This window comes from Equus asinus, chromosome 14 (assembly GCF_041296235.1).
Source record: "Equus asinus isolate D_3611 breed Donkey chromosome 14, EquAss-T2T_v2, whole genome shotgun sequence".
Lineage (NCBI taxonomy): Eukaryota > Metazoa > Chordata > Mammalia > Perissodactyla > Equidae > Equus > Equus asinus.
The window spans coordinates 33,661,189-34,234,860 of NC_091803.1; the positions used below are offsets into that span (position 1 = coordinate 33,661,189).

The 573,672-nt window shown below is 47.1% G+C and overlaps 7 protein-coding genes, 1 long non-coding RNA gene and 1 pseudogene across 38 annotated transcripts; 5 read left to right on the forward strand and 4 right to left on the reverse strand.

Moving 5' to 3' along the window:
* Window positions 1-5,114: 5,114 nt before the first annotated feature.
* ZP2 (zona pellucida glycoprotein 2) lies at window positions 5,115-22,731 on the forward strand. Of its 3 annotated transcripts, XM_070484802.1 has the most exons (20): window positions 5,116-5,614; window positions 10,602-10,751; window positions 11,036-11,768; window positions 12,283-12,359; window positions 12,629-12,712; window positions 13,103-13,197; window positions 14,566-14,718; window positions 15,487-15,528; window positions 15,685-15,849; window positions 16,630-16,726; window positions 16,825-17,006; window positions 17,784-17,910; window positions 18,767-18,954; window positions 19,030-19,121; window positions 19,229-19,353; window positions 19,517-19,706; window positions 20,884-21,019; window positions 21,095-21,191; window positions 21,650-21,733; window positions 22,568-22,731. In XM_070484802.1, the coding sequence occupies exons 5-20, from the start codon at window positions 12,655-12,657 to the stop codon at window positions 22,711-22,713; spliced, it is 1,977 nt and encodes a 658-aa protein (XP_070340903.1). In that variant the 5' UTR covers window positions 5,116-5,614; window positions 10,602-10,751; window positions 11,036-11,768; window positions 12,283-12,359; window positions 12,629-12,654; the 3' UTR covers window positions 22,714-22,731. The 3 variants fall into 3 exon arrangements, with proteins under 3 accessions (XP_014713394.3, XP_070340903.1, XP_070340902.1); XM_014857908.3 differs by lacking the exon at window positions 12,283-12,359 and having other exon boundaries at window positions 5,115-5,614; window positions 10,602-11,591; window positions 11,683-11,768; XM_070484801.1 differs by having other exon boundaries at window positions 10,602-11,768.
* A 12,864-nt stretch (window positions 22,732-35,595) lies between these two features.
* LDAF1 (lipid droplet assembly factor 1) lies at window positions 35,596-51,839 on the reverse strand. 3 transcript variants are annotated; one of them, XR_001400723.3, is made up of 7 exons: window positions 51,665-51,809; window positions 49,096-49,295; window positions 42,348-42,516; window positions 40,464-40,602; window positions 39,620-39,785; window positions 37,332-37,463; window positions 35,596-36,521 (listed from the first exon to the last, which is right to left on the reverse strand). XR_001400723.3 is itself a non-coding variant. In XM_070484815.1 (5 exons), exons 2-5 carry the CDS (start codon window positions 49,189-49,191, stop codon window positions 36,440-36,442), a joined length of 486 nt encoding a protein of 161 aa, XP_070340916.1. In that variant the 5' UTR covers window positions 49,192-49,295; window positions 51,665-51,839; the 3' UTR covers window positions 35,596-36,439. The 3 variants fall into 3 exon arrangements, 1 of the variants encoding a protein (XP_070340916.1); XR_001400725.3 differs by lacking the exon at window positions 37,332-37,463 and having other exon boundaries at window positions 51,665-51,823; XM_070484815.1 differs by lacking the exons at window positions 37,332-37,463; window positions 39,620-39,785 and having other exon boundaries at window positions 51,665-51,839.
* A 20-nt stretch (window positions 51,840-51,859) lies between these two features.
* On the forward strand, window positions 51,860-219,021 carry DNAH3 (dynein axonemal heavy chain 3). Of its 9 annotated transcripts, none has more exons than XM_044747042.2 (62): window positions 51,860-52,164; window positions 56,283-56,332; window positions 59,990-60,094; window positions 60,621-60,843; window positions 63,592-63,664; window positions 64,042-64,216; window positions 67,169-67,358; window positions 68,850-69,045; window positions 72,364-72,489; window positions 73,700-73,895; window positions 75,572-75,751; window positions 78,972-79,108; window positions 80,830-80,935; window positions 81,122-81,300; window positions 86,127-86,311; window positions 87,435-87,558; window positions 95,650-95,803; window positions 96,599-96,743; window positions 106,155-106,366; window positions 110,503-110,594; window positions 113,980-114,094; window positions 121,124-121,240; window positions 122,033-122,212; window positions 123,612-123,748; window positions 126,735-126,936; window positions 128,105-128,197; window positions 129,721-129,831; window positions 132,688-132,802; window positions 135,003-135,201; window positions 136,505-136,613; window positions 136,839-136,952; window positions 137,672-137,848; window positions 138,924-139,015; window positions 140,820-141,039; window positions 141,643-141,777; window positions 143,013-143,124; window positions 144,649-144,890; window positions 147,699-147,799; window positions 149,868-149,973; window positions 152,089-152,218; window positions 154,597-154,842; window positions 167,464-167,567; window positions 169,869-170,163; window positions 171,920-172,099; window positions 177,250-177,373; window positions 177,465-177,621; window positions 177,838-177,981; window positions 178,937-179,603; window positions 180,893-181,058; window positions 182,635-182,851; window positions 186,886-187,068; window positions 192,310-192,508; window positions 195,673-197,814; window positions 202,429-202,654; window positions 205,624-205,868; window positions 207,418-207,534; window positions 211,384-211,538; window positions 212,369-212,536; window positions 214,373-214,515; window positions 215,583-215,787; window positions 216,753-216,890; window positions 218,533-219,021. In XM_044747042.2, the coding sequence occupies exons 1-62, from the start codon at window positions 52,020-52,022 to the stop codon at window positions 218,884-218,886; spliced, it is 12,375 nt and encodes a 4,124-aa protein (XP_044602977.2). In that variant the 5' UTR covers window positions 51,860-52,019; the 3' UTR covers window positions 218,887-219,021. The 9 variants fall into 9 exon arrangements, 7 of the variants coding, with proteins under 7 accessions (XP_044602977.2, XP_070340904.1, XP_070340905.1 ...); XM_044747043.2 differs by having other exon boundaries at window positions 51,880-52,164; window positions 55,943-56,332; XM_070484803.1 differs by lacking the exon at window positions 154,597-154,842.
* On the reverse strand, window positions 216,750-217,543 carry LOC139040208 (uncharacterized). The gene is made up of 2 exons (XR_011494271.1): window positions 217,317-217,543; window positions 216,750-217,195 (listed from the first exon to the last, which is right to left on the reverse strand). It is a non-coding gene; the product is annotated as an uncharacterized lncRNA (long non-coding RNA).
* A 2,922-nt stretch (window positions 219,022-221,943) lies between the features above and the next one.
* Window positions 221,944-241,000, reverse strand: LYRM1 (LYR motif containing 1). 11 transcript variants are annotated; one of them, XM_044747059.1, is made up of 6 exons: window positions 240,501-240,631; window positions 233,315-233,376; window positions 228,493-228,651; window positions 228,135-228,281; window positions 224,060-224,152; window positions 221,944-222,948 (listed from the first exon to the last, which is right to left on the reverse strand). In XM_044747059.1, the coding sequence occupies exons 3-6, from the start codon at window positions 228,649-228,651 to the stop codon at window positions 222,832-222,834; spliced, it is 516 nt and encodes a 171-aa protein (XP_044602994.1). In that variant the 5' UTR covers window positions 233,315-233,376; window positions 240,501-240,631; the 3' UTR covers window positions 221,944-222,831. The 11 variants fall into 11 exon arrangements, with proteins under 11 accessions (XP_044602994.1, XP_044602995.1, XP_044602989.1 ...); XM_044747060.2 differs by lacking the exon at window positions 233,315-233,376 and adding an exon at window positions 233,137-233,244 and having other exon boundaries at window positions 240,501-240,610; XM_044747054.2 differs by lacking the exon at window positions 240,501-240,631 and adding an exon at window positions 239,709-239,799.
* DCUN1D3 (defective in cullin neddylation 1 domain containing 3) lies at window positions 240,979-275,255 on the forward strand. Of its 7 annotated transcripts, XM_014864764.3 has the most exons (4): window positions 241,065-241,202; window positions 263,731-263,861; window positions 271,886-272,421; window positions 273,681-274,646. In XM_014864764.3, the coding sequence occupies exons 3-4, from the start codon at window positions 271,991-271,993 to the stop codon at window positions 274,162-274,164; spliced, it is 915 nt and encodes a 304-aa protein (XP_014720250.1). In that variant the 5' UTR covers window positions 241,065-241,202; window positions 263,731-263,861; window positions 271,886-271,990; the 3' UTR covers window positions 274,165-274,646. The 7 variants fall into 7 exon arrangements, with proteins under 7 accessions (XP_014720249.1, XP_014720254.1, XP_014720250.1 ...); XM_014864763.3 differs by lacking the exon at window positions 263,731-263,861 and having other exon boundaries at window positions 240,979-241,202; window positions 273,681-275,255; XM_014864768.3 differs by lacking the exon at window positions 263,731-263,861 and having other exon boundaries at window positions 240,997-241,129; window positions 273,681-274,781.
* Window positions 275,256-284,937: 9,682 nt separating this feature from the next.
* Window positions 284,938-321,027, reverse strand: REXO5 (RNA exonuclease 5). 3 transcript variants are annotated; one of them, XM_014864760.3, is made up of 20 exons: window positions 320,789-321,025; window positions 320,478-320,619; window positions 316,435-316,547; window positions 314,547-314,673; window positions 313,416-313,512; window positions 310,261-310,404; window positions 307,810-307,898; window positions 306,411-306,526; window positions 304,942-305,080; window positions 304,692-304,786; window positions 303,598-303,700; window positions 301,188-301,291; window positions 300,315-300,435; window positions 293,076-293,180; window positions 292,441-292,578; window positions 289,567-289,659; window positions 288,745-288,961; window positions 288,352-288,539; window positions 287,237-287,355; window positions 284,938-285,253 (listed from the first exon to the last, which is right to left on the reverse strand). In XM_014864760.3, exons 2-20 carry the CDS (start codon window positions 320,613-320,615, stop codon window positions 285,172-285,174), a joined length of 2,328 nt encoding a protein of 775 aa, XP_014720246.1. In that variant the 5' UTR covers window positions 320,616-320,619; window positions 320,789-321,025; the 3' UTR covers window positions 284,938-285,171. The 3 variants fall into 3 exon arrangements, with proteins under 3 accessions (XP_014720246.1, XP_070340908.1, XP_070340907.1); XM_070484807.1 differs by having other exon boundaries at window positions 320,478-320,642; window positions 320,789-321,021; XM_070484806.1 differs by lacking the exon at window positions 284,938-285,253 and having other exon boundaries at window positions 287,301-287,438; window positions 320,789-321,027.
* Window positions 321,028-325,392: 4,365 nt separating this feature from the next.
* LOC106846162 (ERI1 exoribonuclease 2-like) lies at window positions 325,393-327,896 on the forward strand (annotated as a pseudogene).
* An 8,271-nt stretch (window positions 327,897-336,167) lies between these two features.
* On the forward strand, window positions 336,168-338,351 carry THUMPD1 (THUMP domain containing 1). The gene is given in 6 exon segments (XM_070483992.1): window positions 336,168-336,183; window positions 336,761-336,901; window positions 336,904-337,005; window positions 337,730-337,933; window positions 337,936-338,046; window positions 338,049-338,351. Coding segments are annotated over 6 exon segments (747 nt in total). The 3' UTR covers window positions 338,222-338,351.
* The last annotated feature ends 235,321 nt before the right edge of the window (window positions 338,352-573,672 follow it).

Below are 573,672 nucleotides of genomic sequence, written 5' to 3' on the forward strand. Positions count from 1 at the left end.
CAAAGTGACTATACCATTTTATATCCCACCAGCAATGTATGACTGTTAAAATTTCTCCAAATCCTTGCAGCCTTTGTTGTCTATCTTTTTGTTTATGGCCATCCTCGTGTGTGTGAAGTGATATCACTGTGGTTTTAATTTGCATTTCCCTACTGCTGCTGAGCACGTTTTTGTGTGCTTATAGCCATTCTTACATCTTATATTTAAATTCTTTGCTTACGTTTTCACTACGTTGCCTTCATTTATTGAGTTTCGAGAGTTCTTTGTATATTCTGGATACAAATCCTTTATCAGATATATTTTGAACTGAATGAAAATGAAAACACCACATATCAAAACTTATAGGATGCAGTTAAGACAGAACTTAGGAGGAAAATTTGCAGTTTTTAATGCCTGTATTAGAAAAGAAGAATGATCTCAAATCAATAATTTAAACGTCCACCTTAAGGAAAGGAGGAAAAGCATGGAAAAAATTAGCTTAAATAAAAATCACAATATAAGCCAAAAAAACTACTGGGAATAAAGAGAGATCATACCTAATGATGAAAGGAACAATTCACCAAGAAAATGTGATAGGGGTTGGCCTTGTGATATAGTGGTTAAATTTGCACACTCTGCTTTGGCAGCCCCAGGTTCACAGGTTCGGATCCTGGGCACGGACCTAGAACTGCTTGTCAAGCCACACTGTGGCAGCATCTCATATAAAATAGAGGAAGGTTGCCACAGATGTTAGCTCAGCAACAATCTTCCTCAAGCAAAAAGACGAAGATTGGCAACAGATGTTAGGTCAGGGCCAATCTTCCTCACAAAAACAAAAACAAACAAACAAAAAAGCCAAGAAAATATGATAGTCCTAAACTTGTATGTACCTAATAACATAGCCCAAAAACCGAGAAAACAAAAATTAATAGAATATAAAGAGAAAGAACAAATCCACAATTATAGTGGAAAATTTTAATACACCCCCTTGATGTTATATGTCAATCAGACTAAAGATTAGTAAAATAAAAAACATCTGAATACAATTTAGAAGTTTGATATAACGATCCTATGTAGAACCCTGCACTCAATAGAAAATGCATGCTCTTTTCAAGCACACAAAGAATGTTTATAAAAATTGCCCACCTAATAGAACCAGTGCAGGCCTCAACAAATAACAAATGATAGGTTTCATGCAGACTGTATTCTCTGAAGACACTGCAATAAAATTAGAACCCATCACCCTTACGCAAGTGATGAACTATTTCTATATTCTCTTTTGGTATGTTTTTTCTATAGTTTTAATTACCGAATACATACCATTTGACATTGTGTCTTTTCCTCTCTTTAAACTACCATAAACATTTCCCATATTGTTACCAAATCTTTAATATATTTGGATAACAGTCCACAGAATTGATGTGAGGAAGGTCTGTTTTTCAAAGTCTGTAACTGTTTATTCGTGTTATCTCTTTTTGTCCAAGTGTTTATTCCAAGATAAATTATTTGCCTGTTCTGAAGTAGTACAATGCTTTCATTGCAGCTTCCTCAAATAATTAGCTCCAGGGGTCAATGTTTGTTCCTTTTTCCAGTTTCTATGAGAACACCAGTAGAAGCTATAGGAGCAACATGGAGGGCAGCATTACTTAGTTGTAAAAAAAAAATTTTAGCCCAAAGAGAGTGAAATATCCAAACATGATTGCGGATACTTTGAGAACAAGGCAACATTGTTCCTCAATTAATTTTTTGCACAGGCCACTTTAATTTAGACACAATTGCATTCATTAATGCACTCTGAAATAGAAAATCATATATAAACTGAGAGAAGACTTCTCAAAGATGGATTATTTGTAGTGGAATGCTAAGTGTCAAACAAAGAGTCTTCTACTGGATGAAGATGATGATGATGATAATGATAACAATGATGAGAACAAGGAAAATGATAAGGATAAGAATGGAAGCAAAGGAGAAAGAGGACAGAGTGATTACAGAGGAGAGGAAGAAGGGTCGGAAATGGAGGACAAGGAGAAGGAGGAATTTCTCAGCTGCAGCAGTACTTACAACTTGGATTTAAATTCTCCTGTGAAATGGTAAAACATCTGAGGGTTTTTTTTTTTTTTTTAGTGATAAAGATCCTGGCATCCTTTGGCATTTCTTCAAGAAAAGTTCTTCCTTGAAACAAGAATGGGTAGGGAGGGAGAGGAGAAGTAGAAACAAATCCTTCTGACCTTGAAGATCTTCCCTACCCTGCAAAAAGAGGTTGAGAGAGAGCATTGAACTTGGGGCTAGAAGACCTGGAGTCCACGTGATTTGGGGCAAGTTGCTCTGTCTATTTGAACCTCTATTTCTTTGTGAATAAAACTGGGGGATGTTGCTCATGATCATATCATCATCACCTAAGCTTACAGGAGTAAAGATGAAATGAGATAAAATTCCTTACAAACTGTAAAATATGATTTTACAAACTGGAAGAAGTAATGTGATTGTGGCTTAGGGAGCAGAAAGATACGTATATATATATATAGAGAGAGAGAGAGAGAGAGCTATAGCTCAGTAATTGGTCTATTTTCTTATTCCCCAAAGCCAAAAGGAAGAAAAACTGGTGGGAGATGGTAAGGGCAGAGTTTAATGAAAATAACTAACACAGATTTGCATATAATGTAGACACTAATTCCTTGTGAGAAGTCTGGATAATTGTGGAGCAATTGTAGATTTTGACTGTATGTTCTGACTGTTTTGGTCTTATGGACATAAGTATTTGAGTCTGTTTCAACAGTATGCTGCTGAACTCTTGGAATGTCAGAGAAGAATATCTGCCGTGCACACTACTGGAGAGACTTTGAGAATCAGACTTAAGTGACAATGACCCTCCCCTGGATTGTTCTATTACCTAGCAGTCAAGGCCCTCAGCAACCTTCCTGTTGGAACCAATCCTGCCCCCTTCCCATACCTCCCTATATTCCTGTAATATTAGTGTAACTTTAGAAAAATATTCTGCCAGTGACTTCAGTGTCCCTCTGGCTGCCACTTAGGTTCAGAGGGGTAAGCTTTTTTCCCTTCTTTGTTTTCCTAAAACTCTAGAAACTCAACTGATTACCTGGCACCCCAAGCATTTAACTACTTCACTTTGGGAGGCCCTTCTGCTCAGACACCACTTCTTTTCTTTTTGCCAATGACCCAGAGAAAACAGGGTTAGTCAGCCTCCAGGGGCAGCACCTGGAAAGATTCTCCCACCATTAGGTCTCCTCCTCACAGAGTAATGGCATTTTCAACTCTTCATTGTTCTGTTTATAATTTTTCAGCCTCTCCTGCCTCAATAGCAGCTACCTGACAGCTGGGTGGTCCCAACTACCATGTGTCCCATCTACCATGGAGTCCAGTCTTGGCTGAGAGGAAGTAGCACTTGGATGGAGAATTTACCTAGAACTCTGACCTATCTATAAAACAGAGTCCTATGCGTTCCCTTGCTCAGGGAGAGGAACAGAAGGGACAAAGATTAGTGGTAGCTGATGCTTCCAGTCTACCCCAAGAAAAACCAATGCCAGCAAAGTGGAAACCAAACTTCTCCCTTTTTGTTCTGAAAAACCATTCACTGCTAATTGGGAATGAAATTCAACAGCTTGAGCAGCCCAAAGACGCAAATTTTTATTAATGAGATTGCCCCCTGCACTCCAAGAGATCTGGCTTTCAAAAGCAGACAGTATTTGTTCTCTAAAGCTATTCACATCTAATTACAGAGGAAATTCACTTGTATGGTGGGGAAGCACATTTTTATGTAATAAGGAAAAAGAAAGATCCAAGCAGAACACTTGCTTTTAACAAGATTACTTCATCTAATGAGTATCTTATTATGAATTTTAATGAAAATAAAAGCAATAAGAGAAAGTAAAGGAAATTAAAGGGATTACAAAAGTCCTATTGTTACACAGAAAACTTACAGGAATCAGGCAAGGGCAGAGCAAGCCATTGTTAACACATTACTGTATGTGCTGACCTTGGCTTTATGCGAAACATATCTGTTGAAACACAAAGACATTTTCAGATGCATTATCCAGAAAATGTCACTTGGACATGAATTTTTTTCTCTTTAGCACAGTAATAAAACTCTTCAAACTATTTGATGTGGATTTTTCCTGTTCAAAGGAAATTTCAACACTCTGCTTCTCATTTAAACACATATATCACTCTTAAAATACAAAGAAACTTTCTTGTCCACATTGAAGGTCCTTGGTGCTGTTTTCCTTAGAAACATTGTTAAACACAAACATGAAGCAATCAAAGGAACCATTGTCTGCCCTTTTGTTTTTTCTTCTCCAAATGAAAACATTCATGAAAATATTTAGGTGGGTCAGTTGACTACTGAAATTGTAGTGTCCCTGATGTATCAATTGGCCTTAATTTATTCATATAAGTTTCAAGCCACTCAAAGCCCTATTTTTTCTGCCAGAAAAATAGACAGAGCTGTTATTGTACCATCTGGTTTTCATGAGGAACCTCTTGGCATCTTTTAACTGCACATTTTATAAATGCTAAATCCCAGATGGCATTGTAATAGTGGAGAGTTTTATAAAGGTTTCCAAAAACAAATTCTTTAAAATGTGAATACTGGATAGTCTGAGCAGTGGCTATGAACTTAAATTCTACACTTGAATTAACTGGCTTTGTTAGCTGGACAAATTTCCCTTTTTCTTATGCCTTTTCTCCTTCCTAATTAGTTACTGGTTCTGTGAATTGAAGACTTCAATCAGTATAATCACGTGATGTGAGTCCTCACCCAAAGCTTAAGTTCTTTAAAACTGCAGGAATAATGACCACTGGAAAACCTATACCAGCTGCCATTTTGTTTCAAGATGGCAGAATTTACCACAAGGGAGGTGTATTATAGTGGCGTTTAGCAGATCTCAAATACCATCAAAGCCATTCAATACTCTCAAAGCTGATAGTTGGACTAGGAAGACAGGCAAATGTGAAGGCTAAGCATCGTGTTGAAATAAAGCCGGAGTACAGTAATGGTTCAGAACACAGGTTCTTAAGTCAGAGACCGACAGACATTAAACCAGAAGTTGGACCCTGCCATTAACTTGGGCAAATTACTTCTCCTGAGCTTCGGCTTCCTCATCAGTAAAATGAAGACAATACTTTCCCAGTTATCATTCACAGGTTGTTGCAAGTAATCACTGAGTTAATATTTGTAAAATGCTTAGCATAATGTGGTGCATAATCAGTACTTAATGAATGTTAATCAGTACTTAATGAAGGTAGGTCAGTAGTAGTTTTAAAAGTAGGAGTTGAGTAGAAATCGTAGTACTAGTAGCAGAAAGGTAGAAAGTCTCTCCTTTCTTTGGGTCAATCATAGATGTATAATTATTGCACTTCCTTAAACTTTCTTCTCTTAAATTTTTCTTCTCAATAACAACAACAACTGGGACCTGGTTTTTTGTGGTCTTATCCTTTATCATGGTACAGAAAAGAGAGTATATATTTTATAGTCACACAGAGTTATGTTTCAATCTGGGAATTTGTATTCATTTCTAGGGCTGCCATAACAACGTACCTCAAACTGCGTGGCTTAAACAACAGAAATGTATTTTCTCACAGCTCTGGAGCTGGAAGTCTGAGTCCAAGGTGCTGGCAGGTTGGTTTCTTCTGAGGGCCATGAGGAAAGGATCTTTCCAGGCCACTCTGCTTGGCTATAAAAGGTCATCTTCTCCCTGTGTCTTCACATTGTCTTCCCTCTGTCTATGTCTATCTCCAAATTTCCTCTTCTTATACGGACACCAGCCATACTGCAATTGGGCCCACCTTCATGACCTTGTTTTAAGTTAATCACCTCTGTAAAGACCCTATCTCCAAATAGGTCACATTCTGAGGTACTGAGGATTAGGACTTCAACATGAATTGGCAGGAGGGGGCATATTCAGCCCATAGAGCTTTCTACTTAGTAGCTATCAACCAGGGGGAAATTCACGTCAAGGAACCTTCATTTCCTTTTCTTATTCCTACCTTGAAGGTTTATGTACCAGTGTCTAGCACAGGACCTGTACACAGTGGGCCTTAATAAAAATTTCTTTCCCTCCTCCCTACAGAGACTCATCAAATCACATGGGTTTTGAGAACCACCTACTCCTTCCTGGTACTCACTCTGAAAAGTGAATTATAAAGGTGCAGATTACAAAACCTGCATGGGGATCAGGAGAGGAAGGGGTGGATTACAGAGATATACCAAAGGGAGATTTAATAGAACTCAAATGTTCCTCGAATAAGAAACAACCCTTCAGGGAATGGGCTAAGTTCCAACCTGTGTTACCCTGATCAAGATCCAAATTCCGTAGAGAGTGTTTGATTGTTTGATTAGCTTCAGTCATGTGCCTACCCCTTGCCCAAAGAGTGATGGAGGCAGCTTGACCAAAAGTCTCACCACCAACAACAAACAAACAGATAGATACAGAGAACAGATTGGTGGTTACCAGAGAGGAAGGGGGAGGGAGGGTGAAAGGGTATAAAGGGGCATGTGTATGATGATGGATAGAAACTAGACTTTTGATGGCAAACACGATGCAGTCTATACAAAAGTTGAAATAGAATGATGTACACCTGAAATTTGTATAATATTATAAATCAATGTGACCTCAGTAAAAAAACAATTTTTTTTAATGAAAACGTCTCACCAAGATTATATCTAATGGGAAAGAGAGTTCCCTAAAGCCACATCATGATGCTATTAACAAAAGAAGAGAAAAAGATACTGGACAGAAAAGAATATACCTGTGTGAATTTAAGTTTACTTACTTATGCTTAGGTCTTATGTGTTACATGAATAGTCATTTGGTCTCCCCCATTCTTTCAAACCCCTTAAAGGCCGAGTTTTTGTTTGCACTCGCACAAATATGGGCATTGCTTCTTTTGAGACTTCAAAGTTTCCTGGTTGCTCAGTAAACTCCCAAAGGAGGATATCTGCAGTTTCATAATGAAAAACTGGGCTGATTTTGAAATTGGAATTCTAAATAATAGTCACAGATACCTATTGCCACATCGTGCTGCCCAACAAACCCCCCAAACTAAGTGGCTTACAACAGTAAGCATTGATTTGGATCACAAGTTTACAGTCAACTGGTCAATTCTTTTGTGCTCAGCAGACCTTGTCTGGGCTCGCTCATTAATTAGCAGTCAACTGGTGGGTCAGCTAGGGACTGGTTGCTCTAGGATGGCCTCAGCTTAGATGACCTGCTCTGCTCCTCGTGATCAGTCATCATCTTGCAGGCTAGCCTAGGCTTCTTCTCATGGTGAATGCAGAATGCTAAGAGAGGGAGCATAGGTGTTCAAGGCCTCAAGAGACCTAGTCTCAGAACTGGCACAACATCACTTCCACCACATTCTATTGGCCAAAGTAAGTCTCAAGGCCAAGCCAGATTCAAGTGGGGAGGGGGCCGCAGGGGAACAGGCTGATTTCAAAGCACGCTGCAAAGGATGGGAATACAGGGAGGGGTAAAGATTGAGACCTTTACAATCAATCTACCACATCCTGCAGAACTTTAACTTGTAATATATTTTATATTCTATCAACTAAAGGGAATATGCTGCATTGCCAAGGGAACCTTTTCTCTATTTCTATGGTAACCATTGCCCTAGCTACTAGCTATGGAGTAATCAATCTGTGTTAACATTTATATGTATATGACTTTTTATTTAGAACTTCCAAGACTTCTCTGTCATCGCTTATTTATGCTGCCCTATCTTTATATTTACACGTCGATGAAGCCTTTTATGCCTTTGTCCTAGTTATTTTTGAATCCATTACTGTTAGAAGGCTCATTCAACTTGGATCAGTCTAAACATGCAAAGGGGAAAATGACATTAATATTGTATAGTTACATTGTTAAAGGAACTACCATATGATGTTCAAGAACCTTCCTGTTGATATAGTCTCTTATTTTTCCAAGTTAAATTTATATTTGATATTTGAATGCTATTTTAAGCTTAACTGACAGAAGTGTCTATATTTTCTCACTTATACTGCTAAATTCTAATTAATGCCATCTTGTACTTTTGAAGCTAAGTAAACTGCAAGAGAAGCATGGAGTTTTAAACACCCCCTCACATACACAGAGAGAAAGTCATGATGAATTAGAAAGAGCCTGGGAGTGGGCACAGGACCTGGCTTCTCACTAGAGCTCTGCTACTAACTTGCTGTATGACCTCTGGCAAGTTATAAACCTCTCAGGCTTCATTTCTTCCTTTTACAATAGAGAGTTGGACTTTGGAAGCCTCTTGCACCAAATCCATGCACTTGGGCATTATGCCTTTATACCATGAAGTTTGAACTCATTGGCCTTTCGTTCTAGAGCTTCTACAGATCACTTATAAACAAATCAAATTTACGGTTACTGCTGTATTATTTTAATAATTAAAATTATTTCAATTGGTTATTTTATCACCAAGACAATTCAATCAATACAGAAGTGAGTAAAGTCAAAAAGGCAGAGGTCTCCCATTTCCCTATTCCTATTCCTAGGGATGACATATTACATGTATTTACAACCAGAAGAGCAGGAGTACAAACAAATCAGAGCTGACAACAGTTGTAAATGCCTAGCATAGCCGGACTGGGGTGGACTGCCTGCATACCTGTACTGTCTCGCCCTGATAACACTGTCAGCTCTCTGGCATACCCTTCTAGACTTTAATGCAAATATAATTTACATAGCCACATGTACACATAGGTTTTTCCTTTTTCTTCTTTTCCTCAAGCGAAAATTTGGAGATATACTAATTATACAGCTCCAAAACTCCAATTTTATTGTGGAAACTTTCAGTATCAGCATTCATAGCTCCAGTTGAATCCATAGATTCATTTTAGCAGCTGAAGAGTATTCTATAGTTTATCTAACCATCTCCCGATGATGACATTTAGGTTGTCTTCAATTAATATTTTTACAATTGTCGTGGAAAATAAGACAACAGACTTGAAATTTAAGAATCATGAACTGTTGTTTATAAGAACTGCATTTCAGAAAGCAAGGAAGGCACCTGCCCAAATGAGGCAACAACATTGCATTGTTGTTATACATAACCTAAAACTCCCTTCAAGAAATGCCTGGTGGTTAGCAGGTGAGAAGAGGCCTCATGACACTCAGGTAGAGAACAGAGCGTTCAGAGAAGAGGAGGGGGAACACCTGTAGTTATAAATGAGCAAACTCAAAAAGGCTTATTGAAAAGAATGTGGAAAACATACACTTGAAAGAGACACTACTGTTTATTTAGTAAAATATTAAGGATCTATCATTTCTGTAAAGATTTTAGTTTTTCCTAACTAGTGATATGAGACACCATCTTATTATGGAACAGCCATTTCTTCCTCATTTTCAAAGCTGGCTGACCTGAACACATTTGTACCCTTGTGCATTTATGCAGGATTGATTCTTATGAGCCTGGAGCTACTTGTTCAGTGACTGTCCCAAACACAGCATAGGCTGGGTCAGGTGAGGCAAATGAAATTAATCTCTGGTGCCCTCACTTACCCCCTTCACCAGCTCCCACGATGGTCCTCTTTCTCTCCATGCCTCCTGCTTTGTGCTGTCTCTTGGTCTCCCAGAGCCCCCAGTTTGGGGTTTTGACCAGAGCTGCCCTTTCCAAGGCAAGACCTCACACTCTAGAGAAAAGGCACAGTCTTGTGGGGGCTGAGCCTGGGGGTGGAGCCTGGGGAGGTAGAGCAACACATTAACCTATTACCTCTCTGACCACCTTCTTAATAGGTCTCTCTGAATCTTGCTTCCACACTCCATCCCCTAATGTCTGCTGATCATAGTATTAACCATCGTGGAAACAAATTACCTTCACATTTGTAGAAAAGGTGCCACTTTTTGGAAAATATGCTTAGGAGGAGTAATTATTACTATTGTGCTTCTGCTCTGAATCTAAACCCTTTCACCACCTCTACCCCAAAAAATCTACTTAACCTGGATTTGGCTCCCTCTCCTAAATTCCACTAGGATGTACTCTAATCAATTAATTCCCATAAAGAAGCTAACCATTGGCAACTCATTTTCTCACCTACCTCCTTCCAGGTATTTCCCAACTTTTCCTGATCATAAGACTCGCCTGTGATGCTTGTTAAACACACATTACCCCAGGCCTCTCCCCTGGAGAGCCTGATTCAGCAGATTTTGGGTGGAACCCAAGAATTTGTGACATTAATAAGAGACCCATGTGATCCTTCTAATTAAGGAAGTTGGGGAAACAGTACTCTGCTCTACAATGGTATTTCAGACACCTGTAACAGGGAATGGCGATCACTCCTCAAGTTACACCATAAAGACAACACGTAAATCAATAATTGCAAATACCACCTCACTACTTGCACAGAATTTGAGCATTGTATCACCTGTAAAGGAACTTGGGCTGTAGACATCTAGGTTTCTCAAAGATCAATGAAAGAAGCTGAAAGGATATGTTGATTAGGTCTCAGAAAATCTGAGTTCTCAGCCTGGCCCCGACACTCGGCTGTCAAAGCTTAGGCAAGTTGCTTTACCTCTGTTTCCACATCTGTAAACTTCTAATTGCTACACAATATAACTTTCTTATTTAGATCACTACTCCCTTCAACTCAGAATTTCTACTTCCAGGAATTTATCCTGACGGATAACCAGGGAAATGTACAAGAATGTCCATCATATTATTGTTCATAATGATGAAAAATTGGAAGCCATCTTAATGTCCATCATTAGAGAACACTGATTTACTTAGACATTGAATATTATGCAACCCTAAAAAAGGTAAGGGAGATCTTTGATATGAAAAATGTCCATACCATGTAAAGTAGTAAAAGTAGGTTAAAAAACATAGTCTAAACCTCAATCCCAGGTTGTTGTTGTTGTTTTAAGTGTGTGTCGTGTTTGTAGAAAAAGTACATAAAATTATGTACCTAAATATTGATGGTGGCAAGATTATGGCTGACATTTTCCTTTTCTCTATATCCTTCCCTAATTGTCTGCATTTCTTGCAGTAAGCTGAAAATTTATACTTGGGGGAAAACAAAGCTTCATCGATTTTTTTAAAGGTACTTCTTCATGCACATTGCCAGCATGATGTCCACAACAGCCAGGAGACTAGGGGTTACTTAAAAGACAGGTTTGTTACTTTAAAATGGTATGAACAAGAGATGGTCTTTCCTCAACAAAGCCCACCACCCTCTTTCACTCTGCATTGGAGTCGTATTTTGTCAAAAAGATCCTAATTTTTCCCAGTATTATGGAGAAAAACACCAATTCATTCAAACAGAGCTAATCTCAGGGAACATTGATCTTATGGCTGGCCCATAGAGCAGCTGGTGGAATACCCAAGGTGAGTATTAGGAAGAGCAGAACTCTGCTTATTTCGGGCGTTCTAGAACACCTCTCCCATCCCAAATCCCTCCCTGTCAGCTGGGAGGGCTGGAGAAGATTCAGGTGTCTCCAATAGCGACAGAGGAAGGGCAGGTCCTGTTTCCACTATAAAAGCACACAGCAGCCCATCCGTCTACCTGTTGATTTGGTGATGCCTTTGGCCATGGCGCACAGGCAGAGAGGAGATTGTGGGAGTCCCTCAAGCTGGAGGGACTCCAGTACAGACTGGAGGTGAGTAATTCTGTAGGCAGAGGGAGGGGATGCAAAGGCCTTGTCTGCTTAAGTTCTTTCCTCCTTAACTCTCTCCCCCATCCCCTTCCAGTGTCTACAGGTCACTTTCTCTATTCTTTGCCCTTGTGACTTTGGTGAATGCAGGAGGTGCTAAGTTGGTGAATCCTGACTTCTCAGGTATGCCTCTTGGGTGAGGGAAATGACCTTAGCATCTCTCGAACATGTTGCAGCTAGGGTGTTAGATGGCCAGGAAACACAAACATGGGTCAATCTCCCTTCAGCCCCTTTCTTACCTTGATTAGGTCACTGGATGTTTCCATTGCTTACCCATGGCTTGCTATACTAGCTAAACAAAAGAGCTTGTGAAAACACCTGGGCTTCCTTCTATTCCCTCCCTGCCTCAAGCTTTACGGAATCTGAAGAACAGCAAACCACAACACTAAACTCCCATCTCTGGGAGAAGTAGTCTTCAAACGCAAACTCATGCTCAAGGAAAGCACCAATATAACAGACAACATCAGAGCTGTTCCACTTAAAACGAGGAGTTTCTTTGAACTTTCATCTGAGTCAGAGGATGCAGAGTGGCAGATTATAGGCAGAAATTAGCTTTTAAAAAGTGTTCTTGGGTTTACCTAGGACACTTTTTAAACTTCAAATTGAAAAATCTTTAGATAAAACTTTTGTTTTCCAGTTCTTCACAGGCCTACCATCCCCACCTCCATCAGCTCCACTGTCAAGGTTCGAGCCTGGTTCCTGCGTGTGTGCTTGGTAATCCAAATCCAGGCTTTTCCCTGGAGTGCTTCAGAAAGCCCTAGACATTTAAATGATAACCTTCCTTACAGTTCTTGGTATCTTGTGTTGTAGTTACATCTTTCCCACCAGTTTGTGAGCTCCCGAGGGTAGGGAATAAGATTTGCCTTTCCCAACTGGCATCTTCTCTGATGCCTATTGGAGAGGAGGGGTCCCTTTATACACTTCTGTAGGAATCACGCCTCCTGTAACTCAAAGATGCCCCAAGCGCTTTCTCTGCTCCTCAGGTACTGTCACTTGCTATAAAGATAGAATGATAGTGGAGCTTCCAAGCCATCTTGGCCCCAAGAAATGGCATGCATCTGTGGTGGGTAAGTAATGTGTGTTAACTTAGTCTTACTTAGTAGAAAGCCTTTGGCTCAAGGCCAGCCCCATTTTTCTGGTGAGCAGGGTATACAAACTGGAACCACTGGCATCCAAATCTCACGATACCACAGGGGTCTCTGATTTGCACGAGGCCACCAAGGGTGAAAGACCTTGTCTTTCCCTGGAAACCTGTCTTATCTCAGAATCCTCTGGGAAATTTTTAGCTGCAAATCACAGTATCTCTCAAAGCTTGAGTCATATAATCCAATTGGGACAATAAAAAGTGATTGAAGTACCTTAGAAATTAATTGACAGTTGTGGATATGTAGCCTTGGTTGACTCACTGAAATGTACTTCTTGGCCATCCTCTGTCTAAACTGCTCTGGCTTCTCTAGATCCCTCTGGTCTTGAAATGCTGAACTGCACTCATGACCTGGACCCAGAAAAGCTCACCCTGAAGGCCCCATATGAGACCTGTACTAGGAGAGTGGTAAGTAATTGCTTTGAGGATTAACTTGGGAAGTAATAACCTAGTAGTTACTAATAATAACCTAGTAGTTAAGGATAGAGGCTTTGGACTAGAACAGTGGTTCTCAACTAGGGGTAATTCTTTTTTGTCTGCCCAGAAGACATTTGGCAATGTTTAGAGACATTTTGGAAGACGCTCTTGGTTATCACAACTGGAAGGTGGAGAGGCTGCCACTGGCACAAGCCAAGGAAGCTGCTAAATAGCCTACATTGCCCAGGGTGGCCCCCATAACACAGAATTATCAGGCCTGAAATGCCAATAATGCTGAGACTGAGAAACTCAGGCCTTGGGTTTGAGTCCTGGTTCTGCCACTATCTAGGTGTGAACTTGGGCAAGTAAGCCAACCTTTCTAAGCCTCTGCTTGTCCAGTGGAAAATGGGAATTATGGTACCTCTCCACAAGGTATCTAAAGACTAATGACATAATGCAGATGAAGGAGTTGGTGCAGAAACTAGACACAACGAATGCTCAAACATGAGCTATTTTGATCTGTAACCCTCATGGGAAATGGGAGACTATTTTGGTGCTGGCAAATAGAGAACATCTATGCTGTAGAAACAGGTGTTGGAAGGCAAGCCGCAGCTGAGAGTATTGCCAAGCAACAGCACAGCCCAATCAGGGTTAATAGGAGCAGTAGAAGCAACTTTTCCAAGCAGTTCTCAAGCTTTAATGTGCAAAGAATCACTTGGGGAACTTGGAAAGTACAGATTTAGTTCATTTAGTTGATGACTTAGTAGGTCTGGGGTGTGTCCTAGAAATCAGCATGTTTAACAGGCCACTTCACCTGATTCTGCAGTGACAATCTCTAGTAATTAAATTTTTCCTTTCTGAAACAGCCATTTCCAACTTTAGGAAGCTTAGAGTTGCATTCCTTAAGATCTAACACTTAACAGAAGAATGTTGACTGACTCCTACTTCAGACTGAGTTCTCTAAGCCAGGGGAAATAACAAAGATGGCTCTGCCCTGCACAGCCACAATGGCTGCTATGCAGGTGCTCAATAAGTGTATTTGCATGACTTGGTAGAGGCCCCAAACCATCCAGGACCATGATACTCAGAGATAAGGTAAATGTAGGAAGAAAATGAAAACTGAACTCCAATCCCTGAAGCTCAAGGAACCGTTCTCTGCAGATGTATGGGTCTGTCTTGGAATGTCTAAAAGGGCTAGCTATAGAGTCTCCTGGCATAGGAATGAGGTACCTTCTAGAACCTATGGTATTGGTAACTTCGAAGTTTTGCCACTCAGCTGGGTCAGATGGCATTCTGGAATCGCCTTTCCCACTGAGGTACCAGTAATTACTACGTTCTTACTATGCCACTTTCACACAGCTTGGCCGGCACCAGATGACCATCAGACTAGTGGACAACAGTGCTGCTTTAAAACGTGAGGAGGTCGTATATCAGATCAGCTGTCCAGTTATGCAAGCAGAAGAAACCCATGAGCATTCAGGATCCACAATCTGCCTGAAGGATTTCATGTCTGTGAGTGAAACAGGCTGACTGCTTCTCCTATGGCTACTGCAGAGAAAACGTGGCGGTCTAGAAAGAGCTGAGCTTAGAAGCTGAATCAGGATTGCAATCCTGTATTCATTACTTACTGGCTGTGTGGCTTTGGATTGATTTCTTAACCCCCTGAGCCTTTGTTTCCAAGTCTGACATGGGGGACAATAACACTTACCTCATAGGGTGGCTGTAAGAATTGACTGAGAGCATATACAGTGCTTAGCACATCATGCCTGACAACAGAAAGGATTCAATGGTAGCTGCAATCACATTGATAATTTGACAAACTGAATCCCTACCACATGCCAGGCCCTATGCCAGATACTAGGATATAGTAAATAAGCAAAACGGCTCAATCACTCAGGGACTTTATAGCGTAACAAAGCTGATACCAACAATGGACGTCGAACTGCATGGCTTGCTATAATACTTGGTTTTTATGGACATAGCAAAAAGCTGTGCATTTAAGAACCTTGTGTCTCAACTTACAACTAGAAGGGAGCTTAGACTTTCCAATTGCCTTTTGGTATCAGAAGCTCAAAAAGGTGAAATGATGTCTAAGGGCACAGCTGGGATTCCTGACTGGTCCTGTGCTGCTGCTACTGCATCCCACGGCCAGGCCTCTTGATGTAAGAACTACACGGCAGTTGCTCTGGGTGTTTTCCACTTACTGTCAGGTAGCACGATCTCAGAAAATTTCTTCCCCAAATCAAAGCCTCACATCATGACTTTTTTTTTTTCTTCCAGTTTACCTTTCAGATTTTTCCTGGCATGGCTGATGAGAGTTCGGTATGAAAGTAATCTTTTAAATCACAGACCTAAGTAATCTTTAGTTCTAAATTACAAGGTGATATAACTTTAATCCTGATTAAAATATTAAATAGACAACAGTAGTCTTGGGGTTAAGGTGAGCACCAATCCTCCAAGTGAAACTTTTGGCTCTAGGATCCTGATTCTCAGATGGGATGGATCATTGAGGTTGGTGATGGCACAAGAGCCCAAACTCTGACCCTTTGGGAGGCCATGACACAAGGATATAATCTCCTGATTGATAACAAGAAGATAATCATCCAAGTGTTGTTCAATGCCACTGGAGTGACTCACTACACGGTAGGTATGAATCTTTGTACCACCACCCAGGCAAAGACGAATATTTCTAAATCCAACATGATCTCAACCATGTCTTCAAATAAAATGGGAATACAGCTCATTCAACGTGTATCTTAATGCCCACTATGTGCCAAATACTGCACTGAGTACTCAAGATACAATGGTGAACAAACAGATGTGGTCCTTACTTCAATCTGCTCTCCCTCTTCCCTACAGACTTAAATCTACTACATAAAGTAGAGCTAGGGTACTACTAAAGTCTGTTATGAAGTAAGGTGTTCTGTTTTATCATTGTCCTATATTGTGTGTTATACCAGGTATTGGTGCTTTTTGGGCCAACAATCAAGACACAACATTAAATGAGTTAATGTGCCAGACAGAGTACTTAGAGCAGGTCCTGGCACCCAAATGCTCAAGTGTCAGCCATCTTAATAGTCCTGCTACACACTGAGTATAAACAGACAGCCGAGTCATGTAAACATTCTCTCTGAACGCTGATACCATAAAATAGTCATAAGAACAGCTTCTGCTCATATCTGCCTAGAAAGGATCAGCTACAGATCACATCGGTAGACAACACTAGCTTGCCAGATGTTACAAAGCGCAAGATTTTAAAACTAGAGCACCTGCAGAACAATTATTGGACAGAATGCCTAAATTCTACTTGGGCCCAAACAGTACCCGATACGTGAGTGTATGCTTACCCTAACTATTCTTCTAGCTCTGGTTAGAAATGCAAGTAAACCAATGTTTTAAAAAATACTCCACTCCTCCACTCAGCAAGGTAACAGTCATCTCTACATGGTGCCTCTGAAGCTTACATATGTGTCTCCTGGGCAGAAGGTCATCTTATCATCACAAGTGATTTGTATGTCAGGTAAGGCCCTAGTAAGGGGCAACTCCAGTTGTGGGAGACATTGCTCTGGGGACTTAATCAAGGCTGATCATGGGCTTTCTGATGGTCATTCCTTCTAGGTCCTGTGACATGTAATGCCACACACATGACTCTCGACATACCAGAGTTTCCTGGGAAGTTAAAATCTGTGAGCTTTGAAAACAGGAAGATTGCTGCCAGCCAGTTGCACAACAATGAAATTGATATGGAGGCAACGAATGGCTTGAGACTGCACTTCAGCAAAACCCTTCTCAAAGCAAAAGTATGTGCCATTATGAACCAGTGAGCTTTATGGAAGCCTGACTTGCAGCTTAGTCTTGTAGGTAATCCTGATACAGCTGGTGACTTGTCTATGAACTCTAACTGCTGGGGGAGTAGATTCAAACTTTGGACGGCCTCATTTGATCACTTTGCATAAGTGAATTCTCAGTAACTGAGATTCACTCTCAAACACCAAGCCTCTTTAACCTCCGTCATGGAAGTCTTCCTAAGTTTTTCTCAGCTCATTGAATAGTAGAAACTGCTTTCAAGTTTCTAACGATGAATCCCTATTAAAACCCTTATGCCCTATTAAAAACAAGACAGCTTAATCTAAACATAAGGGTCCCAAACTGTCCTCACTGAGACCAGTCTTGACTGAAGGAATTGCCAAGGACAGCAGAGAATAATCTTATATCATGGTATGTGTTTTGCAATAACACTTTATAACATTATTTATAGTGTCCTTTTCACTCAGACCTGGCTTGGCAGGGTACTCAGCTCTTTGGAATTTGATCTGTTAATTCAAGCTTTAGTACCTGGTACAAAGAACATGCAGTGTCGGGTACTCTAGGGCATGAGTTTAAAGCAATAAATTTCCTGCCTAGGGAAGCATCCTGATCTGGAGAAGTGATAGGGTCTCTCTTGTTCTGGCTTCAGGGGAAACCAGAATAAGTCTGGAGTGTACCTTGCCGATATTGAATGTACTTCCTTCCTGCCTCCCTGTGACTGCTCTGGGCCCTGACAGTCGTGGCTGCTAATTGATATTCTTGCATTTCAGTTCTCTGAAAAATGCCTCCCCTATCAGTTCTACTTACCTTCACTCAAGCTGACCTTTTACGTCCAACTGGAGACAGTGTCCATGGTGGTTTATCCTGAGTGTCTCTGTGAGTCATCAGTTTCTATAGGTAAAGACCTTTTCTTACAGATTTTCTACGTTCTTTCCTCCCTTAGCTCTTGTGCATGTGGGAAAGTGTGTAGAAGTTCAGATTCTGTATTACTTACACTTTGAGGAAACGAAAGACTGGAGATCAGAAAGTTCAGTCTAGGTGCTATGGCAGGGCCCTAATGAAGACAACACTCCCAAAATTTACATACAGGTAGATCTCACTATAACCACCTCAGGTTTAAGTAATCTGGATATTTCATGTTAGGAGCCTAAGACCACCATCTAAATAATGTTGTCTCAAACCTGTAATGAGAGGGACTCTAAATACTTAATAGATTTTCCCCAAACTCTTGCAAATTCCTCAAAATATGGAGTGGGTGTATCCTCCCATTCAGTATGGCCTCTGCCCCTGTGCTTCTCTTATCAGCTGATCTGTACCAGGTCAAGCCTAATAGGAAAAGTTAGTTCCTGCCTCAGCTTCACCCCAAACCACTAAGGATTTATGAGCCTTGAAAGAAGGGACGTAGTGACACAAGGCATTACACTTGAAGCCATGAAGAATCTGACTCTTAAACCTAATCCTTCATCAGGATTTTGTCACTGGTCTCTTATTTCACATGGCACTTCTGCGTCTCCTTCTCCTTCTTCCTTTGGATGAAAAATCCTTCCATTCACACAGAGCAGCTTCACTGTTGTCTAGGTACTTTAGGGTCTCCTCTTGTAACCCAAGCTGCTTATCGAAGTATCTTCCTGAAGACTTAAGACAAATTCTGGTGCCTCCTGGTGAAAATCCAAACTTTCCCTCATCACAATTCAAGGTTAGTAGAAAACAATATTCACATGGCAGACAAACTTAACCTCTTACTACTATCTAGTTACAGGTGAGCTGTGTACTCAGGATGGGTTTATGGACATCGAGGTCTACAGCCATCAAACAAATCCAGCTCTCAACTTGGATACCCTCATGGTGGGGGACTCATCCTGCCAGCCTACCTTCAAAGCTCCATCTCAGGGGCTGGTACGGTTTCACATACCCCTGAATGGATGTGGAACAAGACATAAGGTTAGTACTGGTAGATAGCAAGAGATTAAGACTTATCTTTGAGGTAACTAGTTGACCATTTTCTCTTACTTCAAGTTCGAGAATGACACGTTCATCTATGAAAATGAAATACATGCTCTATGGGCAGACCTTCCTCCAAGCACAATTTCCAGAGACAGTGAATTCAGGTGTGATACAACTGCTACTTTATTTTTTAAGCTCTGGATTAAATTCAAGCAGTCTTTTAACCTAGAACTTCTTGTACCATCCCTGTCACACCCGTCCACTCTTACAGAATGACAGTGAAGTGCCACTATAGCAGGGATGATATGCTAATAAATACCAACATCGAAAGTGTTCCTCCTCCAGTGGCCTCAGTGAAGCCAGGTCAACTTGCCTTGATCCTGCAAACCTACCCAGGTGAGACATCACAACCTAAAGAAATCTGCTTAAATCCTTCTGGAGAACTCTTCCCTAAAATGAATGTTCTGATGCTGCCAGACTAATGGAGTAGTAGTGATGCTTAAGCTCTTGTTGCAACCATCAACTACTTGAGTACTAAAGAGTATCTATTCCATTTCAGATAACTCCTACCTGCAACCTTATGCGGACAAGGAGTACCCTGTAATGAGATACCTCCGCCAACCAATTTACCTGGAAGTGAGAATCCTAAACAGGACTGACCCCAACATCAAGCTGGTCTTAGATGACTGCTGGGCAACGCCCACCATGGACCCAGCCTCTCTCCCACAGTGGAATATTGTTGTGGATGGGTAGGTATTCTCCACACACAAGGTAGCCCAGCAAATCCATCAAACTGCCAGTGAAGAGAGAATAAAAGCCCTGGGTTTCAGAGGAGTACTATAAAACACAAAGGCCCTGACTTTTGTCTTTATTTCTTAGTGATCAGTCCTTCGTCTAATGAAGTGACTCATGCTTTCCTATTACCCTTGAATCTAGAAGAATGGGATCTTTCCCAAGGAAGTCTGGCTCTAATACTCTACTCTCTATCTGGAGAGAAAACAGATCTTCAGTTCTTATCCATTTATTGATCACCAATCATTTAATCCATTTATTGAATACCAGTGTGCCAGGCATAGTGGTGTATATTTGAACAGGCATTTGAACCTCATCATTCTATGAGAGACACTGGCCACCTCACGAAGAAACTCAAGCTTGCTGCTTAGTAACTAGCCCAAAGTCATATTTAGTAAATGGTGGCCTTTGAATACCCATCTGACTCTAGACCTGAACACCATAATGCTCTGAAGCTGTGACTACACATGCTTGTGCACTAGTGTTTGTCCTCTCAGCTCTGCCTGCAGGGGTCTGCAACTTGATAGAACTGCATCTTAGCTTTCTTGATGCACTTGTCATCTGTTGAGCTCTTAACCTCCAGGTATACTCCTTCCCCAGGACCATGTGTAGCCAGTGCATTCACATCTCCTTCCTTCATTCCATTAAAGACTTGCTCAAGTGTTCCCTTCTCCAAGAAGCCTATCCTGACCCTCCTGCCCCTTTATGCTGGTCTCCTTCCTTGGTACTTACCACCTAACCTACTACTTTATAGTTATCACCCCCTGCTAGCATCTAAGATATAAAATGGCAGGAGTTCTCTGCCTTTTGTCACTGAAATATACTAACTGCCCCAGACATAATAGGCACTCAGAGCTACATGTAAAACTTGTAGTTCTTGATGAGTTTAGCTGGCAAACAAATAGGTGCCTAAATTGTGCAACAGCAGGTACAACTTATGATTTCATAGATACTGTCGGATAGGCCACGTCAGAGGTGTATTCAGTAAAGGTACAGGTAGAAGGTACAGCAATAGTCCTGGAGGTGTCACACATGACTGAATTTGGGCAAACACTGAGTCAGACTTGGGAGTGATTGTGGCTGACGTGTTGTCCCCTTGCCCTCTGCCACCTGCCCCCGGTACCTGCCTCCTAGCTGTGAATACAACCTGGACAACTACAGAACCACCTTCCATCCGGTTGAGTCCTCTGTGACCTATCCAAATCACTATCAGAGGTTTGATGTGAAGACCTTCGCCTTCCTATCAGAAGCCCAAGTGCTCTCTAGCCTGGTAAGTGACAAACAAGTCACCTGGGGAAGATTGAATGTGAGTCCATCGATTCCACTTCTCTCCCCCTGTCTACAGGTCTACTTCCACTGTAGAGCCTTAATCTGCAATATATTGTCTCCTGACTCCCCTCTGTGTTCTGCGACTTGCCCTCTGTCATCCAGAAGCAGGCGAGGTAAAATTCAAGTCCTCATTACTGTGAATTTACTCAAAGCAAGTCTCATCGTTTCAGAACTTAAATAAGGATGAGTGCCTCATCCTTCACCTAGTCCTGAGAGCCCAAGAAACCTTGGCCTAGTCTGTCTGACCTGTGAGTCCGAGATGGGCAGGCTCTGGATCAGTTCTACGGATAACTTTGTTTTTTGCACATGAGCTATAGCCTTAGCTTTTGCAGACTTAACCCTAAAAAGTCATTCTTCCTGAGTCTAGGTAGACCCGGAACTTAATCTCTGGAGATTCTTTGAGAGTTCCTCCTGTTCTTATAGTAAGGCATGTGCCCGCTCCTGCAAAGAAGGCAAAACTACCTAGATGAGCAGGGACTCTATAGAGATCTGCTCTAGGAATTCCGTCGACACACCTCTTACCACTCCTCACTGCTCCAGAGGTCAGACAAACTGTATTATCTGTCTCCAGACGCAGGGACCACTGAGCAAGAGAGAACTCTAGTAAGTCTCCCAGGACCCATCCTTCTGTTGTCAGATGACTCTTCATTCAGAGGTATGGATTTAAAGCCTGGCGTACTTCCTGGACTCCAGTTCTTGGCTTTATGTCAAATTTAATTACACATAAATAACACACACTTGTGGTCAACCTAGACAAGAGAAGAATAAAAGACAATCTCTTCAGGGATAGCTTTTAAGTCTCTTGTGCACCCTTCCAAAAATCCCCCTTTAACACAAGCGGGATCATATATTCTGCCTACCGTTCTATAACTTGCTTTACTTGTTTTAGCCATCTTATATCTGCAGAGACCTACCCCACTGTTACTAGCTATATAGGATTCCATCTAGGTGACTTCCAGTTTTGTCACTAACGCCATGTTGGAATCCTCTTAAGTCTCTGCCCACTATACAAGAACTTCAACATATGTTTCTAGAAGTAGGACTAATAGGTCATAAGGCATGTGTCTTCCTATTGTTAAACTTAAGCCTGTATTAAATTATGTTCCTGTTAATATCCCATGTCCTTATCCCAGATGGTCTTGATTTAGGCCTAGAATTTGAAATTAAGCTGTCTCAAATCCCTAACTAATAACCTGCAAGAATTACACTTAGGACAGCTAACCACATTTGTTAGGGCCAGGATGTTGTGCTAAACAGGCTGGGACTACAAGGTCCCTTCCATTGATTAAGGTTAGTAAAAGCAAGTGGCAATGGCAGTGGGAGAGGAGGCTGGTTCAAGGGGTAATACCCTGTTGCAAGCTTTCCAAATGAGTCCTCTGAGGCTTAACTTCACTTCCTTCTCTGGGGAGCCTTAACATGTAAAGCTTTAGCTTCAACTTATGCTTATGATTTAAATATCTTAAGACTTGAATATCTGCTTCATTTCCAGGTGTTGTGGACACTAAAGGGCACGAGACTGCTGGATATATTGCTTTTAAAACTATAGTTGCTGTGGTTGCCTTAGGAGGTGTTGTGGCAACCCTAGGCTTCATCAGTTACCTGCACAAGAAAAGAACCATGATGTTAAACCACTAAGTAGATTGTCAAATAAAGTGGTTGAAGTAAGCCTCTTGCTTCTCTCTTCTCGTTAAGATTAGATGGAATTCAAGGATTGTTTCTTGTGGTCACTGAGAGTGAATGCAGTGCCTATCCACAACCCTCTGGGCAGGGTTTGGTCTGTGTGGATGTGAAGAAGGAAATTTATGACTTAATTGCTTCCTGCCATTTAGCTTTTTAGGAACTGCCCCCCAACTCCCCAACTCCCAAAACTGGTAGTCCCAGAGAACTCAATCAATAGTGGAGCTTAGCTACAGCCCACCTCTGGGGGTGCATTTAGGTGACTGTCTCTTACCTCTCCATTCGTATACACAGGATGAGAGGGCCGGAAGCCACCCCTAATCGTTGGCATAACTTCCATTCTCCAGAAGGGAAGGGAAACCAGGTGTTCCGACAGAAATCTAGTATTCAACTTAGGAAATATTAACTCAAATTACTCTTTCAAATAAGTAGACTACTTTCCCTGAGGACATAAAGGCATTCAGTCACATGCCCTCCCTATACTCCCATCCCATTAAAGACCAGCAAGCCCCTTTGGGATCTGGTACTAGCTTCCTTAAGGGCAGTCACAACATTCCTGGTCACATTAAGTCTCCACAGCTGAACACCAGCCTCTCAGCTGAGCCTGGAGAGCTACTTTCCTGCTACCTACACTTGATTATTACCTCCTCCTGAGGGTGCCCCATCTTATGCTAGGCTGCAATTATACATCTGCAATATGACCAGTGTTTGCTTCACACTGTATCTCTACCAGACCATCTTCAAGATATCTAATGCAGAAATAAGTTCACTTGTATCCTTCGCCTAGAAAGTCTGGATCTAAAGCAGACCTTTGCTAGGAAAAAAGGTGTAAAGCTTCTAAGTCGCTGTACATGGCAGGGAGGTGAAAATAGAAATATGGACGTCTTTATTTGTGGACTTCAACCCTCAATGGTGACCTGTCATACTCCTGAGTTTTTCAAAACTAACCTCCTTGAGGAAAGAATATCATATATACTTGGTCACCAGGTGACACTGTAGGTCTTTAATATTGAATTCTTCTGCTTTCTCTTCCAACACCCCCTTTCATTCTAAATCCTTTCGTTAGATCTATGTGGTAAAACTCAAGTGTGGGGAAGGAAACAACTGCATTTACGTTGTGTGAAAGGGCTGGTCTTTTTAGAGTAATAAGGGTCAAAAGTTCAAGTTCTCATCAAGGCCATCTTTTGGACTTTGCTATATAAGGGAATAAGGCATTAATCTGCTAATAAAACAAATGATCTTAGATTCAAACTTTTCTGAGACTACATTTTGCAGTGCTACACATTAGAACCAGAAACAGTGTATGTGCTGCACTTTTTAAAATGGCATTTAAAAAAAAAAAACTGGCTACTTAAATGGCTTTCTGACCCCATGTGGTAGACTGAATAATGACCATCCCCAACACGTCCACATCCTAATCTCCAGAACCTGTGAATACTGTTACCCTTACATGGCCCCAAAAGGACTTTGTAGCTGGGGCTAAGGGTCTTGACATGGGGAGATTAGCCAAGTGGGCCCTTGTAAAACAGGTAGGAGGGTCCGAGACAGAGAAGATGTCCGTCCCAGTGGAAGCAGAAGTCTTGACTGATGTGGGCCACAAGCCAAGGAAGGCGAGCAGCCTATAATAGTTGGGAATGGCAAGGAAATGGATTCTTCCCCAAAGCCTCCAGAAGGAGCATGGCCCTGCTGCCTCATTGTGGACTTCCAGGGTTGTAAAATCTGCATCGCTTTAAGCCACTAAATTTGAATTGTTATAGCAGCGATAGGAAATGAGCACACCCTCTAATGAGTCACTACCCACAACTTGAAAAACACTTTGCTAGAAACGTACATTCTTACAGATGAGCAACTTAAGTCCTGGCGTAGTCCAAGATATCATAGTATCTCGATGGCGAGGCTGGAGCCTCTCATCCACGAGTTGGTCTGTTTGTGTAGACTCACAAGTGACCTGGGCCTCAAGGCCGCCCCACGACAGGACTTGGTTCTGAAGTGTCTGTCATAAATGCTGGGGCAGAACTTTGGGAGAGAAAGCCAAGCTGGCTGCGGAGCAGCTGCTGGGATGAACGTTTGTTGCCATGGTAGCCTGGATCCAGTATAACGAGCGGTAGATGAAAGTCGTGTTCTCAACTTCTGAAGGCACACATCCTATCGTACATGGGGGAGGCAGCCTAACCAGCAGAGAGGAACTGTGTGGGAAGGGAGTGAGTTCAGATCCCAAGAGGCTGCTCCTTTGTCCAAACTAGTGTTTGCAATCTCCCTTCTCAGGTAGGGATGGGCTGCAATTGTAACACAGGTGCCAGAAGGTAGATGAAGGGCATTTGGGATTCTAATGTTCTGTTGGACAGTTCTGATGACGGAGGTTACGTGGGCTGGGAATGGATTTGTGTGCCATGGGAAGCCCCCTCCAAAGCTGAACTTTGCTTCCCTGCGCCATTCTGCTGCTTCAGGCAGTCTTTTGGAATGTACGGGGCTCTAGAACAAGAGCTAGATTCGGGTTCTAGATCTACGCCTTCCTCCCTGTGCAGCTTTGTGCAGACAGAACAATCTCCAAGCCTATTTCCACATCTGTGCAAAGGGAATAAAACCTACTTTGGAAGAATGTGAGGATTCAATGAGATAATCAGTGTATTGTATGTGCTGCCCAGTCAGCACTGGGGCCATCTAAATAAAACCTCAGAGATACTATTATAAACAATAACTGAGAGTTGAATAAAGGTATGTGCTAGATGAGAGGTTCTTAATCAGGCACATATTTTGTAAAATATTCATGTCCTGAGCCCACCTACTAAACTAGAATCTTTAAGGAGTGGGGTCTGAGCAGGTTTAGGCTCTGTGGAAGGCTAAATAATGGCCCTAAAATATCCATGTTCTAATCCTAGCCCACTGTGAATGTTACCTTCCATGGCAAAAAGGGACGTTACACACCTGATTAACTTAAGGATCTTGGATGGGGAAACGACCTGGATTGTCCTAGTGGGCCTCAAATATAATCAAAAGCATCCCTGCAGAGGGAGACAGAGTGAGATTTGACCACAAAGAGCATGATGGGAGCAGAGATTGAAGTGATGCACTTTGAAGAGGAAGGGGCAATAAACCAGGGATTACAGGTGAACACTAGAAGCAAAAAAACAAAAGCCAAGGAAATGAATTTTCCCTGAGAGCCTCCAGAAGGAATCAGCCCCACTGACACTTGGACTTTAGCCCAGTGAAACTGATTTCAAACTTCTGACCTCTAGAACTGTAAAAGAATAAATTTGTGTTATTTTTTTATTTTTTGGTGAGGAAGACTGGCAACAGACGTTAGCTCAGGGCTGATCTTCCTCACCAAAACAAAACCAAACCAAACACAGATTTACCAATCTTCCTCTTTTTTCTTGAGGAAGATTGTCCCTGAGCTAACATCTGTGCCCATCTTCCTTTATTTTGTGCGTGGGACACCACCACAACATGGCTTGATGAGCGGTGTGTAGGTCCATGCCTGGGATTGAACCCACAAACCCTGGGCTGCTGAGGTGGAGTACACGAACTTCACCACCACACCACCAGGCTGGCCCCTAAACCTCTGTTATTTTTAAGCTACTAAGCTTGTAGTAATTTGTTACAGCAGCAAGAGGAAACTAATACAAGCTCCTCAGATGATTCTGACATACACCCTCGCATAAGAATCACTGTGCTAGACAAAGGCAGAGGCTGCCAAACTTCATCACAGAAGTATTACAGACACACTGTTGCTCGCATATAGGGTCTAAGATCTTGGGAGCAGGTTACAGTTTCAGGGACTCGGCAGATTCGAGTTTCAACCAACTTCATTTCTAAACCATAGTATATCCTGGTTGAATGGAAGAATTGCTGAGAATACAAGTCCCATGACGAGACAGGAAATTTAAGTTGCAACCCACTGAGGCACCAAGATGTGAATTACTTTTGATGGTGGTCACTACTGTGCCAATAAGGAGAAAATCCATGGAGTTACATTGCTTCTGGCTTGAAGGTGGTAGTGCATGGAGTGGGAAGCTGCCTCACTGTGGGCAGGGCAAGGGGTCAGCAGAAGGCAGAACACGCAGTGCCTGGCATGAGGGGTGTGCTCATTCTTATCAACCGTATCCAGGGTCTTGGTTATAGCAGTTTCTACCTGATGATGCATAGGCTGGCCTATTAGGTAGCATTGTAACCACTCCTCTTGAGAGTAGAGTCCCCTGCCTGAGGTTAGAGATCCAGCTAACCAGTTCCTCCTTGGCCCTGACCTTTGATCACACAGCACCTGAAGATCCTTACTTTGTGAATAAATACAACTAAAACGCTCATGAGTGCACTGGGACAGACAGTGTAGGCTGCTTAATTGAAAGGGGTTTTCTTCCCCCTTTCTTTCCCTGTGATATTGTGGTTTATAATAAGAAACACATATTTGGTGTTCGTCTCCATTTCTGGCACAGAGCTCCAAAAACCTTTGGAATTTCCTAAGTGTGGAGAGCGAGTGTGGTGTCTTTTGTTATGTTGATGAGGCGGCTTTTGGAAAGCCCCTAGGTAACCTAAGGATCTGGGCTGGTTGCCAGGGGAACCGACCGTGAATAGAGGGTTGGAACTTTCAGTCCCATCCCTTGATTTCCAGGCAGAGGAAAAGGGCTAGAGGTTGAATTGATCGCCAATGGCCAAGGATTTAATCAGCCATTCCTACGTAATGAAACCTCCATAAAAATCCAAAAAGGAGAGGGGTCAGAGAGCTTCCGGGTTGGTGAACACATGGAGATTTGGGGAGAGTGGCACACCTGGAGAGGGCATGGAAGCTCCACTCTTTCCCCACCTTTCCCTGTGCATCTCTTCCATCTGGCCGTTCCTGAGTTATATCCTTTTATAATAAACCAGTGATCTAGTTAGTAAACTGTTTCTCTGAGTTCTATGAGCTGCTCTAGCAAATTAATCAAACCCAAGGAGGGAGTCGTCCAAAAATCCCATCTTCTAAGCCAGTCTGGTCTGATCTATCAGAGCAGGTGACAACCTGGACCTGCAATCGGCAGCTGAAGTGGAACAGGAAGTGGGGAAGGGGTAGTCTTGTAGGACTGAGGCCTTAACTTGTGGGATCTGACACTATTTCTAGGTAGATAGAGTCAGAATTGAATTGAATTATAGGATACCTAGCTGGTATGGAATTGCTTGGTGGTGTGGGAAAAACCCCATACACATTGGAATTGGGTCCCAGAATCCTGATTTCCCACCCTCTTCCCACCCTCTTCTTCTCTTCCCACCCTCTTCTTCCCTCATAAGAGAACCTTGACTTTAATCAGGAATGGCACGGCATACCCCTAGGAGCTATAACCTGATTGGGCTAAATAATCAAGATAAAGGCTCATTCCCCTTGCAGATATTTGTTTAGCAGTGAGCAGGTGATATGGTTCTGTTCAATGAGATTTAAGGCGAAATTGGGAGGGGGCTTCTGTATTTTCCCTCTTTTCAAAAAAAGGCATATAAGGCCAGCCCCTTTTCTCCCTCCCTTTGGGTGTGGTGGTGTGACACTGTGATTCCGTGAGCTGTGGCAGCCATCTTGTGACCATGAGGAAATAACACTAAGGATGCTGACAGTAGCGGGGTAAAAACAGATAAGCCTAGATCCCTGATTACTTCATTGTGTTTCCTGAATTGACCCTGAAACCACTTGCATCTAGATTTCATGTTTAGTGAGATGTTAAGGGTTCTCATTTTTTAAGGGAGGCATTTTTTTTTTTAAAGGGAATGCTTTTTTTGTAGGTAAAATCATTCAAAATGATTTAGGCTTAAAGAAATTTTACTTTTAGAAGAAAGTCTGTGACTATAATTTGCATCTATAAGAACACACCAGGTTATATGTCAGCTTTTCTTTGGATTAATAGCCAAATTTGTATAAACCAGAAACAATAATACCTTTGTTAACTATTTTTCTTTGGCTCCCTCAAGGCCCAAAAGACCGGAGTCTGATTCTGTTTCTCTTTGAAGTCCCACTGGCACTTCTGCAAAGAAGTGATTTGAACAAAACGTAGTACAAAGAAGCTTGATTCAAAGCAGACAGCAGAGTCTCTTACTTCTCACCCATACTTAGGAATGGCTCCTCCTCCCTTAATTCTGTTCCAGGGGCCGAGGGGCAGGGAAGATGTCCTGAAGCGAGCACCGGATGCAGGAGACATGGGTTCTAGCCCTGGCACTGCAGAAATACAGCTTGCTCGTGGGTAAGCAGTTTCCTCTCTCTGGGCCTCAGGACTGCCATCTATAGGAGAGGATTGGAGCGGCGTCTAATACCTTGCTATTCAAGGTGTAGTCTGTGGAAAGCTTCACCTGGGAGCTGGTAAGCAATGCAGAACCTCAGGGCCTGCTCCAGACCTAGACTCAGAGTCTGCCTTTTAACAGAACCCCCTGTGCGTATGCACATTAACGTTTAAGAAGCACGAGTCTAATACTTCTTCCAGGTCTGGGTGCTGCTGCTTCTCCGCTGAGCCAGCATCTGATCGCCTGGATGTGCGCGCCCTCTACTGGCTCGGAAATTAAACTTTCTTTAGGAAGCACTTCTGTTCCATCTTCGTCTGCTGGTTTTAAGGTTTTCAAATGGGGCTTGAAGCTCCAGCACCTAAACAAGGCCATAGGGATGACTAGAGCTTGTGTATGGGGCCCTGAGTCTCCTCCCGTGTTTTGGAAAGCTGAAGGACATCTAATGCTGGAGCAGAGGGGCCCATGCCCTCTGCAGCCTGGAAGACTCTCTGGCTCCCAATTGCCATGTAGTCCACTTTCCCAATGTCTCATCCTGCTTTAACAAAAAAGCAGGGAGTAGAGGAACAGCACCTGGGTGGGAGACTGATGACGGGGTTCTTGTGGCTCAGTCACTAGCCAGCTCTGAGACCTTCAGCAAATAAATGACTACCTGTTAGCCCAGTTCCCTCCTCTGCCAGTTGATGAGTAGGGCACGGAGATGAGAACAGAATGACCTCTCAGGACTGATGTGAAAGGTCAAAGATGATAATGAATGTGAAAGCTCTTTGAAAACCTGAACTATTTCACAAAAGTGAAGGTGTGTGTTTTCCTGATGCTGCTCGTGTAACCAGCTGCTCTGGTGCAGACCTGGTCAATTTCAGCCCCACCCTAGACTGGCTGTGCTGTTGATTGGCTCTTAATCGTCATTATTTGCCTAGATGAGGGTTTCTCAACCTTGGCACTGACATTTGGGCCTGGATAACTCTTGGAGGGGGCCGACCTGTGCATTGTAACTGTGACTGCAGCATCCCTGGCCTCGACCCACTAGATGCCAGCAGCATTTCCCCCATGCCCCCAAACACATACACAGTCATGACAATAAAAAATGCCTCCAGACACTGCCAAACGTCCTCCGCAGGGGTGGGCAAAATTGCCCCCAGCTGAGAATTGCTCTAGGTTCAGTCTTCTCAATCTTTCTAGACAATGGAAAATACTGGTCATGAATTTCTATCTATAGTCATGCGTCGTTTAATGACAGAGATACGTTCTGAGAAATTCATCATTAGGCAATTTCATTGTGGTTGTGAATGTCATAGAGTGTACCAAAGGGGAACAAAATTTACCACCTCAAAATGTGTCTCTTTAACATGAGGATTATTTTAGGCTGATTATTTTTAAGAAACAAGAGACTCAGTCTTTCTTGTTACCTCCCCCTTAACTGCCTAAAATAATTTAGATTAAAAAACCTGGGGGCTGGCCCCATGGCCAAGTGTTTAAGTTTGTGCACTCTTCTTCGGTGGCCCAGGGTTTCACCGGTTTGGATCCTGGGCGCAGACATGGCACCCCTCATTAGGCCACGCTGAGGCGGCGTCCCACATGCCACAACTAGAAGGACCCACAACTAAAATATACAACTATGTGCTGGGGGGGTTGGGGGAGAAAATGCAGAAAACAAAACAAAACAAAACCTGTCTCAGGAGGCGCGTTATCACCCTAGCATAACATGAACTAGGTGGCAGACAGGGAAGAACCTAGAAAAGCCTGCTCATTGGGCTCCCCTCTGTATTCTTCTGTTTCACTGTGGCCAAAACACTTGTTTTCCAAACATTTGCTCCTTTCCACCTCCCTGTGAATTGCCTTCCTTCCCTTTGAAGTCCCTGACTCTCCCAACCAACCCCCAATATCTTCTTCTGTCTTTAGCTGAGGATGGTATTTAAGGGAGGGCTTTGGCCATTTTGATGAGTTACTTGGTTTTCCTGGGTTTCTCCCATGTATACATCTTATTAAACTTTTCTTCTTCCTGTTAATCTGCCTCATGTCAATTTAATTCTTAGATCAGCCAGAAGAACCTAGAAAAGTAGAGGAAAATTTCTTCCTTCCCTATAGTACTTACACAAACCTAGACGGTATAGTTGACTACACACCTGGGCGATATGGTACTAACCTTGTGGGACCACCATTGCATATGCAGTCCATCACTGAAAGAAATGTTGTTATTCAACACATGACTGTGAAGTGAAAGATCCATTGTTTCTATCCCCAGAGCACTAACAGAGAGGAGGCAGGTGGGGGGGTAGGAAGGATAATATAAGGGAATAGCAGCAAAGAGGAGACAATCTAGTTAAGCAAGGGTGTAACCATTCTACTGTTTTGTAGCACTTTTACAATTTAGAGATCACTTGCCTCAGTCTCCCAATGACTCAGGTTGGGCGGCATTCTAGTCACAGACTGAGGAAATCCATGCACAGAGAGGTTGTCACTTGCTCACCATGCCTGGTCCACAAGGGCTGAAACTGTGGACACAGTGTTTACAAGCAAGACACAACTTCACAGAGGAACGAGCCTTGAGCTGGGTCATGGGAGGTGTGGAGGGGGATGTTCCACCATCACCGATTTTCAGCTTTTCTACCACACACACGATGGATAACATTGACCATAACGACATATCCAAGAGGCATACTACGAGATTTAGATGTAATCCCAACCCCATTCCTTTCCTCCAGGAAGGCAAAGAAAGCACTTCAGTAATTCATAAATGTCAAAATTCTTACCAATCACTCAGGGTGTGTGTGTGTGTGTGCTTGCACACATGTTTAATCACTCAGGGTAAATATGTGTGTGCACATGCATATTTAATTACTCAGAGTTGTGTGTGCGTGCACAAGTGTGTTTTGAGGGTGCTGTGGCATAGGTGAGAGAAAGTAGCTGATTCTCAAATTCCATCTCCCTTCTAGCTCTACCTTTTCTCTCCTGCTCAAGGAAGCAGAACATACATGAAAGTATTGTTAGTATCCTCAAACTTCTTGTGACAACTCACACCTAATTATGCCTCCCCCAGGGTGTTGCAACTCTTGACCTGAATCTCCTGTTCTATGAGGAGCAGACAATAGAAGCCACACAGGCGTGGTGGTTGAAACAGTACTTCTCTGGGCACAACTCAGGGGATGGGGGCGGGGGGGGGGCCCAGCAACCATTCGCATTCTGTTCTATGAAAATAGCAATCCTGAAGTTATCTGACACAGCAGCAAAGGTTATGGGTACTGTCACAGACAACATGTACTAAGGAATGGGTCCAAATTCCAGAAGCTCTCAAAGGCAGGCGGAGTTAACATTTAAGAGCCCATGGGTCACAAGGGTGGGTTTTGCAGTCGGGCAAACCGGGCTTGAATGCCTCTTCTGCCTTTGTGTGCCCTTGGCAATTTAACTCTCAATCTTTCAGCCTCCTCTTCTCCAAAATGGGTGGTAGTGAGGATTGACTGAAAACGTGTATTGATGTACAGAGCGCTTAAGATAGCACCAACACATGGCACAAACACACACTTGGACACACTGACAAATTAACATTCTGACTGTATAATTTCACACTCCGGGGATTAACTACCTTTCCAAATGAGCCACACATTGAGGCCAATGATACCTTTTGAATGATCAGCGAGTCCTAACGTTCCTCCAAGCTTGGCTAACAATGGGCCTTTTACATGTTCCTGCTCCACTCAGTTTTAAATGATGGTGCACTGTGCATTCTGACAACTATTCTTTATGGGCCTGTTCTGTGGCAGGCGCTGTTCTGTACATTATTTTCCTTCATTTGATTGGCAAAGGCCTTAGGCTCCAGGCAGTGTGATGGACAGAACTGCCCGAATTCTGCCTGAATTGCAAAACCTTGATTTAGATGCCACGTTTCTTGGTAGAACTGGTGAGTCATTTCAGCTCTGAACCTTAGTTTTCACCTCTAAAATTCAGAGGCTGGTAGAATAGGAAAAATGAGAAGCCAGCAGGGGCAGCTTGCGATGGGTCTTATCCATGAGAGAAAGGAGTTAGCACTTTCAAGTGCAGTGGGAAAGTACCTTACTCTTTGCAGAGTTTGAAGCAAGAATGTTTATGTGATCAGAAATATGTTTTAAAACCATCTCTTGGCTACTCTCCGGAGAGCGTTGGATAAGAGGGCTGTGTAAAGCTCTCAGCACTGAAATACTCCCAAATCTTCTATCTGAGCCCAGACCTACTCTCTCAGCCAACTGTCTACTTGGCACATCCTCTTGGTGTCAAGAAGGTATATCTGACTTACTATGAGCAAAGCAGATTTTGAATATTCACCTAGCCCCCACCTCAGAAAAGTTAAAAATTTAGGTGCCATCCGTGTGTCCCCCTTTCCTTCACCATCCACATGCAATCCATCACCAAATGTTGCTGGCTTTCCAAACGAGGAAGGTCTCCATTGCCTCCACCCTAGTGTGACCTACAACTGTCCTCTGCTCTGGGCCTGCACAGCTCTAACTGCCCTTCTGGCTCCCAATCCATTTGCCATGAAGTGATCTTTAAAACTCTGTCTGATTATTGCACCCCTATGTTCATCGCAGCATTATTTACAATAGCCAAGACGTGGAACCAACCTACAGGCCCAGAAATTGATGATTGGATAAAGAAGATATGGTATATATACACAATGGAATACTACTCAGCCATAAAAAAAGACAAAATTGGCCCATTCGCAGCAACGTGGACGGACCTCGAGGGTATTATGTTAAGCGAAATAAGCCAGTCAGAGAAAGACGAACTCTATATTCCACTCATAGGTGGAAGTTAACATATTGACAAGGAGATCTGATCGGTGGTTACCAGGGAAAAGGGGGGGTGGGGGGAGGGCACAAAGGGGGAAGTGGTGTACCCACAACATGACTAACAATAATGTACAACTGAAATCTCACAAGGTTGTAATCTATCATAACATTAATAAAAAAAAAAATCTGTCTGATTATGTCCCTCCTAAAGTGTAAAATTCTTTGTCTTCCTTTTGCTCTTTAGTGTAAATTTCTTACCTCATGAGGTCCTGCATGATGGGCTCCTCTCTCCTCCATTGACACGTTGCTCACCAGACCCAACTATACAGATTTCTTTCTTTTCCTTAAACACACTGAGCTCCTTCCAGTGTCTGGGCCTTTGTGTTGCTGTGCTCTCTGTTGGGAACACATCCCCCTCAGCTCTTGGCATGGTGGCAACTTCTCATTCTTTGGTTCAGAGAGAAATCCCTGATTGCTCTGGCTAAAGTAGCCTCCCCTAGTTATTTATCACCCTTTTACTTTCTTCAATGCAGTTATCACAACCAACTATTTTGTTTACTTGTTGTAGCAGGTAGACTCTAAGGTGGAGCCCGTGATCCCCATCTGTGGTATGCATGCCCTTGAGTGATCTCCTCCTCTGAGTATGGGTGGGACCTGTGACTGCTTCAAGGAACTGGATGCTGCCAATGTCCATGTGGGCTTGGATGTGGATCCTTCCCCAGTCGAGCCTCAAATGAGAACCCAGCCCTGGCAAGCCTGATTGCATTCTTGCAAAGGACCCAGCTAACCTGTGCCTGAACTCCCAACACAATGAAAACTTGAGATAATAAACATGTGTTCTTTTAAGACTATAGTTCATGGTAAAATGTTACACAGCAACAGGTAACTACTACACTTGTTACATGACTGGCATTAGAAAGGAAACTTCAGGAGGCCAGGGACCTTTTCATTCTTCATTACTGAAGCCTCAGAACCCAGCTGGGTAGATAGCAGACAGATAACAGCAGACACTTTCATGAAAGAAAGAAACATTCAATAAACTGTTAATATTAATACCCCCAATATTGGCAGGAACAGGCAGTCCTTATTTTCTAATAGAGGTGATGCCACCTTTAGTGACAGCTGTGGCTGATGGTCATGGGATGCAGAAAAGTTTCCAAATTAAGGTCTGTAAGTCCTCCAGTGGCAAGCAGCAAGCATTTGTTTTTGTCTGCCCTACATATATTTCCTTTTCTTCTCATATTCCTTTGGGAGCCTCCTCCCATCTCTCTGCACCCCAGCACCCTGACTCTATTTGGAAACAGTAGGGCTGACCTACCCACTCCCTTGGTTCCTAAATGGACACATGTCCCAGCCCTGCCCTATCAGCATATTCCATCCCCCTGGCCACTGTGATTGGTTCAGGGTTGCTCTCATGACCCAAGTCTGTCCAATCAGAGCCAAACCCAGAATATTTGTATGTACTATTGGAAAAGAACAGCTTCCTTGTCCAATACGGAATGCTAACTGCAAGGCTGATGAAAACCAGAGATGCTGGGACCTCCATGTGGGGAGGGCCTCCCTGAAAAAGCAGCTCACACCAAGAAAAGCAGTGCTGAAAGACGAAGGGAGATGCTGAACGATACCACAGGAGCCCTGGATTCAGCAGTGCCCGAAGATCTACCCCTTGGCTCTTTCGTTGAATGAAATTAATCCTGCCTCCTGCTTTTTCAATCCACTTTGAGTTCAGTGTCTATCACTAGAAACTAAAAAAGCCACATTACCCAAGATATGCCATGAAATCAACAGAAGGAATAAGCAGGTCTGATGTCTAGAGAGGGAGGGAATAAAGAGTAAAGAAAAAAGCTAGTCTAAATAAATATTTATTGAATGAAAAGCCACAGCAAACCAACCACTGAAGAAGAAATCCCATAGGGTTTTTAAAATTATTGTAGTCCTTTAGTATTACATAGGACTTTTTAGAGAAATGGCTTAACGGCAAGTTCTTTAAAACAATACAAAAGTATCAAGTGCGAACATTTAAAAGAGTAACAGCATGTAACAGTACTCAACAGTGGAAACTATAGGTTTAGACTTTTAAAAAATGGTCTTGGCCATAAGTTTGGACCCTATTTTCCAACTTTGTCTGAGGGGCCATTATCACCAACTGTTGCTATTCTTTCTGACAAAAAGCTAATAAGGCAGAAGAGATGGTTCTGTTTGGAATTTTTCCCCCTACCTCTTGTTTCAAGTGAGTGAAGAAATAAACAGCTTTTCTCATTTCCAAAAACATCATAAAATAAAACAGAAGAAAAAGAAAAAACAATCCATTTTTGCCCCAAATTGGGCTTTTGGACAAAGATCTGAGCCTTTGGGGTCAAGCTGCCTGGCTCTAGAGGCTCAGGATCCTGCCAAGGTCAAGTCTGCATATCTGGGGAGGAGGGGGTGAGAGGCAGGAGGAGCTGATAAGCCACTGCAGTTCTCTGCTGATTCTCCAGGTGAGGGTGGGTGAGCCCACAGAATTGACACAAGAGCAACAAAATCTCCAATTTGCCTCTGTAGGATCCTACAAATAAGTGAGAAGGCTAGAGGCCACCTCCAAGGAGTGCTTGACTACCTGGCCCCCTTCTCAGTCATAATCCTGAGGGGCGTGCATGATCCAACAGCCTTCCAGAACTGCACGGAAGAACGCTCTGGTTCCATTCAGTCGGTCATTCCTGGTAAAGCCCCTCCAAGTCTGTGGACTTCATAGCCAGCTGACAGTCGCCACTGGAGTTTTGTTGTGTGAATGATCTGTTTGGGAACAAGAGGAAATGGTTAGCTATAGGACCTCTTTAAAGAAGCAATGTAGAGAGTGTCCATAGCTAAATATATGACATTCATTGTTGGCTTATCGTTAGCTGCTTCTTGCAACCATATCAGATTTGGGGCTATACCAAGTTTACAGATGAGAAAACTGAAAGCACAAGAGGTGAAAATGACTGAGTTAGGGATGGGGATTATCATTCATCTGCCCTGCTCTAATCTGGATATTGTGTTTTTCCCAGTTGTTGCCTGTGTGCTCATGAAAGGTAGAGCAAGGAGTAGCCCTATTTTACCAATGAAAGAAAACTGAGAACAGAGAAGTTACACAGCTTGTTCAAGATCACACAGCTGAAAAATGGCAGAGCTGGAATTCAGACCCATAACTTCTGATTCTAATTAGCTGACCATTCCTTGACATCTTCAACAGAAGGGAGGTGGTAAGGGGAAAGGGAGAGAAATAGGTCTGTCCTTTTTGGTCCCTGTGGCGGTAGGTATTAGAGGGAAGTGAGAGGGGAGGTATCTATAGTAACTGGATCTATGGATTATCTTTGAATTTCAAATAGCCTTGCCATCGCTGACACCCCACTGTAGGAAACTATGGCACACCCCAGAGGCTGGCTGACCAACACACATCCCCAAGATCCTTCTCCTTGTGAGTTTATACTACAGAAGCTGAGAAGGCTGAACACTCCATCTTCCAGCCTCCCTTCCAGCTAAGAGTGGCCATCTGACAAAATTCTACCCAAGGAAGTCAGTCGGGGGAGGATGGGGAGAGGTCCTGGGAAAGATTTCACTTACTTGATAGAAAGGGTCTGACTCAATTGGTGAGGGAGGACTCATTTTTGTCTCCCTTCATCCTGCCTTGAATGTAGTTGGTGCACCCAGAGTCCCAGAAGCTTTCCTGTAGCCATGAAGTAGCAAACCAATGGTCTGAGGATGGCAATGCAGAAAGGCAGAAGTTGCCTGATATACTGATGAAACCATGAGAGTGGCTGTAACCAGCCCTGGGGTATCTCCATCTTTTTGTTATGCAATAAAAATACACCCCTATTTGTTTAAGCTAGTATCTACTTACGTTTTTCATTATTGCCACCCAAAGCATTCCTACCTAGTAACAAAAAACTAAGAAGGAAACCTTACTTCTTCTTAAGCTGAGACGTGAGGGGGCTAGGCATACTTTGGTTGCTTAAGGAGACTGAGTGTGATGTAAGATAAATGATGTGGTGGTTCCACAAATGACACAGGCTGCCCCAGCTTCCCCACCATCCCCAAACTGTGGGCCTGGAAGGTCTTGCTGACTCCCTAACAAAGGAGCGTGGTCTTCCCTTCTCAGAGGCTAGTTTATTGTCACAGGAGGCAGGCCAATGTATTTCTTCAAAAGACTATTTAGCCAATTTTCATAATTAACATCATCTTTTAAGTTTTGTTTCCTTTTTAAAAATTTTAGTTGTGTTATCTTTTGTTTTAGTGTCAAAGTCCCATTTGCATCACGGAATAAAGTAGAGAGTTCCTCTTTCGTTCCCCCATGCTTTGGATCATTTAACAAGGGAGGTGTCTATTTCCTGAGTTTTAAAGAATTCACTAGTGCAGGGGATTTCAGGTGACAACTATTCTCATAATAACATGACATACGCTAGGCCTTTTTTACTCTCAGTCTCTCACAAAGGCAAGCAGAGTTTTTTACAGTGTATTTGGAAGAGCTCCAAGACTCAAGAAACGAATATTTTCCAAATGACCACTGCATGAAGTTACAAACTCACGCATGGGAAAAGATCTAATGAAAGTGTAAGACAGACCAGTGGACAAAAAGTTCACATTTCAATTAACCTCTAAGAGACTACCACTTATCGAGTCTTGCTGTTCTATCAAAGAAGAACATCCAAACAGTCATCTGAAAAAGCTCTTGCTCCCCTTTCCAACCACACATTTGTGAGGCTGGGTCTTCTTCAAATACTGCAACCAAAGTAACACGTCACAACAGAATGAATGCAGATACCCAAATGAGAACCCAGTTGACTTCTATGGAGGCAGACATGGAAGATATTTGCAAAATGTACAACAGTGCACTCATTCAATTCATTTTGTATTAGAAAATATTGTTACTTTTCATAAAAATATGTTTTTGGTCAACAGGTAATATTGTTCTTTTTAAATGAATAAATATTTTTAAAATTTCTATTATAATTCTCAATACAGTAGTTATCAATACACTGAAACCACATAAACAAAAACTCTTTGGAAGCCTCAATAATTTTTAAGAAGATAAAATGGGTCCTGAGAAGAGAAAGCTTGAGAACTGCTGCCCTAGTGAAAACAATGGGTCCACGTGCTTCGGCTGGGAGGAGCCGGGGAGGATAAGAGATTAAGGATGAATCTTGGATATCCTTCTCAAGATTTATCTCTTCGCTGATAAATAGGTATTCAGATTTTCCTACTTCCTGTGGTACAGCTGAGCAGGGTTCAGAGGCAGGCAGGAATTCTGGCTCAGAAGTATCAGCCCCAATAAGCCAAGCAGGTCAGTATTTCTTCTTTTATCTCCTTTAAGACTGACAGTGATCACAAGAAATTTACGAGAAATTGGATGTAACTCCAGGGACATCAATTAAGCAATGCGATGAGGACCACTGCTGAGCAATCTTAAATTATACCTACTTCATATTTTATTTTTCAACATATGAGTAACAACAGGGTAACCTTTTCATAAGAAGTTCAAGGGCTATTCTGTAGAAAAACAAAGTTCAGGACATCGGTTCTTTTAGAGCAAGGGTTGGTAAACCATGGGCCCTAGGGCCAAACCCATCCTGCTAGTTGTTTTTGTAAATAAAGTTTTATTGGAACACAGCCACGCTCATTTTTTGTTTATTGTCTATGTTGCTTTCATGCTACAGCAACAGAGATCACGTGGCGTGCAAAGCCTAAAATATTTACTGTCTGGCCCTTTACAGAAATTGTCTACCAATCCCTGTTTTAGAGTCACTTCATATCTTGGTTAAGAAGTTTTGGAGTTAATTGACCTGGATTTAATAAGTCCCTTCTCTGTTTTGGGATTTGCCTTCATTTTTCTTATCACAGAATAGGGCTAGTACCTGCCCCACAGGGTGGGTGTGAGGATTACGTGAGCTAAGGCCTGGAAAGTGCAGAGCGGAGTCCCTGGTGCAGAGCAAGTGCTCGATGGGTCCCAGCCACTGTCCTCACTTCAGCAAGAGCTTACATGAAGCACAATGGAGTCACATCCCAATTGGGACTCAGATTCTAAAACCAACAAGGACAAAAAGACATAAATCAAGCATAAAAAAAAAAAATCACCTCTGAAAATCCCTTAGCAGGTGGCCTATTATAGACAAACATACTGTCTTCTGGTAATTTCAACACAGCTGGTTTCCCCTCCAGCATTTAAATAGATCACTCGTCCCTCCATGGAGGCCCCAGACGAAGTAGCTGGCATTTAGGAGCCATAATGTAGGAACAGAATCCATATGTTCAAACACGAGATTCATACTCTGAAGAGCAGAGGGGATCAAGACAGGCTATGGGAACAGTAGACTCACGGCTCCCCTGCCACCGGGGGCTATGTGCACGCTGAGTAGAATAGTAGCTCATTGTTCTCCTGTTGTTCTCCCCTCCCCTCAAGAAAAACATCTTAATTTGAGTTTTCGTAAATTTAATGGATGTCTTTTAAAAGGAATCAATAATAGCTACATCATCGAGTTGCCATGACAATGAGTTACCACACATGGTACATGACGATAGCCATGTTTTCGTTTGCAACACCATTGTCACTCCCCAATTGACATCTGATATGTATGGGGAACTATGATGAACACCTGCTTCTTACAATTTTGCTTCAAGACAATGACTAGAGTTAGGATATTATTTGTGAAAATCTCCCCAAATAGTAAAGATTAAATCATTGCATTGACATGTATTTACCTGGGAGAAAACCAGTAGTTGACGAGGCTGGAGACCACCATGTAGGACACTATAATTGTCCCCGATATGATGAGTGACACGAAACCCAAGCCACAGAGGACACAAAGCAGTGAGAGGCCGCCCACAGAGATGATCAGTCCTAGAGGAGAGTATGATTAGAAGAAGCACTCATCTAAAACAGGTTGAAAGTTGCCAAACCCTGGGCCACTGTGTTTACAATGACAGTTAACCCAGATTTTTTTTTTTTCTTTTTCAGGAAGATTAGCCCTGAGCTAACATCTGCTGCCGATCCTCCTCTTTTTTGCTGAGGAAGACTGGCCCTGAGCTAACATCTGTGCCCATCTTCCTCGACTTTATATGTGGGTGCCTACCACAGCATGGCTTGCCAAGCGGTGCCATGTCCACATCCAGGATCCGAACCGACCAACCCCAGGCCACTGAAGCGGAACATGGGCATTTAACCACCGTGCCAAAGGCCGGCCCCTAACTCAGATTTTTTTAAGTGAGATTTCCCATAAAAATCCAGGTTTCCAGCATCACTTAAAAACGAAGTGATCTAATCATGCCAGTGGGCATGACTGCAAGGCAAATGGTGTATGGCCAACACCCTTCCCTCTGCCTAGGGAGTGGTCAAATAGCCCAGTACTCCTTCCCCACAGCCACAGTGACAGTTTCAGGGATGGACCCTGGAAAGAAAGGAAAGCAGAGAACACAAACGGATGAGCTGCCTTCTTATGGAGATTTACAAAATCCTAGATCAGTGTTTTTCAAAGTGTGGCCAACAACCACTGTGTCAGAATCACATGCATGAGGGAAATTCAGATTTGGGGATCTCACTCCAGACCTACTCAATAACAATCTCTGGATGAGGCCTGGAAGTCTGCATTTTCAAAAAGCAAGTAAGATTTATGCACACTCAAGTTTGAGAACCATTGCTCTACAGGCTTTGCACATGCTGTTCCTCCTGTCTAGAAAGCCCTTCCTTGCCCACCCTGAGACAAAGTGGTTACACATCTTTAAAGTCCTGTCTTCTGTAAAGCTTTGCATGATACCACCAAAATGTAGTGGTTCCCTTCTTTCTCTCTGAATTTACTTTTGTCATTACACTCATTTGTTCATTCGCCCATCTATCCATCAATATTTACAGAACCACCACTCTGCCAGGCTGTATTTGGCTCGTCTGCCTACCATGCCCACTTTCTCCTTTTAGTGTAAACTTCCTTGTCCACAGTCCCCTGGGTGTTCTTAGTTCTGGGAAGCTATAGAATGGGCCATAGGTGATCAATCACCTGACCGGATGACAACCATTTCTTTGGCCAGTATCTTGTGGTTTGTGATCTGACTTGAAAAGGCAAAATGAGCAAATCAGATTTGCTTTCTCAGTAATTTTAACTTAGCAACACAGGGAGAAGTTGACAGTTGGCAGTGAGACTTCAGGAGGAAAGGTGGAGAAGGGGGCACCTCAGTAGCTAGCAAGGCACCTGGCTGCAAGAGGTGCTTGATACCTGGCTGTGAAGTGCATGGCCTATTTAACGATAATGGTTAGCATTCAAGGAGAAGCTACTCTGTGCCATGGATTGTGCTAAGTACACTATGGAACTGTAAGTTTCAATTCTCATAATAACCCCTTGAGATAGTATTATTATATCCCCATTTTACATAAGAGGAAGTTGGGGCTCAGAGAGGGTAAATAACTTGTCCAAAATCACACTGGTGGAGACAGGATTCTAATGTGGACTCCAGAGTCCATGTTTCTGACAAGCTGCCGTGGTTGATGTGATTTTGACAAGAATAGGAATCTTCGACAAGAGTGGCAGATGTCCAATAAATACTGTCCTCCTAGATGAGTCATTTTCCAAGGGGAAGAACAACTGAGCAGGATACCTTCCAGTAATATGACTCCCACAAAAGCGACCAGGAAGGTAAGCACCACGAGGAGCAGGAAGAACCCAACAGGAACGGCCGACATCGCAGCAAACACCAGCAAGGTGAGAGCCACAAAAGGATGCCTGTCCAGGTACTGACCCACTGGAGACTTCATAAGGGCTACCACCTGTGGGCAAAGGAAAAGGAGGCAGGATTGAATGTCATATCTGAATTACAGGTTGATGGACCTGCCCAAGCTGTGGAAAGTACAACCAGAGGTCATAGAGTTGAACAGCTCATAAGTAAGAAGTCAACAATAACAATCCTCCCAAGACATGAGTCACCCTGGCAACACCTTAAGGCAGCTATGGACAGATGACAAGTTTGAGGGCCCCACCCAACCTCAAGCCTTATGAAAGGAGGAGACTCAGTCATGGCTCTACTGCTTAATACACCCTCTCAGAAGACACTCTCAGCATAAGTGTGCACTGATGCAACGTACATACAATTTGCTGCCTCCTTCACAACTCAGGTGTTCATAGTTGAGGCCTCTGAGGCACAGAGAGGTTAAGTCCTAGCTACTTGGCATCACCTGGGAGTTTGTTAGAAATGCAGCATCTGGGGCCCTGCCCTATACCTGCTGAATCAGATTCTGCTTTTTAACGAGACCCCCAGGCGATGTGGACATACATTAAAGTTTGAGAAACAATGGGACTAAATGACTCGTCTAGAGTCACACAGCTTCCAAGATGCAAAATCTAGGCATTCAAAGCTAAATCTTTTCACTCTCAATGCCAAATGCTTGCAATGGCTGCCATCTCATTAGGAAAAAATGCTTTTATGTCATCAACTTGGATACTGTAGTTGGACCATAGCCTGATGACTATTGCAAACTCATGCTGTATTAATAAATAGATGATCTTCACCAGGCAAAAGGATTTTTGGATCTGGCTCAATGGAGGATGACAGCTTTAATGCAAAGCTGGCCCTGGGCACCCCACAAGGATGGGCTTCTCCCCTCTTCTAAGGCCACATGCTGTCTCTCTCCTCAGTAATGGCACACTAGTTCCTGTTCCGTTGAAAGGTTCCATCATTCCAGAACTTTCCCCCATCAAAACTGGTCCTTCTCGTGTCTTATTCCTTAGGGCCTCGTAGGCCAGCAGTTGAAATGAAGACCTAATTCAAACTATAGTGATCACAGGTGCCACTACACCAAAACAAACGTACCTCCTAGAAATAGTTGTTCACTCAAGTGATTCAAGTGGTGGGAATCTGGGGGCAAATCGGAAAGCAGGAGGGTTTTGTAGTTTATGATACAGTGACCAAAGCACAGGGTTCACCCTGCTTAAATAGAAAAGAACCGTTCCAAGAGGCCACCACCATCAGTCTTGGGACCTCAGCATTGCCTCTGAAGGGAACTCTGGAGGCACAACAAATTTCACTTCCTGCCAGGCCACAAAATGGCATAATGCCCACTAGCTACACTGCCTCCAGCGACTCCTTTCTGACAAAAGCTACCGAAGACTTGGCTATGCAGCTTCTCTAAGACCAGGAACTGCCTGTGAGCTGAGACTGCCCAGCTCAGATACTCTAGGATTAGAAAACAATGAGATTCTCCTGCTAGGGCGGCTAAAGGTAAGAGAGAGGTAGGGGGCCACAGGAGTTGGGCTGTCCCCATGAGCTGTCTCAGGCTTTGTTTGCTATGTCGCTCTAGTCCACGTGGAGCCTTAGTAAACCACCCAGGTGTCATCTGACAGACTGAACTGTTCTCTCTGATCCTTATCATCAAGAGACCCCGTCCCACAGCGGGGAGGCTGGAATACCAGGACACCAAGCTTAGGAGTTTATACCTGACTGTCCAGCACAGTAGCCACATGTGGCCACTGAGCACTTGAAATGGGGCTAGTGTGACTGATGAACTGGATTGTCATTTAAGTTAATTAACTTAATTTAAATATATTTGATTCAGTCATTGGAAAATTTTTAATTACATTTCAAATAAGTTGGGTATGTTTCAAATAAGTTTTTTAAGCTCAATATAACTTTATCTAGAAAAATAAACCAGAAGCAAACTACTGGCATTTGAGCAGGACTGTGAAATAACCAAAGAAATAAAGAAAGATGCACATGGCAGTCCTGTGTAAGAGGCAATTAGGAAGATTTGCAGGAAGTCAGATGGCCAAATTAGGCTGATGGCAGAGAGGGAAGAGGAGGAGGAGATGCAGTATGAAAGTGGATGAAGAGAAAAATCAACAGGACCTGGAGACAGTTTGGCATGGGGATACGAGAGAAAGGTAAGAAGGTTCTACTTCTATAGTCCTTAAGGAATCTGCTTTTTTCTTAGCCTCTTCTGCATCTGGGCCCTATAACCATAAAAGAGAAAGTCATCCCAATATGCAGAGAGACCATATGAAGAGGCAGATAGTTAAGCCCAGCCACTCTCTTCCCTAAGGGAGTATGGCCCTCCTGGGGCCAGTCTGTTAGGGAAAAGGAGGACATGATTCAGTTCTGCCCAATAAGAATGAGAACGGTCATTAAATACTCACATACCAAGCACTGTTTTAAGTGCTTTCAATGTATTTCCTCATTTATTTCTCCCTACAATACTACAACGAGGTAACAAGGAACTACTTAACACTATTTAAATCCAGGGGATTAGTTGTGCTGGACAATTAATTTTCATTCTCCCAGAAACAGAGGGAGACATAGTGGGAGGATGGAAAGTGAGAGAGCTTACTCAGTGACACGCACTGCAATTTTCAAACCCATCCTGGAAGTGGGCACAGGTTATCCAACCTAGGTTTTATAGGCACGGTGCTATGCTGAAGAGCCCAGGAATGCCAGGCTGAGACAGACTGGCACCATTATGTGCCAGGCTCTGTGCTAAAGCCTTTTCAAACAGCATCTGAGATCATCCTCACAACAAACCTATGAGCCTGGCATCGCTTATTTTAGAGAAGAGGAGATGGAGATTCAATGAGCCTAAGCGAGTTGCCCAAGGTCAGACAGAGGTGATTTATTTTAAAATGCACACGAGTATGGGAGGTTCCAAAGTAGGGGCAACATGGCCAGTATTTAAGGACGTAAAGGCTCCATCTGGGACTATTCAGGAGATAGGCCAATTCTCTGGTGTTAGAATATGAAAGGTAATCAGCGTCCATCTGTTGTCCCTTGCTACCAGAGGAGGGCAAGGGGTCAGGATTATTTAAAACCAGTGGTAATGACAAGCCCAAGGTGCTCGGTGTGACATTTTCTCCCAGATTACAGTCCCTGGGTGCCCAGCGGTATGCAATTCAGGGTTGGCACAAAGGTGCCTGGGGTCGTAGTTAAAAAACATCCTTTATGGACGGAAAGGTCCAGCATGGAAGCAAAACTATTTTGTCACAGATAATCCACATAAGGAGACACCATGGGGGGCATCTGCCCAGCCTATGCTCCACCTCTCTTCCCTCCTCTCTGAAAACGGCCCTCTCCCACAGTAGGGGTAGGCACCTGAGGCCATATTTACATCAATGAAATGAAAAGCCCCAGCCCAGCTGCCACCTCCCTGGCCACAGGTGACTTGGTCAAGCAGATTCTTGCTCCTAGGAGTCGGGCCCTCCCAGACCAGGTCCCTCAGAGGGCTTCAGCTGGGAGCTGAGGGAGACGTGAGGAGTTGAATGTGCCAGCCTGGGCAATCATGTCTGCCCACATGAATGGAAGAGCCAAGGAAGCCAGGCTGCAGAGAGAGGAGAATGGAGCAGACACACAGGAAAAATTAGATAAGAAGCAACTTCCTGCCTACGGCTTCTAAGTTAATGTTACATTTCCCAAGAGTCCTGGCAAGTGCCATCATTTGTTTGTTTGCTTAAGCTATTTTGAGCACATTTCTGGCTCTAAGTCTAAAAGTAAGGCCATTAAAACTTGATATTCCAGAGGCTTCCCAGAAGAGATGATGGAGTTGTTTCACAAACACTCCATCTGGAAGCCATCTATTCTTACCTGGAATTCAAAGGGCTTATTAACTCTGAGGAAAGGTTAAAAATTACTTGGGGGAAAGAAATCATCTAAATATCCCAGAAACAAGGTGATGGCTATATAAATTATGGTATGTCAATCTGATGGAAGGTTCTACTACCAAGAAAAGCAATCGTTCTAAAGACCTACGCTTCAATATGGCAAAACACCAACATATAATGTCAAGCAAAAACAAAAATATAGAACTACATATGCCGTAATTACAATCACCATTTATAAAAATTACATGCTGAAGGGGCCTAATAACAATAATGATAATAATAATCACCACCACTGGATTTGTTAGTGATGGGTTTACAGGTGAATTACTTTCCTTTTTCCTTCAATATTACTCTATTAAGACAATTCATATTAACTAATTCAATTAATACAATAAAAAATTTGAAAAGAAACTACTCTACCTCAGGACTATCTGAAGAACATCAGGTCATAGCCCACTGAATATCTGTCCTATCATTCTGGGAGTTGGCTGGCCTGGAAGTTATCTAGTTCAGATCTATGCCAATGCCCATGGCTGAAGAAGTGAAGAATGCCTACCTCAGAAGGTAGATATGAACATTAAGTGAAGGCATCCCAAATGCCTAGCACAGTGCTTGGCATATAGTAAGTGCTCAACCAAGGTTAATTAATACACAGTCAATCTCTATTATTTGCAGATTCCCTATTTGCAAATTCACCTACTCACCAAAATTGATTTGCAACTCCAAAATCAACACTTGCAGTGCGTTCTTGGACATGTGCACAGCAGTGAAAAACTTGAGTCACCTGACACACATTCCCAGCTGAGATCCAACTAGGTGACAATCTGCCTTCTTGTTTCAGCTCTTTAAGCAACTGTCCTTTTTGTGGTGTAATAAGTGCCACTTTTTCCACATTTTTATATTTTTTGGTTGATGATTTCGCCATTTAAAATGGCACCCATGTGAAAAGTGCTGTCCAGTGTTTCTAAGTGTAAAAAGGCTGGCATGTGCCTTAGAGAGAAAATACATGCGTTAGATAAGCTTTGCTCAGGTAAGAGTTATAGTGCTCTTGGGGCTGGCCCCGTGGTCGAGTGGTTAAGTTCGCGCACTCCGCTGCAGGCGGCCCAGTGTTTCGTTGGTTCGAATCCTGGGCGCGGACATGGCACAGCTCATCAAACCACGCTGAGGCAGCGTCCCACATACCACAACTAGAAGAACCCACAACGAAGAATATACTACTATGTACTGGAGGCGCTTTGGGGAGAAAAAGGAAAAAATAAAATCTTAAAAAAAAAAAAAAAAAAGAGCTATAGTGCTCTTGGCCATGAGTGTGATGTTAGAGTATAAACAATATATATTAAATAAAGCGTCTTTAAAACAAAAATACACATAAGACAGGTTACGTATTGATGGGGTGATGAAAATGTTGTGACCAGAAGTTTGCCAGAACCTAATCCTCTATTTCCTCTAGGAGCAATGGTTCAGTGTTTGCTAATCCCATGTTTGAGACTTTATAGAACATAACTACCACGAACGATAAGACTCAACCATACATGTAGATGGGCATGAGGACCTTTCTTATCGGGCTAACTTCTAGTAACAAGAGACTCAGCCTGATGACTAAAAAGCTGCTTGTCCAATTTAAAAATAGCTCGCTAAATCCACAGAGTGCCAGAGACATTTGGGGACAAGTCCAGAAAAGTTCTCTATCGAGTATATTGTTCTAGATCGAAAAGTGGTATCTCCTCAGATAGACCCTAGTGGAACTGTGCTGTCCAATACAAAAAAATAGATCCGCAAACAGTTCATTTCAATATTTTTAGGGGTATATTGCACAGGCAAAAACTGTAGAAGGACATACAACAAAATGCTAATAATATTCTCTCTGAGAGCTGTTAGTTTTTTCCCCTGACAAAATGCTGAAAGGCATATAGAAGAAAGAAATAAAGATAAATATGCCAGTTAAAGTGGAATATACTATCTCAAGTCCCATCACCACTGAATTGCTGCTGAAAAGCAGTTAGTTCCAATTGAAATGTACTCTAAGTGTAAAATACACAATGGATTTCGAAGATAGGACAAAAAAGAATGCAAAACATCTCAGTAAATTTTTTCACTAATAATTTTTTATAATGATTATATGTGAAATAATACTTTATCAGGTTAAATAAATACATTATTAAAATTAATTTCACCTGCTGCTTCTCACTTTTTAAATGTGGCTACTAGAAAATTTAAATTACCTATGCGGATCACGTCCTATTTCTATTGGACACGGGGTTTCTAGTGGAACAATGGACTCAAATCTTAAAGTAGGCGTTGGTCCCTCATTTTCAGGGTAACAGATAAACCAAAACTAACAACAAACTAAAAAAGAATGGTATCTGTGGCACAGTCTGAGAGAGTCTCCACTCCATATCCAGCTAAAGAATTGCATTTGCCACTAGGGGTGGTCATGCGACTAAATTTTGGTCTACGAGATATAATTGGGAGTGCTGTGTGTGTGACTTCCAGGAGCTCTCCTTAAATTGGAGGTGTCTCGAAAGGCTTTTTCTTCCCTCTCTCCTCCATCCTATTGCCTGGAATAGGAATACAATGGCAGATGCGCTAGCAGCCGTCTCAAACAATGAGTTTGAAGGTCACAACTTAGACACAGTAGGGTGGTGAGCTTGAAAGATTTCTGACTTACCTCCAAATTTCTTTCACTTAGGAGAGAAATAGCTTTCTATGTCATTCAAGCTAATGTTATTTTGAGATTTTTCCATTATATGTAGTGATTGGAAACTTACCTCTGAGTTATTCTGGATGGATTCTATCAGCAAAGATAGCTTCCTCTGTAGCTCCTGCAGGTCCTTGGAGATACTCGGGGGCTCCTCTTTCGCCATCCTGAAACCCACTTCAGTCTCTTCAGGGATTAATTGTTCTACCAGTAAGCTCTCCAGTGCAGGGCACAGCCGAACCTCTCATATCACCCTGTCTCTTACTGTCACTAGAGGAAACAAAAAGTTTCTTAAATCATTAGTGGTTTCACCCAACTAACCCAACAAGAGTTTCTGCTCTGCTCGCACATTGATGGTGGGCATGCAGATGGAGGATAACTTGGCAATATCTATCAGAATCTCCAATTGTACACACCTTCATGGAACAGTTTATTTTCCAGGAATCTGAAGGAAATAATCAAACAGGTATATCAAAATGTATCAAAAGGATGTGCAGTGCATCCCTGTTTATAATACATAATAAACAACAAAACAATGAAAGAAACTACCCATTAGTAAGAAACTGGTTAAATAATGATAAATTCATACAATGGAGTATCGTATGATCATTAAAATGATACTGTGGCTACTTAGTGACAGGAAAACATGTCCATGATAACTGAAAAAAAATTACAGAATACTCCATATGGTTACATAAACATACATATTTTATGTACATATCCTATAGTAAAAGATTTAGGACATATAACAAAATGTTAATGTTACTTTCTCTGAGAGTTTATTTTTTTAGCCTGACAAAATGCTGAAAAGACTAAGAAGCAAGAAAGCTGAATACACTATTTTAAGTCTCATTGCCTTTTTGTTTTTTTTCTAGAAAGCCTTTCTAAAACAACAGTGATGATGGCTGATTTCTTTATTTACTACCCACACTAAACAGGTTGGCTCCCGATTGTATTATGCCATAAATTATTCTCTGTTACTTGTGTGTAAGTTTCTTCCCCTCAACAAGAGAGGCGTCTCAGGGACAGACCTTGCCACAATTACATTCTGTGACACAACAGCCTGGAATTTCCAGTAGTGTCCCAATCTCACATAATTATTCTTAATAAAAGCAATTTGTTAAATTAGATATCTATTTTTTTAACCCTAGTTGGATTTACATATCAACAAATATATTGTTCCTACTTTATATTTCCCAGAACAACAACTATAGGGCTGGACACAGAGATATTTTTTGCATTTCTCCCTTACAACTGACCTCCTGACAAACGCCTAAAAGATTCTGTCACATTGGACAAAACTAAGTGAAAAATGCTTACACTTATTTACCATATTGAATATCCCACATGAAAATTATGAGTTGGGGATCTACTAACATCACAGTCTAGTATGCAAATTATAAAGCACCTTTTAATCAGCCGGTCCAGAGATCCTCTGCTACAATCCCTTTTGTGAAACAGAACCCCTTAGACAGGGGAAGACTTACCCCTCCACCCCCATATCCTCTCTGTGAAGCCGCAGCTGGTACAGATCTTGAATTTGGGATGTTCCCAGCACTCAGAACCCTAATCTCATGTCTGCAACCGGCAGAAACAAGCCCAGCTCCCCTTATTGGTCTCCAGAGGCCTGGGAAACCCAAGGGCCACCCAGACCGGTTTGGGGAGTCCGATGAGAACAAAAATGGATAGAATGCCATCCTCCTCCCCCAGGTCCCCCCCCCCCCGCCCCCCCGCCGTCAAATGCATCCACCTGGCCACCAATCCTCAGACCCTCCCTAGTTACCCACTCCTGGGGTGGTTCCCAGGCACTGAGAAGTCTCCAGAGGAGAGAAGGTCGCAACCCCTTAACCCGGCGCAGCACACCAGGCCTCCCTGCCCCGCCCCCGCCTTCCGCGCTGAATTGAGAGATCACCCGCCAACCGGACCCCAAAACACCCTCGGCTCTTCCACCCCCGCCGCTCTCGGGGGGCAAACGGCTACCCCGAACGTTCCAGCTGGGAGCAGGAGGGGTTGCATCTCCTGTCGCCGGAAGGGAACTGCGGGGCGCCTCGGGCCTACCCAGGCCGCCCCCTCCCCACGTGGCTGCAGTCACTCAGCCTTCCAAAACGCGAGGCGGGGGGGGGCGCCCAGTTTCTTGGGATCCAAGGGAAGAGGGGGAAGGGGGATGACGCAGGTGGAGAGGGGGCTACGCGCCCGAAAGGGCACCTAGACCGAGAAATGGGAGCTCAGGGGGGAGTCGAAGACCCTGGCGTTAATTTGGGGAGAAGAATCCACCTTTGGTGCTTGGAGCTCCCCTCTCTGCAGTGACGCGGGAGGGGGTCCTCGGTAGAGAGGAGGGACCTGGTGGGGAGGAGGGCACCCATTTTCAATAACTCCGAGGAGACGGTTTGGAGACACCTCAAACAGGTTTCCTCAGAAGAGACAGGGTCTCGAGGGTGACATAGGGCTGGCAACCCTTTTATCCAATCTAGCGGCAGCTGTATGTCTGTGCGCGCGCGTCCCAGCCCGTCCCAGGGCCTCAAAGGGATGAGGCTTCCCTTACTACGGAGCCGACTGCCCTCAACCCGGCGTCCCCGCGCCCCTCCATTTGCCCGGCCCGGAAGGGGCTCTAGAGGGCCAAGGGCACCCTGTACTCTCACCTGGTGCTGGCGGCCGCGCAGCCCCTGGCCTGCAGGGGAGCGCAGGGAGGAAGACGAGGCAGAGGAAGACACTCGCAGCCGGGCGGGGCGGGGCGGGGCGGGGTGGGGCGGGAGTCAGGGCCTGCTTCCTCTTCCCCGCCCCGCCCTCCTCCGCCCCTCGGCGCCGCTGGGCGGGGCTCTCCCCGCCCCCGCGGCAGGAAGGATCCGCCCACGGCGGACACAGCCGCGGCGCCGGCCATCTGCGAAGCGCGCTCTCACGCAGCGTTTTGGAGCGGCCCAGAGAAGCCCCAAAGGAGGAACCCATGAGGAAACTGAGGCTTAGAGAGAGTGGTCCTTCCTACACTCTTGGCTTGAAATGAGACTGCTCAGGACATCTCTAAGACAGGTGGACTGGCAGCTGAGAAGGGGTTTTCGCAGGGTCTTAGGGCTTCCCCTGCCTAAATACCCTGAACCGGCTCTTCTGGAAGCATCACTGGAGCTCAGGACTCACAAGCGACGAGGTACGCCCTTCGCTGGAAGGTTTGAAAATGCAAGTGTCACGAGCCAGTGAGTTCCTTAAAGATGGATTAGATTAGTATTTCCGTTTTCTAGATGAAAAAGGCCAAACCTGAGTCCCTCAGTTCTCATTCAGTGCCCGAACACATGTTTCCCGGCCCAAATCCAGCCCATAGAGCAGTTTCTCAAGGGCGGTGCTTGACATGTGGGCGGGAAAATTCTGTGTTGTGTGGCTGTCCTGTGCACTGTAGGATGTTTAGCAGCATCCCTGGTCTCTCCCCACTAGATGCCAGTAGTACTCAGTACTCCCCTTCCCCCTAGTTGTGACAACTAAAAATGTCTCCAAACAAATGTCCCCGATTGAGAACCACTGCCATAGAACATTCTTTAGGAAAGAGAGAAGCAATCACAGGGTTGTAGCAAGGACTGGTGCAATAATGGCTGTGAAGAACTTAGCACATATTTGGCAGGTAGGAGGGGCACAAAAATACTTGATATATTACTTCTTTATTGTGTGTGTGTGTGTGTCTTGTCAAGGCTACTTGGTTTATTTTCCCTTTTTTAAATTTAGATATAATTGACATACATTATACTAGTTTCAGGTGTACAACGTAATGATTCGATATTTGTATATATTGCGAAATGATCACCACAGTCTAGTTGTAACATTCACCACCACCATATAGTTACAGAATTATTTTTCTTGAGATGAGAACTTTTAACATTTGTTCTGTTAGCAACTTTCAAATATGCAACACAGTATAATTAACTATAATCACCATACTGTGCATGACATCCTCATGATATTTATTTTATAGTGAGAAGTTTGTACCTTTTGACTCCCTTCACCCATTTTGCTCACCCCCCAGTGATGTATTACTTCTGCCAACTAATATTTCTAGGAATAATCAGGCTGGTGGATAGAGAAATAGGCTTGGGGATAATAATAATAATAAGCTAAGGGAGTCTGCTATAACTCCACAACAGCCAAGAAAGGGGGAGCTTATGGTGGAGATAGGAGGACATGAACAGGAAAGTGTCGCAAAATTCTTCAGTTTCAGTCAGTCCTGTCTGGTTTCATGCACTTTGTTGCGCTGCAGTTATGATGGGTGCCCCACCAGGAAAAGGTTGGTTTTTTTCCTTAGGCTAAAACATTGCAACCATCCTTCCCCTGTGGGTGTTGCTTTGGAAAGCTGACTTGGAGCCCACTGGGATTTTTGTTCAAGGGCGCCATCTAGGGGCGCGTCTCTGAATCCTCTAATTCCTGCCATTTCTGGCATCTTTGTAGGGCCAGCCAGGTTTTGCTTTTCCCTGTGGGTTGGCTGCCTCTCCACCATATCATGTATTCCCCGTTGGTCGGGATGTTAGCATCTCTCCATAGCATAAGGACTTGGTTCTTGTTGACCATTTGATGGGTCAATATAATAAATCCCTGTGCAGCCTCTTCTACACTTTTCCCCAGTTACTTACTCTGGCTAAGCAACTATTTCAGGCCTCGGAAAAGATCTGTCAGGAGCACTGGGCTCTGAATAAGAAATGTGTGAAAATTTCCAGCAACAGATTGAGACTCTAAGCTGTTAATACCACAGAGATGGGGACAAGCGAGAACATAGCTGACCTCTTCTCCCCATATTATCAGATATAGCAAATAAAAATACAGGACACTCAGTTCAATTTGAATGTCAGGTGAGCAACAGATAACTTTTTAGTATAATTATGTACCAAATATTGAATGGGACATACTTAGACTCAGAATTCTTTGTTGTTTACCTGAAATTTGAATTTAACTGGGCATCCTGTGTTTTAGCTGGCAGCCTTATGTACTTGAGGGCTGCATCCTTGCTTGGGAATTATTGAACAGAAGATTAAGTCAGACAGACAATTCTGGTGCAGGTGAGGCAGCCTGGGGGCGATGGCATTTTCATTCTCTTTGGTGGATATTTTATTTATTTTCTGTCTTTCTTCAGACTATATGTACAGGCCTTTGGTTACAGCCATGGAGCAGATTCCATAATCAGGTTCAAGTCCCAACTTTGCCACTGACCTAGCTGAGTGACTGTGGGTGGGCTACTTAACCTCCTTGTTTCTCAGTTTCCTCAGCCATAAAATTTAGGATAATAATTGTATTTGTCTTTTGGGTTGTTGAGAAGATTTGGAGAGATGATGCTTCTTAAGTACTTAGCACAGTGCCAGCAGCTAGTGTAGCTCAATAAATGAAAACTGTTATTATTGTGTTGATATTTTTGACACAGGTAGACAAAGCACACTAAATTTCAGGTGGAGGTGTGTCTCCTACTCACCCACGGGGTTGTGGGGTTTGTGAGCACCATACTGGGCCCTTTCTAGTTCTTTACTTCGTTAGATTACAGGACCTGTTTTTTGGTGGGATGTCGGATTTCCTGCCCTGTTATAGGATGCCTGGTAATAACCCCATTTCTGTCTAAACCAAAATCTCAAACCCTGCCTCTGGCTCATTTATTCCAAACACTGTTTGAAAGAGTGTATATACCTTATGGTAGAGAATATAAATATAAGGAACGAGAAACCTCAAGGTTATTTTGAAAGTATAGAGAGCCCAGCTTTAGGAAGAAGCAAGAAAAAGGAGAAATGGAAGTATTTGGTGCTATGCGGTGCTCATTGTAGGATCTGAGAATGTTTGTGTTCTGGATGGGTGCTTGATGGAAAGAGCACTGGACTCTGGAGTCATAAGGACAGGGTTCAAATTGTGTCCATGCTACTTATGAGTAGTGTCAACTTGGGAAATTTATGTGTGTATCTCTCTCAGTTTGGGTTTCTTCACTCATTAAATGGGAACATCATAGAATGTGGGGGAAAATTGAATGTAAAAACCACATAGGGAAGCATGGCTTCCAAAAAGAACTCAATGTCTAACTTGATTTCAGAAATTAAGGGAGAACTTTGAAATCGACCGTGTAACGTGCTTTAGATGTTTGGACAGCAGCTAGTGTTGTCACTTGCGTGTATGAGAATACTTGTGTGTGAGTATGTGTGTGCATGTTTCTGTGTTTATAATAAGGAGCATGTTAGCCACATTTATAGGCACATATATAGAGGGCCTACTATGTCGGGTGACCACACTGTCCCAGTTTCCCCAGGACTGAAGGGGTTCCCAGGGTGCAGGACTTAGAGGGGGAAAACCTAGAAAGTCCCAGGAAAGTGGGATGAGTTGGTCATCCTTCTAGTATGTGCAAATTGCTTTACAGGCATTATCCCATTAAACCTTCACACCTATCCTATGAGGTAGGTACTCACATTGTTGCCATTTTACGTAAAAGCAGGACATCTGGAGAGATTAAGCAACTTGCTCAAGCCACATAGCTGCTTAATGAGAAGGGCAGGATCTGAACCCAGAACTCTCTCTAGCTCTAGAGTCCAAGAATTTCACCACCATGTTAAGTGCATTTAGGCCTCTCCAAAGGCACAGTGTCTTATTGCCACTCACTTCTACATTTCTGGATCATTGTTAAATACTTTCCCATCTTCCCTTCTGTCATCAACACTTCCTGCTGCCCAGCCAGGCCTCCAACAAAGAGAGAGACCAGGACACAGAGCAAAGTCAAGCCCAGTCTTGTATGTGGGCACAGCAGAGGTCCCTCTTTCCTTAGCAACAGACGCTGAAGCCTAGTGACCGGCTCTAATGTTAAAACAGCCCCGAGAGGAGGAGAGAGAAGAGTTCACGCTGCCAGGGGTATTGTTTGGTGGGATGCTTCCTCCCTCTTCTCTGTATTAATATGTAACTCTGCTTCAATTTTTTCTCCACAGCAAACTCATTATATTCCTGGGAAGGTTTCAAAAGAGGAGCCGCTCAATGGAAGGGAAGAGTGGCTGTCACAGGAGGAGTAGGAACCACAGCAGAAAGCCCAACAGAACCTCCATGCTGCCTCTTCATTCTCTACCCTCCCTTTCTCTCCTCTTCTACCAGGGAACCCCTCAGGGGGCTGAATTCTGTGACCTCAGAGAGGCAGCTTTGTGAACAGGGCTTTCAGAATATCTGGAAAGTTCCATTTTTGTGTCATCCCTATTGTGCTATAAGGAAGTGTGAATTTCACAGCCACTGGTAGGAGAGGAAGAAACTCAGACCTCTTTATTCATTTTTTAATAGGTCCAGTTAGAGTGGACAACATGAGTGACATGGATTGTTCATCTCAGAAGGTAGGTGTGAATTTTAAGGTGTATTTCTTTTTTCTTACCTGTGTTTTCAACATGTAGGGAATTTGGAAGTGGGTGTGAAGGGGATTTTTCAATCATAGACCAGTTGCCGTGTTAGATCCCCTGGACTGAGCAGGTGTGTTAATAACATGTTTTTGTGTCGTTTGAAATATGCTTTTTTGCTGAATTAGGCTTGAGGACGTCTTCAAGTTTCACTATGAAAATTTCAGGAACAGACACCTGTTGTTCCTTTCCCTTCCCTTCTAAGAACATTAGACCACGTGTTCTGTGTAACAGTTCCCAACCCTGGATGCACATCAGAATATCCTGGGGAACATCTTGAAAACATAGAGACTTGACCTCATTCCCAAAGATTCTAATCCAGAAGATTTGCAGTGAGGCCTTGGAATCTGTATTTTTAACTAAGACTCGAGTGATTCTGATGTAGCAGGTCCTCAGGCAAGCATTTGTAAACTGCTTCCATGAAGCACGTACAAACATCACATGTAGTCAGAAATAAGTCACCTGAAAGTAATGGTTCTACCCAGTGTAGGTGCCAGAATCTTGGTGTAAAAGCCAAGATCCACTAGGTTGCCATACATTGAAGTGCCCAGAGGAGCATTTAAATGGAAACTTATGAAATTAAAGTGGATTTGTTGATAGTGACTGAGTCCACCACCTGAAATGAAAACTCTCTGCCATTTACCAGAAACAACACTTGAGCATTAATATTTTTAACAAACTGTTTTGCATAGCCAGGTAGGTCTTACAAACGTCTCCATCTCTTTCTCCTTGAAGGCACCACAGAGAATTCTTAGCCAGATATGGTCAAGAAAACTCTGTTCTGTTCTAGAATTGATTTCTAGATCTGATGATCTTGTGTGTGTTCCACGTGTTCCTGTCCCGTGGACTGAGATGTTTTCTGCTATCAGGGTATTTATGGTTCTGTGTGTATAAATCTTAATCTGTGCCTATGAACTAGCTTGAAGTTTAATTTGTTCTTCAGAGGTTCTGTTTCTCTCCGTTGTGTTCTGCAAAATGCTTAATGCTGGTTTGCTTTCTTGCAAAATGTTGTTTTGCTTTCTTTATTGTCTCAAGAACGGCTTATCTCTTTCAGTGATGACTCATCTGCCTCTGTGTCTGTCCCTTGGATGACCATGTCTCAGTAATTCACTCCAGCTTAAATCAAAAAGGGAATCTGTGCGCTCACATAATAACCGAGAAATCCAAGTTGGATCCTGGCGTCCAGTTGATATCATTGGGAGTCTTTCTCCTTCTGGTGGCTCTGCTGTCTTCTGTGTGGCTTTATTCTAAGGAATACTTTTTCCCATGAGGCAAAGATGTCTGTTGAGCGTGCCGCTTCCTCAGTAGTTCTAGCGAAAGTGTCAGGGAAGACTCTGATCAGCCCAGTTTAGGTCACAGGCCTATCCCTGAATCAGTGTGTCTAGGAGGATAAAGTATTCTGATTGGCCAGACCTGTGTCACATGCTCTGCCCTGGAGCCTGGGGCTGGGATCAGCCCACTGTATGACAGGGACTGAAATTGGAGAAGAGCCAGTTGTGTCCACCAGGGCTCTTATTCTGCCTTTTTTGGTAGGAAGAGTAACTTCCCAGTTGGTGTGAGGGCTGAAATCAGGTTTACCCCACAATGAGCAGAAGCATGAATGCCAAGACACCTCCTGAATATTGTTAGCATCCTCCTCAACTGCAGAAGGTCAGAGTTTTTTGGTTTAACTACTCGTCCCCACTCTTGTTGTAACTTACTCAAGATGTCTGAAATTTGTGGTGTTTGCTTGTTGCTCTTTTAATGAAGCTTTTATTTGAAACAGATTTAAAAGCTAGGCCAAGGGAAAGATTTCCATTGACCACAAAACCTTCTTACTTGCAAAGATGAAATACAGACAGCCCTAACTTCTCAATCAGTATGTGTTGTACATCTGGGATCCTGAAGGAAATCATGAATGACTTCATATCCCTGAAAGTACTGCTGCCAACATCCACCTTGGATGGTATGGTACCCCTTCGGATGACCAGGTTCCTTTCAGGTTGATGCTGGGGCTTTTCATTTTGTTCACGTCATCAGTACAGATGTGATACTAATTTCAGTAGTGAAGGAAGGAGCTCTTGGAGATGATTGGTCAATTCTTAGATCCTTAAAATTGAGGATCTGCTCTGTCAAGAGCAGAGAGACAGACACGGTGAATTAAATCAACAAGGCAAGTTCTCTAAGCTGAAAACAACAGGGTCAGTGTCTCAAACTCATCAGAATTAAGGTGGAGCCCAAGCATCCCTATTTTTAATAAACTTCCATTGATGAGTCTGATGTGCCACAATGTTTGAGAACCACTGAGTTAGGCCATTAGATCGATGAACCTATTTGATGTTTTTAAAGATCCCAGGCTCATATGCATCTTTGTTTGTGGGTTTTCGTGTTTTTGTTTAATTTTAAGATCAACCTTCCTAATGTGATTTACCATATTAAGTGATGCCTCCTGTCTCCAATGTGTTGGGATGCAGAGTGATGTGTATATTTAAAAGCACTTCTCCTTGACTGGGATGTGGGACCCATCCCCTTTGAGCCTTAGTTTCTTCAGCTAGAACATAGGTATAAAAATCTTGTAAGCGCCTGGCACATCATAATTTGGAATAGTGGCAGATGATGTTATTATTGTTTCAGGACGTTGAGTCATGAGTGAGGGGTTGGTTGGGGCATGGGGAGGGCTAACATCTGATCCATATACCCCCTACCCTGCTACCCATCACCAATTACCCTGCATGACATAATTTGCCAACCCGAATAAATCAAATCGATCCAATAATGTCTCATCGTACGCAGGAGTTAAGTCCAAAGTGATTGCCTAAGGTGAAAAACCACAGAGAGCCAAAATTGCCCCTGAAAATCCCTTAACCCGTCTTTAAAGTGCTGCACAGCAAACCTCTGAATAAGTCAGCCCAGCAGTTTCCCTCCAGTGTTGGAACAAATTGCAGTTTCTCCATCAGATCCCCAGATGAAGTAGTTGTCTTGCATATAGGGCCTGTGTTATAGGACAGAAACACACACAGCATCATTCAACACTGCAGTCATTTTCAGCTCTGCTCAAGAGAGGCTCTTAGGAACTGAGAGTGCCCTGGGAGCCACAAGTTCACCCCTGCCTGAGGCTCACTCCCAAGTATACATTCACTGAAGAGAATGGTGGACTCAATATTTTTTCTTTTTTAAGTATTTTTTTCTTTTCACAGGAAGCACAGAGAGTTGCTTATGTGTGTGTTAAACACACAGAAGACAGTGCCTCTGCATGAGCAAATTTCTATTTGGAACTTTGCATATATGAAACGCAAGAGTTGACTTTTTAAAGTCAACTCCTTTAATCACAGCCCAGGGTAGTGTAGCTTTTGGTGCCCTCAGAATTTAGGCTTTTCCCAGGGGAAAAAACATCTGAATTTGTTCATAGAAGGGTAGCCAAGAAGGAGATGCTGGAGGAGAGCCAGACTGATAATTAAAAAATGACACCTACGCAATGGATGGGGATGAGAAGGGTGTTTTGTGGGCAGAACTCTGTGCCTAAAACCTTTCCTGGGGATCTCTTTATTCCTCATCAACCTAGAGGCTTGGAAATCTTTCCTACTTCCTGAAGACTGGCTTTGTTCCCATTGCCCACAGATCACCAAAAGTGACTCCATACATCACATGAGCCACTCCCAGATGTGGCCAGAGCTGCCCCCTCTGCCTGCTTCTGCTAATGAGGAACCATCTGAACTCTATCAGGTATGTTCACCTGGCAGCTGCTCTTCTGCTGGTACTAGTGGGGAGCAAACAATCAGCTTTGACAAGTGGGATTAGTGACTTTGGTCATTTCAGCAGGATGGGAGAAAGAACTATGCAGTAGCTCCAAGGTGAGTTGGAATCTGGTCTTCTCACTTAACCTGCTGTGTTATTTAAACTCTCTGAACTTATGCATCTTCACTTGTAAAGTGAGGGTAACTTTCTACCTTATAGCCATGTCTATAAGGAATAAAGACAATAGATGTAAATTACCTGATTCCCAAACTTATTGTACATTGAAAGCCAGTTATTATCCTTGACATCAGAAATTATGGTCACGGTGGTCAGAGAAATACAATTGATGTCCATTCAAAAAGTGTTTGCACTGAGTGTTCAGAAGGTGGAAATACAGTGTAAGGCATGTGGGACTCCATGAGTCTTGGTGTGAGTGGAGTCTGGACCCCACAGAGCCCAGGCTCCCCAAGAGATGGACCTTATTGTGTCTCACTTTGCGTTTCTTGCCTTGTAGACTGTCATGTCCCACAGCTTTTATCCCCCCTTGATGCAACGCACATCATGGACCCTGGCTGCACCCTTCAAAGAGCAGCACTACCACCGTGGACCCAGCGACTCCATTGCCAACAACTACTCCTTGACAGCCCAGGACCTCAAGCTGAAGGACCTAGTAAAGGTCTACCAGCCGGTCACCATCAGTGTCCCTAGGGAAAAGATCACGCACAGGCTGCCATCAGGTATTTCTGGCAGTGTGCTATATCAGTTCAGAAAGGGGCTTTGGAGTGAAAATTCTAATCCTGGATTCTGGTCCTGGCTGTACCTTTTGCTGCAGCTAACTTTGGGTAACCCTACAGAGCCTCAGTCTCCATCTGTGAAATGGGAATGATTGTATTGGCTAACATTACGTTTACCGTATACCAAGCACTACTTTATGTGCTTATGTTACTGATTGCTGCATAACAAATTACCCCAAAACAACCTAACTTCTGGCTTCCCAAGGAAGGAGCAAGGAAGAGAGTAAGAGAGAGAAGAGAGCCAGCCAAGACAGAAACCACAGTCTTTTTGGAACTTAATTTTGGAAGTGACATCCTATCACTTTGGCTGTATTCTGTTTGTTAGAAGTGAGTCAGTAGGTCCAACCTGCACTCAAGGGGATTGCACAAGGGCATGGCACCAGGAGGTGGGGATCATTGAGGGCCATCCTGGAAGCTGCTTACCCCAGTACTTTATATGTGTTAGTTTATTTAATCCCACTAGGTACACATAAATCTGCTTAAGGTTATCCTTTAGTAATTCTTGTTAGATATATGTCGGAGCCTCTTAGTCTGCCCTCTGTCTCAAACTCGTTTTCATGTTTTTTTTCCTTTCTCTGTGCTGTGTCTGGGTACATTCCTCAAATATATCTTCCAATTCACTAATTCGCTCTTCAACACTGTTTATTCTTGAGTTTATCATGTCTAATGAATGTTCTCTGTATTAATGACAATATCTTTTCACTTTCAGATTTTATAATTTGTTCTACTTATGGGTGCCACTTCTGCCAACTTTTTATTCTATTATGTGCATAGCCCTTTCAGTATGACCTGGAGGATCTTAAACGTTTATTTTGGAGCACTGTTGGTATTGCTGTGTTGTTTCCATTTTGTGAATCTGTCCCTTGATTGTTGAGTTTATTGGCTGTCTTCTTTAGTATTGGTTTTTCTCATGGATTCTGGGGTTTTAGTTTGCAGGCTTATGTTGAGAGTTTTTTCCCTTTTTGCTACATGCATCCTCCCATTTTTTATTAAGGTATAGTTCACATACAATAAAATGCACAGATCTTAAGTGTTCAGTGAATTTTGACAATTGTTTATGCTGTATAGCCACCACCTCAACAAGATACAGGACATTTCCATCACTGGAGAAAATTCCCCTCTGCTTCTTTCCAATCAATTCTCTCACCTACCCAACATCATCCCACCTCAGAGTAACCACTCTCTGATTTCTCACCATAGATTAGTTTTTCTTGTTCTCACATATAAATGTAATCATATTTACATTGATTGTAATCTTTTGACCCTTCTTAATCTAACTTTTTTTCCTTTTGCCTTCATCTGAGCTCTTAGGGCTCCAAATTAGTACCAGATCTTCTGTTGGTGGCTTGGAACTCCCATCCTAAGGTGATATTTGGGGATCTCGTAGATCTCGTCCCTGAGGCAGTGTGAGGCTGGGCCTAATTATTATCAGCCTCTCTCTGCTATTTCTAGCCACCATATGAATTGAGGATCCCTGTGTTTTATCTGCATGACAGAGCTGCTGTCTTTGCAGCCTGTCTTCATTGGAAGGGAGGCTTGCTTCAGCCCTGGCTTTATGCTATGAGGCCAGCTCCAGTCCCCTGCAATCATGGTGTATTCTGGATTCTTTTACTCCCCCAATTATGAGACACCTAACTACTTCTGCCTGCTTCCAGAAGCTGAGTTTATGACTTTTACTTCACATTCTGTTTGTTTCTGATCCACATAGAAAAGCATCTTGTTGAATACTGCAGTGTCTTTTTATTTTTTGGTGAGAAAGATTGGCCCTTAACTAACATCTGTTGCAAATCTTCCTCTTTTTGCTTGAGGAAGATTGTCCCTGAGCTAACATCTGTGCCAGTCTTCTCCTACTTTGTATGTTGGCAAGCAGTTTGTAGGTCTGCACTTGGGATCTGAACCCATGAACCCCGGGCTGCTGAAGTGGAGTACATGAACTTAACCGCTATGCCACTGGGCCAGCCCTTGTCTTTGTAAATTTTTAAGGAGTATTTTGTCTATTAATGTTATATTTGAAGTCAATTGAGGCACTCAAAGTATGAACTCAAAATACATCTTGACTGAGTCTTCATTTCTCTTTGATTCTCTCAAAATGTCAGTTTTAGTGTTAGTGTGTCTTTAACACTTCTCTATTTCTTGTTAATTTTCTTAAGCTAGAGACTTAAGCGAGTAACAATATCTAGTTAAAGTTTAATAATAGAGTTTTATATCATTTATTGGATTTATTTGTAGTTGCCTTCTCTTTATTGCACGTGATCCTGGTTTTTCTGTTTGTGATAATTATGTAATATTTCCTTTAAAGTAAATATAAGTTTAAAAGTCTGAGGCTGCCTAAAAGAAAAATATTAAACAGTAATTTCCGACGTTTAGAAAATAGAGCATGCAGGATTGGAGAGTGAATCGAGTAGGCAATTCTTAATACTTGTCAGATGTATGGATGGATGGAAGGTGTGCTCATCTCCGTTTCACAGTGGGGGAAGCTGGGGCTGGAGTGGTGAAGTCACTTCTTTGGGGTCACACAGGTAGTTAGTGGTACAGATGGGATCAGAGCCCACATCTCCTGCTTCATCCCACCACACTGAGTCCACTCCCCTTAGTGTGCTCCTGGACTGTCGTGAGAATCACTTATCTGTGGACAGACAGTGGCCCAGGGCCACTGCCCAGCACTGATGTCTGTCTTCTCCACTCTTCTAGCAACTAAAAGCTCAGCAGAGCCCAGCAAGAAGAAAAGGAAGTTTTCCCCCCAAGACAAAGAGGATCCCACTAGGTAAGGTGTCACTGTAGATTGAGGGGATTGTAGGACACTAGGCTAAACCAAAGAAGGCTGTGGTCTCGTTAAAGCCACACTGCTTCTTAGCTTCAAAGCATTCCTGAACACCCAGTAAGTCATGTTTACTTCCACCAATCCCCTTAATCCAGTTTTTTAAAGCTGTGAATAAAGATAAATTAACCAACTGAACAAAACCAGTGCTAACATATCTATGAGGGGTTTCATGGTTAGAAGTCATCATTGAAATACACCTGTGCCATTCGATGCCACGGAGAAGAGGGACTTCTATTGCAGAGTGACTCTCATCAGGTTGGAGTAGGCCTGACATAGCACCTCTGTGTAGACCCAGGGGCTGAGCTGCATCTGCTTTTTAGGACCATGTCGTCTTGCAGCACCTCAGCCTGCTTGCCCCGGAAGAAGGAGGTGATAACATCTTTGACCCTCCCGGGAAGCAGACCAATGAGTCCAGACGAACAGATTAATGTGATGTTACAGCAGGAGATGGAAATAGAAAATAAAGAAACCAAACCATCTGAATCAGACTTGGAGGTATGTTCTTGTTACTTCCTTTCTCTCAATTTGCCAAGTATTATTCTTGACATCTCAGTAATTCTAAACTGGGGGAGAACAACAGAATTACTTGGGAAATGTTTATAAATACCAAAGGCCAGACCCCATGACAGACTACTGAATGAGGATGTGTGATTGTGTGAATTCTTTGCTCTGGGAAGTCAGACATTGGTGCCGTTGGGTCCTCTTAGAACACAGGTTGCAGAATGGCAGCCCATAGGCAAGGATTGCTAGATTTTGAAAAATAAAGACAAAACAAAAAACAGGACACCCAATTAAATATGAATTTCAGCTAAACAGTGAATAATTTTTTAGTATAACTATATCCTAACACATCCTGTATTTTGTCTGGCAACCCTACCATAGGCTGAATTTGGCCTATAGATGTTTTGAAAATGAGGAAAATCTCACATAGGCTAGATTTCTAACCTGTCTTGAAAAAATTAAAATATTTGAAGCTGAACAGTAACTACCTCCTTTAGCTAAGCAGTATGTTCTCTGGTTTGTCACAGTCTCCACCAGTCCATGTAATTTTTTTTTTATCTCCGCCAACTTTCACTTATTAACATTACCTACTTGGTTTCAGGTAGACTTTTCAGTTTCCATCCCCTGTCTTAAAAGAACAACAACAAAACTTTAGAGCAAATAGCTTGTGAGTTTATAGTGTGTAGTAAAATGATTAGTAATAAAAACTCATAGTGACTGAGTCTGTGCTCTTAGCAAATTTCCATGCTAAACTTTCTACATCCTTGATCCCATGCAAGACTTGGATACTATGATTATTCCTATCATCTGGGTGTGGAAATTGGGGTGTAGACTGCTTAAGTAAGTTGCTCAAGGTTACACATTCAGTAGGGGACAAAACTAGGACTTAGACCAGATCTCGCGGATACTAAAGTCTCTGTGCTCTTAAGAGTTATGCAGCATTTCTCAGACTTTCCTGAAGATAAGAATCAGCTGGGGTGCTTGCTGGAAAAAAAACCCCAAACTGCCTGAGGAGGGGCCTGTGGATCTGGATTTTAATGAAAGCCTGTCTCCCCACCCCTGGTAAATCCTATAATGAGGGAACTTTGGAAGTCTGGCCTCTATAAGCAGCCTCCATTAAGGTTGGAGAAAGATGAGCTCAGCCTCCTCTGACCACAGACAGTTGGCACTGAAGTTCAAAGCTGATTTCAAGCTCTTTTCCTATACTTTGTACTTCTCATACAGCTGAAATTACTCATTCTAGAGCCACTCAGCCATCCAGCAGCTTAGAAGCAAGCCCTAAAACAAAGCTTCCTGAAATTGCCAGGTCACATCTGATGTGGGGTCAGTGAGCTGAGGAGTAGAAAGAAAGATTTCTTGGACTCTCAAGGTCTGGCAGTAGTGCTGTTTTATTCAGAGAATAGTGTGGAATAGCATGGGGACAGAACCCATGGGCAGTAAAGAGCTGCTGCTGCATGGGGACAGGACCCATGGGCAGTCAGATCTGCTGCTGCTGCTGCTGCCGCTGCTGGCATGGGGACAGGACCCATGGGCAGTCAGAGCTGCTGCTGCTGCCGCTGCTGGCATAGGGACAGGACCTGTGGGCAGTCAGAGCTGCTGCTGCTGCTGCCGCCGCTGCTGGCATGGGGACAGGACCCATGGGCAGTCAGAGCTGCTGCTGCTGCTGCTGCTGCCACTGCTGGCATAGGGACAGGACCTGTGGGCAGTCAGAGCTGCTGCTGCTGCTGCCTCCGCTGCTGGCATGGGGACAGGACCCATGGGCAGTCAGAGCTGCTGCTGCTGCTGGCATGGGGACAGGACCTGTGGGCAGTCAGAGCTGCTGCATGGGGACAGGACCCACGGGCAAGAGGAGCTGCTGCTGCCGGCATGGGGACAGGACCCATGGGCAGTCAGAGCTGCTGCTGCCGCTGCAAACATGGGTTGAGAGTAGGGCTAAATTTAAGGCATAGATATGTGAGTTCTCTCTTTACAAGACACAGGAAAGAATATGTAAAAAAAAGTTGTTAAAATGATATCGGGGCAGGTGGGCTCTGGTTATTGGGTGGTCCTATAACTTTTAGATAAGAATCAAACCGGATTAAGTAAATGGCAGAAGCCACCACCTTAAATATTATCTTCAGCTAAAGACAAAGGAGGATGTTGGTGGTGGGGGGAGTCAGCTACATGAGGTTACCAGACAAGCACAATAAACAACTTAAGTCCTTGCCGTCCCCATTAAGAGTTTCTAGAGAGAAGGTCATCCCGTCTTCCCCCTGGTGCAGAGAGGGAGACACCCCCCACAGATGGAGACTTCCTTCACAAATGCAAATGTCTCTCATCAAAGGAAGCAAATTCCATTCCTCACAGCCTCCTTCTCATCTGCAGTTTTTAACAGTAACCAGCCTACAATAATTCTCATCAACATTGACCATTTTTGTTCAGTTTGTGTGTTTGTGTTGCTTTTCTAAACTCCAAAGCCCACCGTTGATTAGAAGAACGATCATGAGTCTCACCGACTTTGGGGATTTTTTTCCCCCGCTGTCAGCTACAAGCTACAGGATCAAAGTGCTTTGTGGAGGCTCATTGTTGAGGAGGGTGAATTATTTTAGTCCATTTGAGGAGCTTGTCATTCCTCTTCTTAAAGCTCACTAGATACGCTGCCTCCATCCTGCTCTCAGTGCTCATTTCACTGTTCATATCTGCATGGCGTTTGACAAGTCCTTCCTTATACCCCACTGACATCTCTCTGGCTTTAATTGAATCCTCTGGTGTCATGGGGAAAACTTGCCAGCCATGTCATTGTGGTGCGTGTGAAGTGACAGGCCTGGAAAGCATGGTTGTAACGAGTGAAGGATGGGGGTGGGTGTGAACAGGACCCTTTGGCAGCTGACGGGCATGGGCAGGTGGCAGGGCACAGTTAGCCAAATAATTATAATCATTTTCTGTCTGGTGGTTTGTTTACGGAAGAGATATTATTACTATTTGACCAATGGAATCCGAAAAGACATGATTGCTCCTGAGGAAGACAAAGTGATGGTCCGGATTTCAAAGCTGATTTCTAATAGACTGCTGACAAATCCCTTCCTGGAACCCCTGATGATCAACCTTGTGGAGGAGAAGGACAATGACTATTACAATAGCCTCATGAAAAGCATTGGTGAGGCTGGGCATAAATGGGGCAGGGGGTTCCTATTGTGGAGGGCACCTTCTTTTCTCTTACTATCAGTCGTCCACTCTGGTTCCTCTGAAACATCATTTAACTTCCAATTCAAATGCTCCCCACCATCACTCTGGTCTACACCAGCACTTCCCACACTTTAATGTGCATCCATTTAACCTGGGGATCTTGTTAAAGTGCAGATTCTGATTCAGTAGATCTGGGGAGGAACACAAGATTCTGCATTTCTAACAAGCTCCCAGGTGTGGCCCATGCTCTTTACCCCAAGGCAATACTGTGAGTATCAAGGGCCTACTCACATTTTAAAATTTAGTTCAAGACTTGCCTCTTAAGTATTTGTGTCCCTTTACAACCAACCCTCAGTGGTCACTCTGTCATCTGCATCCATAGTACTCCTTGTCTCTACTCTCAACTCATTCTTCTTTGGGACTTCTCCTGTGCCATTATTGCTCTACTGTTATTTAACACTGGCATTGTCTTTTCATTTCTCATGAGTCTCAGCTCCCTTATTAGACTCTTAGCTCTTTGATGGTGATGGACATATTATTGATCCTCGCTCCCTTTCATCCTTAGCTTCATGTGTTGTGCACGCAGTAGGTCATTGGGAAATACTTGATGGTGAGTAATGTGATAAACACATCAAAGGGGAAAGGTGATCATATTAGTTCCACGCTTTCCTATTTTATCTGGACAACAGCTGTCTTTACCAAGTTCCCTAGTTATTTTTAATTTCCTAATTAACTTTCTAATGGTGTCAGGTTAATGGTTCTGTCTACTATAGGATAGAGCCAAGCTCATAAGGATAAACATGTAAAGCCTTTCAAATTCCAGCCTCAACCTACTTCTCCAGTCTTATCACCTTGAACTCCACCACTTACATCTGATATTTCTGCGGCAGAATAACTCACAGCTCCATGAGCATATTATACAAAAGTCACAGAACTACACTTCTTATCCTAACAAATGCCACCTCATTCTTTATGACCCTGTTCAAGTGTTATTTCCTCTCTGAAGCTTTTACCAATCTTTCTTTCCTTAGCATGTGAAATATTTGATCTCTAAACTTCCATTCATAAGTGTCTGGTGTCATCTATTGTGTTGATTTTTTGTGTAACTATTTTGGTGTGAGAAAACAACTAAAGATTAATGAGCTTTCAGCAAATACTAGTTCATTGTCATGCATGATCCTAGATATCCTAACAGAACTCAACCCCAGGTTCTCTGTGCTCTACACTGTAAGGTTACATCCCTTTTTCCCCTAAAATATCTTCAGAAAGGACACACACACACACAGAGTGGAGCTTTTTCAATTTAGTTATACCCAGGGGATTACCAATGACCTTGTAAATGAGGGAGCATTTCCAAGTGTAAATGGACACAGGCTCATTTACCTTTTAAGTCTTAAAGCTAAGAGCACAGATTGTTCAAGGTCCCTACTTAATGACAAAGTGTTTGCCCTGTTGGTTATAGTTGATTACATCCTCATGGACCCAATGGAGAGAAAAAGACTCTTCATCGAGAGCATCCCCCATATGTTTCCTCAAAGAGTGATCCGGGCCCCCGTGCCCTGGCACAGTGTCTACAGGAATGCCAAGAAGTGGAACAAGGAGCATCTGCACATAGTGAACCCCATGATGCTCAGCCTGAAAGATCTGTGGTTTCAAGAGTAAGAAGTGCCTTCCCTCCCTTTTCTTTCTCTTTCTTAATTGCTTTCACACATAAAAGAACATCTTATGCTGGACACTGTGGGAGTAGCCCTGCCTTTGAAGTGAAATGACAAAAATCCTACAACCAAAGTGCATATGAACAATAAGTGGCAACTGTCCACACAGGGTTAAGTGGCCCTCCTTTGTGCTCCCACGACACCCAGCGCCTGTCTCTAAGCACTGGAACATACTGGTTAAGAGCACAGCTGTGGAGCCAGCCTGCTCAGGTCCACATCCTAACTGCTGCATCAGACGTGATATGGGTGTGTTACACCACCTCTCTGTGCCTTGTTTCCCCATCTCTAAATTTGGGGTGATGAGTTTCTACTTCATAAGCTTGATAGGAGGAATAAATAACTTAATACATGCAAAGTACTTAGAATAGTGCCAGATGAAATGTAAGTATCCAGTCAGTGTTAATTAGCCATTACCTCCATTATGACATGTATCACACTGGATTGTAATTGTGTGTTTCCTCGTTTGTCTCTGTCTAGCCTGTGAGGTATATGGGGCTTGGGTCGCATTCCTTTATGGAATTCAGTGTCAGCACAGGGATGGCAAGCAGTGGTCTCAGTTATATTCATCAGTGACTTAAATTGGCCACACAGAGACGGGAGTCACTTTTTCTTTCTCTTTCATTTTTCTAAATCAAGATATAATTCACATACCATAAAATTTACCCTTTGAAAGTGCACAATGCAGTAGTTTTTAGTATACTCACAAATTTGTGCAACCCTCACCACTATCTAATTCAAGAATATTGTCATTATCCCAAAAAGAAACCCTGTACCATTAACAGTCACTCTCCCTTCTCCTTTCCACTCTGCCCCTGATGACCACTAATCCACTTTCTGTCTCTCTGGATTTTCCTGTTGGACATTTCGTGTCTATGGAAGTATACAATTTGTGGCCTTTTGTTTCAGGCTGCTATCACTTAGCATAATGTTTTCAAGGTTCATCCACATTGAAATGTGTATCAGTACTTCATTCCTTTTTATGGCTAAACAGTATTCCATTGTTTGACTGTACCACATTTTGTTTATCCATTCATCAGTTGCCCTGGGGAGAAAGACTGTCATTTTTTATGGGCCCCTCAAGAGGTGATACAAATCCTGGTGGGAGAATGAGGCCACCAGAGTTCACTGAAAGTTCAGGGCAATTAGACGATGAGCTGCCACCATCTGGGTTTTTTATTAGAAACATGAGAAGCAAATATGTTTACTTAATTTTGATTGGCTGAACTTATCAGTAGCTCAAATATTCTGCTTTGGGAGGATCTCTCACTTTGAATATGTTTAGTCTTCATAAGGAAGCCTTGTTACTTGGAGAGCTTACTTGTTTTCCCCATTCTTAGTTTTACCTGTATTTTAAAAAGGAATTGAGGGTGAAGTCAACTTAGGACGTAGCCCACCAATGATAAGATATAAGCTCATTCCTGTCTTTGAACTGAATTCAGTTTGCTAAGGCATTGGAGGTGCCATTCAGGACACTGAAAAATAAACTAATTTTCTAATGAGGCAGAATTGTAGAGAGTAATAATTTATAGAATGGGCCCTGAAGCTATACTGCTTGGGTTCTGGTTCTTGCTCTGTCACTAATGAATTGTGTTACTTGGGGGAAGTTAATCTCTCTGGGCCTCTGTTTCTTTATATGCAAAATGGGAATAATAACATTACTTACCTCATGGGATTGTCGGGCAAAGTGCCTAGAAAGTGCTTGGCATACAGTCGATGTTCAATAAATGAAAGTACTTCTTTAACGAAAAGCATGTTTATGGCCTCGAAAAAATTAATTAATCTAGAAAGTAAAGAGGAAGTCCATCTTGGGGCTGGTAAAATCTCCAGAAGCTCAGTACCAAGAGGATGTGCATGTGAGTTTAATTTGATCATGTAGTGAAGATGGCAAAATATTGGACCTATAGTTTCTACTGAGAAGAAAGAATTCTTACCACTCGCTTTTTGTGGTTTCCTGAAGATTATATAGGCAACAAAGGCACAAAAATGAACTAGAATCATTTAGAAGGCTTTTGTAAGCTAAGCCAAAAAATAAGCAATGAAAAAGATTTAAGGAAATGATAAAGAGCAGTTTTCTTAAGTGACCTGCATTATTTAACCTTAAAAAATCTGAGAGGTCACCTAGTGATCAGTGCAGGGTGAGGGCCTTGGGGGCCAGAATCAGAGTTGTGATCTGAAGAAAGAAGATTTTCTAGCCAGTGTGGGAAGTTTGTTAGGATTCAATTAAAGATGAGTAATATAATTACCAAGTCATGTTGACAAGGGCCATACTAGGGTTGGGTATCAAATATGTGTAGTGAGTGAGGGCCTCAGGGTTCTATCCTTCCCTGACAGTGCTTTGTGACTTGCCAGATAACATGAAGACTAAGTTTCACCACAAAGGCATGGGAATGGAGTCTCTGGGATTTTAGAAGGATAAGGAAAAGTGCGTAGTAGGGCATTACAATGGATGATGAAAATGGGAAGTGAGAACTGAGACAAGCTAAGAAAGTGAGCAAAGATCTAGTTGGGGAAGTGATAGGCAGTGATGACTTAAAAGAGTGGTTTATAAGTGAATGGAATGGATTTCAGGAAGAGAAATGTTGGCCCTGTTAGCTGAAAAAGGCTTTGAGGAGTGTGGTAAAGGGCAACACATCCATTGATCTGAGAGAAAGAGGAGACAGTAAGAGCCTCATAGGAGAGGGCAGGAGATGCATGCATTCATTCAGCGATCTGTGTTGAGGACCTGCATTGTGTCAGGCACTGTGCCAAGGGATGCTGTGTGTCTTGGCAAGCCTGCCAGCCATCAGGGGTAGGTCTCTAGGGTTTTTTTGGTTCATACCAAAGCAGTCTTCCTAGTGGTCTTGAGGAGCTCATGCAGAGACCACACTGAGGATTGAGTGGAAACCACTTCATCATGAAAGCATTGTTTTGCTTGCCCTGTGCTCTGTGTCTTCACTGTTGTAAAGAACTTTGGCTTGCCTGTTTGATATCCCATTTCCCAGCCAGCCAAATGCCAGGTCAGTGCCAAAATCCCACTCCCCGAATGGGTTACACATAGGAAGGCTCAGTGAACACCTGTTGAGTTGGCTCATTTATCTACTTTCTGCAAGAATTCTTGTGGACTATCCACACCCTCTTCAGACTCCCAGATTTTTCAGATATAATTAGTTTTAAACTGCTTAAATCTCCTCTCATTGAAAAATGAGAACATATGCCCTTTGTCCTGCAGAATTTGTTATTAAGTGTCTTTTCAGCTTAGGAAGTTTCTCTCTCTTTCGGCAGATTTAAAGATCTCAGGTTTGTTCGAAGGGCAGAATTACTGGAGGGAAAATTGCCTCTGCAACCTCATGAATATCAGGATGTGATCCAGAAACACTGCATGGAAGCGCGCCAAATACTTCTCAACAAGTCAGTATCTGGCCTCAGAATGGGGCTGAGTCACAGGATCATAAAGACTGAAAACTCTCTGAAGTGAAAACGGGTTTCCAGCCTGGGGGTTGCACAGAGTTTGCTGACTTCCTGCTGACGTCTTTCTCTGTCCTCTTCCTTCCTGTCCCCATCCCCCAATAGCCTTTTTGTGTCCTCACATCCACTGCTCTTCAGCCTTCATGTCTAGTCTGCCTCTGCCTTTGTGAAACTCTCTCTGATTACCATTCATTGTGAGGGTACCACCTCCATTCCTTCCCAATGAAATCCTCTAGGCCCTGGATTACTGGACACTGCATTTGACCTGTGTTCAGGTGGCTCAGATAAACAGCTGCAAGGTTCCAAGGTTAGGGGGTTTTCAGTCACTTAGACAATTCCTTTTTCCTTTACAAATGCAAGCAGGGCCGTGTCCAAAGCCAGAGAAATCCCCTTATGTAAAATGATGATAGTACATACCATTGGGTTTTTATTATCAGAGAAAATTTATATTCAATAGCTGGCACATAGTAGCTACTCAATAAATATCATAATTATTACCTCTAAACTATGACTTTTACTAGTCCTTCTCTGATTGCTAGAGTAGTAGTTTTCTAGCAATCAGAAAGAGACATAATAGGATGAAAAGGCCGGAGGTTCTCACTAGAAATTAGAAATTGGGGTAAGTAGGGAGAAAGGAACAATGAGGCATCCATTTCCTCTTTAGGTTTTCCTACTTCTACTCTCAACTTCTGAGCTGCCACCACCACACTGAAGTTTCTCCTTCTGAGTTTTCTTGCTTTTCTTCTCTTTCTCTCTTTCTTCCTATTAAGTCTGAATCAGGCCAGGCATCTGCCAGGGAGAGAAGTTGGGCAGAACCTTCCAGTTCCTTATGCCTTTCACCTCAATCTCTGATTATATTGAAGAAACTATAGACTCTTTCAGCAGAACGTGCCACTAATATCCCCTGTCCATTTTTGTATTGCTAATGGAAGAAGAGTCTCTCAATTCAAATCTTAGTACTTTCTTCCCAGGAAAGGGGTATTGGCAGGTAAGATGGCCAAGGATATGAAAGTACCTTTGTAGCTCCATAATTTGCAAAGCTGCTTAGTGAGGACATGAGCCATCTGCCTTGTCGCAGAGGGTGTTGAATGGCTGAGAGGACTTCTCGGAGCTTGGAAGATCTTCTTACTTGGATGCTCTCCTGTCTTTACAGGTGGATCCCCGCCTGTGCCCAGCTTTTTGTCTCACGGAAGGAGCACTGGGTCCATTTTGCTCCCAAGAGCGACTATGACTCCTCTCGGAACATTGAGGAATATTTTGCTTCTGTTGCGTCCTTCATGTCACTCCAGCTCAGGCAGTTGGTCATAAAGTCTCTTGAGGACCTCATTTCCCTTTTCATGATACACAAGGTAGGCAGGGGACCCTTTTGATGGGAAACAAGAGATAGAATCAGGATTCCATTGTGTAGGTCTTCAGCTGTGAACCAGGCCAAAAAGTAAAATTCTTAATTTGCAAGAATGATTGTTAGTTTATAAAAATGATTTCCTTAAATATACAGCAAGCTTTCCGGAGATAATTACCTACTGCTAAGTTGGTAAAAATCTGCAGAAGCTGAGAAGTCGTTAAAATTTAAAGAAAGATTGAATAAAACGGAGTACGTATGTCTTACACTAGGGAGAGTGGTCACTTTTTCATCCTCCCTGTTATAAGAAAGGGTTGAAAAAGGTTTGTTATGAATCTTTGGCTTGATATTTAGGGAGCATTGTATGTATTCATTGCAGATGTCCACTTTTGTTCTTTGGTCTATGAAAGGGGCATCCCTAAAAACAAAAGCTTTGTTTACCTAATTAATAACTTCCTTCATGAACCTACCTCAGTGAAGTTGAAATAAAAACTGAAAACACTAAGTTTTGCTTTTCAAAGCATCATAACCTCCTGTAAATTTAGATAATTTAGGGATTAAGGAAGATTATTTTGGATGTTATGCCATATGCACATTTTACCTTAAAGAGAGTAATGAAAGTTAAAATTTGCCTGGTATAAAAGGTTAAATTTTAGCCATTTTTACAATGAAGTAAAGATGAACAATTGACCTTTTGCTCAAAAAATAGAGAAAGCAGTGCTGCTGAATTTGGACTGTAGTGTTCGCACTCTAACAAGGACCAATCTATAAATGTCATTGTCATCATCTACTTTGCTAAGCAGAAGAACTCAGATAAAAGAACAAATGTCACTCTAAAACTCCACACAAAGGGAAAAGTAAAATCGTATGTTTGAAAGAAGGGAAAATTTATGGGTACTTGATCCATAGATATTCAACAAATATTTATCAATAATCCTTAAACAGATCTAGAAATCTCTAGATTCAGTAGACAAGTACTTTACAGCTGCCCTATGCCAATTTCATTGGGCACTGTAGTTTATGAAAGGTATCTTGCGTTACTGGCTTTTGTAGGGAATTAGAAATATCTTCACGTCAATATTTCTGTTGTAGGAAGTTTAACATTTTGAGTGTGTAAAATGGACTATTTGCTCATTAGCAACTCTATTCAAGAAATACAGATAACTGTACTTTTGGATATAGTCAACACATTTGTATTGAGCACCTACTATGTGCTAAATTCTGTCTTGGATATTTTGGAGGAGATACGTACTTCAGACACAGATCATGCCCTCAAATTTAGAGTAGAGTAGAGAAGAGAAGATGTGCATGTAAATCTCGATAAGAGAGAAAGAAAATACCTTGAGAAAGTGGAAATATGGAAGTTCTGAAGTGGAGGAGATGATATCTTGCTGGGGAACAGGCTTCCCGGAGAAGGAGATTTTGAGCTGAATTTTGAAGGATCTTAGAAAGTAGGATGTAGGAATTTCCAAGCAAAGTAAACAAAGTGAATAAAAGCTTTGGGGATGGGGAGAGGATGAGCTCAGGGTGGTCTCAGCCATACCCAGCCCTTATTCTAAACACAAACAGTGCATGGTACCTTTTCTCTCCTTTTCTGGTGCTCTCATGAACAGGTAAAATTCACTCCCTTGGTTCTGGAAGTCCCCATTTTGTGACAATTTCCATGTCTTCTATCTCCTGAAGGATGGGAATGATTTCGAGGAGCCCTACCAAGAGATGGAGTTCTTTATACCTCAGCTGCTCATGATCAAACTTGAAGTCAATGAACCCATTATTGTCTTTAATCCATCTTTTGATGGCTGCTGGAAATTAATATGTAACTCTATCTCAGAAATTGTTAAGAGCTCTGAAGGGATCCCCAAGGTATAGTATTCACTTAATAATTTGTACTTTTATTCACTTATTGAATAAAATATATTTAAAATGACTGTTGTACAAGGCACAAACAGTGAGATTTTCAGTTAGGGGAGTTTCATTTTGGGAGATACATTCTGAGGACACTCCCTTGACCTGAGGAAGAGGATTTGGACCATAAAAAATGGCCGTGCATCTAGAACTGTGCTTCTAACAAGGGCACTAGGAGTTTCCTTGTGAGAGAGTAGAGTTCCTCCCATGACGCCAACCTCGAAAGGGCAGGTGTGTCCCAAGCCATATTCAGCTTGGGTTAATAATTCATGATGGGTCAATTGTCATCAACTTGCCAACAATCTTCATAAAACTGTATCGAATTTAGTTCTTGAAGTCCCGTATGTCTGTCTGTTTAACCACTGTAGGTGTCCCAGGGAGAGATTGAAGCTTTCCTTCCAGGCCCAAGCTCTTTCCAGTTTCCTTTCCGGGGTGGCATTACTAATCAGATTCCAGACACTTAGCAGACCTTTGGTACTGGGCAGGATCACCCACTTGAATGTGACTCTTTTATGCTCCATCTTCTTCTGTTTTTCTCTGAGAGGTTGGTGTGGCAAGAGGGCCAGTGTCCAGCCGCACATAGGGAAGGGACCTGTGCAGTGTTTCTCTCTCTCTCTGTCTCTCAGTCTCTCTCTCTCTCTTTCCCTCTCCATGTATGATGTATGATACTTGGATGCTCTTAAGCCCTCTTCTCTTTGCAATTCTGTACTTACAGGGTTCTAAGAGCTCAAGATTCGAGTTGGGATTTGTAGGGAAGAGTGTGAAGCCACATGCTCCAGTTGATTTCATTAGGAAACTAAATTTGCGGTTTTGAACCCAACCAAGGCTGGTTAACAAGAAAACTGGGTGTGTGGACAGGGAAGAAACAGTGGGCAGCTCTCCTACAATCAATTTCCTTAGGAAGGAAATGAAAGAGAAGTCCCTGTAATTTGGAAGGATAAGTGAGGGGTGTGGGGACAGATAAAGTACCTACCATTCGAGTTCTCCTTCACTGCTGTTGATCAGCAATGTTTGCAAGCAGCTGGGCTGAGAGAGTCCAGGGCTCATGTGGCTGATACTTCAAACGGCCCAGCAGGGGTTAGTAGTAGATTTAATGGATGGTAATGCCAAAAGATAAGGTCACAGGTCACAGTTGGTACCAGGTTCGAAAGCTAGGCTTGAGTGAATGCCAATGACTTTATCAGACTATGAGAAAAAGCAAGCCAGGCCCTGAGATCTCCACCTGGAGATGCCCACAGCACTGGCTCCTGCCCTGAACCCCTCAGACTGTTTTATCTCTGAACTGGGTAGTGAAATTTTAAAAGAATAGTCCCTCAGGTTGACTATCTAAGAACAGTAACAGGTGGATAGCACCCTCATCCCTACTACTCCTGCCTTGTATATAGTTAAACATGAATTTAAAAGTTGGAAAAACGTCAGCATGACATGTTTGAAAATAGCACTCAAGGTGTAGATGGAAAGCGTATTTAGGAGGAAATTACTAAAGGAAACCAAAGTAAATAGAAAATATTTGTCTTAGGAAAAAACTTAAGAAAATCATGGATGCTTTAATCTGAGTGAAATGGAAAGAGGTGAATGAAAGGCATATATAAGATGAAGCTGGATGAGATAAGGGAAGGGTTTTGTAACATGAAAAATGCAATAAGCAGAATTTACATCAGCATTAGCAGCCATGTCGATGTGTTACTTTCAGGATCAGAAAAAATATATATATTACTATGGAAAGGGGCTGCTTGGGCCAGTCCTTCTCCTAATGGAAGAAGTGCCAGGGAAATACCAAAGTCAGAGAAGTGTGCAGGCATAAGCACTGAAGGTCTCGAGAAAACCAAGGAGTCCAGAATCAGAAGTCTGGGGAGATAAGCAGAGAGTAACAGTAATTATCTGGAAAGGGCACTATTGTTCTCAGCTCTGTTTTACAGACTGCTCTGCAGGGCATGGGAGAAATAGCCACATTTAAAGGGCAACAGAGGATGTTGCTTCCTTTTTCGACTGAAGAGTTCTCCCAAGAGACCATCCATTATCCTGCCCACATGAGACCTGTTGCATGGCCTGGTGCACCAGTTGTGCTGCCCTAACCCATTTCATCCACACAATTGACAGATGCCAAATGGCCATTGTCTGCAGCATGGCCACAGCGATGTAGTTGCTCCTCCACTGGCTAAAAACCTTTGGATTGTCCAAAGAGAGAGGACACAGATCGTCTACACTTGCTTTTTCCCCTTTCTAAATTAATGCATTCTCATCAACAGCCTGTAACTCGTATAACTCAGTAAAGCAGTCTGAAGATCTTTTCTGAGACCAATCACTAAAAACTTTCTTAGCAGAGAGGAGAGTGGAAGGCAATGGGTCCCCGGCAAGGACTTTGCAGTCTGTGTGAGTCATGCAAATGAGAACATTCTCAGAGACACGTATGTGCCATTAAGAAGTTGGAGAGCTTGAATTCTCAGAAAGATACCGTTAGTGTCTCATGATCATAAAGCCATACCTTTTTTTTTTTTCCTAAGCTGAGAAGGGAATCTAGTATCTCTCTCCTTTTCTTCAGATGAGAAGACAGAAGTCCAGCGAGGAAAAGTAGCTTACCTAAGGTCACATAGTCAGTCAGTGGCAGGGTCAGAATTAGAAGCCGTGTTTCTAGTAGCTTTTCAATAGACAGAAAAAGTGGATGGTAGGGGAAGTGGGGAGAGGAAGTACCACTATAATATTCATTTACTCACACAGTATTTATTGAGCACTCACTGTGTGCCAGGCTCTTGTTGGGTCTTTCACAATGGTGGAGAAGTCAGATAGAATCAAGGCTCTCATGGTATTTATATACCATGACAGACCTAGAACAGCTCATTACACATTCATTTAATTTCAACTGTGAAGAGTGCCAAGTAGAAGTTGTTCAGAATGTGAGCTTTAAGCATGGAAACCTGACATCCACTGGGACTGCCGGGGGACTCTTTAAGGACATGAGCCTTGAAAGATGAGTAATCCAACAGGAGGGAGAGGAGAGAGAATAGAGGTAAAGGGAACAGCGGGGTGATTCCAGCACTATCCAAGAAGAAACAGAGTAAAAATGCAGCTGGTGTCCCTGGAAATGAGTCTATTGCAGGAGATTGTGCATTTTGGTGCCATCTCCCTTCTTGTGTCTTGTGAATGTCTTGCAACATCCAAAAGTGCTTTCTGTCTATAGGTGGAATCTGTCCTGTTTCCAGAGTTGAAAGGATATAATCTGATTCTTGGAACCGTTAACACTGAAGAAAAACTGGTTTCTGATTTTGTGGATCAAATTTTCAGGGTATTTCAGAAAAATCAAGTTGGCCCCCGCAAGTAAGTTGGTTTCGTTGTGACTTTGTTAGTTAGCCTTTTTGGCATTGGTTTAGAGTTCTTAACTGTTTTCAAGTAAATAATCCCTGTTTCTGCATACCAGAAACAATACATGATAAGAAAAGGCAGCACTTACATACATAAGTATTACTGTTTATCCCCATTTTACAGATGAGGAAACTGTAAGTTTTCCAATTTACATAGCAAAAAATAGGAGAGTCAGAATTCAAATGCAATTATAGGTCGACCTCCATTATCTAAAAGCCATGGAGCATTTAGAAATTTCTGGATTTTAGGAAAGTTTCAAGATAATGCATATATCATAGATTATGATGAAGCTTCAGCAAGGTCTGGGGCAGCATTCCTTAATTAAATGCATTGATATTTCTGCAGTGAAAAATACGAATATTCACACAAATAGCCTCACATCAGTTTAGGCCAGCTTTTGCTATCAAATGAATTTTGGAGCAACTTTCTGTTTTCAGAGCTTTTTGGACTTAGGAATTAAAGAAAAAGGATTGAGGACAAGTTATCTGAATGCTCTTTCATCATCACACTGTGGAATGTCTCGCAGTTGCTCGTGTGAGCAGTCACTAGTTTAGGGTGATCATATAATGCAGCTTCCAAACTGCAAACAATTACATGGGACAACAGGTGTACACCTGGACTGTCCCAGGCAAACCATATGGTCACCCTAACCTGGGGTTTCTTGACTACAGATCTACTGACATTTTAAACCAGAAAATTCTGTATTGTAGGGTGCTGTCCTGTGCATGGTCGGATGTTTAGCAGCATCCCTGGCCTGTACCTGTTAGATGCCAGTAGGACCCTCCCCCAGTTGTGATAACCAAAAATGTCCCTAGACATGGCCAGATGTCCCCTGGGGCAAAATCACCCCCTGTTGAGAACTGCTGCTAATTTAGTCTGAAAATCGTGGCCTCAGATTTAGAAGCTCTGCTCTCGTGAGTTTAATTTGGCGGCATCTATTTGAAACCTCTGTTTTCCCTGTTCATGGAATCTTATATATACAGTTGTTTTTCTGGACTGACTGTTCCATGAGCTTCTTGTGTCTCAGCTTAAGAGTCTCTGAAGTGTTGGCTAAGTCTTGGAAGTGTGCCAGCGAGCCCCACAAAGTTAATTCTGCTTACTCCATATCATCTTTATTTTAATTCAAACTTATTTTAAGTCAGAATATCCTAAGCACATCCTCCGATTTGGGGGAATCTGTCCAGATATTTTTGCATGATCTGATAATAGACAAAGGGAAACTTAATTTTATTCAATAGATTTTAAGTTCATTCGTTCCAAATTTTTCTTCTTAAAATTTAGACATAGAATTTTAAGAGCTGGAAAGAGGGATAGGAATTCATATTTATTGCACATTCACTGTATGTCAGGCATAGTGTTAATTGCTTAGTATATACATTATTACAGTTAAGCTTTACAGCCATCCTATGAAGTGTTATCATTTCCACTTAAAATTAAAGACACTGATCTTTGAAAAAGAGAAGTATCTTGTCTGAGTTCATGCAACTAGGAAGTGGCAAAATTGGAATTTGAAGCCAAAGCTCTGAATTTCCAGTTCAGTGTATGTTTTGCCACATTATATTTCTGTTTTTTGGTTTGGGCTAATAATGTTTGTGATATCTCTTCATTTGCCATCTGACTAATCTGATGGGTGACCTGGATTTGTGTGTTTGATTTTATGCTCTTCGATATGGAAGATACTTAAATGTATACAAAAAGTATGATGACTTATTGGATAACACGGCCGAGCAAGGCATCACTGCATTCCTGAAAGAAAATCATGAAATTGAGGATTTTGTGACGGTAGGAGATGCCACTTGACATTTCATATCTTGGTGACATGCTGCAGACAATCCAATGAGTAGTCAGTGTGTTTTGGTGGTGTATATACTGTGCTCAGCATTGGACTAGGTTGGTTGGGAGCGAGGCTGAGGGCAAATGCATAGAGGCTAAAGGCAAATTAAGCTACTGAATGTGCTCTTTCTACAGAGGATCAATAGCATAAAAAAGCGGAGAAATGAAATTGCATCTATGCACATTACCGTACCTTTGGCCATGTTCTGCCTTGATGCCAAGATGCTAAATTATGATCTCTGTGAGCGAGCCCAAAATCTTAAAGACCGTCTAATTCACTTCCAAGTGGATGTAAACCGGGACACCAACACCAGGTATTGTTATTGCATGCAGAGAAATAGCAACAGTATTTGGCACGAATGGGAGAATGGAAAAATAGCCAGAACTTGTACCTTGCGGCAATGACCAGATTGAACTTCTACTTCATGTTGTTTCTGTCTCAAAGTGAGGGTGGCAGGGAATTCAGGTTAAGGCCAGAAGGTGAAAAGTAAGGGAAAAACTACACAGGGCTTGGAGTAGGAAGGTAGAAAGCATCCTGAGGCAATCCATCTCTGATCCTTCAGCCTTTGCTGGTGCAACACTGAACCAAACACCACGACCAAGAGGGTGGCTTAGATCTGAGTTGTGTTTCCATCTCTGGGGTAGATGTCAGCCCTATCTAAATCACAGGATCTGAGAGAGGGAGAACGGATTCACCAAGAAGACTTAGGGTGTGGTTACCAGAAGAGGGAATGATTCTGAGAGGCTGGGACGGCAACTGTCTGCTACTGTGTCTGTATTTGAACATTACAAAATGGCTAATCCATGTTGTTCTAGCTCTCTTCCTCAGAGTGCTTTAAATTATAGACTAAGATGATTAGTAATGATGACCGTTATTAATATGTTATATATTTCTTTATTCATATATATGAGGATATATATAATTTTAGCATTTTATAGCACTTTAAGATTTACAAAATACATATTAGAAACTCATTAGCAAATTAAGGATAATAATAGCTGCCATTTTTCCAGCACACATTATAGTCCAGGCACTGTGTAAGCATTCTGAACATTATAGAACCAATCAAGTCTTTGCAACAACCCTAAGAAGTTGTTCATTATTCACTCCATTATGTTGATGAAGAAACTGGGACTCAGAGAGGTTAGCAACTGGCACACCAGGGCTTAGCCTAGTTTATTTTGACCCCAAAGTCCATGTTCTTTACCACTACACTCAGCTCTCTCACTCAGTGATAAAATGCTAGGATTTCTGGTTTTAAAGCCAGAAGACTTGGCTGAATGCAAGACCTTCCCTTTACTAACTGTGTCCCCTGATTTCACCTCTCGGATCTTCAGTTTCTTTACCTAGAGAATAAAGATTTAGGACTAGGAGAGTAAAAGGTTTTCAGCCTCCACACTACTAAGACACTTTCTTGGGAAAGTTTGAACATGAAATTGGTTTTTTTTTTGGTAAGCAATAGTCCATTTGTTTCAAGTCAAAGCAACATGGTGCCTTGTTTGGTCAGTGCTCCATCTTCCTCAAAATAAATGTATAATTTTCTTAGGCCTTTTTAATATAAGTGAAAATAAGGGTCCCATTATGAACCCATGGATTTCTAAGGGTGCAGAAACCCCAGGTTGGTGGCTGAGTTCAAAAGTTTCTTTCTGCCTTAAAAATAGTGAATCTGACTCATTTGACTTTCTCAACAACCCTCTGATATAGGTAAGACAGATATAAGACTTCTTACTGAATGGAGGAGACAATGAGATTCAGAAAGAGAAACTAACTAGTTGAGTTTGAATTTGAGTCTTCCGATCCCAAACCCCATCCTTGCCACTTGGTTGTCCTGTCATTGCTGAGTGGGATGCCTTCAGTATCTAGTGATTAGGTGTACCCTAGAATGAGGTACTCTGAGCATAAAAGGGGAGTGCTTTGGAGTACATTGGTAGGAAAGTGGGCATGATGTTCATATCCACTATAGGTGCATTGGTCTGAAGTTGCTAGAACAATAACTTGAAATATTGACCAGAAAGGCAAGGCCCTGAGTAGAAGTATAAGAAATTTTCCCTTTAGTCTGGCTGCGTGTTTCCTTCAGAGTGAGAAGTCTTGTCCAAACAGTGACACTGAGGTAGAGAGAGCGCACAGATTGATGCAAGATTTATTGGTCTTACTTGTGCCATATCCTACACCAGACAGAGAATAGCCCTGTGCTTATGGGACCCCTGGCCTTTTAGATTTTCAGTGATATTATCAGTCCAAGTAGAAGGCAATGTTTCCTGTCCTCAGCTTATCCCTGGACATTGCTAAGATGTTACGTTGGTCAGATTCCTGATATCCTCGACCCATGTTCAGGACCTTTTAGAGGGTTTGGTAGTAGGTGGGTCTGCCACTATCCTTCTGGGCCCCCGAGAAGATGATAGCTAGTAGCCCCATGATATTTACTCTATGTGTTCTCCTACAAAGGGAATAAAGATGGATTCTCATCAGATAGGAGTCTGTCAGACTGACAAGATCTGTCTGTATTAGTTAGGCTATGCTAGATGCTGTAACAAATAGACCCAAGGTATCATGATTGAACACCAAAGAAGTGTTTTTCTTGCTCAGGGTAGGTCCAGATGGGTGGAGGAGACCTGCTATATGTATTCATAAACTCAAGCAGATGGTGACTTTACATCTTCAACATGTGGCTTTCAAAGTCATTCTAAGTGTTGACGTCCTAGACAGTTGGGAGGAGGAAAGAGCATGGAGGAATATACAAGGACAGTTTTATGGGCTGCAGCTGAAAGTGATACTCATCACTGCTTCCCACTTCCCACTGACTGGCACTCAGTAACATGACCATGCCTGCTGTGGACTGAATTGTGTCACCCCCAAATTCATATGTTGAAGCCTATCTTAGTCTGTTCAGGCCACTATAACACTACCATAGGCTGAGTGGCTTGTAAACAACAGAAATTTATTTTTCACAGTTCTGGAGGCTGGGAAGTCCAAGGCTCCAACAGATTTGGTGTCTATTGAAAGTCTGCTTCCTGGTTCTTAGATGGGCATCTTCTCACTGTATCCTCACGTGGAAGAATGGGTGAGGGGTCTCTGGGGTCTTTTTTATAAGAGCACTAATCCTATTCATGGGGGCTCTGCCCTCATGACCTAACTACCTCCCAAAGGCTCCACCTCCAAATACCATCACATTGGGGATTAGGTTTCAACATATGAATTTTAGGGGTACACAGATATTCAGTCTGTAGCAAAGCACTAACCCCCAATATGACTGTATTTGGAGACAGGCCCTATAAGGAGGTGATAAGGTTAAATGAGGTCATAAGGATGGAGCCCTAATCCGATAGGGCTGGTGCCTTTATAAGAAGAGGAGAAGACACCAGAGCTCTCTCCCTGTCCACCATGTGAGGACCCAGTGAGAAGGCAGCCATCTGCAAGCCAGGAACGGAGCCCTCACCAGGAACCAAATCAGTTTGCACCTTGACCTTGGACTTCCAGCCTCCAGAACTATGAGAAAATAAATTTCTGTTGTTTAAGCCCCCAGTTTGTGATATTCTGTTATGGTAGCCCAAGCTGACGAGTAGAATACCCAACTGAAAAAACAAAGGAGGCTAGGAAATATAATCAGCTGATAAAAGAAAGAGAGAAGAACAAGGCCAGAGTCTATGTGAAGGTTACCATGACCACCTCAAGGCTGAACTATGGGCAGAAATGAAAAATTACGTTTTAACCTTGACTGTCACCAGATGGCCGGAGGACAATGCAGTAGTCTTTCCCTGCAATTAGGACATTTAGAAAGCTCTAGGCACAAGATACGCTGTAACTGGGAAGGGTGGCAAGTTAGAACTGGACTCAGCCTTAACCTTGTTCTCTGCACTGTTTGCCTTTAAAACCCAGCCACCCTAAGACCGAGAGGAGGCTCACCTATCAACTTGCAGGTTGAAGCGTACTTGCTCGGTTTGCAAACCTTTTAATAAAGCCTCTCTTTTCTTTAAAACTTATCTTTACCTCATAAAGCTGCTCATTTCAGTTAACATAGCTCTGAGTCCAAGAAATGGAGAATACTCTGAACCCATGTAGTGCAGTAGGTAGTCTTTCCTCTACAGGAAGTTTCTGAATTGTATAAAAATTCATTTCTCAAATCCCAGCATCATCTGCAAAGATGTTTTTATCATTTTTTCTTCAGTTTGATATACTTAGCTTCCTTATGGAAGGGTCTCCATAGGTTAAGAAGGAATATTGACTGAAAATACTGAGAGGAGTGGTTTTTATCTATGATGTATGATATCAGTGTGATGATCAATTAATAACAAAAACTATGGTAGCTACTATTGCTAACATTCTCGAGGGCCACTCTGTGCTAGGCATAGGTGTATTGCAGATCATTTGTTCCTAATTATAGTTAAAATGCTGAAGACTGTCACTCATTAGCTTTTGGGTAAAGTGGAGCATAATCATATTATCCCTATAATAATGTCCTTTTTCACAGTCTTGTATTTGAGGAGAAATAGGCAGTTATATCTAATGGTCCCAGTAGTTAAATATAGATTGCCCTATGCCACCAGGAATTTACCAGCAGCACATGAGGATAAACTTTCTGGTGAACTGTGAAGAGCAGTGATTACAAATTAATTTAGTGCTCTACTTCGATAGAAAATTTGAGGAGTTGCTGTTGATGATGGTATTCTTGTTGTTTTGGTCTAAATCTAGAATCTACCTATACTATTTGATAAGAGTACAAGTTTTGGAATCAATTAAACCAAGTTCACATTCTGGCTCTGACACCTACACACCATGTTGCTTTGGATAAAATTATTCAGTCTCACTTTCTTCCATTATAAAATGTTGATAATAGTAGTCTCTACCTCTTAGAATTGTTGTAAAGATTAAATGAGCTAATATATGTTCAGTGATTAAATGGGGCATGGCACATAGTAAAGGACTTCACACGTCAGATATTATTACCATTACTACTGTGCTTATTCCCGAAGTGTGTTGTGCCTGCGACTATTACCCATCCAAGATTTTCAGGTAGAGAAAAGTTGGAAACCATTATTTCTAGTCTCCACTTAGGAATCATGTCTGTTTAACGTAATGGGTCTTATAAGAAAGTTATTCTAGATGATGACAACAATATGATGGCTCTTTCTTTCCCGGTAGCATTTGTAATCAGTACAACACCATCGCAGAGAAAGTCAGTGAGATTCCTGCCAACACTGAGGAGCTTGTGTTCCTCATTGAATTCTTAAAGAAATCCAGTGATGTCACCGTGTTCAAACTCAGGAGGCAACTTAAAGATGCAGTTGAACGTCTAGAGTTCCTAATGGACTATGCAGACTTGCCCCGTAAGTCTATTGCCATGTATGCACATGCAAATGTATATGTATATTTATATTTTCAGGGATAGGGAGTTGGGAGAAGGAGAGTTAGTAAATATCAATATCAGAAGAGCCGCTTTTGAAGTGTCCCCATATGTTAGAGGCACTCATTCCACGCTCTTATCCACAGGAGTTTAAGTCAAAGAGAATCTTATTGTTAGACAAAAAGAAGAAATATCTGGGGACTTAACTGGTTCTTAGCTGCCTGTCTTGCCGTCTTGTGCCTGGTGTTCCTGGAAAAGTCACTTCCAAATGCAGAGTCCTTTTATAAATGGATAGATTTCATTCATCTATAATCTTAATACAGTCCCACCTTTGGGGAGGCCAGGGCACTTTGCTTCATGCCCTTGCATATCTTAAAAGGAAAGAAATGGCCAGGGCCCCCTCAAGGTATATTGGGCCAAGTTAGAGTTTTGTAAGGACCAGGTGCTGAAGGAAAAGCTGATATGCTCTCCACAAGCCAAGTTTCAGAGCCTTTTTCCATCTGGAAATACATGTGGATTACCTGATGTTCATTTGGAGGGAAATGGTGATGGGAGGGAGAGAGAGGGACTAGGAGTGAAAAGTGGTCCCCTAACCATCCACTCATACATTCATGAGCTGTGGCCTCTACCATGTGAACACAGTGGACTTTCTCACTGTGGTCTCTGCCTCCTAAATTCCCAAGGGTACAGAGGGAACCCAGGACCTTTTAACTGACCAGAGCCATAAGATGGGTAGGACATCTGACATTGATATTTTTACTGACATTTAACTAAACGGGAGACTGAGACTCAGATGAGGTGAAATAGTTTAAAGAGTAAGAACCAGAACTTCAAACCAGATTTCACCCCTATTCAGACCTAGCCTGAGAAGGCGGTAAAGCATAGTGATTAGAACATAGGCTTTGGAGTTGGTTAGACCTGGGTTTGAAATCTGCTCTGTCAGCTTCCAGTGGTGTAACCTTGACCATTTAGCATAACTTTGTTTCCCATCCATTAATTGCCACCCCCACACCTATTTCTCTTGACCTCTCGTTCTGCTGTGTTAATTCCCCACATGCTGACCTATGCTGAGCAGTGTCCTGGAGCAGACTGTATGTGTTTTGCAGAGGAGGATATCAAATTGAACAGCACTCTCTTCCTCTGGCCAGACCAGATTGAAGATATCTTCGAAAACAGCCGAAATCTGCTCCTTAACAAGAGGGATCAGGCGGAGATGGACCTCATTAAAAGGTACAGGGAGAGTCTGAGGTTGTTTTAGAAGTGACACACCAGCTTCCTAACGCGCTGCGGGTTCCTAGTTCTGTCTAGAGCCCCACAGCAATGCGTGGGTGAAGGCTGAAGACAATTAGTGGAGAGAGAATTTCCTTTTGTTTCCCATGGAGAGATGTTCTCTTTTCAGCCTGCTTCACTGTAGTAACGCCTGCCAATGCCTTCCCTCCCTGCCTTCAACAATTGGAATTTGGTGGTACAGAGAGAAAAAGACAAAAATAGTGGCAGTAATAATAGCTTTGCAATAATAATAGCAAAATTGTCAGCCTTACATTGGAGACCACAGATCTGTGAGATGTCAAGACAGGGATAACAAAGGCATGGTAGGAGGCGGAGAAGTTACTTATTTTACAGCTGGTCTTGTTCAGTGCTAATGTGGCTGTAATCATTTATTCATCCAATATTTATTATGGATTTTTTACTATGTACTATCCTCTATTCTAGACATGTAAGTATGTTTGGCTGCTAAATAAAGATTTTAATCCACTGACAGAGAAAATACAGATGTACTGATAAGTCCGACATTGTCAAGTGAAGTGGGCCAAGTACCATGTACATGGTAAAGACACACACACCCCAAATACACACACTCCAACTACACACACCACACACACGCATCCCAGCTTGTAACACTTTGTTTATGAAATGCAGATTTGTGCCAATTACCATCCCCATCATACGCGACACTTCCACTACCCAACTTTAGGCCCTATAATCCCTTCAAATATTCATGAGAAAGGAAAAGGGTAGATAAAAGCAGATTTCTACACAGAGTGGGAGTTTGGGCTGAAGGATAAACCTACTTGGTTGCTACCGTCAACATATGACCTAGGTCTGTTGCCAAGTAAAACACAGCAGCAGCGAAAGGGGTGTGTGTGTGTGTGTGTGTGTGCACGCACGCCTGCATTTTTTCCTTCCTACAGCCTTCTCTTCCCTCTACCTAAGTGGATACTGTTCCTAGAACCCAGAACTTAGCCCCATGGGTGGAACTGACTTTTTTTTAATTAATAGACTTTATTTTTTAGAACAGTTTTAGGTTCACAATAAAATTGAGAAAGTACAGAATTCCCATATATACCCTCTCCCTTTACATATGGACTCCCCCATGGAACTGGTTTTTGATGCCAAACCAGGAAGCCGAACCATTATTTGTAAGTTAGATGAACAGGAGCAAGTTTCTTCATCTTTTTGAGCCTCAGAGTCCTCATCTGGAAATGGGATAATAGAGCCAATCTCAGATCATCTCATTTCATGAGAGGTATCATTGTGTTGAAGGATGAAATGAGATGATCTGAGATTGCCCCCAGGTGGTCTCCAGCACATGGTGGGCACTCAAACACTGTCAGCTTCCTTTGCCCTTTGAACAATGACTTCTTTGGGGAGAAAAATGTTTCTTAATTTCCAAACAACTGCCTTGCAAGCATACTTTTAGAACATTACTGTGAGACTATTTAGAGACAGTAAGTGCTGTTGAAGTTAAGAAGAGTGAGGGGTGGCTCTGGGAGAAATGGAAACAATTATCATTAATGATGAGAGAAGAGTGCCAGGATTATCCTTTTGGAGGGCGACTCTCAGCTTGATCCCATCAACTGGTTCCCAGGCTCTCAACAGCAGAGTTCAGCAGAGGAGCAGCTCTGGGAGAAACCCACAGCCCTGGGCTCAGCCTTCTCTTTGGTGAACCCTGAAACTTCCTGTCCATCGTTTTTGCGTTAATCCCGAGAACAACCTGTGAGAAGGGCTGAGTACCTTCATTTGTTCATTCATCTGCTGTGAAAACAATCCCATCCCCTCTCCAAGAAACTTGACCTTATTTTCCAAGCCTGTGTTAATCTTTGGCGTCCGTGCTAATTATTCTCCATTTGCTGACCCCACCCGACCCCTCAGTTCCTTCTCCACCCTCCTCTGCCCGCTCAGTGCTCAGTCTATAGTCTCTGGCTCTCTTGCTGTTGGATCCAGACAGGGCCCTGCCAATGGAGAACCCTCAGGAGGTTGGAGAGTGATTGGAGGCCTTTTTTCTCCCCTCCCTCCCTGCTTGGCCCTGGGGCTCTGGTCTCTACCTGAGTTCCTCTAGGACAATAATTCTTGCTCTTCCAGAGTTCCAGTTCTCACTGTCCCCTCAGCCCTAGGGGTTATATCTGCTTCCCTCTGAGGCCAGTCTCTGGGTGCCTCCCTATCCCCTGTCTGTGCCTTTAATCCTACCCACATCTCAGCTCTCTAGGTAGTCCCTTCATTAAAGCCTTTTTTCTTTGAGTATCATAGTGAATTCTGTTTCCTGCAAGAATTCTGACTAACCCACCATCTTTTAAGTTCCTACATTATCCTCCCATAGACTCCACGTGGTTCCAAGAATACAACTCATTTACTCAACCTAACTTGTCAAGTGCCTACTATTTACTAATGATTGCATTATATGGAATAGTATATATATACATACATATACATAAGTATGTGTATATATATTATGGACATGAAAGTATTTTGGAAACTTACAATGTGCTAAGCAATTATAAGAAGTTGAAAACAACAAGAACAGTACTATTTTAAGGTAATCACTGAGTTTATATACCACTGCCCTCTGGGAAGGATTCAAAACTGCTTTTATTAGAGATTTATCTTTGTATGTGGGTACTGTATTTTGAGCCTCAAAACGAATTTTAATGATGTGAAAAGGTACCCAGCAGCACCTAATTGTGTGGACAAGAAGAGAATCAGCTTTTCCCCCATGTTGTCCCACTCAATGGTAGGTTCCATGGTCCTAGAAGCAACTGGGAATATACATAATGGACGTCTCAGGAACGTGAGCTTGTCTTTACCTTGAGAGTACAATAGAAAACCCTTTGACATCTTGGAGAAAGAAAGGAAAATGTCCTAGGGAGAGTACCCAGATTGTGTTCCAGGACTGGGATAGAGCACAGTGCCTTATGTATCATAGGTGCTCACTGTTTTGATGAATGAACGAATGAAACTTTTTCACAGTAAAGATAATCTCTAAAATTAATACCTACCAGAGTCTAAAGTCACAGCTTATTACAAAACAAAAACAAACAAAAATCTGAGAAGAGGCAGGCTGTCTCTCATAGCACTTATCTACTCTATCTCTGAATCCTTAAGACCTTGGTGAAAAACAATTAGGGGAAGAAGAGAGTGACAATGGCCACCTTCTCTTCTTCCCTCTCATGCTCCTGTCTCTGTTCCTCTTCTCTAAGGATACAGAGAACAAAAGGGACATGGGAGATGGAAGACAGAGTAGATCAACACAGAAGCTTTATGAAGGAAATAAACAGAGAAACACAGCACAGTTATCACATTTAGGAGGTGAGTTAGGAAAGGACTCATGTAAGATGAAACTTAAAGGATGAGAAGAAGCACATTAAGTGAAGATGTTGGGGAAGAGAGTAGCAGGGGGCTCAGTCCAAGCATAAAGTACAGTGTGGGCATTGGCTTCAAGGTGGGAAGACCTTGGCCAAAGGAAGAGAGTGCCTATAAAATGAGGTTGGAAAGTTAGAGGAGCAGGTTCTTGAGGTCATGGTAATTAGTTTCCATTCCTTTTTAGGTACAATAGGAAGTCACTGAAGGCTTTTAACTGCTGGGGGGGCAAAATGATCTAATTAATTTTTTTCTTTTTATGATTTGCTTACTTGAATCAGAATCCAAATAATGTCTGCAACACTGCAATTAGTTGACATGTCTCTTAAATTTCATCTGTAGGTCCCCCCTCTATCTCCTTTGTTTTTTCCTGGCAATTTATTTATTAAAGAAACTGAATCATTTGTCCCCAAATCTAGATGTTCCTGATTGCACATCTGTTGTGTCATTTAACATGTTCCTCTGTTCTCTGTAGTTCCTGTAAATTTGCAATAACTGATTTAATCTTGCTACTGATCTAATCTTTGTTCCTGGTCTCTTATGCTAATAGGTAGCAGAGAAAGACAAACTTAAGTTTGTCTATGGGTAAGAGTATAGCATGCGAGTACAAAGAAAAAGAAAGCTGAGTCAGCCATATTAGATATATAGATGTATAGATCAAACCCAAGACAAAAACATTTAGTGGTTCAAAGATGGCTACTTAGGTGAGTAAAATAAAGTTAAAGCAGTCATTTACCCTTATACATCAAATAAATAAATAAATAATGTGAAACTTGAATAAGGAGACTATAGAAGTAAATAATTAATAACCTTAATTTGTTGGATGTAAATATTCTTCATAAATGTCCATAGAACATTTCCAAAAATTTACCATATTTTAGGACTCCAAAAAAAATTCAAAGAAGCAGTAACTATATTGGCCACATTCTATTATAATAGTGTGTATTAGTTATCTATTGCTGGATAATAAATCATCCCAAAACATAGCAACTTAAAACAACAAACATTTATTACTTCACAGTCTCTGTGGGTCAGAAATCTGGGTGCAACTTAGCAGTATATTTCTGGTTCAAGGTCTCTCATGAAGTTACAGTCAGAATGGCAGCCAAGGCTGCATTCTCGTCTGAGAGCTCGACTGGGTGAGGATCCACTTCCAGGTTCACTCATGTGATTGGTAGTAGGATTCATTTCCTCACAGGATGTTGGCCAGAAACTGCTCTCTGTTTCTTGCTAAGTGGGCCTCTCCGTAGAGTAGCTCACAACATGGCAGCTGGCTTCCTTGAGAGAAAGACAGAGAGAGAGAGAAGTCTTTCTGTAACCTAATCCTGGAAGTAACGTCCCATCACTTTTGCCATCTTATTTGTTAGAAGTGAGTTACTAGGTCTCCAGTAATGAACCAACAGAAAAAGAACTCAAGAATACAATACCATTCACAATCGCAACAAAAAGAATAAAATACCTTGGGGTAAATTTAACTAAGGAAGTGAAGGACCTATAGAATGAAAATTACAAGGCCTTTCTGAAAGAATTGGATGACGACATAAGGAGATGGAAAGACATTCCATGTATATGGATTGGAAGAATAAACATAGTTAAAATGTCCGTTCTACCTAAAGCAATCTACAGATTCAATGCCATCCCAATCAGAATCCCAATGACATTCTTTAAAGAATTAGAACAAAGAATCCTAAAATTCATATGGGGCAACAAAAGACCCCGAATTTCTAAAGCAATCCTGAGAAAAAAGAACAAAACGGGAGGCATCACAATCCCTGACTTCAAAACATACTACAAAGCTACACTAATCAAAACAGCATGGTACTGGTACAAAAACAGGTGCACAGATCAATGGAACAGAATTGAAAGCCCAGAAATAAAACCACACATCTATGGACAGCTTATCTTTGACAAAGGAGCTGAAAGCATACAATGGAGAAAAGAAAGTCTTTTCAACAAATGTGCTGGGAAAACTGGAAAGCCACATGTAAAAGAATGAAAATTGATCATTCTTTTTCACCATTCACCAAAATAAACTCAAAATGGATCAAAGACCTAAAGGTGAGACCTGAAACCATAAGGCTTCTGGAAGAAAACGTAGGCAGTACACTCTTGGACATCAGTATTAAAAGGACCTTTTCGGACACCATGCCTTCTCAGAGAAGGGAAACAATAGAAAGAATAAACAAATGGGACTTCATCGATTAAAGAGCTTCTTCAGGGCAAATGAAAACAGGATTGAAACAAAAAAACAACCCACTAACTGGGAAAAAATATTTGCAAGTCATATATCTGACAAAGGCTTAATATCCATCATATGTAAAGAACTCTCACAACTCAGCAACAAAACATCAAACAACCCAATCAAAAAATGGGCTGGAGACATGAACAGACATTTCTGCAAAGAAGATATACTGATGGCCAATAGGCACATGAAAAGATGCTCATCATCGCTGATCATCAGGGAAATGCAAATGAAAACTACACTAAGATATCACCTTACACCCGTTAGAATGACAAAAATATCTAAAACTAATAGCAACAAATGTTGGAGAGGTTGCGGAGAAAAAGGAACCCTTATACACTGCTGGTGGGAATGCAAACTGGTGCAGCCACTATGGAAAACAGTAGGGAGATTCCTCAAAAAAATAAAACTACCATACGATCCAACCGTCCCACTACTGGGTATTTATCCAAAGAGCTTGAGTCAGCAATCCCAAAAGTCCTGTGCACCCCAATGTTTATTGCAGCACTGTTTACAATAGCCAAGACGTGGAAGCAACCTAAGTGTCCAGCAACAGACGAATGGATAAAGAAGATGTGGTACATATATACAATGGAATACTACTCAGCTGCAAAACAGAACAAAATCATTCCACTTGCAATAACATGGATGGACCTTGAGAGAATTATGTTAAGTGAAATAAGCCAGCGAGAGAAAGATAATCTGTGTATGATTCCACTCATATGAGAAATTTAATACTATGGACCAAGAACAGTTTAGTGGATACCGGGGGAAAGGTGGGGTGGGGGGTGGGCACAAAGGGTGAAGTGGTGCACCGACAACATGACTGACAAACATTAATGTACAATTGAAATTTCACAAGATTGTAACCTATCAATAACTCAGTAAAAAAAAAAAAAAAAAGAAGTGAGTTACTAGGTCTAGTCCAAACTCAGGAGGAGACAATTGCACGAAGATATAAATACCAGGAGGTGGGGATTTTTGGGGATTTTATCAGAGGCTGCTTACCACACAGTGCGGTTAGAAATAAAACCTGGGGGCCGGCTCCATGGCTGAGTGGTTAGGTTCGCACGTTCCGCTGTGGCGGCCCAGGGTTCGGATCCTGGGCGCAGACATGGCACCACTCGTCAGGCCACGTTGAGGCGGCGTCCCACATCCCACAACTAGAAGGACATGCAACTAAGATATACAACTGTGTACGGGGGGGTTTGGGGAGATAAAGCAGAAAAAAAAAAAGATAAAGAAAACCTGATCAAACCACTGAAAATTAACTCTCTTCAGTTACTTTTAAGAAAAAACATTAAAACTGCCATAACAGAATTAGGTAATCTTAAAATAATAACCAATTTATAGTATGTCACTATAGCTGTTCTCAATAGCAAATCCCCTTATACATTCAGTGCATATTTGTTATTATATGACAGACACTTCTAAGTGCTGGAGATACAAAAAGGAATTGAGATAAAAACTGCATGGATAGACTTTACATTCTAATGAATGAGAGCATACACTTATAATAGTGATGATTATGTACCAGGCTCAATTTTGAGCATTTTGTAGTATATGTTAGCTTATTAAATACTAAAGTACGTACTTTTTCGCATCTCCATTTTATATACCTGAGGCATACAGAGGTTAAGTGACTTGACCAAGGTCACATAGCTACTAAGTGGTAAGGTGGGGATTTGAACCTAGCCTGCCCAGCTCCAGAGCCTACCCACTTAACACTGTGTTAGTCTGTCTCATTAGGAAAAGGGAGAAGTGTATTTGAGACCTGCTTTGTTGATAATGTGGATGAAGTAGATAACTCTCTGGAAAGGTCTTCTCTGATGACTCTAGCTAAAGTAGCCCTCCGCTTCCATCCACTAGGCGCTCTGACCTGTTTTATTTTCTTCAGAGCATTTATCACTTTTAGAAATATCTCATTTCATGTTTATCTATGTGTGGATTTATCTATCCATCTATCTATCCATGTATGTTTATGGTCTAGGTCTCCCCCAAACTAAAATACAAGCTCCATGAGGTTAGGGAGCTTAGTAGTGTACTTCATGAATATGTGCCTGATGCCTAGAGCAGTTCTTGGAATGTATTAGGCACTCAATAATAAATATCTATGATGAATGAATCATGGATGAGTGGACAAATGGATAAATTCATTCATGTGTATACATACGTTTTATATATGTATATATAATATATGTTATATATACACACACATATATTTGGCTGTACAGGAAAACATCTGGAAATGTTTAACCACCAATAGGTTCACAGCAGCTGTCTCTGGGAGGTGGTATTATAAGAAATACCTATATATAGATATATAGATATTTTGTATCAGAAGATCAGATTCTTCCCACGCCCAAATATGGGTGAGCAATGCTGATACTTTGAACATCACAAACTGGAAAGTCCAAATGTGACTGGGCTTTCGTTATTTTCAGGTGCTCAGAATTTGAGTCGAAACTTGAGGGCTACAACAAGGAACTGGAAGGTTTTAGGAAACGTGAAGTGATGACTCCAGAAGAAATGAAGAACAATGTTGAAAAGCTTAACGAGCTTTCAAAGAACCTAGATCAAGCACTAGTGGAATTTGAGGTTTGGGGTCTGGGGTCTTGGGATGGGGACGGATGACTCTATATTGCTGTGTTGGTTCTGGTCCTTGGTTTTGTATTTTCCTGACATCCCCAGTCAGGGGGATAATATTGATTGATTGATTGACCAGTTCTTTCACTGGTACTTTCTACTACCTTATTCCATACCACTGCATTATATCAGCTTTTCTGTTAGTCATTGAGCGCACAAAGAAGAAATTATAATAGAATAAGAATTGCTCACATGTATTGAGCATTTATTATGTGCTCAACAACATGCAAAGGGTTTCATATGTGATATATCACTTAATGCCCATAAGAAATCTTTGGGGTAGGTACTGTTATTATCCCCATTTATCCCTATTTAAAATGAGAGAAGTAAGCCTTGGAGAAGTTAAGTAACTTGCCCTGAAGGTCAACTGGTAAGTTCTTTAACCATTCAAGTTCTTACCTTTGAGGCAAGTCAGCACAAGAAGGCAACATCATGTAAACGGCTAAAGTATATATGAAAATTGTGAAAATGAGGCTATGGATATGGTACAGTGGGAGCAAAGATGATGGAGAAGTAGCAAATTATCCTAGGGTTTCACCCACAGCTAGATCTCGGCTGCCATGGCCCTCAGAGGTAGCAGAGGGACCTTCTTGCTTGAGTCCATGCTTTATTTGCCACTCCTGCTCTCCAGATGAACAAGCATCTTCCTCAACTTGGTTTTCAGAGCACTGAGAAGTTTGTCTTGGTGACTTATTAGATTCAGGAGAGCCACCCACCCAATAAACATCATCCCTTTTTGCCCTGCAGTTGATCAATAAGGAGGAGGATCTGTTGGAAAAGGAGAAGAGTACCTTCCCTCTTCTGCAAACCCTGATGACCAACAAAGTGCCTTATGAGCAGCTGTGGGTGACGACCTATGAGTTCAGCATCAAGTCAGAGGAGTGGATGAACGGTATGCTGTGGTCTTACTCTGCTGGAGCAGGAGGGGGATGAGGTAGCAGATCCACCCCAGCCGGTTCTGAAACCAGCTTTGGATTTCAGATTCTGACTGACCTTTTCATCAGATTCTGATACTCTGGATTAAGGCAACCACAATCAAAGTTTTCTGACATGATAAGGATGGAAAGTGGGGATCACAGAGCCAGACCTATTGCCAGGGTAAAATAGAAGTGGCAGCCACCCAGAGCCATGGATTGGGTGAGAGAGGCAGACGGTGGGAGAATAAGATGGCTGTCCCACTATTGCGCTGCTTCAAAAAAGGTCAGGGTGCCATAGATATCTGTAAACTACTCCTCTCTAGATACTGGAGGCTAGAGAGAGATTGAGGAGGTAGAGTCAACAGGACTTAATGATTGATCTGGTATGGGGCAGGGGGCAGGGAGGGAGAGGGAAGAACCTGGGGTGACTTGCAGATTGTTGGCTCAGGCAGTTTGGTGGATTTTGCCATCACTGAACAAGAGAAGTGACAAATGTGTTGGGGAAAAAAACCATCAACATGAATACACTGAGTTTGAGGGGTCTGCAGACATCCAAATGGGAATATTAATTAACAGTTGTGTGTGTGTCAATCTGGAGTTAAGTGCTAGGTTTGAGGGGTGGGATTTATGTTGGGGAATAACTGATGTGTAGATTACAGTTAAAAGCCACAAATGGGGGCCAGCCCGGTGGTGCAGCAGTTAAATTTGCACGTTCCGTTTCGGTGGCCTGGAATTCGCCAGTTCAGATCCCAGGTGCGGACCTATGCACCACTTGTCAGGCTGTGCTGTGGCAGGCGTCCACATATGAAGTAGAGGAGGATGGGTACAGATGTTAGCTCAGGGCCAATCTTCCTCAACAAAAAGGGGCTCAGGGCTAATCTTCCCCCCAAAAAAGCCAAGAATAACATCACCTGGGGAGAGTGTGTAAGAGCAGAAGACAAAATTGGAGCCCCGTAGGGTTGAGCCTTTAGCTTGTTTCCGGTGCTTCAGGATTATAAACGCGATGGTGATGAACATCTTTGTTGCGAGTTTTCTGGGATACAATCATGATCATTTTCTTAGGATAAATTCCTAAAAATGAAGTGGCTAGATCAAAGGGTATCTAAGGAAGATTATTAGGATTTTAAAAACTGCTTTTGGTATTGTTAGCGTCTTCCAGAAAAGTTATGTTTTAATTTATTATTCTTATAGCAGTATTTATGAGTGCCCATTCTTCATGCCCTCCACAAACCCAGGAAGTAATAACTTTGAAAACCTTTCTGCTAATTCGATGTTTAAAACGGTATTTTCTTTTTCACTTTTAGAAAGTATTCATTTCTTTAATTGAAGTTGAATGTTTATTGGGTAGTTGCATTCCTTGTTTTATAAAAGCCTATTCTTGTGCTTTCTCATTTCTTTTCTATTGGAATGCTACTAAACTCCCTTATTTAAATGATTTTCAGTTTTGAGTAATATTTTCATTGATACTCTTAATTTTTCCAAGTTCTCAATCATATATATACAATTAGAATATTTTACCTTATTTATTTATCATTTCATATCCCTTTTTTATTCACTTTGCTGTGTTGACTAGCACTTCCAAAATAAACAGTGGTAATAATGGGCACGTTTGTCTTATTCCTGATTTTAATGAGAATTCCTCCAAAGTGTCATCTTTAAACATGATGCTTTTTGTTGGTTTGAGATACAAAATTTTTATGGTGTAAAGGAAGTATTTATAATTTACCAAGCCTTTTTATTAGAGATACTGTGTTTTAAAAGTTTTTACATTTTATTTTTTAAATGCATATGCAGTAAAATTGACATATTTAGCATACAGTTCTATGAATTCTAACACATATATAGATTCACTACAATTCAAAAAACAGAAGAGTTTTGTCACCTCAATAAACTTCCTTGTAACACCCGTTTGTAGTCACACTCTCCCCACAGCCATAAGACCTGGCAACTGTTGATCTCTTCATTGTTACTATAGTTTTGTCTTTTTGAGATTGTCAGATACATGGGATGATACAGTGTGTAACCTTTTGAGACTACTTCTTTCACTCAACCTATTGCCTTTGAGATTCATCCAAGTTGCTGGATGTATCCATATGTCCTTCCCACTTATTACAAAGTAGTTCCATTGTATGGATATACTAGTTTGTTTAATCATTCATCCGTTGATGAATATTTGGGCTGTTTCCAATTTCAGACTATTATGGATAGAGCTGCTATAAAGATTCAGGTACAAGTTTTGGTATAAACATAAGTTTTCATTCCTCTAGGTTAATGCCCAGGAGCATATTGCTGGGCTATATTTAAGGTGTATGTCTAACTTTATAAGAAAATGCCCAACTCATGTTTTCCACAGTGACTGGACATTTTGCATCCACCAGCAATGTATGATAGTTCTAGTTCCACATTCTCATCAGGACTTGGTATTGTCAATAGTTTTTTATTTTAACCATTCTCATAAGTGATTGTGGTGTCTCCTCATGGTTTTTGTTGTTGTTGTTTTTGAGGAAGATTAGCACTGAGCTAACATCTGCTGCCAATCCTCCTCTTTTTGCTGAGGAAGAGTGGCCCTGAGCTAACATCCGTGCCCATCTTCCTCTACTTTATATGTGGGATGCCTGCCACAGCATGGCGTGCCAAGCGGTGCCATGTCCGCACCCGCGATCTGAACCGGTGAACCCCAGGCCACCAAAGCAGAACGTGTGAATGTAACTGCTGAGCCAATGGGTTGGCCCCCTCCTCGTGGTTTTAATTTGCATTCCCCTAATGCCTACTGATGTTGAACATCTTTTTATGTGCTTATTTGCCATTTGTATGTCCTCTTGGGTGAAGTGTTAGTTCAACACCTTTACCGTGTGTTTAACTGGGTGGTTTGTTTTCTTACTATTGAGTTTCAAGAGGTCTTTATGTACTTTGGATGCAAGTCCTTTGTCAGATATGTGATTTGCCAATATTTTCTCCCATTCTGCAGCTTGTCTTTTTATTCTGTGAATGATATCTTTCACAGAGAAAAAAAATTTAATTTTGATGAAGTCCAATTTATCAATTTTTCTTGTACGGATTGTGCTTTTGGTGTCATGTCTAAGACTCCTTAGCCTAAACCTGTCATGAAGATATTCTATATTTTCTTCTAGAAGTTTTGTAGTTTTAGGTTTTGCATTTATATCTATGGTCCGAATTTGAATTAATTTTTACATAAGGTTTGAGACTTAAGTTGAAGTTCATTCCTTTGCATATGGATATCCACTTGTTCCAGCAATTGGAACAGTTGTTGCAAGGTCGCTTTTTTTCTCCATTGACTTGCCTTTGTACCTTTTTGAAAAATCAATTGGCCATATTTGTGTGGATCAATTTCTTGACTCTTTATTAAATTCCATTGATTTATGTGTATAGCCCTTCACCAAAACCAAACTGTCTTGAAAACTGTAGCTTTATAGGGAGACTTAAGATCAGATAGTATAATTCCTCCAACTTCGATCTTCTTTTTCAAGTTTTATTTTGATTCTTACAGCACCTTTGTCTTTATATCTTTTATGTAAATTTGAGAATCAGCTTAGTGATATATGTAAGAAACCTGCTACAATTTTAATCGGAAATGTGTTAAGTCTGTAGATCAATTTGGAAAGAATTGACATCTTTACCATACTGAGTCTTCCATTCCATGGGCACTGTGTCTCCAGTTGTTTAGGTCTTCCTTGATTTCTTTTTATCAGTGTTTTGTAGGTTTCAGCATACAGATTCTGTGTGTGTTTTGTTAAGTTTATACATAAGTATTTCTTTTTTTAGTGCTATGGTATGTTTTAAAATTTCAATTCTTAATTGATCATTGCTAGTATTTAGAAAAACAATTGGTGTGGGGTTTTGGTGGGGTTTTTTTGGTCCAGCTCTGCATCTTTGGGCAGCCTTGCTTAGGACCTTGCTCAGATCAGCTTGATCTCAGGACTGTGAGGGTTTCCTCCTGTCTCACTAGGTTTTCAGCTTCACATATGGCTTAGTCTCAGGCAGCAGCTATAGCAGTTCTCTCATCAGTGGAGTGCATGGAGACACTGGTCCAGCTCTGATTTCCAGCAGTGAGCCTGGCTCAGGGCACCCACCATGTGTGTGGAACACCTCTAGTCCCCATGAATCCCCAAGAGCTGGAATCAATTGGATCCAAGAAGATCATTATCTTATGTTAGAGCCCATCTTTTAAGTATCTTCTTTATATATTTTATTTATTACTTCTCTGTGTTTGGAGCAGTGGGGAGGGGGAAAAGTGTGGTCCCATTCTTCTTTTTTTAAGAACCAGTCTACCCTGATGAGAGCTTTCTTCTATTCCCTTTTTTTTAATAGACTTTTTTTTTTAAAAAAAAAGCAGTTTTAGGTTCACAGCAAAGCTGAGCAGAAAGTACAGAGAGTTCCCATATATCCACTGCTCCCCTCCCCAGCCTTCTCTACTATCAATATTCAAGACCCAAGTGGTATATTTATTACAATTGATGAACCTACATTGACATATCATTATCACCCAAAATCCACAGTTTACATTAGGGTTTACTATTAGTGTTGTACATGCTGAGTTTTGGCAAATGTCTAATGACAAGTATCCGTCATTATAGTATCACACAGAATAATTTCACTACCCTTAAAATTCTACCCATTCATCCCTTCCCCTCTAACCCCTAACAACCATAATTTTTTTACTTTCTGTCTCCATAATTTTGCCTTTTCTAGAATGTCTTATAGTTGGATTTGTACAGTATATAGCCTCTTCAGACTGGCTTCTTTCACTTAGTAATATAAATTTAAGATTCCTCTGTGTCTTTGCATGGCCTGATAGCTCGTTTCTTTTTACTGCTGAATAATATTTCATTATCTGAATGTACTACAGTGTATTCAGTGTCTTTTTTCATTCACCTACTAAAGGACATCTTCTTTGCTTTCAGTTTTTGGCAAATATGAGTAAAGCTGCTATAAACATTTGTGTGCTGATTTTGTGTAGACATAGTTTTCAGTTCACTTGGGTAAATACCAAAGAGTACAGTTGCTAGATTATGCGGTAAGAGTGTGTTTAGTTTTGTAAGAAACTGCCAACTGTCTTCCAAAGTGGCTGCACAACTTTGCATTCCCCTCATCAGTGAGTGAGAGTTCCCTTTGCTCCACATCCTCATCCGCATTTGCTGTTGTCAGCATTTTGGGTTTTGGCCATTCTAGTAGTTGTGTAGTGGTATCTCATTGTTTTAATTTGTAGTTCCCTAATAACATATGATGTCAGACGTCTTTTCCTATGCTTATTTGCCACCTGTATAGCTTCTTTGATAAGGTTTCTGTTCAAGCCTTTTGCTCAGTTTTTAGTTGGGTTGTTTGTTTTCTTATTATTGAGTTTTAAGAGTTCTTTGTATATTTTGGACAACAGTCCTTTATCAGATATGTCTTTTGCATTTTTTCTCCTAGTCTTTGGCTTGTTTTCTCATTCTTTTCACAGAGTCTTTCACAGAACAGAAGTTTTTAATTTTGATGAAGTCTAGCTTGTCATTTCTTTCATAGATCGTGCCTTTAGTGTTGTATCTAAAATGTTATCACCAAACCCAAGATCATCTAGATTTTTCTCTTATGTTATCTCCTAGAGGTTCTGTAGTTTTGCATTTTACTTTTAAGTCTATGATCCATTTTGAGTTAATTTTTGTGGCGAGTGTAAAGTCTGCATCTAGATTCTTCTTTGTTTTGTTTTTTTTGCGTTGGATATCCAGTTCTAAAACCACCTGTTGAAAAATTACAATTTCTTCATTGTGTTACCTTGCTCCTTTGTGAAACGTCAGTTGACTATATTTGAGTCTGTTTCTGGGCTCTCTGTTGTGTTCCATTGACCTGTTTGTCTATTCTTTCACCAGTAGCATACTTGATTATTGTAGCTTTTGTGGTAAGTCTTGAAGTTGGATCACGTTAGTCTCTCAACTTTATTTTTCTCCTTCAATATTATATGGGCTATTCTCAGTCTTTCATGTTTCCATATAAACTTTAGAATTGGTTTGTCAATATCCAAAAAAAAAACTTGCTGGGATTTTGATTGGAATTGTGCTGAATCTATAGATCAAATTGGGAAGAACTCATGTCTTGACAATACTGAATCTTCCTATCCATAAACTAGGAGTATCTGTTCATTTATTTTTTTCTTCTTTGATTTCTTTCATCAGAGTTTTGTAAAACTTTTTCTTATATATGTGTTGTACTTATTTTGTTAGATTTATACCTAAGTATTTCAATTTTGGGGGTGCTAATGTATATAAATGTGTTTTTAATTTCAAATTCCACTTGTTTGTTAATGGTATACAGGAAAACAATTGACTTCTGTATATTAACCCTGTATCCTGCAACCTTGCTATAATTATGAATTCATTCCAGGAGTTTTTTGTTTATTCTTTCATATTTTCTACATAGATGATCATTTCATCTGCAAACAAAGTTTTATGTCTTCTTTCCCAATCTGTGTATACTCTTTATTTCCTATTCTTGTCATATTGCGTTAGCTAGGACTTCCACAGAACGATGTCAAAAAGGAGTGGCAAGAGGGGGCATTCTTACTTTGTTCCTGATCTTAGCAAGAAAGATTCTAGTTTCTTGTCATTAAGTATGATGTTAGCTGTATGTTTTTGTAGATGTTCTTTATCAAATTGAGGAAGTTCTTCTCTATTCCTCCTTTGCTGAAGAGTTTTTTTAATCATAAATGGATGTTGGATTTTTAAATGCTTTTTCTGAATCTATTGATATGATCATGTGATTTTTCTTTTTTTATTTATTTTTTATTGTGGTAACATTGGTTTATAACATTATATAAATTTCAGGTGTACATCATTATATTTCAATTTCTGTGTAGATTATATCATGTTCATGATTTTTCCTTATTAGCTTGTTGATATGATGGATTACATTAATTGATTTTCAAATGTTGAAACAGCTTTACATACCTGGTATAAATCCCAATTGATTGTGGTGTATAATTCTTTTTATGTATTATTGGATTCAATTTGCTAATATTTTGTTGAGTATTTTTGCATTTATGTTCATAAGAGATATTGGTCTTTAATTTTCTTTGCTTGTGATGTCTTTGTCTGGTTTTGGTATGAGTAGTGCTAGCCTCATAGGAGTTAGGAGGTATTCCCTCTACTTCTGTCTCCTGGAAGAAATTGTAGAAAATTGGTATCATTCTTCCTTAAATGTTTGGTAGAATTCACCATTGAACACATCTGGGCCTTTGCGCTTCTATTTTGGAAAGTTCTTAATTATTGATTCAATTTCTTAAATAGAGATAGGCCTATTCATATTGTCTGTTTCTTCTTGTGTGAGTTTTGACAGATTGTATCTTTCAAGGAATTGGTCCGTTTCATCTAGGTTATCAAATTTGTAGTCATATAATTTTTCATAGTATTCCTTCAGTATCCTTTTACTATTCATCAGGTGTGCAGTAGTGTCCCCTCTTTCATTTCTGGTATCAGTAATTTGTGTATTTTCTATTTTCTTGGTTAGCCTGGCTAACAGTTTATCCATTTTATTGATCTTTTCAAAGAACCAGCTTTTGGTTTTATCATTTATTTTTTCTGCTTACTTTGGAGTTAATTTGCTCTTCTTTTATTAGTTTCCTAAAGTGGAAGCGTAGATTATTGATTTTAGGTCTTCATGCTTTTCTAATACATATATTCAGTACTCTAAATCTTCCTCTAAACATTTCTTTTGCTACATCCCACAACATTTGATGTTATATTTTCATTTTCATTTTTTAATTTCTCTTGAGATTTCTTCTTTGACCCATGTGTTATTTAGAAGTATGTGGTTTAATTTCCAAGTATTTGGGGATTTTTCCAGCTACCTTTTTTTAATTGAGCTATAAGACTGAAAAATCTTTGCCTTGTTTCTGATCTTAGGGAAAAAGTATTCCGTCTTTTACCATTAAGTATAATCGTTTGTTTTTTTGTTTTGGTCTGTTTTTTAAAACCACTTGATTGTAGTATGATTGACAGGTAAAAACCTGTACATATTTAATGTCTACAGAAGGATAAAGTGGGGCCAGCACCATGGTATAGGTTAAGTTCGTGTGCTCTGCTTCGGCAGCCCAGGTTCGTGGGTTCAGATCCCAGGCGCAGACCTACACCACTCATCAGCCATGCTGTGGCAGTGACCCACATACAAAATAGAGGAAGATTAGCACAGATGTTAGCTCAAGGCTAATCTTTCTCGAGCAAAAAAAGAGGAAAATTAGCAATGGATGTTAGCTCAGGGTGAATCTTCCTCAGGGGGGGAAAAGTGTAATGTTAGTGTAGGTTTTTCATAGATGCCGTTTATCAGACTGAGGAAGCTTCCTCCTATTCCTAGTTTGTTTAGAGGTTTTTGTCATGAATGGATATTGAATTTTGTCAAATGCTTTTTCTGCATCAATTGATGTTGTCATATCATTCTCCTTTTTTAGACTATTAATATGGTATATTGTTTGATTTTCAAATATTAAAGCAGCCTTGCATTCCCATGATAAACCTCCATGTGGACATGGTTTGTTGTTCTTTTTATATATTACATGGAAGTCACACACATTTCTTTTCTTCTTTTTAAAAAAATGTTCATTTTTGATTACTCAACGAAAATGTTGGGCTGATGAAGCATGCTGTTAATTCAGGAAGCTATATTAATGAAGCTATATGTAGTCTCAACAGCCCTGAAAGAAAAGTGTTTTTGAGTAAATTAGCAACATCATGATATAAGAGTTAATACTAATTTGAAATATCACAGGGTAAGGAAGCAGCAGCATGGAAAGATTTTGACTGAATGTGAAACCCAAATGCTAAGGGATCCCTGTAAAAGAAAAGGAGGACAAGGAAATTAATGTCTTAGAGCACCTTTTAAAAATAATGAGGTGTCATTCTTTGTTTTGAAAATAATCTATTTTTGAATAATTTCAGACTTACATAAAAGTTGCCAGAACTATACAGATAACTCCCATATCCCCATTCACCTCATTCCTCAATTAATATTTCACATCATTTGTGGTGCATGTTTTAATGCTTCTAGAATAGCATCTGCAACCAATACTAACAATTGATTCCCTAACTGCACTTGGATTATATGCCAGGCATTGTGTGAGCCACTTTACTTATCTCACTTAATGTTCACGGTCACTTTCCAAGGTCTCCATTGTTACCTGTGTATCGCAGGTGATACTCTTGAGGCTTAGAAAAGTTCCCTAAACATGCCCAAGGTTTCAGGCTAAGTAGAGCTTTCAGGTCAGACCTAACTCCAAAGCCTATGCTTGTTCCACTATCCATACCATAGGCACAATTCTAAGCTCAGGGAATTACAGCTACATATGACTGACATCTACTTGGTGGTCTGTCCCCTCTCTCACCCCATGTTTTCTATTTCAGGACCCCTCTTTTTGCTGAATGCTGAGGAAATCGCGGAGGAAATAGGGAATATGTGGAGGACGATATATAAATTGACCAAGACTCTAGCTGACGTGCCCGCACCCAGGCGCTTAGCAGAGAATGTGAAAGTCAAGATTGATAAGTTCAAGCAGCACATCCCTATCCTCGCCATTTCCTGCAACCCAGGAATGAAAGATCGGCACTGGCAGCAGGTCCCTGTCCCTACCCACTCCCAGCCAGCCAGCCCAGCCCAGCCCGTACCTGGTCCTGGCCCTTGGGAAGGCAGGAAACATTACTAGGTCCTTTCTGAAAGGACAGTCTACTTGAGGCCAAGGGGGTAGTAGTGAGAGTGATAGGTTTTTGAAGGAAGGGAATGGGTCGGGTAAAGGTGGCCCCTTTTCTTTGGGGAGCCCATTGCTGGTGGTTGAGTATTGTGCCAGCCAGTGGCCACAAAGACTCCCAGTCAGCTCCCCTAAGTAAATGGTTGCTCAGGGTCCTGCAGGATGATAAGGGTGTGGAATTACAGTGGGAGGGGCCTTGATTTGTTCCTTGACCTAGAACACACAAAAGTGAAAGTCACATCTTCTCCTGGAGGCTCCTAGTAGTGCCACATGATTCCTGCTTGGGCTGACTGTGGTGTCGAGTCTCATCGTTCAACAGGCTACGTTCAGAAATAATACTGCACTCTTCTTTCAGCCCTTTGAGTCTGTAAATGAGAATAATAAATATTCTCCCTAAAAATAGTTAGGATTTTTACAAGCAGCCAAGTGTGGGGGTGCTAAGTGTGGTGAGAACACTAAGCAGAAAAAAGAAAATTCGGTGTGTTTCTAAAATAATCATCACATTCAAGGACTAGCAGTGCCCTTGAAGCGTCCTCTACCAGGGAGTTGCTCTGTGTGGAGATGGAGATGAGACTGGCACTCCATAGCAGATTCCTTTTCTGTTTGGCCTGGAATTCCCACTCTTGGAACCAAGCGCTAGACTGAGGACATTGTCTCTGGAAGGACCCAAACTGAGAGCACACCCATTACCTTCCAAAGAATGGAGCCTGAGCCCAGTGGCTACAAGCATTTTGATCTCCCTGAGAAGACAAAAGATCTTGAAAGGTTCAAGAATTTTCTGTAGAGACAAACTACTTTCAATTTCCCACAAAGCCTGGAAACTCAAGACCTAAGCCAAGGGTATAAAGAAGGGTAGTGGAGGCCATCTGGGTAGACTTCTGGTCTTGAGCTGCCCCAGCAGAGGGATCTGCACAGGGGCAGCTGCCCTCACTTGGCGCTTATAGGATGCCTCTCCCTATGGACGGAGCCTGACTAGAACTGTGACCCATTTTGAGGGTTAGGGAGGTTAGATAGACAGATGGCCTCTGGTAGTGCTGGAGCTCTCCACGAGATGGCACTATAGAAAGTGCCCTCATCAATGGCATTTAAACACTCTGGGGGGTGGGGGGTGGGATTGGAAAGCCACCCCTCTGCCTGGTGCTTCCCCTATGATGACACTGTTCTCCCACATGGGCACTTGAAAAATCCCAACCATCTAAGACATTCGTAATTCTCATTTATAGACCACTTAGATGGACAGATTAGGGGGAAAAAATGTTGCTTGGAATTAAAATAACAACAAGAATAGCTCAAACGTATTGAGTACTAACTATGTACTGGGTACTATGTTGTGTACTTTATGGTGGATTTTCTCATTTCATCCTTCTAGCAACCATTTGAAGTAGAAACTGTTTCACAGATAAGAAAACTGAGGTTTAGAGAGATTAAGTAAATTGTCATGTGGCTAGTAAGTGGTGGTGGCGGGGAGTTGTAATCTAGGTCTGTTTGACTCAGCCTGGATGGGTGGAAAGGGGGCAAGAAATGCCAGGTCAGAGGGAGGGAGTGGACGGTAGGGGGCAGTAAGCCATAGGTGAGTGTGGAATGCAGCCCCAGGAAGGCGGCTCCTGAGTAATGAGCCCCTAAAGTGGAAGCTTGATATCCTGAACAGTTAAAGGTGAGTTTGGGAAGGACAAAGACCACTAGATATACTCAGGGCTTTCCTCACTCAGAGCCCATTCCTGTCTGCATTGTTGGTCATACACCACAAGCCACCCCTTGACAGCTCCAGGCCTTGGAAAGCCGTTCTGTGTCCTAATACCTTACTCAGGAGATCCATTTGCACAGATTCTGGCTCTGGGAGGGGTTTCTGAAGGCTAAACCGCCTGTAGCTCTCAAGTCTACAAGATGGATCTTCTGGGGTTATGGAGTGGCTGTGCTGCCATTTCTGACCACTTCCCAGAACTTAAGCAGGAAAGGCTAGTCCCTATGTTTGGGGCACAGACTTTACTGATATCAGCAGAGGGGTTGCTACTGTGGTTTAAAACAAGATGAAACAAGATAACATGGACCTTAGGAAGAAACCGCACTGATGTGTACCAAAGCTGCCCTCTAGGACAGTGCTGCCTGATAAAAGTATAATACGAGCCATGTGTGTAATTTTAAGGTTTCTAGTAGCCACGTTTAAAAAAGTATAAACAGGTGAAATAAATTTTATAAATATATTTTATTTGCCAAAAAGTATTCAAAATATTACCATTTTAATAGATAATCAATATAAAAATGTTAATGTTATCTCTCACATTAACATTTTCAGACTAAGTCTTTGAAATATGGTGTGCTTTTATACTTATAGCACATCTCAATTTGGACTAGCCACGTTTCAAGTTTTCGATAGCCGCAAGGGGTGGGTTAGTGGCTCCAGGCTGAGCAGTATAGCTCTTGGCTGTTAGAATTGGACAACCAGATGCTTTGCTAATCTCTATAATTAACAAAAGCAATTTAAAAAATAATACCAATCTCTGAGTCTTTCCTTTGGGCCAAGTACTATGCCAAGTGCTTTACATATTTCTGTGATTTAATCCTAGAGATAGTGTGTTGTTCTAAGATGTACTTTTAGGTATTAGAGAATAAATGAGAGGCCAGGACCTTCAAACTGTACACTGCACAACTCTAGGGAATGCTATGTTTGGGCACTGCAGTGTGAATTGTACTTTCTAGAGTTATGCAGTGTATAACCTGCACAACTGTACATGGAAGACCCATGAGAGATGCTAGAGTGTGATGGATAAGAGCTTTGCAATCAGAATTGGATCCAAGTCCCAATTCTGCCATTTATTAGCTGGATGGTCTTGGACAAGATACTTAATTTCCTTGTCTCTGTTTCCTTATATGTAAAATGGGAATAATAATACATTAGTACCTTCCTTATGGTGTTAGGAGAATGAAATAAGTGCATAAAGCTCTTAAAACAGTGCCTACCGTATAGTAAGCCCTCAATAAATGTTAATTACTTTATTATTTCCATTACCTTAGTGGTCCTCCACGTGTCCTCAGAACCCAGATTGGAAGCCATTTGAATTAGCTGGTTCACTCATGCTTTCACTCCATAAATACTTATGGATGCCTACTAAATTCTAGGTCCCAGGGACACAGGGCTAAATAAGACGGAACATGATGTGACTCTCATGTCCCTTCTTGCTCTGACATTCCTCCTGGGGCTGGACAAAGACAAAATTGGGCAGTTGGTGAGGTTTTTCAGAGCCTCATTCCCCTTCAGTCCTCCTTCCCTTCTTGAGCACGTTAGCCTCATAGTGCCCAGATCTCTCAGTCGCTGAGAAAAGTGTTCAAAAGCCATCAGAGACTTCATTTAAGACCTTTCTCAGAGATATTTTCACTTAGAAGATAAGGTTGGGGTAATATTTACACCAAAGGAATGGGCACAACAGATGCTAACATTTCCAACAAGTGAGCACACTGGGATGGAAAGGAAGATATTTGGGGGGAGGCCTTCTTCCTTCCCAGCATCCTCATATCACAGAATTTGGGAGTCTGCCCATCCCAGGTACTCATGACTTCCTCCTTGTACACAGCAGACATTTAGGACAGCCTCTGTCGTGAACTAGGCTTTGTACCAGGCCCTGGGAGCACGAAAACAAACCAGATCCTGTCCCAGCCCCCAAGTGCTCACGAGTCTGCACTATTCCAAGTGCTGGTGGGAGACCGAGCCCCAGTAAACTAGCTGTGATGGGTGTGGGCCCTAGGCTGCCTCCTGAGTCCTTAGACCTGCACTGTCCAATTCAATAGCCACTAGCTATACACGGCTATTTGAATTTAAGTTAAGTAAAATCAAGGTAAAACTTAAAAATCAATTCCTCAGTCACAGTAGCCACATTTCCAGGGCTCAACAGCTGCGTGTCACTGGTGGCAATAGTATGAGATGGTGCAGAATAGAACATTTCCATCATTGCGGAAAGTCTGGCCAGTGCTACCTTGCATGATACACGCTTGTTTTCCTCTTTTCTTTGCAGATCAGTGAGATTGTTGGCTATGAAATAAGGCCCACCGAAACGACTTGCCTCTCAAATATGCTGGAATTTGGATTTGGCAAATTCATTGACAAGTAAGGCTCCTCCCTTCCTTCAGGAAGTTTTGTGGTCAAAGTATCTGTAAGTTCCCACAAGGATATGACTGGCTTCCTGTTAGGCTGTTTTTCTCCTTCTGGTTGAGGATAACTTGAGTTTTTAGGAACCTTCACTTTGGGTGTCTAGCTACGGGTGAAGCTTCCATATCCAGCTGCAGAGTTGATGATGAGTTATGACTTGAAAATTGAGTCACAGACTTTATTTCAAAGGGAAATTACAAAAAAAATAAGTTCTTGGAACCTGAGGTCCAAGCCCAGCTCTCAGTGACTTCAGGAAAAACCATTTAAACTTTCTGGGTCTCGGTTTCCTCTTCTTTAAACAAACAACGACAAACAGGAGTGGCTCTCTGAGCTCTAAAAATTCCATGAAATATAGTCAAATGAGAGTTCTCTTTACTTGTTCTCTCCTCGTCTCCAAATGCCCCTGGAATCTGTGCTCGATATTTTGTTCTACTGGAATTGCTATTTTTAGGATCAGAGATTCTCAGGACCCTGTTTGTTTTCCTACACCTCCTTCAGGGTGAGGGATGGAGAGATTCAGTGCCAGGACCGGAGACCCTGTTAGGCACCTGGGTTAGGGTGTAACTCCACCTGTGTGTTCTCAGAGTGTGGTGCAGACAGCTACATCGGCATCACTTGGGATCTTGTTACAAATGCATCTTCTCAGGCCCCACCTCAATCTGCTGACTAAATTCTGGGAGTGGACCCTGCAGTCTGTATTTTAACAAATCCTCCAGTCAGTGCTGTCTAATTCAGGAGCCACTAGGCACATGTGGTTATTGAGCCCTTGAAGTGTAGATGTGCTGGGAGTGTAAAATATAGGCTGGATTTCAAAGGCTTATTAAGAAAAATAAAGCAAAATGTATAATAAATTTTAACACTGATTTTATTTGAAAATGATATTTTAGATATATTGAGTTAAATAAAATTGTTAAAATTAGTGTCATCCGTTTCTTTTTACTTTTAAAAAATACAACTACTAGAAACTTTAAAATGACATATGTGGCCCACGTTACATTTTGAATGGACACTGCTGCTCTAGGTAATGCTGATGCATGCTAGAGTTTGAGAACACTTTCTCCAAACTGCGGCAGAACAGGTCTAATCTAAGGTGCTTCCAGACCCCTAAATCTCTGCCACCTGAATGCTCCAGCGCCCCCCAATACCCCCATTACTGTCCCTCTTTAAGGAACAGGCCTAGAGATGCGTGCATTTCTACGGGCTCAAGGTTATTTTATTAAAGGGCCTCATTTTCCCCCAGTAAAATGTTCCAGGAAACACCAACTGTTGAACACTTATGCTACACTGAGCATTTTATATACGTTAACCAACTTATCCATCACAACCACCTGATGTTCTAGCTAATGTTATTATTTGCATTTTACACATGAGGAAATAAGTTGATTAGAGAGATTAAGTAACTAGCCAGAGGTCACAGCTAGTAACTGAAAGAACCAAGACCTGAGCCCAGGCTGACTGACTTCAGAACCTTAACCATTACCCTTTACCACCTAAAAAATAAACCCATCTAAGGAGACAGAGACTGAGCAGACACACAGTGACTCTGCCGCTCTCCATGCCAATGTGCCCAACTGTGACAAATCCAGACGTGGTGATGCCTTGGCCCAGTTGTTCACCTCTGTGTGCTTCAGTCTCCTTATTTGTAAAATGGGAAGAATAGTAGTAGCAGCTAGGTGATTAAACTTAGTGTGAGGATTGTGAGATGAGGCATATAACCTGAACTGATTTGACGTCTGAGTTCTCAGCCACTGCCTATTAGTGCCGTGTGGTATTCTGGGCATCCCACCATCCTGCAGTGAATGCACTTTATCACAGCCCACAGCAGAGCTTCTCTAGCACATCTGGGTGAGATCAAGTCTTGATATACTTCATGGACTCCCGAGCTGATTAATCCCTCCCCTATGCAATTATTTGCATAATTATAAGACATAAGGCACGTTGCAATCATTTCATCTTATTTAATTATGCTAACAACCCCTTATGGGGCAGATGGGGACCTAAGGCCTGTCAAGTGACTTACCCTGGCCACACAGCCAGCCTCCTTGTCTCATACTCATCTGGGTTGGCACCTGCCCTTATTAATTATTCCCTATGTGCACACTCATTTTGGTCATCTCCCAAGAAGGTCACATTTAGGATGGTGACCATGCTGCTGACGTCTTGATCAGTCATTGTTTGGTATTATCTGCATCTCATCTGCTTCCCTGAATGAGGCTAAATGAGTGTTTTCAGCTCTGTTTAATTGACCCCATTTGGCTGGCTACATGTGAACAATTCTATTGTTCTTTCTGACAAAGAGAGGGGAGAAGGCACACAGTGGGGGAGGAAGAAACTAGATTAGGAGTCAGAGGAACTGGTGTTTGGACCTGGTTCTGGCACCCCATCTGTGTGTGTGGCTTTGGACACGTCATTTGCTTCCTCTGGGCTTCAGTTTCCTGACCTACAAATAAAGACCAGATGGTCTCTTCTACACTCGAGGATGCAGTGAAAGATGAGTGCTGAGGCAGAGAGAATTATCCCTCACCTCCTTCCAGAACTTTGCTTCCCAGTTCTTTGGCCACACCAGGGTTTAGGACCCAGATCTCCATGTGGAAACAAGAAGAGAGGAATTTGTCTTCCCCTTCTCGCCTTCCCTCCCCGTTTCTGTGGAACAGGGGGCTGTTGACATGTGGGCCCAGCGCATCAGCATAATAGTAGTTGTTTTTTAAAAAAAGTGGGGCAGGAAGTCGAGTAAAAGCCATCACATAAATTAACAGAAGTTCTAAGATCTGAATAAGAAGTTACAATAATAGTTCAGGAGTATAAGAAAATGGAAAGATGAGGTCTTGTTTTAATGGCCTTACAACAGTGGTTGTCATCTGGGCATGATTTTCTACCCCCAGGGGACATTTGGCAACATCTGGAGACATTTTGGTTGCCACAACAGGCAAGGAGTGGGGACGGGGCAAGTCTGCTACTGATGTCTAGTGAGTAGTGGCCAGGGATGCTACTAAACTTACAAAGCACAGGACAGCCCCCGTGACAAAGGCTTATCCACCCTGTATTGATTTGCTAGGGCTGCTATAACAAATACCACAGTCTGGGGGGCTTAAACAACAGAAATTTACTGTCTCAATTCTGGAGGCTGGAAGTCCAAGATCAAGGTGTTGCCGGGATTGGTTTCTCTCCTTGGCTTGCAGATGGCAGCCTTCTCCCTGCGTCCTCACATGGTCTTCCCTCTGTAAACATTTTAGTACAATTAAGGGATTTTTGTATTTCTCTTAAAGCTGAGCTGAAATTCTTCCTGTGACATGTTTTCACTGTCTCCTCCCGTTGAGTTGCTGTTGCTATGTTCTTTCTTTAGACTGGAGCCCATTGGTGCGGCCGCCAGTAAGGAATATTCTCTGGAGAAAAACTTGGAGAAAATGAAGATGGACTGGATTAATATGACGTTCAACTTCATGAAGTACAGGGACACTGTGAGTCTCAGTCCAATTGTCCAGTCCTCTGAGAGCAGCAATTTACCATGGAGCAGGTTACAGAGGAGATTCATTCAGAATAGCAACAGAACTCACAGAGAAAGGGTCCCTAACATCTTTCTGTTTTTAATTTGAGTTCATAATAGTTTACATCATTGTGAAACTTCAGTTGTACATTATTTCTTGTTTGTCACCACATAAGTGCTCCCCTTCACTCCCTGTGCCCACCCCCCACCCCCCTTCGCCTGGTATCCACTGAACTGTTTTCTTTGTCCCTGTGTTTATATTCCACATATGAGTGAAAGCATCTGGTGTTTGTCTTTCTCACATGGCTTATTTTGCTTAGCATAATTCCCTCCAGGTCCATCCATGTTGTTGCAAATGGGATGATTTTGTCTTTTTTTTTTACAGCTGAATAGTATTCCATTGTATATATACACCACATCTTCTTTATCTAATCATCAGTCAATGGGCACTTGGATTGTTTCCATGTCTTGGCTGTTGTGAATAGCGCAGCAATGAACATAGGGGTACATATGTTACTCTGGATTGTTGATTTCAAGTTATTTGGGTAGATACCCAGAAGTGGGATAGCTGGGTCATATTTTCAGTTTTTTGATGAATCTCCATACTGTTTTCCATAGCGGCTCCACCAGTTTGCATTCCTACCAGCAGTGTATGAGGGTTCCTTTTTCTCTCCACACCCTCTCCAACATTTGTTATTTTTAGTCTTAGTGATTATAACCATTTTAACAGGTGAAGGTGGTATCTTAGTGTAGTTTTGATTTGCATTTCCCTGATGATTAGTGATGTTGAACAACTTTTCATGTGTTTACTGGCCATCTGTATATCTTCTTACAAAAAATATCTGTTCATATCCTCTGCCCATTTTTTGATTGGGCTGTTTGGTTTTTTGTTGTTCAGTTGTGTGAGTTCCTTATATATTATGGAGATTAACCCCTTGATTTGCAAATATTTTCTCCCAATTGGTGGGTTGTCTTTTTGTTTTGATCCTACTTTCTTTTGCCCTGCAGAAGCTCTTTAGTCTGATGAACTCCCACTTGTTTATTTTTCCTTTTGTTTCCCTTGTCTGAGAAGACGTGGTATTCGAAAAGATCCTTTTAAGTTTGATGTCAAAGAGTGTGCTACCTATATTATCTTCCAGGAGTTTTATGGTTTCAGGACTTATCTTCAACTTTCATCCATTTTGAGTTTATTTTTGTATATGGCGTGAGATAATGGTCTACTTTTATTCTTTGCATGTGGCTGTCCAGTTTTCCCAACACCATTTATTGAAGAGACTATCTTTTCTCCATTGTGTGTTCTTGGCACCTTTGTTGAAGATTAGCTGACGGTATATGTGCAGTTTTATTTCTGGCCTTTCAGTTCTGCTCCATTGATCTGTGTGTCTGTTTTTGTACCAATGTCATGCTGTTTTGATCACTGTGGCTTTGTAGTACATATTGAAGTCAGGGATTGTGATGCCTCCAGCTTTGTTCTTTTTTCTCAGGATTGCTTTAGCAATTCGGGGTCTTTGGTTGCCCCAAATGAATTTTAGGATTCTTTGTTCTAATTCTTTAAAGAATGTCATTGGGATTCTGATTGGGATGGCATTGAATCTGTAGATTGCTTTAGGTAGAACGGACATTTTAACTATGTTTATTCTTCCAATCCATGTGCATGGAATCTCTTTCCATCTCTTTATGTCATCATCTATTTCTTTCAATAATGTCTTGTAATTTTCATCGTATAAGTCCTTCACTTCCTTAGTTAAATTTATTCCTAGGTACTTTATTCTTTTTGTTGCGATTATAAATGGAATTGTATTCTTGAGTTCTCCTTCTGTAAGTTAATTATTAGAGTACAAAAATGCAACTGATTTTGTAAGTTGATTTTGTACCCCACAACTTTACTGTGGTTGTTAATTATTTTTAATAGTTTTCCAATGGATTCTTTAGGGTTTTCTATATATAAGATCATGTCATCTGCAAACAGCAAGAGTCTCACTTTTTCACTCCTTGTTTGGATTCCTCTTATTCCTTTCTCTTGCCTAATTGCTCTGGCCAAATCCTCCAGTACTATGTTAAATAAGAGTGGTAATAGAGGGCATCCTTGTCTTGTTCCTGTTCTCAGAGGCATGGTGTTCAGTTTTTCCCCATTGAGTATGATGTTGGCTGTGGGTTTGTCATATATGGCCTTTATTATGTTGAGGTAATTTCCTTCTATCCCTATTTTGTCAAGAATTTTTATCATAAATGGCTGTTGGACCTTGTCACATGCTTTCTCCGCATTTGTTGAAATGATCATATGGTTTTTATTCCTCATTTTGTTAATGTGGTGTATCACATTGACTGATTTGTGGAGGTTGAACCATCCCTGTGTCCCTGGTATAAATCCCACTTGATCATGATGTATGATATTTTTGATGTATTGCTATATTTGGGTTGCCAGTGTTTTGTTGAGGATTTTGCATCTGTGTTTATCAGCAATATTGGCCTGTAGTTTTCCTTTTTTGTGTTATCCTTGTAAGGCTTTGGTATCAGAGTGATGTTGGCCTTGTAGAATGTGTTAGGAAGCGTTCCATCTTCCCTAATTTTTTGGAATAGCTTGAGAAGGATAGGTATTAAATCCTCTCTGAAAGTTTGGTAGAATTCCCCAGGGAAGCCATCTGGTCCTGGGCTTTTATTCTTTAGGATGCTTTTGATTGCTGTTTCAATCTCTTTACTTGTGATTGGTCTGTTCAGATTATCTGTTTCTTCTTGATTCAGCTGTGGGAGGTTGTAAGAGTCTAAGAATTTATCCATTTCCTCTAGATTGTCCATTTTGTTGGCATATAATTTTTCGTAATATTCTCTTATAATCTGTTGTATTTCTGTGGTATCTGTTGTTATTTCTCCTCTTTCATTTCTAATTTTATTTGTCTGAGCTTTCTCTCTTTTTTTCTTTGTAAGTCTGGCTGGGGGTTTGTCAATTTTAGTTATCTTCTCAAAGAACCACCTCTTTGTTTCATTGATCCTTTCTACTGCCTTTTTCGTTTCAATAGCATTTATTTCTGCTGTGATTTTTATTATTTCTCTCCTTCTGCTGACGTTGGGCTTTATTTGTTCTTCTGTTTCTAATTCAGTTAGCGTAGTTTGAGATTGCTTATTTGGGACTTTTCTTGTTTGTTAAGGTGACCCTGTATTGTGATGAATTTCCCTCTTACTATGGCTTTTGCTGCATCTAATAGAGTTGGTATGGTATGTTTTAATTTTCATTTTTCTCCAGATATTTTTTGATTTCTCCTTTAATTTTTTCAGTGATCCATTGCTTGTTCAATAGCATGTTGATTAATCTCCACATCTTTGTCCCTTTCTCAGCTTTTTTCTTGTAATTAATTTCTAGCTTTATAGCATTGTGATTGGAAAAGATACTTGTTATTATTTCAATCTTCTTAAATTTATTGAGGCTTGCCTTGTTTCCCGACATATGGTCTATCCTTGAGAATGTTCCATGCACGCTTGAGAAGAATATGTTTCTGCTGTTTTGGGATGGAGTGTTCTGTATATGTCTATTAAGTCCAGCTGGTTTAGCTTTTCATTTAATTCCACTGTTTCCTTGTTGGTTTTCTGTCTGGATGATCTATCCATTGATGTGAGTGGAGTGTTGAGATCCCCTACTATTATTGTGTTATTATTAATATCTTCTTTTAGGTTTGTTACTTTGGTGCTCCTGTAGGTGCATAGATATTTATAAGTGTTATTTCTTCTTGATGGAGTGTCCCTTTGATCATTATATACTGCCCCTCTTTGTCTCTCTTTACCTGTCTTATCTCGAAGTCTACTTTGTCTAAGTATTGCAACACCTGCTTTCTTTTGGTTGCCATTAGCTTGGAGTATCGTCTTCCATCCCTTCACTCTGAGCCTGTTTTTGTCATTGGAGCTGAGATGTGTTTCCTGGAGGCAGCGTATTGTTGGGTCTTGTCCTTTAATCCATTTTGCCGCTCTGTGTCTTTTTATTGGAGAATTCAATCCATTTATGTTTAGGGTGATTATTGATATATGAGGGCTTAATGCTGCCATTTTATCACTCATTTTCTGGTTCTCCTGCATTTCCTTTGTTTCTCATCCTGTGTATTTTGGTCTAGCAATCGAGTTATGTAGTTCTTTATGTTGTGTTTTTTTGTTTTCTCCTTATTTATTGTTTGCATCTCTGTTCTGCTTTTTTGTTTAGTGGTTACCATGAAGTTTGTATTCAAAATCTTGTGGATAAGATAGTCCATTTTCCGATGGCCTCTTATTTCGTTAGACAAAACCGATTCAGTCCCTCTCCTCTTCCCCTCCTAAGTTGTTTTTCTCAAATCTTACTCTGTCTTGTGTTATGAGTTTGTCGTTAAAATGACAAGATTACCTTTGTTTTTGGTGTTTTCCTTCCCTTTGTCTTTAATGCTATACTTGAGTATTTGCTATCCTGCTCTGATTCTATTTATCTCCTTACTCTGTGCTTTGTAACCCCTTTCTCCCTTTTTTTTAAGGCATGAGGGCCTTCTTGAGGATTTCTTGTAGGGGGTGTCTCATGGCTATGAACTCCTTTAGCTTTTGTTTGCCTGGGATAGTTTTTATTTCTGCATCATATCTGAGGGATATTTTTGCTGGATAGAGTATTCTTGGCTAAAAATTTTTGTCTTTCAAAAATTTGAATTGCCATTCCAGTCTCTCCTAGCCTGTAAGGTTTCTTCAGAGAAATCCACTGAAAGCCTGATAGAGGTTCCTTTGTGGGTTATTTTCTTCTGACTTCCTGCCCTTAGTATTCTTTCTTTGTCATTCAGCCATGCCAGTTTCACTGCTATATGCCGTGCTGTAGGTCTTTTTATATTGTCGTATTCAGGAGATCTGATAGCTTCGTCCACATGGATTTCCATCTCCTTCCCTGGTTTGGGAAGTTCTCTGCTATTATTTGTTTGAACAAGCTTTCTGCTCCCTTCTCCTTCTCTTCTTCTGGAACACCTATAATTCTTATGCTGCATTTCCTAATTAAGTCAAATATTTCTCAGAAACTTACTTCATTTCTTTTTAATCTTAGTTCTCTCTCCTCCTCTATCTGGAGCATTTCAACATGTCTGTCCTCAATTATGCTGATTTGCTCCTCTATGATGTCTGCTTGAGCGTTCAGCCTATCTTTTTTTAAAATTTATTTTTATTGAGATATAATTGACATATAACACTGTATAAGTTTAAGATGTACAACATCTTGATTTGATACTTATATATTGCAATATGATTACCACCATGCTGTTAGCTAACACCTCTGTCACATAATTATAATTTCTTTTTTGTGATGAGAACAGTTAAGATCTAGCCTCTCAGCAGTTTTGAAGTTTTAATGCAGTATTGTTGTCTGTAATCACTATGCTGTGCGTTAGTGTCTGCCTTGCCATGTCAGTCACCCTTCCTCTTAGACACCACTGGAGGGGTGCATTTTCAAATGAGAAAGGCCTTTTGATTCAGAGCAAGAAGGTTTCTTACTGCAAAGGAGCTTAGCAAGCCTCCCGAATTAGCATTTCCCAGGGAGGACTCTCCAGGTCCCTCAGAAGCATACCAGGGGTAGATAATGCTTAACACTTCTCAAAAAAAAAACCCAGTTGATTCTTCCTGACTCCTCCACCCCCAGAATGCCTGGACATCTGTATTTTTAAGGCATCCCTGGTTTTTCTAATGTGCAGTGTGGATTGAGAACTAAAACCCTAAAGGCTCCCATACCTCACCATCCTCCAGATTGCATGTTATCCTTTTATGACTTCTCTCCCCCTTCAGTTTCAATGGTCACAATGCTTTGATTTCACTGGATCAGAACTGTAGATGAGCTGATGGGAAGGAAGAGAGCAAGGCCTCTCCCAGCACTACTGGGCCCCTGTGAGTCCCAGCAGCTTGGTGTTACATGAGCTGATTGCATTAGATCCTGCTATAGGTTGTTGGACTGAGATAAGGAGTGAAGCCAGGGGACCTGGGAGAAACTCAGTTACATGTGGCCAATTTTCAGAGTTTTTGACTGAAGTAGCTGTAGACAGGGATGAACAGCAAAATGGGAATCAAGGTCCCACTTGATTAGGAGCTAGACACACCTCCCAGTGCAGAGCTAGTGGTGAAAGGTAGAGGAGAGGATGTGTCCTAGCCCCAGTCTAACCACCCAGATATAGGCTTGGAGGAATTGAAAACAGAGAGACCAGACCTGTTGCAGAGGGCAGACCCTTATCAATTTGCTTGCCACGGTGGCCCAGGAGGAAAAGTGCCATCCACAGAGGCTGGCCTTTAAGGCACAGGAACCTTAACTACTAGTAAAATCTGGCCCAGTAAATGTATAGGCAGAGGTTCCAAAACTTTCTTGATTCTCAGTGCCTTCTACGTCTGAGTACTTTTTTCATGGTTCCCTTCCATAGAACCAAAAGAAATACCACATAGCTTTGTTTATGAAGTAATGAGGTTCAGACCAAAAGAAATACCTCATATAGCTTTGTTTATGAAGTAATAAGGTTCAAACAACTTAATAAGTGTTTATGTCCCTGTCAAGTAAACAATTGTTTGAAAAACAAATACATATAAATTGAAAGAAAAAACATTTGTATCTCAGTTTTAAATAATCACAATTATTTGCTATGAGTTTGTAGCAGTGCTCTGGGGCACCTCAGCACACAGTTTGGGAACCGTGGGTCTAGGCCTACCCAGTCAGATTAGCAGCTGATCCTACGTGAGGGAGAGCCGGGAAAGCAAGTGGACAGGGAAGTAGGAATACAGGGAAGGGGGCAGAACCCTTCCTCCCGCAACAGACACTGGTTGCAGGTCTGGGCTTCCACCGTATTTGATTTCTGCAAAGGAGGTAGAAAATAAATGTCTTTAAAAACATTTTCAGGGATGAAAATAGAAATTCCATCTCTTGTATGACTTGGAGTCATGTCCCACTGGGGTGGAGATCTGAGCTGTGAGACCTTTGGGAATCAACATGAAAAGTGGAGGTCTTATGATTTTTGACAGGGTGGGGCATCTTTATTTGCAGGATACAAGCATCTTGTGTGCAGTCGATGACATTCAACTGCTACTCGATGATCATGTGATAAAGACCCAGACCATGTGTGGCTCCCCATTCGTCAAACCAATAGAAGCAGAATGCCGGGTAAGAGAAAATGAGGTTGGGTGTTTTATGATGTCCTATTAACTCTGGGTTTCTTGGAGGAGGGAGAAGGTTTTTAAGTTCATTTAACACAGAAACTCACTTTCTCCTGATTCGAAAAAAAACAACACAAGACTGAAAATAATAACCATCCAAGTAAGGGCATGGCATGCTGAGCCTTTGCAACAGTCTTCCAAAAGATGAGATGAGATGATTTGAATGCAGCAAATAAAAATACATTTGGAAAGTCTGTCATGGGCTATAGTAATCTAGAATGTAAATTACACAGAGTAGGGATTTTGCCTGCTTTGCTCATTGTTTGTGGAAGTGGCATAGGCTAAGGGGACAGATTCTGCAGCCAGACTGCCTGGGTTCAAATTTTGGTTCTGTACCTTATTAGTTAACCTTACACAAGTTACTTGAACTGTTGTGTCTCAATTTCTGCGTGTGTTGAGTTTTGTAATAATATCTCCCTTATAATCTGTTGGATTAAGTTCGTTTCACATACACACAGGGCTCAGATCATCACTTGTCACAGAGTAAGCATTGTAACTATTTATTATTATTATTATTATTATTAATCCATTAGAATGTAAGCTCCAAGAAGGCAAGGACTCTTGTTTTTTTCTCTCATTGCTATATGCACATTGCCTAGATCAGTGACCAGAATGCAGGGGGCACTCAATAAGTATTTGTTAAGCAAGTGAATGAATGAATAAATGAATGAATCCATCAGTGGGGCTGTGATGCAGAGTGGCAGGTTAATGATTCAAATATGAAATGCTAAATTTGCAGAAGTGGGAAGAAAAGCTAGTTCGTGTGCAGGAAATTTTGGATGCCTGGTTGAAATGCCAAGCCACCTGGCTGTACCTGGAACCGATCTTCAGTTCAGAGGACATCATAGCCCAGATGCCAGAAGAGGGCAGGAAGTTTGGCATCGTTGATGGTTACTGGAAATCACTCATGTCCCAAGCAGTAAGTTTTTATACCTTATCACATCTAGCCATCAAGAACATAGGATGCCGTACAGATATTTCTCATTGTGCAGCCTACCCATGTCCCTTAAAACTTGAAAGTAAACTAGATTTTTGCAAATTTGATATTTTAATGTATTTTTTCTAATTTTAAAAGTTATTATTAAAAATCCAAACATAGAAATATGTAATATAGAAAGTGGAGGCCTTTTGAAATCCCACCTCCCTAGAGGTAGCTGTTAGCAGTTTGTAGAATTCAGCTGTCGTTCCTGACAAGGTAGAAGACTTTGTGCATTACAGGAGGATGCAATGAAATGTTTATAGATTGAGAATCCTTTTGGAATTCAAATAATTATCCATGTTCAGTTACTCAGTTATTTAACAAATATTTATTTAGTACCCGTGATGACCTAGACATTGTGTTAGGAGTCAGAAAATACTGGAAGATGTAGAGAATATGATTTCTGCCTATATAGAATTCACTGTCTTGTGAGGAGACAGGCTTAGATAAATGCAAGCTGTAATAGAAGTATATGCAAACAGTTACTAGAATGCAGAAGAGTAATTTAGTTGCCTGAGAGTGTCCAGGTACACCTCCAAAGGGGGTGACATTGGAAACAAGCCCTGAAGGATGAGTTTGCTGGGTGGACATGGCAACCAGGGGCGTCTATTAAGAGATGATATCTTTTTCCTTTTTGAAGTCGTGTGCTCAAATTGGGGTGTGCTTATAAAGAATTTGTCTCAAGGGAATTTATCTGCCCAGGTGGTTTGCAGGAATGAGATAAGTGGCAATTTATATTGCCCAGCCAGTGGAGCCACTTTTCATGATATCCTGCTTCCTCGAACTTCTTATTAGTTAAGATTCTTTGGTTGAAGGTAACAGAAAACCACTGCAAGGTAGCTCAGACAAAAAGACCAAATGGGTGTCTCATGGAATCCAAGGGCAGAAAGTGCAGCCAAGCCTCACAAAGGATGGAGCCAGAACCCAGAAATCTCTCAGGATTCAGAGTGTTCTTTCTATGCCTGCTTCTCTCTCTCTGCTGACTGGCTTACACTGCCACTCGGTCACATAATGGAAGATGATCCTCACCCAGCAGCAAAGCCCCCTCATTAAAGGGTCTAGCTCAGACTAGAATAGAATTTTATAGTTTGAATTCCAAAATCCAAGAATTTAAAATATAATTGGCTCAGTTGGTTTCAGATGCCCAACCCAGGCCCAGTCAACCATGGCTAGACAAACAGGGTCATGTTATATGAGCATTCACCATTGTGGAATTAGGAAGCAGTTAGCTGGGCAAGGGGCTTCATTAGTTGATGGGCTTGTCATATACTCATTACAATGACCGGTCTCAGAATCTGGGAACCCCATGATGATTCTCCCCTTTTTTGTTGGAACCTAGGTGAAAGATGCCAGGGTTCTGATGGCAGCAGACCAGCCACGGATGGCTGAGAAGCTTCAAGAAGCTAACCTTCTGTTGGAGGACATCCAGAAGGGGCTGAATGATTACTTGGAGAAGAAGAGACTTTTTTTCCCCAGGTATTCAGAATTGTCCTTTTGTTTGGAGTTGCCTTCTTGACCCATATATAGGTAGAATTACATTTTCATACTGAAAGTTGGCTTCTACCAATCTATTCCATAATCTTTATAGTTCTCCATTCCCCAAGAGACAGCTCTCAGAGGTAAGGCACATCATATTTATAGGGAGATTGAATGGACAGCAGTGGGAACCAAGTCCACACTTTGGCCAACCATCATGGCCACATACCCAATCAGAGGTGTATAGTAGTCATGATTAAGAACCTGGACTTTGGAGTTAAACAGACCTCAGTTCGAGTCCCAGCTCTCCCACTTATACAGCAAATCTGTCAGAGCCTCAGGTTCTCCACTGTAAAACAGAAATATGATAACAGCCCCTACCTCATGTGTTTGCTGTGCAGATCATGTGAGATAATGCATGTAAAGCATTTAGCACCTAGACTGTGTGTTTAAGAAATGTCAGCTAAATTTTTTTGCCATAAAATTTTTTAGTTTCTGGTAGATATATTTATAAATATTTGATTCTTCTTTTCCACAAGAACCAATATTCTGTGTAGAAGTCAAGGTAGTTTTAGAGGGCTGGTTCTAGAAAAGAGAGTCCTCACTACTGATAATCTATCCATGTGTAGTTCGCCATGGATGGTCACTCCATGTCATTTGACTCTGATTAGGATGCAAGTTTGATCCCAATTTGTCTTTAAGAAAAGTACATTTTTGTGTTCCCGTTTATGGAGATAAAGTTAGTCCCCTGCTTTCTACCAAAAAAAGAAATGTGATTTGTTTTGGATTCAGAAATGTCCTTGATATCTATTTAGTGCAGTATTGTCCATTGTCCAGACATAGAATTTTCTTCTGTGGTAGGAATGTTCTATATTTGTGCTGCAATACAGTAGCCATTAGCCACATGTGGTTAGATAGCACTTTAAATGTGGCTAGTATGACTGAGAAAGTGAATTTTAAATTTATTTAATATTAATTTTTTAATGTAAATAGCCACATGTGGCTAATGGCTTCAGTATTGGACAAACACACAGCACAAATAGTGGAAGGAACCTCAATTTGGAAGCACAAAACCTAGGAAGAGGAAACTCCTAAGATTTGGGCTTCTAATCCTCTACCCACTGCTGTTACTCCTAATAAAAATGTGAATAATAGCCAACACTAAACAGCATTTACCATATGTCAGGATACTGGTCTGAGTGCTTTGCATGTATTAACTTATTAACCCTCACAATAATTCTATGAGGTTGGAAGCATTATTATCCCTGCTTTACAAAGGAGGAAACAATAACTTGCCAGAAAACACAAGAGTGGTAAATGGACAAGTTAGAATTCAAATCCAGGCAGTCTGGATAAGATACTCAGTTATTTAACCTCTCTGAGCTTCCTTTTCTCCCTAAGTTAAACACACACACACACAAACACTCACAAGACTATCTCAATATTCCTATGTGCCTTTTTATAGAATAAAATTAAGCACTCTCAGTAAACACTTTGAAAATATTATTGATAGTTACATATTTTAAATTAATTATTTTTGAAAATACAAAGTGCTGAATCATGATTTTAATTTTAAATTATACGAATATCTTGATTATTACTCTTCGGCCCTTGAGCCTTATTCACTATCACACATGATGGAGATAGAGGTAGTATAAATCCATAGAGATCACCTATTTGAAATTCACTTGGGAGTGGGAGAAATTGACATCCCTGTTAGATATCGGCCAGTCCGTGGGCCAACAAATAGTGATTGAGCTCTTCCTACCTGCCCAACACTACCGCTACAGTGTATTAGTTTGCTTTGCTGCATAACAAACTGCCCTAAAACTTAGAAGCTAAAAACAGCAACTGTTTATTTAGCTCACAATTCTGTGGGTTGGCAAACTGGACTGAGCTCATCAGGGATCATTCACGTGACTTCAGTCAGCTGGCAGTCAATGATCTCAATCGCTTGTCTGGTGGTTGGCTTCCTGTTGGCAGGGGCAGCCTAGATAGTTGGGCCATGTCTTTCATTCTCTGGAAGGCCAGCCTGGGATTATTCACATGGTGGTGGTCACAGCAAGAATGGAAGCTTCAAGGCCTCTTGATGTCTAGGCTTGGAACTTGCACAGGCTCATGTTTGCCACAGTCTGTTGGCCAAAGCAGGATACAGAGCCAGCCCAGGTCCGGGAGATGTGAACATAGACTCCACCCTGAGGAGAGGAGCTGCAAATATTGTGGCCATTTTTGTAATCCACCACATAGTGTGAAGACCATAATCAGATGGTCAGTCCATTATGTAACTTTCAGCCTGGTTGCCACAGTAGAAGTTTGTCCCTTGAACATTTTCTGAAGATTTGTTGTTGTTACCTTGAGGGCCTGAGCAAGCAAATGAAGTTATCTTATTATCTCTAATTTTAAAACACTGGTAAAGGCCTCTGCATGTGAATAGGTTCATCATTAACACACATTTCTTATTTCACACCTGTAACATATTCTGTCCTACCTGGAGATAAGGAAAGACAAGGAGGTCTCCTCTCCTTCTGTTGCCCAGTGGTTCTCAACACTGACTGCACGTTAGAATCACCTGGGATTTTTAAAAGTACAAATCCGCAGACCCAACCCCAGATCAATTATATTAGAATCAGGGCAGTGGAATTTTGGCATTGGTATATTTTTATAAGCTCCACTGGTGATTCTAAAGTGTGGCCAAGGTTGAGAACCATGCTTCTGTTCAGATTTCTGTCAGAAGGTAGAAACCCCCCCCCCACACACACACAACCACATATACCAGCTTTCACCCCTTCATTTGCTCTGAGACAAAACTATCTCCAACCTCTATGCCCCAGACTAAAAGTGGCGAAAGGGAGTGGGCCTTAGAGAAGACTCTAGAACACAGCTGGTATTGACTGGGGTGTCATCTACCTGTTGGGAGTATCACTTTGTTGGAAAAAGAAGTTCTCAGAAAAGATTCTAGTTGCCATCTTCCTTTGCTTTGAAATAGGTTCTTCTTCCTATCAAATGATGAGCTGCTGGAGATCTTGTCAGAGACCAAAGACCCCCTCCGAGTGCAGCCCCACCTGAAGAAGTGCTTTGAGGGAATTGCCAAGCTGGAGTTTACAGGCAGTCTGGAGATTGTGGGCATGATCAGCTCAGAAAAAGAAACTGTTCCGTTCAAACAGAAAATCTATCCAACTCAAGCCAAAGTAACTCCCCTTAACCATTTTTGGTTCTTTTCTCCATAACAGAGCCAAACAGAGGGAGAGAAAACAGAAAGCATATTGATTAAGCATTTGGACTCTCTAGTTCCAGACTGTCTGGGTGTGTGACACCTGTGTTCCACAACTTAATGACTCTGTGATTGGGAAGTTACTTGGTCTTTCCAAGTCTCAGTTTGCCCATCTCTAAGATGGGGGGTTCTACTGAAATCCGTGTGACACACTAAATTTGTGGAAGGATTTCAACCAAACTTGACGTGAAGGCAGTAGCAGGAATCAGATCCAAACAACCAATGCTGCTTAGATCTCCACAAGCAGAGCCCATTAAAAGTGATCCGCTCAGACGGACGGCTTGCTGGGGCAGGCGTTTTTAAAGGTCAATAAGGCACCATGGAAGTGATGCCATTTACCTCAGATTTTCATACATGTTTCCTTACATAGTGAGTGAAATGTAAATTACTTCCACTCCTGCCAAACGTGACAGCACCCCTGAGCAGTAATAGACAAGCACTCTTGGCCTCCTTTGTCAACTATTTTTATGACCCAGACCTATATTGTAACAGGCAGGAGTCACGTCACCAAACCAGACACAAGCTAGCTCGTGGGCACCTGAAGTCAAGAGCTACAGTTATCTGAAATTTTAAAACTGAATAATTTGCTGCACATTCGAATTACCTGTAGAGGTTTAAAAAAATCCAAATACCTGGGTTGCATCCCATACCAATTAAATCAGAATGTCTGGGAGTGGCAGTCAGGCATCTGTATTTTTTAAAGATCTCCAGATAGTTCTAATGCACAGCCAAGTTTGGGAACCACTGCAATAATGCATGAATTAGAACTGTTCATTAGAAATGAGCAATTTATTTTATGAACTGAAACATAAATGTGTCATTTGCCTCCAGAGAAGTTATCTGCTTCAGAAAATGACATGAAAAAAACGCATGTTAAAAATCTCCCAGCGCCCCTTTGACAAGACAGTCACTTCCTAGACTACAGTTAATAAATGTAAAGCAAATAGTTAAAGAATATTGGCTTGGAGGGATAGCAGACTTTTGGCCTTCCTCCAGCCCTGTCCAGAGAAAGCTGGCTCTGCCCGTGGTGCCTCCCTCTGGGCTTGGCTAACTATTGCTGCTTCTCTGTCTGTCTCACCCTCCAGGGCATGGTGGAAAAGTGGCTCCAGCAGGTGGAGCAGATGATGCTTGCCAGTATGCGGAAAGTTATTAGACTTGGGATTGAAGCGTATGTCGAGGTAAACGAGAATCAGAGAAGACATGCCAGGGTGTTGGTACAAGAATAAGAATTTTGGGGAGAAGTTTAAATGGATCAGTTCTAACTGCCCCTCTGTCTTCTCCCAAAACCTACCCCTCTGTGCTTCTCTCTCCTTTCCTTGTAAATCTTGGGGCATATACACGTTTCTGAATATGAAATGTTCGCAGTTAGAAGCAGATGACACACGCATAGCCAGTTAAGCCAGAACACTCTGGTTGCTGGGGGCCAGCCCTTCCTGTGAAATCAATTGATGGTAGGAGGTCTATTTAGAGAACCCCTTCCAATTAAGCATTCCCCTCCTGGGTTTTTCCTTTACATTACACATGACCTGAATGACGCAACTCTCAAAGCTTTGGGGGTTTGGGGGACAGGTATGACAGAAGGCCTAAGAGAAAAGAACCTGTGGAAATCACTCTTTAGCCAGCTCCTAGCAAGGTTAATGTTGGCAGACTAGATCTTTACTCTCCTCTACTTTAGGTGCCTTTTCTTCTCACTTTCAGGCCCCATCCCCATATCTAGGACCCCTTCCATCAAACAAGAGAACATTCAATTAACACCTTCCGACTAAAGTATGAGGTCAATAAAACATCAAGGAATCAGTGCCATTTAACTCAGATTTTCAAACACGTGGGCTTACATAATGAGTAAAATGTAAATTACTTCCATTCCTGCTGAACGTGACAGCACCCTCAAGTAGTAGTAAATGAGCACTCTTGGCCTCCATTGTTGACCGTTTTTTGCCACCCATACACATAAGTTGCAACAGCCAGGAGTCACGTGGACAAACCAGACACCAGCTAGCTCATAGGTGCCCAAAGTCAACAACTACAGTTACCCGACCCTGAGATTCCCTCTCAGTAGTATTCACATTGTAAATGAAAGGCCAATCTTTTGTCCAATTATATATCTTAAATCAAAAACTATATTAAAGAAAAACAGCTACCTATATGAAATTATTTCATGCAATTGTGTCTATAGTAAGAGTCAGCAAACTTTTTCTATAAAGGGTCCCATAGTAAACGTTTTCAGCTCTGCAGGCCACACCTGTCACAGTTATTTATCTTGGCCTTTGTAGTGTAAAGGCAGCCATGGATGATATGTAAACAGTGAGGATGGCTGTGTTGCAATGCAACTTTGTTTACAAAAACATGCCCTTGGGCCATAATTTGGCAGATCTATGGTTGAAAAAACAAGTTAGGGGCAGGGTATGGCTAAGAAAATTGTGGCCCAGCACTGCAATATTATGTAGCCATCAAAAAGAGTAATTATGAATTCTCTCTGAACACCACCTTGATTATAACTATGTAAAATTCTTCATAAAACTCAGCGAGGAAGACATTAATCATCAGTAAGCCCAGACGTGTCAAGCCTAGTAGCCTCTGAGGGTGGGGAAGGGTTTTGTTTTTGTTGAGGGGGTGAGGTGGTGGGGGATGTTTTTAAGAAGTTAGTTTCAATCACACAAGATGAACTGACCCTGCACCATGCCTCACTGCACTTTCCCAGGTCCCTCGTAATCAGTGGGTCTTGCAGTGGCCTGGCCAGGTGGTTATCTGTGTCTCCTCCATCTTTTGGACCCAGGAGGTGTCCCAAGCCCTGGTAGAAAAGACCCTACCGGTAAGTGAGCCTGTCATGAAGCTTGTAGAGGAGATTCAAGCTTGAGTAGGATTTAGTTACATATAATTAGAATAGCCATGTTTTCTAAACAAACAAAAAGAATCATGACATCCAACCCATGTCATCACAAAAACCAGGGTTCTCATGGGGACAGTGGGAAGGAGAACTTGGAATTGGGACTGTTCTGAGGTTCTGTAGTGTAAGACCTCCCACAGTCCTTCCCCAGCAGAAACTCTTGGCTGTAGGATTCTAAGTTTTATCAGCCTTAGCTTCCAGGGGTCAGCCTGGCAGAATTTCCACCAGTTGGAATTTCCACCCCTTGTCTTCTTCCTTGGCTAAGAGAACATCTGGTCCTGTTTTCCTCTCCTCCTCCTCCAATGTTACCCACTTCTCCCACCTCCAGTCCAGCACAAACCCACCTTCAGCTCTTCCTTCAGATTTCTCTCGAGACCAGGTGTGCTCAAGTCCTGCTTGTCCTCAGATCCAGACACACATACTTCCAGTTAACTCGTGCCATTGAGAGTTCAAGATCTGGATGGACTTGGGTTCAAATCCTGATAGCTTCATCTGTTAGCTGTGTGACCATGGGCTAGTTACTTAACCTGAGTCTTGGTCTTCTTGTCTATAAAATGCAAGAATTGTAGCACCACATTATAGCTCTGTGGGAGGGTTAAGTGAGATGCTGGTAAATTTTTCAGTACTTAGATCCTAGGCTGTAAGCCCCACAGGGCAGAGGCCATGTCTGTGTTCCTCACTGTTATATCTCCAAGAGTGATTGCAGTGCTGAGCACATAGTAGGTGCTCATTAAATATTTATTGAACACATGAAGAGTAACTCCATGCCCAACCTCTTTACCATGGTATAATTTCCCATGATTAGCTCATCAGACCTTCTGTTATTCCCCCTATAGATGATTGGCTGGGGACCAGAATATATTTTAATTTACTATATTTTGCTTTATACGTTAAAATTAGAACATTAGTATTTGACCAAGGTTGAAATTTATACAGATTTCATGTTGATAATTCCTAAAAGTGTATTGCACTTTACACTTGCAAACTATATCATTTCAAACTTTGGAAACACTGAAAAATTCTGACTTTTGTGACTGCATCTCCGTGCCCAGTTTTTCTACCCATAAAAGAGGAGACTGCTTCCACTCACACACCCAAGCCCTGGAGTGTATGCATGCTGAATGATGTTCCTCGGCATCCTAAAGGAAGGAATGTAGGACAGGATCACCATCCATCCATGTTTATTTAACAAATGTTTGTTTGGCATCTGTGTTTGGCTGTGCTGGGACTCTGCTACTAAACAAAGGGAATTAGAAGTGAATGAGAGTGACATGGTCCCCATCCTTATGGATTTGCAGTCTAGATGGGGAGAGAAAAAAATATCTTTTATAGAACTGTAGTAAGGGAAGTATAGGGATCCAGGAAGCATAGGGAGGAAGGAGAGAACTAAGAGAGGGGTTAGGATTGGGAAAGATTTCTCAGAAAAGTGGTGTCTAAGAGGAGACATAAAATATGAATAGGGATTAGCCAAGCAAAGAATGGGAGGAAGGATGTTCCAGAGAGGGAGACTAGAATATGCAAAAGTCTGAAGATGAGAAGCATAGTGCACTCTAGCAACTGAAGGCACTTTCATCCAGAAGGGCTGTGGAATGAACATGGTTAAGAGAGATGTGGGGAACAGCCCCATCACTAAGGGCTTAAGAGACAAACTGAGGGCAGTGGGGAGGCATTCAAAAGGCTTTTTTTGTTTTTTGCTATATGTCAGGGACTTTATTGTTAGTAACAAAAACAACCACCAGCATTTACTGGATTCTTTCTTCACGTTGTGCCAAGTGTTTTACATACAGTATCTCATTTAATCCTCAAAACAGCTTAAGAGGTAGCTGTCGTTATTTAGATCTGATAGAACAGGAGACTGAGACTAAGAGGGTTAAAATCATTGCCCAGAACCACATAGCTAGCAAGTGGGGAAGGTGAGATTTGAACCTAGGGTGGTCTCACTTGTTTTCCTTTTTTAAATTCATTTTTATTTTTTAACTCTTTTTGTTGAAATAATGTCAGACTTGCAAGTGATGTTACAAAAACAATACAGAGAATTCCCATACACCTTTCATTCAGATTCCCCAATATTAACATCTTACCTAACCACAGTGTAATTATCCAAATCAGAAAACTAACATTGATGCAAGATACAATATTATCATCTAATCTATAGACCTTTTAAATTGGCTCATCTAAGTTTAGCCAGTTGCCCCACTAATGTCTTTTTGTCTGGTCCAAGATCTAATTCGGGATTACATGTTTACATGCATTTAGTTTTCACATATCCTGTGTCTCCTTTAATTTGAAAAAGTTTCAGATTTTTTTAAAAAAATTCTGACTTACTGTATAATTTATACACAGTAAAATTCACCCTCTTTAGTGTACAGTTCTGGGTTTGGACAAACACATACATATGTGTATCCACCATCACAATCAGGATATAGAACAGTTCCACACCCTCCAAAATTCCCTCCTGCCCTTTGTAGTTATCCCCTTGCCTTACGCCAAGCCTCTGGCAGCTACCATTCTGTTTTCTATCCCTGTAGTTTTGTTTTTTCCACAATATCATAAAATTCGAATCTTACAGTATCTAGCCTTTCAAATTTGGCTTCTTTCAGTTAGTGCAATGCATTTGAAATTCATCTAGAGGCTAATGCCTGGAGGTCAGGGAAGGGAGCTGGAGGGATGACATCCAGGAGTCTGCCATGGGCCATGGGGTGGTGGATGGTGCCATTTCCCAAGAAGGGATTACCAGAGGAATCCAATTTAACCAGTTGTCCCCTCCTATGCCCCTGCCAGGATTTTCTGAAAAAGAGCAATGATCAGATTGCAGAGATTGTCCAGCTGGTACGAGGGAAGCTGAGCAGCGGGGCTCGACTCACCCTCGGGGCCCTCACAGTCATTGATGTCCATGGTAAGCAAGGAGACTCCCTGGCAATACTGACTGTCCAGGAATAGCAGCCGGGCTCGCCAGTCTCCCTTCTCCCAGGTAGAGTGATTTAGGGTCTCTCTTCCCAATAGAGAGATACTTCTCCAACTGAGAGTAAGCTTGGGGAGGAAAGAGATAAGCCAATGCTTCTGAGTATCTCCACCTTATATTTTCCCCACCACCCCCAACTTTTTTCCAGGAACCCTCCAAGCAGGGCTCTTACTGAGACAGTGATGGCCAAGACCATTTCTGAGATTCACCAAGTTGGAGTGATTTTTTTGCACTGATCATAGCTAATATTTTTGAATACTCACCAGGTGCCAAACTTTGTGCTCAGTGCTTGACATACGTTATCTCATTTTTATATGCATTTCACAGATTGAGAACCAGAGGCTTAGAGGGGTGTATAACTTGCTGAGAGGTAGTACACAGAGAATAAGTAGCAGAGGCTCTTTTGTAATTTGAACCTAGGTCTGTCTGATCCCAAACCCCAGAGACTGAAAATGGGCAGTGACTCAGGGAGGGAGTGGGTGAGAGATGATGCCTTCCAGCTCTTCATGAAAAAAAGAAAAGAAGAAGAGGAAGAGGAAGAACTGGAGTCTTTATATAAAACAAACCACTCCCACACCCTCACTCCATTATTACCAAGGAAACTAGGGCTGGACCAGGCTGGTTGCCTGGGAACAGTGTCTTTCCTCCTCACACACCCAGCATCCTACTGGCATTTCATGGCATCTTGTTCTCCTTAAGGTGGATGCACACTTCAATCTGATTTCATTTAGATAGACTAGCATAAAATCAGGGAGAGAGAAGGGAGAATGTGATCTTCAGCTGGCCACATACCCACTCCAGGCAGGAGTAATAATAAGTGCAGATGTTACTGCTCCGTGTACCCCAGAGTAGTTGGGTTCACACACACACACACACACACACACACTCATGCATCAACACATGCACACACACACTGTATAGCAAAGGCATCTCCAACTCAGTCCTTTGAGATTCACCTTCTTCTTGGGTCTCTCACGCAGACCCCTCCTCCTGCTGCCGCTCTGGGTTCTCTCAAGAACCTTTGGGGAATTAAATTCCTTGGGAAGGATGGAAGAGCTATTGGTGTAATCTTCTTCAAGGGCTCTTCTCTGCAGGGTTTTGGATTTTACTGTAATAAAGATTTCTTTCACGCAGAGGCAATGGACTTACGGAAGTGTCCCTTGGCAAAATTATGCTTTTGGGATCCTAATTTCAAGCTGCTGAGGTAGTTCTGAGATCTTAATAGCTCTCTCCCTGAGTTACCTAAAAAATAATAATTCTTGTAAATCTTTGCCCACTCTTCAACTTCAGGGCTCCTGTCACTGTGAGAAAATTAAATTAGGTTCATAATTCTATGAGAAAACCCAGAGCTATATCTCTCAGCTGGTTTCTCAGGCTCCCAGATGGAAAGAATACAACCAACCATGGATTCATGGGACCCCTTCCCTTGCCAGTTCCATCAGGCCAAGCTGATTATATTCTCCTAGGATAGCCTAGGCCTTGAAACAGAGCCCAAAGGGTTATGTTGGGGTTATGGCAACATTTGGGGTAACTACATATTGCAAAACCCTCTAGTCAATCCCCCAAGAATTTGGGAATAATAACAGTAGCTAATACTTATATAATGTTTTTATATGCCAGGCACAGTTCTATCTGTCTATCTATCTGTGTATATGGATATCTATATAGATCTTATATATGTGTATATGTATATGTGTATATATATTTGTATATGTACATTTAATCCTCATAGTAACCCAATAAGGTAGGTACTATGTTATCCTCGTTTTGTAGATTATGCAGCTGAAGGACAGAAAGATTGAGTAACTTGCCTGAAGTCACACAGCTAGTTAATGGCAGAACCAGAATTTGGATCCAGGCAGTTCGATTTCAGAGTTTGCACTTTTAATGCCTCTCCGGTACTGCCTGAGAGCAGACAATGCAAGTAGATTCTCTGCCTGGCTCCTTGGGAGAAGCAAAGACCAGCTTCTGAAAGATATGGCTGCCTGCAAGTTGGGGGTGGTCAAGGAGGGTAGTTAAACCTAAAATTGTTTGGAGAGTGAGAGGTGGCCTTCTGACATCCTCAGACCTCTTCTCTGGAGGCTGTGGAGATGGGAGGATGCATGGGTGTGTTTGTGTGTGTGTGTCCCAACAGCTCGTGATGTGGTGGCCAAGTTATCTGCGGACGGTGTCTGTGATCTGAATGATTTCCAGTGGATCTCCCAGCTGCGCTACTACTGGGAGGCAAAGGATGTGCAGGTGCAGATGATTACTACACAAGCCTTGTATGGCTATGAGTACCTGGGAAACTCCCCCCGGCTGGTGATTACGCCCCTCACTGACCGCTGCTACAGGTAAACCCCAGGGCTCCCCCAGACCTGATGGGTGAATAGAGAACTCCAGAAGGAAAACCTCCTGGGGAAGAAGATAGGTGCATCTTGAGTTGGCTGCCTTTACCCTCTTCATTTCAAATTCTCAGATTTTAGAATTGCCCTTAGTCACCATGGTCCTACAGATGGGCATGGAAACTAGGCCTTAGGCAAGAAATGAGAACGCAGTAGGAGTCCTAATGCAAATTAATGCAGTCAAGCCAGCAAGCAGAACATTGGTGCCTGTCATTGAAAATGGCACGGTACTTAGAAAGCTCTCCAATGGCAGGAATCAAGATGGTGCCTGGAAATCCCAGGCCAAGAGAGAGAAAAGGGGCCAGGTGAGGGAGCCAGGTGACAGACTCAGACAAGGAGTCTGGAAACTCTGCCAGCCAGTCTGATGGATAGATACAGTCGTTCTGTACTCAGCAAAGTACTCTGTCACTTTCCTTGAAATTCATAACATTAAAAATCTGAACATTGTGAACTTGTCAATTTTGTGATGTTTAGATTTTCTTTGACTTTATATATTCTTTACAGTGGAATATTTTTTCAATTGTGAAGATAATACTTGAGTATTTCTCCTTCCAAAGACCTCAATCACTTGTTTTCTATGTTCTGTGATTGCTGTTCACTTATTCATTTATTCCTCTCATTATTCAACAACCATTTCTTAAACTTTCCTGTGCGCCATGCATGACCTCCAGGAACCCTCAATCTAATGGGGTGGGGGAGGTGACATACTCAGATGATTACAAGATAATATGTTAACTGAAATTAAAGAGGCTCATACAAGGGCCTGTGGAACCACAGTTAACACGTCATTCATTTCCAACATTTATCTTGCCCCTGCCACATGCCAGGCACTATATTAGTTTGCTGGGAATATGGAACTGAATCAAATACGGATCCTGAACTCAAGAGTTCTTAATCTAGTTAGAGATTTTATTTTCACCATTCCATTAGCATTGGTGATCTTTGGAATGTAGAGTTTATGAGGATTTTTACTTTCATTTGATTCATTTATGTGTATATATATTCATTTATTCATTCAGTCATTCATTCAAAGCAATGCTTATGAGTGCCACCCATGCACCAGGCACTGTGCCAGGCTCTGAGTTTACAATGCTGAGTAAAACAGAATTTTTTTTACAGTGATGCTGTGTTGGTATATAGTCAGGGAAAAATTTTCGACTATTTGTATGAATCAAAATAAAATAAACCAAAAGCCAGTTTCTTTCCCGTGTCTTCAGACTCAGGCGCTGAGTTTTTATTTTCTCCCCCATAGGACACTGATGGGGGCTTTGAAGCTAAACCTTGGGGGAGCTCCGGAGGGTCCAGCTGGGACAGGCAAGACAGAAACCACCAAAGATCTGGCCAAAGCTTTGGCCAAGCAGGTAGGGAAATGCTGTCCATCCTTATCCTCTCCTCCACCCCTCTCTGGACCCCTGTCCAGGGAAGTTGGCATGAAGTTCAAGAAGGTTTAGTGTAACAGGCAGAGTGGGGCCCCAGCTCCTTCAGTGAACAGGAAACGAGGAGCCCCACCCCTGTTTCACAGTGCAGAGTAATCCGGATATGAGGGAACCCATCCTGAATGGTGCCCACATCCTCCCTCTCTCTAGTGTGTGGTCTTCAACTGCTCAGATGGTCTGGATTACAAAGCCATGGGAAAGTTCTTCAAGGGGCTGGCCCAGGCTGGAGCATGGGCCTGCTTTGATGAGTTCAACCGGATTGAGGTAACCTTGCTACTAGGCCACAGAACAGAGGGTTAGGCGTGCAGGGGCCTTTTTCTGGGCTCGCAGCTCCCCAATGACAGGGTCTTATCTTTCTTCTACAGCCTCTTGCAAAGAGTATGTACTCAATGAACTAAACAAAAATTTCCCCAAGGAGACAAAATGCATATTTTATACACATATACACTCTCATCATATTCACTTATTCACTTGCTCATTCAAAAATTTATTGAGCAGCAGTTACATTCAGATACTCTTCATATGTTCATGATACAAAGATGAGTAAGAAATGTTTTTGCCTTCTAAACTGTTACAGTCTAATAAAGGGAAACAGAATATGACAGAAATCCATGGTAGTGGTACAAAAGATGCTTCACAAAAGAGAACATGATTAATTCTATTTGGGTGGGAAATTTAGGTCAGGAAATGTAAATGTGCAATTTGAACCAATAAACACTGTTGGGATACCTACTACAGGTCAAGCATTATGGTAGGTGCTGGAACAAAGACAAAATACTATGGAAAATACACACACACACATGCATGCACCAATTTTCTTTTTCTTTACCAAAACCCTAAGTTGTGCTCCTAATTTTGAAGGTGAAGGTCTGGTTCTCAGGTTATTGTGTTTCTTTCTTTGCTAAGTGCAAGAGACTCTGGTAGCATGGGGTGAGTGGCTGACAGAAACAGGAACCCACATCAGCCATCCATTCTCACCCCAGGTGGAAGTGCTGTCTGTGGTAGCTCAGCAGATTCTCAGCATTCAACAAGCCATTATCCGGAAGCTAAAGATGTTCATCTTTGAAGGCACCGAGCTCTCTCTGAACCCAACCTGTGCTGTCTTCATCACCATGAACCCTGGGTATGCTGGCAGGGCTGAGCTGCCAGATAATCTCAAGGTAAACAGCAGAGTGTATAAATGCTGGGTGTGCTTTATGGTATAGAAACCTCTGAAAGCACCCAAAGGTCTCACAGAGAAACCCAGTAATGGGACCAGGTGACATTTTTCAGCTGTGAGAAGTAATAGTGGAATCTCAATGGTGGTAAGATAGTACTTGGCCCCAGAACACAACCACTTTCCCAACAAAGTCTCTTAGGGGAGGGGTCATGTATGCATAGTAACCAGTGACAAATAGGAAGCAGTGCACACTAGAACAAGAGTCATTGTTTCTATTGTCCACAGGGGTCAGACAGTAAAGTAAATGAGAGATCTGCACATTAGACCTGCACAAGCAACTTTGATGAGACAGTGTGGTATACTAGAAAGCACTAGGGTTTGATATCAGGAAGCCTGGGTTCTATTCCTGGCTCTACCTCTAACTAACTGCATGACTTGGGCAAGTCACTTCTCCTGTCAGATCTAAGGCAGTATAGCAACAGCTGATGTTTATTGAGCACTGACTATGTGCCACACGTTTTTCTAAGTACTTCACTTAGATGATATCATTTGTTCTCATGATAACTATGAAGAGGGCACAGTGTTAGCCCATTTTGAGATGAAAGACCTGAGGTCTAGAAGGGTCACATAACTTGCTCACAGCTAGTAGGTAGCAGAACAAGGACTCAAGTCAAGATCTGACTTCAGAATTCTTCTGATACATAATAATCCTGCATTCCTAAATGACTTCTGCTGTCCATATTGAACACTGGAAAGCTCCAGTAGTTGAGTGATGCTTATTTGGCATAGGAGAATGAGGTGTTGTTAGGATACCTGCACCTAAGGCCTTCCTCACAATCTTGGAAGGACCCAGTATGACAACATGTACCTGGACAGGGCCAGTGGGGAGGTTAGTGGAACAGTGGATCTGTCCAATGAAGATGAACCCTCTGCACTGACTTGTCCTCCAGCCCTCCTTTCCTTGATTGTCACTGGAGTGGCCTGAATGATCATGCTACTTCTCTGCCTCTGTAGATGTGCCTTCCCGCAGTGTTCTTGGTATGTGTTTAGGTTCTGAATGGCTGTTTCTTTTCCAGGCCTTGTTTCGGACAGTGGCCATGATGGTGCCAGATTATGCCCTCATTGGAGAAATCTCCCTCTATTCTATGGGGTTTCTGGATTCCAGAAGGTAGGTTACATTTGTTTTCTAAAGGCCCTGACAAAGTGGTTTTTTTATGTGGTGGATTCAAGGTGGGCTGCCTATTGGAAGAAAAGAGAGAAACGTGAGAAACAGGCTTCTGCTCACAAATTGATCTGAAAACACATAGCCCTGGTCTTGGTCTCGACCCCATCCCTGACTGGGAAGTGGCCCAGATTTCCAAGAAAGAGCCTCCTCTCTCTTTACACACACCTGGACTACTATGAAAGAATGCAGCCACTCATCTCCTCCCAAACCTTCACTCTAACACACACATACACATACCGACACATGCACACACAAATGCACACACATTCCTAACTGGCTTAAGGCAAGACTGAAAACAGGAATTATTCCAACATTGAACAGGAAAATTTAATATAATTTTGAATTAACGTTGTTATCAATATAACATTTATTTACTACAATCAACTGGGTTATCTCTCATTCAAGTCTTACCCAGTTTTCCAAGACACACATCAAAGTCTTCATCACACGCACCATGAGTTATGAAATTCATTGTAAGATGGCTTTTATTGACCTATTCCAAATTTTACACTTGTCTTTTTACATTGTCTTGGCCGTAATTAATTGATTTTTTTTACTACGGATGTCTTCACAAGGCCATCAGTGTCTTTGTGGCCTGAGTGTCCTTGTTCTTAGTCCACAGGGCTGCAGATGTTCTCAACAGAATACGTCACCCTTCCTAGGCCAAGAGGCTGCCTCTGTCAAATGAGGTTTAATTTATTTTTTCTATAGGAGACCTGGATTACATTGATTTTCCCACTCAATTCATTTATTTATTCAACTGGCAAACCTTTATTCAGCTGCCTACCTTTTGCCCAGTTTTGTGCTAGGTGCTGGTGAGCAACACAGAGTCTTTGCTTTTAAAGTAAATCAGTCTTGTAGAGAGGAGCCCCTCACAGGGAATGTGCATAAGTATATTGGGTAGGGTAACCCAGACCCCCTGATCCCAGTGGCTTAACATAACAAAAGTTTATTTTTCACTCATTGGGAATCCAAAATGGGTGCTTGTGATCAGGGGCAGTTCTTCCCCAGTGAATGGGTCAGGAACCCAGGCCACTTATATCTCACAGCTACAACACATGAGCATGGAGGCTCTCGTGGAGGAGGGTTTCATGGACCAGCCCTGGAAGTGGCATACTTCCCTTTCATTCACAGCCACCAACTAGGACTCAGTGGTATAGGCACCCTGTGAGTGTGTGAGAAGCTAGCAGATGTGGTGCAGCTGTGTAGCCAGGAAGAATAAGAAATGGTGGTGCACATGAGTCTACATGTGTTGTGTGCTGAATATATTAAATTGTGCATTGGTCTTCTTAAATTAAAAAAGTAAAACGTGGACATTGAAAAACAAAGTAATGTTACAGAAGTGCAAAAAGTGAATGTTCCCTCAGTGACCCTTAGTCCCATTCTCCAGGGATTAACATTGTTAATAGTTCATAGTTTGATGTATTCTTCCGAAGTGTGTGTGTGTGTGTGTGTGTGTATTCATACATTTATATATACAAACAAAAGTATACACACATTTAATTTCTTATGCAGTACATGTTATACATATGTGTATGTGCTTGCTTTTTCTTCATCCTACCTTTGAAAAAGAGTTACACTGCTTCCTTAGCTCATTATGGTAACTGCATTAAAAGGCCTTCAAATGATAGGGCTTCTCCATCAAGTCCGTGGGCAAGCCTGGTTTGCTGAGGCATGTTGAGAAGGTCTGTTGAGCAGACACCTTGCTCCTCTCTGGGGATCTGCAGACTTGTCTTTGCCTTTCTAGTCTTTCCCAGAAGATTGTGGCAACCTACCGCCTATGCTCAGAGCAACTCTCCTCCCAGCATCACTATGACTATGGCATGCGTGCAGTCAAGTCTGTGCTCACTGCTGCTGGCAACCTGAAGCTCAAGTACCCGGAGGAGAATGAAAGTGTCCTGCTGCTCCGGGCCTTGCTTGATGTCAACCTGGCCAAATTCTTGGCTCAAGATGTCCCTCTGTTTCAGGTATGTAGTGGTTTGGGGCCTTGGCCAAGCACTGGGACTCAGCTTCTAAAGAGGAAATGTTTCTCTGGCACCCTCTCCACATCCTCTTCCATCTTCTGACACCTTCTCTATCCCCAGCTAGCATCTCTGTTCCTGTATACTCTCCCCAAAATGTTGAATAATAATGATGATAGCAACATCTTGGTCTAGTTCCTGATTTTAATAAAAATGGTTTCATTGAGAGAATAGTATTTGCTGTTGGGCTAGGTAGTTATTTTTTAAAATCAAATTTAGTTAGTTTTCATTTGTAGTTAATAAATGCCTATCTTCCTTACCAGGCTGTGAGCTCCATAAATTATGACTATCTTGTTCGTTACTAATACAGTAACTGGAAGATAGTACAGACCCATTAAATATTTGCTGCCTTTTAAAATTATTTGGCAGGGAAATCATGTTTTATAGATAGTGTTGTAATTTGTAATTGTGGATGAGTTTTGATGTAGAAAAATGAGGTTTGGAATTTTTCAAAGATTTCTGCTGTCTCTAGATCTCATTTTGGGAAAATGTTGAAGTCATATATCTGGTAATTCATCTTTTCCACCTTCTCTTGAAATCTTTTAACAGGGAATTATATCAGATTTGTTTCCTGGAGTTGTTCTTCCAAAGCCAGACTATGAAGTTTTCATGGAAGTACTGAATGAGAATATCCAAAAGATGAAACTCCAGCCAGTACCTTGGTTTATTGGGAAAATTATCCAGGTTGGTTCTTTGCACGCATATGGGAGTGTGCCTGTTTTACTGTTTGCTGGAGTCAGGAATCGGAAAGAATTGTGGCAGACTGGAACTAACAGGCAGCAGTCAGACGTGCCTGAATAGCGATGGAGGTAGAGATGAAAATACTTAGCAATCTGTTGTGTCTTCAGTTTTCATTTCCAAGAGTTGAAGTTTAAAATCTAGTACTTTTCCTATGACCATCTTCCTTGGGGTTTCTTTTTTTAATTTAGGGATGAAATAAAACCTTTGGGGGCATTGGGCTTTGAACTAGTAAGGACATTCTCAGTTTCCAATGAAAGACAACTCAAACTGCCTTAATCAACAAAAGGGAATTTATTCACTTACCTAACTTGAAAAGTCCAGGAATATGTTGGCTTCAGGTACAGAGGGATCCGGGTTTTTAGATAATGTCATCAGGAATCTGTCTCTCTTCATTTCTGGGCTCTGTCTCTCTCTGCATTCAAACTTCTTTCTCAGTTGGGTCCCCAGCAGCCTCAGAGTTAGATTGTCCCAGATTCAAACCCAGAAGAAAAAAGAGCATCACTCTCCAACTGTCTTCAGCAGGTCTCGGGATTAGCTTTGAATTGTGCTGATAAAGTCATGTGACCATCCCTGTACCAATTACAGAGAAGGTCATTTCTATTTTACAGCATAGGCCTGGCTCGGAAAATACATTTTCATCTACTGAGAGTTCCAGTCCAGTCAGAACAGCATTTAGGCCTCGAGAAAGGAGGTTTCCAGTATAAATGCAATTTGCTAAAATGACCATTGTTTCCTTTTCCTCTTTAAAAGCAAATGGAAATGGCATAATGAAAAGATTAGGGGCATTGAATTCAGACAGCCCTGTGCCCAAATCCTGGCTCCACCACTGAAGAGCTTGGGCAGGTTGCTTAACCTCTAGGGCTCAGTATTCCCGTCTAGCAATGGTTAATGTACCTGAATGGATTAAATGAAAGAATTTAGGTAAGTCGCTTGATGCTTAGCATGTAGTTGGGTGCAGAGCAAATAGTAGTTCCCATCCCTTAATCTGAGACACACACATATATTTATTCATCGAAAAGATACTTAAACAATAGATCACGAAAAGGACTACACTTTCCCAGAGGTAGAAGTGACTGTGGGAATCCTCTTTCAGTCCCTCATTCCTCACTGACTTCTTACTAACTTGCAGTTCAGGGAGGTTTGCAATAATTAACTCCTTGTGTGATGTCTCCTCCCAGATCTACGAGATGATGCTGGTAAGACATGGCTATATGATTGTCGGAGACCCCATGGGTGGCAAGACCTGTGCTTATAAAGTGCTGGCTGCAGCTCTGGGTGATTTACACGAAGGTAAAGCTCGCATTCCTGGCTTCCAGGGAGGACAGGACTCCCCTCTCAGTTGTCTGATTCCATGGAGATAATGCCAGACTGTTAGTTTTGCTGTCCCTGGATTCTGGCGTCAGAGCCAGAAATAGAACATGGCACACAGATGTCTGCAGGCAGATGATAAAGGGGAGGTGGGGCTTCCAACAGGGGATTCTATGTGCATCATTAGGGCTGGAGGAATTTTCTCAAATGATGCACAGTGGCTTCTCCAAAGGTTTCCCAAAAGAGAGAGAGATGCCTGCCAGTGGCCTAAACAAAACTATGCTAAATTCAAATAACTACCTGATATCTTTTCTTTTCCTTTTTTTCTTTTCTTTCCATCCCTTCTTACCTTCTCTTCCCTTTCTTTTTTTTTTTCTCTTTTTTTCTCCCTCCCTCTCATCCTCCCTCCCTTTCTTTCCTTCCTTCCATTTAATTTGGAGGATAAGACCTCAGACTTTTGAATCAGACCCAGACCCTGGGCAAATGACCAAATCTCTCTTAGCCTCTGTTTTCCCAGCTGTAAAATTGGATTGTTGTGAGAATTAAATGAGATTATGTAGGTGAATGATGTAGCATGGTGTCTACTCAACAAGTGAAAGCTGTGTTTATTACCAGGCAGTTTTGGGTTGTTTTTAGCAGTGCCTTATTGTACCTATGTTTCCATGATCCCTTCCAGTACTTTAACATTTTTCCTAATAACACTTGATAATTGAGTTGCTGTTAGATTTTTGGGGTTATTGTTTTGGCGACTAACTTGGCCTTAATAACTAATTTGGGCATTTCAGACTTAAGTAATAATTTTGACATTTGAATATAGCTTAGAAAACAAAATGAAGAGAAAGGAGGCCTCCCCCATTGTCTTTGCCTCAGGATTCTGCAGAAATGGCTCTTTATTTAGTTCATGACTCAGGCACTCCAACTTTTCTTTACTTTGAAGGATCGTGGAAAAGTGTGGTTATTTTCTGTTATTAAGTGTGTATGATGTGCCATCCATCAGCCTGCATATCCTGGTTGGGTCCTGGTACTCCAACAGTGTGCCTTTCTCAGGGGATAACTGACACCTATTGAGCAGCTAAGAAGAGGTTTCAGGGCTAAGCTAGCCCTTCTGATAGAGAAAGGAAAAGTAACCATCATTTTCCAGAATCTTCCTTGTCAGCTTTTTCCTCATCTCAAGTCAAAGCCAAGGTTCTTAGGGCAGCTGTGAGAGCCAGGTGCCTCAAGAGGCCTGATAATATGGCATCTCTTTCCTTTACTGATTGAGTTCTTATGGTGAGAAGCCATATGAGAAAATATGGTGAGAAGCTATTGGCTTTATTAACCTAGAAATTTAAGGCTTTGTCTATCCAGCTATCTCACTCTTTATAAGGACTGAGCACAGATTTTATTAGGACTCTCCTTGGATGGTATATTCAAAAATGTTGGCTGGTCTTTGAGATGGCATTATCTCTTACCTAGTGTTCTAGCCTGACCAGAGTCTCTGCAACTCATGTTGGACTTTCTTGCTAGCCCACCAGATGGAGGAGTTTGCTGTGGAGTGCAAGATCATCAACCCCAAGGCTATCACCATGGGGCAGCTGTATGGGTGCTTTGACCAAGTGAGCCATGAATGGACAGACGGAGTCCTCGCCAACGCTTTCCGGGAGCAAGCGTCTTCAGTGTCTGATGACCGAAAGTGGATTATATTTGATGGGCCAGTGGATGCTGTTTGGATTGAAAATATGAACACTGTTCTGGATGACAATAAAAAGGTAGCTACTAAGTCTGATATCACTTTTTATGGATGGATATAAACTATTTTATTGAAGTGAGTGATTGATCAAAACTGTATAATGCCTACCTTTATTACACTAAGAATGAATGTCCCACAAGAAAGTAACAGTTATCAGTTCATGAATTATGTTTCTGTACTTGTAGTAGGTAAGCTATGTGCGTTTAGAGATAATGTTGTAAAGTGGTTAAAAGCCTTGTTGCTGGCATCAGATTGGACCACCACCTCTACAATTGAGCTGTGTTGTATTGAGCAAGTTACGTAACTTCTCTGAACCTCAGTTTCCTCATTTGTAAAAGGGTAGTAATAAAATAGGAGGGTTAGTAATTAAATGAGATAGTACATACATGGTACCTCATATATGGAATGTGTTTTGGTTATCCGTTGCTATATAACAGACTACCTTAACACCTAGTGGCTTAAGACAACCATTTATTTTGTTCCTGATATTATGGATGAGGAATTTTGGAAGGGCTCAGCTAGGCTTAGCTGATCCTTATGATGTCAGCTGGGGAGCTAGGGCTCAAGGATCCACATCCAAGGTGGCTTCTTTACTTACTGTCTGGAGGCTCATTCCTCTCTCTCTCCCTCTCTCTCTCTCTCTCTGTCTGTCTCTCTCTCTCTCTCTGCCCCTCCCGACAAATAGCATCTCATCCTCCAGGCCTCTCCATGTGGCTTGGGATTCTCACTTGGTGGTCCAGAGTAGTGGTACTTCTTATGTGGTGGCTAATTTCCAAGAGGCAGTAGTAGAATTTTCCAGGAAATGAGGAGCTATGCTTGGAACTGGCATAGCATCACTTTCTCTGAATTCTGTTGGTTGAAGAAGTCAGAGGGCTTGTCCAGATTCAAGGGGTTGGAGCAATAAACTCCACCTCTTAATTGAGGTGGGCAAGGTCACATTGTAAAAATGCACATGGGATGGGAGAGATTATTGCAGTAGTCTTTGGAAAATACATTCTGCCACAGTAAGTCTAGTGGCTAAAGGGCTTGGACTCTGGAGCCAGACAGCCTGGGTTCAAATCCTGGCCCTGCCGCTTACCAGTTGTGTAACCTCAGACAAGCTGTTTAGTGTCTCTATGCCTCAGTTTCATCATCTATAAAATGGGGATAATAGTGTCTACCTCATAGTGTTGTTAGGAAGATTAGATAAATTAATATTTGCAAACTACTTATAATAGTGCCTGGCATACAGCAAGTGCTATATAAGTGTTTGTTAAAATAAAATAAAATGATATAAAATAAAATTTATCACCATTTCAAGGAAGAGCTCCTGTGCTGAATATAACATCATTAGCAAATCAAAATATATTTTCCTACTGCATTTAAATTTCACAAGACTAAGAGTGAGTCATGCTCAACAATGGAAGGCCTAGTTATCCAAATTATACACATATACTAATTATAGCATGTGCATAATTTTGATTATATAACATAAAAATAGAAATGTTTTATTACATGATATGGACTGTGTTATATAAACTAATTGAACAAACGTATCGGTTGGTCTCGAGATTAGAAGTATAAAGAGTCATCATCAGTGGATTTTCTGATGGCTCTTCTCTGCTCTGGGTGTAAATCAAACTTCTGTCAGAGGTATGAATGTATTTTACTTTTCTTGATATTCAGAGATGACACTGCTGTTGGTGTCAGCCCCATAACAGCTATGACCCTCGTAGGGATGCGTGTAGTGACTGTTTCCAGATGTGTTTGATGTGGACCAGGTAATGTGCAAGGAACTTTTTCCCCATAACTGTAGATGAGCATTAGGGAGTAATGGGATTTCCATTTTTCCTCTGAGGCCTAGGCTTCCGGACATCTTATGACTTAAATATCTCATTTGAACCCTTGTTGGCAAATGGGAAGCTGCACAGCTGGCTTTGTATGTATTGCAAGAGTCTCCTATGTGTTTGCACTGCTTTCTAAAGGGATATGCTTGCTAAACACTAGGACTTTCAATGGTCTTTCCTTCCATTCCAAAAGGGATGTATGGAGATATTCTTGTCACTCTAGCCCTGGACCAGGCCATGAGGGATTCTAAAAGGAGTCTTTCATGGGAGACTCGAGCAAATAAAACAAGATGAGTGTGTGCAGTTAAGTTCTATATTAAACACGAAGGAAGGAACCACGAAACTTGCTGTCATCTGACAACTTCTTGACCCTTCATTGAAGGCTGTAATTCAGTGATTCTCTGACCTCCCTATTTAAAATTACAGGTCACCTGGGGCCTGCAGGGTGGCATAGTGGTTAAGATCGCACACCTTGCTTTGGCGGCCACGGGTTTGCTGGTTCGGATCCCAGGCGTGGACCTAACACCGCTCATCAAGCCATGCTATTGGGGCGTCCCACATAAAATAGAGGAAGATTGGCACAGATGTTAGCTCAGGAACAGTCTTCCTCAAGCAAAAAGAGGAAGATTGGCAACAGGTGTTAGCTCAGGGCCAATCTTCCTCACCAAAATGTAAATAAATAAAATAAAATTACAGCTCACCTGACCCTGACTGAGCATTCTTCAACCCCCTCTTCTACTTTATTTTTCTCCAAAGCACTTTCACCATTTTATATACTATGTATTTTGCTAACCATCTGTCTCCCCCCAGCAGGATATAAACCTGAAGAGGACAGGGATTCTTGTGTGTTTTATTCTAGGCACCTAGAACAGTGACTGGCATGTAGTAGGGATCAAGAAATATTTGTCAAATGAGTTCAGACTATCTCTGTCTCCACTGAGGCCTCTCTCTTGCAGATGGAATTTAACCCTGCCCTCCACCCCTCTGCTTTGCACTTTCAGCTTTGTTTAATGAGTGGTGAGATTATCCAGATGAGCTCCAAGATGAGTCTGATCTTTGAGCCAGCCGACCTGGAGCAGGCCTCCCCAGCCACTGTGAGCAGGTCAGTCAGCTTGCATTGGCACCCTGAGGGATGCATGGCCTCACTGATGCTAAGCAGGAGGGACAGCTCTAAAAATCCGCAAATGTGATTAAGCGCTAGCAGATCACCTACATTATTTGTTGTCACTTAGATTTGTCATAAAATCAGTCCTCAATCCACATTGCTGGTAGGAATCTAAAATCAGGCAAGCACTTTGGAAAAGAGTTTGACATTATCTCCCAAAACTGAACCTTCATATGCCTCATGACCCAGCACTTCTGCTAAGTATATATCCAAAAGAAACTTGCCCATGTACATACTCCTGTGTGTCCAAGAACGTGTCCAAGAACATTCGTTGTGACTCAGTTCACCAAAGCAAACACTTGGAAACCACCCAAATGCCCATTAACAGGAGTGAACTAAGTATAATAAAGTCAGAGATTGTAATATTTATATAGCACTCAAAATAAATGAACTGTACTGACGTGCAACTATATGGTTAATCTTAGTAAAATTAAAGATAAAAGCTTAGCAATATTATGTATAAAAGTAAGCCTACAATATTACATACAGCATAGTACCCCTTTTAAATTGTTAAAAATAACTAAAATAAATATATATACATTTTAGGAACATATAGAAATGCCGTAAAACTACAGTCATCCCTTGGTATCCATGGGGGATGAGTTCCAGGACCCCAGCGGATACCAAAATCCAAGGATGTTCAAGTTCCTTATATAAAATGGCGTAGTATTTGCACATAACCTATCCACCTCTTCCTGTATACTTTGTCATCTCTCGTTTCCTTATAATACCTAATACAATGTAAATGCTATGTAAATACTTGTTATGTTGTATTTTGTTATATTGTATATTGTTATATTGTATTATTTAGGGAATAGTGATAAGAAAAAAAGACTACGTGTTCAGTACAGACGCAACCATCCTAGGCCTTTCAGTCTGTGGCTGGTTGAATCCCGAGAATGTGGAAACTGTGGGTATGGGGTGGTTGGGGGGGATAGGGCGGTGACTGTATATAAGAGGGAAAGAAATCAAGGAACAGGTGAACATGAGATGCAAGATACTGTGTTACCTCAAGTGGGGAAGGTCAAGAGGATAGAATAAGGGGGACTGTATGGTTAGATGAGGGTTATTGCCAAGATTCTCACTTCTGTCTGAGTGGTAGGTTCATGGGCATTTATAACATTATTGAAGACAATTAACTAAGAAATGTTACATGTGGGCTAATGATGAGTGTGCCAAGGATGATAATTAATCTAATCCTGTGCATCCGAAGTCATAAAAAATAAAATAAAATCAGCCCATGTTCCCAAAGGCAATATGAGGGCTTAGAGCACATGGCAAGTTAGACCAACTTGAGCTCCTACTCTGGCCATGCCACTTGCTAGCTGTGTAACCTCTTCCAAGTCATTTAGCCTCTCTGAGCCACGGTCTCCTCATGTCTAAAACCTAGACCACGAAGAGGAATACTTAGAAATGAAGGCCAGTAGGGCCTACATAGTGCCTGACAGGCAAAAGTTGCTCAATAAATTGTAGCCAGTATTAGGAACAAACAAGAGAGCACCTAGATGTAACAGATGGAAAAACACATGCTACATAAAATGTTACATGTCAGTACTTGAGTATTTATGCTAATGATAATAATAGCTTCCATTGATTGACAGTTTTCTATGTGCTAGGCATGGTGCTAAATTCTTTATTGGCATTTTATTTAACCATTACAACAGTCTTATGTACTACATATTTTTTCATTCCTCAATTTACAGACAAGGCCACAGAAGTTGAGAGTCATTGAAGAAACCTGTCCAAGATCACTGAGCTAAAAGGGTCTGGGGCTGGGATTTGAATCCAGGTCTCTCTGGCTCCCAAGACCCAGCTGTTAGCACTGGTCTCTCCCCTTTCCTGATAAAAACCTGTGCACCTTCCCCTGGTCCTGGAGTTGGCGTGGGTGGTGCCCCAACCCAAGCTCCATCTCCTTGCCCTCCTGAGACTGCTTGCATTTCCCTCACCCCTACAAACTTGGAAGCCCCGATATGGACCCAGCTGGTCCTTTGTTTGTGCTTTCCAGGTGTGGGATGATCTACATGGAGCCCCATCAGCTAGGCTGGAAGCCCTTGAAGGATTCATACATGGACACCCTGCCCTCCAACCTCACGGAGGAACACACAGAATTGGTGAGACCCACCAGGTCCCTTCCCTTTCCATTCCTCCTTGTCTCCCTACTCCTCATCTCAAAGGCCTCCTGTACACGTCTTCACCTTCATAATTCCAGGTGGCAAGAAGGGGCAGGGAATACCCTGCCTGTGCCCAGTTATATTGTTTCCTGACTGCCTGCCATTTTTTCCAACTTTCTTCTCCATGTACTGGAGATGGGTGGTGCAATCAATTTCTTCCTTGTCTTCCACCTTCTCTATCACTTGTTGGCTTGCCAATGAAGAATTCTAGTGCTTGAGAAGTGTTCTATATGATGGCTGGAATGTCACCCTTTCTCCATTGCCTCACTAGCAGAAATGCCTCTAGAAGCTGTTCTAAAGATGGACTGGGTTAGGAAAAGCCTTGTTCCTCTCTGTACTGCCACTCCCCATCCCTGTAACCTAGATGCCATGCCTCCCACCACTGGGGAGCTGGAACCAGTTAGAAATGCTTTTATTGCAGCTACTAAGAGTGTCCATTTCCTTCTTCCCTTCCTAAAAGAGGTGTAAACATTCAGGTTAGGTAGGTACCTGACCACACTCTCAGACCAGGGAAGCAGAAAGGGAGAACCAGTGCTGTGGTCCCTCTTGTCTTTTCCTGCATTAATAGAGTTCCCTAGGAAAGTTTCCCACTGGAGAAGCCAAGAATGAGCTGAGTTGGGTTCTCTTCCCAATGTGAAAACACTTTGGGGAACTATGTAGGATGTATGTAGGATAGCCCCATTCCTGTCACATTTACATACATGTACGACATATATAAACATGTACGTTTATACAGACACATGTCCACATGCACAGTCAGAAACCAGTCTACACACATGCACAGGAAGCCTTCACGACTACTCAATGTCCTTAGTATGAAGTCTAACTCCTTATCAGGCCTCTGAGACTGTGGTCTGGCCCGGCCCCCACCTACAACCTCATCCCCTACCCTGTTCCTCAGCCTTAGTTCATTACCCTCCAGCCCTCATGTCTTGTTTCCATTCCTAGAAAACCCCAGGTTTCACAACCTCAAGGCTTTTGCACTTTTTATTCCTCTTCCTGGAAATCTTGCCTCAGTTCATCTCATGGGTGACTCACCCTCGTCTTCTAGGCCTTAGCAAAAAGTTCTCCTCCAAGAAGGCTTCTCTGACCATCTATTTAAACTCTTCCTGTTATTCTCCATTGTAACATCTTTATTTCATCCTAGTACTTTCCATGATTTGTAAGTGTTTTATTCATTTCCTTGCTTGCTTAGTTTTTTATTGTTTGTCTCCCCTGCCCCTCAGACTGTAAGCTCCATCCGGGCAGGGACCTTCTTTGTCTTGGCCATCATTTAACCTTAGTACCTGCTACACTGCAGTTAGTAGATGCTTAATAAATATTTGTTGACTAAATGAATATACCACAAATCCATGTACACATGTATATTCACATATACATGTAAATGCATCTATACATTCATACATACATACATATCCACACATATATACACACCTGTGAATGTATTTATTTAGTGGTGACCTGCCTACTTCCGAAAAAACTTAGGATAATTTATAATGAGAGTCACAAAGCATAACAAAAATGAAAAAACTAAAATAAAAGGATAAAGTGAATCAAGTAATATTTTTAAAAGAGTAAATGGGGTGGGGAGCAGAGACGAGAGACAAGAGTCATTATACCCACAAATAAGGAGCTCAGCTACCCAGTTCTGTACTTCCTGTGGCCAATTTATACACGAATTCCACCTTACTAATGCCAGTCATTTGCAAATCGATTATTTAGAATTCTTAACATTTTTTATAGAAACAAAGTCAGATAATGTGTCTGGGTCCTAAAACTATTTCATGTGTCTTGTAGCTGAACCACAGTAGCTCCGAGTCTGAGTATCCAGCTCTGGGCAGTGGAATCAGAGGGATGGGGGTGGCCTATGGGCCGTACAATTCATTAAGTAGGAAGCTGGGGGCAGGGGCCTTGATGCCTGTGGTCTTTCCCAAATATTCTTAGACCCTAATCAGCAACCTTACCAGCATCTCCAGCCTCCCTGAGGTGGACCAAACTCTTGGTCTTCAACTCACTTTTTGATAACGACTCCATAATCTCTCTTTCTACTCTCAGGTCAATGACATGTTTATGTGGCTTGTCCAACCCTGCCTGGAATTTATTCGCCTTCAGTGTAAATTTGTGGTCCAAACATCTCCCATCCATCTTGCCTTCATGATGATGAGACTGTACTCCTCTCTGCTTGGTAAGTGCTACCTACTATTCTTAAGCCAGATGGGGATGGAGTGTGCTCCCACTCCTGTTTTTCCTCCCATGATTTAGTGTTCCTCCCATGAGTTACAATGAGACTAGCATTTCGGTCTAGAACAAGCATGCTTTTGGAGTGTAGATAGTAGAGTTTGGTAGAAAGAGTCCGTGTGTTTTGGCTTTAGCTTTGATCTTTGATTTCCTGGGTGTTCTCATGCAAATTACCCCATACTTCCTCACTCTTAGGTTCCTCATCCACACAATGGGAATAATAATTCCTATCCCTCTTTACCTAAGAGGGATATCCTAGAGGGAGATGAATTGAGATGATACATGTGAATGTACCTCAGAAAAAAGATTATGAAAAAAATAAGATAGGAATTTTTCCCATGGAAAACTTATATTACAAAGATCTGAATTCACAAAACATATATATACACGCAGCATAAGAGAAATGATCACATTAGTCTCCCAAACTAGGGAACTTCTCTAGGACATGGGAAGTGTGTAAATCACAGAACCATTGGTTTAAGTGTTCTGGAGAAATTCCCTGTAATTTTCACACAAATCTAATTTCACTGAATTCTACTGGAAGTGGCAAAAGATATGTCCATTTGGAGAACTTTTATTGGATGCTGTTTCTTTTTCAAGGTCACCTATAACTGAAATTCAAGATGGATCTTCTTACTACTTCTGCTACATGAAAATATTTTCTCAGTCCCTTTCTTCCAAAAGCATTATAGGTGTAGATCAAAAATGTAACATGGTGGTGGGGCCGGCCCGGTGGCGCAGCGGTTAAGTTCGCATGTTCCGCTTCTCAGCGGCCCGGGGTTCGCTGGTTCGGATCCCGGGTGCGGACATGGCACCGCTTGGCAGCCATGCTGTGGTAGGTGTCCCACGTATAAACTAGAGGAAGATGGGCACGGATGTTAGCTCAGAGCCAGGCTTCCTCAGCAAAAAGAGGAGGACTGGCAGTAGTTAGCTGAGGGCTAATCTTCCTCCAAAAAAAAAAAAAACAAAAACAAACAAAACAGCAACAACAACAACAAAAATGTAACATGGTGAACAGTTGAGTGGAGACTTTCTTTGGCTAAATATTATTTGACTTTCTGAAATTAAAATTACAGGCAATTTTTTCAGAAGCACACCAGTGGCATGCAATGTCATATATTTGCCTTATTGCTTGTAAATTTTGCCTATTTTCCCAAGCTCTGCTTATTGTCCTTAAGTAGTGTCTCCTCCAGGAAAGAGGGTACCAGCATAAGAAATGGACTCATTGTCCCCACCACTGAATTACCTAAACTCTCGCCTTCCAGAATCTATAGCTATGATTCCTTGAGCACTGATTAAATAATAGGTAAAGGACTTGAATAGACATTTCTGCAAAGAAGATATACAAGTGGCCAATAAGCACATGAAAAGATGCTCAACATCACTCATCACTAGGAAAATGAAAATCAGAACCACTATGAGATACCACTTCACACCTATTAGGATGGATACTATCCAAACAACAACAACAATAACCAAAAATAACAGCTGTTGATGAGGATGCAGAGAAATTGAAACCCTTGTGCACTATTTGTGGGAATGTAAAATGGTACAGTGGCTATGGGAAAATAGTTTGTCAATTCCTCAAAATTAAACATAGAATTATGATATGACCCAGCACTTCCACTTCTGGGTATATACACAAAAGAATTGAAAGTGGGGACTTAAACAGAGATTTGTACACCCACATTCATAGCAGCATTATTCACAATAGCCAAAAGGTGGAAACAACCCAAGAGTCCATCAATGAATGAATGGATAAACAAATTGTAGTATGTACATACAGTGGAATATAATTCAGCGTTAAAAAGGAAGGTAATTCTGACACATGCTACAGCATGAATGAACCTTGAGGACGTTATGCTAAGAGAAGTAAGCCAGTCACGAAAAAGACTACATATATGATTTCACTTCGAAGACATACCTAGAGTAATCAAATTTATAAAGACAGAAAGTAGAATGGTAGTTGTCAAGTGATGGAGGAAAGGGTGATGGGGAATTATTATTTAATGACTACAGAGTTTTAGTTTGCAAGATGAAAAAGTTCTGGATATGGATATTGGTGACGGTTGCACAACAGATGGTTAATACCACTGAACCATACACTTAAAAATGGTTAAGATGGTAAATTTTATGTTAGGCATATCTTACCACACACACACACACACAAATCTGAAAAAAAAATATATGTGGATAAAGGATCTGGCAGGTGATGGCCACACAACCATCCTCCCCAGGCCTCTCACAACAAAACCACCTTGTTCACATTGTTTATATCTCTTGCACTCAGCAACTTGCCCTGAGGTTCCCTTTTCTTGCTTTTAGATGAAATCAGGGAAGTAGACAAGGAGGAAAGTGAATTATTTGAAGGCCTGACAAGCCAACAGATCTTCCTCTGGCTGCAAGGTCTGTTCCTCTTTGCCTTGGTGTGGACTGTGGCCGGCACTATCAATGCAGACAGCAGAAAGAAATTTGATCTGTTTTTCCGCAACCTGATCATGGGTATGGATGATAACCACCCAAGGCCCAAAAGCGTCAAACTCACCAAAAACAACATCTTTCCAGAAAGAGGTAATTTGGTACCTGTTTGTTTTGTCTTACTATAATGCTTTTGATTACAGGTTCCAAACCCAACCAAAATGTGTGGACCAAGTAAAGGCCTTTACAAAAACCAGGGAAGATTTTATAGCTTGCGTGGGTGGGCATGCACCAAATATGCTCATCCATTATCTTCGAAATGATCACTTTAGTGATCTGTAAATATTCTTAGATATTTGTGATGTCAATTACTAAAAGATTGAAAGATGTTTCTGTTCTTTTAAGTAGGTTTTACTGTTTTTTTTTTTCTTACCATCCCAATAATAATGATTAGCAGATATTTGGTCCTGTCTAAAACATCCATGATACATTGGGTCTACACCAAAAGGTCCTTAATATTTGGTCCTGTCCAAAATGTCCCTAAGCCGTTTGGTCCGTGTCATAACATCCTTGACATTTAGTTCTGTTCAAAACATCCATGAGCATAGTTGGTCCATGCCAAATCATTTTGGACAGGACCAAATATCAACTACCTTTTGGCATGGACCCAATGTCTCCATGGACGTTATGGACAGGACCAAGTATGACCAGATAGCAAGGATCAAATGTCTTATGGACATTTTGGATAGGACCAAATATCAAGGACCTTTTGACACAGACCAAATGTTTTATGGATGTATTGGACAGGACCGTCATGCAAGGAAGTGATATTATATAAAATTTAGAAAATACAGAGACGGGAAAAGAAAACAAAGATCAATGATAATCTCACTATCCAGAAATAATCACTTTTTATGTTTTTTCTGCCAGTTTTTTCTATATTTCTATAACAGAAAGGGGATCGTACTGCAAATACTTTCCGAATAGCGTTACTCTTTGTGATTATAAAAAAGTGTATGAAGGGCCATGAGGTAACTTCCTGGAATGATGGTAATGTTATATATATATTGGGAAAGATCCGGGTCATATGGATTTGTGCATTTAACAAAACTCAGTGAATGTACACTTAATATTTGTACATTTCATTGTAAATTTTGTCAAAAGAAAAAACATAAACAAATATTGAACAGTTAATGGTATACATACTGAAGTCTTTATGGGGAAGTATATAGATACATGCAATCTACTTTGAAATGTGTCCCAAAAAATGAGATGACTTAATGGATGGATAGAGGAATGAACAGGTATGTGATAAAATCAGTAAAGACTAATGTAAAATCTAGGAGACCATATACAAATATTCACTGTATGATGTTTTCAGTGTTTATGTTTAAAACTTTTCATAAGGATTTTAAAAAATGAATGAATAAGTACGTGTGGCCCTACACACACACTTTCCCCAGCACACCTGGCACACTTTATGTTATACATGGTCATCTGTCAGATGAACTGCATAGAGGCCCTGGACCAATCCATTGATTAGATAGTAGTACATTAATTTTTTTCTTTTCTTTCTTTTGTTTTAAAGATTTTATTTTTCCTTTTTCTCCACCAAGCCCCCTTGTACGTAGTTGTATATTTTTTTTTAGTTGTGGATCCTTCTAGTTGTGGCATGTGGGATGCCGCCTCAGCATGGCTTGACGAACGGTGCCATGTCCACACCCAGGATCCAAACTGGTGAAACCCTGGGCTGCCAAGTGGAGTGTGCGAACTCAACCACTCAGCCACGAGGCTGGCCCCTCTTTTCTTTCTTTTTTTTTTTTTTCTTGGTTTGGAAGACTTTTTTTTATTGTGATGAAATATGCATTGCATAAAATTTACCGTTTTAACCATTTTTAAGTGTATAGTTCAGTGGTATTAAGTACGTTCACACTGTTGTGCAACCATCACCATCATCATCTCCAGAACTTTTTTCATCTTCCCAAACTGAAACTCAGTACTCCTTAAACAATAACTCCCTATTTTCCCCTTCCCCTAGCACCCAGCAACAACCATTCTACTTTCAGTCTATATAAATTTGACTACTCTAGGTACCTCATATAAGAAGAATTGTATAAGTATTTGTCTTTTTTGGCTGGTTTATTTCATTTAGCATAATGTCTTCAAAGTTCTTTCATGCATGTCAGGATTTCCTTCCTTTCTAAAGCTGAATAATATTTTCTTGTATGTGTATAGTACATTCTGTTATCCATTCATCTATGGATGGACACTTGGTTGCTTCCGTTTCTCGGTATTGTGAGTAATGCTGCTATGAACATGGGTGTATAAGGATTTGTTTGAGTCTCTGATTTCAATTCTTTTAGGTATATACCCAAAAGTAGAAGTTCTGGATCAAATGGTAATTCTATCTTTAATTTTTTGAGGAACTTCCATAGTGTTTTCCATTGTACTTTCTCACCAGAGATGAACAAGCACTCCAATTTCTCCACATCCTCGGGTTTTTTTAAATAATAGCCATCGTGTATGAAGTTCATTCTTAATTTTTTAAGAAAAAATATGAATTAGATCATATAATTAAAAAGATATAATTTTTAAAGACAACCACTAACCACTATTAACACTTTGATGATCATCCTTTTAGACATTTCCCTATGTATATATGCATATATGTGCCTATAGATTTATTTTTACAAACATGGGATCATTTTGTACTTATTTTTTACTCATTTTCTAGTTTTTGCTATCATAAACAACATTATGATGAACAGTGGTTCTGGTGGCTACGTATTTGCTAAGCCGTGATTATTTCCTTAGGATAATTTCCTAGAAATAGAATTGCTGAGTCAAGGGTCAGAGAAATTTTAAAGCTTTTGATTGCTAAGTTTACTTTGTGCCCTCACCAACACTAGGTATTACCATTTTTTGAAATCTTAAGCAATTTGAAATGTGAAAATGGTATGTTATTTTAACTTCTCTTTAAAAAAAATTTTTTTAATAGATTGTTTTAGAGCAGTTTTAGGTTTACAGAAAAATTGAGCAGAAAGCACAGAGCTTCTTCTCCAAAGCACCCCCATCACAGTTTTCCCTATTATTAACATCTTGCATTTCTGTGGTACGTTTATTACGCTTGATGAACTAATATTGATAGACTATTATTAACCAAAGTCCATAGTTTACATTAAGGTTCACTCTTTGTGTTGTACAGTTGTATGGGTTTTGACAGATACATAGTGTCATGTATTTGCTATTACAGTATCATACAGAATAGTTAGTTTCATATTGCCCTAAAAATCCCCTAGCTCTACCTAATCTTCCTTCCCTCCCCCTTAACTTCTGGAAACCACTGATTGTTTTACCATCTCTGTAGTTTTGCCTTTTCTAGGATTGACATACTTGGAATCATAAAGTATATAACTTTTTTCAGATTGGCTTCTTTCACTTAGTAATGTGCACTAAAGTTTCTTTTATGTCTTCTTGTGCCTTGACAACACATTTCTTTTTATCATTGAATAATATTCCATTGTGTGGACATTTATCCATTCACCTATTAAAGGACATTTTGGCTTATTCCAATTTTTAGAAATTATGAATAAAGCTGCTTTAAACATTCAGGTAAAAGTTTTTGTGTGGACATAAGTTTTTGATTCGTTTGGTAAATACCTAGGAGTGCAATTACTGGATCATATTGTGAGCCTGTGTTTAGCTTTGGAGGAAACTGCCAAATTGTCTTCCAAAGTAGCTCCACCATTTTGCATTCCCACCAGCAATGAATGAGAGATCCTGTTGCTCTACATCTTTGTCAGCATTTGGTGTGGTCAGTGTTTTGAATTTTAGTCATTCTAATAGGTGTGTAGTAGTATCTTGTTTTAATTTGCAATTGCCTAGTGACATATGTTGAACATCTTTTCATATTCTTATTAGACATCTGTATATCTTCTTTGGTGAGGTGTCTGTTCAGATCTTTTACTCATTTTTGAATTGTGTTGTTTTCTTATTGTTGAGTTTTAAGAATTCTTTGTATATTTTGGATACAAGTCCTTTATCAGATATATGTTTTGCAGATATTTCCTCCCAGACTGTGGCTTGTCTTTTCATTTGCTAACAGTGTCTTCTCAGAGCAGAAGTTTTTAATTTTAATTAAGTCTAACATCAATTTTTTCTTTCATGGATCTAAAAAGTCATCACCAAACCCAAAGTCACCTCAATTTTTTTCTGTTATCTTCTAGAAATTTTATAGTTTTGTGTTTTACATTTAGATGTACCATCCATTTTGAATTAATTTTTGTGAAAGGTGTGAGACCTGTGTCTAGATTCTTTTTTTTTGCCCATAGATACATACTTGTCCCAGGACCTATTATTGAAAAGACTATTCTCCATTGAATTGTCTTTGTTCTTTTGTCAAAGATGAATATATTTGTGTGGGTTTATTTGTATGGGCTCTCTGATCTGTTCCATTGATCTATTTGTTCATGCTTTGCCAGTACTGTACTGTCTTGATTACTGTATCTTCATACTATGTCTTGAACTTGGGTAGTGTCAGTCGTCTGACTTTATTCTCCTTCAATATTGTATTGGCTGTTCTGGATCTTTTACCTTTCTGTATAAACTTTAGAATCAGTTTGTAGATATCTACAAAATAACTTGCTGGGATTTCAGTTGGGATTGTGTTGAATATATAGATCAAGTTGAGAAAAACAGACATCTTAACAATTTTGATTCTTTCTATGCATGAACATGGATTATATCTCCATTGATTTAGATCTCCTTTGATTTCTTTCATTAGCATTTTGCAATTTTCCTCATATAGCTCTGGTACATTTTTTATTGGATTTATGCCTAAGTATTTAAATTTTTGGTGCTAATGTAAATGGTGTTGTATTTTTAGTTTCAATTCTAGTTTTTCATTTCTGATATATAAGAAAGCAATTGTCTTTTGTATATTAACCTTGTATTCTACAACCTTGCTGTAATCACTTACAAGTTCCAGGAGTTATTTATTGATTCTTTTGGGATTTCCTGCATGGACAATCATGTCATCTGCAAACAAAGACAGTTTTATTTATTCCTTCCTAATCTTTTATTTCCTTTTCTTTTCTTATTGCATTAGCTAGGACTTCCTGTATGCTGTTGAATAGGAATGATAGGAGGGGACATCTTTATCTTGCTCCTGATCTTAGGGGGAAAGTATCTAGTTCCTGACCCTAATATGTTAGCTCTAGATGTTTTGCTGATAGTCTTTATCAAATTGAGGAAGTTCCCCTCTATTTACAGTTCACTCAGAGTTTTTATTATGAGTGGGTATTGGATTTTGTCAAATGCTTTTTTTGAATCTGTTGATATGATTGTGTGATTTTTCTTCTTCAGCCTGTCGATGTATAGATTACATTAACTGATTTTTGGATGTTGAACTAGCCTTACATGTCTGGAATAAATCCCACTTGGTTGTGTTGTGTAATTATTTTTATATATTGTTGGGTTTGATTTGCTAATATTTTGTTGAGGATTTTTGCATCTATGTTGATGAGAGATGTTGGTCTATAATTTTCCTATCTTGTAATGTCTTTGTCTGGTTGTGGTATTAGGGTAATGCTGACATCATAGAATAAGTTATATAGTGTTCTCTCAGCTGCTAATTTTCTGAAAGTGATTGTAGAGAATTGGTATCATTTCTTCCTTAAATGTTTGGTAGAATTCACCAGGATTCACCAGTGAACACATCTGGGCCTGGTGCTTTCTGTTTGTGTCTTTCAAGGAATTTCCCTAGTTCATCTAAGTTATCAAATTTGTGGTCACAGAGTTGTTCTAATATTCCTTTATTATCTGTTAATATCCATGGAATCAGTAGTGATTGCCCCTTTTTTCTTTCTGATGTCAGTAATTTCTGTCATCTCTCTTTTTTCTTGATAGGCTGGCTAGAGGTTTATCGATTTTATTAATCTTTTCGAAGAAACAGTTTTTGATTTTGTTGATTTTATCTATTAATTATCTGTTTTCAGTTTCATGATTTCTGCTGTAATATTTATTTTTACTTTCCTTCTGCTTAATTTGCTCTTCTTTTTCTAGTTTCCTAAGGTGAAATCTTAGATTATTGATTTTAGAGCTTTCTTCTTTTCTAATATATTCATTCAATGCTATAAATATCCCTGTAAGCACTTTTTTCACTGCATCCCACAGATTTTGAAAAGTTGTATTTTCATTTTCACTTAGTTCAAAATATTTAAATTTCTCTTGAGTCTTCTTTGACCCATGTGTTATTTAGAAGAATGTTATTTAATCTCCAAGTATTTGGGGATATTCCGACTATCTTTTTGTTATTGACTTCTAGTTTAATTGCATTGTAGTCTAAGAGCAGACATTGTATGATTTCTATTCTTTTAAAAATTTTGAGGTGTGTTTTATGGCCCAGAATGTGGTTTATCTTGGTGAATGTTCCGTGTGAGCTTGAGAAGAATGTCTTCTGCTATTGTTGGATGAACAAATCTATAAATGTTGATTAGATCCATTTGATTGATGATGGTGCTATTCAGTTTAACTACATCCTCACTCATTTTCTGCCTCCTAGCTCTCAATTACTGATAGAGGGGTGTTGAAGTCCCCAGCTATAGTATTAGATTTTTCCGTTTCTCCTTGCAGTTCTGTCAGTTTTGCCTCATGTATTTTGGTGTTCTGTTTACATTTAAAGTGTGGAAATAGTATATCTAATTTAAGTTTCTTCTCTTTTTAATTAGAAGTGAGATTGAATTTTTTATATATAGCAGTTGCTTGTTTTTCATATGTTCTGATTGATCTGTTTATGTTCCTTTTAAAATATTCTCGCGTGCGTTTTGGGTTTTTTAGCAGACTGTGTCTAGGCATAGATCTCTTTGTTTTGTTTATTTTCCCATGATGAGTCTTTTCAGTCAGCAAGGGAAAGTTTTTTTATTCTCTGAGTTTCATATCTATCATCTCCTCTTATTTTTGTGTTTTTGCTCTTTTGAGATAGACTTTTCATTTTTTAATTGTTTTTTATTGAGTTATAATTGACATACAATATCCTATTAGTTTCAGATGTATATCATAGTGATTAGATATTTATATATGTTACAAAATGGTCACCACAGTAAGTCTAGTGACCATGTCACTATATGAGGTTATTACAATATTATTGATTATATTCCCTGTGCTGTACATGACATCCTCATGACATTTTATAACTGGCAGACTTTTCATTTTAATATGAATCACCCACAAGTTCAATTATACTTTTACTGTCTTGAATGATTTTAGTTCTGCTGTTATATCTTTTGTTTCCTTGCTGTCCTTTCTTAGTGTGATAATTAAAAGCACCAGCTGTGGAATCAAATTGTCGGGGCTTGAGTCTAGCTCCAATACTTACTAGCTGGGTGACCTTGAGCAAGTTCCTTAATCCCTCTCAGTTTCCTCAGTTATAAAGTGGGAGCAATAATAATAGTACATGTTCATGCTGCTCTTGTAAGAATTAAATGAGTTAATACAGAGATTTGCAAAAAAAAAAAAAAGAATTAGATGAGTTAGTACATGTAAAAACGCTTAGAATAAAGCATGGTATATAGAAAGTGTTAAGTAAATATTTGCAATTTTTATTGCTGTCATTTTCATTATCATCATTTCTCTTAGCTCATCTATCTCCCTTTTTTAATCTCATCTTGCCTTTTTATCTTAGCCTATTTTCTCCTTATGAGTTTCTGTTCCTAGTCCATAAAAATGATTTTTTGCACCCTATTTAGGATACCAAACAGTTTCCTGAAATTTGGTTTCGAGTCCTACGTTAAAGATTTAGAGTTATACTCTTCAGGTACAATCTCCATATTATATTCCTTTATGTTGCAGTGTTTTTTCACGGGTCCCGTATGTTGTTTTCTGCTTTCCCCATCCTTCAGGATCAATCTATTTATGCTCTGTATCAGCAAAGATGGTGCATGACTTGCCTTTGACCCAGTTCTTGGCCCACTTTGTGATGACGTCTTTCCTTCCTTCTGCAGCTGGAGGGATAGTGATGTGCACAGCTCCCACTCAGTTTCTAGGTGGCTTTGCCTTATAACATCTCCTGTCTACTGTTGATGGCCTGATCTCTTCCCTCCACTTCCTACTCAACTGATGCAGTACAAGAAAAACTATGATTTCCACATGCACTGCAAACTGGCTTTTTCATATACCTTCCTTTGCAGCAACTACTCTACTTAAAAACAGGTTTGGTTCTGAAAAGGGTGTTCTTAAGACTAAAATGACACCTTACAAGTGATAGATGTGAACACGTCCATGGAAAGTTAAGCTTTACTTTTTCTCCATGGTAATCATACGGCTCTCTTCCTGCTAGTTTTCAAAATTTTCACTGCTTTTGGACATGATCAGGGTAAATAATATTCATAGAGCACCTTAAAAATAAACCTAAATGTTGTAAACTGTGGTCTAGAGTAAAGAGCGGTGAGATGGTCAAGATCCAATGACCACATGTGATCAACTAATGCTAGCCATTGGAGGCAGCCTTTTCTATTTGTTTCATCTGTTAATGTTCTGAAAAAGGGAAGTTCCTCAACAGAGGAGCGACTGTGGATCTTTACTTTGGAGGACCATACCTCACTGAATTTAAGGTGCCACAACCGTCTCCTTCTTCTTACTCTTTGTGGTCTGAGGCCCTGCTGTCCCTCTCAGCTATAGAAAGATGGCCTGGCAAGACAAGGACAAGAAGAAAATGAGACTGTTCTCCCAGAGTAGTTACCTGGTAGGGCAAAGGAACAGCTGTCTAATTTTTTATTTGGTATATAACTTGCATCTCTGCATCTGAAGGGGCTGTCAGGAATATACTCGATGGCCTCATTGCCTTTTCTCATGCAGTCTCTTGAAGTAAGATTTCTCAGTCTGGCTCATCTACTATCTAATTAGAGGAGATTCTTCCCAGATTCTTTCAGTCTTCATTTTCAGTGACATCATTCCATTTCTTTTTCTTGTGCCTTCATAAGTATTTTAGTAGGAAATTGCAAAGCTCCTAGCCAGAACCCATTTGAATCCAAAGATATGTTTTAAGTGCTAAGTATGGTTTCTTTTTTTATACAACAACTTTATTGAGGTCTAATTTACATACTATGAAATTCACCTACTTAAGTGAACAAATCAGTGGTTTTTTAGTAAATTTACCTAGTTGTGCATCTGTCATAAAATCAACCATAATCTACTTGGAGAACATTGGAACATTAGAACAAATTTAAAACATTCATCACCTTAGTAAGATCTTTCATGCCCATTTTCAGTTAATTCCTGTTCCCATCCTCAGCCCCAGGCAACCACTCACCTGCTTTCTATAGATTTGCCCTTTCTGGACATTTTGTATACATGGAATCATGTAATTTGTGGCCCCTTGTGTCTGGCTTTGAGTATACTTTCTTATTACCATCTTAAAGAGCTTAAAATGCCTTTCTAGCCTTTCTACAAGGGCTCAGAGTTAAAATTCCAACCTTCTGTTAGCTTTCATGGTGAGAGCTCCAGGGAGGCCTTATTGACCTCACGGGCCATTGTTTTCTGGGCTTTTCCTGATCTAGGAGCCGTGGGGTAAATGGACCTCTGCAGTAAATGCTGAGGGAACTATGCTGATGAGCATACATTAAGGAAAGCAACCAGCCTTGGGAGGATTCTCTCAAGCTTGTTTCACATCTTGTGACATGGATCCTTGTTTGTCAACCAGGGATTTATTTGTCCAGAAAATTTTAAATTTCCCTTTATTCACCCATTCATTGTGTGTCCTTTGAAAACTCACTGACTTCTGTGTTGAAAAGTGTACCTTATTCTCCCAAGTGAAGGGAGGAAAACAGAGCTGGGTGGGGAGGGGTCAGAGGTAATAGAAGTCATTTGCCTTCCTGCATTTCTACTATTCTCCCTTTTAGCCTTTGCACCTGGACCAGAGTTTGAGTAAAAACACAGGGCAGAGTGAAGGAAATCATTACTCTGATGAGAACCAAAGAGACCCAGAGCTAAATGTTATCAAGTACCTTTCTGTGTTCCCAAAGCTATGCTAATTGTTTGATGCATGTATCTCATTCACCCTCCACAGGGATTCTCTAAGCCTGACATAAAATCAGACCATTTTACAGAGCAAATGGTAATCTTGTCCAAGGTAACATAGCTGGTAAATCCACTTTTACTCGGTTGAACCTTTTTTCTTTGGCCTAAATGTTCCTGTGTATCAAGCCACAAATTGGCTCTGGCTAATAACATCAGCAAGGGAAGGGGGATATATGCTTTTCTGAGTCATGCTTCTAGTGTCTTCTTTTTTTTTGTTTTGTTTTGCTGAGGAAGATTAGCCCTGAGCTATCTGTTGCTAATCCTTCTCTTTTTTTGCTTGAGGAGGATTAGCCCTGAGCTAACATCTGTGCCAGTCTTCCTCTATTTTATATGTGGGTCACGAACACAGCATGGCTGATGAGTGGTGTAGGTCCATGCCCCCCATATCCAAAACCATGAACCTGGGCTGCAGAAGTGGAGCACACCAAACTTAACCCCCAGGCCATGGGGTCAGCCCCCTAGTGTCTCCTGTTTTATTGCAAAAACTATTCAATTCTATTAAACAAAAATGACCAAAAATTGTCTCTCTGCTCATATCACTCTATCACAAGTAGTTTAATTTTCAAAAAATCTTTTCTCTGTCTTGTCCATCTGCTTTCATCTCTTTATGTAGAAGCAGAAATGGCATATGTTCCTTTTTTTCTTCTTCTGTTTTCATCTGTCATTGTTTCTTAAAGGCATTTTCTATTTAACACTTAGTTTTTGCAACTATTGTTTTAATAACTGCAAAATATTCCATTCATCTTATAAGACATAATTTTGACTGCTCTCCTCATGTGGAACATGTAAATTATTTCTAAATTTTTTCAAACACAGATGGTGCTGTGTACTCATGTATAGAGGTTATTTTCATTGCGAATTATTTCCTTATGATAAATTCCCAGAAGTGGGATTTCTGACTAAGGCTAGAGACCGTTTCTGGAGCTCTGTAAGCATAGTGCCAGAGTGCTTTCTAAAAGTGTTGTACTAGATTGACTTCTGGGTAAAGCTGCAGAGTGACATAGGATAACAGAAGCTCCCTCCTTTAATACCTGATAAAATGAACAACAACAAAATTTTAAGAGTAGAAATTCCCCAGCAATGCCTAAAGAAAATGTTACAACCTAATTCTATCAACATTGAAAAGTGGTGGACAAGAAGAGAAACAAAAGATCTGGCATGCTGCATCTCCCAGCCCAGAACCCCCCACCTCACTGTCCTTCTAAGAGTGATACACAGAGGAAAGAGGGTGAGGTGACAAAATGTCCATCAACAGATGAATGAATAAATATTATATAGTATATCCATACAAGGGAATATTATTCAACAATATAAAGAAATGAAGTAATAATACATGCTACAAGATGGGTGAACCTTAAAAACATTTTGATAAGTGAAAGAAGCCAGTCACAAAAGAATACATATTATATGGTTTCATTTATATGAAATGTACAGAATAGGTCAATCTATAGAGACAGAAATTAGATTAGTGGTTGCCTAGTCCTGGGCATTGGGTGACAGAAGGGGGATTTAGGGGGTGACAGCTAAGAGGTATGCAGTTTCTTTTGGGTGTGATGAAATGTCCTAAAATTGATTATGGTAATGACTAAACAACTCTTTGAATATTAATATATTCACATGTACATATATTTTTAGTAAACCATTGAACTGTACACTTGAAATGGGTGAATTATATGGTATATGGATTATATCTTAATAAAGCTGTCCTTTAAAAGTTTTTGAATGAGGTGATAAAACCACAGAATTAGAGGAAAAGAGAGGTTTAAAAACCAAAGAAACAAACTGAGAACCAGACAATATCATTAACAATCTAACAGATAAATTAGAACCAGCAAGGAAAAAGGATACAAGGCTAGACATTTAATAAATGGTTTAGAGGAAAAGTTTGAGATAATTACAGTTACTATAGAACAAAAAGGCAAATACATTAAAGCAATTATAAAGAATGTGATTGATACAGAGGGCAAAAAATGCTAATTCCTTAAGTAGTATAGACAGTGCGTACAAAGATATAAGAGCACACATTTTTCGTAAAATGAAGAACTGTTTCTACGAAGTGTAAGAGTGTGTTATGTTCCAAGAAAAAACAGGTAGAGAATCATTGACCAAAAGAAATAACCTGATTAAATTATTGGACTTCCAGGATAAAAAAAAGATTCCATCAGGCATCTAGATAGGGGAAAAAGTCAATAAAAGGGGAAGTATGTGATGGGTCTGAGACTTCTGAGCAGCAGCTTAGAACACAAGGAAGCTTAACAGAGTGATGGTCTACAGAATTCTGAGGGAAAGAAAATATGTCGTGAGAATGTTACTCTCATTCGAGTCACTGTTCAAATGCAAAAGCAACAAGCAGACATTCTCAAACATGCAAGAACTGAGAGAACTGAGCATCTATAAGTCCCTTCTTGAAAAAAAATGAAATCATTTTTTCGTTCCTTTCAATACTTCCTGTTTACATTATTAAAATAATTACTTGTATAATTAGCACCCATCATTTTTATACAAATAATAAAGTCAGTTCTCTTTAAACAGTGATGTTCCAGTTTATGCAGTTACTGACAACATGGAGTTTCACCATAACTATGCTGGTGCTGGTAGTTATATGTTTTCAGATGCCTGCGGCTGAAGTAGTTAAATACCTCAAATGTGAAATGTAAACCTCTGGTGTGCTAATGACCTGTTCTGTTTCTTTGGGTCCAGGAAGCATCTATGATTTTTATTTCCTCAAGCAAGGTAGTGGACATTGGTACACATGGACAGAGTATATCAACAAAGAGGAAGAAAATATCCCAACTAATGCAAAGGTAAAAGAGAGGTATTGGCCGTGGAACTTTGGTTTCCAAAATGACCCCAGTATTTCCAAGGTGGATCAATTAACATCAGTTTTGTGTTAGCATTTTTAAGAACTTTCTTTAGAAAAAGGTTCAAACATGAGCTGGATTGAGCCTTCAAGAGCATGGAGTTTAGAATCAGAGAGACCCAGAGTCCTTACCCAGGCTTCACTTTCTCTGCCTAAGTTTACTCAACTACAAAATAGAATACTTAAATGATGTTTGGAAGGATTGAAGACAATATACATGAACACATGGCATGTACTACGTGCTAGAACAATGGTGGTTGCTACTCTGATTATCATTATCAGTAATGCCAAGTGTCACGAGTCCACCTCTCCCACATCACAACCAAAAAAGATCCTTAACTTTTCTTTTAAATCCCCAGAGAAAGATTTCCTTGATCAGAATTCTCAGAAAAACTGGTTCTGATTAATAGGTTTTCTGGTTAGCAGATGATTCACCTACAACTCCTGCCCATTTTCCGTTGGAAAATTTTTCCAGATGTGCACTTTTATGCGTCTGTTAGTAGTACGTAGTGGACATACTTTATCTTTCTGGGGGTGATTGCAGATCGTTCAGAGTGGAGTGGTAGATGGCGGATGGGAAAGTGGGAATATTGCAATCAAGTCAGACAGCAGGCAGGACCACAGCTGCTTGTGACAAAGGTGCGATAAGCAGAGGTGAATGTGTTCTGCGTTCAGGACGCACCCTGGGGCTGAGTGTTGTAAAGAAGCCCCCAGCACTGAGTCTGAAACTTAAATTCTCCTTGAAAGCTTAGTCGCTTGAACTCCAGGGGTTTGAAATCTTGCTGAATTCATACAAATAAAAAAAAATCCAGTGCAGAAAATATTTTCACTTCTGCTGGAAATTTCTCTCTTGTCAAACAATTGTTCTAGTCCCTGAAACTAAAAATTGATGAAACCCAACTTGCTTCAAATTCCCAGTCTTGGTAGCAAAATAAGCATCTTGCACCTGCTTCTACATTCAGCATCACTTATTGACTCTGTGGCTCTGGACAAGTTAGCCAGCAATCCTCTAGCCTCAGTTTTTTCATCTAAAAAACTGAGCTAATAATATTCCTGCATCAGAGGGTTACTGGGAAGACTGCAGGGGATAATACAAAACATCGTAGCTCATAGGAAAATATCCATAGCTCAGCACCTATTAATTCTCTTCCTCTCCACTTCAGTTCCCTTGCCCTGTCTCTTCCTTTTCCTTTGATCAAATTACTTACCAAAAGAAGCCAAGTCTTTGCCTACCAGTTTATACAGAGCCGCCATGTTGCACAGTCCCTGTTGGCGCCATTTGCATTATGGTCTAATTTTGCTTTAGGGGCATCACTTATAAAAACACTGTGTGAATGGTACTCCCTGAAGTTGTGCAACACACTGATTCCATATTCACTAGCCCCTTCCAGCCTAGACATATAAGGAAACTACAGCATATGATATACAGCTTCCTGTCACTTTCTCTGCCCCCATGGGGGAACCAAATGTGGTCAAATGGCTGATGACAGGGTTTGGGCTCATATAATCCAAGCTAAGGTAATGTGTTCTACCCAAAGTAATAGAGATTCCAGTAGCCCAACACCAAGTCCTTACGGTTCATTGGGGTCTAAATACCAGAAAGAATGTTGCAATCTCCATATTAGAAAAAGGGCTAAGAGGAGGTGGTGGGTCTTAGAACCAAGAATCTAAGTGTTGGGAAAAGCAGAGGAGGAAGAAGCACAGGGAATGGGGGTCAAGTGCCACACCCAACCCTTCTGTGACAGGCAGTATAGATGGCATATGGGAGGTGGACCTTGCCTGGGGTGAGGCAGACAGATTGGTTCAGAGCAATAGTCTCAGAGGGCTGCATCTTTACTGTAATTGGTGTTTATGACAGTTCAGTGGTTAAGAATATAGACTTTGGAATCAGACAGGCTGGGATTCAAATCCTTGCATTACCACTCACTCGCTGTGTTACTTGGGCAAGTTGCAGAAGAGCTCTGGACCTCAGTTTCCTCACCTACAAAATAGGGGCAATAATGCCTGTGTTGATGTGCATGATCTCATTTATCCTCAAAACAGCTCAGTGAACTAGGTGCCATTATTATCCCACTTTACAGATAAAGAAACTGAGGCTTCTGGAGAGGTTAAATACTCACTCAAGATCGTAAGATAGTAAGGGATGGAGCTGAATGGATAGTAAGGATGGAACCCAAGTCTCCTAAATGCCAAGACGTAGCCTCCTGGGCCCAGGACCAGGACTCACCCATGTTTTGTGGCACAGGTCTCAGAACTCATCATCCCCACAATGGAGACAGCCCGGCAGTCCTTCTTCTTGAAAACCTACCTGGACCATGAGATTCCAGTGCTGTTTGTGGGACCCACAGGCACTGGCAAATCAGTCATCACCAACAACTTCCTTCTCCACCTTCCCAAAAATACCTACCTGCCCAACTGCATCAATTTCTCTGCCAGAACGTCAGCCAATCAGACTCAAGATATCATCATGTCCAAGCTGGATCGACGTCGGAAGGGCCTTTTTGGGCCTCCCATAGGGAAGAAAGCAGTGGTATTTGTAGGTAAGGCATTGGCCTGGATCTGGACACAACCAGATTCTTCTACTCCAAGCTGCAGCCAACCAGAACCTCCCCTTGTAGGGCCAGTGTACAGTCCTTTCACTCTCGCTGGGAGATAAAATATTTCTGATTAATATAATTTAGTATTCCTTCCTTTCCTCCCTCCTCCGTTCCTTTTTTCCTCTCTTTTTTCCTTCTTTTATTTTGTCTTTCCTGTCCTTTTCTTCTTTCATTGTGAAGTGTTTGTTGACCATGTACTGTATGCCAAATTTTCAATAAGTAAGACGTGGTCCAGGCCTTTTCTCCTGAGGGAGGCTCCCAGTTTCCCCTGAGATGAAGCTGAGCCCTTGGATCAGCAAGGTTACCCAGAAGGGGATTGTGGTGTTTGCCCTCTTGTATTTCTAAAAGCAACACACACTTTGTTATAAGACCCTTCTTCCATTTTGTGTCAGATAAATATGTTATCAGTAAGTGGAGAAATCTAATATTTGCTAAATAAATATTTGTGAAATAAGCACATTGAATTTTCCCAGGATTTTACCTGTTTACAAAGCACTTTCTCATTTATTTCATTTGATCCTCAAACCCTGTGAGGTTGTTACCCATCATTCTCATTTTACTAGTCAGTTAATGGAAGCTCCAGAAGGTTAAATTCCCTGTTCTGGGTCAAACATGTAGAAAATTCTGGAGCCATCAGCCAAAACCAGATTTCTCGGTGCCAAATATGTTTTCCACTGTCTTATTGCTGACTCATAGAGTTCTAATTTAGTAATAGTAATGCCCTACTCTTCTGGGTTATCTCATGTCCTGTCTTTAAAATTCATGTATTGATAGTAAACATTTACACATTTATGTCCTTACCAACTAACATCAGCTCCTTAAAGGCAGGGATCTTATTTTCTTTTCTTTTCCTCCCTTTCTCCTTTCTTCCAACCTGTTCTTTCTTCCTATTTTTATGGCATATCCAAAAAACAGTTTAAGCTTTGCAGCAAAACAGATCTAGGTTCAAATCTCACTTTTTAACCCTGGGTATGTTGTGACTTAACTTCCATGACCCTGAGTTCCTCACCTCTAACATAAAAGTAATACTATCTTCCTTATAAAGTCATTATTTGGATTAAATGAGACAATATGTATAAGACTCCTAAAATGTTACATGACACAAATTGGGCATTCAATCAGTGTTCATTGGAGAAAAAAGAGCCTCTATTTTATTGAGTGCTTTCTATGTGCCAGGACTGGGTAATGTGCTGTTGGACAAAATCAATCCCTACCCTTGAGGAAGCCACAATCTATTCTTGCCATTTTGGTTTTGTTCCTCAAAAACCCTAGTCCAAAGCCTTGCTCCCATTGGAATTCAACTATTACCTGCTAGTTGAATTAAATACTTGGTTGGCTGGGAGCATGACTATCTTCCTCACCATCATATCTCTAGCAATTAACAAAATGTCTAGCACATAGTAGACAATCAATATTTTTTGATTGAGGAAATGGGAAAAAATTATATGCCTGTTTGTTAATGCCAATCTGTGCATCCTTAAAGTCATAATGGACAGAGATCTCAGTGAGGCAGGAGAGCCCAGAACCCAGGAAAACCTCTTCCCATATGGTTAGAATGTCCACTGGCTGAGCTCTGCCTGGAGTGGGGATGGGACAACTAGGCATGGGCTCTCTCATGGAGGGAATAGTCATCATTGCCTCCTGTGAGAGCAGAGGAGCCCATAGACTTACAGTGTGTGGCCCTGGCTTCTTTCTCCAGATGACCTCAATATGCCAGCCAAAGAAGTATATGGGGCCCAGCCCCCCATCGAGCTCCTGAGGCAATGGATTGACCACGGTTACTGGTTTGACAAAAAGGACACAACCAGGCTGGACATTGTGGATGTGCTGCTTGTGACAGCCATGGGCCCCCCCGGGGGAGGAAGGAATGACATTACTGGTACGTGAAGGAGAGAGAGTTCATTCCTCTTTACCCCCCAGCAGAGGTGGACCACCCTTATGGGTGGAAGGTTGGTTCAGGGCACCTTGTCCTGATGGAAGGCAGAAAAAAGTGTGTTTAGGCTGCAGCCAGAGGGGTTTGGATTAACTCCAGGGAGTGGTATTTGAATGTTTAATGTTGGAAGTTTGTATAAAATAGGATAGGAAGATGAAAAGAGGATGTGAGGAATCTTTGGCTAGGCCCTAGAGGAACAGAAAGCCTCCTATGAAGAGGACAGTTCAGTGCGGCCAGCACGTGTTCCAGGAGGGAGGCTAGATCAGAGGTTCTCAATTAGGCGTACATAATAGAGTTACCTGTTGTGTTTCTTACAATTCTTCAGATTGCCAGAGACAGAACACTTAACCCAAAGTGTCCTAACTAAAATAATAATAACCAAACGAACAAATTCTCCCCTATCATCTTACAGTTCAGGAGTATATTTCACTTCATGTGCAACTCGATCCATCCAGGTCTACAGGTATCTGTATTTTTATTCTGAGATACACCCTTTGTTGACAATCTAAATGCCATTTCCAGACTTAAGATTCTGTGGCCTTGCTCTCCCCTCTGGCATCTAGCTTTCTCATCTGTAAAGTAAGGAAAATTAACAGGGTGGTCTTATTTGGGTACCCAAACCATCACCTTCCACTTCAAGTATAGAATCCAGGGGTACTTTTGCCTTGGGTTTGAATATAGCAGGATCTCAGGCACCTAGCATCTATTAATTCAACACCTCTCTCACCAGTGAGAGGGAGAGGAGCTTAGTATATTACTTTTCTCTAAGACCTAGCAATTCAATGGGAAAAAATATTTGCAAACCATCTATCTGGTATCAGGTTAGTATACAAAATATGTAAGGAACTCACACAACTTAATAGCAGAATAGCAAACAATTCAATTAAAAAATTGGCAGAGGACTTGAATAGACATTTTTTCAAAGATGACCTACAAATGGCCAATAGGTACATGAAAAGATACTCAATATCACTAATCATCAGGAAAATGCAAAAAAAAAAAACACACAATGAGATATCACCTCACACCTGTAGAATGGCTATTATCAGAAAATCAAGAGATAACAAGTGTTAGGATGTGGAAAAAAGAGAACCCTTGTGCACTGTTGGTGGGAGTGTAAATTGATACAGCCCTTGTGGAAAACAGTATGGAAGTTCCTCAAAAAATTAAAAATAGCACTACCATATGATCCAACAATTCCACTTCTGGGTGTATATCTGAAGGAAACAAAGTCACTATACCAAAGAGGTACCTACACACCCATGTTCATTGCAAGACATGGAAACAACCTAAATGTCCACCAACGGATGAATGGATAAAGAAAATGTGAGATATATGTGTGTATATATATATGTATACATACACACACACAATGCAATATTATTCAGCCATAAAAAAGAATGAAATCCTGCCATTTGTGACAACATGGATTGATCTTAAGGGTATTATGCTAAGTGAAATAAGTCAGACAGAGAAAAGAAATCCTGTATGATCTCACTTTTATGTGGAATCTAAAAAACCCAAACTCATAGAAACAAGAATAGAATGGTGGTTACCAGGGCCTGAGGAAGTAGGGAAAATGAGAAAATGTTAATCAAAGCATACAAACTTCCAGTTATAAGATGAGTAAATTCTGGGGAAGTAATGTACAGCATGGTGACTCTAGTTAGCAACAAAAAAAAATGGTAGTTATGCGAGATGGTGGAAGTGTTAACTAACTTTATTGTGGTAATCATTTTTCATATGTATATCAAATCGTCACGTTGTACATCTTAAAGTTATATATGTTATATGTCAATTATATCTCAGTAAAACTGGGGGGAAAAAGACCTATTCCAGGGGCTGGCCCCATGGCCGAGTGGTTAAAGTTCTGCGCACTCTGCTTTGGCGGCCCAGGGTTCATGGGTTCGGATCCCAGGTGTGGGCCTATGCCACTCATCAGCCATGCTGTGGAGGTATCCCACAGAAAAGTAGAGGAAGATTGGCACATATGTTAGCTCAGGGCTAATCTTCCTCATAGATTAAAAAAACACCTATTCCAAAGGTAATATCTGCTTCCAGCACATATCACAGAAATAGTAATAACTAACATTTGCTTGACATTTGACCGTTTTCAAGCTACATCACAATATGATTTTTGAAAAGATTCTATACTAAAGCTCATTTCCCAAAGACTGCCAGAACACATCTGTAGTCAAGTGAAATTAGGCTTATTAATTTGCTGCAGCAAGTGTGTCTGCACCGAGGGAGAACTGTGGGAGTGCCTGGTGAAAGGGAATGAAATGGGCTTGTGCTGGTGATTTGAGGGCAGGTTTAAGAACCAGGGGCTCTGTTCTGGATGGGGTACTCTCAGGAAGTGGGGACAATTTGATGAGTGGGTATCTTAATTTTTTTCTAGGAGGCAGGAGGAATGAATGGGGCTAGAGCTGTCACTTGGTATAGAAAGAGTCACTCCTGTTAGATAGGAAGGAATTTTGGTTATTTTCATGGTTGTAGAGCAATCTTGTTTCTGTTTTGTCCCATCATAGTCAGGGAGTGACCACATCTGATGTTGATGTTTAATAAAATTGTGTTCAGCAGAGGACCAACAGCCTAGCTGATAATTACCAGAGCAGTTGCCAGTTGTTAGGGCTGAGATGGGGAAACTGAGGCTCAAGGCAATATAGTATGGTGGTTGAGAGCATGGTTTGGTGGAAGACTGACCTGGGTTTGGGTAACATAATAAGCACTAACAGACATTAAGCACTATTATTATCCTTATCATCAAAAAGGTAAGTGACTTCCTTAAGTTCACATAACTGTCAGTAGTTCCATATTAATGATGTGTAAGATATTAGTCGGGTATTTTTTTAAAAAAGTAAAACCCATGTATGTCAATATATAACTATAGTGGAGATCTGGATGTAGATATAGATATAAATATAAACTATGGAAAGAATTTTGGGAAAACAGCAGCAGCAGCAGCAGAATAATTTTTGGATCTTCCCAAATCCCCATAAACAGAGCAACTAGATAACAAAACCAAAAACCTATAAACAACATTTACAACAAAACTAGTTGGCAGGGTATCCCCCACATGTGTCTCTTTAAAAATATTGCATTAATAAATAAAAAAGAAAGAATCAGAATGTTACCACTTTACAATCCTCAGTGAATTAATGGATCTAGCCATTGAGCGTCAGTAGCTACCAACATCACAAAAGGAGAGACATCATCATGTGTCTTCTGATGAAAGAATGTCCCATCAAATGTAGTCTGGCCAAAGAGATGAAACCTGAATCTGATCAAGTCTCTGGATCCAGCTGCAAATTAGTAGAAAACACAGAGGACAGAGGAACAGAATCAAATGCCCCATGAGTATGTAATCAGCAAAATCCTGACTGTGGAAACTACAGATCAAACAGCTCAGATATTCAACAGATAAAAGATAAAAAGATGGAGGGGAACCTATAGATTAAAAGAGACTTAAATATATATGTTCTTTTAATTGGTAGGATTAAACTCTAATGCCTAGGAATGAACACTTGGTTAATAAAAACCATAAAGAAATGCAAGGCAGGGGCTGGCCCCGTGGCCGAGTGGTTAAGTTTGCGCGCTCTGCTGCAGGTGGCCTAGTGTTTCATTGGTTCGAATACTGGGCACGGACATGGCACTGCTCATCAAACCCCGCTGAGGCAGCGTCCCACATGCCACAACTAGAAGGACCCACAACGAAGAATATACAACTATGTACCAGGGAGCTTTGGGGAGAAAAAGGAAAAAAATTAAATCTTTAAAAAAAAAAGAAATGCAAGGCAGCAATTACTATAGAAGCAGGATAGTGGTAACTTCTGGAGAGAGAGGGCTATGATGGGGATGTGATATGTAGAGGGGCTTCTGTGGAGGGCTGGCAAAGTTGTGTTTCTTGACCTGAATGGTAGCTGTAAGGGTGTTAACTAAGCAGTGATTCACTAAACCATACCTTTTTTTGTGAAATTTTCTGTATCTGTGTTTTACTTTATATAATAAAATCTTTTTTTTTTTAGAAAAAAGATAAGCAGGCAAATCTATAGAGACTGAAAATAAATTGTTAGTTGCTGAGGGCTATAAGGAAATTGGCAGTCAATGGGTACAAGATTTCTTTTTGGGGTGATTAAAATGTTCTAAAATTGATTGTGGTAAAGGTTGCACAACTCCAAATATACTACAAAAACATTGAATTGTGTATTTTAAATGGGTGAATTGTGTAGTATGTGAATTACATCTCAATAAAGCTGATATAGAAATATGTAGATATCTAACCTTAGATAGGTAGGTAGATTGATAGATATAGATATGTAAGGACACCAAATTAATAGTGGTTAATTTGATGGAAGAATGGATTTGGTGTTTGGGAGGTAAATGAAAGGCTTTCATTTGAAATTATTTCTTTTTTAATAATATTTTCAATATGTTTTATTTTACTTTATTTATTTATTTTTTTTTTTGAGGAAGATGAGCCCTGAGCTAACATCTGCCACCAATCCTCCTCTTTTTGCCGAGGAAGACTGGCCCTGAGCTAACATCCATGCCCATCTTCCTCTGTTTTATATGTGGGATGCCTGCCACAGCATGGCTTGCCAAGCAGTGCATAGGTCCACACCCGGGATCGGAACTGGTGAACTCTGGGCCGCCGAAGCAGAATGTGTGAACTTAACTACTGTGCCACCAGACCAGCTCCTGAAAGTATTTCTGAATTGTTTGACTGTTTTACAATGACCACATATTGCCTTTATCTTTTAAAAACAATCTTGAGCACTAGACTGGTGCTGTTAATAGAACGTCTGCAATCACGGAAATGTTCTGTGTACTGTGCAATACAACAGCCACTAGCCGCTATTGCTCTTGAGGACTTGAAATGTTAGTAGTAAGACAGAGGAAATCAATTTTTAATGTTACTTAATAGTAATTAATTTAAAAGTTCAAGTAGCCACATGTGGCTAGAGGCTGCCGTATCGAATAGCACAGGTCTAGAACACAGGCAGAGGGAAAACTGACTCTGCTGTATCCCAGGATAACTAGGCCCAAGAGGTAAGTGTGAGTGTGTGTGCACACTCATGTGTGTGCATGTTTTCCAGGACGATTCACTCGCCATCTGAATATCATTTCCATCAACGCCTTTGAGGATGACATTTTAACCAAAATTTTCAGTTCAATCGCTGACTGGCATTTCGGGAAAGGGTTTGATGTAATGTTCTTAAGGTAAGAAGTTCCTGTGTCTTCCCGGATATTGGCCTGAGGGTCCTGAGTTCTGGACTCTCCTTGACTGGTCTGTCTTCCCCTTCATCCAAAGGTATGGAAGGATGCTGGTACAAGCTACTATGGCAATTTATAAAGCTGCAGTGGAGAATTTTTTGCCAACTCCCTCCAAGTCACATTACGTCTTTAATCTGCGGGACTTCTCACGGGTGATCCAAGGGGTACTGCTCTGCCCTCACACCCACCTGCAGGTGAGCCACTATCATTTCTGTTAGCAAGTTTACTCAGCAATATCCTTGGCTATGTGGAATATACAATGATAATACTAATAACTAACATTGTGCTAAGTATTTTATAAGCATTGTCTCGTTTAATCCTTGCATCAACCCCAGGATTTAGAAACTATTTGAGAACTGTTACTTCAGGCACTCCCTTCCATTCATTCAAATAATTCACCGTATTTTCAGGATGTAGAAAAGTTTATCCGGCTTTGGATCCATGAGGTTTATCGAGTCTTCTATGACCGTCTGATTGATCATGAGGACAGACAGGTCTTTTTCAACATGGTGAAGGAAACCACCTCCAGTTGCTTCAAGCAGACTGTAGAGAAGGTAAGCCAGACCCTGTGATCACTTGGCCTCAGAAATGGTCCCAAATAGCTGATTGTGTAAAGTCTCAGATTTCGGGTTCCCTTCCTAGTGGAGACTCACAGCTCTGCCCTCTGAATCTCAGGAAATGGTACTGGGTCACTATCACTTAATGTGGTGATATTATACTTGGCCCAATTTTGCTTTACTTTCCTGGTGACATATGTTTGGATCCATTCAGCCTAGTTTACGATATGATGTTATTGTTTATAATTAACTTAGAATGCATTTTCAGTGTCATTTAATTTGTGACTTGAGAAATGAACCATGAATTTTCATGGTTTGATTGAGGCCCTGGCACAGCCCAGTGAAAGATTGTCATGGTTTCCCATTCGTAAACACTTTCTCTTTTCTGTTTTGATATGAGAAAGTTGTTTTAAGCCTATATATTTGCATCATTTAATTTTACCTCTGTTTTTAAGAAGCTGTGATTTCTCCATAGAAAAATTCCAAGTGTTTCATGTTGCATCCAGAGGCCAAGTGTAGAAGTTCTGCCAGGTTCTGGTATGAGGAAGAGGAAGCATCTAAAACATTCCTACTCTAGGCACAGAGTGGGGACCAAGGGGAGCGCCTATACCTCTATTTGGTGAAAGAGCAAGTACCTGAAAAAAAGGGTGCCATTTTTCGAGCACCTCCTCTGGGAATTCTTACAATCTGACCATCAGTGTTTTAACTGCTTAGCAAACAGATTTACCCTCTCTTTAACATTCTTTTCTCAAATGTCCTTTCATCATGGTCTCTACAACCATCAGATCCACATATTATGTTAAAAAAAAAAACAACTGTTGCTGAACTGTGACTTTGAAGAATGTGCTCAGGGGAAACAAGTATATCTCCTGTTCCCTCCCTCCATACCTCCCACTGCCATCGTGGTTGGGCCACTGGCTGAATGCCTGACTGAGTCTCATCTTTCCCACAGGTCCTCATCCACCTATCACCCACGGGAAAGATAGTTGATGATAATATCCGTAGCCTCTTCTTTGGAGATTTCTTCAAGCCAGAAAGTGACCAGAAAATCTATGATGAGATCACTGACCTGAAACAGCTCACAGTGGTCATGGAGTACTACCTGGAAGAGTTCAACAATGTCAGCAAGGCCCCCATGTCCTTGGTCATGTTCAGGTTTGCCATTGAGCACATTTCGAGGATCTGCAGGGTCCTGAAGCAGAACAAAGGACACTTGCTCCTGGTGGGCATTGGAGGCAGTGGGCGGCAGAGTGCCAGCAAACTGTCCACATTTATGAACTCATACGAGCTGTACCAGATTGAGATCACTAAGAACTACTCCAGCAATGACTGGCGGGAGGACCTGAAGAAGATCATGCTGCAGGTTGGTGTGGCCACCAAGAGTACTGTGTTCCTCTTTGCTGATAACCAGATCAAGGATGAGTCATTTGTCGAGGACATCAACATGCTTCTGAACACAGGTGATGTTCCCAACATCTTTCCAGCTGATGAGAAGGCTGACATTGTGGAGAAGATGCAAATGGCAGCTAGGACAGAAGGAGAGAAGATGGAAGTCACTCCTCTTTCCATGTATAACTTCTTTATTGAGAGGGTGAAGAAGAACCTTCACATTGTCCTTGGTAAGAACAAGCAAACTTAATTTGCCCTTTTCCTCTGGGTGTTTCAGGATCTCCTGAGTCCCCTAAGACCAATCCTCTTACAATGGTCGCAGGATTGATCCAGCCAAGAAATTCCAGGGGTCAGTGCCTGGAATTCGTTTGGAAACTTCCACTCTCCTCAACAACTATTTTAAACCTGTTTCACCCTGCTCAGTTCTCTGAATTTTCCTCTGAACCCTCTCCATCCTTTTAGTACATTACCCTGACAGCATCTCAGAACAATGTCTGGTATTCTTTCTGTGAATGACATCCCCAGTCTATCCAGAAACCTAGGGGTTGTGTTTATTACTCCTCTCTCTCATTACCATGTTCTGTCAGTGTCTACCTCCTAGCTCTCTCTCATATCTACTCACTTATCTCCATCCCTACCACCTTCACATTAGCTAAGCTTCTATCATCTCACCCAGACCTCATCTCTGCAAACTTCTAACTGTTTTCTGTCCACTCTTGTCTGTTCCAGACCTTTCTGTTCCACTGAGCCAGGATGATTTTTTTAATGTATTGCAAATATAATCACTGTATGTAGATGCAGACACACACACACACACAAATTAAAAACTTAAACTGCTTTCTATGAGGATAAAGACCAAAATTCCTAACCTGTGGTTTTATAAGACCACCTACCAGACTGTCCCATGCATCCTCTCCACCCTCATCTCAAACCAAGCTTCCCCTTCTCTCTCTGTTCTTCAGCCACCCTGACCTCTTCATACCTCCACCTGTACATCATGCTTCCTCCTACCACATTGAGTCTCAATAAAAAGTGAATGGAATTTGGGGTATAGAATCCAGAATTTGTGGTTGGTGGAGATGGGGTCAGAAACATCTGTCAGAAACAGAAGCTGATGGCCCTCACAGCAACTTCCATAAGTAATTATGTCTGGGGCATCCATGGCTCCCTTGTGTCTGAGTCAGCACAAATAGAGCAAGTGAATCAAAGGGCTCAAATCACTCTGGCTAAGTGACTGGAAGGATGTGGAAGGGACAATAATGGGAATGAGAGACCAGTTAGAAGCTTATTGTAATATACTGAATTCCCATCAAAAAACTGCAGGAAAATATCCCATGATTCCCCTGCACTTCCCAGGCACTCACCGTGACTATTTCCAGTTTGACCCCAGGAATTACACCCCATGTACTAACAGGAAACATGATCATCCCCTTACCCCACCAGAATCCTTGGAAAGATCTGCCTGCCCCGTTGGGCCTACCTTGGAGAAAGGGAACTAATAAAGTGTACTTTTCATTAGCCATGAGTCCAATTGGGGATGCCTTCCGGAACCGCCTGCGTATGTTCCCTTCACTGATCAATTGCTGTACGATTGACTGGTTCCAGTCCTGGCCCACTGATGCCCTGGAGTTGGTGGCCAACAAATTTCTGGAAGATGTGGAGCTTGATGACAGTATTCGGGTAGAGTAAGTGTTAGCTGCTTTTTAGTACCCCAACCAAATATTCCAAATTGAAAATCTAGATATTGGCTCTATTCTTGTCATCGTTTTAAGATTTCTCAGTTTATATATAGAAATGTCTTATACTTTTAAATCACATTTAGTTGGATATTTAATGAAACACCTTTACTGAACAAGAATAAAATTTCATTTTTCAGAATTGTCCTGGAGACACACTGTTGTCATAGTTATGATAACCTGGAGATAATATAGCTATTTCCATGGTCTTAGAGCATGCATTCTCAACAGGGGCACTATAACTGCCAGGGGGATGAAAACTGGTTCTTGTGAGGGTGAAAAAACTTACTCTTGTATGTATAAAGCACAGATATATTAAAAAAAAAAAAAACACTTAATTTTGGCTAGAGTAAGGGAGGATATGAGAATGTCAATCACCCTGGGTGCCTTATGAAGGCAGGAGTCATGTCGTCTGCCTTGCCTGCCTCTATGTCCTTAGTGTAGGCACTACACTAAGTGCTAGGGCAGATGCCTGGTACATAGTAGGTTTAATTACTGCTTAGTAAATGAATGAATGGAAAGTGAAGAAGTAGGCAGAGATCAGAATTTTGATAGCTTTAAATTACATTTTAAGAACTTTCAACTTTATTCCCTAGGCCAGAAGGCCCTTAACTTAGGTCTATACACTCATGGATAGAATTCAGATGGTCAGTGAATGTGAATGGAGAAAAATTACATCTTCATTTTCACTGACATCCAACTGGTATTTTGCATTTCCTTCAATGAAGAATGTAGGCAGTAAACCCCAGTAGGATTAGCAGGATTTATTACCGATAGGAATCGCAGTTTTTTTTTAAAATGACTTGTTCAGTCATTACAGGTACCTCAATATATCATTTCCTTCAAAATTATGGTATTTTTTAGACCTGCTGCCCAAACATTATTTAATGCAGAGTTTGGCAAACTAGGATCCTCTGGCCAAGACCAGTTCACAGCCTGTTTTTGTCAATAAAGTTTTATTGGAACACAGCCACGCCCTTTTTTTCACACTATAATGGCAGAGTTGAATAGCTGCCACAGAGACTGTGTGGCCCACAAAGCCTAAATATTTACTATCTGGCCCTTTCCAGAAGAAGTTTGCTGATCCCTGATTTAATGCATTGATTAAAAGCACGTATATTACTATATCACAAATTTGGTTTTCAAAATATTTTGAAAACTATTTCACCACAATTAGTATCCTTTGTAATCATATATATTTTATTTTATTTTATGCATTTTAAACATTATTCTGCAAAGTCCAGAGGCTTTACCAGACTGCCAAGGGTTAAGAACGCCTCCTTAAGCCCTGGTGATTCACCAAAATGATCAGAGGTAGAAATTACTGCTCAAAGATCATTCTAGTAAGAATATACACCTCCCCAATTCTTCTCGCAGCTATGTTCACTTGTCTTCTGAGAATTTGGGGTTCTAGTGGGCCACAGTCGGCATGCACCTTCTCATATCCTCCTGTCTGTAACTGAAGCTGTGCTAGATCGCTCTGGAGGAAGTTGGGCCTGCCTAACCGCCCTTGTGTCCTTGGCAGGGTCATCTCCATGTGCAAATATTTCCAGGAGAGTGTGAAGAACATTTCGCTTGATTACTACAACACGCTTCGCAGACACAACTACGTTACCCCCACCTCCTACCTCGAATTGATCCTAACCTTCAAGACGCTCCTGAATAGCAAGAGGCAAGAGGTTGATATGATGAGGAACCGCTACCTGACAGGCCTGCAGAAACTCGAATTTGCAGCTTCACAGGTAAGCACTGCCAAAATAGAATAGGGACAAAGAGGTCAAGGACTAGGTGGATGCTTTGAGGCACTTGTTCAAGTGCAGAATTTCAGAGGGCACCAAATAAGACAGCGTCTGACCCTGCATTTGCAGCACTCGTCGCACTTTCCTCAGCCTAATCCCAGCCCTATGGAGATTCTGTCTTTATTTAAGATGGTTTTTTATTGCTGTAACATTGGTTTATAACGTTATACAAATTTCGGGTGTACGTTATTATATTTTGATTTCTGTGTAGATTACATCATGTTCACCACCCAAAGACTAATTACCATCCATTACGACACATGTGCCTAATCACCCCTCTCCCCCTCCTACCTCCCCCCTTCCCCTCTGGTAACCACCAATACAATCTCTGTCTCCAAGTGATTGTTTGTTATTGTTTTTATCTTCTGTTTATGTGTGAGACCATATGATATTTGACTTTCTCCCTCTGACTTATTTTGCTTAACATAATACCCTCAAGGTCCATCCGTGTTGTCACAAATAGCCATATTTCATCATTTTTTTATGACTGAGTAGTATTCCATTGTGTAAATATACCACATCTTTATCTATTCCTCCCTTGATGGGCACCTAGGTTGCTTCCAAGTCTTGGCTATTGTGAATAATGCTGCAATGAACATAGGGGTGCATATGTCTTTACACATTTGTGTTTTCATGTTCTTTGGATAAATACTCAGCAGTGGAATAGCTGGATCATATGGTAGTTCTATTCTTAATTTTTTTAGGAATCTCCATACTGTTTTCCATAGTGGCTGCATCAGTTTGCCTTCCCATCAGGAGTGTATGAGCCCTTCTCTCTACATCTTCTCCAACACTTGTTATTTTCTGTCTTGTTAATTATAGCCATTCTCATGGAGTGAGGTGATATCTCATGGTAGTTTTGATTTGCATTTCCCTGATAGTTAATGATGTTGACTATCTTTTCATGTGCCTGTTGGCCGTCTGTATATCTTCTTTGACGAAATCTCTGTTCAGATCTTTTATCCATTTTTTAATTGGGTTTTTAGGGGTTTTTTGTTGAGATGTATGAGTTCTTTATACATTTTGGATATTAACCCCTTATCAGATATATGGTTTGCAAATATCTTTTCCCAGTTGTTAGGTTGTCTTTTTGTTTTGTTGATGGTTTCCTTTGCTGTGCAGAAGCTTTTTAGTTTGATGTAGTCCCATTTGTTTATTTTTTCTATTGCTTCCCTTGCCCCGTCAGAAATGGTACTTGAAAATATGCTCCTGAGACGGAGGCCAAAGAGCATACTGCTTATGTTTTCTTCTAGAAGTTTCATGTCTTACATTCAAGTCTTTAATCCATTTTGATTTAATTTTTGTGTCTGGTGTAAGATAATGGTCTACTTTCATTCTTTTGCATATGGCTGTCCAGTTTTCCCAACACTGTTTATTGAAGAAACTTTTCTTTCTCCATTGTATGTTCTTGGTTCTCTTGTCGAAAATTAGCTGTGCATAGATGTGTAGGTTTATTTCTGGGCTCCTGATTCTGTTCCATTGATCTGTGTGTCTGTTTTTGTGCCAGTACCATGCTGTTTTGGTTACTATGGCTTTGTAGTATATTTTGAAATCAGGGAGTGTGATACCTCCAGCTTTGTTCTTTTTTCTCAGGATTCCTTTGGCTATTTGGGTTCCATATAAATTTTAGGATTCTTAGTTCTATTTCTGTGAGAAATGTCATTAGAACTTTGATAGAGATTACATTGAATCTGTAGAATGCTTTAGAAAGTATGGATATTTTATGTTAATTCTTCCTATCCAAGAGCACGGAATATCTTTCCATCTCTTTGTGTCTTCTATTTCTTTTAACAATATTTTATAGTTTTCAGTATACAGGTCTTTCACCTCTTTGGCTAAGTTTATTCCTAGGAATTTTATTCTTTTTGTTGCAATTGTAAATGGAATTGTATTCTTAATTTCTCTTTCTGCTACTTCGTTGTTAGTGTATAGAAACGCAACTGATTTTTGTATGTTGATTTTGTCTCCTGCAACTTTACCATACTCATTTATTATTTCTAAAAGTTTTTTAGGGATTCTTTAGGGTTTCCTATATATAAAATCATGTCATGTGCAAATAGTGACAGTTTCACTTATTTAAGATTTTGATATTTAGTTCATCATAGAGTTTTTTGCATTAATTTTGACTTCTTAAAATATTGCAATAAAATACTATTTATCTTGAGTACTGAGGTTTTTGTTGCCCCTTAAATTTTGTGCCCAAGGCAAGTACCTCCCTTGCCTCACCCTTGCCCTGGCCCTGGATACTGTCATTGGGGAACTGGACAGGATACAGCACTGATTAAGAGCAGGCCTTTGTGGAGTCAGACAGCCCTGGGCTCAAATTCCAGCTCTACAACTTATCAGATTTAGAACCTTGAACCTATTGGGGCCCCAGTTTCTTCTTCTATTAAAAAGGCGATAACAGTCTTTACTTCATAGGGTTACTATGAAGATGAAATGAGCTGACACAAGCTTGCAAAATCCCTAGCATGTGAATAGTAATTGATTTGTGCTTGGAGCCACTTGACAAACCATCTCAAATGAGAGCCAGATGCAGACATGAATTTTCAGCACTGACAAAGAACTGAGGCTACTGGATGGTTTGCACTAGGTTGGCCTGTTGCTGAGCCCAGCAGGTACACCAACGCTGCAGCACAGGGATGAGAGAACACCAGAGGTGGCCTCTGTGTCTCTGCTTCTGGGCCTCCTGGGTCCAACTCAGGGTCCTTGGCTTTTAGAAAGATGTTAAAAATTGGAGTCTGTGCAGACAAGTGTGAGCAAACCATGTTGTTTGAGGAGCAGGAAGGAATGACAGTGCCAGTTAACATTTCTTGAGCCCTACTGCGTGCCCAGCACTGTGAATGAGAAAAGTACTGTTGTCATCTCCATGTTACACACAAAGAAACCAAGATGCAGAGAGACCAGGGAACTTGCCTACAATCACACAGTCTCATAATTAACCATCACGAGCGGTTGGACCAGAATTGAAACTCAGATCTGCATGACCCAAGAGCCTGTGTTGCTAACCCAGCCAGATGATGTGCTTCTCTCACCTGGGATTGCTGGGGGCAGTGGGTGCAAAGTCATGAAACCCTCTTCAAATGTGCATCTGAGCTGCCTTAGAAGGCAGAATCAGCACCAGTGGGTGAAAACTGCATGGGGGTAAATTCCAGCTCTTCATCTTGAAAATCTGATGCATTTAGTTGTCTGAAAAATGGCACAACTCTCCTGAGAGATGATGAGCTGCTCATCATTAGAGGTGTTCAAACAGTGGCCAGAAAACTTCTTGGCAGGAATATTTTAGAAGGCATCAGACTGTTGGAAAAAATGGCCTTGAAACTTCCTTCTATCCAGGTATTTCAGCCGTGTATGTTTCCTTCACAGCCTTAAAAAAATATAGTTTTTTTCTCCCCAACTTGCTTTTGTTCTCTCTCTCCCTGCCCCCAACATTAGAATGTCAGCTCAGCACAGAAGGAAACTGTACCTTTTCTTAAAATTTCAAGTTTACCATTATATCTCTAGTGCCTAGCACAGTGCTTCATAACATGTAGTATGAACTCAATAACTAAGTACTGAAGGATCAAAGAGATAAACTCCAGCCCACAAATATACACCCAGTACCATGTTAAAATCATTAGTGTTTTTTTTTTTGAGGAAGATTAGGCCTGATCTAGCATCTGCTGCCAATCCTCCTCCTTTTGCTGAGGAACACTGGCCCTGAGCTAACATCCGTGCCTGTCTTTCTCTACTTTATATGTGGGACACCTGCCACAGCATGGCTTGCCAAGCGGTGCCATGTCCACACCCAGGATCCGAACCAGTGAACCCCAGGCCACCAAAGCGGAACGTGCTCACTTAACCGTTAAACCACCAGGCCGGCCCCAATCGTTAGTATTGTTATAGGTTGAAGAATCATTTTTGCTCTTGCCAATTGTACCATCTTTGGCATTGACATAGCTGACCCTGCATTCCTCCCACCCCTCTCTCCTTGCTAGGTGGCAGTCATGCAAGTAGAACTGACTGCCCTCCAACCCCAGCTCATCCAGACCTCTGAGGAGACTGCTAAGATGATGGTGAAAATTGAAGAAGAGACGAGGGAAGCAGATGCCAAGAAACTTTTGGTGCAGGCAGATGAAAAGGAAGCCAATGCTGCTGCCGCCGTTTCTCAAGCAATCAAGGTATAAAGAACAGAGAGCAAAGGGAGGGAACCAGCATTTTCTGGGTTCATCCATTGTCTTATTAGAGCCTGACATAGTCCTTCAGAATATGTGTGGTCATGCCCATCTTGCAGGTGAGAAGAGTGAGGCTTGAAAGAGTAGGTGACTTTCCCAGCATCACACAGCTAGTACGTGATGAAGCAAGTCATTCTGATACTTGGCTCTGCCCAGGAAGCATTATTGTTTTCCAGATATTCTCCATCTCACTCAGAGTCAAGGCCTACAAGCCCTAGCATGATCTAACCTCATCTCTTATTACTTTCCCTCATTCACTCTGCTCTGGCCACACTGGCCTCCTGGCTATTCCTCAAATAAACACAAGGCAGATTCCCACCTTAGGGCCCTTGCACAGGCTGTTCCCTCTGCCCCGAATGCTCTTCCTCCAGATATCCACATGGTTATCTCCTTTACCTCCTTCACATTTTTGCTTAAATGTGCCTGGCAGGTTGTAGGTGTGGAATAAATATTTGTCAGATGACAGACTGTCGAACCTAGAGGACCCCATTTGAAAGTGATTCTTATACCAAAGAAAAATAGTTCTGGGAAGGGCTTCACCTGCATTCAGCTATTAGAAGAAAATCAGATTAACATTCATATGATGTTATATATTTCTCAAAACACTTTCAAGTTACACAGTTCCATTTGAGTATCACAATTACCTTGGACTTAGGAATGGCAAGTGTCAAGATCTGAAAGCCAACGACCTTAAGGTTCAGTGGTGAAATGATTTTCCGGAGCTGCACAACTAGTTAGTGGGATGAGAATCCAAGGTTCATGGCACTTAGCTTAACATATTTGTCCCTCTGCTCCCACTTCACAGAAAATTCTTTTGACCATTCTTCAAGCAAGATCTTGAACAATAAGTAGCTTGTGTTTGGCTTCTAGTTAATGGGGCACTTTCTCCAAAAGGGCAGGCCTTCCAGACTGGCTTTTCTTCATTGAGTCCTTAGACTGGCCTTTCGTAGATTCCCTTGGGTCCAATCCCTGGTCTCAGAGTCACACAATGAATGCCCTGGATAAGAGAGGCTTGCTCACTCGTAGTCCTCATGGCATGGGCAGAAGACCAGTGGAACCATAAAAAACAGTAACCACCAGGCACCAAGAACCACGGTCTGGCAGGTGATTTGCCATTCTATGAGAGATTGTAATAATAACTGCTCCTTATCAGCACCATGGAGGTTTCTTTTGTATTCCTTTATTTATCAAATATTTATTGAACACTTACTAGGTGCTAGCACTCTTGTAGGACATGGGGAAATTGGAATGAACAAGATGGACAAAATTCCTTCCCTTGTGGAGGTTGTATTCTCCTTTACTTGATTTACGTAACTTATCTTTTATCGTCCCAACAGCCCTGCAAGGCAGATGGTATTGTTCCTGGTTTACAGATGAGGAAATCATGGTACAAGAAGTTAAATGACTTGTCCAAGGTCACACAGCTACCAAGTGACAGAATCAGGATTCAAACCCACAGTTCTTTTATTCCAAAGCCCTTGCATTTGACCATTATTCCAGAAGTTTCAAACTAGCAGCTAGGGAGCACACATACACTGTGACACACACACAGTATTCTTTTAAAATCTGAAATAATTACCAGCTTTTAAAAATCAAGAGATTTCAAGTGAAACTTCTAAAGTTTCTGCTTTTCTTTATGGAAAAAAATCAAGCATTCTGGCAACGTTGGACCTGCATTCCTGGGTTGTACCCATCCATAGCATTGAATAGATGCTTCCCCTTGAGTATTCCAGTTCACCAAAGCCCCAGCCGCCCACTTCCCAAGTTCATATCACTGGCCTGGGCCTGGAGACACATGAATTTACAACTCCTCCATGGTTCTCTACTGGAATCAGGCACATCAGGGTTCAATATCTGCTTAGTTTCCTCATCTATAAAATAAGATACTAAGAGAAAAACATGTAAAGCTTGTAACATGTGTCCAGCACACAGTCAGAGCTTAATGGTCCATGTTAGCTCTTCTCCAAAACAATTGTTGTTTACCTTGTACCGAGTGGACTTGCCTATTTGATAAAGGGCAGCCTCTCACCACGTGGGGGCCCGCCACACCCAGGATTCTGCTCTACATTGTCAGGGGCAAACAATGACTTGCTGCAGCAGGAGGGACCCAAGGGGTGACATGAGCTTTACAAGAAGATGACCTACCACACCCATTCCTGGGCAGTAAACTGCCACCCAGGGTTTCGGTGTGAAGGGTGAGGTCTAATGCTCTGCCATCCCGTCCCTGAAGTGGGAGTGACATCCTGAAGGTGAGTCAGGAGGTGGAAGAAACTATCCAAGGAGGAGACGAAACCTGTGCTTGCTCTAAATTTCCCTGAGGCTTCCATGAGGATCAGAACCCCTTCCTGAAGCTCTCAGGGGTCCACAGGAGGACTGCTAGTTTTCTCTAATCTCCTCTCACCCCTAGGCATGAGATAAGATGGAGAGCACCCAGTGCAGTGCCTGACACGGTGTAGAGGCTAAACAGCGTGAATGGAATCCATTCTGGGGAGATTAGGAGCCAGGCAGAAAGTCAGACCTCAAACACTTGTTTCGCAAGTACCTGGTTTACTTAAATTGGTCGGTTATTTTTAAGCTAATGAATCATATCTTTTCCCCCTAATGAGGATAATAAGTGATGCCAGAATTGCTGCAGAGTTGGTTACGTTTCCTCAGAGCGCACTGTGCTTCATACCTCTCAAACAGCTCAGTTGCTCCTTGCACTAAGCCATAGGGGTCATTTTTAATTATGATGCTTTTTGCAAAGAAATGAATGATGTAACAGTAATAACCATATGAAAGAATTTTTAAGAACTCGACTTTAGCATCTTTGCAATTTTCCAAGTTTCCTTCTAGTCCTTGTCTATACACGTGGATAATTTTATGCTACTGCAATCATAGCATAATGGTGCTTTGCATCATGCTTTCTTATTTCTTTAGCCTTCTATCAAAAATGTTTTTCCAAAATGTCATATAATCATTTTAATGACCATTTTAAGTAGGTGCTTCACCCATCAAGTAGCCATTCCCCTTTGGGTACTGAAGTCTATTCCTTCCTGCTCTGTTTTCACTGTTTCAAGAGTGTAAACTGGAGTTTCTCAACAGAGCTGTGTCACAATCACCCTTGGAGTTTTAAAAATGCAGATGCCCAGACCCCACCCAGACTGAGTGAATCAGAAACTCTAGGTGTGGGCCTGACCATGCGGATGCCCTAAATGCTCCTCTGTGACTCTGATGCAGAGTCAGGGTTAAGAATCACTGTTACAGATAATGTTACAATTACAGCCTTTTTGAGTCACTTGACAAACAAGTTTACCCTGAGCTAGACCCCAGGCCTTGCCCCTTAGGAAAGGGAGCAGAGCTACGAGGCCACTGGGAGGCATGAAGCAAGTATGAGCCACTAGCTGTCCAGCCCATTATAAGAAAGTGACACAGAACTATTGCTAATAGGAAGCCATGGCACGTGGGGTGTTTGAAATCCACCGAGAATCCAAACCTATGGCTGAGCCAACACCTTTGGTTTCCTCTGCCACCAAACCCTTCCAGAAGCTGATCATGAGAAACAGCAGGGATCAGTTTTGGTTCTTCTTCCTCTTGCCTGTCACTCTGGCGCGTAACCCAGGGCTGAAGAGGGGGCAAACTGAGTCGCCCCTGGGACTGAGCCATTACTGCCATTCAAGGCAGGCCGTTCCGTTTTGATATTGGGGACATCTGACATGGCTCCTTTTTTTGGGAGAGGGGGTTGTTTTCATATAATGAAGCCAAATAAAATATTTCTATAAGTTTATAAGAAAAGCAGAAAACCTAAAATAAAGAATCCATGATACACACACACGTATGAGAAGGTGGAACCAACTTTGTTTTGTTTGCCTGTCACAATAAAACTGCAGGAACACATGCTGCTTTGCCTAAGAACTGACGTCCTCTTGGGAAGTTTCACTTGAGTCATGGCTGTGTGATTGCTCCACGGACTGGGGGACTGACAGAGAATTCGCTGAGAGGGAACCAGGAGCCCAGGGCTGGACCTTGACTCTGTGACTAACCAGCTATGTGACCTTGGCTAACTCATTTTACCTCCTGAAACTTGATTTGTTGTTGTTGTTGTTGGATTTGGTAATTGAATTGCTAAGTAATGTATAAGATCCCTTCCAGTTCCAAGGTCTTATAATGTTAAGCTTTCTTTTTTAAAAAATTGAGACATAATTGACATACCATGAATATTCACCCTTTTAAATGATGCAATTTGTTGGTTTTTAGTATATTCACAAAGTTGTACAACCATCATCACCACTATCTAATTCTAGAACATTTCGTCCCTCTGAAAAGATACCTATACCCATTAGCAGTCACTGCCCTTCCTCCCTCTCCCCAGCCGCTGGCAACCACTAACCTACTTTCTGCCCCTGTGGATTTTCCTTTTCTGCACATTTCATGTAAATGGAATCTTACAGAACGTGGTGTTTTGTGTCTGGCTTCTTTCACTTAACATGATGTTTTCAAGGTTTATCCATGTCGCATGAATTAGTACTTCATTCCTTTTTATGGCTGAATAATATTCCATTGTATTAATTTTGTTTTTAAATGAAGAAATCATAGACAAAACATACACTGTCTCCTTTTCCCAGAGCTCACTACCCGGCCCTAATCTCTGTCCCCATTCCTCATCCTTAAATTCTGAGCTTAAACTCCATCCTATCCCCAAGCCTCATCCTACCCCGACTTCACCCCTGGCTGTCTCTGAGCTACAATGTATCCCAGACCCCCACCCACCCCTGACTTTCTCCCAACCCTGTTGCCTTTATCTCTTCCCTAAACTTGTCCTAACTCCCTTCCCATCTGTCACTCACCTTCTAAGCCTCATCCATTACTCCATCTCAACACATCCTTGATCAATGGGTGTGAAGTCACCCACTGCATATATCTCTTGAGAGTTTGTTAAAAACCAAAAGCTTGATTTTTTTAAGGTTACAAACCAGGTGGATTCTCAAATGTCCAAGGCACCCAAACCGCAGCCCCAAAGGCCATGCACACATCCCTGCTGGGGGCCAGTTAGAGCCACCCTTGAGTGCAGAGCTCCAGAGGAGGCACCATGCTACAAGGACGTCGGGGTGGAAGCACCTCCTCCGGCTTCCTCCAGGAGCAGAGTTCTGTTTCACCCCCAGGGTGCAGGGCACTGGGCACTCACCATGCCTGTCCCTGTGCCCACAGAATGAATGTGAGGGGGACCTGGCAGAGGCGATGCCAGCACTGGAGGCTGCGCTCACTGCGCTCGACACCCTGAACCCTGCAGACATCTCACTGGTGAAGGCGATGCAGAACCCACCAGGCCCTGTCAAGCTGGTCATGGAGAGCATCTGTGTCATGAAAGGGCTGAAACCAGAGAGGAAGCCGGACCCCAGTGGCAGCGGTAACCCCCTTTAGCACCTCACCCCACCCCACCCCACCCAGAGGCCTACACAGGCTGCTCTTCCCTGCCAGGGAGGGTCCAGCATCCCCCTACCCACCCTGCCCCAGGCCTGTAGGCAGTGTTGTGGAATCTTGGGGGAAATAAGAATGGCACCAGGATGTGCGTGTACACCCAAAGAGCTCTCTAGTGTTTCTTCCCCTGCCTCCCTCCTCTCATCAGTCGGAAAAGTACAGGTATCTGTAGGTGAAGCTGAGCTTACTGAAGGCCCCTGCCTGCAAATCATTGCAGAAATGAAGATCGTGGAGACGAAAGGACTGATGTGGAGCAGGCACACACAGAGTAGCGTGTGAGTGAGAAGGAGAGAGAGAAACAAAGAGCTAGAGAGAGAAAGATAGAGAAAGAGTGACAGAGAGAAACTGAGAGATAGCCAGACAGATATCTGAAAGATAGATAATGAGTCAGAGACAAAGAAAGAGATAGATGAAGAGAAAGAGACTGAGAAAGAAATGGAGAGAGACCCAGATGCCTAGACATGCACACACACACACCCATGCATACCCACACACATGCACACACAGAGATAATGAACTGGGAGAGAGAGATCAGGAGGGAGAAAGACAGAAGATGGAGGAGAGAGAGACTCATGCACACAATGTCAGATACAGAAAGAAAGATGTGGGGAGAGACAGACAGACAAAAACAGAGAGAGACTGAGAGACAAAAAGGATGAGGGTGAGAGAGACATGGAGACACACCCAGAGACAGAGAGACACAAAAAGACAGAGCTTGAGTATGAAGAAGAGAGATCAGAGAGAAGAGAGACAAAGACACACACACACAGAGGAGAGAAAGATGGAGAGATGGAGCATGAGCTGGAAATGGAGAGTTAGAGGGAGAGAAGTGGGACAAAGGGAGGCAGAGACAGAAACTGGGATGGGGAGCAGGAGAGACAAGGATACAGTGGCTTAGAAATGGGGAGAGGGTAGTAGAGGAGGGTGGGGGGCAGGAAACTCCTCATATAACTGAGCCTAGAATCATTAATAGGTGAATATTCATTCTCCTTAAAATCCCAGTTAGATATAGGATCTGGTATTTCTACCGGTGTCTGAGAACTGAACAAGGACTTTAAAAACCAGCTCAAGTGGTATTTCCTGCCTTTTGAATCCTGTCCTGGGAACAGTCTCGCTATTCCTCCATTCCTTCTGAAATATTAGAAATTCCTGGTCTCTTATTTGGGAGCCTCTGGCTTCTGCTTCCCATTGATTAGCATTCCCTCTTCGCTGGCCGGTTTCTGGCCAAAAATCCCAGGAAGAAGATGCAACGGTAATCAGGAATGGACAAGGAGGGAGTGGACTTTATAGGAGGATCCTTTAGGGAAGCAGCTGAGGTGTTGGCCTGAGCAAGGATAAGTTAGCCAGGACTTCTCCACCCTGGCTGCACCCTAGAATCACCTGGGGAGTGTAAAGAATGCTGAAGCCCGTGCCCCCGCCCCTAGAGATTCTTACTCCATTGGTCTGGGTGTGGCCTGAGCATTAGTATTTCTTTAAACTCCTGGGTTTTCTCGGGTGCAGCCAGGATTGAGAACTGCTGAGATACACAAAGCATAGCCAGGGCACAAAAGTGAGTTCTCTCCTTGGATCACTGATGATCAGCACAGCACCCACTATTCGCCTTCTTTATTTTAAAATTGAAGTGAGTTGTGTATATTATTCACTTAAACTCCAGAATTTGGCCAGTACATTGGGATGGAGCAAGAAACAGTTGAATTTGTTTTGAGTACCTTGAATTTAAATGAAGCAGATCATTTACCTGAATGCGAAAAGGAACCTTCATGGGAAATATTTGTTTGGTTGCTGTGCTTGCATTGGGAACGGGATGGATTTGGCCTGTTGTGCTTAATACAATATGTTTCAAGTATAACTTTTTTTGATGTGCCTGAGCTTGGCAAGTGTTTACAATACCCTGAGCCAAAAAGGCTCCTGACTTTTTTCCAACACGTCAACAAAATGAGTGCTGCCCTGGGATGGGATCAGGGCTCACTCAATCAATTGTTAGCATGATGGGCACTAAGGAGAAGAAGGGCCCTGCTTCGTTTCTGGGCAGGCTTGTCTGGTTGCAAGCCTGCAAGCTGCTTCTCCCACCCTCGCTCTTTCTCTCGAGACTGCCTCATTCACTCACTCACAAGGATGACTGATCTATCCAACCCAACTCCCAGACTTGAATATTCAAAACACGTGCCCATGGCTCCTGTTGCCTTCTCCATCTATGACTGGGATAAGGGGCAGTGTTCATTCAATGTGTATTTATTGCTAATCGTATCAAGCATTGTGCCAGATTGTAGTAAACACAGCAGGAGCTTATAGCTTTGAGGGAGAGGTAGACAATAAAATTAAACCAAAAAAAATCACAGATTGTGATAAATGCTATAAAGGGAATAGACGTTCTAGCAGCTGAGATGAAAGAAAATGCCGGGGGAAGAATAGAGGGGCCCACCTTAGTGACTGAAGTCTAGGGAAACCTCTCTATGGAGTTGGCTTTTGAGCCTGAAGTCCAGGCAGGAGCCAGCTAGATGCCATTTCCAGCCTAGGTGACGGGCTTATGGTAGGGAAGCACTTGGGACCATTGAGGAGTTGAAGGAAGGTTCTTCATGCCTGAAGTTCAGGGAACAAGGCAGAGATGAGGTGGGTGAGGTCAATGAGCCTCCCAGATCATGGCGAGCAGCTCAGACTTTTTTTTTAATTAAGATTTTATTTTTTTAGAGCAGTTTTAAGTTCACAGCAAAATTGAGAGGAAGGTAGATTTCTCATATAGTGCCTGCCCCTATACAGGCATAGCCTCCCCCGTTATCAACATCCTCCACCAGAATGATACATTTGTTACAGTTGATAGGAACCTACATTAACGCATCCTGATCACCCAAAGTCCATAGTTTACATTAGTGTCCACTCTTGGCATTATATATTCTATGGGTTTGGACAAATATATAATGACGTGTGTCCATCATCAATATTGTACAGAGTATTTCTCTCTTCCCTAAAAATCTTCTGTAGAAGTTTGGATTTTTTTTTTTTTTTGCCAAATACAAGGAGTAGCCACTGCAAGGCTTTACGTCTCGACCGAAATGTCTTAATAATAGTCTTATTTCTATTTCTTGTCCCGAACAGGTAAAATGATAGAAGATTACTGGGGGGTATCAAGAAAGATTCTTGGAGATCTGAAATTCTTGGAGAGTCTTAAGACATATGACAAAGACAACATTCCTCCATTGGTCATGAAGCGGATCCGGGAAAGGTTTATCGATCACCCGGATTTCCAGCCAGCTGTTATTAAAAATGTGTCATCTGCCTGTGAGGGTCTGTGTAAGTGGGTGAGGGCCATGGAGGTGTACGATCGTGTGGCCAAAGTGGTGGCTCCCAAACGGGAGCGGCTGAAGGAGGCCGAGGGGAAGTTGGACACACAGATGCAGAAACTGAACCAGAAGCGAGCAGAGCTGAGGCTGGTGGAAGACCGCCTACAGGCCCTGAATGATGACTTTGAAGAGATGAATACCAAGAAAAAAACCTTGGAAGAAAACATTGAAATCTGCTCCCAAAAACTGATCAGGGCAGAAAAGCTGATCAGTGGGCTTGGGGGAGAGAAGGATAGATGGACAGAAGCTGCCCGACAGCTGGGGATCCGCTATACTAATCTGACAGGGGATGTGTTGTTGTCCTCAGGGACCGTGGCTTACCTGGGGGCCTTTACTGTGGATTATCGGGCCGAGTGCCAAAAGCAGTGGTTGGCCCAATGTAAGGACAAGGTCATCCCTGGATCCAGTGACTTCAGTCTCAGCAGTACATTAGGGGATCCCGTGAAAATCCGTGCCTGGCAGATCGCTGGGCTGCCCATTGACTCCTTTTCCATTGACAATGGCATCATTGTGTCCAATTCCAGACGCTGGGCCTTAATGATTGACCCTCAGGGGCAGGCCAATAAGTGGATCAAAAACATGGAGAAAGCAAATAAGCTGTCTGTCATCAAGTTCTCGGATTCTAACTATGTGAGGACGCTGGAAAATGCTCTACAGTTTGGCACTCCTGTCTTACTAGAAAATGTTGGAGAAGAGCTGGATGCCTTTATTGAACCCATCTTGCTCAAGTCCACATTCAAGCAGCAAGGGGTTGAGTATATGAGACTGGGTGAAAACATCATCGAATATTCCAGGGACTTTAAGTTTTACATCACAACCCGTTTGAGGAACCCACATTACCTCCCTGAAGTTGCCGTGAAGGTCTGCCTCCTCAACTTCATGATCACCCCCTTAGGTCTCCAGGATCAACTCCTTGGCATTGTGGCCGCCAAGGAGAAGCCAGAACTGGAAGAGAAAAAGAACCAGTTGATTGTGGAAAGTGCGAAGAACAAGAAGCAGCTGAAAGAAATTGAAGATAAGATCTTGGAGGTCCTCTCCCTGTCCGAGGGCAACATCCTTGAGGACGAGACTGCCATCAAAGTTTTATCCTCCTCCAAACTGCTGTCCGAAGAAATCTCTGAGAAACAGGAAATTGCTTCCGTGACAGAAACTCAGATAGATGAGACTCGGATGGGCTACAGGCCAGTGGCTGTCCACTCTGCTACCATCTTCTTTTGTATCTCTGACCTGGCCAACATTGAGCCAATGTACCAGTACTCCCTGACATGGTTCATAAATCTCTACGTGCATTCCCTGGCCCACAGCAGGAAGAGCGAAGAACTGGAACTACGCATTGAATACATCATTGAACATTTCACCCTCAGCATCTACAACAATGTCTGCCGCTCTCTGTTTGAGAAGGACAAGCTGCTTTTCTCCCTCCTCCTGACCATTGGCATCATGAAAGAGAAAAAGCAAATTAACGAGGAAATTTGGTACTTCCTTCTAACCGGAGGCGTCACCCTGGACAACCCCTTCCCCAACCCGGTTCCCGAATGGCTGTCTGAGAAAGCATGGGCAGAAGTGGTTCGTGCATCTGCATTGCCAAAACTCGAAGGCCTGATGGAACATTTGGAACAAAATGCCCATGAATGGAAGCTCATCTATGACTCGGCCTGGCCCCATGAGGAGAAATTCCCTGGATCTTGGAGGTTTCTTCAAGGATTGGAGAGGATGGTGATCCTCCGATGTTTGCGGCCTGACAAAATGGTTCCAGCAGTTCGGGAGTTCATTGCTGAACACATGGGCAAGGAGTACATTGATGCCCCTACATTTGATCTCCAGGGGTCCTACAATGATTCCAACTGTTGTGCACCATTGATTTTCGTGTTGTCTCCAGGTGCAGACCCAATGGCAGGTAATGTCAGAATGTTGTGTGAAGAACGTAAAAAGTCCAGAATGGGTGGATGGTTGACAATAGCATGTCCCTTACAACAGGAGTCTCAAACTCAGATGGCTTTGAAGGCCAAGCAGTTCACAGGCTAAGGTAGGGCTGGGGCAACTGGAGACTTCTTTTCTTGCCTAAAGGAGGGCAGCTGCTACTCAGCTCCCATGCGTTGTGCCATCTGAGAACATGAGCCCAGGATAGCCAGACTGTCTGATTTTTTAAGAGAAACCAGAAATGAAGAAATCACCCACTTTTAAATCTTGATAACTCATTCAAATTTTTTCTTAAAAACTTTATGAGGGCCAAGCAAGGGGTAGATTTAGCTTGTTGGCTCCTAGTTTATCACCTGTGTCTTAAACCATTTTCTCTGATTTATTGCTTCTCTTTTCTCTTTTCTTTTAATTTTCAAATTTTTTGAATAATTAATACTGCATGTAGTTTTAAAAAAATGCAAGAAGGTATAGACTGTGGCTCAACTAGGGCCATTTTGACCCCTCAAGGGACATTTGGCAAAGCGAGGAGACATCTTTGTTGTCACAACTGGGGATGCTACTGGCATCTAGTAGATATAGGCCAAAGATGCTGCTAAATATCCTACAGTGCATAGGACAGCCCCCACAACAAGGGATTATCTGGCTCAAACTGTCAATAGTGCTGAGATTGAGAAACCTTAGTATAGAGTGAAAGGCATATCTTCCTCCTAACCCTCTCAGAAGTAACCACTGTTACCAGTTTGTGTATATTTCTAAAAATCGTTTGTGCATATTAAAGGATATGAGTTGTTGACACAAATAAATTAGTTTTCTGTTCTGTTGGGGGATCTCAAAGCTTTAGTTTTCTCTGTTATTGAATGTAGAAAGAGTACCAGAAATGTGAATGGCAAAGTTGATACTCTCCTGTGAAAGCTGAAGAGTTTAGCACATCCTGACCCGGACAGAAAGCCAGTACCCCTACCCCTTGAAGGAAGTTAGAGGAGGGAGCTGAATGAACTGGTGCCTTTTCTGGCTTCCTACACAAAATGTTATTGTCAAAGATCAATCATGGGGCCGGCCTGGTGGTGTAGGGGTTAAGATTGCACACTCCACTTAAGCAGCTCAGGGTTTGCAGGTTTGGATCCCAGGCATGGACCTACACACTGCTCATCAAGCCATGCTGTGGCAGGATCCTACATACGAAACAGAGGAAGATTGGCACAGATGTTAGCTCAGCAACAATCTTCCTCAAGCAAAAAGAGGAAGATTGGCAACAGATGTTAGTTCAAGGCCAATCTTCCTCACCAAAAACAAAGAGATCAGTTCATCATGAGATCTTTCTAGTACCTTTGCTTTTTTCCCTAAGTACTTTATATGGCAGATTTTTTTTTTTTTTTTTTGAGGAAGATTAGCCCTGAGCTAACATCTGCTGCTAATCCTCCTCTTTTTGCTGAGGAAAACTGGCCCTGAACTAACATCCATGCCCATCTTCCTCTTTATATGTGGGATGCCTACCACAGCATGGCTTGCCAAGCAGTGCCATGTCTGCACCTGGGATCCAAACTGGCAAGCCCCGGGCCGCTGAAGCAGAACTTGCACACTTAACCGCTGTGCCACCAGGCCAGCCATATGTGGAAGATTTAAACAAGAGAAACTAAGGGAAATAAGTAAAGGTCAAGAAGAGAAATGGGGGAAAGGTCAGAATATGATCTGTAAAATGATGCTATGCTGGTAGAGGACCAGCCAGTTACTTCCAATTCCTGTCTCTCTACGCTAGAGGCTTCATCAGGTTCAGCTTGGGTAACTTCCTAGGAAACTTCCCAGGTACTGTGTCCCTCATAGTGCCTCACATCAGGAGGCACATACTGTCTGACTGTCTTTCCTTCTCTGATCAAGATCGATCAGTGGGCTCAGGCATCAACTCGATCCACCTCCCTACTCCTCCATGATCCACCTCCCCACTCCTCCACCGTCTCCCTTATAAAGTTTCCCATCAGCTTTTCACCTAATGTGATGGTTCTCAATCTTGGCTGCACAATGGAATTACCTGGGGAGCTTTAAGAAAAATCTCCATGTGCAGGCCACACCCTTGACCTTGTGGGTGAGACCCAGGCATTGTTTTATACAGCTTTTTGTATAATTCCACCGTGCAGCCAATTGGAACCACTGACCTAATGGTTTTAGCAGCCTTAGAAAATCATAACCCAGATCCATTATTTCATTAGATGCTGCAAAATGATGACATTTTAATTCTATCATTCCTTCCACATTTATTGGCTGGAAGTCTTCCATAAAGAAGAATTTTCCTTTGTCAGCTCATTGGTTTACTCTGAATATAGTCCAAAAAGGACAGGCAGAGTAGATGCTTGGTTCATTCTCTTTATTTACTAGCTTTCAGAATAATGAATTGGTGCCCTACTAACCTCCAAAGTTATGTATGCCATAAGATTTTTTTTCATACCACTGTGAATACATGGATTTTAACATTTGGATATGTCAGATATGGTGGTGTTTTACTCCACTGCCATCATCATTCATTTTGATGCTCAAATTGTTCAGTCTTTGGCCTGTGGGAGCACCTTCATGCCTATATCCTTTTCATATAACCCCAGTAGTTTTTGACAGTTTTCTTGCTGTATAGAACTACCATATATTCCAGGTTCATCTTGTACAAACATTTCTCCAAGGAACTGTAGTTCTTTTAACAGCTCATGGTATTTAGAGACCACAATCTGGGTGCTAGAGGTGCCCATTACTTCTGGGTGGATCATTGATGGCAGACCTTACTGTTTGCTAATTCTCTTTTGGGCTGTATCTAACCTGCTCTTTTAATCATTGCTTTGAGTTTTTATCTTCAATGACAATGCTTTCCACTTCCATAAATTTTATTTCTTTTGTTCCAAATCCATGTATTTGTTTCATGGAACTCTAAGTTTTATTATGTTTTGTGTTCCTTCTGTAATGATTTTCAGATGTGTTTCTTTAATGGTCTTTTTCAGAGACTGTATTAATCTGCTGGCGCTGCCATAACAAATACCAGAGACTAGGTGAACAGAAATTTATTTTCTCTTGGTTCTGGAGGCTAGAAGTCCACAATGGAGATCTCAGTAGGGTTTCTTCTGAGGCATTTCTCCTTGGCTTAAATTCGTGGCCATCTTCTCCCTGTGTCTTCACATGGTCTTCTCTCTGTGAGTGTGTCTGTGTCCTAATCTCTTCCTCTTATAAAGACACCAGTCATATTGGATTAGGACCTACCCTAATGACCACATTTTAATTTAACTACCTCTTTAAAGACCGTATCTCCAAATACAGTCAGATTCTGAGGTACTGGGAATTAGGACTTCAACATATGGATTTGTGGGGGGACACAATTCAGCCTGTAATAGAGACCATATGTAATCCTTGAGATATTAATTCTCCTGATTATTCTTTGTGCTGACTATCCCTTATAGGGATATATTTCCTCATGTAGTTTGTAATTTTTTATTGTAAGTTCACAATCAGCAAGCTTGTGTTATTTTGTGGGAGTCTCATGTACCTTGGGTTTTAGAAGTGCCCTAACAGAACAGTTTTGCATACACAAACACTGGTGCCCCAGGGGTTTCGCCATTCTGGATGAATTGTATAGGAAGTTTCTCAGCTTGGGAATCCCACACCACAGGGTACGGTCAATTTACACTCCTCATCCATATGTGGCGTTGGTTTGGTGTTTTCATTTCTCGCTGGACAGTTGTTGTTTATTTTTTTCCACGTAGGCTCCAGACCAGTGACAAGCTTCCACATTGCTTTTTGAGTCAGTAGCCTGATTTCTGGCCTTCTTAACATGAAGGTACAGCCCTTTGAGGATCCTAACTTTGTAGGAAAGTCTCGGTTCCAGCACCCCACGTCTTGTGAGTGCAAAGTTATGTCTCCCATTGGCAAACTCCAACCTCTAAACTGGTTAAATAAAGTACAGTATTTTCCAGTGGTGAAATACTATCAAATACTATCCATGAAAAAGAATAAGGCCTTTATATAGGTACTGATGTGGGAAAGCTCTAAGTGAAAAAAGCAAATGTATTATTCTGCAATTTATGTAAGTATAATAGTCATGTGCATTTATTTAAATGCATAAATTATCTCTGGAAAGATTCACAAACAGCTAGTCACATGCCTGCCTCTGAGGAAGAGAGAAGTGAAAGAGACTTACTTGAAATTTCACTGTACAAATGCCTGTTTTTTCTAGTAAAATCAATTCGTGAAAACCCAGTTCCTAGTTCTTTGGTTATGTACTCACCTCTCTATTTTTGAGTTCCCTCTTCATTTTTGGCACCTGGGAATTTTTCTGTCTTTCAAACTCTGATTTTTTTTCAGTTTGTGTAATTTTTTTTTTTTTATCATCAAGAATGTCTGTGTGTTCAGAGCAAAAGAGGAATCAATAGTAGCTTCATTCTCCATCTTACGAGAAGGTTAAAGTTTCCCCAGAGAGGTGCTTATTTTGTAATTAACAGAAGCCAGTGAGTTTCTTTCTGAGTCTAGAGTTTTAATGAAACCCCCCTTCTGTGTTGTTATTGTTAACATGGTCTTAGCTGACCTGTCCTCTTTCAAAAGCCTCTCTTCTTTCTGGTCTCAGGCCTGCTGAAGTTTGCTGATGATCTTGGCATGGGAGGTACCAGAACACAGACCATCTCTCTTGGCCAAGGCCAAGGCCCTATTGCTGCCAGAATGATCAACACTGCCATCAAAGATGGGACCTGGGTGGTCTTACAGAACTGCCATCTGGCCACGAGCTGGATGCCTGCACTGGAGAAGATCTGTGAGGAAGTGATTGTTCCTGAGAGCACCAACATTAGATTCAGGTGAGATGCTGCCCCACACTGCCTGTTTTGGGCCCCAACCTTGAGCTCCAGACAGCATGCTGGTGGCTGGGAATGCAAAGATGAACAAGTCACAGTTCTGCCTTTAAGAAGCTCTCAGTCTAGCAGAAGACAGCCCATAGGCAAATAATGTTGATACCATGTAATACCTGCTGTACTTGTTTGAACAAGAACCATGTAAGCACAGAAAAGGGAATGGAAAGTTAAGGAAGGCCTAGAGGACTCACACTTGCCTGGGGTTTTGAAGAGTGAGTAGGAGTTTGCCAGGAAGGACATTCCAGGCAGAAAGGACAGCATTTGTAAAAGCAAAGATACATATTAAGGAAACACCAAGAAGTTATCCTCTAACCTGGGGTGTATGCTGTGAGAAGTTGTTGGAGGGAGGTGATGGGAGATGTATCTGGTGTCTGGAAGGTAGATTAAATGTCAACAAATCTGATTTTTAAAAATTATTTGTCTAAAAAAAGAAAAATCCCACCTGTGGCCTGGACACTGTTGTCCTTGCTCTGTCCATTTCTTGGGCTCTGTAGAATTTTAATCAGCATTGGAAACAGCTATTTTTTTGTGTGTGTGAACTTTTAAAGCCCAGCAAGGCTAGGCCTTGGTTTTTGCATTTACAGAACGATGAGATGAACCAGATAGAATTCAAAGCCCCTTTCAACTCAAATGTCCAGTGATTCTCTTATTCCAGGCCAGGAGTCAGCAAATGACAGCCTGTGGGCCAAATCTAGCCTGCTGCCTGTTTTTGCATGGCTTGCAAGCTAAGAATAGTTTTTACATTTTTTAATGTTTGGAAAAAAACAAAAGAAAAATAATATTTCATGACACATGAAAATTATATTAAATTCAAATTTCAGTGTCCAATAATAAAGTTTTATTGAAATATAGCCATGCTCACTCATTTATTGTCTATGATTGCTTTCATGCTACAAATAGTTATAACAGAGACCATGTGGCCTACAAAGCCTAAAACATTTACTCTTCAATCGTTTACAGGAAAAGTTTGCCAACTCCTGCTCTAGGCAACAAAGCTTGCTGGTTATTTTCATTTTAGTCATGTCTGCTTGAAAAAAGGAAAGTGTTTGGTGTTTATTTACAAAGCTAGATTAGGCTGTAGTTGATTGTATTCATGTAAGACTCATGTAAGATTTGTGTAGGAGTTTAAGGAAGTTTAAGGGGGATCCATTAGTTTCAGGAATTCTGTTTGGTTTGGGATGGTTAGTTGATTCATTGACCATCAATGACACACTCAATGAAGAAAAATTTATTCATGCTGACATTTAAGGTCCTAACCCAAAATTCATGAACTCGGCACCTACGGGAGCCCGGAATGTAACGTAAACAAGTGAAGAGGACTGGGCTTTCCACAGTACAATGGCAATCATCATGGGCAATGAGCCTCAGTATTGGACACTAATAGGGAGTGGTGGGGAGTGTGGTGAACTAGAAGCACATGCCCTATAGAGAAGAGCAGCTACTGCTTAATACCAGTTAACTGTTGCCATGCAGGAACGCAGGCCTCTGGTCATCAGATTTTCTGATCATTTTAAAGGGAAGATGGGAATCTAGACTTTTAAAAGAAAGCCTAGATTTTTAAAAGTTGGCAACTACTTTAAAAATATGTTACAGCATTGTATTGGTTTGCATGGTGTGAGCTAAACATTCCCTATCTGCAGACTGAAGTCAGGCCTCAAGCCCCCAGTTTATGACCTCTTCCCTCCCCTCTCAGCCCTGTGCCTGCACCACAGCAGACTACCCACCAAGACTTATTGTATCCCCGACTCTTCCTCCTCCACTCGGTTGCTCAGCCTGTGTCCTGTGTCTATGACTTTCTATCCCCAAATCCACCTGTTGGAAACCTCTCTAATGTCTAGCACACAAAAAGAAACCCACAAAAATGAAACAAAACAGGATGCCATGGAGTGTATGTCACTTGAGTTCAGGTAGGAAAAACAAATGAATGAGAGCCTGGAAGACAGTATGCCAAAGTGTTAATCTGGAGGTGTTAAATTATAATTTTTTTCCTTCTAAATTCGTTTACATATATTCCCTGTATTTTGGTGAACATAGATAACCTTTTATTTTTAAAGGAAGAAATCCTTCATATTCTCAAGGCCCATTTCAAATGCCGTTTCCTCTATGACAGAGGTCAGCAAACTTTTTCTGTAAAAAGCCACATAGTAAATATTTTAGGCTTTGCTAGCCATATGGTCTCTGTCTCAACTCTGCATTGTAGCATGAAAGCTGCCATATATAATATGTAAATGAAGGGGCATGTGCCATTAAAACTTCGTTTTGTGAGAACAAGCTACTGCTGGATTCAGCTCCCTGGTCATAATTTGCAGACTTCTGTTCCGTCTAACCCGTTGAAACCTCTTCTTCCCATGGACACCCCATAGCTTATTATTTCCCTCCCTCCCTGAAGACTTGATTTTATAATGCCTTGTACTATAGCGTTCTGTTTGTTTGTCTTTTCTCCCCTCGCTGGCCTCCATTTCCTCCCCTAGCAGCAAGGCTATGGATATTTGGAAGCTGGAAACAATGCTTTGCTCGCTTTGGCCACTCCTGGGGTGCTGGGTATAGTACTTGACCATAATAGATGCTCAGAAAGTCCAGCAGGGGAGGAGTGGTGTGGTGATTAAGACAAGGCCTTTGGAGTCAGGGAGCCCCAAGTTCACATCTTGTTTCAGTTGTTTCTAAGTGGTGTGTCCTTGAAAAACCTACTTGACCTCTCCATGTCTCTATTTCCTCACTGGTAAAAGGGGATAGTAAATCCTTCCACATAGGGTGGCTGTGAGGATTAAAATAAATGAAGGGACATATATTAAATTCTTAGCATGGGGTTTGGCATCTAGTCTTGCTTAATAGATGGTAGCTATTATATTTTTGTTATTGTTTTTCAACATAACTTATTGCATTGCTCTAAGTAGTTGGGTCTGTTGTTCCTCCAGACTCTGGTTAACCAGCTATCCATCAGAGAAGTTTCCAGTCAGCATCCTCCAGAATGGGATCAAGATGACCAACGAGCCCCCCAAAGGGCTCCGGGCCAACCTTTTGCGCTCCTACCTCAATGACCCCATTTCGGACCCTGTGTTCTTCCAAAGCTGTACAAAGGCAGTGATGTGGCAGAAGCTGTTGTTCGGCCTTTGCTTCTTCCATGCCATCGTTCAAGAGAGGAGAAACTTTGGACCCCTGGGTAAGAGATGACAGTGCACCTGAGTTGCAGGGGGAGAGATCACAGACAGATGCAAGTGTGTGTTCAAGTTTGTACTCAGATAGTGTTGCCAGTAAAATAGGATGTAAGTACATTCCATGCAATATTTGGGACATACTTATGCTAAATATGATTTTTCGTTTATCTGAAATTAAATTTCACTGAGTGTCTGTATTTCTGTTTGATAAATCTGGCAACCTGATCCCCAGGTCCACTGTCAATGTCTGGGGAAAAGGTGATGCTCCAAAATCAGAGGTGCCCTAATTGCTGAAGTAATGTGATAACGAGAGGATTGGGAGCCCTTCCCTTTGGTGTGTATTTGCCCATCTCAGACACAATGGCCATTCTCTGGGGCTTGTCACCAGGTAATTTATAACATTGTAGGTAGTTCTCTTTCCATGTGCATAACACTGACAGAAGAAGAGCTGGCACATTTGTGTGTGCTTCTTGAAAAAATAAAGATAAATTTTTTTGTTAACATAACCTATCCATGGCCTAACTTGAGTAACTCAGTACTCTTGGTGGAGCAGATCATCAAAATGCTTAGTACAGATCCTACATCATCATGATTTTAATGTTGGATTACCTTTCTCTCACCCATGGGCTGCCTCTGATTCTGTTCAATAGCAAATGACCCACCTCGGTATTCTCAGCCATTCTTTGGGGTTACATAAGGATGCAAATTGTCCTCTTGGTGATTCTTTCTGAACATCTTCTTCCTTTCCTTCTACCTTCATACCCTAACCCCAGGTAGCTCCACAGACCTCCTGACCCTTCCATTGAGACAGCCAAGGGAGACCCTCCCTCTGCATTTCCCACACCACATTCTCCCACCTGTGCCAGACCTTTAGAAATCCACGTAACAGTTTGGCTGTAACCAATTGCCCAGGTGTGTTTTGTTTGCCAGAACACAAGTTTTATTATTTTGTTATATTTTTAATTTGAATGTGAGTGTTTAGGAGGAAATTAAACATCTCTGTTGAGCACAGGTCCCACCATACCCTGCTGTCTTACGTCAGGCCCAGTTCACACGTTCATGTCACTTGTCCAGCCCCACTGGGCATTTATCATTATACCCTTGAAAATACAAGCGGTAGTTTCTTTAAGGCCAGCCATCTAGTTCTCCCATGAGCACCAGGAGGGGAATTCTCAAAGCTAACAGTTCCGTTGCCCCATCATGGACACTGCCCTGTAGCTTTGCTTTAGTGTTGTTTTTGGAGCTCGGTGTATTACCACAGTATTCCATCCGGGGTGAATAATTTTCATGCTACCAATCCCAGGATGTTAACATCTTCCTTAACAAATGAGGACATCCATAAAGAAATTGATTTTAGAATAGATGCTTTCTCAGGCAGAGTGGCTCCCATGTTGGCAGTAAATGTCAAGGCTGATCGTTGGCCTGGTGCTTGATATTCATGGGGCTGAAAGAGGCCCTTGATCATAGTGATGCTTAACTCCACTGGCTCAATATCTGAGTGGAAATTGAGAGCTCTCAGCACTAAAGCCCCTAATTCTTCTCTGCCTCATGCAGGTTGGAATATTCCTTATGAATTCAACGAATCTGACCTGAGGATTAGTATGCGGCAGATCCAGATGTTTCTGAATGACTACAAGGAGGTGCCATTTGAAGCTCTGACCTACCTGACAGGTATTTATGGGAGGAGCCTTTGCAGGCATGAACCTCCAGCATCATGCTCCACCCTGCTGTTCCTCTTCTGCTGCCTTTATTCATTTATTTACTCCCTCATTCATTCTTTCAACAAACATTGAGCTCTTATAATGCTGGTTACTGTGCTGGATATTGTTAAAAAAAAAAAAAAAGAAGAAGAAGAAAGAAAGAAAGAAAATTAAGATACAATCCCTACCCTTTAGTGGTTCATAGGGATAAAAATATTTTTAAAAATGACAATACAGTGATAAGTTCAACAAGAGAAACGTTTATAAAGTAGAAAGGCAGCACAATGACTAAATCTCAGGGCTAGGGCAGAGGATGATTATGGAAAACTTCCCAAAGTCATAAACAATGGGTTGTGGGTTTTTTTTAGGAAGATCAGCCCTGAGCTAACTGCTACCAATCCTCCTCTCTTTGCTGAGGAAGACTGGCCCTGAGCTAACATCCATGCCCATCTTCCTCTACTTTATATGTTGGACGCCTACCACAGCATGGCTTGCGAAGCAGTGTCATGTCTGCACCTGGGATCCAAACCAGCGAACCCCGAGCTGCCGAAGCAGAACGTGCGCACTTAACTGCTGTGCCACTGGGCCAGCCCCATAAACAATGGGATTGAAGGGAAGATTAGGAGTTTTACAAGGGGAGGGACAAAAAAGTCACCTAATATATGCTAGTACATATTATGGAAGAATGTAAATGTATAAAACTTGGCCACTGCCCACAACCGTGTAATCCCAGAGACAGGAGTTAAAAATAGATGGGCTAAGTCAATGGAATGCTGTGGCCAAAGGTCAAAATGCAGCTCAACAGAAAAACCCAGGCATCTTCAAGATCACACACTAGTTCCTTCCTCAGGTCCATATGTTAAGGAGTTTGTCTGGATCCTTTCCCCAATCATGTGGCAGGTCCTTTTTACACACAATCAGCACATTGAGACTTCACAGCATCTTATGAGTTCCATGTTAGTGATCCCATTTTACAGACAATGAGAATGAACCTTTAGAGCAGTTGTTGTTAACTGAGGGTGATTTTGCCCCCCAGGGGACATTTGACAGTGCCTGGAGACGTTTTGGGTTGTCACAACTAAAGGGAGATGCTACTGGGTTAAGGCCAGGGATGTTGCTAAACATCCTACAATGCACAGGACAGCCCCACAACACAGAACTATCCAGTCCAACATGTTAACAGTACCAAAGGTGAGAAAGCCTGCTTTAGAATGATCAAGTTTAGCTGTCACACAGACAGAAGAAGAAGGTCACACAGACCTTAACTAAGCACAGTGTCCCCTAACACAAAACCCCAAGTGAGACACACAACTTAAGTTCAGTGGATATTAGTTTGTTGAAAGAACTTCTTCAAAAGGAGTAAGCTATATTCCTATTATTCCAGGCCATCCAGAAGCACATCCCAGGGCCCCTCTTTAGACCAACCACAGAATGGGTGCATAATTGCCCTGGGACACGGTCTTCATACTGGGCTGCCTGCAGCTCGTAAGCTAACCTGCTCCAACTGTGTCAGCCAGCTTGAGGATAGTCACTTTCCAGCTGTACCAGTCAGGATAAACTAGTTAGGTAGAGGTAATAAACAATCCCCAAAACTCAAGGGTGTAAGACATCAAAGGTCTACTTCTTGCCCACTGTACATGTCCAGTCTGAATAGGCAAGGGACTCTGCTCATTATAATTATCTATCAGGGGCACAGTTGGCAAAGACTCCACCAACTTTTGGGCCACCATCTCAACATATACTTGTGTGGTCACTGCCACAGGGATAGCACCGAAGGGCTCACGCCAGGAACTAATGCACAAGAACTTGTCACTTGGCCCCACCCTACTACAAGGGGGTCAAGGCAGTGTAACCTTCCTATGTGCCTGGAAGGAAAGAAGGACCAGATATCGGTGATCATTAGAACTCTCTACTAACACTAACCAAAGAGACAAGTCTCCTTTGGAGAGCTGTTATCAAATTAGATGGGCCGAAATCAGTATATTCTTAATCTGGTACCCCCAGCCCTGTGTCAGGGACAGCGAGAATTTAAGAGAGATATAAGGCACATCCTGGCCCCTATAGGAATTTGTATTCTTACTTCAAAGAGTGGACAGACAAGTAGCTATAAAGAAATGTCCCTTCCTTCATAAACCTAAAACTCAGAGCCTGCAAGGGTATCCCCTCAAAGAAAGTTCGCTCATGAGGGAGTGGTGGTGGGACCTTGCACCATTACTCTGTGCCTAAGATTTACCTTCACTTGGGGTCCCTCTTGGGTGCCCTCTAGCACTGCCATGCTGACTTCAGTGGGGGAAACCACTCTCCCTTTAGTATTGTAGTTCTGGTGGTGTGTAAACCTCTTTACAGCTGGGATAAGCTGTAATATTCAAACTAAACTTTGCTAAAGCCCTGAAAAGTCAACAGAGAGAGCTTCAGAAATCTAGATGGTCTGATTTAAGGTGAAACAGCTTCTGTAGGGCTCAAATTACTCAATAGGTATGAGCTTCCCCTTAATCCTTTACTTCTCCCTTAACAAGCCACCCTGATCTTCCTCCTAGACATTTAGACCCCTCCAAGACCAAGAGAAGCTGAGGCCTCCAACCCCCAACTGGGGTCAAACTTCCTGTTTCTTGTCTGTGGACTTGCCTTTTCCTATAATGTTTGGAATTGGAAATGAGCCTTCACATACACACACTCACACACACACACACACACACACACATCTCCTCCTTGGAGACTAGTGTGTTGTTCTCAACTACTAAATGCCAGGTGGCACCCACATACTATGGAATCTGGACCAACTAGAGAATGTGTCATGGGTGGTGAGTTGGATTTGATGTCTCTTCCAAAGAATAACCTAACTCTTTTTGTAGAACTGAGTCTCAGAGAATGATGTTAATGATGGGGGTAGGGGTTGGGGGAAAGTCATATCCCAAAGCAGTTTATATAGGATAATCTCAATTTTCTAAAATGTATGTATTTATAGTAGCTGTAATTAATTGAATGCTTTCTATATGCTAAGCTTTATGCTAAATGCTTTATAAGCATTATAAGCCTTGTTTATAAGCCTTGTGAGATGGGTACTGCAGTTGTCTCTACTTGACAGATGAGAAACTGCTATTAAATAGCAGAAATTAGAACCCAGGAATTGGCTGGAAAGTGACGGGGCTGGAATTGGAACCCAGGACAGTCTCGTGTCAGAGTTCTTGCCCTGAACCACATTTCTGTAATGCCTTTCACATATATGTACACACACACACACACACACACACACACACAGAAATGTCTGAAAGATGCCTAAATATTAGTAGTTACCTTTGGTGGAACTACTGGTGATTATATTACTTTTCTTTCAGTTTATCTCTATTTTTTAATTTCTTTCTTTCTTTTTTTTTTTGAGGAAGATTAGCCCTGAGCTAACATCTGCTGCCAATCTTCCTCTTTTTGCTGAGGAAGTCTGGCCCTGAGCTAACATCCATGCCAATCTTCCTCTACTTTATATGTGGGATGCCTACCACAGCATGGCTTGCCAAGCAGTGCCATGTCCGCACCCAGGATCCGAACCGGCGAACCCCGGGCTGCCAAAGTGGAACGTGCACACTTAACCACTGCGCCACTGGGCCGGCCGCTATTTTCTAATTTCTAATGTGGTGAACATGTATTATTTCTGTAGCAACCATAATATCAAAACTGTGTTGTCTCATCCCAAGCTTATCATGGTTTTAACAACCCTGTGTCTCAGTAGAGCTCCTTGGCTGGAAGAATCCTCTGTTTTAGATAATGACCAAGTTTATTATGACCTTCCCTGGGCTCAACTTCTTCCTCTGCTGTTTGTCACCAGGGGAATGTAATTACGGAGGCAGAGTGACTGACGACAAAGACAGGCGTCTCCTGCTGTCTCTTCTGTCCATGTTCTACTGTAAGGAAATCGAGCAGGACCATTACTTTCTCGCTCCTGGAGACACTTACTACATCCCTCCCCATGGCTCCTACCAGGTGAGGGGCTGGGGAGGGAGAGGCTCCTCTGTCCCCCAAAGGGGCTCGGCAGCTTCCATGTGGTCAGGGCCTGCGGTGTAGCCAAGGAGGGCCCCGGGGTAGCCCTGGGCTTCCTGACTTGGGCCCTAAGTTATTTCCAACATTCCAAAAAGTCTACAAGAGAGACATTATTACTGTTTAATGAACACTGGGTATTTGGTAGACAAGGTCTTTCAAATATGGGGTTTTCTGGAGGGGAAAGAGGGAAGTGAAGATGAAGCCTTGGTAGTGAACAGGCTGGAATTTGCTACTTGGAAACAAAGATTCAGAAGGTGCCAGAAGGGGAGGGACCAGAAAACTGGATAGGAGAATGATAAAGTGAAGAAGAAAACAAAAAGTCTGAAGGAAGGATGAAAAAGGGGCTTACTTTAATTGAGCACCTATTCTATGCTAAGGCCTTATTCCTTTATAACCTTACTTACCTTGCCATTTACAGATAAGGAAACTGGGATTTCAGGTGACTAGCTCAAGGTTACACAGTCAGTTTGCCATGGAGCTAGGATCAAACCTAGTTCTGTCTGGATTCAAACCCAGTTCTGTCTGACTTCAGAGCCAGTACTACTGGGGAGGAGGGAGGAAGGACGCCAGGGGCTGTAGGGGAGACACTCAGCCTGTCTGACTTCATACTCATTCCCCAGAAAACTGTCTGAGGAGGAGCTAGGGATGTGTGTGTGTGGCCCGTGCTACCAAAACAGTGTGATTCCTGCTTCGATTGGGTCCGGCCAAGCCCTAAGTGGTCTGCGGGACCCCAGGGAACCTGCATTTGTGTCAAGTGAACATTTCCTTTCCAGTCCTATATCGACTATCTCAGGAACCTCCCCATCACAGCCCACCCAGAAGTGTTTGGCCTCCATGAGAATGCTGACATCACCAAGGACAACCAGGAAACCAACCAACTGTTTCAAGGGGTGCTGCTGACCCTCCCTAGACAGTCGGGAGGGAGTGGCAAGTCCCCTCAGGTAACTGGGCTTGAATTCAATTTTCCATGCAGTTTTCCATTTGGTGGGCATGCAGGATTGTGGGTGATGACCAAGATGGCAGAAAAGTAGAGGCTGGCAGACCCCTGAGTGAGGGCATGGATGCTCTGGTCTTATTGCTGAGAGTCCTTAAATATAGAGCTGGGGGCCAGCGCTGGTGGCCTAGTGGTTAAGTTTGGCATGCTTCACTTCGGTGGCCCAGGTTCAGTTCCTGGGCGCAGACCTACACCACTGTCTATCAGTGGCCATACCGTGACAGCAGCTCACATACAAAATAGAGGAAGCTTGGTAACAGGGCAAATCTTCCTCAGCAAAAAATAAGTAAATAAAACTAAATAAATAAATAGAGAGCTGGCAAAGCAGCAGTATTTCCAAAATATCAGCTATTCCTGTATAACCTTCATGATTAGTTGGTATACCCACCTATCATCTATACTATCTATACTCCATTTATGTAATATTTTAAAACTAACTCCATTTTGCTTAAAATCATTTATTTAAAAACTGTACATCAGTACCATAAATGGAAACCCAATACCATTTCCATAAAGTCAAGACAGCCACAAAAAGAAAATGAAAGCTAAATAGTTACTAGGTTCTTCCCAGGCGATGTTGCTGAGGCCTTGCTGGTTTCTTGTGAGAAAGGGAAAGATCAGCAAGTGTTACAGAGTGTTTAATTAGCACTGCCTGACCCGAGACTTTTTCCTTGAGAGGAATGAAAAGAGAAAGGCAGCTGAAACTTGAAAAGAGAGTGACTTTCTCACCATGTGATTCAATATTATTTGCTTCCTGTCCTGGAAACACCTGAAATCATTTTGGGTGCCTCTCTTGGTCAGTCCATGCTTTGTGAAGCGCCGATCCAGTCCACCCTCCTTGGTCTACAGATGAGGGCAAAACAAACCTTGCAGAGGAAGTGACCCACTTCAAGGCAGTCATAAACTCAGAGACAGAGCCAGACCCAGAACCACCATCTTCTGACTCTACCACACCCTGTTCTCTCCCATCTTTCCCTTCCTTTCTTCACCTTCTGAGCTGTTCCATGTTCGACCTCTCTCAACTATGGATTTTGTGTATTTGGTTTCTTGATTTAGCTCACAGTACCATAAGTGGTAATAGGTGTGAAGATAAAGCAGCCTGCTTGGTGTGTCTCAATTTAGGGGTGGAAATTCCCCTCACAGTGGGAAGAGGGAAAGAAGTGTACATTGTAGCACTCCAGATCCACAGGATGGCAGAGCTGTCTCTCTGTTCCACACCCAGGTTCTACTCCCCCTCCTTCCTCTAGGCCTGTCCCTTCCGTACTTGGATAAGCCCGTTGCCCTAGGCTCTTCCCTCAGCTCAGTGCTGAGGAATGGCCTACTGCCTTCCAAGATGTCCATGTAGCCAGCACTGAGCAAGAGTCCCATCTGCACCAGGAGCTGGTCCTAAGGGGTTGGCTGTGAGCCATGGGAGATTCTCTCCCAGGGGCCACCTTGAAGACAGGAGGAGTTCTGCAGGGTTGAGCGCTGCCCTGAGCCTACCTGGCTGATCAGGAATTCCCTGCCTGGCCCTCAGGCTCTTGCTCCAGGTGTGAGAACACTGCTCTCATTGCTCAGCTTTTTACCTTCTGGGATGTAAAGGATGATGTCCTTCCCAATGCTGGTGGGGGATAGGAGTCCTCCTTCTCCCCGAGGCAGAATTGTCTTCTGTAGGGAAGTTCCCAGGAAGGTTCAACAGACTATGTTTAAAAAGATAAATGTTCACTGCTTGAAGTTTACCCAGACAAAGCCACAGCCCACAGGCCTGGTTTCTCATTCACCTCTCTCCTGCCTATACTTTAAGGAAGTGGTTGAGGATCTGGCCCAGGACATACTCTCCAAGCTTCCCAGTGACTTTGACCTGGAGGTGATCATGAAGTTGTACCCTGTGGTCTATGAGGAATCCATGAATACTGTCCTAAGGCAGGAGCTCATCAGATTCAACAGGTGGGCTGATAGTCTTACTTGGATCCTGGAAGTTGGAGTGTGAGGGGTTGGATCTAATGGGCAGTAACTGAGACGGATGCTAGATAAGGGGTTGTTATGATCCTCTGCCCCACCCATAGGGAAGGCTGTAAATACGGGCATCCCAGCACATGTTGGCCCAGGGTTAAATCATTCCTTCTATTCATTCTTTCCCATTCATTCACATGATATGTGTAAAGTCAGGTAAAAACCAATAAACTAGTACCAAGCACAGGCTAACCGTAAAAGTAATCATTAGAGCCACTTTTATTGAGCTCTTTCTTGGTGCCAGATATTGTTTCAAGCACTGTGCATGAGTTGCATTCAAACCACACAGTAGCCTTTTGAAATATGTACAGTTAGTAATCTCTCTAGAGTCACCCTAAGACTGTGGAAGGCAAAAAATTCTTAGATGACATTCTTCCAGTTCCCTGGTCCTTCAGAGTCCGGGCTGTCCCTAAAACTGAGCAATGACCAATGAGGCAAGATAGAGACAAGGAGAATCTGGAGCAGCAAGAACCTTGGACTTAGAGGCAGAGGTGATCACTTTCCTTATGTGGCTTAAATGACTTCTGTGAACCCTTTCAATTTTGACTATTTAGAAGTCAAATCAAGGTGATCCCACTGGGCTCTGTGCTGTAGTAACTGGAAGAGAGGTGAGGGGGGACTAGAATAGAAGGCCAGAGACCTTTAGCCCCATGGCCAGCCCGTATCAGCTCTTCTCTACCTCTGTGGTAGAGGCAATGGGATGAACTTCTCTCCATCCCTTTCCATGTTTACCCTGATTTCATGTATTGCCTAAGTGCATGGGCCCTGGAATCAGACAACCTGGGTTCAACTCAGTCCTGCCACTAAATGACTATGTGACCTTGAGCAAGTTACTTATTCCTTCTGGGTTTGTTTCCTCATCTCTAGAGTCAATAGGCAGTTGGCCTCTGGGGAACCAAGCAAAGTATGGGGGGAAAGTAAAAGGAGACCTGGAGTCAGTGAACATAGGTAGAATGAGACCACTGGAGAGCCAGGCTAAGCTAGCTTCTTTGTTCTTGCAGGCTGACCAAAGTGGTTCGCAGAAGCCTCATTGATCTTGGCCGAGCCATCAAAGGGCAGGTTCTGATGTCCTCAGAGCTGGAGGATGTCTTCAGTAGCATGCTTGTGGGTAAAGTGCCAGCCATGTGGATGGCCAAGTCCTACCCATCGCTGAAGCCCCTGGGGGGCTATGTGGCTGACCTGTTGGCCCGCCTGGCCTTCTTCCAGGTACCAGGGAGTCAGGGTAACTGGGTACCTGGCATGCTTATTCAGGTGAAGAGGACAATCTGAAATGACAGATTAGAGGCAAAGGGAGTAGGGCAGGCAGCCATGCAGCCTCCTGGATTGAGTACCTACTGGAAACAGTCTTCCGAGAGTTAGGGGAAGGAAGAAAACTTTTTAAAGTCCTTGAAAAGATTATAGCCTATGAAGGCAGGAGTAGGAACTAGAATAAATATCATGAACTGGTGGTTTGTGGGTCAGATTTGGCTAATAGATATATTTGGTTAGGCTGCCTGGTAATTTTTAAATTTTTGAGCTAGCATGTAAACATTGGATTATTACACATAAAAATCCAGGGGCCGGCCAGTGGCACAGCGGTTAGGTGTGCACGTTCTGCTTTGGTGGCCCGGCGTTTGTCACTTCAGATCCTGGGTGCAGACATGGCATCGCTTGGCACGCCATGCTGTCGTAGGTGTCCCACATATAAAGTGGAGGAAGATGGGTATAGATGTTGGCTCAGGGCCGGTCTTCCTCAGCAGAAAGAGGAGGATTGGCAGCAGTTGGCTCAGGGCTAATCTTCCTCAAGAAAAAAAAAAAAATCCAGATGTTTGCCATGGGAAAAAAGGAAGACCTGAAACAATGGGCCTGCATTCCTGCATGGCACCTATTGCTGGAGATGAATGGCTGTTGCTCAGTTTAGACAAGGCATGTATTTTCTACTGCTATAGTTTCCACCACTCTCTATTGTATCCCTGACACCAGCTTGTACCTGGGCTTTTCTTAAAGTAGAAATATATTTCTTTATACCTTCATTACAAAAGTGGGACAATATAAGCTAAACCAAGAGGGCTGCCTGATTCAAGAAAACTGAGAAAAAGTGTATTTCTTAATGGGACTTATTTATATTACCTGCCTTTGAACTAGCTTTGATGTGTTGTTGATTTTGAATTTTTATTTCCATGACTCTCCAGGATTGGGTTGACAATGGGCCCCCCGTGGTCTTTTGGATCTCTGGATTCTACTTCACACAGTCTTTTTTGACTGGTGTCTCTCAGAATTATGCCCGGAAATACACCATCCCCATTGACCACATCGGATTTGAGTTTGAGGTAGGAGTGCTTTGGGTTAGGCCGGCTCAAGGGGCCCGCCAGAAAAAGCAATGTTGCCCATTTCCTTATGAGTCCAAACATTTGGATGTGTTAAGGCTCAAATGCTTCTGAAGATGGCACAAATGAAGTATTTTGCATGACTTAAAGCAGCTCCAGGGCCCGGCCCCAGGGCCCAGTGGTCGGGTTCATGTGCTCCACTTCGGTAGTCCGGGGTTTTGCCAGTTCGGATCCTGGGCTCATCAGGCCATGCTGAGGCGGCATCCCACATGCCACAACCAGGAGGACCCACAACTGAAAATATGCAACTATGGAAAAAAGAAAAAGAAAATCTTGAAAAAAAAAAAGTAGCTCCAAAGTTATTCCTGACAGAATCAGAAGATTCTCAAGGCTTTGTGTATATAAAAGGGAATATAATCATTTTCTTACCAGAGGAAAACTCTGCCACCATCATACCAAGAAAACTGGAAGCATCCTCCCATGCTGTCTATTCAACTTGGTGGACTCTTCATTTGGAAGAATGTTAATGCTCTTGGGTAGTCTTTTGCTTGGAGTAAAGTCAAAGGAATGGCCAATAGTCAAGTATCACCCTGTCCATATATGAAGAGAAAGGAGTAAGATGGACTGTTATAGAGCATTGTAAAATTTTAAATTCTATGAAAAGATCCTTTGAGATCATCTAGTCCAGAGGTCACAAACTGCTTGCCCTAGGTCTTAATTTAGTTTATGAATGAACTTAACTTGATGGGGCTTTGAAGACAATGTTAAGCCAAAATTAATGCTATAAGAAACAAAATAACTGGGGTAAGCATTGGAAAAAAGAAAACCATATTTTTTTATGTTTAAATGATTATATACCTACAATCCCAAGAGACTCTAAAAACATACCTATCAGAATAAATAGAAGAATTCGTAAGGTGACTGAATACTGGTCAAATATACAAAAGTCAATAGCCTTTTCCTATTCTAGCAGTAAGTACTTAGAAGTAGAAATGAGAAAAACTTTCCATTCACAGTAACAAAAAGATTAGAATTTGAATGATTTCAAATGGAACTTGTGCTCTCTGGTTCACCATAATCCCCACCCCCCACTCCCTATTCTCCTACATCTAGACCATTTTCTGCCCCTACCTGATGGAATTTGAGTTTACCACCTCTGAATCTAAACAGTGGTGTGCTGGAGCTGGCTCATAACAACTCAACAGAGCCAGTTGGAGCTGGTTGTTAAATATTGATAGCCTGAAATTGACCGTGATGAGAATCTTTACACTACAGAAATTGACAAAAACTACAAATCAAGGGTTTACTTTTCCCCCCAGAGAACTGTTTTACCAACATGCATCTGACTCTAACCCCACTCTATAGATCCAGGTCCAGAAAAGGGAAGGTTATGCAAGGTCACTAAGGTAGTTACAGTTAATGTGGCCTCCTGACTACTACTCTAGTGCATTCTCTATGCCCACATATATAGGGGCAGCATGCTGACTAGGCCCACATATGACCTGTAGGAAGATTATCACAGAAGCCCCAGTGCCCTGGGAGATGCATCCCAGGAAAGGCAGACATTGCAGCCAGATTGCACTTTTCTGGCTGCCCCATTTAGGAAAATGGCAGGTAATGGAATTCACAGCTTTCTCTCTTCCAGGTAACCACACAAGAAACAGTCATGGAGAGTAACCCAGAAGATGGGGCCTACATAAAAGGACTCTTCTTAGAAGGTGCCCGTTGGGACAGGAAAACGATGCAAATTGGGGAGTCTCTCCCCAAAATCCTCTATGACCCATTACCCATTATTTGGCTGAAACCTGGGGAAAGTGCCATGTTTCTGCATCAGAATATTTATGTGTGTCCAGTCTACAAAACAAGTGCCCGGAGAGGCACCCTCTCCACCACAGGCCACTCCACCAACTATGTCCTCTCCATTGAACTCCCGACAGCCAGGCCCCAGAAGCACTGGATAAACCGAGGTGTAGCCTCACTATGCCAGCTGGATAACTGATGGCATCTGACTCAACACAGAAAATAAAAGACATTTCATTCTCAGCTATAACCTAGCTTTCTTGTCTTGAGAGTTTCATGGTATGATGATGATGATGACAGTTCTATTAATAGAACACTTGCTATAAGCCAGGTATTTCAGAGCATCCCTATAAAATAGGTTATTATTATTATCTTCATTTTATGTCTGCAAAAACTATGATACAGAGAAGTTAAGTAATCCCCAAATCAGATAGCTACTAAAATAGAAGAGCCTGGATTTGAACACAGGCAGTGGGACTCTTCAGCCTAGACCTTTGGCCATTTGTCTAAGCTCCCCTGCAGTTATTCTTTTCCTATTATTTTGCTGTAACTGTCACTGAATTTTTATTGCTTCTTTCCTACTCTCTCCACATGGGTTAACATCAGGCCATCTCACAGGTTGAAAGAGGTTTGGGTCACTTATATTTTTTAAGGCTCTTGATATATTTAAAATGTGCTTCTCACAACAATCTTATAAGGTAGGTATTATCATTATCTCCATTTTAGAGATGTAGAAACAGAGGCTTAGAAAAGTAACTAGCCCAGAGTCCCACAGCTAGTCAGTGGTAGAACTGGGACCCCAAAGCTTTTCTTCTAGCCTACACAGATGGGCTGAAATTGCAGGAAGAAAGGAGATGTGAGAGAACCAACATGTGTTGGACGCCTACCGTGACCAGGGGTTGTGCCCACGCCTTTAGATATCTTGCTTGTTCCTATGTGATGGGTATGCTTGTCTCTCCCTCTGGAGGTTCAGGGAGATTAAGTAACCTGCCTAAGAGCACCCAGCTCTTTCACATTACAGAGCTAGTTTTGAGCTGAAGTCTGTCTGGCTCTAGAACCCATGCATTTTTCACTGCCACATGCTACCTCCCTGCCAAGGACTTGGCTATGTTGTGATGTAGAATCTTAGAAGAGACATGTAGCTCCAACAACCATGTCCGAGAAATTTCTAGTTTATCACTGTTTTTCCCCAGGGCCAGCTTATAGAGAATCTCGCGGAGATAAAAATCAAATTCTTGATGTACTACTTCACAACAGACTCTCTCATGTAGCTCTTTGGCTCTGTGTAGCTTCTTTCAGGGCATTCCATTGGTCAGTTCATAGTTGAGCAAAGACTTAAGGCTGTTTGAGAGTCTTAATGCATCTGGCCTGGCTTCTCTGCCTCTTCACTAGAAGAAATGTCCTGACTTGGGGTCTTTGATTTTTCCTGAATGCAGGAAGCTTCTGAGAACCAAACAAACATATTCCAGAAACCCTGTTTCTTCATGGGAACGTGTAGCCAATCGAATTCGGATTGAGGACTCTGAATTCTGAAATCAGCAAATCATCTAAGTGATCCTAGAGATTAAGTGCAAAAGGGGAGTTCTCCAAATCTTGCCAGGGGGCAATAAAGAGGTAGGAGGAGTCAGTCTCCTTCAACTCAAAGTAGGTAGCTTAATAGCTACTTTTTCAAAAAAAACCCAACTTTTTCCAATGGAGGAAAGAAAATCAGAATGGATAGATAGCTGAAACTGCCATATCATTCTCAAAAGGATTGTTAGTCATGTGAGATGGAAAGATGGTCAGGATCCCAAATCCCTGAGTCTTGGACTGGTTAGGTAAGTCACATTGCAAGCTGTAAGGCAGTGAGGGAGTTGCTAAGAGAACAATTGATTTTTAATGTTATCTAACTCCAGCTTCAGCAACCAAAAGCTGAGGGAGGCAGGGACTGACCGTTTCATTCCTCAGGGGTCAAGGGACAGAATGTTTCTGTGTGATGGATTAAATTTTTATAATTTAAAAATTTGAGGTCATTTTCTGTTGGGGCCAATGTGGTAATTAAAGTCTCCCCCTGGGAAAGAGCAGTATGTTCTTCAGAAATCCTGGTGAGTTAGGGGCTGGAGTCCTGGGGCAGAGATGGCCAGCGATCAGCTTGGTGAGAAGCTGCAGGCCCTCCCTATAAATAGCTCAGCAGATGACATCAGACAAACTTTGTCACCAAGCTAGTCCTTGCTCTTTAAAAATCTAGCCGTTGAGTAAATAGTTATAGTTTTCAGTCCTTGTCAGCATTGGAAGAAAATTTCATTGGAAGAGGGGATATAGGGAAGATAGATTCTGCCTTTGAAAGTCCAAAGATGAAGATCTTATAGTCTTGGAGAGACAATGAAGAAAAAAAAAACCTATTATGAACAAACATAGGTTACATGGAAGGTTTGGTAGGAAACTGACAATTCTGTTTTTGTGTACTTGCATATGCATCTTTGCAAAGGAGGCTAGGCATATAAAATTCACATTTAGGTAAGATTCCTGCCACACACGAGACTAGCTAGCAATTAGATGGACTTCCAACTTGGAGGAGGCTGGGTGAGAAGGTTTCTTCTACACTCAACAGAGTGAGACAAAAATTGTACAGTCAAAATCACTTTGAGTTATTTAGAAAGGGACCACGATCGAGACAGGCAAGCCATGTCTCACTCAGTCCAGCACAGCCAGTTTTTCTTCCAATGCAAGAACAGATCACTGTTTCTTTGGTTGACCACCAGATGAAGTAGTTGGCTTGGGTTCACAGGCCCTATGTTGCATGAGAAATACTTAAACATTAGAACCACCTCCAGGCAGGGAGATGCTTCCACAATGAGACCAGATGGAAGGAAAGTGACTGATGGAACAGCAGCTTCCTGTCTCACAATTCAAACTAGGTTGGAGTATGTGCTCACTGAATGGCCAACACACCTGCCAGCATATTTAAATTTCTCTGCCTCTCTTTACCAAAGACCTATAGCTGCAATTGTGTTAAATATGCATATGCTATTACCCCACTAACACAGTATTATATTTGTTTTTCATGTCATTGCCAAACCCTGCAATACTTACCCTGAGCATGAAAAAGTGTGCTCCTGCTCACAGGAGCAGGTTTTGAGATTGAAATACAATGCTTATCTAGAATGAGAAGATCTGTACAACACGGGAATCCTACATCTATGTATGGGCAGGAAGTCATCAACTACTGCTTCTGAGGGTCACAAGACCATTTTGGAAAAGAATACAGAGACCAAAATTGATAGAGACTTGTTTTTATTGGTGATGCCCATCCTCTTTGGAGCTAACAGGGAATGATACTGATGTACAAATGACTTGCTGTTGGTATCTCCTCTGACTCCGCACACACAGCGGTGTAAATCTTTCATGTTTTGATTGCTCCTTGTTCCATTTCTCTTTAGACATAATTTGAAAGCCAGCTTGGCCCTTGTACTTTCTAATTATGTTAAGGTAAAATACTCATAATGAATGCAGTATGAGTTTCAAGTGAGCCTTTCAGATCATAAGTGCATCCTAAGTAAGCAGAGGGATTAAGATAAAGTAAACATATGCGTGTAAACAAAGACACGCGCTTTTGTGTGTGTGTATGTCGGGGGCAGGGACAGAGCTCATATAAAATTAAATAATCATGGTTTATGTAGAAATTGGAAGGGTCAAAAAACAACAAAACACAGGAAAAAAAGCCCACTTTAAGTAAATCTGTAATGTGAAAAAAACTTAAAAATATTCTGAGAGTGGTATATAGTTTTATAGTAGTCATGAGAACATCCAGCGACTGGCTAATTTCTTTGTATCAGCTGGCATGTCTGGCGAATGGCATTCCCATGAAAAGCTTTGTCATCCTTCAGTATTCCTCCCACAGGCTTTATCTTGTTTCCAAATGATGCTTCAGCGAGGATGTAAGGTCCATGACCCCTAGCGTTAGTGTTGTCCACTCAGGCAGCAAGACCCTGACAAACTGTAGGGACGTGTGAGCACACATCATGAAATGAGTACCAATATTTTGGACGATATATTTGGGAAGATATTTGAATTTTTATCCCAATCAAGAAGAAGGGTTTTGTTCATCTGGTTTACATTCAAGAACTAGTGGCTCATCCTTCGGAGAAACAAACTTTTTTCTGGGTTAGGAAACCTCATCATGAGACTGGAGATAGACTGGTTTGGAAAGCTTCCTCAATTTTTCCTGGCTTCGAAGTCCCCGGCCTCGTAGTGGGATAAGGCCCATTGGAGGCAGATGAATCTGAATAAGAATAATGATAATATTAAGAATTATAATCATTGCAGCAGCTTATATTCAGTGAGGATTTACTAAGTACCATGCTCTCTGCTAAGCACTAAATCTACACTGACTCATTAATCCTCATAATCCCCACATACATTAATCTTCACAATAATCTCATAAGAAAGTATTCCAGTATTTATAGATGAGAAAATAGAAACTCGGAAATTAAATAACTTGCTCAAGATTATACATTAAATGGTAGAGCCAGGATTTGAATCCAGATGTGTCTGATTCCAGAGCTTGTGCTCTTTGCCATATTGCCTGCACGGAGGAAAAAATGACCAGAGACCACACAGTGAGATGAGAATCCAAAGAAGGTGAGAAAAAAAGCGTGTGTACAAAGATATTCTGTGCGCAGTGGAAAACTGGGACCAACCTAAATGCCTACTGAAAGGGTGCTGGTTAAGTTATGGCCCATTCTTATAATAGGATACAAGGCAACCATTTAAAAGATGGAGCAGAGATGTCCAGAAGAGATGAAGTAAAATAAGTAGGCAACAAACAGTAGGCCCAGGGTCCTATGTACTTTAAGAAAACGTATGTACATGAGTATAGGAAAAAAGACTAACGGATATATTACCAAACTATTAGGCTGAGCCAATACAATATAAAATTGCTGTTTCTGTAGGTCAAAAGTAGAATACTGGCAATTTCATATGGTCCAATGTAATAGTATCACTCCCACAGGGTGAGAATTTTTGGCAATTTTCACCTTCTACCTTATGCATTCCTTTAATATTTGAACTTTATTCTTTTATTAACAACAAACCTATCTTTTATGACAAAAATATATTTCCATAAAAAAGGTGAAAGCCAAAAGAGAAAGCGATATAAATGTGAGCTGGCTTTCCCTTCCATATGTGGGAAAGTTGTACAAGTAGGAGAAATCAGACATTTATTGACATTTTAGTTTGTTGTGATGGGTTGGTGGCATGCAAGGACAGTTTATTTCCAACACGCCTCCTTCAGTAGCTCTAGACTTCTTGGCAAACATTAGCCTTCGTACACATTCTTGGAAATAATGGGGTTGATGAGGATCATATCACATGTTAACTGGAGTCACACTTACTGGCCTTGGGTAAGGAATCTGGTAATGCAGTCCAATTTCAATCCTGGCTGTGCATTCATCTATACACTGCTTAATCAGATCTGTGTCCGTGAGCTATTAAAAGAGGAAAACAAGTGAGGCTATTAGCATCTTTCTAATGCTACATAAAGTATAGATGTACATTTTCTTAAACTTTTTCAGTTCATAGCCAGTCATTAAATATTGATAACTTGAAAAATCAAAAGCAATTTAATATAAAGTTTACTGTGGATTAATTTAAAAATTATTGAAATAAGTAATAGAAGCACAGATAATTCGAAAGGACAGAATATAAAAACGAACTCTCCCTCTTGCCCCTGTCTCCCAGTTTCCCTTCTCAGAGACATTATTGGCAGTTTCCTGTTTGTCCTTCCAGGGACATTCTATGCATATATAAGCATATATGTACATAGTTTTTTTTTCTTACACAAATGATAGTTCATTGTTCTGAATCTTGCTTTTTCTTTTTCTACTAACAACTTGAAGCTCCTTCTATATTACACATATAGAGCTGCCCCATTGTTTTTAACAGCTGCACAAAATTCCAACATAAGGCTGTGTTATAATTTAGTCAATCTTCTACTGAAGGACATTTAGGTTATTTCCAATCTTTTGCCATTATAAACAATTCTATTATAGATTCCTCTAAAAATTTATCTAAAAGATACATTCCTAAAGAGAAAACTGCTGGATCACAAAGTATATGTTCATGCATTTTTCTTTTCTTTTTTTGCTGGGAAAGATTCGCCATGAGCTAGCATCCATTGCCAATCTTCCTCTTTTTGTATGTAAGCCACTGCCACAGCATGGCCACTGACAGATGAGTGGTATAGGTCCATGCCTGGGAACTGAACCCAGGCCACTGAAGTGGAGTGCGCTGAACTTAACCACTAGGCCACTGGGGCTGGCCCTGTTCATGCATTTTTAATTCTCAGATATTCCGTCTAGATTCAAATTACCTTCTAGGAGATTGTACCAATTTACATCCCCATGAATAAAATCTAAATTACATTTTCACCAACACTGAATGAGAAGTGCTTCTCCATTGTCTAGAAACCCCCTGAGTAAGATATTAGGGAATAATCCACCTCTTATTTTGAGCTGTAAACTTTCTTGCTCATTATTAGTGAAAGGAAGAAATGACTTTTGAAATTCCATAATAGTCAAATTGTGGTAGTCCAGTTTCAAGTAAAGGAATGAAAAGTTCATTCTGAAAAACAGAAAGCCAGGTAGGAGAAGGGAAGAAATGCTTTCATTCTGAGGACGGGAAATGAGTCAACATGTGGCTCTGTTAAGGGTTTGCAAGTGGGCCTCAGAGCAGAGCTGGGATTGCATCAGCCCCAGATGACACCCACAGTGATGTCTGGGCCGGCATGGCTTGGAAATTCTAAGGTACTCATGTCCTATGGTACCTCTTGAGGCAGAGAAGAGTTCCAGGAAGTGTAGTGCACAGAATCACAGCTGAGTCCCTTGGCGCAGAGGCTCTGCTTTCTGACCTCTGCGCTTCTCAGAAGCTGTTGTTGTAATGTCCACCTTGAGAACAGATTTTATGTTCCCATTTTCCCAACAGGATTCAGAGCAGCTCACGAGATACCTTTGGATTATTATTAAGCTCTTACAGAAAGTGAGGATACGAGAAACTACTATGTCCTCGTGAGGAATTGGGGAGAAAGAAGCCCCTGATAAAGATATGGTTGGGGGCTGAGGCCTCCTAGGGCTCCAGCTGCCCCTCTGACCAAGATTGGGTTAGAGTTTTCCAAATTCATTCAGATATTACCTGTGTGGTTTTGCCATATTATGTACCATCTATACTAATATTGAAGTTTTTCTGTAAACATACTCTCTCCTAATCATAGTATTTGTGAAATTGTCTGATGTTCTATTTTCTTTAATCTCACTCACGTACCATCACTGGCACATACACCTCCCTCTGGCTCACACCACATTGGGTCAATTCGAGCAGAGGCAAAGGAAAGATTGATTATCGCCATAACTAAAATCCCAAAGGGTCTTGAGCAGTCCTCAGGTGAGTGACGCTGCAAAGGTTTACTGGGCACATACTACTATGATATCCCAAGCACCAGGCTGGACATTGTGAGGCCATGGTCCCTGCCTTCACCTATCAAGCTTATTACCTGGGCAGAACAACAACTCTGACACAGGAAGCTATAGAAGAGGCACACTAGTATATAATCAACAAAGGCAATGACTGCTGCAGACTTCTATACAGGAATTTAGAATAGGGGCCACGTGGGGTGGGGTGAGGGCAGAGAAATTGAGGAAGACTTCCTGGAGAAGGTCAATTGAATCAAAGTATTTGTGGGGCTGGCCTGGTGGAACAGGGGTTAAGTTCGCACATTCCGCTTCTCAGTGGCCCGGGGTTCACTGGTTCGGATCCTGAGTGTGGACATGGCACTGCTTGGGAAAAACCATGCTGTGGTAGGCATCCCACATACAAAGTACAGGAAGACTGGCAGGGCCAGTCTTCCTCAGCAAAAAGAGGAGGGTTGGCAGTAGTTAGCTCAGGGCTAATCATCCTCAAATAAATAAATAAGAATAAATAAACCAAGTATTTGTAAATGCTCATTAATTTAGTGACAACCACAAGGCAGGGTCCATGGTATATAGGAGAAAAGTACAAGATATTGTCTGTGTGCTCAAAGAACTCGCAATCTGGTTGGGAAGACTACACCAACATAAATGAAGCAAACAAGAAGAAAAAGAGAATATGACTAACTACTTAGGAGTAGGTGGAGGTCAGTGGTCTCCAAAGTTTTTGATCGTCTACTCTTTTCAATAAAAATTTCTGAGCCCACAGCTCAGATATATGTATTTATATCGATTTATAAATGAAGTATTAAGTTCATTAAATGTACAAATAAGTTCATTATAAATATACACAAAATGGCTATTTTTAAAGAATGCGATAAAAATAAATAGAAACAGCAGTTGCAATCTTTATTTACATTCCTCAGAAGACTGTTTCACTCTGCCGGGGCACACATGGTCTACACGAGGAGCAGTTCAAGTTTGGAGAAGCTGGAGGAGGGTCATAAGGGCAGAGAGAAGCTTCACAAGCACGCTGGCCTTATACAGCATAGGGCTCCAGGGCTTCCAGGAAGGGAAAGGGGCTGTAGAGTAGGAGGGTTTCTTTTGTAGCACTGATCCCAATTGTAATTTTACATTTCTTTCCATCTAACTCTGAAACACCTCTGAGGGACCATGTCTCAGTTTTGCTCATTTTATATCCCCACCGTCTAGTCTGGTGTTTGGCACATGGTGGGCACTCAAATATTTGTTGAAGGAAAGAATGAGAGCAAAGGATTGCAGAGGGGTGACAGGAGCCATGATAGAAGTGTGCAAGCTGGGAAGGGGAGGTGTTCTTGTGGAAAGATCAGTTCTGCTTTGGATAATTATGCTTGTTGTGTGGGCCTTCAGCTGGCTCATGAGAGGCCGAGGCTGAGTATCCAGATATGGAAGCTGGAACCATAAGGTGGTTGCATGCTCCTCAGGCCTCAGGGCAGAGGGCTGACCTTCAGCAGACCCCTACAGCTGGCAGGAGGGTGTGTGGAGAAAAAAGGGCCACAAAGGAGACAGAGACAGGGGTCAGAGAAGGAAAAGTAAAGAGAGTAGATTGTCAGGAAGTTTCATGAGGGGAACAACGACAGCACTGAATCCGTGAGGTTAATGAGAAGGAGGTAAAAATGAAAAGTCAGGAGCTGAAAGCCTCTTTCCATGCTTGGTGCCAGGCAGTCTTCCTAAGGAGCTAAGAGATAATGCTTTATGGTTTGTTGGGATGGGTCAAAATCAAGCCTTTTAGAAATGGCTTTTAGCTGCCTGGGGTCTGGGTGTGCTGTTTCATTAAAGTAGCTAATGGAGGCACTATTTTACTCAATTCTGTGGTCCCAAAGGGCAAACTCAGTCTGCTGGCCAAAGAGGCTTGAGTTCAAAGCTAAATTATGAAGGGAACCCTGTGTCTTAATCCTAGTCTCTTCCCTCTGAATGGTTTATAACTTAGAAGCTTTGAATAGCTTATGAAGTGAAAAAGAAAACTTAACTGCACAGCTCCTGTGGGAGTGGTCGGCAACAGGCCCAGGGCGTAAGGAACTGCTCCTCCCCTGAAAATTCTCATTGGCCTGACTTGTGTCACCTGGGTCAGGGGGTCTTCTGAGGACGCTGAGCCACTTACCAGTTGGACCAAGACCTGAAACAAGTGAAGAGAGAAACCAGGCTGGGCTCTGCTTCCCACTGGTTGGGCAAGCTAGCTAGGCTGCGCCTTTGGCCCCTTCTTGCTCCACACTCTGTCACTGTGACTTGTGCTGCTCAGTCCTCTCAATGTTAGGACAGGAACGAAGTGAACAAACACCACAAGAAATTGTTCTCCTCCTTGCAATCTCCAAGTGGGGCCTACTTACATTTTTGTTTTTCTGGAACAGCATTCTGGCTTCATTTACTATGTACTGTTTTTCTTTAATGGTGTCTTCCATCTGCCGTGATGCCGCCTGCCATTTCCTTGCAAGCCTGAAAATTCTGCGGTAGAGGCCAAGAACTTCTTGTCGTGTTGCTGTTGTCATCTTCAGACCCACCAAAATAGAAGAGGGAAAATTTGCATAAAAATTCAATTTGACAGTAGGCAGCTAGGCAGATGTACATTTTTTTAATCAAGCTCTTTAATTAGTCTAGAAATAATTGCTCTTTCTCAACAGATCTGGTTGGTAGCACTGCCAGAACAGCGCTGTAGGAATACCAGCTCTCTCTCAGCTGGCCTTGTACACCATCCTACAGTTGCGGGTTGCTCAACCACACCATTTGTGATGACAGCCATTTTTACAAACATGGTAAAACCAAAATTCACATTTACTATTCTTTAAACTGGCAAATTCTTTACCAGAATATCCTAGGAATGATGCTTTTAGTGTGTATTCTGGTAAAATTATATCACTAACCTGAGTGCCTAGGAGAAGGCACATTTAGGATAACTGAATTTTCCACTTAAGTCGGAACTTGAATTTAATGCAGGGGTTGCAAACTCAAGGGCCTCCAGGGCCTGACAGGTAACAAAGTAAAGGAACCTGGTGGGTGGGGATAGTGGCCAACTGGAGAGGAGTGCCCCCTTGAATGGGGACAGTTGCTACTCAGCCCCAGCCAGCTGCTGCCATGTAGAAACAAGGGCCTAGGAAGGCCAGATTCCCTGATAGTTTAACAATAGGTAGCAATCCAGATTTTTAAAATATGAAATCTCAAAAAAGATACATTTATTATTTTTGAAAATATGAATCCCATGAAGGCAAAACAAAATGAGTCTGCAGGCTCAATTCCACCCAGAGATCTGTAACTTTGTTGAAAATATTTCTCAAAATTCTTCGTCTACTTCTTGTCCACATAAGAACCGTACTATAATGGAAAGTCTTTCTGATGACTGAAGATCTTGTGGCCCCTCTGGGTTTTTACTCTAAAACATCAGTTTTAATTTCAGAGGACTTAGCTAAATGAGAATTGACCCAAGTATATTCCCTAAAGCTAACTGTATTTTTAAAAATTAAATCCCTGTCATCTTTAAGTTATTTTTATTATGAAATATTTCAGATATACAAAAAGACACAGAGAATAATATAACTAACAGCCATATATTCACAATGGACCTTAAAGAATAAATATATATATAGTTGAAACTCCCACTGTACCCCTTCCAAATCAAATTCCCCTTCATCTCTCCTAGAAACCGCTATCCTGAATTTTTTATCTTTCTCACACATATCTTTACACTTAACATTGTATAGTATTGCTTTGCAAACTTAAAATTTTTATATATATAAAAGGTATTATGTCCTTCTGCAATTTGCTTTTTTGCTCATATCTGTAATATTCACCCATGCCGTTACATTTAGCTCTAGTTCATACATTCTCAGTACCGCAATTCTGCCCACTGTATGATGACATCCCAACATACTTGTCTCTCCTCCTGTTGATGGACATTAGGTGTTTCCTTTCTTTTCTACTTATGCAAAAACTTTACCCTACTTCTTTACTATTTACTTCTACATTTAAAAGAAATTCAGAGAAGATACAAAAAAATGTCCCACTACTGGAGGATTCTGATTAGTCCAATTTAGGAGAATGAATTCTGTACTGCCTGTAACAAAAGGGTAGGCTGGGAAGACAAGGAGAACAGATTGGCGAGTGACTAGCAGGGCCAGGCACTGGGACACCTCATTATGAGTCCTGGACTTCCCTCAAACAGGCTCATCAGGATCGGGAAGTAGGCTGCTCACTGCCTTTTGGGAACACAACCCATTCCCAACCCAAGCAGGAGGGGTCATATATGGAAATGGTATGCTTTAGGGTGGTCCTGAGCTTATGAGAATTTGGGCATCTAAAGAATGCAGATGAAAGCTGGAAGAGGTGTGTTTATCTAGAAATTCTAAGCACCTGCAAGGAATTCATCTTACAAAGAATTTTTCTTTGGAATACGATTGCCCCGCCTACTTATCCTGACCCTGCTGACCTTTCTTGAGTAATGAGGAACAAACTAAGGCCTAACCATTTGAGGAAAAGCTTGAAAGCACTACTTCACCCAATTCAAAAGCTAAAAGGCCTAAAGTTATATTCAACACCAATTCTGACGTTCATGATGCTTAAAAGGAATTCATAAAAGCCAAAAGAGAACATCATGCTTTGTGGCTAATCGTAAAAGATGATGACATTTTTCCTGGTAGGGAAACAGGTTTCTGCGTTTCTGGCTCTCCCTAAAACTCCATGGTTTCATACGAAAATATGTGAGTCAGTTCCTGTGAGGGGCAGAGAGTCTGTAACTAACTTCTATTAATGATTGCTTCACTTCCCTGTCATTAACAGACAAAACTTCCTTGACTGCATGACACTTAAGGAGAAAAGTGGAGGTCTGGCATATTAAAACAGCAGCAACCTTCTCAAAAGTCTGACTTTAATCAGTTTCCTTCTACTCTCTAAGAACCACAACTTCAAACTGTGACTGATCATATGCCATAATCTGATACACAAGCCCTGCAATGAGGTTACTCGAGGTAACAAGCAGAACTAACAATTGATATTTAATAGGACTATTTTCAAAGCATGTCAATTAATGTTTAAATGTTTTGAAAACTAATTGTGAAAGGGAGATGAGTGCTGTCTCTCTCGCCAATATCAGGTGACCCAGAAAACCTAAATCCTAAAGATTTCCAGAGAGAAGGGTCTAAAGCTGTATTCCCCATTGTGCGGTATTAACAAGTCTGGCCAACCACTTCCTTCCAAGTCTTGAGAGAAAAGGCAGGTAAAGAAAAATGCTTCTTTTGTTCTTTTCTTACTGGACTTCTTTTAGTTCTCTGAGGGAATCACGTTCTTTCTTACCCTAGGGGTACATAACCATCTGCTACCTCTTTCTAGTAGGCTCTGCCCTGACCCCCTCCTATTTCCCTGACCAACCCCTACTCATCCTTCAGGTCCCATTGAAAACATGGATGTCTCAGGAAATCCCCGCCCCCTCCCCTAACCATGGGCCTCAGATCAGGTGTCTCTGCTGAACCTTCCCACGGCTCCTTGTATTTCTTCTTTGTAGCACTTATCACTCAGGAAATAGTTTGTTAATGTCTGTCTTCTTCCAATAGAATCTAACCTTTATGAGCACAGTAACCACATCCATCTTATTTACCACTGAATTCACAGCACCTAGCAAGGTGCAGAATCGGAATTTTGTTTGCTAAATAAATGAAAATATCTCTGCTACAGAAAGCTTGTGATTCTAGAAACAAAATCAGTAATATAAAAAAAATTTTTTTTAGAGCTCTTTTCCTTTTGGTTTGTATTTTTGGCTTTGTCCCTAGAAAAAATATTTTTCTCTTTGTTCCTAGACAAGGTGCCTTTTCCATAAGTTTTCTTTCCTACGGATTTAATGCCTTGAAACCAACATTTATTCCCCTAAAACTATCAATGATCTCTCACTACTGATGCAAGGCCGAGGCAGTTCTTTTTCTTTTTCACTAGTAGGATGGGTTGACCTGAAGCAATGGGGTCTGTTGGGATCTTCCCACAGGAGACATCAGGAATATTAAACTGTTTAGAGGACCACAATCAAACTGCAGTCTCACTAGCCATGAAGTCTATTCTTTTTCTTCCTTTTCTTTTTTTTTTGTGAGGAAGATTGGCCCTGAGCTAACATCTGTTGCCAATATTCCTCTTTTTGCTTGAGGAATATTGTTGCTGAGCTAACATCTGTGCCAATCCTCCTCTATTTTATGTGGGATGCCGCCACAGCATGGCTTGATGAGTGGTGCTAAGTTCATGCCCGGGACACAAACCTGTTAACCCTGTGCCGCCGAAGTGGAATGCAGGAACCTAACTACTACACTACCCTGCCAGCCCCCTGAAGTCTATTCTCATAGAATTTTTACAATTAAAGTTTTATAGTTTTCATTCTGAGACTGACATTTCTTCAAACTCTGCTTCATATTACCTCCTTAACGCCAAAAGCCCAGAATGAGGAAAGATAAGAGATACAAATTGTGCCTGGAAGGAGATGTGACTGGAAACTGGCCTCTTTTTTTTAATTGTACCCCACATATAAACACAGTGCTGAGATAAAATGAGTTACCAAGCACCTCCATGTGCAGCCTGGGCCACCAAGAAAAGGCTGACCAGTGCTGGTGCCAGTACCTTTTGGCCTCTGGTCACGGTCAGAAGTCTCCCCTACAGCAGGTGTCCCAAAAATTGACTTGGGAGGTGACTTTTTATGTACAATACCAATATGTACTTTCTTAGCTATGATTCTTTGGACGTGTATTAGAAGAGCCCATCAAATCCATGATGGAAAGTGACTTCAATTTTGTAGTGATACAGAGCTTCCTTTAAATAAATGATTTACACAATTTTTAAAGCTGGTTTAAAATATAGGTAAGTGAGAGTAAAAATTGTGATGTGGAGTCTGAAAAACAGAAGCTTGGAAGCAGCACCCTGCTGGGTCACGCCTCCGTGTTTATCCTGGCGGGGCCCTCCACTTCGAATGCCTCTTTTCTGCTAGCCACCCGAGCCCACCTAGGAGATACCTATTTCCTCCCCAGCTTGTCTGGAGCTCCTTTCTCTCGGCTTCTATCACAGCCAGCTGTTGCTCCTTTGCAATTTCAGTGTGTCTTCTTCTCAGAGTCTCTGGATTCCTGGAGGGCAGGGACTGTGTTTTGCTCATTAGAGTAATAATAACAACAACTATGGTTGCTGTGCACTTACTCTGTGCAGAGGCTTCGCCAGGTGCTTTACATATATCAACTTCCATAACCATCACAACAATCCTGTAAGATAGACACCACCATCATCCCGTTTTACAAAGGAGGAACCTGATGCAATGAGAGGTTAAGTAACTTGTGCAAGGTCACACAGCTAGTAGAAGGTAGGGTCAGGATTCAAACCCAGATAGTTTGAAATCAGAGGCCAAACTTGTAATCACTAAATAGGCTGCTCAATCTCAGTAAATGTGGTTGAATGGCTGTTGATTGCTTTAACGAGCTTAGCTAATTGTGACAAAGGGAACTAAACAATTCTATTCCCTTACAAAGAGAGAAAGACCATGTTTTTGCACCTCCAGATGAATTACAATAATCTTTTTATAAGGTTTCCCATTTACCATCTGCCTCTGCCCCTCCTCTGCAACTGCCCTTCTTCAATAATTATGTTACCCACTAGCACCTTTAAAGGAGGCTGTGCACTTGGCTAGGCTGCTCTGCTCTTCTGATCCCTGCAGCAACCCTGCCCCCGACACTCCAAAGGGAGCTCACATCACAGAAGGGACAGCAGGGCTCCGTTACAGTGCTACCACCCTAGGGGCCTCAGTTCTCCCTCCCAAGCGCACAAGCATCCATCCATTCCACATTCATTCAGGGCCCGCCACATGCAGTTCCAGGGATACTGATAAACAAGCTGCCATGGTCCCCGCTCTCCTAATAGCTTAGAGTCTAGCGGCAGAGGCAGATGATATACCAAAAAAACCAAATGATTTCTGACAGTGATATGTGCTTTCAAGGGATGAAACAGTAATATGATACGAATAAGCAGAGGTGGAGGTTAATTTATTTTGAGTAGTCAGTGACATTTGAGCTGAGTCCTGAACAGTGTGAAGGAGCCAATTAATGGGAAGAGTTAAGGGGAATGTGGTGCAGAAAGAGGAACAGCAGGAACAAAGGCTATGAGATGGGAACCAACTTCAATGTTAATGCAGGGAAAGCCTACGGGGTGAGGCCTCAGGTGGGCAGAATCCAGCACAGGCTGAGAGGCTAGGCCCTAGAAAGGCATTTGGTTTATAATCCAATCACAAAAGGAAGACATCAGCAAGTTTTAATTAAGTTGGAGTATCATGGTCTGATTTACATCTTTTAAAATGTGCTGGATTTCAAACCATATCCTAAGCACTTAGGACTCTACCAATCTTGCAGATGGTGAAAAGAGTCTTGCCTAATGCCACCTAATTGACAGGAGAGTTGGGATTACGAGTCAAAAAAGCTGGATGATTATTTCCCTAACCATAAGCTTTTCCCTGTTTTTATTTTGGAGTCGGTATTGAGGACTCATAATGGGCAGTGATCAATCTTCTAAAAAAAAAAAAGCACCAGCCACTCACCCTCCCACTTGCTGTTGAGTGCACAAGTGAAAGGTCTGGGTAGGCTCCAAGAACCCACTCTATACAGCACATCTAGGCCCTTGGCATGTCTAGATCTATTTTACAGGAGGCCTATGGGAAGACTTGCTAGCACCAGGGGCTTCATCCACTTCACCCTTTTCCCAACCTTTGGAACAATTTCCCCCACCTTTGGAAACAGCATACAGGACGAACACTTAGGAGTTTAAGAGCAGAAATGAAAATTCCCTTTCCCCAGATGAAATTTATAGAAGTATGACTCTGGTCTCAGGAATGTCAAAATTCCAAATGTTGGACTCTCATGAGGCTTTCCTCTCTACTGAAGAAGTGCTGCAGTATAAACAAGGGACAGAAAAGGCAAGGGGAATTAACGGACTTTCAGGCCCCAGGTGGAAGGAAAGACTCTTTCCATTCTTTCAAGATCTGCCCCTAAGTGGAATTCTTTTTTTCTCTCATTATAACCAATAACGTAACGTAGTCAATTTTTCTCCCAACTACTTTTAGTTTACTTTTTTTTTGGTGCGGGGTTTAAGGGGGGGAGAGGGTGGAGATTGTGAAACTCACACAAGCAAAATCATTGTCTTATGTGTTCACTGTGCACCAGTAGGGGCCTGTCCCATGTCCTGCTGCCCTATCTCCTTAGATCTGAGTTTTGCCAAATGAAGGCCGCAACTCACACAATCAAAATATTCTTTCTTTGCTTAGTTGTTGATTCTCATCCTTTGGCTTCCATCACTTTTCACAGGGTACCTTCTTCTTTACACTGAGACTGGGTCAGCATCCCTGCTATGTGTACCCTGGGGACCTCTAGCATACCCTTATCATAATGTCCATCTTTCATCCTACTCTCCTGTAATTTTCTGCTTGACTTACCTTACTTCCTCCACTGTGTGTGTTTTGGTAGGGGAGTGGTGGGGAAAAGAAGGTTGGGACTATGTCTCATTCATTACACTCCTAGACCTGGCACATAATTGGAGCTTGAAATATATTTATTGGAATAATAGATTCACGCACACAGAATAGTCACCAGTAATGCCCATTCTCATCCTGAGCCATAAGCAGTGGCACTTGGACCAAGTTTCCCTGAAGACCCTAGAGCATTTTAAAATACTAATTAACCCTCACAATGATGTTTTCAAGAGTAGCACTGTGGGTATCAGGATAAAGAACTGAGGACTCAGTGTTATTTGGGGAGGAGGCCTTATCAGTTCCACACAGGGCAGTATAAGCTACACAGCTATAATGTAACCCTCATTCTTAAGTTCTTTTAAGACCAGTTAGGGTTTGTCCACTGGAACAAAATGATTTACTATGCTTCCATGAAGCTTAGAACCATGAGAAAAATGCAGTTCTGATACTTTTTTCTTGAAAGACAATCATTTTGGGGAATAAGGTCCATTGCACCCAAATGATCACGGGTCAAAACCAACCCCCAAAATTGTAATTTGAAGCTTTTATCATTTGGAAAACCTTTATGTAACTGAAATGCTCTCATAATGCCAAGGCAAACAGATTTTCTTGCCCCAACAGCAGAATAGAGAATAACTGTCTTGGTTTTAGGCATTCTGAGTTTTTCCACATATGTAAGGAACAGGAGATTTAATACAAACAATCAACTAATGGGCTCTGGAGTGGTCAAACCTGGGTTTGAATCCAGACTTCACCACATTGGGCAAATTCTTAATCTTCCTGAGCCTCAGTTTCTTAAAATGTAAAATGAGGTAACATTAGAACCTTCTGCAAAGGTTGAAAGGATAATTCATGAGATAATCCATGTAAATCATTTAGCATTGGGAATTAGCAAAGGCAAACCTTACCTCAATAGGAGGGAATAAAGGAGGAACAATAGGCCTCTTTTATGCTAAGCTTTGTCCGCAGAGGAGGGAAAAGAAATTTGTTGCCTGTTGGCAAATTTATTGCTTTGTGGTAGTAATGGATTTTCCTAAAGCTGTTTCCCTCCGATCGTTAATAATCACTGTACAGCAGAGGGCTATTGTTCTTCAGGATGAGTAAATAACCCTGTTGGAGGCACTGCTTATCTCCAGACCACAGCACGTACTTCTTACTGGAAACACAATGCAGGTGCCAACACCAAAGGCATGACCAGGCTTCTCTTCCTATTTTTCTTCCTTTATCTCTTACTTCTTGCTTATCTTTTGGAGCACTTTTCTCCTAGATCTCTTATACTCCCTACTTTCTGGTGTACATCCATATCCTATACAGTATCATCCTTACCCAAATCAAATAACCTTTAAGCTAAACCGTGACCCAACACCTCTCTCCTCTATTCTTCCTCCCCTCCATGAATACACACACACACACACACACACACACCCCCATGGACTTGTTTCCTGTTCTAGATTCAGTTTTTGGTTACTAGAATCCAAAAAAGGAAGTGTAATGCCACACACGGTTTTGCAAATCTCAGGATATGCTTGTGCAGAGTACTTAATCATACCACAGCTATTCTCTGAAACAGCATTTTTTTACATAGAAAGTGACAATATGGTGTGTCAGAGATAGAGGGCAGGGAGGGGAAGGTAGATGGTATTTTTATTTCACTTAAAAGAAATTAGGTTAGGCCCTGTAGTATGGGAAATCTTCAGAACACAGGGAAAACCCAAAATATTGGTGTCTGAAAGACTTCTAAACTATCTCAAACAAGATCATATGAGGCAAGAACACTCATTCTAAATATAACAGCACAAGAGCACATTCATGATTATACTAGTCAGGGGAACTCCAATCGGCTACTGTAACTAAGAGATATATAGCTATTTTTGGAAACCAAGTTTTGGTCCCTCAGTTCAAAAGAAATAGAAGTATCTGTCTCCTTATCAGTATATTTGAAAAGACAAGACAAGGTAAGGGTCAATCAGAGGTGGTGAGAACCAGTTACGGGAATAGGAGGTGGTGTTAGAGGGGTGTGTGTGTGTGTGTGTGTGTGTGTGTGTGTGTTCAACCCTTCATAGGAACTAGGGAAGTTAGATAACACAAAACACTTAAATTTAAATTAATATTTAAATCCTTCCTTCGTGATAACTTCCTAAGGAACTGAATTAGGAAACTGATAAAAGGGCTGTAGTTATAACATTAGATATAGGTGCTTTCTAGCACCTGACCCTTGATCAAACCATCTGATAAATAACCTCGCTCTGCACAGGAGTCCCTGCCTTCATGACAGTTTCGAAGTACCCTCCAACTATCAAACAGCTATCAAACAGGAAAGTTCTTTCATCTGCAGAGGCCCTGGAACTCCTTACTAGACAAAACTCCTTGAGAGTAGGAGCAGTGATTGTCCATCTTTACACACGTGCAATGATTAGCACGCAGAGTACCTTCAAATTCCTCCTGTCCAGCACTGACCAATAGAATGTTCTTCCATGATGGAAATATTCTATATCTGTGCTGTCCAACAGCGTAGCCACTGGCCATATCTACTGGGCACTTGAAACATGGTTAGTGCATCTGAGGAACTGTATTTAAAATTTTTATTGTATTAAATTTAAATAGCTGCATGAAGCTAGTGGCTACAGATGGACAGCATAGCTCTAGACCAAGAACTGCAAATCAAATGACCACAGGGGCCAGGCAGGTAGTGGAAGGGAGAGACAAACTTGAGCATTGAGCTACATACAAAGGGGGAAGTAGCTCATTTGCTCCAGTTGACTGTTGCTGTGTAGGAACCTCAGGCTGGTGTTGCCAGATTGTCTCATTTTCAAATGAAGCTGAAAATCTGGATTTTGATGTCCAATTTTTAAATGTTGGCAAGTAAATTTAAAAAATAATTTAAATCACTTTGTGGGCTGAACAATATGTTTGCAGGCAATATGTGTCTTACCAGTTTGAAATCTCTAATCTAGGCTAACCCCCCCCCCCCCCCCAAGCTCAAAGAAAAAGGCCTTATCCAAGGCCACTCTGCTGGTCAGTAGCAGATCCAAGATTCAAACCTAGGCCTTCTGATTCGTCTTCTGATGCCCTTTCTAGATTTTATGAGATTGACCATATGTCAATTGTGGTGGCAGTGGTAACAGTAGCAGGGACAAAAGTCCCTTTATCAGAAGATGTTGAAGTCCAGGACTGATACCTTATGAACACAGTGTTCCTACCTAGCTATAACCACGTGTTGGGCCCTATGGGCAAGGCTCTGTACTAGGAGCCAGTAGGACACAAAGAAGAAATAGTCCATGGGGGAGTCAGACAAATAAACAATTAACCAGCCAAGTCAGGCTTGCTATAATGGACACAAATCACCGGCGGCACAGAAGTCCTAAAGCACTGACAACTAGGAGAGGGAGGGCGGGAAGAGATTTGAGCCAGGCTTTAGAGGAAAGTAGAAGCTGGCTATTGGGAGGATGAGTCTCACTAATTATGAGGGTGGGTCCCATTATTACAGGATATTAAGGGGGCCTCCTTTTATCTTCGAGGCCTTGCCTGTGTCCCTTTGGCTCGTTTCTCCTTCTCTGCGTAATCCCTACATTTAAAGAGCCCCAAGGAGTTCAGCGGCCTTTCTCTTTATCTACACCCTTTTCTTAGGTGACCTAGGAATAAACCCCTACGTTTATTCTATCTGATTATGACTTTTCCCCTAACTCGAATATTTAACTTCTCAACATCTTCACCTGGATGGTTAATAGACTTATCAAACCTAATATGTTCAAAAGAGAACCTATGATACTCTCTTCTAACCTGTTTTCCCTTAGGAGTGCTCATTGGTTCCTTCCTCTCCCATACACTTCACATCCAATTCGGCAGCCAGTCCTGCAAGCTCTACTTCCAAAATACATTCTGAATTGAATTCTCTCCATTTCCACCAAGACTGCAACACTACCAGCACCTCTCTCTTGGCCTAAAGTAACAGCCTCCTAACAGGTTTGACTACTTCTTCCCCTCTCTATCCAGCAACCATGAGTGATTTCTTAAAAAATGTAAACCAGATCAGGTCACTCCCTTTCTTAAAACCCTCTGGTAACCTAATAGCCAAACCCTTACCTTGGTCTAAAAGTCTCGACTTGATCAGGCCCCGCCACTTCATCACAGACCACTCTGGCCCTTGTTCTTTCTGCTCCAAGCCATCTGGCCTTCTCGCGTTTCCTTCCTCTTAACCCTTCCCGTTGAATCTTTTCTCCACCTAGAAAGCTCATTCCTCAACTTCCCCCTTTTCTCGGATCTCCGCAAAACCTGGCCTCCTCCGAACAGCCTTACCTGATTTAGAGTGGCCCTCCCCCCATCTTCTAGGCCATCACCCGGTATGACTGTCTTTGGGGGCATTTCTCACTTGCTGATATCTTCCTTACTGATTTACTTTTTAACTTTCTCCTGGACTCGAATAAAAAGTCACGAAGCAAGGCACCCTTCTATGGACTGAGGAAATTAACAAGCTGGTGCTCACTGTCCTAAAAAGTCTCCGAATCCTGTATGGGGCTTCGTTTGGGTCAGCCTTCGCCAGCAAGACGCCTCTAGCCCCCAGCATTGCCCCTCTTAATCTCTCATATACATTCGGGGATCCAAAGGATTCAGAAAACTCTCAGATGGACCCCAAACTGGCATCTCAGCGCCCCCAAACTAGGCCTCCCCTTCTTGGCACTCGGGCCGCTTCCCTCGGCAGGTTCCCGAGGCCAATGGCGATGACACTGAGCCGCCCTCGAGAGGCTGGGGTCACACAAGCGCGTCTCCTAGCAACGTTGCACCTCCCCTCCCCCACCCCACCCCTGCCCCTGAGGAGCCAACCCCTTCCCCCAGTCTCCCGCGCCAGGAGTCAGCGTCTCCATCCCCTACACTCACTCTGCGTCAGTCCTGCCTTCCCCACCCACAGAAGTGCCACAGCCCCCAGCGTGCGGGGAGGAGGCGGCACCAGGAGCCCAGCTGAGCCGCAGTCCACCGAGCTCCGGCAGGTCCGGTAGGCCAGGCCAGATCAAACCACCGGGCGAACCTCTGTGGGAGCATAGTCCCGGCTCAGGGGTAGTCTCGAGCCTCCCTCAACTTCAAACTCTAGCCCACCCTCTGCCGTATACTCAACAATGTAGCCCACTTCATCCTTTCCCTATTTTCCCTTTACCCCTTTCGCTATCCTTCCCCCCCCATTCCAGCCAAAAAATGGTCCAGTCCAGCAGCTCCTAGCCCTCCCTCCCGGTCGCTAGGTCTTTGCCCTTACTTGGCGACGGCTTCGTACGTGTTTGCGTACGTCGTGACGCAACATTCCACCCGTTCGCTCCCCACCCCTTTCCTACTCTCCCGCCTGGAGCGGGCGGCCTGTGGGGTTACCGGAAGTGATGATGCAGGAGGCGATGGAGGGGGCGGGGCTTCAGGGCGGCCGCCGCCGGTGGGCCGCAGATGAAGAGGAGGCGGCGGGAGTGGTGGAAGAAGAGGCGGAGGCGGCGGGGGTAGGGAGCCTGGAAACGCGAGCGGGGATGGTAGGTGGTTTGGACCCGCCGGGCCGCCGTCGTTTCCAGAAAGGGTTTGACTGGAGGAACCTCTGGAGCAGCTGTGAGTTTGGGGAGGGGGAGGTTGAGAAAAGGGGGGGCATTGAGAGATGAAGGGGCGGGGGTTGGGTACTTTCGAGAATGGGGGCGGGGTGGAAGGAGAGGAGTGGAAATCAGCGCCTTGTCTGGACTGGTCCCTCTGGAAGAGGAGGCTGCGAGGAGAGCCTGTGGCGTGTCAGCCGCGGAGCTCAGAAAACTTAGCCACTGTCCTTGCCTCCCCACCGCCAGCACCCCTCAACCCAGGGCCTGGGGGTCTGGGGGCCGGAGCTGCCCTGGAAGGGGTGCAGTCTCCGGTCCTATGCCCCGGGTAAGCGCTGTGAGGTAGGAGCCCAAGCGGGAGGTGGTGGGTGAATCTCCAGCTCCCTCCGCTCTCATTTCCCTCCCCACCCCCATCCTTCTCTTTAATCATTAACAGCCCTGGAATTAAGGGGCTCAGACCTGAAGGCCTTTCTGTGCACCTTCGCTATAAACGATAACCGTCTGTGCTTGAGGTAATTGGGCTGGAGGCTTTGCCTGTGTCCTGTATAGGAAGTGGGACGGGGTGACAAATGTATTGTTTTCCATTCCCTCTCACCCCTCATCCTCCCTCATACACATCACTTCTTTCCACTTTAATTTTCTGTGGCTAGGTGCTAGACGTCGTGGTTTCGTTTTTCTTTTTTTCCTCATGGTACTTGGTACCTTGGTTACCTCTTTTGAATTTGGCGTTCAGCCTCTATCCCGGATCTTAACTGCACACTTTGTAATAATACTCCAGTTACAGGCTGTGTCACATTGGGAGTACCTCTCAATACCTGCTAGCTCCTGATTAAAATGAGCATTTTCTCCTACGAATACTGGAATTCCAAAGCCCTTGCAAGGATTCCTAAATGGCATCATAGCCCAGGAATCAAGATCTCTTGCTCTGAATACTTTGTGTGAGGAATTTACATGTTGTCAACTCTTTCCAAAATGATTTGATGTTAGGCTAATTCTGGATTTCTGTGTTTCTCTCCACCCACACTTCATGATGCACTTCAGAGAACAGAAAACCTGATATTGCTTTTTTGTTTTTACAATTGGACAATAGCTCTTTTATCTTTTTCTCCATTTGTGTGTCTGGCACACAAGTCTTCAGTGACACATTCGGCTTGTGCTGATTTCCATCTTATTTATTTAGCTGATTCTTTGTGTATAGATGGTCCTAAATGAGACAATGTGATCTGTTTAGTTTAGTTTCGTTTTAAAGAAGAATACAAACCAGTAATGGATGTGAGAAAATTATTTGAAGAAAGCAAAGAATGATTGGAAAGAAGGTTCTTTGTTGATGCTATGTTGGTTTAAAACGCTAAGTATGCTCCTTTAGCCAGTCATAGGGATTTCAGAGTGAAGCGTAATGATTCCTATTTTGATGTTGATGTTTTCTTTGGAAATCCTCTGTTGAATCTGGAACTGTGTTTTCTGAAGAACTTTAAGAGATAGTGCCTAAATTTTAGGGATCCTTTGCTTAGAAAGTATCCATAAATCCTGTCACTCTGTAACTGAGTTTATGTGCATATTCCTAGAAGAATTATCATAAGGGGTGCCATCCTACTCATCAGGGCTAAAACAAAATATTAAGTGCTTTGATTGTACAAGTAACAGCATGTTTAGACATTTCACAGAAATGCAACAAAAGAAAAGAATGACTACTGTTCTCATTTTAATTGATTTGGAACCATTGAATAAAAAGTCCAAAATTCATTCACTTAACAAGCATTTGTTAACTGGCTACTAAGTTCTAGCCAGTGTTTTGGGTACTTGGGTGTAAAAAGGTGAACACAAGCATAAGGTCCACACACTCATGGAGCTTACAGGGGAGTTGGGGATGGGGACAGATAATAAATAAGCAGATAAATCAGATTTTGTTAAGTGCTGAAGAAAATAAGAATGATGTGATAGAAAGTGTCTGACTAGGATTCAGTCAAGGAAGACCTGTCTGAGGAGGTGACACTTAAGCTGAGCTTTAGATAAAAAGGAGGCAGCCATGCAAAGATAGGGGAGGAGCCCTCTAGGTTCAGGGACTGGTTAGTGCAAAACTAGCTGGATTGAGGTTGGCAGGTTCTGGAGAGTGAGAAGAAAGGGGTAGGGTGGACGGTGGGGGAGGACAGGGAATGCCGGGGCAGTGATAGCCAGAGCCTAGTGAGCCAAGGGGAGAGTGAAAAGTGTCAGGGAAGTGGAGGCCGGGCTCAGAATAGGTAGGCAAAATAAGAAAAAGAAAAAGAAATCGATCCTCCTTTTTGATTAATTCTGTTGCCTTTCCTACAGTCTTATCACTTAGTACTTTGCAGGTACTGTTGGACTATTGTAATAAAAAAAAAAGTCATCCTGCTGAAAATGAGGGAGAAGTCAGCTGTGGTCATCTGGGGCTTTTCTGGCAGATAAATCTTAAGCTATGTGTTCAGAATTCAGCAGAATGTTCAGTTGAGGGCACACCTTTTTCCTTACAGGATTTTGTTTTATGTGATGCTATTTAAAATTGCATAATAAATGCCCCAAATGTATTCTAGTTTATGAGTCCTCCTTTGCTTCCAGTTGTGTGTGAATTTAGAGGTGAAGGTTGGGCAAGTGATAATAATATGCCCCTTTTGGTCTACAAAGATGCCCATCAAGATGTAAGTTTGAAGTTATTTTTTGTAGGGAGGCAGGGTTTATGTTGCAATATTTCCACTCTTGTCTGGTCTGCCTGATGACTAATAACACTCAGCTGAGGTGTAGTTCAGTGCTAAAAGTTCACTCAGTGGATTATATTAGATAAATGACATTGTGGGACCAATCCCACTATGTCGGCATCTTTTGCCTGGCACGTAACCAAGGGATGTAACCTACTTTTGCCTTCTGTTGGGGCCATTCTTCTCCAATAGTCAACTGCTTTTCAGCCTCACCTTGACCAGATTGTCCACTTGAAAGGCCCAATCAAGACGACTCCTTGATTTGGCCCTCTTGAGCCATGTCACAGTGGGCTCAGAAATAGAAAGAATATGCTGTTTTCTTCTTTTGAACTGCTCAACAGTGACTAGTGTGTTCTTTGAGTGAATTGGCCCTTTGAGCAAGGCGATAGAGAGACTTAAATGTTGCTTAGGCTGTTTGTAGTAAAGTCAGTATTAGAAATGCTAAATGAAACCTTTTAGTGTTGGGGAAAAATGAATCAGAAATTGAGAACTTGTCACCTGTTTTAGGTTCTAGTACTTAAGAAGCATGGGTAGATGGATCGTTAGAACTATCCTGAATAGAGCTTCCTAGGCAGTCCTGGGAGTAATAGAGGGGACGGAGTAGAGCCTGGTACTGAATTACTGAATTCTGGCTTGAATGCAAATAGGAGGTCTTTTAGTTAGCAAGCAGATGACTAAAGTGGACAGTTAGGGCCAGGCAAAAAATCAACTCCACCCTCCATACTATAGAGTAACTCAAAGAAATGGAGACTTAATGGTGAGATATATATGTATATATGTCACTATATGTATTTGGCTTTGGCCTAGTTTAAAGAATGTGGACTTTGTATCCTAATACTGGACTTCAGATGCTCTAGCCAATGGGTTATTAAGCTGTCCACTATTCATCTTCATTTCAATGGTTTATTATAACTCAAGTATGAAAATATCCTGTAGGCTGAAATTTTATCAGCCAGTTTGGAGACTGGTGGCTCTTTTCCGAAAGGGGGTGGATGAGTAGGAGGGGACTTGAACACAGGGAGAAGCCATTGACTCCTACGTAGGCTACTAATTGTGTTTTGGGAAAGAATCTGAGAGTCTAAATGAATTGGGATTCTGGAATCTGAGCTGGCCTTTTAACCGAGGATACCAGTGGATTTGTTTCTTTTTTTTAATAATATTCTTTTTTATAATTTTTGTATTTTCTTTTTTTTTTTTCTGCCTTTTCTCCCCAAATCCCCCCAGTACATTGTTGTATATCTCAGCTATGGGTCCCTCCAGTTGTGGCATGTGGGATGCCGCCCCAACATGACCCAATGAATGGCACCATGTCTGTGCCCAGGATCCAAACTGGTGAAATCCTGGGCCTCCAAAGCGGAGCACGCGAACTCAACCACTTGGCCACGGGGCCGGGCCCCTGGATTTGTTTCTTTTTTTTTTTAAAGATTTTATTTTTTTCCTTTTTCTCCCCAAAGCCCCTCTGGTACATAGTTGTATATTCTTCGTTGTAGGTCCTTCTAGTTGTGGTATGTGGGACGCTGCCTCAGCGTGCTTTGATGAGCAGTGCCATGTCCGCGCCCAGGATTCGAACCAACGAAACACTGGGCCGCCTGCAGCGGAGCGCGTGAACTTAACCACTCGGCCACGGGGCCAGCCCCCCTGGATTTGTTTCTTAAACTTCAGGGGCTTTTGGATGAACTCTTCTGAAAGATGGGCAACTTAGGAGGCCAGTTGATGCCACTTGCTATTGAAGTTGCGGGTTAGATGACTTAAAATTAATCTGATTTTGCTACTGTTTTGATATATGTGCTGCAGTAGGGAGAGTTCATTGTACACTGGCTGCCAGTTGTTTTGAGGTGAAGTGGTAACTCAGATTGAAACAAAGGTAATTACTTGGTAAGCCCTATTTCCTCAACTCGTGATAATTTACAATTACCTCTTTGTGTCTATTTACAGATCTTGGTACCAGTGAACCAGGATCAGTTCTCCCTAAATGTTGGGACAGTGTCCTGAAGCTCTTTGCAGAATGGACCAGGATGGTTAATTGAGTTAGTGTCTTTTAATTCAAATCTGGTTTTACTAGTTTGTGTGTCTGTTTTTCTAGGTGATGGAAGGTCTGCCACCTTTTGGGGGAACAAGGAGATTAACACAGCACATGACCATTTAATTAATGAATGATTACAAACTAAAACTTAGCATATTAACTTAGCGAAGTAATGAGAGAAAAGGTTGAAAGTGGTTCAAACTCAAATTCTTTGAAGTTGTGATACACGGAAAGGAGAAAATGTCAAAGTATCTTCTTTAAGATGTGCGCAGGAGCCGGCCCCGTGGCTGAGTGGTTAGGTTTGCGCACTCCACTTCGGTGGCCCAGGGTTTCGCCACTTTGGATCCTGGGTGCAGACATGGCACTGCTCATCGGGTCATCTTGGGGCAGCGTCCCATATGGCACAACCAGAGGCACTCACAACTAGAATATACAACTTGTGGGGGGGCGGGGGGTGCTTTGGGGAGAAGAAGAAAGAAAAAAAGTGAGCAAGTGACACCCTATTTAAATACCATACATCAGAATAGGGAAGCTCACTATGTCAGTCTTGAGGTGGTGATTAGCCCTTGTTGTGGCAAAATAAACTACCTATGGCCAGCACCCTGATACCAACCTGATTGCACAGATAGGCAAGCATCATGTTGATGACTCCTCCTAACTTCCTGAGGGCTTGGCCTTGCTCAGGAGTGTCCTTTGAGCTGTGCTGTGTTGTTGGGTTTCGGGCTGAATTGCAGCATGGAAGCTTAGGTTGCATAGCATTGGGAAGTGTCAATTCATGTTCTGTTTTGCCCTGCTCTACTGGAAGGCTCGGTCTCAGGACCTGGTGACTGGAAATAATTCTGTCACTCAGGCCTGAAGATCCAGACCAGATATGATAACTGATCGAGGATCTTGGATAGCAACCCTGCATAGTGTAGTACTTCTCATTTTGAGGGAATGTTTAGCATCTTTTGTAGCCACTCCCCAATCTCTGCCTGTCAGTCTAGGAGACTGTGTGTTGGAAAGACTTGCCCCCTTATTTTCTTATTAGATTGCTTCCACCCTATCAAGACAGCAGACTTGCCTATAACTTTTAGCTCTTGCTGGTTGATGAAAGGTTTAGACTCTGCAGTGTTTGCCTAAAGTGGGTTGGTGCGTGACCTATAATTTTGATTCTGAACAAGACTCAAGTCATATCATTTACTGTATTGAATGCAGTTATTTCCTCTTCCTCCAGTTTGGGAAGAAGCAGGGAAAAAACCCTCAAAGAACCTTAGAATATCTGGTGTCATATTTTCTCCAACTGGGCTGTGTGGATCCCTCTCAGGGGTCATTGCTGGAGTATGCTTGAGGTAGGGATGAGGGACTTTTGCTGTCTTCCTTCCGTTTCACCCTACTGTGCTTCACTCTGCGAAAGTTACTGTAATATTCTGTTATATTGGGCTTTCTCATAAGATTTCAGCCGAACACAATGTTCTGAGGCTGTAAACAAGTTAAAAGGAGTGATTTAGTAGAGAAATGGAAATCTAGAATGGTTAGTAAACTTGCTTAAAGTTATAGAGCAAGGAACTGGCAGCTACAGGACTAGAATCAGGCCTTCTCTGCACTAATTTTGTTTTCTCATTTACACTGCCTCAAATGCATCATTGTAGGCACTCATTAGAATTTGTTTAATTGAATCTTTGGTGTTTGGTCTTCTATATTGCTAATTCTTTACTCAAACATGTTGTCACAAATTACTGTTCTTTCAGAGAAGACTCGTCATAACCGGCTTTGAAGCATACTGAAGCGAAGTTATTAATGGGTTATGATACTATTTAATAGCTGGCCTTTTCTCCTCAGAATATTTCTGAAGGTGGTGATAGTACTTTGAAATAGAAGTTGAGGTTTTATCACTCTAAGTTCTTAACATAAACTAGTGGGCATACTGTAGAGAATACCACTGCAAAATGCTGAACCCGAATGCTTCCTTTTCCCAGTGACTTTCCCTGGAATCTGAACAGGAAAACCCAGGTATAGCCATTGACAAAACAGCTTTAGAACAGCTCTGTGGAAATAACTACGATGGCTACATTCCTTTTCTTTTTTAATCTATGACGGGAATGTGTTTTCAGTTAAACGCTTGCTTCATATCTACTTGATGGCTACCTAGTGGCTGCTCTTTAGACAGGAGGAGAAGGTTAGGAATACCCCTGCAGTGAGAGTGCTGGGACTCTAGTAGCTTGGGTCCTAGATGGCAGGATCATGGACATGCTGGAGGTCCCAGGCCCACAGAGGAGGCATTTTTCCTAGTTGTGGTGACCTTTTCTTTCTTCTAAGTGAGTGAAATTCAAGAGGGAGGGAGCAGTGGTATAGTGAATGCTCTGTGTCCATTTTTAAGAATGTTTCCATGGTTCTTTTTCTCCTAGTGAGTTATTTTTTCTTTGAAATAACTAGTCACTTGTCCAGTCATTTACTCAAAACTGTTCGTTATAGCTGATGCCTATGGTAAGGAGAATTTTGCTTAGGGGTTTCCTACATTTTGTGACAGAGAAAAATCTAAGACCTTTCTAGAGGTATTTAGATAAGTGGGTTCAATTGTGGGTGAGGAGGACGTGTAAGGGCAGGGTGGTGGTGGTGATATTGTGAACTGGGTGTACAGGGTGAAGAGAAATGCCCATCAGTGATCCAGCTGGGAAAAGGTGGAAAATGCTAACAATGGCACTTGCTGAGAGAAGAGCAGCTATGGAAGGAGCACATCCACAAGATTGTCCAACTCCAGGGAATACCATTCCCAAGGGGAGGGTCGGGGCCTGTAGAGTTGGGTAATGAGTGGCCCTGACCACAGGTGGTGTCTCCTCTGAACGGAAAGTGATGGGGAGGAATGAGTACAGGGAAGCATTGGCTGATTGGACCTCATCAGTCTTCAAGATTGACTAGTTGGTCAGAATTGACTGCTTATGGAGTACTGGCCTAACTTTTTTGAGATTTCTGTCTCTTTTGACTTTATTTTTGACAAATCAGAAGTTGGTAAACAAGAGGGAATGTAATGTCCCTGAGTCCATTAGACTTTGGGTTAAAGTACATAGTGAAGTGAACAGTAGGTGGTGTCTGTTGTTGTTTAACAATATTTACTATTCAAAAGGAATAGTTTCATGTAAACTATTGAGGTAATTCGTGACTCTCTCATGGGGACTATAATAAATGTGAAATAAATCACAACTGAAATTATTAATGAAAGAAAATCTTGTGTGTGTGTGTGTGTGTGTGAGGAAGATTGACCCTGAGTTAATATCTGTTGCCGACCTTCCTCTTTTTGCTTGAGGAAGATTGTTGCTGAGCTAACATCTATGCCAGTCTTCCTCTATTTTGTGTGGGATGTTACCACAGCATGGCTTGACCAGTGCTGCTAGGTCTGTACCCAGGATCCAAACCTGTCAACTCCAGGCTACTGAAGCTGAGTGCATGAACTTAACCACTGCGCCACTGGGCCAGCCCCAATAAAATCATTTTTGACTTCACATTTCTGCAACATTTCATGTTCTCTTTAGCAGGTCAGATTAGTTCTTTAGTCTTTCTTCTTTTAAAAGAAATTTTATTCTACTGAGTGATATGTCCATAAGGCCAGATTTCCTACTAGTGCTGAAAATGGCAAACAGTGCTCTGAACTGGTAACAGCTGTAGATTTAATGATTAGATCAAGCAGGGACATGGCTTCCAAGCATCAGTTAAGTTGGTTTTAACGTGCACCTCTTTTCCTGAGGTTATTAATTATGCCATTCCAACAACAATTCTCTGACACCAACTGAGTGTCCAACAATTCGATTCTGACACGAACTGCCTAGAGTTAGTGCAGACCCCACGAGTTAATGACTCAGTCTCACAGGACTGCCCACTTCAGATGCCAGCCACAAGTATCAGGTAGCATTATAAAGGATACAACTCAGGAACAGCCAAATAGAAGAGATGTATAGGGCAAGATATGAATTGGGGCCACAGAGCTTCCATGTGCCCTCTGGGCATGTTACCAGCCTCCCAGCACAATGATGTGTTCACCAACCCTGACTCCCCTAGCCTTAAGTTTCGGTTGAGATTTCCTTATGTAGGTGTAATTGTTTAAATCATTGGCCACTGGTGATTACGTTCCAGCCACGCTTCCCTCCCCTCTGGTCTGGAGGTGGGGCTGAAAGTCCCAACCTTCTAATCGTGTTTGGTTTTTCTGGCTTAGCCAGCCCCTCTCTTGAAACTATCTAAGGGCTCCCCCGAGTCACATCGTTAGCATAAACACAGCTGTGGTCCAAAGGGACATTTTTATTTATTTATTTTATTTTTTTATTTTTAAAGATTTTATTTTTTTCCTTTTTATCCCCAAAGCCCCCCGGTACATAGTTGTATATTCTTCGTTGCGGGTCCTTCTAGTTGTGGCATGTGGGATGCTGCCTCAGCGTGGTCTGATGAGCAGTGCCATGTCCGTGCCCAGGATTCGAACCAACGAAACACTGGGCCACCTGCAGCGGAGCGCGCGAACTTAACCACTCAGCCACGGGGCCAGCCCCCAAAGACATTTTATGGATAACAAAAGACACTCCTATCAGTAAGGAAATTCCCAGGGTTTTAGAAACTCTGGCAGGAACCCAGGACAAAGACTGAATACATTTTTTATTATACCACATTAATACTCCAGTTTTGTATCCCATAAGTAGTAGTGGAATGAGGCTACCTAAAGTTGATTTAGATGATAAGTAACAATGTACATTTACTGTTAATTTGATTTTTTTTTTGTCAAGAAAGTACAAATTGAGTAGCTTAAGATTCCAAGGAGTAAACTCCTCCCTCAATTAATATGAAATGGCATTCCCGGAATGTGTTAGAGATTCTTGAACTGTGCAGTGCACTAGCTCTAGACCCTCCTTAATGGAAGAAATGAGCTCGTTTAATAAGAAATCAGATACACAAAATTCATGTTTCCTTTCAGTGTGACTTTACAAAGGTTTGATGGACATAATCTATTGGTTAAGAGCCTTGGCCTAGAGTCAGACAGACTGGGTTTTGAGTCTGAAATTTACCACCTACTTGCTACTAGACCTTGGATGAGCTGCTTAACATCTCTTAAGCCTCATTTCCCTCATGTATAAAGTGAGGATGATCACAGTAAATAGTTGTGAGCATTCAATAAGACAGTGCCTTTGAAGGACATGGCAGAGTGCCTTGCATATAAATAAACATTTAATAACATTAGCTCTTATTAGCTACATGCATACATAGCTAAGCTAACCTGGATTGGCAACTCCCAAGGAGCCAGGAAACATTTCATTTTACCACCTCTTATAGGGGACATAAGTGACAATATATAAAACACTGCTAGGCACACACTAGACACAAGTTATTTATTACCTGAAAATAAAACCTGCCCTCTGGATATCTGGGAAGTACAGAAGTGACTCTGTAGTGGAAACTTCCAGCCTGTTTCCAAAGATGGCCTAAAACCCAGAGATGGAAAATCTTCCTCCTGAAACCCTATAAAGCCTTCATGAGTCTAGCACTGGGGATGGGGCCTCAGTGGCTAGGATACTGTTGGATCAAAGAATGGGAAACTGATCCAGGAGACATTTTCATCTTTGGCAATATGCCTCGAGCTTCACTGAGTTGGGCAAAACCACATGAGACTTTGAGAAGGAAACAACAGATTTATTTCAGCTGGTCCAGACGGTCTTTGAGAGAGTCATCTGGCAAGTACCGTGTTGTGTGTGTTGCTTTCCAGAGAAAGTGAAAAGTCCAAATCCACAGGCAAAAGGTTTACCAACTGTTTAAGGTTCACTTGTTGGTGAGCTCCCCTGAGGCCAGGCTTTTAATTTGCCTTGCAGCTCACGCATATGGAGATTTTACTCTACTGGGACCACCGCTAGACTAAGTCCTAGACTCTGCCACCAGTTATTGTGTATCTTTGTGCAAGTTACAGCTTCTCTTTGAGTCACTTTCCTTAACTGTGGTATAAAGGATTTGTGACTAAATCACTTTCTCAAAGTGTGACTTTGGTCACATTTTTAATATATGTTCTGCTAAAACAAGCGCTTGAGTGTGTTTTTGCACTATTGATGGTACATGAGATGATTTTTGGTGGTACATGGATGGATACTTTTCATTTACTAGTTCTGTGTTTTAATGTGTTTTAATGAAAACTAGTGTAGCAGACCTATGACTTCATGGATAGTATTGCGTGGGATGATATTAAAGTGGATGTGATTTTTTTAAGCTCTTTAAAAAAATATTAGGTGAACAGTAGTTGGGATGTTAAATGGACATGAAAGATCATAAAGGTTACATAGGAATGAGTGAAGTTTGTAAGTTCTAAGGCTGTTATTCTAGTGCAGTGCCACACCTTCATGAAGTCTTGGTGGTGATGTTACACAGTAAAGCAGGTCCAGGTTTGAATGGATTTAAAGACTTGCCTTACTCAAGAAAATTGACAAATTTCTATTTCTGCATTCATGGCAAAAAACTCTTAAGTAGGTTGTGTAGAGTTTAAAATATCATAGACATTAGTAATGGTGGCTTTTTTTTTAATAGCGAAAAATGAATAATATTGCTTCTTCTTTCACCTTTAGCAGCTTCCCCGCAGCCCGGGTTGATCTTTAGTTCCTTTCACTCTCTAGTCTTGGGATTCCCCATGGTAGGAGTTGGGGTTCTGACTTGTTCTGTTGAGGAAGGAGAAAAAGCCAGCCCCCTCTCATGAACACATGCCAGTGCATCTTCTCTAGGTTGTGGAAAGCTGATCCTCTGTCCCATCCTAATGACCTGTCTGTTACTTCTTGCTGGTAACTGCTTTAATGGTACAGTGTGACATGTGCCCTAAAATGAAGTTAAACACCACAACAGGCTTTGTTTAACATTTCATTTCACTTTCTGTCATACTGCTCATAACATAGGGGGCGCTTGAGAAGTAAAACGAGCAGTGACAGAAATGAAACAAACTATTGTGGGAGGTGCTTTCTTTTTAAGTAAAACCCCAGAATAAAACTGAAATCTCGATTGTATGATAGGAGCCAAGAAAACTGCTTTCAGATGTAGTCTATGGTTTCTTGAGTTTTTTTTTTTTTAAGCCTTAATTACCTGTGTTCCCTTGACATTTTGTGTGTATCTTAATCGTGTCACTTTTCATTATCTACATTTGGTTGTTGGCCTGTGTTCTGCAAGTGATTTTGTTCTATAATTACCTCAGCATAAAGGGCTGTGCGTCTGGTATAATGCCTTGTAATAAATTGTTGAATGTTTCAAAGTATAGTTTTAAAAAATTGCTGTAAAGATGGTTCCAAGTCTATTATCTGTCTGCACCATGTGTTATGTAGTCAAGATTAGATTAAAATAGAGCAAAATGGTGAGAATGGTGTGGCCCAGGGTTTTTCTCCTCTTTTGTTCATTTAACACAAAATTATACATGATTTCATAATGAGAAAATCTCAGATGCTTCCCAGCTGAGGTGGAATCTAATGTTCCAAGCCATAAACCCTCCTACTTTGTAAATTTTGGTTTTCTCATTCATACTGTCTTGTCTCCTGAGAGAGAAGTGGTGACCTGTGTTATTTGGGACATTGGGAAAGGGAGAAACCCTTTACTTAAAGGCTTTATTTTGCAGGATTAAAAATCCCTTTCCCCACTAAAATCTGTTTCTTGACATGCATGACATTTGTCCTTTGCACAGATTCACAAGAGTAGCTTACTCAGGGTAGATGTCAGCTTCCTGAAACAGAGTCCATTTCCCTTGGTGCAGAGGTTAGCCATTATTATAGGATAATTGCTGGTGAGTCTAGAGAAATTCTGAAAGGAGATGGCCAGCGGTTGTGACATTTGCCTTTGGTCTATAGATTAGGATTTGCAAAGCTCGAGTGAAGTTGTTTGTTTCCTCCTCTTCTTGGGAAATTGCCGATGGATCAATGAGTCTTGCTTAAGATCTCTTGTGGGCGGGGGAAGTTGGGCTTTTAAAGGTGAGAGCCACATGAAAGATTATACTTTGCTAATCATACAAATAATTATCTCCATAGAGGTATAATCTCCATAGAAGTATAAGCATTCAAGACCACACATTTAAAAGAATAAAATATAATTTAGAGTCAGAATGAAAGATCTACAAACATAGTGGTGGAGTTCAAAACCTTTTCAGGCCATTCTTACATGTTACCAGCGCCAGTTACCCTGGACTTCTCATTGTTGACTAACCTTTTAATTCATCTGGAGTCTCTTCACTTCTAAAATAAAGCACTTTCAGGATTTTGGAAACTTGAATTTTCATGGTAACTTCAAGTAAAAAAATAAAACTGTGTAGTAGTCAAAGCCTTTCTTTAACTCTTGACTTTAAGCCTCCCTAGTCAAAGAACCAGAATTGCTTAATTTATCAGAGCATTTGCTTTTCTAGTTTACAGCTCACAGCCATTGCTTGGCCTAGCAGAAAGAGATAATAAAAAGTTATGCAACAGGTAAAAATCTTTCCAGTTGCCTTTTCCCCATTTGGGAGGAAACAGTTTTTCCTTCCCTTGGAGCACTTTGGTCTAAGCTACGTCCTCTTTCTGATTTGTAGCTTTACTATTTGCATACAGTGCTTAAATTGACTCACTCTACCCCAAGTTCTGAAGGTCTCCAGCATTTAGTACTTCTGACTCAGTCCGCTTAAGCAAAAGAGCTTTTGATTACAATAGTAACTTAACAGAATAAACCTTTTAAAAACATTTTTAATAGTACTTAAGGTTTCCAAACAGATCAAGATGTTTTCTAACAAGAATCAGACTATAGTTTTCAAGTTAGACATATATGAGCAAGGAACCAGCCTTCCCAGATGGAATGTTGATCATTCATAGGGGACTTCTGAAACTCAAAACTAGTCTTGTAAGCTAGAAAAATTTGACCTCCACATTTGATGCTCTCACCATTGTATTCAAAGTGAAGTATGTGTAGTCTGCATTTCTTAAGGGCGGACCCTAGGATTGGATACATGGTGTTTCAGAAAAAAATATGTTTACATGTGCCAGTTATTCATTCCAATAAATTTGAGTGCCTATTGTGGATATTGTTCTTAAGGACCTTATGGTATGCTAGGAAAACAGACGTAAGAGCAAGTAGAAAATGTTGTAAAATAAGTGCTAAGAAATATCAGTGCTCTAGGTCAACTTGAGTCAGGAGAGTAGTCCTGTGGGAAGTGAAATCTTAGTTAGGCTTGAAAAACCAAGACTAGTGAGTGAGGAGGCATTCCAAGCAGAGGTAACAATATGTGTAAAACTACAGGTGCGCGAGAGGCCATGACCTCTTGGGTATGGCAGGTGTTTCAGTATGCCTGAGGGACGTGGAATGAGAGGGGAAGGACAGTAGTGGGGGCGAAATTCAGAATGGCCTTGTATGCCTTGTTGAATTTGGATTTTCCTTTGTAGGTGAAGGGGAACTATTAAATAATTTTGAGTAGGGACATGGCATGCTCATACAGAGTGTGTGTGTGTGTGTGTGTGTGTTTGCGTGTGTGCATGCGCGTGCGTGTTAGAAAGATCACTCCAGAGGCAGTATGGGAAGAGATATTGGAGGGAGCCATCCCAGCAGTAGGTAAACTATTTGTGAGAGTACTGCAATAAAGATGGCAGGGGCTTGAACTGTAGAATTACTGAGGAGGGGTAAAGATTCAGGAGTTAGAATTTACAAAGTTTGGCTTAATCTGACAAAAGTTTATTGCTTGCATGTCCTACGTAGGTCAGTAGGCTGAGGGTCCTCTGCGCCATACAGTCACTCAGAGACCCAGGCTGATGTAGATCTTGCTCTTGTTTACTGCACCACCTGTACTGTCTTGGTCACCATGTCAGGGGAAGAGAGATGGCTGAGATGTCATGTGCCAGCTCTGTGCTTGGGCTTGGAAATGATAAGTTTCACATCTGCCTACAGCTCATTGTGTCAGTTCTGCCTATAGCCCATTGGCCAGAAATAGACACATTTCCCCACTGAACTGAAAAGAAACTGGGAAACTGGGGAGCAGATGGAGTGTTTGGTGAGCTTCTCTGTCTGTGTCACAGTGTAGGGACTTGAGTAAAGTGCTTTGTTTCTGAGCTTATTTTCTCATCTGTAAAATAGGGATATATCAATAATAGCAACCTCGTAGGGTAGCTTCAGGTATTAACTGCTGTCACGATTATAAAATGCTTAGCATTGTGTCAGGCGCAATAAAGATATTGGAGGGAACCTTTAAGTTTTATCTTGAGATTTTCTTACTGTGGGTCATACCTAATTAGTAGGTTATAACTAACAATTAAAAACAAAATTTAAAAAAGTAGCATAAATTAGAGTGCATCATAGAAGCAAGGGTAAATATTGCTTCATGAAACTTGAGGTATACGTGTATTTATATATGCACATTTGGTAAGGATGCAAGATGTATTTCTCACTGAATGTTGCAGGTAATGTTTGAAAGACGCTGGTGTAGTCCAATCTCTTATTTCACAGTGATTGAAAGATTTATGCATAACAAACAAAAAAAGTACTCTATTGTAATAGGCCTGTTTGGAAGAGGCAATTTAAACTTCCAGATTTTAAAAAGTGGATTTGAAAAGCCTTATCCGTAATTTTGAGAAAGAGTAAAACATTAGCTTTTCTACTTGATAGCTATGTGCCCTTAAGCAAGTTACTTAGACTTTCTGTACCTCAATTTTCTCATCTATAAAGTGATGATGATAATACCTGCCTCATAGGACATTACTGTTGGATTGTTGGATTAGTTGATATAAGTAAAAATATTTGGAAAAGGATGGCTGGTACATAGTAAACCTTATGTTAGTATTTGTGGACATTATTATGTGAGACTGGCTAGTACTGTGCTTGCAGGTAGATTTTGCAGTGTACTACGTGAAGAGTAGGTGCTTACTTTTCATTTGATTTTTTCTTTTCTTTCTTTCTTTTTTTTTGGTGAGGAAGATTGGCCCTGAGCTAACACCTAGTTGCCAATCTTCCTCTTTTTGCTCAAGGAAGATGGTCATTGAGCTAACATCTATGCCAATGTTCCTCTATTTAATGTGGGATGCTGCCACAGCATGGCTTGATGAGTGGTGTGTGTCTGTGCCCAGGGCACTGAAATGGAGTGCACAAACTTAACCACTATGCCACCGGGCCGGCCCTTCATTTGATTCTTTAGAAAGTGTTTGTTAGGTGCCAGTTAGTCCTTTTCACATTACCATGCACACACTCTGCCTTCTTGCAACTTGTAATTTAAGATGCTGTCACTAAATCAGTAACATCCTTTCTCTTCTTTGTACTTGTCATTTTTGACATCTGCTTGGGAGCCATGAATGTTTATGTTCCATAGAAGTAAATAAGGTATAATGCACTCAAGCCTTGAATGCATAATGGAAATAATAAATTGTCTATTATAACAAAGTGTCACAATAGACAGTTTTTAAAAAATTCAGTCAGAAGAACTTACTAGGGGAGAAATTAATGAAATATTTTTCTTTCTGGTTTTTAAACAACTTTTTGGCCTGCAAGAAACAAGTATCAAAGTTGTTTTTTAGATCGTTAGGTTGACTTCTCTTGCAGTGAATAGTTGATGTCAGCAAACTGATGTGTAGTGAGAAACATGCTGTGCCCTTGGCGGAGCAGTGGTGGATAATGACTTCCATTTGGATAAGCCCATTGGTGATACTAAGTAGTACCCTGGGTGACTAGGAGTTAATCCCGGCTGCCTGACAGAAGTGGATTTGTTATATAATTTATGGTACCCAGAAGCCCTTTGGAGAGGTCTTTATTATCTTATTATCATGACAGTATCCATCTAGGCCTGAAGATTAATTTTTGTTGTTCTCGTCTAGTTCCACCAGAGTGATTCTCATAACTGAAAGGGTAGCAACTTGCTGTTAAATGCTTGCACTTGGCTTTTGCTTTCACACAAAGGTATGTTAATCAGGAATGGTTGTTAGAAATCCAGAAATGTTTATTAGTGATTTATTAATAGTTTAGAGGGTTTTTTTCCTGTTAAACTGATTTAACTACTAAAAAATGAGTTGTATTTGAGGTTTCAAATTATTTCCTCTTTGACTTGCCTCAGAAAAGGTTTGTTAACACTTCACTGTCTTGTAAATTGCTGCTGCAGTTCATTTGTGTCAGTTCTGCCACTCCTGAAACAAATGCAGGAGTGTCACTTTGGTTTTCCATCAGCTGACACAAGTGGACTTCTTAACTCTTTTACTGGTGGACGTCCACTGTTAAACAAGCTTGTACTATTTTTTATGACTCACTGAGAAGTCATGTCGTGGTGTGATCCCCATCCCCAGCTACCAGTGCTTAAACTTGTAATTTTCAATGTATTGTGTTAAAACAAACTTCTAATTCTGGCTATTTTTCTTTTCAATTTTAGACCTAAAATTGGAAGCTCTATTTTTATAAACACTCTCCTAGAAAAGCCACCGGTGTTGCTACCCCAAATATCATAACTGTGCCCGGGGGCGGGGAGAGCAAGAGCTGGCTGTTTCACATGGTTAAGCAGAATGTGTGGGCCTGCCAGCCGGCGGAGGTGGAGTCTGCCCTTTGCTTTCTTGGCAAGTGCATCTGGCTTTGAAGGCCTTGATTAGGACTTTAGTTCTTGGTCTTTTCTTGCCATTGTCTCCAGTGGTTCTAAAGAGGTGGAGGACCTCGATGGTCCCCATCTCTTAGCCTCTTTGACAGGGTATGTGCTTCAGCTCTCAGAGTTAAAAGCCGCTCTGTCATCGAGCGAATTTTGGTAAATATGTGGAATGAGATATCTTAAGGAGTGTAAAACTGGCTGTAAGTCCTTTGCATTCAGTAAGCAGTATTCAGAAAAACTGCTGGCTTTTGCTCTTGCATCTCCAAATACCTTAGATGTGATGCCTTTGTTTATTAAGGTAGAGAAGATGCAGTTCAAACCAGCAGTAGAAGGTTTTTCACTGGAGTAGACCTGATTGGTGAACCCTTGGAGCTTCCTAGAGTGCCACGCAGCTATGGCTTGAATAAACCCTCTGGATTTTCTCCCTTGCTAAAAGAAGGGGCAGGAGTGATTTCTGGTATTAATGTGCATTTTTTCCAAGGGACTGAGATGCAGGTCAAAAAGAGGCACGACAAGATGAACGTCTCCCTATTTCTGCTTCAGATTTTGGCTTTTGTTGTGTCTGAGGTGAAAGTTTGCTTGTAGAGTGAGGAGAAATGGAACTGTATACTGCTGGCTGAGAAGCTGTGTGTGTATCACATTATCTGAGAACTGATGAGGTAGGGAATAATTGGAATAATGAGACAATTCCCTACTTTCTCTTCTCTCTGAAGGTGGTGGAATGCTAGGAGGGGAGGACTCCAGGAGAAATTGGACCTTCGGAACCAGCTCTTGAGAGATGAAATTAAGTTCTGCATCTTTAGGGCTCAACTCCCTTTACTGTTCAGTAATTGATGGCATCATTATATAATTAAAATTGGTATATATGGCTACCGTTTACTGAGCACTGTCTGTGCTAGGGACAGTGTTAAGTAGGTTGGACTCATCATTTATTCAATCATGGGTTAATACATTTAAAGTGCATAAGCTAGTGCCTTGTACAGACATGCTCAATAAATATCAGTGATTATTATGCATTCAGCAGATATTTATCAAACACTTGTTTATATGACGTAGCTTAGGTGCACAGGACAAAGTGGTGAATGAGACAGATAAAATCCCTGCTTCTGTGGCACTTCCTTCTAGTAGGGGGAGCAGACAATAAATAAGTCAACAAATAAGAATTTCAGAGAGTAGTATGTGCTGTGAAGCTGTGAGATAGTACGCTGGATCAGAGTGAGATGGTACTTAAGATTGTTTAGACAGGGAACTTACCTCAGCATTTGAACTGGGACCCGTCTGACATGAGGAACCATTTATTCTTCACAGTGACCCTCTCATTTTCCCAATTTTCAGGTGAGGCACAGGGTGATTAGGTATGTGCTGGACAGCAGACAGAGCTGGGCTGTACAAACCCAGTCATTCTGCATGCAAAGCATGTCCTGTCCTTCGCAGAAAGTGCAAGACTGTCCTGGAGCAGCTGTAGGAGCTGCAATATCTGCAATTGGTTTTTGAGTGAAGGAAACGAATGTGGTTGCAGTGCAGCTAAAACCCTGATGCAATTCAGAAAGTTGCATGTAGGGGCTGGCCCCGTGGCCAAGTGGTTAAGTTCGTGCGCTCTGCTCCAGTGGTCCAGGGTTTCACCAGTTCAGATCCATGGCACTACTCATCAGGCCATGTTGAGGCGGCATCCCACCTGCCATAACTAGAAGGACCCACAACTAAAAAAATATATAACTATATACTGGGGGAATTTGGGGAGAAAAAGCAGAGAAAAAAAAGATAGGCAACAGTTGTTAGCTCGGGTGCCAATCTTTAAAAAAAAAAGAAAGTTGCATGTAATTTCATGGATACCGCCCCCCATTATTGGATGCAGATTTGAGTGTGAGTATATGTAGGTACAGTTTATTCTGAGGTCCAAAGCTGTCTTCAAATTTTTAAAGGTATAGATGACCAAAAGAGCTTATGGTGCTGCTGCTTTATTTTAGGATTTTCTCATATTGTTTTTTTTTTTCAAAATAGCCCTAGCTGCTAGGACAGAGTTTTAATAGACAGCATTGCAATGGCCATTAAATGGCAGCAATTTTAGCAGGTCAGTATGGGCGGGAAGTGGACAGGAACTGGGCTAGAAACATGAGATGTCTTACTTTGCTAAAGCCTGTAATACCATGATGCCAGCCATCAGGTATAGAGCTCTATTTTGTATTTAATTATCTACTTATGTTTACACATGTTAACGTACCCTTTGGCTTCATGCCATATAAGCACATATTTGTGAAACAAGTAACTATTTAAAACAACAAAGTCCAAACCTTGATGCCTCAAGTTTCAACAAGGAATGTATTTCCAATAAAGACACACAGACATGAGCATTTCCTGTCACTGTCTTCAAACCCTGAATACTTCCTAAATAGGCTCTTCAGTACTTGAACCCAGAGAGAAATTGTTTCAGTAATAGTAATTGAAACCAAGAGGGTAGCCAAGTTCTGGTCAGATCTGGTCTTTCAGTTTCATAGGATGTGGTTTAGATCAAATACCTGTTTCAGCTGGAAGATTGATCATGTTATTATTGTACAGAGAAAGACTTCCGGGAGCTCTTGCCTTACAGCCTTTCACGTGGTGTCTGAGTGCTGGGAGGACGTTCCTCCTTGGGAACGTGAAGATAACGGAAAATGTGTACACAATAGAATAAAGCAGCTGTAAGTGCTCTGTGGCCGATCTGCTTGTAAAAATTGCAAATAGATTCTTTTTGCTCATTAATCTTAATCATGTTTTAAATAGCATCCTAATGGCCTACCCAGTTGTGATGGAATTTTACAGTTTGGGATCATTAGTCCTGGTGTTCAGCCAAGGGTTCCCTTGATGTATTGGGTTGAAATTGTGGCCTAGTAAGTTGGTCCTGGGCAATGAATCGGAACACCTAGGTATCAGATATTCTCTTTCTTTGCTCTGTGAGTAGAAGAGAGCTGAGTGACATAGCCGTGTGTTGGTAGGGACCTTTCTCTTGTGACAGAGAACCTGACATCTGGCTTATGCAAAAGGGGATTTTATTGGCTCACATAACCGTGAAGTTCAGGCTTTGATCTGACTTCAGTACAGTTGGATTCTGAGTGCAAATAATGCTTCAAAACCCATTTTCTCTTTGTCTCTTGGTAGTGATTTTATTCTTGGGTCCTGCGTGCATTGGAGGTGAGACCCATCTGATAAGAAGGGACCATTGAATTCTCACAGTCACCTTTGACAGGCGTTATTTTCCCTAGTGGCTCTTTCTGGTAAAATGACTACAGCAGCTCCAACCTCCTATGCATCCAGGGCTAAGATTTACTCTGTCTGGCTTAGGTCATCTGGACATCTCTGGCCCAGTCATTGAAGCCAGGGGCATGTGAGGCTTTGGTGGGCCTGAGTCACATAGTTCAATATGAGCCCCACCCAACTGCGTGGCCAAGAGTAAGGGAGAAGGATCTTCTAGTGAAAATTGAGTAATCACCTGATGAAGAGCCTGCATACTGGATTAGTGGACCAGTCTCTGCTGCATGAAGTAATATCCTTTGATCCAGTCTGAAGCTAGAAAGCCCATATAATGAGTCTACAGACTAAATCCAGCCTGTAAACCATTTCCTAGGGTCCCACAGTTCCATTTTGAACAAGCCTCTGGCTCCCTCGGAATATGATTCACTCAAGTTCTAGCTAGTCCATGGGGCCAGACTCTTCTACCCCTGATGCTGAACCTATTGTAAGGGGACTCTTATTCATTAGACCTTAAGATGGACATTATTTTTTTGTGTGTGTCTGCGCAGGGTGGGGGAAGGTTGATTTTCTTTGAAAGAATAAATTGGGGAAATTTAGATATAATTAAAAGATGTCCTTATAATTAATCTTTCTGCTCCCCCACTTCCACCCTACCATTTAACAACACTGTCCTGAAATCCTTGGAGCCAGAATCATTGGATTGATCAGCCTTTTTGATGTAATTTACAGTGAAGCCAAGTTGTCTCTTTATTTGCCTGTTTTCCATCATCCTTTGGTGGTTTGATATTTTTCCTTAAATATACTGTCTTAATGTGCTTTTGGTAAGGATTTTTTTTTTTTTAAGAAATTCAATTAGTTGGCAAATATTACAAGATGATGTTGGGAGAAATACGTACTCCCAATATTACTGCCATTATATAGATCGACACTATCTTTTTGGAATTCATATTGGTTTATATATATAATCTTTTTGCATATCCTTTGATCTGTTGGTTCCACTTACGGGAATATATTGTCAGGAAATAATTATAAGTGTGCTGAGTTTTAGCTATATATTCTGTTTTTATCCCAGTATTGTTTATAATAGTGAACTATTGGAAGCAAGCTAAATATCCACCAGTAAGAGATTAAATTGACAAATTATGGTACCCTCATTCAATGGAAGACTTATCTGACTGTTAAATACGTTTTAACAGAGAGTTTCAACCTTTTTGCACCCCCTCTGCAGTGCAGCACCAACTTTTTGACAGATGGAATAGTAGGCTATAAATAGTCGATGGGTACAGTGAAATAGCTGGTGCGTTAGTGGTGACACCAGTACTACTGTTGAATTGCTGCTCTTTTAAAGGCGATTTATGAGAGAAGATTTATATGAAAAAGTGTTCAATGGAAAAGTCCGCAAAATAGAATTTCTCTGTGACCCTAGTTTTGTTTAAAAGGTCCATGTGCATAATATGTACATGCATGTATTTATGTGTGCCAGCTGTATGTGCTCACATGAAAGACTAAAGGAGACACTCCAAAATACTAACTGTAGGTGGTAGGATACAAGGGGACTGTTTTCCTTTATGCTTCTCTGTATTTTCTAAACTTTACAGGATAACTATGTAATACTTTTGAATTTGGCAACAGGAAAGAAAGCCTTAGTGGCCTCACTTCTCTAACCAGTTTACTGATGTGGTTGAAAACAGATATTCTTTTATTGTACAGGTCCTTTTCTGTCCCTCTTCCTCTTTCCATCTGCCATGCATTAGCAGTCAGCTTTCATCATGGACCTCTAGGAAAAAACCTGATAAATGTGGCCTTAATGGATTTGGACTTTTTTTTTTAAGAATTAACAAACATTTGAGAGAGAGATTAGTTTCCACGTGATGAACCTGAGGCCTACTTAGAGGAAATGTGGCTTTGGAAACCACATCTATACATTTGTGCTCATTCAGGTGCCCCTTTAAGACATTTGGATGCAGTCATTTATTATCTTTATATATATTGGGTTCCTTCCTCATCTTTCAACTCATTTCACAATTTCTTCTCTTGCCTTTCTTTTACGTAGATGCAAAAGCAAATCTCATCTCCAGTGAACTGTTTTTCAGTCAGTTGCTGACTACTGAATTCCTCAGGTGACTGAAAAGTGAACAGTTGATGTGGTAATTGGGTGTTTGACGACTAATCCTTTACAATCAGGTAAACCTTCAGGGTGGCTGGCATCCATATGCTAACTGGAAGCAGGGAATTCATGCCTAATCAGTGGTTTGCCTTCACTGGGGCCTAATGAGGCTGTTTTCTAAGGAAGAAAACAAGCTCCAAGCATAAAACCAGAGATGAAAAGTGTAGCAGGCATGCCATTTTTATCATGGTACCAAAGAGCACAAATCTAAGACAGCCCTCTGGTTTTAAACAGGAAAAGGAACTGAAAAGGCCGATTCAAAAACAAAACGAATAGCCAACCTAGAAATCTGGTGCCCCTTAATCATGCCTGCTTTGCACGTAAGTGGGTAGTCAGACCTGTCCAGATCAATAGTGACAGCAAGAAATGTTCCAGGTCTGGGTCAGTAAAATGATATGGCCCTCTTTTGGTTATTTTGAGTCATATAGGATTAAACATGTAGCTCAGCTCTAGAGCCAGAGACCAAAAATGCTTCATTATTTGGTATTTGGAAACTTTATAGTACATGGGTGTATTTGCTTCGTTGTGTTTGGCAAGTAGTATTTGTTCTAGCCAGCCTACACTGGCTTCAGTCCTCAGGCTTCAACTGGATATATATTCTTATTAGTATATTTGAAATATGCAAGGTAGGGAACGGTAAGAACAGTTTAAAAAGAAAAGAAAAATTACTTTGCGCAAAGCTGGCTGGCTGTCCTGTGACCTAAGATTATTTTACAGAAATATAACCAGTTGGTTTATTTTCTTTAAAAAATTTTTTCTCTTCCCTTCCTCCCCTCCCTTCTTTCCTTCATTGCTCTTTTCTTTTTCTTTGGACTTTGAGATTGGTTGATGTAGAAAGTCATGTGTTCCTACCCAACCAACTGGAACTGCTCTCTTAGCTTGCTGCTGCAGTACATTTTAGGACAAAAAGTCTTTTAAAAGCATGAAAATAGCAGCAGACGGGTCTCGTTTGCTTTGGCAGAGGAAACAGTTTTTCTTCCCAAGTAGCTGTGGGTAAGACGTAATCTCCAAAGGTGATCTTGTAAGTTCCAAGTGACAGCAAGCAACTCTGCATTTAAAGTACTCCCTCAATCTTTCCTCCTTGTTATTTTTGCAAGTTTACTTTCTAGGAAGTAGTTTACAAATGGACACCACACATTTCCCATCTTTTTCTCAAGTCATTCAACATCTGCAGCTGCCAGGTGTGATTCAGGGGTTCTCGTCGTCTTGCTTTGAGACTCCCCGCCGGGGGATGGCTTCTGCCAGTACTGCCGCTTCAGCCCCTGGCAGCTGGAGAAAAGCTGTCTGAGGAACTCATGTTCTCTGGCCTTTGGGTGTATGGCATGTATGGTAAGAAATAAAAACACGCACCCAGCTAGCTCTACAGACTGTTTAGATGAGAGGGAATGATGGGTTTTTTATTGCTAATATGTAGAAACACCAGCATTTGTTAGTGACTTCTTGCTTCTGAATAGACTCTAGATGGGAACAGAATGGGAGGAGTGGATTGGAGCAGTCTGTTCTCTCAAGGAGGTTTCAGAGTAGATCTCGAGTGCCTTGCTGACACTGGGTTTTGGTGCAGCGTTTACCTTCTGTTTTTAGCTCCTCATTTCACAAGGCTGTTCTTTGGGTGACAGGCTCCCCCTCGGTAGCCAGCGCAGCATTCCTCTGAGCAGGCTTTCTGACCCACCCAGCTGCAGCAGTGAGCCACCGTGTTCTGGTCTGTTTTCCATAGGTCAGGGTCTATTGCTGACCCTGCAGAGATCAAACTAAGATGATTAAGCCAGAGGGAAGGTTGCAAAACAGTGTAATCTTTTACCCCTTATTCAGGTTGGAGTAGCCCTGCTTTCTCTCTTCTTTTGGACTTCTTATTTTCTCTTGGCTCTGACAGGCTTGGGCAAGAAGTGTGAGACCTATTCACTAAGGAGGCAAAGTGCCTGTCCTTAGAAGGCTTGCAAACTTAGAACTTCAGCCTCTTGGGATGCCAAAAGTAAAGGTTGTCCCAGAATATTAGACTTGGAAGGACTAATCCAGACCCCTCACTTTAATGATGGAGTCACAGAAACTCAGAGAGGTTAAGTGACATGTTCAGGGGCACACATTGCTTAGGGAGATGCCCGACCAGAACCGAAGGCTCTCTGGGAGTTTACTCTGTTCATATTGACTCAGTACCTCTGGAGTACACTTCAGTGTTGATAATGTACCTTTTCTTCTTGGGCCATCATCCTCTCCTTAGGGGAAGGGTATATTCTCACACACATCATAGCAGAGAACAGTAGTGAGGCCAGTGATACAGAATGGAGAGTTTAGAATCAGACTGCCTGGGTTTGAATCCCTTTTCCTTTATAGACTGGCTATATGACCTCAGACCAAATCTCTTAAACTCTATTCAGTTTCCCCTCTGGAAAATGAAAATTAGGTTATCTTTCTCATAGGGTTGTAGTGGGTTAAATGTGACAGTTCATGTCAACCCCCTCAATTCATATATGTAATTTAAAAGATATTGCTATAAATAAATGTTTTCAAATCACCTCTCAAACAGGGACCAACCACATTGGCCCTTTGCCTTCTTCCTTTCCATTTCATGCTTCCAGTCATTTAAGGACCAGAACAAGACCCACTGTCTGTCTGAAACCTTTCCATGGGGTGGACTTTGGAATTGGACAGACTGGTTTTATTTCCTAGTCCCACTGCTTAATAGTTAAAAATGCTCAGTTTCCTAATCTGTAAAAGCTCTGATAACCTAGGTTGTTGAGAGCTTTGAAGGTGATGATGCATATGAAGCATGTAGCACCATGTTCCACAAATATTAGTTCCTCTTTGTCAGTCCCTTCACCTTCTTTCCATAACACTAGTTCACGCTCCTCTTTCCTGTTCCTGTCTCCATTTGCAGTGTCTGTGTGGTTTAGCCCTTCATGGTTTTTCTGTTCCATAAGAGGCAGCTCTGTCTCAGCAGTAGATAGTAAGTCCTAGAAGACAGGGACTTGCCTGATTGTCACTTCATGGAACTGCCTAAGAGACATAAGCAGCTTCCTGATCCCTCTTTGGAGCCAGAGCATCCTCAGGGACTGCAGCCTCTGGGATTGCCCTTGGCCCAGCAGTGCCAGCTCCAGGCCTGGGGCCAGGCAGGCAGCCAAGCCCATCCCTAGGAACAGCAGCCAGGACTGGCACAGGGGAGGAGTGAGGCTGGAGGCTGATGTGCAGAGAGAGAGAAAGGGAGGGAGGCAGAAGCATTTGGAGCCGAGATTGAAGGAGAAAATCTGGAGGCTGATCTTGGTCCAGCATAAGCTGAGCAGAGTTATTCTCTTCAGTCTTTCAGGTAAACCCACAAAGCTATAACTGCCTAGAACTAGGTTTCCTGGGTTTGTGGTTTTTGTTTTTTGGGTTTTTTCCTTTATTCTTCTTCCTGCCTTTCCTTTCTCCCCACCCGTCCTTGTCCCTGGCCCCATTCAACTCATTTTTGCCACTTAGCTGAAGCAGGAGAGCAGAGTCACTTATTTCAAGAACAGGAGAGCTGCTGTGGGCATCTGGGGAGTCCTGCATACCTGAACTGCCCCAGGAGAGCTGGACTGGCTGCTGAAAAGAGCACTGTTCTAGGAGAAGAGAGGCTTGATTCTGTCACCGACTTTGTGATAACAACTACTATAACACTTACTAATACTAATGTTAATACTTACTGAATACCCTCTATGAGCTAGGTATTGGGCCAACATTTTATGTGGATTATCACATTTATTCTACCCACCAGTCCTTGAGGTACAGCTGTCCCATTTTAAAGTTATATGCTGACGGTCACACAGTTGGTGCCATCACTGTGGTTTCAGATCCAGGTTTGTCTGCTCCTAGAGCTCATCCTCTTAATTACTGTGCTCCTGTTTCTTCCTGGATAGTTCCTTGGCCTCGGTGTGCCTCTGTTTCTTTTACTATGAAATGGGGGTAATTACTTCATAGAACTATGTTTACATATGACTATTATAACGTACTAACAAATACAGAGTGGTATTCATTAATAGTGAAGCTCTGTTACTGATGAAATTTGGCTCTGGAGCGCCCAGACTGTGCTGAGGCTCTCCACTTCAGAGAGTAGGCAGGAGGACCGACTGGGAAGGCAGTTCCATTAAATGAGTGTAGTAAATGAGTAGCTAGCTAGAAATCTTGTCTTTTGCAAACCTACAGAGCTGGGACTAAGTGGAAAGGGGAAGGAGTTTGAAACTGCCTGGAAGCTTGCCCCTAGGGACAGGGAGTGACCAGCGATTCAAATTGTCCATAGGGCACAGCGAATTCCCCAACTTGATTTTATCCAGGATCAATCACAAGAAGCCTTATCTTATGGAGAATCTGATCCCCCAGGTATTTCTGGGCAGTGGTACTTTTGAGCAGGGTCAGTGCTATGGTTCAAGAGAGTGTTTCTGAACAAGACCCAAGTGAATGACTCAAGGCAGGAGTAGGCATCTTGGCTGGGCCTGGGGAAGCTGAAGCCTATAGCCCATTGTTCAGATGGGACAAGCTGGGGCTTCCATCAGGCTAACTAGATACCAGTTGGCTGTTAATAATAATGATAGCTGCCATATCAAGTATTTTCTGTGTGGTGGGCAGTGTGTGCCAGGTACCCTTTATCTGCATATCTTGGCTGAATCCTTACAACAGCTCTATGAGGCAGATACCATTTTGCAGGTTGAGGAAATTCAGGTTTTGATCAGGGTCAAACAATAACCAGTGGCAGAGTTGGGCTTTGACTTCAGAGCTGGATCTTTTTTTTGTTTTTTTTTTTGGTGAGGAAGATTAGCCCTGAGCTAACATCTCTTGCCAATCTTCCTCTTTTTGCTTGAGGAAGATCATTGCTGAGCTAATATGTGTGCCAATCTTCCTCTGTTTTGTATATGGGATGCCACCCACATGGCTTGACAAGTGATGTGTAGGTCCATGCCCAGGATCCGAACCTACAAACCCCAGACCACCAAAGCAGAGCAGGCAAACCTACATCACCAGGTTGGCCCCTAGTGCTGGATCTTTTAACCACGTCAGTGGACTGAAACATCACAGGTTTAGGGCCTCAGGACTAATTCTAGTCCCCACCTCTGGTGAGCCTGAGCCCAAGGGCATCTTGCCTACCTGGATCAGAGTGGCAGGACTCGCTGGGAGAGGGCAGTGGATAGGGCACCCTTGCATACTAGGCAGACCATGTGTTGTTCTCTTTCCAGTGACTGATCGTAAAACTTGCTGCTCTGGGATTGCTGTGGACCCATCCATTGGTGGGCCTTCCTTAGGTGCTCTGGTGTACGTGGGCTCAGTGGTCTAGCCTAGTGGTAAAGGTCATGGTTTCTCAAGCCAGACCAGGTTCTGTTTAACTGATCTTTGGTAATTTACTTTGTGCCTCAGTTTCCCCATCTTTAAATGGGATTGTGGTGAGGATATATGAGTTTTAATGTCCATAAAGTGCTTAGCATAGTGCCTGGCATGCTATCAAGTGTTCAATAATTGATAACTGTTATTATTAGCTATTAGCCAACAACTAGTGGGTCCAGGGAGACCTTCAATTTTAAAACACTTGAAGTGCTGCCAGCCTGGGACATGGGGCTGGGCACTGTGAGTGAACCTGGGAAAAGCTCTGGGAGCAGAACTATTTTCCCAAAGAAGAGGTAGACACAAAAGGAGGGAGCTCTTTGAGTAATCGGGGCTGCACTCACCATCAGATATGAAAGTATTTTCTTCTGGCTTGAGATCACCACTCCCCTCAACACTCAGCTGGAAGGGGGGCATTTCAAAGAAAGGGACCAGAATGGAAGAAGGGATCTGACCTTCTGTCACTTGCTGATTGGTCATGTCTGAATTGATTTTCCCCTCCTTTTTCTCATCTGCTGGGCATGTTAAAAGTCTTCAGATTTCAGCTGGTTCTGCTGTGTCAGGTCATGAAAGATGCTTTTACATGGAGGGCCAGGTGGGTAAATGGGATTAGGGCCTCTTTGGGAGGCCCATCTGTTCCATCCCTACCTGAAGGCCTTGGCACCAGGATTTGGAGGAAGCTGGTATAATGAAGCATCTGTCTGGTGGGGGCAGGGGTGAGTGGCCTGGGGTAGGTGGGTCAGATGGAGGCCAGGAAATCCTCTTATCCTGCCAGGTACCTGGGCCTCCCTCAGCAGCAGGAGCTGAGCAGCAAACCCTGGTGAGTCAGCGTGCCTGGGAATTAGTTGCCAGTCTGCGAGCATGTGGGTTTGTGTAAGTTTGGGCCTTTTGTTTCCTTCAGTACTCTGGTCTTTAGAAACACAAATCTGGAAACCAGACCCTCCACATGCTATAGTCCTGCTTGTTTTGAGATAATTCAGCTTGAACAGTTGCTTCCGGTGTATGCTGGTCTTCCCAGAATTAACCCTTTACCTTTTAAAATTTTAATAGGCTTCCTAGCTGTACTCTTAAAGCATAAAAAGACTTAGAAAAGACTGACTTGGGTCTCATTTTCCACACCAAAAACCCTTATAAGAGTTTCAGTGTATTTTTGAAGCCTAAGTGAAACTGCAAGTCTTGAGGGCATGTGTAGACATGTCTCTTTGTCTTTTATTCTCTGCGTGTGGAAAAATGGGACACACCCTGATATGATACGTCTCCAATAACTAAAGGGATGCTTTTGGTCTTCATTTTAAACTTGTATACTTAGAAATTACCCTTACAATTCCTTTTGGAGATAACTCCAAATTTATCCAGGGACTATTTGGAGGAAGCTAAAGTTCTTTAGGTAAAGTTTAAAGTTCCAACTTGCCTTAAAAAGTACCCTTCTGCCCCACTGCCGGTCTCCTAAGAGCTTTGAATTTGGATCACGAAGGTCCATGAAAGCTCCCGAGAGCTGGAGAGGCATGGGACTGACATTGATTTGGTCTGCTTTCCCTACTGTATTTCTGGTTCCTGGTCTAAATTTCTATTAACATTGCAATTTCAGTTGCTGCAATTATTATAGCAAAACAAAATTTTATGGGTATTAAATTGTAGATGGATCATCTAGTTTACTAGTTAAAAGTAAGAATAAGAGTCATGAGTAGACAGAGTCTTCAGAGAAATCACCTCACCCCTGGCCCAGAAATTTCTAGCAATTCTTTAAAAAAAAAAAAAACACTTTAATTATGTAAGTAATAAATAAATCACCATGATGAGTTTGTTATGTAACAGTGCAGACTTTTTCATCCAGTCATTATTTACCATTTAGAGATTGTATTTGGGGAAATCAGCCCCTCTTTTAAAGCAGAGACACCCTCGTGGAGGACTGAGCCTGCAGGCCCTATAGCACATTCATATTTATTGTGATCTTGGCTTGCATTCTACATACAGCCTTGCAGAGGACCTGAAGGGGGAGAAAAAGAAGCTCTGGAACTGAGAATCTTGGTATGGAGTACAGGCTTGGTGGATGGCTCCAATAGGTGGGCAGAGGAAGGGTGGAGAAAGGGTATTTCACCTACTTTGGAGGTGAGATCCAAATTCCCAGAAAGGAATTTGAAGAGATCAGAGACAAATTTCACTTTGCTATTTGGCTAGGACTGTACTTGTAGTCTTAACTCTGCAAATCCTTTGCCTTATCTTAGGCCATTATGAAACTCTATAGTTGTCTTGGATGTGGCCACCCCTTCTCCCTACTCAACCTACTTAAAAAGAAAATCTGAGGTGACATTAGAGACTAGAAGATGAATCATTTATTTCCACCTTCTGGCTTAACCCAGGTCCAAATAATTTTCTTATGTAATGGCAAGTTGGCAAGACAGATTTCCTCTGGAATATTTTTGGCAAAACTGTAGTCTTCCTTGATGCATTCTGCACATGAATCAACCTCTTTGTAACCTATGTTACCTTAAGAATTTTAGGAATTTTCCTTATTGGTTCTCCATATGTGCCCTAGCCACTGCATTTCCAAAGTGAAGGTATAGAGCTGCCTTAGGTGGGAGGGGGTGTAAACTCAGGGTATCTCCCTGGTTCATGGTTGGCTCATTGAAATACAGTGGTGCTCCAGTGCATAGTCCCTAGAGAGGAGCTTGCAAAAGTCTCACTTTCCAGCGGTGACTGCTCTCTAATTTCCTTCCAGGTTGGCTGGCTCCTCTGGCTGATGGCATGTTGAGGCACGTGGGCCAGTGGCAGCGAGGGCATCCAATCCAGAGGGGGCCACTCTAGAGGCCAGGCCATCAGCACCATGGGCCAGTGCGTCACCAAGTGCAAGAATCCCTCATCAACCCTGGGCAGCAAGAATGGAGACCGTGACCCCAGCAGCAAATCACACAGCAGGCGGGGTGCAGGCCACCGTGAGGAACAGCCACCAGCCTGTGGCAAGCCAAGTGGGGATATCCTTGTCAATGGGACCAAGAAGGCAGAGGCTGCCACTGAGGCTTGCCAGCTGCCAACATCCTCGGGAGATGCTGGGAGGGAGCCAAAGTCAAATGCCGAGGAGTCTTCTTTGCAGAAGTTGGAAGAACTGTTCAGGCGCTACAAGGATGAGCGGGAGGATGCAATTTTGGAAGAAGGCATGGAGCGCTTTTGCAATGACCTGTGTGTTGACCCCACAGAATTTCGAGTGCTGCTCTTGGCTTGGAAGTTCCAGGCTGCTACCATGTGCAAATTCACCAGGTTAGTCACAAATACTTCATGTCACCAGGTGAGCAGAGGAGGAAAGAGAGCAGCATTGGGCAGTGGTGCCCAGCTAGGATAGAACTGGGTTGGCTTCATAGGGTTTTGGGTAAGTCCTTTTTTCTTTTTCTGACCAATTTCTCTAAAGCTACTCAGCCTCCGAATAACTGGACACCAACCATTTTTGCCTTAAGTTAAATGAGAAGTAATCCATGTTGAGCCACAATGCCAAGCTGCTGCCCAGCCCCACTGCTGTTTCAAACCTTTATCTTTTCTCTTATTCTTTTACTTATCAATTCACGTACTTCCTCACACACTTGATATTTATTGTACACCTATCATGTGCCAGGCTCTGTGAGTGCCAATACAGTGAGTGCTTCTGGGCATATGCCTCTGTCACTACATGAAGCCACTTGCCCCTTCTAGTTCTTCACACGTTGCCTTCAGCTAGCCTATGGGCCAAGAAGGACAGCTGGCCCCAGTTATCAAGCTGTATGTGTCCTTATAGAGGTTGTTTGTGGGGGAGGACATGGCAGGATCACCCCAAAGTGTGGTTTACAGAGCACTGGGTTATAATAAGAATGGACTTTGAGAACCACCCCATATAATTTCTAGCCCCTGGGTAGGTTACCCAACAGACCTCAGATGCCTTATATCTTCAGTGGATACAGCAGTCTCTGAGAAGATGATGAGCATGAAACCATGTTGTAAGCTGAAAGTTTATATAGATTTTAAAAATACACAATTTTTGTTTTTTAATAATAGAACTTTGATCTCTGGTGGCAGAGTCACCCAGGTTCATCCAGAATCTGGCTATAGAAATCTCCCTTGGCAGTCACAAAAAATATTCCAAAAACAAATAATCCATAGAGAATCTAAAAGAAAGCAGGAAGACTTCTGATCTGGGAAGAGAGTCTACAGTAATTACTCTTGCAGAATGGGAAACAGGGTGTATGAAGCAGGAGACCTGGGTTTAGCTTTGGAAAGATGAATGAATGAATGAATGAATGAATGAACCATTATCAGCTGCCTATCATGTGCCAGGCACTGTTAGAAACGGTTGACATATAACTTGATTAGTCTTCACCAAAACCCTATGAAGAGTTTTGACAGATGAAGAAATAGGATTAATTAGCGGAGGAGTTAGAATTCAAATCCAGGCCATCCAGCCTCAAAGCTGTGCTATTAATTACTATATTACCTCTCAGTAAATGATATTGTTTACAATTATTAATTGTGCCCCCTCCTTCCTGTTGCAGGAAGGAGTTTTTTGATGGCTGCAAAGCAATAAGTGCAGACAGCATTGATGGGATCTGTGCACGGTTCCCTAGCCTCTTAACAGAAGCCAAACAAGAGGATAAATTCAAGGATCTCTACCGGTTTACATTTCAGTTTGGCCTGGACTCTGAAGAAGGGCAGCGGTCACTGCATCGGGAAATAGCCATTGCCCTGTGGAAACTAGTCTTTACCCAGAACAATCCTCCAGTATTGGACCAATGGCTAAACTTCCTAACAGAGAACCCCTCGGGGATCAAGGGCATCTCCCGGGACACTTGGAACATGTTCCTTAACTTCACTCAGGTGATTGGCCCCGACCTCAGCAACTACAGTGAAGATGAGGCCTGGCCAAGTCTCTTTGATACCTTTGTGGAGTGGGAAATGGAGCGAAGGAAAAGAGAAGGGGAAGGGAGAGGTGCATTCAGCTCAGGGCCCGAGGGCTTGTGTCCCGAGGAGCAGACTTAGTGACTCTGTCCCAGGAGCAGCAGCAAGGATCTGCCTGCTGCCCTGCCGCCAACTGAGGAATTGGACCTTTCTGGAAATTACTGAAGATCCGGATATTTTCTACTTTACACCTTTCTCTGCCTTGTATCTGAAAGGGCTCTAAAATGCTGTATCATGTTTTAGGCACTTTCTTCACTTTTTGGTTATTTTGGTTATTTCTTTTTTGGGGGATCCCCCAAAATATTTGAATCTGGCTACATGTTGTGTATCTTTTTTTTGAAGCCTTCAGATAGAATAGCCTGCCATTTCTTGCACAAATTAGATTTTGGGGGGCGGGTGTAGGGTAGGGCCGGGGAGTGGGACGGTTAGGTTGAATTAACATTACAAAATGATACAGTGCCAGATCTCAGTTTTGCATATTCTGTTTTTCAGGGCAGGTCTGTACTGTGTGTAGTGCTGTTTACATGGTTGAATTTAGGTTGTAATAATTATTTTTAAAGATTTACAGAGTTGAATAGCAGTGTTAACTGTTAACCACATTGCATTAATTCCCAGGCAAATTAAAGCTCTTGGAGAGCAAAGGCCAGCCAAGAGCATTTGTAGTCTGGTGACAACCCCCTTTTTAGCTAATTTATCCCAAACCCTTATTTTCCTCACTTCTTGCTCATTCCTTCTTTCACCTATTGCATTTCATGTTGAGTTTATCCATCAACATACTGCACCTGTCAGTCAAGTGAGCAGTTTTTTTTAGAACATATTATACTGAGAACCACTTAAGCATTGAATGCAGAGAAAGCAGTGCTACCTCAGTTTTGCTGGAAGTAGACTTTGATAGTTTTCTTTCTTTGATGAGTTTTTCTGTATTTTCATGTTGTAAGTAGAAATACTTTTTTTTTTTTCATTTCCCTTGGAGCCAAAGTTTCTGTTCTTAGTGGTCGGAAAACTGTGCCTGCCGGCCAACTGACTTGAAGGAAAACTGTGGTATGGAGCTCTGCTTGAATTATTTTTTTTTAAATTTTTTTGAATATCATCAGCTTACTTGTCTGGCAAGTGCAGAAGCCTGGGGCTGGCCTGAACTCTGCCAAACAAATATAGAAGCGTATTTAATAGTTAAACGTGTGCCCTTTCCCTTCTTGCTGCACCAATGTTGTCACTTAACCCCCAGGAGTTATTTATTATCTTCTTTGTTAATGTCAGGCTCATTTGGGGTAACGTGATGACTGTTTAGGTTTACATGACCCTCCTCTCCTTCCCTTACCCCCAAATATGTATATATACATATATAAGATATGTATATATTTTACCTATATAAAATATATATATATGCATATATGTATCTATATTCCTTTGTTTCTTTGCCTGCTAAAACTGGCCATAAAAGAGGGAGCTGCCTTCCATATATAAAATATAAGAAGAGTGCCAGGGAACGTCATAATAGAGGCTTTTGAATCTGAATTTGGACCATTTTCACTAAAGAGAAAATGAATTTTCTTAGCCCTTTCCTCACAGGAGGGAGGAGCCCAGTTCCCCAGACTCCTCCGCATGCTCGCTCCATAAGGCCAGCTTTGGCCAAACTGCCAACAAGAGCTGACTCTGCTCCTGCCTCGTTTCAGTAGAGGGTCCTCTTGTTATTTTTCCATTAAAAAAAAATGTCCTCAAAAAGTGTACTGGAAGGGTGGGTGGCAGGAACTTGTACAGTTCAGCTTCTGACACTTTGGAACAGATTGAAAAGGGAATCTTTTAAATAAAAACTTATAAAAATATTTATATTCTTGAGGTAATGAGAGTTTGTCTATTAAACATTTGGAGTTTTCTCTCCTAACTACCCCATCTCCCAGGTGTATGTTTCTCAGCCTGGGCAGGAATTGCTTATTTTGAGTTCCTTTATTAGCAGCTGTAGGGTTCTGGGCTCCCATCTTTACAAAGATGATTATTTAAGGAGTTTCTGCAGTCGATATTTTTCTAAAATTGAGATTGACATAGGGAACAAGTTTGGAGTTTAAATTTTTTTTTTTTAATCCTAAACCTGACAGTTGCCCCTTCTAGAAGGGCGGATGGGAAACTTTAAAATCAGCCACAGTAGGTTAGCAATACTGCTGGAAAGCTGAAGAGGGTCTCAGGCCAGATGCCTGGCTTTGTTCTAGCCTAAGACAGAAGATTGTTGTATAGAGGGTTTCTAGGGGCCCCAGCAGATTCTATGGGCTCAACTGTACTTGTGGTGCCCAGACTGAGGTCTTAAAGAGACCACCTTCTCCAGCCAGTGTGCAACCCCGTTTTTCCTGATTCTGGATTGGGTAGAGGTTGAATAAGGGACAAGGCAGGTAAGGCTCTTGCTGTCCCAGATCAGAAGGGTGTATGGAGATAAGTGCACAAGAGGGAGGCGTGGAGGATCCTGAGGACTCTGGCGGAACTGGATCCCTTCCCCAGCCACAAGAAGGCATTCCATGCATTAGGTGTACTAGCGGGGGTGGATTTTGTTTTTTAATTAACTATTCAGCTCCGCCCCCAAAAGAGCAATTAAAAATTATCTTTGGTTGTATTTTTAATGATCTATTTGTTACAAAAATGCAAATGAGAAGCCAGAAAAGGGAGCATTCAGGGAGGGACTTAAAAATTTCCTTCCAGGTTGAATCTTTGATGCAAGGAATTGAAGCTTCCGCAATAGCTCTAGGCCAATGCTTGACTTTCTCTTGACCACAGGAAAAGTAGTTTTTCTGCAAAGGGATCCAAGATGGGGTGTGTGTAGGGTTTGCAGTTCTACTTGTGTTAAATGAAATGTCCCTGTTCCTCTTAACCTAGAAATAGGTTTGCTGCTTAATGAGTGCGCAGTAATTGTGTGGAAGTGGCTAAACACATGCCCCTCAGGTGAGCCACTGCACCCTTCACTTGAACAGTGTAACACCAGGGTGGTGTGGAGAGGGGCAGGATGTGGATACCATTTTGAAAATAGGCAAATATCTGAGGGTGACTACAACAAACTGAATGTGTGCTGCGAAATTGCTTGGTTTTTGGCAAATGGCTTTGTGAGCTTCTATGATGTTTCTTTAGCCATTTATTAGAAAGCTGTATGAGATGAAGTGTTGCTTTACTGAATTGTTCTTTCCCCATCCCTGCCTGATTTGAATGTATCATTCTTAACCCCACCTCCTGTAATGACACTTTGCTATGCTTCAGCTGGTTGCCTCAGCAGTTCTCTCTCATCCTTGCCAGATATGCCCACATGTGAGAGTTGGGTCCAAGACCCCATGTATACCCTTCTGAGAAGAAAAATCTACAACTGGGTGAAGGTCCAAATTTCAACTAAGCCCCCAGGCCCAAGGAAATATTAAACTTCCCTAAGGAAAGCACAAACTAGCCTTCTTGGAAAGGAAGAAAGGAGTAAGCCACACAGTATTAGTCGGTCTTTCAAACAAACAGTACCGATCTCCCAGGGGCTGGTGCCAAAATTCAGTCCTCAGTGCTGGAGCCTGCAGGGCGTGGGACTCCATAGTTCATGTGATGGCCTCATATACTATACTATGCCAAACTGTATTAAACAATGGTGGGAAATTACTGGGATAAGGACTTGGGTCTAAAAGTTTAAAAACTCAAACAGATTTCTATTTAGGACTGTGTTTGGTTTGCCACATTTAAAGTGAAGTCTTCAGTGCAGTGCAGCCCAAATTTAGACCCAATTGTACAATTATAAGGGCTGGAAGGAAGCTGCTAGGTTTTTGTTTTAGTTGCCTGCTGTGCCATTCTTGTGTCTCTAATATTTGGTTAGTGATTACTTGAACATCTTGGTAACTGACAAAGGTCTTCCGTGGGGGACTCCAGCAGTATCTTGTTTAAACAGCTGAAAGGACTATTGAAAGTTATTAAAGTGTGTTAATTGGGACTCATTTGAGGACATGTGATATTCCTCCTCCTCTTACTCCACAATCTGTTTTCTGAATCATATAGAGGGGCTTCCCACCCACCACACCCCCACCTTCAGAGTTTATTCAACTATGGTAAACTGTAACTATAGCATATATCCAGTTTAACCTGGATTGGGACTGCATTTTAGTGAGGATCTGGTGGTTTTCATTATTGAAAGATAAAATTGATGCTTGAGCACTGGTTGCAGAAGCCAAGTGGTTCAAATAGCTTTGAGTAACCATCAGGTTCTGTTTCTGACTGAGGTGCTGGGGCATCACGTCCTTCCTCTTCCTCTTCTTGAAAACTCAGCCTGCTCTTACAGATAGCTAGTACTTCTACCACCCACCTTCCCTCCCTACTACTTTCAACACAAATCTTGGATATTGCCAAAGGAAGCCATTCAGCAGCTGCTGTGGTTTTTTATTTCCCCCCAACACACATTTATTCTGGGAAAAGTGTCTTCCCTCTGACCCTGGCCCCCAGCCCCGAGTGTGAGATTAATTGCCCTTACTTATTGCACTAATGAATATGGTTTCAAAGGGGGAATTTGAAGCAATAGGCAAATGGGGCTTGGATGAACTGGTCCTACAGATATCCTGCCTTAACCCGCTGAGGTGATGAGTTCACTGCTCATGTGACCCTCCACCTTTGTGGATTCCTCTTGGTTTGTGACCATCGTGTCTGTTTCTTGAAGTTGTACAAACTTGTTGACAAAAGTAATACTTTCGTTTGTATTCTCTGCACTGCTGCACTCTCCAATGGCCCCTTGAATATTTTTATTACCTTGTTACACACATTTTTGTCTTTGTCTACATTATTTCTTTCTTTTGATGTTTTTTTTATTTGAAGGTTACCTGCTGTTGGATTTAATAAATTTGTTTACTTGACTACTGACAATTCTGCAGCAACAACAACAAAAAACAGTGACTTTATTCTGGGGCAAGATTTACCCATTGGGAGCCTATTCCGACATGATACTGGAAAGCAATTCCTATGCTTTGGAAAATAATCCAGAGTACCAGGATCCCTAGACTCTAAATATGGATGTTGACCTCCCACTCACTAAGCTTAATTGCCTTTAGGGGTCCCTGTAGCAAAAAGCAAATAAGCCCTCACAGGGCCACTACCTAAACAACCAGTCTTAGCAACTGATGTGAATTCCCATGAGTAATAAAAAGTGAATTTGAGCACTGCTAAGTGGATGGCAAAAGAGACAATCTGAAACTATCAAGTGCCACTGCTTTGTGACCTTTGGCAAATTAGTGAAATTTTGAGTTTCCTCTTATCCATCTGTAAATCAAGAGACTGTTATTTCCACCAGTGTTAGGATTTAAAAGAAAGTCTATAAAGCATCTAAGACACACAAGTTTAAGGTTTCCAAAAGGATGTCAGGAGAGTAATGCAGGAAATCCAGAATGGGAGGATGGGGGGTTGGCATGGTCACACATTACCTTTCACAAGTCACCGCCCCTCTTAGGGGCTCAGCTTCCCTGTGTGCCAAATAGGGGATTGCGGGTGGCTTAGACTACTATGATCCTTGATGGTTCATAAATCTATAAATCTGAATCTGATTATGGTAGACCACTTCTCCCTTAGTTTCCTTTCAATGTATTGCAATCTAGTTACTGTTTATATTTAGGTAAGCTATTGGCCAGCCATCTTACTTCTTTGATGCAGGCCCTGATGGCCTTCCCAAAGATCCCAGCCTCATGTTGGTTATCTCCTAAAAATAATTAAGTACAGTGGTAGGATTAGATGTGTTTTTATTTTTCTTTTCAGTTGGAAAGGGCTTGGGAATCATGGCTACACCTTCGTTCTGTCTAGGGAGAGGGTTTAAGGTTTCCTCAATGGACTGAAATTTTTTCTTTTCCTTATTACCAAAGTCAGCACCAGCTAGAGGCTGGAAGGAAATCTTAGGGGGTGACTTTTTTTTCCACTTAAAAAGTATACCTCCAAAACATGGCTTCTTCCCCAGGTGGCTCTTGAGCTTGTGTTCTCTGCACGTTGGCCCTTCTGAGTTATTGAGCCCAGCCAGGGCCTTACATATAGAGGTGTGGGGAATGATGAAGTGAATGACACTGATTTGGGTACTTATATAGAGCCTGAAGCTATTCAAAGTGTGGTCACAGTGCTGTACAGATTATATATGGCTAAAATCCAATTTTCAATTCAATGAGGGGCAAGCAACGTCACACAATTACCAGATGAGCTTAACTATATGTGGAATGGACTTTTTCTAGCAAGAAAGGTATACTGAAGGTAGTGCCGAGGGTCTGGAGGAGTACAGAAGAATCACCTCAGCACTGGTCTCTTCCCTCCCCTCAAATCCAGTTGCCAAAGCACATGGCTGGGTTGGATGTGCAAGTCATCCTCTAGCTCTGGGATTTGACCTAGATCCGAAGAGTTAGTCTGCTTGGGAAGGAAAGGCCAGGGAGCCAACCTAACCCTTCCATTTTCTTTCTTCTGCTGTGAGTTCTAAGGATGTTCTGTCTTATGAAAGCCAAAAGGCTCTTACCTGGGTTTAAAGTTCTTCCTACAAATGTTCCAATCTTGATTTTCTTGCCTTAAAGGGGTACTGAGAAAGTCCTTGTGAACATGGCAGCAGTGCAATCAGCAGCAAAGCCTCTAAACTTGTAGTGTTCTGTAATCCATGCTGATGGGGATTCTCCATGGGCCCTATGGTTACCTGGGGTGGTGCTGCTGAAATTGCTAGTATATTACAATATAAAGCTACAAAATAGTACTAGTGTAAGATAGAAGAAAACATGGACACATGCTCTTGTATGCATGGACCTACATGATAAAGGAGGCATCCTCCTTTATTGGGTAAGTAAAGATAGATAATTGGGTAAAATCTATTTGAGGAAAAGTTACCATATGTCTAAATAAATTCCAGGAGGAATAAGGTATTAAGTGTAAAAATGAATTCATTAAAAAATATATATGTGTGTATATATACACATATTTGTCAATGGACATTAAATTGATCTCTGGATCAATCAAGACTTTGTAAGTATAAAAGCAAATAGAAATCATAAAATACAAGAACAAACTTCCAAAACTTACTACCTTAAAATAAAAAACTAGAAACATTTTTGCAGTAATTCACAAATGGACACTAAATCCATAACGAGACCTTAAAAATTCAGTATGGAAAAGTACTTAACAACAGAAACATGGGCAAAGAATGTGGACAACTCACTGAAGAAAAACAATTGGCCAAAAAGCTGCTGGAAAAAAGAGATGCCAATCTAAAGGGTATTCAAATAAATAAAAAAGAAAACCTATGATGAAAAACATTTTTAACTTGTCAAATTGGCAAAGATTTGAAACAAATTCATGCTAGCAAACAGTGTAAAAACTTTTCTGGAGTTAAAAAAACTACCTGTTCATATTATTTAACCCAGTAATTTCACTTCTAGGAATTTTTCTTCGAGAAATATCTGCCAAAGATGGATGTGCAAGGATATACCAGGCAGCATCATTTGGGAACAACTTCAGTGTCAACAATAGGGGACTGTTTTAGAAATTGCGGCACACATCAACATGCTAGAATATTATGCAGCTAAAAATTCTGCTTATGAATAATGGAAAAAGCATGATAGAAGATTGTAAAATAAGTGGCAGTCATTGACTCTGAGTGGTGGGATTAGATGTAATTTTAACTTTTCTTTATTTTTCAAGTTTCTATTAATGTGTTTCCTTATAATAGGGAAGAGGTTATTTACAAAACGGGGGACAAAAGGAAATGAAAACAAATGTGGCAGAATGTCTGAACAACCTCACTATAGGTGAGGCCATGAAGGTCGGAGTAATATATTCAAAGCCTAAACGAAGAGTTCTGTAAAAACCCCTGGAGTTGCTTTCTCCCCCAAATGAGAAGCTGCTTCTCCAGCAGCTGCCTTGGCAGCTCTGCATTAGCTGCCTAGAAGGGTGTGGGAGGAAAAATGCACAAACGCACTTATGAATGGAATGTGTGTTTTGCAAGAGGCCAAGTTGGCAGCTTTGGCTTCCAAAAGGTGGGAGCATCAGCCGAAAGAACAGAGTGTGCAGACGGAGGCCTCATGGTCCAGGCCAATCTCTGCAGAGTTCAGGAGTTGGGGGCCCAAGGGGAAATGTCCAGCCCTACCCATCCAGGAGAAGGAAATGGCTTTGGCTATCCTATGAGCAAAGGGAGTGCTCTTGGCACAGGGAGCCCTAATCTGCTTCTGTAGTCCTACACTTGGAAGGTAAAATGTCATTTACTGAAAACTTAATATCTGCTATCCTTAATTTAATCCTCAGAGCAACCTTATGAAGTAGGTACTAATGTCCTCATTTTATTTTTTACTTTTTTATTAATTTTCTTTTTTGAGGAAGGTTAGCTCTGAGCTAACATCCGCCACCAATCCTTTTTGTTGAGGAAGACTGGCCCTGAGCTGACATCTGTGCCTATCTTCCTCTATTTTATATGTGGGACATCTGCCACAGCATAGCTCGATAAGCAGTGTGTAGGTCTGCACCTAGGATTCTGAACCAGTGAACCCTGGGCCACTGAAGCAGAGCACACGAACTTAACCACTACGCCACTGGGTCAGCCCCACTAATGTTCCCCCCCCTCCTTTTTTTTTGAGGAAGATTAGCCCTGAGCTAACATCTCCTGCCAATCCTCTACTTTTTGCTGAGGAAGACTGGCCCTGAGCTAACATTCATGCCCATCTTCCTCTACCATATATGTGGGACGCCTACACAGCATGGCTTGCCAAGCGATGCCATGTCTGCACCCCAGGATCTGAACCGGTGAACCCTGGGCTGCCGAAGCGGAACATGTGAACTTAACCACTGCGCCACCAGGCTGGCCCCTAATGTCCCCATTTTAAAGGTGAGGAAACTGAGGCTCAAAGACAGAAAATAATTCATACACAGCCCACTACTCTGTCATTTTCCACAAACTGGATCTTTGAAATTTCACAATAATCCTTAAAAGTACATAATTCCTCATTTTATACAGCTGTGGAAATGAACCTAAACAAGGTTAAGTGACTTGCCCAGGAGCAGAGCTGAAGTGGCAACCCAGGCCTGTATCGAAAGGCAGACACTTACTTTGTCTTTCAGGACTGGAGTCTCAAGAAGTAAATAGCAGCTAAGCTCCCACAGCTTTGGAGCTCAGCTGCACTGGAAAGAATCCAGCAACACTGTCAGTTTCAAGATGTTTTCAGGGCCTAGCAGCTGAGGTTGGCAGTATACCTGGGGAACTTTCCTCTTTACAAAGGAGCTTCAAGTTGCAGTGTCTCGATCCCAAATCAATCTCCTCAATTCTGGCTCCTGGTTCCCAACTTTCACACAGGGCCAGATCTTAGAGAAATTACTTCTAAAAGTTTAAACACTGCCTTAAATGCCAGTGTTTAATTCTCTGCCAGAGTTAATTTTAAGCAGAATTATTTTTTTATAATTATAAAAGCAATATATGCTGATTTTAAAACAAAAAACAGCCTACACACAGAAAAGCATTTGGTAAAACTTAATCTGCCAATCCCACTCACCAGAGATAAATATCGTTAACATTTTGGCATATAGCTTTCCAGGTTTTGTTCTAAGCTTATGCATATCTTTTTCTACAAAAATGGACCCAAACTATACATACTATTCTGTAACCCTCCATGCTTCATACAACACATAATATACTGTGAATGCATAATCTCAATTTACAACAATCCTATGAGAGATGTATCCATATTATCCCAAGCACAAATATGTTAAGTAATTTACTCAAGTTCATTCAACTCATAAGTAGGAAAGCTGGCATTCAAAGTCAGGCAGCCTGGATCTAGAGGTCTACTGCACTTCTTGCAGATCTCTTTCACTACAGATTTTATTTACACGTGTGCATGCATACACACATAATTTTTCTTTTTAAAGATTGGCACCTGAGCTAACATCTGTTGTCAATCTTTTTGTTTTTCTTCTTCCTCTCCCCAAAGTCCCCCAGCAAACAGCTGTACACTCTAGTTGTGAGTGCCTTTGGCCATGCTATGTGGGACGCTGTCTCAGCATGGCCCACTGAGTGGTGCCATGTCCGTGCCCAGGATCTGAACCAGCGAAAACCTGGGCCACCAAAGTGGAGCACGTGAACCCAACCACTTGGCCACGGGGCTGGCCCCCCACACATAATTTTTTTTAAATGGCTACCTAGAATTCCGTAGTAATAACCCTGTGATATCTCCTCTAAACATGTTTTTGTGAAACTATCCTATTACTGTAGGATAATACTCTATAATTGCTGGGTCCAAATGTATGGACCAATTTAAAAGGTTTTTTGGTATAAGTGTATGCCAGATTTGTTCATCTTTTCTGAAGGGCAGCTAATCTCTCTATCAGTTTTAGAATTGTGTATGCCTATGCCCATGTCCTTTTCCAACAGAAAATGTTAACAGTTTGAGAGCTGATAAAAAAGCAGAGCACTGGCATTTACTGAAATTGAAGCTTCTAGTCCTAAGGGGGGGATCTGGTGTGATGGAGGCACCTATTGGTGAAGGGTGACACTGCAGTCTCACTGAAGGGAAGGAAGCAGTCCTAAAAATGGAATTGGAAGGGGTCTTCCAGTATTAGTAAAAAGCTAAGAGTCTTCCACTCTCCTCTGTCTGTTGCACCTGCCAGATTTTTCAGTTCAGCCTGTCTTTTTCCTTCAATTTTTTAACAGCTATCAATGAGAAAACAGTGTGTCTTACAAAAATTTGCTTCAAAGATACTACAACTCTGACAAACTGTGTAATGGCTGGGTTTTCTCCACATAGAAGTCATTCCTCCTCCTGGTTTCCTTACCTATATTTACCATTTAATAGGAGTGCTACATGGAATGAGCATCTGCCATAGTAATTGTGTATAAACTCACTGACACAAAGAAAGTACAAACTGTGGTTTCCTCCCCTCACCGTCTTAAGATGAGGAATGCTTTAATTTTAGGCATTTATTGAAAATTTGTACATGCCATATAAATGGACTAGACTACTTAGCTGGTACACCGTTTCCACAAAAGCTGTCTGCTGGATAGAGAGGCCTCGCAGCCTCTGGAGAGGCTGAAGCCTGACCACATTCTCTGCCATTGCTCACAACAAATAAGAAATGGCATGTGGAAAGTGGTGGGCAGACTCACGAACACATATTTAGGGTGGTGCTTTCCTCTTCACCTTTTATTCCCATCAGTCCTAGGCCACAGTGTGATCCATGAGTGCTGCAACAAATAAGGAATGAAGATACGTTTTTATCCACAAGGCTGAATGAATGGTTATAAATTCACAGGTAGAAGAGGTAAGTTTTGGGGGCTATGTGTATGTGCCATGAGGCAGGGGGTGGGCAGGTAGACAGTTTATGGAAAGCTGCCTGCTGAAAATGGTTCAGTGGAAAGAACACTGACTAGTGCCAGAGGCCTAGAATCAAATCATAGCTCCGCCACTTAATAGATGTGAGGCACATCTTAACCAAGGGTTTCTTCAACTATAAAATTACCAAATATTTACATTACTATCTCACAGGGTTTTGTGAGGACTACAGACAATAATACCTAACATATTTGAAGCACCTACTACATGCCAAGCATTCTCCTAAGCACTTTATATGGGTTTTCATTTAATGCTCAAAACAGCTCATATACCTAATGTGGCTACTGATGTAGGTACAGTTGTTATGTCCACTTTTCAAATACAGAAACAGTCTCATAGACATATAACTTGCTCAAGTCACACAAATGTTTAGTGACAGAACTAGATATTGATGGCCATCTGCCATCATGGTCCATTTAAATTGCTGTTAGAGTTTATTCCTTTGTACATTTTACTTAAAACACTTCTGTAGCACCTACCATGTGCCAGGCACTGTTTGAAAAACTTTACAAAACATTAACTTATTTAATAATGTATGTTGAAAACACTTGGCACAGTGCTTAGAACTTAGGAGTCATCCAATACATGTTAGTTCCCTGCCACCTTGTAGTGAATATTCATAGAATTGGGTTAGAGGGCTGAGGAGCTCTCCAAGGCAAAGCAGGCAGAAATGAGCAAAGACAAACACAGAATCTGTCTCCACCTAGGTCTAAATTTAAGCTAACAAGCAATAGCCTTTTGGGTATGGAGGACTGGAGCTTTGAGTGCTGGTGAGTGGCTCTGGAGTCAGACAGACCATCAGGGCTAAAATCCTAACTGTACACTTACTAGCGTGTGGCTTTAGGCAAGTTGCTTAATCTGAGCCTTTTTCTCCACTTGTTAAAGGGGATTCAACAACCTCAACCAAAAATGCACAGTATCTGACACTTATTAAGGGTTTGATGAATTATAGCAATTAGTATTTTCAATATTAATTTTAGCAGCTAACAGAAACAAAGATTAAGAGCTGAGTCAGGGTCCCAGCCTAAGGAAACCTATCCTCTTTGCTACTCCTCCTTCCTGAGCCACTTTTACCCTTTCCCAAAGGTATTTGCTGGCATTATGGAGACAGCTGCACAGATGAGGCCCAGAGAAGTCAGTCATACAGCAAGCTTATAGTTTGGGGAAAGGCATGCTCCTGCTATTGGGTTTGATCAATATGGCTACAGAAATCAGAGTGTAACTTTTACAAGAAGGGTTTTATAGTTAAAAGGGTTTGAAAATCACTGATTTACTCCAAATTCCTCATTTTACCAAAGAGAAACTGAGACCTGCAGTGGGAAAGTGGCATGGCCACTTGTCAGAGGACATAGGTAATAGAGCTGGGACTGGACGCAGTGTCCTGCTCCAGTATTCCTCAGGCTTAGAAACAACAAAAGAGGCCCTATCTCTTAAGAGGTGGCAAAGAAGGAGAGGGCAGGGAAGGCAGGAGCATACTCCTGTTACGTGGAAAAGGAAGGCCTTGGTTACATCTAAGCCTGGGCCTTGATCTGAACCTGACCATTTTCACTGAAGTGGGGGTTAGGCAGCTGCCTCTTATCCTAAAAAGGCTGCAGGACCTAAGAGCCCTGGCTCTGGAATGAGCTGTGTCCTTGAGGGAACAGTAAGTGTAGTTATAGAAGAGCATGTGCATGTCAAATGGGAATACAATACCTTTCTCTTAGAAATGTGAGAATTAAGAGATGATGCACGTTAAGTCCTCATTTGTGTCCCTGGATGTCAACAAAAGGCCTTTCTCTGAGAACAGCTAAAGTCCAAACACCAGAATCATGAAGGGACTACCCTACAGTCCTTACCTCTCGGTTCCTGGCAACAGGATGAGGCAGAGGGTGCCTGGGCACAGGCTGTGGGAGAGATTTCCTATCTTCCGGCCCCAACGCCAGGCTGCTATCTTCGGGTGGTCCACCTTCAGAGTCTAGGATCAAAGCCATGTGTTGACACTCAGCCAGAATATCCTCTGCTCACCTTTGGAGGGGCTGCAACATTCTTCCTCAGGCTCTAGGGCCAAGGGATCCCAGGAAAGGTTCTGTATAAATCCTCAATCTGAAGCTGGAGCCCATACTCAGGGTTTCCTATCCACCCCAGCATCCCCAAGGCCTCCAAGTCAGTTTAGGAGGATAGCTGCTGTCCTTTCCTCCAGATGGGTCTTCTAGGGCCCAGAGCTAGGGGAACCACATAGTAATGAGAGCTCTAGTCTGATCTCTCCCATTAAGTATCTCTGGCACCTAGGCAAGTCACTCACCAGCTCTTGCCTCTATTTCTCATCGGCTAAGTGTGAGAGATTAGACTAGGGACAGGGTTTCCTAAACTTCAGCTATTCACCTTCTACCTTCACTCTTCTGCTTGTGTATCCCTTTAATGTTTTTCTTTAAAATGAGTCCATTTCTTCCGTAGCCTCATCTAACTAATCCTATCCATGAAATCATAGGTCCTTGTGGTTGTGGTTGTTGTATACTTTAATGAATGTTAGAAAAACAAGGTCATAAGTATAAAAGTGAAAACAAAAGTCCATCTATGACCAACAAAAATCATCTTGTGTATGTACCACACTTTGAGAAACCCTAGATTACTAAAGACTTGTCCAGCTCTCCACCCTCCTACATCAGCCCCTCAAAGTCCCTTGGAGAGCCACCTGGAGGACTAAAAACCTGATTTCAGTAGGTAGGGAGGGGGTGAAAGCATGTGAGATCTTGAAGAAAAGATGTGTCCAGGGCTGGAAAAAGCTAGAGAGTGAAATAAGACTAGTGCCAGGGCAGGAAAAAAAAAAGACTGAAGGCTTAAGTGACACTTGAGCAGGACTCTCCTAATTTCCATAAATATCAGAAGGCCAATGCCCAGAGCCACCAAACCAAAGCAGCTACCTCTCCCCTCTGACCCCAAAATACACTCATTCACTCACTCACTTACTCACCTGCAAGGCCTGCTGTTCCGAGGCGGGAGGTATGACACGAAGCCCCAGGGGCCTTCTTGATTCAGGAGGTAAGGCCCTGAGCCATGCGTGGAGGTGCCTGGAGGTTAGGGCATGCCTGCCTTTCAGCTTCCAGTCCTTGCCTGTAAGAATGCTGAGGGCTCTGTGGGCACTGCCAAAAGTTTTGAATTCTGAAAGCAAGAATACCCCCTTCTGTTATTAAAGGCCAAAAAAGTTGGAGCCCAGCCAGGATCAAGGGAGAAGGACAGAATCAGGAGCTGTTGACCCAGTACAGCTGAGGAGGGCTTGTTTGGTGAACATTTCCTTTCTCTCACCTCATGTTATCACCATCCCCAATCTCCTTCCCCAAGGCTACATTCAATGGCATAGACTTACTCAGGAAACAGTATTTTTTGTGCTTTCCACTTTTAAGATCTTTAGGCAAGATCACAGCTTCTAGGCCAAAGAAGAGGTTGGACTGCTGCAACAGGTGTTCTTTGAAGGTTTCGCTCACTCCAGACAGGTAGATAGTACCTCGATTCTCAGAATCTTGTTCCAGTTCTTTCACAAGGGTGTCACAATCAAGGGTGAGCTCTGTCACAGGCCTTTGCACCTAACCGAGGAAAGATAGTGTTATTGGTGGGAAGTCAGCAAGTAACTAAATTTTGCAGTTTCCTTATCTGTATGAGGAGGCTAATGATAACTGCCTCCCAGGACTATGGTACAAACTTAATAGATAAATAAATGCATAGATGTAAATATTTTTGTGTAAATATACTCATTCCTCCCTTTCCTTCTTCCCCTAACCATCTTACAATGGACATCAGTTTCCTGTCTTTTGCCTCAATGAAATTCTGTTTACTTGCAGATAAATATCAAAATATCACCATTTGATCCCCCTGAAAGCTACAGGAAAGGGCAACCACAAGAAAAACCACTCAGAATAAATCATTTGGAGTCTAAGTAATCAAAAGAGTACAAGGAAGACCACAATATAGCCAAAGCTGATTTTGACAAAAACAAAAGCTGTCATGTCTTAGGTCACGGCTACAAGAATGCCAGGCTTAGGTGAAGACTTTCCATAACAGAAAGTCTTGTGCCTGGGCCTCTCGAGGGCATTTCTCTTAGGTGTTATGTCTTAGGGCACCATAAATGCAGGATGTGCTAGGCGAAGGCTGAGTGAAGGGTACTGCTTTTTGCTTTCTCTGGTGACCTTACCTTGATGCAGGTACCATCGACCAGAACGCCATGCAAGGACTCTATGGCCAGCTGGGCAGCTTCCAGGACTTCGTATTGTATACAGAGATGTGGCTGCAGAAAAACCAAGACTTCCTTACTTCTGCTTTCCAGGTTTAAAGTGCCAGAGAAGGAGCTGGGAAGGGGGCATAAACTACAGTGGCAAAGCAACCAGAATCGATGTCCTTGCTGTGCTGGGTTGGAGAGTGATTGCAGATCATCAATTTTAAGTGAGATCACCAAGGCTTAGGAACTGGTTTCTCAGAAAATAATCTTTATTTGTCATTTAAAATTGAAGCGCCTCTCCCTGGGTGGTATGGGGAAAGCACTAACAAATTTTTTACTACCTAACTTGCTTTTCACGCTATTTATTATGAATCACTAAAGTCATCACTGCAAGTCACAGGTAGAGATCCTCATTTGTCCTGTGAGCTTAATTTTAGACAGGCAGCTTTTCGTATAAGCTTGGGGAGGTTAAGTTCTTCCATTGGATAGGCTGCATCTTCAACTGACTGCTTTTCTGCTTGATAACGCAGAGTAGCTAAATCCTTTTGATGATCTGAGCCATAATATCATCATAGAGATAAAAGTGCTCCCATAGAAAAGCTGCATGATACTGGATTTGGCAATGATTTCCTGAATATGACACCAAAGGCAGAGGCAACAAAAGAAAATACGACACAATAGACTTTATCAAAATTAAAAAGTGTATCAAAGGACACTATCAACAATATCAAAAGACAGTCCAAAGAATGGAGGAAATATTTGCAAATCACCTATATAATGAAGGGTTCATATCTAAAATATATAGAGAACTCCTAAAACTCAACAATAAACAATCAAATAACTCAATTAAAAGATGGGCAAAGGACTTGAATAGACATTTCTCCAAAGAAGATGTACAAATGGCCAATAAGCATATGAAAAGATGCTCAACATCACTTATCATTAGGGAGATGCAAATCAAAACCACAAGATACCACTTCATATCCATTAGGATGGCTATTATAAAAAAAAAAAGAAAGAAGAAAGAAAAAAACTGTCAGCTGGGATATAGAGAAATTGGAAGCATTGGCATTGCAGGTGGGAATGTAAAGTGGTACAGTTGCTGTGGAAAACAGTATGGCAGTTCCTCAAAAAATTAAACAAAGAATTATCATTCAACCCAACAATTCCACTTGTGGGTATATGCCCCAAAAGAATTGAAAACAGGGACTGAAAGAGATATTTGTACATCCGATTTCACGGCATCATTATTCAGAATAGCCAAAAGGTAGAAACAATCCAAATGTTCATCAAAAGACGAATGAATAAACAAAATCTGGTATATCCACACAATGGAATATTATCCAGCCTTGAAAAGGAATGAAATTCTGATACACGATACAACATGGATGAACCTTGAAGACACTATGCTAAGTGAAATAAGCCAGACACAAAAGGACAAATACTGTATGAGTCCACTTACATGATGTTCATAGAGCAGTAAAATTCACAAGGACAGAAAGTACAATAGTACTTACCAGGCCTGGGGGAGTGGGGACTAGTAGTTATTGTTTAATAGGGATAGAGTTTCAGTTTGGGATGGTGAAAAAGCTCTGGAGAGAATGTACTTAATAACACTAAACTGTACACTTAAAAATCATTAAAAAGGCATATTTTATGTATATTTTACCCAAAAAAGGGGCAAAAAAGAAAGACTTCTAGGAAGAAGTTAGTCCCTTGACATACTCTTCCTATCCCTCAGTCCATCTTCCCAAAGATGATCCTTTTATTTCTATTTTTAGGTATAGGAAAGACATTAATAAAAGATTTGGGGAAAACACATTTTAAACATCTAGGATTCTGCACTTAGATAACTTGGAAGTCTTTAATTTTTGCTTCACTTTAATAGTCTTTAAACATCATAGTTAAGTTAAATAGTTATTAAACATAATAGTTTAACGCACCAGTTTAATAGTTGCCTAGGTCAAAATTCTAAACGTACAAAAAATTTACAGTGAAAAGTCTTCCCCTAACCTGTTTCTAGCCACCTAGTTCCTCTCCCTAGAGGCCCCATTATTACCAGTTATTGTATATCATTCCACAGATATCTGTTATATAGTTTCTATTTTTAATTCTTTCCATGGTTTCCTCTCTGTCTCTAAATAATGTGCTTATAATGCTGTTACTGCTTCATGTAACTTTAGTCTTTATCTACTGACTTCCCGCTGTGACCATAAAGATGGACGCTTACTCGTTAAGTCCTTTGGAATAGTATGAATTTTTTAAACCATACACAAGCATTATATTTTAAAAATTAAAAATAAACTCTTTATAGGGTTTTTATGTAAATAACAAACGAATAAACAAAACTTACTCCAAGAGACAGGAGAACTAACACTGAAAACAACAAAAAAAAGCCCTGCCTTAATATTAGCTCCTCCAATATCTTAACCTAGTTATGAGCCTACTTTGTGGTTAAACCCTACAGAGACTTCCCAAGACATGGAAGTTACTGCTCTTTTTCAAAGGGGATTTTATCATTTAAAGCTGTGGTCATAAGCAGGAAGCCCATAGCGCTCATTGAACCAAGAGCCTTTTTTTGTGGTCTAGTGTATATATTTAAGAAAATTGGAGCCAGAATATGAAAACTGCAAGATTTCTCAATTCTCAAAACAAGCAAATCAGAAGATCTGGCAATCCTGGGTACACACTCTTGTCGGTCAACAACAACTCTCATCAGACAGAGCATGTCTCACACTCCAGTTGGTAACAATCAAGCTCATATCACCAATATTTGTTATCTGAATGTCCCCATCTGAATTTCCAATGCTCATCTAGAAAGTCAAAATCTGAGTTTTCTTGTCTCCTTACCTGATGGGTTTCAAGAACAAGAGTCATTGACTGGACTGAGCCAAAGCTCTTAAACAGTCTCTTCAGAGCTCTGAGGTTGCAATTTTTGCTAAATGGCCCAGCATAGACAGTTGACATCTCTGTCCACTTGATCCTCATCTATATGAAAAACAAGAGAATACAGTGAGGAGGTGGATAAGGAAAGAGAATTAAGTCAAATCTAAAGAAATTATGAGTCAAAAAATTGGGATAATTCCACTTCAAGCAATTTCTCAACACAAACACTTGCCAAATGCCCAAGGATTTGTATACAGGGATTTCACTGCAGCATTATTTGGAATAGAAATTCATAAAGCACAAAGGCTGAAAATAATAGGTATCACACAACAGAATACTATGCAGCCATTAAACAAGGAAAATAAGATTATACAGTGACATGGAAAGATGCACAAGATACATTATTAAATGAAAAAATAAAGTTGCAAAGTCTGATTCCCATTTTCACAAAAATGTATTTTCTAAAATGTTAATATACGCACAGAAAAAATCTGGAGAAATATACAGCAAACTTAATAAAGTATGTATTACTTTCCTATTAAGGGAGGAGATTATAGTAAGTTATTAAACAAATCATCTAGCAGAACCCATTCACTTACCCTTTTGTCCATCTCCTCAGTGAGGCTGGGTGAAAAGGGTTCAAAAGAGAACTGAACGATGCTGAAGGGAAACAAAGGGATTTCCATTCTGGCCTGCTCAAGAACCTGCAGAGAACAGATAGCCTGGATGAAGCAGGAACCTAGTAGTCTATTGTGGCTCTTGGAGGTAAACTACAATAATATGAACAGTGGTTGTCTTTTTACCCATATTGAAAAGCCATAATATGGCTGACTTCAAGGTCTGGAAGAAAAAATGGTGACACCACACAGCCTCCTAAAAAGCCAAATAATCAGTAAAGAGAATAAATAAAATCACATACAACCCATACCTTTGGCATCATTAAGAAACAGAGACTAGCAGTACAACCTTCAAAGTACTTCTAAGTAAAGAAATAAATTAAATTCCAACAGAACTCTCACCATCTCACACTGCTGCAAGCCTGTGAGTAAAGAGAGCAAGGAGAAGAGGCTTAAGAGGCTCTAGATAAACATTAAGGGGCATGGAAGACTTTGATGCAGCACCAACAAAATCATCCCCGGAAAAAAAATTACAACTAAATGCCAAAATAATGAACAAAGGTCACCAATTTTGATAGTTCACAGCACTTGACTACAGGGAAGAGGCTTGATCAGAAAAGCAGTGCTTCTGGGGCAAATCAGATATATAGAGAAGAGTTAACACTCCCTTGGAGACACTGCAGTGAAGGGAAAGAAGGAAATAAGAGGAGAAATTAAAGACCCTGAAAAAAGATTAATAAGATAAATGCTAACGCCTCCCGAAAGCATTATAAATGCTTTATTCTTCCCAGCACCACACCATCCTAAAAACAAACAACATTTTTAAAAAACAAAAAGGGGGGCCAGCCTGGTGGCACACTGGTTAAGTTCGCACGTTCTGTTTTGGCGGCCCGGGGTTCGCTGGTTCCAATCCTGGGTGCAGACATGGCGCCGCTTGGCAAGCTATGCTGTGGCAGGCATCCCACGTATAAAGTAGATGAAGATGGGCACTGACGTTAGCTCAGGGCCAGTCTTCCTCAGCAAAAAGAGGAAGATTGGCAGTAGATGTTAGCTCAGGGATAATCTTCCTCAAAAAAATAAATAAAAAAAGTAAAAAACAAAAAGGAAGAGAGTGTGACATTAGCAAGATGGAGTACGAGAAAGTTTCAGGCCCTCACTCTCCCACAGATACCGAATTAACAATATACGGATTAGAATACCTTTGTGAGAACCCTAGAGACCAGTTGAGAAGCTACAGCAGCCAGACCAACATATAACCAAGAAGAGATTCCATCAAAAGGGGTAAGAAAATTTGTGGTGTTTTGGTTGCTCATTCAGGCCCCTCACCCATCCAAACTACTGCAGTACAACCCAGAGGAAACCTCCCACACTAGGGATCCTCTCTTGGGACAGAAACATAAGAACGGACCTGTATCCAACATTTTCGCCTGTCTGGAGGCTGCTCGAGGGACTAGTTTCTGTATCACCTGACCCGGGGCACTGATGGTACCAGCAGCATTGTTTAGAAACTCCTAAATAGGAGTGAGATCAGCAAGATGGTGAACTTTCCAGGAAACTTCGGACCCTCATTCTCCCACAGAGATACTGAGTTAACAATAACATACAGACCAGAATACTTTTGCAAGAACTCTGGAGACCAACTGAGAAGCTACAGCACACAGGCCAACAAAAAAACCAAGACAGAATTCCAGCAAAAGGGTAAGGAAAATATGCAGTGTGTTGTGTGCCCATCTGTGTCCCTCCCCTATCTGACCTAGCAGGGATTAACAGGGAAGAACCTTTTCACACTGGGAATCCTCCTTCTGGATGGAAACAACAGAGCTGACCAGGTAATCCAGTGTTATGGCTAGTCTCGGGGCTGCCTGAGGGACTAGTTTCTGTCTTGCCTGACTCAGAGCACTGACAGGACTGGTGGCCTTGTTTGGAAGCCACTGAAAGCAGATGTTATCACTACAGCACATTAGAGTTGCAGTTCCACAGCCAGATGCCAGGGACAGCAACAGATTGTGAGCTTTGAGAAGAAACAAGAACAAGCGTCTCAGAGAATCTGAGACAACTAAAAGCAGACACACAAGCTCAGGGAGGACACATCCTCAGAACACGTTTGAGAGGTCATGGAACCTCTAGCTGGGCTGATCAGTGAAAGTCTTCCCTTCTATGATGCTGGGCCATAATGATGGGAGAGGTAGTTGGGGTTTTTTCAGATGGTTAGGTCTCAGGAAAAAAAATTACAAGACATACAAAGGAATAGGGAAAAATGGCCGAATCAAAGGAACAAAATAAAACTCCAGAAATGAAACCTAAAGAAATAAGAATGAGCTAAAAGAGAACAAAGACAACTAACAAAATCAGAAAAATGATGCATGAACAAAATGAGAATATCAACAAAGACATAGCAACTATAAAAACAATCAAACAAAAATTCTAGAATTGAAAAATACAATAAATGATTTGACAAATTCACTAAAGAGCTTCAACATCAGACTTGCTCAGGCAGAAGAAAGAATCAGCAAACTTGAAGATAGATCACTTGAAATTGAGTCAGAGTAAAAAGGAAAAAAATGAAGAAAAGTGAATAGAGCCTAAGAGGCTTATGGGACAGTATCAAGAGGCCCAATATTCACATATAGAGTCCTGGAAGAAGAAAGGAGAAAGAGGCAGAGAGCTTACTTGAAGGAATAATGGCTGAAAACTTCCCATATCTGAGGAAAGAAATGGACATACAAATTCAAGAAGCTCAAAGAACTGCAACCAGGATAAATCCAGAGACCTACACAAAAACACGTTACAATCAAAGCGCCAAAAGTCAAAATCAGAGAGAGAATCACAATATACACAAAATGAGAAGGATATCAAAGCATATCACTACAAAAAAATCAATGAAACACAAAGGAAGACAGGAGAGGAAAGGAGGGACAAAAAGCCAAGACATACAGAAAACAACAAAATGGAAATAGTAAGTCCTTCCAATTTAGCAATGACTTTAAGTAGAGGCATAGAGCAAACTGAATTCAACACCACACTGAATGGATTATAGACCATGACCAAGTGGGATTTATTCCTAGAATGCAGGGATAATTCAACATATGAAAATCATCCCATGTAATATACCATATTACAGAAAGGACAAAAACCACATCATCATCTCAATTGATGCAGAAAAAACATTTGACAAGCTTCAACACTCTTTCATGATAAAAACACTCAACAAACTAGAAACAAACACACACTCAACTAATAAAGGCCTTATATGAAAAGCCCACAGCTAACATCCACGCTCAAAGGCGAAAGACCAAACAGCTTTTTCTCTAAGATCCGGAACAAGGATGTCTGCTCTTGCCACCTCTATTCAACATAGTATTGGGGCCGGCTCCGTGGCCCCGAGTGGTTAGGTTTGCGCGCTCCGCTGCAGTGGCCCAGGGTTCGGATCCTGGGCGTGGATATGGCACTGCTCGTCAGGCCATGTTGAGGCGGCGTCCCACATCCCACAACTAGAAGGACCTGCAACTAAGATATACAACTGTGTATGGTGGCGGGGGGCGGCTTGGGGAGATAAAAGCAGAAAAAAAAAAATAGTATTGAGAGATCTAGCGAAAGTAATTAGGCAAGACAAAGAAATAAAAGGCATCCAAACTGGAGGGAAAGAAGTAAAATTCTCTCTATTCACATATGATATGTAGAAAACCCTAGAGAGTCTACAAAAACACTTAGAATGAATAAATGAATTCAGCAAAGTTGAAGGATACAAAATCAACACACGAAAATTAGTTGTGTTTCTATATACTAACAATGAACAACTGGAAAAGGAAATTAAAGAAGAAAATCTCATTTACAATAGCATCCAAAAAGGAGAAAATACGTAGGAAAAAACCTAAAGACGTAAAACATTTGTACAGTAAAAACTATGAAACACTGCCGAAAGAAATTAAAGAAGACACAAGTAAATGGAAATATTCCAATATTCATGGACTGGAACACAATACTGTTTAGATGTCAATAGTACCCAAAGTGATCTACAGATTCAATGCAATCTCTATTAATATCCTGTCATTCTTTGTAGAAATAGAAAAAAATCATCCTAAAATTTATATGGAATCTCAAAGGACTCCAAATAGCCAAAATAATCTTGAAAAAGAAGACCAAACTCCGAGGATACAAACTTCCTGATTTCAAAACATATTACAAAGCTACAGTAATCAAAACAATGTTGTTGCTAACACAAAAACAGACATATAGACCAATGGAACAGAATAGAGTTCAGAAATAAAACCTTGCATATATGGTCAAATGATGTTTGACAAGATTGCAAAGAGCATTCAATGTGAAAAGGATAGTCTTTTCAACAAAACAGTACTGGGAAAACTGGATATCCAAATGAAAAAGGGGGATTGGAAGCTTATCTTATAAAATATACAAAAGTTAACTTAAAATGGATTAAAGACCTAAATGTAAGATCCAAAACCATGGAACTCCTAGACAAAAACATTGGATTTGGCAAAGATTTCTTGGGTATGACATCCAAAGCACAGGCAACAAAGGCAAAAATAGACAAATGGGACTTTAACATTTTTTGTTCATCAAGACACAGTCAGCAGAATGAAAAGGCAAACCTACAGAATGAGAGATAATGTTTACAAATCATATATCTGATAAGGAGTTAAGATCCACAATATATAAGGAACTCCTAAAATTTTAACAACAACAAAAAATTTAAAAATGAGATAGGAGAAGGAATGACACTTCTCTGAGCATACCTTTTTGTAGTTTAGCCTTTGGAACCAAGTTAATGTCCTATAGATTCAAAAAATAAATTAACAAGGATGGAAGAGAGGAAAAAAATTAAAACTGAAAGCAAACAAACAAATGGACCCAACTGTCTTTTAAATGCATAACACAGCTAATTTGAAGAAGAGAGAAAAAGAAAATCCAACTTAACTTAGAAATAAAATATGCATATACCCAATACTCTCATTTGTAGATGCGGTGGGGGCTAGGGAGGAGAGTAGAACTGAAGACCAAATTATAAACTCATTCTATAGTGATTTGGGTGCATCTTTTTTTTTTCTTCTTCTTCTTCTTCTTCTCCTCCTCCCCAAAGTCCCCCCAGTACATAATTCTATATTCTAGTTGTAGGTCCTTCTGGCTGTGCTATGTGGGACACCACCTCAGTATGGCCTGATGAGCAGTGCCATGTCTGCGCCCAGGATCTGAACCAGTGAAACCCTGGGCTGCCGAAGCAGAGCATGTGAACTTAACCACTTGGCCACAGGGCCAGCCCCTGCATCAATTCTAAAACTATTTTGCACGCAGTTTAGGTTTCAGCAAATGAGTAAATGCTGATGTTGTTGGGAGCCAATGTTACCACAGTGGATAAAAGGAGATACAAATATGCAATGAGGAAAAAGCAATGAAGAACCCTGTATAGACACGATTTCTAAAATATGTATGAGTGTACATATAAATTTATATATATGTGTATGTGTGTATGCATGTATATTTACCTGTATATATTTCCTAACTGTCTGCTTTAAGGGTCTAGAAGCAAAGACACCCCATAGTAATATGTACATCCAGCACTCAGCTCTTGGTTTCTAATACCAGGATAAACCTAAATCTCTTGTGCCAGAAAGAAAGAAAATGGTCAAAAGAATTATGAATGTATGTCACAAGGACAGGGCAGCTAGCTTAAAAGGGGCTATCACTAAGCAAATCTGGGAAATTTGAAAATCAAAACAATTTAGGACAATCATAAATTATTAACCATTGGAATAAAAAGGAATCCATAAGTCCACACTGAATGAATGAATGAATGAAAAATAAATAAGATAATGGAAGGACTCCTGAACTCTGAGTTAACAACTAGTAAATATGGAGGAAGTGCTAGAATTGGAAAACCATCACTGTGCAACCATCACAGTAAAGACTGATTCAGGTAAGAATCATCGGTTTTTGCTAAATATAAGGGGGGTGGGGTAGATTTGATAAAAAGCAGGATATTTGCTGTTCTTAAATTATCTCCTCACATATTACTTATTAGAAGTAAGGGGGGGAAAGTACCTCTGCAGCAGAGAAAGCAGACATCTTGTTAAGGTCATCAAAATAAACAGCACAAAAGAGGAACAGATGGACAACATGTGCCTCTGGCTATGACACCCTGAGAAGGACACATCACTTACGTGTAATCTGGCTAAGAATGTACATGATTCTAATCACGAGGAAACACCACACAAACCCAAAATGAGAAACATTCAGGGCATCAGGGGGGAGGGGGGCATGTATTACTCAAAAAATATTAATGTCATTAAAAACAAAGGTTAGATTACAGAAAACTAAAAAGACATGACAACTAAATGCAACATGTGACCCTAGTATGGATATTGTTCTGAATGGAAATGTTAAAGGACATTATTGGGTCAAGTAAGAAAACTGGAATACAACAAAAATTAAAAGTACTGCTTTTGAATATCAAATTTACTGAAGTTTACTGTGGTTATGTAAGAGAACATTTTTATTCTTAGGAAATACACACTGAAGTATCTAGGAGTAAAGGGCCATGATATACGCAGCTTACTCTCAAATGGTTTAGAAAATAAAATGTCATATAGAGGAAGACAGGGCAAGAAACAGCGAGAGAGTATGACCGTGGCAGCACACACAAACACAACACACACACACACAAATAATAAAGAAAATGGGGCAGAATGTTAACAGAAGAGGAATCTAGATAGAAGGTATATAGCTGACCCACCGTTCATGCAAGTTTTCTCTAAGTTTGAAATTATTTCCAAATAAAATGTTTAAAAAAAATGCAGACCTTTTGAACAAGATGATAAGTTCATGCTTTGATACATCCCTTCTGCTGTACACAAACAGCAAAGATAGATAAAATATAAAAAGAGAAAACCAAGAAGATATAATCAAGCTAAAAACGAAGATAAGTGTCTCCATGAACTAGAAACAGAACAGAAATTTAAAGTGGTGTGCAAGGCCAAAGTGACAGGCCTGCTGGCCTCTGGAAGCAGACACTGGCAGCTGACAGTTCTACTCCCATGGGGTAACTGAGACTAAAAGTGCTCCATACAAGATGTGAGACAGAAGCCAGACTTGCTAATGGTAGCCAGGGATGCTGATGAAAAAAACCTTGACATTTCTAAGGGTTGCAAAGGACTACACTCCCCTCTGCTCTGAATGCAACCTTCAAAGACACAGCAGATCACTTACCTCTTTATTTGAAAGGCACTTAACAGTTTGACAGTTTCTGGAAGAAGAAAGTTCACTAGCATCTGCCTCCCGGGTCAAGAAAAGGAGCTTCTGACCCACTGAGTCCAAGCATTCTAAAACACTGTGAAGAAGTAGAAGAGATCAAGGTAAGAAAAACAGTTTTCCCTAACCCAAGATTTATTTCCACTATACTTGCACTGTCTAATATGATAGCCATTAGCAACATGTGGCTATTTAAATTAAAATTAAATTAAAACTCAGTTCCTTAATTGCACTAGTCACATGTACTATACTGTGTTTTGTGGACCTTACTGGATAGCACAGATATGGAACAGTTCCACCATTGTAGAAATCATATTGGACAGGGTTGCTCTATATCTAGACGGAGGAAGGATAAACAAGAAACACACTCAAAGCTCTCTATCAAAGGTTAGGCCAGATCTAAGGATGTGATATATTTATTATGACATGGAGACAAACCTCTTCTAAGCCTGTTTTTTGTTTTGTTTTTTCCCTGACCTGAGCAATACCTGAAGGCTATAGATAACTCTTCTAATCAAAATACCCACCAGTCTATCATTTACCCTACTGCTATTTAGTTCAATGAATTTCAATGTCTTACTTTTTTGTAAAGGAAGTCATTTAAGACCAGTCACTAGATTCAGAAAATTAGAAAGATAATTAGATACTATTTAGGGCAGAAGGTGACATTTTTCCCTCCATAGTTTTTGTGATGGAAGAATGTTACTCATGCAATTGGTAAACTTTTCTCAATAGACTCAAAAGAGGGAAAAAAAATTCCCAGGTTTTATTTAAATAAGAAACTAGGTTCTCCATTTGTCTTTGCTTTTGTTTAGAAGTGAAAAATATTACCTTGTATTTGGCTGCTGAACTACCTCTGCTGTATTTCTCTGCTCTTGGACTGATGCTTGCAGTTCTTGGTGACTGGCTAATGCCTCCAGATTTAGTTCTGCAATCTTGAAGAAAATAAATTGGTAAAAATCATCTTAATTTCTCGCAAAGCATTTGATGCTAAGAAATAAAATACAAAAAACAAATCCAATAAAAACCCACTCAAGTGGTGCTCTCTGCTTCTGTAGACAGTGACTTTGACCACTGCCACAATCCCAGGCTGGCTTCAGGAGTTACGAGATGGGTTCTGGTTGCTCAGCCAAGAAAGGCAATGTTACCAGCTGCTGATGTTGTTACATGAATATGGGAAAGGGCCACGCAGGGCTAAGTGAAAAGAGATGGCAATTTTGCCTCATTACTCATTCTATAGTCAGTTACTTAAAACTTATTTCTCTGCAAATATACAATTTTTGGAAATGATAGAATGGCTTTTATGGCAACATCAAAAAGACTTTTTATTGGTTTAATACAAAACCATGAAAAGTCTATTCTAGTTTATTCTTCTTTCATAAAATGGGAGATCACTTGGGAATTAAGACGTAGAGAGTCAGATACAAACTTTTTATTTAGAATGGTTTCAAATTTACAGAAAAATTACAAAGATAATGCAGAGTTCCCATATACCCTACTCCCATTTTCAACTATTATTAATATCTTAGATTAGTAATTAACGAACCATTATTGATATATTATTAACTAAAGTCTAAGTTTAATTCAGATTTCCTTAGTTTTTAACCAAGTGGGATGAAATTTTCACTGAAATCAAGTGGCAGAAGAGAATGCAGGGTTATCAAAGTGTGATTCAAGAACTCCTGGGGGTTCCAGAGACCCTTTCATGAGGTATTCCCATCTCCAACTACATAACACAACAGACTGAATGTCAAAGCAGATATGAGAAAGTCATTTGTCTTTCTAGCTAGATATTAAAGAGATTTGCAAAATATGTAAAATGATACTCTTCCCACTAAATTTTTTTGAAAATGCTTTTTTTGCCATAAAAATATATTTTTTGTGTTAACATGTAATGTTTTTTGGGGGATATTTTTAACAAATTAATAAACACTAAGATTTTCTCATATTTCATTTCTAATATGCTAAATGTTGACAGACATGACCAACATAAACAAAAGCTCTCTGAGAATAAATGGATCCTGAGACCAGTTAAGTTTTTAGAACCTCTGATGTAACGGTTTAGAGCAGAGGCTGGCATATTCTAGGCTTCAGGTCAAGTCCAGCCCAGTAAGTTTTTTGTAAAATTTTATTGAAAACAAAGCTCTGCCCATTCATTCATCAGCATACTGCTATGGCTGCTTTTGCACCATCAATAGCAAGTTGAGTAGCTGTGATAGAGACAATATGGCCTGTAAAGCCTAAAACATTTACTATTTGGCCTTTACAGAAAAAGTTTGCTAACCCCTATAATAGAGCAAAGATAGGCTTTGGAATTTGACAAACATGGGTTTGAATCCTGGTTCCACCTCTGAGGGCTGTGGGACCCTAGATAAGTTATTTAGCCTTTCAAAACCTCATGACACTTACATATAAAATTGAGACGATAATAGTTAACTCATAGGGTTGCTGTGAGGATAAGATAATGTATATAAAGCATTTTAAACAGTACACTTAAGTAAGATCTCAGTGAATGGTGGCTATCATTATTTACATGCCCAATAAGATATTTTAGAACGTCTTTCTACCACCATGACACAAAACACTATTCTGGCTGTTTACTATTCTACATGGGCAACAATTTATTTCTAATGGAGTCAGAACATATCATGCAATGGGACAATCTAATAGGTTAGACTACATTATAACAAGGTCTGTCAGAAACTATGTCCTCTTCAACATCTCCCTTATTGTGCTGTTCTAATCTACACCCACTGAACTGCTGTTGCAACAATGGTATGCTGTGTCTACCCCAAGAGAGCAAAAATCCATGTAGATTTTTTATAATTATTACCAGTATTAGCATCAGCTACAATAATCAAAACCATGTTACGGTGCTTAATATATTCAAGGCACTGTGCTAAGAGTGTTATACATGGCATCGTTTACCCTCACCAATATCCCAGAGAAGTGTGTTCCCATTTTACAGATCTAGAAACTCAAGTTATTCAGAGAAATTACCCTAGATCTTATCACTAGACATAGCAGAGTATTTAAAAACATGGAGGTCCAACCTCAGAGACTACATACTTAACCACTACATTATGTGAGTGATACAAGACTTAATTCCAATACACGCTCAGTTTGAACTATACTCCCATTTTTGTTAAAAAAGGTAATAACAGGAGATGGTGGTCCGTGATTATCTGTTTTAGTCCCATAATTTTAAGAAAGGCAAAACACACAGGTTAAAGATACTAACCTTCTTCGGGCCATACTTAAGGAAATATCGAGCCAATTCAAGGGTTGTTCTAGCATCTTCTGTGGCATCATGACCAAGCCTATCTGGACACTGTATATCCTTCCTGGAAAGTCAAAATAAAATTGACATACCTGGGAGTATTTTAATGATAGGTTCTTTCAGCCACCTCAAATATCCTGGTTACATGTAAAATTTCAGCATTTCGATAATCATATTTGCATCACAATACTCAAGATTCCTTTATTCCTAAATGCCAGGACCTGAGAGAGGTACTGAGGACGTAAAACAATCAAGAATAGCTTCATCTACAGCATGCATATCATCTGGACAAAAGGTTACCCAATAAAGTCTCTGGCCCACTCCCCAGCCAACTCCATGTCTCATTTTCTTAGATGCAACCATTGTTTACTAAGTTACTCTCCAGAAATTTCCTATTCATATACAACTGTCTATATGTACTTAAATCCTTTCTTGGTTGTTTTTAAAAAACTCCTACATTTATGTCTTAGATATGTCTAAATCATATTTACATCATATTGATAATCTAGGCATATACAGATCTTGTTCTGCATCTCCATTTTATTCTCCGTAGTATCTTAGAGAGGTTTCCTTATGAGCATATACAGATTTGTCACATTCTTTTGAACAACAATAACAAAGTATTCAATAATACAGATAACCATAATTTATTAACCAGTCCCGTAGAATATCTGTAGTTTTTTGGGATACTTTAAACCATACTATAATAAACATCTTTACACATATGTGTTTGTACATAATAGGATACATTCAATGTAAGAATGTTATGTTTTGAAATTTGGGTTAAGTTTTCTGCTCCTCCCTGACCAGTTCTATCCATCAACCCTCAGCTGTGAATGTAAACCTCTTTTTATATTACCACAATTTCTTCATTTCTCAGTTATCCTTCTCTGGAGTTAGGATGCCAGGATTCATAAGCAATTAAAGGAATAATGTTTACAAACTAAGATGGAGAACAGAGACCCTCAATTTTGCAATATGCACTAAATAAGATACTATATGCTAACTTATGTGCAATTTCTCAGGACAATATTATAATATGCAAACAAACCTACCCCAAAATAGCTTTGGCTAAGAACTTTAGCTTAAATCTTCTGCCCTGCTCTCTGACATAAAGCAATGATGTATCAATAACATATGGATGTATCATCTGAGGAGGAAAGAGAATAGAATGAGTAGCATCCTATGCTAAAGGAAAAACAAAAACAAGAGGGCTGAAGGATAGAAAAGCTCATGGCTTTAGATTTGAGAGAAATGGAACAGGCATATATACTAGAAAAACCAAGTCTTCAATTAGATACTCACTTTCAGTGCTCTGAGATCGAAGTCTAAGGAGTGGCCCACTAACACAGCATCAGGAGGAAGCAGTGCTTTTAACTGTCTCTGTACATCTTTGAGTCTGGTTGTCACTGGGTTAAGAATTTTCTTCGTGATTCCTGAGAAACTTTCAGTAAAAAAAAGAGAGATGGACAAGCCACTATACTAATAAGTTTTCCTCCCTGGAAAATCATTTCAAAAAGAATATTTTAAAAAATTAATGTATGCTCAGTGTAGAGACACTGAAAATACAAATAAGCAAAGAGGAAATTAAAACTTACCCATAATCTCACCAACCAGGGATTATTGCTTTTTACATTTTAGTAAATATGCTTTCATATTTTTGAGATATACTCATGTATATTTCATTATTATAAAAAATGTAATCATAATGCATATGCTACTTTATAACATGACCTTATCATTTGTCATATATCATGAACAAGTTTTCACACCAGTAATCTATTTCAGCACATCTTTTTTTTTTTACTTTTTATTAAGATTATGATAGTTTACAACCTTGTGAAATTTCAGTTGTACACTATTGTTTGTCAGTCATGTTGTAGGTGCACCCTTCACCCCTTGTGCCCACCCCCATCCCCCTTTTCCCCTGGTAACCACTAGTCTGTTCTCTTTGTCTACATGTTTAACTTCCACATATAAGTGGAGTCATACAGAGATTGTCTTTATCTGTCAGCACATCCTTTTAAATGGTTACAAAATATTCCATTATATGTATATAACATATTTTAACCAATTCCCTACTTTCAGATATTTATAGTCCCATATTTTTGCAATACTGTGACAAACACACTTATACATTCACCTTTGCCACACCTGACTGTTCCTTAGGAATACTGTCAAATCATCATGTCTGTTAATAGGACAGTATCACTATCATGGCAGCTCTGTGCCTAAGTAAGCATGAATCTATTGGTGCAATTTCAACAGGCAGAAATACTAATGTTTCACTGGCTTTTCTTTGCCTAATCACTGTAGTGTATACATTCTGAAATTACATGCTAATCTTTGGAAAGACAGACTAAAATTTTTGAGCTTCAAATTTCTGTTATGGAGAAACTTAGTTTTGTTTTGTTTTTTGAGGTCAAGGCAGATTAAGCTCTATCATCATTTGCCTGCCAAATGATGATATGCAGATTTATGTGGTCTTATCAGAGAGCAAAGCTCTAGTTGTTTGGCAGTTGCTAGATAATGATTACAATTAGGAGATTCTATCACAAGGAAGTTAATAGTCTGCTGACCTAAAGGCACAGGAAGATTGGACAGCAAGAAGAATAAGAGCAATTTTAGTATTAAAATTTACAGTTGTGGTGCCCCAGACTTTTCTTTGATAATATATAAGTAGATAACACCTAACTAAACAGAATCTACAGGTTATTCCTGTTAAGTCTCGTTCCATGAGAATGAGGAAAAGCTGAAGGCAAGGTGAAAAATACCTGGTGAGGTAGTCCAGAATCCTGTTGTCAGGTTTAACAAGTTCATCCATAACACAGCAGCCTCCTTCAGCAACCAGTGAGATGCGTGTTAGTTCTCTCCCCTTTGATGTGAGGCACTGAAAGACCAGGACATAGTCAGGCTGCTGAACTGCAGCAGCTCTTGCTTCCTCTCATTATTCAGACTATGTCAACTGCCATCTACCCTAATCTACTGGGATCTCTGTGACCATGGCACAGTCTTTTACTGACTAGAGGATCCAATATGAATGAAATTAAAGCTAGGCAGGCTGCGGAACATTACGCTTAAGGTAACCAACACAGTACAATTTCTCTGGGAAGGATGTACTGAAGGAAGATAAGTGGAAATGATAACATCAATCCTGTACCTTTTACTGAGTGTGTACTACTTTCCAGTATTATGCTAAGTGCTACTAATAAGTAATTTTTATTAGCACAGTCTATTATCATCTAATGCAGTACTAAGCATTTTATATATACAACCTCGTAATAACTCAATGAGGTTATTATTGTCCCCACAACAAAGAGGGAGAAGCTGAGACTGAGAGAGGTTAGGGAATTTGTTTAAGGTGACATGGCCACTAGCAGGCAAGGCCAAGATACACACCCTGATATGACAGACTTCAAAACATTAGCTCTTAGCCACTCTGTTAAGAATTGAGAAACTGTTGCCTGAGTACTAAGTGAGAGAGGATGCACTGTCTTTGAAAGGAGATTTACTAATTAGACAAAGTAAAACACACAGGGAGCTTAAGCAGGAAAATCCTACTTCTGATCTTAAATGTGTAAACCTAAAACAAACCAATGGTAATTGAGGCAAAGTTTTCAAGGGAACAACAAAACACTGTTCAGAAGACAGAAGGACTGGGGCTGGCTCCATAGCATAGTGGTTAAGTTCGGCACACTCTGCTTCAGTAGCTGGGGTTCACAGGTTCGGATCCCGGGCACAGACCTACACTACTCATCAGCCATGCTGTGGTGGCAACCCACATATAAAAAAAGTGGAGGAAGACTGGCACAGGTGTTAGCTCAGGGCTAATCTTCCTCAAGCAAAAAAAGGAAGATTGGCAACAGATGTTAGCTCAGGGCTAATCTTCTCCAGCAAAAAAAAAAAAAAAAAAAAAAGACAAAACAGAAATACTTCTAGAATCGTACAAAAAGTTGATTAAACATAGCAACTAATTAGAAAACTTACGTGATATTTATTCTTCATCCTAAAGCATAGATGCAAGTTTTCTAAAACGTAAGAGGGTCTACTTTCAGTTACTTAAATATTGGAACTGAATGTACTGGTTCCTCGATGCACTAGACTCAAGAAACCATCTTCTATTAGACCCTAGTTTGCAACACTCCAGGTGAAAAAATCAAAAGTAGTACTTACCATTTCACAGTCAAGTCCAAAGAGAGGACTGCTTTCTGTTATAGAACCATTACATTTGGTAGGTACGAAGTTCTCACAGTCAGGAAAATCTAGGAGGAAAAGGAACAAAATATTTGCCTTTAGAACCAGAGATGGTTCTAATCTCCATCCACTTATTTTTATATTCTGGGAAAATAATGTAGGCTGCTGTTATAGGAGATCCTAAGGCCTGGACTTCCTGGCAGTTACCAAGTAACAATTTGTCCTCCTTATGAGAAAAGAGATTATAGCTAAATTGTGGCTAAATCCAAAGTCATCGGACCTTTTCCATGTAGGCACTAAGAGATGATGAATAAAGTATGCAGATGACTGTATATGGCATCTTTCTTTCCTAAATAAAGCAAGAGAAAGTAGGAATGAGATTCACCTTAGTAGAGATCTCAAAGGATCTCACTATAGGCAAAGTTTAAATAACATTCATCATGTGCACCCATGCACCCAACTCTACCCTTGAGATTTCTTTGAGATCTCTGCTCAGAAACATGCCTGCATTTTCTGAAATCATAGCCTGAAAACATCCCTACAGAGGCTCAGCTATAGGCTTAGGGTTCCCTCTCAGTTGTGTACCCTAAGTAATAACCAGGCACATTCAGCTCAGAGGCCCAAAAGTGTTTGAATCGTTGAAGATTCCCACTGTCAGACGGAGGCTGAAACAGTAAAGGTAAATACGTAGATGTTGTTTAAAAGAAACAAAGGGGAATATGAAAAGCTCTGACCAGTTTCTATGTCACAGTGCCCTGAAATTTCCAACTGTTTACAACTGAATCAAAATATGGTCTAGAAATGAAAAGAGAGGCATCCTTAAATCTGGGAGACATTATACTGGCTGTTCCCCCTATCTACATTATTAGTGGCAATAATAACAAAAAAAAACCTTTTTTTAAGCACTATGTGCCAGGGACCATACTAAGCACCTTTTGTACATTAACTCATCTAATCCTCAGGGCAACCCTATGATATATGAACTATTAACTCCATTTTACAGATAAGTTTTTCCACTTAAGTAAATCTATTTTAAAAGGAAATTTATATATCCAATAACGCAATAATGAAAAAGACAGCTCAATTAAAAAACGGGACAAAGGATCTGAAAAGATATACAAATGGCCAATAAGCATATGAAAAGATGCTCAACATCATTAGCCATCAGAGAAATGCAAATCAAAATCAGAATGAGATACTACTTTACACCCACTAGGATGAGTATAATCAAAAAGACAGAGAATCACAAGTGCTGGTGAGGATATACAGAAACTAGAACCCTTATACACTGCTGAAGGGAATGTAAAATGGTACGGCTGCTTTGAAAAACAGTCTGGCAGTTCCTCACAAAGTTAAACAAAGAGTTACACATAACCCAGCAATTCCACTCCTAGGTATATACCCCCCAAAAATGAAAACATGTCCACACAAAAACTTGTACCTGAATGTTTACAGCAGCATTATTCATAACAGCCAAAAAGTGGAAACAACTCAAATGTCCACTAACTGATGAATGGATAAATAAAATGTTGTATACCCATATGTGGAATATCATTAGAATGAAAATAAATGAAGTGCTGATCCATGCTGCAACATGGATGAACCTTGGAAACTTTATGCTAAGTGAAAGAAACCAGCTACAAAAGACCACATATTGTATGATTCAATTTATATGAAATATCCACAAGAGATAAATCTATAGACAGAAAGTAGATTAGTGGTTGCCTAGGGCTAAGGGTGTTGGGGGTAAACGATAGTACGGGTTTTCTTTTGGGGTGATAAAGGTGTCCTAAAATTGACTGTGGTGATGGTTGTAAAACTGCAAACATAAAAACTACTGAATTGTATACTTTAAAATGGGTGAACTACATGGTAGGTTAATTATATCTCAATAGAGTTTTTTTTTTAAAAAAAAGGCAATTTAACAACACTGCTGTGATTAAGAGGTAATAAACAAAATAAAATGAAATCAAAGCATTTTTATTAAGTTTATGTTACACAACTGACCAAGTCTCTGAGCCCAGACCTGTTCTGTTCCTTAAAGAAAACGAAGGTGGGGTGGGAGGAGGATCAGAAGTATTGGAGAAATGCTGAAATGTTAGACATATTGACTTCTTTTTAATATATTAAGAAGGAATGAAAGAAAACTGAAAAGGGAATAACTTTCTCACTAAATATTTCAATGCTATTTACGGTCATGTTCATGTTCTACCTAAAATCATCACTTTACCTATCATGGTACACATCCCACACTTGAGGAAATACTGCAATTAAAATATTTCCTGATGAACAGAAGATGGAATAAGTCACTTGGAAAGCAGCCAAAAAAATGAACTTTCAACAGTAATTTTTTTTTTAACAGTAATATTTTTAAATAAACTTCCAGATATTCTTACATTGTTACCAACATCAGATTAAATCAAGACCAACCTTGTAATGGAAAGTGAAATGTTTTCATTTCCTCCTTTGTGAGAAGGCATCTGGTCAAGCCCACTTTCTTAGAGCCATACTTTTGAATGATGGGGTCATTCTGCAGGTTGATGGTGACTTCTGAACTGGCAGAAGGTAAAGACCCTGAAACAAGGAGGACAACCAAATATACATTAGAATGTGTGTTTAAGAGACCTCAGAAGACACGTCTTTTCATGTTGTGTAGGGTAAGCACAGTGAAGATCAAAAGATATATAAGACCCAACCCCAACTTTTAAGGAGCTTGCACTCTAACACAGTTATAGGAACACAAAGAGAAAATAAGTCCCAAATGGGTCATAATAATAAAAGCTATAAAAGGGAAAGGAAGAAGAATACACTGGTGGGGTGGTCAGAGAAGGTTCAAGAGAGAAAAGATTAGCTGAGTCTTGAACAAAGGCAGAATTAAGATAGCTGGTGTATTAGGCCTATCCATTACAGTGCCTGCACTCCTAATAGCCCAGTCTAGCTAAATCTATTCGACCCCTAGCCACTTACTCAAGCACCAGCCTGTTCTTTTAATAGGGGTAGTCACTGATTGGATTATGAGTTGGGGCCTGGATTAAGAAAGACTCACCTGACCAGTGACTTGATATTTCTTGTCAAGATACGCTAGAAAGGGACGACGTAATTAGCTAAACTGATCAGACTGTTTGTTTCCAGAATTGAACTAGGAAATACAGAGAATTGATGAGTTAGAAGAGAACAGAAAACAGAGAAGATGCCACGAAAGCGAAGGAGAATAGCTCTTCATTAGAAGCATTTAGATTCCTGATGGCTTTCTAGTCCACGTGCATCCTTCAAATAATATCCCTCTCACAAACTGGTCTGAATGAGTATCTGGTCCTTGCAACCAAAAGAGCCACAGTATCATAAGTAGAAAAGAGGGCATTCCAGGTAAGTCAGAAATGTACAAAGCAAACTTGGTATGGCAGTGACTAGACCAGTCGTGCAGAAAAAAAGGTCTATGTAGGACAGCAGTGTAGGAAACAAGGTTGAGAGAGGAGGATAAAAGTGAGTTGCAGACCACTGTGAATGCCAGGCTCAAGAGTTTGGACTTTAGTCCATCCTTCAACACATAATGGGGAGCAACAGAAAGTTTCTGAGAAGGGAAATGGCATAACCAAACAGTATTTTAAGAAAGATCAACCTGAAAGATATGAAGAAAATGGAGTAGAGAGAGAAATGAGAAGGTTCTGCAGTAATTCTGGCAAAAAAAAAAAAAAAAAAAGATTAGAGTCTGGATTAAGGTGGTAGAAGGGATGGAGGAAAGGAGAAAACATGAAAGAAACATTACACAAGAAAAACTGGTATAGCAGTGACAGAATAATTCAATTCAATGAACAAATTATTTACTGAGTACTTATTATACGCCTGGCATTGTCCTAGCCACAACACACTCCCCAGTGAACAAAATCAACAAAATTCTCCATGGAACTTAAATCCTAGTTGGGAAGATGGACAATAAACAAACAAATATATAATATATCAGGCGAGGATAAAAGGACTATGGAAAAAAAGTAAAGTAGAGAAAAGAAGAGATGGAGTGCTGGAGCAAGAAAAGGGTTACTGTGATATATTTTATGATCAGGGAAGGTCTCTAACAAAGTGACATCTGAATAGAGATTCATAGGAGCAAAGGGAATGAACCATGCACACTGGGTATGGGGAGCCAAAATTCAAAATTGGTGTATTACAGAAAAATGGTACCATAGCAAGGGGAATTTGAAGATGGGAGCCTGTTATTTAGGGACGGAAAAATACTTTTAGCTGTTATGATTGAGGAAACAGTGGAATATCCAAGTAATAACATCCAGCAGGCAACTGAAAATGCAGGCCTGGAATCTGGGATATCAGATCTAGAGACAAAGATATAGGAGTTATCCATAAAAGAGTGATATGTAAAATTGGGAAGAATAGATGAATATTCCAAAGGAAAGACTGAGTTGAAGATCAGAGTGCTATGGACTATGCCTGGGGGACTTGGGTATTTAGGATGGGAAAACAAAGCAAAATCCTTAAGAGGACAGAGAACTAGCCATAACCCTCTGGCTCCTCAATGCCTACAGAATAAAATCCAAAGTCCTTAGCATGGCATTTACAGCCTGCAGGACAGAGCTGTAACGTACCTCTCAGCCTCATCTCTCACTACTACCTTGTCTTATTCTCCACCACCTGCCACAATCATCCCCAACAATCTATACTCCTCTTCAGCCATATCAAATTTCTTTTTCCTGACCATATGTTTTCTTTTATAACTCGATGTCCTTACACGAACTTTGAATCTCACAACAACTATTCTGTGATTTACTCAAAGATGTTTACAATATAGTGCAGGTCAAATGAAACACAGCTGCAGGTCAGATACAGGCATCTGTTGGAAGGAGAGGGGAACAATGGAAAGGTCAGGCCTGAAGGAGATGGGAAGGAATCACTGCTTACTCCTCACCACTTTTTTCACAACTCCTCAGTGCAACTCTTCAATTATTTAATTATTTCTGAACACAAGAAGAGCATCACTGAACGATATTTACCTTTCTCTGTGCAATGAACTCTGACAAGGTCTTTTCTACTCTCATTCACGTCCTTCCCCGCCAAAAATAGAAGGTTAACTATTACTTGCTATTGGGACACAACCTACAGTTTGAAAAACACTGCTATCCTGGATATTTGTCTTTTAGCTGGCCAGCATCTAAATCTCAGGGCTTATTCCCCACTATGAGTAGTACTAGTGGGTGTCCCTTACCTTAATCAAAGGCAAGATCTTCCTTCCCATTTGTATACTTTTGAGTACAAAGACCCAGTGACAGTTTAAAAATTATTCACAATAATTCGTAAGAGTCCAATGTCAATGATATCTCTGGGCAGCCTGAGCTCTCTAATCTAACCAGATGGTTTCTGAGGCATAAACCTTGGCTATGGTTTCTGCTATTTAATCTCCTGGGTACTTACCTATTTTTTCTTTAAAACAAAAAAAACTGTTTTTCTGCTTAACTTAGTTAGAATTGAGTTTTGTTGCTTGCAGGAGTAAACTTGACTGATAAACCTACTTACAAGCGTATCCATAACACCTTTAGAATGAGCAAATCATTTAGAAAGCAGGGTCACAGCCATACCTTGCATCATCTTGGAGGGATCCCCAGTGGTTTGTTTCTTTTGCAGCCCAATGATATCAGCTAGAAAGTCAGATGATGGAGGAGGCAAGCGGAATTTCTGAAAAGATGTAACAGGTTTTTACAAATGCTCAGAAGCAGTTAAAATACTGTCAAAGATCTGGATTTTAATGGTCAGCTCAGTGCTATGAAAGTTGTGGACCTTAACTGTTTGCATTCTAAAATGAGGACTGTTTCCTTAATGTGTAAAGGTGAATAGGAGAGTGAAGCCACATTTATCCCACTCCACAAATTTTGCTTCTCTGACTACACATTGTAAAAAAAAAACAAACCCAACATTACAGAAATGTATAACTTAGAAAAGGAAAGTCCCTTGCATTTTTCAAAGCACTTCCATATCTACTACCTCAGTAAACAGCAAACAGATGACACGGCAAAGAGACTGAGAGCTCCAGCCTCAGGCTCACCTGGGCTTAAGTTCTAGCTCCACCACTTAGTAGCTGTAACTTATGCAAAGTTACTCAGTTTCCTTATGTATAAAATGGGAATAAAAAAAATATCTATCTCTTATAGGACTATAGTTAGAATTAAAGATGATGCATGCAGCTAGTGTTCAATAAATGAAAGCAAAAACGAAAACTGGAGACATAGGGAGATTAAATTAGGAGTCACCAACTCAAATATCCTTAGGGGTAAATGGATGAAACAGTTCAATAAGGAATGGAGGAGACAATGGGAAAATGGAGAGCATACGCCTCTTCTAAAAAGGACAGCTGCTATTAGGCTCCAGACACTGTTCTAAGGGTGCTCAATCTTGTGATGTTGTCAAGAGAGGCAGAAAAACAGACTTTATGCAAATTTTACAATCTTTGAAAACACCATGGCCCAAATAAAACATCAACCTGTGAACTACAGACCACAATCTGGGAACAAGCGCTTTGACTAGATTACCAAAGAAAATGAGAGACAAATCTAACCTCAACATGAGGTCTCTGAATCTTAGCCTTTTCTGCTTTCTACAACCCTTATTGCTTGTTCAATCTGGTTGTCAAGGAGCACGGTTTGAGACATGTGCACTAGTCTCTGGGTGGGAGGACCTGTCTCAGGCCCTCATACAAAGTTTTCTTAACTTACGTGTCTGAATGCCTTTCGGAGAAATCCAAACTCCAAATAGAACTTGTAAAAGTGTAGCTGACTCATTCCCTGCAGTACAAAAACCACCACGTTGTTCAGTTGGTTTTGGTGAAAAAGCTGGCACCAGCTGTTGAAAAATCAAACCAACACAGCTAAGAGTGATACTGTCAAGTCAGTTATAGGCATATGGAAGGGAAGTGTGGGGGGAAAAGCAGTGAGCAACAGCTAATGGAGTTTATCTTCACTTACTGATTGACTAGAAATGGAGAACAGCTATTTTACTGCATAGAATTCAAATAAAGATCTCTTGAGATGATTATTTACTGCATTCAAATCAAGTAGAATACCAAGTGAAATGCAATGTACTCAAATCCAAAATCCTATTAAGATTTGTTTCAAATCTTAAATTAAGACTTGTTTTAAATCAGAACTAAGCTCACTTTACAAAGGCATATCCTCAAGATCCCAACTTGCTCTGCAGTCTTTTCTAAAGCCAGTAATCATATGAGTGGCTTCAAAAAAGCCAGTTTTAGGGGTCAGCCCGGTGGCACAGCGGTTAAGTGTGCATGTTCTGCTTCGGCAGCCCAGGATTCACTGGTTCGGATCCCTGGTGCGGACATGGCACTGCTTGGCACACCATGCTGTGGTAGGTGTCCCACATATAAAGTAGAGGAAGATGGGCATGGATGTTAGCTCAGAGCCAGTCTTATTCAGTGAAAAGAGGAGGATTGGCAGCAGTTAGCTCAGGGCTAATCTTCCTCCAAAAAAAAAAAAAAGCCAGTTTTAGGGGCTGGCCCCATGGCAGAGTGGTTAAGTTCACGCACTCTGCTTCGGTGGCCCAGGGTTTCGCCGGTTGGAGTCCTGGGCGTGGACATGGCACTGCTCATCAGACCATCCTGGGGTGGCATCCCACATGCCAGAACTGGAAGGACCCACAAGTAAAAATACACAACTATGTACCAGGGGGCTTTGGGGAGAAAACAAAAAAAAAAAAAACAAGCCAGTTTTAGATAAATTGACAGAGCAATGGCAATATTTGTTAACGCAGAAGATGGCTATTGAGGTATCTACCTAACCTCCCCTGGACAGATGTGACCATCTGAAAAAAATCTCTGTTGGTACATATACAAGGGCAATTTTCATTAGACATTTAACAATGGCATTGAGGATATCAAAATAGTAAAATTCTCTTTGCCTTTTATTTGTAAAAGAATGAAAAAATATTAACGGGAATTCTTTTTTTGTAAAGATTCGCACCTGAGCTAACATCTGTTGCCAATCTTTTTTTTTTCCTTGTTCTCCCTAAAACCCCCCAGTACATAGTTGTATATTCTAGTTGTGAGTGCCTCTAGTTGTGCTATGTGGGATGCTGCCTCAGCAGGGCTTGATCAGTGGTGCCACATCCACGCCCAGGATCTGAACCAGCAAAACCCTGGGCCACCAAAGCAGAGCACACATATTTAACACTCGGCCACGGGGCCAGCCCCTTGACTAGAATTCTTAACATATGACCATGTTATTTCAACTGGTTCTCCTCTGGGGGTTACAAACCAAATTCCCTATGGTGGCCAGACAAACACTATAAACAAGGGAAGCAGGCCAGGAGGGACAGTGAAGTGTACATGCCCCATCTAAAGTGGGGAGCTTTGACAAATTATTGCCACGTGGGAATACACTGACAGTTGGGAGATCTTGAGTTTTTCGAAGAAGTCAAAAATCCAGATTTTTATAAAAGAATTTCCAAATTAAACTGTTGGAAACTATTCTAAGAAAAACTTTAGGACATTCTGTATGGCAAACAAACAATGTCAGTTAACGCCGATATGGCCCTCTAGACACCAGTTAACAACCTAAGGTCTATTACCCACCATTTAAGCTCATACCATACCTGGGTTTAGGAACACTGGATTTTCCCAGAACTGCATACTTCAGCAATTCACATAGCTGGCCATGGGTTACCTCATAGTTTTCAGCCAATAAAAAAGTAGATAAGCGAGCTTTCTGCAAAAATAAATCAGGGTATGACAAATTATGATTATTGAGAACAGCAACAAAGCAAGACAAATTATTAAAATACTCTAGTTTCTGATTATTTTAGCAAATATCCAAACAAAAGGAGGGTTCTAATTAATTGGAAATGAAGGTCTAAAACCATATCCTGTGATATGACATTATTAACAGAATATTTAATAAACATTGATACAGAACCTTAATTACAGATACTTGTTTATGTGGTAGGGATAGTAGGATAAAACATCATTCATGCTCTCAAGGAAGCCATTCTACTAAGGGGAAAAAAATGCAGAAACAAGTAACTAAGATACAATGTGGTAAGTGCTTTTACAGGGATATAGCAGCAAAGAAGCTAACCACCTTGGGGGTTAGAGTTTTGGGGATAGCTTCACTGAGATGAAAATACTGGGGCTGGGACTTGAAAATAATGAGTCAGCCAGGTAGGAGGGAACATTGCATCTAAACACACAGTTTGGTTTGGCTGGAGCCAAGACTGCACGTTGCAGAGCACTGGAGATAGAAGAAGAGAGGGCAGTGGGAGCCAGATCACACAAGATCAATGTGGTCAAAGCTAAGGACTCAGACTTTATCCTGGGGCATCAGGGAGTCCCCTAAAGCTTCTCCCCTCCTTAAAATAGCTTTGCACTTATATGTGGTTATTAAAGTAGTTCATGCTTGTTACAAAAGAGTCAGATAATCAAAGGTGAAATAGATAAAAGACAGACAGACGATAGATAAATGAAAATAAAAGTCATCTGTCATTGTACAACTCAGATAATTACCACTGTCATTTTGGTCTGAGAGGCAGCAGAGTATAGTGGTTAGGAGCTCAAGCCCTGGAGTCACACTACCTGAGTTCCAACACTAAGCTCTACCATCTGGGACAAGTGCCTGAAACTAAGACTCGGTTTCTTCATCTACAAAGTAATAATAATTATACTTCATGAGATTATTGGGAAGACCAGTGAGGTAGCGCAAGTGCAGTGTACTGAGGCTGGTGCCTGACATATCATAAGTACTTAATAAACACCAGCTATTATTATTACTTTTCCCCTGTAACTTTTTTAAGCTCATGTTGAGCACTTATTAGCCATTTACAGTTTTGAGCACTTTACATCTATTAAATCATAATTAAAGTCTTCTTAAGTGGGTTCTACTATTATACCCATTTTACAGATAAAGAAATGGAGGAATAGATAAATGCTAGAACCAAGACTGGCATGCAGACTCCAAAGCCGAAACTCTCTGTCTCTGTCCTGAAGGGATTATAGTATACACTGTTTTGTAACCAACTCCACCCACCAAAAAAAAAATCCTGTAAATATCAGTTAAATATAACAGACGTCAATTTTGATAATAGTTCATTCTCTAAATTTACCTAAAAATTTATAATTTACCTGAAAAAATTCCCTACTGACAACACTTGTTTTTTCAAAAGAATTATAAACAATATTATGATGAGCATCCTTGTATAAACATCTTTGTACATCTAAATTCCAGGATAAATTCCTGGTCAAAACAACCATGTGTATTTTACATTCTGATAAATATTGCTAACTCCAGAAAGAATGTACCAATGTGTAATTACCAACCAGAACTGTATGAGATTGACAAGGTGGGAGTGAGTCAGGTAGGGGTCTATATGGCATTGAGTCATCACTGTTGCCAAGCATGGGACATCAGAGCCTGAGTAGGGTGAGGAGGGCATCCTGTAGGGGAGACAGCCCAGGACTAGGGATAGGAACCCAGGACACACATGCAGGAGGGTGGCCTGGTGTGGGGTGTCAAACCCTGAGAGGTATGAGCAGGGCATCCATGCTGTGGGAAGTAGAGAGCAGTGAGGCCTCATCTCAGATGTCAGAAACTCATTAGGGTAAAAGAGGGCATCAATGCTGAGGGACAATGGTAGCCCTTTACAGAATTCAGAGCCCAAACAGGGTGAGGGTGGCCACATGAGAAGGATACAGGAGGGGGACCCGGTACAAGGTCAGGGTGACAGAGCTCTAGAAGGGTGAGGAGGGTGTGGGGCAGTGGCAGCAATGGGAGACTGGTCAAATATATTGAAGATAATGGGAGTCAGGTTTCTCACTGTTAGAGAAGGAAGTTATAAGTATGAAAAGGGAGAAAACTACAAGCAACCCTGTGGAATCGAATTGGAAGTAGAGATATTGATTGAATTCATGTTTTTCAATATGCATGGATACGGAAAAATATTTAAATGTAAACATTTGTATGTGTGTTTGGCTATATGTGTATATTCATATACGCACATATTTCCTAGCTCTCTTTTGGGACTACTGATATCCCAAGAGCAATGAGCACATCTAGCATCCAGATCTTCAGTTTCTAAATGTCATTTTACATTAAAAAAAACTAAGTATCCTAGGAGAAATGCCTAATTCCAGGGCTGGGGCCGGGAAAGCACACATGCGCCTGGAAAATCTTTTTGTGCCAGAAAAGTAAATGCTCAAACAATGATAGGGTCATGTCAAAAGGACACAGAAGCTAGCCTCATGACCAAATCTGGAATCTTTTCAGCATCAATAAACCACTGAATAAAAGAGGTATCCATGAGTTCATACTGATTAAAAAAAAAGGAATAAATTGCAAGTCTGAGGAAGCATCTCCCTACAAAATTAGAGAAAAAACAGTAAGTTTAGAGAAGCTTAGCACACACTATCTTAATCAAGTAATCAAGGTTAGTATCACCAGTAATGGGACAAATCGAAATCATGTACAACCGGATACAAGAGAACAGAGTATCACTCTGCAATATTTCTGCCAGAGATGTATACCCTGCGTCTAATTGATGAGGAAACATACAAACCTAACCTGAGGGACATTTTACTAAATAACTGGTCCAGGATTCTTCAAAAGTAGTAAAGTCATGAGTGTCAAGGAAGACTGAGGAATTGTCTGGATGGAAGGAGACATGACAACTGAACGTAACACATTCTAGCCTGGATCTTACTGCTTGAAAAGGACGTTACTGGAACAACTGGAGAAACTCAAATGAGGCCTATGGATTAGATGGTAGCAATGTATCAGTTCTTTCCTGATTTTGGTGGTTCCAGAGGATCGTTCCTAGGAAATATACACTAAAACGGGGGAGGGGAGATGGAGCATTGTGTTAGCAACTTCTTTCAAATGTTAGCTGGGGGAGTTTTGGGTACTGTTTTTGCAACTTTTCTGTAAGTTTGACAGTATTTCAAAATAAGAAAGTGATGAGACTGTCAATTTCCTTACACTTCTTACCACATTAACCTTTAAAAAACTGTTTTGCTAACCTGATCGGCAAAAAAAAAAAAAAAAGGGAATCCCCCTTCAATAAAAATCTGTTTCCGAGCACTAACTCCCGTCCGGCATCCTGGATGACACATCGTATCTTTTGTTGATCTTCTGTCTCTCCCCACTGGAACCTAAGCAGTGGTCTTCCACTCCCTGCTGCAGCCCAGGGGCTCAGGGTGGCGCCCAGCACCCGGCCCACAAGACACAGGTGACGACTGACGGATGAACGACCCATGCTCAGCTCTCAGCAAATGGCAGGGACGACCAGCAGCCTCACGACTCCCCTTTGGAACGTAAACTGCACGAGGGCAGGGAATCGTGCTTCCGTGCGCCGGGATGTCCCCGGCACCTAGAACAACCCTGGCACACGGAACACCCGAATCAACGTCTGCCGAGTGAACATCCGTCCTGTGCGCCAGGTCTACACAGGTCTAACCCGCCAGTATCTCCCCGGAGGTGGGAGGCGTTGCCCCGTCACTCCCATTTTACAGCTGGGAGAGCCGCTTCCCAGAGGCCGGAGGGCGGGGCGCCTGAGCAGCGTCCAGCGCGGACCGGGCGCTGCCGGCCGCTGGGCCGAGGAGCTGGGAGCTCCAAACCGCCTCGGGCCGCCCCCTCAGCCCCACCGCTCACCTTGGCTCCGGGCCGCCTCTCCTCAGGTTCCGAGCGGGCTCTCCGCGCCTCGGCCGCCCCGACGTGCTTGCCGGGGGCGCGCCTCCTCTTCCGGCCCTTCTGGAGGAGCGCCCCGGTCCTTCCCCTCTCGGGCTCCATGAGGCTGCGCAGAAAGACGGGCGGGAGCTGAGGAAACCCCGACGCCCGGCTTCCCGAGCGGGGGGCAGCAGGGCGTCCACGGCTACCGCCTCCCTCGGACCCTCCCCACTTCCGTTCACACAGCGCTCCCCGCCGCGGAGCGAACCGCGCCGCCCCAGGCCCAACGGTTTTACCGTCCGCGCCGGAGGCAGGATTCCAAACGGTTCCCCAAGGGCGCAAACGCGACTCTGCCCGTCGGAAACAGGGAACGGGGCGCCCCAAAACGGCTCCCACGCCCCCGAGCCCCGAAAACGCCGAGGAAAAGCCGAGCAGAGAGCTCAGACCGCCGCCACCACTCCCTCAGACTCAGCCTGAGCAGCCGCGGCGACTCCCTCTTCAGCCGCGCGCGGCTTTTGAACGGACCGGAAGTGGATTCGGGCGACTTCCGGCTGTTGGCCCCTGAAGCGAAAAGCATATCGGGAACGGCGACTAAGAGGCTGGCGCGGTTAGCGAGGGAGTTCCCGGCGGGGTCGCTCCAAGTTCCGCGGTGGCGTCCGCCGCAGGCTGGGCAGGGGCGCGCGGCGTCAGCCTCCGTTCTCTGCAGCCCCGGCGTCTCCGACCCGCGCTCTCTGGCCCGGGCTGAAAGGTGTCGGCCTGGAGCCTCAGGCCGCCCTGTGCGCGAGGTTGGAAGGACCAGGGTTCTTGACTGTGTGGCCTGGAGCCCGTGTCGGCGCGTTCTAGGCCTCGGGAAACGACTGGACGTGACAGCGCCTTGCAGACCGGTCGCAGGTCTCAGGCAGCCCCCAGTGCACCCATGAAGCCCCACCACGTCCTAGTGAGCCGTGTAACTCGTAATGTGGATCGTTGTGGCCTTCTGCCTGATGCCTGGAAACGCTGTGCACATTTCCGATTTCTAGAAGTGGTGTAATAGAGAAAAGTGTCGGTTCGGAGTTGCATGACCCTGGTTCACGTACCAAATTTGTGTTCTTTGGCAAATTACCGAATTCATTTTCTCATCCATTACATATAGGTAGCAAAAGTGAGTACTTTGTACAGTTGAGGATTAAATGAGGTCGCCATCTTCAGTGCCTGCTATGTAGTAAGCAGTGAATAAATGTTAGCTATTATTCCCAACTCCCCATCACACCTCATAAACAAAAAACTAGAACAGGAGGCGCCTGCCTAGTGAAACTAGCTACTCGTCAAAGTAGTTTGTCGCTGCACTTAAGACCTCGGGAAGCCCATCCCTTTCTGTGGACTCAGGGTCTTTGGGGATCCTTTATCATATACTACCTTCCAGTAGTTTACCATGGATGTCTGGTTTTTTTCTCAGATATTTTAAGCTCCTGGAAGACTGGACCTGCCCTGCCTCTCAGAACTGGGCTGTACACACAGCAAGGGCTTGAACAATGCAGAGGCAAAAAAATAAGCTTTTCAGTGCATCTATACCTCTACAATCACTTGAGTTCTTCAGTATTACTGTAAAATAAGGGGAGCAGAAAGAATTAGTGTAAGTTTGCAATAGGTACTGAGGCCCACGCAGGTAAAATGACAACTGAAATCAAAAGAAAGGGTAGCAGTTAGTACAAATTTTGCCTTCAAAGTTTAGGTCAGTTTCCTCTCAATCACAATACATTACTACATTAATAGTGAGGGTTATACCATTAGTTTGTTAGCCTATTCAAACAGGAGTGTGAATGAGTTTGTTGAACATATTGGGTTGTTTTACATTTTTAGGCAGGTTGGATTAACTAGGAGAAAGTCAATTGCACCAGCAAATGGAAATCTAGAAAGAAGCAAATCCAGTAAGTAGTGTGCTTAGTTTCTTTACATGTTGTAGCTTTGCACTTTTAACACTGGCGGCGCCTAAGGACACCCTGATCTTTTGCAGAGCAGCCGTATGACTACTTAATTGTCATTGATTTTGAGTGGACATGCTGGAATGATGGGAAGCCCCACCAGAGCCAGGAAATAAGCATATTTGGACTGCCAATGGCCAAGAGTAGCACTAGATGAGTAACTTTAAGGTTTATAGATAGAAATGAGTCAACAGTTAGTTTAAGAAAACAAAATGGTCTGTGAATTGGTAGTTTACTATAAAACCTGATTTGACAAAAAAAGGACAAAAACCTAAATACTTAAATGTGTCATCGTATAAAATAATCATGTGTTATCATATAAAATACTTGTTTTAGGGTTACGTACAAAATCTCAATTGCATAGAAGCTAAATACCTTTGCAAAAAAGAAGTACGTTTTAACTTCCGTATGGTCTTCCTATTTGATTGTGGAAATATGTTCAAGAGTTTTAAGTAGATATAACTTGAATATTTTTACTTATTCTTTGGCATAACTTTATTATAATCACGCTGCTTTGGTCATTTTAATATGCTTTGGCTAAAACAATGATTGTTTCATAATGCTATGTGGTGGTAATCAATGTTTAATTTAGAGTGATTGCAGCATTAATTTAACAATCATATATTCAGTTGTCAGTTGATTCTTTCCTGTGGTTGAATTTCCAGTAGTATTGCTGGACACATCAACTGGAGAGATTGAATCTGAGTTCCACGCTTATGTTCAGTCTCCAGAACATCCAGTTCTTTCTGAATTTTGCACAGAACTGCCAGGCATAAAGCAGGTATGCCCTTCTCTTTTCCCCACCTCTCTTCCACCTGCCCCCAACCAAAAACCAAGTGAGTATGATGCAAATACTAAAATTCAGAAATCAGTTTTAAAAAGAAAGCAAAAGCTATATACCAGTTGGAATTTGATTTATTCAGTGTTAAGAGGAATATCCCATCCAGAAGTCCACTGAAATCTTTAAAAATAGGGAAGAATATTGTTATAAAAATGAATATCAAATTTATTTTGTGGAAATTAAATGACATCAAATTTCTGTCAGTCTGGATTTAATTATTATATTTTGATGCGATTTTAGATTGCTCAACCTAATTTTTCTTATCTTGCAGAATTCTAATCATTATATTGTCTCTTTCTCATGTGTTTTAACATCTTTTCACTAGATAAACTCTTTGCCAGTTAGAACCTCTTCTTTGTTATATTCCCCCACAGTGCCTATTAATGTGCTCAGTAATTATGGAATTCGATTGTTGAATTCAGATTTGTGACTCTCTTTAGGCTCAAGTTGATGAAGGAGTCCCTCTGAAGATTTGCTTATCTCGGTTCTGTAAATGGATTCAGAAGACTCAGCAACAGAAGAAAATTATTTTTGCTTCTGGGGTTGCAGATCTTTCTACTTCCAAAGTAAAATTATGTGCATTTGATACTTAGTCAGGTAAAACATAAATTATATCTATCCATTATAAGTGAGTAGCATTACCAGTATGTAATTCTTTATCCCTACTAAGAATTATACTTGTTAACCTCCTGGGCCAGGAAAAGAAATCCAAATGCCTAGCAGATGTTAAACAAGAATAGTAAATTTAGTCATATTTTTAAAATTACCATTCTGAGATACCTTAAAATTTTAAGCCTTAACTTTAAGAATCTTTCTAGATTGTTCCTGTCTGTTCTTCTGAATTCAGGTAAAGGTGATTTAGTGAAAACTCTTATCATGCTATTTTCTACAACCTTGAATAAAAACAGTTCTCATTTAACTCACATCCTTTGCTTTTATACTTTCACACTCACTAATGTAGACATCAAGAGAAAAAATGGGCCATTTGGTAGATCTTTTGTATGCCCATGATGTATTATTATCATTAATAGTCATTAATAGCAATGCTGTGCCATTGATAGCATAGCACTGATAGTCGTATTTGGTTTCAGGTTGCTATAAGATGTCTGTTTTCTCAATTACATTAATATTTTCTTAGAATGTTGAAAGCAAGTAACCTTCTCCCTATAGCCTTTGTAATTTGATGCCTTACTCTTCTTCCTGAAATAATCAGTGTGTTTTATTGGGTATTTAAGAAACTTTGAAACTCAGTTACCAACTAATTTCTTAATAGAAATTATGTAAAGTGAAAAATTGTTAGATATTAACAGAGAAATTAAATCTTACTATTTTATATTATATGTTATATTATTATAGCATGATAATATACCACTATATATTATTCTAAATCTTACTATTCTATTTTATATCATCTTTTAGTATTTTATTTATAAATGATGATAGCATAAGTAAAAACTGCTGGCATCATTGTCTTTTTTTAAATAAATAAATGGAATTTATTGGCTCACATAAATGAAAATCCAGAGTAGGTAAACTTCAGGTTGGCATCATTAACTTTGTTCTATTTTAATATACTTCATGCAGACTGGGACTTGAGGTTTTCTTGGAGTATGAGTGTAAAAGAAAACAGCTGTTAAAACCTGTATTCTTAAATTCTTGAATTGATCTCAGAGTAACTTACCAGATAAGGGTCAAAGATGGAGGCATGTTCACTTTCCTTCTCTTGAAAAATGACTAGGGGGTGGGCCCAGTGACCGAGTGGTTAAGTTCGCGCGCTCTGCTGCACTGGCCCAGGATTTTCCTGGTTCGGATCCTGGGTGCGGACATGGCACCGCTCATCAGGCCATGTTGGGGTGGCGTCCCACATACCATAACTAGAAGGACCTGCAATTAAGATATACAACTATGTATTGGGGGGGATTTGGGGAGATAAAGCAGAAAAAAAAAAGAAAAATGACTAAACTTTATCCCACATGAGTATGGGTTTCTACAAATAAAATCTTTTCTTTTGAAATGTTCACATAGATACATTTCTTAAAGTATGTAAAAACAAGACAACAAAAGTAAGAACCTTCCAAATCTAATAGAATGAAAAATTATGAAAAGTAAATGGTTAATACAAAGCCTTTCAAATAGTAATCCTTTTTTGTAGATACGTCTTCTTTTATTCGATTATATTTTCTGCAGAAGAAAACCAAAAAGACTAAGTTGTGCCCTGCAGGAAGTGGGAATAGAATTCTTGGGATGAGAACATTCGGTTAGTGTAAATTGAAAATCACTTTATTATCTAAGTCATTTTATTTGTATAAAGTCTTTCGTATGAATCTTACTTTTTTGTGATGTCACTACTAAGGAATATCCTTCAGCCTAAAGAAAGCTCCTAATCTATACAATTCGAATTGTTTCTAAGACTTTCAAATTGACTTTCATAAAGTATTGTAAAATAAAGACTGCCATCTAATGGTTTTCTGGTTGCTAAAAAGAATGAAAAGAATTAGCCAAACCAAGTGAAGATTAAACAAATGCCCAAATAATACAGTGGACTAGTGAAAAACCTGAACAAGACTATTAGATTACTCGTGAGACATGGTCCCTACAGAATGTTCCTCATGTGAACTGTCTAACGAGATTTCACTTCGTCCTCTGTGAATGTGGGAGATCTTGTCTTTCATTGGTAAGGCTGCCACAGCTTTCCACGAGACCAATTTATCATGATTAAAATTAGTAGATGATCATAAAACTAACAGTATGTTCCAATTTCTATTTAAGTGGTGGTTTTTGGTTTTGGGGGCTTTTGTGCTATGTATCTTTACACTGATACCACAAAATTTGTGTTTGGTAGCTGTTTCGTCAGGGTTGGATAATTCTCCGAATACTGCCCTTCTTGCTTGGAAAATGATCAGGGATGGTTGCTTCATGAAAATTACAAGGTCCTTGATCAAGGTTAGTGGTGTCTTGCCTCTTATCCTGTCATCTCAGACTCCAGAAATAACCATAGGTTCATTGAAATGTAGATGTCATATGTGCAATCATTTATAAATCAATCAATGAAGATATTTTTCTTTTTTGTCATATCATTTAACGTATATTAGAGAAATTATGAATACACAGTTTCTAAAGCTGTTGGATTTGTCTGTGCAATCATAGGTTCCCACTAAGAAGAATCCCAACATTTTGGCCAGAAATTTGAATACAAATCAAGTTGAAGAAACATTGGCCTGCAACAGTAACATTCAGAGTCCCAGCATATTTAATAGTGAGCCTAAAAATACAATAAATCCTCATGAAAAAGTTAAAATGGCATCAATTGGTGTCACTTCTCCTATAATAGTACAGGAAGATCAGTTACAACTAAAGAACGATATAAAAGTGGATCTTCACAAGGTCAAAAGCTGTTTGTCTTTTTTTAATGCTAAGTCCTCCACATCTCTGGGGCAGTTGCAGTCTCCCAGTTTGGCTGCACCTATGCAGAAACAAATAAAAAATGAACATCTTGCATTTAATACCAGATCTAAGTCTTCAGCAATTGGTTCAGAATTGGTACTTGTTTGAACTGCCATTTCATCTGTTATTCATGTTTCTGATACAGAAATGAGTTCTGCTCTTGACTGTTTAGCTGTGTTGGCCAATTGGGAGGATGTAGCTTTACTGCCAGCCTCTCAGCCTGAGCAAAATATAGATTTACACTTGCTATTAGTGACTCGAACTCAGATACTTCGTTTAATTCTGGAGAAAGATTAATGGTTTTAAAAGAATCTGAAATGCTAAGTCATGAAAACTTTGGAGGCACAGAAGAAACTTGTCAAAAATCTGAAACCTCTCAGTCTATTGTGTATACGAGTTTACATACTACTATTTATGATGTAAAAGAAGCCAAAGATCCAGGTTCAGATGTTTCTGACTTTAAATTACCTGAATGCAAATCAAGTAGCTTCAACAGCGTTAATGCCAGTATGTCTCATCCTTCAGTTTTGGGGAAGCCTCCTCTTCTTTTAGGTGGTACTGAAAGGAGTCCATCCGTTCCCTCAGCTTTCCCACCAGCCAAAAAACAGACCTTCACTAGTCATGAAGAAAAGCCCACATCATCTCTTGGCTCCCCAGGGAGAAGGTCTTCCCAGAAGGTTCTCCCCTCTGTCTTAACTTCTACAGTTAACCTACGAGAGCCTTGGAAGAGTGGGAGGATGACACCTCCTTTATGCAAGTGTGGCCGAAGATGTAAGAGACTTGTTGTTTCTAATAATGGACCAAACCATGGAAAAGTCTTCTACTGTTGCCCTATTGGGAAATACCAAAAAGCCAGACAAGGTTATTTCAAATGGGAATAAACACTTCAAAAGGAAAGAGCCAATAGCATAGTTCTATCTCATTCCCCAGGGGACTCACTTTTAGTTCTCCAGAAATAAGCCCTGATTATGACTGAAATGTAGAGTTTTCTACTAAAAATTCATTGAGACTCAGACCATCAATGAGGAGTTGATAAACTTTCTTTCCATCTAAACTATTTTTACTTTGATGTGACTTTTAGTATAGTAAAGAGAAAAAAGTGTATAGGGCTGCAAGTTATGAGGGTTTCGCATAGTCTGTAGATGACAGTGAGGCTGTTAAACACATGCACACACACACAGTGAAAACAGAGAAAAAGTAAATTTCACAGGTTTCTAATTTGATTCACCAGTTACCTGACATTTATCTTCTATTCACGTATGATTCCTGATTGTTCCTTGAATTCCCGAACATTACGAGTATTCTGATAATGTCTTACACTGTTTTATTTATATTTCATATATTATCATTTGCCAAATTTATCATACTTTTTTGAAGAACCACAAATGAAATATTCTGTAAACTATATTTATTACGTTAAATATAATAAGCAACCATAGTATATGATATCCTTCTTTTACAGTTAGACCTTGAAACAAATTTTAAACTGTTTTTAAGTTATTTGAATAAAAATGTGACTAATGAAAATCGCTAGCCTATTTTCAAGTAGATACTTGTACTTTGAGAATTATGATAATTTTCTGTTATGTTTCATCTTTCTAGAAACTTTTATGAGTTTTTTAGTTTTATTTCAATGCTTGAAGATTGACTCTGGTTTGTATATCAATGTATCAGAAGAATTATTCAACTATGAGTTGAAAACCAACAGATTTGGTTCAGAAATTACTTCTATACTGTACATTTAAAAATTCCTTGGCAATTGATGATATTCTTTTTTTATTGAGGTCATAATAGTTTACAAAAGTGTCACATTTCACTTGTACATTATTATTTGTCCGTCACCATATAAGTGCCCCTCGTCATGCTTTGTGCCCAGTCTCCAACCCCCTTCCCCTGGTAACCACTGAACTGTTCCCTTTGTTTGTGTGTTTGTTTATCTTCCACATATGAGTGAAATCACATGGTGTTTGTGTTTCTCTGTCTGGCTTATTTTGCTTAAAATAATACCCTCAGGGTCCATCCATGTTGTTGCAAATGGGCTGATTCTGTCTTTTTTATGGCTGAGTAGTATTCCATTGTGTGTGTGTGTGTGTGTGTGTGTGTGTGTGTGTGTGTGTGTATACACACCACATCTTCTTTATCCAGTCATCAGTCAATGGGCACTTGGGTTGCTGCCATGTCTTGACTATTGTGAATAATGCTGCAATGAACATGGGGGTACGTAAGTCTCTTTGAAGTGTTGATTTCCAGTTCTTTGGATAAATATCCAGTAGTGGGATAGCTGGGTCATATGGCATTTCTATTTTTAATTTTTTGAGAATTCTCCATACTGTTTTCCATAGTAGCTGCACCAGTTTACATTCCCACCAGCAGTGTATGAGGGCTCCCTATTCTCCACATCCTCTCCAACATTTGTTATTTTTTATCTTGGTAATTATAGCCATTCTAACGGGTGTAAGTGATATCTTAGTGTAGTGTTGATTTGCATTTCCCTGATGGTTAGTCATGTTGAATATCTTTTCATGTGTCTCTTGGCCTTCTGTATATTTTTTTTTTGAGAAATGCCTATTCGTATCCTCTGCCCATTTTGTGATTGGGTTGTTTGTTTGTTGTTGAGTTGTGTGAGTTCTTTATATATTATGGAGATTAACCCCTTGTCAGATATATGATTTGCAAATATTTTCTCCAAATTGATTGATTGTCTTTTGTTTTGATCCTGATGTCCTTCGCCTTGCAGGAGCTCTTCAGTCTGATGAAGTCCCACTTGTGTATTTTTTCTTTTGTTTCCCTTGTCCGAGTAGATGTGGTATCTGAAAATATCCTAAGACAGATGTCAAAGAGTGTACTACCTATATTTTCTTCTAGGAGTTCAATGGTTTCAGGTCTTACCTTTGATCCATTTTGAGTTTATTTTTGTGTATGGTGAAAGACAGTGGTCTACTTTCATTCTTTTGCATGTGGCTGTCCAGTTTTCCCAACAACATTTATTGAAGAGACTTTCCTTTCTCCATTGTACGTTCTTAACACCCTTGTCAAAGATTAGCTGGCTGTAGATGCGTGGTTTTATTTCTGGGCTTTCAATTCTGTTCCATTGATCTGTGTGTCTCTTTTTGTACCAGTACCATGCTGTTTTGATTATGATAGCTTTGTAGTATATTTTGAAGTCAGGGATTGTGAGGCCTCTAGCTTTGTTCTTTTTTCTCAGGATTGCTCTAGCTATTCAGTCTTTTGTTGCCCCATTTGAATTTTAGGATTCTTTGTTCTGTTTCTGTGAAGAATATCGTTGGGATTTTGATTGTGATTGCATTGAATCTGTAGATTGCTTTAGGTAGTATGGACATTTTAATTATGTTTATTCTTCCAATCCATTTGCATGGAATATCTTTCCATTTCTTTATGTCATTATCAATTTCTTTCAGTAATGTCTTTAGTTTTCATTGTATAGGTCTTTCACCTCCTTGGTTAAATTTATTCCTGGATATTTTATTCTTTAGTTGTGATTGTAAACGGGGTTGTGTTCTTGAGTTCTCTTTCTGTTAGTTTGTTCTTGGAGTATAGAAATGCCACTGATTTTTGTAAGTTGAGTTTGTACCTTGTGTCAGGGAAGTGGGAGAATTCCTCACCCTACCCCCCCCCACCCCCCACCCCCGCTTTTCCTTAAGGTTCTTATGGCTGGCCAAATAACCAAAGAGGCAAATTAGCAAGAGAAAATCAAACATTTAATAGCGTGTATACACGGGAGAAACACAGAAGAAACTGAGTAACTCAGCCATCTGGCTGATGCTGCCTGTTTAAGTATCTTCAGCTACAGACAAGGAGGATGTTGGGGATAGTGATTTGGGGCTTCAAAGGGGAGGAAGACACTTTACATCGAGATGGAATGCAAATGTTTGTTAAACAGGTTTTGCTATGTCAAAAAAATGAGTTTGTTGGTGTCCTTTTATCACACCTATTTTACATCATACTATAGCTATCATATGGTATGAGCTCCTTCCTGGAACACACCTTCTATGTTAAAGTCTTTTAGGTAGTTTTTTGGGGGAAAGTCAGCTGCTCTTCCTGAGTCTTTAGATCCTTTTTTGTCTTCAGCTCAAAATAGTCCACATACCAGAGTGGCACATCTTGGGGCAGCCTGCCCTGAACCCCATCACTTGCAACTTTGCTGTAGTTGTTGATTATTTCTAATAGTTTTCTCATGGATTCTTTAGGGTTTTCTATATATAAGGTCATGTTGTCTGAAAACAGTGAGAGTTTCACTTCTTCATTGCCTATTTGGATTCCTTTTATTTCTTTTTCTTGCATAATTGCTCTGGCCAGAACCTCAAGTACTATATGGGATAAGAGTGGTGAGAGTAGCACCCTTGTCTTGGTCCTGTTCTCAGAGGGATGGCTTTCAGTTTTTCCTTGTTGAGTATGATGTTTGGTGTGGATTTGTCATATATGGCCTTTATTATGTTGAAGTATATTCCTTCTATACTCATTGAGAGTTTTTATCATAAATGGATGTTGGATCCTGTCACATGATTTCTCTGCATCTATAGAGATGATCATGTGGTTTTTATTCCTCATTTTGTTAATGTGGTGTATCACATTGATAGATTTGCAGCTGTTGAACCATCCCTGCGTCCCTGGTATAAATCCCACTTGATCATCGTGTATAATCTTTTTAATGTATTGCTGTATTTGGTTTACCAATATTTTGTTGAGGACTTTTGCATCTATGTTCATCAGTGATATTGCCCTGTAATTTTTCTTCTTTGTGTCATCCTTGTGTGGCTTTGGTATCAGGGTGATGTTGGCCTCATAGAGTGTGTTAGGAAGTGTTCCGTCTTCCTCAATTTTTTGGAATAGTTTGAGAAGGATAGGTATTAAATCTTCTTTGAATGTTTGGTAGAATTCTGCAGAGGTTTTTGATTACTGTTTCTCTCTTTACTTGTGACTGGTCTATTTTCTTCTTTGTGTCATCCTTGTGTGGCTTTGGTATCAGGGTGATGTTGGCCTCAAAGAGTGTGTTAGGAAGTGTTCTGTCTTCCTCAATTTTTTGGAATAGTTTGAGAAGGATAGGTATTAAATCTTTGAATGTTTGGTAGAATTCTGCAGAGGTTTTTGATTACTGTTTCTTTCTTTACTTGTGACTGGTCTATTCAGATTCTTCATTTCTTCTTTATCCATTTCTTCTAGATTGTCCAATTTGTTAGCATATAGTTTTTCATAATATTCTCTTATAATCTTTTGTATTTCTGTGGTAGCCATTGTAATTTCTCCTCTTTCATTTCTAATTTTGTTTATTTGAGCCTTCTCTTTTTGTTTCTTAGTGAGTCTGGCTAAGGCTTTGTCAATTTTGTTTATCTTCTCAAAGAACTAACTCTTTGTTTCATATCTCTTTGTTACTATCATAACTCTTCATTAGTATCTCATTGATCCTTTCTACTTTTCTGTTGTTTCAATTTCATTTATTTCTGTTCTAATTTTTATTATTTCCCTCCTTCTGCTGACTTTGGGTTTTGTTTGTTCTTCTTTTCCTAATTCTGTTAGGTGTAGTATAAAATATTGCTTATTTGAGATTTTTCTTGTTTGTTAAGGTGGGCTTGTATTGCAATGAATTTCCCTCTTAGGACTGCTTTTGCTGCATCCCTTATGAGTTGGTATGGTATATTTTCATTTTCATTTGTCTCCAGATGCTTTTTGATTTCTCCTTTAATTTCTTCAATGATCCATTGGTTGTTCAATAGCATGTTGTTTAGTCTCCACATATTTGTTTCTTTCCCAGCTTTTTTATTGTAGTTGATTTTTAGTTTCATAGCAGTATAGTCAGAAAAGATGCTTGATATCATTTCCATCTTCTTAAATTTGTTGAGGCTTGTCTTGTTTCCAAACATATAATCTATCCTTGAGAATGTTCCATGTGCACTTGAGAAGAATGTGTATTCTGCTGCTTTTGGATGTAAAGATCTTTATATATCTACTAAGTCCATCTGGTCTAGTTTTTCATTAAATTCCACTGTTTCCTTGTTGACTTTCTGTCTGGATGATCTATTCATTGGTGTAAGTGGAGTGTTAATGTTCCCTACTATTATTGTGTTGTTAATATTTCATTTTAAGTTTGTTAATAGTTGCTTTGGTGCTCCTCTGTTGGGTGCATAAGTATTTAGAAGTGTTCTGTCTTCTTGTGGGAGTGCCCCTTTTATCACTGTATGTTGCCCCTCTTTGTCTCTCATTACCTGTTTTATCTTGAAGTCTACTTTGTCTGACATAAATATGACAAGTCCTGCTTTCTTTTGTTTGCCATTAGCTTGGGGTATCGTCTTCCATCACTTCACTCTGAGCCTGTGTTTGTCTTTAGGAGTGAGATGTGTTTCCTGGAGGTAGCATATTGTTGGGTCTCGTTTTTTAATCCATCCTGCCACTCTGTGTCTTTTGATTGGAGAATTCAGTCCATTTACATCTAGACTGATTATTGTTATGTGAGGGCTTAACCCTACCATTTTATCACTCATTTCCCGGTTCTTCTGCATTTCCCTTGTTTCTCGTCCCATGTATTTCCAATTATCAATTCACTTTGATAGTTCTCTATGATGGTTTTTCTCAGTTATCTCTGTATTTATCATTTGTGTCTCTGTTCTGATTACTTGTTTAGTGGTTACCATGAGGTTTATATAAAAAATCTCATAGATGAGGTTGTCCGTTTTCTGCTAGCCTCTTATTTCCTTAGACTAAGTTGATTCCATCCCTTTCCCCTCCCCCTTCTAAGTTATTATTGTCACAACTTATTCCATCTTGTCTTGTGAGTTTGTGGCTAAAATGACAAGGTTATATTTATTTTAGATGTTTTCCTTCCCTTTGTCTTTAATGTTTTAATTGTTTGCTAACCTGTTCTGATAGAGAGCTGCAATTTTCTGATTTTGTCTACCCTTTTATCTCCTTGCTCAAGGCTTTGTAAGCCCTTTCTTTTTTTTTTTTTCAGGTTTGAGGGTCTCTTGAGCACTTCTTTTGGGGGCGTCTTCTGGTGATGAACTCCCTTAGCTTTTGTTTGTCTGGGAAAGTTTTTATTTCTCCATCATATCTGAAGGATATTTTCACTAGATAGAGTCTTCTTGGCTGTAATTTTTTGTCTTTCCGAATTTTGAATGTACCATTTCATACTCTTCTAACCTCTAAGGTTTCTGCTGAGAAGTGTGCTGAAAGCCTTACAGGGGTTCCTTTGTAAGCTGTTTTTTCCTGCCTTGCTGCCCTTGGTATTTTTTTCTTTGTCATTGGCTTTTGCCAGCTTTACTAGTATATGCCTTGGAGAAGGTCTTTCTACATTGATGTAATTAGGAGTTCTGTTAGTTTCTTTCACTTATGTTTCCAACTCCTTTCCCAGGTTTGGGAAGTTCTCAGCTATTATTTCTTTGAATAAGCTTTCTGCTCCATTCCTCTTCTTATCTCTCTCTGGAATACCTATAATCCTTATGTTGCATTTCCTAATCAACTCAGATATTTCTCAGAGAATTTCTTTATCTCTTTTTAATCTTAGTTCTCTCTCCTCCTCCATCTAAAGCATTGCTATATTTCCATCCTCCAGACGACTAAGTGTGTCCTCCAGAATATCAGCTCTGTTATTCAGGGAGTCCAGATTTTTCTGTATCTCAACCATTGTATTTTTCACCTCCAACATTTCTGGTAGGTTTTTCTTTATAGTTTCAGTTTCTTTTGTAAAGAATTACCACTTTTCATTAATAATGTTCCTGATTTCATTAAACTATTTGTATTTTCTTGTAATTCGTTGTTTTTTTTTATGGTAGCTATTTTGAATTCTCTGTCATTTGGATTATAAATTCCTCTGCCTTCAGGATTGATTTGTGGGTGCTTGTCATTTTCTTCTCTTCTGGAGTATTAATATATTTCTTCATAATGTTTGATGACATAAATTTGTGCCTCTGTGTAGTGTAGTATCTGGTTGCAGCTTCCACTTGCCACCACTGGATGGGGGTCAAGAGTTGTGTATTCTGAGCCCACTGTGATCCCCAGCTCACTAGCTCAGAGCTGCTGCTTTTCTAACATATGTGTGGCCGCTTGCTGACTGGCTGAGCTGGAGCACTGGGCAGTGGGAGGGGCAGTTTGTTTTACCTGCTTCATCCTGGGGGCTTTCCTGCTCTGCCCTTGCTATCTGCTCTCCTGGCATGCTGATTTGATGAAGACACGCCCAAAATAGCTTAGCCACTTCTGTCTGGAACCTTCCCATGGGCTGTGAGGCAACTTGAAGAGTGAAGGTGTTCCCATGGAGAACCACCCCTTCCCTCTCTCCTCTAAGAGCCGCCTGTGGTCCTGTGGCCTGGATCACTGCCATTGGGGGAGGGAGAGGAGATGCCCTTACCTCCTTCCACTTCCTCTTGGGGGTTCAGCACCTCCACCTTCAGATGTTTGGCTGCGTGGGCCTCTCAGACGTCTTTTGTGTTGTGTAAGTGTCCTCTGTTGGTTTATGAATGTCCTTTTCATTGTACCTTAGAGAGGAGAGTCTAAGGGAAGAGCTCACTCTGCCATGATGCTGACATCACTCCTTGAAAACATTTATAAATTATATGTACCGCAGTCTGAGGGAACTCCCTTCTTCTTCTGCATTTTGAGGAGAGTGATGTCTCAGTCTCTTAAAAGCTTTATTGTCAATATTGAGCCATCTGCCATTGGGAGTTTCACATAAGTAGTTAATTATAGCTTTTGACATCAGCTGTTGTGGCATTTGGGATAGGTGTGACACTTGGGCTAGGTATTTCTGACCAATATGCCTTAAGAGTATTGGACCTATAATATCTGGACACCTCCCTGTCTCAGAGAACACTCCCTACAAAATGGCTTCATGGTTGTGCCTCCAGTTAATCATTTGATTGCATCCTCTCTACACTGTGTTAGCACTGGGCATATGGAGTGGTTAGCACTAGGCATATAGAGAGGTAGAATGGGGTGGTGGAGTGGAAACCTGGCTTTGCTACTTTCTTTGTATGTAACTTTGGGCAAAACAAGAATACAAGTTCTGTTTAAAAGGAGCAGCTGCTACTCAGCTCTGGCTGATTTGGAATGGTTGCAGCCATTTGGGAATGTAGTCCTGGTAGGGCCAGATCTTCTAATTTTTCAAAAGAAGTTGGAAATCATGAGAAGTTCTAGGTATTTAAATGCAGTTAACTAATATAAAACTATTGAAAACACCCAGCAGCACAAAAAAGACTTGTATGTAGTCAGGATGTGGCCTAAGGACTACATCATGATCTTGTGCAAATCGTGGTTCTGGGACTCCTCCACAGTTGGAGATCTAGACTTCTGTACAAATGTAGCTAATGGATAATGAAATGTTTTAAGTGACTTGCAGATGTTGTTTTGTTTGTTTTTGTAAAAAGTGTACTATGTAATGTTTGTTACTTTGATGTTTGCTATTGTTATATGAAAAGAAACAGTATGGTGGTGGTGTTGGGTAAAATCAGACTTCACAAAAATGTTAAGTCCAATGTCTTCAGGAACAATTGCTTTTAGTGAAAGCAGTATTAATACTGAAGAGTTAAAATATTAGATACAGTGTTAATACATAGTAGGCACTGAAGAAGTATTAATTGGAAAACTGGTTAGTTGGACCTATTTAAAATTCATTATGATAATTTCTGCTGCTCTTCTGTCAACGTACATCATGGCCAATGAAAATTCATTTCAGAGAGTTTGAAGAGTCTTTTTATTGACTGATTGATTTGGTGAGGAAGATTGGCCCTGAGCTAACATCTGTTGCCAACCTTCCTCTTTTTTTTTTTGTTTGAGGAAGATTGTCCCTGAGCTAACATCTGTGCCAGTCTTCCTCTATTTTGTATGTGGGATGCTACCACAGCGTGGCTCAATGAGTAGCGTGTAGGTCCATGCCCAGGATCTGAACCCTGGAACCCTGGGCTGCCAAAGTGTGACCACTACGCCACCAGATTAGCCCCTGAAGAGTCTTTAAAATGTCTGAGAACTTATAATCTTAACTTATTTGTTTTCTCTGTGCTGATTTTTTCTTTATTTAGAATCTGAGAAATTAGTACATCATATTCTCCAGGATATGTACAAAACCAAGAAGACAGTGACTTGGGTTATTCTATGAATGTTACCCATCTCAGGCACATGCAAGGCTTTCTTAGAAGATAGGAAAAAATATGCAGAAACATTTTGGAACCCTGATTTAAAGCTCCAAACAAAGGGACATTTCGGATTGTTTACAAATCTTGAAGAAACAGTCACTTAAATACAGAAGTTATCAAATACTTGGCAGGTATGTTTCTGTAGTGATTTTACATTGGTGTTCAACAGTAAATACTTGTTCATGCTTTTAAGAATTTGTTTTTAAAGATTTAAGGCTTACGTTTTTGAGTGTAGAACAAGTACATAAAAATGTCCTTAAAATAGGGGCCAGCCCAGTGGCGCAGCAGTTAAGTTCACCCGTTCTGCTTCTCGGCGGCCTGGGGTTCGCCAGTTCACATCCAAGGTGCAGACATGGCACCGCTTGGCAAACGCCATGCTGTGGTAGGCATCCCAAGTATAAAGTGGAGGAAGATGGGCATAGATGTTAGCTCGGGGCCAGTCTTCCTCAGCAAAAAGCAGAGGATTGAGGGTAGTTAGCTCAGGGCTAATCTTCCCCCCCAAAAAAAAATTTTCAAAAAAGCCCTAAAATAATATCCACCGTAACTGATTTCAATATGTTGCATATGAGATTTCCTGATAGTTAGATATTAAATCTTTTCCAAATCAAGATTGAATTTTCTTTGGGAAACAAAAAACAAAAAACTCTTTCTCAGGATTTCATTTGTATTTATTTATTGAAAAAGTTTATGGAATTTCATTGAGGTCCATGTAGTGGACTAGAATATATACGGTGAGGGTATTAGTTTATATACTACTTTAACAAGTCCCAAACAGAAAGAGATGAAAGATTGTTTTTGTATCCATCAAGCTTCATGTATCCTTCTCAGACTGTTTCGCTATTCTTTTTATTACAGGAATAGTAGACAGCCTCAGTTTGGAAAATAGAGTGGATTTTAGCAATCCACATTACACAGTGGTAGTAGAAATCATTAAAGCTGCCTGTTGCCTGACTGTTGTGAAAGATGATATGTTCAGAAAATATAGTCTCCGGGAGGTGGTGAAGAATGCTAAGGACCCATCACAGCTTAACCCACAGTAGGCAGCACAAGCAGGAAATGGGAAGAATCTAAATTGGAATCTGGTGACAAATCTAGTCAAAATGACCCAGCTGAAGGGTCGAATAACCAGCAGGTGGTACCAGAGGATGGTGAGGAGTTGGAGCAGACAGAACCATATCTGAGACTAAGGTGGTGAATGATGGAGGAGCTAAACCTGAATTTGCAAGTCAGGTCACAGAAGGATGTGAGTCAAATGAAAATGGCCTCTCAGAGGGAAAAAAATCGATCAATGTTGGAGGTGAGTTTCTCCACTGGGGTTCTGTGGGATGTTTCTGGAATTCCATATAAAACTGTGACTGAAAATACAGTTTTTGAATTGTGTGTGCTGCATAATACTGTGCTCACAGTGGTGAACAATGATTGAGCAGGCCTGTTAACAGTTTTGTTAGAGATCTTTTCTGCTCTGTGTGGCAGCGTGCAGTCACCCACATGCGTTTGGGTGAGCTAAGAGAAGCTGTGGATAATTGGTGAACACTTGCACAGAGAGGAGAGTGGTAGGAGGATGACGATGGCCTCTCCCTTATAACTACCTTTCCTAGCCTCTCCTGCACTGCCAGTTGACTTAGTGTGAGCAAACAAGCTTTGTGAAAGATAAACCCAGAGGGAAATTTTCATTCTAAGGAAGGAATTTTTTTGTGTTGCAACTCAGCTGTCCCCTGCCACTTTGTTGTAAACATTGCAAAAACATGGGTCATATAGGTTAGAAGTGAATTGTTCTGTGAAGTTTTTGTACTTTTTGTGATTTTCTTTTTTAGTTATTATGCCTGTTTTTATATTTTATTAACGTTTGTTGCTTACAAACAGATCTGACGGTCCAGTGCTGCAGTTTTTGAAGGCGAGGTATGAGATAGAAGAGGACCATTCTAGGGATAGAACTGCAGACATTTCCTATAAGGTTAGTGATGAAGAATTAAGTGTTCTGAGTTACTACAGTTTACTGGAGCAAAAAGGGACACAAAAATTCTTTGTTTACAAGGAAAGCTACTTCTCAGTGGTTTTATAGCCACTCAAAATCCAAGCTGTCCTATTCCATTGTATGTTGTCTGTGGAACGCAACTTAGAAATCTGGTGTTTGCTCCAGCAATTGTAACTATAAATCATAGCCATTTGATAAGTATAAAGGTGTTGATTATTTTAAATGGCTTTTGGAATATCAAAACAGTAAAGCTTTTGTTGGAAAATCACATTCAGTGAAAAGGTTTAGTAATGAAATTATTTAGTAGCATAATTTATTCTAGGAAAGAAAAATTCACATTGTTGGTAAGAATCTAATAATACCAACATTAAAATGCTAGGGCAAGAAACAGTACAAGAAATCGAAATGACTGTACTCTCAATTTAATAAATTGACATCATGTGATGCTAAAGAGGTTTGTATAATTAACTGAAAAGCAGCAGCTTCTCTATCTGTGTTGACGTGTCAACACATTTCACAAATATTTGTCATGCTGTAGCATTTGTAAGATTTGTAAATGATACTGAAATTCAAGAAAACGTTTTCTGCTGCTAGGCACCTCCCCAGACACAGGCAAATATAAATTTAATGGGTCCCCATATCTGAAAACCAAAGGTCTGTCATCTGTACTCCTGCTGCCCCATCAATGATTGGCCCCATGACAAGTTTTGCCTCATTTTAATAAAAGAAAATCCTGGTCTTGACATTACAGCACACTGCTTTCTTCACAGAGAAGTGCTAATATAAAATACTTAGCGATGAAATGGGGAAAGTTCTCAATAATGCTACAAAATTGGTTAACTTTATTAAAGACCCATTTATGCAAGAATGTTTTTAAAAACCCCAAAACTAAAGCCTGGCCAAAGAGCACCTAAAATCTTCTACATACAGAAATCCAGTGGCTTATCAGAGGAAGAGGTCTCAACAGGATATTTGAGTTGAAAGGTGAATTGCCAGAGTACTTAGAGATTTTGCTGAATGCTTTGAAGATAAGGAATGGCTACAGAAACTAGTCTATCTTAGCAGACGTTTTTCATTGTATGAACAAGTTTCTGCGAGATCCTGGAGAAAATTTTTTTTTCCTAAAAGTGATAAGCTTCTTAGATAAAAAAGAAACTGAGTCTTTGGAACAAGCACATTGCCAAAGGAACTCTTGAAATGTTTCCACACCATTGGGCTTGAGAATGAAGAAAAATAGCAGTGTCTCAAGCCTTACTAAAGCTATCCTTGAAGAGCTGCAGAGCCAAATTCAATAGCATTTCCCTTCCTTTTCCCCAACACTGGTGTGTGACTGGGTGAGGGACCCTTTCGCTAAATCTTCTTAGCCTGAGACTTTGTCTTTGAGAGAAGAGAAAGAACTCTGTGAGTCCCGGTCAGACAGTTCTGGATTTGCGGGAAACAAGAGCTTCCTTCAACTTAGTGCTCACACTCACATACCATGAACGTTCCTTTAATTTGAAAGTTTTTCATGGGTTCCTCCAGGGTAAAACTACTGGAAAAAAACTTGAAAAGACAAACACCGAAGAAGGCTACAAAATAAGATGTCCAGATTGAGAATATTAAGGGGTTGTGAAATTAGCTTTTGGAAATGGGTTTATTTTTAAGTTTTAAAAAGTTTGGAAGTATTATAAATGTTAAGACTTCCTGCATCAATGGCTGTTTATTTAATGGCTAGTGAATGTGGGCATATGTTTTTATCCTCTTAGCTAGTGGTCCAGCTTGGCAAACCAGGCTAGAAGGATTTGGGAGGGGCAAAGAGAATAGAGAGGGCCTTGCTAATGCAGACAGGCTGGAACTTCCTGATATATCTTTAGATATTTAGAAAGTTAGCTCTTAATAGGTTGAAGTCATCTTGAAAGGATGTTAAGAGCTTTGAAAGTGTCGTTTGGAGGATATGGTTTTATTTCCTTCATCAAGATAAAAATACTTTTATTTTCATGGTGCGAGACTCTGAGACTCTGGGAGTAAAATTGGCCATCTGCTTACAGAACATACAACTCTGTGGAACGGGGCTCCTTTTACTTTGTGAAAGCAGCTACTCCACAGAAAGATTTTGGCTTAGTGGTTTGGTTCTAATCTCCTTTTGAATTTATCAGTATTTGTTAAGACCTGAGTGTGACAAAAACGTGTTCTTTCTCAGCTCTCAAGTATACTGTGTTCTGCTGGAATCTGAATTGATTCGTTGCAAGATTTGTTTTCAGGTTTATTTCCACTGACAGTTGAATATGTTATTTTATAAATGACAAGATTCCAGGGTGGGAATTGAATGCCTTTTTTCTTTTAATTTTTATTTTAAAAAATTATGTCAGTTAGGGGCCAGCCCTGTGGCCGAGTGGTTGGGGTTTGCGTGCTCCGCTTCAGCAGCCCAGGGTTTCACCAGTTTGGATCCTGGGTGCTGACCTAGCACTGCTCATCAGGCCATACTGAAGCAGCGTCCCACATAGCACAACCAGAAGGATCTACAACTAGAATATGCAACTATGTACTGGGGGGCTTTGGGGAGAAGAAGAAGAAGGAAAAAAAAAGATTGGCAATAGATGTTAGCACAGGTGCCAATTGTTAAAAAAGAAAAAATTATGTCAGTTAAAAAGCTCCACTTCTGTGTTGTCGTTTGGTAAACTTGTTTTGCACTACGGTGGAAAGAGTGTTAAAGTTGGTATTTTAAAACATGTTTCTCTAAGGTTAAACATGATTTTTCAATGTTATTTTTACTTCTATTTTGTTTTTGGTATGGCCAAATATTCAGCTTGTTTTTCGTAGTTCTTGATATTTTCAGAAAAATCAAAATAAATTTGTTCCCTAAAGGTTGGTGTTCTGTACTTTCTCTTTCTGCCTCTTAGTAAATCTCTTGCTTAATAAGTAGGTATATCAAAAAAGATGTTTCTGTGTCAAATTATGTATCAATAAAAGTCATGTACATTGTCTTAAAAAGTGAAGATACAAAAATTTATTAGTTGCTCTTGAATAAATAAATACTTTTACATAATCCAAGCTTAAGATATTTTACCGTGAATTTGCTCCAAAATGAGGTATAGTAATACAGTAGTTAAATTCACTTATTGGCTTTGAATTGTTTATATTCCTTAACATTAATATTTTAAGCCACTTTAAAGAATGAGAAATATATAAAGATATTGAGCAGAAAGAATTCTGTCATGAACATTTCTCTTGGAATAGTTCTAATCTTTATTTTGAATTAATCAGGCACAAGATAAATTCATTGTCCACCGTGCTTTTCTAACTAATCATTTGACCTTGCTACTTGGTTTGGTTATTATAAAAATTTTCTTCCCAAATATTTTTAGATTTTTATTTATTTTTGGCTTAAGTACAAAACAAAAACTCAGTTGAATTTTTCAACAGGAAAAATCTTAAGCACTTTAGAGAGTAGTCACTGAATTATCAGGAAGCCAGGACTAAAAGAAGCAGCCCTGTAACTACTTAATGCCATAGTTTTCTTATCAGCCTATGTCTGTCCCCATTTGTGATCTCTTAAAACATTTCTCTTGGTTTTCCCAGTGATTGTCTCTGGGAATTCTTTTTTTTTTTTTGAGGAAGATCAGGCCTGAGCTAACTGCTGCCAATCCTCCTGTTTTCGCCAAGGAAGACCGGCCCTGAGCCAACATCCGTGCCCATCTTCCTCTACTTTATATGTGGAACGCCTACCACAGCATGGCACACCAAGCGGTGCCATGTCCGCACCCGGGATCCGAACCGGTGAACCCAGGCCGCCAAAGCGGAACATGCAGACCTAACCACTGCACCACCGGGCCGGCCCAGTCTTTGGGAATTCTTGAACAAATTCCACTTAAGTAACAGAGAAACATATTATGAGACACTTGATTCCATTTTGACTATCCCAGCTGTCAATACAATAGGAGAGAGTTTTCTTGAAACTCTGGCATTGAGTTTCAGACTCTGGGGCTTTTCTTAGCCTAAGCTCATTGAACTTATTGGACACCAGAAACTGTTGTTTATATAGTAAAGAAGACAGTGGAGCTCCATCATATGAGATTTTAGTGCAAATTCACCTATATGCTTTTCCGGAAGAATACAATAATCTCTTGACTCCCTTGCTTTTCCCCAGTTTAAACCAGACCTAGGCCTCTACTGCCTCAGGGAAGTAGAGGCTGCAGCTAAAAGCAAAGAGAAACAGCAAGTTAATTCTTAGCTCTTGAGCTTTTAAGAGCTGGGTCCTGGAGTTTCTTGGGGAGACTTTTGAGAGATAATTTAGAATATATACAATTTTCCCCTGTGCCCTGACTAGATAGTAAAATTCTCTTTGTTCCCCTCCCTCAAGATAGGACTACTGTATTTTAAAATGTCCTCAAACATTTCTGAAAATCAACTTGTCATTGATTTTTTGCATTTAATGGAGAAAATGTTACACGTTCTTAGGTTGAAATTAACTACCTTTTAGCTGAATTGATGCCACTTGAAAGGGAATTCTCACGTAGAGGATCAGTGAATATCAGCCAGTAGGATTCTGGGACTAGAAGGAAATTGCAGTGCCATCTCTGAGTCTTTATATAGAATTATTCTTAAATCCCTCCTTTGAAGAAGAAGTTTTCAGGAAAGATTCCACAATTTCTTTGGATAATTTCTTCTTCCTGAGCCTTAAATTCACTCGCTTGGTACTTCCAGGCACATGCTTTGGATTTATAAGAGTATTATGGCCTAAGTGCACTATGCGAGGTGAATCAGGTGTTGTCTGTAAAAACAATTGGCCACTATCTTTTTTCCTCATGGAATGAGACTGATTAGTATGGTAAGGATCCTTAGTAGTGATACTGAGCAGTGGGCTCTCTCTGCTTGCCGTGTTCTGAGCCAGTTAATTAGGGATGGAGAAAGGAAGTTTTAATTCAATTAGCCGGCATAATTGGGAAGATGGCAGACTAGTGTCTCAAAATACCATCTTCCAAAAATTACAGAATCCTGAGGTAGTTGTATGGGGAAATGGGCAGTAAGGAGGGCGTTTCTTTCAGCCAGACAGACTTCAGGGTCTTTTATTGTTCTATTCTTCTGTCAGCTGTGATGGATACCTTATAAGTGTGTTTCCCACCTGTGGTCAGCCTGTTCCTGGAGAGAAACTCATAGAACAAAGTTTTAATTTATCAAGCTATTGGTGAGTATATCTGTAAGAGGAGGCCATAAATCAGGAGAGTATTTTAATTTTTTAGAGTACGTGCAAAGCAGCGAGTAGTCACACAGAGGGGCTGGGGCAACTTAGCATAACAAGATGGCCTCACTTTTGCTCACTTACAGTTGGTGGTTACTCAGTATTGGAGTTGGTAAAAACTTAGAGTTTAGAAAGCATTTATAGTATCCTAATATATTTTAAAGCAAAATTCTTAGGGTTAAACAGGTTGAAATAGGTGTCTTCTACTTATGTAATGAGTTACTATAAAGTCAAAAGCTAATAAAATCTATGTACTTACTAGCTTAGACCATTGTCTGGTAACACACACTTTAACTTTTGGGCAAAATACTTGCCTTTCTTGGATATTTGTAAGGTACGGTTGATTTTTTCACATGATCCTGAAGTTCAAGAGTCAATTTCCCTGGGTTGGATGATTTAAAGGGTGCAGATAAGGCAATAAGATCTTTCACTTCCTGAAGGAGAAAAGTCACTTTATGCTGATATGTTTGTTTTTCAGACATAGCAAGAGTTCAGAACTAATACTGAATATAGGCAGATTTTATTTGTTAATGGCAGCTTGAGTGATGAAGGCAAATGCCAGAGATCACCTGTGAACAAAGTGAGGTTTTTGAGATCTAATTCCAGATGAATGGTTTGTGAGTGTGAGGAGTGCAGTGGTTCAATAAAGCTGAAGGTTGAGTTTTATTTACATGTCACACCTGTATTTAACATTTCCACCAGACTAAGCCTATTTATTCTACAGGCAGTCCTTGGTTTACAGATGACCACCTCCTCCCACAGACCTGTACTGTTAAAAGTATGTAGAAGGGGACAAATGAATATGTGGTACAAGAACGCAGAATGTGTGTTTTGAAACGGGTTTGGGGAGGCCTGATGGAGGAAGGGTTGTGTATGCTGGGAGATCGACTCTCAGGAAGGGTCGATCTACCTCTACAAGATCTTTCTTGCCTGATATTTTTTGCTTCTCTTTGTAATACTATTTAAAACCCACCAATCAGATAATTATTGAGATTAGTAAGTATAGTTTAAATTACTAATTATTCATACATTGATTCTAATTGGCGTTTCCTTCTGATGTTCAGCTGAAATCAGTTATATTGAGAGAATGAGAATATGGTGGCAAGAGAAAAAGATTTTGGAGAATGGAATCCATTGAGCGTGGAGGTGGTACGGGAGGTGTGAGTATGGAATCCATAGTGTCACTGCAGAGGGTCACTGGTATATGAGCCGGGTGTACAGAAAGATGTGGGAGGATGGTGATAGGCAAACTGCTTTTGAAATTCTGCTAGTTCCTGAGTCTATAGGAAACGTCCACGAGGAAAGGAAACTTTTCTCTTCCATAGGAGATGGCTTTTTCTGAGAACTAAGGCTTCTGCTGTCATTCCCTGAGTTCCCTTTCACTGGGTCCTAATTAGGCTTGTGGAACTTGTTTGGGAACCTGGCCACAGTCTCCTATTTGCATTGTTTCTGTGAGAAAATGTATTCTGAGTTCCATAAGAATAATACATACAGTAACATTTGCTGCTTTTACATAGGCAGTATCTGTTCCAGCCTGTTGAGTAACAGTACCCTGATTTTCTGACGGAGAATTACCCTACAGTCTCTGGTTGGGTTGGCACTCACTCCTACCTCCATTGCTGAGCCTGTGATCCATGTCTGGCTGGTCAGCATATACCATTCCCCAGACCATGTTGTTAAGAGATGTGATCTAAGATAGGCAAATGCAGTTCTGGGAGTTGCTTGAAACTGTTGGAAAGGGAGCTGTCTCCTTCCCTGTGTACATCTGGACTTGGTTGTTATCAAGGAGGAAGAACCTGCCTGAATGGAGCCAACATAAAGGAAGCAGAACCAAGAAATGGAGAGAAGCTAAGTTTTGCTAACTTCACAGGAACCCTTGGATGTAGCTGTACCTGAAGACCTCACTTAGGTGTGAGCCAATACATTCTCTTTTTTCTTTTTAAACTTAATCAGTTTGAGTTGAGTTTCTGTCACTTGCCATCAAAAGAATCCTAATATATCCCCTTTGGGACACAAGTCATTTGTAAAGTTGATTGCCCAGGGTACATTTTTGCTGCATGTGTGCCTCATAATAAGAGTTACTTGACTAATTGATTCACTTCTTAGAATGGTGAAATGGACAGAACTTGAAACTATGAAATTGCTCCTCAGTGACATTCACTCTACCTCTCCTCTCATTGGATCTGGACTACTGACAACAGCTGCTTCAACAACTGCTAGGTGCTCAGTCAGTGCACTCTGCACTTCAAATGGTCCAATCAGTACCTAGAAGAGGAAAAGAACCTTTTGGTCACTACAACCCCCAAATAGGAGATCTCACCTGGCAAAGTGTTACTTTCTTAAAGTGGAAAATGTACAAACCAAAGGATATGATGACATCATCAGCTCTGCCAACAAACCAGAAATCCCTGTCACTGTCCATCTCTCCTCTGTCTCCAGGGACATAGAAATTCCCTCTTATCGTGGCAGCAGTTTTCTCTGGATTGTCCTAGATATCAAGCAACAAGCAAAGGAGCTGGGAGAGGCAAGTCTCAGGAAAGTTCATTCAACGAATATTTGCCAAGTACCTAATACATTTCCAGACATTGTTCTAGGCAAGTGGGGCATGTTAGTGATTAAAACAAGGATTCCTGACAGAGCTTACATTTTAGCAGACTATTAAAGGGAAAAAAAGTAGGAGAAAATGCTAATAATGGTTATGCCAGGTGGCATAACAGCTAATGTTAAGCGAGCATTTCCCTTGTTGTAAGCGCTTTAGGAGCACTCTCATAATCCTCACAGCCCTTGTTTTACAGATGAGGAAATTGAGTCTGAGAGAAGTTAAAGAACTTGCCCAAGGCCTCAAATAATAAAGGGCAGAGTTGGATGCTTCCTGGTCTCTCACTAAACCTGCTGCCGACATTGAATTCTCACCACCCCCCAATGAGGTGCCTCTTAATCCTTTCTTTTGGGTGGAGTGAAGGAAGGCTTGGCAAGGTCATCTTCACTGTCTGAGGTCACAAGTTAGTCAGTAGCAGAGCCCTGCCTGTTTGACTTGGAGCTTGAGCTTTTAACTGCTGGCCTTACTACTCAGCTGCCCCCAGGACTTGGGTGAAGAAGTCTGAAACAGCCCACTGTGATACAGTGACGTCCCAACTGAGCAGGAGGGTGTGCTAGGACAGGAATGGTGCCTGTTCAGAAAAACCTCCGAATAGCCCTTGAATTACTTTGAGGGCCACAAAGGAGCTGACACTGACTAGGATAAGAGAATGTTCCTATCTGCTTTATTCCGTCTCAGCACTCTCCCTCCTGGACGTCCCCACCTCGGGGAACAGGATGGGCGAGGCTGCACCACTTAATTGAGTCTCTCTTTCTCTCCTCATGTGTTGAATTCATATTAGTTAGATGAATAGACAGTGCAACTCCACTGGATAGTCAGGTGATTTGCCTAAATTGAATATAATTTTCAAGTCCTAAGACTTTATTAGCATCCCTTTAAGGCAGTATAAATGTAGTTGTGTCTTTTGGTGGGGAGGGGGTGGGAGTTCTGGGACTGTAGGGCTCTGATTGTCTCCAGGAAAATGTTCGGTTGCCCCTAGTTGCTCCTTGTTATTCTTAAACTGGGGGACGATTTTGTTCCCTAGGAGACTTTAGGCTGGCAATACCTGAAGACATTTTTGATTGTCATGACTGGTGGAGTGGGAGGTGCTGCTGGCATCTAGTAGGTAGAGGCCAGCTAGAATGCTGTTCAACATCCTACAATGTATGGGATAGCCCCCAACGACACAGAATTATTCCATCCAAAATGTCAATAGTGTCAAGACTGAGAAAGCCTGGGCTTTCCTGTTCTGAAAAGGGGAGATCTGTGATGCTGGATTGTAGCTTTTGTTTGTGGTTCAAATGGAGATTTCCGCCCCAGTGCCTCTTAAGGTCTTTCTGCACAAGCATCCGGTACACAGTGGGCGCGCTGCACAGGGTGGTGATGGGATAAGTGGTAAGCGTCTGGACGATGGAGAAAGACACAGATGTTAGAAGTGGTTAATTAAAGCCCACAACCGGAACTGATGTCTAATTTCTCACTCTCTTTCATTAACATGTGCCCATCTCATGGTCACTACTAGGAATATGAAAGGAAATATTTATTAGTTGTCACTAGGGAGTGTATGTCTTTTGGGAATTTCCAGTGACTGGAAAGAATGTTTATATGTTACAGTAAGAGACATATACAATCAAATTCAACAAAAAAATAAATTGTTGAATTTGAGAACAACTCTAAAGCATGAACTGGTTTATGCTACCCCAGGGCTGCAAATTGCCTTTCATGGTAGATTCTTGAAAACTCCTGCCCATGTATTCATGTACAGTATTGACTCTGGATGTAAGCTAACCTACTGAGACCTTTCCAACACCATTTCTGTAAAAGACATCAGTCCTTTTGAGTGGATTGATTAAACACATAAGATATTTTTCAGGCCTTTTCTTAAATTGTTTAAGATTTGGTGGGCTCGTTATACCTCCTTAAAATCAAATAATGACCTAGGTAAATCTTAAATCTAGAGAAATATTAATGTTTTAGAGATCCTCTAGAGAGGTTCCACTTTGCCATGTAGTGAATCGACAATTTGTAGTAAATTTAAGCGTTTGGGAGAATGCTTTCAAGATGTGTGTCTAGGCTATCTAGATTGTCAGAGATCAAGAATAACTTTTGATGTGTAAGTGAGTGTTTCTACTTTTGCTCCCTAGATTCCAACTGTTCGTATTAAGCGTACTGTATATAACTAAGAGTAGTGTCGATCTGTGAAAGTTTTTATGGCACTTAAAATATACACATTATCTTTGTAAAATAAGAATATTCTTATTGAATATTAAGTAAGATGTATTAATAATATTAATATCTTAATTATTAACTAATTGATAATGTTAATATATTAATATGATTTATGAATATATATTAATATATTAAATTTAAAAAATAAAATATTTAATATTTTATAAACAGCAGTATTCTTATTTTATGAAATGTAGGTTTTGAAACTGCACAGTTAACTTATCTACTTTAGGGCACTTTGTAAACCTGATGTAGAGATCCAAGTTCTTATGTTACCCTACATTTCTGTTAAGATCCTCAAGCCATCTCGTCAGACCAGTTAGCAAAATTGCAGGGTGAGTATAGCTTTTATTTACACAAAGGTGTGGTGCTTATTTAATAATACATATTTTGTTAAACTCAATTGATTTTTCATGGTTGAAAAATAATTGGCCTGAATCACATTTTTCTAAAGGCTAAAGAAATTGGTGTCATCTGATACCTCAATCTAGCTGTCTCTGGCTGAGAGGGAGAGGCATGCCTGGTTTCAAGAATCTGAGAATTAACAAAGCAAGAAGCATGGGGTGAGGGGAGAATGGAAGGAGCTGCTCTGCGAGAAGGTTGAGCCCAGCTTCAGTCTCTTCTGCACAGGGGTTTGGATTTATCAGCATTGTCTTTGTTTCACTGAATCAGAAACCAAAGATTTGGTTAGACTTGAGACTTCTGTTATTTAGAACTAGACTCTTAAACGGCCACAGATTTAGCGACACTAGCACATCGTGAACAATTTGAAGCAGAAGAGTGAATTTTATGCCTGAGAGTGTTGCGGATATTCTCTCTTCACTCTGTTAAGTACATTCAGGGGCCGGCCCTGTGGCTGAGTGGTTAAGTTTGTGTGCTGTGCTTTGGCGGCCCAGGGTTTTGCCAGTTTGGATCCTGGGCATGGACATGGCACTGCTCATCAGGCCATGCTGAGGCAGCGTCCCACATAGCACAACCAGAGGCACTCGCAAATAGAATATACAACTATGTACTGGAGGGCTTTGGGAAGAAGAAAAAGGAAAAAAAAAAAAAAAAAAGACGATTGGCAACAGTTGTTAGCTCAGGTGCTGATCTTTAAAAAAAAAATTTCAAAAGCCAAGTCCCTGGAAACTTTGCTTCTTAAAAAGGAATGATTTCCATAAGCCCAAGAAGCCCTGTATCTTGAGGAATCATTTTTCTGTGTAAGGGAGAGATGTAGCTAGAAGTCATGACTTACATCTAGGAAGGTGTCAGTGTCAAACTGGGCCATCCAATGCACAAAGACACAGGCTCCTGGAAGCCAGGAAGAAAACACACTGCCAATGGTGGCCTTGACCCAGCCAGTGTTGGACATGTTGTGTATGATATCTGAGGACTTCAGGTCTAGCCAATACCTAAATGATGCGGAGAAGCAACAAGACACACACAAAAAATCAGGAGAGCAAACAAACTGGTATCTTTGAGGACTGGCCAGAACCTCAGTGGCTGCAGAGGAGGGTCAAAAGAAGCCCCAAGGCAGGGTGAGCGATTTTACCCCCCACTTTTGTTAGAGGACTTTTTCAGAATCCTAAATAGTCTCAGGGTGGAGTGGGAGGCTGGGTTTGGCATAATTTTCTGAGTTTATCCTTTAATGCAACAAGTATTTATTGAACAAATATTATAAGCTAGGTGAGCAAGGTGAGCAAGGTAGACCAGATCTCTGCTCTTATTTTAGGGAGGGAGATAGTGAATGAGCACACAATAAAATGAGTAATTATATAAATCAGTGTCATAATTTCAAATAATGATAAGTGCTATGAGGAAAATAAAACAGAGTAATGGGATTGTTTTAGGATATCTAGGAGGGCCTCTCTGTGTGGGGACATTTACCTGGCGATGAGGAGAAGGAGCCAGACATGCTGTTGTGAGGACTGAATCAGGGTTGACTCCTAAGTTCTTGCTTGATCAGTTGGTGAGATGGTGCCCATTTACTGAGCTAAGTTTGGGCAGGGGCGTCGAGAGTGCTGTTTTGTAGACGTTACGCTGGAGATATCTAAGAGCCATCTTAGCAGAGGCGTCCGCTAGACAGTTGGGTACACGTGCTGGCAGCTCAGGGGAGAGTTTAGCAAAAACAGTGTTTCCTCCCTACCTTCCACAGAGGGTGTAGCCAGTTCCAAGGCTGCTCTGAGAGTGCTGGGCCATCTTGGGAGAGCCTGTGGTCCCGCTGGTGAAGTAGATGGCCATTGGTTCTTGACTTCCTGTCTCCACACAGCTGTGTTCTGCAGACGCGGATCTGTAAAATATGGACCCCAAGATGGTGGCTGAAGATGGCAGACCAGTTTAATTCTGATAGTTCTTTCGTTCTGTTCCTTATGTCCTCTTGATACCAGAGGATAGTTAATAGAACAGAACCTAATCCAGAGCCTCGCTGAGAGGAATTTCTGAAGAAATCTTAGAGGGACTTTGTACATCAGTGCTAAGATTTAACAGCACATTTCTTTCTGTCTCTTTTTTTAAGCTCCACCTCCCTATAGGCCAAATAGAAAGGGAAGATAACTTTCAATATCAATAACAAAAGGATGTGTATTTTCTTTATTTAAACATTTTTTTCTAAGTGCTTTTTTTTTTAATTTACAAGTTTCAAAAAATCAGTATTGAATCTTTGTAAATTGTTATTAACATTTCAGGAGTTTTTATGATTTAAAGGAAGATCTTTTGGCATTTGAATCAAACTTTTTAATGCTTTTTTATTCAATATCTTCAATAGCCCTGGCAGAAACAGTTAGTTGCTCACCGAATAGCATCCCAATTGTTTTGCGCTGATAAAACTCTGATTTTGTTCAGCTATCAGACAGTCATGTGCTTTAGGGGAGACTGTTTCCTGTTTAGCTCCAAGGGTGACTCTTGATTAAACTAAGCTAATCATGGTCATTCCTTCCCTTACCAGCACCTGCTTTAGGGATGGTCACATGATGCAGTTATGGTCAATGAGATTTAAAGGCTTTATGGGAACTGTTTCCTTGTTCTAAAAAGAGTCATGAGGAAGGGATGCTGCCTTTCCCCATCCCGCTTCTTGTTTTCTGGCCTTTGGATATTTTTATGAAAGTGCACGATGTCTGGAACTACCCTAGCCATGGTGGGATCACGAGGGGATTAGCAGACACACTGAGGATGGCAGGATAGAAAGATCAATGAATCTGGGTCTATGCTCACTTCATCAAACCACTGAATTACCAACTGTCATTCCATTCTACCTCTATACTTCTTATTTGTGATGTAATAAACTTCTTTGTATTGTTTAAGCCACTTTTACTTGGGTCTCCCATTACTAAAGCCATGTGCATTCTGCCTGATAACAATATCTGTGAGATTGTCTGCGTAGACAGCTCCAACAATTCCTTCCATCCCTGTATAAGCATGCCATTTGTTCATTGAAGGGTAGACCCTATGTCCTCTCTCCTTGAATCTGGGCTTGTCTTATGATTTGCTTTGACCGGTAGAGTGTGGCAGAAGTTCTGCAATTTCTCAGCCTAGTCTTCAAGAGGCTTTATAGTTTTCACTTTCACTGGGGGGAACCCAGCCACCATTAAGAATGTTGATACTATCCTGGTGGAGAGAGAAGCCGTGTGTGGGAGAAGTGAGGTGCTTCAGTTAACAGGCAACACAAAAGCCTCAGACTTATGAGTGAACCCACTTGGATCCTCCAGCCCCAGTCAAGCTGATGTGGAGTAGAGACAGTTGCCTCTCCTGAGGCCGGTGAGAACTTCTAACTCACAGAATCATGAGCAAATAAAATGATTTTTGTTCTACACCACTAAGCTTTGGATGATTTGTTACTCAGTATTGGATAACTGATACAATACCTAAGGATTTTGGGGGCTCGTATCATATTTTTAACTTCCCAGGTTGAAGGAAACAAGGTTGAGGATGCCATTTTAATTCATCCTGATGATGAATTGAAACTGTGAAACAGTGAAGATTAATCACATAAACTTACAGCATATCATCAAAAATGGTTTCATGAATTATTAATGTGGTTTTCTTGGTAACTTGCCTCCTCCCCAGAAAAATAGAAAAAGATTATTGAATTGTATTGATTTCTTCAGTACAGTCATACATTGCTTAATGACGGGGATGTTTTCTAAGAAATGCATCGTTAGGCAATTTTGTGGTGCTAACATAATCGGGTGTACTTGCATAAACCTAGGTGGCAAAGTCTGCTACACACCTAGGCTTATGGTGTTAATCTTCTGGACCACCATCATGTATGCGGTCTGCTGTTGACTGAGACATTGCTATATGCGGTGCATGACTATATATAGAGAGAGTGAAGCTGGTGTGTGTTGGGCTGGAGAAAGGGGAATTCTTCCCAGTATCTAATACCCTGAAAAAAAAGAAAACTCTTGTTTTGAATGCTTCTCAATGCAGTATGGAAACCTTTTGATATAAGGCTTTTCTTTCTTTTTTCTTTTACTAAAAGAAGAGACATTATAATCTGAATGCCAAAAAGTTTTTTTTTTTTTTTGAGAAAGATTAGCCCTGAGCTAACATCTGTTGCCAGTCCTCCTCTTTTCACTGAGGAAGACTGGCCCTGAGCTAACATCCGTGCCCATCTTCCTCTACTTTATATGTGGGACACCTACCACAGCATGGCTGGCCAAGCAGTGCCATGTCTGCACCCGGGATCTGAAGTGGTGAATCCTGGGCCACTGAAGCAGAACCGTGCGCACTTAACCGCTGTGCCACCAGGCCGAGCCCCCACCAAAGAGATTTTTAAGCAGTGATTTCATTATCTGACTTGTCTCTCTTTCTTTAGATGCCTGAGTTATATCTTTCTGGATTTTTCAGAACTGATTATATACTGATGACTTCCAGATTTGTATCTTTACCTCCTTGAGTCTGAGGCTCATATATCTACCACCTGCTAGACATTTGGATGTTCACAGACCCCTCAATCTCAATATGTCCAACTTTAAACTCTTTCTCCAGCTGATAGTACCCCACTGACTGAGTCACCCAGGTTAAGAAGCAGATCAGCCTTGACTTCTTCCTTCATCCTCCACGTCCAATCAATCTCCAAGTCCTGCTGGTTCTTTCGTTTGCCTCCTTCCCTCCATCCCATTCACCAGAGCTCAGATTTAGACCCACCTCATCTCTCCCCTAGACTAGGCTCCAGGATAGTCTCTTGGATTCCAATTTGGTTCTTCTCAAATTCATCCTCGATACAGCTGCCAGATAAATCTATTTAAAATCCAAAACTGACCTTGACACTTCACCTCATAGAATTCGTCAGTGGCTTCCCTTGCTGACAGAGTCAAGTTAAAGATTTAGCATGGCGTATGAGATCTTTATATAAGAGGCCATAATCTGGCCTGTGCTGGTTCTTCTGACATCTACTCTGACTTCACATTTTGTTCTCTAGGCACCCTAAACTGCTTGTGTCCATTCTCTGCACATCATAGAATGTTTTTTGCCTCCATAGCTTTCCTCCTGCTGTTCCTCTGCCTGGAACACTGTTTCAGTCCCCTTAAGACCAGGGTCCAGGGTTCTAGAGCCACAGGGAAGGGGTCCTTTTTGCTAGGATAAGAAAAGGGAAACATCAGTCTGGCCCATAATTTTGACCTTTTCCCCATCCTATTAAAATATTCTGGAAAGTGTTCATGGACTTTTATCCTTGGGAGGCAGAAGGAGAGTGAGAGGCCTTAAAATGAACTCCTTGAATAAAAGGTTGACGGTAACAATGTGAAATTAGCCCTCATTATTGCTGCGTGTGGTTTTCTGAAAGACTGGCCAACTGTTGGCCATGGCAGCTCTTTTTTCCTTAGTTTTTAGAGAAACAATCCAAGGCATTTTTAGAGTTATGACACTCCAGAGTTGTTTTTTTGAAATAGGGATTTCCTTTGTCTTGAAAACTATCCCCAAAATGTGCAAATTTCAATTTGAAATTCACGTGAGTTCCAAGGCATTTTTTGGGGGGAATTTTGTGGCACCTTTATGCTTTCTTGGGGAGTCAGCGGAATGTTGCAGTTGTTGAGGACAGGAGTCTCCAAAGTCAAGGTAGTTGCTGCCCAGAGTTATGTAAGACAATGGGGATGGGGGAAAATAGGAGGACTTCAAATTATATGTATTCTTTTGTCCTTGAAAATGTTTACTTTTGATATTTATATAATGCACCAAAGTACACTTATATAATTTATAAAGAAATAAACATACATGTATTAGGGGAGCATGTTAAAACTATTTTCCTATGTAGGTACATATTCAAATAATCTGGATGCATTATCTTAGGAAATCACAGAACTGCTGAGTGACTTTATTAACTTGAAAATAATAATAGCAACAATAATTACTATAATATTTATGGAGTGACTACTGTGTGCCAGGCATTGTGCTAAACACTTCAAATCCTTCTTCACATTTGAGTCTTTTACAACCCCATGAGGTAGATACTATCCTTATCCATGTTTTATGGATAAGATAGTTTCAGAAATGTAACAACTTATCCAAAGTTCCACAGTCAATGAAAGACACAAACAGGATTCACTGGCATGGCGCTTGGGAGAGAATTTTGGGATCGACCAAAAGGATTTGGTTTACATCAGTTAGTAGGATAAAATTTCATTCCGACAGAGGAAACTGCCCTATTATTCAACAGGGTTTACTTGTCTTCTTTCTATAAGCTTCTCAGGAAGAATTTTTTTAAAACATAAGCTATTTAACAGCTCTTTGAAGGATAATACCGTTAATTAACATTTTATTCCCTTTTTTACAGTTTAGAAAGCACTTTCTCACATAAAAGCCTATTTTATCCTCAAAACAACCCTTAAAGTGTATGCAGTATAATTATTCCCATTATAAATGTGAGAAAACTGAGGTTAAGTGATCTGTTTTGTTCATTCATTCAGGAAATTTTTCTTAAGCCCCAAATGCATGGTTGGAACTGGAGACAGAGTGATCAACCAAACAGACAAACAGTGCCTTTGCCTTCTTGGAGCTTATAGTTTAGGGCAGAGGTTGGCACATTTTTTTCTGTAAAGGGCCAGATATAGTAAATATCTTAGGCTTTGTAGACCATAAGGTCTCTGTTGCAACTAGTCAGCTGTGCTCTTGTAAGATGAAAGCAGCCATAGACAATATGTAAACAAATGGATGTGGCTGTGTTCCAATAAAACTTTATTTAAAAAACAGGTGCTCAGCCAGAATCAGCCCATGGGCCCTAATTTGCCAACCCCTAGCATAGAGGAGAAAAACAGACAGTAAATAAGGGAACAAACGAATGGACATGATATTCAGATAGCAATGAGTGCCATGAAGAAAACAACAGGATGATGTGTTGGAGTGGCCTGGAACTCTACTTTAGCCTCCCTGAGGAGAAAAAATGCCAGCTGAAATCTGACAGGAAGGAGACAACTGTAAAAAAGAATAAGGAAGAGCATTTCTTCCAGGCAGAAGAAACAGCAGGTGCAAAGGCCCTGGGGGGGCGGGGAGCGTGTTGGAGGAATAAAAGGGTGGCTAGAGGGAGTCAAAGCAGAAAAAGTCGTGGGAGATGTGGTCCAGGAGTTAGGCAAGGGCCAAGCCATGCAGGATACTCATCACAGGCCATAGCAGGAAACAGGGAAGTGGAGGCAGAGCTACATCCCTTCTTTCTGTCCTTCAAAGTCTTTTATTAGGTGTTTCTTTTCTGGGAGGGAGCCAGGATCAACCCACAGTATTGCAGAGTCCTTGGAGGCAAGGAGACTCTGAGATGTAGCTGTGATTATTGTTATTGCTGGTACCAGAGTTGAAGTGAGGGCAAATACTCACTGAAATAACTCCTGGAAGCTGGGCCACCCATTCTGGCTGCGTGGAGACACCAGGAGTTTGGTCTTCAAGTCGGGATGCTCTGACACAATGGACTCTGCCACCAGGACCACCTCCTCACTGGCCACAATGCACTTGGCCTTGGATGCTCGTAACCAATAGAGGATGTCTTTTGCTGTCAGCTGGGTTGTTCCTGACATGAAAACAAGTGCTAGGAAGGAGAGAGGGCCCTGAGCTGAAGAGAACTGTTGTCTATTAGGTAAGGTGATGGACTGTGGAAACTTGAGCTTTGTGCCTGAGTGAGGAGGAGCTGTGGAATCCAGCCTTCAGATACCCTGCCTTGGTCCCCAGAGATTTCCCGCAGGACCCTGATCACTGGGAGACACTTAGAGTACTGGCTTCAGAGTCTGCCAGTCCCTGAGTCCAATCCTGTCTTTGCAGTTTACTAGCTTTGTGACCTTGAACATGTTACTTGATCTCTTTGTGCCTTCCTTTCCTTATCTGTAAAATGGGGGACATAATAGTGTCTGGCATATAGTACGCATTATAATGGTGGGCTATTATCATGTAACATTTTGTGGAACATTTGAATCATTCTGTAACAATTAAATAGCACTTTACAGCTTATAACACATTTTTAGGAACATTATCTCATTCAGTCCTCTGAACCAATGGTCTCCAAAGTAAGTTTTGCAAGATAATCCACTGAGGATGAGAAAAGGAATTAGAATTTTACAAAATTTTGTTGAGATTTTAAAAAATGCTTTCTCTCATTTGTGTGTATATTTTATAACATGCATACTATGTTAGTGCAGTAAAACAATGTAAATAACTATAACCACATGGGAGGATGTGTGCCCCAAATATTTTTGTTGACTGATTATGCAACCAAAAAAGCCTAGAGACCGCTGTTCTAAGCAGCCGTGTAGGTCCATGCAGTTGTTGCTGTTTGATGGAATATGAGATTGGGTCATAGCTGGTAAGTGGCAGAGTCAGCCCTCAAACCTGGGGCTTTGCAGTGGTCTGGCACCCTGGAGGTTTGTCAACACTACTTTGGCAATGCTTAATTTATCCCATCTCCTCACTTCATTCTAAACACTGGCCTGGGATGGGCCTGATTTTAAAGTAGTAGTTCCTTATGAGAAGAACATATATGGGAGAATTAGATGAAAAATAGAGGGAAGGTAATTTGCACTTTCTAAAGTGGATCAATGGGAAGAAAGCAGAGTGTGTGTAAAGCATTACAAGAAGCCGCAACCACTTATTGAGCAGTTATCATGTGCCTGGTATCTCACTTAAAATTAATCCCAGTGTATAGATGACAGCTAGCCCATGGGTTGCAATGTCAGTAAGCAGCAGGAGGGGGATTCAGAGATACATTTCCCATACTCCCAAGACCTGTGCCATATACCAGACTACTTATTTCTTGGTCAGTTCCCTGAAGTCAGCTAAATGGAATAATGTGGAGTTGAATTGCTAGGAAGGAGTCTTTATTTATTGAATATACTTTAACAGCTCTTACATGTCATCCCCTCTTGAGAAAATGAATAAATACGTGATTATAAGGAAGTTAATTAAGAAAACACCTCAGGAGCTGGCCCGGTGTTGCAGCGGTTAAGTGCACATGTTCTGCTTCGGTGGCCTGGGGTTCGTCAGTTCAGATCCAGGGTGAGGACATGGCGCCGCTTGGCAATCCATGCTGTGGCAGGCGTCCCACATATAAAGTAGAGGAAGATGGGCATGGATATTAGCTCGGGGCCAGTCTTCCTCAGCAAAAAGAGGAGGATTGGCAGCAGATGTTAGCTCAGGGCTAATCTTCCTCAAAAGAAAAGAAAAGAAAACACCTCAGAGGACCTCAGATCATTCACTAATACAGAAATATAAGATTTTTATTTTGCAAACCACGTGTTCTTATAGGCTCAGAAATTATTAGTACTCTTGGTGGATCTGTGACATGAATATGTTTGATGGATAGATATCCAGTCTGGAGGTTACGGGAGAGCTTCTCTTCTAGCAGATCTTGGACTGCATACACTTTACAGCAAAAGCAAAATCTTTTGCCATGTGGTGTAGTACAAGCATTTCAGTATTCACTCAGAAGATAAAGTTCTGAGTTAGGAAACAATCCTTAGCTGCTTGCTTAGCATTTAATTAACTGGATATTTTTGACTATTCAACATAGGGGTTTGTTTTAATCCTGGCATGTCACAAATTGCATAAATTATGTTAAGTAATATTAAGTACATTTTTGATGACATGTAAACCACCTTTAATCTCTTTCCACCCAACAATTGGTTTCACATTTGCAGGTTCCTTTTAATAGTGAATGCAAAATAATTTTATATATTGCTGTTTTTAACATTGGCAGTAAGAGCATTTTTCAACATCATTATGAAATCCTTATAATTATCCTTTTAATAATATCCCATCAAAGCAAGGCATCATACTTTCAATTAGCAATAAACATACCTCAACTATTATACTGTACTGTGTTCCAGATGTGGCCCTACCCTGTAGGGTATAAGCTCCCTAAGATCCGGGGCTAGTTCCTGTCCCTTTGCAACTGCTGACCTTGGATAAGTAGCTTATGTTCTATGAGGTTAAGTTCCTTATCTGCAACCCCCCACGGTGGTGATGGGGATTTCGTGAAATATATAGGTCAGTATTTCTCAACCTTGAGTCATTTGAGTACCACTTTTTTTTTCGCCAGATCTGTCTACACCTGTTCCATTGTTGTTTGTCTTTTTCTTTGCATTGACTCACTTTTACTTGTATACATTTACTTAAGGAAGATGCATTTAATTACGACCATAATTGGAAAATTAGTACCATTTGCCAAAAATAGGTTACTGAAAAATGAATATATTGAAAATAAAATATGCCCTGAAATTTTATCCAGAGATTTTAAATTTCTAACTGCTCTCTCTATTCAGAAGAAAGTTTAGCAAGTAAAAGAGAGCTGTTAAAGACATAACAGATTTAAAGGAAGACTTTCCCCTCTCTCTAATAGAAAGGATTGATGCAGTGTATTTTAATACCGTGTATACCCAGTACCTGCATCTGCTGAAGCACAGGTCCTCGCAGTGCCTTTTGGTAAGCTCTGATGGGCAAAGTGTTTAGCTCAGTGCCTGCCATGGGGTGGGATCAGTAAGCAGGGACCTTGACCTGAGGCTGCACCACAAACTTCTCAAGGCTTGTTGCTGTATTCTCAACTTCTGATTCTCTCCTAATTACTCCAGTGATGACTATTCATAAAACCGAAGCTCAAATTACTGATCTTTGGATAAACCTGTGACTAGCCTGAACAAATGAATGGAAAGCAAGGAGCTTCTGTGAGGGACTTGGAGAAAATGAAGGAAAAGAGGCCTAACTTTGTGAGTAGCCATGATGAGGGGAACCTGGGAGGCTCCAGAGAAAGACAGCCACGTGTAGTTGAGGATCAAAGATCTTCCCTGGGGAGAAAGGAGGACAGGAGGAAAACAAGCAAAGGAAACCAAGAGGGATGAAAGAGCTGAATTAAAAGTGACAGGTGGAATGGAAGAATAAGGGAATGGAAGGCTGAGACACCAAGCATCTAATGGAAGCCTATCATCTTACACCTGCTCTTTCTGGGACCACTGGTTCAGCACATCCCCAGCAAAATTAAAGTTCTTAGGTAATGACCTCTTACAATGATTTATGCCTTCACAGTCAGCAAAAGTCAGAGGTGCCCAAAGCTGGTGATCTTTGTGAAAGTGCCGGCCAGATGGCTTGGGGAGCCAGATAAATCTGAACATCGGTAGCAGAAAAGAATCTTCATGATTCCCAAAGGGCTTTGTTGACTGATACAGATGTGGGAATACTGCAGCCTGTGGGGAGAGATGGGTGGAGAGTGTTAGCCTCTCCTGATGCTCTATAGTGAGATTGGGAAGTAGACTTGTGGCTGTGTGACCTCAGGAAGTTGGGAAACACCTGAAAAACACCCCATCCTTCTTTGGAGCTGTGACAGTTGGCCGCTGACCAGTCTCCTTGCCACTGGACTCTCCTTCATTCTGTCTATGACCAGATCAGTCTTAAAAAGAAAACACACAACTGTAGAATTGTCAAGCTCCTGTCTTCTGTCCCTACCTTCTCCCCAACCAAGCAGACAAACAGAAAATTTGCTGCCTCGATTGACATTCAAGCCCCCTTCTCTCTGCCCCATACTCTGTTCTAACCGTATTTTCTAACTCCTCTACCTGAATTTCCTCTTCCAGTAAAAGCAGTTCATTCACTTTTCATGAATGTCCATTTCTACCACCAAGATTCAGTCTGTCATTCCCCTTGCTTCTGGCTCCCCTGCCTTCCTCTCTTTCATTATAGTCCTCCATTATAACTGTTTAGAAACCTTCGTTTAAGTCCTGGCTGGGCCACTTTCTGGCTGTCGGACTTTGGGCAAATTGTTTATGCTTCCTGTACCTCGACTTTCTCATCTGTAAAATGGGGGAAAATGTAATACCTCTCTGCTAGGGTTACCATGAGGGTTTAATAAGATATTATGTGAAAATGCCTGGCACATAAAAAGTATCTTCAAAGTGTTAACTAATGCTATTGTTAAGATTATTTTCGTTAGTGCTATTGTGGCATAGTTTCCTGAAAGGGTTTTACAGTGTGAATCAGGAGATCTAGACTTTACTCCCAACTCTTTTCAAAACTAGCTTTGTGACATTGGTAAAGTCCCCTTCCCTTTCTGGCCGGCCATCTGTAATCCAGCAGGGTTTTTTTCTAACATTGTTATTTCTTCCTTTGTATTTCCGTAGTATGTATCTGTACTACTCATGAGACAATTTTCTACCTTATATTATTAATTATATTTTTTAATGTGTGCCCCATCTCCCTAACCTACCTAGATGGTGTGGATAGAGGCTATGTGTTGCATGCTTAGCACTTAGCACGCCTCATAGAGCTATCTTCAGTAATAGAAGCCAATGTTTGTTAAGTGCTTGCTGCAGACCAGGCACTATGCACTCCTAATATCGTTCAGCATTCATGACAAGCTTGTGAAGCTGGTGCTGTTATTATCTCCATTTTCAGATGGGGAAACTGAGACCCATGTAGACCTAAGTAAGTTGCACAAGTGTATCCCTCTCATGGTGTCAGAGGCAAGGCTTGAACCCATATGGCCTACCTATGCAACCTCTCTGCTATTCAGTCTCCTTTGTGCTGCCTTCTCCAATAAAGGTTTCTTGTTGATGGTGAACACCCTCACCCTTTTGCCCTTCAGTCCTACTTAGTTGCCTTGTGTGGAGTGGAAAAATCTGCAGGTGCAAAGGGTGCCTGAGTCTGCAGCATGGTGATAACATAAACAATAGAACAAAGGGTGCAGGGTGTACCATCCCCTCATTGTTGTTGCCAGGCCTTCTTTGCTGCTCAGAGTGACGTCTGGAGAAGTGAGAGGCCCATTTGGTGCAAATGCAGTTTACTGTAGCCCAGGAATAGCTATTTCTTCCAATATTATTCATATTAAACTCTGTCATGTCAAAGTAGAAAGAATAGGGATCAAGCCTTACATGAGCAATTTTCTGGAAGTGTGGTGGAGGTATCAAGATTGAAAAAGAGGGAAGAGAAAGGAAATCGTTGGGACCATGCTCATGATTTAGCATTCTGCTGAAAGTGAGACCCCATCCCTCTCCTAAAGACACACACATACCACGTACACACTTGCACCCACACTTGCTTCTCTGGATGACCTTTGCCAAGTTGCTTAACATCTCCAAGTCTCATTTCATCTTTGCAATGAGAGTAAAGATGATATCTTCTTCATTGGCTAGTTTTGTTACCAGCACATTGGGTTCTTATTGTCTCCTAGGATGAAAATCAAGAGAGACAACAAACAAGAGTAGAAAGGTAAAAGTTTATTAGCTTGTGCACAGGAAAGGCACAGGGGAGCCTATGCAAAAAGGAAAGGGGCAGGTGACCAGCTTGTTAGGGAATGGGATTGTGGGGCTTTTATTAGGCAAAGACTGGGGAGGAGGGCCTCGTCATAGCATGTATAGGTGAGGCTATGCTTGCATCTGCACTGTCACATAGCTTGTTACTCAACATGAAGTTCATGTATCATTAGCATGCTAGCTCTCCACCCCTGGGTGTGATTTTTATGATGTTAATGGGGCTAGGATCACCTTCAGTGGACTCTTGGGTGCTAGGGTGTATGTGTAAGCCCAGGAAAGTCCAGAGGCTGTGGAATGTGGATCTTGGTGGCCTCTATCTGATTCTCCTAGTTTGCTGACTGTTTAGGGGCCTTATCTTTTTTGGCCAGGGGCCTTGCAGCCCGTCTCATTAGCCTGGTTCCTGTCTCATTCCCCCCTGAGAGATTTTATCCTCCTTAATCTTAAGGATCCTGGGCAAAGGTCTCTTCTTCTGAAGCTACTTCCTGCTGACAGGGCTTGAGAAGGAGGCCCTATATCCAGGAGGAGTAAAAGTATTTTTTAGCTAGTATTTAGAAGGGTCCAGTAGGAATGAGAATGAGGACCAGGTGGGTCAGCCGTTGGAAGTGGCTAGAATCCTTGGATGACCGTCAGTTTAATATGGAATTGTTGGAGCCTAGAGGACAAGAAGGTTAAAAAGACAGGGCCAAAAATTAATAGGAGCAGGATAGATTACCAGGGATCCCAAGAAGGGAAAGAACCAAGTGAGGGATGGGAGGGCACCCTTGATAGGTGACCACACCTGATTGGGGTCTGTTCCTTGGTTATATCAGTGAAGGCAGGATGCTTGTTCATAGATTTCCCAGATGTTGGTCTCAACCTTCCCTGAGTTACTAACATAAGTCATTTCTAGTGAAACAAAAAGAAAAACAAGATTAATGGTGAGAGCAAATTATAAATTAGTTTCTGAGCCCAGAGAGCAGCCAGCCAAAAAGATCTCTAGATGTCAGAGTCAAAGCATCTTTTGTAGCTTGAAATTTCTCTGATGATGTCATTGGGTGTTCAGGTATCTTTCTGAGTGGCGTACACAGCATCAGACATGAATCTCTCTTAAGTTTATATCAAGTTGTCTAGCTTCAGTCTGCAGAGCTTGGAAAAAGGCAGGTTCAGTTTTCAATGATTCCAAATGAAAATGATGGAAAAAAATTGAAAACATTAGTTTGGAGATTTGTAGCCAGATATTTCAGGAGACTAGAAGAATTCAGTATCTGGTCTAGTTTACAGATAGAAAACAAAGACCTCAAAATAATTATCAGAACTAGAACCTAATATCTATGAATGTGTACTATAGTTTCTATTGAAACATAATTTTTCTCTCTAAAATCACCCTCATTTTTACCAAAGATAGCCAATTAAGACTCATTGGTTTGCAAAAGACGTCTAGTTTCAATAAACTTGGCCCAATTATTTACATAAGTACAGCAAGAATATCAACGGATTATATAGGTTCTTTCAAATCTGCTTTGCTGGAGCTTTTTATAAGGAATTGCAGACTGAACTTTAAAGGCCTGTTGAGGCCAGGAAAGCCAAGCCAAGGATTTGTCATCAGGCTTCACCTGCAATACCTTAGATTTGGGTGAATTCCTCTCTTTTCAAGGTCCCCCAAAATATTTCGAGGTTCCGGGCACCTGCCAGAGGAGTGACGTTCTTTACTCACCAGGTGAGGTTGCTGGTAACTCAGTAAACAAGGTATCAAGGTATCAGGCCAATATTTCCAAGCGGCTTTAGTCCAGAAAGTCAACCTTTATTCCCCAAAAGCTGTCTTGTCATATCTGAGTCTCTATGTTTCTCTCAAATATGACATTTCAGTCAAAGCCTTGGTAATATAACCAATGTTTCCAGTTGTGTCTGTTATAAGGAGTACAGATTGTTATTGAACTTATGCTATGAACTATATTGCCACGAAAACAATACTCACTGATTAAGTTTCCAAATCCTAGAGGGATAAAATAGGGAGAAAAAGATAAATGTTTCAATTTTGCTTACAAAGGTATAATTTACCAAATTGTTATGTCATAATTAGCATGAAATAAAAGAGAAAAAGATTTCCTTAAATCTAGAAAGAAAAAAAACCCCAAAACATCAAAAATCAGCAATATCTCAAATGAGAAGTCATGTAAATTATAATTGCCTTCATCAGTTCATTCAGTCCTGTGTAATCAATTCTTGATCTTAATTTTCTGTTAGCAGTTTCATGAAGTCTTCAGTTTCTCTGTTAGAGTTCTGTAAGTTCTTACCCAGTTCAGTTTTATAATGTGAAATTTTATTGGAAACCTGTATTCTAAAGTATCAGAGTCCTTTCCATGAATCTCTCTGAAGGTGAAACATGTTTGTATAAGCAAAAATCATAAAAGTAAAACAGCAATTATCTGCAAATGACGAAAGAATCAAAAGGGCAATTGACAAAGAAACTTGCCTATTTCTGTGACGTACTACATTTCAAGATAATCACTAGAATTATGGCTGAGAACCAGGATAGATCAGAATTTTAGGAATGCTATATAATTTTAAAAACATTTATATCAATAACATTTACTCACTTAATACCACCTAAGTAAGTTTATCATCAATTATTTGACAATGCTTCCCATGTAATTTAACATACCAAATAAGCCTAATTAATTTAATATCTTTCTCCTTATAGGAAGAGAGCAAATTTCTTTGAGAAGCCTCAGGGGCCCTCTGAAAATCGTCAGAGAAGTTCTCTTCCTTCTTCCATGTCAAAAGAAAGCCTTTATTCAGGATTTGAATATTTGGGGGAAGAAGCTTGTCAGAAATATCAAAAGACTTTAAAATACTTGGTCAAACAAGATCAAGTGTCTGCTGATCTTGTTGCTGTGAAACAATGCTTAGTTATCCATTCAAACAAAGTGACAACAGAAACAGTCAGGGCAAACAGAACATTAAAATAGTAAAAAAAAACCAAAAAAACCCGAAAACAAAAAACCAACTTAATAAAGAGACCTCAGTCTTTTTGAACATAGGAAATTATCTTAACAAAATATAGATCTCTGCCTTTTAGGTAGACTTACTCAAAGATAAGGAAAATCCTTTTATAACCTCTATCAAGAGCAGACTAAGTTTAAGAAAATAGTCCCTTTTAAGAGAGAAAGCCTAATTCTAATTTTTGTACCAGCTTACTTCTGATATTAAAACTTATTCACTTAATTAAATGTATTTTAATCTTAGCCAATTTGACCATTTGTAAAACTCTTTTTTAGGGTTCTTCTTTCACAAACCTCCCTTAACTTTCTTTTTAGTTTCAGAATTTTTTCCATGCTTTCTTTCTTCCCTCCTGGTACTTTAGGACAAATTTATCTTTCTTAACAAAACAAACAAAAGTATTTCCATTCTTTATACCTTCTTTACTGAAAATATACATTTTACTTTCCTTGAATACAAAGATGTTTTCTGTATTAATTTTTAGTAGCTTTACTTACATATATTCATTAGAATTTTTAACCTTTACAGACCTTAGTATAAACTAAAAACTAAGCAATTGTGAACTGTCCTTACGTTAGCATTCTGTGGCTTGGCACATTTATAAATACCTTTCATAATTTCTTTTTTTTTTCTTCTTTATCTCCCCAACCCCCCCGTACATAGTTGTATATTTTAGTTGCAGGTCCTTCTAGTTGTGGGATGTGGGATGCTGCCTCAACGTGGCCAGATGAGTGGTGCCATGTCCGCGCCCAGGATCCGAACCCTGGGCCGCTGCAGCAGAGCACGCGAAGTTAACCTCTCAGCCACGGAGCCGGCCCCCCCTTTCATAATTTCTAAAAACGTTACTTCATAGTACAATCTTTTAATAAAATACATATTTCCTAATAGACCTAAACACTTTTTAGGGTTTTTTTGGTAATAAGAAGCCAAGAGTAGATAAACTTATATTTGGTAATTCGTTTCTATTACATTTAGAATTAATTTATGTAAGCACTCTCTTATGGGCTCAGACTTGAAGAGGGCTCCTTGGCCCTTTAATAAGTGAAGTTCAAGGGTAAGCCCAGTGTGGTAGGCTGAATAAAGGGCCCCCAAAGATATCTGTGTCCTAACCCCCAGAACCTGTGAGTATGTTACCTTATATGGCAAAAGGGACTTTGCAGATTAGATTAAGTTAAGGATCTTGAGATGGGGAGATTATCTTAGTTTATCTGGGTGGGCCTGATGTAATCAAAAGGGTCCTTGTAAGAGGAAGGCAGCACCTGGCACAGCACCTAGAAAATAGCACAGACCCAACCAGCGATAGTTCTCTGTAGACTTGTATGTAGACCCCCCAACCCCCACTCCACCCACACATATGGGCCTTCTGAGGTTTGCTTCTTGCTTCTTTGACAGACCTCTGCTTCATCTATCCTTTCTAGGGTTGGGCCTTTCCTCTCTCTCTAACCCTCTATGGCTCCCATTGCTCCATAGCATTGCTGTCCTGTAGAACCAGAAAGTAAGCCTCACAGGTAATTTAAAATCTTTTTGCAGCCACATTTTAAAAAGTAAAAAGAAACAGGTGAAATGAATTTTAACAACATATTTTACTTAACTCCGTCTATCTAAAATACTATCATTTCAATATTTACTCAACAGAGTCAATATAAAAAAATTATGAATGAGCTATGTCACATTAATGTCTTCAAAAGTTTTTGGAATCCATGGTGTATTTTATATTGACATCATATCCGAAATTGCATGCTAAAATTTTATCAAAAACACTTTATCTCAATTCAGAATCCATTAAATTTGCTGTTGAAAAACTAGATTCACATACTCAGTGTGTCCCAGACTTACATAAAAGTTTTCCAATAATTGAATTGTGTATTAGATTTTCAATTTAAATTTTTTAAACTTAAATACAGTATGGACCCACTCTTCAGAGAAACAACCATAATTGGTGAACATTATATATATATCCCAACCATTAAAACCTTTGGAAATTGTCACAAGGGTATATAGCAAATGAAGAAAACTTTATTAAAGAAAACCTGTTAGATCTTGATAAGAATAGCAAGAATCTGTGGCAAACCTGCCCCTCCCCTGTTCCCGTGCTTGTTCACAGAAGCTCCTGTCTGGGAAGGTATTCCCAAGAAGATGGAGCTCCTTCTCCTCTCAGCTCCCAGTCAAGGGATATGGAGGGCCAGGCCTCCAGCGTTTCTCATCCCCCAGCTCTGGGGAGTGTGGCTGAGAAGACAGGGGCTCCTTCCTCCACCCAGGTTCCACGTGTAGGTGGAGGCTCTGTCTAAGGGGTGGCAGGCTAAGAACACTGGGGACCCGACAGCCCTTGCTCCAGCTTGCTTACAGGGTGGAGGCTTCATAGAGACTTTTGATGAGCAGCTGGCTCCAGGATTCTGGAACTTAGAGACTTGAGACTGCAGATGTGCACAGCCAAGCTGGGGAAAGCGTGGTGACCTCTGGGGAACCAGCCCTCCTTCACTCCCAGGCCTGAGGCTCCAGAGGGGCCAGTGTTCACCAGCCCTGCTGTCAGCCTCCCAGCTCCGTTATCTAGTAAGTGATCTCTTGATACAGAGGAATGAGTATTCTTTTAACTGGATTAGTGGCACACTCCTCTCGAATTTTTGATCTTTTGAGATAATGCCTTAACTCAAAAGTTCTCTAATGGTGAGTAGGTATTTTAGGCCACAGCAGGTAGGTGGAGGGCTGCACACGGAGGGCTTTTTATTTCATAATCCATGTACCACCCCACGTTCTTGCCTCTTGTACACAGAGCTGTCATATAAAATCCATTGTTCGGGGTTTTAAAAAGTAGCTTCTGTTTGTAACATATTTGACAGCTGAAGGAATAATATCTTCACTTTGTATCAAGCTCTTAAAATTCAGTCAGAAAAGACAAACATCCAGATTTAAAATGGGAAAAGAACCCATAAACATAAGAAAACTTCAATCTTATATAGTAATCAAAGAATAAACCATGAAATGTTTCTCACTTATCACACTGGCAAAGACTTAAAAAAACCTCCAGCGTTACCTCCTCCTCTACTTTTGAAGCCGGGTACCTGAGGATTACTGTAAATATTCAGTAAGGTTACCTTTTGACCTTGTTATGAAAAGAAGTTAATCTTGTCAATTCGCTGTTTTCCTGTTTAACCTGAGGGGTGACTCAACCACAAGGATTTATGAGCTTGTTTTACAGAAGAAAAAGAATGCCTTCAAGGATCATCAGATAACCAGCCCCCAGCTGCTGTTGAGAGCCCAGAAGTCAGATTGCCCAGGGGCTTATTGGGAATGAAAGAAACAGGGATTTAACCTTTGTTTCTCTGAAATTCCTGCTGCCAAGCCCCTTAGCTCAGTAAAACCCCCTCCTCTCTTCTCTTTTAAGGTGGATTTGAGAGAACCTATCCTCCCACCTTCTCATTTTGGCCAGTTCTAATAAACCTTTCTCCACTTCCAAACACCAATGTCTCAGGGTTTGGCTTACTGTGCATGGGCACATGAACATGAGATTGAAGTGTTCAGTATCAATTTCTGAAAGATTTTTTGTAAATTTGGTGTTATTTCTTCCATAAATGTTTGATAGGATTTACCAGTAAAACTACTTGGGCCTAGGGCTTTCTTTGTGGTAAGGTTGTTAATAATTCAATTTTTAAAGTACATGTTGGATTATTCAGACTTTTTGTTTTATTTTGTGTAGAAAGTTATATTTTTCAAGGAATCTTTCCATCTCATTTACATTGTTGAATTTGTTGACATAAAGTTGTTCAGTTTATTTCCTTATTATCTTTTTAATATGTAGAAGATCGGTAGTGATAACCCCTTTTTCATTCCTGATATTAGCATGCAAAATTATTGTTAAATGATGATCATATAAGTGTTTTTTAAAGTGAAAAACTGAAAGAAAAAAAACCCTCTGAATGCTTAACAATAGTGGGTTAGTAACATAAAAAACTTTAGTATCTTGACAGAATGGACTAGTATGTGGCCCTTGAAATTACATTAAAACTATAATGAAATACTGCAATTTGAAATTGTGGGGGGTTTTTTTTGAGGAAGATTAGCCCTGAGCTAACATCTGCCACCAATCCTCTTTCTTCTGAGGAAGACTGGCCCTGAGCTAACATCCATGCCCATCTTCCTCTACTTTATATGTGAGATGCCTGCCACAGCATGACTTGACAAGCAGCATGTAGGTCCACACCCGGGATCCGAACCAGCGAACCCTGGACTACCAAAGGGGAACATGTGAACTTAACCACTGTGCCACCAGGCTGGCCCCTGTAGTATTTTAAATGGCTAAAATTTAAAAGAGTCACAGTAACAAATGTTGATGAGGATGTGGAGCAACTGGAACACTTTGCTCCACTGTGGTAGGAGTACAAATTGGTAATTAGAAAACTGTGTAGCAATATCTATTAAAGCTTAAAATACACAAACTTTTTTTTTTTGCTGAGGATGATTGGCCCTGAGCTAACATCTGTTGCCAATCTTCCTCTTTTTGCTGGAGGAACAGTGACCCTGAGCTATCATCTGTTCCTATCTTCCTCTATTTTTTGTATGTGAGTTGCTGCCACAGCATAGCATGATGAGTGGTATATGTCTTCACCCTGGATCTGAACCTGCAAACTCAGGCCTCTGAAGAAAAGCATGCTGAACCTAACCATAGGCCATGGGGCTGTTTGTCTTTAATGTATATCTTTTTAAAAGAAGGTATAATTACAAGTTAATTAAACACATCCAACATTTTGACTACAATTAAGTTTTATATTCTGGACTCCTTTGGAGTCAGAAGGTATGGACTTCAGAAGTCACAAGGGAGTTAAAAAATCCTACAACCTACTGTAATTATTGTCATAAATGGCAACAAGATGGATGCTTTAATGAAGGGTAGAATTGGATTATTTCAATAAATTGAGGGTTCCTACTCTCATTTGTGGCCCCATGAGTGGAAGTGGACTCTCTGAGAAGATCCTCTCTTACCTGGCAAAACACTTGTGCGGAAGCAGTTCCTGGTACGTCCCTGGATTTCTTGATAGAGTGATGATGGGAAACCTGGACATGGCCTGGGCCACAAGGAAAGGAAAAACAAAATCTGTGTGTGAAGATGGGAAAGACAGTGAGACTATTGCAGGGAAATGTCCAGGGGAGAGGATCACTGACTTTAAGACTCAGCTGGAGCAAGTCCTTTATCTTAATGAGCCTTGGAAGAGGATTTAGCTGTTCTTATCTGGATCTAGGAGCTACCATGTTAATCACCCAGTAACTGAATGGATACACAGCTTGGCATGTACTTCTAGATCCCAGAAGCCCCTTTCTTAGCTCTTTATTGTTTTGAATAATAATCCTGGATGTTGTCAGGAAAATTTTGGATTGTGAAGGTAGTTTAGAGATTAACACAGCAGTATCGAGATTGTGTGATGGAATCCAATAGACCCAGTTTTATTCCTGGTTCCAGCTCTGATTCCTTGGGCTAGTTAGTTAACCTCTCTGAGCCTCAGTTTCCCCAATTCTACCTCACAGAGTTGTTGGGGAGATGAAATGAAATAATGCATGTTAGTGCCAGTATATGCTCAATAAAAGGTAGCTGATATTAATATTATCATCTTCGTTATCATTATTGCCTGTTAAAAGTTTCATTTTCAGCGATTCAGCTGAAGCAGCCAAGTTCTCCTGATTCCAAAAGTCTAGAGAAGTGAGAGGACATTGTTCCCAGAAGGAGGGAGAAGATCTTCGGGTCAGGATGACATTTCAAATTTAATTCTTGATTCACCTCATGTTGGGCATGAGTTGTTGGGCCATTGCTAATGTTTATTTCAGGCCTTTGCCCCGGCCCTCACAGGGAACTGTCTAACGTTTAGAAGAGACTCAGGGTGGAAGGTTGCCATGTGATACAGAAATACACAGGCTGCTTGGAGCCAAGCTCCCAAGACATTGCTCAAAGACAAAGTTCCACCAAAGACATCACCGAGACCTCACAGGACATCTGTTGGCTGAAAGTCCATCCACTGTCTAAAGATAAATAGGAAAAACATCTGAATTCTCTTGCGTTGCTACTAGCAACAACAAGAAGAATTGCTAGTTATCAAGCACTAACCTGTGGAAATAAAGACTATTCAAATCAGAACAAGCAAAGGCTTGGGGCCAGCCCGGTGGCGCAGTGGTTAAGTTCGAACGTTCCACTTCTTGGCGACCTGGGGTTCACTGGTTCGGATCCTGGGTGTGGACGTGGCACCGCTTGCCAAAAGCCATGCTATGGTAGGCATCCCACGTATAAAGTAGAGGAAGATGGGCATGGATGTTAGCTCAGGGCCAGGCTTCCTCAGCAAAAAGAGGAGGATTGGCAACAGATGTTAGCTCAGGGCTAATCTTCCTCAAAAAAAAATAATGAACAAGCAAAGGCTATTTACTCAGAGTTTGCTATAGCAAGGGAGTCGGCCCCCATCATTTGCAGTTTGGCAGACATTCAGGCAGGCAGAGGACTGTAAAGCTTTATAGTGGAGAGAAGGGAAGGATCTAGGTGCCCCCTGAGTGGAGGCTGTTGGCATGGGGAAGCTGTAGGTGGGCTAACTAGAGGTGGACGTTCTATGTGATTGGTTAGGGGTGCACATTTGACTGTCACTGGCTGGTCCTATGTTAGAAGCGGGACAAAAATTAGGGAAGCTGTCAGTTATTAATTAATCCCTGGCCATTTGGGGCTGATTGCTGCAGGGTGTATTGTTTGGCTTCCTGGGCTGGTTGCTGGACACAGTGGTCTGACTTCCTCCAAGTCTGATTTGGAGATAGCAGGCTGGCTTCCTGGGCTAGTCTGTAGATAATGGGTTGGTTTCCTGGGCTGGTTGCTACAGACTGTGGGTCAGAGTTCTGTTTTAATATGTGATCTGGCCATTGTCCATTTGTATATTCAGGCTCTTACGCTGTATATGTGGTACTGTGTTCACTGCTTTACACACGTCAACTTATTGAATACTTCCTTCTATACAAACAGCACACTCTCCACAATGTTCTGCACTGCTTGTTCTCCTGCACAGTGCATGCTGCAGATCTTTCCATATCAAACATATATTTTAAGTGCTATATTTTTAAAATAGTGGCACAATATTTCATTGGATAGATATACCATTATTTGTTTAACCACCCTCCAAACCCAATCTTGTTGCTATTAGAAATTAGGGTGCAACACCTATCCTTGTGGTGATGGCAGCTTGCATGTACGGCAATGGATCTGTGGGATACATCCCTGGAAATGGACTGCTGGGTAAAAGGGAAGGTATGATGTTGCTAAATTTTACCTCAAATTATGCCTAATTTAATTCTTACAAAAACACTATAGGATTGGCGTTTTGATAGACGAGGGAACTGTCTCATAGACATGAAACAGCTGGTCCAAGGCGGTGAGTGCAGCCTTGGAATTGGAACCTCGATCTAGCCAGTGGGCTCTGAAGCACTGTGTCCTACTGCCTCCTCCCCGTGTTAGGGTGGCTACTGTTATTAATCTCCAGCCGCAGGCCAGGCACTGAGCTAAGCATGCTCTGTACAATAGCTCCTTTAAATCTCACAACCCGGAGGCCGGCACGGTGGCCTGGGGGTTAAGTTCACGTGCTCTGCTTTGCTGGCCCAGGGTTTTGCCAGTTCGCATCCTGGGTGCGGACATGGCACCACTCATTAGGCCACGCTGAGGCAGCATCCCACATGCCACAACTAGAAGGACCCACAACTAAAATATACAACTATGTACTGGGAGGATTTGGGGAGAAAAAGCAGAAAAATAAATAAATAAAGATTGCCAGCTGAGCTAATATCTGTTGCCAATTTTTAAGTCTCGCAACCTTCGGAGGTAGATGTTACTGTATTTATTAAATCTAAGATGCCATCAATGAGAAGTTCCACCATTATTCTGTGACTCATCAAGAAAATGCAAAACAATGCTACTTAAATTTGAGCATGCTTTGTTTGTAAGGTACTTCCTGATGTTAAAATGAAATGTAAAAAAGTGTGCATCTTGGTGTCACAAAATACAGCATTATCCCATTTCACAAGTGAGGACACTGAAGTATCATGAGGTGAAATGACTTGCCTAAGGTCACACTAGGCACTGGCAGAATTGAGGTTTGAACGGTTATCCGTTTAATGCCAGAGCCACCTCACTACTCAACCCTTCCCTTGCTCTTGTGCTGGGGGCAAATAATTCTTTGGAGTCAGAGCTCCTCCAAGTAAAGTAGTGGTACCAGGGAATTCTCCAGGTTTAGATGGCAGAGCAGGAGGGCTTGGAAACATTCAGGGCTGTTATCCCGGCTGATATGAGCTAAACTGCCACAGCCTCTGCCTCTGCCGCCTGGTTTAATCATCTCGTGTTCTAGAACTCAGTTCCAATGATCACATTTCCTGCTTAAAAAACAACCCTCCAACGGCTCCCCAGTGCTGTCATGATAAGGTAAGGGTGATACTCTTTTCTTATAATCAAGTCCATGTGACTTCACCCTCACCTCTCCAGTTCTTTTCTTTCCACACCTTACACTTCAGCCAAACTGGCCCTGTGCTCCATACATCCTCTTGCTATTTTCTCTTCCAGCCTTTGGGTTGCTCTACGCTGTTTCCTTTGCTCTGAGTGCTCTTTCCACTCTCACCTCCACATAATTAAATCCCATATACAGACTTTACTTCCAATCCTTTATATGCCTCTCTGTTTTGGAAATGATTGCTCTGTCCTCTGAGCCCCCTAATGCTTTCTCCTAAAGAACCACGAACTTTCTGCCATGAATTACAGCTATTCATATGCTTGTGTTGGCTCTCTGACTAGCCTGTGGACTTCTTGAGGGTAAAGTTCACACCTGACTCCTCTTTGAACCCATCCTTTCTCCTGTTCTAGTGACTAACACAGAGTAGAGATCAGATATCACCCTTACTGTATGGAGACGTTCAATGAACACAGAATTGGAAATGACATTAGACAGAGACCTTCAAACCTGCTTTCAATTCCTATACACTTTGACTGACCTCTTTAAGGCAAGTTGATTCTGCAGGGTCCTAAATCTGTGTTTGGATCTCCTTGATTGCTTATATCTTCTGATATTTGCTTTAGAACACAAGATGTGTTAAACACCTGCCTGTAGGCCTCTGACCTGGTTCAGCCCTCCAGGTGCCTCAGATCCCCTCTTACCTCAGTTTCCCCATCACAGTGATGTGGGTGGTTCTGGCATTGTGTTGTGAGGGAGGTGAAATTGGAGACCAGGGACTTGGCACAGATTGTAATTCTCGATTTTAAAAAATCACTGTGAAAGCTCCTTTCTTTGTAGACCTGGGTGACTTGGGGACATTTCCTGATTCTCAGGGTATAACCATGTGACCAAGAAAATCTCCTTAAATTCTGTCAGCATCTTTCTTAATTGGCATTTTGTTGCCTTCTAGGTACCAGGGCTTTAGGAAGTCTTGGATGTTATCCAGCAGGCACTTTTATGAATTCGTGTATTAAATAAATGAATAATTTCAGTTTCTCCAACTCTAATTCTCTGCCTGATATTCACTGTTTGTTAATAGCGCATAAAGTGTCAGAGACTTTGTTGTGAGTTTGAGCAACGCACATACATGTACCTATTTCCCCTAAGGGATTCTAGGTTAAGTTTCTTAAGAGAATTTTTTCTTTTTCTTTTTCCTGAAGGTTGGCACTTGAGCTAACAACTGTTGCCAATCTTCCTTTTTTTTTTCTTTTCTTCTTCTTCTTCCCAAAGCCCCCCAGTACATAGTTGTATATTGTAGTTTTAGGTCCCTCTTGTTGTGCTATGTGGGACATCGCCTCAGCATGGCCTGATGAGTGGTGCCATGTCCATGCCCAGGGTCCAAACAGGTGCAACCCAGGGCCACCAAAGTGGAGGGTATGAACTTAACCACTTGGCCATGGGGCTGGCCTCTCTTAAGAGAACTTGAGCACGGAGTCACAATTCACAAGCATTTATCTTAGGAAGAATTGACTGTAAGGTTGGGAAACCAAAAAAAACGCAAGGCAATTACTTCAATGGGTGTTCAACCAAAAAGACTGAAATAATTTTCAATGCTGGAGGAAAAATGGGCTACATTAGATTTTCCAAGAGATAGTATATCCATGAGCTATTACAAAATTTTTTTTTTAAAGATTGGCACCTGAGCTAACAACTGTTGCCAATCTTCTTTTTTTTTTTTTCCTGCTTTGTCTTCCCAAACCCCCCCGTACATAGTTGTATATCTTAGTTGCAGGTCCTTCTAGTTTTGGGATGTGGGACACTGCCTCAACGTGTCCTGACAAGTGGTGCCATGTCCGCGCCAAGGATCCAAACCCTGGGCCGCCACAGCAGAGCGCGCAAACTTAACCACTCGGCCACGGAGACAGCCCCAGAAGATTATTTTTTAAATGAGTAGTATGATGACATGGGATTTTCATCTCAGGTGCCGAGTCTAGCCCCAAACCCCTGGTAAGTTGTGACTCTGCCTTTGTGTTTATCACTACATGTAGTGGTCAACACACTTGTTCACCATGGTTCTGTTAGCAGAGAAGAATAGGAAACGTACAACAGTGTGTCTTTTGGGTAATTACCCTGGATCCCTCCCCAGCTACATGGACCCACTGCTCTTCCTCTCTCCCCAAGACTCTTAGATTTCTGGCTCTTCAGTAACTCGTTTTTGATCCTTTCGTGTACACCTTCCCACTTTGCTTGCAGTCCCATTTCTGCTCTCAATGTTGACATTTTCTGCAGTCTTGGGTTAGAAACTCCTTTCTTAGCTTTAGTCCCATGAAACTCTCCCTTTGTTCCCCAAGAGAAGAGCTTTCAGACCAATAAAGGACTCCCTTAAGAGCACAGCAGAGTGCCTGAGAGATCCATACATCTGTACATCTGAAGGCTGGTGGACTAGGCTTCTGGGAGGCAGTGGAACTAGGAGAGGAGCGCCCTCCCCCCTTCCTGGTAGAGGCAATCCAAAACAACGATACCACTGGCAGGGGAAGAGGCAGTCTGACCTGCGGTTTCTAAAAGTGCACTAGTACCGGGGACCAGAAGGCTACAGGGACAGCAATTGTTGTCATGGCTCAGCCCCGCTCCTCCCCTAGCAGTCTCATGTGACACCTGTGACCTGAGGCTTCAGGAGCCACAGCAGTACCCATGATGCTGACCCTACTAGCAGTGGGGGCTGCATATAAGACCCTAGGCCCCTGCCAGCAGCAGTGACACCCATGAACCCAGCACATCTGGCAGTGGTGCTCTCAGCAACCACAGTTAACCCCAGAGCAGCAGCACAGGTGGTATACGTGGCAGCAGCACCTGAGCCTGTGGAGGGCCAGTGGGGGAGCAGAAGCTCCAGGCTGCCCCAAAAGCAACAGAAGTGCTCTCAACCTGGTGACCCCAGTGGCAGCACCCACAACTGCAGCAACATTAGAGGCAGCAGGTCACCAGCAACATCAGAGACACAAGGAGGGCGCTGATGATGCCTCTGGCAGAGGCACTGGAGGGTGGAAAGTGCAGGCTCTCAAATACAAGCATAAGTAACTCAGAATCAAAGTAAGAAAAGCCTTACCCCAGTGAGAACGGTGTTTACCATCACAAATGCACCAGCAGAGGATCAACTCATCGAGCGCCGTGAAGAACTACAGTAACGTGGGAGAACACAAAGCAAGTGACAGCTCTCCAAAGACCAAACTTGAAGCCACAGAAGACTGCAATCTAACTGACAGAGAATTCAAAACAGATGTCGTGAAGAAACTCAGCAAGTTAGAAGAAAACTCCGAAAGGCAGTTAATGAGCTCAGGAATAAAAGTAACGAACAGACAGAGTACTTCACCAAAGAGATTGAAACTAAAAAAAAGCCAAACAAATTCTGGACATGAAGACCACAATGGGATGGAAAATAAAGGACAAAGCATTGGAAATAGACCACACAATGTGGAAGAGAGAATTAGAGGGGTCAAAGATAGAAATTTAGAAATGATTCAAGTGGAAGAGGAGACAGAACTAAGAGTTTTAAAAAATGAAGAAATTTTATGAAAAATATCCAACTCTATTAGGAAAAGCAACATAAGCACAATAGATATCCTGGAAGCAGAAGAGAGGGAGAAAGGAGCAGAGAGCTTATTTAAGAAGTAATAGCTGAGAACTTCCCCAACCTGCGTAAGGAATTGGATATACAAGTACATGAACCTAATAGAACTCCTAATTATCTCAACATAAAAAGACCTTCTCCAAGGCACATTATATTAAAAATGTCAAAATTCAATGACATTACCATAGGAGAAGAGGGTGGAGAGAGGGCAAAAGGGCACATATGTATGGTGACAGATAAAAACTATTGGTGGTGAACATAACACAGTCTATACGGGAACTGATATACAATAATGTACACCTGAAATTTACTCAAGTTACAAGCCAATATGACTTCAACAAAAAGAAAAGAATACATACAACACCAAAACATATCCAATTTAAAAATGTGGTCAGGGGCCAGCCCTGTGGCGGAGTGGTTGGGTTCGCACTCTCCGCTTTGGCGGCCCAGGATTTCTGGGTTCGAATTCTGGGCGCAGATATGGTGCTGCTCATCGGGCCATGCTGAGGCAGCATCCCACATGCCACAACTAGAAGGACCCACAACTAAAAATACATGACTATGTACGGGGCGGTTTGGGGAGAAAAAGGTTACATAAAATCTTTAAAAAAATGGTCAGAGTACTTAAGTAGACATTTCTACAGAAAAGATATTCTGCAAAGAACTATTTCTACAAGTAAACAAGGAACACAGGAGAAGATGCTCACCATCATTAGCCATGAGGGAAACGCAAAATAAAACAACAACGATGCATGTCAGAAAGATGGTGAGATAGGAAGGCCCAGCACTCATCGCCCACAGAAACCATAATTTAACCACCATTCATGGACAAAAATACCTTTAGGAAAGCTCTAGAAGCCAGGTATGAGGTCTCAGCATGCCGGTGGAGCAGAAAATCTAACAACCACATTGAGAAGGGCAGAAAGAACAGCTCCACCTGCGTCACCGTTCCCACAGGCTGGCTCAGCTCAGCTCAGAGAGACCCCTCCACCTGCGATTTCTCCCAGGGGGAAGAGAGCAGTGTGAGCGTCACTTCCACAGGCTTTCCAGGCACTGCTTGAAAGCCTATTTCTGTCTTGCTGAGGGAATCAGCATGGCTGGATCCTCTTGGGATAGCTAAGAACAAAGATATGGAGAGGGGTTCACAGCAACCACTGTGGGATCTCAAAGCCAGCCCACAGACACTGCCAGCCACCCCACCCACAGGCCCTGCAGCTGGTATGGATGTTCCTCAGAAAACTGAAAACAGGGCTACCATATGATGCAGGAATGCCACCCTGGGTATATATCCAGAGGAAATGAAATCAGGATCTCAGCGAGATATCTGCACCCCATGTTCAATATGGCGTTACTCACAATAGCCAAGATACAGGAACAACCTAAGTGTCCATCAGCGGCTGTGTGCATAAAGAAAATGTGATGTATTTAAACACAATGGGATATTATTCAGCCTTAGAAAAGGACATCCTGCCAATTGTGACAAGATGGATGAACCTGGAGGACATTATGCTAAGTGAAATAAGACAGGCACAGAAAGATAAATATTGCATAAATTCACTTTTATGTAGAATAAAAAAAAACTGAACTCATAGTAACACACAGTAGAATAGTGATTACCAGAGGCGGAGGGATGGGGAAAAAGAAATGATATTGATCAAATGTAATAAACTGTCTGTAATAAGGTGAATAAGTTATGGAGACAAATGTACAATATGGTGACTATAGTCAATATTGTGTTATATACCTGAAATTTACTAAGAGATCTCAAGTATTCTCACCACACACACACACACACACACAGACATGCAAATTGTAACTATGTGAGGTGAAGGATGTGTTAATTAGCTTGAGCACAGTGATCTTTTCAAAATGTGCATATTATCAAAATATCAAGATGTACACCTTAAATATATACAATTCCTATTTGTCAATTATGCCCCAGTAAAGCTGAAGGGAAAAGAAAAAAAAAAGGTCAGTGACAGAGAAAGAAAATTCAGGGCAGCCAGAGAATAGAAAATAAGATAGAATGGAACCCCCATCAGTCTATCAGTGGATTTCTCAACAGAAATTCTACAGGCTAGGAGAGAATGGAATGAAAGATTCAAAATATATCACAGAAATATACCACTTCAAATATATATAGACACACAGAGAAAAACTCATGTCCACAATCAATATACTCACAGACAGAAACTCAGACTCTCAGGTCTCTAATGCAGAATAAGACAACCAAACACACATGCACACACACACACTCCCAGACCCTCCCTCCCACCCCAGCCCACAAGACAGCTCCCAAGAGAGACAGACAGCCCTGGCACTCAGTGGAGGCCACTGCAGGCAGACAGGATGAATAGAGCTCAGCATGACCTGCCCCACCTAAGCTGTCATGGCAGGGGGCATTTTCCTGATTCCAAACCAAATACTGGGGATCTGCCTCAAGCCAGGGCCTTCTGGATGGCTGTGCGTGGGTCCTGAGATGCCAGAGAGAGACCAGGGTAGGGTTTCTCTGAGGACAGGGGTCCAGGGCAGGGACAGGGACCCTGACAGGGTGCAGTTAGAGTGGGTGTTTTGGATGGGGCTTAGCAGATCCTGAGGTCAAGAGAGGTGGAGAGGAGAGCTTCCCCAGGACCCTGCCGTGTGTCGGAGTGGGCTGCACCCTCTCCTACAATAACAACAATAACAGTAATGCCATCACTAGAGCTATTATATGGCAATATTATCTTCATCACAGCAATGACTGACCATTAGTCCCAGGTCAAGGAGCTGAGAGCTGACCATGGCTGCCTGGTTTGGCCTCATCTTCAGAGTAGGGCAGACCTCAAGCAAAGCTGGGTCCTGGACAAAGCTTCTCTCTGGCCCCTTCTCCCTCTGGAGTCTCTAGGCCTCAGCCTGCCCCTCTCCCAAAATCCCTTCCCAGACCCAAGTCCTCTCTGACCCTTTTCTCAGCCTTGGTACCGCCCTCTCCATGACCACTCTGAACCTGATTCCCCAGCTGTGCAAGGGGGATAGAGATGGTACCAACCTCAGCATCCCATGAGATGATGCCTACACAGCACAATGCTTAGCACATGTCCATAAGAGGAGGGACCTTTGATTATATCATTATTGCCTTTAATGAATGTGCACCTTCTAAGGCACAAGTTCTGGGAGGACAGAGACCCCTGGGAGATGATGCCAATATGCACAGGGACTGGGCACTTGGCTACTTCTTGTCCTTATGACAGTCTTTGGACTCAGGCATGGACACTCCCATTTTAATGAAGGAAACCTGATCAGTGTCACACAGCTGGTAAGCTGCACAACCAGCTCTCAAGCCCAAGACTCCTGGCCTGGCCTCCAGGGGCCTTGAAGGGCTCCCCTGCACTAGCTTTTCGTAGCAAGCACTTCCTTGGCTGCAGAAAAGATCTCAACTGTTCCAGGTCCCCAACCTCTGTTCACTTCTCTTTCTTTCCTTCCTCCCTGCTGGAGCTCTGATCAGGGTGACCCTGGCATCCTTCATGGAAGTCCCCAGTCCCTTACAGGCTGGGCGTCTCTCCCATTCACTTCTCTGCTGGTCTGACTTCCACACCTTCTGTACTGGTCTTTCCTTGTGTAACCAGGTCAGCCCACCTCTGGGGTTCTTTAGGCAGCCAACAGCATCTAAACAGAATTTCATATGCTCTATTGTTTTGTTTTGTTTTTGTTTTGCCTGTTTTTTATGGTTTCTTTATATTTATGGTGAAAGACAGTGATTTTCCACCATAAAAGTGATGGAATATTTCCTGTTTACTATAAATTTACATAATAATAAAAATGGTGGGATTTAAAGTAATGATTTTAAGCTGCCATGGGCCTGAATGAGTTGGGGAAACAGTGTGCGCAATCATGCAGAACAGAGCCTTAAGGAATTCAGGATGGGAACAAGGAGAGATGATCACCAGTGGGGTTTGTCCTAGTCACCTGAGTCCCCTGGCCCCTGTCCACCTGCTTGGCTCTCCCCACCCATCACTGCTGGTGCTGCCAAGCTCTCTCCGTATTGCCCCCATGTGGCCCAGCAGAGAAGCTGATGAACTTTCTCTCTTAAAATGCTCACTATCCTGGAGATCCTGGGAGATCAATCATGAGAGTCAGCTTAGAGATTTCCCCCATTAAAGTTCATAATGTAGAGCCATGCTAACAGGTAGTAAGATGACATAGATAAGTGACATATCCACTGCTGTTTCAGGTGATAAAATATCTGGTTCATTAGGAATGATTTTGAGACCACACACACTTTGTCACGCAAAGTAGAATATCCAGACCAGAATAAGACGTATTTTCTTACCATTTAATCATAATCATATCATTCAGGTCAAATATAGCCTCTTTTCCTTTGGGATTTCTTCCTACAGTCATATTTCATTAATCATATTTATAAATATTATAGTATTTTCAAACATATGGAACTATCTATTAGCTTTCTATCAGTCACTTCTAGCACAGTTCCATTATTAGAAACATGCTCTGTGTGATATCATTCCTCCAAAATATATTGAAATTTGCTTTATAGCCCAAATAAATAGGATTGATTTTGTAAATGTATCATATGTGCTTAAAATTAATGTATCCTTGAGGCTGGCCTTGTGGCCTAGTGATTAAGTTCAGTGTGCTTCACTTTGGCAGCCCAGGTTCAATTCCCCGGCACGGACCTACACCACTCAGTAGCAGCATGCTGTGGTGGTGACCCACATACAAAACAGAGGAAGATTAGCCCAGATATTCATTCAGGGGAATCTTCCTCAGCAAGAAAAAAAAAATGTGTCCTCAACAGTTGTTTTCTGGGTACAGACAGATATACGTATACATCTACAGTATTAAGATGATGTGCTATTAAGATCTTTTGCATCTTACAGATGTTCTGTCTGCTTTTTGTATGAATTGCTGAGGGAGGGGTGTGAAAACCTCCCACTCTGCTTGTGTATTTGATTCTTCTTTCACTTCTGTCATCATTTGCTTTATGTTTTTAAGCAAATGCCCATGGGAAATCTTGGGAGGTTTGAAAGGAAGGACGGAGTGTCCAGAAGTGGGCGGCAGGGGACCTGGGTTGGGAAGGACCGGAAACCAAGTCTTTGAAGGTTCCAGAGAGGACCTGTCATTGGGATGCTCCTAGTGAGGCACCAAGTTGGGGAGGGGCATTCTAAAAACGAGGTCACGCAGAGTGTGCACTGTGATGAACCAAAGGTGAAGGCAGGGGATTGATCAAGAGGGAGTATAAAGGATCGGGATTCCTAAGGCAGCACCCAAACAGGAGAAGGTTTAGAGGAAGACGAAGCTCTTGTCCCCTCCAGCTGCTCCTGAGAGTCCACTTCACCTGCTCCTTGTGTCCTGCTGACCTACTGACCTGTCTGAACCCTCCTCCCTCCCCTCTAGGACTTGATCTCACCCAGTACTTTCCCTGACTCCCTTCTTCTTCTCCTCCCAGGTGTCCAACACCCGCCTTCCTGCACAGCCCCTGCACAATCCCATCCCGAATTCCAACTCCTCCCTGGACCCCCTCACCACCCCTCTACTGAACCCCTCCACATTTTTACTTCCCAGTTGCCTTCCTGGCGACCTCAGGGCCCTTGAGAGGATCAGGACATGGATGTGCAGGGGATGGTCTTGTGGCTCCTCCTGCTCGGGTCTCCCAGTTACCCAACCATGAATGTGAATAAATATCAGGCATCACTGGTATCTTCTTTTTATTGGGCTCTTTCCCATGGTGGTTAATAACAGCTTTTCATGGGATCCTTGTCGGGAACTCAGACATTCCTTCCTTCTTTCTTCTTGCTTTTTTTTTTTTTTTGAGGAAGATTAACCCTGAGCTAACATCTGCTGCCAATCCTCCTCTTTTTGCTGAGGAAGACTGGCCCTGAGCTCACATCCATGCCCATCTGCCTCTACTTTCTATGTGGGACACCTATCACAGCGTGGCGTGCCAAGTGATGCCATGTCCGCACCGGGATCCAAACTGGCGAACCCCGGGCCGCTGAAGCGGGACATGTGAACTTAACTGCCATGTCACTGAGCCGGCCCCGGAACGCAGACATTCCTGAAGCCTGAGGACCTCAGGGCAGGTTTCTCGACCAGCCTGAACTGGTTCTGGCCACAGCTGTCCACATCAAGTTCTGGGTCCTGACAGCACTGCTTGGACCAAACACAACAAGGCTGACAGGATGGAAACCTGAAAATAGTAACTTTATAGCTTCACGAAGGAAGAATTTGTGAATGTACTGAAAGCCATTGAGATGTACGTCGTCAATGGGAGGACTGTATTATTTCTGAATTATATCTCAATAAAGTTGTTTTTAGAAAAACATAAGGAACTCTTATTTAATAGGAGCCATGGGAGTTAGACTGGCTCCTGGAAGCCTTGTCAAGATCCTGCTTCAAGATATGGAAGTGTAGGGTCCATCTCATTTGTAGTTTGTTTTCCTGTAAGTACATGGTTCATATATATGAAATTTGGCAGCCCTGGGAGCAGTGGTATCGAAGCATTGGTGTTGGTACTAGTCTGTTAAAAAGTGGGATGTCATTTGTGCTCTGTGCTTTCTAGATTGTTGTCTTTTAGCAACTTCTGAGTCATCCCTTCCTTTTGCTCTTGGAAGCTGCCCCCAGAGACTCCGTGTCCAACCAGCATGATGAGAGCCCTGAGAAGTCCCTCACAAAATAGGTGGCTGCATCCTGCTGGGATGTTTATAATGGGGAAATCATCAGGAGTGATATGACCAGCAGGTGAATGACTTGTGCTTTCTTTAGTAAAGTGTTCACGTCCAGAGTGTTGATTTATGCAAAGCTAAAAGGGTCCTTAATGTCCTTAGGCTTGTCCAAATATAAAGAAATTCCTGATTCTTACTGTGAAACGTTTACTTTGTCATTAAAAAACTTCTCTACCTCCAGGAGAAGGAGAGAGAGGTGGGGGGTGGAAAGATACTGAGAACACCCTACGGAGATAAGTAGATGTGTTTCAATCGGCATGTGCCAGATTCTTAGAGAGGGATCTGGAAAGGTCTAGTGGTCAAGAATAACCCTTGCATTGAGGCAGAATCATCCCACATGAATAGCTCCAATCAAAGAAGAATCTATTCTGTTTCTTTTGAGTCTACAAAGGAGGAAATTTCTTGATAGTCTCCATTGAAACTTTTCCTTCTCTACCTAGGCTACGTTCTCATAGATGAGTTAAGCTCTCTTTCCCTACCTCATCTTTGAGAACCTGGATAAAGTAACTCGTCTTGCAGTTCCCACAGCCACCCTTGTTCGTGGTCATTGACTGTCAGAATCTCAGCTTTTTGGCCCCATTGGATCTCATCTAGGTAGGAGTCAACTACTGATATCAGTGTCCAGACAGTTGCCAGATGTAACGAGAGTGCCCACGACTGGGGATGTTTAACCAGGTAGTGACCAGATGGTCTTTGTCTTCTTTGTACATTTGGTCCACGTGTTTATCCATTGTGCTGAGAGTTACTGCTCTCTCTCTGACAGTGGTGACTCAAAGACGGTGTCTGTCTCCCATGAGCACACATTTTACTGACCCCAGCTGTGAGGGCTGAAGATGAAAATGTTATAGATTTCAGAGGCTACTTTCTAGAGAAATTTTATTTGCACAAAACTGAAGTTTGGTATGTGGATTAGTACGAATTACATTGTGAGTTTGTTTTCTCCTAAGATCCTTGTAAATCTAGTTTTTGTAAAACAATGTTTGCCTTTTTATGTTGCCTTTGGTTTTGGTGAACATGCATTCCAGAAATTTTGTATTCCCTTACAAATTAATTTTCATGGTTGCTGTTGCTTGATTTAGGTGCAATACTATGAAATATGAATGTGAATTCTTTTTGTTAGCTATGTGGAATTGTGTTTTTAACTAACTTCAATTCTCATACTTTTAATCATAATATACAAGATCACAGTATTATGCAAATCTTTACGTACTTCTGAAATCTGACATTATGTGCTCTGGTCAGAATCAAAGTGAACACTGAAAGCAAACCTCAGTGATTTCAGAAGCCTGGACTAACCAATAATCTATACTTAATTTTTATTGGAATAGTAATCCAAGTATTATTATAATAGCAGCTGCCCATGTCTCTCAGCTATGTGCATATTTGTAAACATCTCTCTATATTATTCTCGTTTGTGTCTTAAGCACACATCTTTGATTGTTTTTGCCCATTCTTCTGGATATTTGGGCAGATTTTTGAAGATGTTTCAAAGAATTTTATCCAAGTTCTTCGTGAATCTACAACAGAAGACCTAGGTTTCCATCCACTACAAGTTTGATTTGACTTATTTTTCAATTATAAATTGATTTATAAACTCGTAAGCTCTGTTAACTGTTTAAAAAATATTTGCAATGTGTTTGTTAGCAAGTAAAACTTATCAGTTTGTGTATCACACACAGCTTAAGTGTGGTATAATTCATGCATAACAAAAGCACATTTTTAATGAATACGATTTGTTGATGTTTGACATATGTATGCAGCAAGGAAAGCACCACCGTGTGTCTGTGTGTGTGTTTACAGTGTGGTGAGAGACTGGTGGTGGGGACAGGCACTGGAAACTCGCCTACCTCATTCTTCAGAGCCGCAGCACCCGCTCCTCTGCAAAATGGCCCTGCTCTTTTCACCCCTTTCCCATCCATTACGGCAATTCACTGCCACGGTTATGTCCTATTGTCATGGAATAATGCAATACATGCTTTTATATTTCATAAAGTTGTTTATATTTAAATAAAAATTACTTGCACGCATACTGGATTTTGTGTTTCTACTGTTGTTGACTGTAATGCATAACTTAATGCTTTCAGAAGACCAATTTCCTAAGACAAAGTTGACTTACCAGGGGCATATTCAAAACTTCACAGGACTGTCGAGGTTCCAAATGGACACTAATCCGTTAGCCTGAGTCCCCCAGGGAAGAGGATGTGGAGCAGAGCCACCGTTGACCTGCTGTGGACATGTGGTGTGTGAGATATAAACCTTCACTGTGGTAAGCCACTGAGAGTCTGGATCACTCATTATCAGACGTAACCTTCTTTGTCCTGACTGATGCATGACTTAATGCCATTATAAGAGAAATTTCCCAAGACGAAGTCAACCACAGGCTTCCTCAGCACCTCAGAGGGCAGGCCTCGAAGGGGGGCCAGGGTGGAACCCCTGTGCAAGGCAGACCTTCTGCAAGGTCCAGTTACAGCACTCGCCACCTATGAGACCTTGAGCAATTCTCTTCCTCTGGCTCCTCATCCCTAAAATGGGATATTGGGAGTGCTGGGTAAATACGATAACACACATGAAGATTTTTTTCTCTGGGCACATTATACTGCTCAGAGGGAAACCTCAATACATTTTCCCTAATATTAATCAGAGCCTTGGTCCCAACTCATTAGGGTGGGAAGCATTTCTGATTGACAGTAGGAGGAGATAAAGTGTCCTTGACGCCTGACCACCCTGGATGGGATTCAATCCCATCTCTGTCAGTATCAGGCATGGGACCTTGGAGGCAGCACAGTGCCCGGTACCTGGTTTTAGAACATAATGCAGCTGCGGCTGGGGTGGCTGGAAATGCAGTACGATCTCAGGAGCTGTGAGGAAGACTGCTCAGGGTCAGCTCCACACAGGGCAGGCTCTGGAGTTTACTGCCAAGCGGCAGCACATTCTCCTGAAAGTCAACCCTATAAGTGATTGACCCAGAGGCTAAATGCAGTGAGCCCAGGAATAATGGCAAGTACCCATCTTCCCAAGTGTGATGGCCCCTGCAGAGCTCGGCCCCAGGGAGGTCGGAGCCTTGGAGCTCAGGGAACCCCGAAGCCCGAGATTCTTAACTTTCTGCCCGCTTCTCTCTGGGCCCCTTCACAGAGCCACTCCAGCCTCCCACCCTAGCCCAGCTCCCCCCCTTCCTCCTTGCTTCCTCTTGTCTCTGCTTCTCTCTAGTCCTGTTTCCTTCTGACTCCCTGTCACTCTCTAGGACTTAACCACCCCCCGCCCCCGACATCACTCACTCTCCCCCTGCCTGTCTCTTTCTTGTCTCTCTCCCCAGGCCCTCACACTCTCTGCTCCACTGCAGTCCTGTCCAGGACCACAGACACCACCACCCTCACCTCCACACCCTCCCTGCCATGTTTTGGCCCAGGCTCTGCTCACAGTGAATGAGAATCTAGTTTACCGATTCTGCTCATGCTGAGGTTTACTGCTGTGCCGTTGTTCCCAGCCACTCCTGGGCAGCATGTGCACAGTCAGACCTTGACCTTTTGGTCTGGTCTCAACCCCAGAACTGATGAAGGGCTGGCCACTTACTCCTGCTTGGAAGGAGGGAGGGCCCTTCAGCCTCCAGGGGCTGCAGTGGCAGAATGGATTGGATTGGGGGACCTGGAGGGAGCCAGCTCTTTCCACCCCAGCACCTTCTCCTTGGGGTATGTGGGGGGTCCCATGCCATTGATCTCTGCCCTGCCCATCCCTCAATAAGGAAATCATGGGAGGATTATGGGACCTCATGGGACTTACAAAAAACTCTGCTTCCATCAACTCCCCACAAAGCCTCCTGGACTTGGTGCTATTGGGGGGCAGCTGGCAAGTTGAGTGAAGGGCACAAAACCTGGATTACCGCAGGGCCTCTTCACTGGTCTCCCGGAGCCCCTCCCGGTTCCTCATCTATTCCCCACCATCAGAAATCGGCCACTTCCTGGGGACAGATAGCTGTCTCTCTGATCACCAGACACCCCTGGGACTGGCAGGCACCATGTGAGTATTTACTGACTGAACAAACACAACCACAGCCAGATCCAGATGTAGGATGTGTCCACGACCACAGAAGGACTTCTCAGGCCCCTCGCAGTCAACAGTACCCCTCCCAAAATAACCTTGCTTCTGCCTCATTCCCATGGTTTCTGCCTGTTTTTGAACTGCGCGTACAAGACTCACACTGTGTACACTCCCTGGAGTGAGTCGCTTGGTCCTCCAAAAAGCAGATGCTGACACTGAGTTAGAACCATAAAGGGTGTATTAGGGGAGACAATAGGAAAGATAAAAGTGGAGGAGGCAGGATTGGGCAGGGAAAACCATAATCAATTGCCATAGCCTTTTTATCACGGCTCAGGCTCCTCTTTCAAAATCATCGTCCTGTAAGGCAAAAAGATTTGAGGTTATTTCAATGTGATCTTATTTTGTCCTGTATACATTTGACTTCTATAATATATGTGTGGCTTCTGATGAGCACTTTACTGTGTGGCTGCATATTTAATGGAAAATAATTGCCTTTGGATCTCAGGTATAGATCTCTGAACTCACATATTCTCAAAATTATCTTTCTTTTTTTGACTGGAAGTTCCTGAATTTCACTAGGGAAAAGGGGACTCTTTGCCTCATCTTTTGAAACAGGGATTGTGCATCTCTGGGCCTGAGCTCTTACACCCTTAATTTAGTTGAATGTACTTCAGTGACCATCTTCTGATAATCTTCTGTGTGGAGATATTTTCATTTGAACAGTGAGAATGGTGAGTGCCAACATGTCCCAGCCATTTTGCAAGACACTTTCGTTATGTACTTAATCTCGTCTTCCTCACAATGACCTCAGGAACCAATATTACCCCATCTCACAGACAGCGGGGCTGAGGCTCTGAATAGGCCCCACTGAGAGCTGGTATTAGGGGCTGAGACAGCGGGAACACAGGCAAAGAGATGGGATACTGTGTGGTAAGCTTAGGGAGATGCAAAGCTGACAGTCAGGGGTGGTGACTGGAGGATGCAGGGATGTGGTGAGAGGGGTCCAGCAGGGGTGGCTGCTGATCAACCTTGAATCTCCCACAAAGAGCCTGACTCACTGAAGGCCAAGGCAGCCACTCAGCTGATCTAGATCCTGTCTGCACTCTTAGTCTCATGGGGGCACAATAATCTCAGGCAGACACAGTATCCTGAAAGAACCAAGTAAAATCTCCAAACCTCCAGGCACTTTTTCTATCACACAGATCCAGAACTTTCAGAAACCCAAGGGAAACAAGATCTCTATTTAGATTATGAACCAAGGGCTTTATGGCAACAGTGACATCTTGGTGAGGACAACTGCATTGCCCACACTGTGTGACTGGAAAACACGCAGTGGCTCTGCGTGGACCTCACGCTGCCTTCACACTCCCTGCTCAAGCTGCTTGCCCTGCTGGGAATGGCCTTCCAGCTCCATCTAAGGTAACCCAGCCAACTCCCAGCAGGCCCCTCCTCAATTCCTCCTTCTCTGCCACAACCTCCCGTTTCATCCTGGTGAGATTCACGTCTCCCTCTTTTGTCCTCCAGTGCCCTTCACTGGTGCTTCCATCATGGTGAATACAAGCTCTTTAATAGAAAAATCTCTCTCTGCTCTAGGACACCTTAAGCCCTTGAAGTTAGGGGTGTGCCTCATCCCCCACAGAGCTCAGCACATGGTCTCTGTACAACGCGCATCCACAGAACCGCTCCTTCCACATTTCTGTAGAAAGCGTCTTTCCTTCTGTATAAGAGATACTTGCACACACTGTGAGGAAGGAAAACAAACCCTCCACACCTTCCTCCACCATCTGACATTCTTTCCCACTTCAGGGCCCTCACCAATAGTGGAGGTTCCCTACACGCCTCAGGTGACCCCTAAGGACAAGGGGGAGACCATCCCCTGACCCTCGAGGAAGACACCACGGGGCCCTGGTTCAGGAGTTTTTGTTACTCATCAACCACTTGTGGAAAAGTCAGAGCTCAACTAGCTGGAAATCAACAATGAAAGAGGGTTTCCCAATACACATCAAGGGAACTCACAGTTTCACCACAGAGTAAAATTAAAATGAGAATAAGCTTGGACGGGATAATAGCAAGACACTCTTAAAATGAACAGCACGGGTCCTTTTCTTCAGGCCACAGGTGGATTTTTCACTCTCTCACTCTTCATATAAGCTACCTTCTATATGTGACCAGGCATTATATAAATATTTATGAAAAGAAATGGACTTAGGATAATATTATAGTAATAAGAAAAGGGAAGATATGGGGATTTAACAGTAAAGCTGTAGCATTACCCTGATAATGTCAGGAGTAAAATTACTTAGAAATTTAATTTATGAATGGAATACTATAGTCCACAATTAAAAGTTAAACAGAAAAAATAAGGGAGCCTCCAAAATGGTATGGAAATGACTTTTTTTTCTCAACTAAAAGAAAAACAAAGTCTTCACCATTGACTCAAGGTGGGAAGGAAGCATAGACCCACAACCCCTCCAGGCACATCTCTCCAATTAAGAGCAACCCAAGGTCCTGGAGGTGTTGGTGAGTGGAGAAGGTCCACGGTCAGTGGAGGGGCATGAGCTCCACCAGTCACAGGGCACAGGCCCAGAAAGCCATTGTGGCTGGGGCACCTGAGGAAGACATCTTCCTGTCACCCCTTGAGACAACCTGTTGTCTTTATGTCATGCTTGGGATTGTTTCCAGACAACATGACAATCCCCCACAGGAACAGTGGGACATGGAGTGGTTTTGCAGCAGAAATTAAGTGGCTGCACTTCACAATGTGCTCCCTACCTCTCTGTGCAGGGTTCTGCATCCCAGGTCTTTGCAACATTGGTTCGTACGGCCTGTATCCCTCAGGCAGCCTCTTTTGGGACATTATCTCCAATCTGGAATATAGAAAAGGAATGGACTTCAGTAAGAATTACAACACCAAGTCCTTTGCTAGGCACTAAACAGCTTAGCCTTAATACCTCAAAAACACCCTTAAAAAATGTTTTTCAAAATCCCACACCTGTGTTTCAAGTGAGCGGCTTCCCTGCTCTGCTCCACTATCTCCCTCTCCAAAATCCGAGCCTTGATCTGTTGGAGAAAAATACACCCAGCTTCAGTTGTGACAGACTGTGCACAAAGGGAAGGAAGGAAAACAAAACTTACCCAACTATCTTGAGCATTCTTCTCATGCACAGCGATCTGAAAAGCCAACAGGTTAAAAACCCTATGTTAGGGCTTCCAAGGGCCATTGTAACCCTCTGCATTGGGTGCTGAAGGATCCAGGAGCTTTGGGCAGAATGCAGGTTACCTGGTGTCTGAAGGTGGACTCTATTTGCTGCACCTGTTGCCGCATTTGATCAGTTTGTTGCCTATGAGTGACAATTGCTTTCATCAGATAAAGCACAATATTGAGGATGATTTTAAATAATCTGCCCATGTTCCCATTATCCAAACTGTACCCTTATACATATCATCCAATCCTATAAGACACATTTCATGAGGTTACAAAAGTAAGTAGGATCAAAGCGATTGCTGCATTGTTTCCTTATTTATTATCGAATGCCTGCCAGCTTCTCAGTTGATAGAATTCCCTTGCTGATTCTCAGTATCTCCCTAATTTATCCTGCAATGAGTACCTTTCATCATACAGCTCGATTCTTCTTTTCCTTCTATCCTGATCATGTTCCTCAGGACTACAACAACTGGGTCTCTAAAGTGGCATGCGCATATTTATTGATGAGATTCGTCTGACACCAAACTGCTTCCCTAAGGTTTCTAACAATTTTTACCTCCTCCAGAAACATTTTTGTGAACCACGTTTCCACACAGTCTGGCCAGCATTAAGGATCAGGAAATTTTTTGGAACTTCATGTTTTTTTAAGTTAATATTTTAACTTGACATTTGTAAAACTTAACATTGTTCATTCTTGAGGGAAATCTCTATATAAATGTCTTCTGAACATTTGTTTGTATTTGTATATGAATTGGGTCTCAACATTGTACAAAAGTTTAAATCCAGCAAGGGTGTTATAAGTTGCTGACGGTCAGAAGCTGAACTCACTTGCAGCGCTGCATTTCTTCTGCAGCCAATTTCACCTTCTTTTCTGCTGATGAGAGCTGCTTCTCCTTTTCCACCCTCTCACGTTCTTTCATTCTCAGCTTCCTAAGAGGGGAAAAAAATATGCATTTTCCAGTAGCCCATGTGACATTTTGCCTTTCTAGCCTCCCTGAAATCTAAAGGGCAGGATTCAAATGTCCCCTCCCATCCTTCCCCACAAATGCGTAGATTGACAAATATAGTGAGAGGAAAGAATTGAAGCCCCTCATCAGAGGACAGAGAAAAATCAAACTCCAGTCTGCTGGCAAGTCTTTGGCAATTCTGAGTTTCTCTTCCCAGTTCTGTTTTCCTAGTCATTAGTAAATAAACTAAACAAATATGAAAAGCACATATGAGATGCGCCATGTGCCCTCCCACGCTTGGTCTCTTGTGACTGGGACAGCATACGTTCATTTTCTTTCAATGTGGAAACCAGGCCTGACCAGCTCTTCGCAACTAAACACATTAGGATGAAGCAGGAGTTCATGACTTGTCTGACTTCTCCCAGGGAAAGTCCAGAGGCCATGACACAGCCATGGATCCTCCCTGGACATGGTGTAATAACATTGGATAATTAACTACTGGACATTTCTACAGTTCAAGAGTGGAACTCCTGCCACCTACTTCAAAGGTCCTAGTTGAGCAGAACAGAAACTGTTGAATGAAAGGTGATCTGAATTGCCCCATAGTCAGGGTGTTATCTCCTGAAAATGGAAAGCCTTCGAATTGAAGATATTGATCTGCTTTAATAGCAGATTGATTTCAGTAACAAATACTTTGATTTCATTGACAGTGAAGGCAGCAAAGGGCAAGGGCTCAAGGCAGATTTGCTGTGTTGCCTTTAAACTACTTTGTTCAAGGTTCTGATTCAAAAGATTCTCAACTTGACGTTGCATTTGCTATGGATCACACACAAAATTAAAAGAGCTCTAGGAAACTGGGACAGAAACACTACAGAGAGAAAGTTCATGTGTTTGTTTCTGGCCAGCCAGGCAACCTTTCAGCAAATGCTGTCTGGACAAGCTATAAAGTAGTGGGTGCATTGTAAGGTGTTGAGGACACAGAGGGAAGCAGGGCACTATCTCCACCCCAAAACATCTCATATGTAATACAAACAAGATGCCAGTGTGGAGATAAAGCCCTACCTCAGGCTTGGGAAGGGATAAGACAAACCTGACTCCTACGGGAATAGAAGAAAAGTTTTACTTTTGAACATGGATGAGTGGGTGTGAAATCCCTCATCTCCCCGTGAGAACAACAGGAAACATTGGCCAAAATATGAAAATTCATGATTGCACCAAATTGCTAACAAGCCAGTAGAGAGACATGAAGCCAAGACGGAGAAGAAGGAAGCCCAGGATTATGATCAGCCTGGCATTTGGGGCCACTTTCCCCAGGGTTCATGAACTAATTCCAGAGGAGACTTTGAGTTGCAAAGAAGCTGAGGAGCGTTTGCACACATCCACGGGCACAGAAGTAAAACAACTGGAGTTCACGGTCACTAAATGAAGGTCATCCCTAGAAAAACCTGCAGGCCTTAGCTGGGTCCCAGGAGATGACACACTAAGAACAAAGGTGGACAGAAAACACACTGGCCTTAGGAGGGATTGAGCCTTCAGTGAATGGTCTGAATTGCTAACTGGATGAATAGGATTCAGTAGTGCTGGCGTCCCTGATCACCCGCCAGATATAAACTCCCAGATTTTCTGCAGCAAGATAACAACAAAATAGCCCTCAATTTTTCTCTAAATATTTTCTACCTAAAGTCTAGGATTTAATAGGAAATGATAAACATATGGCAGGTCATGACAATATGATGAGATTGAAACCTAGAGTACAATGTAAATTCACCAAGAGGGTTCCAGTTAATGAAGTGATTAAAGTTGGTACCAGGACTCATATCCTAAATTAATTACAAACAGGAATCGCTGATAATCAGTTGGAATGGAAAAGAAGATGCAGATAACAAAAATCAAGGCAGAAATGAGAAACACAATTCTGTACTGACTGAATATGGTGAAAATACAGTGATAAATATTGTACGAAATTATAATTATCTACATTGGTCTATACTTTCACGAATACAACACTATTTGTAACTATCAACACTTGAACATCTTACTTGTCTATGACCATCTTGCTTTGTCCAAAGAGTTCATCAGTCACGCCTATGTTCATCTTCAACATTTTTAATTCAGCTTCCTTTTCCACTTTAATAGATCTCAAAGCCTCACAGTTCTCTTTTAGTGTCTTTCTCCCTTCTGTAAAGCATAAAACAATTTTCTTTGTCTGTGTGCACACATTCTCAAGAACTGGGTTGTGATGGGGAGAGGAGAAAGGAGAGAATCCTGAAGGCTAGAAGACATTTTTTACCTTCCCAGTGCAAACTTATTTTTAATATGTGGAATTTTCTTCCCAACAATCAACATACCTTCCAGATTACATTCACTAGATGTCGAGGCTTTGTGGTTCGAATCCTTGAATCCTCCACTCATATCTCCTGACTTTAAGACAGATTTGAGAAAAGATATTCAAGAAGTAATGATTGTACAACAATGTGAATGTATCTTACACTACTAAAATGTACACTTGCAAGGGTTAGATGGCAAATATTAGGTGTATTTTACCTCGATTAAAAATAAGAAAATTTAAAAGGAAGTAATGATGTTTAGTTCTCTGATTTATATAACCTATGGGAGGAACTTTTTGTTATCTGCTCCTTCTTGCCCGTAAGCTGAGCATTTTCCTTCTGTACCTGCCGTTCTTCAGACTTCAATTTCGGTTCGCGGACATGAACTTCATTAAGGGGGATTCAAACCTAAAGCCAAACATTCTCACTAATGACTTAGTTTCCAAGAAGAAAAATCTCTAAAACAATAACGTATAAATTTAATATTCTAAGACATGACATATTTGTTCTTCATCAAACTTAAGGTGTACAATGAAATTCTTGCAGCAAATCTAGGTAGTTTACTTCTGAAATTCCTGAGGTGTTCATTGAAATATCAACTTTTAAGTTCTCTGTAGATTTTTCTTTTCTGCTATCTGCATGTAGGATAGAAACAAAACATGTACTGGATTTCAATAGGAACACCGGACGGTATGCTAAAAAGAAGAAATGCCAACCAGACATACCCCACATCAGCCCCTGTTTCATTAAAAGCGGTTGATCCAGTTTGAGCCAAGGAGAAAAGTCAAACACAGAAATAAATGAGGAACTAAGAGAATAGTAGAAGTCAGAAATATTTCATGGGCACTCCAACTTTCTACTATTGAGACAATGAGATACTTGACTGGGGGACAAGGCAAAGCAAAGAAGGTCTAAAACCTTGAAGCCAAACGGCTCAAATGAGCAGCTTTTCTTAGTGGAAGGTAAATACTGTCACTAGAATCACTTTGAAAATTCCCTGCTCTGCACTAAGAGGGATAGGACTGTTCAACATGGCTAGACGTCTCTAGTACTCTCTCCTACAATTTCTCAGTTCTATGTTTCTTGGAGGAGAGGAAGTGCTGGATGATATAAAGAAATTACCCAGGGTTGTAAAAACAGAAAAACATTCTTCCTAAGTCCTTAAATTTAAAAAGGCATTGTGGGTATTAGTACTTGGAACAGCAGTGAACAGCATGGAAGAATGCAGGGCTCAATTCACCCCATCAACAAAAAGGCTCAAAATCAAATTATGGTAATAACTTGGTAGCAAAACTCTCACCAAATCCCGATTCTCGTTGTTTCTATCTCTGTCATAGTCCAGTTCAGCAAATATCCTTTCAATGATGTCATTAATGTTTTCCAGCATTTTGATGTTTTTCTTCAACAAAACATACAGAGATCAGCAATATTTACTCGTTACTTTTACTTCTGTTTTTAGAGTGTAATCTATGAAAAAGAAGGGATTTTTACCTTAAATTTCCGTGCTTCATCACCGAGAATCTTGTTCTGCCTCTTAGTTTCTTGAGCAAATTTATTTGCTTCATTGAGCTATACAAATAGTAATAAAGAATTCAGAACTCAAAAATACTTATTATAGTGATAGTGAAACTTATTCCCCCATGGGTAAGTCTTTACAGAAGTTTAAAAAGTGGTACTTTATATATAAGATGCTTGCTTTGAATTTAGACTGTTATACAACATAATGAAATGTCACACTAGGTTGAAAGAAGGCACAGCAAAATAACTGAACTAGAAGAAAGTGGAGGTACTTCAAGATGAAGCCATGAAAACAAAAATTCAAGGATGATTATACCTTGTGTTCACAAAGAGATAATTTTTTGACCAGTTCTGAATTTTCTTTCAAGTAAGTCTTCATCGTATAAGAACTGTGATGGAAATTAACTAAAAAGAGAGCAAAACCATTTCTAAGATTATTACACAAATGAATAAAATTGAATTACCCCAATGTGTCAACAGCAAAGGCACATTATTGGCACTATGACCATAAATAACATTTTAGCAGGACTATGATCCTGAAGAAAACAAGTTTTAGTTAGTGGCATTTTAAATATAGGAAACAAGTATGGATATAAGAACCCTATTTCAATGAGATTCCTATTTAATCTTTTTTCGAAGATGGGGAAACACAATAAAATGTCTTAGACTAACATCCCATCGTTAACCAATATTCTTAGAAAATGTGAACAGTTCAAACAGCCCTGTCATCACCAGAGGGGAAACAGAAAATTCAAGCAACCTATGTACTTACATTCTGTCCTCCAATTATCAAATAAAATAAACAGATCAGTACAATTGCTTTAAAAAACAAAAATTAAAAACCTGGCTTCCTCCAGGTTTTCCCCACTTCCGCACTCGCTTACTAAATATTTCTATGCAAAATTACACTCATCGTATTTTCCCTACCCCTGTGATCTGTTCCTCCTCTGGCTCTCTTATCTCAATAGATGGCACCTCCTTCTACATTGTCATTTAGACTCCAACCGGCGAAGAGTAAGATTTTCAAGCGTTAAAAAGCCAATTAGACATCAAAAGTCACTGTCTTTACTCCCAATTGAATTAAAACTCATCAAACACCAGAACTGAGAAAATATTACAAGGAAAACCGAAGCCTAAACTCTTACCTTGATATGTTCGAAGCTTTATCTAGGAGAGGAAGAAACAAAATTAAATATGATGTCAAAACATACTATTAGTAAAAATCTATCATTCTGATAAAATATCAAAATAATAATCCAATGAGGTTATAATCATCATTTTGTTCAGCATAATGATTCATAGGATTAAAAATAAGAGAAAGTTATAATTCCCTGTTTAAGTCATGAAACTTCACAACCATCTCTGATAAAGAGCACATAGGTAAATAACTTATTTTTGAGCAAAAGACCTCTTTATATTCTATTAAATTAACACCAATCTATTTAATTTTGATAATGGATATGGCAAACATTTTTATAAACACAATAATGCTTCATTTATCTGATTGTTATTTTGTCAAACCCAATATCCACACTGAAGTCCAGAATCTGGGATTGTATTAAAAGTCTCCAATAAAAAAGGCAAAAGATCTGTACTCCTAAGATATGCCTCTTTCACTCAATAGAAAGGTTTTCTGAAATCTAACAGAGTTGGCTGTTTGCTGCATTGATAAACAATTACAACACATCAGGTCCTATGATTTTCAAAGACCACTAAATACATAAAGAGGGTCATCAGATGAGAAAGAGAGGGGGAGATGGCTAGAGGAAAGCACAAGCAACAACAGAAATGACAGCTAACATTTTAAGAAAAGGCAAAAAAGTGCTTCCCAGACCCGAGTCATACCCTGTGGAATTATAGCTCAATAAAATCTAGGCAGGACCTCATTTTAATACCATGGAAAGGCACATTTTATTGACCCCCTAAAACATATTTCCCCTTTGAATAGTTTTAAATGATGATCAGATGCTGAGGCCAGCCCAAATGATATTGCCAAGATACTGGAATATCATTATGGTATCAAAAGACAGTTATAATGATGTTTTTATAGGAAAATGAATCCATGGAAGGCAAACAAAAAATCACAGATATACCTTTAACTTCACACAATGAGCAGGAATCAGTGCACTTCCCTGTCCCCTGTCACCCAACCCTACAGGGAGGGACAAGTGGGAAGAGGGATGGGCTCACCAAATACTTAATATCTGTGTTTTCTTTTTGAAGGGGAAGGTTTATGAATTGCAGTTTTCTCACTGAAAATATATTGTTGTTTTGCTCAACGAGTTCTTCACTAAAATGGTTAGAGTATTTTACAAAGTCAACTTCCATTTCAAACATTAATTTGTGGTCAGATTAGTAGTCTAAAGGAAGCAAATCAAAGAGCTGGACTCCTGGATCCTGATCCAGCTTGTAAGGAGCTTGGAAATTGTCACTCCTGTCCACATAGCAAGAAAAAAGCTGAACAAACTTAAAGTCAAAAGTTCTTCATAGACCTGTCAGAGAACTGAAGTCACAGAGCCAACTGTTGCCTGGAGGATCAGTGAACCAGACTGGTGGATCAGACAATCACCACTAATTGGACCAGAAGCCCAAGGTCAGGAATCTCCACAGGAACTAGAACGCCATGGTAGGAAAACACCATAACGGATGAATTCCTGGATGCTCAGCATGAAGAAGCAAGAGATTAAAAAAGTCCCGAGTGCCCAATCTTGAGGGGTTCCCATATTTGTGTGAATTTTATCTCCAGGAATCCTAACAGGTTCTCACAGGAAATACTGGAGAAAAATCCCCTCATTCTATTGGCAGGAAGAGGGGGAAAATAGCCATTTAGAAATAAACTCATGGTATTTATTCTTCTTGAAAAGACCTGCATGCAAGAGAAACTACTTTAGCAGAGCCTAAGTGGTATTTTTCCAAAGACTAAGTGACCTAGGTGAAGGGAAGTACCCAGCTCCAGAGCTCTCTCTCTTCCTGTCTCACCTAAGAGTAAACTCAGCCTAATCCCAGCCAGATAAACGTAAATCCTCAGACTAAAGGCCTATTTACCTCAGTTCTTCTTTTAAACCAGGACATGATACCCAGCTTTCAACAAAACCTTATATGGCAGGCTAAAAGAAAAAACACAGTTTGAACACAGAGAGTAAGCATTAGAATCATACTCAGTATGGCAGAGATGATGGAATTATCAGGCTAAGAATGGAAAACCATGATGATTAACACACTAACAGGTCTAACACAAAATGGAGAAAACACACAAGAAGAGACAGTGAATACAAGCAGAGAGATGAAAATTCTACGGGCCAAAAGGAAATTCTAGAAATCAAAAACACCATAACAGAAATTAGGAATGCCTTTGATGCATTCATTAACAGACTTGACATAGCTGAGGAAAGAATCATCAAGCTTGAAGAAATGTCAGTAGAAGCTTTAAAAACAGAAATGGAAAGAAAAAATCCCCAAAATAACACACAAAATCAAAGACTAGTGGGACAATTACAAAAGGTGAAACATACACATAATGGGAACCCTGGCAGAAGAAAGGAAAGGAAGAAATATTTGAAGCAATAATGACTGAGAATTTTCCAAAATTAATGATAGTCACCAAACCATAGGTCCAGGAAGCTCAAGGAATTCCAAGCAGGATACACACCAAACAAGAAAAAATGTACACCTAGGCATATACTATTTAAACTACAGAAAAGCAAACACAAAACATTTTGAAAGAAGCCTGGGGTAGGGCAGGGGCGCGGGAGTATAACATCCTACCTATAGAGGAACAAAGATAAGAAATACATTCAACTTCTCTTGGGAAACTGTGCAATCAACAAGAAAATAGAATGAAATATTTAAAGTGTTAAAAGAAAGGAACCATCAACCTAGATTTCTGTAGCCAGTGAAATTCTCCTCCAAAACAATACTAAAAAGTAAGGAAAATTATCAGGAATAATGAGTGGCATCATTTTGATGGTAAAGGTGTCAGTTCTCCAAGAAGACATAAAATCCCTAATATGTATGTATTAACAACAGCGTGTCAAAATACATGAGGCAAAAACTGACAGAATTTCCTGGAGAAATAGGAGAATCCACTATCACAGCTGGAGACTTCAAAACCCTCTATCACTCAATGACAGACCCAGCTTACAGAAATAAGATGTTGTTCAGTTCAGCTGTATTCTTACTGAATTTCTGTTGAACTGAACAACACCTTCAATCAACTGGATCTGCTGACATCTGTAGAAGACTTCAAGAGCAGAATATACTTTATTTTCAAGCTCACATAGAACATTCACCCAGATACACCATATTCAGGACCATAAAATTCATAAGAAATTTAAAGTAAAAGAAATCAGAGAAACTATGTTCTCAGACCACAATGGAGTTAAACTAGAAATCAGTGAAAGAAAGGCAGTTGGAAAACCACAAAAAAATTGGAGACTAAACACCACACTTCTAAAGAACACATAGGTCAAAGAAGCATCTCAATAGAAATTTAAAAATAATTCAACCTAAATGATAATGAAAATAGGACTTACTAGAATTTGTGGGATGCTGTGAAAGCAGCATTTAGAGGGAAATTTGTAGTACTGAATGCAAACAAAAGGTCCAGTGACTATCAAAATCCCTACTTATTTATGATTAAAAGTATATCCGTAAATTACTTTAGTATACTCACAGCAAGGACAGTTTTCCAGTGGAAAATGATGAATGCAGAAATTCCCAAGGAGACAATAATAATGGTCAACTTCCACAGGATTCCGAAAACATCAGGCCCAAATTGGAAAAGTTCATGTGGAATATGGACCAGCTGAAATAATGTTGAAGATAGTGAGGAACCTCAAAGACATTCACAATACATTTGTCACAGAGTCATCTTTAGAAACACTAACCCAGCCTCCAGGAGGACCACACCCCTCGAATGTCTCCTCATGGACAGATGGATTACAAAGGAGCAGGAGGAAACTTTTGGGAGCGATGAGTGTGTTTACTATCTTAATGTGGTGATGGTTTCATTGCTGCATGCATAGGTCAAATATCAACAAACTGGATTCATTACAATGGTGCTGTTATTATACAGAAATTACACCACACTTAAGCTGGAGGAAAAAAAATCTAATACACACTGTTCGAGATTTTATTTTGCTGGCAAACACATTTCAGATACTTTTTAAAATAGTTAAAAGAACTTAAACTATGAATTTATAAACCAGTTAAAATTGAAAACTAATTAAAATCGAACTTATCGTGATCGGGAAGCCTAGGTCTTCTATTGTATATTCATGAAGTACCTAGATAAAACTCTTTGGAACATCTCCAAAAGTACACCCAAATGTATGGAAGAATGGGAAAGAATAATAAAAAATGTGTGTTAAAGATACAAAAGAGAATAATAAAGAGATGTTTATAGATATGCACACAACTGAGAGAGATGGGAGGCTGTTATTATGAGGACCCCGGGATTATTTCTCCTACAAAAATTAATTCCAGAGTTTTGCTTAGCTCAAGTTTCTAAAACTATTGAGGTTTACTTTTAATGTCCACTTTGATTGTGAACCAGAGCACATAATATCAGATTTCTGTAGTACATAGAGATTTGCATAATACTGTGATCTTGTATATTATGATTAAAACTATGAGAATTTAAGTTAGTTAAAAACACAATTCCACATAGCTAGTATAAATAATTCCCATTCATATTTCATAGAATGGCACCTAAATGAATCAATAGCAACCATGAAAATTAACTTGTAAAGGAATACAATAATTCTAGAATGTCTGTTCACCAAAACAAAAGGCAAACACGTCGTTTTACCAAACTATATCTATAAATATTTTGGAAGAAAATAAACTCACACCTCAATTCATACTAATCCATGTACCAAGCTTCAGTTTTGTGCAAATAAAACTTCTCTAGAAAGTAGCCTCTGAAATCTATAACATTTTCATCTTCAGCCCTCACAGCTGGGGTCAGTAAAATGTGTGCTCATGGGGAACATGCACTGTCTTTGAGTCACCACTGTCAGAGAGAGAGCAGTAGCTCTCAGCACTTGGACAACCATGTGGATCAAATGCACAAAAAAGACAAAGACCGTCTGGTCACTACCTGATCAAACATCCCCAGTCGTGAGCACTCTCCTTACATCTGACAACTGTGGAGAGCTGATATCAGTAGTTGACTCCTACGTAGATGAGATCCAATGGGGCCAAAAAGCTGAGGTTCTGACAGTCAATGGCCATGAGCAAGGGTAGATGTGGGAAATGCAAGACAGGCGAGTTTATCCAGGTGCTCAAAGATGAGGTAGGGAAAGAGAGGTTAATTCATCTATGAGAATGGAACCTAGGTAGAGGGTAGGGGGAAGTTCCACCAAAGACTAACAAGAAATTTCCTCCTTTGTAGATTCAAAGGAAACAGAATAATTCTTCTTTGATTAGAGATACTCATTTGGGATGATTCTGCCTCAATGTGAGGGTTGTTCCTGACCACTGGACCTTTCCAGATCCCTAAGAATCTGGTGCATGCCAATCAAAACAAATCTACTTATCTCTAAGGGGTTTTCTCAGTCTCTCTCCCTCAGTACTAGGAGTCTGGAATTTCTTTATATTTGGACAATCCTAAGGACATTAAGGATGCTTTTTGCTTTGAGTAAATCAACACTCTACACATGAATGCTTTACTAAAGAAAGGAAAACAACTCATTCGCCTCCTGGTCATGTCATTCCTAATAAATTACCCTTTATTAACATCGCAGCAGGATGCAGCCACTTATTTTCTGATGGACTTCTGAGGGCTCCCATCAACATGGTTGGACACAGAGTCCCTGGGGGTAGCTTCCAAGAGCAGAAAGGAAGAGATGACTTAGAAGTTGCTAAAAGTCAACAAGGCCGAAAGCACAGAGCACAAATGACATTCCACTTTTTAACAGACTAGTACCAACACCAATACTTAGATACCACTGTTCCCAGGGCTGCCAACCTTCACATATATGAACCATGTACTTATAGAAAAGCAAACTGCACATGAGATGGGCCCTACAATTGCATGGCTTGAAACAGGATCTTGACAAGGCTTCCAGGAGACAGTCTAATTCCCATGACTCCTCTTAAATAAGAGTTCCTTATGTTTCTAAAAACAACTTGACTGAGCTATAATTCACAAATTAAACAATTCTTCCACTGAAGACATACAACTCAATGACTTTCAGTATATTCACAAATACTTCCTTCTAGACACTGTACAGTTACTATTTTCAGGTTTCCATCCTGTCAACCCTGCTGTGTTTGGTCCAAGCAGTGCTGACAAGACCCAGAATTTGATGTGCACAGTTCTGGCCAGAACCTGTTCAGGCTGGTCAAGCAACTTGGCCTGAGGTCCTCAGTCTTCAGGATGTCTGAGTTCCCATCAAGAAACCCATGAAAAATGTGTTATTTAACCACCATGTAAAAGAGCCCAATAAAAAGGAAGAACCATCTGATGTCCAATGTTCACTCACGTTTGTGTTTGGGTAACCGGGAAACCCAAGCAAAAGGAGCCAGAAGACCAACCTCTGCACCTCCATGTCCTGGTCCTCAAGGAAGGAGGTGGGGAGGGAGTGATGCAGAGGGCGTGAGGGGAGGGGTGGGGTAGGGAGGTGATGAGGTGAGGGATTGGGAGGGGGTTGGGGGGAGAGGTTGGATTGAGGGTGGGATTGGGGTGTGGGTGTGGCAGGAAAGGAGCTGTTGGGCACCTGGGAGGGGAAGAAGAAGCAGGCCAGGGAAAGTACTGGGTCAGATCAAGTCCTAGAGGGGAGGGAGGAGAGTTCAGACAGGTCAGTAGGTCAGTAAGTCAGCAGGACACAAGGATCAGGTGAAGCGGACTCTCAGGAGCAGTTAGAGGGGATGAGGGCTTCGTCCTCCTCCAAGCCTTCTCCTGTTTGGCTGCTGCCTTAGCAACCCCGATGCTTTATACTCCCTTTTGACCAATCCCCTGCCTTCACCCCTGGTTCATCACAGTGGACACCGTGTGACCTTACGTTTAGAATGCCCCTCCCCCAACCAGTGCCTCCCCAGGAGCCATCCCAGTAACAGGTCCTCTTTGGAACCTTCACAGACCTTCTGGTTTCTAGTCCTTCCCAACCCAGGTCCCCTGTCCCCCACTTCTGGGCACCCCTCTTTCCTTTCTGACCTCCCAAGGTTTCCCATGGCCATTGGCTGAAAAACATACAAAGCAAAGGATGACTTGTAAGTGAAATGAAAAGAGAATCAAACACACAAGCAGAGTGGGAGGGTTTCACATCCCTCTCAGCAACTCGTACAATAAAGCAGACAGAACATCCGTAAGATGCAGACGATCTTAATAGCAAACCACCTTAATCACCCAGATTACCTATATATCTATCTATAACCATGTAACGACTGTTGGGGGCAGGTATGATACGTTTACAGAATTAACCCTATTTATTTTGTCTATACACAAATTTCCATATATTTCAGAGGAATGAAATCATACAGAGCATCTTTCCACAAAGTAATTGTGCTAGAAGTCACTGATAAAAAGCTGACTGGAAATTCCCACATGTTAGGAACCTGAGAGGTACCTTTATAAATAAAAAAATGAGTATAAGAAGAAATCCCAAAAGAAAAGGGTCTATCTTTGAACTGAATGATATCATCATGATAAAATGGCAATAAAATACGTCTCCACCTGCCCTGGGAATTCCACTCTGTGTGACGGATTGTATGGTCTCAAAATCATCCTCGATTAAACAGACATCATCACAACTGAAACAGTGGTGAACATGTCACTTTTCTGTCACCCTGCTGTCTGTTAGCATGGGTTTTGCGTTATGAACCTCAGTGGGGAAAATCCAAGCTCACTCTCATGATTGATCTCCAGGAAAGTGAGCATTTTAAGAGAGAAAGTTCATTATCTTCTCTCCTGGGGGACCTGGGGACAACACCCAGGGAGCTTGGCAGCACCAAGAGTGACAGGTGGGGAGAGCCAAGCAGGTGGGCAGGGGCCCGGAGACCAAGACAAACCCCACTGGTGATCACCTCTCCTGGGCCCCGTCGCGAGCTACCTAAGGCTCTGTTCTGCGTGTTTACACACAGTGTTTCCCCAACTCATTCAGGCCCATGGCAGCTTAAAATCATTGCTTTAAATCCCACCACATTTTATTATATAAATTTATAGCAAACAGGAAAGATTCCATCACTATTATAGTGGAAAATCAGCGTCTTTTACCGTAAGTATAAAGAAAACATAAAAAACAAGAAAAGCAAAAACAAAACAAAACAACAGTGCATATGAAATTCTGTTTAGATGCTGTTGGCTGCCTAAAGAGCCCCAGAGATGCGCCGTCCTGGTTACACAAGGAGAGAGCAGTACAGAAGGGGTGGAAGTCAGACTAGCCCAGAAGTGAACGGGAGAGAGGCCCAGCCTGTAATGGGCTGGGGACTTCCGTGAAAGCTTCCAGGGTCACCCTGACCATAGTTCAAGCAGAGAGGAAGGAAACAAGGAGAAGTGACAGAGGTTGGGGGCCTGGAACAGGTGAGATCATTTCTGCAGCTGAGGAAGCACTTACTCCCCAAACCCACGCAGTGTGAGCCTCCCGTGCAGGGGAGACCTTCATGGCCCCTGGAGGCCAGGCCAGCAGCCTTGGGCTTAAGACTCAGGTGTGCTGCTTTCCAGCTGTGTGACCCTGAGTGAGTTTCCTTCACTAAAATGGGAGTGTCCATGCCTGCGTCCAAAGACTGTCCTCAGGACAAGAAAAAGCCTCGTGTTGAGCCCCTGTGCACATCAGCAGCAGCATCCCCCAGGGGCATCTGTCCTCCCAGAACTGGGGCCTTGAAGGTATGCAGCCATTAAAGGCAATAAGGATGTAACCAAAGGCCCCTCCTCTTGTGGGCCTGTGCTGAGCACTGAACTGTGCAGGCATCATCTCATGGGATCCTGAGGTCAGCACCATCTCTATCCCCATTGCACACATGGGGAATCAGCTTCAGAGTGGTGAGGGAGAGGGCGGTACCAAGGCTGAGCAAAGGGTCAGAGGGGACTTGGGTCTAGGAAGGGATGTTGGGAGAGGGGGAGGCTGAGGCAAGAAGATTCCAGAAGGAGAAGGGGCCAGAGCGAAGCTTTGCCCAGGGCCCAGCTTTGCTTGGGGTCTGCCCTGCTCAGAAGATGAGGTCAAACCAGATGGCCATGGTGACACCCCTTGCTCCTCGACCTGGGACTGATGATCAGTCATTGCTGTTGTGATGATAATATCATCATATAATAGTCCTGACAATTTCATTATTGTTATTGTCATTATTGTGGGAGAGGGTGCAGCCCATTCTGAGGCATGGCAGGGTCCTGGGGAGGCTCGCCTCTCTCCCTCTCTTCTCCTTGAGCTCTGCTAAGCCTCATACAGTACCTCTGCCCTAAGTACACACTGTCAGGATCCCTGTCCCTACCCTGGGCCCCAGTCTCCAGAGCAACTCTACCCTGGTCACTCTCTGGCATCTTAGGACCCAGGCACAGCTGTCCGGAAGGCCCTGGTGTGGGGCAGATGCCCAGCCTTCGGTTTGGAACCAGGAAAATGCCCCCTTACCTGACAGCTTAGGTGGGGCAGGTCATGCCAGGGTCTATTCATCATGTCTGCCTGCAGTGGCCTCCACTGAGTGCCAGGGCTGTCTGTTCGTCTTGTTGGCTGTCTTGTGAGCTGGGGTGGGGTGATGGTCTGGGAGTGTGTGTGTGCCTGTGTGTTTGGTTGTGTAATTCTGCATCATAGACCTAAGAGTCTGAGTTTCTCTGTCTATGAGTATATAGATTATGCACATGAGTTTTCCCTGTGTGTCTATGTATATTTTAAGTGATGTATTTCTAATATATCATTCCACTGTCTCCTAGCTGTAGAGTTTCCGCTGATAGTGTGATGGGGGTTCCTTTCTAAGTTATTTTCTTCTCCCTGGCTGCCATTAATATTCTTTCTTTGTCATTGACCTTTACTTTTCCTTTTCCCTCCAGCTTTCCTGGGGTATAATTGACAAGGAGGCATTGTATATATTTAAGGTGTACGTCTTGGTGTTTTGATAATATGTATGTTTTGCAAAGATCACCGTGCTCAAGCTAATTAACACATCCTTCACCTCACATGACTATTTGTGTTTCTGTGTGTGTGTGTGTGTGGTGAGAATACTTGAGATCTCTTTGTAAATTTAAAGTATATAACACATTATTAATTATAGTCACCACACTGTACATTTTCATCCAGAACTTATTCATCTTGTAATGGACAGTTTCTTACTTTTGATCAGTATCTCTTCTTTTTGCTCATCCCCCAGCCTCTGGTAATCACTATTGTACTCTGTGATACTATGAATTCATATTTTTAAAAAATTCTACATAAAAGCAAAATTATGCAATATTTATCTTTCTGTGTCTGTCTTACTTCACTTAGCATAATGTCCTCCAGGTTCGTCCATCTTGTCACAAATGGCAGGATTTCCTTATTTTTTAGGCTGAATAATATCCCGTTGTGCATAAATACCTCACATTTTCTTTATCCATATGGCCATTGATGGACATTTAGGTTGTTCCTGTATCTTGGCTATTGTGAGTAATGCTGCAGTGAACATGGGGTGCAGATATCTCTCTGAGATCCTGATTTCATTTCCTCTGGATATATACCCAGGGTGGCATTCCTGCATCATATGGTAGCCCTGTTTTCAGTTTTCTGAGGAACATCCATACCAGCTGCAGGGCCTGTGGGTGGGGTGGCTGGCAGTGTCTGTGGGCTGGCTTTGAGATCCCACAGTGGTTGCTGTGAAGCCCTCTCCACATCTTTGTTCTTAGCTACCCCCAGAGGATCCAGCCATGCTGATTCCCTCAGCAAGACAGAAATAGGCTTTCAAGCAGTGCCTGGAAAGCCTGTGGAAGTGACACTCACACTGCTCTCTTCCCCCTGAGAGAAATCGCAGGTGGAGGGGTCTCTCTGAGCTGAGCTGAGCCAGCCTGTGGGAACGGTGACGCAGGTGGAGCTGTTCTTTCTGCCCTTCTCAATGTGGTTGTTTGTTAGATTTTCTGCTCCACCGGCATGCTGAGACCTCACACCTGGCTTCTAGAGCTTTCCTAAAGGTATTTTTGCCCATGAATGGTGGTTAAATTATGGTTTCTGTGGGTGATGAGTGCTGGGCCATCCTATCTCACCGTCTTGCTGACATGTATCGTTGTTGTTTTATTTTGCATTTCTCTCATGGCTAATGATGGTGAGCATCTTCTCCTGTGTTCCTTGTTTACTTGTATAAATATTTCTTTGCAGAATATCTTTTCTGTAAAAATGTCTACTCAAATCCTCTGACCATTTTTTTAAAGATTTTATTTTTCCTTTTTCTCCCCAAAGCCCCCTGGTACATAGTGGTGTATTTTTAGTTGTGGGTCCTTCTAGTTGTGGCATGTGGGATGCTGCCTCAGCATGGCCTGATGAGCGGTACCATATCTGCGCCCAGGATTCGAACCTGGAAACCCTGGGCCGCCGAAGCGGAGTGTGAGAACCCAACCACTCGGCCACGGGGCCGGCCCCTGACCATATTTTTAAATTGGATATTTTTTGGTGGTGTATGTATTCTTTTCTTTTTGTTGAAGTCATACTGGCTTGTAACTTGAGTAAATTTCAGGTGTACATTATTGTATATCAGTTCCCGTATAGACTTTGTTATGTTCACCACCAATAAATTTTATCTGTCACCATACATATGTGCCCTTTTGCCCTCTCTCCACCCTCTTCTCCTATGGTAATGTCATTGACTTTTGACATTTTTAATATAATGTGCCTTGGAGAAGGTCTTTTTATGTTGAGATAATTAGGAGTTGTATTAGTTTCATGTACTTGTATATCCAATTCCTTACGCAGGTTGGGGAAGTTCTCAGCTATTACTTCTTAAATAAGCTCTCTGCTCCTTTCTCCCTCTGTTCTGCTTCTAGGATACCCATTGTCCTTGTGTTGCTTTTCCTAATAGAGTTGGATATTTTTCATAAAATTTCTTCATTTTTTAAAACTCTTAGTTCTGTCTCCTCTTCCACTTGAATCATTTCTAAATTTCTATCTTTGACCTCTCTAATTCTCTCTTCCATGTTTTGTGCTCTATTTCCAATGCTTTGTCCTTTATTTTCCATCCCATTGTGGTCTTCATGTCCAGAATTTGTTTGGCTTTTTTTTTAGTTTCAATCTCTTTGGTGAAGTACTCTTTCTGTTCGTTACTTTTATTCCTGAGCTCATTAACTGCCTTTCGGAGTTTTCTTCTAACTTGCTGAGTTTCTTCACGACATCTGTTTTGAATTCTCTGTCAGTTAGATTGCAGTCTTCTGTGGCTTCAAGTTTGGTTTTTGGAGAGCTGTCACCTGCTTTCTGTTCTCCCACGTTACTGTAGTTCTTCACGGCGCTCGATGAGTTGATCCTCTGCTGGCGCATTTGTGATGGCAAACACCGTTCTCACTGGGGTAAGGCTTTTCTTACTTTGATTCTGAGTTGCTTCTGCTTGTATTAGAGAGCCTGCACTTTCCACCCTCCAGTGCCTCTGCCAGAGGCATCATCAGTGCCCTCCTTGTGCTGCTTGTGTCTCCGATGTTGCTGGTAGCTTGCTGCCTACAATGTTGCTGCAGTTGTGGGTGCTGCCACTGGGGTCACCAGGTTAAGAGCACTTCTGTTGCTTTTGGGGCAGCCTGGAGCTTCTGCTCCCCCACCGGGGTTACCAGATTGAGAGCATTTCTGTTGCTTTTGGGGCAGCCTGGATCTTCTGCTCCCCCACTGGCCCTCCACAGGCTCAGGTGCTGCTGCCACATATACCACCTGTGCTGCTGCTCTGGGGTTAACTGTGGTTGCTGGGAGCACCACTGCCAGATGTGCTGGGTTCATGGGTGTCACTGCTGCTGGCAGGGGCCTAGGGTCTTATATGCAGCCCCCACTGCAAGTAGGGTCAGCGTCATGGGTGCTGCTGTGGCTCCTGAAGCCTCAAGTCACAGGAGTCACATGAGACTGTTAGGAGAGAGGTGGGGCTGAACCATGACAACAATTACTGTTCCTGTAGCCTTCTGGTCCCCGGTACTAGTGCACTTTTAGAAACCTCAGGTCAGACAACCACTGCCCCTACCAGTGGTATCGTTGTTTTGGATTGACACTGCCAGGAAAGGGGGAGGGAGCTCCTCTCCTAGTTCCACTGCCTCCCAGAAGCCTAGTCCACCAGCCTTCAGATGTGCAGACATATGGATCTCTCAGGCACTCTGCTGTGCTCTTAAAGGAGTCCTTTATTGGTCTGAAAGCTCTTCTCTTGGGGAGAAAAGGGAGAGTTTCATGGGACTAAAGCTAAGAAAGGAGTTTCTAACCAAAGACTGCAGAAAATGTCAACATTGAGGGGAGAAATGGGACTGCAAGCAAAGTGGGAAGGTGTACACGAAAGGATCAAAAACAAGTTACTGAGGAGCCAGAAATCTAAGAGTCTTGGGGAGAGAGGAAGAGCAGTGGGTCCATGTAGCTGGGGAGGGATCCAGGGCAATTACCCAAAAGACACACTGTTGTACGTTTCCTGTTCTTCTCTGCTAACAGAACCATGGTGAACAAGTGTGTTGACCACTACATGTAGTGATAAACACAAAGGCAGAGTCACAACTTATAAGGGGTTTGGGTCTAAACTCGGCACCTGAGATGAAAATCCCATGTCATCATACTACTCATTTAAAAAATAATCCTATAATAGCTCATGGATACTATACTATCTCTTGGAAAATCTAATCTAGTCCATCTTTCCTCTAGCATTGAAAATGATTTCAGTCTTTTTGGTTGAACACCCATGGAAGTAATTGCCTTGTGTTTGTTCTGGTTTCCCAACCTTACAGTCAATTCTTCCTAAGGTAAATGCTTGTGAATTGTGACTCTGTGCTCAAGTTCTCTTAAGAGAGGCCAGCCTCATGGCTGAGTGGTTAAGTTTGCATGCTCCACTTTGGTGGCCCAGGGTTTCACCAGTTTGGACCCTGGGCATGGACATGGCACCACTCATCAGGCCATGCTGAGGCGATGTCCCACATGGCACAACAAGGGGGAGCTACAACTACAATATACAACTATGTACTGGGGGGCTTTGGGAAGAAGAAGAAGAAAAGAAAAAAAAAAGAAGATTGGCTACAGTTGTTAGCTCAAGTGCCAATCTTCAAGAAAAAGAAAAAGAAAAAACTTCTCTTAAGAAACTTAACCAAGAATCCCTTAGGGGAAATAGGTACATGTATGTGTGTTGCTCAAACTCACAACAAAGTCTTTGTCTCTTTATGAGCTATTAACAAACTGTGGATATCAGGCAGAGAATTAGAGTTGGAGAAACTGAAATTATTCATTTATTCAATACATGAATTCATAAAAGTGCCCGCTGGATAACATCCAAGACTTCCTAAAGCCCTGGTACCTAGAAGGCAACATAATGCCAATTAAGACAGATGCTGACAGAATTTAAGGAGATTCTATTGGCCTCATGGTCATACCTTGAGAGGAAATGTCCCCAAGTCACCCAGATCTGCAAAGAAAGGAGCTTTCACAGTGAGTTTATAAAATCTAATATTACAATCTGTGCCAAGTCCCTGGTCTCCAATTTCACCTCCCTCACAACACAATGCCAGAACCACCCACATCATTATGATGGGGAAACTGAGCTAAGACGGGACCTGAGGCACCTGGAGGGCTGAAATTGGGTCAGAGGCCTACAGGCAGGTGTTTAACAGATCTTGTGTTCTAATGCAAATATCAGAAGATATAAGCAATCAAGGAGATCCAAACACAGATTTAGGACCCTGCAGAATCAACTTGCCTTAAAGACGTCAGTCAAAGAGTGCAGAAATTGAGAGCAGGTTTGAAGGTCTCTGTCTAATGTCATTTCCAATTCTGTGTTCATTGAACGTCTCCATACAGTAAGGGTGATATCTGATCTCTACTCTGTGTTAGTCACTAGATCAGGAGAAAGGACGGGTTCAAAGAGGAGTCAGGTGTGAACTTTACCCTCAAGAAGTCCACAGGCTAGTCAGAGAGCCATGACAAGCATATGAATAAGTAATTCATGGCAGAAAGTTTGTGGTTCTTTAGGAGAAAGCATTAGGAGACTCAGAGGACAGAGCAATAATTTCCAAAAGAGACCGGCATATAAAGCATTGGAGGTGAACTCTGTATGTGGGATTTGATTATGTGGAGGTGAGCGTGGAAAGAGCACTCAGAGCAAAGGAAACAGCGTAGAGCAACCCAAAGGCTGGAAGAGAAAAAGCAAGAGGATGTATAGAGCACAGGGCCAGTTTGGCTGAAGTGTAAGGTGTGGAAAGAAAAGAAATAAGAGGTGAGGGTGAAGTCACATGGACTGGATTATAAGAAAAGAGTATAACCCTTACCTTATCATGACAGCACTGGGGAGCCGTTGGAGGGTTGTTTTTAAGCAGGAAAATGTGATCATTGGAACTGAGTTCTAGAACACGAGATGATTAAACCAGGAGGCAGGGGCTGTGGCAGTTTAGCTCATATCAGCCGGGATAACAGCCCTGAATGTTTCCAAGCCCTCCTGCTCTGCCATCTAAACCTGGAGAATTCCCTGGTACCACTACTTTACTTGGAGCTCTGACTCCAAAGAATTATTTGCCCCCAGCACAAGAGCAAGGAAAGGGTTGAGTACTGAGGTGGCTCTGGCATTAAACGGATATAACCGTTCAAACCTCAATTCTGCCAGTGCCTAGTGTGACCTTAGGCAAGTCATTTCACCTCATGATACTTCAGTGTCCTCATTTGTGAAATGGGATAATGCTGTATTTTGTGACTCCAAGATGAACAGTTTTTTACATTTCATTTTAACATCAGGAAGTGCCTTACAAACAAAGCATGCTCAAGTTTAAGTAGCACTGTTTTGCATTTTCTTGATGAGTCACAGAATAATAATGGTGGAACTTCTCATTGATGGCATCTTAGATTTAATAAATACAGTAACATCTACCTCCGAAGGTTGCGAGACTTAAAAATTGGCAACAGATATTAGCTCAGCTGGCAATCTTTATTTATTTATTTTTCTGCTTTTTCTCCCCAAATCCTCCCAGTACATAGTTGTATATTTTAGTTGTGGGTCCTTCTAGTTGTGGCATGTGGGATGCTGCCTCAGCGTGGCCTAATGAGTGGTGCCATGTCTGCGCCCAGGATGCGAACTGGCAAAACCTTGGGCCAGCAAAGCAGAGCGCGTGAACTTAACCCCCAGGCCACCGTGCCGGCCTCCGGGTTGTGAGATTTAAAGGAGCTATTGTACAGAGCATGCTTAGCTCAGTGCCTGGCCTGAGGCTGGAGGTTAATAACAGCAGCCACCCTAACACGAGGAGGAGGCAGTAGGACACAGTGCTTCAGAGCCCACTGGCTAGATCGAGGTTCCAATTCCAAGGCTGCACTCACTGCCTTGGACCAGCTGTTTCATGTCTATGAGACAGTTCCCTCGTCTATCAAAACGCCAATCCTATAGGCTTTCTGTAAGAATTAAATTAGATATCATTTGGGGTAAAATTTAGCAACATCTCTCAAGATTACAAATGCACCTTCCCTTTTACCCAGCAGTCCATTTCCACGAATGTATCCCACAGATCCATTGCCATAGATGCAAGCTGTCATCACCACAAGGATAGGTGTTGCAACCTAATTTGTAACATCAAAAAGGTTGGGTTTGGGGGGTGGTTAAACAAATAATGGTACATCTATCCAATGAAATATTATGGCACTATTTTAAAAATATAGCACTTCTATATGTTTGATATGGAAAGATCTGCAGCATGCACTGTGCAGGAGAACAAGCAGTGCAGAACATTGTTGAGAGTGTGCTGTTTGTATAGAAGGAAGTATTCAATAAGTTGACGTGTGTAAAGCAGTGAACACAGTACCACATATACAGCGTAAGAGCCTGAATATACAAATGGACAATGGCCAGATCACATATTAAAACAGAACTCTGACCCACAGTCTGTAGCAACCAGCCCAGGAAACCAACTCATTATCTACAGACTAGCCCAGGAAGCCAGCCTGCTATCTCCAAATCAGACTTGAAGGGAGTCAGACCACTATCTCCAGCAACCAGCCCAGGAAGCCAAACAATACCCCCTGCAGCAATCAGCCCCAAATGGCCAGGGATTAATTAATAACTGACAGCTTCCCTAATTTTTGTCCCGCTTCTAACATAGGACCAGCCAGTGACAGCCAAATGTGCACCCCTAACCAATCACATAGGACGTCCACCTCTAGTTAGCCCACCTACAGCTTCCCCGTGCCAACAGCCTCCACTCAGGGGGCATCTAGACCCTTCCCTTCTCTCCACTATAAAGCTTTACAGTCCTCTGCCTGCCTGGATCTCTGCCAAACTGCAAATGATGGGGGCCGACTCCCTTGCTATAGCAAACTCTGAGAAAATAGCCTTTGCTTGTTCTCATTTGAATCGTCTTTATTTCCACAGGTTAGTGCTTAATAACTAGCGACTCTTCTTGTTGTTGCTAGTACCAATGCAAGAGAATTCATATGTTTTTCCTGTTTCTCTTTAGACAGTGGATGGACTTTCAGCCAGCAGATGTCTTGTGGTGTTTGGGTGATACTCTTGGTGAAAATTTGTCTTTGAGCAATGTCTGGGGAACTTGGCTTTAAGGAGCTGTGTGTTTCTGGATCACAACCAAACCTTCTGCCCTGAGTCTCTTCTAAACGTTAGACCAGTTCCCTGTGAGGGCCGGGGCAAAGGCCAGAAAGGAAACATTAGCAATGGCCCAGCGACTCATGCCCAACATGAGGTGAATCAAGAATTAAATTTGAAATGTGATCCTGACCCGAAGATGTTCTCCCTCCTTCTGAGAACAATGTCCTCTCACTTCTCTAGGCTCTTTGGAATCAGGAGGAGCTGGCTGCTTCAGCTGAATCGCTGAAAATGAAACTTTTAACAGACAATAATGATAATGAAGATGATAATATTAATATCCACTATCTTCTATTCACCAGGTACTGGCTCCTAACATGCGTTATTTCATTCATCTCCCCAACAGCACTGTGAGGTAGAAACTGGGGAAACTGAGGCTCAGAGAGGTTAACCAGCTAGCCTAAGGAATCAGAGCTGGAACCAGAAATAAAACTGGGCCTATTGGATTCCATCACACAATCTCTAAACTGCTGTGTTAATCTCTAAACTACCTTCACAAATCAAAATTTTCCTGACAACATCCAGGATTATTATTCAAAACAATAAATCTAAGCAAAGGGCTTCAGGGATCCAGAAGTAAAGGTCAAGCTGTTTATCCATTCAGTTACTGGGTGATTAACATGGTAGCTCCTAGATTCAGATAGGAACAGCTAAATCCTCTTCCAAGGCTCATTAAGATAAAGGACTTGCTCCCGCTGAGTCTTGAAGCTAGTGATCCTCTCCCCTGGACATTCCCCAACTGTCTCAATGTCTTTCTCATTTTCAAACACAGATTTTGTTTTTCCTTTCTTGGTGGCGCAGGCCCTGTCCGGGTTTCTCACCATCATTGCCCTACCGAGAAACCCAGGGACATACCAGGAACTGCTTCCACACAAGTGTTTTGCCAGGTAAGAGAGGATCTTCTCAGAGAGTCCACTTCCACTCATGGGGCCACAAATGAGACTAGGAACGCTCGATTTATTGAAATAATCCAATTCTACCCTTCATTAAAGCATCTGTCTTCTTGCAATTTATGACAATAACTCTACTAGGTTGTGGGATTTTTTTTTTTGCCCGTGACACTTCTGAATCCATATCTTCTGGCTCCAAAGGAGTTAGGAATATAAAACAATTGTAGTTAAAAGGTTGGATGTGTTTAATTAATTTGTAATCATAACTCCCTTTAAAAATATAAACATTAAAGAAAAATATATTACATGTAAAAAAAGGTGAACATTAAAGAAAAAGACCACCTCCCCTACTGGATATAGATCCTTCTAGACCTTTTAAAAATAAATGTATATCTAAACCTATATCTATCTATCCCCGTAGAAATACATTCTAATATTGGGGGGTGGATTACGTAGAAGGTATCATTCTGTATGTCATGGTGAAGCTTGCATTTTCCACTCCACACTGTACCTTAGAGCTTTATTCATGACAGTATGTGATTGTACATCTTATTCTTTTAAATTATTGCATAATGTCCCTTAGTATGGAACTATCAAAGTGCCTATCAAAAGATACTTGGATTTTTTCCAAGCTGCTAAAAAGAGCATCTTTGCATATACCCTGGAATTCTTTAGGATACCTGCAAAGTGGAATTGTTTATCATCATCAATGAAGATTAGGGAGAAATCACAGGCCCAAAGCATTGTATCAGGCCTCAGAGTTTGCTAAATAATCACTTCACTCTAAATTTCACTGTAGCTATGTGGACAAGGACACATATTCTACAGAAGGAAGCGTTCGTGGTAGGAAATGATATTAGCATATTACATTATAATTACGTGAAGAAAGCACATGACCTAATTCATTGGCATTTTATGGAGCAGCAAAAAATGTGTTATGTTAAATATGGCATATCTTCATTCACCAACACGCTATCATCTCATGAAATGTCTGGATTATTTCTTACACTCTTAAAAGAAAAGCATTTAAAAATTTCAAAATAGTCAACTCTCACTTGTGCCCTGAAATTAATGGTAATACAAAGGCAAAGACATAATGATGATTTTGGAATTAATTTAGAAACAGTTCTCCAACTTTGATCTTTCTTACTCTCAGGAACTGAATGGGTAGTCAGATATTATCTAACACAGGTGAGCTACCAGGTAACCACTAATTGACACTCTTATGTTCAAAATACACAGGGTCACTCTGCCTCTATCTGAGACCACAAAGAGTTTTGTTCCAGTCTTCTTCCCACATTTGATTCTTCCACCGTCACCAAAATCAAATACTCATAAAATGAATTATGGGTTTATAAAAGGTGTTCACTACTATCCTATCTATGCCTGGGGCCCTGTGGAAACTTCTCATAATATCCAGAGATTTTGAATCCAGTTTGTAAAATAAGCAGCTTTCTTTTTATCCTCAGAGTTCAGAAAAGTAGATTCTGCTTTATATTACCATTTCTGACACATCCTTCACACAGCTCAGGCTTTGGAGAAGTAAAGGAAACTCAGAAGGGTTTCTTCAGAAGGCTGGCTTCCTTCCATCAGTTAGGACTATCATTTGATTGACTCACGTTTAACACTAATTCCTCTTCTCGAGAAGAGTAAGTGTCTTCTGGGAAGTCTATCCAAACGGGATGTCTGAATAGATTATCTATTAGAATGGTAATAAGAACATCAACTACTACTTAATGAGTGCCTTGTATATTTGACAATATCTGCATCATTTCCCCAAGATTCTTCCTTACAACAGACCTACTACTGGTAGAAATATTCACCAAGTGTAAGAACAACTTTTGATCGCTTTTGCTATGGATTCAAGAGTCTGAAGCATTGTGTGGCTGCAGGAAGATTCATCAGCCCTGAGGAGATGGATGACTGGAAACATCACTAAGTAGGACATCTCTGAAGGCTATGGGCAGGCCAAAACTGTAGGGCGATGCTGATTTGCCATTCAGCCAGATGACCAAACTTGTCCATCCACTACATAAACGCACCATCAAAGCACAAGGCACACACTAGACATGCAACTAGCTGGATCTTAAACATGGGAAGAGAAACTGACTTAAACTAAAGGGATCCCTCTTCCATCATAAGACAAAGGATTCTGGGGTACAGACAAATGTAAGCTTGTAGATTCCATAGTAGGAAGTTCAGCTAGTTTCCACCTGATGAATCCTATTTTCTCTGTGAAATAGGACTCAGTATCCCCCGATGAGATAGGGAAAAAATGTGCTGTAGAAGTATGAGTGGACAATGTTTAAAATTATCATTGCTGCAAATGGAAGAGAGAGCAGATGCCAGAAATGCAGCAGAAATGGGTGATAAGGACACATTTGAGGTTGGTGATCATCCATCTTCAAAGTCACTCTCTATGTGATTGTGTGATTTCCGCCAACTCACTCTAAAATGTTGGAGAAATATTCTCTAATATTTGAGAAAATCACCCTTAAATATTGCAGAAAATCACAAGTACAAGGGGAGAGTAGGAATGACCCAGGATTAAGGGTTTTCCAAGAAGGCACAATAAAAGGGCAGTGGGCAAGGGATCTTGGGAAGTTGGCAAGAAAATGGTTAAAGTAAAGGACTAAGAATACAAGCTGATTAGGCAAGGAAGAGAATTTAAGAAAAAGGCAGATCAATGGTGAGAAGACAAGGTACTGAAAGCGTTAGTAGAGCTGGAGGGACTGAAGGTAATTGTTGTAATCTGCTTGGGCTGCCATAAGAGTACCAAAGATTGAATGGCTTACACAAGTGATATTTATTTCTCGCAATTCTAGAGGAGGCAAGTCTAAGATCAGGGTGCCGGCATAGTTGGGTTCTGGTGAGAGCTCTCTCCCTGGCTTGCAGACATCTGCTTTCTGTGCCCTCACATGGTGGAGAGAAAGAGAGACCAAGTTCTCTAGTGTCTCCTCTTATACCAATACTAATACCATTGTGAGGGCCCCACCCTAATGACCTCATCTAAACCTAATTACCTCCAAAAGTTTCCACCTCCAAATACCACCATATTTGGGGTTAGGGCTCCAATATACAAGTTTTAGGGAGACCAATTAAGTCCATAGCAGTAGTAATCAAAACATGAGATGCATGGACTTAAGATTTCAGAGGTGAAACATTTACAGGTGATGGCAAAGTCAAAGGCATTGCCAAGGGGGTTAAAGTGTCATGAAACTCCCTGATGGTAAAAGTCAAAGAAGGAAGAGACTAGAGTGTAGGATTAGTCATCCATATAGATGTAGGAGTCACTCAGGATAATGGTGGGACATGGAGTCAAAGGAAAGATCATGAACTTTATGCTAAAGGCTTTAATGGACAAGGAATGACTGGGAGGTTGGCAAATTACAACAACCAGGAGTGTCAGAGGGTGGTTAAGGTAAATGGCGTGAGTCTCAAAGAGAGAGAGGGATTGTAGATAGGGTGAGAGGGGTAATGGTCAGGAGGTCGTACTGGAAGCTCGAATGGTGCCAAACCCAAGGATCATGGAAGAATCAACAGCCTCCACTTAAAAGGGGGAAATAGTAATCTATTCTCATGAAGAGCCAGATCTCATAAAGCAAACAATGAAAAGAACATTCAGTGAAGAGGATGTAGAAAATGTGAAAGTAGAAGAGTTTGTTAACCACTCAACTGATGTTCAATCTAGAGGGTACCATGCAAAGATTTGGAGGGAGAGTAAGGGGCAGGGAACAAAAAGTCCCATTCCTGTGCAACATGAGGTTGAGATAGAAAGAAAAGAGAATTAAGCAGAGGGGTTCATATAATGGATATACTTCAGATAATGTGAATGTGAGACGGGGCACATTTGTCTGGCTGCGAAAGATTTACAAGAATTCATCTCGTTGTTCTTCTGGTGGATAGAAGCAATAGAAAATAGAGAGATGCTGTCTGAATTAATTGCATTCACTGCTAGATGGTCCATAAAACAGGATACCTGAGAAGCCAGAGCGCACAAGATACTCTTTGAAAGAATTTAACATCCAATAGTTTTTAATAAAACATTGAGAGCCTGGCCAATGGCCGAGTGGTCAAAGTTCAGCATGCTCTGCTGCAGCAGCCTGGGTTCACAGGTTCAGATCCAGGTACGGACCTACTTAATTCACCAGCCACACTGTGGAGGTGTCCTACATACAAAAAAATAGAGGAAAATTAGTACATATGTTAGCTCAGGGCTAATCTTCCTCAAGCCAAAAAAGAGGAGGATTGGCAGTGGATGTTAGCTCAGGGTGAATCTTCCTCAGCAAAAAAATAAAGATAAAATAAAAAACATTGAAGTAGTCAACATGGAAAAAATATGGGTGTTGTTGGAATGTCTTACATTTGTTTTATATATTACTATTGTTTTTATGAATTACATTAAGAAAGGAATTCCATAATCTTTGTAACACCAAAGCCTTATTATAGGGTTTAGTTCCACCCTTATACATCCAAAGGCATTCTGTGGTGAGTGGAACACCCCAGCCTATCTTTAAGGAGACAAAGGCAGTCTCGATTGACTGCCCAGGCTCTGGAGAAAGGCTTATAGTCTGAGGACCCTGGTGGAACCATGTGGTTCCATGTGGCTCAGGAAATGCTCTCATTTAGAAAGTTAAAGAAAACTCAGAAGACAGGGTTCAAATCTTCAAGACCTCATAGCCAAGTTCACACAGTGGTAGGTGGGTTACGATTCAAAACTATGAAAAAGGGAACTTGAGAAGTGGCCCAATTCCATCTCAGACTCTGTCTATACCATACCCATAGATCCAGTTAATTAAGTCCAAACACTTGACATGTTCATCATCTTCGACTGATTGCACTGTCTTTCTCTCCGCTGATCTCATGTTGTGAAAAATTCTGCCTAGTGAGATACTGCATGTCACAGGAAGTATTAATTTTGGCTTTATCTTTCTTTTTATGAAAGACAGATATGACTGACACTCAGAACTTCTGAAATGAGCAAAGTCGACACATTGAGTTGATATGATTCCAGCGATAGCTAACAAACTTTCTATTTTCAGTTAGCCATGCAGCCTGCAAAGGAGAAAATGTACACCTTCCATTCAATTGCAAAATACCAGCAGCAGCTAAAGAACCTCGTGTTAACCAGCATTATTTGGGATACATGTAACAGAAATTAGCCTGAGCAAAAGAGGGAAATGAAAGATCCATTCTCCTGGGCAGACCATCAGAGTGGCTTATAACAGATTGAAGGAGTCATAATTCTGGCACAAAAAGCAGAACTGAATAACATCAGACCACTCTTTCTCTCTCTCCTTCTTGCTCTCAATCTCTCTTTCTGCTTTTCTCTGTAAGTAGTTTCCTGAAGGGTTTTGTCCAAAAAGCAGGTAAAATGGCCACTAGCAACCCTAGACACATCTCTTCAGTTCAAAGTCTAAATAGCCTTACTTTTCCACCTCCACTTTGGAAAATTCTTAGAAAGGACTCTGATTGGCCAGGCTTCTGTCATATGCTTGTCCCTGAGACTGTGTCTTAAGAGGTTCAGCCTGGGATATTTGTTCATTCCAGGGGGGAGGGTTGAAGAACCAAGATTGCCAGTCTCGCTGGGATTACATGGAGACGAGGAGGAATTCTTAAAGGAACCAGAAAATAAGAGATGGGAAGGTCTTTAAGGTAGAAATAAGCTATAGTTGCTACAGTCCACTACAGGGGGATCCCTAGGGCCATCTTTGAAAATATTGAAGAGTCTAGGGGGCCCCAAGTGGATAGTATCAGGTAAATACGACTCAATATCAACCAAAAATATTAAGTGTTTTTTATGTGCAAGATGCGGCAATAGGTGCTGGGGACATAACTATGAACAAGATAGGATCCCTGCTCTCACAGACTGCAATCAAGGAAATAGGCAATTGTAATATAGTGGGGAAAGTGTGATAAAGTAGAAACACAGGTTACACTGGGAGTGCATAGAAGGGACTCCTAAGTAAGCCTGGGGAATCAGAGACAGCTTCTTGGGATGGGAAGGAGAAGTGGATGGAGAAAGTGGTCGGGGTAGAAAACCAACAAGTGCAAAATCTTGGAGCACCAAAATTGCAAAATAAAGTGAACAGGATCAGTCCTTACTCTAGTGAGTATATTACATCTGTCTCAGAAGTCACTTGTGGGCTTTCATGTCCCTTTGAGTTTGAACCTTGAAATCCAAAAAACCTGTTAAAATGTAGGGCCCTGTCTGATTTGTGTGAATTCTGACCTTACTTCCATGATTCCCTCTCTCTTTTCCTACATCTGTGAGTGCTAACTCCATTTGTCCCTTGCCATTTTCCAAAATACACCAATCACATGTGTGAATTCACAAAAGAATTAGCGTTGGTGTAGCCTGGGGAACTATGGAGAGGAATCCCATCATGCGCTGCCTGCCTCCTGTCATCTTGCTGATCATTCCACTTGCATTTCAGAAGTCTGAGCTCCTAAACTTTCCCACAATATTCAGCACTCCAGGAAATGTAGTCCAAGCCCTTCCCTCAGAATATTTCTCTCATAGGAACGAGGCTCTCCAGCTAATAAGTCCATCTTCCCTGGTTCCTGTAAAATTCTGGTGTATAAAAAATTCTCTATCTCATTATACCCATGACTCACTCATGCAAGATTCAATTCTCATGTCCTCTAAGGAAGATATCTGTGCTCCCTTTGGGAGTCCCACATGCTGTGCTGAAGTATCTCTCAGCATCCTGAAACAATTACCTATTTTTGAAACACTTATTATAGAAAAATCTCAAAGATATATAAAAATGATGAATTCCCATGTATCCATTGCCCAATTTCAGTCATTGTTACTTTATGGCTAATCTTGTTTCGTCATTATGCCTAACCAATTCCAGAAACCATATTTTATCCATAAACAATTTCAGTATATACCTCTAAAAGATAATGACTTTTTAAAAACATTCTGTTATTATATCTAAAAGTTAACAATTCCCTCTTATCATCAAATATCCACTGTTCATTTTCATCCATCAAACAAGTCATGAATGTTCTCTCGTTTACCATTTGTTTGAATCAGGTTCACACGTTTTGATTAGGTGATAAATCTTTTATGTATCTTTTTAATCTATGGATTCCTTCATTTCCTCCTTTTTTATTGCTGCAATTTGTTACTTGAAGAAACTGAGTCATTGGTCCTTTTTAATAGTTCACAGCCTGGAATTTGCTAATTGCATCCCTATGGTGTTTAACATGTTCCCCTGTCCTCTGTATTTGCTGAAAAGTGGTAGATAGATCTAGAGGTTAATCAGATTCCTGCCTGATTGTTTCTTTTTTTCAAGAGTATTTCTTAGGTCATATGGTGTTCTTTCATCAGGAGGCACATTAACGTTTAGTTATCTCTTTTTTCATGATGACAGCAGCCATTGGTGATCAAGGACTAGATCCATTAATTCACTGCTTTTTCAAAGGCAAAAAACTTTTCCACATTTCTTTAAACATGGGCTGTCCTGTGCCACTTCTAAAAGAACATAATTGAAGCCTGGTTCTCTACAGAAACCATTGCCACTTTATATTGTCCAGGTAAGAGATCATAAGTAATGATTAGGAAAGCATTGTTAATTGAGCTATTACTGAGTGCCAGGCACTGTCCTTACCACTTAGCAACATTATTCCATTTGCTCGTGGCAGCAATGCTAGCATGAGGGTACTGTTATTATCCCCATTTAACAGATGAGAAAATGGAGGCATAGGGAGGTTGGGTAGTTTTTCCAAGATTATCCAGCTAATAAGTGTCAACGTCTACTTTCAAGCCCAAGAAGTCTAACTCCAGAAGCCATACTTCTAACCACAGTGTAAAATAACATATATTTTTTAATGCCACTATTTGGCCAAATAGCAATGATATGTCTCTTCTTAACATTTATTCTGAAATGTTACCCAAAGTCTGGAGAGTGAAAATCACTGAGCTAAGGGCTGGTATTATAAAAATGAATAAGACAAAGTCTTTACCCTTTGAGGACCTGAAACTACCCTAGGGGAGACAAGATAAATGGACAAACAATTTTAATGCAATCGCAAACGTCCTAGATAATTTTATAAAGGAGTTCAGAAGAAAAAGAAATTCCTTTCAGCTAGAAGACCAGAGAAGAATCCTAAAAGAAAGTAGTACAAACATTCAAATTCACACTGCAAACGAACCACCCTGGGGGACTACACTTTTGTTTTAACAGTATTGTTTCTGCTCTAAAATATTTTAGGGGTGAATTTAGAGGCGTGACATCAACATCATGGCAGCGTGAGCTTTCCCAGTAATCTCTCCCTTCCACCATACAACAAAAAAGACATTCATACGCCAACAGAGGACATCCAAACACCATACAAAAGCTGTCTGAGTGACCCATGCAGCCATACGATGGAGGGCAGAGAGGCTGGAGCCCCCCTTCGAGGAGGTGGAATGGGGTAAGAGAAAACTTCTCTCCCTACCCAAAAAACTGCCATCTGGGGCCACAGACAGCCTCCTAGAGGGAAGGAAAGGGGGAGGGGAGGTTCATTTGAGGGAACGTCAAAGATCCCTGAGGGCCCTCACAGCCTAGAGGGAAGCCCTCTATTGAGGTGAAAGCTATCTTGGGGGTTGACCTGATCAAACCAACATCCCAGGAGAGGAGATAGTGAGAGCAGAGTGAGAAAACCCCGAGAGCACACAGAAGAAAGCGGCCCTCTCCCTCACCCACCCAGCACTGGCTCCAGTGCCTGGGATCTCAGCAGAATTCAAAAGGCTCAGAGTACATGGCTCTTGACCTCCATCCAGTGGCAATAGGCAGTAACTGTGACCAAATAATACCACTATGCGCAAAAACAGAACCACACCCTCTAGCAGTATCAGAAATTGTATTAAATCTCCAGACCAGAAAGAAAATGACAAATACCCATAAATCAGTCCTGAGGACACAGAAATATGTAATCTAAATGCCAGAGAATTCAAAATAGGTATCATCAAAAAAACTCAACAAATTAAAAGAGAATGTAGAGAAACAATTCAATGAGTTCAGGAGCTACATCACAAAAGAGACTGAAACTATAAAGAAGAACACAATGGAAGAGATAAAACAAAATATGGATCCCCTGAATGCTTGAGTGCACATCACAGTGGAGCGAATCAGCATAATCAAGGATAGACATGTTGAAATGATCCAGATAGAGGAGGAGAGAGAACTAAGACTAAAAAGAAATGAAGAAAGTCTCTGAGAGCTACCTGACTTAATTAGGAAATGCAACATAAGAATTATAGGTATTCCAGATAAGAGAAAGAGAAGGGAGGGGAGCAGAAAGCTTGTTCAAAGAAACAATAGCAGAGAACTTCAAAAAGTTAGGGAAGGAGATGGAAATCTATGTGGAAGACACTATCAGATCTCCTAAATAAGTCAATGTAAAAAGATGTACCACAAGGCATATAGTAGTGGAAGTGGCAAAAGTGAATGACAAAGAAAAAAATTCTAAGGGCAGAAAGGCAGAAGAAAATAACCTACAAAGGACCCCTATCAGGCTTTCAGCAGATTTCTCTGCAAAATCCTTACAATCTAGAAGATACTGGAATGACATATTCAAATCTTTGAAGGACAAAAACTTTCAACCAAGAATACTTTGTCCAGTGAAAGTATTCTTCAGATATGATGGAGAAACAAAACTTTTCCAGATAAACAAAAGTCAAAGGCATTTGTAGCTGTGAGAGCACCCCCCCCCCCCCCCCCCGCCACAAGAAATCTCAAGAAGGCTCTCATACCTGAAAAAAAAAGGGAGACAGGGCTTACAAAGCATGGAGTAAGGAGATAAATAGGTAGACAAAATCAGAAAATTGTAGCTATACATCAGAACAGGTTAGCAAATACTCAAGTATAGCATTAAAGATAAAGGGAAAGAAAACACCAAAACCAAAGATAATCTTGTCATTTTAACCACAAACAACACAAGGTGGAATAAGATGTGACAAAACCAACATAGGAGGGGAAGAGGAAGGGGACTGGATCGGTTTGGTCTAAGGAAATAAGATGCCATCCAAAAATGGACTATATTATCTATGGGATTTTGAATACAAACCTCACGGTAACCACTAAACAAAAAAGCAGAACAGACACAAATAATAAATAAGGAGGAAAGAAAGAAACACAACATAACAAACTACATAACTTGATTGGCAGGCCAAAATACACAGGACGAGAAATAAAGGAAATGCAGGAGAAGCAAAAAATGAGTGATAAAACTGCAGCATTAAGCCCTCATATATTGATAATCACCCTAAATGTAAATGGATTGAATTCTCCAATAAAAAGACACAGAGTGGCGAGATGGGTTAAAGAACAAGACCAAACAATATGCTGCCTCCAGGAAACACATCTCAGCTCCAAAGACAAAAAGGCTCAGAGTGAAGAGCTGGAAGAAAATACTTCAAGCTAATGGCAAACAAAAGAAAGCAAGTGTTGCAATACTTATACCAGAGAAAGCAGACTTCAAGATAAGACAGGTAAAGAGAGACAAAGAGAAGCTGTATATAATGATCAAAGGGACACTCCACCAAGAAGACATAACACTTATAAATATCTCCACACTCAACACAGGAGCACCAAAGTACCTAAAGCAACTATTAACAAACCTAAAAGGAGATATTAATAGTAACACCATAATGGTAAGGGACCTCAGCGCTCCACTAACATCAATGGACAGATCATCCAGACAGAAAGTCAACAAGGAAACAGTGGAATTAAATGAAAAGCTAAACCAATTGGACTTAATAGATATAAATAGAACACTCCATTCAAATAAAGCAGAATACACATTCTTCTCAAGTGTGCATGGAACATTCTCAAGGATAGACTGTATGTTGGGAAACGAGGCAAGCCTCAATCAGTTTAAGAAGATTGAAATAATAACAAGCATCTTTGCCAATCACAATGCTAGGAAGCTAGAAAGTAATTATAAGAAGAAAGCTGAGAAACGGACAAAGATGTGGAGACTAAACAACATGCTATTGAACAACCAATGGATCATTGAATAAATCAAAGGAGAAATCAAAAAATATCTCGAGACAAACGAAAATGAAAACATACCATACAAACTCACATGGAATGTAGCAAAAGTGGTACTAAGAGGGAAATTCATTGCAATACAGTCTCACCTTAACAAACAAGAAAAATCTCAAATAAGCAATCTCATACTACACCTAACTGAATTAGAAAAAGAAGAGCAAACAAAGCCCAAAGTCAGAAGAAGGAGAAAAATAATAAAAATCAGAGCAGAAATAAATGCAATTGAAACAATAAAGGCAGTAGAAAGGATCAATGAAACTAAGAGCTTGTTCTTTGAGAAGATAAACAAAATTGACAACCCTCTAGCCAGACTTACAAAAAAGAGAGAGAAAGCTCAGATAAATAAAATTAGAAATCAAAGAGGAGAAATTACAACAGATACCACAGAGATACAAAGAATTAGAAGAGAATACTATGAAAAGCAATATGCCAACAAAATGGACAATCCAGAAGAAATGGATAAATTCTGAGACTCTTACAACTTCCCAAAGCTGAATCAAGAAGAAATAGAGAATATGAATACACCAATCACAAGTAAAGAGATTGAAACGGTAATCAAAAATATCCCCCCAAATAAAATCCCAGGACCAGATGACCTCCCTGGGGAATTCTACCAAACTTTCAAAGAGGATTTAATAGCTATCCTTCTCAAGCTCTTCCAAAAAATTAGAGAAGATGGAATGCTTCCTAACACATTCTTCTAGGCCAACAGCACTCTGATACCAAAGCCTCATGAGAACAACACCAAAAGGGAAAACTATGGACCAATATCACTGATGAACATAGATGCATAAATCCTCAACAAAATATTGGCAACCTGAATACAGCAATACACTAAAAAGATCACACGCCATGATCAAGTGGGATTTATATCAGGGACTCAGGGATGGTTCAACATCCACAAATCAATCAATGTGTTACACCACATTAACAAAATGAGGAATAAAAACCACATTATTATCTCAATCGATGCAGAAAAAGCATTTGACAAGATCCATCAGCCATTTATGATAAAAATGCTTAATAGAATGGGGACAGAAGGAAATTACCTCAACACAATAAACACCACAGCCAACATCATACTCAATGGGGAAAAACTGAAGGCCATCCCTCTGAGAACACGAACAAAACAAGGGTGCCCACCATCACCGCTCTTATTCAAACTAGTACTGGAGGTTTGCGCCAGAGCAATTAGGCAAGAGGAAGGAATAAAAGGAATCCAAACAGGAAATGAAGAAGTGAAACTCTTGCTGTTTGCAGACGACATGATCTTATATATAGAAAACCCTAAAGAATCCATTGGAAAACTATTAGAAATAATCAACAACTACAGTAAAGTTGCAGGGTATAAAATCAACTTACAAAAGTCAGTTGCATTCCTATACTGTAATAATGAACTTACAGAAATAGAAATCAAGAATACAATTCCACTTACAATCGCAACAAAACGAATAAAATATCTAGGAATAAATTTAACCAAGGAAATGATACAACGAAAACTATATGGCATTATTGAAAAAAATAGATGATGACATAAAGAAATGGAAAAAGATATCATGCACATGGATTGGAAGAATAAACATAGTTAAAATGTCCATACTACCGAAAGCAATTCAGAGATTCAATGCAATCCCAATCAGAATCCCAATGACATTCTTCACGGAAATAGAACAAAGAATCCTAAAATTCATATGGGGCAACCACAGACTAAAAGATTGCTGAAGCAATCCTCAGAAAAAAGAACAAAGTGGGAGGCATCACAATCCCTGACTTCAAAACATACTACAAAGCTACAGTAATCAAAACAGCATGGTACTGGTACAAAAACAGACACACTGATCATTGGAACAGAATTGAAAGCCCAGAAATAAAACCGCACATCTATGGACAGCTAATCTTCAACAAAGGAGCTGAGAACATACAATGGAGAAAGGAAAGTCTCTTCAACAAATATTGTTGGGAAAACTGCACAGCCACATGTAAAAGAATGAAAATAGACCATTCTTTTACACCATTCACAAAATGAGGAAGATTCGCCCTCAATCTAACATCTGTTGCCAATCTTCCTGTATTTTGTATGTGGGCCACTGCCACCGCACGGCCACTGACAAGTGGTGTATGTCCATGCCCAGGAACCAAACCCAGGCTGCTGAAGTGCAGCACACCGAACTTAACCACTAGGCCACCGGGGCTGGCCTTCTCAATACATATTTTTTCATGAATCAGTGGATAAATGAATCCATTGTGTTTATAATCAACTAAGACAACACCCCAGAGCAATACTGGAAAGTTATTTTTTATTTAAAATAACAGTTTGCTCCCTGGCAAGAAACTATGTAATGTTTCCCAGAATGATTAATTTGGACAGGAAATAGTTTTAATAGGTAAGATTGATTACTGTTAACAGATTCTTTTAAAGATATGATAGGAATTATATGTTGGCAGAAATTAATTTTCTAAGGGTAATGTCTTTAAATAAAGTGCTGCTTCTGGGCATAAATTGCTGGCAGTGGGCCTGTTGCTAGAGAGTGCCTTTAAATTATGGAAAAGTGTTAGGCCATGGGAAGCTAACTACCTATCCCTAGGTGGCACATCTTTAAGGAGTAAGCTTGGAGTAAAAACCTGTTGTTATGTTGCCATTTTTAGAAAGGGAAGATATTCCGAGGAAACTTGAATTTTAGTCCTGGTTGTCTGTTTTCTGAGGAATTCCACTGAAGGGACTTGTTCTTTCCAAAATAAAGATGAGTCAGTGCCAAGAGTCCAGGAATGACCAGGCAAAACCTGAGACTCACAGAAGTGAAGTGGCTTGTCCAAGGCAACCTTGTTAGAGTATCTGGCTCCAGGACACACTCTGAACCATTCCACTACACCTCACAGTAGAAGTCACGGCAGGCCGGAGAAGCAGCACAGAGAAGATGAATGCCTTAATTCTTCCTTTGGAAAAAAACTGTCAAACAGTCATGCCCGTTTTAAGAGACACTGGATGGAAGTGATTAAGTGTACAGCTCTGGGGTCAGGTTGCAGGGTTCACTCCCTACACTGCCACTGGTGATCTTGGGCAAGTTATTCACAGCTTTTGTGTTTGAGGGTTTTGGGTGGGGATCAAATGAGTTAAAACATGCAGAACACTTAGACTAGCACCTGGCACTCAAGTACTCAATCAACATTGGTAACATTACTTTTCAATCAAAACCCTCTTCAAGCTGAGCATTATGAATGATCTTCAGCCAGAAGATAATCATCCAGCTCTAACACCTTTTCATGTTAGGTCAGAAGGGTCATAGCTTTGAGGTCACAGGAAAGGCAAAATAGTGAAAGGAAGACAAATAGATCCCTTGCTGGTACTCTGACTAACTCATTCTGAGATTACAGAATGTACATGAACCATCTACACTATCCTAACGAACATGATGAAGGAAATCCTTCCTTCTAAACACTGTTTCCTTTCTGCTCCTTTAGGGACGGTTTTATTCCAGGAACCACTCAGCTGACCCAGAAAGACATCCTCTACAGACTACAATCTTCAAAAGCAAAGTGCATTATTACCAATGAAGTTTTAGCCCCAGCAGTAGATGCTGTTGCATCTAAATGTGAAAATTTGCACTCCAAGCTAATTGTGTCTCAGAACCCCAGAGAGGGGTGGGGGAACCTCAAGGAGATGATCAAGTGAGTAGTCATAACTGTTGCAGAACAGCTTCCCCAAAAGAAAGGCAAATTGAAAAGTTACTCAACCCACAAGTGATCAGGAAAATGAAAATTAAAACAATAGACAAAGGGAATTGGTGATTATTTCTGCACTAATAGTGCAAAGCTCTGAGGCAGGAAGCAGCTTGGAGTGCTTTTGTATGTTGGGATTTCTAGGAAGCACACCCTGAGACAGAGATTACTTGTATAAGAAGTTTATTAAGGAGTTCTTTGGGGATCAACACCTGTGAAGGAAGGGGAACGATGTGGAATTGGGCAGAGGAAGAAATTTATCAGCTGTGAACTCCCCAAAAAGCCCTCAGCCAACCCACTGGGACCTCTGGACTTTGGATAGGCCCTGAAAGTTATTCCAAGATAAAGAGATCCTGGCCGTTATATGCCCACACTAATCAGTAATTAGTGCAGGCTGTCCGTTGAAGGTGGCGTAACCTTGAGCAAGGCAGCTCTCTTCAGCCAACGCCATCTTTAAAGAGGGCTCCGTGTGGTTTTTATGCCTCATTTTGTTAATGTGGTGTATCACACTGAATGATTTGCGAATGTCGACCCATCCCTGTGTCTCTGGTATAAATCCCACTTGATCATGGTGTATGATCTGTTTAATGTATTGCTGTTTTCTGTTTGCCAATATTTTGTTATTGACTTTTGTGTCTATGTTCATCAGTGGTATTGTCCTGTAATTTTCCCTCTTTGTGTTGTCCTTGTGTGGGTTTGGGATCAGAGTGATGTTGGCTTCATAGAATGTGTTAGGAAGTGTTCCATCTTCCTCAATTTTTTTTGAGTAGTTGGAGAAGGATAGGTATTAAATCTGCTTTGAAGGTTTGGTAGAATTCTCCAAGAAGCCCTCTGGTCCTGGATTTTATTTTTGGGGAGGTGTTTGATTACTGTTTCAACCTCTTTACTTGTGCTTGGTCTATTTAGATTCTCTATTTCTTCTTTATTCAGTTTCAAGAGGTTGTATGAATCTAAGAATGTATGTGTTTCCTCTAGATTGTCCAATTTGTTGCCATATAGCTTTTCATACTATTCTCTTATAATCTATGAAAATCCTTTTTATTTCTGTGTTATCTATTGTGATTTCTCTTCTTTCAGTTCTGATTTTACTCATTCGAGCCTTCTCTCTTTTTTTCTTAGTGAGTCTGGCTAAGGGTTTGTCAATTTTGTTTATCTTTTCAAAGAAACAGCTCTTCCTTTCGTGGATCCTTTCTACTGTCTTTTTTTTGGTCACAATTTCATTTATTTCTGCTCTATTTTTATTATTTCCCTCCTGCTGACTTTGGGCTTTGTTCTTTTTCTAATTCTATTAGGTGTAGTTTAAGATCACTTATTTGAGATTATTCAAATTTGTTAAGATGGGCTTGGATTGCTTTGAATTTCCCTCTTAGGACCGCTTTTGCTGCACCCTGTATGAGTTCGCATGGTGTATTTTCATTTTCACTTGTCTCGAGATATTTTTTATTTCTCTTTTAATTTCGCCAATGATGCATTGGTTGTTCAGTAGTGTGTAGTTTAGCCTCCACATATTTGTCCCTTTCTCAGCTTTTTTCTTGTAGTTGATTTCTAGTTTCATAGCATTATGGTTAGAAAAGATGCTTGATATGATTTCCTTTATTGAGGCAGTCCTTATTTCCCAACATATCTTCTATTCTTGAGGATGGTCCATATGCCTTTGAGATGAATGTGAATTCTGCTGTTTTTGGATGGAGTGTTCTGTATATGTGTATAAAATCCATCTGGTCTAGTTTTTCATTTAAATCTACTGTTTCCTTGTTGATTTTCTCTCTGGATGATTTATCCATTGGTGTAAATGGGGTGTTGAGGTCCCCTATTATTATTGTATTGTAATTAATATCTCCTTTTAGGCTTGTTAATACTTGCATTATGTAATTTGGTGCTCCTATGTTGGGTGCGTATGTATTTATAAGTGCTATGTCTCCTTGGTGGAGTGTCCCTTTGATCATTATATACTGCTCCTCTTTGTCTCCCTTTACATGTTTTATCTTGAAGTCTACTTTGTCTGATATAAATACTGCAACACCTGCTTTCTTTTCTTTGCCATTATCTTGGAGTATCATCTTCCATCCCTTCACTCTGAGCCTGTGTTTGTCTTTGGAGCTGAGATGGATTTCCTGGAGGCAGCATATTATTGGGTGTTGTTTTTAAATCTATCCCACCACTCTGTGGCTTTTGACGGGTGAATTCAATCCATTTACATTTAGAGTGATTATTGATATATGAGAGCTTAATGCTGCCATTTTATCACTTGTTTTTTCCATTCTTCTGCATTTCCTTTGTTTCTTGTGCCATGTATTTTCGACTATCAATTAAGTTAGGTAGATTTCTATGATGGTTTTCTTAGTTTTCTCCTTATTTATCATTTATGTGTCTGTTCTAATTATTTCTTTGGTAGTAACCATGAGATTTGTATAAAAAAACTTATAGATGAGATAGTCCATTTAATGATAGCCTCTTATTTCCTTAGATGAAGCCATTTCCATTCCTTACCTCTTCCTCTTCTAAGTTATTATTGTCACATCTAGTTCCATCTTGTGTTTTGAGTTTGTGGTTAAAATGGAAATTACATTTATTTTTGGTGTTTTCCTTCCCTTTATCTTTAATATTATAATTGTTTGTTAACCTGCTCTGATAGCTGCAATTTTCTGATTTTGTCTCCCCTTGCTCAAGGTTTTGTAACCCCCCTTAATTTTTTTCTAGGTATGAGGAGCAGCTTGATCATTTCTTGTAGGAGGGTTCTTGGGGTGATGAACTCCCTTAGCTTTTGTTTATCTTGGAAAGTTTTTATTTCTCTATCATAGCTGAAGGATATTTTTGCTGGATAGGGTATTCTTGGCTGAAAGTTTTTGTCTGTTAGACTTTTGACTATATCATTCCACTTTCTCCTAGCCTGTAAGGTTTCTTCTGAGAAATCTGTCAAAAGCCTGATAAGGGTTCCTTTGTAAGTTATTTTCTTCTGCCTTGCTGCCCTTCGTATTTTTTCTTTGTCATTTACTGTTGCCATCTTTACTGCTATATGCCTTGGAGAAGTTCTTTTTACCTTGATACCATTAGGAAATCTATTGGCTTCTTTCACTTGTATTTCTAGCTCCTTCCCCATGTTTGGGAAGTTCTCAGCTATTATTTCTTTGGTCAAGGTTTCTGCTCCATTTCTCCTTCGCTTCTCCCTCTTGAATATCTATAATCGCTATTTTGCATTTTCTAATTGAGTCGGATATTTCTTGGAGAATTTCTTCATTTCTTTTTCATCTTAGTTCTCTCGCCTCCTGCATTTGAAGCATTTCTATATTTCTGTCCTCAAGACTGCTGATTTGCTCCTGCATAATATCAGCTCTATTGTTTAGGGAGTGCAGATTTTTCTTTCTCTCACTCATTGTGTTTTTCATCTCCAACCTTTCTGATGTTTCTTTATATTTTCAATGCCTTTTTTTGAAGGAGTTCCTGATTTCATTGAACTGTCTGTATTTTCTTGTAGCTCGTTGAGGTTTTTTATGATAGCAATTTTGAATTCTCTGTCATTTAGATTATAAATATCTATGCCTTCAGGATTGGTTACTGGGTACTTGTAATTTTCCTTCTGGTCTGGAGATTTAATATATTTTTTCATACTGCTTGATGGTGTGGATGTGTGCCTCTGCATAGTGATAGTATCTGCTCTCAGCTTCCCCCTGCCAGCACTGCATGGGTGTCAAGAGCTTTATATTCTGAACCTACTGTGATCTGTGGCTCGCTTGCTCCAGCCACTGGCTGCTTTTCTATCTGTGTGGCCCTCTGGCCAACTGGTTGAGCTGGAGCTCTGGGAGCGGGGAGCAATGCTTTCGTTCACCAGTGTGATCCTGAGGGTGTTCTTTCTCTGCCCTTCCTATCTGCTCTCCTTGGGTCCTAGCTTGATGAAGACATTCCCACAATGGCTTAATCACCTCTGTGTGATGCTTTCCCATGGGCTGTGAGGGAACTTGGAGAGTGAAGGTGTTCCCGCAGAGGGCCACCCCTCCCCTCTCTCCTCTCAGAGCCATGTGCAGTCTCATGGTTGGAGGGAGAGGAAATTCACCTTACCTCCTTCCCCTTCCTCCAAGGGATCCAGCACCTCCACCTTCAGACATGTGGCTGCTTTCGTCTGTGAGACATCTTTTGTGTTGTGTGAATGTCCTCTGTTGGTATGTAAATATCCTTTTTTTTGTATATCAGACAGGAGAATCTCAGGGGACAGCTCACTCCGCCATGACGCTGACGTCACTCAAAACTTTGAAGTTTTGCCTGGTTAAATTAAATGGTGGAAAATTCATTAAATAGCCAGATCATTTTCAAATAGAATAAAACACTGAAACATTAATTGCTAAGCAAGTCTAAATTTACCCACTTTTGTCTTATTTTTACAAAGAAACTTAAAATGTTTGGGTCTATTGATAAATGTCTTGTGCTTTATTAAAAGATTGTACCGTAAAGTAACATGTTCATAGAAATTATGAAAAATATTTATAAATTTGCCAAGCCACATAATGCTAATGTAAAAAATAGTTTATACTTGCTTACTTCTTTCTTTTCACTAAACATTAAGGTTTCCAGGTGTTAAACACTCTATATATATGATTAAAGCTACTAAAAGTTAATAAGGAAAGCATCTCTATATACAAAGAAAGTAAGATGTACGTTTCCAGTAGGAAAGGTAAGAAATGGATATTTTTGTTTTGTTAAGAAAAATGAATTTGTCCTAAAGTAAAATGGGTTAGGAAAAACATAATAATAATATTTTTGTCCTAAGGAGAGGCTAAAAAGAAAGACCTCGAACATATTCTAAGTGTAAAATAAAAGAAAGTTTAGGAGCCTTGTGGAAGAGGAACTCTGAGAAGAGAGTTTTGTGCATGGTCAAGTTGGCTAGGAGTGGAATAAATTTAATGAAATGTGTTTTGATATCAATAGTAAGCTCATACAAGCTTAGAATTTTGTTTTCTTTCTCTTAAAAGGATCATTTTCTTGTATGTTTAGTCTGCTCTTGATAAAGAAATATAAAAGATTTTTCTTTATTTTTGAGTAAGTCTACCTAAAAGACAGAAAATCTATTTTCTAAAAATAATTTCCTATGTTCAAAAAACTGAAATTTTTCTGTTAAGAGAACTAAGGTTTTTAAAAACTCTTCAACTCTACATTTGCCTTTGTAGCGGAGGAAGAAATACTCTCCAACCCTCTAGGTTGTTCTGGCTTGTCTAAGAATTGAGCTAACATGAGACAGGATAACAGGAGATAATCAAACAAAGTTTGATAGCATGTATACACAGCAGAAATTCAGGAAAGCTGAGCAACTCACTAAAATGTACAAAACCACCACCTTAAATACCATCTTCAGATAAGACAAAGGAGGTTGCTGGGGGTAGTGGTCTGACTCCTTCCTACTCTGACTTAGACACAGCAGGGTGGCTTCCTGGGCTGGTTGCTGCAGATTGTGGGTCAGAGTTCTACTTTGACATGTTGTCTGGCCATTGTCCCTTTGTATATTCAGGGTCTTACACCATTATGTGGTACTGTGTTCAGTGCTTTAAACATGCTAACTTTTTAAATACTTCCCTTTGTACAAATAGCAGCACACTCTATATACTGTTGTGCACTGTTTGTTTTCCTGAGCAGTGCATACTGAAGATCTTCCCATATCAAACATGCAGAAGTACTATATTTTCAAATAGTAGCATAATATTCCATTGGAGAGAGTTAATTTTGCTTGTTTAACCAGTCCCCCAAAATAGCCTTTTAGCTATTACAAATATTGCAAAAACTATCCTTGGCTATGTATCTGTGGGATGAATTCCTGGAAACAGACTCCTGAGTAAAAGGACATGTGCATTTGTAAGTCTTGAGAGATACTGTTAAATTTTACTTTAAGTTATATCTAATTTAATTCTAACAAAAATGCTATAAGATTGGCATTTTGGCAGATGAGAGAACTGTCTCATAGACATGAAATGGCTAGTACAAGGTAGTGAGTGCAGCCTTGGAATTTGAAGCTTGATCTAGCCAATGGGCTCTGAAGCACTATGTCCTACTGCCTCCTCCCCGTGTTAGGGTAGCTACTGTTATTAACCTGCAGCCTCAGTTCAGGCACTGAGCTAAGCATGCTCCGTACAATAGCTCATTTAAATCTCACAACCTTGGGAGGTAGGTGTTACCGTATTTGGTCAGTCTAAGATGCCATCAATTGTGAGTCACACCATTGCTCTATGACTCATCAAGAACACAAAGCATTGCTACTTAAACTCGGGCATGCTGTTGATCATAAGGCACTGTCTGATTTTAACAGTGAAATGTAAAAAAATGTAAAAAAAAATCTTGGAGTCCACAAAATACAGCATTATCTCATTTTGCAAATAATAGTGAAGTATCATGAGGTGAAATGACTTGCCTAAGGTCACACCTGCTCTTTGGCAGAATTGGGGTTTGAATGTTTATCTGTTTAATGCCAGAGCCATCTCAGTGCTCAACACTTTCCTTGCTCTTGTGCTTGGAGCACATAATTCTTTGGTATCAGAGCTTCTCCAAGTAAAGTAGTGGTACCAGGGAATTATCCATGTTTAGATGGCAGAGCAGGAAGGCTTGGAAATGTGCAGGGCTGTTATCCTGGCTGTAATGAGCTGAAATGCCACTGCCTCCTGGTCTAATCATCTCGTGTTCTAGAACTCTGTTCTGATGATCACATTTTCCTACTTAAAAAAAAAAAATCCTTCAGTGGCTTCCCACTGTTGTCATGATAAGGGCCATATTATTTTCTGATATTCAAGGCCATCTGGCCTCACTCTCACCTCTCATTTCTTTCCTTTCCACACTTTATACTTAAGCCAAACTGGCTCTGTGCTCCATACATCCTCTTGCTTTTTCTCTTCCAGCCTTTGGGTTGTCTATGCTGTTTTCTTTGCTCTGAGTGCTCTTTCCACTCTTACCTCCACTAATCAAATACCATACACAGAGTTCATCTCCAGTCCTTCATATGCTCTTCTCTTTTGGAAATGATTGCTCTGTCCTCTGAGTCTCCTAATGCTTTCTCCTAAAGAACCACAAACTTTCTGCCATGAATTACAGTTATTCACATGGTTGTCATGGCCCTCTGACTAGCCTGTGGAATTCTTGAGGGTAAAGTTCACACCTGACTCATCTTTGAACCCCTCCTTTCTCCTGATCTAGTGAGCAACACAGAGTAGAGATCAGGTATCACACTTACTGTATGGAGCCCTACAATGAACACAGAATTGGAAATGACATTAGATAGAGACCGTCAAACCTGCTCTCAATTCCTGCACTCTTTGACTACTGACCTCTTTAAGGCAAGTTGATTCTGCAGGGTCCTAAATCTGTGTTTGGATTTCCTTGATTGCTTATATCTTCTGATATTTACATTAGAACACAAGATCTGTTAAACATCTGCCTGTAGGCCTCTGACTCAATATCAGCCCTCCAGGTGCCTCCAGTCCCCTCTTATCTCAGTATCCCCATCATAATGATGTGAGTAGTTTTGTATATTTTTTTTAAAGATTGGCAGCTGAGCTAACTAGTGTTGCCAATCTTCCTTTTTTTTTCCTTCTTTTTTTTCCTCCCCAAATCCCCCCAGTACATAGTTGTATATTTTAGTTGTGGGTCCTTCTAGTTGTGGCATGTGGGACACCGCCTCAACATGGCCTAATGAGTGGTGCCATGTCCATGCCTAGGATCTGAACCCTGGGCCGCCGAAGTGGAGCTTGTGAATTTAACCACTTTGCCATGGGGCCGGCCTTGATGTGGATAGTTTTGGTGTTGTGTTGTCAGGGAGGTGGAATTGGAGACTAGGGACTTGGCACAGATTTCAATCCTATATCTTATAAAATCACTGTGAAAGCTCCTTTCTTTGTAGATCTGGGTAACTTGGGGACATTTCCTGACTGTTGGGGTATGACCTTAAGGCCAATAGAATCTCCTTAAATTCCGTCAGTATCTGTCTTGGTTGGCATTATGTTGCCTTCCGTGTACCAGGGCTTTAGGAGGTCCTGGATGTTATCCAGCAGGCACTTTTATGAATTCATGGATTGAATAAATGAATAATTTCAATTTCTCCAATTCTAATTCTCTACCTGATATGCAATGGACATTATAAAGTCAAAGACTTGGTGGTAAGATTGAGCAACACATATACGTGTATCTATTTCACATAAGGGATCCTTGGGTAGAGTTTGTTAAGTGAACGTGAGCATAGAGTCATAACACACAACCAATTATCTTAGAGAGACTTGACTATAAGGTTGGGAAACTAAACTCCAAACAAATCAAAACAAAACAAATGCAAGCCAGTTACTTCAATTTGTTTTCAACTAAGAAATTGAAATCAGTTTTGGTGCTGGAGGAGAAATGGACTACATTGGATTTGCCAAGAGATGGTATAGTATCCACGAGATATTTTGAAGATTTTTTTTTTTAAGAATATGATGATGACATGGGATTTTCATCTTAGATGCTGACTCTAGACCCAAACCCCTTATAAGTTGTGACTCTGTCTTTGTGTTTATCACTACATATTGGGCAACACATTTGTTCACCATGGTTCTGTTAGCTTGGAAGAACAGGAAACAAACAACAGTGTGTCTTTTGCATAATTGTCCTGTACCCCTCCCCAGCTACAGGGACCCACTGCTCTTCCTCTCACCCAGACTCTTAGATTTCTGGCTCTACAGTAATCTTCTTTTGACCCTTTGGTGTAACACTCCCACTCTGCTCTCAGTCCTGTTCCTTCTCTCAATATTGACATTTTCTGCAGTATTTGGTAAGAAACTCCTTCCTTAGCTTTATTCCTGTAGGGGAGCAGAACTTGCCACTGCAAAATGTGTCTCTTTGGCTTGATTATTTTTAGGAATAAAAGACTCAGGAAGAAATTTTCACCTCCCCCTAACTGCCTAAAAGAATTTAAGCTAGAACGCCTGCTTCGGGAAGGAGCTATCACCATAGATAACTATTGTATAATATGAACTCGGAGTGGTAGACAGGGAAGAACCTAGCAAGACCCATTTGATCAAAGTCCTCTCCATGTCTCATTGTCTCTGCAAGGCACGACAAACATTTGTTTATCAAACATTTTCTTTTACATCTCCATGTGAATTGCTTTCTTCCCCTTTGAAGTCCCAAACCACTACCCCCAACATCCTCTGTTGTCTTTAGCTGAAAATGATATTTAAGGTGGTGGCTTAGGCCAAGTTGGTGAGTTACTCAGTATTCCTGGGTTTCTCCCATGTATGCATGTTATTGAATCTGTTTGACTTTTCTCCTGCTATTCTGTCTCATGTTAATTTAATTTAGACCAGCCAGAAGAACCTACAAGGATAGAGGAAAAGTTCTTCCTCTCCTACAGTCCCATGAAATTCTCCCTTCATTCCCCAAGCCTGTACAGGCTGTGGGAGGACTGTACCTTGAAGCCTGACTAAATCGCATTGTCAAACCATGCTGGGAATACTCTACCAGTGTGGGAGCTCCTTTTGTCCTGTTGGTGAAACAGATGGCCATTGGATCCTGACTCTTCATCCCCACACAGATTTGCTTTGGGGGTACAACTCTGTAAGTCACAAAAGAGGCAACAGTCAGTTCTAAATGCAGGTTCTCTGACTTAAAGCCTAGGACCTTGGTTTGGTCATCTGTACTTTTTGAAAATAACAGCCCATATCTTGTCATATTGGGGCATGAGTTTTAGAGGGAGAGCTGCCATTTTTTCTCTTTTAAAAAATTTTGTATTGATTTTTATTGCATAAGAAATATATGTGGTGTTTACACTCCAGCCATAATTTTCTTGGTAAAAGATCCTCTATTCAACCAGTTGCTCAAGCTAAAAATCTGTAGTACTCAGTAATCTTTACTCTCTCTCTTTCGGTATCTACTTGCATACTTACCTACCTACCTACCTATGCCACATCCTATCCATTGACAAGCCCTGCCAACTCTACCTCTAAAACTTGTCATTAATCTGTCTATTCTCTTCATTATCTCTACTCAGGGACTGGACTACGGTGAAGTGAATGAAACATTTGCCTCAAGCACGGTTTTTAAGGGGATGCCAACAAATTCAATAGTCAAGATAAATAATATTTTAATGTCATATTTTTTAAAAAATTAAAAATTAATGCAAAAATCTATGATAAACAAAATATTAAAGTTTTACTTAAATACAGTATGCAGCCTAGCACTTGCATGACTCCCCTCACTTGGTCAGCCTAATCCTGCCCCTGGCTCCAGTAAAACTTTGTTATAAAAACAGGCAGTTGGTTTGAGGATGATAGTTTGCCAATTTGATTATTTTTAATTTCAAGAAATTTTAAAAATATTTTCTTTTAGAAGATTTATAAAGTTAAAATTATCTTATGGTTAATCATAAGTTACAAATATGTAACATAAATATATAAAATAAATATTTAAAATTATATGTAGGTATATGCATTTTAAAACAATTATTTTATTATTTACATGTGTTTTTAAAAATTTATTTTAAAATTAAAATGTTATTTTTCATGATCACTGAATATTTTGGTGTCCATTTAAATTCTGTGCCTGAGGTGCGTCCTGTCTCCTCTGCTGCTGCCTTGGTCCACACCAAAGCCTCTCACCCGGACAACAAGCCCTCTGCCAGGTCTCTTTCTTGTGTTCAATTGTTCATAGAGAAGCCAGAGAGTACTTTTTAAAAATGTAAGTCAGATCAAGTCCTTCCCTCTCCTGCAGGACCTGCAAGGCCTCCGCAGTCCACCATCTCTTGCTCGTCAACCTCTTTACCTCCTACTCTCTTCCTCACTCATTGCACTTCAGGCACCCTGGCATTCTCTCTGCTCCTCAAACAGATCCAGCTCATTCCCACCTCAGGTGCTTTACCTTAGTGTTCCCTCTGCCAGGGACATAACCACAGATATTCAGAAGGATGGCTCCTTGGTGTTCAAATAGCAGCTTAAATGTCCTCTCTTCGGAAGCCACCAACTCTAAAATAATTCCCCCATTCCACATCAGGTCACTCTATCTTGTTGTTCTGTTTTGTTTCGAAGCCTCTTTTGCAATCTGTATTATCTCGATCATTTATGTGTTTTCTTGTTTGTTCGTTTTGCAGTGTAGAGTATCAGTTCCATGTTGACTTTTATATCCCCGGACACTGGAATATTGCCCTCTAGAGACCACATTAATAATTATGAAACTCGATATTTCATTAACCTGAGGATGAACATGGCATCCTCTCATTATTTTAGTAAGTATTTCCCCATTTACCAGTGAGGGTGAGTGTTCTTTGTTTTGTTTTTTTAATACGTGTACTGCTTATGTATGTTACTATCACCTATTTTTTGACCCTCTCTGAGAATGAATACTCAGGTATGAATCAGGAGATGAGACTTTCACTCAGACTGAGACCTTGTAAGACAGATCATGAATTCTTGTGTTGGGGGATGCTCTGGTTTCAGGACTAGAAATTGCTGTCCAGCTTCCTTCTCTTTCCTCTCACACCACCCAAGTTAAAACAACACTTCTCACGTATCATCACATTTTCCAAAATCAGGTATTTGCTTCATTTAAGCATCTTGTTTTCAGTGTCCAGTCACCTCATCAACTCCTTAAAACCCAACCACCCACCATAGCTTATATCTGATACCAGGAGCTTGGTCTTCAAGGTGGGGCAGTTGGACATGACAGAGTCCACAAGTGGGACTGTAGCCTCATTGACCACAATGCTCTGGGCCTCAGACATTTGCAATCGATAGAGATTTTTCTTGGCAGTCAGTTGGGGGGGGGTGGTTTCCCACGCACAAAGGTGGTTCCTGAGAAAACCACAAAAGGCGGCTTCATTCATATCTTTTAAGTAGATAATATTTCCTCAAGCATCCTGGTAGGCATAGATGAGGTCTCCTGAATACTGTCTGTTTCTAGGATGTAACCTCTGCATTGGGCCAGCAACAAAATGGCTGGGGAAGAAGTGAGAAGGGCAGGAGACTGAGCTCACTGAGCTTTGTTGCCATTATCTGTTCCCCTCAAGTTGTCCTTAATTTACATGGGTTAGGTGTCAGATTACTACCTATTTGAAATGTAGCCTGATTTTGAAATTGTGTGACACAAGGAGGTGGTGGAAACTTCCTTTTTGTTGTTCCCTCCTTGCTTGTGAATGGCAAGTGCTGTGGATTCCAGGATTTGCATTGGACACACAAGTTCATTCTCCTTTTCTTGGGCTGTTCTGTAGACTTTCTTCCATCCATTTATCACTTATCAGGGGCCTACTCTATGTGACTGGCACGTGCTGGCACATCCTCTTATGATCCTTTGTATTTCTGTGGTGTCAATTGTAATGTCTCTTCTTTCATTTATAATTTTATTTGGGCACTCTTTTTTTTTCTTGATCTGTGTAGCTAAAATTTTGTCAATTTTGTTTATCTTTTTAAAGAACCAATTCAGTTTTGTTGATTTTTTCTATTGTCTTTATAGTCTCTGTTTTCTTACTTTCTACTCTAATCTTTATTATTTCCTTCTTTCTGCTAACTTTGGCTTAGTTTGTTCTTTTTCTACTTTGTTGAGGTGTAAAGCTGAGTTGTTAATTTGAGATCTTTCTTTCTTCTTAAATTAAGCATTCATAGCTAGAAACTTCCCTCTTAGAACTGCTTTTGCTGCATCCCATAAGTTTTGGTATGTTGTCTTTTCATTTTTGTTTCTCTCAAGATACTTTCTGATTTCTCTTTGGCCCATCAGTTGTTCACCAATGCCCATTCCTGATAAAAACTCTCAGCAAACTAGGAATAGGGGAACCATCTTCAACTTGATAAAGAACACATAGAATAAACCTACAGCGAACATCATACTTAATGGTAGCTCTAGGAGGGACACTGCATATGGTCCCAGGTGTCCGCCCTGCCTGGCAGGCCCATGCCCTACTGGAGGGTGAGGCCAGGGGCAGGGTGAGTGTGGGGTCTGGGGAAGGGGGAAGGAGGGGTGGCCAGCCCAGCTTGGTGACTACACTTGCTGCCAGACCATCCCTCACCTGACACCCTCCAGTAGATCCACTGCCTCTGTGCTCACCAATAATGCTGCTGCTGCTGCTGCTGCTGCTACTGCTGCAGCTTCCAGGTCCCAGCCTGGATCAGTGCAGGTGAGTGAGAGCCCTGCCCTCTGGCAATGCAGTAATCCTGCAGGATTCCTCCAGCTCTTTCAAGGGGGGTGCCCAGTCCTTCATTCCTTCCCAGGGACCCAGGAGCTCTGTTCCACATCCCTCCCTAGGGTGCCCCACTCACTCACTCTTCCCAGGTCCCAGGAATCTTCCAAGCCTTAACCAGAGATCCAGTGTCTTCCCCAGGCATCCCCTCCCACACACTCTATAACCCTCTCCTGCCATCCAGATCCCATCGTACCCCCCTGGCTTCGGATCCTGTGAACTGACCCTCTGGATTGCCCAGATGAGTGCTCAGATTGGGACTAGAGGTAATAAAATCTGAATATGAACATCAATGGTGCCCCTGTGTTGTGCATTCATTCTATGGATGAACCTATCCTAAATGTGGTCCCTCTGTAATTGTCCCCGCCCCATCAGAAAGAGCCTGGGTCCTGATTCTCCCTGCTGGCATCAGCTTCCTGGGTGACCCTGTGCACCCAGTAGATGTCCAGGACACAGAGGTCCAGGAGGAATGCTCCGAAGAGCCCCAGGCACCAGCCTTTCCTAGGTCCCAGCCTAAGTCCCACATGGGTGAGTGAGGGACCTGCTCTCTGGGAACCCAGGAGTCCTGTAGGACTCTTCCAGACCTCTCCAGAGGTACCCAGTCCCTCATTCATACATAGGGCTTTTGCCCCTCAGCTTTCGCCCATATACGCCCACCCACTCATGTCTTCCAAGGGCCCAGGAATTCCCCCAGGAATCTTCCCAGGGGTCCAGTATCCCCCCACCCCAACATCCTTCCCCTCACACTCTACAACACCCTCCTGACGTTCAGATCCCTCCTGCCCCCCTGGCCTGGGGTCCTGTGAACTGATCCTTTACTCCATCCATCCTTGGGGCCTGAGATAGGACCACTAGGGGGAAAACCAGAGGCTGGGAGGAGAAGGGGCAGAAGGGGCTGAGCCTGGGGGTGGGAGAAACACATACTGTCTCCTTCTCACCCACCACTAGGGTCACCCTTGGAGAGATCCCCTCTGCAGCTGCCCTTTTCTGAGGTGCACAGACACACACACTCAGAGGGAAATAAGACCACAAGCACAAAGACACACAGGCATGGAATCACCTCCATCCTCACCTGGGGACTCGGGCATAGGGCTCAGGGACAGGCTCACACAGACCCACACTGCAGACACAGGCAATGACCCCTGAGGAGAACATATGCACACACTTAGGGCCACATGACACAGCCCCACAGGGCACACCATACACACACTGGAGACACATACAGAGAACACAGAGATACACACTTAGATAAAATCAAGAACACACAAAGGGGTAGTAGATTCACTCACACAACCAACAGACACAGAGATATATAACACAGACACACATAGATGCTCCAGCAGGGATGCACACTTCCAGAGACACAGACTTGCATGACCAACATACAGTCATTCAGAGATACAGACACACACAATACATACAAAGACACACAGAAACACAGTGCCATACAGTGGAAAACTCACATCCACAATCAATACATTCACAGACACAGAAGCACACTCAAGGGCCATAATGCAGATTTACACACCCAAACACACTTGTGCATGCACGCGCAAGCGCACACACACACACACTCCCAGACCTTCATCCCTTACCCAGGCTTACAAAACAAACAGCCCTGACACTCAGTGGAGGCCACTGCAGGCAGACAGGATGAATAGACCGGGGTACGACCTGCCCCACCTAAGCTGCCATGGAAGGGGGTGTTTTCCTAGTTCCAAACTGAGTGCTGGGCATCTCCCCCCTGCCAGGGCCTTCTGGACAGCTGTGCTGGGTCCTGAGGTATCAGAGAGTGGCCAGGGTAGGGTGGTTCTGTGGACAGGGGCCCCGGGCAGGGACAGGGACCCTGACAGTGTGCACTTTGAGTGGAGGTGTTGCATGGGGCTTAGCTGATCCCGAGGTCAAGAGAGGGAGAGAGGCATGTGTCCCCAGGATCCTGCAGTGTTAGGACCCTGCATGTGTCAGAGTGGGCTGCACCCTCTCTCACAATAACAATAATAAGAATAATGCCATCGTCAGGACTATTATGTGACAATATTATCATTAACACAGCAATGACTGAGTCAGTCCCTGGTGGAGAAGAAAGGGCTGTGACCATAGCCAGCTGGTTTGAGCTCATCTTCTGAGCAAGGAACCCCAAGCAAAGCTGGGTCCTAGGCAGAGCTTCTCTTTGGTCCCTTCTCCCTCTGGAGTCTCCAGACCTCAGCTTCCCTCTCTCCCCAAATCCCTTCCCGGACCAAAGTGTCCTCTGACCCTTTTCTCACCCTGGGTAAAGCCCTCTCTCTGATCACTCTGAACTTGACTCTCCATCTATGCAAGGGGGATAGAGATGGTACCAACCTCAGGACACCACAAGATGATGCCTGCACAGGGCTTAGCACCATCCCGTAACAAGAGAGGCCCTTGATTGTATCATTATTGCCTTTAACGGCTGCACACTTTTAAAGGTGCCAGTTCTGGGAGGACAGATGCCCTTGGGAGATGATGATGCTAATCTCCACAGGGGCTCAGCATGAGGCTTTTTGTTGTCCTTAGGACAGTCTTGGGATGCAGGCCTGGACACTCCCAATTTAATGAAGAAAACCCATTCAGTGTCACACAGCCAGTAAGCAACACAGCTGAATCTTAATCCCAAGGCTGCTGGCCTGGCCTCCAGGGGCCACGAAGGGCTCCCCTGCATGGGAGGCTGACACTGGGTGGCTTTGGGGAGCAAGTGCTTCCTCGGCTGCAGGAAAGATCTCACCTGTTCCAGGCCCCCAACCTCTGTTCACTTTTCCTTCTTTCCCTCCTCCCTGCTGGAGCTCTGATCAGGGTGACCCTGGCACCCTTCATGAAGTCCCCAGTCCCTTACAGGAGCCTCTCTCCCATTCACTTCTGGGCTAGTCCGACTTCCACACCTTCTGCAATAGTCTCTCCTAGACAGGACAGTCCACCTCTGAGGTTCTTGAGGCAGGCAACAGCATCTAAACAGAATTTCATATGCACTTGTTTTGTTGTCCTTGTTTTTGTTTTACTTGTTTTTGACGGTTTCTTTACATTTGTGGTAAGAGACTTTGGTTTTCTATTACGACTGATATAATATCAATTATATAACTGACAACATATCAGTTATATAACTGACAATATATCCGTTATGTAACTGATGTAACTGATATAACTGAAATAACTGATATAACTGAAATAACTGATATAACTGAATGTTTCCTGTTTGCTATAAATATACATAATAATAAAAAGCAATGGGATTTAAAGTAACGATTTCAAGCTGCCACGGGTCTGAACAAGTTGAGGAAATGCTGTGTGCACCTTAGGGAGCTCAGGACAGGGTGCAGAAGAGATGATCACCAATGGGGTTTGTCCTAGTCACCTGGGTCCATGGGCCCCTGCTACCTACTTGGCTTTCTCTATCCTTCACTCCTCATCCTGCCGAGCTCTCTGGGTATTGTCCCCAGGTCTCGCAGGGGAGAAGATGATGAACTTTCTCTCTTAAAATCCTCACCTCCCTGGAGATCCTGGGTGATCAGTCATGAGAGTCAGCTTGGATTTCCCACACTGAAGTTCATAATGTAAGCCCATGCTAACAGGTAGCAGGGTGACAGATAAGTGACATGTTCACCACTGTTTCAGGTGTGAAGATGTCTGTTTAATCGGGGATGATTTTGAGACCATACAATCTCATCACACAAGTGGAATTCCCAGGGCAGAGGAAGATGTATTTTATTACCATTTTATCATGATGATATCATGCAGTTCAAGTATAGACTCTTTTCCTTTGGAATTTCTTCTCAAATTTATATTTTATTTATAAAGTTACTTCTCAATTTTCAAACATACGGGAATTTCTAGTTAGCTTTCTGTCAGTGACTTCTAGCAGAATTACATCACCAGAAATGTGGTGTGTGTGATTTCATTCCTCTGAAATATATTAAAATTTGCTTTATGGCCCAAATAAGTAGGGTTAATTTAGTAAATGTATCATATCTTCCTAAATTAATGTGCCCTCAACAGTTGTTATATTGGTGTAGATATATGGATATATCTGTATGATTAAGATGGTTTGCTGTTAAGGTCTTCTGCATCTTATGAATGTTGTGTCTGCTTATTGTACGAGTTGCTGAGAGAGGGATGTGAAACCTCCTACTCTACTTGTGTATTTGATTCTTCTTTCACTTTTGTCATCCTTTGCTTTGTATGCTTTTCAGCCAATGGCCTTGGGAAACCTTGGGAGGTCAGAAAGGAAGGAGAGGTGCCCAGAAGTGGGGCACAGGGGACCTGGGTTGGGAAGGACCAGAAACCAGAAGGTCTGTGAAGGTTCCAAAGAGGACCTGTTACTGGGATGGCTCCTGGGGAGGCACCGTTTGGGGGAGGGGCATTCTAAACGTGAGGTCACACGGTGTCCACTGTGATGAACCAGGGGTGAAGGCCGGTGATTGGTCAACAGGGAGTATAAAGCATCGGGGTTGCTAAGGCAGCAGTCAAACAGGAGAAGGCTCGGAGGAGGACGAAGCTCTCGTCCCCTCCAACTGCTCCTGAGAGTTCACTTCACCTGCTCCTTGTGTCCTGCTGACTTACTGACCTAGTGACCTGTCTGAACCCTCCTCCCCCCCGCCCCAGAACCTGATCTGACCAAGTACTTTCCCTGAGCCCTTCTTCTTCCCCTCCCAGGTACCCAACACCCCCTTTCCTGCCACATCCCCTACTCAATCCTATGCCCATTCCTACCCATTCCCCAACCCTTTCCTACCCGACTCTCTGACGACCTTCCTGGCAACCTCAGGACCCCTGAGAGGACCAGGACATGGAGGTACACAGGTTCATCTTCTGGATCCTCCTGCTTGGGTCTCCTGGTTATCCAAACAAGGATGTGAGTAAACCTGGGAATCAGTGGTTTCTTCTATTTGTACTTAAGTGACAACTTTATCATATGGTCTTTGATGGAAACTCAGTTTTTCCCAAAGACTGAGGACCTCAGGGCAGGTTTCTTGACCAACCCGAATGGGTTCTGGCCACAGCAGTCCACATCAAGTTCTGGGTTCTGTCAGCACTGCTTGGACCAAACAGAGCAGGGATGACAAGATGGAAACCTGAAAATAGTAACTTTATATAATCAAGAAGGAAGGATTTGTGAATATAATGAAAGCCATTGAGTTGTATGTCTTCAATGGGAGAATTGTCTGATATGTGAATTATATCTCAAAGAAGTCATTTTTAAAAACATAAGGAACTTTTATTTAAGAGGAGTCCTGGGAGTTAGATGGACTCCTGGAAGCCTTGTCAGATCCTTCTTCAAACTATGCAAGTGTAGGGTCCATCTCATGTGTAGCTTGTTTTCCTTTAAGTACATGATTCACATATGTGAAGGCTGGCAGCCTTGGGAACAGTGGTATCTAAGCATTGGTGTTGGTACTAGTCCATTAAACAGTGGAATGTCATTTGTGCTCTGTGCTTTCTGGCTTGTTGGCTTTTATCAACTTCTGAATCATCCCTTCCTTTCTGCTCTTGGAAAGTGTACCCAGGGACTCTATGTCCAGCCAGGTTGATGGGGACCCTCATAAGTCCCTCAGAAAATAAGTGGCTGCATCCTGCTGGTATGTTTATAATGGGGAAATCATTAGGAGTGACCTGACCAGGACGTGAATGAGTTGTTGTGTTTTCTTTAGTAAAGTGTTCATGTCCAAGAGTGTTGATTTATGCAAAGCAAGAAGGATCCTTAATGTCCTTAGGATTGTCTAAATATAAAGAAATTCCAGATTCCCACTGTGAAGATTTTCATTCTCTTGTTGAAAGACACCTCTACCCCCAGGAGAGAGAAGGACTGAGAATACCCCATAGAGATAAGTAGATTTGTTTTGATTGGCATGCACCAGATTCTTAGGGATCTGGAAAGGTCCAGTGGTCAGGAACAACACTTGCATCGAAGCAGAATCATCCAAATGAATACCTCCAATCAAAGAAGAATCTATTCTGTTTCCTTTGAGTCTACAGAGGAGGAAATTCCTTGATAGTCTACACTGGAATTTTCCCCACTCTACTTAGGCTGCATTCTAGTTGATGAGTTAAGCTCTCTTTCCCTACCTCATCTTTGAGCACCCAGATAGACTCACCTGTCTTGCATTTCCCACATCCACCCTTACTCACAGCCATTGACTGTCAGATCCTCAGCTTTTTGGTTCCATTGGATCTCATCTAGGTAGGAGGCAACTACTGATATCAGACAGTTGCCAGATATAACGAGAGTGCCCACGACTGGGGGTGTTTAACCAGGTAGTGACCAGATGGTCTTTGTCTTTTTTGTGCGTTTGATCCATGTGTTTATCCATTGTGCTGAGAGCTACTGCTGTCTCTCTGACAGTGGTGATTCAAAGACAGTGTCTGTTTCCCATGAGCACACATTTTACTGACCCCAGCAGTGAGGGCTGAAGATGAAAATCTTAGATTTCAGAGGCTACTTTCTAGAGAAGTTTTACTTGCACTAAACTGAAGTTCGGTGGTGGATTAGTATGAATTGCATTGTGAGTTAATTTTCTTCTAAAATACTTATAAATGGGATTTTTAGTAAAACGATATGCTTGCCTTTTGTTTTGGTGAACATAATTTCTAGAAATTTTTTATCTTTTTACACACTAATTTTCATGGTTGCTATGTATTGATTTAGGTTCAAATCTATGAAATATGAATGTGAATACTTTTTATTGGCTATTTGGAATTGTGTTTTTAACTAACCTCAATTCTCATATTTGTAACCATAATACAAGATCACTCTATTAGGCAAATCTCTGTGTACTTCAGAAATCTGACGTTGTGTGCTCTGGTTTAGAATCAAAGTGAACGTTGAAAGAAAACCTCAATGACTTTAGAAACTTGGGCTAAACAGTAATCTGGAATTCATTTTTGTTGGAATAATAATCCCAGTATTATTATAATACCAGCTGCCCATCTCTCTGTTATGTGCATGTCTAATAAACATCTCTCTCTATATATTATTCTCATTTGTATCTTTAACACACGCTTTTTTTTAAAGATTTTATTTTTTCCTTTTTTCTCCCTAAAGCCCCCTGGTACATAGTTGCATATTCTTCGTTGTGGGTCCTTCTAGTTGTGGCATTTGGGACGCTGCCTCAGCATGGTTTGATGAGCAGTGCCATGTCCGTGCCCAGGATTCCAACCAACGAAACACTGGGCCGCCTGCAGTGGAGCACACGAACTTAACCACTCGGCCATGGGGCCAGCCCCATTTAACACACATTTTTGATTGTTATTTTTTCACTCTTTTCTGTACATTTTTTTTCCATATATATTCCATACATATGTATTCCATACATATATTTTGGGGGATGTCCCAAAGAATTTAATCCAGGTACTTCATGAATATATAATAGAAGAACTAGACTTTCCATCCACTCTAAGTTTGTATTTACTTATTTTTCAGTTGTAAGTTGGCTCATAAATGCTAAGTTCTGTTTATTTTTAAAAAAATTTGCAATGCTCTTTTCAGCAAAATAAAACTCTTTAACAGTTTGTGTGTCACATACAGCTTACGGGTGGTATAATTTATGTATAATAACGGCAACTTTTTAATGAATAAAATGATAATGAACCCATCACCATATTAAGATAGTAAATACACTCATCACCCCTTAAAGTTTCCTCCTGTTTGATTTTAATCCATCTGTCCTCCCGCTCCTCCACGAGGAGATATTTGAGGGGTAGGCTTACCTCCTGGAGCCTGATTTAGGGTTTCTAAAGATGACTCTTTGTGACAGAAATATTGTAAAGGTCTTTGAGGTTCCTCATTATCTCCAATATTATTTCAGCTAATGCGTATTCTGCCAGGCCTGTTACAGCTTGGGCCTGGCGATTTTGGTGTGCTATGGAAGCTAACAGTTATCAGCAGTGGCTTCCGCATTAGTGCTTACGCTGCGTGCCTGTGGACATCGGTCCTTGCTGTGAGTATACTAAATTTCCTTATGGCTACAGTTTTAATCGTAAATAAGTAGGAATTTTGATAGTCATTGGACCTTTTATTTGCATTTGGTACAACAAATTTCCCTCTAAATACTGCTTTCATGGCATCTCACAAATTTTAATAAGTCCTATTTTCATTATCATTTAGATTGAATTATTTAAAAATTAATGTTGAGACATCTTCTTTGACCCATGTGTTCTTTAGAAGTGTGTTGTTTAGTGTCTAATTCTTTTGTAGTTTTTCAGCTGTCTTTCTGTTATTGATTTCTTATTTAAATCCATGGTTGTCCGGAAACATAGTTTCTATGATTTCTATTACTTTAAATTTGTTATGATCAATTTGTGGCCCTGAATATGGTGTATCTGACTGAATGTTCTACGTGAGCTTGAGAAGGACATATATTCCGCTGTTGGATGAAACCTTCTCCAGACGTCAGTAGATCCAGTCGATTGAAGATGCTGTTCAGTTCCACTGTACTCTTATTGAATTTCTGTATGCTGGATCTGTCAATGACGGATAGAGGGTTTTGAAATCTCCAGCTATAATAATGGATTCATCTATTTCTCTTAGCAATTCTGTCACTTTTTGCCTCATGTATTTTGACAGTCTGTTGTTAATACATGCACATTAGGAATTGTATGTCTTCTTGGAGAATTGACCCCTTTACTATTAAACTGATGCCCCTAATTTTCCCTGATAATTTTCCTTACTCTGTGGTGTTGTTTTGAAGGATAATTTCATTGGCTACAGAAATGTAGTTTGATGGTTCTTTTCTTTTAATGCCTGAAATATTTCATTCCACTTTCTTGTTGATTACATGGTTTCTGAAGAGAAGTCTGACGTGGTTCTCATCCTTGTCCCTCTATGGGTGGTTTTATATTTCCCTACGCCTCTGCCCTCAGCTCCTTCCAAAATATTTTGTCTTTGATTTTCTGTAGTTTAAATAGTATATGCCTAGATGTAGATTTTTAAAAAATTTATTTTGGTTGGAATTCTTTGAGCTTCCTGAGTCTATGGTTTGGTGACTATCATTAATTTTGGAAAATTCTCAGTCATTATTGCTTCAAATATTTCTTCCTTTCCTTTCTTCTCCTGGTATTCCCATTATGCGTACGTTACATCTTTTGTAATTGTCACACTGGGCTTGGATTTTATGTGCTGCATTTTTAATGTTTTTCTTTGCATTTGTGTTTTAGAAGTTTATACTGACATTTCTTCAAGCTCATTGATTGTTTCCTCAGCCATGTCAAGTCTCTTAAGGAATGCATCAAACACATCCCTCATTTCTGTCACAGTGTTTTTGATTTCTAGAATTTCCTTTGGATCCTTAGAGTTTTCATCTCTTTGCTTACATTCCCCATCTCTTCTTGCACGTTGTTCATTTGTTTCATTAGAGCCATTAGCATATTTATCAATTTGGTTTTTAATTGTCTGATAATTCCATCATGTTTGCCATAGTGAGTTTGATTCCAATGCTTGCTGTCTGTGTTCAAACTGCGATTTTTTTTTCTTTTAGTCTGCCTTGTAAGGTTTTGTAGAAAGCTGGATGTTGTGTCCTAGTTTAAAGGAACAACTGCGGTAAATGGGCCTTTAGTGTGAGGACTTATATTTGTCTGGCTGGGATTAGGCTGAGTTTACTCTTAGGTGAGACAGGAAGAAGAGAGAGCTCTGGAGCTGGGTACTTCCCTTCACCTAGGTCACTTAGTCTTTGGAAAAACCCCACTTAGGCTCTGTTAAAGCAGTTTCTCTCGCAGGCAGGTCTTTTTAAGAAGAACAGAATACCATGAGTTTATTTCTAAATGGCTATTTCTGCCCTCTCCCTGCCAACAGCATGAGCCATTTTTCTTTAATATTTTCTGCGGGAAGCTGTTGGGATCCCTGAAGAGAAAATTCACACATATTTGAGAGGCCCCTAACAGTGGGCACCCTGGCATTTTCAAATCTCATGCTTGTCCACACTGAGCAAGCAGGAATTCATCAATTAACAGTATAAGTTTGCCTACCATGGTGTTCTGATTCCTATGGAGATTTCTCACCTTGGGCTTCTGCTCCAAGAAGTGGTGCTTCTCTGTGCTGCCGTCTGGTTCTCTGATTCTGCAGGCAACAATGGCCCTGTGACATCATTTCTCTCACAGATATATGAAGAGTTTTTGACTTTCAGTTTGCTCAGCTTTTTTCTCGTTATGTGGACAGGAGTGACAACTTCCAAGCTCCTTAGAAGAAGGGCCAGAATCCAGGAGTCCAGCTCTTTCTTTTGTTTCCTTTACTAACTTGAACACAAATTCATGTTTTAAATGGAAGATAACTTTGTAAAATACTCTCAAAAGAACTCAATGAGAAAGATAACAATATGTTCTCAATGAAAAAACTACAATTTATAAACACTGCCCTTTAAGAAGAAAATGTAAATATTAAGTATTTTGTGAGCCCATACTTTCTCACACTTGCCCCTGCCTGCATGGTTGAGTGGCAAAGGACAGGGAAGCTCACTATCTCCTGAGCATTGTGTGAAGAAAGGAATAGCCATGATTTTCCATTTGCCCTCCATGGATGCATTTTCCTATAAGAAGATTATTAGGTCTGACATTTGATACTATAATAATATTGCAATATCTTGGCAACTTTTTTGGACTGTCCTCAGGATCTGATCATCATTTAAAACTTTTGAAACAGGAAATATGTTTTTGGGGTCAAGAAAATGAATGTTGGGGCCAGCCCGGTGGTGCAGCAGCTAAGTGCCCATGTTCTGCTTCAGCGGCCTGGGGTTTGCTGGTTTGGATCCCAGGTGCAGACATGGCACCACTTGGCAAGCCATGCTGTGGTAGGTGTCCCATGTATAAAGCAGAGGAAGATGGGCACAGAAGTTAGCTCAGGGCCAGTCTTCCTCAGCAAAAAGAGGAGGATTGGTGGCAGATGTTAGCTCAGGGCTAATCTTCCTCAAAAAAAAAAGAAAGAAAATGAATATTTACATGGTATTAAAAAGGGGTCCTGTCCGGATTTTATTGAGCTATAGTTCCACCAGGGATGACTTGTGGCTGGGAAGTATTTTTTGGCAATTCTTGAAATGCTAGCTGTCACTTATGTTGTTGACTGTGCTTTTTCTCTAGCTACCCCTCACTCTTTTTCTCATTTGATGACACCCTGTTTTCAGTGGTCTAGGAAAATCATAGGACCTGATGTGCCATAATTGTTTATCAATTCAGCAAATAGGCAACTCTACGTAAGATTTCAGAAAAGCTTTCTGGTTAGTGAAAGAGGCATATCTAAGTAGAAAGATTTCACCTTCTCATTAATTCTGTAATTTTCTAGTAGGCTTTTCAAACAACCCCAGGTTATGGATTACATGCGTTAATATTAGGGTTGAGAAAAAAGATCAAGGTTTCAGCTCTGGCTGGTGTTACCGCTTCTGTCTGCTACATCAATATACATTTAATCTTCTGATCTATAGGTAAAAGCGGAAGTAGGAGGAACTTCCTGGCTCCTGGGAACACCCAGCATGCAGAACCCAGTGGGGTGCCCATGCATGGGTGCTGGACCAGGTGCACCTCCTCTGGCATGGCCACCTACGATGCCTCAGCCTGCACTACATGGTAAGATGAACTGAGGAGTATCACTAGACACGTGACGAATGTTAATCTTTCTGCCTATGGATTTGGTGGGATGAATGGAGACATGTAACTGAGGACGCGTAAGTCCAAGGGCAAACCTGACTTAAGACACTGTAAAATTTCTGACGTTTGTGGGGACAGACATCCAACAGGCAGTGGCATTGCTCCACATTGAGCTGGGGAGCTGGGCAATCACATGGAGAAGGGAAGAAGGTGCTTCAAGAAAGGCAGAAAGAGCGGTTCTGCAGAGGCCCATTGCACGCAGACAATGTGCTCGGTGCTGCACAGGTTGAGGAGCACCACTCAGGTTCTTGGTCACCAGCCGACACCTGAGCGGTCGACACATTGCTGAGGAGTCATACAAACTCTTGTAGCTGGCCCTATAGGGTCTTCCTCAAGGGTCAGGGAGCGGGTGTCCCAATGATCCTCAGGGGTGACCTGAGGTGTGTGGAGAGCAATCAGCAGCAGGCCAGGGAGACGCTTTGAGGAGGATGGCCCAGAGGATCTCTATTCCAACCTCACTGTCTGTGCAAGACACACGAAGCCTGAGTCTCTCCGGTCTTCAATTTTCAGAGGCAGGATCTGCAGCTGGGAGCTTCTTAGTGCCAGAGGAGGAGGAAGAGCAGGAGGGCGAGGGCAAGGTAAATAGCAGGGTCTCATTTCTATTGCAACTTTTTCTTAAAGCACAGCCATGCGCTGCAGCAGGTTGCTGGCTCTGCTTATGAGAGGGTTTCAGCTCTCGTTGGTGCTGGTGCTCGCGTGGGCCACGTCACCCTCCCTTCACCCTTGTATCGCGCAGGTGAGCGTGCGGTCCGGCGGGCCGGCCGCATCGCGAGGACCAGCCGGTGGCACGCCCAACGCCACGGGCGTCGCGAGCTCGGGGCCGCCAGCCCCTCCTGCGGCCGGGCGACCTCTGGGCCGTCTACCCTTGCCTCCACCTGCCGCCCGAGGTAAGGCCACCTGAAGAGTCGGAGTTGCCTCGTAGGGCGGGTTCATCTCTTGGCCTCTGGCTTGGTTGGGTCGAAAGGGGAGACGTGCGCGAGGGCTCGGCAGCGCGAGGGCCAAGCCGGCCGAGGCCACTGGAGCGTTCCTCGCGCTTGTCGGGCCGGACGTCCCACGGGCTGCGTCCTCTTTCCAGCCTGGGCCGGGCCGCTGGGCCGTCGGGTGCCTGCGGGAAGGAAAGAGGATGCCTGCTGAGAGGCAGAAGGGGCGGATCTGCGGAGGCGCGTGGCCCGGAGACCCCGTGCCCGGCCCCGCGCGGGTTGCCGCGCTCCCCTCGGCCGCTTGGCCACCGCCGGCCGAGCCCTGAGCCGTCCACACGTTGCTGAGGAGTCGCGGAGACTCCCGCAGCGGGCCCTGTGGGGTTTTCCTCAAGCCAGGGTCGTGGGGGCGGGGGCAGGTCTCCCCGGCCTCCTCAGGGGCGAGCCGAGGCGCCTGGGGAGCCGCCTGCCGCCAGCCAGGCCCCTGAGGGTGGGCCAGGGCGTCAGGCGCCTTCTGGAGGATGGCGCCGAGGGTCCCTGTTCCTTCCTCACGGCCCGGTCCACGCGGGCCTGAGGAATAAGCCTCCATCCCTGCTGTCTGGCCTTTGTCAGATGCTGGACCCGGTTCTGTGGCTGCCCGGAAGGACAGCGGCTCCCGCCCCCCGGAGCAGGCGGCTGCAGCGGCGCAGCAGCAGGCCGTGGGCAAGGTAAATGGCGCGGTCTCTCTTCTGTCGCGACTCTTTCTGGAAGCGCGGCCGCGCGCTGCAGCAGCCCGGCCTGGCCTGCGCGGCGCTTCGTGTGTCCCGTGGCACGGCGACCGGGTCATCGCCCTTGGCGCCAGCGCCATCCTTCCCCCCAGGCGCCTCCGGCCCCCCGCCCTCTGGGCTCTCACCGTTGCTGGCGCCCCCGGAGGCCCCCGGTGCTCCCGGGCTGAGGACGGCAGGGCTCTCCCGCCGCCGCGTTTCGGGCGCTGCCACTCGGAGCCTGACACTTAAACCCCACGCTGAGGTCTCCTGGCACGGCCTGGCCGACCCCGGCCCGAACTCCTAGACGTGGCGTTGCTCTGGCCGTGGCGCCTTGGCTCCTCTCCTGGTGTGGCTCGGTGGGGGGAGCCGGCCGGGGACGTCTGCCGTCGTCCTCCCAGGCGAGAAACGCCGGAGGCCACCCCTCCCAGTTGCCCTCGGGTGCGGGTGGCTGTGTGCCACGTGCCACGTGCGGTGGGCTACGCCCGGGGGGGGGGTGGCGATGGCGGAGTTCCTGCCGCTGCCGCCTGTGTTGGCCAGCGTGGCCTCCCGGGTCCCTCCCGTGCTAGCTTGGGTTAGGATCTGCTGAATGGCCAGAGCTGGGCTGCGTGCGGGCGGCGGTGGACGGGGGCCCTGAAGGAGGGAAGAGTGAGGGTCAGGAAGGTCCTGCAGGACCGAGTCCCAGCAGAGGCATTCCCCCGGGTTGCCGCGGAGGCGGTCCCGTGGTGTCCCGGGGCGGCGTTGGAGCCGGGCGGGGGGCGTGACCTCCTCAGCCCAGCCGTCCCGGGGTTTTCCCCCCTGAGATCGCAACGCACGCAGCACGCTTGTGTTGGCCGTGTGGTTCGGAAGGCTCCCCTCGTGTTGGCGTCGGGCGCAGCCCGCGCGCCTCTGCCGGGGGACTTGGGAAGCGGACTCCCCTGCGAGCGCCGAGCCCCAGAGCGGTGCGCTGGGCCTGGCCGAGCTTGGCAGGTGCCCGCGTTCCTCTCAGAGCACGCTGTCCCCGTGGCCCTGCGGGAGCCCGGGAAGGGCCCCCGTCCCGGGAGGCCGTGGCGCCCGTGGGCAGCCGCTGCGCAGAGGAGACGACCCCTTGGCGAGGGAGGGCCGCAGAGGCGGGGCACGGGCCGTGGAAGGGCTGGCAGGCAGAGCCCGGCCCCAAGGGGGAGCTCGGCTTCCAGAGCTGGGGCGTGGGCCTTTCCGTCCGCGTCCGTGCTCCTCTCTCTTCTGGAGGGGGAGCCAAGCAGCTTCAAGCTTCTGCGGTGGCGGCGGTGGGGAGGAGGGCGGAGGGCGGCCCCCTGGCCCGAGATGCCTGCCTGCCTGGCCCCTGTCCCTGCCTTCCCTGGGCGTGGCCTCTGCCGGCCCTGTGTGGGACAGGGGCCCTTGCTCTTCTGCTCTGTCGGACACAGGCAGGGAGGTGTGGCGCCGGTGGCCCCTGCCCGTGGTGGGGTGTGGGTTGCGCGCCCGGCTGGGGGGGCCCGCCGTGGCGGGGCTGGAGTGGTCTGGCCCTGCTGCCGCTCCCCTGGCACCTGGCGGAGGGGAGGGAGCCGGGTGGGGTGCTGGCCCTGCTTCCGTGGGTTTCAGCTCTCGTTGGTGCTGGTGCTCGCGTGGGCCACGTCACCCTCCCTTCACCCTTGTATCGCGCAGGTGAGCGTGCGGTCCGGCGGGCCGGCCGCATCGCGAGGACCAGCCGGCGGCACGCCCAACGCCACGGGCGTCGCGGCCGCCGCGAGCTCGGGGCCGCCAGCCCCTCCTGCGGCCGGGCGACCTCTGGGCCGTCTGCCCTCGCCTCCACCTGCCCCCCGCGGTAAGGCCACCTGAAGAGTCGGAGTTGCCTCGTAGGGCGGGTTCATCTCTTGGCCTCTGGCTTGGTTGGGTCGAAAGGGGAGACGTGCGCGAGGGCTCGGCAGCGCGAGGGCCAAGCCGGCCGAGGCCACTGGAGCGTTCCTCGCGCTTGTCGGGCCGGACGTCCCACGGGCTGCGTCCTCTTTCCAGCCTGGGCCGGGCCGCTGGGCCGTCGGGTGCCTGCGGGAAGGAAAGAGGATGCCTGCAGAGAGGCAGAAGGGGCGGTTCTGCGGAGGCACGTGGCCCGGAGACCCCGTGCCCGGCCCCGCGCGAGTTGCCGCGCTCCCCTCGGCTGCTTGGCCGCCGCCGGCCGAGCCCTGAGCCGTCCACACGTTGCTGAGGAGTCGCGGAGACTCCCGCAGCGGGCCCTGTGGGGTTTTCCTCAAGCCAGGGTCGTGGGGGCGGGGGCAGGTCTCCCCGGCCTCCTCAGGGGCGAGCCGAGGCGCCTGGGGAGCCGCCTGCCGCCAGCCAGGCCCCTGAGGGTGGGCCAGGGCGTCAGGCGCCTTCTGGAGGATGGCGCCGAGGGTCCCTGTTCCTTCCTCACGGCCCGGTCCACGCGGGCCTGAGGAATAAGCCTCCATCCCTGCTGTCTGGCCTTTGTCAGATGCTGGACCCGGTTCTGTGGCTGCCCGGAAGGACAGCGGCTCCCGCCCCCCGGAGCAGGCGGCTGCAGCGGCGCAGCAGCAGGCCGTGGGCAAGGTAAATGGCGCGGTCTCTCTTCTGTCGCGACTCTTTCTGGAAGCGCGGCCGCGCGCTGCAGCAGCCCGGCCTGGCCTGCGCGGCGCTTCGTGTGTCCCGTGGCACGGCGACCGGGTCATCGCCCTTGGCGCCAGCGCCATCCTTCCCCCCAGGCGCCTCCGGCCCCCCGCCCTCTGGGCTCTCACCGTTGCTGGCGCCCCCGGAGGCCCCCGGTGCTCCCGAGCTGAGGACGGAAGGGCTCTCCCGCCGCCGCGTTTCGGGCGCTGCCACTCGGAGCCTGACACTTAAACCCCACGCTGAGGTCTCCTGGCACGGCCTGGCCGACCCCGGCCCGAACTCCTAGACGTGGCGTTGCTCTGGCCGTGGCGCCTTGGCTCCTCTCCTGGTGGGGCTCGGTGGGGGGAGCCGGCCGGGGACGTCTGCCGTCGTCCTCCCAGGCGAGAAACGCCGGAGGCCACCCCTCCCAGTTGCCCTCGGGTGCGGGTGGCTGTGTGCCACGTGCCACGTGCGGTGGGCTACGCCCGGGGGGGGGTGGCGATGGCGGAGTTCCTGCCGCTGCCGCCTGTGTTGGCCAGCGTGGCCTCCCGGGTCCCTCCCGCGCTAGCTTGGGTGAGGATCTGCTGAATGGCCAAAGCTGGGCTGCGTGCGGCCGGCCGTGGACGGGGGCCCTGAAGGAGGGAAGAGTGAGGGTCAGGTAGGTCCTGCAGGACCGAGTCCCAGCAGAGGCATTCCCCCGGGTTGCCGGGGAGGCGGTCCTGTGGTGTCCCGGGGCAGCGTTGGAGCAGGGCGCGGGGCGTGCCCTCCTCAGCCCAGCCGTCCCGGGGATTTCCCCGCTGAGATCGCAACGCACGCAGCACGCTGGTGTTGGCCGTGTGGTTCGGAAGGCTCCCCTCGTGTTGGCGTGGGGCGCAGCCCGCGCGCCTCTGCCGGGGGACTTGGGAAGCGGACTCCCCTGCGAGCGCCGAGCCCCAGAGCGGTGCGCTGGGCCTGGCCGAGCTTGGCAGGTGCCCGCGTTCCTCTCAGAGCACGCTGTCCCCGTGGCCCTGCGGGAGCCCGGGAAGGGCCCCCGTCCCGGGAGGCCGTGGCGCCCGTGGGCAGCCGCTGCGCAGAGGAGACGACCCCTTGGCGAGGGAGGGCCGCAGAGGCGGGGCACGGGCCGTGGAAGGGCTGGCAGGCAGAGCCCAGCCCCAAGGGGGAGCTCGGCTTCCAGAGCTGGGGCGTGGGCCTTTCCGTCCGCGTCCGTGCTCCTCTCTCTTCTGGAGGGGGAGCCAAGCAGCTTCAAGCTTCTGGGGTGGCGGCGGTGGGGAGGAGGGCGGAGGGCGGCCCCCTGGCCCGAGATGCCTGTCTGCCTGGCCCCTGGCCCTGCCTTCCCTGGGCGTGGCCTCTGCCGGCCCTGTGTGGGACAGGGGCCCTTGCTCTTCTGCTCTGTCGGACACAGGCAGGGAGGTGTGGCGCCGGTGGCCCCTGCCCGTGGTGGGGTGTGGGTTGCGCGCCCGGCTGGGGGGGCCCGCCGTGGCGGGGCTGGAGTGGTCTGGCCCTGCTGCCGCTCCCCTGGCACCTGGCGGAGGGGAGGGAGCCGGGTGGGGTGCTGGCCCTGCTTCCGTGGGTTTCAGCTCTCGTTGGTGCTGGTGCTCGCGTGGGCCACGTCACCCTCCCTTCACCCTTGTATCGCGCAGGTGAGCGTGCGGTCCGGCGGGCCGGCCGCATCGCGAGGACCAGCCGGCGGCACGCCCAACGCCACGGGCGTCGCGGCCGCCGCGAGCTCGGGGCCGCCAGCCCCTCCTGCGGCCGGGCGACCTCTGGGCCGTCTGCCCTCGCCTCCACCTGCCCCCCGCGGTAAGGCCACCTGAAGAGTCGGAGTTGCCTCGTAGGGCGGGTTCATCTCTTGGCCTCTGGCTTGGTTGGGTCGAAAGGGGAGACGTGCGCGAGGGCTCGGCAGCGCGAGGGCCAAGCCGGCCGAGGCCACTGGAGCGTTCCTCGCGCTTGTCGGGCCGGACGTCCCACGGGCTGCGTCCTCTTTCCAGCCTGGGCCGGGCCGCTGGGCCGTCGGGTGCCTGCGGGAAGGAAAGAGGATGCCTGCAGAGAGGCAGAAGGGGCGGTTCTGCGGAGGCACGTGGCCCGGAGACCCCGTGCCCGGCCCCGCGCGGGTTGCCGCGCTCCCCTCGGCCGCTTGGCCGCCGCCGGCCGAGCCCTGAGCCGTCCACACGTTGCTGAGGAGTCGCGGAGACTCCCGCAGCGGGCCCTGTGGGGTTTTCCTCAAGCCAGGGTCGTGGGGGCGGGGGCAGGTCTCCCCGGCCTCCTCAGGGGCGAGCCGAGGCGCCTGGGGAGCCGCCTGCCGCCAGCCAGGCCCCTGAGGGTGGGCCAGGGCGTCAGGCGCCTTCTGGAGGATGGCGCCGAGGGTCCCTGTTCCTTCCTCACGGCCCGGTCCACGCGGGCCTGAGGAATAAGCCTCCATCCCTGCTGTCTGGCCTTTGTCAGATGCTGGACCCGGTTCTGTGGCTGCCCGGAAGGACAGCGGCTCCCGCCCCCCGGAGCAGGCGGCTGCAGCGGCGCAGCAGCAGGCCGTGGGCAAGGTAAATGGCGCGGTCTCTCTTCTGTCGCGACTCTTTCTGGAAGCGCGGCCGCGCGCTGCAGCAGCCCGGCCTGGCCTGCGCGGCACTTCGTGTGTCCCGTGGCACGGCGACCGGGTCATCGCCCTTGGCGCCAGCGCCATCCTTCCCCCCAGGCGCCTCCGGCCCCCCGCCCTCTGGGCTCTCACCGTTGCTGGCGCCCCCGGAGGCCCCCGGTGCTCCCGAGCTGAGGACGGAAGGGCTCTCCCGCCGCCGCGTTTCGGGCGCTGCCACTCGGAGCCTGACACTTAAACCCCACGCTGAGGTCTCCTGGCACGGCCTGGCCGACCCCGGCCCGAACTCCTAGACGTGGCGTTGCTCTGGCCGTGGCGCCTTGGCTCCTCTCCTGGTGTGGCTCGGTGGGGGGAGCCGGCCGGGGACGTCTGCCGTCGTCCTCCCAGGCGAGAAACGCCGGAGGCCACCCCTCCCAGTTGCCCTCGGGTGCGGGTGGCTGTGTGCCACGTGCCACGTGCGGTGGGCTACGCCCGGGGGGGGGTGGCGATGGCGGAGTTCCTGCCGCTGCCGCCTGTGTTGGCCAGCGTGGCCTCCCGGGTCCCTCCCGCGCTAGCTTGGGTTAGGATCTGCTGAATGGCCAGAGCTGGGCTGCGTGCGGGCGGCGGTGGACGGGGGCCCTGAAGGAGGGAAGAGTGAGGGTCAGGAAAGTCCTGCAGGACCGAGTCCCAGCAGAGGCATTCCCCCGGGTTGCCGTGGAGGCGGTCCCGTGGTGTCCCGGGGCAGCGTTGGAGCCGGGCGGGGGGCGTGACCTCCTCAGCCCAGCCGTCCCGGGGTTTTCCCCCCTGAGATCGCAACGCACGCAGCACGCTTGTGTTGGCCGTGTGGTTCGGAAGGCTCCCCTCGTGTTGGCGTCGGGCGCAGCCCGCGCGCCTCTGCCGGGGGACTTGGGAAGCGGACTCCCCTGCGAGCGCCGAGCCCCAGAGCGGTGCGCTGGGCCTGGCCGAGCTTGGCAGGTGCCCGCGTTCCTCTCAGAGCACGCTGTCCCCGTGGCCCTGCGGGAGCCCGGGAAGGGCCCCCGTCCCGGGAGGCCGTGGCGCCCGTGGGCAGCCGCTGCGCAGAGGAGACGACCCCTTGGCGAGGGAGGGCCGCAGAGGCGGGGCACGGGCCGTGGAAGGGCTGGCAGGCAGAGCCCAGCCCCAAGGGGGAGCTCGGCTTCCAGAGCTGGGGCGTGGGCCTTTCCGTCCGCGTCCGTGCTCCTCTCTCTTCTGGAGGGGGAGCCAAGCAGCTTCAAGCTTCTGGGGTGGCGGCGGTGGGGAGGAGGGCGGAGGGCGGCCCCCTGGCCCGAGATGCCTGTCTGCCTGGCCCCTGGCCCTGCCTTCCCTGGGCGTGGCCTCTGCCGGCCCTGTGTGGGACAGGGGCCCTTGCTCTTCTGGTCTGTCGGACACAGGCAGGGAGGTGTGGCGCCGGTGGCCCCTGCCCGTGGTGGGGTGTGGGTTGCGCGCCCGGCTGGGGGGGCCCGCCGTGGCGGGGCTGGAGTGGTCTGGCCCTGCTGCCGCTCCCCTGGCACCTGGCGGAGGGGAGGGAGCCGGGTGGGGTGCTGGCCCTGCTTCCGTGGGTTTCAGCTCTCGTTGGTGCTGGTGCTCGCGTGGGCCACGTCACCCTCCCTTCACCCTTGTATCGCGCAGGTGAGCGTGCGGTCCGGCGGGCCGGCCGCATCGCGAGGACCAGCCGGCGGCACGCCCAACGCCACGGGCGTCGCGGCCGCCGCGAGCTCGGGGCCGCCAGCCCCTCCTGCGGCCGGGCGACCTCTGGGCCGTCTGCCCTCGCCTCCACCTGCCCCCCGCGGTAAGGCCACCTGAAGAGTCGGAGTTGCCTCGTAGGGCGGGTTCATCTCTTGGCCTCTGGCTTGGTTGGGTCGAAAGGGGAGACGTGCGCGAGGGCTCGGCAGCGCGAGGGCCAAGCCGGCCGAGGCCACTGGAGCGTTCCTCGCGCTTGTCGGGCCGGACGTCCCACGGGCTGCGTCCTCTTTCCAGCCTGGGCCGGGCCGCTGGGCCGTCGGGTGCCTGCGGGAAGGAAAGAGGATGCCTGCAGAGAGGCAGAAGGGGCGGTTCTGCGGAGGCGCGTGGCCCGGAGACCCCGTGCCCGGCCCCGCGCGGGTTGCCGCGCTCCCCTCGGCCGCTTGGCCGCCGCCGGCCGAGCCCTGAGCCGTCCACACGTTGCTGAGGAGTCGCGGAGACTCCCGCAGCGGGCCCTGTGGGGTTTTCCTCAAGCCAGGGTCGTGGGGGCGGGGGCAGGTCTCCCCGGCCTCCTCAGGGGCGAGCTGAGGCGCCTGGGGAGCCGCCTGCCGCCAGCCAGGCCCCTGAGGGTGGGCCAGGGCGTCAGGCGCCTTCTGGAGGATGGCGCCGAGGGTCCCTGTTCCTTCCTCACGGCCCGGTCCACGCGGGCCTGAGGAATAAGCCTCCATCCCTGCTGTCTGGCCTTTGTCAGATGCTGGACCCGGTTCTGTGGCTGCCCGGAAGGACAGCGGCTCCCGCCCCCCGGAGCAGGCGGCTGCAGCGGCGCAGCAGCAGGCCGTGGGCAAGGTAAATGGCGCGGTCTCTCTTCTGTCGCGACTCTTTCTGGAAGCGCGGCCGCGCGCTGCAGCAGCCCGGCCTGGCCTGCGCGGCGCTTCGTGTGTCCCGTGGCACGGCGACCGGGTCATCGCCCTTGGCGCCAGCGCCATCCTTCCCCCCAGGCGCCTCCGGCCCCCCGCCCTCTGGGCTCTCACCGTTGCTGGCGCCCCCGGAGGCCCCCGGTGCTCCCGAGCTGAGGACGGAAGGGCTCTCCCGCCGCCGCGTTTCGGGCGCTGCCACTCGGAGCCTGACACTTAAACCCCACGCTGAGGTCTCCTGGCACGGCCTGGCCGACCCCGGCCCGAACTCCTAGACGTGGCGTTGCTCTGGCCGTGGCGCCTTGGCTCCTCTCCTGGTGTGGCTCGGTGGGGGGAGCCGGCCGGGGACGTCTGCCGTCGTCCTCCCAGGCGAGAAACGCCGGAGGCCACCCCTCCCAGTTGCCCTCGGGTGCGGGTGGCTGTGTGCCACGTGCCACGTGCGGTGGGCTACGCCCGGGGGGGGGGTGGCGATGGCGGAGTTCCTGCCGCTGCCGCCTGTGTTGGCCAGCGTGGCCTCCCGGGTCCCTCCCGCGCTAGCTTGGGTTAGGATCTGCTGAATGGCCAGAGCTGGGCTGCGTGCGGGCGGCGGTGGACGGGGGCCCTGAAGGAGGGAAGAGTGAGGGTCAGGAAAGTCCTGCAGGACCGAGTCCCAGCAGAGGCATTCCCCCGGGTTGCCGTGGAGGCGGTCCCGTGGTGTCCCGGGGCAGCGTTGGAGCCGGGCGGGGGGCGTGACCTCCTCAGCCCAGCCGTCCCGGGGTTTTCCCCCCTGAGATCGCAACGCACGCAGCACGCTTGTGTTGGCCGTGTGGTTCGGAAGGCTCCCCTCGTGTTGGCGTCGGGCGCAGCCCGCGCGCCTCTGCCGGGGGACTTGGGAAGCGGACTCCCCTGCGAGCGCCGAGCCCCAGAGCGGTGCGCTGGGCCTGGCCGAGCTTGGCAGGTGCCCGCGTTCCTCTCAGAGCACGCTGTCCCCGTGGCCCTGCGGGAGCCCGGGAAGGGCCCCCGTCCCGGGAGGCCGTGGCGCCCGTGGGCAGCCGCTGCGCAGAGGAGACGACCCCTTGGCGAGGGAGGGCCGCAGAGGCGGGGCACGGGCCGTGGAAGGGCTGGCAGGCAGAGCCCAGCCCCAAGGGGGAGCTCGGCTTCCAGAGCTGGGGCGTGGGCCTTTCCGTCCGCGTCCGTGCTCCTCTCTCTTCTGGAGGGGGAGCCAAGCAGCTTCAAGCTTCTGGGGTGGCGGCGGTGGGGAGGAGGGCGGAGGGCGGCCCCCTGGCCCGAGATGCCTGTCTGCCTGGCCCCTGGCCCTGCCTTCCCTGGGCGTGGCCTCTGCCGGCCCTGTGTGGGACAGGGGCCCTTGCTCTTCTGCTCTGTCGGACACAGGCAGGGAGGTGTGGCGCCGGTGGCCCCTGCCCGTGGTGGGGTGTGGGTTGCGCGCCCGGCTGGGGGGGCCCGCCGTGGCGGGGCTGGAGTGGTCTGGCCCTGCTGCCGCTCCCCTGGCACCTGGCGGAGGGGAGGGAGCCGGGTGGGGTGCTGGCCCTGCTTCCGTGGGTTTCAGCTCTCGTTGGTGCTGGTGCTCGCGTGGGCCACGTCACCCTCCCTTCACCCTTGTATCGCGCAGGTGAGCGTGCGGTCCGGCGGGCCGGCCGCATCGCGAGGACCAGCCGGCGGCACGCCCAACGCCACGGGCGTCGCGGCCGCCGCGAGCTCGGGGCCGCCAGCCCCTCCTGCGGCCGGGCGACCTCTGGGCCGTCTGCCCTCGCCTCCACCTGCCCCCCGCGGTAAGGCCACCTGAAGAGTCGGAGTTGCCTCGTAGGGCGGGTTCATCTCTTGGCCTCTGGCTTGGTTGGGTCGAAAGGGGAGACGTGCGCGAGGGCTCGGCAGCGCGAGGGCCAAGCCGGCCGAGGCCACTGGAGCGTTCCTCGCGCTTGTCGGGCCGGACGTCCCACGGGCTGCGTCCTCTTTCCAGCCTGGGCCGGGCCGCTGGGCCGTCGGGTGCCTGCGGGAAGGAAAGAGGATGCCTGCAGAGAGGCAGAAGGGGCGGTTCTGCGGAGGCGCGTGGCCCGGAGACCCCGTGCCCGGCCCCGCGCGGGTTGCCGCGCTCCCCTCGGCCGCTTGGCCGCCGCCGGCCGAGCCCTGAGCCGTCCACACGTTGCTGAGGAGTCGCGGAGACTCCCGCAGCGGGCCCTGTGGGGTTTTCCTCAAGCCAGGGTCGTGGGGGCGGGGGCAGGTCTCCCCGGCCTCCTCAGGGGCGAGCCGAGGCGCCTGGGGAGCCGCCTGCCGCCAGCCAGGCCCCTGAGGGTGGGCCAGGGCGTCAGGCGCCTTCTGGAGGATGGCGCCGAGGGTCCCTGTTCCTTCCTCACGGCCCGGTCCACGCGGGCCTGAGGAATAAGCCTCCATCCCTGCTGTCTGGCCTTTGTCAGATGCTGGACCCGGTTCTGTGGCTGCCCGGAAGGACAGCGGCTCCCGCCCCCCGGAGCAGGCGGCTGCAGCGGCGCAGCAGCAGGCCGTGGGCAAGGTAAATGGCGCGGTCTCTCTTCTGTCGCGACTCTTTCTGGAAGCGCGGCCGCGCGCTGCAGCAGCCCGGCCTGGCCTGCGCGGCGCTTCGTGTGTCCCGTGGCACGGCGACCGGGTCATCGCCCTTGGCGCCAGCGCCATCCTTCCCCCCAGGCGCCTCCGGCCCCCCGCCCTCTGGGCTCTCACCGTTGCTGGCGCCCCCGGAGGCCCCCGGTGCTCCCGAGCTGAGGACGGAAGGGCTCTCCCGCCGCCGCGTTTCGGGCGCTGCCACTCGGAGCCTGACACTTAAACCCCACGCTGAGGTCTCCTGGCACGGCCTGGCCGACCCCGGCCCGAACTCCTAGACGTGGCGTTGCTCTGGCCGTGGCGCCTTGGCTCCTCTCCTGGTGTGGCTCGGTGGGGGGAGCCGGCCGGGGACGTCTGCCGTCGTCCTCCCAGGCGAGAAACGCCGGAGGCCACCCCTCCCAGTTGCCCTCGGGTGCGGGTGGCTGTGTGCCACGTGCCACGTGCGGTGGGCTACGCCCGGGGGGGGGGTGGCGATGGCGGAGTTCCTGCCGCTGCCGCCTGTGTTGGCCAGCGTGGCCTCCCGGGTCCCTCCCGCGCTAGCTTGGGTTAGGATCTGCTGAATGGCCAGAGCTGGGCTGCGTGCGGGCGGCGGTGGACGGGGGCCCTGAAGGAGGGAAGAGTGAGGGTCAGGAAAGTCCTGCAGGACCGAGTCCCAGCAGAGGCATTCCCCCGGGTTGCCGTGGAGGCGGTCCCGTGGTGTCCCGGGGCAGCGTTGGAGCCGGGCGGGGGGCGTGACCTCCTCAGCCCAGCCGTCCCGGGGTTTTCCCCCCTGAGATCGCAACGCACGCAGCACGCTTGTGTTGGCCGTGTGGTTCGGAAGGCTCCCCTCGTGTTGGCGTCGGGCGCAGCCCGCGCGCCTCTGCCGGGGGACTTGGGAAGCGGACTCCCCTGCGAGCGCCGAGCCCCAGAGCGGTGCGCTGGGCCTGGCCGAGCTTGGCAGGTGCCCGCGTTCCTCTCAGAGCACGCTGTCCCCGTGGCCCTGCGGGAGCCCGGGAAGGGCCCCCGTCCCGGGAGGCCGTGGCGCCCGTGGGCAGCCGCTGCGCAGAGGAGACGACCCCTTGGCGAGGGAGGGCCGCAGAGGCGGGGCACGGGCCGTGGAAGGGCTGGCAGGCAGAGCCCAGCCCCAAGGGGGAGCTCGGCTTCCAGAGCTGGGGCGTGGGCCTTTCCGTCCGCGTCCGTGCTCCTCTCTCTTCTGGAGGGGGAGCCAAGCAGCTTCAAGCTTCTGGGGTGGCGGCGGTGGGGAGGAGGGCGGAGGGCGGCCCCCTGGCCCGAGATGCCTGTCTGCCTGGCCCCTGGCCCTGCCTTCCCTGGGCGTGGCCTCTGCCGGCCCTGTGTGGGACAGGGGCCCTTGCTCTTCTGCTCTGTCGGACACAGGCAGGGAGGTGTGGCGCCGGTGGCCCCTGCCCGTGGTGGGGTGTGGGTTGCGCGCCCGGCTGGGGGGGCCCGCCGTGGCGGGGCTGGAGTGGTCTGGCCCTGCTGCCGCTCCCCTGGCACCTGGCGGAGGGGAGGGAGCCGGGTGGGGTGCTGGCCCTGCTTCCGTGGGTTTCAGCTCTCGTTGGTGCTGGTGCTCGCGTGGGCCACGTCACCCTCCCTTCACCCTTGTATCGCGCAGGTGAGCGTGCGGTCCGGCGGGCCGGCCGCATCGCGAGGACCAGCCGGCGGCACGCCCAACGCCACGGGCGTCGCGGCCGCCGCGAGCTCGGGGCCGCCAGCCCCTCCTGCGGCCGGGCGACCTCTGGGCCGTCTGCCCTCGCCTCCACCTGCCCCCCGCGGTAAGGCCACCTGAAGAGTCGGAGTTGCCTCGTAGGGCGGGTTCATCTCTTGGCCTCTGGCTTGGTTGGGTCGAAAGGGGAGACGTGCGCGAGGGCTCGGCAGCGCGAGGGCCAAGCCGGCCGAGGCCACTGGAGCGTTCCTCGCGCTTGTCGGGCCGGACGTCCCACGGGCTGCGTCCTCTTTCCAGCCTGGGCCGGGCCGCTGGGCCGTCGGGTGCCTGCGGGAAGGAAAGAGGATGCCTGCAGAGAGGCAGAAGGGGCGGTTCTGCGGAGGCGCGTGGCCCGGAGACCCCGTGCCCGGCCCCGCGCGGGTTGCCGCGCTCCCCTCGGCCGCTTGGCCGCCGCCGGCCGAGCCCTGAGCCGTCCACACGTTGCTGAGGAGTCGCGGAGACTCCCGCAGCGGGCCCTGTGGGGTTTTCCTCAAGCCAGGGTCGTGGGGGCGGGGGCAGGTCTCCCCGGCCTCCTCAGGGGCGAGCCGAGGCGCCTGGGGAGCCGCCTGCCGCCAGCCAGGCCCCTGAGGGTGGGCCAGGGCGTCAGGCGCCTTCTGGAGGATGGCGCCGAGGGTCCCTGTTCCTTCCTCACGGCCCGGTCCACGCGGGCCTGAGGAATAAGCCTCCATCCCTGCTGTCTGGCCTTTGTCAGATGCTGGACCCGGTTCTGTGGCTGCCCGGAAGGACAGCGGCTCCCGCCCCCCGGAGCAGGCGGCTGCAGCGGCGCAGCAGCAGGCCGTGGGCAAGGTAAATGGCGCGGTCTCTCTTCTGTCGCGACTCTTTCTGGAAGCGCGGCCGCGCGCTGCAGCAGCCCGGCCTGGCCTGCGCGGCGCTTCGTGTGTCCCGTGGCACGGCGACCGGGTCATCGCCCTTGGCGCCAGCGCCATCCTTCCCCCCAGGCGCCTCCGGCCCCCCGCCCTCTGGGCTCTCACCGTTGCTGGCGCCCCCGGAGGCCCCCGGTGCTCCCGAGCTGAGGACGGAAGGGCTCTCCCGCCGCCGCGTTTCGGGCGCTGCCACTCGGAGCCTGACACTTAAACCCCACGCTGAGGTCTCCTGGCACGGCCTGGCCGACCCCGGCCCGAACTCCTAGACGTGGCGTTGCTCTGGCCGTGGCGCCTTGGCTCCTCTCCTGGTGTGGCTCGGTGGGGGGAGCCGGCCGGGGACGTCTGCCGTCGTCCTCCCAGGCGAGAAACGCCGGAGGCCACCCCTCCCAGTTGCCCTCGGGTGCGGGTGGCTGTGTGCCACGTGCCACGTGCGGTGGGCTACGCCCGGGGGGGGGGTGGCGATGGCGGAGTTCCTGCCGCTGCCGCCTGTGTTGGCCAGCGTGGCCTCCCGGGTCCCTCCCGCGCTAGCTTGGGTGAGGATCTGCTGAATGGCCAGAGCTGGGCTGCGTGCGGGCGGCGGTGGACGGGGGCCCTGAAGGAGGGAAGAGTGAGGGTCAGGAAAGTCCTGCAGGACCGAGTCCCAGCAGAGGCATTCCCCCGGGTTGCCGTGGAGGCGGTCCCGTGGTGTCCCGGGGCAGCGTTGGAGCCGGGCGGGGGGCGTGACCTCCTCAGCCCAGCCGTCCCGGGGTTTTCCCCCCTGAGATCGCAACGCACGCAGCACGCTTGTGTTGGCCGTGTGGTTCGGAAGGCTCCCCTCGTGTTGGCGTCGGGCGCAGCCCGCGCGCCTCTGCCGGGGGACTTGGGAAGCGGACTCCCCTGCGAGCGCCGAGCCCCAGAGCGGTGCGCTGGGCCTGGCCGAGCTTGGCAGGTGCCCGCGTTCCTCTCAGAGCACGCTGTCCCCGTGGCCCTGCGGGAGCCCGGGAAGGGCCCCCGTCCCGGGAGGCCGTGGCGCCCGTGGGCAGCCGCTGCGCAGAGGAGACGACCCCTTGGCGAGGGAGGGCCGCAGAGGCGGGGCACGGGCCGTGGAAGGGCTGGCAGGCAGAGCCCAGCCCCAAGGGGGAGCTCGGCTTCCAGAGCTGGGGCGTGGGCCTTTCCGTCCGCGTCCGTGCTCCTCTCTCTTCTGGAGGGGGAGCCAAGCAGCTTCAAGCTTCTGGGGTGGCGGCGGTGGGGAGGAGGGCGGAGGGCGGCCCCCTGGCCCGAGATGCCTGTCTGCCTGGCCCCTGGCCCTGCCTTCCCTGGGCGTGGCCTCTGCCGGCCCTGTGTGGGACAGGGGCCCTTGCTCTTCTGCTCTGTCGGACACAGGCAGGGAGGTGTGGCGCCGGTGGCCCCTGCCCGTGGTGGGGTGTGGGTTGCGCGCCCGGCTGGGGGGGCCCGCCGTGGCGGGGCTGGAGTGGTCTGGCCCTGCTGCCGCTCCCCTGGCACCTGGCGGAGGGGAGGGAGCCGGGTGGGGTGCTGGCCCTGCTTCCGTGGGTTTCAGCTCTCGTTGGTGCTGGTGCTCGCGTGGGCCACGTCACCCTCCCTTCACCCTTGTATCGCGCAGGTGAGCGTGCGGTCCGGCGGGCCGGCCGCATCGCGAGGACCAGCCGGCGGCACGCCCAACGCCACGGGCGTCGCGGCCGCCGCGAGCTCGGGGCCGCCAGCCCCTCCTGCGGCCGGGCGACCTCTGGGCCGTCTGCCCTCGCCTCCACCTGCCCCCCGCGGTAAGGCCACCTGAAGAGTCGGAGTTGCCTCGTAGGGCGGGTTCATCTCTTGGCCTCTGGCTTGGTTGGGTCGAAAGGGGAGACGTGCGCGAGGGCTCGGCAGCGCGAGGGCCAAGCCGGCCGAGGCCACTGGAGCGTTCCTCGCGCTTGTCGGGCCGGACGTCCCACGGGCTGCGTCCTCTTTCCAGCCTGGGCCGGGCCGCTGGGCCGTCGGGTGCCTGCGGGAAGGAAAGAGGATGCCTGCAGAGAGGCAGAAGGGGCGGTTCTGCGGAGGCGCGTGGCCCGGAGACCCCGTGCCCGGCCCCGCGCGGGTTGCCGCGCTCCCCTCGGCCGCTTGGCCGCCGCCGGCCGAGCCCTGAGCCGTCCACACGTTGCTGAGGAGTCGCGGAGACTCCCGCAGCGGGCCCTGTGGGGTTTTCCTCAAGCCAGGGTCGTGGGGGCGGGGGCAGGTCTCCCCGGCCTCCTCAGGGGCGAGCCGAGGCGCCTGGGGAGCCGCCTGCCGCCAGCCAGGCCCCTGAGGGTGGGCCAGGGCGTCAGGCGCCTTCTGGAGGATGGCGCCGAGGGTCCCTGTTCCTTCCTCACGGCCCGGTCCACGCGGGCCTGAGGAATAAGCCTCCATCCCTGCTGTCTGGCCTTTGTCAGATGCTGGACCCGGTTCTGTGGCTGCCCGGAAGGACAGCGGCTCCCGCCCCCCGGAGCAGGCGGCTGCAGCGGCGCAGCAGCAGGCCGTGGGCAAGGTAAATGGCGCGGTCTCTGTTCTGTCGCGACTCTTTCTGGAAGCGCGGCCGCGCGCTGCAGCAGCCCGGCCTGGCCTGCGCGGCGCTTCGTGTGTCCCGTGGCACGGCGACCGGGTCATCGCCCTTGGCGCCAGCGCCATCCTTCCCCCCAGGCGCCTCCGGCCCCCCGCCCTCTGGGCTCTCACCGTTGCTGGCGCCCCCGGAGGCCCCCGGTGCTCCCGAGCTGAGGACGGAAGGGCTCTCCCGCCGCCGCGTTTCGGGCGCTGCCACTCGGAGCCTGACACTTAAACCCCACGCTGAGGTCTCCTGGCACGGCCTGGCCGACCCCGGCCCGAACTCCTAGACGTGGCGTTGCTCTGGCCGTGGCGCCTTGGCTCCTCTCCTGGTGTGGCTCGGTGGGGGGAGCCGGCCGGGGACGTCTGCCGTCGTCCTCCCAGGCGAGAAACGCCGGAGGCCACCCCTCCCAGTTGCCCTCGGGTGCGGGTGGCTGTGTGCCACGTGCCACGTGCGGTGGGCTACGCCCGGGGGGGGGGCGGCGATGGCGGAGTTCCTGCCGCTGCCGCCTGTGTTGGCCAGCGTGGCCTCCCGGGTCCCTCCCGCGCTAGCTTGGGTGAGGATCTGCTGAATGGCCAGAGCTGGGCTGCGTGCGGCCGGCCGTGGACGGGGGCCCTGAAGGAGGGAAGAGTGAGGGTCAGGTAGGTCCTGCAGGACCGAGTCCCAGCAGAGGCATTCCCCCGGGTTGCCGGGGAGGCGGTCCCGTGGTGTCCCGGGGCAGCGTTGGAGCAGGGCGCGGGGCGTGCCCTCCTCAGCCCAGCCGTCCCGGGGATTTCCCCGCTGAGATCGCAACGCACGCAGCACGCTGGTGTTGGCCGTGTGGTTCGGAAGGCTCCCCTCGTGTTGGCGTGGGGCGCAGCCCGCGCGCCTCTGCCGGGGGACTTGGGAAGCGGACTCCCCTGCGAGCGCCGAGCCCCAGAGCGGTGCGCTGGGCCTGGCCGAGCTTGGCAGGTGCCCGCGTTCCTCTCAGAGCACGCTGTCCCCGTGGCCCTGCGGGAGCCCGGGAAGGGCCCCCGTCCCGGGAGGCCGTGGCGCCCGTGGGCAGCCGCTGCGCAGAGGAGACGACCCCTTGGCGAGGGAGGGCCGCAGAGGCGGGGCACGGGCCGTGGAAGGGCTGGCAGGCAGAGCCCAGCCCCAAGGGGGAGCTCGGCTTCCAGAGCTGGGGCGTGGGCCTTTCCGTCCGCGTCCGTGCTCCTCTCTCTTCTGGAGGGGGAGCCAAGCAGCTTCAAGCTTCTGGGGTGGCGGCGGTGGGGAGGAGGGCGGAGGGCGGCCCCCTGGCCCGAGATGCCTGTCTGCCTGGCCCCTGGCCCTGCCTTCCCTGGGCGTGGCCTCTGCCGGCCCTACGTGGGACAGGGGCCCTTGCTCTTCTGCTCTGTCGGACACAGGCAGGGAGGTGTGGCGCCGGTGGCCCCTGCCCGTGGTGGGGTGTGGGTTGCGCGCCCGGCTGGGCGGGCCCGCCGTGGCGGGGCTGGAGTGGTCTGGCCCTGCTGCCGCTCCCCTGGCACCTGGCGGAGGGGAGGGAGCCGGGTGGGGTGCTGGCCCTGCTTCCGTGGGTTTCAGCTCTCGTTGGTGCTGGTGCTCGCGTGGGCCACGTCACCCTCCCTTCACCCTTGTATCGCGCAGGTGAGCGTGCGGTCCGGCGGGCCGGCCGCATCGCGAGGACCAGCCGGCGGCACGCCCAACGCCACGGGCGTCGCGGCCGCCGCGAGCTCGGGGCCGCCAGCCCCTCCTGCGGCCGGGCGACCTCTGGGCCGTCTGCCCTCGCCTCCACCTGCCCCCCGCGGTAAGGCCACCTGAAGAGTCGGAGTTGCCTCGTAGGGCGGGTTCATCTCTTGGCCTCTGGCTTGGTTGGGTCGAAAGGGGAGACGTGCGCGAGGGCTCGGCAGCGCGAGGGCCAAGCCGGCCGAGGCCACTGGAGCGTTCCTCGCGCTTGTCGGGCCGGACGTCCCACGGGCTGCGTCCTCTTTCCAGCCTGGGCCGGGCCGCTGGGCCGTCGGGTGCCTGCGGGAAGGAAAGAGGATGCCTGCAGAGAGGCAGAAGGGGCGGTTCTGCGGAGGCGCGTGGCCCGGAGACCCCGTGCCCGGCCCCGCGCGGGTTGCCGCGCTCCCCTCGGCCGCTTGGCCGCCGCCGGCCGAGCCCTGAGCCGTCCACACGTTGCTGAGGAGTCGCGGAGACTCCCGCAGCGGGCCCTGTGGGGTTTTCCTCAAGCCAGGGTCGTGGGGGCGGGGGCAGGTCTCCCCGGCCTCCTCAGGGGCGAGCCGAGGCGCCTGGGGAGCCGCCTGCCGCCAGCCAGGCCCCTGAGGGTGGGCCAGGGCGTCAGGCGCCTTCTGGAGGATGGCGCCGAGGGTCCCTGTTCCTTCCTCACGGCCCGGTCCACGCGGGCCTGAGGAATAAGCCTCCATCCCTGCTGTCTGGCCTTTGTCAGATGCTGGACCCGGTTCTGTGGCTGCCCGGAAGGACAGCGGCTCCCGCCCCCCGGAGCAGGCGGCTGCAGCGGCGCAGCAGCAGGCCGTGGGCAAGGTAAATGGCGCGGTCTCTCTTCTGTCGCGACTCTTTCTGGAAGCGCGGCCGCGCGCTGCAGCAGCCCGGCCTGGCCTGCGCGGCGCTTCGTGTGTCCCGTGGCACGGCGACCGGGTCATCGCCCTTGGCGCCAGCGCCATCCTTCCCCCCAGGCGCCTCCGGCCCCCCGCCCTCTGGGCTCTCACCGTTGCTGGCGCCCCCGGAGGCCCCCGGTGCTCCCGGGCTGAGGACGGCAGGGCTCTCCCGCCGCCGCGTTTCGGGCGCTGCCACTCGGAGCCTGACACTTAAACCCCACGCTGAGGTCTCCTGGCACGGCCTGGCCGACCCCGGCCCGAACTCCTAGACGTGGCGTTGCTCTGGCCGTGGCGCCTTGGCTCCTCTCCTGGTGTGGCTCGGTGGGGGGAGCCGGCCGGGGACGTCTGCCGTCGTCCTCCCAGGCGAGAAACGCCGGAGGCCAGCCCTCCCAGTTGCCCTCGGGTGCGGGTGCTGTGTGCCACGTGCCACGTGCGGTGGGCTACGCCCGGGGGGGGGGGCGACGGCAGAGTTCCTGCCCCTGCCGCCTGTGTTGGCCAGCGTGGCCTCCCGGGTCCCTCCCGCGCTAGCTTGGGTGAGGATCTGCTGAATGGCCAGAGCTGGGCTGCGTGCGGGCGGCGGTGGACGGGGGCCCTGAAGGAGGGAAGAGTGAGGGTCAGGAAAGTCCTGCAGGACCGAGATCCAGCAGAGGCCTTCCCCCGGGTTGCCGTGGAGGCGGTCCCGTGGTGTCCCGGGGCGGCGTTGGAGCAGGGCGCGGGGCGTGCCCTCCTCAGCCCAGCCGTCCCGGGGTTTTCCCCGCTGAGATCGCAACGCACGCAGCACGCTGGTGTTGGCCGTGTGGTTCGGAAGGCTCCCCTCGTGTTGGCGTCAGGCGCAGCCCGCGCGCCTCTGCCGGGGGACTTGGGAAGCGGACTCCCCTGCGAGCGCCGAGCCCCAGAGCGGTGCGCTGGGCCTGGCCGAGCTTGGCAGGTGCCCGCGTTCCTCTCAGAGCACGCTGTCCCCGTGGCCATGCGGGAGCCCGGGAAGGGCCCCCGTCCCGGGAGGCCGTGGCGCCCGTGGGCAGCCGCTGCGCAGAGGAGACGACCCCTTGGCGAGGGAGGGCCGCAGAGGTGGGGCACGGGCCGTGGAAGGGCTGGCAGGCAGAGCCCGGCCCCAAGGGGGAGCTCGGCTTCCAGAGCTGGGGCGTGGGCCTTTCCGTCCGCGTCCGTGCTCCTCTCTCTTCTGGAGGGGGAGCCAAGCAGCTTCAAGCTTCTGGGGTGGCGGCGGTGGGGAGGAGGGCGGAGGGCGGCCCCCTGGCCCGAGATGCCTGTCTGCCTGGCCCCTGGCCCTGCCTTCCCTGGGCGTGGCCTCTGCCGGCCCTACGTGGGACAGGGGCCCTTGCTCTTCTGCTCTGTCGGACACAGGCAGGGAGGTGTGGCGCCGGTGGCCCCTGCCCGTGGTGGGGTGTGGGTTGCGCGCCCGGCTGGGGGGGCCCGCCGTGGCGGGGCTGGAGTGGTCTGGCCCTGCTGCCGCTCCCCTGGCACCTGGCGGAGGGGAGGGAGCCGGGTGGGGTGCTGGCCCTGCTTCCGTGGGTTTCAGCTCTCGTTGGTGCTGGTGCTCGCGTGGGCCACGTCACCCTCCCTTCACCCTTGTATCGCGCAGGTGAGCGTGCGGTCCGGCGGGCCGGCCGCATCGCGAGGACCAGCCGGCGGCACGCCCAACGCCACGGGCGTCGCGGCCGCCGCGAGCTCGGGGCCGCCAGCCCCTCCTGCGGCCGGGCGACCTCTGGGCCGTCTGCCCTCGCCTCCACCTGCCCCCCGCGGTAAGGCCACCTGAAGAGTCGGAGTTGCCTCGTAGGGCGGGTTCATCTCTTGGCCTCTGGCTTGGTTGGGTCGAAAGGGGAGACGTGCGCGAGGGCTCGGCAGCGCGAGGGCCAAGCCGGCCGAGGCCACTGGAGCGTTCCTCGCGCTTGTCGGGCCGGACGTCCCACGGGCTGCGTCCTCTTTCCAGCCTGGGCCGGGCCGCTGGGCCGTCGGGTGCCTGCGGGAAGGAAAGAGGATGCCTGCAGAGAGGCAGAAGGGGCGGTTCTGCGGAGGCGCGTGGCCCGGAGACCCCGTGCCCGGCCCCGCGCGGGTTGCCGCGCTCCCCTCGGCCGCTTGGCCGCCGCCGGCCGAGCCCTGAGCCGTCCACACGTTGCTGAGGAGTCGCGGAGACTCCCGCAGCGGGCCCTGTGGGGTTTTCCTCAAGCCAGGGTCGTGGTGGCGGGGGCAGGTCTCCCCGGCCTCCTCAGGGGTGAGCCGAGGCGCCTGGGGAGCCGCCTGCCGCCAGCCAGGCCCCTGAGGGTGGGCCAGGGCGTCAGGCGCCTTCTGGAGGATGGCGCCGAGGGTCCCTGTTCCTTCCTCACGGCCCGGTCCACGCGGGCCTGAGGAATAAGCCTCCATCCCTGCTGTCTGGCCTTTGTCAGATGCTGGACCCGGTTCTGTGGCTGCCCGGAAGGACAGCGGCTCCCGCCCCCCGGAGCAGGCGGCTGCAGCGGCGCAGCAGCAGGCCGTGGGCAAGGTAAATGGCGCGGTCTCTCTTCTGTCGCGACTCTTTCTGGAAGCGCGGCCGCGCGCTGCAGCAGCCCGGCCTGGCCTGCGCGGCGCTTCGTGTGTCCCGTGGCACGGCGACCGGGTCATCGCCCTTGGCGCCAGCGCCATCCTTCCCCCCAGGCGCCTCCGGCCCCCCGCCCTCTGGGCTCTCACCGTTGCTGGCGCCCCCGGAGGCCCCCGGTGCTCCCGAGCTGAGGACGGAAGGGCTCTCCCGCCGCCGCGTTTCGGGCGCTGCCACTCGGAGCCTGACACTTAAACCCCACGCTGAGGTCTCCTGGCACGGCCTGGCCGACCCCGGCCCGAACTCCTAGACGTGGCGTTGCTCTGGCCGTGGCGCCTTGGCTCCTCTCCTGGTGTGGCTCGGTGGGGGGAGCCGGCCGGGGACGTCTGCCGTCGTCCTCCCAGGCGAGAAACGCCGGAGGCCACCCCTCCCAGTTGCCCTCGGGTGCGGGTGGCTGTGTGCCACGTGCCACGTGCGGTGGGCTACGCCCGGGGCGGGGGTGGCGATGGCGGAGTTCCTGCCGCTGCCGCCTGTGTTGGCCAGCGTGGCCTCCCGGGTCCCTCCCGCGCTAGCTTGGGTGAGGATCTGCTGAATGGCCAGAGCTGGGCTGCGTGCGGGCGGCGGTGGACGGGGGCCCTGAAGGAGGGAAGAGTGAGGGTCAGGTAGGTCCTGCAGGACCGAGTCCCAGCAGAGGCATTCCCCCGGGTTGCCGGGGAGGCGGTCCCGTGGTGTCCCGGGCAGCGTTGGAGCAGGGCGCGGGGCGTGCCCTCCTCAGCCCAGCCGTCCCGGGGATTTGCCCGCTGAGATCGCAACGCACGCAGCACGCTGGTGTTGGCCGTGTGGTTCGGAAGGCTCCCCTCGTGTTGGCGTGGGGCGCAGCCCGCGCGCCTCTGCCGGGGGACTTGGGAAGCGGACTCCCCTGCGAGCGCCGAGCCCCAGAGCGGTGCGCTGGGCCTGGCCGAGCTTGGCAGGTGCCCGCGTTCCTCTCAGAGCACGCTGTCCCCGTGGCCCTGCGGGAGCCCGGGAAGGGCCCCCGTCCCGGGAGGCCGTGGCGCCCGTGGGCAGCCGCTGCGCAGAGGAGACGACCCCTTGGCGAGGGAGGGCCGCAGAGGCGGGGCACGGGCCGTGGAAGGGCTGGCAGGCAGAGCCCAGCCCCAAGGGGGAGCTCGGCTTCCAGAGCTGGGGCGTGGGCCTTTCCGTCCGCGTCCGTGCTCCTCTCTCTTCTGGAGGGGGAGCCAAGCAGCTTCAAGCTTCTGGGGTGGCGGCGGTGGGGAGGAGGGCGGAGGGCGGCCCCCTGGCCCGAGATGCCTGTCTGCCTGGCCCCTGGCCCTGCCTTCCCTGGGCGTGGCCTCTGCCGGCCCTACGTGGGACAGGGGCCCTTGCTCTTCTGCTCTGTCGGACACAGGCAGGGAGGTGTGGCGCCGGTGGCCCCTGCCCGTGGTGGGGTGTGGGTTGCGCGCCCGGCTGGGCGGGCCCGCCGTGGCGGGGCTGGAGTGGTCTGGCCCTGCTGCCGCTCCCCTGGCACCTGGCGGAGGGGAGGGAGCCGGGTGGGGTGCTGGCCCTGCTTCCGTGGGTTTCAGCTCTCGTTGGTGCTGGTGCTCGCGTGGGCCACGTCACCCTCCCTTCACCCTTGTATCGCGCAGGTGAGCGTGCGGTCCGGCGGGCCGGCCGCATCGCGAGGACCAGCCGGCGGCACGCCCAACGCCACGGGCGTCGCGGCCGCCGCGAGCTCGGGGCCGCCAGCCCCTCCTGCGGCCGGGCGACCTCTGGGCCGTCTGCCCTCGCCTCCACCTGCCCCCCGCGGTAAGGCCACCTGAAGAGTCGGAGTTGCCTCGTAGGGCGGGTTCATCTCTTGGCCTCTGGCTTGGTTGGGTCGAAAGGGGAGACGTGCGCGAGGGCTCGGCAGCGCGAGGGCCAAGCCGGCCGAGGCCACTGGAGCGTTCCTCGCGCTTGTCGGGCCGGACGTCCCACGGGCTGCGTCCTCTTTCCAGCCTGGGCCGGGCCGCTGGGCCGTCGGGTGCCTGCGGGAAGGAAAGAGGATGCCTGCAGAGAGGCAGAAGGGGCGGTTCTGCGGAGGCGCGTGGCCCGGAGACCCCGTGCCCGGCCCCGCGCGGGTTGCCGCGCTCCCCTCGGCCGCTTGGCCGCCGCCGGCCGAGCCCTGAGCCGTCCACACGTTGCTGAGGAGTCGCGGAGACTCCCGCAGCGGGCCCTGTGGGGTTTTCCTCAAGCCAGGGTCGTGGGGGCGGGGGCAGGTCTCCCCGGCCTCCTCAGGGGCGAGCCGAGGCGCCTGGGGAGCCGCCTGCCGCCAGCCAGGCCCCTGAGGGTGGGCCAGGGCGTCAGGCGCCTTCTGGAGGATGGCGCCGAGGGTCCCTGTTCCTTCCTCACGGCCCGGTCCACGCGGGCCTGAGGAATAAGCCTCCATCCCTGCTGTCTGGCCTTTGTCAGATGCTGGACCCGGTTCTGTGGCTGCCCGGAAGGACAGCGGCTCCCGCCCCCCGGAGCAGGCGGCTGCAGCGGCGCAGCAGCAGGCCGTGGGCAAGGTAAATGGCGCGGTCTCTCTTCTGTCGCGACTCTTTCTGGAAGCGCGGCCGCGCGCTGCAGCAGCCCGGCCTGGCCTGCGCGGCGCTTCGTGTGTCCCGTGGCACGGCGACCGGGTCATCGCCCTTGGCGCCAGCGCCATCCTTCCCCCCAGGCGCCTCCGGCCCCCCGCCCTCTGGGCTCTCACCGTTGCTGGCGCCCCCGGAGGCCCCCGGTGCTCCCGAGCTGAGGACGGAAGGGCTCTCCCGCCGCCGCGTTTCGGGCGCTGCCACTCGGAGCCTGACACTTAAACCCCACGCTGAGGTCTCCTGGCACGGCCTGGCCGACCCCGGCCCGAACTCCTAGACGTGGCGTTGCTCTGGCCGTGGCGCCTTGGCTCCTCTCCTGGTGTGGCTCGGTGGGGGGAGCCGGCCGGGGACGTCTGCCGTCGTCCTCCCAGGCGAGAAACGCCGGAGGCCACCCCTCCCAGTTGCCCTCGGGTGCGGGTGGCTGTGTGCCACGTGCCACGTGCGGTGGGCTACGCCCGGGGCGGGGGTGGCGATGGCGGAGTTCCTGCCGCTGCCGCCTGTGTTGGCCAGCGTGGCCTCCCGGGTCCCTCCCGCGCTAGCTTGGGTGAGGATCTGCTGAATGGCCAGAGCTGGGCTGCGTGCGGGCGGCGGTGGACGGGGGCCCTGAAGGAGGGAAGAGTGAGGGTCAGGTAGGTCCTGCAGGACCGAGTCCCAGCAGAGGCATTCCCCCGGGTTGCCGGGGAGGCGGTCCCGTGGTGTCCCGGGCAGCGTTGGAGCAGGGCGCGGGGCGTGCCCTCCTCAGCCCAGCCGTCCCGGGGATTTGCCCGCTGAGATCGCAACGCACGCAGCACGCTGGTGTTGGCCGTGTGGTTCGGAAGGCTCCCCTCGTGTTGGCGTGGGGCGCAGCCCGCGCGCCTCTGCCGGGGGACTTGGGAAGCGGACTCCCCTGCGAGCGCCGAGCCCCAGAGCGGTGCGCTGGGCCTGGCCGAGCTTGGCAGGTGCCCGCGTTCCTCTCAGAGCACGCTGTCCCCGTGGCCCTGCGGGAGCCCGGGAAGGGCCCCCGTCCCGGGAGGCCGTGGCGCCCGTGGGCAGCCGCTGCGCAGAGGAGACGACCCCTTGGCGAGGGAGGGCCGCAGAGGCGGGGCACGGGCCGTGGAAGGGCTGGCAGGCAGAGCCCAGCCCCAAGGGGGAGCTCGGCTTCCAGAGCTGGGGCGTGGGCCTTTCCGTCCGCGTCCGTGCTCCTCTCTCTTCTGGAGGGGGAGCCAAGCAGCTTCAAGCTTCTGGGGTGGCGGCGGTGGGGAGGAGGGCGGAGGGCGGCCCCCTGGCCCGAGATGCCTGTCTGCCTGGCCCCTGGCCCTGCCTTCCCTGGGCGTGGCCTCTGCCGGCCCTACGTGGGACAGGGGCCCTTGCTCTTCTGCTCTGTCGGACACAGGCAGGGAGGTGTGGCGCCGGTGGCCCCTGCCCGTGGTGGGGTGTGGGTTGCGCGCCCGGCTGGGCGGGCCCGCCGTGGCGGGGCTGGAGTGGTCTGGCCCTGCTGCCGCTCCCCTGGCACCTGGCGGAGGGGAGGGAGCCGGGTGGGGTGCTGGCCCTGCTTCCGTGGGTTTCAGCTCTCGTTGGTGCTGGTGCTCGCGTGGGCCACGTCACCCTCCCTTCACCCTTGTATCGCGCAGGTGAGCGTGCGGTCCGGCGGGCCGGCCGCATCGCGAGGACCAGCCGGCGGCACGCCCAACGCCACGGGCGTCGCGGCCGCCGCGAGCTCGGGGCCGCCAGCCCCTCCTGCGGCCGGGCGACCTCTGGGCCGTCTGCCCTCGCCTCCACCTGCCCCCCGCGGTAAGGCCACCTGAAGAGTCGGAGTTGCCTCGTAGGGCGGGTTCATCTCTTGGCCTCTGGCTTGGTTGGGTCGAAAGGGGAGACGTGCGCGAGGGCTCGGCAGCGCGAGGGCCAAGCCGGCCGAGGCCACTGGAGCGTTCCTCGCGCTTGTCGGGCCGGACGTCCCACGGGCTGCGTCCTCTTTCCAGCCTGGGCCGGGCCGCTGGGCCGTCGGGTGCCTGCGGGAAGGAAAGAGGATGCCTGCAGAGAGGCAGAAGGGGCGGTTCTGCGGAGGCGCGTGGCCCGGAGACCCCGTGCCCGGCCCCGCGCGGGTTGCCGCGCTCCCCTCGGCCGCTTGGCCGCCGCCGGCCGAGCCCTGAGCCGTCCACACGTTGCTGAGGAGTCGCGGAGACTCCCGCAGCGGGCCCTGTGGGGTTTTCCTCAAGCCAGGGTCGTGGGGGCGGGGGCAGGTCTCCCCGGCCTCCTCAGGGGCGAGCCGAGGCGCCTGGGGAGCCGCCTGCCGCCAGCCAGGCCCCTGAGGGTGGGCCAGGGCGTCAGGCGCCTTCTGGAGGATGGCGCCGAGGGTCCCTGTTCCTTCCTCACGGCCCGGTCCACGCGGGCCTGAGGAATAAGCCTCCATCCCTGCTGTCTGGCCTTTGTCAGATGCTGGACCCGGTTCTGTGGCTGCCCGGAAGGACAGCGGCTCCCGCCCCCCGGAGCAGGCGGCTGCAGCGGCGCAGCAGCAGGCCGTGGGCAAGGTAAATGGCGCGGTCTCTCTTCTGTCGCGACTCTTTCTGGAAGCGCGGCCGCGCGCTGCAGCAGCCCGGCCTGGCCTGCGCGGCGCTTCGTGTGTCCCGTGGCACGGCGACCGGGTCATCGCCCTTGGCGCCAGCGCCATCCTTCCCCCCAGGCGCCTCCGGCCCCCCGCCCTCTGGGCTCTCACCGTTGCTGGCGCCCCCGGAGGCCCCCGGTGCTCCCGGGCTGAGGACGGAAGGGCTCTCCCGCCGCCGCGTTTCGGGCGCTGCCACTCGGAGCCTGACACTTAAACCCCACGCTGAGGTCTCCTGGCACGGCCTGGCCGACCCCGGCCCGAACTCCTAGACGTGGCGTTGCTCTGGGCGTGGCGCCTTGGCTCCTCTCCTGGTGTGGCTCGGTGGGGGGAGCCGGCCGGGGACGTCTGCCGTCGTCCTCCCAGGCGAGAAACGCCGGAGGCCACCCCTCCCAGTTGCCCTCGGGTGCGGGTGGCTGTGTGCCACGTGCCACGTGCGGTGGGCTACGCCCGGGGCGGGGGTGGCGATGGCGGAGTTCCTGCCGCTGCCGCCTGTGTTGGCCAGCGTGGCCTCCCGGGTCCCTCCCGCGCTAGCTTGGGTGAGGATCTGCTGAATGGCCAGAGCTGGGCTGCGTGCGGCCGGCCGTGGACGGGGGCCCTGAAGGAGGGAAGAGTGAGGGTCAGGTAGGTCCTGCAGGACCGAGTCCCAGCAGAGGCATTCCCCCGGGTTGCCGGGGAGGCGGTCCCGTGGTGTCCCGGGCAGCGTTGGAGCAGGGCGCGGGGCGTGCCCTCCTCAGCCCAGCCGTCCCGGGGATTTCCCCGCTGAGATCGCAACGCACGCAGCACGCTGGTGTTGGCCGTGTGGTTCGGAAGGCTCCCCTCGTGTTGGCGTGGGGCGCAGCCCGCGCGCCTCTGCCGGGGGACTTGGGAAGCGGACTCCCCTGCGAGCGCCGAGCCCCAGAGCGGTGCGCTGGGCCTGGCCGAGCTTGGCAGGTGCCCGCGTTCCTCTCAGAGCACGCTGTCCCCGTGGCCCTGCGGGAGCCCGGGAAGGGCCCCCGTCCCGGGAGGCCGTGGCGCCCGTGGGCAGCCGCTGCGCAGAGGAGACGACCCCTTGGCGAGGGAGGGCCGCAGAGGCGGGGCACGGGCCGTGGAAGGGCTGGCAGGCAGAGCCCAGCCCCAAGGGGGAGCTCGGCTTCCAGAGCTGGGGCGTGGGCCTTTCCGTCCGCGTCCGTGCTCCTCTCTCTTCTGGAGGGGGAGCCAAGCAGCTTCAAGCTTCTGGGGTGGCGGCGGTGGGGAGGAGGGCGGAGGGCGGCCCCCTGGCCCGAGATGCCTGTCTGCCTGGCCCCTGGCCCTGCCTTCCCTGGGCGTGGCCTCTGCCGGCCCTACGTGGGACAGGGGCCCTTGCTCTACTGCTCTGTCGGACACAGGCAGGGAGGTGTGGCGCCGGTGGCCCCTGCCCGTGGTGGGGTGTGGGTTGCGCGCCCGGCTGGGCGGGCCCGCCGTGGCGGGGCTGGAGTGGTCTGGCCCTGCTGCCGCTCCCCTGGCACCTGGCGGAGGGGAGGGAGCCGGGTGGGGTGCTGGCCCTGCTTCCGTGGGTTTCAGCTCTCGTTGGTGCTGGTGCTCGCGTGGGCCACGTCACCCTCCCTTCACCCTTGTATCGCGCAGGTGAGCGTGCGGTCCGGCGGGCCGGCCGCATCGCGAGGACCAGCCGGCGGCACGCCCAACGCCACGGGCGTCGCGGCCGCCGCGAGCTCGGGGCCGCCAGCCCCTCCTGCGGCCGGGCGACCTCTGGGCCGTCTGCCCTCGCCTCCACCTGCCCCCCGCGGTAAGGCCACCTGAAGAGTCGGAGTTGCCTCGTAGGGCGGGTTCATCTCTTGGCCTCTGGCTTGGTTGGGTCGAAAGGGGAGACGTGCGCGAGGGCTCGGCAGCGCGAGGGCCAAGCCGGCCGAGGCCACTGGAGCGTTCCTCGCGCTTGTCGGGCCGGACGTCCCACGGGCTGCGTCCTCTTTCCAGCCTGGGCCGGGCCGCTGGGCCGTCGGGTGCCTGCGGGAAGGAAAGAGGATGCCTGCAGAGAGGCAGAAGGGGCGGTTCTGCGGAGGCGCGTGGCCCGGAGACCCCGTGCCCGGCCCCGCGCGGGTTGCCGCGCTCCCCTTGGCCGCTTGGCCTCCGCCGGCCGAGCCCTGAGCCGTCCACACGTTGCTGAGGAGTCGCGGAGACTCCCGCAGCGGGCCCTGTGGGGTTTTCCTCAAGCCAGGGTCGTGGGGGCGGGGGCAGGTCTCCCCGGCCTCCTCAGGGGCGAGCCGAGGCGCCTGGGGAGCCGCCTGCCGCCAGCCAGGCCCCTGAGGGTGGGCCAGGGCGTCAGGCGCCTTCTGGAGGATGGCGCCGAGGGTCCCTGTTCCTTCCTCACGGCCCGGTCCACGCGGGCCTGAGGAATAAGCCTCCATCCCTGCTGTCTGGCCTTTGTCAGATGCTGGACCCGGTTCTGTGGCTGCCCGGAAGGACAGCGGCTCCCGCCCCCCGGAGCAGGCGGCTGCAGCGGCGCAGCAGCAGGCCGTGGGCAAGGTAAATGGCGCGGTCTCTCTTCTGTCGCGACTCTTTCTGGAAGCGCGGCCGCGCGCTGCAGCAGCCCGGCCTGGCCTGCGCGGCGCTTCGTGTGTCCCGTGGCACGGCGACCGGGTCATCGCCCTTGGCGCCAGCGCCATCCTTCCCCCCAGGCGCCTCCGGCCCCCCGCCCTCTGGGCTCTCACCGTTGCTGGCGCCCCCGGAGGCCCCCGGTGCTCCCGGGCTGAGGACGGAAGGGCTCTCCCGCCGCCGCGTTTCGGGCGCTGCCACTCGGAGCCTGACACTTAAACCCCACGCTGAGGTCTCCTGGCACGGCCTGGCCGACCCCGGCCCGAACTCCTAGACGTGGCGTTGCTCTGGGCGTGGCGCCTTGGCTCCTCTCCTGGTGTGGCTCGGTGGGGGGAGCCGGCCGGGGACGTCTGCCGTCGTCCTCCCAGGCGAGAAACGCCGGAGGCCACCCCTCCCAGTTGCCCTCGGGTGCGGGTGGCTGTGTGCCACGTGCCACGTGCGGTGGGCTACGCCCGGGGCGGGGGTGGCGATGGCGGAGTTCCTGCCGCTGCCGCCTGTGTTGGCCAGCGTGGCCTCCCGGGTCCCTCCCGCGCTAGCTTGGGTGAGGATCTGCTGAATGGCCAGAGCTGGGCTGCGTGCGGCCGGCCGTGGACGGGGGCCCTGAAGGAGGGAAGAGTGAGGGTCAGGTAGGTCCTGCAGGACCGAGTCCCAGCAGAGGCATTCCCCCGGGTTGCCGGGGAGGCGGTCCCGTGGTGTCCCGGGCAGCGTTGGAGCAGGGCGCGGGGCGTGCCCTCCTCAGCCCAGCCGTCCCGGGGATTTGCCCGCTGAGATCGCAACGCACGCAGCACGCTGGTGTTGGCCGTGTGGTTCGGAAGGCTCCCCTCGTGTTGGCGTGGGGCGCAGCCCGCGCGCCTCTGCCGGGGGACTTGGGAAGCGGACTCCCCTGCGAGCGCCGAGCCCCAGAGCGGTGCGCTGGGCCTGGCCGAGCTTGGCAGGTGCCCGCGTTCCTCTCAGAGCACGCTGTCCCCGTGGCCCTGCGGGAGCCCGGGAAGGGCCCCCGTCCCGGGAGGCCGTGGCGCCCGTGGGCAGCCGCTGCGCAGAGGAGACGACCCCTTGGCGAGGGAGGGCCGCAGAGGCGGGGCACGGGCCGTGGAAGGGCTGGCAGGCAGAGCCCAGCCCCAAGGGGGAGCTCGGCTTCCAGAGCTGGGGCGTGGGCCTTTCCGTCCGCGTCCGTGCTCCTCTCTCTTCTGGAGGGGGAGCCAAGCAGCTTCAAGCTTCTGGGGTGGCGGCGGTGGGGAGGAGGGCGGAGGGCGGCCCCCTGGCCCGAGATGCCTGTCTGCCTGGCCCCTGGCCCTGCCTTCCCTGGGCGTGGCCTCTGCCGGCCCTACGTGGGACAGGGGCCCTTGCTCTTCTGCTCTGTCGGACACAGGCAGGGAGGTGTGGCGCCGGTGGCCCCTGCCCGTGGTGGGGTGTGGGTTGCGCGCCCGGCTGGGCGGGCCCGCCGTGGCGGGGCTGGAGTGGTCTGGCCCTGCTGCCGCTCCCCTGGCACCTGGCGGAGGGGAGGGAGCCGGGTGGGGTGCTGGCCCTGCTTCCGTGGGTTTCAGCTCTCGTTGGTGCTGGTGCTCGCGTGGGCCACGTCACCCTCCCTTCACCCTTGTATCGCGCAGGTGAGCGTGCGGTCCGGCGGGCCGGCCGCATCGCGAGGACCAGCCGGCGGCACGCCCAACGCCACGGGCGTCGCGGCCGCCGCGAGCTCGGGGCCGCCAGCCCCTCCTGCGGCCGGGCGACCTCTGGGCCGTCTGCCCTCGCCTCCACCTGCCCCCCGCGGTAAGGCCACCTGAAGAGTCGGAGTTGCCTCGTAGGGCGGGTTCATCTCTTGGCCTCTGGCTTGGTTGGGTCGAAAGGGGAGACGTGCGCGAGGGCTCGGCAGCGCGAGGGCCAAGCCGGCCGAGGCCACTGGAGCGTTCCTCGCGCTTGTCGGGCCGGACGTCCCACGGGCTGCGTCCTCTTTCCAGCCTGGGCCGGGCCGCTGGGCCGTCGGGTGCCTGCGGGAAGGAAAGAGGATGCCTGCAGAGAGGCAGAAGGGGCGGTTCTGCGGAGGCGCGTGGCCCGGAGACCCCGTGCCCGGCCCCGCGCGGGTTGCCGCGCTCCCCTCGGCCGCTTGGCCGCCGCCGGCCGAGCCCTGAGCCGTCCACACGTTGCTGAGGAGTCGCGGAGACTCCCGCAGCGGGCCCTGTGGGGTTTTCCTCAAGCCAGGGTCGTGGGGGCGGGGGCAGGTCTCCCCGGCCTCCTCAGGGGCGAGCCGAGGCGCCTGGGGAGCCGCCTGCCGCCAGCCAGGCCCCTGAGGGTGGGCCAGGGCGTCAGGCGCCTTCTGGAGGATGGCGCCGAGGGTCCCTGTTCCTTCCTCACGGCCCGGTCCACGCGGGCCTGAGGAATAAGCCTCCATCCCTGCTGTCTGGCCTTTGTCAGATGCTGGACCCGGTTCTGTGGCTGCCCGGAAGGACAGCGGCTCCCGCCCCCCGGAGCAGGCGGCTGCAGCGGCGCAGCAGCAGGCCGTGGGCAAGGTAAATGGCGCGGTCTCTCTTCTGTCGCGACTCTTTCTGGAAGCGCGGCCGCGCGCTGCAGCAGCCCGGCCTGGCCTGCGCGGCGCTTCGTGTGTCCCGTGGCACGGCGACCGGGTCATCGCCCTTGGCGCCAGCGCCATCCTTCCCCCCAGGCGCCTCCGGCCCCCCGCCCTCTGGGCTCTCACCGTTGCTGGCGCCCCCGGAGGCCCCCGGTGCTCCCGAGCTGAGGACGGAAGGGCTCTCCCGCCGCCGCGTTTCGGGCGCTGCCACTCGGAGCCTGACACTTAAACCCCACGCTGAGGTCTCCTGGCACGGCCTGGCCGACCCCGGCCCGAACTCCTAGACGTGGCGTTGCTCTGGCCGTGGCGCCTTGGCTCCTCTCCTGGTGTGGCTCGGTGGGGGGAGCCGGCCGGGGACGTCTGCCGTCGTCCTCCCAGGCGAGAAACGCCGGAGGCCACCCCTCCCAGTTGCCCTCGGGTGCGGGTGGCTGTGTGCCACGTGCCACGTGCGGTGGGCTACGCCCGGGGCGGGGGTGGCGATGGCGGAGTTCCTGCCGCTGCCGCCTGTGTTGGCCAGCGTGGCCTCCCGGGTCCCTCCCGCGCTAGCTTGGGTGAGGATCTGCTGAATGGCCAGAGCTGGGCTGCGTGCGGGCGGCGGTGGACGGGGGCCCTGAAGGAGGGAAGAGTGAGGGTCAGGTAGGTCCTGCAGGACCGAGTCCCAGCAGAGGCATTCCCCCGGGTTGCCGGGGAGGCGGTCCCGTGGTGTCCCGGGCAGCGTTGGAGCAGGGCGCGGGGCGTGCCCTCCTCAGCCCAGCCGTCCCGGGGATTTGCCCGCTGAGATCGCAACGCACGCAGCACGCTGGTGTTGGCCGTGTGGTTCGGAAGGCTCCCCTCGTGTTGGCGTGGGGCGCAGCCCGCGCGCCTCTGCCGGGGGACTTGGGAAGCGGACTCCCCTGCGAGCGCCGAGCCCCAGAGCGGTGCGCTGGGCCTGGCCGAGCTTGGCAGGTGCCCGCGTTCCTCTCAGAGCACGCTGTCCCCGTGGCCCTGCGGGAGCCCGGGAAGGGCCCCCGTCCCGGGAGGCCGTGGCGCCCGTGGGCAGCCGCTGCGCAGAGGAGACGACCCCTTGGCGAGGGAGGGCCGCAGAGGCGGGGCACGGGCCGTGGAAGGGCTGGCAGGCAGAGCCCAGCCCCAAGGGGGAGCTCGGCTTCCAGAGCTGGGGCGTGGGCCTTTCCGTCCGCGTCCGTGCTCCTCTCTCTTCTGGAGGGGGAGCCAAGCAGCTTCAAGCTTCTGGGGTGGCGGCGGTGGGGAGGAGGGCGGAGGGCGGCCCCCTGGCCCGAGATGCCTGTCTGCCTGGCCCCTGGCCCTGCCTTCCCTGGGCGTGGCCTCTGCCGGCCCTACGTGGGACAGGGGCCCTTGCTCTTCTGCTCTGTCGGACACAGGCAGGGAGGTGTGGCGCCGGTGGCCCCTGCCCGTGGTGGGGTGTGGGTTGCGCGCCCGGCTGGGCGGGCCCGCCGTGGCGGGGCTGGAGTGGTCTGGCCCTGCTGCCGCTCCCCTGGCACCTGGCGGAGGGGAGGGAGCCGGGTGGGGTGCTGGCCCTGCTTCCGTGGGTTTCAGCTCTCGTTGGTGCTGGTGCTCGCGTGGGCCACGTCACCCTCCCTTCACCCTTGTATCGCGCAGGTGAGCGTGCGGTCCGGCGGGCCGGCCGCATCGCGAGGACCAGCCGGCGGCACGCCCAACGCCACGGGCGTCGCGGCCGCCGCGAGCTCGGGGCCGCCAGCCCCTCCTGCGGCCGGGCGACCTCTGGGCCGTCTGCCCTCGCCTCCACCTGCCCCCCGCGGTAAGGCCACCTGAAGAGTCGGAGTTGCCTCGTAGGGCGGGTTCATCTCTTGGCCTCTGGCTTGGTTGGGTCGAAAGGGGAGACGTGCGCGAGGGCTCGGCAGCGCGAGGGCCAAGCCGGCCGAGGCCACTGGAGCGTTCCTCGCGCTTGTCGGGCCGGACGTCCCACGGGCTGCGTCCTCTTTCCAGCCTGGGCCGGGCCGCTGGGCCGTCGGGTGCCTGCGGGAAGGAAAGAGGATGCCTGCAGAGAGGCAGAAGGGGCGGTTCTGCGGAGGCGCGTGGCCCGGAGACCCCGTGCCCGGCCCCGCGCGGGTTGCCGCGCTCCCCTCGGCCGCTTGGCCGCCGCCGGCCGAGCCCTGAGCCGTCCACACGTTGCTGAGGAGTCGCGGAGACTCCCGCAGCGGGCCCTGTGGGGTTTTCCTCAAGCCAGGGTCGTGGGGGCGGGGGCAGGTCTCCCCGGCCTCCTCAGGGGCGAGCCGAGGCGCCTGGGGAGCCGCCTGCCGCCAGCCAGGCCCCTGAGGGTGGGCCAGGGCGTCAGGCGCCTTCTGGAGGATGGCGCCGAGGGTCCCTGTTCCTTCCTCACGGCCCGGTCCACGCGGGCCTGAGGAATAAGCCTCCATCCCTGCTGTCTGGCCTTTGTCAGATGCTGGACCCGGTTCTGTGGCTGCCCGGAAGGACAGCGGCTCCCGCCCCCCGGAGCAGGCGGCTGCAGCGGCGCAGCAGCAGGCCGTGGGCAAGGTAAATGGCGCGGTCTCTCTTCTGTCGCGACTCTTTCTGGAAGCGCGGCCGCGCGCTGCAGCAGCCCGGCCTGGCCTGCGCGGCGCTTCGTGTGTCCCGTGGCACGGCGACCGGGTCATCGCCCTTGGCGCCAGCGCCATCCTTCCCCCCAGGCGCCTCCGGCCCCCCGCCCTCTGGGCTCTCACCGTTGCTGGCGCCCCCGGAGGCCCCCGGTGCTCCCGGGCTGAGGACGGAAGGGCTCTCCCGCTGCCGCGTTTCGGGCGCTGCCACTCGGAGCCTGACACTTAAACCCCACGCTGAGGTCTCCTGGCACGGCCTGGCCGACCCCGGCCCGAACTCCTAGACGTGGCGTTGCTCTGGGCGTGGCGCCTTGGCTCCTCTCCTGGTGTGGCTCGGTGGGGGGAGCCGGCCGGGGACGTCTGCCGTCGTCCTCCCAGGCGAGAAACGCCGGAGGCCACCCCTCCCAGTTGCCCTCGGGTGCGGGTGGCTGTGTGCCACGTGCCACGTGCGGTGGGCTACGCCCGGGGCGGGGGTGGCGATGGCGGAGTTCCTGCCGCTGCCGCCTGTGTTGGCCAGCGTGGCCTCCCGGGTCCCTCCCGCGCTAGCTTGGGTGAGGATCTGCTGAATGGCCAGAGCTGGGCTGCGTGCGGCCGGCCGTGGACGGGGGCCCTGAAGGAGGGAAGAGTGAGGGTCAGGTAGGTCCTGCAGGACCGAGTCCCAGCAGAGGCATTCCCCCGGGTTGCCGGGGAGGCGGTCCCGTGGTGTCCCGGGCAGCGTTGGAGCAGGGCGCGGGGCGTGCCCTCCTCAGCCCAGCCGTCCCGGGGATTTCCCCGCTGAGATCGCAACGCACGCAGCACGCTGGTGTTGGCCGTGTGGTTCGGAAGGCTCCCCTCGTGTTGGCGTGGGGCGCAGCCCGCGCGCCTCTGCCGGGGGACTTGGGAAGCGGACTCCCCTGCGAGCGCCGAGCCCCAGAGCGGTGCGCTGGGCCTGGCCGAGCTTGGCAGGTGCCCGCGTTCCTCTCAGAGCACGCTGTCCCCGTGGCCCTGCGGGAGCCCGGGAAGGGCCCCCGTCCCGGGAGGCCGTGGCGCCCGTGGGCAGCCGCTGCGCAGAGGAGACGACCCCTTGGCGAGGGAGGGCCGCAGAGGCGGGGCACGGGCCGTGGAAGGGCTGGCAGGCAGAGCCCAGCCCCAAGGGGGAGCTCGGCTTCCAGAGCTGGGGCGTGGGCCTTTCCGTCCGCGTCCGTGCTCCTCTCTCTTCTGGAGGGGGAGCCAAGCAGCTTCAAGCTTCTGGGGTGGCGGCGGTGGGGAGGAGGGCGGAGGGCGGCCCCCTGGCCCGAGATGCCTGTCTGCCTGGCCCCTGGCCCTGCCTTCCCTGGGCGTGGCCTCTGCCGGCCCTACGTGGGACAGGGGCCCTTGCTCTACTGCTCTGTCGGACACAGGCAGGGAGGTGTGGCGCCGGTGGCCCCTGCCCGTGGTGGGGTGTGGGTTGCGCGCCCGGCTGGGCGGGCCCGCCGTGGCGGGGCTGGAGTGGTCTGGCCCTGCTGCCGCTCCCCTGGCACCTGGCGGAGGGGAGGGAGCCGGGTGGGGTGCTGGCCCTGCTTCCGTGGGTTTCAGCTCTCGTTGGTGCTGGTGCTCGCGTGGGCCACGTCACCCTCCCTTCACCCTTGTATCGCGCAGGTGAGCGTGCGGTCCGGCGGGCCGGCCGCATCGCGAGGACCAGCCGGCGGCACGCCCAACGCCACGGGCGTCGCGGCCGCCGCGAGCTCGGGGCCGCCAGCCCCTCCTGCGGCCGGGCGACCTCTGGGCCGTCTGCCCTCGCCTCCACCTGCCCCCCGCGGTAAGGCCACCTGAAGAGTCGGAGTTGCCTCGTAGGGCGGGTTCATCTCTTGGCCTCTGGCTTGGTTGGGTCGAAAGGGGAGACGTGCGCGAGGGCTCGGCAGCGCGAGGGCCAAGCCGGCCGAGGCCACTGGAGCGTTCCTCGCGCTTGTCGGGCCGGACGTCCCACGGGCTGCGTCCTCTTTCCAGCCTGGGCCGGGCCGCTGGGCCGTCGGGTGCCTGCGGGAAGGAAAGAGGATGCCTGCAGAGAGGCAGAAGGGGCGGTTCTGCGGAGGCGCGTGGCCCGGAGACCCCGTGCCCGGCCCCGCGCGGGTTGCCGCGCTCCCCTTGGCCGCTTGGCCTCCGCCGGCCGAGCCCTGAGCCGTCCACACGTTGCTGAGGAGTCGCGGAGACTCCCGCAGCGGGCCCTGTGGGGTTTTCCTCAAGCCAGGGTCGTGGGGGCGGGGGCAGGTCTCCCCGGCCTCCTCAGGGGCGAGCCGAGGCGCCTGGGGAGCCGCCTGCCGCCAGCCAGGCCCCTGAGGGTGGGCCAGGGCGTCAGGCGCCTTCTGGAGGATGGCGCCGAGGGTCCCTGTTCCTTCCTCACGGCCCGGTCCACGCGGGCCTGAGGAATAAGCCTCCATCCCTGCTGTCTGGCCTTTGTCAGATGCTGGACCCGGTTCTGTGGCTGCCCGGAAGGACAGCGGCTCCCGCCCCCCGGAGCAGGCGGCTGCAGCGGCGCAGCAGCAGGCCGTGGGCAAGGTAAATGGCGCGGTCTCTCTTCTGTCGCGACTCTTTCTGGAAGCGCGGCCGCGCGCTGCAGCAGCCCGGCCTGGCCTGCGCGGCGCTTCGTGTGTCCCGTGGCACGGCGACCGGGTCATCGCCCTTGGCGCCAGCGCCATCCTTCCCCCCAGGCGCCTCCGGCCCCCCGCCCTCTGGGCTCTCACCGTTGCTGGCGCCCCCGGAGGCCCCCGGTGCTCCCGGGCTGAGGACGGAAGGGCTCTCCCGCCGCCGCGTTTCGGGCGCTGCCACTCGGAGCCTGACACTTAAACCCCACGCTGAGGTCTCCTGGCACGGCCTGGCCGACCCCGGCCCGAACTCCTAGACGTGGCGTTGCTCTGGGCGTGGCGCCTTGGCTCCTCTCCTGGTGTGGCTCGGTGGGGGGAGCCGGCCGGGGACGTCTGCCGTCGTCCTCCCAGGCGAGAAACGCCGGAGGCCACCCCTCCCAGTTGCCCTCGGGTGCGGGTGGCTGTGTGCCACGTGCCACGTGCGGTGGGCTACGCCCGGGGCGGGGGTGGCGATGGCGGAGTTCCTGCCGCTGCCGCCTGTGTTGGCCAGCGTGGCCTCCCGGGTCCCTCCCGCGCTAGCTTGGGTGAGGATCTGCTGAATGGCCAGAGCTGGGCTGCGTGCGGCCGGCCGTGGACGGGGGCCCTGAAGGAGGGAAGAGTGAGGGTCAGGTAGGTCCTGCAGGACCGAGTCCCAGCAGAGGCATTCCCCCGGGTTGCCGGGGCGGCGGTCCCGTGGTGTCCCGGGGCGGCGTTGGAGCAGGGCGCGAGGCGTGCCCTCCTCAGCCCAGCCGTCCCGGGGTTTTCCCCGCTGAGATCGCAACGCACGCAGCACGCTGGTGTTGGCCGTGTGGTTCGGAAGGCTCCCCTCGTGTTGGCGTCGGACGCAGCCCGCGGGCCTCTGCCGGGGGACTTGGGAAGCGGATTCCCCTGCGAGCGCCGAGCCCCAGAGCGGTGCGCTGGGCCTGGCCGAGCTTGGCAGGTGCCCGCGTTCCTCTCAGAGCACGCTGTCCCCGTGGCCCTGCGGGAGCCCGGGAAGGGCCCCCGTCCCGGGAGGCCGTGGCGCCCGTTGGCAGCCGCTGCGCAGAGGAGACGACCCCTTGGCGAGGGAGGGCCGCAGAGGCGGGGCACGGGCCGTGGAAGGGCTGGCAGGCTGAGCCCAGCCCCAAGGGGGAGCTCGGCTTCCAGAGCTGGGGCGTGGGCCTTTCCGTCCGCGTCCGTGCTCCTCTCTCTTCTGGAGGGGGAGCCAAGCAGCTTCAAGCTTCTGGGGTGGCGGCGGTGGGGAGGAGGGCGGAGGGCGGCCCCCTGGCCCGAGATGCCTGTCTGCCTGACACCTGGCCCTGCCTTCCCTGGGCGTGGCCTCTGCCGGCCCTGTGTGGGACAGGGGCCCTTGCTCTTCTGCTCTGTCGGACACAGGCAGGGAGGTGTGGCGCCGGTGGCCCCTGCCCGTGGTGGGGTGTGGGTTGCGCGCCCGGCCGGGCGGGCCCGCCGTGGCGGGGCTGGAGTGGTCTGGCCCTGCTGCCGCTCCCCTGGCACCTGGCGGAGGGGAGGGAGCCGGGTGGGGTGCTGGCCCTGCTTCCGTGGGTTTCAGCTCTCGTTGGTGCTGGTGCTCGCGTGGGCCACGTCACCCTCCCTTCACCCTTGTATCGCGCAGGTGAGCGTGCGGTCCGGCGGGCCGGCCGCATCGCGAGGACCAGCCGGCGGCACGCCCAACGCCACGGGCGTCGCGGCCGCCGCGAGCTCGGGGCCGCCAGCCCCTCCTGCGGCCGGGCGACCTCTGGGCCGTCTGCCCTCGCCTCCACCTGCCCCCCGCGGTAAGGCCACCTGAAGAGTCGGAGTTGCCTCGTAGGGCGGATTCATCTCTTGGCCTCTGGCTTGGTTGGGTCGAAAGGGGAGACGTGCGCGAGGGCTCGGCAGCGCGAGGGCCAAGCCGGCCGTGGCCACTGGAGCGTTCCTCGCGCTTGTCGGGCCGGACGTCCCACGGGCTGCGTCCTCTTTCCAGCCTGGGCCGGGCCGCTGGGCCGTCGGGTGCCTGCAGGAGGGAAAGAGGATGCCTGCAGAGAGGCAGAAGGGGCGGTTCTGCGGAGGCGCGTGGCCCGGAGACCCCGTACCCGGCCCCGCGCGGGTTGCCGCGCTCCCCTCGGCCGCTTGGCCGCCGCCGGCCGAGCCCTGAGCCGTCCACACGTTGCTGAGGAGTCGCGGAGACTCCCGCAGCGGGCCCTGTGGGGTTTTCCTCAAGCCAGGGTCGTGGGGGCGGGGGCAGGTCTCCCCGGCCTCCTCAGGGGCGAGCCGAGGCGCCTGGGGAGCCGCCTGCCGCCAGCCAGGCCCCTGAGGGTGGGCCAGGGCGTCAGGCGCCTTCTGGAGGATGGCGCCGAGGGTCCCTGTTCCTTCCTCACGGCCCGGTCCACGTGGGCCTGAGGAATAAGCCTCCATCCCTGCTGTCTGGCCTTTGTCAGATGCTGGACCCGGTTCTGTGGCTGCCCGGAAGGACAGCGGCTCCCGCCCCCCGGAGCAGGCGGCTGCAGCGGCGCAGCAGCAGGCCGTGGGCAAGGTAAATGGCGCGGTCTCTCTTCTGTCGCGACTCTTTCTGGAAGCGCGGCCGCGCGCTGCAGCAGCCCGGCCTGGCCTGCGCGGCGCTTCGTGTGTCCCGTGGCACGGCGACCGGGTCATCGCCCTTGGCGCCAGCGCCATCCTTCCCCCCAGGCGCCTCCGGCCCCCCACCCTCTGGGCTCTCACCGTTGCTGGCGCCCCCGGAGGCCCCCGGTGCTCCCGAGCTGAGGACGGAAGGGCTCTCCCGCCGCCGCGTTTCGGGCGCTGCCACTCGGAGCCTGACACTTAAACCCCACGCTGAGGTCTCCTGGCACGGCCTGGCCGACCCCGGCCCGAACTCCTAGACGTGGCGTTGCTCTGGCCGTGGCGCCTTGGCTCCTCTCCTGGTGTGGCTCGGTGGGGGGAGCCGGCCGGGGACGTCTGCCGTCGTCCTCCCAGGCGAGAAACGCCGGAGGCCACCCCTCCCAGTTGCCCTCGGGTGCGGGTGGCTGTGTGCCACGTGCCACGTGCGGTGGGCTACGCCCGGGGCGGGGGTGGCGATGGCGGAGTTCCTGCCGCTGCCGCCTGTGTTGGCCAGCGTGGCCTCCCGGGTCCCTCCCGCGCTAGCTTGGGTTAGGATCTGCTGAATGGCCAGAGCTGGGCTGCGTGCGGGCGGCGGTGGACGGGGGCCCTGAAGGAGGGAAGAGTGAGGGTCAGGAAAGTCCTGCAGGACCGAGTCCCAGCAGAGGCATTCCCCCGGGTTGCCGTGGAGGCGGTCCCGTGGTGTCCCGGGGCAGCGTTGGAGCCGGGCGGGGGGCGTGACCTCCTCAGCCCAGCCGTCCCGGGGTTTTCCCCCCTGAGATCGCAACGCACGCAGCACGCTTGTGTTGGCCGTGTGGTTCGGAAGGCTCCCCTCGTGTTGGCGTCGGGCGCAGCCCGCGCGCCTCTGCCGGGGGACTTGGGAAGCGGACTCCCCTGCGAGCGCCGAGCCCCAGAGCGGTGCGCTGGGCCTGGCCGAGCTTGGCAGGTGCCCGCGTTCCTCTCAGAGCACGCTGTCCCCGTGGCCCTGCGGCAGCCCGGGAAGGGCCCCCGTCCCGGGAGGCCGTGGCGCCCGTGGGCAGCCGCTGCGCAGAGGAGACGACCCCTTGGCGAGGGAGGGCCGCAGAGGCGGGGCACGGGCCGTGGAAGGGCTGGCAGGCAGAGCCCAGCCCCAAGGGGGAGCTCGGCTTCCAGAGCTGGGGCGTGGGCCTTTCCGTCCGCGTCCGTGCTCCTCTCTCTTCTGGAGGGGGAGCCAAGCAGCTTCAAGCTTCTGGGGTGGCGGCGGTGGGGAGGAGGGCGGAGGGCGGCCCCCTGGCCCGAGATGCCTGTCTGCCTGACACCTGGCCCTGCCTTCCCTGGGCGTGGCCTCTGCCGGCCCTGTGTGGGACAGGGGCCCTTGCTCTTCTGGTCTGTCGGACACAGGCAGGGAGGTGTGGCGCCGGTGGCCCCTGCCCGTGGTGGGGTGTGGGTTGCGCGCCCGGCTGGGCGGGCCCGCCGTGGCGGGGCTGGAGTGGTCTGGCCCTGCTGCCGCTCCCCTGGCACCTGGCGGAGGGGAGGGAGCCGGGTGGGGTGCTGGCCCTGCTTCCGTGGGTTTCAGCTCTCGTTGGTGCTGGTGCTCGCGTGGGCCACGTCACCCTCCCTTCACCCTTGTATCGCGCAGGTGAGCGTGCGGTCCGGCGGGCCGGCCGCATCGCGAGGACCAGCCGGCGGCACGCCCAACGCCACGGGCGTCGCGGCCGCCGCGAGCTCGGGGCCGCCAGCCCCTCCTGCGGCCGGGCGACCTCTGGGCCGTCTGCCCTCGCCTCCACCTGCCCCCCGCGGTAAGGCCACCTGAAGAGTCGGAGTTGCCTCGTAGGGCGGGTTCATCTCTTGGCCTCTGGCTTGGTTGGGTCGAAAGGGGAGACGTGCGCGAGGGCTCGGCAGCGCGAGGGCCAAGCCGGCCGAGGCCACTGGAGCGTTCCTCGCGCTTGTCGGGCCGGACGTCCCACGGGCTGCGTCCTCTTTCCAGCCTGGGCCGGGCCGCTGGGCCGTCGGGTGCCTGCGGGAAGGAAAGAGGATGCCTGCAGAGAGGCAGAAGGGGCGGTTCTGCGGAGGCGCGTGGCCCGGAGACCCCGTGCCCGGCCCCGCGCGGGTTGCCGCGCTCCCCTCGGCCGCTTGGCCGCCGCCGGCCGAGCCCTGAGCCGTCCACACGTTGCTGAGGAGTCGCGGAGACTCCCGCAGCGGGCCCTGTGGGGTTTTCCTCAAGCCAGGGTCGTGGGGGCAGGGGCAGGTCTCCCCGGCCTCCTCAGGGGCGAGCCGAGGCGCCTGGGGAGCCGCCTGCCGCCAGCCAGGCCCCTGAGGGTGGGCCAGGGCGTCAGGCGCCTTCTGGAGGATGGCGCCGAGGGTCCCTGTTCCTTCCTCACGGCCCGGTCCACGCGGGCCTGAGGAATAAGCCTCCATCCCTGCTGTCTGGCCTTTGTCAGATGCTGGACCCGGTTCTGTGGCTGCCCGGAAGGACAGCGGCTCCCGCCCCCCGGAGCAGGCGGCTGCAGCGGCGCAGCAGCAGGCTGTGGGCAAGGTAAATGGCGCGGTCTCTCTTCTGTCGCGACTCTTTCTGGAAGCGCGGCCGCGCGCTGCAGCAGCCCGGCCTGGCCTGCGCGGCGCTTCGTGTGTGCCGTGGCACGGCGACCGGGTCATCGCCCTTGGCGCCAGCGCCATCCTTCCCCCCAGGCGCCTCCGGCCCCCCGCCCTCTGGGCTCTCACCGTTGCTGGCGCCCCCGGAGGCCCCCGGTGCTCCCGGGCTGAGGACGGCAGGGCTCTCCCGCCGCCGCGTTTCGGGCGCTGCCACTCGGAGCCTGACACTTAAACCCCACGCTGAGGTCTCCTGGCACGGCCTGGCCGACCCCGGCCCGAACTCCTAGACGTGGCGTTGCTCTGGCCGTGGCGCCTTGGCTCCTCTCCTGGTGTGGCTCGGTGGGGGGAGCCGGCCGGGGACGTCTGCCGTCGTCCTCCCAGGCGAGAAACGCCGGAGGCCAGCCCTCCCAGTTGCCCTCGGGTGCGGGTGCTGTGTGCCACGTGCCACGTGCGGTGGGCTACGCCCGGGGGGGGGGGCGACGGCAGAGTTCCTGCCCCTGCCGCCTGTGTTGGCCAGCGTGGCCTCCCGGGTCCCTCCCGCGCTAGCTTGGGTGAGGATCTGCTGAATGGCCAGAGCTGGGCTGCGTGCGGGCGGCGGTGGACGGGGGCCCTGAAGGAGGGAAGAGTGAGGGTCAGGAAAGTCCTGCAGGACCGAGATCCAGCAGAGGCCTTCCCCCGGGTTGCCGGGGCGGCGGTCCCGTGGTGTCCCGGGGCGGCGTTGGAGCAGGGCGCGGGGCGTGCCCTCCTCAGCCCAGCCGTCCCGGGGTTTTCCCCGCTGAGATCGCAACGCACGCAGCACGCTGGTGTTGGCCGTGTGGTTCGGAAGGCTCCCCTCGTGTTGGCGTCGGACGCAGCCCGCGGGCCTCTGCCGGGGGACTTGGGAAGCGGATTCCCCTGCGAGCGCCGAGCCCCAGAGCGGTGCGCTGGGCCTGGCCGAGCTTGGCAGGTGCCCGCGTTCCTCTCAGAGCACGCTGTCCCCGTGGCCCTGCGGGAGCCCGGGAAGGGCCCCCGTCCCGGGAGGCCGTGGCGCCCGTTGGCAGCCGCTGCGCAGAGGAGACGACCCCTTGGCGAGGGAGGGCCGCAGAGGCGGGGCACGGGCCGTGGAAGGGCTGGCAGGCAGAGCCCAGCCCCAAGGGGGAGCTCGGCTTCCAGAGCTGGGGCGTGGGCCTTTCCGTCCGCGTCCGTGCTCCTCTCTCTTCTGGAGGGGGAGCCAAGCAGCTTCAAGCTTCTGGGGTGGCGGCGGTGGGGAGGAGGGCGGAGTGCGGCCCCCTGGCCCGAGATGCCTGTCTGCCTGACACCTGGCCCTGCCTTCCCTGGGCGTGGCCTCTGCCGGCCCTGTGTGGGACAGGGGCCCTTGCTCTTCTGCTCTGTCGGACACAGGCAGGGAGGTGTGGCACCGGTGGCCCCTGCCCGTGGTGGGGTGTGGGTTGCGCGCCCGGCTGGGCGGGCCCGCCGTGGCGGGGCTGGAGTGGTCTGGCCCTGCTGCCGCTCCCCTGGCACCTGGCGGAGGGGAGGGAGCCGGGTGGGGTGCTGGCCCTGCTTCCGTGGGTTTCAGCTCTCGTTGGTGCTGGTGCTCGCGTGGGCCACGTCACCCTCCCTTCACCCTTGTATCGCGCAGGTGAGCGTGCGGTCCGGCGGGCCGGCCGCATCGCGAGGACCAGCCGGCGGCACGCCCAACGCCACGGGCGTCGCGGCCGCCGCGAGCTCGGGGCCGCCAGCCCCTCCTGCGGCCGGGCGACCTCTGGGCCGTCTGCCCTCGCCTCCACCTGCCCCCCGCGGTAAGGCCACCTGAAGAGTCGGAGTTGCCTCGTAGGGCGGATTCATCTCTTGGCCTCTGGCTTGGTTGGGTCGAAAGGGGAGACGTGCGCGAGGGCTCGGCAGCGCGAGGGCCAAGCCGGCCGTGGCCACTGGAGCGTTCCTCGCGCTTGTCGGGCCGGACGTCCCACGGGCTGCGTCCTCTTTCCAGCCTGGGCCGGGCCGCTGGGCCGTCGGGTGCCTGCAGGAGGGAAAGAGGATGCCTGCAGAGAGGCAGAAGGGGCGGTTCTGCGGAGGCGCGTGGCCCGGAGACCCCGTACCCGGCCCCGCGCGGGTTGCCGCGCTCCCCTCGGCCGCTTGGCCGCCGCCGGCCGAGCCCTGAGCCGTCCACACGTTGCTGAGGAGTCGCGGAGACTCCCGCAGCGGGCCCTGTGGGGTTTTCCTCAAGCCAGGGTCGTGGGGGCGGGGGCAGGTCTCCCCGGCCTCCTCAGGGGCGAGCCGAGGCGCCTGGGGAGCCGCCTGCCGCCAGCCAGGCCCCTGAGGGTGGGCCAGGGCGTCAGGCGCCTTCTGGAGGATGGCGCCGAGGGTCCCTGTTCCTTCCTCACGGCCCGGTCCACGCGGGCCTGAGGAATAAGCCTCCATCCCTGCTGTCTGGCCTTTGTCAGATGCTGGACCCGGTTCTGTGGCTGCCCGGAAGGACAGCGGCTCCCGCCCCCCGGAGCAGGCGGCTGCAGCGGCGCAGCAGCAGGCCGTGGGCAAGGTAAATGGCGCGGTCTCTCTTCTGTCGCGACTCTTTCTGGAAGCGCGGCCGCGCGCTGCAGCAGCCCGGCCTGGCCTGCGCGGCGCTTCGTGTGTCCCGTGGCACGGCGACCGGGTCATCGCCCTTGGCGCCAGCGCCATCCTTCCCCCCAGGCGCCTCCGGCCCCCCACCCTCTGGGCTCTCACCGTTGCTGGCGCCCCCGGAGGCCCCCGGTGCTCCCGAGCTGAGGACGGAAGGGCTCTCCCGCCGCCGCGTTTCGGGCGCTGCCACTCGGAGCCTGACACTTAAACCCCACGCTGAGGTCTCCTGGCACGGCCTGGCCGACCCCGGCCCGAACTCCTAGACGTGGCGTTGCTCTGGCCGTGGCGCCTTGGCTCCTCTCCTGGTGTGGCTCGGTGGGGGGAGCCGGCCGGGGACGTCTGCCGTCGTCCTCCCAGGCGAGAAACGCCGGAGGCCACCCCTCCCAGTTGCCCTCGGGTGCGGGTGGCTGTGTGCCACGTGCCACGTGCGGTGGGCTACGCCCGGGGCGGGGGTGGCGATGGCGGAGTTCCTGCCGCTGCCGCCTGTGTTGGCCAGCGTGGCCTCCCGGGTCCCTCCCGCGCTAGCTTGGGTTAGGATCTGCTGAATGGCCAGAGCTGGGCTGCGTGCGGGCGGCGGTGGACGGGGGCCCTGAAGGAGGGAAGAGTGAGGGTCAGGAAAGTCCTGCAGGACCGAGTCCCAGCAGAGGCATTCCCCCGGGTTGCCGTGGAGGCGGTCCCGTGGTGTCCCGGGGCAGCGTTGGAGCCGGGCGGGGGGCGTGACCTCCTCAGCCCAGCCGTCCCGGGGTTTTCCCCCCTGAGATCGCAACGCACGCAGCACGCTTGTGTTGGCCGTGTGGTTCGGAAGGCTCCCCTCGTGTTGGCGTCGGGCGCAGCCCGCGCGCCTCTGCCGGGGGACTTGGGAAGCGGACTCCCCTGCGAGCGCCGAGCCCCAGAGCGGTGCGCTGGGCCTGGCCGAGCTTGGCAGGTGCCCGCGTTCCTCTCAGAGCACGCTGTCCCCGTGGCCCTGCGGCAGCCCGGGAAGGGCCCCCGTCCCGGGAGGCCGTGGCGCCCGTGGGCAGCCGCTGCGCAGAGGAGACGACCCCTTGGCGAGGGAGGGCCGCAGAGGCGGGGCACGGGCCGTGGAAGGGCTGGCAGGCAGAGCCCAGCCCCAAGGGGGAGCTCGGCTTCCAGAGCTGGGGCGTGGGCCTTTCCGTCCGCGTCCGTGCTCCTCTCTCTTCTGGAGGGGGAGCCAAGCAGCTTCAAGCTTCTGGGGTGGCGGCGGTGGGGAGGAGGGCGGAGGGCGGCCCCCTGGCCCGAGATGCCTGTCTGCCTGACACCTGGCCCTGCCTTCCCTGGGCGTGGCCTCTGCCGGCCCTGTGTGGGACAGGGGCCCTTGCTCTTCTGGTCTGTCGGACACAGGCAGGGAGGTGTGGCGCCGGTGGCCCCTGCCCGTGGTGGGGTGTGGGTTGCGCGCCCGGCTGGGCGGGCCCGCCGTGGCGGGGCTGGAGTGGTCTGGCCCTGCTGCCGCTCCCCTGGCACCTGGCGGAGGGGAGGGAGCCGGGTGGGGTGCTGGCCCTGCTTCCGTGGGTTTCAGCTCTCGTTGGTGCTGGTGCTCGCGTGGGCCACGTCACCCTCCCTTCACCCTTGTATCGCGCAGGTGAGCGTGCGGTCCGGCGGGCCGGCCGCATCGCGAGGACCAGCCGGCGGCACGCCCAACGCCACGGGCGTCGCGGCCGCCGCGAGCTCGGGGCCGCCAGCCCCTCCTGCGGCCGGGCGACCTCTGGGCCGTCTGCCCTCGCCTCCACCTGCCCCCCGCGGTAAGGCCACCTGAAGAGTCGGAGTTGCCTCGTAGGGCGGGTTCATCTCTTGGCCTCTGGCTTGGTTGGGTCGAAAGGGGAGACGTGCGCGAGGGCTCGGCAGCGCGAGGGCCAAGCCGGCCGAGGCCACTGGAGCGTTCCTCGCGCTTGTCGGGCCGGACGTCCCACGGGCTGCGTCCTCTTTCCAGCCTGGGCCGGGCCGCTGGGCCGTCGGGTGCCTGCGGGAAGGAAAGAGGATGCCTGCAGAGAGGCAGAAGGGGCGGTTCTGCGGAGGCGCGTGGCCCGGAGACCCCGTGCCCGGCCCCGCGCGGGTTGCCGCGCTCCCCTCGGCCGCTTGGCCGCCGCCGGCCGAGCCCTGAGCCGTCCACACGTTGCTGAGGAGTCGCGGAGACTCCCGCAGCGGGCCCTGTGGGGTTTTCCTCAAGCCAGGGTCGTGGGGGCAGGGGCAGGTCTCCCCGGCCTCCTCAGGGGCGAGCCGAGGCGCCTGGGGAGCCGCCTGCCGCCAGCCAGGCCCCTGAGGGTGGGCCAGGGCGTCAGGCGCCTTCTGGAGGATGGCGCCGAGGGTCCCTGTTCCTTCCTCACGGCCCGGTCCACGCGGGCCTGAGGAATAAGCCTCCATCCCTGCTGTCTGGCCTTTGTCAGATGCTGGACCCGGTTCTGTGGCTGCCCGGAAGGACAGCGGCTCCCGCCCCCCGGAGCAGGCAGCTGCAGCGGCGCAGCAGCAGGCCGTGGGCAAGGTAAATGGCGCGGTCTCTCTTCTGTCGCGACTCTTTCTGGAAGCGCGGCCGCGCGCTGCAGCAGCCCGGCCTGGCCTGCGCGGCACTTCGTGTGTCCCGTGGCACGGCGACCGGGTCATCGCCCTTGGCGCCAGCGCCATCCTTCCCCCCAGGCGCCTCCGGCCCCCCGCCCTCTGGGCTCTCACCGTTGCTGGCGCCCCCGGAGGCCCCCGGTGCTCCCGGGCTGAGGACGGCAGGGCTCTCCCGCCGCCGCGTTTCGGGCGCTGCCACTCGGAGCCTGACACTTAAACCCCACGCTGAGGTCTCCTGGCACGGCCTGGCCGACCCCGGCCCGAACTCCTAGACGTGGCGTTGCTCTGGCCGTGGCGCCTTGGCTCCTCTCCTGGTGTGGCTCGGTGGGGGGAGCCGGCCGGGGACGTCTGCCGTCGTCCTCCCAGGCGAGAAACGCCGGAGGCCAGCCCTCCCAGTTGCCCTCGGGTGCGGGTGCTGTGTGCCACGTGCCACGTGCGGTGGGCTACGCCCGGGGGGGGGTGGCGATGGCGGAGTTCCTGCCGCTGCCGCCTGTGTTGGCCAGCGTGGCCTCCCGGGTCCCTCCCGCGCTAGCTTGGGTTAGGATCTGCTGAATGGCCAGAGCTGGGCTGCGTGCGGGCGGCGGTGGACGGGGGCCCTGAAGGAGGGAAGAGTGAGGGTCAGGAAAGTCCTGCAGGACCGAGTCCCAGCAGAGGCATTCCCCCGGGTTGCCGTGGAGGCGGTCCCGTGGTGTCCCGGGGCAGCGTTGGAGCCGGGCGGGGGGCGTGACCTCCTCAGCCCAGCCGTCCCGGGGTTTTCCCCCCTGAGATCGCAACGCACGCAGCACGCTTGTGTTGGCCGTGTCGTTCGGAAGGCTCCCCTCGTGTTGGCGTCGGGCGCAGCCCGCGCGCCTCTGCCGGGGGACTTGGGAAGCGGACTCCCCTGCGAGCGCCGAGCCCCAGAGCGGTGCGCTGGGCCTGGCCGAGCTTGGCAGGTGCCCGCGTTCCTCTCAGAGCACGCTGTCCCCGTGGCCCTGCGGGAGCCCGGGAAGGGCCCCCGTCCCGGGAGGCCGTGGCGCCCGTGGGCAGCCGCTGCGCAGAGGAGACGACCCCTTGGCGAGGGAGGGCCGCAGAGGCGGGGCACGGGCCGTGGAAGGGCTGGCAGGCAGAGCCCAGCCCCAAGGGGGAGCTCGGCTTCCAGAGCTGGGGCGTGGGCCTTTCCGTCCGCGTCCGTGCTCCTCTCTCTTCTGGAGGGGGAGCCAAGCAGCTTCAAGCTTCTGGGGTGGCGGCGGTGGGGAGGAGGGCGGAGGGCGGCCCCCTGGCCCGAGATGCCTGTCTGCCTGACACCTGGCCCTGCCTTCCCTGGGCGTGGCCTCTGCCGGCCCTGTGTGGGACAGGGGCCCTTGCTCTTCTGCTCTGTCGGACACAGGCAGGGAGGTGTGGCGCCGGTGGCCCCTGCCCGTGGTGGGGTGTGGGTTGCGCGCCCGGCTGGGCGGGCCCGCCGTGGCGGGGCTGGAGTGGTCTGGCCCTGCTGCCGCTCCCCTGGCACCTGGCGGAGGGGAGGTAGCCGGGTGGGGTGCTGGCCCTGCTTCCGTGGGTTTCAGCTCTCGTTGGTGCTGGTGCTCGCGTGGGCCACGTCACCCTCCCTTCACCCTTGTATCGCGCAGGTGAGCGTGCGGTCCGGCGGGCCGGCCGCATCGCGAGGACCAGCCGGCGGCACGCCCAACGCCACGGGCGTCGCGGCCGCCGCGAGCTCGGGGCCGCCAGCCCCTCCTGCGGCCGGGCGACCTCTGGGCCGTCTGCCCTCGCCTCCACCTGCCCCCCGCGGTAAGGCCACCTGAAGAGTCGGAGTTGCCTCGTAGGTCGGGTTCATCTCTTGGCCTCTGGCTTGGTTGGGTCGAAAGGGGAGACGTGCGCGAGGGCTCGGCAGCGCGAGTGCCAAGCCGGCCGAGGCCACTGGAGCGTTCCTCGCGCTTGTCGGGCCGGACGTCCCACGGGCTGTGTCCTCTTTCCAGCCTGGGCCGGGCCGCTGGGCCGTCGGGTGCCTGCGGGAAGGAAAGAGGATGCCTGCAGAGAGGCAGAAGGGGCGGTTCTGCGGAGGCGCGTGGCCCGGAGACCCCGTGCCCGGCCCCGCGCGGGTTGCCGCGCTCCCCTCGGCCGCTTGGCCGCCGCCGGCCGAGCCCTGAGCCGTCCACACGTTGCTGAGGAGTCGCGGAGACTCCCGCAGCGGGCCCTGTGGGGTTTTCCTCAAGCCAGGGTCGTGGGGGCGGGGGCAGGTCTCCCCGGCCTCCTCAGGGGCGAGCCGAGGCGCCTGGGGAGCCGCCTGCCGCCAGCCAGGCCCCTGAGGGTGGGCCAGGGCGTCAGGCGCCTTCTGGAGGATGGCGCCGAGGGTCCCTGTTCCTTCCTCACGGCCCGGTCCACGTGGGCCTGAGGAATAAGCCTCCATCCCTGCTGTCTGGCCTTTGTCAGATGCTGGACCCGGTTCTGTGGCTGCCCGGAAGGACAGCGGCTCCCGCCCCCCGGAGCAGGCGGCTGCAGCGGCGCAGCAGCAGGCCGTGGGCAAGGTAAATGGCGCGGTCTCTCTTCTGTCGCGACTCTTTCTGGAAGCGCGGCCGCGCGCTGCAGCAGCCCGGCCTGGCCTGCGCGGCGCTTCGTGTGTCCCGTGGCACGGCGACCGGGTCATCGCCCTTGGCGCCAGCGCCATCCTTCCCCCCAGGCGCCTCCGGCCCCCCGCCCTCTGGGCTCTCACCGTTGCTGGCGCCCCCGGAGGCCCCCGGTGCTCCCGGGCTGAGGACGGAAGGGCTCTCCCGCCGCCGCGTTTCGGGCGCTGCCACTCGGAGCCTGACACTTAAACCCCACGCTGAGGTCTCCTGGCACGGCCTGGCCGACCCCGGCCCGAACTCCTAGACGTGGCGTTGCTCTGGGCGTGGCGCCTTGGCTCCTCTCCTGGTGTGGCTCGGTGGGGGGAGCCGGCCGGGGACGTCTGCCGTCGTCCTCCCAGGCGAGAAACGCCGGAGGCCACCCCTCCCAGTTGCCCTCGGGTGCGGGTGGCTGTGTGCCACGTGCCACGTGCGGTGGGCTACGCCCGGGGCGGGGGTGGCGATGGCGGAGTTCCTGCCGCTGCCGCCTGTGTTGGCCAGCGTGGCCTCCCGGGTCCCTCCCGCGCTAGCTTGGGTGAGGATCTGCTGAATGGCCAGAGCTGGGCTGCGTGCGGCCGGCCGTGGACGGGGGCCCTGAAGGAGGGAAGAGTGAGGGTCAGGTAGGTCCTGCAGGACCGAGTCCCAGCAGAGGCATTCCCCCGGGTTGCCGGGGAGGCGGTCCCGTGGTGTCCCGGGCAGCGTTGGAGCAGGGCGCGGGGCGTGCCCTCCTCAGCCCAGCCGTCCCGGGGATTTCCCCGCTGAGATCGCAACGCACGCAGCACGCTGGTGTTGGCCGTGTGGTTCGGAAGGCTCCCCTCGTGTTGGCGTGGGGCGCAGCCCGCGCGCCTCTGCCGGGGGACTTGGGAAGCGGACTCCCCTGCGAGCGCCGAGCCCCAGAGCGGTGCGCTGGGCCTGGCCGAGCTTGGCAGGTGCCCGCGTTCCTCTCAGAGCACGCTGTCCCCGTGGCCCTGCGGGAGCCCGGGAAGGGCCCCCGTCCCGGGAGGCCGTGGCGCCCGTGGGCAGCCGCTGCGCAGAGGAGACGACCCCTTGGCGAGGGAGGGCCGCAGAGGCGGGGCACGGGCCGTGGAAGGGCTGGCAGGCAGAGCCCAGCCCCAAGGGGGAGCTCGGCTTCCAGAGCTGGGGCGTGGGCCTTTCCGTCCGCGTCCGTGCTCCTCTCTCTTCTGGAGGGGGAGCCAAGCAGCTTCAAGCTTCTGGGGTGGCGGCGGTGGGGAGGAGGGCGGAGGGCGGCCCCCTGGCCCGAGATGCCTGTCTGCCTGGCCCCTGGCCCTGCCTTCCCTGGGCGTGGCCTCTGCCGGCCCTACGTGGGACAGGGGCCCTTGCTCTACTGCTCTGTCGGACACAGGCAGGGAGGTGTGGCGCCGGTGGCCCCTGCCCGTGGTGGGGTGTGGGTTGCGCGCCCGGCTGGGCGGGCCCGCCGTGGCGGGGCTGGAGTGGTCTGGCCCTGCTGCCGCTCCCCTGGCACCTGGCGGAGGGGAGGGAGCCGGGTGGGGTGCTGGCCCTGCTTCCGTGGGTTTCAGCTCTCGTTGGTGCTGGTGCTCGCGTGGGCCACGTCACCCTCCCTTCACCCTTGTATCGCGCAGGTGAGCGTGCGGTCCGGCGGGCCGGCCGCATCGCGAGGACCAGCCGGCGGCACGCCCAACGCCACGGGCGTCGCGGCCGCCGCGAGCTCGGGGCCGCCAGCCCCTCCTGCGGCCGGGCGACCTCTGGGCCGTCTGCCCTCGCCTCCACCTGCCCCCCGCGGTAAGGCCACCTGAAGAGTCGGAGTTGCCTCGTAGGGCGGGTTCATCTCTTGGCCTCTGGCTTGGTTGGGTCGAAAGGGGAGACGTGCGCGAGGGCTCGGCAGCGCGAGGGCCAAGCCGGCCGAGGCCACTGGAGCGTTCCTCGCGCTTGTCGGGCCGGACGTCCCACGGGCTGCGTCCTCTTTCCAGCCTGGGCCGGGCCGCTGGGCCGTCGGGTGCCTGCGGGAAGGAAAGAGGATGCCTGCAGAGAGGCAGAAGGGGCGGTTCTGCGGAGGCGCGTGGCCCGGAGACCCCGTGCCCGGCCCCGCGCGGGTTGCCGCGCTCCCCTTGGCCGCTTGGCCGCCGCCGGCCGAGCCCTGAGCCGTCCACACGTTGCTGAGGAGTCGCGGAGACTCCCGCAGCGGGCCCTGTGGGGTTTTCCTCAAGCCAGGGTCGTGGGGGCGGGGGCAGGTCTCCCCGGCCTCCTCAGGGGCGAGCCGAGGCGCCTGGGGAGCCGCCTGCCGCCAGCCAGGCCCCTGAGGGTGGGCCAGGGCGTCAGGCGCCTTCTGGAGGATGGCGCCGAGGGTCCCTGTTCCTTCCTCACGGCCCGGTCCACGCGGGCCTGAGGAATAAGCCTCCATCCCTGCTGTCTGGCCTTTGTCAGATGCTGGACCCGGTTCTGTGGCTGCCCGGAAGGACAGCGGCTCCCGCCCCCCGGAGCAGGCGGCTGCAGCGGCGCAGCAGCAGGCCGTGGGCAAGGTAAATGGCGCGGTCTCTCTTCTGTCGCGACTCTTTCTGGAAGCGCGGCCGCGCGCTGCAGCAGCCCGGCCTGGCCTGCGCGGCGCTTCGTGTGTCCCGTGGCACGGCGACCGGGTCATCGCCCTTGGCGCCAGCGCCATCCTTCCCCCCAGGCGCCTCCGGCCCCCCGCCCTCTGGGCTCTCACCGTTGCTGGCGCCCCCGGAGGCCCCCGGTGCTCCCGGGCTGAGGACGGAAGGGCTCTCCCGCCGCCGCGTTTCGGGCGCTGCCACTCGGAGCCTGACACTTAAACCCCACGCTGAGGTCTCCTGGCACGGCCTGGCCGACCCCGGCCCGAACTCCTAGACGTGGCGTTGCTCTGGGCGTGGCGCCTTGGCTCCTCTCCTGGTGTGGCTCGGTGGGGGGAGCCGGCCGGGGACGTCTGCCGTCGTCCTCCCAGGCGAGAAACGCCGGAGGCCACCCCTCCCAGTTGCCCTCGGGTGCGGGTGGCTGTGTGCCACGTGCCACGTGCGGTGGGCTACGCCCGGGGCGGGGGTGGCGATGGCGGAGTTCCTGCCGCTGCCGCCTGTGTTGGCCAGCGTGGCCTCCCGGGTCCCTCCCGCGCTAGCTTGGGTGAGGATCTGCTGAATGGCCAGAGCTGGGCTGCGTGCGGCCGGCCGTGGACGGGGGCCCTGAAGGAGGGAAGAGTGAGGGTCAGGTAGGTCCTGCAGGACCGAGTCCCAGCAGAGGCATTCCCCCGGGTTGCCGGGGAGGCGGTCCCGTGGTGTCCCGGGCAGCGTTGGAGCAGGGCGCGGGGCGTGCCCTCCTCAGCCCAGCCGTCCCGGGGATTTCCCCGCTGAGATCGCAACGCACGCAGCACGCTGGTGTTGGCCGTGTGGTTCGGAAGGCTCCCCTCGTGTTGGCGTGGGGCGCAGCCCGCGCGCCTCTGCCGGGGGAGTTGGGAAGCGGACTCCCCTGCGAGCGCCGAGCCCCAGAGCGGTGCGCTGGGCCTGGCCGAGCTTGGCAGGTGCCCGCGTTCCTCTCAGAGCACGCTGTCCCCGTGGCCCTGCGGGAGCCCGGGAAGGGCCCCCGTCCCGGGAGGCCGTGGCGCCCGTGGGCAGCCGCTGCGCAGAGGAGACGACCCCTTGGCGAGGGAGGGCCGCAGAGGCGGGGCACGGGCCGTGGAAGGGCTGGCAGGCAGAGCCCAGCCCCAAGGGGGAGCTCGGCTTCCAGAGCTGGGGCGTGGGCCTTTCCGTCCGCGTCCGTGCTCCTCTCTCTTCTGGAGGGGGAGCCAAGCAGCTTCAAGCTTCTGGGGTGGCGGCGGTGGGGAGGAGGGCGGAGGGCGGCCCCCTGGCCCGAGATGCCTGTCTGCCTGGCCCCTGGCCCTGCCTTCCCTGGGCGTGGCCTCTGCCGGCCCTACGTGGGACAGGGGCCCTTGCTCTACTGCTCTGTCGGACACAGGCAGGGAGGTGTGGCGCCGGTGGCCCCTGCCCGTGGTGGGGTGTGGGTTGCGCGCCCGGCTGGGCGGGCCCGCCGTGGCGGGGCTGGAGTGGTCTGGCCCTGCTGCCGCTCCCCTGGCACCTGGCGGAGGGGAGGGAGCCGGGTGGGGTGCTGGCCCTGCTTCCGTGGGTTTCAGCTCTCGTTGGTGCTGGTGCTCGCGTGGGCCACGTCACCCTCCCTTCACCCTTGTATCGCGCAGGTGAGCGTGCGGTCCGGCGGGCCGGCCGCATCGCGAGGACCAGCCGGCGGCACGCCCAACGCCACGGGCGTCGCGGCCGCCGCGAGCTCGGGGCCGCCAGCCCCTCCTGCGGCCGGGCGACCTCTGGGCCGTCTGCCCTCGCCTCCACCTGCCCCCCGCGGTAAGGCCACCTGAAGAGTCGGAGTTGCCTCGTAGGGCGGGTTCATCTCTTGGCCTCTGGCTTGGTTGGGTCGAAAGGGGAGACGTGCGCGAGGGCTCGGCAGCGCGAGGGCCAAGCCGGCCGAGGCCACTGGAGCGTTCCTCGCGCTTGTCGGGCCGGACGTCCCACGGGCTGCGTCCTCTTTCCAGCCTGGGCCGGGCCGCTGGGCCGTCGGGTGCCTGCGGGAAGGAAAGAGGATGCCTGCAGAGAGGCAGAAGGGGCGGTTCTGCGGAGGCGCGTGGCCCGGAGACCCCGTGCCCGGCCCCGCGCGGGTTGCCGCGCTCCCCTCGGCCGCTTGGCCGCCGCCGGCCGAGCCCTGAGCCGTCCACACGTTGCTGAGGAGTCGCGGAGACTCCCGCAGCGGGCCCTGTGGGGTTTTCCTCAAGCCAGGGTCGTGGGGGCAGGGGCAGGTCTCCCCGGCCTCCTCAGGGGCGAGCCGAGGCGCCTGGGGAGCCGCCTGCCGCCAGCCAGGCCCCTGAGGGTGGGCCAGGGCGTCAGGCGCCTTCTGGAGGATGGCGCCGAGGGTCCCTGTTCCTTCCTCACGGCCCGGTCCACGCGGGCCTGAGGAATAAGCCTCCATCCCTGCTGTCTGGCCTTTGTCAGATGCTGGACCCGGTTCTGTGGCTGCCCGGAAGGACAGCGGCTCCCGCCCCCCGGAGCAGGCGGCTGCAGCGGCGCAGCAGCAGGCCGTGGGCAAGGTAAATGGCGCGGTCTCTCTTCTGTCGCGACTCTTTCTGGAAGCGCGGCCGCGCGCTGCAGCAGCCCGGCCTGGCCTGCGCGGCGCTTCGTGTGTGCCGTGGCACGGCGACCGGGTCATCGCCCTTGGCGCCAGCGCCATCCTTCCCCCCAGGCGCCTCCGGCCCCCCGCCCTCTGGGCTCTCACCGTTGCTGGCGCCCCCGGAGGCCCCCGGTGCTCCCGGGCTGAGGACGGCAGGGCTCTCCCGCCGCCGCGTTTCGGGCGCTGCCACTCGGAGCCTGACACTTAAACCCCACGCTGAGGTCTCCTGGCACGGCCTGGCCGACCCCGGCCCGAACTCCTAGACGTGGCGTTGCTCTGGCCGTGGCGCCTTGGCTCCTCTCCTGGTGTGGCTCGGTGGGGGGAGCCGGCCGGGGACGTCTGCCGTCGTCCTCCCAGGCGAGAAACGCCGGAGGCCAGCCCTCCCAGTTGCCCTCGGGTGCGGGTGCTGTGTGCCACGTGCCACGTGCGGTGGGCTACGCCCGGGGGGGGGGGCGACGGCAGAGTTCCTGCCCCTGCCGCCTGTGTTGGCCAGCGTGGCCTCCCGGGTCCCTCCCGCGCTAGCTTGGGTGAGGATCTGCTGAATGGCCAGAGCTGGGCTGCGTGCGGGCGGCGGTGGACGGGGGCCCTGAAGGAGGGAAGAGTGAGGGTCAGGAAAGTCCTGCAGGACCGAGATCCAGCAGAGGCCTTCCCCCGGGTTGCCGGGGCGGCGGTCCCGTGGTGTCCCGGGGCGGCGTTGGAGCAGGGCGCGGGGCGTGCCCTCCTCAGCCCAGCCGTCCCGGGGTTTTCCCCGCTGAGATCGCAACGCACGCAGCACGCTGGTGTTGGCCTTGTGGTTCGGAAGGCTCCCCTCGTGTTGGCGTCGGACGCAGCCCGCGGGCCTCTGCCAGGGGACTTGGGAAGCGGATTCCCCTGCGAGCGCCGAGCCCCAGAGCGGTGCGCTGGGCCTGGCCGAGCTTGGCAGGTGCCCGCGTTCCTCTCAGAGCACGCTGTCCCCGTGGCCCTGCGGGAGCCCGGGAAGGGCCCCCGTCCCGGGAGGCCGTGGCGCCCGTTGGCAGCCGCTGCGCAGAGGAGACGACCCCTTGGCGAGGGAGGGCCGCAGAGGCGGGGCACGGGCCGTGGAAGGGCTGGCAGGCAGAGCCCAGCCCCAAGGGGGAGCTCGGCTTCCAGAGCTGGGGCGTGGGCCTTTCCGTCCGCGTCCGTGCTCCTCTCTCTTCTGGAGGGGGAGCCAAGCAGCTTCAAGCTTCTGGGGTGGCGGCGGTGGGGAGGAGGGCGGAGGGCGGCCCCCTGGCCCGAGATGCCTGTCTGCCTGACACCTGGCCCTGCCTTCCCTGGGCGTGGCCTCTGCCGGCCCTGTGTGGGACAGGGGCCCTTGCTCTTCTGCTCTGTCGGACACAGGCAGGGAGGTGTGGCGCCGGTGGCCCCTGCCCGTGGTGGGGTGTGGGTTGCGCGCCCGGCTGGGCGGGCCCGCCGTGGCGGGGCTGGAGTGGTCTGGCCCTGCTGCCGCTCCCCTGGCACCTGGCGGAGGGGAGGGAGCCGGGTGGGGTGCTGGCCCTGCTTCCGTGGGTTTCAGCTCTCGTTGGTGCTGGTGCTCGCGTGGGCCACGTCACCCTCCCTTCACCCTTGTATCGCGCAGGTGAGCGTGCGGTCCGGCGGGCCGGCCGCATCGCGAGGACCAGCCGGCGGCACGCCCAACGCCACGGGCGTCGCGGCCGCCGCGAGCTCGGGGCCGCCAGCCCCTCCTGCGGCCGGGCGACCTCTGGGCCGTCTGCCCTCGCCTCCACCTGCCCCCCGCGGTAAGGCCACCTGAAGAGTCGGAGTTGCCTCGTAGGGCGGATTCATCTCTTGGCCTCTGGCTTGGTTGGGTCGAAAGGGGAGACGTGCGCGAGGGCTCGGCAGCGCGAGGGCCAAGCCGGCCGTGGCCACTGGAGCGTTCCTCGCGCTTGTCGGGCCGGACGTCCCACGGGCTGCGTCCTCTTTCCAGCCTGGGCCGGGCCGCTGGGCCGTCGGGTGCCTGCAGGAGGGAAAGAGGATGCCTGCAGAGAGGCAGAAGGGGCGGTTCTGCGGAGGCGCGTGGCCCGGAGACCCCGTACCCGGCCCCGCGCGGGTTGCCGCGCTCCCCTCGGCCGCTTGGCCGCCGCCGGCCGAGCCCTGAGCCGTCCACACGTTGCTGAGGAGTCGCGGAGACTCCCGCAGCGGGCCCTGTGGGGTTTTCCTCAAGCCAGGGTCGTGGGGGCGGGGGCAGGTCTCCCCGGCCTCCTCAGGGGCGAGCCGAGGCGCCTGGGGAGCCGCCTGCCGCCAGCCAGGCCCCTGAGGGTGGGCCAGGGCGTCAGGCGCCTTCTGGAGGATGGCGCCGAGGGTCCCTGTTCCTTCCTCACGGCCCGGTCCACGCGGGCCTGAGGAATAAGCCTCCATCCCTGCTGTCTGGCCTTTGTCAGATGCTGGACCCGGTTCTGTGGCTGCCCGGAAGGACAGCGGCTCCCGCCCCCCGGAGCAGGCGGCTGCAGCGGCGCAGCAGCAGGCCGTGGGCAAGGTAAATGGCGCGGTCTCTCTTCTGTCGCGACTCTTTCTGGAAGCGCGGCCGCGCGCTGCAGCAGCCCGGCCTGGCCTGCGCGGCGCTTCGTGTGTCCCGTGGCACGGCGACCGGGTCATCGCCCTTGGCGCCAGCGCCATCCTTCCCCCCAGGCGCCTCCGGCCCCCCGCCCTCTGGGCTCTCACCGTTGCTGGCGCCCCCGGAGGCCCCCGGTGCTCCCGAGCTGAGGACGGAAGGGCTCTCCCGCCGCCGCGTTTCGGGCGCTGCCACTCGGAGCCTGACACTTAAACCCCACGCTGAGGTCTCCTGGCACGGCCTGGCCGACCCCGGCCCGAACTCCTAGACGTGGCGTTGCTCTGGCCGTGGCGCCTTGGCTCCTCTCCTGGTGTGGCTCGGTGGGGGGAGCCGGCCGGGGACGTCTGCCGTCGTCCTCCCAGGCGAGAAACGCCGGAGGCCACCCCTCCCAGTTGCCCTCGGGTGCGGGTGGCTGTGTGCCACGTGCCACGTGCGGTGGGCTACGCCCGGGGGTGGGGTGGCGATGGCGGAGTTCCTGCCGCTGCCGCCTGTGTTGGTGAGCGTGGCCTCCCGGGTCCCTCCCGCGCTAGCTTGGGTTAGGATCTGCTGAATGGCCAGAGCTGGGCTGCGTGCGGGCGGCGGTGGACGGGGGCCCTGAAGGAGGGAAGAGTGAGGGTCAGGAAAGTCCTGCAGGACCGAGTCCCAGCAGAGGCATTCCCCCGGGTTGCCGTGGAGGCGGTCCCGTGGTGTCCCGGGGCAGCGTTGGAGCCGGGCGGGGGGCGTGACCTCCTCAGCCCAGCCGTCCCGGGGTTTTCCCCCCTGAGATCGCAACGCACGCAGCACGCTTGTGTTGGCCGTGTGGTTCGGAAGGCTCCCCTCGTGTTGGCGTCGGGCGCAGCCCGCGCGCCTCTGCCGGGGGACTTGGGAAGCGGACTCCCCTGCGAGCGCCGAGCCCCAGAGCGGTGCGCTGGGCCTGGCCGAGCTTGGCAGGTGCCCGCGTTCCTCTCAGAGCACGCTGTCCCCGTGGCCCTGCGGGAGCCCGGGAAGGGCCCCCGTCCCGGGAGGCCGTGGCGCCCGTGGGCAGCCGCTGCGCAGAGGAGACGACCCCTTGGCGAGGGAGGGCCGCAGAGGCGGGGCACGGGCCGTGGAAGGGCTGGCAGGCAGAGCCCAGCCCCAAGGGGGAGCTCGGCTTCCAGAGCTGGGGCGTGGGCCTTTCCGTCCGCGTCCGTGCTCCTCTCTCTTCTGGAGGGGGAGCCAAGCAGCTTCAAGCTTCTGGGGTGGCGGCGGTGGGGAGGAGGGCGGAGGGCGGCCCCCTGGCCCGAGATGCCTGTCTGCCTGGCCCCTGGCCCTGCCTTCCCTGGGCGTGGCCTCTGCCGGCCCTGTGTGGGACAGGGGCCCTTGCTCTTCTGCTCTGTCGGACACAGGCAGGGAGGTGTGGCGCCGGTGGCCCCTGCCCGTGGTGGGGTGTGGGTTGCGCGCCCGGCTGGGGGGGCCCGCCGTGGCGGGGCTGGAGTGGTCTGGCCCTGCTGCCGCTCCCCTGGCACCTGGCGGAGGGGAGGGAGCCGGGTGGGGTGCTGGCCCTGCTTCCGTGGGTTTCAGCTCTCGTTGGTGCTGGTGCTCGCGTGGGCCACGTCACCCTCCCTTCACCCTTGTATCGCGCAGGTGAGCGTGCGGTCCGGCGGGCCGGCCGCATCGCGAGGACCAGCCGGCGGCACGCCCAACGCCACGGGCGTCGCGGCCGCCGCGAGCTCGGGGCCGCCAGCCCCTCCTGCGGCCGGGCGACCTCTGGGCCGTCTGCCCTCGCCTCCACCTGCCCCCCGCGGTAAGGCCACCTGAAGAGTCGGAGTTGCCTCGTAGGTCGGGTTCATCTCTTGGCCTCTGGCTTGGTTGGGTCGAAAGGGGAGACGTGCGCGAGGGCTCGGCAGCGCGAGGGCCAAGCCGGCCGAGGCCACTGGAGCGTTCCTCGCGCTTGTCGGGCCGGACGTCCCACGGGCTGCGTCCTCTTTCCAGCCTGGGCCGGGCCGCTGGGCCGTCGGGTGCCTGCGGGAAGGAAAGAGGATGCCTGCAGAGAGGCAGAAGGGGCGGTTCTGCGGAGGCGCGTGGCCCGGAGACCCCGTGCCCGGCCCCGCGCGGGTTGCCGCGCTCCCCTCGGCCGCTTGGCCGCCGCCGGCCGAGCCCTGAGCCGTCCACACGTTGCTGAGGAGTCGCGGAGACTCCCGCAGCGGGCCCTGTGGGGTTTTCCTCAAGCCAGGGTCGTGGGGGCGGGGGCAGGTCTCCCCGGCCTCCTCAGGGGCGAGCCGAGGCGCCTGGGGAGCCGCCTGCCGCCAGCCAGGCCCCTGAGGGTGGGCCAGGGCGTCAGGCGCCTTCTGGAGGATGGCGCCGAGGGTCCCTGTTCCTTCCTCACGGCCCGGTCCACGCGGGCCTGAGGAATAAGCCTCCATCCCTGCTGTCTGGCCTTTGTCAGATGCTGGACCCGGTTCTGTGGCTGCCCGGAAGGACAGCGGCTCCCGCCCCCCGGAGCAGGCGGCTGCAGCGGCGCAGCAGCAGGCCGTGGGCAAGGTAAATGGCGCGGTCTCTCTTCTGTCGCGACTCTTTCTGGAAGCGCGGCCGCGCGCTGCAGCAGCCCGGCCTGGCCTGCGCGGCGCTTCGTGTGTCCCGTGGCACGGCGACCGGGTCATCGCCCTTGGCGCCAGCGCCATCCTTCCCCCCAGGCGCCTCCGGCCCCCCGCCCTCTGGGCTCTCACCGTTGCTGGCGCCCCCGGAGGCCCCCGGTGCTCCCGGGCTGAGGACGGCAGGGCTCTCCCGCCGCCGCGTTTCGGGCGCTGCCACTCGGAGCCTGACACTTAAACCCCACGCTGAGGTCTCCTGGCACGGCCTGGCCGACCCCGGCCCGAACTCCTAGACGTGGCGTTGCTCTGGCCGTGGCGCCTTGGCTCCTCTCCTGGTGTGGCTCGGTGGGGGGAGCCGGCCGGGGACGTCTGCCGTCGTCCTCCCAGGCGAGAAACGCCGGAGGCCACCCCTCCCAGTTGCCCTCGGGTGCGGGTGGCTGTGTGCCACGTGCCACGTGCGGTGGGCTACGCCCGGGGCGGGGGTGGCGATGGCGGAGTTCCTGCCGCTGCCGCCTGTGTTGGCCAGCGTGGCCTCCCGGGTCCCTCCCGCGCTAGCTTGGGTTAGGATCTGCTGAATGGCCAGAGCTGGGCTGCGTGCGGGCGGCGGTGGACGGGGGCCCTGAAGGAGGGAAGAGTGAGGGTCAGGAAAGTCCTGCAGGACCGAGTCCCAGCAGAGGCATTCCCCCGGGTTGCCGTGGAGGCGGTCCCGTGGTGTCCCGGGGCAGCGTTGGAGCCGGGCGGGGGGCGTGACCTCCTCAGCCCAGCCGTCCCGGGGTTTTCCCCCCTGAGATCGCAACGCACGCAGCACGCTGGTGTTGGCCGTGTGGTTCGGAAGGCTCCCCTCGTGTTGGCGTCGGGCGCAGCCCGCGCGCCTCTGCCGGGGGACTTGGGAAGCGGACTCCCCTGCGAGCGCCGAGCCCCAGAGCGGTGCGCTGGGCCTGGCCGAGCTTGGCAGGTGCCCGCGTTCCTCTCAGAGCACGCTGTCCCCGTGGCCCTGCGGGAGCCCGGGAAGGGCCCCCGTCCCGGGAGGCCGTGGCGCCCGTGGGCAGCCGCTGCGCAGAGGAGACGACCCCTTGGCGAGGGAGGGCCGCAGAGGCGGGGCACGGGCCGTGGAAGGGCTGGCAGGCAGAGCCCAGCCCCAAGGGGGAGCTCGGCTTCCAGAGCTGGGGCGTGGGCCTTTCCGTCCGCGTCCGTGCTCCTCTCTCTTCTGGAGGGGGAGCCAAGCAGCTTCAAGCTTCTGGGGTGGCGGCGGTGGGGAGGAGGGCGGAGGGCGGCCCCCTGGCCCGAGATGCCTGTCTGCCTGACACCTGGCCCTGCCTTCCCTGGGCGTGGCCTCTGCCGGCCCTGTGTGGGACAGGGGCCCTTGCTCTTCTGGTCTGTCGGACACAGGCAGGGAGGTGTGGCGCCGGTGGCCCCTGCCCGTGGTGGGGTGTGGGTTGCGCGCCCGGCTGGGCGGGCCCGCCGTGGCGGGGCTGGAGTGGTCTGGCCCTGCTGCCGCTCCCCTGGCACCTGGCGGAGGGGAGGGAGCCGGGTGGGGTGCTGGCCCTGCTTCCGTGGGTTTCAGCTCTCGTTGGTGCTGGTGCTCGCGTGGGCCACGTCACCCTCCCTTCACCCTTGTATCGCGCAGGTGAGCGTGCGGTCCGGCGGGCCGGCCGCATCGCGAGGACCAGCCGGCGGCACGCCCAACGCCACGGGCGTCGCGGCCGCCGCGAGCTCGGGGCCGCCAGCCCCTCCTGCGGCCGGGCGACCTCTGGGCCGTCTGCCCTCGCCTCCACCTGCCCCCCGCGGTAAGGCCACCTGAAGAGTCGGAGTTGCCTCGTAGGGCGGGTTCATCTCTTGGCCTCTGGCTTGGTTGGGTCGAAAGGGGAGACGTGCGCGAGGGCTCGGCAGCGCGAGGGCCAAGCCGGCCGAGGCCACTGGAGCGTTCCTCGCGCTTGTCGGGCCGGACGTCCCACGGGCTGCGTCCTCTTTCCAGCCTGGGCCGGGCCGCTGGGCCGTCGGGTGCCTGCGGGAAGGAAAGAGGATGCCTGCAGAGAGGCAGAAGGGGCGGTTCTGCGGAGGCGCGTGGCCCGGAGACCCCGTGCCCGGCCCCGCGCGGGTTGCCGCGCTCCCCTCGGCCGCTTGGCCGCCGCCGGCCGAGCCCTGAGCCGTCCACACGTTGCTGAGGAGTCGCGGAGACTCCCGCAGCGGGCCCTGTGGGGTTTTCCTCAAGCCAGGGTCGTGGGGGCAGGGGCAGGTCTCCCCGGCCTCCTCAGGGGCGAGCCGAGGCGCCTGGGGAGCCGCCTGCCGCCAGCCAGGCCCCTGAGGGTGGGCCAGGGCGTCAGGCGCCTTCTGGAGGATGGCGCCGAGGGTCCCTGTTCCTTCCTCACGGCCCGGTCCACGCGGGCCTGAGGAATAAGCCTCCATCCCTGCTGTCTGGCCTTTGTCAGATGCTGGACCCGGTTCTGTGGCTGCCCGGAAGGACAGCGGCTCCCGCCCCCCGGAGCAGGCGGCTGCAGCGGCGCAGCAGCAGGCCGTGGGCAAGGTAAATGGCGCGGTCTCTCTTCTGTCGCGACTCTTTCTGGAAGCGCGGCCGCGCGCTGCAGCAGCCCGGCCTGGCCTGCGCGGCGCTTCGTGTGTCCCGTGGCACGGCGACCGGGTCATCGCCCTTGGCGCCAGCGCCATCCTTCCCCCCAGGCGCCTCCGGCCCCCCGCCCTCTGGGCTCTCACCGTTGCTGGCGCCCCCGGAGGCCCCCGGTGCTCCCGGGCTGAGGACGGCAGGGCTCTCCCGCCGCCGCGTTTCGGGCGCTGCCACTCGGAGCCTGACACTTAAACCCCACGCTGAGGTCTCCTGGCACGGCCTGGCCGACCCCGGCCCGAACTCCTAGACGTGGCGTTGCTCTGGCCGTGGCGCCTTGGCTCCTCTCCTGGTGTGGCTCGGTGGGGGGAGCCGGCCGGGGACGTCTGCCGTCGTCCTCCCAGGCGAGAAACGCCGGAGGCCAGCCCTCCCAGTTGCCCTCGGGTGCGGGTGCTGTGTGCCACGTGCCACGTGCGGTGGGCTACGCCCGGGGGGGGGGTGGCGATGGCGGAGTTCCTGCCGCTGCCGCCTGTGTTGGCCAGCGTGGCCTCCCGGGTCCCTCCCGCGCTAGCTTGGGTGAGGATCTGCTGAATGGCCAGAGCTGGGCTGCGTGCGGGCGGCGGTGGACGGGGGCCCTGAAGGAGGGAAGAGTGAGGGTCAGGAAAGTCCTGCAGGACCGAGTCCCAGCAGAGGCATTCCCCCGGGTTGCCGTGGAGGCGGTCCCGTGGTGTCCCGGGGCAGCGTTGGAGCCGGGCGGGGGGCGTGACCTCCTCAGCCCAGCCGTCCCGGGGTTTTCCCCCCTGAGATCGCAACGCACGCAGCACGCTTGTGTTGGCCGTGTGGTTCGGAAGGCTCCCCTCGTGTTGGCGTCGGGCGCAGCCCGCGCGCCTCTGCCGGGGGACTTGGGAAGCGGACTCCCCTGCGAGCGCCGAGCCCCAGAGCGGTGCGCTGGGCCTGGCCGAGCTTGGCAGGTGCCCGCGTTCCTCTCAGAGCACGCTGTCCCCGTGGCCCTGCGGGAGCCCGGGAAGGGCCCCCGTCCCGGGAGGCCGTGGCGCCCGTGGGCAGCCGCTGCGCAGAGGAGACGACCCCTTGGCGAGGGAGGGCCGCAGAGGCGGGGCACGGGCCGTGGAAGGGCTGGCAGGCAGAGCCCAGCCCCAAGGGGGAGCTCGGCTTCCAGAGCTGGGGCGTGGGCCTTTCCGTCCGCGTCCGTGCTCCTCTCTCTTCTGGAGGGGGAGCCAAGCAGCTTCAAGCTTCTGGGGTGGCGGCGGTGGGGAGGAGGGCGGAGGGCGGCCCCCTGGCCCGAGATGCCTGTCTGCCTGACACCTGGCCCTGCCTTCCCTGGGCGTGGCCTCTGCCGGCCCTGTGTGGGACAGGGGCCCTTGCTCTTCTGCTCTGTCGGACACAGGCAGGGAGGTGTGGCGCCGGTGGCCCCTGCCCGTGGTGGGGTGTGGGTTGCGCGCCCGGCTGGGCGGGCCCGCCGTGGCGGGGCTGGAGTGGTCTGGCCCTGCTGCCGCTCCCCTGGCACCTGGCGGAGGGGAGGTAGCCGGGTGGGGTGCTGGCCCTGCTTCCGTGGGTTTCAGCTCTCGTTGGTGCTGGTGCTCGCGTGGGCCACGTCACCCTCCCTTCACCCTTGTATCGCGCAGGTGAGCGTGCGGTCCGGCGGGCCGGCCGCATCGCGAGGACCAGCCGGCGGCACGCCCAACGCCACGGGCGTCGCGGCCGCCGCGAGCTCGGGGCCGCCAGCCCCTCCTGCGGCCGGGCGACCTCTGGGCCGTCTGCCCTCGCCTCCACCTGCCCCCCGCGGTAAGGCCACCTGAAGAGTCGGAGTTGCCTCGTAGGGCGGATTCATCTCTTGGCCTCTGGCTTGGTTGGGTCGAAAGGGGAGACGTGCGCGAGGGCTCGGCAGCGCGAGGGCCAAGCCGGCCGTGGCCACTGGAGCGTTCCTCGCGCTTGTCGGGCCGGACGTCCCACGGGCTGCGTCCTCTTTCCAGCCTGGGCCGGGCCGCTGGGCCGTCGGGTGCCTGCAGGAGGGAAAGAGGATGCCTGCAGAGAGGCAGAAGGGGCGGTTCTGCGGAGGCGCGTGGCCCGGAGACCCCGTACCCGGCCCCGCGCGGGTTGCCGCGCTCCCCTCGGCCGCTTGGCCGCCGCCGGCCGAGCCCTGAGCCGTCCACACGTTGCTGAGGAGTCGCGGAGACTCCCGCAGCGGGCCCTGTGGGGTTTTCCTCAAGCCAGGGTCGTGGGGGCGGGGGCAGGTCTCCCCGGCCTCCTCAGGGGCGAGCCGAGGCGCCTGGGGAGCCGCCTGCCGCCAGCCAGGCCCCTGAGGGTGGGCCAGGGCGTCAGGCGCCTTCTGGAGGATGGCGCCGAGGGTCCCTGTTCCTTCCTCACGGCCCGGTCCACGCGGGCCTGAGGAATAAGCCTCCATCCCTGCTGTCTGGCCTTTGTCAGATGCTGGACCCGGTTCTGTGGCTGCCCGGAAGGACAGCGGCTCCCGCCCCCCGGAGCAGGCGGCTGCAGCGGCGCAGCAGCAGGCCGTGGGCAAGGTAAATGGCGCGGTCTCTCTTCTGTCGCGACTCTTTCTGGAAGCGCGGCCGCGCGCTGCAGCAGCCCAGCCTGGCCTGCGCGGCGCTTCGTGTGTCCCGTGGCACGGCGACCGGGTCATCGCCCTTGGCGCCAGCGCCATCCTTCCCCCCAGGCGCCTCCGGCCCCCCGCCCTCTGGGCTCTCACCGTTGCTGGCGCCCCCGGAGGCCCCCGGTGCTCCCGGGCTGAGGACGGCAGGGCTCTCCCGCCGCCGCGTTTCGGGCGCTGCCACTCGGAGCCTGACACTTAAACCCCACGCTGAGGTCTCCTGGCACGGCCTGGCCGACCCCGGCCCGAACTCCTAGACGTGGCGTTGCTCTGGCCGTGGCGCCTTGGCTCCTCTCCTGGTGTGGCTCGGTGGGGGGAGCCGGCCGGGGACGTCTGCCGTCGTCCTCCCAGGCGAGAAACGCCGGAGGCCAGCCCTCCCAGTTGCCCTCGGGTGCGGGTGCTGTGTGCCACGTGCCACGTGCGGTGGGCTACGCCCGGGGGGGGGGGCGACGGCAGAGTTCCTGCCGCTGCCGCCTGTGTTGGCCAGCGTGGCCTCCCGGGTCCCTCCCGCGCTAGCTTGGGTGAGGATCTGCTGAATGGCCAGAGCTGGGCTGCGTGCGGGCGGCGGTGGACGGGGGCCCTGAAGGAGGGAAGAGTGAGGGTCAGGAAAGTCCTGCAGGACCGAGATCCAGCAGAGGCCTTCCCCCGGGTTGCCGGGGCGGCGGTCCCGTGGTGTCCCGGGGCGGCGTTGGAGCAGGGCGCGGGGCGTGCCCTCCTCAGCCCAGCCGTCCCGGGGTTTTCCCCGCTGAGATCGCAACGCACGCAGCACGCTGGTGTTGGCCGTGTGGTTCGGAAGGCTCCCCTCGTGTTGGCGTCGGGCGCAGCCCGCGCGCCTCTGCCGGGGGACTTGGGAAGCGGATTCCCCTGCGAGCGCCGAGCCCCAGAGCGGTGCGCTGGGCCTGGCCGAGCTTGGCAGGTGCCCGCGTTCCTCTCAGAGCACGCTGTCCCCGTGGCCCTGCGGGAGCCCGGGAAGGGCCCCCGTCCCGGGAGGCCGTGGCGCCCGTGGGCAGCCGCTGCGCAGAGGAGACGACCCCTTGGCGAGGGAGGGCCGCAGAGGCGGGGCACGGGCCGTGGAAGGGCTGGCAGGCAGAGCCCAGCCCCAAGGGGGAGCTCGGCTTCCAGAGCTGGGGCGTGGGCCTTTCCGTCCGCGTCCGTGCTCCTCTCTCTTCTGGAGGGGGAGCCAAGCAGCTTCAAGCTTCTGGGGTGGCGGCGGTGGGGAGGAGGGCGGAGGGCGGCCCCCTGGCCCGAGATGCCTGTCTGCCTGACACCTGGCCCTGCCTTCCCTGGGCGTGGCCTCTGCCGGCCCTGTGTGGGACAGGGGCCCTTGCTCTTCTGCTCTGTCGGACACAGGCAGGGAGGTGTGGCGCCGGTGGCCCCTGCCCGTGGTGGGGTGTGGGTTGCGCGCCCGGCTGGGCGGGCCCGCCGTGGCGGGGCTGGAGTGGTCTGGCCCTGCTGCCGCTCCCCTGGCACCTGGCGGAGGGGAGGGAGCCGGGTGGGGTGCTGGCCCTGCTTCCGTGGGTTTCAGCTCTCGTTGGTGCTGGTGCTCGCGTGGGCCACGTCACCCTCCCTTCACCCTTGTATCGCGCAGGTGAGCGTGCGGTCCGGCGGGCCGGCCGCATCGCGAGGACCAGCCGGCGGCACGCCCAACGCCACGGGCGTCGCGGCCGCCGCGAGCTCGGGGCCGCCAGCCCCTCCTGCGGCCGGGCGACCTCTGGGCCGTCTGCCCTCGCCTCCACCTGCCCCCCGCGGTAAGGCCACCTGAAGAGTCGGAGTTGCCTCGTAGGGCGGGTTCATCTCTTGGCCTCTGGCTTGGTTGGGTCGAAAGGGGAGACGTGCGCGAGGGCTCGGCAGCGCGAGGGCCAAGCCGGCCGAGGCCACTGGAGCGTTCCTCGCGCTTGTCGGGCCGGACGTCCCACGGGCTGCGTCCTCTTTCCAGCCTGGGCCGGGCCGCTGGGCCGTCGGGTGCCTGCGGGAAGGAAAGAGGATGCCTGCAGAGAGGCAGAAGGGGCGGTTCTGCGGAGGCGCGTGGCCCGGAGACCCCGTGCCCGGCCCCGCGCGGGTTGCCGCGCTCCCCTCGGCCGCTTGGCCGCCGCCGGCCGAGCCCTGAGCCGTCCACACGTTGCTGAGGAGTCGCGGAGACTCCCGCAGCGGGCCCTGTGGGGTTTTCCTCAAGCCAGGGTCGTGGGGGCGGGGGCAGGTCTCCCCGGCCTCCTCAGGGGCGAGCCGAGGCGCCTGGGGAGCCGCCTGCCGCCAGCCAGGCCCCTGAGGGTGGGCCAGGGCGTCAGGCGCCTTCTGGAGGATGGCGCCGAGGGTCCCTGTTCCTTCCTCACGGCCCGGTCCACGCGGGCCTGAGGAATAAGCCTCCATCCCTGCTGTCTGGCCTTTGTCAGATGCTGGACCCGGTTCTGTGGCTGCCCGGAAGGACAGCGGCTCCCGCCCCCCGGAGCAGGCGGCTGCAGCGGCGCAGCAGCAGGCCGTGGGCAAGGTAAATGGCGCGGTCTCTCTTCTGTCGCGACTCTTTCTGGAAGCGCGGCCGCGCGCTGCAGCAGCCCGGCCTGGCCTGCGCGGCGCTTCGTGTGTCCCGTGGCACGGCGACCGGGTCATCGCCCTTGGCGCCAGCGCCATCCTTCCCCCCAGGCGCCTCCGGCCCCCCGCCCTCTGGGCTCTCACCGTTGCTGGCGCCCCCGGAGGCCCCCGGTGCTCCCGGGCTGAGGACGGCAGGGCTCTCCCGCCGCCGCGTTTCGGGCGCTGCCACTCGGAGCCTGACACTTAAACCCCACGCTGAGGTCTCCTGGCACGGCCTGGCCGACCCCGGCCCGAACTCCTAGACGTGGCGTTGCTCTGGCCGTGGCGCCTTGGCTCCTCTCCTGGTGTGGCTCGGTGGGGGGAGCCGGCCGGGGACGTCTGCCGTCGTCCTCCCAGGCGAGAAACGCCGGAGGCCACACCTCCCAGTTGCCCTCGGGTGCGGGTGCTGTGTGCCACGTGCCACGTGCGGTGGGCTACGCCCGGGGGGGGGGGCGACGGCAGAGTTCCTGCCGCTGCCGCCTGTGTTGGCCAGCGTGGCCTCCCGGGTCCCTCCCGCGCTAGCTTGGGTGAGGATCTGCTGAATGGCCAGAGCTGGGCTGCGTGCGGGCGGCGGTGGACGGGGGCCCTGAAGGAGGGAAGAGTGAGGGTCAGGAAGGTCCTGCAGGACCGAGTCCCAGAAGAGGCCTTCCCCCGGGTTGCCGGGGCGGCGGTCCCGTGGTGTCCCGGGGCGGCGTTGGAGCAGGGCGCGGGGCGTGCCCTCCTCAGCCCAGCCGTCCCGGGGTTTTCCCCGCTGAGATCGCAACGCACGCAGCACGCTGGTGTTGGCCGTGTGGTTCGGAAGGCTCCCCTCGTGTTGGCGTCGGGCGCAGCCCGCGCGCCTCTGCCGGGGGACTTGGGAAGCGGACTCCCCTGCGAGCGCCGAGCCCCAGAGCGGTGCGCTGGGCCTGGCCGAGCTTGGCAGGTGCCCGCGTTCCTCTCAGAGCACGCTGTCCCCGTGGCCCTGCGGGAGCCCGGGAAGGGCCCCCGTCCCGGGAGGCCGTGGCGCCCGTGGGCAGCCGCTGCGCAGAGGAGACGACCCCTTGGCGAGGGAGGGCCGCAGAGGCGGGGCACGGGCCGTGGAAGGGCTGGCAGGCAGAGCCCGGCCCCAAGGGGGAGCTCGGCTTCCAGAGCTGGGGCGTGGGCCTTTCCGTCCGCGTCCGTGCTCCTCTCTCTTCTGGAGGGGGAGCCAAGCAGCTTCAAGCTTCTGGGGTGGCGGCGGTGGGGAGGAGGGCGGAGTGCGGCCCCCTGGCCCGAGATGCCTGTCTGCCTGGCACCTGGCCCTGCCTTCCCTGGGCGTGGCCTCTGCCGGCCCTGTGTGGGACAGGGGCCCTTGCTCTTCTGCTCTGTCGGACACAGGCAGGGAGGTGTGGCGCCGGTGGCCCCTGCCCGTGGTGGGGTGTGGGTTGCGCGCCCGGCCGGGCGGGCCCGCCGTGGCGGGGCTGGAGTGGTCTGGCCCTGCTGCCGCTCCCCTGGCACCTGGCGGAGGGGAGGGAGCCGGGTGGGGTGCTGGCCCTGCTTCCGTGGGTTTCAGCTCTCGTTGGTGCTGGTGCTCGCGTGGGCCACGTCACCCTCCCTTCACCCTTGTATCGCGCAGGTGAGCGTGCGGTCCGGCGGGCCGGCCGCATCGCGAGGACCAGCCGGCGGCACGCCCAACGCCACGGGCGTCGCGGCCGCCGCGAGCTCGGGGCCGCCAGCCCCTCCTGCGGCCGGGCGACCTCTGGGCCGTCTGCCCTCGCCTCCACCTGCCCCCCGCGGTAAGGCCACCTGAAGAGTCGGAGTTGCCTCGTAGGGCGGGTTCATCTCTTGGCCTCTGGCTTGGTTGGGTCGAAAGGGGAGACGTGCGCGAGGGCTCGGCAGCGCGAGGGCCAAGCCGGCCGTGGCCACTGGAGCGTTCCTCGCGCTTGTCGGGCCGGACGTCCCACGGGCTGCGTCCTCTTTCCAGCCTGGGCCGGGCCGCTGGGCCGTCGGGTGCCTGCAGGAGGGAAAGAGGATGCCTGCAGAGAGGCAGAAGGGGCGGTTCTGCGGAGGCGCGTGGCCCGGAGACCCCGTGCCCGGCCCCGCGCGGGTTGCCGCGCTCCCCTCGGCCGCTTGGCCACCGCCGGCCGAGCCCTGAGCCGTCCACACGTTGCTGAGGAGTCGCGGAGACTCCCGCAGCGGGCCCTGTGGGGTTTTCCTCAAGCCAGGGTCGTGGGGGCGGGGGCAGGTCTCCCCGGCCTCCTCAGGGGCGAGCCGAGGCGCCTGGGGAGCCGCCTGCCGCCAGCCAGGCCCCTGAGGGTGGGCCAGGGCGTCAGGCGCCTTCTGGAGGATGGCGCCGAGGGTCCCTGTTCCTTCCTCACGGCCCGGTCCACGCGGGCCTGAGGAATAAGCCTCCATCCCTGCTGTCTGGCCTTTGTCAGATGCTGGACCCGGTTCTGTGGCTGCCCGGAAGGACAGCGGCTCCCGCCCCCCGGAGCAGGCGGCTGCAGCGGCGCAGCAGCAGGCCGTGGGCAAGGTAAATGGCGCGGTCTCTCTTCTGTCGCGACTCTTTCTGGAAGCGCGGCCGCGCGCTGCAGCAGCCCGGCCTGGCCTGCGCGGCGCTTCGTGTGTCCCGTGGCACGGCGACCGGGTCATCGCCCTTGGCGCCAGCGCCATCCTTCCCCCCAGGCGCCTCCGGCCCCCCGCCCTCTGGGCTCTCACCGTTGCTGGCGCCCCCGGAGGCCCCCGGTGCTCCCGGGCTGAGGACGGCAGGGCTCTCCCGCCGCCGCGTTTCGGGCGCTGCCACTCGGAGCCTGACACTTAAACCCCACGCTGAGGTCTCCTGGCACGGCCTGGCCGACCCCGGCCCGAACTCCTAGACATGGCGTTGCTCTGGCCGTGGCGCCTTGGCTCCTCTCCTGGTGTGGCTCGGTGGGGGGAGCCGGCCGGGGACGTCTGCCGTCGTCCTCCCAGGCGAGAAACGCCGGAGGCCACCCCTCCCAGTTGCCCTCGGGTGCGGGTGCTGTGTGCCACGTGCCACGTGCGGTGGGCTACGCCCGGGGGGGGGGGCGACGGCAGAGTTCCTGCCGCTGCCGCCTGTGTTGGCCAGCGTGGCCTCCCGGGTCCCTCCCGCGCTAGCTTGGGTGAGGATCTGCTGAATGGCCAGAGCTGGGCTGCGTGCGGGCGGCGGTGGACGGGGGCCCTGAAGGAGGGAAGAGTGAGGGTCAGGAAGGTCCTGCAGGACCGAGATCCAGCAGAGGCCTTCCCCCGGGTTGCCGGGGCGGCGGTCCCGTGGTGTCCCGGGGCGGCGTTGGAGGAGGGCGCGGGGCGTGCCCTCCTCAGCCCAGCCGTCCCGGGGTTTTCCCCGCTGAGATCGCAACGCACGCAGCACGCTGGTGTTGGCCGTGTGGTTCGGAAGGCTCCCCTCGTGTTGGCGTCGGGCGCAGCCCGCGCGCCTCTGCCGTGGGACTTGGGAAGCGGACTCCCCTGCGAGCGCCGAGCCCCAGAGCGGTGCGCTGGGCCTGGCCGAGCTTGGCAGGTGCCCGCATTCCTCTCAGAGCACGCTGTCCCCGTGGCCCTGCGGGAGCCCGGGAAGGGCCCCCGTCCCGGGAGGCCGTGGCGCCCGTGGGCAGCCGCTGCGCAGAGGAGACGACCCCTTGGCGAGGGAGGGCCGCAGAGGCGGGGCACGGGCCGTGGAAGGGCTGGCAGGCAGAGCCCAGCCCCAAGGGGGAGCTCGGCTTCCAGAGCTGGGGCGTGGGCCTTTCCGTCCGCGTCCGTGCTCCTCTCTCTTCTGGAGGGGGAGCCAAGCAGCTTCAAGCTTCTGGGGTGGCGTCGGTGGGGAGGAGGGCGGAGGGCGGCCCCCTGGCCCGAGATGCCTGTCTGCCTGGCACCTGGCCCTGCCTTCCCTGGGCGTGGCCTCTGCCGGCCCTGTGTGGGACAGGGGCCCTTGCTCTTCTGCTCTGTCGGACACAGGCAGGGAGGTGTGGCGCCGGTGGCCCCTGCCCGTGGTGGGGTGTGGGTTGCGCGCCCGGCCGGGCGGGCCCGCCGTGGCGGGGCTGGAGTGGTCTGGCCCTGCTGCCGCTCCCCTGGCACCTGGCGGAGGGGAGGGAGCCGGGTGGGGTGCTGGCCCTGCTTCCGTGGGTTTCAGCTCTCGTTGGTGCTGGTGCTCGCGTGGGCCACGTCACCCTCCCTTCACCCTTGTATCGCGCAGGTGAGCGTGCGGTCCGGCGGGCCGGCCGCATCGCGAGGACCAGCCGGCGGCACGCCCAACGCCACGGGCGTCGCGGCCGCCGCGAGCTCGGGGCCGCCAGCCCCTCCTGCGGCCGGGCGACCTCTGGGCCGTCTGCCCTCGCCTCCACCTGCCCCCCGCGGTAAGGCCACCTGAAGAGTCGGAGTTGCCTCGTAGGGCGGATTCATCTCTTGGCCTCTGGCTTGGTTGGGTCGAAAGGGGAGACGTGCGCGAGGGCTCGGCAGCGCGAGGGCCAAGCCGGCCGTGGCCACTGGAGCGTTCCTCGCGCTTGTCGGGCCGGACGTCCCACGGGCTGCGTCCTCTTTCCAGCCTGGGCCGGGCCGCTGGGCCGTCGGGTGCCTGCAGGAAGGAAAGAGGATGCCTGCAGAGAGGCAGAAGGGGCGGTTCTGCGGAGGCGCGTGGCCCGGAGACCCCGTGCCCGGCCCCGCGCGGGTTGCCGCGCTCCCCTCGGCCGCTTGGCCGCCGCCGGCCGAGCCCTGAGCCGTCCACACGTTGCTGAGGAGTCGCGGAGACTCCCGCAGCGGGCCCTGTGGGGTTTTCCTCAAGCCAGGGTCGTGGGGGCGGGGGCAGGTCTCCCCGGCCTCCTCAGGGGCGAGCCGAGGCGCCTGGGGAGCCGCCTGCCGCCAGCCAGGCCCCTGAGGGTGGGCCAGGGCGTCAGGCGCCTTCTGGAGGATGGCGCCGAGGGTCCCTGTTCCTTCCTCACGGCCCGGTCCACGCGGGCCTGAGGAATAAGCCTCCATCCCTGCTGTCTGGCCTTTGTCAGATGCTGGACCCGGTTCTGTGGCTGCCCGGAAGGACAGCGGCTCCCGCCCCCCGGAGCAGGCGGCTGCAGCGGCGCAGCAGCAGGCCGTGGGCAAGGTAAATGGCGCGGTCTCTGTTCTGTCGCGACTCTTTCTGGAAGCGCGGCCGCGCGCTGCAGCAGCCCGGCCTGGCCTGCGCGGCGCTTCGTGTGTCCCGTGGCACGGCGACCGGGTCATCGCCCTTGGCGCCAGCGCCATCCTTCCCCCCAGGCGCCTCCGGCCCCCCGCCCTCTGGGCTCTCACCGTTGCTGGCGCCCCCGGAGGCCCCCGGTGCTCCCGGGCTGAGGACGGCAGGGCTCTCCCGCCGCCGCGTTTCGGGCGCTGCCACTCGGAGCCTGACACTTAAACCCCACGCTGAGGTCTCCTGGCACGGCCTGGCCGACCCCGGCCCGAACTCCTAGACGTGGCGTTGCTCTGGCCGTGGCGCCTTGGCTCCTCTCCTGGTGTGGCTCGGTGGGGGGAGCCGGCCGGGGACGTCTGCCGTCGTCCTCCCAGGCGAGAAACGCCGGAGGCCACCCCTCCCAGTTGCCCTCGGGTGCGGGTGCTGTGTGCCACGTGCCACGTGCGGTGGGCTACGCCCGGGGGGGGGGGCGACGGCAGAGTTCCTGCCGCTGCCGCCTGTGTTGGCCAGCGTGGCCTCCCGGGTCCCTCCCGCGCTAGCTTGGGTGAGGATCTGCTGAATGGCCAGAGCTGGGCTGCGTGCGGGCGGCGGTGGACGGGGGCCCTGAAGGAGGGAAGAGTGAGGGTCAGGAAGGTCCTGCAGGACCGAGATCCAGCAGAGGCCTTCCCCCGGGTTGCCGGGGCGGCGGTCCCGTGGTGTCCCGGGGCGGCGTTGGAGGAGGGCGCGGGGCGTGCCCTCCTCAGCCCAGCCGTCCCGGGGTTTTCCCCGCTGAGATCGCAACGCACGCAGCACGCTGGTGTTGGCCGTGTGGTTCGGAAGGCTCCCCTCGTGTTGGCGTCGGGCGCAGCCCGCGCGCCTCTGCCGTGGGACTTGGGAAGCGGACTCCCCTGCGAGCGCCGAGCCCCAGAGCGGTGCGCTGGGCCTGGCCGAGCTTGGCAGGTGCCCGCGTTCCTCTCAGAGCACGCTGTCCCCGTGGCCCTGCGGGAGCCCGGGAAGGGCCCCCGTCCCGGGAGGCCGTGGCGCCCGTGGGCAGCCGCTGCGCAGAGGAGACGACCCCTTGGCGAGGGAGGGCCGCAGAGGCGGGGCACGGGCCGTGGAAGGGCTGGCAGGCAGAGCCCGGCCCCAAGGGGGAGCTCGGCTTCCAGAGCTGGGGCGTGGGCCTTTCCGTCCGCGTCCGTGCTCCTCTCTCTTCTGGAGGGGGAGCCAAGCAGCTTCAAGCTTCTGGGGTGGCGGCGGTGGGGAGGAGGGCGGAGGGCGGCCCCCTGGCCCGAGATGCCTGTCTGCCTGGCACCTGGCCCTGCCTTCCCTGGGCGTGGCCTCTGCCGGCCCTGTGTGGGACAGGGGCCCTTGCTCTTCTGCTCTGTCGGACACAGGCAGGGAGGTGTGGCGCCGGTGGCCCCTGCCCGTGGTGGGGTGTGGGTTGCGCGCCCGGCCGGGCGGGCCCGCCGTGGCGGGGCTGGAGTGGTCTGGCCCTGCTGCCGCTCCCCTGGCACCTGGCGGAGGGGAGGGAGCCGGGTGGGGTGCTGGCCCTGCTTCCGTGGGTTTCAGCTCTCGTTGGTGCTGGTGCTCGCGTGGGCCACGTCACCCTCCCTTCACCCTTGTATCGCGCAGGTGAGCGTGCGGTCCGGCGGGCCGGCCGCATCGCGAGGACCAGCCGGCGGCACGCCCAACGCCACGGGCGTCGCGGCCGCCGCGAGCTCGGGGCCGCCAGCCCCTCCTGCGGCCGGGCGACCTCTGGGCCGTCTGCCCTCGCCTCCACCTGCCCCCCGCGGTAAGGCCACCTGAAGAGTCGGAGTTGCCTCGTAGGGCGGATTCATCTCTTGGCCTCTGGCTTGGTTGGGTCGAAAGGGGAGACGTGCGCGAGGGCTCGGCAGCGCGAGGGCCAAGCCGGCCGTGGCCACTGGAGCGTTCCTCGCGCTTGTCGGGCCGGACGTCCCACGGGCTGCGTCCTCTTTCCAGCCTGGGCCGGGCCGCTGGGCCGTCGGGTGCCTGCGGGAAGGAAAGAGGATGCCTGCAGAGAGGCAGAAGGGGCGGTTCTGCGGAGGCGCGTGGCCCGGAGACCCCGTGCCCGGCCCCGCGCGGGTTGCCGCGCTCCCCTCGGCCGCTTGGCCGCCGCCGGCCGAGCCCTGAGCCGTCCACACGTTGCTGAGGAGTCGCGGAGACTCCCGCAGCGGGCCCTGTGGGGTTTTCCTCAAGCCAGGGTCGTGGGGGCGGGGGCAGGTCTCCCCGGCCTCCTCAGGGGCGAGCCGAGGCGCCTGGGGAGCCGCCTGCCGCCAGCCAGGCCCCTGAGGGTGGGCCAGGGCGTCAGGCGCCTTCTGGAGGATGGCGCCGAGGGTCCCTGTTCCTTCCTCACGGCCCGGTCCACGCGGGCCTGAGGAATAAGCCTCCATCCCTGCTGTCTGGCCTTTGTCAGATGCTGGACCCGGTTCTGTGGCTGCCCGGAAGGACAGCGACTCCCGCCCCCCGGAGCAGGCGGCTGCAGCGGCGCAGCAGCAGGCCGTGGGCAAGGTAAATGGCGCGGTCTCTCTTCTGTCGCGACTCTTTCTGGAAGCGCGGCCGCGCGCTGCAGCAGCCCGGCCTGGCCTGCGCGGCGCTTCGTGTGTCCCGTGGCACGGCGACCGGGTCATCGCCCTTGGCGCCAGCGCCATCCTTCCCCCCAGGCGCCTCCGGCCCCCCGCCCTCTGGGCTCTCACCGTTGCTGGCGCCCCCGGAGGCCCCCGGTGCTCCCGGGCTGAGGACGGCAGGGCTCTCCCGCCGCCGCGTTTCGGGCGCTGCCACTCGGAGCCTGACACTTAAACCCCACGCTGAGGTCTCCTGGCACGGCCTGGCCGACCCCGGCCCGAACTCCTAGACGTGGCGTTGCTCTGGCCGTGGCGCCTTGGCTCCTCTCCTGGTGTGGCTCGGTGGGGGGAGCCGGCCGGGGACGTCTGCCGTCGTCCTCCCAGGCGAGAAACGCCGGAGGCCAGCCCTCCCAGTTGCCCTCGGGTGCGGGTGCTGTGTGCCACGTGCCACGTGCGGTGGGCTACGCCCGGGGGGGGGGGCGACGGCAGAGTTCCTGCCGCTGCCGCCTGTGTTGGCCAGCGTGGCCTCCCGGGTCCCTCCCGCGCTAGCTTGGGTGAGGATCTGCTGAATGGCCAGAGCTGGGCTGCGTGCGGGCGGCGGTGGACGGGGGCCCTGAAGGAGGGAAGAGTGAGGGTCAGGAAAGTCCTGCAGGACTGAGATCCAGCAGAGGCCTTCCCCCGGGTTGCCGGGGCGGCGGTCCCGTGGTGTCCCGGGGCGGCGTTGGAGCAGGGCGCGGGGCGTGCCCTCCTCACCCCAGCCGTCCCTGGGTTTTCCCCGCTGAGATCGCAACGCACGCAGCACGCTGGTGTTGGCCGTGTGGTTCGGAAGGCTCCCCTCGTGTTGGCGTCGGGCGCAGCCCGCGCGCCTCTGCCGTGGGACTTGGGAAGCGGACTCCCCTGCGAGCGCCGAGCCCCAGAGCGGTGCGCTGGGCCTGGCCGAGCTTGGCAGGTGCCCGCGTTCCTCTCAGAGCACGCTGTCCCCGTGGCCCTGCGGGAGCCCGGGAAGGGCCCCCGTCCCGGGAGGCCGTGGCGCCCGTGGGCAGCCGCTGCGCAGAGGAGACGACCCCTTGGCGAGGGAGGGCCGCAGAGGCGGGGCACGGGCCGTGGAAGGGCTGGCAGGCAGAGCCCAGCCCCAAGGGGGAGCTCGGCTTCCAGAGCTGGGGCGTGGGCCTTTCCGTCCGCGTCCGTGCTCCTCTCTCTTCTGGAGGGGGAGCCAAGCAGCTTCAAGCTTCTGGGGTGGCGGCGGTGGGGAGGAGGGCGGAGGGCGGCCCCCTGGCCCGAGATGCCTGTCTGCCTGACACCTGGCCCTGCCTTCCCTGGGCGTGGCCTCTGCCGGCCCTGTGTGGGACAGGGGCCCTTGCTCTTCTGCTCTGTCGGACACAGGCAGGGAGGTGTGGCGCCGGTGGCCCCTGCCCGTGGTGGGGTGTGGGTTGCGCGCCCGGCCGGGCGGGCCCGCCGTGGCGGGGCTGGAGTGGTCTGGCCCTGCTGCCGCTCCCCTGGCACCTGGCGGAGGGGAGGGAGCCGGGTGGGGTGCTGGCCCTGCTTCCGTGGGTTTCAGCTCTCGTTGGTGCTGGTGCTCGCGTGGGCCACGTCACCCTCCCTTCACCCTTGTATCGCGCAGGTGAGCGTGCGGTCCGGCGGGCCGGCCGCATCGCGAGGACCAGCCGGCGGCACGCCCAACGCCACGGGCGTCGCGGCCGCCGCGAGCTCGGGGCCGCCAGCCCCTCCTGCGGCCGGGCGACCTCTGGGCCGTCTGCCCTCGCCTCCACCTGCCCCCCGCGGTAAGGCCACCTGAAGAGTCGGAGTTGCCTCGTAGGGCGGATTCATCTCTTGGCCTCTGGCTTGGTTGGGTCGAAAGGGGAGACGTGCGCGAGGGCTCGGCAGCGCGAGGGCCAAGCCGGCCGAGGCCACTGTAGCGTTCCTCGCGCTTGTCGGGCCGGACGTCCCACGGGCTGCGTCCTCTTTCCAGCCTGGGCCGGGCCGCTGGGCCGTCGGGTGCCTGCGGGAAGGAAAGAGGATGCCTGCAGAGAGGCAGAAGGGGCGGTTCTGCGGAGGCGCGTGGCCCGGAGACCCCGTGCCCGGCCCCGCGCGGGTTGCCGCGCTCCCCTCGGCCGCTTGGCCGCCGCCGGCCGAGCCCTGAGCCGTCCACACGTTGCTGAGGAGTCGCGGAGACTCCCGCAGCGGGCCCTGTGGGGTTTTCCTCAAGCCAGGGTCGTGGGGGCGGGGGCAGGTCTCCCCGGCCTCCTCAGGGGCGAGCCGAGGCGCCTGGGGAGCCGCCTGCCGCCAGCCAGGCCCCTGAGGGTGGGCCAGGGCGTCAGGCGCCTTCTGGAGGATGGCGCCGAGGGTCCCTGTTCCTTCCTCACGGCCCGGTCCACGCGGGCCTGAGGAATAAGCCTCCATCCCTGCTGTCTGGCCTTTGTCAGATGCTGGACCCGGTTCTGTGGCTGCCCGGAAGGACAGCGGCTCCCGCCCCCCGGAGCAGGCGGCTGCAGCGGCGCAGCAGCAGGCCGTGGGCAAGGTAAATGGCGCGGTCTCTGTTCTGTCGCGACTCTTTCTGGAAGCGCGGCCGCGCGCTGCAGCAGCCCGGCCTGGCCTGCGCGGCGCTTCGTGTGTCCCGTGGCACGGCGACCGGGTCATCGCCCTTGGCGCCAGCGCCATCCTTCCCCCCAGGCGCCTCCGGCCCCCCGCCCTCTGGGCTCTCACCGTTGCTGGCGCCCCCGGAGGCCCCCGGTGCTCCCGGGCTGAGGACGGCAGGGCTCTCCCGCCGCCGCGTTTCGGGCGCTGCCACTCGGAGCCTGACACTTAAACCCCACGCTGAGGTCTCCTGGCACGGCCTGGCCGACCCCGGCCCGAACTCCTAGACGTGGCGTTGCTCTGGCCGTGGCGCCTTGGCTCCTCTCCTGGTGTGGCTCGGTGGGGGGAGCCGGCCGGGGACGTCTGCCGTCGTCCTCCCAGGCGAGAAACGCCGGAGGCCACCCCTCCCAGTTGCCCTCGGGTGCGGGTGCTGTGTGCCACGTGCCACGTGCGGTGGGCTACGCCCGGGGGGGGGGGCGACGGCAGAGTTCCTGCCGCTGCCGCCTGTGTTGGCCAGCGTGGCCTCCCGGGTCCCTCCCGCGCTAGCTTGGGTGAGGATCTGCTGAATGGCCAGAGCTGGGCTGCGTGCGGGCGGCGGTGGACGGGGGCCCTGAAGGAGGGAAGAGTGAGGGTCAGGAAGGTCCTGCAGGACCGAGATCCAGCAGAGGCCTTCCCCCGGGTTGCCGGGGCGGCGGTCCCGTGGTGTCCCGGGGCGGCGTTGGAGGAGGGCGCGGGGCGTGCCCTCCTCAGCCCAGCCGTCCCGGGGTTTTCCCCGCTGAGATCGCAACGCACGCAGCACGCTGGTGTTGGCCGTGTGGTTCGGAAGGCTCCCCTCGTGTTGGCGTCGGGCGCAGCCCGCGCGCCTCTGCCGTGGGACTTGGGAAGCGGACTCCCCTGCGAGCGCCGAGCCCCAGAGCGGTGCGCTGGGCCTGGCCGAGCTTGGCAGGTGCCCGCGTTCCTCTCAGAGCACGCTGTCCCCGTGGCCCTGCGGGAGCCCGGGAAGGGCCCCCGTCCCGGGAGGCCGTGGCGCCCGTGGGCAGCCGCTGCGCAGAGGAGACGACCCCTTGGCGAGGGAGGGCCGCAGAGGCGGGGCACGGGCCGTGGAAGGGCTGGCAGGCAGAGCCCGGCCCCAAGGGGGAGCTCGGCTTCCAGAGCTGGGGCGTGGGCCTTTCCGTCCGCGTCCGTGCTCCTCTCTCTTCTGGAGGGGGAGCCAAGCAGCTTCAAGCTTCTGTGGTGGCGGCGGTGGGGAGTAGGGCGGAGGGCGGCCCCCTGGCCCGAGATGCCTGTCTGCCTGGCACCTGGCCCTGCCTTCCCTGGGCGTGGCCTCTGCCGGCCCTGTGTGGGACAGGGGCCCTTGCTCTTCTGCTCTGTCGGACACAGGCAGGGAGGTGTGGCGCCGGTGGCCCCTGCCCGTGGTGGGGTGTGGGTTGCGCGCCCGGCCGGGCGGGCCCGCCGTGGCGGGGCTGGAGTGGTCTGGCCCTGCTGCCGCTCCCCTGGCACCTGGCGGAGGGGAGGGAGCCGGGTGGGGTGCTGGCCCTGCTTCCGTGGGTTTCAGCTCTCGTTGGTGCTGGTGCTCGCGTGGGCCACGTCACCCTCCCTTCACCCTTGTATCGCGCAGGTGAGCGTGCGGTCCGGCGGGCCGGCCGCATCGCGAGGACCAGCCGGCGGCACGCCCAACGCCACGGGCGTCGCGGCCGCCGCGAGCTCGGGGCCGCCAGCCCCTCCTGCGGCCGGGCGACCTCTGGGCCGTCTGCCCTCGCCTCCACCTGCCCCCCGCGGTAAGGCCACCTGAAGAGTCGGAGTTGCCTCGTAGGGCGGATTCATCTCTTGGCCTCTGGCTTGGTTGGGTCGAAAGGGGAGACGTGCGCGAGGGCTCGGCAGCGCGAGGGCCAAGCCGGCCGTGGCCACTGGAGCGTTCCTCGCGCTTGTCGGGCCGGACGTCCCACGGGCTGCGTCCTCTTTCCAGCCTGGGCCGGGCCGCTGGGCCGTCGGGTGCCTGCGGGAAGGAAAGAGGATGCCTGCAGAGAGGCAGAAGGGGCGGTTCTGCGGAGGCGCGTGGCCCGGAGACCCCGTGCCCGGCCCCGCGCGGGTTGCCGCGCTCCCCTCGGCCGCTTGGCCGCCGCCGGCCGAGCCCTGAGCCGTCCACACGTTGCTGAGGAGTCGCGGAGACTCCCGCAGCGGGCCCTGTGGGGTTTTCCTCAAGCCAGGGTCGTGGGGGCGGGGGCAGGTCTCCCCGGCCTCCTCAGGGGCGAGCCGAGGCGCCTGGGGAGCCGCCTGCCGCCAGCCAGGCCCCTGAGGGTGGGCCAGGGCGTCAGGCGCCTTCTGGAGGATGGCGCCGAGGGTCCCTGTTCCTTCCTCACGGCCCGGTCCACGCGGGCCTGAGGAATAAGCCTCCATCCCTGCTGTCTGGCCTTTGTCAGATGCTGGACCCGGTTCTGTGGCTGCCCGGAAGGACAGCGGCTCCCGCCCCCCGGAGCAGGCGGCTGCAGCGGCGCAGCAGCAGGCCGTGGGCAAGGTAAATGGCGCGGTCTCTCTTCTGTCGCGACTCTTTCTGGAAGCGCGGCCGCGCGCTGCAGCAGCCCGGCCTGGCCTGCGCGGCGCTTCGTGTGTGCCGTGGCACGGCGACCGGGTCATCGCCCTTGGCGCCAGCGCCATCCTTCCCCCCAGGCGCCTCCGGCCCCCCGCCCTCTGGGCTCTCACCGTTGCTGGCGCCCCCGGAGGCCCCCGGTGCTCCCGGGCTGAGGACGGCAGGGCTCTCCCGCCGCCGCGTTTCGGGCGCTGCCACTCGGAGCCTGACACTTAAACCCCACGCTGAGGTCTCCTGGCACGGCCTGGCCGACCCCGGCCCGAACTCCTAGACGTGGCGTTGCTCTGGCCGTGGCGCCTTGGCTCCTCTCCTGGTGTGGCTCGGTGGGGGGAGCCGGCCGGGGACGTCTGCCGTCGTCCTCCCAGGCGAGAAACGCCGGAGGCCAGCCCTCCCAGTTGCCCTCGGGTGCGGGTGCTGTGTGCCACGTGCCACGTGCGGTGGGCTACGCCCGGGGGGGGGGCGACGGCAGAGTTCCTGCCCCTGCCGCCTGTGTTGGCCAGCGTGGCCTCCCGGGTCCCTCCCGCGCTAGCTTGGGTGAGGATCTGCTGAATGGCCAGAGCTGGGCTGCGTGCGGGCGGCGGTGGACGGGGGCCCTGAAGGAGGGAAGAGTGAGGGTCAGGAAAGTCCTGCAGGACTGAGATCCAGCAGAGGCCTTCCCCCGGGTTGCCGGGGCGGCGGTCCCGTGGTGTCCCGGGGCGGCGTTGGTGCAGGGCGCGGGGCGTGCCCTCCTCACCCCAGCCGTCCCGGGGTTTTCCCCGCTGAGATCGCAACGCACGCAGCACGCTGGTGTTGGCCGTGTGGTTCGGAAGGCTCCCCTCGTGTTGGCGTCGGGCGCAGCCCGCGCGCCTCTGCCGGGGGACTTGGGAAGCGGATTCCCCTGCGAGCGCCGAGCCCCAGAGCGGTGCGCTGGGCCTGGCCGAGCTTGGCAGGTGCCCGCGTTCCTCTCAGAGCACGCTGTCCCCGTGGCCCTGCGGGAGCCCGGGAAGGGCCCCCGTCCCGGGAGGCCGTGGCGCCCGTGGGCAGCCGCTGCGCAGAGGAGACGACCCCTTGGCGACGGAGGGCCGCAGAGGCGGGGCACGGGCCGTGGAAGGGCTGGCAGGCAGAGCCCAGCCCCAAGGGGGAGCTCGGCTTCCAGAGCTGGGGCGTGGGCCTTTCCGTCCGCGTCCGTGCTCCTCTCTCTTCTGGAGGGGGAGCCAAGCAGCTTCAAGCTTCTGGGGTGGCGGCGGTGGGGAGGAGGGCGGAGGGCGGCCCCCTGGCCCGAGATGCCTGTCTGCCTGACACCTGGCCCTGCCTTCCCTGGGCGTGGCCTCTGCCGGCCCTGTGTGGGACAGGGGCCCTTGCTCTTCTGCTCTGTCGGACACAGGCAGGGAGGTGTGGCGCCGGTGGCCCCTGCCCGTGGTGGGGTGTGGGTTGCGCGCCCGGCCGGGCGGGCCCGCCGTGGCGGGGCTGGAGTGGTCTGGCCCTGCTGCCGCTCCCCTGGCACCTGGCGGAGGGGAGGGAGCCGGGTGGGGTGCTGGCCCTGCTTCCGTGGGTTTCAGCTCTCGTTGGTGCTGGTGCTCGCGTGGGCCACGTCACCCTCCCTTCACCCTTGTATCGCGCAGGTGAGCGTGCGGTCCGGCGGGCCGGCCGCATCGCGAGGACCAGCCGGCGGCACGCCCAACGCCACGGGCGTCGCGGCCGCCGCGAGCTCGGGGCCGCCAGCCCCTCCTGCGGCCGGGCGACCTCTGGGCCGTCTGCCCTCGCCTCCACCTGCCCCCCGCGGTAAGGCCACCTGAAGAGTCGGAGTTGCCTCGTAGGGCGGATTCATCTCTTGGCCTCTGGCTTGGTTGGGTCGAAAGGGGAGACGTGCGCGAGGGCTCGGCAGCGCGAGGGCCAAGCCGGCCGAGGCCACTGTAGCGTTCCTCGCGCTTGTCGGGCCGGACGTCCCACGGGCTGCGTCCTCTTTCCAGCCTGGGCCGGGCCGCTGGGCCGTCGGGTGCCTGCGGGAAGGAAAGAGGATGCCTGCAGAGAGGCAGAAGGGGCGGTTCTGCGGAGGCGCGTGGCCCGGAGACCCCGTGCCCGGCCCCGCGCGGGTTGCCGCGCTCCCCTCGGCCGCTTGGCCGCCGCCGGCCGAGCCCTGAGCCGTCCACACGTTGCTGAGGAGTCGCGGAGACTCCCGCAGCGGGCCCTGTGGGGTTTTCCTCAAGCCAGGGTCGTGGTGGCGGGGGCAGGTCTCCCCGGCCTCCTCAGGGGTGAGCCGAGGCGCCTGGGGAGCCGCCTGCCGCCAGCCAGGCCCCTGAGGGTGGGCCAGGGCGTCAGGCGCCTTCTGGAGGATGGCGCCGAGGGTCCCTGTTCCTTCCTCACGGCCCGGTCCACGCGGGCCTGAGGAATAAGCCTCCATCCCTGCTGTCTGGCCTTTGTCAGATGCTGGACCCGGTTCTGTGGCTGCCCGGAAGGACAGCGGCTCCCGCCCCCCGGAGCAGGCGGCTGCAGCGGCGCAGCAGCAGGCCGTGGGCAAGGTAAATGGCGCGGTCTCTCTTCTGTCGCGACTCTTTCTGGAAGCGCGGCCGCGCGCTGCAGCAGCCCGGCCTGGCCTGCGCGGCGCTTCGTGTGTCCCGTGGCACGGCGACCGGGTCATCGCCCTTGGCGCCAGCGCCATCCTTCCCCCCAGGCGCCTCCGGCCCCCCGCCCTCTGGGCTCTCACCGTTGCTGGCGCCCCCGGAGGCCCCCGGTGCTCCCGGGCTGAGGACGGCAGGGCTCTCCCGCCGCCGCGTTTCGCGCGCTGCCACTCGGAGCCTGACACTTAAACCCCACGCTGAGGTCTCCTGGCACGGCCTGGCCGACCCCGGCCCGAACTCCTAGACGTGGCGTTGCTCTGGCCGTGGCGCCTTGGCTCCTCTCCTGGTGTGGCTCGGTGGGGGGAGCCGGCCGGGGACGTCTGCCGTCGTCCTCCCAGGCGAGAAACGCCGGAGGCCACCCCTCCCAGTTGCCCTCGGGTGCGGGTGCTGTGTGCCACGTGCCACGTGCGGTGGGCTACGCCCGGGGGGGGGGGCGACGGCAGAGTTCCTGCCGCTGCCGCCTGTGTTGGCCAGCGTGGCCTCCCGGGTCCCTCCCGCGCTAGCTTGGGTGAGGATCTGCTGAATGGCCAGAGCTGGGCTGCGTGCGGGCGGCGGTGGACGGGGGCCCTGAAGGAGGGAAGAGTGAGGGTCAGGAAGGTCCTGCAGGACCGAGATCCAGCAGAGGCCTTCCCCCGGGTTGCCGGGGCGGCGGTCCCGTGGTGTCCCGGGGCGGCGTTGGAGGAGGGCGCGGGGCGTGCCCTCCTCAGCCCAGCCGTCCCGGGGTTTTCCCCGCTGAGATCGCAACGCACGCAGCACGCTGGTGTTGGCCGTGTGGTTCGGAAGGCTCCCCTCGTGTTGGCGTCGGGCGCAGCCCGCGCGCCTCTGCCGTGGGACTTGGGAAGCGGACTCCCCTGCGAGCGCCGAGCCCCAGAGCGGTGCGCTGGGCCTGGCCGAGCTTGGCAGGTGCCCGCGTTCCTCTCAGAGCACGCTGTCCCCGTGGCCCTGCGGGAGCCCGGGAAGGGCCCCCGTCCCGGGAGGCCGTGGCGCCCGTGGGCAGCCGCTGCGCAGAGGAGACGACCCCTTGGCGAGGGAGGGCCGCAGAGGCGGGGCACGGGCCGTGGAAGGGCTGGCAGGCAGAGCCCGGCCCCAAGGGGGAGCTCGGCTTCCAGAGCTGGGGCGTGGGCCTTTCCGTCCGCGTCCGTGCTCCTCTCTCTTCTGGAGGGGGAGCCAAGCAGCTTCAAGCTTCTGGGGTGGCGGCGGTGGGGAGGAGGGCGGAGGGCGGCCCCCTGGCCCGAGATGCCTGTCTGCCTGGCACCTGGCCCTGCCTTCCCTGGGCGTGGCCTCTGCCGGCCCTGTGTGGGACAGGGGCCCTTGCTCTTCTGCTCTGTCGGACACAGGCAGGGAGGTGTGGCGCCGGTGGCCCCTGCCCGTGGTGGGGTGTGGGTTGCGCGCCCGGCCGGGCGGGCCCGCCGTGGCGGGGCTGGAGTGGTCTGGCCCTGCTGCCGCTCCCCTGGCACCTGGCGGAGGGGAGGGAGCCGGGTGGGGTGCTGGCCCTGCTTCCGTGGGTTTCAGCTCTCGTTGGTGCTGGTGCTCGCGTGGGCCACGTCACCCTCCCTTCACCCTTGTATCGCGCAGGTGAGCGTGCGGTCCGGCGGGCCGGCCGCATCGCGAGGACCAGCCGGCGGCACGCCCAACGCCACGGGCGTCGCGGCCGCCGCGAGCTCGGGGCCGCCAGCCCCTCCTGCGGCCGGGCGACCTCTGGGCCGTCTGCCCTCGCCTCCACCTGCCCCCCGCGGTAAGGCCACCTGAAGAGTCGGAGTTGCCTCGTAGGGCGGATTCATCTCTTGGCCTCTGGCTTGGTTGGGTCGAAAGGGGAGACGTGCGCGAGGGCTCGGCAGCGCGAGGGCCAAGCCGGCCGTGGCCACTGGAGCGTTCCTCGCGCTTGTCGGGCCGGACGTCCCACGGGCTGCGTCCTCTTTCCAGCCTGGGCCGGGCCGCTGGGCCGTCGGGTGCCTGCAGGAAGGAAAGAGGATGCCTGCAGAGAGGCAGAAGGGGCGGTTCTGCGGAGGCGCGTGGCCCGGAGACCCCGTGCCCGGCCCCGCGCGGGTTGCCGCGCTCCCCTCGGCCGCTTGGCCACCGCCGGCCGAGCCCTGAGCCGTCCACACGTTGCTGAGGAGTCGCGGAGACTCCCGCAGCGGGCCCTGTGGGGTTTTCCTCAAGCCAGGGTCGTGGGGGCGGGGGCAGGTCTCCCCGGCCTCCTCAGGGGCGAGCCGAGGCGCCTGGGGAGCCGCCTGCCGCCAGCCAGGCCCCTGAGGGTGGGCCAGGGCGTCAGGCGCCTTCTGGAGGATGGCGCCGAGGGTCCCTGTTCCTTCCTCACGGCCCGGTCCACGCGGGCCTGAGGAATAAGCCTCCATCCCTGCTGTCTGGCCTTTGTCAGATGCTGGACCCGGTTCTGTGGCTGCCCGGAAGGACAGCGGCTCCCGCCCCCCGGAGCAGGCGGCTGCAGCGGCGCAGCAGCAGGCCGTGGGCAAGGTAAATGGCGCGGTCTCTCTTCTGTCGCGACTCTTTCTGGAAGCGCGGCCGCGCGCTGCAGCAGCCCGGCCTGGCCTGCGCGGCGCTTCGTGTGTCCCGTGGCACGGCGACCGGGTCATCGCCCTTGGCGCCAGCGCCATCCTTCCCCCCAGGCGCCTCCGGCCCCCCGCCCTCTGGGCTCTCACCGTTGCTGGCGCCCCCGGAGGCCCCCGGTGCTCCCGGGCTGAGGACGGCAGGGCTCTCCCGCCGCCGCGTTTCGGGCGCTGCCACTCGGAGCCTGACACTTAAACCCCACGCTGAGGTCTCCTGGCACGGCCTGGCCGACCCCGGCCCGAACTCCTAGACGTGGCGTTGCTCTGGCCGTGGCGCCTTGGCTCCTCTCCTGGTGTGGCTCGGTGGGGGGAGCCGGCCGGGGACGTCTGCCGTCGTCCTCCCAGGCGAGAAACGCCGGAGGCCACCCCTCCCAGTTGCCCTCGGGTGCGGGTGCTGTGTGCCACGTGCCACGTGCGGTGGGCTACGCCCGGGGGGGGGGGGCGACGGCAGAGTTCCTGCCGCTGCCGCCTGTGTTGGCCAGCGTGGCCTCCCGGGTCCCTCCCGCGCTAGCTTGGGTGAGGATCTGCTGAATGGCCAGAGCTGGGCTGCGTGCGGGCGGCGGTGGACGGGGGCCCTGAAGGAGGGAAGAGTGAGGGTCAGGAAGGTCCTGCAGGACCGAGATCCAGCAGAGGCCTTCCCCCGGGTTGCCGGGGCGGCGGTCCCGTGGTGTCCCGGGGCGGCGTTGGAGGAGGGCGCGGGGCGTGCCCTCCTCAGCCCAGCCGTCCCGGGGTTTTCCCCGCTGAGATCGCAACGCACGCAGCACGCTGGTGTTGGCCGTGTGGTTCGGAAGGCTCCCCTCGTGTTGGCGTCGGGCGCAGCCCGCGCGCCTCTGCCGTGGGACTTGGGAAGCGGACTCACCTGCGAGCGCCGAGCCCCAGAGCGGTGCGCTGGGCCTGGCCGAGCTTGGCAGGTGCCTGCGTTCCTCTCAGAGCACGCTGTCCCCGTGGCCCTGCGGGAGCCCGGGAAGGGCCCCCGTCCCGGGAGGCCGTGGCGCCCGTGGGCAGCCGCTGCGCAGAGGAGACGACCCCTTGGCGAGGGAGGGCCGCAGAGGCGGGGCACGGGCCGTGGAAGGGCTGGCAGGCAGAGCCCGGCCCCAAGGGGGAGCTCGGCTTCCAGAGCTGGGGCGTGGGCCTTTCCGTCCGCGTCCGTGCTCCTCTCTCTTCTGGAGGGGGAGCCAAGCAGCTTCAAGCTTCTGGGGTGGCGGCGGTGGGGAGGAGGGCGGAGGGCGGCCCCCTGGCCCGAGATGCCTGTCTGCCTGGCACCTGGCCCTGCCTTCCCTGGGCGTGGCCTCTGCCGGCCCTGTGTGGGACAGGGGCCCTTGCTCTTCTGCTCTGTCGGACACAGGCAGGGAGGTGTGGCGCCGGTGGCCCCTGCCCGTGGTGGGGTGTGGGTTGCGCGCCCGGCCGGGCGGGCCCGCCGTGGCGGGGCTGGAGTGGTCTGGCCCTGCTGCCGCTCCCCTGGCACCTGGCGGAGGGGAGGGAGCCGGGTGGGGTGCTGGCCCTGCTTCCGTGGGTTTCAGCTCTCGTTGGTGCTGGTGCTCGCGTGGGCCACGTCACCCTCCCTTCACCCTTGTATCGCGCAGGTGAGCGTGCGGTCCGGCGGGCCGGCCGCATCGCGAGGACCAGCCGGCGGCACGCCCAACGCCACGGGCGTCGCGGCCGCCGCGAGCTCGGGGCCGCCAGCCCCTCCTGCGGCCGGGCGACCTCTGGGCCGTCTGCCCTCGCCTCCACCTGCCCCCCGCGGTAAGGCCACCTGAAGAGTCGGAGTTGCGTCGTAGGGCGGATTCATCTCTTGGCCTCTGGCTTGGTTGGGTCGAAAGGGGAGACGTGCGCGAGGGCTTGGCAGCGCGAGGGCCAAGCCGGCCGTGGCCACTGGAGCGTTCCTCGCGCTTGTCGGGCCGGACGTCCCACGGGCTGCGTCCTCTTTCCAGCCTGGGCCGGGCCGCTGGGCCGTCGGGTGCCTGCGGGAAGGAAAGAGGATGCCTGCAGAGAGGCAGAAGGGGCGGTTCTGCGGAGGCGCGTGGCCCGGAGACCCCGTGCCCGGCCCCGCGCGGGTTGCCGCGCTCCCCTCGGCCGCTTGGCCGCCGCCGGCCGAGCCCTGAGCCGTCCACACGTTGCTGAGGAGTCGCGGAGACTCCCGCAGCGGGCCCTGTGGGGTTTTCCTCAAGCCAGGGTCGTGGGGGCGGGGGCAGGTCTCCCCGGCCTCCTCAGGGGCGAGCCGAGGCGCCTGGGGAGCCGCCTGCCGCCAGCCAGGCCCCTGAGGGTGGGCCAGGGCGTCAGGCGCCTTCTGGAGGATGGCGCCGAGGGTCCCTGTTCCTTCCTCACGGCCCGGTCCACGCGGGCCTGAGGAATAAGCCTCCATCCCTGCTGTCTGGCCTTTGTCAGATGCTGGACCCGGTTCTGTGGCTGCCCGGAAGGACAGCGGCTCCCGCCCCCCGGAGCAGACGGCTGCAGCGGCGCAGCAGCAGGCCGTGGGCAAGGTAAATGGCGCGGTCTCTCTTCTGTCGCGACTCTTTCTGGAAGCGCGGCCGCGCGCTGCAGCAGCCCGGCCTGGCCTGCGCGGCGCTTCGTGTGTCCCGTGGCACGGCGACCGGGTCATCGCCCTTGGCGCCAGCGCCATCCTTCCCCCCAGGCGCCTCCGGCCCCCCGCCCTCTGGGCTCTCACCGTTGCTGGCGCCCCCGGAGGCCCCCGGTGCTCCCGGGCTGAGGACGGCAGGGCTCTCCCGCCGCCGCGTTTCGGGCGCTGCCACTCGGAGCCTGACACTTAAACCCCACGCTGAGGTCTCCTGGCACGGCCTGGCCGACCCCGGCCCGAACTCCTAGACGTGGCGTTGCTCTGGCCGTGGCGCCTTGGCTCCTCTCCTGGTGTGGCTCGGTGGGGGGAGCCGGCCGGGGACGTCTGCCGTCGTCCTCCCAGGCGAGAAACGCCGGAGGCCACCCCTCCCAGTTGCCCTCGGGTGCGGGTGCTGTGTGCCACGTGCCACGTGCGGTGGGCTACGCCCGGGGGGGGGGGCGACGGCAGAGTTCCTGCCGCTGCCGCCTGTGTTGGCCAGCGTGGCCTCCCGGGTCCCTCCCGCGCTAGCTTGGGTGAGGATCTGCTGAATGGCCAGAGCTGGGCTGCGTGCGGGCGGCGGTGGACGGGGGCCCTGAAGGAGGGAAGAGTGAGGGTCAGGAAGGTCCTGCAGGACCGAGATCCAGCAGAGGCCTTCCCCCGGGTTGCCGGGGCGGCGGTCCCGTGGTGTCCCGGGGCGGCGTTGGAGGAGGGCGCGGGGCGTGCCCTCCTCAGCCCAGCCGTCCCGGGGTTTTCCCCGCTGAGATCGCAACGCACGCAGCACGCTGGTGTTGGCCGTGTGGTTCGGAAGGCTCCCCTCGTGTTGGCGTTGGGCGCAGCCCGCGCGCCTCTGCCGTGGGACTTGGGAAGCGGACTCCCCTGCGAGCGCCGAGCCCCAGAGCGGTGCGCTGGGCCTGGCCGAGCTTGGCAGGTGCCCGCGTTCCTCTCAGAGCACGCTGTCCCCGTGGCCCTGCGGGAGCCCGGGAAGGGCCCCCGTCCCGGGAGGCCGTGGCGCCCGTGGGCAGCCGCTGCGCAGAGGAGACGACCCCTTGGCGAGGGAGGGCCGCAGAGGCAGGGCACGGGCCGTGGAAGGGCTGGCAGGCAGAGCCCGGCCCCAAGGGGGAGCTCGGCTTCCAGAGCTGGGGCGTGGGCCTTTCCGTCCGCGTCCGTGCTCCTCTCTCTTCTGGAGGGGGAGCCAAGCAGCTTCAAGCTTCTGGGGTGGCGGCGGTGGGGAGGAGGGCGGAGGGCGGCCCCCTGGCCCGAGATGCCTGTCTGCCTGGCACCTGGCCCTGCCTTCCCTGGGCGTGGCCTCTGCCGGCCCTGTGTGGGACAGGGGCCCTTGCTCTTCTGCTCTGTCGGACACAGGCAGGGAGGTGTGGCGCCGGTGGCCCCTGCCCGTGGTGGGGTGTGGGTTGCGCGCCCGGCCGGGCGGGCCCGCCGTGGCGGGGCTGGAGTGGTCTGGCCCTGCTGCCGCTCCCCTGGCACCTGGCGGAGGGGAGGGAGCCGGGTGGGGTGCTGGCCCTGCTTCCGTGGGTTTCAGCTCTCGTTGGTGCTGGTGCTCGCGTGGGCCACGTCACCCTCCCTTCACCCTTGTATCGCGCAGGTGAGCGTGCGGTCCGGCGGGCCGGCCGCATCGCGAGGACCAGCCGGCGGCACGCCCAACGCCACGGGCGTCGCGGCCGCCGCGAGCTCGGGGCCGCCAGCCCCTCCTGCGGCCGGGCGACCTCTGGGCCGTCTGCCCTCGCCTCCACCTGCCCCCCGCGGTAAGGCCACCTGAAGAGTCGGAGTTGCCTCGTAGGGCGGATTCATCTCTTGGCCTCTGTCTTGGTTGGGTCGAAAGGGGAGACGTGCGCGAGGGCTCGGCAGCGCGAGGGCCAAGCCGGCCGTGGCCACTGGAGCGTTCCTCGCGCTTGTCGGGCCGGACGTCCCACGGGCTGCGTCCTCTTTCCAGCCTGGGCCGGGCCGCTGGGCCGTCGGGTGCCTGCAGGAAGGAAAGAGGATGCCTGCAGAGAGGCAGAAGGGGCGGTTCTGCGGAGGCGCGTGGCCCGGAGACCCCGTGCCCGGCCCCGCGCGGGTTGCCGCGCTCCCCTCGGCCGCTTGGCCACCGCCGGCCGAGCCCTGAGCCGTCCACACGTTGCTGAGGAGTCGCGGAGACTCCCGCAGCGGGCCCTGTGGGGTTTTCCTCAAGCCAGGGTCGTGGGGGCGGGGGCAGGTCTCCCCGGCCTCCTCAGGGGCGAGCCGAGGCGCCTGGGGAGCCGCCTGCCGCCAGCCAGGCCCCTGAGGGTGGGCCAGGGCGTCAGGCGCCTTCTGGAGGATGGCGCCGAGGGTCCCTGTTCCTTCCTCACGGCCCGGTCCACGCGGGCCTGAGGAATAAGCCTCCATCCCTGCTGTCTGGCCTTTGTCAGATGCTGGACCCGGTTCTGTGGCTGCCCGGAAGGACAGCGGCTCCCGCCCCCCGGAGCAGGCGGCTGCAGCGGCGCAGCAGCAGGCCGTGGGCAAGGTAAATGGCGCGGTCTCTCTTCTGTCGCGACTCTTTCTGGAAGCGCGGCCGCGCGCTGCAGCAGCCCGGCCTGGCCTGCGCGGCGCTTCGTGTGTCCCGTGGCACGGCGACCGGGTCATCGCCCTTGGCGCCAGCGCCATCCTTCCCCCCAGGCGCCTCCGGCCCCCCGCCCTCTGGGCTCTCACCGTTGCTGGCGCCCCCGGAGGCCCCCGGTGCTCCCGGGCTGAGGACGGCAGGGCTCTCCCGCCGCCGCGTTTCGGGCGCTGCCACTCGGAGCCTGACACTTAAACCCCACGCTGAGGTCTCCTGGCACGGCCTGGCCGACCCCGGCCCGAACTCCTAGACGTGGCGTTGCTCTGGCCGTGGCGCCTTGGCTCCTCTCCTGGTGTGGCTCGGTGGGGGGAGCCGGCCGGGGACGTCTGCCGTCGTCCTCCCAGGCGAGAAACGCCGGAGGCCACCCCTCCCAGTTGCCCTCGGGTGCGGGTGCTGTGTGCCACGTGCCACGTGCGGTGGGCTACGCCCGGGGGGGGGGGCGACGGCAGAGTTCCTGCCGCTGCCGCCTGTGTTGGCCAGCGTGGCCTCCCGGGTCCCTCCCGCGCTAGCTTGGGTGAGGATCTGCTGAATGGCCAGAGCTGGGCTGCGTGCGGGCGGCGGTGGACGGGGGCCCTGAAGGAGGGAAGAGTGAGGGTCAGGAAGGTCCTGCAGGACCGAGATCCAGCAGAGGCCTTCCCCCGGGTTGCCGGGGCGGCGGTCCCGTGGTGTCCCGGGGCGGCGTTGGAGGAGGGCGCGGGGCGTGCCCTCCTCAGCCCAGCCGTCCCGGGGTTTTCCCCGCTGAGATCGCAACGCACGCAGCACGCTGGTGTTGGCCGTGTGGTTCGGAAGGCTCCCCTCGTGTTGGCGTCGGGCGCAGCCCGCGCGCCTCTGCCGTGGGACTTGGGAAGCGGACTCCCCTGCGAGCGCCGAGCCCCAGAGCGGTGCGCTGGGCCTGGCCGAGCTTGGCAGGTGCCCGCGTTCCTCTCAGAGCACGCTGTCCCCGTGGCCCTGCGGGAGACCGGGAAGGGCCCCCGTCCCGGGAGGCCGTGGCGCCCGTGGGCAGCCGCTGCGCAGAGGAGACGACCCCTTGGCGAGGGAGGGCCGCAGAGGCGGGGCACGGGCCGTGGAAGGGCTGGCAGGCAGAGCCCGGCCCCAAGGGGGAGCTCGGCTTCCAGAGCTGGGGCGTGGGCCTTTCCGTCCGCGTCCGTGCTCCTCTCTCTTCTGGAGGGGGAGCCAAGCAGCTTCAAGCTTCTGGGGTGGCGGCGGTGGGGAGGAGGGCGGAGGGCGGCCCCCTGGCCCGAGATGCCTGTCTGCCTGGCACCTGGCCCTGCCTTCCCTGGGCGTGGCCTCTGCCGGCCCTGTGTGGGACAGGGGCCCTTGCTCTTCTGCTCTGTCGGACACAGGCAGGGAGGTGTGGCGCCGGTGGCCCCTGCCCGTGGTGGGGTGTGGGTTGCGCGCCCGGCCGGGCGGGCCCGCCGTGGCGGGGCTGGAGTGGTCTGGCCCTGCTGCCGCTCCCCTGGCACCTGGCGGAGGGGAGGGAGCCGGGTGGGGTGCTGGCCCTGCTTCCGTGGGTTTCAGCTCTCGTTGGTGCTGGTGCTCGCGTGGGCCACGTCACCCTCCCTTCACCCTTGTATCGCGCAGGTGAGCGTGCGGTCCGGCGGGCCGGCCGCATCGCGAGGACCAGCCGGCGGCACGCCCAACGCCACGGGCGTCGCGGCCGCCGCGAGCTCGGGGCCGCCAGCCCCTCCTGCGGCCGGGCGACCTCTGGGCCGTCTGCCCTCGCCTCCACCTGCCCCCCGCGGTAAGGCCACCTGAAGAGTCGGAGTTGCCTCGTAGGGCGGATTCATCTCTTGGCCTCTGGCTTGGTTGGGTCGAAAGGGGAGACGTGCGCGAGGGCTCGGCAGCGCGAGGGCCAAGCCGGCCGTGGCCACTGGAGCGTTCCTCGCGCTTGTCGGGCCGGACGTCCCACGGGCTGCGTCCTCTTTCCAGCCTGGGCCGGGCCGCTGGGCCGTCGGGTGCCTGCAGGAAGGAAAGAGGATGCCTGCAGAGAGGCAGAAGGGGCGGTTCTGCGGAGGCGCGTGGCCCGGAGACCCCGTGCCCGGCCCCGCGCGGGTTGCCGCGCTCCCCTCGGCCGCTTGGCCACCGCCGGCCGAGCCCTGAGCCGTCCACACGTTGCTGAGGAGTCGCGGAGACTCCCGCAGCGGGCCCTGTGGGGTTTTCCTCAAGCCAGGGTCGTGGGGGCGGGGGCAGGTCTCCCCGGCCTCCTCAGGGGCGAGCCGAGGCGCCTGGGGAGCCGCCTGCCGCCAGCCAGGCCCCTGAGGGTGGGCCAGGGCGTCAGGCGCCTTCTGGAGGATGGCGCCGAGGGTCCCTGTTCCTTCCTCACGGCCCGGTCCACGCGGGCCTGAGGAATAAGCCTCCATCCCTGCTGTCTGGCCTTTGTCAGATGCTGGACCCGGTTCTGTGGCTGCCCGGAAGGACAGCGGCTCCCGCCCCCCGGAGCAGGCGGCTGCAGCGGCGCAGCAGCAGGCCGTGGGCAAGGTAAATGGCGCGGTCTCTCTTCTGTCGCGACTCTTTCTGGAAGCGCGGCCGCGCGCTGCAGCAGCCCGGCCTGGCCTGCGCGGCGCTTCGTGTGTCCCGTGGCACGGCGACCGGGTCATCGCCCTTGGCGCCAGCGCCATCCTTCCCCCCAGGCGCCTCCGGCCCCCCGCCCTCTGGGCTCTCACCGTTGCTGGCGCCCCCGGAGGCCCCCGGTGCTCCCGGGCTGAGGACGGCAGGGCTCTCCCGCCGCCGCGTTTCGGGCGCTGCCACTCGGAGCCTGACACTTAAACCCCACGCTGAGGTCTCCTGGCACGGCCTGGCCGACCCCGGCCCGAACTCCTAGACGTGGCGTTGCTCTGGCCGTGGCGCCTTGGCTCCTCTCCTGGTGTGGCTCGGTGGGGGGAGCCGGCCGGGGACGTCTGCCGTCGTCCTCCCAGGCGAGAAACGCCGGAGGCCACCCCTCCCAGTTGCCCTCGGGTGCGGGTGCTGTGTGCCACGTGCCACGTGCGGTGGGCTACGCCCGGGGGGGGGGGCGACGGCAGAGTTCCTGCCGCTGCCGCCTGTGTTGGCCAGCGTGGCCTCCCGGGTCCCTCCCGCGCTAGCTTGGGTGAGGATCTGCTGAATGGCCAGAGCTGGGCTGCGTGCGGGCGGCGGTGGACGGGGGCCCTGAAGGAGGGAAGAGTGAGGGTCAGGAAGGTCCTGCAGGACCGAGTCCCAGAAGAGGCCTTCCCCCGGGTTGCCGGGGCGGCGGTCCCGTGGTGTCCCGGGGCGGCGTTGGAGCAGGGCGCGGGGCGTGCCCTCCTCAGCCCAGCCGTCCCGGGGTTTTCCCCGCTGAGATCGCAACGCACGCAGCACGCTGGTGTTGGCCGTGTGGTTCGGAAGGCTCCCCTCGTGTTGGCGTCGGGCGCAGCCCGCGCGCCTCTGCCGGGGGACTTGGGAAGCGGACTCCCCTGCGAGCGCCGAGCCCCAGAGCGGTGCGCTGGGCCTGGCCGAGCTTGGCAGGTGCCCGCGTTCCTCTCAGAGCACGCTGTCCCCGTGGCCCTGCGGGAGACCGGGAAGGGCCCCCGTCCCGGGAGGCCGTGGCGCCCGTGGGCAGCCGCTGCGCAGAGGAGACGACCCCTTGGCGAGGGAGGGCCGCAGAGGCGGGGCACGGGCCGTGGAAGGGCTGGCAGGCAGAGCCCGGCCCCAAGGGGGAGCTCGGCTTCCAGAGCTGGGGCGTGGGCCTTTCCGTCCGCGTCCGTGCTCCTCTCTCTTCTGGAGGGGGAGCCAAGCAGCTTCAAGCTTCTGGGGTGGCGGCGGTGGGGAGGAGGGCGGAGGGCGGCCCCCTGGCCCGAGATGCCTGTCTGCCTGGCACCTGGCCCTGCCTTCCCTGGGCGTGGCCTCTGCCGGCCCTGTGTGGGACAGGGGCCCTTGCTCTTCTGCTCTGTCGGACACAGGCAGGGAGGTGTGGCGCCGGTGGCCCCTGCCCGTGGTGGGGTGTGGGTTGCGCGCCCGGCCGGGCGGGCCCGCCGTGGCGGGGCTGGAGTGGTCTGGCCCTGCTGCCGCTCCCCTGGCACCTGGCGGAGGGGAGGGAGCCGGGTGGGGTGCTGGCCCTGCTTCCGTGGGTTTCAGCTCTCGTTGGTGCTGGTGCTCGCGTGGGCCACGTCACCCTCCCTTCACCCTTGTATCGCGCAGGTGAGCGTGCGGTCCGGCGGGCCGGCCGCATCGCGAGGACCAGCCGGCGGCACGCCCAACGCCACGGGCGTCGCGGCCGCCGCGAGCTCGGGGCCGCCAGCCCCTCCTGCGGCCGGGCGACCTCTGGGCCGTCTGCCCTCGCCTCCACCTGCCCCCCGCGGTAAGGCCACCTGAAGAGTCGGAGTTGCCTCGTAGGGCGGATTCATCTCTTGGCCTCTGGCTTGGTTGGGTCGAAAGGGGAGACGTGCGCGAGGGCTCGGCAGCGCGAGGGCCAAGCCGGCCGTGGCCACTGGAGCGTTCCTCGCGCTTGTCGGGCCGGACGTCCCACGGGCTGCGTCCTCTTTCCAGCCTGGGCCGGGCCGCTGGGCCGTCGGGTGCCTGCAGGAAGGAAAGAGGATGCCTGCAGAGAGGCAGAAGGGGCGGTTCTGCGGAGGCGCGTGGCCCGGAGACCCCGTGCCCGGCCCCGCGCGGGTTGCCGCGCTCCCCTCGGCCGCTTGGCCACCGCCGGCCGAGCCCTGAGCCGTCCACACGTTGCTGAGGAGTCGCGGAGACTCCCGCAGCGGGCCCTGTGGGGTTTTCCTCAAGCCAGGGTCGTGGGGGCGGGGGCAGGTCTCCCCGGCCTCCTCAGGGGCGAGCCGAGGCGCCTGGGGAGCCGCCTGCCGCCAGCCAGGCCCCTGAGGGTGGGCCAGGGCGTCAGGCGCCTTCTGGAGGATGGCGCGAGGGTCCCTGTTCCTTCCTCACGGCCCGGTCCACGCGGGCCTGAGGAATAAGCCTCCATCCCTGCTGTCTGGCCTTTGTCAGATGCTGGACCCGGTTCTGTGGCTGCCCGGAAGGACAGCGGCTCCCGCCCCCCGGAGCAGGCGGCTGCAGCGGCGCAGCAGCAGGCCGTGGGCAAGGTAAATGGCGCGGTCTCTCTTCTGTCGCGACTCTTTCTGGAAGCGCGGCCGCGCGCTGCAGCAGCCCGGCCTGGCCTGCGCGGCGCTTCGTGTGTCCCGTGGCACGGCGACCGGGTCATCGCCCTTGGCGCCAGCGCCATCCTTCCCCCCAGGCGCCTCCGGCCCCCCGCCCTCTGGGCTCTCACCGTTGCTGGCGCCCCCGGAGGCCCCCGGTGCTCCCGGGCTGAGGACGGCAGGGCTCTCCCGCCGCCGCGTTTCGGGCGCTGCCACTCGGAGCCTGACACTTAAACCCCACGCTGAGGTCTCCTGGCACGGCCTGGCCGACCCCGGCCCGAACTCCTAGACGTGGCGTTGCTCTGGCCGTGGCGCCTTGGCTCCTCTCCTGGTGTGGCTCGGTGGGGGGAGCCGGCCGGGGACGTCTGCCGTCGTCCTCCCAGGCGAGAAACGCCGGAGGCCACCCCTCCCAGTTGCCCTCGGGTGCGGGTGCTGTGTGCCACGTGCCACGTGCGGTGGGCTACGCCCGGGGGGGGGGGCGACGGCAGAGTTCCTGCCGCTGCCGCCTGTGTTGGCCAGCGTGGCCTCCCGGGTCCCTCCCGCGCTAGCTTGGGTGAGGATCTGCTGAATGGCCAGAGCTGGGCTGCGTGCGGGCGGCGGTGGACGGGGGCCCTGAAGGAGGGAAGAGTGAGGGTCAGGAAGGTCCTGCAGGACCGAGTCCCAGAAGAGGCCTTCCCCCGGGTTGCCGGGGCGGCGGTCCCGTGGTGTCCCGGGGCGGCGTTGGAGCAGGGCGCGGGGCGTGCCCTCCTCAGCCCAGCCGTCCCGGGGTTTTCCCCGCTGAGATCGCAACGCACGCAGCACGCTGGTGTTGGCCGTGTGGTTCGGAAGGCTCCCCTCGTGTTGGCGTCGGGCGCAGCCCGCGCGCCTCTGCCGGGGGACTTGGGAAGCGGACTCCCCTGCGAGCGCCGAGCCCCAGAGCGGTGCGCTGGGCCTGGCCGAGCTTGGCAGGTGCCCGCGTTCCTCTCAGAGCACGCTGTCCCCGTGGCCCTGCGGGAGACCGGGAAGGGCCCCCGTCCCGGGAGGCCGTGGCGCCCGTGGGCAGCCGCTGCGCAGAGGAGACGACCCCTTGGCGAGGGAGGGCCGCAGAGGCGGGGCACGGGCCGTGGAAGGGCTGGCAGGCAGAGCCCGGCCCCAAGGGGGAGCTCGGCTTCCAGAGCTGGGGCGTGGGCCTTTCCGTCCGCGTCCGTGCTCCTCTCTCTTCTGGAGGGGGAGCCAAGCAGCTTCAAGCTTCTGGGGTGGCGGCGGTGGGGAGGAGGGCGGAGGGCGGCCCCCTGGCCCGAGATGCCTGTCTGCCTGGCACCTGGCCCTGCCTTCCCTGGGCGTGGCCTCTGCCGGCCCTGTGTGGGACAGGGGCCCTTGCTCTTCTGCTCTGTCGGACACAGGCAGGGAGGTGTGGCGCCGGTGGCCCCTGCCCGTGGTGGGGTGTGGGTTGCGCGCCCGGCCGGGCGGGCCCGCCGTGGCGGGGCTGGAGTGGTCTGGCCCTGCTGCCGCTCCCCTGGCACCTGGCGGAGGGGAGGGAGCCGGGTGGGGTGCTGGCCCTGCTTCCGTGGGTTTCAGCTCTCGTTGGTGCTGGTGCTCGCGTGGGCCACGTCACCCTCCCTTCACCCTTGTATCGCGCAGGTGAGCGTGCGGTCCGGCGGGCCGGCCGCATCGCGAGGACCAGCCGGCGGCACGCCCAACGCCACGGGCGTCGCGGCCGCCGCGAGCTCGGGGCCGCCAGCCCCTCCTGCGGCCGGGCGACCTCTGGGCCGTCTGCCCTCGCCTCCACCTGCCCCCCGCGGTAAGGCCACCTGAAGAGTCGGAGTTGCCTCGTAGGGCGGATTCATCTCTTGGCCTCTGGCTTGGTTGGGTCGAAAGGGGAGACGTGCGCGAGGGCTCGGCAGCGCGAGGGCCAAGCCGGCCGTGGCCACTGGAGCGTTCCTCGCGCTTGTCGGGCCGGACGTCCCACGGGCTGCGTCCTCTTTCCAGCCTGGGCCGGGCCGCTGGGCCGTCGGGTGCCTGCAGGAAGGAAAGAGGATGCCTGCAGAGAGGCAGAAGGGGCGGTTCTGCGGAGGCGCGTGGCCCGGAGACCCCGTGCCCGGCCCCGCGCGGGTTGCCGCGCTCCCCTCGGCCGCTTGGCCACCGCCGGCCGAGCCCTGAGCCGTCCACACGTTGCTGAGGAGTCGCGGAGACTCCCGCAGCGGGCCCTGTGGGGTTTTCCTCAAGCCAGGGTCGTGGGGGCGGGGGCAGGTCTCCCCGGCCTCCTCAGGGGCGAGCCGAGGCGCCTGGGGAGCCGCCTGCCGCCAGCCAGGCCCCTGAGGGTGGGCCAGGGCGTCAGGCGCCTTCTGGAGGATGGCGCCGAGGGTCCCTGTTCCTTCCTCACGGCCCGGTCCACGCGGGCCTGAGGAATAAGCCTCCATCCCTGCTGTCTGGCCTTTGTCAGATGCTGGACCCGGTTCTGTGGCTGCCCGGAAGGACAGCGGCTCCCGCCCCCCGGAGCAGGCGGCTGCAGCGGCGCAGCAGCAGGCCGTGGGCAAGGTAAATGGCGCGGTCTCTCTTCTGTCGCGACTCTTTCTGGAAGCGCGGCCGCGCGCTGCAGCAGCCCGGCCTGGCCTGCGCGGCGCTTCGTGTGTCCCGTGGCACGGCGACCGGGTCATCGCCCTTGGCGCCAGCGCCATCCTTCCCCCCAGGCGCCTCCGGCCCCCCGCCCTCTGGGCTCTCACCGTTGCTGGCGCCCCCGGAGGCCCCCGGTGCTCCCGGGCTGAGGACGGCAGGGCTCTCCCGCCGCCGCGTTTCGGGCGCTGCCACTCGGAGCCTGACACTTAAACCCCACGCTGAGGTCTCCTGGCACGGCCTGGCCGACCCCGGCCCGAACTCCTAGACGTGGCGTTGCTCTGGCCGTGGCGCCTTGGCTCCTCTCCTGGTGTGGCTCGGTGGGGGGAGCCGGCCGGGGACGTCTGCCGTCGTCCTCCCAGGCGAGAAACGCCGGAGGCCACCCCTCCCAGTTGCCCTCGGGTGCGGGTGCTGTGTGCCACGTGCCACGTGCGGTGGGCTACGCCCGGGGGGGGGGGCGACGGCAGAGTTCCTGCCGCTGCCGCCTGTGTTGGCCAGCGTGGCCTCCCGGGTCCCTCCCGCGCTAGCTTGGGTGAGGATCTGCTGAATGGCCAGAGCTGGGCTGCGTGCGGGCGGCGGTGGACGGGGGCCCTGAAGGAGGGAAGAGTGAGGGTCAGGAAGGTCCTGCAGGACCGAGTCCCAGAAGAGGCCTTCCCCCGGGTTGCCGGGGCGGCGGTCCCGTGGTGTCCCGGGGCGGCGTTGGAGCAGGGCGCGGGGCGTGCCCTCCTCAGCCCAGCCGTCCCGGGGTTTTCCCCGCTGAGATCGCAACGCACGCAGCACGCTGGTGTTGGCCGTGTGGTTCGGAAGGCTCCCCTCGTGTTGGCGTCGGGCGCAGCCCGCGCGCCTCTGCCGGGGGACTTGGGAAGCGGACTCCCCTGCGAGCGCCGAGCCCCAGAGCGGTGCGCTGGGCCTGGCCGAGCTTGGCAGGTGCCCGCGTTCCTCTCAGAGCACGCTGTCCCCGTGGCCCTGCGGGAGACCGGGAAGGGCCCCCGTCCCGGGAGGCCGTGGCGCCCGTGGGCAGCCGCTGCGCAGAGGAGACGACCCCTTGGCGAGGGAGGGCCGCAGAGGCGGGGCACGGGCCGTGGAAGGGCTGGCAGGCAGAGCCCGGCCCCAAGGGGGAGCTCGGCTTCCAGAGCTGGGGCGTGGGCCTTTCCGTCCGCGTCCGTGCTCCTCTCTCTTCTGGAGGGGGAGCCAAGCAGCTTCAAGCTTCTGGGGTGGCGGCGGTGGGGAGGAGGGCGGAGGGCGGCCCCCTGGCCCGAGATGCCTGTCTGCCTGGCACCTGGCCCTGCCTTCCCTGGGCGTGGCCTCTGCCGGCCCTGTGTGGGACAGGGGCCCTTGCTCTTCTGCTCTGTCGGACACAGGCAGGGAGGTGTGGCGCCGGTGGCCCCTGCCCGTGGTGGGGTGTGGGTTGCGCGCCCGGCCGGGCGGGCCCGCCGTGGCGGGGCTGGAGTGGTCTGGCCCTGCTGCCGCTCCCCTGGCACCTGGCGGAGGGGAGGGAGCCGGGTGGGGTGCTGGCCCTGCTTCCGTGGGTTTCAGCTCTCGTTGGTGCTGGTGCTCGCGTGGGCCACGTCACCCTCCCTTCACCCTTGTATCGCGCAGGTGAGCGTGCGGTCCGGCGGGCCGGCCGCATCGCGAGGACCAGCCGGCGGCACGCCCAACGCCACGGGCGTCGCGAGCTCGGGGCCGCCAGCCCCTCCTGCGGCCGGGCGACCTCTGGGCCGTCTGCCCTCGCCTCCACCTGCCCCCCGCGGTAAGGCCACCTGAAGAGTCGGAGTTGCCTCGTAGGGCGGGTTCATCTCTTGGCCTCTGGCTTGGTTGGGTCGAAAGGGGAGACGTGCGCGAGGGCTCGGCAGCGCGAGGGCCAAGCCGGCTGAGGCCACTGGAGCGTTCCTTGCGCACTCGGATCAGTCGTTCCCATGGGCTGCGTCCTCTGTCCAGCCTGGGCCGGCCCGCTGGGCCCTTGGGTACTGAAGATAAGAGGATGCCTCCAGAGAGGCAGAAGGAGATCTTCTGCGGAGGCCTGTGGCCCCGAGACCCCCTGCCGGGCCCTGCGCAGGTTGAGGTGGCCCCCTCGGGCACTTGGCCGCCGCTGACCAAGTCCTGAGCTGTCCACAAGCTGCTGAGCAATCCCGCGGACTCTGGAAGCAGCCCCGGGGGCGTCTTCCTCAAGGTCGGTCGTGGATGGCTCTCCCTGGCAACTTAGCCAGTGAGCTGAGGCCTGTTTGTATCCATTTCTCTCTGATCAGTGCACTGATGGTTGGAATGATCATCAGACTCTTCTAGGATGGCTCTTAGGCCCCTTGTTCCTTCCTCAGGGTCTTGCTAGAGGGACCACTTCTCCTTTTCTCCTGTCTTGATTTTTCTCAGGTGTGGCACCTGTTGCGGCTTCTCATTTTGTGGACGACGTCTGCCCCCTGGTGGAGGATGAGATGAAGCAGCACGTTGGCGAGGTAAATGCTGGGGTCTTTTTCTATTGCAATTGTTTCTGGAAGCATGCCCCTGTGCTGCAGCAGCATCTTCTTTCCTCCTACAGGCTTAGTGTATTCCATTGCAAGTGTACTGTGTCATTGACTTTAGTGCTAGTAAAAAGCGTTTCCTGGGAGCCAGAAGCCTCCTCCCCTCTCCCCTCTCATCTTTTCTGACCCAGAAGCCTTCAGTCCTTCTGGGCTGAGGACTGCAGGGCTCTCCCACAGTGTTTCTGTCACTTCCACTCGGAGGATGACACAACACCCACTGAAGTCTCCTGGCACAGCCGACTCCTTACCTAACTCCTTGCCATGGTGTTGTTCTGGCTGTGGTTTTTCATTCCTTGTCTGGTTCAGGTTAGTTGGTGAGCCGTTTGTGAACTTCCTCTGTCCTCCTCCTAGGCAGGAAACGCGAGACCCCCATCCCTCCAATTTCATACCGGGTGCTTTGTGCTGTTAGCAGTTTTCCTAGATCGCGGGCAACGTCACAGTTCTTGCCGGTGCCATCTCTGTTGGCCAGTGTGCTCTCCTGCGTCCCTCCTGTCGTACTCTAGGTCAGGATCTTCTGAATGGCCTGAGCTGCCTTGTTTTCCGTAGGAGATGGACTGGGCACTGAAGACAGGAAATTTGAACTTCAGGAAAGTGCTGTATGAACTCTTCCCTCCTGTGTCCTTTAGCTTCAGCGTCCAAAAACTAATTATTTTCTTTCCAAAAATATCTATTCTTTTGAAATTTGTCTTGACTATTTCTGTCCTGTATTAAATTGTTTACTTTATTTAATAATTTCCTGTTTATTTTTTCAAGTTTTTTCTCATTTTGAGGATAAACAATTAGATAGTCATCTGTTGGTGGAAAAGAGTTGAGTGTATAAATTTCCTGACAGAATTTTACATCAACTGTAATGAAATGTTTTAATTCATTTCTCATTTTACATCACCGTCACTACGTTGTTCCGTTTTTTCATCTAAAATGTTTGAGGTTCACATATTTTCCTGCAAGATTGACTCCTTTCTTTATCCTTTTTGAATCAAATGTAACTTCACTCCTTTTTATTTTCTCTCCTTCTCATGTAACTGGCCTAACTCTCTGACATCCTCCTTTGCCATTTTATGAGTGGTTTGAATATTTCTCGACCATCAACTTTCTTGGCATCTTGAAATCTTATATCTCGTCTATAATCGACTGACACTATCAACAAGACTGCTAGAAGTAGGGTCAGGAATACATACTCCTCATTGAGCCTGGGATGCATATTTCAGAACATCACCCAAAGACAAGCCTATCTAGGAAAGGGTTCGTGTGTTTTCAGTTGTGCTAGGGATGGTAGGATCATGGGTGGAAGTATGACTCTGTCACTGTCTTTATGTGGGTACCATGCTGACACATGACAAAGCCGTCACAGTGATCAGTGATGTAAGCGGTGAGTTCCTTACTGAATATCATTGTGTTAATGGCCAATGCGGCTTCCCTCAGCATCATCCTGCCCATGGAGGGCCTGGGGTAATGAGGATCCCAACAGTCCCTTCCCACAGTTCAGTCGGAACCAACTGAGTCTTTTAGGGCCAGGAAGGAAGTCTCCTAGCCCCCACACCACCAGGGCCATGAGAGTTGTGGCCGCCATCCCTTTCAAGATGGACGAAGCTTCCCAGGACCTTTCTGCTCACCTCTGAGAAGGAGGCCTGTCCTAGGGAGCAGGTGTGGATCTGGTCAGGCCTCTTTGCTTCATAACATGCGAGATTGACACCTGACCCTTCTAAGTCAGCGCCTTTCCGATACCTACTATGGGGCTTTAAGAATGGTTAGTGGTTACTTTGGAGAAGCATACCGAGTGGGAGCGGCATACCGAGTGGGAGCGGCATGGGGAGCCAGCTAGGCAGGTGGAGATGACCTGAGCATCTTGATCTGGTAGATGGCTCCACAGAGGAATGCACGTGTAAAAGTTTTATCAAGCTGTTTTAAAAGACGTGTGCAATTTAAAATGTGTATTTTTATCTCAATTAAATATTTTAAGATAATTTTTCTAAGGATGGGAAGAGAACAAAGTAGGTAATGCTTAAAAGCAAGTGGTTCTAGTGGCAGTGGTTGCAGAACCTTATGAATATACTGAGAACCACCCATTATACACCTAAAATGGTAAATTTTATGGTATTTGAATAATACCTCAACTAAAAAATTCCAACCCAAAGTGACTGTGTGATCTTTGCAAGTGGTTTAGCTTCTCTAAGCCTCACATCATTTATCTTAAACTCAGCTGTTGTCTTAAAATGGCAGAGAAGAGAGAACAGATATTGGCGACAATTGCTGTCTTGGCTCTAAATGGCCTGGAAGGTTGGACCAAGCCCACCTCGCCGATGACTCTCGGCATCATAACCCCCTGCTCTGTAGTCTGTGCACGAACTTTCTGAGAGTTCCTCTAGTGCGACCTGCTCCCTCCGCCCAGGACGCCCCCTCACCTGGTGAACTCCTGTTCAGCCTTCAGGTCTCAGGGCAAGCAGGGCTTTCTTAGGGAAGGCTTCCTTGATGCCTAAAAAAAGTTAATTTCCTTTAAAAATGTATCTTCACAGAATCCCAGTCCTTCACTTCAGAGCAGTCACGTGTTTCTTAACAGCGGGGATACATTCTGAGTAATCCGTCGTTAGGCAATTTTGTCATTGTGCAAACATCATAGAGTGCACTTACACAAACCTAGATGGTATAGCCTACTACACACCTAGTCTATACAGCACTGTCCTTATGGAATATGTGGTCCATCGTTGACCAAAACGTCATTATGCGGCACATGAGTGTATTTCAGTTTGTGGCTATATTTTTATTAGAATATTATTAGGTTAAATCTTTTGTTCTGCTATATATAAGCACCATGAGTCAGGGGTTGTGTGTTTTGGCTTACCATGATGTCCTTTGTGTAGAAAAGTGTAGGTTTTCCATCAATATTCATTGAATGGATGAATGAATCGGAAACCTGGACACAGAGATGCAGAGGCCCTTTTACAAATTCTTTCAGCTGTTCCTTACCAGACTTGGAATCTACGCCTCAGCACTTCTAGTTCAAAGTATCAGCAGATCTATGTTTTTAAAATGTTTCAAAGTATCAGAAATGTTGACCTTGTTCACACTTCCATGTGCTACCTGGCTGCACATTAGAGTGGCATCTTAATGCACCAGAAAACCCATGCACTGAGGCACTAATATGATAGGAAATGTAGGAGGCAATCTTCAGCTTTAGAAAGGAAAATCATCCTAGGAAAACCTCATTGACTGTATTAAAATTACAGTCCACGTGCCAGAAAACATATGGCATGAACTTTAGAATGAAACAGGCATTAATTCAGCCTTGAGGCCCCAACACTAGCTATGCGGCATTGGACAAATTACTTCCCCATTTTGAGTCTCCGTTTTCCTTCAGAGAAACTGGGAATAGTAACTGTCTACTTTCTAAGCTTGTTATGAAGTTTAAGTGCAATAAAGTGTAAAAATGAAGAACGTAAGTTACCTGGGAGCAGGGACAATGTTTGTTCTCTGCTGTATCCCCAAGACCTTGAATCATGCCTGGCACGTAGCAGGCACTTAATATTTGTTGAACAAAGATTTTTCAGTCTTGGAGGGAGTTCAGAAAGAGGGACGGGAAAGATTTTTAAAATAGCATAGCTTTTAAAGAAAAGGTCACGTTATCCTACAGCACCAAATTCCCTTTTATATTTAGGAAATTGAGAGTCTTTTTTTCTTTTTTCTAAAACATGCTGATACAATGGGGAGTAGGATGCAGAGGAGTAGGATGCAGAATTTGCATGAATGTTTCAGGTAAAATTGGAGGCTTCCAATAGATTTTACGCTGGAGGAAGCTGCTTGAGCCAAGCCTTAGAGCTCGGGGAGGCCAGAACATTGCCCTCCCTCACCAGAGGCAGTGAGATGAGCAGCTCTGGGCAGCATATGAGTCTTATATCTCCTAGCATGGAATGCTCAGGTCTTCATGTTTTGGGCCTATGACCAAGCCAGGTCGCAGTTATCTGGCTCCCTGTGACAGTTATCCTCCATGCCAAGGGAAGATGTGACCCTCCAAAACATGAGACTTGAGGACCTGGGTCCCCCGTGCCTGGCATCTGCTCAGAAATCTTAGAGGAACTGTTGATCCTCCAGGTATCTCATGGGGCCAGCAGAAGTGGAGAATGCCCTTGCGGAGCTCTCAGCTTGCCTAGCCCCACAGGCCCAGTTTGAGGGGAGGGGAGGATGAGGACACAGAGGTCATCATGTCTGTGTGTGGGCGCTGGGAAGGCAGGTGCAGGGGAAACTTCCAGGCCATGTCAACCCAGCCTTGGAGGTAGGGTGGGGTAGGGGTGGGAGGTGGGGGGGCGGGGGACAGGGGCAGGGTGCCCGCCAGTTGGTGTGCATGTGCACTTACACTGTGTGGTCACCAGGAGGCACTGTGGCCTCATCTGTGACTGAAACTGCTGCTGGTGCTGGTGCTGGTGCTGCTGATGACATCCAGTACTTAATGAGCTCTTATGTGCCCCCTCATCTATCCCTTACAGCAACCTAATGAGTTCAGGACTCTTATTATACCCTTTTTATAGATAAGGAAACAGAGGCCTAAAGAAGTTAAATAAGTTGCCCAGATGCCACAGCGGTGGAATCAGAATGGAGATCTAAGCAGTCTGGCTCCAGAGCATGCATTCATTGACTCTACAGGTGTTTACTGAGCATCTTCCGTATATGAGGCTCTGTGCAATTAATAATGTAAAAATAATAAATCACCAATACTTCTTAAATACCCACTGGCCTTCAGCCAAAAACATACAATAAGAGTAAATATGGATATAGGAAAAAATATATACATAGGAAAAATGATAGGAATAATGATAAATTTAAACTAGCCAGATGTCTCATATGCATTATCTCATGGAATCTTTACAGAAACCCTGTGAAGAATGAACCTTACTGCCCCCATTTCACAGAGAAAGAAACTGGGGTTAAGAGAGCTTAAGTAAGTTTCCACGGTGTAGAGTGGAGATTGGAAGTCCTGGGACTTGAGCCAGGTCCCATCCTTTTCCAAAGCCGCCATGCGCTTAACCACTGTCGGCTCAAAAGTCAACTTCTCTTTCCTTTCCTTCATGAACATTTACTTTTCAAACCATATAAGTGGTTGGCACTCAACCTGAGCCCCCCATCTGGTTCTGCGCTGCAGGGGGTGAAGGCGTTTATTGTCCTTACCCCGTAGTTCCCGTCCCAGGACTGAGACCAGCTCACCAAGGAGCAGCAGCAGCACGTGAAGTCAGGGACAACCCCATAAAGCATCTGAGGAAGGTGACAAGCGCTAATGGATGGGGCTGGTCCCCCTGAGTGGTTCACAGTGCTCTGCTCCCCAAATCTCATAGGATAACAGAGTGAAGGTTAGGTAGCCAACAGTACTAGCCTTTTCCTCTGGAGGAAAAGCAGTATTTAGCACAGGCTGCTAACAGGAGGGGCCTTTGGTTGTATCATTATGGCCTTTAATGGCTGCACACTTTCAAGGCACTGGTTTCCAAAGGACAGATGCCCCTGGGAGATGATGCTGCTGATTATGTTGAGCACGGGGCCTCAGCACATGACTTCTTCTTGTCCTTATTACAGTCTTTGGACACAGGCATGGACATTCTCATTTTAATGAAGGAAACCAGCTCAGTGTCACACAGCTGGAAAGCAGCACAGCCGGGTCTTGAGCCCAAGGCTCCTGGCCTGGCCTTCAGGGGCCATGAAGGGCTCCCCTGCATGGGAGGCTCACACTGGCTTTGCGGAGCAAGCGCTTCCTTGGCTGCAGGAAGGATATCCCCTGTTCCCGGCCCCCAACCTCTGTCACTTCTCCTTCTCCCCCTCGTCCCTGCTGGAGCTATGATCAGGGTGACCCTGGCGCCCTTCATGGAAGTCCCCAGTCCCTTACAGGCTGGGCCTCTCTTCCGTTCACTTCTAGGCTAGTCTGACTTCCACACCTTCTGTACTGGTCTCTCCTTGTGTAACCAGGTCAGCCCACCTCTGGGGTTCTTTAGGCAGCCAACAGCATCTAAACAGAATTTCATGTGCACTACTGTTTTGTTGTCCTTGTTTTGTTTTTAATCATTTCTTTATATTTATGGTAAAAGACATTGATTTTCTATAAAGTGATAGAATATTTCCTGTTTGATATAAATTTACATAATAATAAAAAGTGGTGGGATTTGAAGCAATGATTTTAAGCTGCTATGGGCCTGAATGAGTTGGGGAAACTGTGCACAATCATGCAGAACAGCACCTCAGGGAGCTCAGGACGGGGCCCAGGAGAGATGATCTCCAGTGGGGTTTGTCCTAGTCACCTGGGTCCCTGGGCCCCTGCCCGCCTATGTGGCTCTCCCCACCCATCACTCCTGGTGCTGCCAAGCTCTCTGGGTGTTGTCCCCAGTACCCCCCAGGAGAGAAGCTGATGAACTTTCTCTCTTAAAATGCTCAATTTCCTGGAAATCGGGAGATCAATCATGAGAGTCAGCTTGGATTTTCCCCCACTGAGGTTTGTAAGGTAAAGCCATGCTAACAGGTAGCAGGGTGACAGATAAGTGACATGTTCACCACTGTTTCAGGTGTGAAGATGTCCGTTTAATCAAGGATGATTCAGAGATCATACAATCTCATCACACAGAGTGGAATTCCCAGGGCAGATGGAGATGTATTTTATTGCCGTAATGTTACGATCATTGTCATTCATTTCCAATATAATCTTTGACTCTTATTGTTTTGTTTTTTCTGAGGAAGATTGGCCCTGAGCTAACATCTGTTGCCAATCTTCCTCTTTTTGCTTGAGAAAGACTGTCACTGAGCTAATGTCTATGGCAATCCTCCTCTATTTTATGTGGGATATTGCCACAGCATGGCTTGATGAGCAGTGCTAGGTCCATGCCCGGGATCTGAACCTGTGAAGTGTGGGCCGCAGAAGCAGAGCACATGAACCTAACCACTAGGCTACTGGGCCAACCCTTGACTTTTATTCCTAAGGGTACTTCTCAATTCCCAAACTTATGGAAATTTCTAGTCTGTGTTTCTATCATGGATTTACAGCACAATTACATTGTAATCTGAGAACATCCTCTGTGGGATTTCATTTCTCTGAAATATATTGAAATTGGCTTTATATCCAAATAGGTTTAATATTTATTTAATTTTTGTAAATATACCACATGTGCTTGAAAATAATGTATACTCCACAGTTGTTTGGTGTAATAATTTCTCTCTGTATATATTTCTATCAGGCTAAGATGCTTTGCTGTTCTAATCTTCTGCATCCCTACTGATGTTCTGTCTGCTTAGTCTGTGAATTGCTGAGAGGGAGGGTAACAATCTCCTACTCTGCTTGTGTATTTGATTCTTTTTGCAGTTTCGCCATCGTTTGTTTTATATGGTTTGCAGCTGAGACTGACTGTGGGGAAACCTGCAGTGTTCCAGAAAGAAGGGGGTTGAGTGGGAAGGACCAGAATCACAAGGTCCTGGAAGGTTCCAGAGAGGAACTGTCGTTAGGATCGTGTGTGGTGGGGCATCAGGTCAGGGAGGGGTGTTCTAACAATGAAGTCATATGGGGTCCACTGTGATGGAACGGGGGAAGGCAGGAGATTGGTCAAGAGAGAGTACCACAGTCCCCACTTATCTGAGGGGGAGACGTTCTAAGACCCCCAGGGGATGCCTGAAACTGTGGATAGTACCAAACTCTATGTTCTTTCCTATGCATGCATACCTGTGATAAAGTTTAATTTATAAATTAGGGCCAGTAAGAGACTAACAACAATCACTGATAATAAAATAGAACGATTATAACAATGTACTGTAATAAAAGTTGTGTGAATGTGGTTTCTCCCTCGAAGTATCTTATTGTACTGTACTCGCCCTTCTTCTTGTGGTGACGTGAGATGATACAATGCCTACCTGATGAGGTGAAGTGAGGTGAATGCCATAGGCATTGTGACATGACATTAGGCTATATTGACCTTCTGACCATACTCAGAAGGAGGATCATTAAGCCATGACCGTATCGATGGTTCGATGTCAGGAGCAGACTATGTCGATGGCTTGGGATCCAACAAAGGGATGATTCATGCCCTGGGTAAGACACAGCAGGACGGTGAGAGAGTCCATCACGCCACTCAAAACAGTGCACAATTTACAACTTATGAATTGTTAATTTCTGGAATTTTCTATTTCATATTTTTGGGCCACAAGTAACTGAAACCAAGGAAAGTGAAACCGTGGATAAGGGGCACTACGCTATAAAGCATCTGGGTTGCTAAGGCTGCACCCAACAGGAGAAGGCTCAGAGGAGGCTCATCTCCTTCAGCTGCTCCTGAGAGTCCACTTCACCTGTCCTGTGTCCCACTGACCTGCTGACCTACTGACCTCTCAGGCTTGGTCTGCCCTGTCTCCCCCCACCCCTGCCAGACCTTTGCCTACCCAACTCCCCACCTTTTTGCCACACCCCTCCCTGTCCCCATACTCCTCCCTGGCACCTTGAGTGCCGCCTGAGAGAACCAGGACATGGAGGCGCAGAGGCTGCTCTTCCTCTTGCTGGGGTCTCCTGGTCACCGAAACTCGACTGAGAGTAAACCTCGGACATCAGTGGTTCCTTCCTTTTCATCCTGCTGCTTCACACTGTGGTTTAAATAACAGCTTCTTTGGATTTCTTTGAGGGGAACTCGGTCCTGTCTGCCAACAGGGGACCTAAGTGCAGGTTTCTTGAGCAGCCTGGCCAGGCTCTGGCCCCTGCTGTCCTCGTCGAGTTCTGGGTCAGCCGGCTCTGCTTGTTTTAGGAGCAATACTGTGAAATACACAGTGAGTTCTGGCTCGCCACTCTAAGAGTTGTGTTTTTGACTAGTTTTGATTCTCATAGTTTTAACCATAGAACATGCAAGATTCCTCTCTTATGCAAATCTTTTATGCAGTTCAGAAATATGACATTATCTGCCCTGATTCAAAATAAAAATGAATGTTGAAAGAAAATATTATCAATGATTTTAGAGGTTCGGTCTTAAGGGTATTCTATACTTAATTTTTACTGGTAGATTAATTCAAGTGTAGTTATAATAGTATCTGCCTATCTTAGTTATGCTCATATCTATATATACTTCTCTTGTTTATAGTTTGAATATAGAATTTTAATTTTTTCCCATTCATTCATACAGGATTGGGATTTTTTTGGATATTTTTCAAAGAATTACACCCAAGCATTTCATGCATGCCCACACTTAAATCCCCAGGTAAGTTTGTAATTTATTTATTTATTTTTGTCAATTACAAACTGGCTTAGAAATTCATAAGTTAAATTCTGTTAACTAACTTTTTTAAATGTTTGTAAGTTTTTTTCAGGAAAATAAAAACCTCTAACACTTTGTAAATCCATTTTTTTTTCTGAAACTAGATGGAGGAATAAGTGGTGTAAAAGATGCACCACTTATTTCAAGAATATAATTTGTTGAATTTTGATATATGTGTACAGCCATGCAGCTATCACCACGATTAAGATAATAAACATATTGAACACGTCTAAAAGGTTCCTCATGCTCCTTCGCCTCCATCTGCCTTCACCCCCTTTTATTCCCACACGCGTTACCTTCAGCCACTGGTGTATAGTCTATAGATTTTTATGTAGTGGAATCATATAGGATTATTTTTAAAAACCTGGATTCTTCAGGTCAGCAATATCATTTCAATGTTTACCCATAACATTTTGTATACTCATAGTTTGTTCCTTTTCATTGCTGTATAGAGCTCCTTGATATGGGATATACCACAATTGACTCATTCTCTACCTGAAAAAAAGCCATGGGGCTGGTTATTTCCCTTTGGTCACGCCCCTTAAAACATAACCCTGGAGTAGCACCTCTGCAGGACTGTCCAGTGTGTACTTGGAGTTTGCAGTTCCATGATGAACTGGTTGAGAAAAAAATCCAATTGGGAATGTGCTAAAATTTTTTTAAATATCTAGTACATTAATAACAATTATTTTTGGAATTCTCGTTCAATAGAACAATCACTGACGTGGCATTTTGGTCTTGCTAATTACCACCAACATTTTATTATGGGGATTTTCAAACACACAGCAACATTGGTTCCCTAACATTTTACTAAACTTGATTTATCATGTATCTACCCATACATTTCTCTACCCATCCATGAGTCCTTCTTATTTTTGATGTATTTCAAATTAAATTGCAGCCATCAGTATATTTCTTCCTAAATATTTCATCATGCCTGCCAGTAACTAGAGTTCAATATTTATTTACATATATTTTTATTTTAATATAAAACTACATAGAGTGAAATATACAAATCTGAAAATACATTCACTGAGTTTTGACAAATATATATACCAGTATATTCCAGCTTCATTCGATATAGAATATTACTGTCTTCCCAGAATGTGCCCTCACTCTCCTCCCAGTCAATCCCTGCCCTCATTGTAGGTTAATTTTGCCTGTTCTAAAATTTCATGTAAATAAACGCGTGCCGTATGTGCTCTTTTGTGCCTGTCTTATCCTGTTCAGCACAGTGTTTCTGAGATTCATTCATGTTGTTGCATGAATTAGTAAATAATTCATTCCCTCTGAGCCATATTCTTTTGAATGAATACTTCTGTTTGTTTAAAGACAGCATTTGGAACTAAGGTATCTAGTTTTCAAGAACATACAGTTAAATCTAGAGCAATCAGTGCAGAACAGTTCTCAGGAGCAGTTTGCACATGCTAAGTGGAAATCTTTGTCTTTATTTACATTAAATGTAATAGAATTAAAATCTAAGATCTTAGAGGAATTACACATATTTGTACCATATACATTATCACCACTTTTGTTTATACGAGCCTCAAAAGTTGATTATTTCTGATTAAAGTCATATTTTTCTTGACTTTATGTTTTTTGTCTTATGTTGATCTTTAAGTGATAAAATTCAAATTATCAAAAGAAAGTTGTGATTCAGAGAGATGCTGGCCCAGCATTAGACACAGGAACTGGTAGGGTCCCAGGTGAACTGGAAATTGAGCTCTGCTTCAAGATGCCCACAGTCACAGGGCCTGACAACACTGCCAGCCACTAAAGAAACGTGCGAGTGCCAGTTCTGATCTTTTCTGAAGCAGTGGAATCCACTGGGGATATCTGAGGGGCGTGGTCACCTCTTAGACACTACTTTAGAACAACGAATCTTTGTGACTGCTATATGTTCAATTTCTTTGAGACTTTCTATTATTTCATTTACTTATGTTAACATTATTTTTATTCCACCTATTTGATATTCTGCCCAACCATTTCCATCCTGGCCCTGAATTTTATGTTTTCTTTGGCAGCTTGTCGTTATTACTGCCTACCTGCAAATTGCTCTATTGGCCATTTACTGCTGGAAGAAGCTCTTCGCTGTGAGTATATTACAGTACTTTGTAGGTAGACTTTGATTCCTAAATATGCAGGGGTTTTTTATAGTCACTGGGCCTTTCATTTGTTTCCTTTCAGATTATTAACAAGAATACAAATTAATGTTTGAAACTGAAGCAACCTTGTAAAATATTCTAATCTTTTTTAGTAAAGAACTCAGTAAACAACTATAAACTCCATAAGAAAACTTCAAGCTTGAAATCCTTTCTATCAAAAAGAAATAATAAATTTTAATTGCTTGATAGGCTCTTTCATACACTGTTAGAGAATTGTGAAGTCTCGTAACCATTCTTAGATACAGGTTAATAGTATGTATCTGAAACCTTAAAAATGTTCATTTTCTTTTCTTGAGTATAATTCCACTTCTCATAATCCACCCTCAGGAAATAACCAGGCATGCAGTTAAAGATCTTGTATGAAGATATTTAATAGGACAGTATTGATTATAGTGAAAAGATAGCAGCAACCTAAATGATACTTAGTAGGAGAATTGTTAAATTATTGTACATCCACACAGGGAAATGCAGTCGGCCCTCTATATGTGCAGGTTCTGTATCCATGGATATGGAGGACCAAGTAAGGGATCTGAGCATCCTCTGATTTTGGTATCTGCTGGGGGATGGATACCAGATCGCTGGAACCAATCTCCTGAGGATACTGAGGGGTGACTGTATCGGGCAGCTTTTAAAATTTGTATGTTTCAAAGACATTTCAGGAAATGGACAATGCTATTGTCAAGTGGAAAAACCAGAAACCATGAGTTTCTATACACTGTAGTTAAAAATGTATATGCTTCTATGTATACCTAGAATGAAAAAAATTGCTACATGAAAACACCATAGAATGATAAGAAAAAGTGCTTATCTTTAAGGGACAAGGTAATTTTTAACATTTTTTCTAATGCATCTGTTTGCAAAATTTCCTGACTTGATTATGTACTATGGTGCTTAGCAAATTTCTTCTTCTTTGAAAAGCATTTTACTCACCAAACATGTATAACAATCTTTTATCAATAGACCAGGAGGAAACTCGGAGACATGGTTAGACGAAGACCAACCTTAGGGCCTAGTTAATTGATGTGCGTAACTCACCTTAATGAAGTGAAATGGTTTCTGACACCAGGCAAATATTCACATTTTGTCATATTCGCTTGTCTTCCCACACATTCATGTCCGAGGCATCCTTGGACTTGATTTATATTTTAAGTCCTTTTAATATGTTAATTGTGGAGGGCAGGACGTGACTATATTTGGTGATGGTCCCAACCAATGCCTCAGTTATCTAACATAACTGGGAACAAATTGTTCTGCATAAATGAGCTTTGCAGATGACTGAAACTGATGAGTTAAAGCGGCAGAGTTTTAGGTACAAAAGTTCTAAAATTGAGAACAGATTTCTGGACTTCATAATTGTAATGGACCTATCATTGTAAATGAATTTTTCCCCATGCATATTGCTTGGGAAATTCCTTGAAAGCAAACGTCTTTCTCCTGGGTTCCTGGGATATCTTCTTCCCCCTCGCCCAAGGAATTCCTTCAGAAGAAAGAGAATCAGAGTACAACAGAGCTTGGAGCGGGAGAAGGGGAAAGCACTTCATGTTCCCACTGCTTCTCTTATCTGAAACGCCCCTCTGCTCTGATTTTCAGGAGACTGTTGTCTTGATCCTGATCCTGCCCCTCAGCTGAATTACTTGACTCTTGAATCCTCCTCCTTCCTCTCAGTTGCCATTCATCGCTCCTCCTGCTTGTCACTGCCTGTGGGTAGGGTGTCATCAGGTAGAGGAAGCTCACTGTCTGCTGAGCAGGATACAATGTTAGAGGAACATCCTTGACTTTCCCGTTGGCCTTCTCTGGATGCATTTCCCGTGATAACATATTATAAGTGGTGTTTCGATACTGCAATGATATTCTTGTCAAGTTTTTCAGGCTGAACTCAGCATCTGATGACCATTTATAACTTTTGATCGGGGAAATATGTTCTAGAGGCCAAGAAAGTGTGTCTTTCCATGTTGTTTAATTGGGGCCCTGCCTGGGTTTCACTGAGCTGTAATTCAGTGATGTCTTCAGGAGATGACTCAGGTTTGGGAAGACTTTTTGCTTTTTCTGGAATGTTAGCTCTCATTACGTTGTTGCTTGTCCATTTTCTCTAGCTGTCTCCCACTCCATTTCTAATTTGACAACCTTTGTCGTTAGTGATCTGGGAAAGATATAGGACCTGATTTGTTAGAATTGTTTGTCAGTTCAGTGAATAGTCAACACTGAATAAAAGATTTCTAAGGTGTTTCTGGTGAGTGAAAAGGCATGTGTTAGTCCAAAAGTTTTGCCTTTACTTTTGTTTTCTTGGAGGCTTTGAAAACAGTCCTTGATTCTGGACTTTATTATGGCTCTTGGCATTGACAAACAGAATGCCAGGTAAATGGTGCATTAGCATATTAATGTTAAAATGCCTGCCATTTCCATTATTAAAGTGAAGTAGATTGGTGTGCATTTAGTAGAACATAACTAGAGCTTTTGTTCCAAAATAAGATATTTACTTTAATTCTCTTTATTAGAGATGGTTTATGAAATATCACCAATTAAATAGGAAAATCATTCTATTGATTATAATTCTATGAATTTATTTTGCTGAACTACAACATTATTATAATACAATTGGATTACAGTTTTGACTGTATGGTCAGGAACTGTAGGTTTGTTTTAAAAATGACATGTTTTTACATCAATTTTGCTTCTCCTTCTTCTAGGAATGCCCTCCGGTGCATGAAGGTAAGATTTCAGGCTTCTGTTTTCCTTGTAATATTTTCTCAAGACAGATGTTTGATGTGGGTTCTAATTCAGCTAGAAGTAAATCCATTGACTTCTCAGGTCTGGTTGGCCTCTTAACTCGACAATTTTACTACTCCTGGTTTGCAGCCCAAATGAAGACATAGACTGAGTTGCCACCTATTGAAGTGGGAGACCGAGAGGAGGAACAGATCACATGAGTAGTGAGAAGGGGAGGAGTTTAACTCTGATTAGAAATGTTTAGGAAGCCAGTGATGACATGAGTCTGAAATTTGGCCGGAGTGCTTTGACCTAACAATTGGGGGAATGTAAAGATGATCGAGATTCTATATGAGCCTATCAAGAAGCTTAAGGCTTAGAGAAGAACCTAACTACTGCCAGGCAAAGTGTGCGTCACAACAGAGGTTGAAACCATGTGTTCTGAGTCTTCAGTGGAAGGAGCCCCTAAAGCCAGTGGAGAATGAGGCAAAGTGAATAGGATGCAAAGTGGGGCTAATGCATTCTGCATCGGCTTCGTAGACTGTGACGATTAAGTGATGCTGTCTGTTGAGAACCAGGGTGGCTTTCGGGCACACAATAGGCCCTTAAAAGCTGGTGTCTCTTATGGTGACTAGAGCATTGGTGGTAGGGAGAAGTGTGGCCTCAGGGCAGCAGAGCTGTCATGTCATGCAAATAGAAGATAAGTTTGTACTTTGGGGTCAAACAGTAGAATTAAATGCCTGTCAGAAGATTCTGGAATCCTGGGTCATGTTCTAGGTGCTTTATACGTGTCATCCACCTGTAAGGTGAGTGTTTCATGTGTGTTGTTTACCTATATGGTGGGTGGTAACATTTGCATCTTTGTGGTGATATATCTTGTGACTTAAAGAAATTGTGAGTTATCCAGGTCCTGTAATGATCAAGTGGTAAAGCTGAGACTGTACTCAAGTGTATTTGATTCCAAAGACCTTGTCCTCCTGAGCCACCCACCCTGGTTCTCATGAAAGGGAATCTGCTGGGTCGCAGAAAGGCATTGGAGGCCTTTGAGTAGCCAGTCAAGTGACATTTAGAAGAATCTCTTGGGATAATTTTTTTTTGAGGAAGATTAGCCCTGAGTTACATCTGCTGCCAATCCTCCTCTTTTTTTGCTGAGGAAGACTGGCCCTGAGCTGACATCCATGCCCATCTTCCTCCACTTTATATGTGGGATGCCTACCACAGCATGACTTGACGAGCGGTGTCATGTCCGCACCTGGGATCCGAACCGGGGAACCCCGGGCCGCCGAAGTGGAACATGCACACTTAACTGCTGCACCACCGGGCCGGCCCCTCTCTGGATAATTTTAAAGGCCAGGTGGAAGTAGGGGAAACCTGTAGGAAGTCAGGTGTTTTGTTTTCTTTTCATTTTGAGTTTTGTTTTTTGGGTTTTTTTCTTTTTTAAATTTTTTAAATTTATTTTTATTTATTTAATTTTTTTTGAGGAAAATTAGCCCTGAGCTAACATCTGCTGCTAATCCTCTCCCCATTTTTTTTTTTTTTCGCTGAGGAAGACTTGCCCTGAGCTAACATCCATGTGTGTCTTCCTCTACTTTATATGTGAGACGCCTGCCACAGCATGACTTGACAAGAAGCACATAGGTCCACACCAGGGATCCGAACCAGCAAATCCCGGGCCACCGAAGTGGAATGTGTGAACCTAACTGCTGTGCCACCGGGCCAGAGCCTTGATTTTTGTTTTTTAACACGTTTACACTGATCTATTTATTGTATTTGGTAATTCGAGGATGGAATATAAGTACATCAGTTGCTTGATTTTTCGCTTGTTTCTCCTCTGGTGATGACAGGGCTGTTTGAACTGTTCATATTTTCTAAGAATATTGCTTAATGATGGGATGTTAGACTAAGACATTTTATTGTGTTTCCCCATCTTTGAAAAAAGGTTAAATAGGAATCTCATTGAAATAGGGTTCTTACTTCCATATTTGTTTCCTACATTTGAAAGGCCACTAACTAAGCCTTGCTTTCTTCAGGGACCATAGTCCCGCTGAAAAGTTATTTATACTTATAGTGCCAATAACGTGCTTTTGCTGTTGACGTATTGTGG

Excerpts from the sequence above, each read along its gene's own strand:
- ZP2 (XM_014857908.3), top strand. The coding sequence starts at position 11,512 with ATGCCTTTGGCCATGGCGCACAGGCAGAGAGGAGATTGTGGGAGTCCC. Across the intron at positions 18,955-19,029 it reads GATGTGGAACAAGACATAAG|TTCGAGAATGACACGTTCAT; the intron begins GTTAGTACTGGT and ends TCTTACTTCAAG. Across the intron at positions 21,020-21,094 it reads CCCAAGTGCTCTCTAGCCTG|GTCTACTTCCACTGTAGAGC; the intron begins GTAAGTGACAAA and ends CCCTGTCTACAG.
- DCUN1D3 (XM_014864763.3), top strand. The coding sequence starts at position 271,991 with ATGGGCCAGTGCGTCACCAAGTGCAAGAATCCCTCATCAACCCTGGGC. Across the intron at positions 272,422-273,680 it reads ACCATGTGCAAATTCACCAG|GAAGGAGTTTTTTGATGGCT; the intron begins GTTAGTCACAAA and ends TTCCTGTTGCAG.
- LDAF1 (XM_070484815.1), bottom strand. The coding sequence starts at position 49,191 with ATGGCGAAAGAGGAGCCCCCGAGTATCTCCAAGGACCTGCAGGAGCTA. Across the intron at positions 40,603-42,347 it reads GGGAGTCATATTACTGGAAG|GACTGATCATCTCTGTGGGC; the intron begins GTATCCTGCTCA and ends ACTCTCCTCTAG. Across the intron at positions 36,522-40,463 it reads AACTACTGGTTTTCTCCCAG|ATCATTCACACAACAAAACT; the intron begins GTAAATACATGT and ends GTTCCCAAACAG.
- DNAH3 (XM_044747042.2), top strand. The coding sequence starts at position 52,020 with ATGAGACTGCTCAGGACATCTCTAAGACAGGTGGACTGGCAGCTGAGA. Across the intron at positions 182,852-186,885 it reads TCGAATTTGCAGCTTCACAG|GTGGCAGTCATGCAAGTAGA; the intron begins GTAAGCACTGCC and ends TCTCCTTGCTAG. Across the intron at positions 187,069-192,309 it reads CCGTTTCTCAAGCAATCAAG|AATGAATGTGAGGGGGACCT; the intron begins GTATAAAGAACA and ends CTGTGCCCACAG.
- REXO5 (XM_014864760.3), bottom strand. The coding sequence starts at position 320,615 with ATGGAGCCCGAGAGGGGAAGGACCGGGGCGCTCCTCCAGAAGGGCCGG. Across the intron at positions 301,292-303,597 it reads TTAAGTATGGCCCGAAGAAG|ATTGCAGAACTAAATCTGGA; the intron begins GTTAGTATCTTT and ends ATTTTCTTCAAG. Across the intron at positions 289,660-292,440 it reads TTGTTCTTGAAACCCATCAG|CCACATCTCTGTATACAATA; the intron begins GTAAGGAGACAA and ends GTTTTTCTGCAG.
- LYRM1 (XM_044747052.2), bottom strand. The coding sequence starts at position 240,915 with ATGTTGCGTCACGACGTACGCAAACACGTACGAAGCCGTCGCCAA. Across the intron at positions 228,282-228,492 it reads TGTTCCAGAAAAACAAAAAT|GTCTTGGTCCAACTGGTAAG; the intron begins GTAAGTAGGCCC and ends CACTTGTTTCAG. Across the intron at positions 224,153-228,134 it reads CTCCCACAGGAGCTGTGCAG|CTCACGGACACAGATCTGAT; the intron begins TTAAGTTTTCTT and ends CTCTTTTAATAG.